Consider the following 576716-nt stretch of genomic DNA (forward strand, 5'->3'; position numbering starts at 1 on the left):
GTGGCAGTGTTTTGTATATGTGTGTGTATTTTGAGCGCAGTGGTGTGTACCGCCAATGAAATACCGCGGTTGAAAGACCGCCACGTGGATTTGTGGGTCGTGAGAGCGCGGGCGTATTTCTGTTGGAGTGACGGTGGAGGTTTTGGTTTCGCCAGTTTATCACTGACCTTTGGTGTGGCGGACTTGTGTGGGTGTCTGAATTTTGGCGGATTTCGAGATGTGGGTCATAATAGCTGTGGCGGAATTCCGCGGCCACGGTGGTATGTCGGCAGTCTTCTGCACGGCGGTAAGCGGCTTTTAACGCCAATGTTGTAATGACCGCAATAGTGTGTAAAACATATAAAACAACCTTGAACATTTCCAATGTCTTTTTCTCCCAAAATCTAGTGCCTGAAAGTTAGGATCTTAGCACCTTCAAGGCATGATGCTTGCAGCAGCACATTTGTTGTTTGCCTCAGCAGTATACGAACAGCCCAGAGTTGTTTTTAGCCCGGGTAACATCAATAGTATGTGATACTGTCTTCTGGATGGCCAACCTGGCCCATCAGGGACCTCTGGGCAGCTGGATACCCAAACCCACTCACACACCACCACAGAGCCTCCCCCATCAGGAAACACCACCACAGCACCCACCCAGTGTACCCATACCTCTGTCCCCAGGACACGTCAATCAGCAGTGTGTCCACCTCTACAGGGACCCCAGGGCACACCTCATACCCAAAACAATCAGGGACCTGGGGTCAGTGACAGTGGGCACACAGTTCAGGGGACAGAGGCACAGGACAACAGGGAAACTGGGAGGAGTACTGTGCACCAAGTGGAGAACAGGCCCAAGGAACCGACTCTCCAGGAGGCACTTGAAGAGATCCTGGAAACCTATCAACATTCCCAAGACACAATGGGCCAGATCCTGGACAATGTACATGAGAACAGGTGGCTGCAGGAGGTACAGTACCAGGGGATCAGTGAGGACTTGCAGGCCATCAACAACAACCTGGTCTCCATAGCAGGGGTGCTGGCAGACATGGCCAATATTATGAGGAAGGCAGTCTGACAACAGCGGGCCCCTGCCACTAACCAGACATCTGAACTGCCTCCCACCTCCACTGTCGCTAGTGGACAGGAGGCCCGCCATAGGACCAACAGGCAACCAGCACCCGCCCCCTGCAGAAGGAGAACCACCATGCAAACGTTCCCTGTGAACCAGACAGAAGCCAGAGACACTTGCCAAGCCCCCCACCAGGAAATGAGACTCTCCTGATTGTCCCCCTTGTGTGCCACACAATCGCCCTGTCCACCTTAAACTGACATTGCTCCCCTTCCTATGTCCCCTTGGACAATGCATCTGTGCTACAAATAGACTGGAACAATACCTTGGACTTTCCTCCATCGTCACCCCATCCCATTGCACTTGCCCCTCTTTTTCTTATTACTTCAATAAACACTCTTGGAAACAATAGACGTATGAAGTATGTCAAGTTTTTCAAATATGTATTCATTTAACCAGGTTCAAACATTGAAATTTAACTGTACAGTAAATGAGCATATGTTTATGACCTGTAGCTAGCTGCAGTGATCACACCAGGAACTGTTGTGAGGCACCAACATCTGTAAAATGAATTGCCAAAGGGTACAGTAAGTGGGCATAGAAGTGGGAAATAACACCATGCCAGTGCCACAGAAAATAAAAATAATTACAATGGAATGTGAAGTAACACTGTCTTACCTGTGTGTCATTGGAAGTATTGTCTTATGACTGCCATTCAGCTGACCTGTACTTCATCCTCAGCCTCCTCATCCTCACTGTCCACAGGGTCCACTGCTGACACACGGGCATCTCCAGCCCCCTCCTCCTGCAGAAAAGTCACATGGCGTCTCAAGGCAAGGTTGTGCACCATGAAGCATGCCTCTATTATCTGGCAGACCTTCTTGGGTGAGTAGCACAGGGATCTGGTGACTGACAGAATAGTTAGCCCACGAATTATTCTCCTCCTGGCTTGTGTATCTTCTCAGCATGGCCACGCTAGACGAGTTAGTCAAGGCTATCACCCAGCTCCAAGCAGAGGTGGTATCATCCAAAGAATTGACAACTAGCTTAGCAGAGAGAGTGAGTCAGTTGCAAGATAAGGTAGAGAAGAAGGAACAAAGTCCCACAGTTGTGTCTTGGCCAGGTACTTCTTCTCAGGCTTCTGGAAGTGATCCGATTTCCCTAAATGTTCCTTCTGCAATTCCTTTAGCTCCCCCAGAACGTTTCTCAGGTGACCCTTTGAAAGTGCAATCTTTCCTGGTTCAAGTGGAACTACACTTCACCTGCAGACCAAATACTTTCCCCGATGCCCAGTCCAAAGTAGCTTTCTTGTTATCATATCTGTCTGGGGATGCAGCTACTTGGGCAATTCCTCTTGTGGGTAAAAATAGTCCCTTTTTGTACAACTGGAGAAATTTTGTTCGTGAATTTGAGAGAGTTTTTGATTGTAGAACTGTAACACAGTCAGCAGATCGTGAATTATTAGATTTACGCCAAGGGAATCAAGACCTAGTGTCGTATATAGCCAACTTTAACCGGCTGGTAGCCGAGACATCCTGGCCTGAAGAAAAACAAGCGGTCTTGCTTTACAAGGGACTCAAAGAGGAACTAAAAGATATCTTAGCGCAAATCGACCAACAACCTACAAACTGTCAAGAATTAATAAATCTTGTCTTGAGACTTGATCATCGTTTAGCAGAACGTAAAGGAACGCGCAAAAAGATTGAAAAATATTCATGGTGCGTTCATGATAACAGAGACTCAAGAACTCCGAAAGAAAGAACGCCGGAACCGGTGGAAATTGGAACCATCAGAAGACCTTTGACCAAAGATAAAAAGGACCTACGCAGACAAAATGGACAATGTCTTTATTGTGGGCGAAAAGGTCATTTTGCCAAAGATTGTCCAATCAAACCAAAGAACAAGCAAGGTCCAGTTCAGAAGGTCGCAGCCAATGCACCAGTCGAGTTGGAAAACTAAAACACCCAAGATGCAGAGAAGGGTTGCTCTTGGGTGTCACCGTGGACCCTTCACAATCTAGACATCTTAAACTGGAAATAAGAGTTCAGGTCAAGAAGAAGATCTATTTAAAAAAAGCTCTAGTCGATTCTGGGGCTGCTGGGAACTTTGTTGATGTCCAATTGGTTCGTGCATGGGGGATCCCATGTATTGAAAAGAAGACCCCAGAAATCATCCAGGCAGTCGGTGGAAAACTCTTGACTGGAGGTCTGGTAACTCTTCAGACTATCCCCTTGTCGATGATTTGTGAAGATAAGAATCAAAGAATCCATGCTCCTCAATATGGGATTATCCTCGGCTTGCCATGGTTAACTCATCACAATCCGGAGATCAATTGGGAAGAACGAAAAAATTGTGTTCTCATCTGCGCTACGTAACGAACAATGTCTCTGAAAGATTGAAGTACCAAAAGTTTGCAACTCTTACATAGCTACTGCCGCGGAGAAAGAAATTCAGCTGCCCAAACAGTATTCATCTTACAAAGATGTATTTGATGAGAAAGGAGCAGAGACTCTACCTCCTCATAGATCTTATGACTGTCAAATTGATCTAGCCCCAGGTGCGATACTTCCCAACTGTTGTGTATATGCCCTGTCAGAACATGAAAATCAACATTTACGAAAATACCTAGATCAATTTTTGGAGAATGGCTTCATTCGCCCCTCTAAGGCTCCTGCAGCTTCGCCTTTGTTTTTTGTTCCAAAAGCTAATGAAAACATAATTTGTTGGGTGCCAAATACACTGTCAAGTATATACTGATCATCGTAATCTTCAATTCATGAGTTCCGCCAGACTTTTGACCCCTCGGCAATTACGCTGGATGCTCTTTTTTGCCGAATTTGATTTTGTAGTAACCTTCCGGCCTGGTAAAGATAATTGCAAGGCTGACGCCTTGTCCCATCAAGAGTCTACCACGTTGCCTGCATTTCAAGCCTCCAGAGCTATCATTGCTCCTGACAAGGTTCTATGTATCATAAAAACTGAAGATTTCTTTGAAGAAATTTGCAACTCTTTCACTGTTGAAAAATGGCTAACATGGTCCCAAGCAGATCCCAAAAGGTCAATCAAGCAAGGTTTACCCTTTCATGGCGCTCGTTTGTTCATAGCCACTACCAAACTTCGCAAGATAGTGTTTCATTGGTTGCATGTTATACCTACAGCAGGTCACCCAGGTACTCCTAAAACTCTTGAACTGATCCAATGCTATTTTTGGTGGCCTACCCTAACAAAAGATATAAAAGCAATGGTAAACAACTGTGAAGTTTGTGCTCGCATTAAAACAAGTCATTCAAAACCAAAAGGGTTCTTACATCCACTTCCAACCCCAAGTCTTCCATGGGAGCACATTTCTTTAGACTTTATTACTGGTCTGCCAGTGGTTCAACAGCATTCAGTAATTCTGGTGGTAGTAGATAGTCTCACGAAATATGGACATTTCATCGCCTGTAAAAAATGGCCCAATTCTAGTAAATTGGCAACTATTTTACAGAGTGGTTCGTTATCATGGACTGCCAAAGGTTATCCTCTCCGATCGGGGGTCACAATTTTCCTCCAATTTCTGGAAGACATGGTGTAAAACACTCCAAGTGACATCTACACTATCTACTAGTCACCATCCTCAAACAGATGGTCAAACGGAGAGACTAAACCAGACTTTGAAACAATACCTACGTGCCTACGCTGAAAAGGCACTTCATTCTTGGACATCTATGCTCTGGTTAGCTAAGTTAGCTTACAATAACTCATTCCACACTTCTATTGACGTTACACCCTTTTTTGGTTTATTTGGCTATCATCCTGACACCTTGCCCATCACAATTCCTCAAGAAAGTTCTCTTACTCCAGCTGTGTCAGAAACCATTCAGCATTTACATCAAACCCAGAAACTGATTCAACAGCATTTAGAAAAAGCCAAACAAAAATATAAAAGGCATTATGACAAGAAACATTGTGAGGGACCGAAATATCAACCAGGTGACAAAGTGTGGCTTTCCACCAAACATATAGGTGGTCATTACTTCCCTGGCAGTCGGTGTTAAAGCGGCGGTATAACTACCAACAGGCCGGCAGTAAAAAATTTGGAATTATGACCGGCAGAAACCGCCAACAAAGACAGCCACTTTAACTCTCCGAACGCCACGGCGGTACAGACAAACAGCGCGGCGGTCACCGCCAACAGACAGGTGGAGGCCCACAGTATCACAACAGGCCAATCCGCCACCTTTTCCGGGGCGGATTCACCACAGATAAAAACACGGCGGAAACAGCCATTTCAAAGGGAAAACGCTCACCTCTACACACCCCACGAGGAACGACGACACCATGGTGCCGGAACTCCATATTCTCCCTGCGATAGTCTTCCTGCTCCTATACGAGGATCAACAACGCCGGCGGCGAAGACCACAGTGAGTACTGCACCTACGACACAGGGGAGGGGGAGGGAAAAGCACAGGGACACACACAACCAACATCACAACCCCCACCCCGACCCTCACCCACTACAACACACACACCAATGCATAAGCAAAAATTACAGTAACAACTCCCAACCCCCCGGAAGAATGCAAAGACAAAAGGAAATGAGTTGAACCAATTTTAATATATCAAAATGCAGTAACCAAATATATACATATATATATATACACATTAAACAAAATATACACCACGATTAGTAGTGCAGGTAATGCACCATTCATTTTTCTTGGACCACTGGGCCCAAAATGCATGGGCGAGGCCCACACTAGATACCTGATCAAAATGGAGAGAACACTGCAGGGGCATCAGATAGAAATACAACAGGCACCTCAGGGGGAAGGGAAGGGGGGGCACCTCAGCCGGATGAGTGCACCACGCTAGATCCACAAGGGGGCTCCATGCCCATTGATGTATCCTGGGGAGTGCAAAGCCACAGTCTCTCAAGTCTCTACAGTGGGTGGGTTGCCCACTGTACCATCTTGGGGAGTGCAAAGCCACAGTCTCTCAAGTCTCTACAGTGGGTGGGTTGCCCACTGTACCATCCCGGGGAGTGCAAAGCCACAGTCTCTCAAGTCTCTACAGTGGGTGGGTTGCCCACTGTACCATCCTGGGGAGTGCAAAGCCAAAGTCTCACAAGTCTCTACAGTGGGTGGTTTGCCCACTGTACCATCCTGGGGAGTGCAAAGCCACAGTCTCTAAAGTGGATAACATCCTCCACTGGTTCTGGAAGTGGACTTGGTGCCCAGAGTGCTTCACCCTGTGCAGGACAGACGGAGTGGATGCATGTCTCCACTGAATCTGGAGGGGGACTGGTGCCTAGAGTGCTTCATCCTGTGCAGGACAGACGGAGTGGATGCATGTCTCCACTGGTTCTGGAGGGGGACTGGTGCCCAGAGTGCTTCATCCTGTGCAGGACAGTCGGAGTGGATGCATGTCTCCACAGGTTCTGGAGGGGGACTGGTGCCCAGAGTGCTTCATCCTGTGCAGGACAGACGGAGTGGATGCATGTCTCCACTGGTTCTGGAGGGGGACTGGTGCCCAGACTGCAGCACTCACCCCGTGACGGTCCCAGTTGCGTCACTGCCCCTGCTGCTAATGGGCTAGCGGTGCTCGCCTTGGTGGTCTTTGCCTTGTTCAGCGGTGCTTGAGTTGGCAGTTTCTGACCTGTTCAGCGGTGCTTGCCCTGTTCAGCGGTGCATTCCATGGCGGCCTTTGCCCTGTTCAGCGGTGCTTGAGTTGGCAGTTTCTGACCTGTTCAGCAGTGCTTGCCCAGTTCAGTGGTGCCTTCCATGGCGGTCTTTGCCTTGTTCAGCGGTCCCTGGCCTGTTCAGCAGTGCCTTCCATGGCAGACTTTGCCTTGTTCAGCGGTCCCTGGCCTGTTCAGAAGTGCTTGCCAAGGCGGTCCTTCATTGCCCATCAGGCCTGTGGCTGGCGGTCCTTCATGGGTCAGCTGGGCTGTGGTTGCGGGGCCCTCCTGGCCAGTGACGATTGCGCTGGCCTCCTGGACAGTGACTCTGGCGGTGGCCTCCTGGCCAGTGACGATGGGGCTGGCCTCCTGAGCAGTGACTCTGGTGGTGGCCTCCTGGCCAGTGATGATCGGGCTGGCCTCCTGGGCAGTGACTCCGGCGGTGGCCTCCTGGCCAGTGACGATTGGGCTGGTGGTGGCCTCCAGGGCAGCGGGGATGATGGCGGTCTGCCCCTCCCAGACTTTGGAGATTTATCTGCCCCTTCCGCACCTTGGGAGGAGTCACAGCTGAGTCAACACTACCCCCGGGACCCTTGTGAGCGGCTTTGCTGGCTGGAGTCTTCCCCCTCTCCCGCCGGGCACTGTCCAACTTCTGGTGCTTCACAGGGGGGGGACTGGCTGTGCTGTGGCTCCGTGCCACACTGGCTGGCCTGGTGGCCGGTGCATTCCACATACCTGTAACAGGCACCACTGGTCCCGGCGTTTTTTGGCTGAGGTGCTAGTACAGGACCTATGAGTTGGAGGGGGGGTTGGAAAGAGGTCAAGGCTGGCCAGGAAATGTTTCTTAGGAACACTGGGACGGGTAGCTGGAGGGGGTTTGGGAGTGGAGGAAGAGGTAGTGGTTGTAGGAGGTGTACGTTTGGTGACTTTGGGTGAAGGTGCATGCACTGGAGGCTGTCATGAGGTGGATGGCTGTTGGGTGTGTGTGTGCCTGTGTTTGTGTATCTTCGAAGGGGGCATCACACACACACTGGGAGAGGACACAGGGGATGTGTAAATGGGAGTGGGGCTGGTGACTGCACGTGAGCGGGGTGTGGTGGTGGGTGTGCTGGTGCGGGACGTAGTGGCTGTAGAGGTAGGGCATGCAGCTGAGAGTGTAGACAAGACTGGGAGGGAGGAGGGAGAGGACGAGGAGGGGGACACAGTGAAGGCAGTGGATGTTGGTGTGTCTGTATGTGTGTGATGCTTGCGTGAGTGCCTGTGGGATGTGTGGTGCTTATGTTTGCCTGAGCTTCCCTTATGTGGTGAGGTGTGTGCAGGCTGGTCTGATGGTGTGCTTGGGATAGGCTGGGGTACAGAGGATTAGGTCTGGGTGGAGGAAGTTGGAGGGGGGAGGCTAGAGACAGGGACAATGGCTGCCATCAGTGCTGAGGCCAGAGTTTGCAGGGTCCGATGAAGGGCAGCCTGACCAGTATAAATGCCCTCCAGGAATGCATTTGTGTGTTGCAATTCCCTTTCTACACTCTGGATGGCATTCAAAATGGTAGACTGCCCAACAGTGAGGGACCTGAAGAGGTCAACGGCCTCCTCACTGAGGCAGCAGAGGTGACAGGGGCAGGGTCTGAGGTGCCTGGGGCGAAGGTGATGCCCACCCTCCTGGGTGAGCGGGCACGGGCGAAGGCTGAGGGGCTGCTGGGAGGGCGGTGCTGGTAGGGTGGGGTGGCGGCTGTACCTGTAGAAGTGGGGGGCACAGATGTTGCCGCCACCACAAGGGAGCTCCCATCGGAGGACGAGTCCGTGTCGCTAGTTGCTGATCCTGTCCCCGCAGTGAAGCTCCCCTTGCCCTCCGTCCCACTGGTGTATTCCGAGTCCGTGGTGTGGCCCTCCATGGCCATGTGGGATGCAGCTCCCTCGTGCTCCGGTGCCACTGTACCTCCGCCTGATGATGCTGATGCACACAAGAACAGGGAGACTACAAAAAGGGTGGGGGGGACAACAGAAGAAAGACAGGTTGAGTGCATGGCTTACTGCTACTGTTGGCGGACAATACAGACACAGCAGCCCCCTGCACTACGTCGCGCTGTTGGGCTCTACAGATGCAATTCCTGGGATACGTCCTACATGGCTATGGTCGACATCTGCACACATAGATGACACAGGGGCATGTATACCTGTACTTGGCACTCTACAAAGGTGAGGTGGGGTGCCACATGGCCTGCATTATGGAGGGGCCTAGCCTACAGAACTCGCCCTGGCCTAGGGAAACCCACAACCCTCCTCCCCCACCCAGACACCTTCACTGCGCGCAAAGTCCGCTGAATGATGTTGTACTCACCCCATTGTGTCTGCTGTGATGCCCTCAAGCGCCCATCCAACTCAGAGTAGGCCACCGCCAGGATCCGGAACATCAGGGGGGTCATGGTTCGACGGGCATACCTCCCACATTGGGAGGCCATCCCCAGCTGAGCCTCCGCCGTCTTCTTGCTCCAGCGGCGAATGTCCTCCCATCTTTTCCGGCAGTGGGTGCTCCGTCTGTGGTGGACCCCCAGGGTCCGGACGTCCTTGGCGATGGCACGCCCAATATCCTTCTTCTGGTGGGCGGTGACCTACATGACATGTACAGGGGAAGAAGAGAACTCATTACCAACTGCACCGTCGAAGTGAGTGGCCCACATCCCTACCCTTGCCATGTGGCACATGCATTCACAGTCCTTCATGCACGCAGAACTGTGCCCCCTTCATTCTTACAACCAGCCCTCTCCACACAGGCATAGCCCATACAACGTGCTCCATGTGTACTTACCTGTTGGTCTGGAGGACCGTAGAGTAGCGTGTACTGGGGGAGGACCCCGTCCACGAGCTTCTCCACTCCTCTGCAGTGAAGGCAGGGGTCCTTTCCCCAGACGCACGAGCCTTTGTCTCTTCCAGACCGAGGTCAAAGCAGCACTTGCAGTGTAGGTCCTCTCCTGTCGAAGATCAGGTATCGAGTGATAGAACAGATAGAAAATGGCGGTCACGTCCGCGGCGGTGCGTACCATCACCGCCGGCGTACATCTTCATTGGCTCCTGGGACCCATAGGGTCCAATGTTAACCAATGCAGCATTGCGCCGTGATCTTCGACCGCCTACCGCGACGGTGTACAACGCCAGCGCAGTTACCTCACATCCCATTGTCCCACTTTAGAGGTCAGGCAGCTGCCATTTCAGGGGCCCACATGGCCTCATTACCAACTGCGTCACACAGACCTAGGAATTGTCGCGCAACACAAATACAGGCCAGATTTTGTGTATGAATGGTGTTCTGTGTAGACTGTGGGTACATACCTCTGAGTTGTTTGACTCTGTGGTCGCTGTTGTCATTCCTAGGCACCGTCCGCTGGGACATGTGAGGAGATGGCAGAATCCTCCGGTGTACCGACCGCTGGTGGACCTGTCGACAATGGAGGAAAGACATTTGATCATCACCTACAGGTTTGACCGTGCCACAATCCAGGAACTGTGTGCCCAGATGGAGCCAGACCTGATGTCAGCAATCCACCATCCCACAGGGATCCCCCCTCAAGTGCAGGTGCTATCAGTGCTCCATTTCCTTGCAGGTGGGTAATTTCAAACAACAGTGGCCATAGCATCAGGGATGTCCCAGCCTATGTTTTCCAACGTGTTGTCCAGAGTGTTGTCTGCTCTGCTGCAACACATGCGGAGCTACAATTTTTCCCTCAGGTGGAAGACTTGCCTACAGTGAAAGGTGACTTCTATGCCTTGGACATTTCCCCAACATCATAGGTGACATTGATGGGACCCATGTGGCTTTGGTCCCCCCCCCCACAGGAGTGAACAGGTGTACAGGAACCGGAAGAGTTATCATTCCATGAATGTACAGATAGTATGTTTGGCAGACCAGTACATCTCCCATGTGAATGCCTTGTTCCCTGGCTCAGTGCATGACGCCTACATCATGCGGAATAGCAGCATCCCTTATGTGATGGGTCAACTACAGAGGCACCGGGTGTGGCTATTAGGGGGGGACTCTGGTTACCCCAACCTGTCATGGCTACTGACCCCAGTGAGGAATCCCAGGACCAGGGCAGAGGAACGCTACAATGAGGCCCATGGGCGGACTAGGAGGGTGATCGAACACACCTTCGGCCTCCTGAAGGCCAGGTTCCGGTGCCTCCATATGACAGGTGGTTCCCTATTCTACTCACCAAGGAAGGTGTGCCAGATCAACGTGGCCTGCTGTATGCTTCACAACTTGGTTTTGCGACGACAGGTGCCTTTTCTGCAGGAGGATGGTCCAGATGACGGTGTTGTAGCAGCTGTGGAGCCTGTGGACAGTGATGAGTAGGAAGCAGAGGAAGAAGGCGTTGACAACAGGGACTCAGTTATCCAGCAATATTTCCAGTGACACACAGGTGAGAACAAATTCCTGCCTACTACAAGTACTTTCACACTTCTACCTCTATCCTGTCTGTCGATTTCACCCAGTACATGGTAACTGAGTTGTACATTTCCCTTACGGTTTCACAGGTGTGGTTTACAACGTGTGTCATCTGCTTAGATTCCTCATGGACTTGAGATGTGTGACATAGGTATGTTGACATTACATTTGAAAACGCATTTTGTCACTGTCATTGCTAATATACATTTTCGAAATCACAGACTGACTCCAGATTGTTTTGAGGTTCAAGGGTGTTTATTGAAGTGCTCAATATTGGAGGGGGGTTGTAAAATGGTGAGGGGTGATGGTGGAGGAATGTCCATGGCAGAGTCCAGTCTATTAGTCTCACAGATGCATTGCCCATATGGGCATAGGAAGTGGAGCTGGGGCAGTTCCAAGATGGACAGGGTTACAAAGTGGGACAGTAGGATGACAATCAGGGTGGTCTCATTTCTTGGCGGGGGTCTTGGCATCGTGCTCTGTCTTGTTCCTGGATCTCAGGGACTGTTTGCGGGGTGGTTCTCCATCAGCAGGGGTTGGGGTGCTGGTGTGGTGGTCCTGTGGCGGGGCGTCCTGTCCACTAGTGCCGGCGGAGGTGGTGGGCAGTTCATCGTCCATGCTAATGTCAGGGGCCCCTTGCAGTGCCACAGTGTCCCTCCTGGTGTTAAATATCTCCTTCAGAACCCCTACGATGGTGCCCAGGGCGAATCCCTGAACCCCAAATACTGTTCCTCCTGCAGCCGCTGGGTCTACTGGAACTTGGCCAGTACCATTGCCATCGTCTCCTTGGAGTGGTGGTAGGCTCCCATGATGGAGGAGAGGGCCTTGTGGAGAGTGGGTTCCCTAGGCCTGTCCGCCCCATGTCGCACAGCAGCCCTCCCAGTTCCCTTGTGTTCCTGTGCCTCCGTCCCCTGGACCGTGTGCCCACTACCACTGCCCCAGGTCCCTGTTGTTGTTGGGGTGGTGGGTTATCCTGGGTTCCCTGTAGTGGTGGACACACAGCTGATTGACGTGTCCTGGGGACGGAGGTATGGGCCCGCTGGGTGGGTGCTGTGCTGGTGTTACCAGAGGGTGGAAGGTCTGTGGTAGCCTGTGACTGGGTGTGGGGAACCGACTGTCCGAGGCCTACGATGGTCTGGGCTGGTCATCTGGATCCAGTTGGACAGAGCTGCTGTCATCACTGTGGGCCTCTTCTGTGGGTGGGGTGGAGATGTCTGGACCCTCCTGTCTGGTGACGTTGGATAGTGGTCCTGCAGGGGTATAAAAGCATGATTATTGCATCTGTGTGTGTCATGGTGGGCAATGGGTGGGTGAGCGTGTACCCCAGTGCTAGGATTCCTGTGTGGGGGCTTGTGTGATGATGATTGAGGGGGGTGTTATGGGTATGTGCAGAGGGCATGCTTTAGTGATGGGTGTCCATGCTTTGTTGTGTCATGAAGGGCTTGGTGTTGGGATGGGTGGTTTTTGTTATTAGTGCATTTGTGAGGAGTTGGAGTAATAGGGGAAGGGCCGAGGGTGGGGGTCTGTGATAGCATGCAGGTAGGGTGGAGGATATGATAGTTAAGATTTGACTTACCAGAGTCCATTCCTACACCGACTCCTGCGAGGCCCTCAGGATGCAGAATAGTCAAGACCTGCTCCTCCTATGTTGTTAGTTGTGGGGGAGGAGGTGGGGGTCCGCCGCCAGTCCGCTGTACTGCGATGTTGTGTCTTGAGACCACCGAACGCACCTTCCCCGTAGGTCGTTCCACCTCTTCCTGATGTCGTCCCGATTTCTTGGGTGCTGTCGCACTGCGTTGACCCTGTCAACAATTCTTCGCCATAGCTCCATCTTCCTAGTTATGGAGGTGTGTTGCACCTGTGATCCAAATAGCTGTGGCTCTACCCGTTTGATTTCCTCTACCATGACCCTGAGCTCCTCCTCAGAGAACCTGGGGTGTCTTTGCCGTGCCATGGGGTAGTGTAGGTGATGAGGGGGTGGTGTATGTGGTCATAAGTGTGGTGATATGTAATGGTGTGTGGTGTTTTGTGCGTGGAAGTAGTGTGGGTGATTGTGTTGTGTGCCTGTGGCTGCTAGTTTGTGGATGGTGGTGTCTCTCTCTGGCCTTCTTTCTGAATTTTTTGTCGTAGGGGTTTGTGGGTGATGTGGGTGTGTGTTTTATATTGTATTGGGTGTGTGGGAGTGGTTTGTGTATGTGTATCAGGTGTGTGTATTTTGAATTGTCCAATGTGGCTGTGTTTTGTAAGAGTGTGTGTATTTTGAGCGTGGCGGTGTGTGTACCGCCAATGGAATACCGCGGTTGAAAGACCGCCACTTGGATTCGTAGGTCGTGATAGCATGGGCATATTTCTGTTGGCGTGATGGTGGAGGTTTTGTTTTCGACAGTTTCTCACTGACCTTTGGTGTGGCGGACTTGTGTGGGTATCTGAATTTTGTCGGATTTCGGGATGTGGGTCGTAATAGCTGTGGCGGAATTCCGCAGCGGTGTGTTGGTGGTCTTCTGCACAGCGGTAAGCGGCTTTTACCGCCAATGTTGTAATTACCCCCATAAACCTCAAGAAGAAGCACATGTTTAACCCCAAATTCATAGGTCCTTATACTGTCCTTCAGCAAATCAATCCGGTGACCTATAAGCTACAATTGCCCAGATCCTTACGGATTCATCCAGTGTTCCACACTTCCCTCTTGAAAAAGGCAGTCCAAAAGGTCCACCCTCATCCAGCTCCTGTTCTAGTACCAGGGGAAGAAGAATACGAAGTCAAGAAAGTATTGGATTCTAAACTGAGAGGGCGTAATCTATGGTACTTAATCTCATGGAAAGGTTATGGTCCTTAAAGTAACTCATGGGTTTCCGCATCTGATGTTCATGCTCCAGTACTTGTGAGACGATTTCATCATCTTAATCCAAGCAAACCAGGCCCTAGAGCGTGTCTGGGAGAGGGGAGTACTGTCAACACCAGAGCAGTACACGCTCTATTGGCTATTGGCGACAAAAATGCAAAAACCCAGCACTCTCAAAACAACGTAATTTATGCATTGTGCTGATATGTTGTGGTTTAACCTTTTGCATTGCAGAGTTCAATCCTGAAAACTTATTTTTAATATGCTTACAAATACTGTTCCTTTGCAATGTATTGCTGCAGGTTTTCAGAGTGTGTTAGGGTGGGGCCCCTTTCCAGGGCCTTCCAGAGACTTCCCCTGCAACATGCCTGGGCGTGGTTCTCGGCTGGGCCAAGACTCTATAAAAGAGAGCCAGCCCAACTTCCAGTGCTCACTATTCAGAGGTCCCGGTGCAGAGCAGTAGCTTTTTCCTGAGCTCCTGTCCCGGTGGCCTATTTGGATCTTCCAGTCTTCTGCCCTTCATCCTTCATTGGTGATCATTGTTCCAGGCGGTAAGACGGTGGTTGGACTGTTCCGACACCGTTATTGAGAATTTTCATATTCTTGGTTTAATTCTTAAATGAGTAACAGATTACTTGTGCGCTACCATTTCTTGACATTTATATGGTAGTTTACAAATAGGCAAGATGCGCAATTTGTTTCATAAAGGTTTGGTCCTTAAAGTAACTCATGGGTTTCCGCATCTGATGTTCATGCTCCAGTACTTGTGAGACGATTTCATCGTCTTAATCCAAGCAAACCAGGCCCTAGAGCGTGTCTGGGAGAGGGGAGTACTGTCAACACCAGAGCAGTACACGCTCTATTGGCTATTGGCGACAAAAATGCAAAAACCCAGCACTCTCAAAACAACGTAATTTATGCATTGTGCTGATATGTTGTGGTTTAACCTTTTGCATTGCAGAGTTCAATCCTGAAAACTTATTTTTAATATGCTTACAAATACTGTTCCTTTGCAATGTATTGCTGCAGGTTTTCAGAGTGTGTTAGGGTGGGGCCCCTTTCCAGGGCCTTCCAGAGACTTCCCCTGCAACATGCCTGGGCGTGGTTCTCGGCTGGGCCAAGACTCTATAAAAGAGAGCCAGCCCAACTTCCAGTGCTCACTATTCAGAGGTCCCGGTGCAGAGCAGTAGCTTTTTCCTGAGCTCCTGTCCCGGTGGCCTATTTGGATCTTCCAGTCTTCTGCCCTTCATCCTTCATTGGTGATCATTGTTCCAGGCGGTAAGACGGTGGTTGGACTGTTCCGACACCGTTATTGAGAATTTTCATATTCTTGGTTTAATTCTTAAATGAGTAACAGATTACTTGTGCGCTACCATTTCTTGACATTTATATGGTAGTTTACAAATAGGCAAGATGCGCAATTTGTTTCATAAAGGTTTGACTTTGTTATTCATTGCGTGCTACCATTTCTTGACATTGGCATGTTGGCTTAAGAAACAGCAAGACGCGCAATTCGTTTTATGGTGTTTAAACATTGTTGTCCATTGCGCGCTACTATTTCTTCACATTTACATGATGTTTTACACATTGGCAAGACGTGCAACTCGTTTCATGAGGATTTAACTTTGATGTTCATTGCGCTCTACCATTTCTTGACATTTACATGGTGGCTTAAGAATCGGCAAATGAAGCGCGATTCGTTTCATTGTACTTTGATCTTGTTATTTATTGTGAGCTCTTATTTCTTGACATTTACATCGTGTTTTACGAATCGGCAAGACACGCGATTCGATTAATGATGATTTGACTTTGATATTCATTGCGTGATACCATTTCTTGGTATTTTACATGGTGACACTTGAATCGGCAAGACGCACTATTCTCTCCTCGAGTTTATTTCATGTTGTTTATTGTATCCACTATTCTAAGAAATTTATTATGTAATATTCGAGTTGATAAGTTATGTGATTTGTTTCCTGAATCCATATTGTGTTATTCATGGTGCACAATCCTTTTATGGTGGTTACTATATATATATATATATATATATATGTATATATATATATATCTGCAATATGCGCAATTTGTGTTGAATCATTTTAAGAGTACACAGAAGGCCACAGTTTCTAGATGCAATATTGTATGGTCCTAGTATTCATTCTCAAAACAGGATTTATATGACTGGTTTAAAATTTAGTCAGAATGTTTTTTCTGATTCTCATGTAAAGGAAAGTACTTGAATAAGAAAGTTTTCATTTAATTCATCTTGATTCCCTTACAGGTATCCGGCCATCTTGAAACTTAGTCATTTTAAACTTAACTCTTAGATCGTTCATGTTTTCAGAGTGACTAGGTTTAGAATCATAGTCTAGTATTGATTTCAGGAGATATAATTTTCATATTGTGTGTTCTAACCTTTTTCTTACTACAGGTCTCCTTCCTATCTGTTCCCTTCCTAATCCCCTCTTGAACTCTCTCAGTCTCTGTGATTTATCTATCAGAGTCTTGGAGCTGTTCAGTGGTGGACGTGTTGGGAACGTGCACAGACCCTGAGGATCTGGTGACTCTGACAGTTCTATAATCCTTCCGGTTCGCCCATGTGCCTCATTGTTACGGTCTTCTGCCCTTGTCCTGGCATTCCTCACAGGGGTCAGCAGCCAATATAGGTTGGGGTAATCAGAGTCACCTGCAAATATTGAGGGACAACATTTAGTCACACACTATCCCATATGGCCCACACCATACCCATACACCAACATATACTGGGTGGGAACCAGGGCTCATCTATTAGCCACACCCTGTGCCTCTGTAGTTGGCCCATCACATTTGGAATGCTGCTATTCCTCAGGACAAAGGCATCATGCACTGACCCATGATACTTAGCATTGACGTGGGAGATGTACTGGTCCGCCAAGCACACCTGTACATTCATAAAGTGGAAACTCGTACGATTTCTGAACACCTGTTCATTTTGACGGGGTGGGGGGACAAATGCAATATCTGTACCATCAATCACCCCTATTAAGTTGGGAATATGTTCCATTGCATAGAACTCGGCCTTCACTGTGGCCAGATCTTCCACCTGGGGAAATACAATGTAGCTGCACATGTGTTTAATCAGGGAAGACAACACTCTTGTCAGCATTATTGAGAACATTGGCTGTGACATTCTTTCTGCCAAGCCCACTGTCACTTGGAAAGAACCAGTTGCCAGGAAAAGGGGCACAGATAGAACTTGCACAAGAGGGGGTATCCCAGTAGGGTGACGGATAGCAGATATCAGGTCAGGCTCCAATTGGGCACATAGCTCGTGATTGTGGCCCTGTCAAGTCTATAGGTGAGTATTATGTGCCTGTCCTCCATTGTTGCCAAGTCCACCAGGGGTCTGCACATGGGGGTATGTCTCCATCTCCTATTCATCCGCAGCGGTAGCAATCTATGGGGCAAAGGAGTGAGGAGCCGGTCACAAACTGATCAATGGGGCTAAAACATAACAACGCGTGCTGTTAACTTGAAATGGGTCAGTGTGAATTGCCCAGTATGTCCAAATTTAAATAGTGACGCAGCAATTATCCAGGGCTTGCCCCCCCCCAAAACGGCATCCCCGTGTCCTGTTCGGAGGGACTAGTGGAAGTGAGGTAATTCTGCCGACGCTGTGCGCCATTGCGGGAGACGGTCGGGAACCGCAGTGCAACTCCTCATTGGTTATAATTGGGCCATATGGGTTACAGTGGCCAATGGTGATCTACCCCAGCAGTGATGGTATGCACCGCCATGGACGTGACCGCCATTTTATATCAGACTCCTCACCTGCTACCTGATCTTCAACAGGAGAGGACCTACACTGCATGTGCTGCTGTGACCTGTGTCTGGAACCTACCATGGCCCATGTGACTGGGTAAAGGGCCCCTGCCTTCACCTCATCGGAGTTGGAGAGACTGATGGATGGGGTCCTACCCCAGTACGGACTGCTGTATGGGCCTCCAGACCAACAGGTGAGTTCACTGTGGGCACGATGCATGTGGCATGCATGCATGGAGTAGTGTTTGTGATAGCCTCGGGTAAGGGGGGTGGGTAGATGTCCTCTGGGCGGTGTACAGGTTGTGTGCTGGGCCATGTGTGTGCAAATGGTGATGTGAAGGGGTATGGTGGGCCATAAGTGTAACAGGCAGGACTGTCTGACTAATACTATTTTCCTGTGTGTATTTCCTCTGCAGGTCAGCACCCATCAAAAGAAGGGTATATGGCGTGCCATCGCCAAGGATGTGTGGACCCTGGGGGTCTTCGGCAGGCAGAGCACCCACTGCCTGAAACGGTGGGAGGACCTGAGATGCTGGGCACAGAAAACCGCAGAGGCCCAGCTGGGGATGGCCTCCCAATGAGGAAGGGGTGCCTGTCGAACCCTGACCCCCCTGATGGCCGCATACTGGCGGTGGCCTATCCAGAGCTGGATGGGAGCTTGAGGGCATCACTGCAGCCACAAGGGAGTGAGTACAGTGCCCATCATTACTACTAATGGCTGGTGGAGTGGTATCCAGGTGGTGGATGTGTGTCAGTGGGTGCCCCTAGGCCAGGCCTGACATTGCAGCATAGGTCCCCTGGTGGCTAGGGTTCTGAAGGGATGGTCGTGCTACCTAGCTCATAGGCATCCACTATAGGTCAGGGCTGCGTGGGTCCCAGTTGTGCTGCATTTGCCGGTGTGTGCCCCTCCCCATTCCTTGGTAGCAAGCAATATCAGTGGTTGTGGAATGCATAGTGCGTAGGCCTGTTTCCTGTGTGTGACGGTGCTTTGTACACCAACGGTGGTGTTGGTGCAGCCATTGACCAAGTGTATCCTTTGTCTCCCCCCCTTCTTCTTGTGTCACCCTGTCCTTATGTGCATTAGCATCATCTGGCAGAGGAGCAGAAGCACGGGCGACAGAGGGAGCTGCACACCACAGGACCCAGGAGGCAGAGTCCACTGATAGTGATGGCACCAGTGTGACGGAGGGCGAGGGGAGCACCAGTGCGGAGACTGGAGGGGACAGTTCTGACACAGATACCTCCTCCGATGGGAGCTCCCTGGTGGTGACGGACACCTCTGTGACCACCCCCATCTACAGGCACAGCCGCAACCCTGTACCAGCACCGCCCTCCCAGCAGCCCCTTAGCAAGTTGACTCTGCCCGCTCACGCAGGAGGGTGGGCATCTCCTTTGCACCAGGCACCTCAGGCTCTGCCCCAGTGAGCCCTGCTGCCCTGAATGAGGAGTCTACCGACCTCCTGAAATCAATCTCTGTAGGGCAGTCAACCATTGTGAATGGCACCCAGGGGCTGGCAGGCCAGATGCAACAGACTAATGCATTCCTGGAGGGCATTCACACTGGCATGGCGGCCCAACAAAGATCGATCCAGCCTCTGGCTTCCTCTCTGATGGCAGCCATTGTCCCTGTTTCTACCCTCCAACTTCCTCTTCCCAATCCCATTCTCCTCAACCCCATCCTATCACAAGCACACAAGCAGACGAGCATGCACACAAGACAACAAACAAGAGTAGCACAGGCAAACACAAGCACTACACTTCATCCCACAGGCACTCACATAAACACCATCCAAATGCAGACACACCAACATCCACAATTTCCTCTGTCTCCCCTCCGCCTCTACCTCCCTCCCAGTTCTGTCTACACTCACACCTGCATGCACTACACCATCATCCACTACCAGCATCACCATCACACCTAGCAGAACACACACCTCATTGGCAGACATCTCCACAACAGCCATGCACATGTCCCCTGTGTCCTCTCCCAATGTGGTCTGTCCCCGCCATCCTAAGGTACACAAACACAAGCCCTCAGACACCTCACAACAGCTTCCAGCTCATGCACCTGCAAGCAAAATCAGCAGACAGACACCTCCAACAACCACTCCCTCTTCCTCCATTCCCAAACCTTCTCCCTCTTTCCGTCCCAATGTCCGTAAAAAACTTTTCCTATCCACCATTGACCTCTTCTCTATCCCTCCCCCCGTCCTGCACGTCTGACCAGGGTGGGAAGAACCCAGCCAAGCACCTCAGCCACCCAGCCCACGGGCCCAGTCGTCACCAAACCCACTCATGGTGGAAAAGGATCGAGGGCACATGTCCCGAGGGTGAAGGAGCCTGCCCAAGCTGCTGCCAAGACGGGAAAGAAGCCTGCCGAAGCTGCTGCCAAGAAGGGAAAGGAGCCTGCCCCATCTGCTGGTAAGAAGTTAAAGGAGCCTGCCTCAGCTGCTGCCAGGAAGACTAAGGAGCCTGCCCTAGCTGCGGGGAAGATCAAGGAGCCAGCACCAGCAGGCAGGAAGGGCAGGGGACCTGGAACAGGAGCTGTTACGGAGCCCACACCATCAACCATGGTTGTGCAGCCGTCCGCGGCTGTAGGGGAGGTGCAGGAGCCCCCCCCCCAGCAGCAGCTTCACCACCACCATTGAATAGCCGTCTGATGCTGCAGTGGATGGGCAGGAGCCCCCCCCCCAGCAGCAGCAGCAGTACCACCACCATTGAGCAGCCATCCGAGGCTGCAGGGGATGGGCAGGAGCATCCCTCCCCAGCAGCACCACCACCATTCAGCAGCCGTCACTGCCGGTGGACGGTATGTAATCCTGCCTCCATGGACTGCTGTGCGGCCTGCCCCCTGCAAATCCAGTGGGTATGACACCCACCTGAGAGACTGTGACCTTGCATTCCGCAGGATCAGGAGCACAGGACATGATGCCCCCTCCAGAACTAGTGGGTAAGACACCCACCCACCCCAGACCCCAAGGATCAAGAGCACAGGGCACGATGCCCCCTCCAGAACCAGTGGGTAAGACACCCACCTACCCCAGCCTCACCAGGATCAAGAGCACAGGGCACGATGCCCCCTCCAGAACCAGTGGGTAAGACACCCTCCTACCCCAGCCTCCCCAGGATCAAGGGCACAGGGCACAATGCCCCCTCCAGAACCAGTGGGTAAGACACCCACTGGAGAGACTGTGGCCTTGCACTCCCCAGGACCAAGCACAGGGCATGTTGCCCCTCCAGAGCATGTGAGGAAGTCACCCACTTGAGAGACTGTGGCCTTGCACCCCCCAGGACCAAGCATAGGGCATGTCGCCCCCTCCAGAGCATGTGGGAAGTCACCCACTTGGGAGACTGTGGCCTTTCACTCCCCAGGGCCAAGCACAGGGCATTTTGCCCCCTCTAGAGCATGTGGGCAAGTCACCCACTTGAGAGACTGTGGCCTTGCACTCGCCAGGACCAAGCACAGGTCATGTAGCCCCCTCCAGAGCCAGTGGTCTTGTTCTATCTGCCGGCTGAGGTGCCCCCATCTCCCGTTTCTCTGAGGTGCCTGCCTATTTGCAAACTGATGCCCCTGCAGTGTTCTCTCCGTGTTGAGGCAGGTCCCATGTGTGGCCTTGGAATTTGGCCTCTGGCCATGTGGACAATGTACAATGTGGACTGGGCTGTGTCCCTTTTTATTTACATATGTATATATCTATTATCTTGCCTCACTTATTTATCTTGAGGTGTTGCTCTCCGCCATAGTCATAATTTGGCGGTAATTACTGCCGGCCTGTTGGCTGTATTACCGCTACTTTTACACCAACCGCCAGGGTTGTTATGAGGGCCTAAGCACCCACGTCAGACATCGCTCATAGTGTCAAACAGTACCTGGACAATTGTGGTCCATTATGGCCTGGTGGTGCATACAAATCAAACTTAGTCACTGTTGATTCCTGTTCTAGATTCCTGTGGGTATGGCCTCAAAGGTCAGCTGATGCTCAAACTTTTATTAAAGATTTGCAGGTCTTTATCAGTACATATGCGGTTGCAGCACACTACTCGGATCGGAAACACGCTTTTGGCTCTAGGGCATTCAGGGACATCATGAGGACGATGGGTGTTGAACTCCATTACTCTTCCCCATACCATCCAGAGGGTAATTCGGTTGTGGAGAGGAGGAATCGAGACTAGAAGCAATCCTTCACAACAAGAGTATTAGGTTCAGGTTGTAGTTTGCTTCATCACTTATATGGGTCCAGAGAGCATTAAATAATCTGCCCAGAAGGTCCTTGAGAGGTCGCACCCCTTATGAGATGTTGTTTGGGATACGTATGTATGTTCCAGATCTTGCTGGGCCTGGAGTGGTGGTGGCAGACACATCGTTTGACATGAATGAATGTGTCGCTATTTTATAGGAGCTACAGCAATTCCATGATGACAGTACATCTGCCTGTACCTCCACCTTGGGATTAAGGGATTTGTCAACAACATCTACTGGCTGGATTCCTAAAGTTGGGGATCTGGTATGTGAAAAGATTGCTGTGAAGAAGGAATTCAGCTTATTCTACAGAGCACCGGTTCCTGGGAACAGATGGTACCAGAACTGTCATCCTTTCACCACTGCCTGGTTCTAAAGAAAACAGATTTATCTCCATTGGCAACCTCAAACTGCACTATGTGGCCGATCCTGTACACTAGTCTATGAGTTTCCCTGGGGATTTCCCACTCCCCTCTCACTACGCAACAGGACATATCTCTACTTGCAGTAAACAACATTTCTGCAAGCACTAATTAGTATAACAATGAAACAATTGCCTCCTCGAGCTTGTGGAGGGTGGAGAAAGAGCTTTTGCTGATTCCAGTCACCACTTCACTGACAAGACAAGTCTGAGATGTGGAATTCTACAACCGCAATTCCACACAGACAGTCAGCATCATCTACTATGAACCTACACAGCAAGTGGATTGATCCACCAGCTCTTCATTGGCTCCTGTATTTGCACAGACTACGTCTGGTTACTTCATCGACATTGATGACTTTTCTTCTGATTCTTCTGATTCTACAACAGAAACTGTATCAAAGACACGTAAGCTGTGCATATGGCTTAAAAATAACTATTTAGTTTATCCATGGTATTATCTCAGGATACTGATGACATTGCTTGCCTTTCTGCTATGGAGTGGTTTTATCATTGTTTTCTTTCTCTTGATAAATGGGCAATAAATTCCTGAATGACCTGCAGTTGAGCCGGTGGATGAGGATTTAACACCTTACTTTTTTTCTCATAAAGTCTGAAGAGAACTTTCCCTTGTGAACATTTCAGCAATTCCGATTCCTGATGGGATTGTTTGGAATAAAGTACCACTTGACAAATGCAGCCCTACTGAGGTTAAATTCCATAGGTGTTTAAAACATTATTGACTGATGTTATCACACCTGGTGTTGACTCCAATAATTGGAATGTTAAAACAGTTGACTCTATACTTACCGAGCTAGACTATTACACACTTTTTTTAAAGTGAAGCTTTGTATACGAACACAGTGAATTATAGGAAAATGTTCTGTTAGAAGCATTGGGGACATTACTTTCTGCACCAAGCCAGTAGACCCAGATCTGTTTTTAATTATACACAGTGGGAACAATGTCCAACTCCACCTGTGGGAAATTCCAAAACATATGCGGAAAAGTTTGAATAGCTTACTGGGCATGACACTAGAAAACCTAAGTCATACTAATTCAAATGACCACTTTCGAGAAAGATGAAAATATTGCTAACTGGTACAAAACTGATTTATTTAGACTCCTTTGTTTCCCGGCTTGCCTGTTGAAGGCTACAGGTATTGGAAGAACAGTATTGATGTGAAAAGTGTATGGGGAAACAAGAGATCGGCAGATACAGGATAGGGAACCTTTGTTTAGAGCGTGGCTTATTTGTTTACAAATAATATTTTTAAATGAAACAGTTCAACAAGAATCATGTTTGGGATTAGCAAAGATAAAAGAAATGAACGCGCCCAGCCTCCCACCACCCGCTAAACTTCACAATTGGCAAACGCTTTCAAATGTTACTGAAGATCAACTAACAGCTTGGGTTCAGAATTGTACCTTTTGTTCCTCACTTTCAAGTCCTGGAGGGTGGTCATTCTGGCCGAAGGACACAAATGGTTGCCAGGCACATTTTGTTAATTTCTCTGGGGGTTTTAAAGCAAGTTAGCCAGACCCTCGCTATGTCTCGGGGGAACACTCTGGTATTGTTACTACATACAGTGTAGGTAAATTGTGCCCACAGTGGTTACATTTCTTCATCTTAGTAGCTGTGAAGCAACATCTTGGTCTCCTTTCTGAGGAAATAGATTTTTAAGATTTCTGGTTAGGACTTAGGAAGCCACGCTCAAAATGCTTCATGTATGCCATATATAATGAGATTTGGAAACTTTCCCGAATGGAAGCTTCTGCATATCTGATGCAGACAGATAGGGAAAATATGGAAAAATAAATGTAGCTGTTGTCTACAATGGCATGAACACTTTGTTCTACAGAATATATATCTTAAATAATATTGTGTCTTCTGTGATCGACATCATACAGAATGACATGTCTTTCGTCCAACATGGGCAGAGTCGACATCGCTCCATCATGCAGTTAGGCTCCTGACAAATGGCTGCGTGCCTTGAACATACATAAATAGTAGTGACTTGTTTGCTGTTTTTAATGTATCCAGATAGCAGCAGATAATGGCTAAGAAAGAAGCTAGTCACACCGTGCTTAACATTGAAAAGTTGCTTTTTACTGTGGTAGAGATTCCCTCAGCAGTAAGGTTGATATATGGGGTTATAAATCTACCAATTTCCACCTTTTGTTTCACAGACTGTTTGAAAGATTTTGCTGTAGGCACATATGAGCGGCTTGGAGAAAGTCACATACACAAAATGTGCGAATTGCCTTTCAATCACACATGCCTGAACGGCGAAACAGAGGTCATTCTTAGCGGAAGTGTTAGTCATTCTATGATTTGTAAGGGGGTGCCCTTGCATGGCCTTTGCAATGAGGAGGTCGCCAACTTGCCATGCCATCTGGAGGGTACTCCTGTCCCCTTGATTTGTCCAGTATTTCAGATACTTTCAAATGGAAGTTATTTGGTTCTGAATTAAGACAGCTGCTGCGGTATGAAGCCTGGAATTCCTTATGTGATTTTGTTTTCTCAAATTGTAAATTGTTTTACTCCCTCTCACGCAAGAGATAAGAGTAGCAGAATTGTGGCCTCGCATCACTACTTTGAATGTAAATTTTGACAAACTGAGCAGACTAAATGCCCTATTGTTAAAAAAACAAGTAACTCTGACATCAGAAAGAGGGACATATGATCTCCAGATAGCGAGATCATCAGCTGATATACAGTCCTATTATATACCAACTTAATTCCAATTGATACTACACAGAAACAGATTAGTTCACTACATTTCTCACAATGCTTCAGCACACATTGAGCAACTAACACCGGATTGGTTCAATGAAGCTTAAATCCCCATCCTCTATCCCGAGCCTTGTCTGCTCTACACAGACCCCGTTTTCACAATCTTCCGGGCTCCACTGACTTCCACGAATAAACAAGTAAGTGCTCTCAGACGCTCCGCTAGACAAAGGTCTCTCCACATTTAGTAACTAATGCACTCGCTACCAGCTCTCCTGCTCAACTGCTTTTAGCGGTTTGAGGCAGCAAGGCAGACTGTGATAAGTTCAACCCCTGTGGCATGGTTCCACCATTGCTCGCTTGGCACACTCTTGAACAATTGTAGCAAGTATATGAACTGCTACATTGTTTTAAGAGAAGCCTTTGAGTATTGTTAGGCTTTAAGACTGCTTGCGCAGCATTGTTCAAAGCCATAATTAATGATTGCAAATATGCCTGTGTGTTTTACCCTCAAATGAGTGCCCCCTCCCCTGAAGTTTTAACATTTCTGTTCTCTGGCTGTTCGAACTTGTATTTATTCAGTGAGCACCCTTTGTTCAAAGTATGCACTGTACCTTAAAGTCTCAATAGATGAGTCATGACCCAATAGATTACATGGATTTTTTCTCGCTTCACGGGAATAAGGGTAGATAACTGATTAAAGAAATGTGAACAATTACAATGTGCTGAACCAGAAGGCAAACGTGAGCCGCCTGAACTCATGTGAGACCCTTTCACATCTTGGTATAAACTACATCATTTGACCTTCAATTCTCTTTCTTTTTTCCAGGAGGTTTGATACAATCATTTCACTTTGTTTTTTTTAGATGTTGTTAACACATATCATTGAGGTTCATTTGGACAGGTATTTTTTCACTGGTAGAGCATCCAAAGTAGGTGGAAGAGAGTGAGGCTCAGCTAAGATATTGTTAAAGCCCTTGGAATTTGCTCAATTCACTACATGTTGTGTTTGAATTGTTCTTTTCCATGTAATGTGCTTCAATTCTGTGTCCTGGGGAGAACCCAAAAGTAATATAGGAGTTTAAAAGTGTTGACAGTGGTTCATCCAGGGAGTGCTGTAAAATATATTTTGGACACACAATGAATATGGCATATTAAAATAAGTGTCATCCCAGTTGAGTACTTACTTGGACAATTGATTGGCACCCTCTGGTTTTGTCCCATTTATAGAGGCAAGTGAATATTGTGTAATAGAGATCAGCCCCTCTTGGATGTTGAATGTCAGAACCAGGACACACCTGTATGGTTGTGTGTTTTATCAGACTTAAGGTTGTATCACTCATTGTTAAAAACTGTATGTTTAAGTATGTTCAATTGGCTTTTTACAAAGAGCAATGTCAATGTAATGTCATGTTCTGTCTGTTTTGTTCCTTCGGTATAACAGCATTCTATGTAAACATGAATGAATAGTTCACAAACTTTGTAGTAAATAAATGTTTTTGAAGTAAGGTCAGCAATGGCAACTTTTTTTCAGGTTGACATTTTCTAAAAGTGGCATTGTCAAACCTACAATTCAAAAACCAACTTTGTATTTTTTTAATTGTGAGTTCAGAGACTCCAAACTCCAATCTCTATCTTCTCCCAATGGTAAATTACACTTAAATGATATTTCAAGGTAATCCGGACAGAGAGCACTTGCATTTTTAGCGCTGGTCAGCAGTGGTAAAGTGCTCAGAGTCCAAAGGCCAGAAAAAATGAAATTCACCACAGGATCAAAACAAGGAAGTAAGAAGCAAATAGACAGGACAAACCAAACCAAGAGGTGAGAGGTCTAACAGACAGTATAGTTTTTTCTGAAGACAAGGAGGAACTAGACACCATGGAGGGAAAGATGGGAATGTACTTTAGGAATGGAGGGAAAAACCATCTCAAAACTCTCCAGGTGGTAGCGTTTATTAAAAAAACAGGGAACTTTCTGTTTATTCACCTCTTTCCATTCCTTCAGGATAATGTTCCTTATGCCCTTCTGCAGTGGCAAATCATCAGGAAAAGTACCACTATACTGAGCATAAAAACCTTAATTAGACGAAGACCTATGACCAAACCTTAGACCTTCCCTTATATGAATCAATAGGTCCTGAAACATCTTTCCCTGAACATAGTTGCCCTTTGAAAAGGTATCCACCTCCTGTTCTACCTCAATCCTGATATGTTTCACCTCCACAGCCTGGTCAATCATCTGCTACAATTGGGATTTTGCAATCTGGAGAATATCTTCCTCCTACATCATCTCAATATTATGGGCTTTTTGCGTTTGTTGGCCACCAACACAATCAGTAGGCTCAATTACAGCAATCGAAAACCACCAACACTGGAAGTAACTGTGTTAACAGCACTACTTTCTATGTATATTAGTTGCCTAGCAACAAAGACTCACCCAAAACGAGACTTGGTGGCATAAACACTAGCTGTACAGCCAAACACTCATTGGAATGCACAGAAGTGATGCGTGGATGTCCCAGAGCCTGTCAAAAACCTCAGAAGCCAGTTGGCCTGCTCGCAGTGTAAAAGAGCAGGTACTTACCCCAGCACATGGACGGGGAGCACACCCCGAGTGCAGCACAGAACGTGAGTACCAGTCCCTAATCACACTAACAAATCAAAATTGTTGTAAGATGGTAATTCCAAAAGGGGCTTTATAAGTCTGAAATGCGCCCGTAACACAGTGTGCTAATGCGAAGCACAATAATACCAATAACATGCACCTATAAGCAGGTACCAAACAACAGTAGTAATAAATCATAAAATTCAATATGTAAATCTAAAAATGTGGCCTCACCTGTTGATGCGACAGGAATGAAAACAGGAGGAGAGAGGGAAGGGCAGAGCTTTTGTTCATTCATACAGGAAGGGCTAAAGGCCAGATGTGCGAAAGTATTTTGCATTTTTTAACTAACCGAATAGCAATTTTAATCTGTTAAGATATTCTAAATTGCCTTTTCAGATGTACAAAGGCCAATAGGGAATTGAACAATGTGATTTCTGTCCAGCAGAAATCGCATTTTGTGATTCCAAAATGGAAATTGCAAATAGGGATAACCTATTTGCGAATCCCTAAACACCTGTACAAAGCATTTCCTAAATGTGAAATGGGCATTTAGTAAATGCTATTACCATTGACTCCAAGTAAATGGTAACCATGTGCAAGTTTAAAAAATGTATTTTTTAAACTGTCATGTAGCGCACAAATGCCCCTAGGGCACCACTTTATTTTTTGGGGGGGCATCAAGGCTGCAGGTCCCTAGGCACCTTTGGGTTTGCATTTCCTAATTTGCAGTTTCTTAATAGGAAACTGCAAATTTGGAAATGCAAAACCATTTGTACCTATGGGCTTTAGGCCAATAGAAACTAATGGTGTAGCATTTCTTAAATAGCAATACCCTAATAGCGGTTCGTAGTCTTTAGGAATCACATTAGGAAATCCCTATTTTTGTACATTCCATTTTGCTTCTTCTATATAGCCATTCCTTAGGAACTGCTATTTAGGAAATGCAAAATAGGACTTTTGTACATCTGGCCCTAAGCATGGTCGATGCCTGTTGAGAATTTGCTGCCATTCCCGGGGTCATAATCATAACCTATACGTACCGATGATGTTTCACAAAATGTTATTTTTAATATTTCACTAATGTAAAGTGGTGCACTCTAAGTCATTAATAAAGTGCATTCACTGTAGTTCATTGTTTAATTGTATTTGCATCTAAAACGATAACAATTTATTTAATGTGTACACTGATGTTTGAAGTCTAATGGTGAAAACGCAATTCTTTACCATATCTATGCTTATGTATTAGAGACGTCAGCATTCATATTAACTGTGTCATGCACTTCTGATTGAGAAAATTTAATTTGTATTTTTATCAATGTAGAATGTAATATGTGCACAGTATAACATGAAAGTAAAAATGCATTAACTTAACGTTAGCTTTTTAACTTAACGCTAGCTTGACTAGGCCTGATTTCTGTTAACCTGAGAAACTGTATCCTATTTTCTGCTAACATGTCAATTTCTTTGCAGGTGCAATCTCTTGAAATGTTAGTTTGGAAATAGATGTGCTATTATTTTACTAATAGAGAGTCTGAGCGTAAGGCCTTGAAAACAGAACATTGGGAGCTCTGGAGTGAAACGAAAGTCCCTCATTCATACATGCTGCAAAAATGTCCAGAGAACCAAGGGCAGCAGTGTTCTCATGAATGCTGTGGGAAGCTGCAGGTGGCATTACAAGTTGCACTGTGGGACAGGAGACCACAATGTCATAGTTGTTTAAATTAGCTAGAGATGCTTTTAGATTACTGTTGGACCTGGCTTTTTGACAGGGACATCCCCAAACTTTTTGCCTCCTTCCTCCTATTTTTTCTGACCTGTTGTTGTTGGCTTTTGACCTCTGAGCACTTTACCACTGCTAACCAGTGCTAAAGTGCATATGCTCTCTGTGTAAATTGTACTATTGATTGGTTTATCCATGATTGACTATTTAATCTACCTGTAAGTCCCTATTAGAGTGCACTACATGTGCCTAGGGCCTGTAGATTAAATGCTACTAGTGGGCCTGCAGCACTGGTTGTGCCACCCACCTCAGTAGCCCCTTAACCTTGTCTCAGGCCTGCCATTGAAAGGCCTGTGTGTGCAGTTTCACTGCCACTTCGACTTGGCATTTAAAAGTACTTGCCAAGCCTAGAACTCCCCTTTTTCTACATATAAGTCATCCCTAATGTGTGCCCTAGGTATCCCCTAGAGCAGGGTGCTGTGTAGGTAAAAGGCAGGACATGTACCTGTGTAGTTATGTGTCCTGGTAGTGTAAAACTCCTAAATTCGTTTTTACACTACTGTGAGGCCTGCTTCCTTCATAGGCTAACATTGGGGCTGCCCTCATACACTGTTGAAGCGGCAGCTGCTGATCTGAAAGGAGCAGGAAGGTCATATTTAGTATGGCCAGAATGGTAATACAAAATCCTGCTGACTGGTGAAGTCGGATTTAATATTACTATTCTAGAAATGCCACTTTTAGAAAGTGAGCATTTCTTTGCACTAAAATCTTGTTGTGCCCTTCAATCCACGTCTGGCTAGGTTTAGTTGACAGCTCCTTGTGCATTCACTCAGACACACCCCAAACACAGGGTACTCAGCCTCACTTGCATACATCTGCATTTTGAATGGGTCTTCCTGGGCTGGGAGGGTGGAGGGCCTGCCCTCACACAAAGGACTGCCACACCCCCTACTGGGACTCTGGGAGACAGGATTGAGCTGAAAGGGAACTGGGTGCATTTCTTAGAGACTCTTTGAAGTCACCCCCACTTCAAAGGCACAACTTAGTATAAAACAGGGCCTCTGCCCTACCTCATCAGACACTTGCTGGAGAAGAAACCTGAACCAGAAACTACATCCTGCCAAGAAGAACTGCCTGGCTGCTCAAAGGACTCACCTGTCTGCTTTCTCCAAAGGACTGCTGTCTTGCTGTTGCCCTGCTGCCTTGCTGAACTCTTGTCTGGCTGTGAAAGTGCTCTCCAAGGGCTTGGATAGAGCTTGCCTCCTGTTCCTTGAAGTCTCAGGACCAAAAAGACTTCTTCCTTTCACGTGGACGCTCCGTGCGCCGAAAATTTCGACGCACAGCTTGTTTCGCGGCGAGAAAAACGCCGCACACCGACGCTGATCAACACGACGCCCTCGGGACGATCGAGACTTCGACGCACAACCTCGCAAGGACAAAGCCGCCCGACTTCCAAGGAGAAATCGACGCGACGCCTACCGTGAGTGCGAAACTTTGACGCACGGCCTCGCAAGGACAACGCCGCCCGACTTCCAAGGAGAAATCGATGCGACGCCTGCCGTGAGACCAAAATTTCGACGCACGGCCTCGCAAGGTCAACGCCGCCCGACTTCCAAGGAGAAATCGACGCGACGCCTACCGTGAGATCGAAACTTCGACGCGCAGCCCCGCAGAACGACGCGCAGCCGGAAAATAGGCAGGAGAATCCACGCACAGACCCGGGACATCTGGTAATCCTCGCGATCCACAAAAAGAGACTGTCTGCGCGCCGGAAAACGACGCCCGACTTCCCCGCGTGGAAAAGAACGACGCAAGTCTGTGTGTGCTCAGCGGAAAACGACGCACACACCCCTTTTTCCACGCATCTCTTCTCCTGTGGCCCTCTGAGGAGATTTCCCACCAGGAACCAGGTACTCTGTGCTTGAAAGACACTTTATTGCTTTTTAAAGACTTAAAGACTCTTAATATCACTTTTCAGTGATATCGTTACAAATTCGTATTGCAACTTTGATCGTTTTGACCTACAAGTATCCAGATAAATATTCTATATTTTTCTAAACACTGTGTGGTGTATTTTTGTGGTGTTATACTATGGTGTTGTATGATTGATTGCACAAATGCTTTACACATTGCCTTCTAAGTTAAGCCTGACTGCTCGTGCCAAGCTACCGGAGGGTGAGCACAGGCTGATTTTGGATTGTGTGTGACTTACCCTGACTAGAGTGAGGGTTCTTGCTTGGACAGAGGGCAACCTATCTGCCAACCAAAAACCCCATTTCTAACATTGGTGATCAGCGGTGAGGATAGGACTTGTGTTTGTGCAGTGACATACAGTAGCTAAGTATTTCACTACCTACCCACAGTTGAAGGTCAACTTGATTTTTTATCTCTTTTTTGACTTTTGGTCTCTGATGTCCTCCTGGATATACTATTGATATTTTGGACTTTGGATTTTGTTTTTTGCTGGTAAGATCCTATCAGAATGGGATCGCTTACCTACTTATTCTTTTTGCCTACTGACCACCTCACTAAGGCTGACCTAAGGAAGCTTTGCAGAGAATGTGGCCTTCCTGTAGCAAAGAGATCTACTAAAGCAGAGATGCTACATGCCTACATAGTCTGGGAGGAAGACAGATGGGCAGAAAGAGAGGCAGCAAGAAACCAAATGACTAAGTACCCCTCAGAGGCGGAGGAGGACGACTCAGATGAGGAAAGAGACCCAGTGAAAAAAGAATGGCTCATGGCTCAAGCACGGTGGATGGAAGAGCTAGATGAGTTTATTGAAAGGGCTGAGGCAGCAAGTCTCTTAGCCCTGGAAGAAGAAAAGATTGCAGCTCAAGAGCTGAGCTGTAAAGAGCTGAAACTGGAGGCCGGAAGGGCTGAGTCCAGTTCAGATGGTGGCAGCAAAAATCTTGCATCTAGTACTGCTGAAGAAGGGCACAAGCCCAGAGATGTGGTACCCAACTTGAAGAAGAGAGTTGACACACCCCAGGCGGTTCAAGGGTATGAGGTAGTTCCCGTTATGCACAGGGTCCCTGAGAAGGATTGGGGAACTGGCACAGGGAGTCATATTCCTACTGGGGGGAGGGACACTTTACTGACTCTAGCAGAGAGTGACAGAGAAAAGGGTTCCCCCCTGGTGGACGTCCTGGATATAGAGTGTAGAGACATCCCAGAAGAGTTTGGGTTGAGTGTCAGGGACAGACAGAAACTGTCTCACCAGTCTCAAGAGGGTGATGTAGAGTGCTTTTCCAAGGCTGAGTTACTAGGTGGTTGGGTGAAGGGTACTGTGGTTAATACATGTGAAGGGCAGAGTGATGTAATTGCTGGAGAGCATATGTCTGGTCCTTATTTTCCAGAGCTACGCCAACACCAGGTGGAGTGTGAGTTCTCTGACCCCAGGGAACTTACAGTGGAGGCAGACTTTTGGGTGAGTACCAGAGAGTCTGAAGAGGCATTTGGGGGTGCTCCTGAAGGGAGTGGTCTAGGTGGTTCCCGACCAAGTGAGGTGGGAGAGGATTGTAGTGTCCCAGGTAGGTCTCAGAGCCTAACCTGTACCGTAGGGCCACCTTTTGAGGGAAGCCCCGCAGTGTCAGAAGAACTTGGGGGGATGACTGTAGACAGCATCCCAACAGTTCTGGTGTCGGGCAGTACCACTCCTAGTGAGGGGGTGCAGAAGTCCAGACATAGGGTTGAGAGGGGGTGGCAGACCCCAGTGGAGGATCTTGAAAGTCAGGGGTCAGCTCTGAGAGCAGAGCCCCCCAGGAATGACCCAGGTGAGACCGTTTCTGGTTTGGGGGAAACCCAGACTCTGCCGGATGGGCAGAGGTCGGGAGACCTGCGCCAACCAGACTCTTGTGTGGCCCTTGGGGACGGCGTGTCCCTTGTGGGGGGTGAGAGTGCCCCCCAGGAAGTCCTGGCATGCCAGGCAAAGATTCAACCTCAGGGTGGTGACTCTGGGTTGGATAACCGGGTTCAGAGGTTAAACTTTGACCTGGTGGGGGGTATATGTGCCCCCCAGAAAGTCCTGGAATGCCAGGCAATGGCTCAACCTCAGGGTGGTGACTCTGGGTTGGCTTACCAGGTGAAGAGGTCAAACTCTGACCTGGTGGGGGGTAGGTGTGCCCCCCAGAAAGTCCTGGCGTGCCAGGCAGTTGTCCAACCTCAGGGTGTCAACTCTGGGTTGGATGGCCAGGTTCAGAGGATAAACTCTGACCTGGTGGGAGGTAGGTGTGCCTCCCAGGAAGTCCTGGGGTGCCAGGCAATTGCCCAACCTCAGGGTGGTGACTCTGGGTTGGCTAACCCGGTTCAGAGGTCAAACTCTGACCTGGTGGGGGGTAGGTGTGCCCCCCAGAAAGTCCTGGTATACCAGGCAATGGTTCAACCTCAGGGTGGTGACCCTGGGTTGGAGAACCAGGCTCAGAGGTTAAACTCTGACCTGGTGGGAGGTAGGTGTGCCTCCCTGAAAGTCCTGGCCTGCCAGGCAATGGTTCAACCTCAGGGTGGTGACTCTGGGTTGGATATCCAGGTTCAGAGGTTAACCTCTGACCTGGTGGGGGGTAGGTGTGCCCCCCAGAAAGCCCTGGTGTACCAGGCAGTTGTCCAACCTCAGGATGGTGACCCTAGGTTGGAGGACCAGGTTCAGAGGTTAAACTCTGACCTGGTGGAGGGTCAGTGTGCCCTCCAGGAAGTCCTGGCGTGCCAGGCGATTGTTCTACTTCAGGGTGGTAACTCTGAGTTGAATGGCCCAGTTCAGAGGTTAAACTCTGACCTGGTGGAGGGTCAGTGTGCCCTCCCGAAAGTCCTGGCGTGCCAGGCAATTGTTCAACCTCAGAGTGCTGACTCTGGGTTGGATACCCAGGTTCAGAGGTTAAACTCTGACCTGGTGGGAGGTAGGTGTGCCTCCCAAGAAGCCCTGCTGTGCCAGGCAATTGTCCAACCTCAGGGTGTTGACTCTGGGTTGGATGACCAGGTTCAGAGGTTAAACTCTGACCTGGTGGGGGGTAGGTGTGCCCCCCAGAAAGTCCTGGCGTGCCAGGCAATTGCCCAACCTCAGGGTGATGACCCTGGGTTGGGGAACCAGGCTCAGAGGTTAAACTCTGACCTGGTGGGAGGTAGGTGTGCCTCCCAGAAAGTCCTGGTGCGCCAGGCAATTGTTCAACTTCAGGGTGGTGACTCTGAGTTGAATGGTCAGGTGCAGAGGTTAAAATCTGACCTGGTGGAGGGTCAGTGTGCCCTCCAGGAAGTCCTGGTGTGCCAGGCAATTGTTCAACTTCAGGGTGGTGACTCTGAGTTGAATGGTCAGGTGCAGAGGTTAAACTCTGACCTGGTGGAGGGTCAGTGTGCCCTCCAGGAAGTCCTGGCGTGCCAGGCAATTGTTCAACTTCAGGGTGGTGACTCTGAGTTGAATGGGCAGGTGCAGAGGTTAAACTCTGACCTGGTGGGGGGTAGGTATGCCTCCCAGGAAGTCCTGGTTTGCCAGGCGGTGATCCAGTCTGAGGGTACAGACCCTGGGCTGGAAGACCAGGTTCAGGGTGTCCCCCCGGACCTGGAGGGAGGGGCTACTGATAACAGTGCCCCTACCATGTTGTCTTCTGAGGAGGCCACTCCTAGTTGGAGGGTGCTGGACCCCAGAAGGGAGGGCAGGGGGAGGGAAGCCTCACCCCGGGCCCTAGTCCAACCTGAAGGTACAGACCCCAGGTTGGAGGGCCAGTGGCAGGTTAACAGCCCTGCACTGGTGGAGGAATGGTACAGGGCGACTTCTGTAAGCCCCCTGGCCATGTTGGACTCTGGGGGTACCGCTCCAGGAGGGAGGGTACAAAGCCCCAGAGGGGAGGACCAGGTTCAGGCTGTCATCCCTGACCTGGTGGAAGGGAGAGTGGTTCAAGGGTGCCCAGCACCTGGGGCTACCTCCCCCCACTCTCCACAGCCACAGTGGTTGGAGAGCTTTGAGAGGCCTGGGGCCTGGCTCTCATCCCTGGCAGCTGTCAGTAATCACTGTGGCTTGCTGTCCGGGTGGACAGAGTTATCCCTGGGGAGGGGACAAGTGTCACACCCCAGGGGTAGAGTGGGCAACACCACTATGTTGGTCATGGGGGTACTATCCTGCTCCTGGGATACATCTGTGAGCAAAGTAAGGTTAGGTGCTGCACAGATGGGATCCGCAGGAAAGGAGAAAGGTTCCCCATGGATGGGCTTAGTGGGCCCTGAGAGTATGGACAGAGGGATCCAATGGGAGTCAGGAAGGCGAAGAACTGGAGCATGCCCCTGCTGTTGTGGGCCTGGGTCCTTGTTCTGTCGCCTCAAACAGGGAAGTACATCAGGATAGTGATTGTTCTCCCCTGGCTTTAGGCTGATGGTGGGTCATGTTGGACCTGGCTTTTTGACAGGGACATCCCCAAACTTTTTGCCTCCTTCCTCCTATTTTTTCTGACCTGTTGTTGTTGGCTTTTGACCTCTGAGCACTTTACCACTGCTAACCAGTGCTAAAGTGCATATGCTCTCTGTGTAAATTGTACTATTGATTGGTTTATCCATGATTGACTATTTAATCTACCTGTAAGTCCCTATTAGAGTGCACTACATGTGCCTAGGGCCTGTAGATTAAATGCTACTAGTGGGCCTGCAGCACTGGTTGTGCCACCCACCTCAGTAGCCCCTTAACCTTGTCTCAGGCCTGCCATTGCAAGGCCTGTGTGTGCAGTTTCACTGCCACTTCGACTTGGCATTTAAAAGTACTTGCCAAGCCTAGAACTCCCCTTTTTCTACATATAAGTCATCCCTAATGTGTGCCCTAGGTATCCCCTAGAGCAGGGTGCTGTGTAGGTAAAAGGCAGGACATGTACCTGTGTAGTTATGTGTCCTGGTAGTGTAAAACTCCTAAATTCGTTTTTACACTACTGTGAGGCCTGCTCCCTTCATAGGCTAACATTGGGGCTGCCCTCATACACTGTTGAAGCGGCAGCTGCTGATCTGAAAGGAGCAGGAAGGTCATATTTAGTATGGCCAGAATGGTAATACAAAATCCTGCTGACTGGTGAAGTCGGATTTAATATTACTATTCTAGAAATGCCACTTTTAGAAAGTGAGCATTTCTTTGCACTAAAATCTTGTTGTGCCCTTCAATCCACGTCTGGCTAGGTTTAGTTGACAGCTCCTTGTGCATTCACTCAGACACACCCCAAACACAGGGTACTCAGCCTCACTTGCATACATCTGCATTTTGAATGGGTCTTCCTGGGCTGGGAGGGTGGAGGGCCTGCCCTCACACAAAGGACTGCCACACCCCCTACTGGGACTCTGGGAGACAGGATTGAGCTGAAAGGGAACTGGGTGCATTTCTTAGAGACTCTTTGAAGTCACCCCCACTTCAAAGGCACAACTTAGTATAAAACAGGGCCTCTGCCCTACCTCATCAGACACTTGCTGGAGAAGAAACCTGAACCAGAAACTACATCCTGCCAAGAAGAACTGCCTGGCTGCTCAAAGGACTCACCTGTCTGCTTTCTCCAAAGGACTGCTGTCTTGCTGTTGCCCTGCTGCCTTGCTGAACTCTTGTCTGGCTGTGAAAGTGCTCTCCAAGGGCTTGGATAGAGCTTGCCTCCTGTTCCTTGAAGTCTCAGGACCAAAAAGACTTCTTCCTTTCACGTGGACGCTCCGTGCGCCGAAAATTTCGACGCACAGCTTGTTTCGCGGCGAGAAAAACGCCGCACACCGACGCTGATCAACACGACGCCCTCGGGACGATCGAGACTTCGACGCACAACCTCGCAAGGACAAAGCCGCCCGACTTCCAACGAGAAATCGACGCGACGCCTACCGTGAGTGCGAAACTTTGACGCACGGCCTCGCAAGGACAACGCCGCCCGACTTCCAAGGAGAAATCGACGCGACGCCTGCCGTGAGACCAAAATTTCGACGCACGGCCTCGCAAGGTCAACGCCGCCCGACTTCCAAGGAGAAATCGACGCGACGCCTACCGTGAGATCGAAACTTCGACGCGCAGCCCCGCAGAACGACGCGCAGCCGGAAAATAGGCAGGAGAATCCACGCACAGACCCGGGACATCTGGTAATCCTCGCGATCCACAAAAAGAGACTGTCTGCGCGCCGGAAAACGACGCCCGACTTCCCCGCGTGGAAAAGAACGACGCAAGTCTGTGTGTGCTGAGCGGAAAACGACGCACACACCCCTTTCTCCACGCATCTCTTCTCCTGTGGCCCTCTGAGGAGATTTCCCACCAGGAACCAGGTACTCGGTGCTTGAAAGACACTTTATTGCTTTTTAAAGACTTAAAGACTCTTAATATCACTTTTCAGTGATATCGTTACAAATTCGTATTGCAACTTTGATCGTTTTGACCTACAAGTATCCAGATAAATATTCTATATTTTTCTAAACACTGTGTGGTGTATTTTTGTGGTGTTATACTATGGTGTTGTATGATTGATTGCACAAATGCTTTACACATTGCCTTCTAAGTTAAGCCTGACTGCTCGTGCCAAGCTACCGGAGGGTGAGCACAGGCTGATTTTGGATTGTGTGTGACTTACCCTGACTAGAGTGAGGGTTCTTGCTTGGACAGAGGGCAACCTATCTGCCAACCAAAAACCCCATTTCTGTCCACTGCTTATTTTCGGAGCACGAAATATTGTTGCTCATATTTTGTATTGCAGGTACTGCATCCTGGTGTGTCTTATGATAATGCGTCTAAATTTCTTCCGAAAATTTGGCTACCCAATTGATATGCTGTTTCTTTACAGTATGTTTTTGAGATTTGTTTAAATTGAGTGTTACTTTATAATAATCCCTTTTTACTTTATTGACGTTTTGGGTCCTTATTGTGGGGCCAAATTGGTTACACTGTAAATTTAATGTTGATCGTCTGTTCCTTAATTCTGGGGCCTAGTTGAACTCTGGCACAGATCCAAAGATTTACTGGCCTGAAATTAGAGCATACAAAATGCTCTGTCATGGGAGGAAATCGCCTCATGAGGCTATAACTGGGACCAGGATAACAGTATGTGCTGGTAATGAGAGCAGCGAATTCAAGCATTAGCAGGCAGTAGATATAACATGAGTCTCAAAACACATTGCACATTTCTACATCGAGACAATAATATAGTGAAATATGTAAAACTATTAGCATTTCTATCTCTTGTGTTTTGCATATTTCATGTCTGTCCACAGCTCTCATGACATTTCCTCTACTTCACCCGTTGGGTGCCCTGAACGAGGTAGTTACGTCCGCTGCTGTGGCACTCAGGCACCAGGGATGTAAACACCTCGTCCAAGTATAGGGCAAGGTGTAGCACTACCGCCGAGGGCCTCGCACCCCCCTCCCATGGGCAGGGATGGATGGGAATCGCTTCCCCTTCCATCCTAGACCCCCGCCCTCCCTAGTTACGTCTGATGACGTCAGTGCACAATCGCACACTAACCTCATCAGAGGTCACCTCCTGTTGTGCTGGAAGCATGCTTCCAGCGTAATCTGAGGAGAAACAGATTTGTTTCTCCTCTATACAGGGGCAGGGGATGTCAGTGAAAACGTGTTTTTTGATAAATTGTGAGGTTTGCTAAGGATTCTGGGTAACAGAACCCAGTGAGAGCCCCACATGTCACCCCATCCTAGATTCCCCTAGGTGTCTAGTTTTAAAAAATGCATAGGTTTGGTAGGTTTCCCTAGGAAGTGTCTCTGAGGTTTTCAGTGGACCTGGCATGGGCCGCAGGCCAGAGACGTTGATAGAGGTCGAGGTTCTTCACAACATGTAACGGGAAAAGGGCCCTACGCCTATTAATTTTGAGACTGTTGCTTACTGGCTACAATTTTATACACTTGAGGAAGAGGCCAAGGTTTTGTTTAGTGGTTTTTTGGAAGGTTTTAGGTTGCGCTATCAGGGCCCGAGATTGAGAAGATGGGCCAATAACTTTAGGTCAGCGAGGGAACATCCTGAGGTGGTGAGGACGAAATTGAAGAAGGAGGTGGATTTGGGCAGGATTGTGGGCCCCTTTTTAGCTTGGCCTTTGGCAAATTTGACTATTTCTCCTTTGGGGGTGGTTCCCGAGAAGCAGGCAGGCGAGTTTAGATTAATACATCATTTGTCTTGGCCCGCGGGGGCCTCAGTTAATGATTTTATTGCAGGAGAAGATTCGATGGTGCATTATGCTTCCATAGATGAGGCTATTGCATTGGTGCAGAGGTGTGGTAGGGGTGCGGAGATGGCTAAATCTGATGTGGAGTCAGCGTTCAGGCTATTGCCGGTTCACCCTGATGATTTTTCATTGTTAGGCATGCAATTTGAGGATGCCATTTACGTTGACAGGATGCTGCCCATGGGGTGCTCGGTGTCATGTAGTTTGTTTGAGATGTTCAGCTCATTTTTGGAATGGGTTTTTGTGTTCCTTGGAGGTGCTGGCTTAGTGACCCACTATTTGGATGATTTTTTATTTGTGGGAGCCGCCGGATCTGGTGATTGCGGCAGAGCCCTTCGAGATTTTGAAAGTTTGATGTTAATTTTGGGTGTACCCTTGGCAAGAGAGAAAACTGAAGGGCCTGCGACTTGTCTCAGTTTTTTGGGTATCGATTTGGATTCTGAAAAAATGGAAGTGAGGCTGCCTCGGAATTGTAGGAAAGTACCATCTTGCCTGGCATGTTACCCCCATTTTTCACTGTATATATGTTGTTTTAGTTGTATGTGTCACTGGGACCCTGGTAACCCAGGGCCCTAGTGCTCATAAGTGTGCCTGAATGTGTTACCTGTGTAGTGACTAACTGTCTCACTGAGGCTCTGCTAATCAGAACCTCAGTGGTTATGCTCTCTCATTTCTTTCCAAATTGTCACTAACAGGCTAGTGACCATTTTTACCAATTTACATTGGCTTACTGGAACACCCTTATAATGCCCTAGTATATGGTACTGAGGTACCCAGGGTATTGGGGTTCCAGGAGATCCCTATGGGCTGCAGCATTTCTTTTGCCACCCATAGGGAGCTCTGACAATTCTTACACAGGCCTGCCACTGCAGCCTGAGTGAAATAACGTCCACGTTATTTCACAGCCATTTTACACTGCACTTAAGTAACTTATAAGTCACCTATATGTCTAACCTTTACCTGGTAAAGGTTAGGTGCAAAGTTACTTAGTGTGAGGGCACCCTGGCACTAGCCAAGGTGCCCCCACATTGTTCAGAGCCAATTCCCTGAACTTTGTGAGTGCGGGGACACCATTACACGCGTGCACTACATATAGGTCACTACCTATATGTAGCCTCACAATGGTAACTCCGAATATGGCCATGTAACATGTCTATGATCATGGAATTGCCCCCTTTATGCCATCCTGGCATAGTTGGCACAATCCCATGATCCCAGTGATCTGTAGCACAGACCCTGGTACTGCCAAACTGCCCTTCCTGGGGTTTCACTGCAGCTGCTGCTGCTGCCAACCCCTCAGACAGGCATCTGCCCTCCTGGGGCCCAGCCAGGCCTGGCCCAGGATGGCAGAACAAAGAACTTCCTCTGAGAGAGGGTGTGACACCCTCTCCCTTTGGAAAATGGTGTGAAGGCAGGGGAGGAGTAGCCTCCCCCAGCCTCTGGAAATGCTTTGTTGGGCACAGATGTGCCCAATTCTGCATAAGCCAGTCTACACCGGTTCAGGGGACCCCTTAGCCCTGCTCTGGCGCGAAACTGGACAAAGGAAAGGGGAGTGACCACTCCCCTGACCTGCACCTCCCCTGGGAGGTGTCCAGAGCTCCTCCAGTGTGCTCCAGACCTCTGCCATCTTGGAAACAGAGGTGCTGCTGGCACACTGGACTGCTCTGAGTGGCCAGTGCCACCAGGTGACGTCAGAGACTCCTTGTGATAGGCTCCTTCAGGTGTTGCTAGCCTATCCTCTCTCCTAGGTAGCCAAACCCTCTTTTCTGGCTATTTAGGGTCTCTGTCTCTGGGGAAACTTTAGATAACGAATGCAAGAGCTCAGCCGAGTTCCTCTGCATCTCTCTCTTCACCTTCTGCCAAGGAATCGACTGCTGACCGCGCTGGAAGCCTGCAACACTGCAACATAGTAGCAAAGACGACTACTGCAACTCTGTAACGCTGATCCTGCTGCCTTCTCGACTGTTTTCCTGGTGGTGCATGCTGTGGGGGTAGTCTGCCTCCTCTCTGCACTAGAAGCTCCGAAGAAATCTCCCGTGGGTCGACGGAATCTTCCCCCTGCAATCGCAGGCACAAAAAAGCTGCATTACCGGTCCCTTGGGTCTCTCAGCACGACGAGCGAGGTCCCTCGAATCCAGCAACTCTGTCCAAGTGGCCCCCACAGTCCAGTGACTCTTCAGTCCAAGTTTGGTGGAGGTAAGTCCTTGCCTCACCTCGCTAGACTGCATTGCTGGGAACCGTGACTTTTGCAGCTACTCCGGCCTCCGTGCACTTCCGGCGGAAATCCTTTGTGCACAGTCCAGCCTGGGTCCACGGCACTCTAACCTGCATTGCACGACCTCCTAAGTTGTTCTTCGGCGACGTGGGACTTCTTTGTGCGACTTCGGGTGAGCACCGTTTCACGCATCCTCGTAGTGCCTGTTTCTGGCACTTCTCCGGGTGCTACCTGCTGCTAAGAGGGCTCCTTGTCTTGCTCTACGTCCCCTCTCTCTCCTGATCCAATTTGCGACCTCCTGGTCCCTCCAGGGCCACAGCAGCGTCCAAAAACGCTAACTGCACGATTTGCAGCTAGCAAGGCTTGTTGGCGTTCTTTCGGCGGGAAAACACTTCTGCACGACTCTCCACGGCGAGAGGGATCCGTCCACCAAAGGGGAAGTCTCTAGCCTTTTTCGTTCCTGCAGAAACTGCAGCTTCTTCTGTCCAGTAGAAGCTTCTTTGCACCCGCAGCTGGCATTTCCTGGGCATCTGCCCATCTCCGACTTGCTTGTGACTTTTGGACTTGGTCCCCTTGTTCCACAGGTACCCTAGATTGGAAATCCACAGTTGTTGCATTGTTGGTTTGTGTCTTTCCTGCATTATTCCTCTAACACGACTTCTTTATCCTTAGGGGAACTTTAGTGCACTTTGCACTCACTTTTCAGGGTCTTGGGGAGGGTTATTTTTCTAACTCTCACTATTTTCTAATAGTCCCAGCGACCCTCTACAAGGTCACATAGGTTTGGGGTCCATTCGTGGTTCGCATTCCACTTTTGGAGTATATGGTTTGTGTTGCCCCTATCCCTATGTTTCCCCATTGCATCCTATTGTAACTATACATTGTTTGCACTGTTTTCTAAGACTATACTGCATATTTTTGCTATTGTGTATATATATCTTGTGTATATTTCCTATCCTCTCACTGAGGGTACACTCTGAGATACTTTGGCATATTGTCATAAAAATAAAGTACCTTTAGTTTTAGTATAACTGTGTATTGTGTTTTCTTATGATATTGTGCATATGACACTAAGTGGTACTGTAGTAGCTTCACACGTCTCCTAGTTCAGCCTGAGCTGCTCTGCTAAGCTACCATTATCTATCAGCCTAAGCTGCTAGACACCCTATACACTAATAAGGGATAACTGGGCCTGGTGCAAGGTGCAAGTACCCCTTGGTACTCACTACAAGCCAGTCCAGCCTCCTACAGGAATAAGGTGCAAAACATTATTTCTTTGTTAGAGGATGCGATAAAGAGACCTAAGTTGGAATTGCGGCAGGTGCAATCGTTACTGGGTCATTTAAACTTTGCCTGTAAAGTGGTCAGGGTTGGCAGAGCATTCTGCCGCAGGCTTGGTTTCGCAATGCGGGGAGCCTTTTTGCCGCATCATCATATTCCTCTGCGGGCGGGTATAAAGGAGGATTTGAAGATGTGGATAGAATTTCTGAAGGATTTCAATGGTGTGACGATGCTAGTGGATGACGACAATTGGTTTTGGCAAATTCTGATTTTTTCCGATGCGTCTGGTGCTCATGGATTTGGCCTTTTTTGGGATGGTCATTGGGCAGCGGAGGCATGGCCTGCGAGTTGGAAGCGGGCAAAGTTTAGCATTGCATTTTTGGAATTTTTTCCTTTGGTTGTAGCTTTGGCAGTTTGGGGCAGATTTCTGGCTAACAAAAAGGTGGTTTTCAATGTGGACAACCAGTCCGTAGTACATTTGGTGAATCATCAGAAGGCAAAGGATGTAAAGGTTCTTAAGTTGTTGAGGATATTTTTGCTGAATTGTTTGAAGTTCAACATTTTGTTCAAGGCTCGTCATGTGCCCGGTGTTAAGAATGACATAGCTAATGCGTTATCTCGATTTCAGTGGCAGAGATTCCGTGGTCTGGCGCCGGGAGCAGACGCGTTGAAGACGGCTATTCCTCCAGAGTTATGGGCCCTAAAAGATTGAGGATTCTAGAGCTGGTTCAACAGTCTATAGCTCCGTCAACGAGAAGGGCTTATTGGCAAGCATGGTTGGAATTTTTGGATTCGGGTGCGGTAAGGCGTTCGGGAGGTGATGACACGCTTTATTCCAGGCAAGAGGATGCAGTGAATTTTGTAATGCAGCAGATTGAGAGTGGGTTGGCGGCGGTTACTATATCGGGTAAGTTATCGGGTGTTTCTTTTTACGGTAAGTATTTTTGGGGGTATGACCCTGTCGACGGGGAGTTATGTAGGAGGATTTTAGCGGGATGGGCTAGGGCGGGGGGCGTGAGGTACGATCGTAGGCGTCCTATTACACTTAGTATGTTGAAGGATTTATTGGAGGTTTTGGGGAGAGTATGCTTTTCGGATTGGGAGGTAGGTTTAATTTCACTTTGTATGTCATGGTTGTTTCATGGTGCATTTCGCGTTTCAGAGCTTCTAGGGGTGAAGGGCAAAGAAGGACTTCTTCACAGCAATGTTCAGGTAGGTGATGGGGGTGTGTCTATATGGTTACCTTTTTCAAAAATGGACAAGTTGGGGAGGGGTCAAGAGGTGTATTTAAAGGCAGTTCATTCTAATGATTGCCCGGTGCGCTGCTGGTTTTATTTTGCAGCATTGGGGTCGCATATTTCCAGGTATGTATTCGTGCATCAGGATGGAACACGGTTATTAGCTTCTCAGCTGTTAGCAGTACTGAGGATGGCATTGAGGAGATTGGGGTTGGATCCTTCTAATTTTGGTACACATTCATTTAGGATCGGGCCGCCACGGAAGCTCGGAAGCAAGGTAAATCTGATCAGTTGATTAAACAAATGGGTAGGTGGAGATCGGGCTGTTTTAAGAAGTATGTGCGTTCTTTTAAGTAGTGTTCTTTATCTAGGGTTTAGATTCTCTCTATTTTCTGCCTATGCTCCTCTCTGCTTTTCTTAACTTAATTCTCTTGCTCTTTGCTGTTTCTGGTTTACTTTTAAGTTTGTTTCTGCAGGTTGTTAAGCATCACTTAACATATTTTCTCTTGTAGGTTCTGTCGGGGGTCCTGACAAGGTGTGCGCCGTGTGGATTGTGGGACACTCATTTGTTCGATGGGCGGAGAAGCAAGCAGCATCAAGACATTTTGGGAGGCAATTGGGTTTAGATAGTTCAAGGATAAGGGTTAGTTGGGTAGGTAAGAGTGGAATGAGATGGGGAGAGCTACTATGGGGGTCATTCCAACCCTGGCGGTCAATGACCGCCGGGTTGGAGGACCGCGGGAGCACCGCCGACAGGCCGGCGGTGCTCCCAAGGGCATTCCGACCGCGGCGGTAAAGCCGCGGTCGGACCGGCAACACTGGCGGTCTCCCGCCAGTGTACCGCCGCCCTTTGGAATCCTCCAAGGCGGCGCAGCTAGCTGCGCCGCCGAGGAGATTCCGACCCCCCCTACCGCCATCCAGTTCCCGGCGGTCCGCCCGCCGGGAACCGGATGGCGGTAGGGGGGGTCGCGGGGCCCCTGGGGGCCCCTGCAATGCCCATGCCACTGGCATGGGCACTGCAGGGGCCCCTGTAAGAGGGCCCCTGAAATACGCGACGGGTGCAACAGCACCCGTCGCACCTTCCCACTCCGCCGGCTCGATTACGAGCCAGCATCCTCGTGGGAAGGGAGTTTTTCCCTGGGCTGGCGGGCGGTCTTTTGGCGACCACCCGCCAGCCCAGGGAAAAACTTAGAATACCCTCCGCGGTCTTTCGACCGCGGAGCGGTATTTCGGAGGGGGGAAGTCTGGCGGGCGGCCTCCGCCGCCCGCCAGACTTGGAATGACCCCCTATATGTTTTGGCCAAGAAAATGGAAAGGGGTATTTGCCCGGATTTATTGGTGTTGCATTTGGGGGAAAACGATTTGGTAGCTTTGTCAGGCATTGGTTTGATAAAGGTCATGAAGATGGATCTTTGTCGGATTAAGGAACGTTGGGCAGGTACACACATAGTTTGGACGTGTTTGATGCCGAGAAGAGTATGGAGAGGTGCTCATTCTTTCAAGGGCATAGAAAAGCAACAGCGTAAAATTAACAGGGAGATGAAAAGTTTTTGTAAAGCTCAAGGTTTTTCTGTTTTGTGTCATGTGGACATTGGGCTTTCTGACGTAGATCTGTTTCGCCAAGACGGGGTACATTTGAAGTTTTTGGGTAACGAGCACTATTTACTGGACATGAGGTTGTTGATTGCCGAGTTATTGGGTGAACGGTTGTGGGACAGATAATATTTTTGGGTGGGGTAGGAAAACACCTTCGGGTTTTCCTGTGTGGCCTTTCGGGGGGGAAGGGGTAGTTCAGAAAGAGGAGAGGGTAGGGAATTTGCACTGGTCAAGGGTAATTGGAGAAGGTGACTGCAGGACAGATAGGTTAATGGGGTGGTTGGGTCAAGGTGGGGATGGGACAAAGGGTGGGGCGGTTGGGTCAGTTTAGAGGGAGGGGGAGGGGTTAGGTGATGGTATTTGTATTAGTGAGGTTTGGGTAGTTTTGTGAGGCTATAATGCCAAGGTTTTTTATTGCCAGACCTGTTCTATTAAAGCGGCCTTTTACCCCTTACAGTGAGTTTGTGGTCGTTTCATTTTCAGCCCGATGAAAACCCTTTGCAAGGTGCAGCTCATTTATTGCTCTGGGTACCTAGGGTTCTTGATGAACCTACCAGCCCTATATATCCCCGCAACCAGAAGAGTCCAGCAGACGTAACGGTATATTGCTTTAAAAAATCTGACATCGCATGAAAAAGTTACAGAGTGAAACGTGGAGAAACAGTAGAAATGAGGTATGTCCCAGTAAAATGCCAAAATTGTGTTGAAAAATTGGGTTTTCTTATTCAAGTCTGCCTGTTCCTGAAAGCTGAGAAGATGGTGATTTTAGCACTGCAAACCCTTTGCTGATGCCATGTTCAGGGAAAAAACACACAAGCCTTCTTCTGCAGCCCTTTTTTCCATTTTTTTTTAACAAAAGCGAAATTTTTGCTATATTTTGGCTAATTTATTGGTCTCCTTCAGGGGAACTCACAAAGTCTGGGTACCTCTATAGTCCCTGGGATGTTGGAAAGAAAGGACGCAAATTTGGCGTGGGTAGCTTATGTGGACAAAAAGTTCTGAGGGCCAAAGCCCAAAAGAGCCAAAAAAGTCTTGGCACCGAGGGGGAAAAGGCCTGGCCGCGAAGGGGTTAACTTTCTTTTTTAACCCCTTCCCCGCCACGGACGTAATGGTTACGTCCATGGCAGCGCCCGTGTGGCGCCATGGACGTAACCATTACGTCCTGAATGCTGCCCTCGGGAGAAGCGCTAGCGCTCCTCCCGAGGGCCGCCCCCCCACCCCCCTAGGTCAGGGCTGACAGGGGAATCCCTTCCCCTTCAACCCCCGACCCCCCCCCCCACCCCCCCTGTGACGTCAGCGCACGAGCGCCGCTGACAATCACACAACCTCCCCCATCGCGCTGGAAGCAGAGCTTCCAGCGCGATCGAAAGAGAAATGCTCAGCATTTCTCTTTCGATCACGTGGGGGAGGCCCGGAGGGGCTTCAAAGGGAAGGAAATGTATTTCCTTCCCTTTGAAGTCTCTCCGAGGGTTTCAAAAGCCGGATTGCTTGCAATCCGGCTTTTGAAACCCCACTAGACACCAGGGATTTTTTTTTTTTTATATGAAATTGACAGAAGGGAGCGACCCCTTGGGCAAGGGTCGCTCCCAGGGGGTCTTTTTTTTTTAAGGCCTTTTCTGCCCCCCCTGGGGGCAGATCGGCCTATTATTAGGCTGATCTGCCCCAAGTGGGGGCAGAAACCTCTAGACACCAGGGATACTTTTTTTTATTTTTTTTTTTATTTGTTTTCTTTTTTTTTTTCGGTGTGGGATGCGACCCCTTAGGCAAGGGTCGCTCCCATAGGGGGAAATTATATTTAGGCCATTTCTGCCCCCTTTGGGGGCAGATTGGCTTATTTTTATGAGGCCAATCTGCCCCCAAGGGGGGCAGAAACCACTAGACACCAGGGAGTTTTTTTTGTTTGTTTGTTTTTCACGTAAGGGGAGCGACCCCTTAGGCAAGGGTCGTTCCCTTGGGGGGCAAATTTATTATAGGCCATTTCTGGCCCCCCATGGGGGCAGATCAGCCTATTTTTATTAGGCCGATGTGCCCCCACGGGGGGCAGAAACCACTAGGCACCAGGGATTTTTGTTGTTGTTGTGTTTTACAGATGGGGAGCGTCCCCTTAGGCAAGGGTCGCTCCCCTGGAGGGGCAAATTGTATTTAGGCCATTTCTGCCCGCTTTGGGGGCAGATCGGCCGATTTTAGGTCAATCTGCCCCCAAGGGGGGCAGAAACCACTAGGCACCAGGGATCTTTTTTTTGCGCCGTTACGCAAGGGGAGCGACCTTGTAGGCAAGGGTCGCTCCCCGGGGGGGGTGAGGGGGGCAAATTTATTTTAGGCCATTTCTGCCCCCCCTGGGGGCAGATCGGCCTATTAGTATTAGGCCGATCTGCCCACAGGGGGGGCAGAAACCTCTAGGCGCCTGGGCAAATAGTTTTTTTGTGTTTTTTTTTTGTTTGTTTGTTTTTTTAGAGATGGGGAGCGACGCATTAGGCAAGGGTCGCTCCCCTGGGGGGCAAATTGTATTTAGACCATTTCTGCCCCCCTTGGAGGCAGATTGGCCGATTGTAGGTCAATCTGCCCCCAAGGGGGGCAGAAACCACTAGGCACCAGGGATCTTTTTTTTGCGCCGTCACGCAATGGGAGTGACCTTGCAGGCAAGGGTCGCTCCCCGGGGGTTTGGGGGGGCAAATTTATTTTAGGCCATTTCTGCCCCCCTGGGGGCAGATCGGCCTATTTGTATTAGGCCGATCTGCCCCCGGGGGGGCAGAAACCTTTAGGCGCCAGGGCAATTTTTTTTTTGTGTGGGTTTTTTTTTTTGTTTGTTTGTTTTTTTAGAGATGGGGAGCGACGCATTAGGCAAGGGTCGCTCCCCTGGGGGGCAAATTTTATTTAGACCATTTCTGCCCCCCTTGGGGGCAGATTGGCCGATTGTAGGTCAATCTGCCCCCAAGGGGGGCAGAAACCACTAGGCACCAGGGATCTTTTTTTTGCGCAGTCACGCAAGGGGAGCGACCTTGCAGGCAAGGGTCGCTCCCCGGGGGGGATGGGGGGGGCAAATTTATTTTAGGCCATTTCTGCCCCCCTGGGGGCAGATCGGCCTATTTGTATTAGGCCGATCTGCCCCCGGGGGGGGCAGAAACCTTTAGGCGCCAGGGCAAAAAAAAATGTGTGTGTTTTTTTTTTTTGTTTGTTTGTTTTTTTAGAGATGGGGAGCGACGCATTAGGCAAGGGTCGCTCCCCTGGGGGGCAAATTGTATTTAGACCATTTCTGCCCCCCTTGGGGGCAGATTGGCCGATTGTAGGTCAATCTGCCCCCAAGGGGGGCAGAGACCACTAGGCACCAGGGATCTTTTTTTTGCGCAGTCACGCAAGGGGAGCGACCTTGCAGGCAAGGGTCGCTCCCCGGGGGGAATGGGGGGGCAAATTTATTTTAGGCCATTTCTGCCCCCCTGGGGGCAGATCGGCCTATTTGTATTAGGCCGATCTGCCCACAGGTGGGGCAGAAACCTCTAGGCGCCTGGGCAAATAGTTTTTTTGTGTTTTTTTTTTTGTTTGTTTGTTTTTTTAGAGATGGGGAGCGACGCATTAGGCAAGGGTTGCTCCCCTGGGGGGCAAATTGTATTTAGACCATTTCTGCCCCCTTTGGGGGCAGATTGGCCGATTGTAGGTCAATCTGCCCCCAATGGGGGCAGAAACCACTAGGCACCAGGGATCTTTTTTTTGCGCTGTCACGCAAAGGGAGCGACCTTGCAGGCAAGGGTGGCTCCCCGGGGGGGTGGGGGGGCAAATTTATTTTAGGCCATTTCTGCCCCCCTGGGGGCAGATCGGCCTATTGGTATTAGGCCGATCTGCCCCCGGGGGGGCAGAAACCTTTAGGCGCCAGGGCACATTTTTTTTGTGTGGTTTTTTTTTTTGTTTGTTTGTTTTTTTAGAGATGGGGAGCGACGCATTAGGCAAGGGTCGCTCCCCTGGGGGGCAAATTGTATTTAGACCATTTCTGCCCCCCTTGGGGGCAGATTGGCCGATTGTAGGTCAATCTGCCCCCAAGGGGGGCAGAAACCACTAGGCACCAGGGATCTTTTTTTTGCGCAGTCACGCAAGGGGAGCGACCTTGCAGGCAAGGGTCGCTCCCTGGGGGGGGGGTGGGGGGGCAAATTTATTTTAGGCCATTTCTGCCCCCCTGGGGGCAGATCGGCCTATTTGTATTAGGCCGATCTGCCCCCGGGGGGGGCAGAAACCTTTAGGCGCCAGGGCAAATTTTTTTTTGTGTGAGTTTTTTTTTTGTTTGTTTGTTTTTTTAGAGATGGGGAGCGATGCATTAGGCAAGGGTCGCTCCCCTGGGGGGCAAATTGTATTTAGACCATTTCTGCCCCCCTTGGAGGCAGATTGGCCGATTGTAGGTCAATCTGCCCCCAAGGGGGGCAGAAACCACTAGGCACCAGGGATCTTTTTTTTGCGCCGTCACGCAAGGGGAGCGACCTTGCAGGCAAGGGTCGCTCCCCGGGGGGGGGTCAAATTTATTTTAGGCCATTTCTGCCCCCCTGGGGGCAGATCGGCCTATTGGTATTAGGCCGATCTGCCCCCGGGGGGGGGCAGAAACCTTTAGGCGCCAGGGCAAATTTTTTTTTGTGGGGGTTTTTTTTTTGTTTGTTTGTTTTTTTAGAGATGGGGAGCGACGCATTAGGCAAGGGTCGCTCCCCTGGGGGGCAAATTGTATTTAGGCAGATTGGCCGATTGAAGGTCAATCTGCCCCCAAGGGGGGCAGAAACCACTAGGCACCAGGGATCTTTTTTTTGCGCAGTCACGCAAGGGGAGCGACCTTGCAGGCAAGGGTCGCTCCCCGGGGGGGTGGGGGGGCAAATTTATTTTAGGCCATTTCTGCCCCCCTGGGGGCAGATCGGCCTATTTGTATTAGGCCGATCTGCCCCCGGGGGGGGGCAGAAACCTTTAGGCGCCAGGGCAAATTTTTTTTTGTGGGGGTTTTTTTTTTGTTTGTTTGTTTTTTTAGAGATGGGGAGCGACGCATTAGGCAAGGGTCGCTCCTCTGGGGGGCAAATTGTATTTAGACCATTTCTTCCCCCCTTGGAGGCAGATTGGCCGATTGTAGGTCAATCTGCCGCCAAGGGGGGCAGAAACCACTAGGCACCAGGGATCTTTTTTTTGCGCCGTCACGCAAGGGGAGCGACCTTGCAGGCAAGGGTCGCTCCCCGGGGGGGTTGGGGGGGCAAATTTATTTTAGGCCATTTCTGCCCCCCCTGGGGGCAGATCGGCCTATTGGTATTAGGCCGATCTGCCCCCGGGGGGGGGCAGAAACCTCTAGGCGCCAGGGCAAATTGTTTTTTTTGTGGTTTTTTTTTGTTTGTTTGTTTGTTTTTGTAGAGATGGGGAGCGACCCATTAGGCAAGGGTCGCTCCCCTGGGAGGCAAATTGTATTTAGACCATTTCTGCCCCCCTTGGGGGCAGATTGGCCGATTGTAGGTCAATCTGCCCCCAAGGGGGGCAGAAACCACTAGGCACCAGGGATTTTTTTTTGCGCAGTCACGCAAGGGGAGCGACCTTGCAGGCAAGGGTCGCTCCCCGGGGGCGTGGGGGGGCAAATTTATTTTAGGCCATTTCTGCCCCCCTGGGGGCAGATCGGCCTATTTGTATTAGGCCGATCTGCCCCCGGGGGGGGCAGAAACCTTTAGGCGCCAGGGCAAATTTTTTTTTGTGGGGGTTTTTTTTTTGTTTGTTTGTTTTTTTAGAGATGGGGAGCGACGCATTAGGCAAGGGTCGCTCCCCTGGGGGGCAAATTGTATTTAGACCATTTCTGCCCCCCTTGGGGGCAGATTGGCCGTTTGTAGGTCAATCTGCCCCCAAGGGGGGCAGAAACCACTAGGCACCAGGGATCTTTTTTTTGCGCAGTCACGCAAGGGGAGCGACCTTGCAGGCAAGGGTCGCTCCCCGGGGGGGTGGGGGGGCAAATTTATTTTAGGCCATTTCTGCCCCCCTGGGGGCAGATCGGCCTATTTGTATTAGGCCGATCTGCCCCCGGGGGGGGCAGAAACCTTTAGGCGCCAGGGCAACATTTTTTTTGTGTGGGTTTTTTTTTTGTTTGTTTGTTTTTTTAGAGATGGGGAGCGACGCATTAGGCAAGGGTCGCTCCCCTGGGGGGCAAATTGTATTTAGACCATTTCTGCCCCCCTTGGAGGCAGATTGGCCGATTGTAGGTCAATCTGCCCCCAAGGGGGGCAGAAACCACTAGGCACCAGGGATCTTTTTTTTGCGCCGTCACGCAAGGGGAGCGACCTTGCAGGCAAGGGTCGCTCCCCGGGGGGGGTGGGGGGGCAAATTTATTTTAGGCCATTTCTGCCCCCCTGGGGGCAGATCGGCCTATTGGTATTAGGCCGATCTGCCCCCGGGGGGGCAGAAACCTTTAGGCGCCAGGGCACATTTTTTTTTGTGTGGGTTTTTTTTTTGTTTGTTTGTTTTTTTTAGAGATGGGGAGCGACGCATTAGGCAAGGGTCGCTCCCCTGCGGGGCAAATTGTATTTAGACCATTTCTGCCCCCCTTGGGGGCAGATTGGCCGATTGTAGGTCAATCTGCCCCCAAGGGGGGCAGAAACCACTAGGCACCAGGGATCTTTTTTTTGCGCAGTCACGCAAGGGGAGCGACCTTGCAGGCAAGGGTCGCTCTCCGGGGGGGTGGGGGGCAAATTTATTTTAGGCCATTTCTGCCCCCGGGGGGGGCAGAAACCTTTAGGCGCCAGGGCAAATTTTTTTTTGTGTGGGTTTTTTTTTTGTTTGTTTGTTTTTTTAGAGATGGGGAGCGACGCATTAGGCAAGGGTCGCTCCCCTGGGGGGCAAATTGTATTTAGACCATTTCTGCCCCCCTTGGAGGCAGATTGGCCGATTGTAGGTCAATCTGCCCCCAAGGGGGGCAGAAACCACTAGGCACCAGGGATCTTTTTTTTGCACCGTCACGCAAGGGGAGCGACCTTGCAGGCAAGGGTCGCTCCCCGGGGGGGTTGGGGGGGCAAATTTATTTTAGGCCATTTCTGCCCCCCCTGGGGGCAGATCGGCCTATTGGTATTAGGCCGATCTGCCCCCGGGGGGGGCAGAAACCTCTAGGCGCCAGGGCAAATTGTTTTTTTTGTGGGTTTTTTTTGTTTGTTTGTTTGTTTTTGTAGAGATGGGGAGCGACCCATTAGGCAAGGGTCGCTCCCCTGGGGGGCAAATTGTATTTAGACCATTTCTGCCCCCCTTGGGGGCAGATTGGCCGATTGTAGGTCAATCTGCCCCCAAGGGGGGCAGAAACCACTAGGCACCGGGGATTTTTTTTTTGGCACCAATGTCACGCAAGGGGGGGCGACCCCATAGGCAAGGGTCGCTCCCGGGGGGGCAGGGGGGTTGGGGGGTGGGGGACAAATTTATTTTAGGCCATTTCTGCCCCCCCTGGGCCCGGCTGAGCTAGAGGCCAAAATCCACAGGTAGGCACTGTTTTCTATGAAAAAAATTTATGTGTCCACGTTGTGTTTTGGGCCATTTCCTGTCGCGGGCGCTAGGCCTACCCACACCAGTGAGGTATCATTTTTATCGGGAGACTTGGGGGAACGCTAAGGGGAAGGAAATTTGTGGCTCCTCTCAGATTCCAGAACTTTCTGTCACTGAAATGTGAGGAAAACATGTTTTTTTAGCCAAAATTTGAGGTTTGCAAAGGATTCTGGGTAACAGAACCTGGTCAGAGCCCCACAATTCACCCCATCTTGGATTCCCCTGGGTTTCTAGTTTTCAAAAATGCGCTGGTTTGCTAGGTTTCCCCAGGTGCCGGCTGAGCTAGAGGCCAAAATCCACAGGTAGGCCCTGTTTTCTATGAAAAAATGTGATGTGTCCAGGTTGTGTTTTGGGCCATTTCCTGTCGCGGGCGCTAGGCCTACCCACACAAGTGAGGTATCATTTTTATCGGGAGACTTGGGGGAACGCTGGGGGGAAGGAAATTTGTGGCTCCTCTTAGATTCCAGAACTTTCTGTCACCGAAATGTGAGGAACATGTGTTTTTTTAGCCAAATTTTGAGGTTTGCAAAGGATTCTGGGTAACAGAACCTGGTCCGAGCCCCGCAAGTCACCCCTCCTTGGATTCCCCTAGGTCTCTAGTTTTCAGAAATGCACAGGTTTGGTAGGTTTCCCTAGGTGCCGGCTGAGCTAGAGGCCAAAATCTACAGGTAGGCACTTCGCAAAAAACACCTCTGTTTTTTTCCAAAATTTAGGATGTGTCCACGTTGCGCTTTGGGGTGTTTCCTGTCGCCGGCACTAGGCCTACCCACACAAGTGAGGTATCATTTTTATCGGGAGACTTGGGGGAACGCTGGGTGGAAGGGAATTTGTGGCTCCTCTCTGATTCCAGAACTTTCGGGCACAGAAATGTGAGGAACATGTGTTTTTTTAGCCAAATTTTGAGGTTTGCAAAGGATTCTGGGTAACAGAACCTGGTCCGAGCCCCGCAAGTCACCCCTCCTTGGATTCCCCTAGGTCTCTAGTTTTCAGAAATGCACAGGTTTGGTAGGTTTCCCTAGGTGCCGGCTGAGCTAGAGGCCAAAATCTACAGGTAGGCACTTCGCAAAAAACACCTCTGTTTTTTTCCAAAATTTAGGATGTGTCCACGTTGCGCTTTGGGGTGTTTCCTGTCGCCGGCACTAGGCCTACCCACACAAGTGAGGTATCATTTTTATCGGGAGACTTGGGGGAACGCTGGGTGAAAGGAAATTTGTGGCTCCTCTCAGATTCCAGATCTTTCTGCCACAGAAATGTGAGGAACATGTGTTTTTTTAGCCAAATTTTGAGGTTTGCAAAGGATTCTGGGTAACAGAACCTGGTCCGAGCCCCGCAAGTCACCCCTCCTTGGATTCCCCTAGGTCTCTAGTTTTCAGAAATGCACAGGTTTGGTAGGTTTCCCTAGTTGCCGGCTGAGCTAGAGGCCAAAATCTACAGGTAGGCACTTCGCAAAAAACACCTCTGTTGTCTTCCAAAAATTTGGATGTGTCCACGTTGCGCTTTGGGGCGTTTCCTGTCGCGGGCGCTAGTCCTACCCACACAAGTGAGGTATCATTTTTATCGGGAGACTTGGGGGAACATAGATTAGCAAAACAAGTGTTATTGCCCCTTGTCTTTCTCTACATTTTTTCCTTCCAAATATAGGAGAGTGTGTAAAAAAGACATCTATTTGAGAAAAGCCCTGTAATTCACATGCTAGTATGGTCACCCCGGAATTCAGAGATGTGCAAATAACCACTGCTCCTCAATACCTTATCTTGTGCCCTTTTTGGAAATACAAAGGTTTTCTTGATAGCAATTTTTTACTCTTTATATTTCAGCAAATGAATTGCTGTATACCCGGTATAGAATGAAAACGCACGTCAGGGTGCAGCTCATTTATTGGCTCTGGGTTCCTCGGGTTCTTGATGAACCTACAAGCCCTATATATCCCTGCAACCAGAGGAGTCCAGCAGACGTAACGGTATATTGCTTTCGATAATCTGACATTGCAGGGAAAAGTTACAGAGTAAAACGTAGAGAAACATTTATGTTTTTTTCACCTAAATTTCAATATTTTTCTTTTTCAGTTGTTATTTTCTGTAGGAAACCCTTGTAGGATCTACACAAATGACCCCTTGCTGAATTCAGAATTTTGTCTATGTTTCAGAAATTTTTAGGTTTCTGGGATACAGCATTGGTTTCATGCCCATTTCTGTCATTGACTGGAAGGAGGCTGAAAGCACAAAAAATTGCAAAAATGGGGTATGTCCCAAATAAATGCCAAAATTGTGTTGAAAAATTGGGTTTTCTGATTCAAGTCTGCCTGTTCCTGAAAGCTGGGAAGCTGCTGAGTTTAGCACCGCAAACCCTTTGTTGATGCCATTTTCAGGGGAAAAACCACAAGCCTTCTTCTGCAGCCACTTTTTCCAATTTTTTTGAAAAAAACAAAATTTTCCCTGTATTTTGGCCAATTTCTTGGCCTCTTTCAGGGGAACCCACAAAGTCTGGGTACCTCCAGAATCTCTAGGATGTTGGAAAAAAAGGACGCAAATTTGGCTTGGTTAGCTTATGTGGACAAAAAGTTATGCGGGCCTAAGCGCGAACTGCCCCAAATAGGCAAAAAAAGGCCTGGCACAGGAGGGGGAAAAGGCCCGGCAGCGAAGGGGTTAATGACTTCATAGCAGACTTAATTGTTGTTGACACTAAGCCCCCTTATTACGTTCGTCGTGGAGCAATGTAAGCAAATTAATTCCATGTCTAAGCTTCGCGCACGCCTCGGCAATTTTTTCAAAAGACAGAATCATCCATTTTCAACTGGACCGTTTCTTGTTAAGTGCAATAACGCCACCAAAAGTATTCAGCTATAACTACATGTGAAAAAGAAATAACGCTTGCATATTTATTTAAACGCATATGCCATTTGCAGACGCATTCGAATTTCACGGTATGGACTGGAATAGTGTAAAAGCAAAATATTGATATAAGATAGATCGAAATATTACAAGTTAATAAATATAGTTCCTTTTAGATAACAATGATTATTGTCTATTTGTTAATGGAACGGCGCAATAATTATTGTATTTGGTTTCTATAGCAGCACAATATGTCACTGCTTTAAGATGGCTGCCATCGCTGCAGTATTGTTCCGCTTCCGCGTTGTGTGTCATACAAAACGTTAGTTTTCGAATCTGACAGCTTGGCAACCTCAGTTCTGGGATAGTAGTTACCGCGGAGTCTGGAACACAGGTGAGAGGCCACAGAAAAGTTAGGGGCTTCGGGTTTCCGGAACGTTCCTTATTATACTGTTTAAGATGTGTATTTACTTAGGCGAAGGTGCTCTTCTCGCGCACTACTTTATAGACAGACGCTTTTTGGTTGATTTTAAGTACAGGTAGCACTGAGGGTGTGGCCTCAGACTCCCTCCTCTTTTGAGTTGAGCTTGGAAAGCGTGCGTACAACTTCGGCCGAAAAGGGCGGACGTATTTCTATGCTAATTAATGTTTGCACAACTTAATTACCGCACAGTTTTGGTGAACTTTCAAAAGCACGATTTCGAAGCCAACTAGTCACAGATAGATGCATGGTTGTAGACGAGTAATGCTTGGGAAAAAAACCTCGCAATTTTTTCTCATTTAGACGGAACCACCCTCTTTGGGCTGATCTTCGCTCTTCTAACAAGCAACACTCCAAAAATTATTTCATATCCATTGATCCTCTAAGTCCTTGGCCCTTGAAAATGATCTGCCTAACTTTGCTAGTGAGTAATGAACAAGGGATTACGCTCACACAAGACCTTTCTATTACTCATTCTGTTGTCCACATTTTTACGTCTGGTCCTCTGGTGGTGTCTCATAACTGTGAAACTAACCCCTTCTAAGACCAAACTGTTGGTCGTACCTGCCGACTCTGTATGTTCTGATTCAATGTTGTGGTCTTCAGTCATGGGCCCATGCCCTGCAGTTTGCCATCTAGGAACCCATCTTGATGCCAGTCTTGCTTTTGGCCCTCTTATAAAAAATAATGTCTGTTTTTCCCATATCAAAATGATCTACAATATTCTTCTGTTTCTTGACAGTAGTAAACACATTCTAGTTGGTAATGCTCTTACTTAGTCAGAATAGTATTGATAATGGGAATACCATCGTGCTATCAGCTTCCCAAACGTCTTGGAAAATATTTTTATTCAGTTAAACACAGCCCGCTTGTCTGGTTTGCAGAGTTGCTCGTTTCCAACATATCTCTTAATTTTGAAGCAGTTACATTGGCTTCAGGTGTGTCAGAGGATAATCTTCAAAGTCATGGTTATTGTAAGATATTGGATTATTAGGTGAAGGGTTGACTACCCACCTCAAGGATAATTATAACCCTTGTCAAGGTGAAATCTCAAATTCACTAAATTAACCTGAGTTCAACCCCCCTGGCAGCTGTGGCCTGTAGAACACAGGTTTAACTTAGAGCAATGTCCAAAGTATTTATGTAATGCCAAAACAACAATAAAGGCAATTTGCAAAACAATGAAAATCACAAACCATATTAGAAAAATAGTGTACTTTTTTTTAAAACAAAATGACATAAACATTCAATGAGGGGAACCAGAGATATGCATTTTTAAAGTTCTAAGTGGGATTAGTGCCAAAAAGCACAAAGTTCCATTGATAGTCAATAATCACTGTAGATTAGGATGTAGGTGCAGTTTGACGCTTATTGTGATGCAACGTGGGTTAAATACACCAACCAGGTGCATACTGGTCAGAGATTTTACCTTCTGACGTTTGTTCATTAGGTCTGATTCCACCAGAGGAGTACACCTCTAAAGCCCCCCTGTACCTTAGGTGAGGCACTTAAAGATGCACAGGGTGCCAGACAGAGGCCACCTGCAGGGTAAAGTCAAGTTCCAGTTGTCACAGGTCAGCTGGGCAGTTGCAGGAAAAACCTCTTGTAGCTTGTTGCATGCCTGTAGCTTGAACAGGAGGTCAGCCTTATGACCTTTGGAGTCCACTTTTTTGTTATTGGCATAAGAGGGAAAAGATCAATTTCTTCAGTATTCCTCTAAGATCACAGACAGCAGGCTCAGTCCTCTTCTATTCTTCTCCAGATCCAGAAGTGTTCGAAAGTGGGTGCCTGGAGATGCCACATTTATGCCTGGCATGAGTTTGTGGGTGGGAATGTTTCTAAGGCACTCCCTAACCAATGAGGTAGAAGTTCCTGATGCCAAACCTTCCTACTTTAGGCAATTTCAAGATGACAAAACACTTCAGCCATATTAACCCCCAGGGTGCCCTGGATGAGCTGGTCTCGCCCTCGGCCAGGGTCGCTGTGTGCCGGGGACGAGACAAGCTTGTCCTACACCCAGCCTTCGATGTCTCTCTCAGCATTTCTGCTGCATGATCGCGAAGCGTCCTGCACCTGGCCCACGGGGGGAGCACTAGGAACGGCCTTTCCTTTCCTTTGATGACTCTCAAAAGCATTTCTGCTGTCCGATCGAAAAGCGATCGGGCAGCAGAAATGTCCCATAGACACCAGGCATATTATTTTTTATATTTTCTTATATATATATATACACTTTACCTAAAAAGAAATCAAATGAAATAAATTTGGGTTACAAAATCGATTAGAAATGCCTTTTTAGTGATATAAAATGATCATGGATTTTTATTGGTGAATGTTGGGTGATCACATGATTTAAATGCATTGACTTCACAATCTACTCTACGGCCAGTTGAAGGCTCAGGCCGAAACACATTGCCATTTTGGCTGGAGAGCACTTTGTACTTCACATGAAATAAGAATGCAAATTACCTTTCGAGTTGATGGATGGTGCTTGCGTCGTTCCTGCTTTGAGAAGCTGGTAAATATTCCCTCTTGCATGCTATGTAAGTAATTAGAGTAGTCACCGGACTGCATTTACTGAGCACTCAAAGATGAGCACATGAGTTCTTACTCTCTCTGGTAAAATATGTTGAAAAATATAGAACTCTGCTCCACTCCGGTTTGAAGGCTTTGAAAACACAGGAAGACTTGCACTATGAACGCTGTTTGGTGAGATGGGAATGCGATACAGACATCTAATGATTCAGAAATATTGGTCACAAAAGAATCTCTGAAATATCTTTGAGCTTTGAAGGGATAAGGTTGTTTTCACCGTATAACAGTTAATCTTTTTGATTGGAAAGAAATCAGCAGGAATGGAGTGATACATTGAAGGGTCACAAACGGAGTCGGTAGAGGAAAAACACGTGACCTCCTCTGTTTAATTTTCAAATTTAAAAGAACAGGGTGACTCTGCTTTTTGCCCTTGTGAAAGTGAAACAGAGTGCAGGAGCCGAGAAATAAGTCATCTAAGGATTATGAACGCAATGTGAAAATAAAGGCTTCCTGTCTGGAGCAAGTGAAAAATCAAACAAATTACGTAGTCTATGAGACACTGTTTTGGAGTTCGATCTGGGAGTAACAATGTATTCCGGTTGTTGAAGGACGGAAACACTAATTATAAATCACTATCTGTTTTGAAATAACATTCAACACCGTTTCAAGTAATAATACAAATAAAAATAAATGAACCTGGAGAGAAGGTGACTGGAACTGTACACTTAGGAACAATAACCATTATACAAAAAAACAGAGCATCTTATTGTTTAAGCACAAACAAGTGATAAGGAAAACCAAAAGAGCTGGTTTTAAATAGACCATCACCTCATGGACTGAGAGAGTCTTTAAAAATCCATCATCTGAAAGAACTTGATAAATATAATAAAAAGAAGTAAATATTGGTGGAATAGTAAATATTGGTGGAATAGTGTATTCGGATTTTGAGTAACTATTTTTGATATCACAGAAAATGGCTGAGAGAATTGCAAAACGAGAACAAATTATGAAGAATCTATTTAAGAGAAAGAAGCAACGAATATGTAAGAACTTAGCATATCAAGGGATCGAGAATTACCCCTCAATCTACTCTTAAAGGAACTGGAAAAAGCAAAAATAATGGAGTTTAATAAGTGGTGGGAGAAGGCCACATTGCAGAAATATATTGAGAGCGGAAGAGTCCCGTCCCGAGAGGCTTAAGAATCTTTGTTTTACCAACCTTAAATTATATGGATACAGACTTATTAAAACAATGGAAATGGATACAACTGAATGCTCTATGAAATTAATGCAAACCTTGGTAATACAGGCTGAGCAAAAGTTAGAATTTTTTTTATCAAGAATTAAGGATCTTGAAGAAAAGATGTTATCCAAACAGACTATGGAAAATGTGAAAAAATGATAGAGGAAATGGAAAAACGATGGAGAAACATGAAAAAGAAATACAACTGAAGAAAGCAACAACATTTAATAGGGATAAGATAGATTATTCGACAGGAAGAATTTTCACCTTTGCAAAACGGTTTGATTCCTTTTAGATGAATCAAAACATGGATAGAACAATTTAAAAAGAGAGAGTCTCCTTGAGCATGCAAGTTCGGGGGACGAAATACAAATAGAGGGGAGACCGAAATTGGATTTTTCAGGAGAAATGAGGCTGTATCATATGGAAACAAGGAGACGTGGAAGGGGATGACAAAACAAGAGGAACAGGAAAAAAATAAGAAAGACATCAGGTACAATAATAAATGTAGATGTGGTAATCAATCTCTCATCTAAAAAATTGGAGGACAAACATCTTGAAAATATGAATAAAGGTCTTAGTTTTTGTCCAATGACATAAATGGACTTGGTGACAGCGAGAATTGATCTCTACAAGTTTCCCAGGAAACTGAAACTAAAAAAATATTTTGGACCAAAAATCAAGAAACAAAGAGCTAGTAGATCTCAGGAGATCACGTCACTAACAGCAACAGACTTGGGATACCTCCGTACTTTAACATGCTTTGAACAGGAATCAATAGGAGGCTTTGGAGCTACAAACTGTGGAGATTTATCGGATCAGGAACTATGTACCACATTAGGGTTGCTAACGGATGCAACAATTTCCAGTCAGTACAAACCTAGATCACAATTTTGCCCCCAGTTGCCGGCTGGAAATAAGAGAGATGTGTTTCAGGAATTAATGGCAGATGGGCCGATAAGAATAGCTTTGGGATTATCTAAAAAGACTAAAAATTATGAGAACCTGAATATGACACACAAGGATTGGTGTGCACTGAAGGATTTGCAAAATGACAATACAATTGTCATTAAACCATCAGACAAAGGGGGAAATATTGTATCATTGAACAGCGATGATTATATCAAGGAAGCCAAGAAACAATTGGGAAATAAAGAAAACTATAGAGAACTAAAAAGCAATCCCATGAAAATCTATATGATGGAATTCCACTGTATTTTAAAAAAATGGTTAGACAAAGGTTTGCTACAAGATGAAGAATATAGATATCTCAAAACAGACTACCCGATTACCCCAACAATATATTTCCTGCCAAAGATCCACAAGAATACATCAAATCCACCAGGGTGCCCCATTGTAAGTTCCATAGGGTCTCTCCTGTAAAATACTTCAAGATTTATTGACCAGTTCCTGTTTTCATATGTATCAAACCTTCCATCATATCTGAGAGACTCTATGGATTTCCTAAACAGGATCAATAACATACCTTGGACGCATAATTATATTATGGCCACAATTGATGTTCTTTCCTTATATACATCCATCAGACGTAAGGATGGTTTAGAAGCATGTAAATATTTCCTTAGATCAAGATCTATCAGCTTACTGGAACAATCAGAAATGCTATTAGAAATGCTCCAGTATTGTCTGACTCATAATGTATTTATGTTTGTTGGTCAATATTATTTACAAGAACAAGGAACAGCTATGGGGACTTCATTCGCACCCACGTATGCAAATGTCCTGATGGGGATGTGGGAATCACAGGTGGTCTGGCAAGGGATTGACTAGGAAATGCTAAATCATGTTGCATTATGGGTACGCTACATAGATGACCTCTTCCTGATATGAGAGGGGGAAAGAGAGCCTTTAAAACAATTTATAATATCGCTGAATAACAATCCCCAACAACTAAGCTTTACATATGAAATAAGTGAGTTGGAAATTAATTATTTAGACATTGGTGTATACATAAAAGATGGAAGAATCTTCACAAAAATGCATAGAAACCCCACTAGCGCGAATAGTTTATTACATGCAAATAGCAGACATCCAAAGGCTTTAAAATGGAGTGTACCATATGGTGAATGCCTGAGGGTCAAACGTAACTGTACAGAAGAAGTTGAATTGAAAACTCAAATGAACGAGATGTATGAAAAATTTCACAAAAGGGGCTACCCAAACTCTGTCTTGGATGATGCATTGAAAAGAGCGGTGTTACGAAAAAGAGATGAACTTCTGATCCCCAGAACAAAATGTGGTGATTCAAATATTGATGCTACACGGTACATTATGCGTTTCGACGCAGGGAGTCAAAAGATGAGAAAACTTCTAAAAGACAATTGGAGATTATTACTGTTGGATGAAACATTATCTAAATCACTACCCAATCATCCACTAATTACATACAGAAGAGCGTCAACACTAGGGGATCATTTAACAAGCAGTCATATGACCCCGCAAAAGAAAAATACATCTAATTGGTTGAGTGATAAAAGACAAGGCTTCTGGAAGTGTACAAAGTGTAAAGCATGTACCCATGGTAAAATATGACGCATTTCCAACATTTGATGGAAGGATCATAAAAATCATGGAAAGAATAGACTGTGAGACCCCATGTGTCATTTATGTATTGGAATGTGTGTGTGGTAAAAAATGTGTTGGAAGTACAGTGAATAGGTTAAAATTATGAATCGTACAACACATGAGGGCGATAAGCAATCAAGACATGACATATTCAATAGCAAAGCACATATGGGTAGAGCATCAGGATGAACAAAAAGACTTGAGATACTACGGCATTCAACATAATAAACAGAATTATAGAGGTGGAGACTGAGAACAAAGATTGAGGAGGATGGAATCCAAATGGATTATTCTAATTGGAACTGAAATGCCGTGGGGGTTGAACATGGATGCAGAGTTACATAACACCTATAGGAGATAAAGAATAGGAAAAAAAAAACAATAAAAAACAGAAAAGATCCAAACGGGGACATTTGCTAAGAGACATGTTTTGAACTGGATTGTCCATCTTGAACCTTCGTGAAGAGTTAGTTAGACCTTAGAGATGATTACCGAAAGATATAATGGGGTCATGAAATTAATGAAACAAATAAGATTCTCATGGGGAAAAGTATCCCCTTACATAAAGTTGCAGAATTTAGCAGCCTTTTTGTTTTGGTTATGCTTCATATTTAGCTCAGTATGTTCTCATTTTCTAGGTACTTTACCGTGAATAAATAACCCAATGTGAGGAGAGATGTAAAAATGATATACAGTGTTTATAGAACAGTCTTTGTTTCAAATGGAATCCCCTAATGTCGATAAGTGTGCACTGTTAAACAACATAGAAATGGTGCGTTACCTAAAAAGAAAATCTTCGAAGAATAAACATATATATTGATTTAATGAGTTACATTTATGTTTAGGGTAAAATTGACCTCCAATTGAGACAAATGAACTAAATTTGAGTAACAAAATTGAGTACAAATGCCTTTTAAATGATATAAAATGATCATGGATTTTTATTGGTGAATGTTGGGTGATCACATGATTTAAATGCACTGACTTGACAATCTACTCTATGGCCAATCGAAGGCTCAGGCCGAAACGCGTTACCATTTTGTCTGGAGAGCACTTTGCACTTTATACTTCACATGAAATAAGAAAATAAATGACCTTTCGAGTTGATGGATGGTGCCTGCGTCATTCCTGCTTTGAGAAGCTGGTAAATATTGCCTCTCGGAGGCTGTGTAATGATTTATGTTTAAATATATATATAAGAATAAGGGGAGGGGCCCCTTTAGCAAGGGTCGCTCCCTAGGGGTGCAATTTTTTTAAGGCCTCTTCTGCCCCCCCACACCACCCCGGGGGCAGACCGGCATACTGTAATTAGGCCGATCTGCCCCCAGGCAGGGCAGAAACCATTAGGCACTAGGGATATTTTTGGTAGGATTTTTTTTTTTTTAACAGATGGGGAGCAACCTCTTAGGCAAGGGTTTCTCCATGGGGGGGGGGAATTTTATTTTAGGCCAGATCTATAAGAATAAGGGGAGGGGCCCATTTAGCAAGGGTCGCTCCCTAGGGGTGCAATTTTTTAAAGGCCTCTTCTGCCCCCCGATCAGCCTATTGTAATCACGCCGATCTGCCCCCAGGGGCACAGAAACCTCAAGGCACCACAGATTTTATTTTATTTTTTTCACATTTTTGTAGACTCCCCGCAGATCGGTCTAATTTTATTAGAATGATTTACCCCCAAGGGAGGAAGAAACCACTAGGTACCAGGGATTTTTTTTTGTGCCAATTTCACGCAGGGGGATCAACCCCTTAGGCAAGTCTTTCAACTCTCCCCCACACACTAAAAAATCTTATCCCACAGCAAGCAAGAGGACATTTGATGGTTTTGGTTTTACATGTGGGCAATGAGAGCTTGTCTAACTCTCAAAATTGTCCCACTAGGAATGGTGAGGGCTGCACTTTTTGGACTTTGGGACGCTGCCATGTAGAAAAACCTACAAGAACTAGACACATCTGAAAATTCAACATCTGGGTGACTCCAGGGTGGTGTGCTTCACATGCACCCCACACCATGTTCTTACCCAAAATGCCCTGCAAACCTCAAACTTTGCTGGAAATCACACTTTTTCCCCACATTTTTGTGATGGAACCTTCTGGAATCTGCAGGTATCCACAAAATTCCTACCACCCAGCATTGTCACATCTATACCAATAAAAATTCTGCCCCACTTGTCAGCCTAAAAATGTATTTTTTCCAAACTGCCCTTTTGGACCTGCTTTGGTTCACCCTCATTGTTGACATGTTTTTGGCTCTTCCATATCACAGCACTTGGCCCACCTACAGAAGTGGGGTATCATTTTTACCGGGAGACTGTGGGGAACATTGGGTGGTAGGAAATTTGCACCAGTGTAGTGATCCCACACAGAAATGTGGGAAAATTTGATTTTCTTCCTTTTTTTTTTTTAGCTTAATTTGAGGTTTGCTGAGGATTCTGTGTAAGAAAACACTAGGGGATCCACACAAGTCACATCTCCCTGGACTCCTTTGGGTGTCTGGTTTTCAGAAATGTTTGGGTTTGGCAGGTTTCCCCTATATGGCTGCTGAGCCCAGGACCAAAAACGCAGGTTCCCCCCCCCCAACACCAGAAAAAAACAACAGGTAGTTTTGTATTCGCTTATTTGCCAATTTTGATGTGTCCATATAATGTTTGGGGCATTTCCTTTTGCGGTCACTAGTGAGGTGCCATTTTTATCGGGACACTTCGGGGAATGCTGGGTGGAAGGAAATGTGTGGCTCCTCTCAGATTCCAAAATTTTCTGTCACTGAAATGTGTGGACATTTTTTTTTGTTTTTTTGCCAAATTTTGTGGTTTGCAAAGGAATCTGGGTAACAGAACCTGGTGAGAGTCCCACATGCCCCCCCCCCCCCATCTTGGATTTCCCTAGGTGTCTAGTTTTCAAAAATGCACTGATTTGGTAGGTTTTCCTAGGTGCCAGCTGAGCTAGAGGCCAAAATCCACAGCTTGACACTTTGCAAAAAAACAGCTCTGTTTTCTTTGGGAAAATGTGATGTGTCCATGTTTGGGTTTTGGGGCATTTCCTGTCACAGGCACTAGGCCTACCCACACAAGTGAGGTACCATTTTTATCGGGAGACTTTGGGGAACGCTGGGTGGAAGGAAATTTGTGGTTCCTCTCACATTCCAGAACTTTTTGTCACCAAACTGTGAGGGGAAATAGTATTTTTTGGCCAAAAGGTTGAGGTTTGCAAAGGATTCTGGGTAACAGAACCTGGTGAGAGCCCCAAAAGTCACCCCATCTTGAATTCCACTAGGTGTCTAGTTTTAAAAAATGGACAGGTTTGGTAGGTTTCCTTAAATGCCAGCTGAGCTAGAGGCCAAAATCCACAGCGAGGCACTGCAAAAAACAGGTCTGTCCTCTTTGGGAAAATGTGATGTGTCTATGTTGTGTTTTGGGGCATTTCCTTTTGCGGACACTGGGCCTTCCCACACAAGTGAGATACCTTTTTTATCGGGAGACTTGGGGGAACGCTGGGTCGAAGGAAATTTGTGGCTCCTTTCAGATTCCAGAACTTTCTGTCACGGAAATGTGAGGAAAAAGTGTTTTTTTTTGTTGGCCAAATTTTGAGGTTTGCAAAGGATTCTGGGTAACAGATCCTGGTGAGAGCCCACCAAGTCACCCCACTCTGAATGCACATAGGTGTCTAGTTCCCAAAATAATATAGGTTTAGTAGGTTTCCCTATGTGCCGGCTGAGCTAGAGGCCAAAATCCACAGCTAGGCACTTTCCAAAAAACACATCAGATTTCAATGTAAAAATGTAATGTGTCCATGTTGCATTTCCTGTTGCGGGCATTAAGCCTAGCCACACAAGTGAGGTACCAGGTGCCTGACTCAGGCACTAGGTACAGGCACTCAAGTGGGGTAGCGTTTTTACCAGGACAGGTGGGGAAACACTGGGTGGTAGGAATTTTGTGGATCCTAGCATATTCCTGTAGTTGGTGTGACAGAAATGCAAAAAAAATAAAAAATGTATTCAACATTTAATCTTTGCAGGGTATTCTGGGTAAGACAACTTTGGGGAATCCATACAAGTCACACCTCTGTGGACTCCCCCAGATGTCTAGTTTCGAGAAATGTCTGTGTTTGGTAGGTTTCCCTATATGGCCACCGAGCCCTGGACCAGAAGTGCCTGCCTTACAAAACCAGGTTGTTTTGTGATAGATAACTTTGATGTCACCACAATACGATTTGGGCCGAGGAATTTGGGGCTGAACTAAATTGGGGAGCTTCCAAGAGAGCACTCTCTCTGTGCTTGCCACCGTATGCACCTGCTCTGTGGGTTGGGCTAACCTGCTATTGTCCCACTGCACAGACTGCTTGCGAAGGGACAGCAGGACTGTCTTCATCACCTCCCTCATAATCACTAGAAGAGGAGATATCGAACAGGACTCCGACGACTGTTAAATCATGCCCAGAGTGTGCGCCATTGTCCTATCCCTCAGATGCTGTCTCAGTATCTGCTGCCTCAGTCTCTGCTCCTACGTCAGAGCTGTCATCTATAACCCGAGTTGGAGCTTGAGCAGCAGTTGTACAATGAGATGCCATCTCTGCAACTGACTAAACTGTCGCTCTAAAACAGTAGCCTACGTAGAGAGCCACAAAATTGCTGGTAGGTGTGTGTGTGTGATAACTGCAACAGTAGAAGTCACCTTAACTTAGCTTCTTCCCTCAATCAGCATGTTCTCTCAAGATATACAGGGAGTGCAGAATTATTAGGCAAGTTGTATTTTTGAGGATTAATTTTATTATTGAACAACAACCATGTTCTCAATGAACCCAAAAAACTCATTAATATCAAAGCTGAATATTTTTGGAAGTCGTTTTTAGTTTGTTTTTAGTTTTAGCTATGTTAGGGGATATCTGTGTGTGCAGGTGACTATTACTGTGCATAATTATTAGGCAACTTCACAAAAAAAAATATATACCCATTTCAATTATTTATTATTACCAGTGAAACCAATATAACATCTCAACATTCACAAATATACATTTCTGACATTCAAAAACAAAACAAAAACAAATCAGTGACCAATATAGCCACCTTTCTTTGCAAGGACACTCAAAAGCCTGCCATCCATGGATTCTGTCAGTGTTTTGATCTGTTCACCATCAACATTGCGTGCAGCAGCAACCACAGCCTCCCAGACACTGTTCAGAGAGGTGTACTGTTTTCCCTCCTTGTAAATCTCACATTTGATGATGGACCACAGGTTCTCAATGGGGTTCAGATCAGGTGAACAAGGAGGCCATGTCATTAGATTTCCTTCTTTTATACTCTTTCTTGCCAGCCACGCTGTGGAGTACTTGGACGCGTGTGATGGAGCATTGTCCTGCATGAAAATCATGTTTTTCTTGAAGGATGCAGACTTCTTCCTGTACCACTGCTTGAAGAAGGTGTCTTCCAGGAACTGGCAGTAGGACTGGGAGTTGAGCTTGACTCCATCCTCAACCCGAAAAGGCCCCACAAGCTCATCTTTGATGATACCAGCCCAAACCAGTACTCCACCTCCACCTTGCTGGCGTCTGAGTCGGACTGGAGCTCTCTGCCCTTTACCAATCCAGCCACGGGCCCATCCATCTGGCCCATCAAGACTCACTCTCATTTCATCAGTCCATAAAACCTTAGAAAAATCAGTCTTGAGATATTTCTTGGCCCAGTCTTGACGTTTCAGCTTGTGTGTCTTGTTCAGTGGTGGTCGTCTTTCAGCCTTTCTTACCTTGGCCATGTCTCTGAGTATTGCACCCCTTGTGCTTTTGGGCACTCCAGTGATGTTGCAGCTCTGAAATATGGCCAAACTGGTGGCAAGTGGCATCGTGGCACCGTGGCAGCTGCACGCTTGACTTTTCTCAGTTCATGGGCAGTTATTTTGCACCTTGGTTTTTCCACACGCTTCTTGCGACCCTGTTGACTATTTTGAATGAAACGCTTGATTGTTCGATGATCACGCTTCAGAAGCTTTGCAATTTTAAGAGTGCTGCATCCCTCTGCAAGATATCTCACTATTTTTGACTTTTCTGAGCCTGTCAAGTCCTTCTTTTGACCCATTTTGCCAAAGGAAAGGAAGTTGCCTAATAATTATGCACACCTGATATAGGGTGTTGATGTCATTAGACCACACCCCTTCTCATTACAGAGATGCACATCACCTAATATGCTTAATTGGTAGTAGGCTTTCGAGCCTATACAGCTTGGAGTAAGACAACATGCATAAAGAGGATGATGTGGTCAAAATACTCATTTGCCTAATAATTCTGCACTCCCTGTAAAAAATGACACACCATTACTTCACCTTGTCACATACCAATCGTCACAGTGTTTAGCCCCTCTGGCGCCCTGTCCAACACTCATTATTGGTTCTCCCACTCCCATTACCTCCTCCTCTGATTCCCTCACTACCACCCAGCAAAAGTACATTTAATCCCTCCATAGCCCCCCTCGCAAATACATTTCATTTGTATTGTAGCGCAGGTTATGGCTGGCTTTACTAATCCACTCAGCTATTCACTTATAATACAGTTTTGATCCTTGCAGTAGGCATATAAACCTTCTGCACTACTTTATGGCATCAAAACTGCCACTAGACAAAAGTCAGATTATTTTCTAGCAGATACATAATCATAGGAGTTACTTAACTTTTTTATTGCTGCCTAAAAGCTACAGTTGAAAGGCGTCAGTTGAAGTATGTCATTGCTTTGAAGAGGCTAGCTGCAACTGCAAGAGAACGGGTGGCGTGTGTGTAAATTATTCCAGTCAAGTAGACTGTATTGTCTTTTATCGATTATTAGGTAGTATAAATTAGCATCACGGTGTAATAACCAGTGAGTGTGACTGTCGGAAATGACCATCTTGTGTGTGGTATTTCCCCAAATATTTGCCGTCACTACCCTTTTTTTTTTATTGAACCTGTTTTTGTTGGCGTCAGGTCTTTACCACTGATTAGCGGGAGTAAAGTGTGCAAAGTGCTTGTGCTCTTTCTTCCAAACATGGTAACATTGGTATACTCCTAATTGGCATATTTAATTTGCTTATAAGTCTGCAGTAAATGGCACTGCATTTACCCTGGGTCTGTAAATTGGGTGCGCACTTATGTCACCACCTCCAAAAATCATAACAATTTTACTAGACCTGCAGGTCGAGTAACTTGAATAATCTACTCAAACATAACTGTAATGTACTTGACTCATAAACGGGTCTCAATTTGTGTGATCCTAGTCAAATATTTAATGTCACCTTTTTCTTCACTGTCACATATGAGTGTACCTTCAAATATGTGAGCTCAACATTTCTGCTGTATAAAAAAAAATCTTCTTTGTTTGCTGAAATAAACTAAATGTTTGTTCCGTTTACAAAAACAAATCTAGCCCGCATATAGATAACATATGATCCATTAATTGCCTCTTACTTTACTAATAGCATTGCCATCAGTTTATGTTTAAACACTCACTTTTAATAAATATATAACTAAAACGTGGTTGCACACTGTCTTTTACAGGCAGAACATTTCCAAGAAATGTCCAAAAACCTTTCCACTAACATACAGTTTTACTGATAAAACTATATAATGTACAGGGGTGTGGAATTTAACAAAATATCTTCTTGTCCTTGGGACAGGTTGCTTTATAAATCTACCTGTCCTGTAAAAAAATCTACCTGCCCGCTGGGTGCCATGTAGTGTGGCGACAAGTTATGGTGGCAATCTCACTAAATAAGAGCTCTAATAATAGCCTATGTGGTTATGCCAGGGCCAGTGCTATACTAGGGCTTAAATGCTACCAATTTCCACATTTTGCCACCATTCCATTTATGTATATACAGAGCTGAAGGTACTAGTAAGCCATAGTTCCATGGTTGGAATGCCCTTTTGAGTCTGCGTACATCTACTAACTGGCATGTTTTAAGGGTTTTAACTAGCTTTTCCCATACTGAGAAAGGTTGGAAATTGTCTCCTGACAAGGGCAGAAGTAACACTTCTTCCAGGGTTGGGGAAAAAAGTAGTTGGAGAGAAAGAGAACTTATAAGCACTCAACAGATGTACTGGGATTCGTCTGGTTTTCCTTCAAGTTTTATATTGGCTAGTCCATCTGGAACCTAAAAGCAAAATGTCAATGGAATTGAATGTAAATGCAAACAAAAGCGCTATATTGCCTTTATTATAAACAAGTCATAACACTTGAACAGACTTTTATTAACTTATATTGCACGACTATTCACCAAGCTGCAACTAACAACAACAAAAATATAGTATTAAACACATAGGCAAAACCTATTGCATTTACTAATGCTTGTTGGAAATACTAGCATGCATCAACACGATTTACTAAATGATGATTCAAAGAAATGGTACTTAAAATTTCACAGTAATTTAGCAAAACCTTTTTTTTCTAGTTAAATTTTTTCTGAACATTTTTATTTTTAAAGCAAAGAATCATCAATCTTACTTTCGAACTTCTGCAGATATTTGCCTCTAATCATCGAGCATTCTGGGAGCATTGCACGTATCCTTATAATAAAATTTGCAAACATGTACAATTTTTTTTGACTGAACCACTGCTAGTAGTGCAGTCCAAGCTCTTTAACATTTTATTTGGAGTGCTCACCCTAATAATGAAGACTTTGCATTAAAGAACTGTAAATACAAGTTCGAACAGCATTACCATTTGGACACTTAACTGCAGACAGTGCCCTTCCCTGCTCCATTTTGTGGTACTGTAAACTGGCAGCCAAAGGGTTTGTGCTGCAAGGGTTGGGCCTACTTGACCGAAGGATAAAATAACTGAAAACCTGGTGTCCTTGACCCCAAGCAATATGTCCCGGATATTGGGCTATGGGAATTCCACACCTCTGAATGTATTAACAATCTTTGAAAATCGGATTTCAGAAAATATATTTATTCTTTGCACAAAATTAAGCAAAGTGTTCTGATTTGTTTTCATCCTATTAAAATGTGTTTTGCATCACACAGAAGTACTAACAATTGGCTTTTACAACTACTGAAATATATTTTGGAAACGTTTGTACAGTTGATTTAGCTATTTAAATGTGTGTTGGGAAAAACCTGACAACATCCTGTAACTCTGCAGTGAGAAGCAAAATTAATTGTAAGACAAACTGACTTTTGACCCCTGTCGCTGAACACAGAGCAAATGTTACAAGAACAACATTTAAAGGCATCTTTATTGCTCCTCTGCTTTCAGACTGAACAGAACCAGAACAGCTGTTCTTTGTCAACTGCCAGATGGGGCCAGTAGGTCCTAAAAATAGCTTAACCTGATACAGTAAAAACACATATCAGGCATGCCACTGCAGCCTATTGTGCCGTTTTAAAACTGCCATTTTGACCTGGTAAAATAAACCTTATGCCTGGCCTAAACCTGTCTTTGTAGTATTTATAGGTCACTCGTAAGGTAAGCCCTAAAGGCTTATAGGGCAAGGTGGGTAGTATTTAAAAAGGAGGATTTGTGTATTTAAGTTTTATGTGGCCGGCCAGTGAACCTCCCACTCCAAGTAGTTTTTCACAGTAGTAAGGCTAGCTCTCTCACAGCCTAATACTGGCTTACCTTGTTACATTTAATTAGTGATAGTTTTTGTTTGGGAACATCTAGAAAAATACTTCTTCCACTTACTTGAATTGTAATTTAAAGTCCTCTTTAATGGTAAAGTTGGATTTTAAATTGCTATTTTGAAAATGCCACTTTTAGAAGGACGTCATTATGATATCCTGTCTCGAATATTATCCTGCAGTTACATACCAGAATAGTTAGTGTCGATGTCCTAGAAATAACAGCTATACAATCCCTGAATTGGTATGTTTAATGTCTAATTACTTGAATATATCATTTTCTGAGATACACCTGCCTTTTGAAATGTATTCTTGTCATTCATTGCGATTCAATCCTGTGGATTGTGTTTGTTTCGAATTGTATCAAACGAAAGAAGGATGTCATAAGAGGACATCATTCTACTTTGTTAAATTTGTTTATTTTTCCTAAGCAAGATCCCTTGTAGGTAACCTTACCTTATACAGTGTTAATACACAATCCCACGAGGGTATATCCAGTAGTCTTTTCCTATTATCAACTTTTAGAAAGTTGACCTGTTTGTGCATGAACCAAATGTGAAGTTTCTGCCGGTGTCCACGGTCGCATGACTGTTTACTGCTGTCTTGTGAGGCAATGCGTATTCCTTCCATACAGGGTATACAAGTGCCTTGGGTAAGCAGAAGGCTGTTACTTTCCTGAGCAGGATGGGCTTGGGGAGGGGCTCTACCCAGCCCATCCTGCCCTTTTGAAGGGTAGCCTGAGTGCTGTGTCCACCCCCTTCCTAACTTTAGAAGACGCTTGCCCTGTGACTGCAAATGCAGCCCACATCTGGTCCTGTCTGCCCTTTGTCTCCCCTCCGGCCAATGGATTGGAGCTAAACCCTGGGAAAGGAAAAAAATCATCAAATCAATTTAGGAGTAGACAAAGGGGGTATCCCCCACACACAGCCTAGCACAGGTTATATATGTGGCACCCTCAGGACCTCTCTTCAGAACAATCCTGGACATGTAGAGACTCAGACAAATGTCTGCTGTACTGTCTAAAGCCTGGAGGAAGGCTGTACCTGCTTGCCTTGAACCCAGGATCCCAGAAGTGACTCTAAGGGTCAGTTGACTGACCTCTTGTTTAAGCTACATGAATACCACAAGCTTTCAGAAGCCTTCCCTGCAGCTGCCCTGCTGACTAGTACCAAGTGGACCTGCCCGAATTGTGGTGCTAGCCTCTGCTGGAGTGAGTCCTAACCCAATAGGTGCCCCCTGCAGGTCCTAGAGCCTTGGCTGGTATTGGAGTGTACTGCTCCAACCCCCAAAATGCTAGAGCTCTACTCGAGGTTAAAAAACAGAGGTTCTGCCCTGTTTGGGTCAAGAATAACTGTCCTGTGTGTCCTTGCGAGCCGTCTTTACAGAGGCCAGTGCAGGACCTGTAACCAACTGCAGACAAGACCTTCCTGAAGACAAATTCTGGACTTCACAGCCGGAGCTCTTTGCGTCAACAGCAACCGCCTCGCCTTTCCCACCAATATGAAGTACAGAGCATCATTGAGTTCTTTATGCTGATGATGACCACACCATTAGCACACAAATTCTGACTGAGGCCTCAGACTCAGCAACCCGCAATCGACGAGTCCCTCTCTAAATCCAGCTTACAGTCTGACTGACGATGACTTCATGGATGAGTGCATTTTTTTGCATGAAAACTTGACAAAGTTAGAAGGTAAACTTTCCATAAGGACAAACCTGTCCCTGCAGTCCATGGAAGGTGGAGTTAACTTATGCCTTTGACCCAGTTCAGCGTGACCAGATAACCCCAATTGGTGCTTGGTGTTTTTAGGTGCAATTTCTACTGAAAATGTTAAAAATTATGTATTTGGTTCTGCTTACTGAATTGTTGTTGTTTTGGTGTCATTTTAATTATTAACATTTACTAAATTCTTTTTAATTGATTTGGGAGTTTTCTTGTGTTTTGTTTACACTCTTACGGTTTGAGGACTACATAAATTCTTAACACATAGCTTCTATGTAAAGCCTGACTGCTTTTGTGTCAAGCTAATAGAAGTTATACAAAGGTTTATTCTGTAGCTTTGTGGTTCAGCCTGATAAGGACTATGTTTATTACTTGAATGGGGCTTTCACTTCTCTCAGCTAACAACCCAATTTCTTAAAATTACTTTTTGATTACCAATAATATTGGGTTTACCTCTAAGAAACAATCAAATCTACATGTTATGTTCATTCATTTGTTAAAATATGAACCTAGCCCCTACTTTCCCATCCGATGATTACCAGCATAATGACTTTGATTGGGATATGCAGCATCAGGCTCTTCTCCAAATACAAATCTGCAAATTTACCGAGCTTGCACCAAGGTTGTAGAAATAGTTTTGAAGGGGACCAGATATCCACAGGTCGAGTTGTGAATGGTGGGAATGTATGGTAGGAGTGAAATGTCTGAGCTGAGGCATCGGTACAATATAATAAATCTTGGCTTCATTCTTTCACCTACAGAAGAGGTCCTCTACTTTAAGGCATTGCAGCTCTGTGCTTGGCAAAAAATACAGCATGTACAGTGAATTTCCTCACTGGCAATGGAACCTTCTTTATGTAGACCAATATGTCCAACAAAGGTGTAGAGTCTATTCTATGTTGTATCATTGTCTGAATCTTAATTATTATTTTACCCCATGGGTCTGAACTCCAGGGCTCCACTAGGACAAGTATATGATGTATTTTCCCCGCATGATGGCAACTTGCTCATGTAGCCTTTGGAATCATGTCAAAGGCCTGTAGTATTTTTAGTTTGTAATAAGTTCATTGGGGGAATGTATATTGGATTAATTTATGCCTGCTATTTAAGGACATCTTTTTTAGCATGTATGTATCAGTAGGTCTACTGCTCTGGTTAGATATCGACTGTTTGGGAGGTATTCCCACTGAGAATGAGCTCCACTCTGCACTGGATTGGTCAGAGAGATCATCTCCTTATAAATGTGTGAGATAATATGTTGCAGTTTAGCCACAGCTATCAGCTGCATTCATACTAAATGATCTGTTCCTCTGGGTTATCTGGGAATACAGATTTTAATGTGTTTTGTATTCTATAATAAAGGAGGGTATTCAAAGGCGTCAAGATGCCTATGGCATCCCTACACTGATCAAGAGTTAGATACCATCTGCAAACAGATCCCCCATGCATGAAGTTCCTAGCTCAGTCATATGTTGACCTGCATATTTTTCTGAGGATCGTGGTAGGCAGGCACTGTAATGCACCAATGCCTTTAGGGAATAGAGAAGTCTTATAACAATTCCTTCCGCAATTCATTCAGGTCCCGCAGAATCTGGTACCTCTTACTGTGTCTAGGCCGAACCTCAGCCTCCCTGGAGGGGATAGCATAGCCATTCTCAGGCCAAGGGGCACCACTGCCTTCCTCTGAGCTGAAAAGTGCGGTAAGGGAAGTAAACCTCAGAACCAGAAATGTGCAAAGTGTGCCTGTTCTGCATAGTACAACAATTCAAAATAAGATGCACCAGACAGCCGCAGTCGTGTGGAAGGGTTAGAGTGGTCCAGTTTATTATAGGCTGTTTACTGGCCCATGCTAGTTTTTACCACTGAACCATTTAAAGAGTTGAAGGACACACAGACTGGAACTATTGGTACATTAAGCAATAAATATAAAACCTTGGAGAGGACTATCCTCTTCATAATCACTATTCAACATGACCGAGAAAGCAGGAGTTTGATACAGTTGTGCACTCTATCTGTGAATTAGCCGAGTGCCACTACATAATAATCTTGAATGGACTCTGGGGCTACGTGATGTAATCTTGTCTCCCAATAGATCAGAGTCCTCTGTTCACTACAAAGGAAATTCCAGGGGACACTGCTTTGTGTTCTTTATCGCATTATCACAAACAATCATGGAACAGCTCTGTAGCCCTGACAACCTGGGCTATTGAATAAAAGAAAAAAAAACAATGGTTCCCATCAGTAGAGCTTTATAGCCTAAACCTCCTAGTCCTGGTGTCCATGAGTCCAAATCACATAATTAGAATCTGGCAGTATTTTAGTCCCATTCAAAGTATCATATCACATTACAGGTGCTCCAAACAACAACGCAGTGAAAATTAATAGTGACATCAGTACAACAAATCAGTATATTTGTCTCTAGGGGCTGATAAGGTTTAGGACATTTGGCAAGACTCAAAAATAGGATGAATCAGGACAGTACTGTCAAGTCTGCAAGAAATAAAAAATACGGGGAAGTAAGAGGCAAAAAAAACGGTTATCATGGAGATCATGTATGCATGTCCCCAAGGATTTTAAGTTTATAGGATTCCCAATGAAAAACATAAAATGAAGAGGCTGGACATATTGTCTTTGATTCTAACTCTAGTTATGGGCTTTTGATGCAGCATGGAGATTCTAACTAGTTATGGGCTTACTACATCAACAGGACCCTCAGTAATCATACATTCCCTTATTCTCAGTTTCCCAAGTATGGCTATCATATTCCCCCACTTGTGGGTATCAAATGCATTTCGGCATCCGCAAGAACACCTGTTGCTTTAATTTCTGGATTTACCTATAAATCTGCATTAATGAACATGTGCAGCTTGTATGTGGTTGATCACCTACTATAAAGCGGGGCTATCCAGGCAGTAGCAACCTTGGCATATATTGAAGGAGTACATTTGCAATGACTTTTACCAGAGTCTTCGTGTTGGTATTCAAGAGTGATATGGTTTCTGTAGGAGGTATAGGACTCCCTACGCTTTTCTGGTTTCAAGAGAGAAACAACAACCACTTACCTAAGGCTAGTCGATAGACATTCCCATTCAAAGGCGTCCTTGAAGGTTGTTAAGCTGTGTGACACAAGCACATCTCAGTATTCTTTAGAAAAGTTAACTGTGAGTCTGGCCACAGAGGTTGAGTGCCATTCGGCATGGTTTTGATAGCGTTTTGTATTTCTTTAATTGAGAGAGGCGCCATAGCCATCTTTTTATCTGATTTTTCTAATCCATGCCATTGTTAGCCTATCTAGTTTTTCGGGTATGCATTCCTCTGCATTGTGTATTTTAGATGTGTATATTAATTCAGAGTACTCTGTTAGTCCTTTTGCAGTTTCTAGTTTGTGACATTTCCTGCTACCCATCTGAGTCTCAGTATTTTAGCTAGGGCTAAGCAGAGGCTCTCACTGTTTCATTATACTCACTCAGCTTAGTGTGAATACTTTGTGTGACTTGCTTTTCCTGAACTATGAGTATAGAACCTCCACCCCCCTAGTTTCCACCTCCAGCCTCTCTAAAGTCTAATCTGCCTTGAATGGATTTGATTAGGCCAGAATGTTTGATGATGCATGCTCCTTGGATATATGGTTTAAATGTGCCCCATTCTGTACTGTAATCAGTTCATTTGTATAACAAAAGTATTCAGTAATTGCCTTCTCAATTCAGCATTAAACTCCGAGTCCAGTAACTGCAGGTCCAGTATGCCTTCTTTGGCTGAGTCAGCGCAATGATAATCATTGTGTGTTCAAGGTATGCGCACACTTGATTTGAGCATTCCCTTACTCATGTAATGACATCTCGAATGACAAACCATACTCAATAAAAGAATACATATGTATGTAAATTCTATAGTGGTACAGTGTTTATGTCTCCATACTTCGCTTTGTAGTGCATAGTTCATGATGTGACGCACCTCTTTGGCTGTTCAAGACAACTCCTTAGAATGCTACCCAGGACCCAAGTCTGCATTTAGCATACAGTTGAACCACCTGCCCAAATTATGAAAGTGTGTCCAATTTTCTATATTTCTGGTGCAGGTCCCTTTAAAACTCTGAGCAATTTATGTTTAGAGTATATTAATTTATGAATGTGAATGTCAGTCCTTCTGCTCCCCAGACACATCACGGATTTGTCATCTAGGTCAGATATTGTTCTTAGAATGTAAAAGGGAATGCCTCTGTTTATGCAGATCAACACACCCCTGGCATGTGCTCTGTTAAGAGGCATACAAGCAACAGCCTCTCTACTTATCTGTTCTGGTTTTCTTTTTGTGGTGAGTTAGGTGTGTTTCCTGACTGAAAGTTATGCGTCTGATATGTCTCTTTAGGCATGCTGAAACTTTCCTGACATTACAGAAGTACCTCAGCCCTCTTAAATTACATGTTATTAATTGGAAGATAAGTCCTTGTTGTATGTTAGCCACATTTCTCTATCTATGGTAAAATTTTATTGTCACTAGGTTGTACTGTGTAGTTTGTGTCTTTGAGCCATGTCTCTAGTGCAGAACTTTGTAGTTACACTGCCCTTTACAAATGTCAGTAAACTCCTCCCCCCTTATTCACATCAAACTTTTCAAATATTGCCCTTTATCGGGAAAAACGGTCACGCTCAGGGGCTAATCATGCCAACCTCTACTCCCAGCGCCATAGCAGGTGGTGGCTGAGCATTAGTATAAAGTCTGGTCAGAGCACTCCACCTCTCTGTATATTATATTTTAAATAGCATGGAAATAAAAATATTTTAAATTGTTGAAGTGGAAAATAATAAAGGAGGCTTCCAGCTATCATATTCATTATAGTTCATTTGATTATCTAGTCCCTCCTGAGTTCTGTGGGCAGACATGCCCTCTCTCTCCTCCATGTGCTTCTTGAATAACCTAGTGTCTAGCTGTGGTTCCGCCAAGGCATGACATTCGCTCTCATCATCATATATAACTTTATTTCGGCTATAAGCCATAAAAGTAGACAATACAAGACATAACATGATTAAGAAACATAGCGCTTTAAAAATTTTTAGAATGTATAGACAACATTGTTTTTAAACATTTTTGTTTTTACAAAATCTCAAGACGTGTAAAAGTATTAGATCGTTAAAATTTAGCTTCAATTAATTAAAATTTATCAAGCTAATTAAATATAATCTAAAACCAAATTATTAGAAGCACGTGATTATCAGAGTTCTAGTTCGTGTCTCCTATGTGTTTTACAAGAACCTTGCCGCTGAGTGACCAATTTTATCATTTGTCTCTGATATCTGGGATAGAAGGGGGAATTGCATAATTTACTTTTTTCAGAACCCTAGATAAATAGTGAGGTCACAGATTTATAAAACATACAGATCATCATTGTTCTTTAAAACTAAAAATCCAGACCATTTAGGTTTTAGGTTCATCCGGTTAAGAACTGATATATTAAGTGAATATAGTCTAAAACCAATGTGTTGAATTTACACATTTATAATAGTTCTTTTGTTCTTATTGACCATGCACTTCGCAGGTATCCCACCACAGAAAAAACTATTTTATCATTTGTATCAGTTGTTAGGAGTCGTAATGCCGTGTTCCATTCCCTTATCCCAATTGCCCTACATAATGGAGCAATCCACTTTTTCCTAGGTACCAAATATCTAGGGCAGAAAAACATAAAGTGCGCGAGTGACTCTTTTGTCTTTTGACAATGATGGCAGTATATTGAATTGCAGTTCTCCGGTCTCCATTGCTCTGTAAATGGCTTGAGCGGAAGAGTCCCTAGTCTAAATTTAATGAATAGTGTTTTGGTATATGGAGGATTTACATTATCCATATAGGCCTCAAACTTGGGACTACATTTGTGATCTAAGAACTGCAAAGTCAGACTAACATGATTTTTTAGCCAAATTTGGGTCAGAATGTTCTCCCAGTAGCACCTTTTTACACGTTCCTTTGTTTCCTTTGCCAAATTGTGGGGAGCACTCCACACCTCCTCCATTTTGAGAAATTTACACGTGTCTCTGATGTGTCTGAACCAAGGGATCTTTAGTACGCTGTCATTTGCAAGAAATTCATCTAGTGCTTTATGGAGAGTGGACCGGTCCTCTGAGGTCCAAAGATTAATCCAATACATTAGGGGTCTTAATGCAATTTCATTGTGTATTTCATTTAGGGCTAAGTCAAATCTGAGCGGAGTGAGAGGGGTGCTCATCGGCAACTTTAGGAAGTTTCGAATAAACCGGTTTTCTACAGTGGTCAGACACCTAGAGTTGGTATGACCCCAAAGCTCGGCACCATAAAGACATTCGCTCTCAATAATGAATCTTTTTTGAGCTGGATATATCAGGCCATGCACAATGTTCAGGAACAGAGATGTTTTTTGACAGTGGTGAATGGGTGACATGCCTACTATACAGCAATTGTGAAAGCTCGAAACACTGATATGGTGGATCCTGAGTATAGTTAAGATCGTTTTCCCCTTGAGCTTATCTCAATAAAATATCATGATCTCCATAGTTCAAGAGCCGTACATTGATAGGCCTCAGGAGGGCCCCAACTACTGGCCTAAGCTCTATGGGTTTATGTATCCATTCTTCTATAAAGGCAGATGACAAACTACTCCATCCAAACAGATTAGTCAACTGTGTCTCTACAAAGGTGTCTACGTGCTGTAGTGAATCCTAGTTCATTTTAATGGGATAACAGGAGTTAGCTTAGCCTCCGGCTTGCAGACTCGTGCCCCCGTCACCTAGTGACTTTTAACCTACTTAGCTTGCTCTGTCTTAGCCCATTTAGGGACAGATGTACGAAGCCGTTTGCATGTCGCAAACTGCAAAAATCACAGTTTGTGGCATGCAAACGGCAGAACGCGATGCTCATTCCCAAATTGCGAGTCGGTACCGACTCGCAATTTGGGAATACGACTCGCAAATAGGAAGGGGTGTTCCCTTCCTATTTGCGACCGCATTGCAATTCAGAGTTGCTTTGTGACCGCGAATGCGGTCGCAAACCAACTCGCAGTTACCACCAGTGTCACACTGGTGGTAACTCATTCGCAAAAGGGAAGGGGTCCCCATGGGAACCCTTCCCCTTTGTGAATGCCGAAAATCCCCTTTGTGAATGCCTTTGTGAATGCCTTTAAGGAAAACGGGCTGCAAAAAGAAAAAAAAAAAAACTGCTTTATTTACAAAGCAGTCACAGACATAGAGGTCTGCTGACTACAGCAGGCCACCATCCCTGTGAGTGCAGGGACTCGCAAACTGCGACCCACCTCATGAATATTGATGAGGTGGGTCTTTGCGACCCCATAGCGAGTCGCAGAAGGTGTCTGAGACACCTTTCTGCCTCCAATTTTGCGAGTTGCAAATTGCGAGTCGGTCAGACTCGCAATTTGCAAGTCGCAAAATTGGAGTTTCCTACATCTGGCCCTTAATTATTTAATTCCCTAAGATGGCTGCCTTTGTTTATAGTTAGACCGCTTGTTATGAGTTACATTACCAGTGTCACCGCGCTAAGGTGTCAGGATCAAGCAACAAAGACAAACAAACAGTAGGTGTTCACACTTAGGGATTTTCCCTCTCTATACTTTAGAAGGATTGTTTATATTAATTGCCGTCCCAAGCATGTCTGTTATCTATTGTTTGGGAACACACCTACGTCAGGGGTCCTTGTAGATCTGTATAAATATATCACACTAGACAGATAATCAGAGGGATTCCGACCAGAGGGCATAGCTACCATTGCTGATATCGATGCTGCAGTCGTCTTGACGCTGAACCAGTCTTCGTGTCCCTGCGGAGTCTGAGATAGACACCTCATTCCAAGGTAACAAGGGTTGGGGGCTCCTCTCATGGACATGGCATTGGCAGATTAGGTTTAGCAAACCCAGCTCTCCTTTAGGTATGAGATTAGGCCTTTAACATTAGGGTATTAGGGCATAATACATCTCGTATGTCTTTTCTACGCATTGCAAGATGGTGGGGGTCTTTGTAATAATGACTCTCGTCCTCACAATTCTGTTTCTTGCATTATTCATTATCCTAATCATTGCAGCCCATGCAACTTATCGCAATTTGCAGTCATGTTGAATAAAAACTATTGAGACTTTACTGCATCTTTGTCATTGCCTGTGTTTGTATGACACATGATATATCTGTGAGAAAGGGGTAATCTCCATTTAACCACAACACTTCCTGAGATCTCTTATTCTCGAGTCCATGCGTAAAGGCTGCCACAAATCACGTTTTACTATTGTGTTTCTGGTGAGGTGCTGCTAGTGAGCCGGTAAGGTTGGGACAACAGTTGCGACTTCTTGTAGGAAAGGCATAGTCGCCTACAAGCAAAAGTACTGTCATCCTTTAACCAGCAGTCTTGCCCAGAGCAAGAGTCCAAACTACGACATGGCGCCACCAACGATGGTGTTTAGGCACTAATTTACGGATACTCGACTGTCACTGTCTCACAGACAACAGGTACCCTAAGTACCATTATACGGATACGTCCATGGTCTTTGGGATAATCCTCCTCAGCCGAAAAGGTAACACCTGATTAAGCTGTATGTTGTTGGAGCTCGAACTCACAAAAGGAATTTACTCCCCATTTTTTTGGTGGTCCGTTTTTCTAAACAAATATGGCTAACGCCATTGACATTCCTGAAAATGCTAGACAAGCACTAACACAACATTTATTAATGAATGGCCTTACAGATGAGGGCAGGGATGTTACTCTTATAATAGAAGCTAATGAAGCATACCAAACAGAAACATTTTACTGTTTGGTCGACCTCAGGAAAGGAGACCCAACACATACGTTCTACACATATGAAATTGCGAACGTACCTCAACGGTACCAAGCATACCGCTATCATGAAATATCGCTCACATACCAAGAGCATCAGAACTGGTTCGAAGGCGCCCTACCACATGTACTACAAAGAGTGAGGTTAGGTCCCTTAAGTAATGGCGGACCTACATGGCCTATGTTTGCCACATACACACCTCACCCAGGCATACAGAATATGCAAATTGCAGATCTGCAAAATTTATATAATGAATTAGTGACATTATATAGACGATTAGTTCAGTTCGTAATGCGAACATTGAACACAACACCAGCGCGTCCAGCACCGCCGATAACTGGTGGTTATCAATTGGCTATTGGGATTAATCCACAAACAGTACATACTATTATGGGTAAAGTACCCACGGAACGGGAAAAAATACCATTCTGGATTGCCCAGAAAACGAATCAGCTGGAAGCTGTGTTTCCCCATACGGGACCACAGCAAAAACATAGACTGCTCACTATGTGCTTGCCTTTTGGGATGGTTCCCTCGGTGGATGACTGTTCCACATGGGGTACAGTCTTTGCTGCCATATATACTACCACACATGGTACCCCGACACTTGCCAATTTACCGGAAGTGTTAAAACAAATACAAAATGAGCATGGGGCTGCACCAGCCCTGGATTTGGGGATGAAATTAATGCGTAACTTTGACGCCGTATCCTCAATAATACTCAGTAACATTGAAGAAGAAGCTGTAGCACTGGCAATTCGCCAGCGTCTCTGGGAAACTCCACACCAGAACAAGAGAGACAGCTACTGAAAGTAATTTCCGATACCTATACTAGTATAGGACGGGATAGTTTGGGAGCCAAACCAAAGAAATTGGAGTTACAAAGTCTGGCCCATAAGGAGGACGACAAAGCAGGCACAAGAGGGCTCTAAGAAGCGCTGGGACAAACAAAAAGATTTCAAAGAAAGAAGAAATAAGAGAGCTGATTCTCCACACCCGGAGAACTCCGAAAGGAGATATAATCTCAGAAATAGGGAGAACATTAAAACTCCAGACAGATATACTGATTCACTTCCCTCTCGTTCCTTTCAGGACGCACCGGATAGATGTAGCGAGAGAGGGCGCCATCAAGATCGACATCCTGAATACGTGAAAGAAAAGAAAGACTCTCTGCAGTCTACCATTAAAAAAAGAAGAAAAGACTCCTTAGCAAAAGCCACAGTTTAAAAAGAAGACGGTGGTAGCATTGACAGCTAAGAATGCCAGCATACTTGAGAACACTGTTGAGGAACAAGACGTGGGCAGTGACTCTGTTAGACAGCGCAGCAGAGGTCACGATATGTCGCCAGAGTCTGAAAGATCATCTGGATGCGACAGCAACTAGCGATTACATCGCAGTTGAAACAGCGGATGGCCGCGTTCTCCCCCCCTATAGGGTTTATGATAAAAAAAATCAGATAGAGGGAGATGTGGAGCGCATTATTAGTGTGATATTTACACTTAAATAGTCCTACACGTACATATGCTATACAAAATTCACACAGCACGGCACTAATAAACAATATAGTGCGTAAAAAATATAAAACAACACTAGACATTTCAAATGGATTCTTCGGCCAGAATTTAGCACATGAAAGTCGGGACCTGAGTGCATTCTCATTTGGCTCTCAGAAACGCTTTTTTCATTTACCCCAAGGCTATAAAAATAGCCCAGGGCTATTTTCAGCCCGTGTAACATCAATATTGCATGATATTGATTCCGAGGCGTTATCCTACGTGGATGACATATATCTCACAGACGACGTCCTTGACACTCATCTTGCGAGGGTCCATCGGATCATTTTGGGATTTTCAGACCTCGGTTACAAATTCAATTTTAAGAAAAGCAAGATAGCCTTTCTCAGTGTATTATTCCTGGGATATGAGCTATCAAGCGAGGGGAAGAGCCTGGCTCCGTACTTTCTAGAAAAATGTGCTCAACTGCACCCTCCAAAAATCACTTAAACTCCAGTCATTACTAGGTTTCTTTAATTTTGGCAGAACATACATTCCAGAATATGCACAAAGGATCAAGCCGCTTTATGACTTGGTTCAGCCCAATTCTTCTAGCAGGCACTGGACAATTGAACACACACGCATCCTTAGGGAGATGCAACAGGACATGCTAGAAGCCAAACACTTGCACACGTGTGACAATAAAACAAATTTGGTCATCAGAATAATTGCTGGTGCCATTGGATTTACTTATGTCACCTTCAATGAGGGTGACATGGTACCAATAGCGTATAAATTGCATTTATACTCCAATGCTGAAAAGCGTTTTGCACCTACAGAAAAGAGTCTGACGGCAGTTCAGATGGCCGTCATAAAAGAGAGACCACTTGCCCAGGGGAAACTTATTATTGTTGTCTCCCCGGTGCCGGCCTTAGAGGCTGTCACCAAAGCAAGCGTTCCTAACGCTAAAGCATTACATCCACGTTGGATTCAATGGGCAACGTCTCTGACCGCCACTGATGTTGATTATATATTCGATCCAAAACTTCAGACACAAGAGTTTCTCCAGTACGAACAAGAGTACCCCACCCCTCTAAATATCTTGCCACTAGACAACTACCATACTGTCATATACACTGATGGTTCACAACAACTGGTTGTAGGTACTAAACATCAATACTCAGCAGCCTGCGCAGCCGTGAGCGGAGTGATGGAAGATGGAGTTTTCCACCCTCACAATACCTACACGCAGACTTTAGGGGACTGCATAGCCCAGTTGGCTGAGCTTAAAGCTCTTATTCTAGTGCTCGAACATACTGAGCCAGGATGCCAGACTTTAATAGTCTGTGACTCTTATTACTACGTCCAGTCATACAATGACTAACTCAGTCATTGGAAACTGAACGGGTTTAGAGATTCTAAAGGGAACACCATTTAACACAAAATACTGTGGGGGAGGATGGCTGATCTTAAGGATAAGCTGCCGTGTGTCCATGTAGTCCATACATTGGGACCTCAATGTGTAGGAGTACACGTTACCGGTAATACATTGGCTGATGAAGCGGCCAAAGCAGCAGTAGCTACGGCTTCTGTGGCTGCAGTGACTCGTTCTCAGACGAGATTGGATAATGAAATATTGATTGCCATCAAAGCTTCGACTGCAGGCAAGCCCCTTCCGAAAGGATACCCTACAAAACTATACTTACCATATCCGTGCGCAGAATGTTGCTTACACAACAATTCCTGGGGTTGGAGATCAAGTGATTCCCAATGAAGACCAAAGATTAGATCTAATTAAAGCAGCGCATGAGGGTGTAGCTTCTGCACATGCTGGTAAACAGGCCACGATAACACTTCTACAGAAACGCTTCTGGTGGCCTGGTCTATGCAGATGAACAAAGCAGTATGTCCTTTGCTGTGACATTTGCCAGCAGATCAAGGGCTCTAATATCAAACTCCCACCGCAGATATCCCTCTTATTGTCCAACAGGCCACTACAGTGTGTGTACCTGGACCATTGTGGTCCCTTACAGCCTGATGGTGCATACAAATACATTTTAGTCGCTGTAGATTCTTGTTCTAGATTCCTGTGCGTATGGCCACAGCAGTCAGCTGACGCCCGGACTGTTATAAAAGACTTGCTGATCTTTATCGGTACATACGCGGTTGTGGCATTCCATTCGGACCAGGGCCCTTCATTTGCCTCTAAGGCCTCTAAGGCATTCAAGGACACCATGGGGACGATGGGTGTTGAACTCCATTATTCCTCACCATACCATCCTGAGGGAAATTCGGTCGTGGAGAGGCGGAATCGTGATCTAAAGCAGTCCTTAACAGCTTGAGTATTAGGTTCAAGCTGCAGTTGGTTACATCACCTATATGGGGTCCAGAGAGGACTGAATAATCTGCCAAGACGGTCCTTGGGGGGGACGCACTCCATATGAGGTTCTCTTTGGGATACCTATATATGTCCCAGATCTTGATGCCCCTGGTATGGTGGCAGCAGAAACACCATTTAACATAAATGAACGTCTCACTGTTTTACATAAGCTTCAGCAATTTCGTGATGATAAATCATCTGCAAGTGCTGCCCCCTTAGGAACAAGGGATTTAGTGAAAACTTCAACTGGCTGGATTCCTAAAGTTGGGGATCTGGTTTGTGAGAAGATCGCAGTGAAGAAGGAATTCGGTCCATCATACAGAGCACCTGTACCGGTCTTGGGAATAAAAGGCACCAGGACTGTCATCTTACCACCACTGTCTGGTTCTAAAACAAACCGATTAATCTCCATTGATGACATCAAACTACACCATGTGGCCGATCCTTCACAGTAGACCAAGAGGTCCCTTTGGTGGTTCCCGATCCCCTCTCACTACCCAACAGGACATACATCTACATAGTAGGATGAACATCACTACTACAGACTATGCAACAATGTTAACGCTGTTCCAGACAACTCCCTGACCATGGGGAGGGTGGAAAATGAACTCTTGCTTCTTCCAGTCACTTCTTCAGTGAACACCCCGGTTCAAGATCTAGCTGTTTTTTTCACAAGCACATCACAGACTAACGACACTGTCTACCAAGAGCCCCCACGTGAAGTGGACCAAAGTACGGATGGTGCACCGGCTCCCGTGTTTGCAGAGACTGCCTCTGGCTATTTCATTGACATTGATGATTTTTCTTCAGAATCATCCACTGCTGTGATTGACAATGTTTCAAAAAGTAGTAAGGTGTATCAGTGGCTTAAAAATAACTATTTGAAATACCCATGGAACTACTTATGGTTCTGTTTGACATTTTTTGCATTATTTTTATGGATTGGTTTTGTGACTGTTTTCTTTTTGCTTATAAAAGGTCACTATATTCCTGATCGCTCCTCTGTGGAGCCTGTTGATGAAGTTTTAACTCCACATCATTCTTCACATAAGGTCCAAAGAGATGTGTCCGCTGTGAATATTACAGCAATACCGATTTCTGATGGGATTGTGTTTGACCATGTTCCATTCGATATATACGGGCCTACTGAAATTAACCAAATACCATACGTGTACAAAATTTCAATGACTGATGTAATTACACCTGATGTTGTCTCTGATGATTGGGATGTCTAAACAGTTGATTCCATGCTAACTGAAATGAAGGACTATTCCGCTTTTGAAAGTGATGATGTATATGAACATACAATGAATTATGGGGAAATGTTCTGCTGTAACAGTTTGGGACAGTACTACCTATATCGTGCCACTACACACAGTGGGAACACTGTTCTACACCACCGGTGAGGAGCCCAAAGTACTATAGTGAAAGGCTTGAGCACGCCCAGTATCCCCACCCTGGCAAGGTTTAAAGATTGGCAATACTTCCTAAATATCACAGAGGACAAGTTAGATGCAATGGTTAAGGCTGGTACTTATAATTCTTTACTTTCTAGTCCCGGCAGGTGGTTAATATGGCCAACTGACACTAACAAGTGTCAAGTGCGTTTTTTGAACTCTCAGGGATGTGGAATTCCTATCGCCTTGTTTGGGGTCAAGGGCAACAAGTTTTTATGTTTACTTTGTCCTTGGGACAAGTAGGTCCAACCCCCTGCAGCACAAACCCTTTGGCTGCCTGTTTACAGAGAGTTGAACTCTCTGCAGTTGAAGTAATGTGTTTCCAAAAGATAATGCTGTTCGAACTTGTATTTATGGTTCATTATTTGAAAGCCTTCATTATTAGGGTGCGTGCTGTAAATAAATGTTTTAAGGTCACACTTCACTACTGACGTTGGTTCCAGTACAAAAAAAAGAAAACGTGTACACACACATGTTTGAAAAGTTTAGGCTAAGAGGCTAAGTATAATGCTCCCAGAATGCTCTCTGATTATATGCAAATGAAGTGTCATTTAGTAAAATGTGTTGATGCATGCTAGTATTTCCCAAAATTATTTCTAATGGAAAATCAGTGTAACCATTTTCAACACGATTATGGGAACCATGAAAATAAACAAACACTGACAAAGCCAACTGATCTGACATACTTTTATAAGTCTTTTAGTTTCATCAATGCGTGTCTTGTTTTGACATGGCTTTTGTAACACTTTATTGTTGTGGGAGCTACCAGGCCCTCAACATTGTAACAAACATTGGCAAAACCCCCCCAAAAAGTTTTTGAACTCTTAAAGCACACGTTGCCACCAGCGGCATAACAAAGGCCCCGCAGCTGCCCTCCAGGGGGCCCCGTCAGCACAGCACCTGCCCTGAGTGAGTCTGGAGAGGAGGCTCCTCCATGTTCTTTGCAAAGGGGCACCCTCCAGTTTCGTTACGTCACTGATTGCCACTGTAGTTCCTGACACTGAACAAAACTACTTTGTGTGGCAATATGCTCCTTGTGGAAGAGCAGAATGCGATCACTCACAGTAAAGCCAGCCAAAAGAGAGAGAAATAGAAGTTTAATAAAAAGAAAATGTCTTTGTTAACACCAGACCTAATTAGGGACCAAGACCCACATGTAGGTAGCTTTTTGCATGTCGCAAACAGCGACTTTCGCTGTTTGCGACGTGCAAAAAGCACATTGCGATGCACAAACCCAGTTTTGCGATTCAGTAACCTGGTTACCGAATCACAAAACGGGTTTGCGACTTGCAATTAGTAAGGGGTGTTCCCTTCCTAATTGCAACTCGCAGTGCAATGTAGGATTGTTTTGTGACCGCGAACGTGGGCGCAAACCAATCGCAGTTTGCACCCATTTCAAATGGGTGCTAACACTTTCGCAGAAGGGAAGGGATCCCCATGGGACCCCTTCCCAATTGTGAATGTCACTGTAAAAAAAAATTCTGAGCAGGCAGTGGTCCTGCGGACCACTGCCTGCTCTGAAAAAATGAAACGAAAACATTTCATTTTTCGTTTTTGTTATGCATCTCGTTTTCCTTTAAGGAAAACTGGCTGCATTACAAAAAAAAAACCCAAAAAACTGCTTTATTGAAAAGCAGTCACAGACATGGTGGTCTGCTGTCTCCAACATGCCACCATTCGTGAGGGGGTCGCAAATTGCGACCCACTTCATAATTATTCATGATGTGGGCATTTGCGAAGCCCTTGCCAATCACAGATGGTGTCAAGGACACCATCCTACATTCGGATTTGCGACTCGCAATTTGCAGGTCACAAATCTGAACCTACCTACTTGTGGCCCCAAATTCTTAAAGAAAGTCACAAAAGTGCACCCATGGTATATGTCGTACCCCTATAAAATATTTGTGAACTGTATTTTAGCGTGGGTAAATACGATGTGTAGATGTGCTCATGTGAAAATCTATTGAGCATTTGCAAGTTCATTTTCCCTCCAGCCACTTTCTTCCCAACCCTGGAAGAAGTTCTAATTCTGCCATAGTCAGGAGTAAATGTCCAACCTTTCTTATTATGGGAAAATATTAGAGAGAAGCTGGTAAAAATCTTTAAAACATGCAGGTTAGTAGGTTTGCAGACTCAAAGGTATTCCAGCCCTGGAACTATTGCTTACTGCTTCCTCCAGCCCCAGTATGCAGATCTGCAGAAAGGTGGCAAAATAAGGAAATTGCTACAGTAGGGATTGAAACTCCAAGTATTCAAGCCCTACTATGGTAGTAGCCCTGGCATAATCAGAGAGGCTATTAATTGCTGCCATAATTTGTCGCCACACTACATGGCACCAAAGGGACAAGTAGATCTTTTTACAGGACAAGTAGATTTGAGAAGCAACCTGTCCCCTGGACAAGTAGATATTTTAATAAATTCCACACCCCTGAACTCTTCAGGGGGTTTCTCAATTAACAGACCAGACCCTCGCTTTGTATCGGGTCAACATACAGGTATAGTTACGACATACACTGTGGGTAAGCTGTGCCAGCAATGGGTACAGAGCAACACGTTAGCCGCAGTTATGAAACACCTGAATACCCTTTCCGAAGATATAGACTTGCAGGATTTTCTGCCGGGTCCTAGGAAAAAGCGCTCAAAAAGGTTTTTAAATGCTATGTACAATGAAATGAGAAAACTTTCCCAGATTGAGGCTGCTGCACGATTAAGGCAATTGGATAAAGAAAATGTAGAAAAGGCGTTTGCTGTTGTCGACAGTGGCATGAATACACTGTCCAACCGGATTTATTCACTATCAAATATAGTGTTGTCTGCTATTGATATCACTCAGACAGACTTGTCCCGGTTATATCATGGGCAAACACAGCTACGTTCCATCATGCAGCTGGGTTGGACTTTACAGGCACTGAAAAATGGCCACATTCAATGGACGTATATGAATGGGAGTGAATTCTTTACTGCTTTAAATTTTTCCAAGGAACAACAGACAATGGCTAAAAGGGAGGCTAGTTTCACCATGCTTCGTGTAGAAAAATTAGATAACTTGCCCTTCACGGTAGCAGAGAGTCCTTCAACTATCTGGCTCTTACATGGCATAATTAGTTTACCGATATCGACCTTTCGTTTCTCGAGCTGCCTGAAACATCTTGAGTGGGAAGGTACGAGCAACTAGGAGATAGCTATATTAAGGAAGAGTGGGAGTTGCCTTTTGACTATAAATGTCTGAACGGCGAAACAGAGGTCATTCTTAGCAGAAGAGAATGTGAGACTGCTGTTCATCATTCCATGAAATGCAAGCAGGTGTCTCTTCACGGTCTGTGCAATGCGGGGGTCGCAACTTTGGCCTGCTTGCTGAAGGGTACTCCCATCCCTTTGATTCGCCAGGTATTTCATGTACTTTCCAATGGAAGTTATGTGGTACTGAACGATCAAAGTTGTTGCTGCATGCGACCAGGAATTGCCTACGCAATCTCTGTCTCAAAGGTCGTTATGTGTTGTGGACATGTTTTGTTTCCCCCCACACGAGAGAGAAAAGTATGTGACATATGGCCCCACATAGATACTATTAATGTGATCTATGACAAGCTGAGCAGGCTAAAGGCGCTATAGTTTCAAAAGCAGGTCGCCTTGCCATCCGCAAAGGAGACCTATGCTCTCTAGATTGCGAGATCAGCCGAGATACAATCCCTAATAAATACCAACTTCCCCAAGCATTTTGGAGAACTGGTATCCAGAATATTCAATGCTTCAAGCACCACTGGGATTGTTCACTTCTTTAAGGCTGTCGGGTCTGGTTTCGTGTCCATTTTCCAGACAGTCTTCGGAGTCATCCTGTCAGCCATCCATTCGCTCTTTTCAAGTGTGTTTGGTAGCTTTCCAATTATTTTGGCTTTGATTGGCTGACTACTACTGCTATTTCTTCTGATTCGCATTGGTTGTTTCTTTCCAGCTACGCAGAGCAATGGAGCCGCTCCCACCATCTCCACTGTGCCGTGAGCGCATGGTTCGGATCTTCGGTGCACCCTTGCTGGTGGAACTGGAGCATGACTGGTGGTTATCATTTCGGCCCCTTCTCTGGTGCGTACAACCAGTCTTACACTGCATATGGTGTTTCTTTGAAAATTTGCCTATGGTCTGTCTTGCTGTTGCACCGACATCTCCTGTGGACCACTAACTGCTGATGTCCCTGTTGAGGGTTCAGACACAGTTATGCCCCTTGAGACTGAGGTTGCTCCGCGAGGCCACCTATGAGCCTTCCGTTTTAAGATCCACCGCGGGTGAGGACAGTGCAATGGATTACTTTACACTAGAGAATACTGCTCAGTACTGCTCCGTGGATCTGTTTGTCCGCCCAGCACTCGATTTGACTTCAGATGATGACTCATTTTTGAGGTCCTTGGTTGGTGACTTCGATGCCACTCTTCAAGATCATGCGTAAAGCAAATGATTGATGAATTGACTTGCCATTCCCGATTGAAAATTATGCATTTACATGAACTTGCTTTGGCACGCTGTGCTTTTCATGGTTGACATTAACATCTCTGTATGTGTTTTTAGCAGATTTGTTTTTAATATCTTTTAACATACTTTAAAGATTTTTTTTTGCTTGTTTTTATGCTTTTAGCTTTTAGATCAGAGCAATTTTAGTTTGGGTTCCTTTACCTTCGTAATACCTGTTACGGCAATGGGCAGGGTGTAGTGAATCCTAGTTCGTTTTAATGGCATAACAAGAGTTAGCTTAGCCTCCGGGTTGCAGACTTGTGCCCCGTCACCTAGCGACTTTTAACCTACTTAGCCCATTTAATTATTTAATTCTTCTAAGATGGCTGTCTTTGTTTATAGTTAGGCCACTTGTTATGAGTTACATTATCCGTGTCACTGCGCTAAGGTGTCAGGATCAAGCAACAAAGACAAACACACAGTAGGTGTTCACACTTAGGGATTTCCCCTCTATATACTTTTGAGGGATTGTTTATATTAATTGCTGTCCCAAGCATGACTGTTATCTATTGTTTGGGAACACACCTACGTCAGGGGTCTTTGTAGAGCTGTATAAATATATCACATTTTAGACAGATAATCAGAGGGATTCCGACCAGAGGGCATCGCCACCATCGCTGATATCGTTGTGACGCTGAACCAGTCTTCGTTTCCCTGCTGAGTCTGAGATAGAGACCTCATTCCAAGGTAACGAGGGTTGGTGGCTCCACTCATGGACATGGCATTGGCAAATTAGGTTTAACAAACCCAGCTCTCCTTTAGGTAGGAGGTTAGGCCTTTCATATTAGGGTATTAGGGCATATTACATCTCGTATGTCTTTTCCATGCATTGCAAGATGGTGGGGGTCTTTGTAATAATGACTCTCGTCTTCACAATTCTGTTTCTTGCATTATTCATTATCCTAATCATTGCAGCCCATGCAACGTATCGCAAATTGCAGTTAAGTTGAATAAAAACTATTGAAACTTTACTGCATCTTTGTCATTGCCTGTGTTTGTATGAGACATGATAACAAGGGGTAATCTCCGTTTAACCACGACATTCCCTGAGATGTCTTATTCTCGAGTCCATGCATAAAGGCTGCTGCAAATCAACTTTTAGTATTGTTTCCTGTGAGGTGCTGCTAGTGAGCCGGTAAGGTTGGGACAACAGTTGCGACTTGTTGTAGGAAAGGCGTAGTCGTCTACAAGCAAAAGTACTGTCATCTTTTTCACCAGCAGTCTTGCCCAGAGCAAGATTCCAAACTACGACAGTGCTCTGTGTTGGTAAACTCAGGTAGGTGTATAATTCTTATGTTATTTCATCTAGACCTGTTCTCAGGGTCTTCGTTTGTGAGCACATTATCATGAGCTCTTTTTCCATCTTGGGACTCTTTTAATTCCCAGTTTTGTCCCAACTTTTCAAACCGTTCTCAGTGTCTAAGACTGTACTTGCTGTCATTTGAAGGTTTGATCTCTCTCCTTAGTGTGGTTGGGATCGAGTAAGATATTGGGCTGCTTTAGGTTTGTCATCCTCACTTTTTTGGCTGTTAATTCTTTATGACCTGCAGTAGCTATTGTGAGGAATGGATGTATAAATTATTGCAATATTTATCTTCACCTAACTTGCCTGATGTGCTGTCTTCCTCTTTCATAGAGAGTTTTCCTCTTCTGTTGAGCATGTCTGTGTGCTTGCTTGAGGTGCTTGCCAATTGTACCCCAGAGCTGGGTGTTTACCATTAATTTGTGTCCAAATGTTCTTCTTTTCGATTCCTCTAAAAAAAAAAAAAAAAACATTGGCGATAAAGAGGGAAATGACCTGAGTCCCTTTGCCGCAGCACCTCCAAACCTATCTGATGGCCTCAGATGGACTGTTGGACACTGATGTGCACTTTTAGGCCATCTTGAAACCCCCAATCACTGTGGTCCCCTGTAACATCTTATTTGCAGCTGCCTGTGGCTGTCATCCACCTCCAAATCGGCACACTCCACTCTGTGAGTTGGCAGAGAAGTATGCTTCTGCATCAGTTACTGTCTTCTGTCTCCACCCTGCTTGTGCAGGAGCACCACAATTCTCTTGCCTACTTATAGTCTCACTCCTGGTGCCTTTTTATTCTTACAGCTCGCTCCGCTCTCAAAGAGGTTCCAGGTCTGCCTGGTTACCCAGTTACAGCTGTGGCCACCGCAGGCATCCCAGGTGCTGCAGAGTGTTTCTCCTGGGCACCCTTTGTCTGTGCCTTTGTTCCATGGCTTCTATCCTCCAGGTAGGCAGCACCAAGACAAAGCAAAGCCTGTATCGCTACCTGTGCTCATTACTGTAATAGGACAGCCTGAGGTTCGAGTTTCTCTGTTTCAGAGGAGGGATGCCACTTCTTCGCTAGAATGCTTCCAGGATTGATGGTGCAGCTGAAGGAGCCACAGTAGAGTGAAGCCATCTTGTGGACCCATTCGCTCAAGCCTCCTGAGCTGTTGCATGCCCGAGCGGTTAGGAGGTAGTGCCAAACTGCTGAATGATGAGAGATGCTCTTGGGTGTTAGAAATGGGGTCTCTAGTTGGCAGTAGTTTGCACCTTGTCCAAGTATTAACCCTCACTCTAGTCAGGGCAAGGGAGCCACACAGCTAAATAACACCTGCTCACCCCCTTGGGAGGTTGGCTCAAGCAGTAGGGCTTATCTCAGAGCCAATGTGTAAATTACTTTTACCCACACACCCACACACACACACACACAGTAACACAGTAACACAGTGAATACACCACAAAAGTACTCCACACCAGAAAAATAGCAATATTTATCTGAGTAAAACAAGACCAAAACGACAAAAAATCAACATACACAAGTAGCAATATCACTTTTTAAAGGCTTAAATGATTCTTAGACCACAGGAATCAATGGGTGTATCATTTTAGCACAAACTACCTGGGAGGTGTCAAAAACAAAGACAATGCGGGTCCCAGGGGAGGTGAGGTGCCAGAAAGGCAAAGTGATGCGCTGGTTCCTTACTCCATAGTAAAGGTTATACGTTGATTCTTTCCTCGCAGGAAAGGCGATCCATCAGTACTTTTCTTGCAGGAAAGGGGATGCATTGATTTCCAGACATGCAGCCTTGGTTCCCTACTGCAGTGCGGGGTTGATGACAAATTGACGCCCCGGGGATGATGCATGGAAAATCCAGATGCGCTGTGTTAACGGAGTTGCGAAGAAACAGGTGCTGCGTCGATTCTGCAGCTGTGGAGCCCATACTTACAAGGGGCAAAACGACTGGAATTGACACCACTTGGCAAGTCAGGACTCTTAACGGAAGAGCCCAGGCACTGGTAGATTACGTCTTTGATGTCCCTGAGACTTCTTAAAAGGAGTCAAGCTCAGTTCAAGCCCTTGAAGAACCTAGGACAGCAAGATGTAGAAAGCAAAGTCCAGTCCTTTCACTCCCAGGATAGAAGCAGCAAACAGCAGGCCAGCACAACAAAGCAACAGGCAAAGTGGCAGTCCCTCCTACAGGATCAAACGCGTCTTCCTGGTAGAATGTCCTCAGTTCAGAAGTGGTCAGAAGGATTCTAACTTTGGGGATTCAGAGGTCCATTTCTGCCCTTGAAGTAGACAAACCTCAAAGAGAAGACTTTTTAGTGTACAAGACCTTGAATTTCCTGCACTGACCCCAGACACACTCTAAGGGGTTGCAGACTGCTTTGTGTAAGGACAGGCACAGCCCTATTCAGGTACAAGTGCCAGCTTCTCTTGCCACTCCAGCTCAGGAATACCCATCAGGATATGCAGGGCAAACCTCAGCTTCCTTTGTGTGACTGTCTAAAGTGAATACACAAACAGCCCAACTGTCATCCTGACCCAGATGTGTATTCCACAGCCAGGCAGAGCCACAGAATGGTTGAGCAAAAAAAGGGCCACTCTCTAAAAGTGGCATTTTCAAACTTACAATAAAAAAAAAACTAATTCACCAAAATATGTATTTTGAATTGTCAGTTCAGAGACCCCAAACTCCTTACCTCTATCTGCTCCCAATGGGAAATTGCACTTAAAAGATCTTTCAAGGCAATCTCCGTGTTACCCTGTGGGAGAGATAGGGCTTGCAGTTGTGAAAAACGAACTTGGCAGTATTTCACTATCGGGGCATGTGAAACACACCAGTACATGTCCTACCTTTTAAATACACTTCGCCCTGTCCACAGGGCTGCGTTGGGCCTACCTTAGCAGGGCTAAAAAAATCTACTCAACCACTTGCATTGGTGAGTCTTATTTGATCAGGTCGAGCTGTTTTTAGGAGTTACTCACCCCTTCTGGCAAGTTGACACTGAACAGGCGATCTGTTCAGTTGAAAAGTGGAGGGGCAATAAAAGATGCCTTTTAAAACTTTTTCTTATGTCACATTTGCTCTGTGTTCACAGACAGAGGTTAAAAGTCACTTTTTCTTACAATTTATTTTCCTTCTGACTGCAGAGTTCCAGGACTTTTGTAATGTGAACTGTGTGACCTGCTACTTAGAATGTAAAATAAAAGAATATAGGGTGTAATGTTTTTCCTAACACACAACATTTAAATGACTAATTAAACTGTGAAAACATTTAAAAATATATTTCAGTAGCTGGGAAAGCCCTTTTTTATTTTTCTGTGTGATTTAAAAAAAAAATATTTTAATAGGATGAAAACTAATCAGAATACTTTGTGTTGGTGTGCAAAGGATATTTTTTCTGACACTCAATTTTCACAGATTAATATACTATATAGTTTTATGAGTAAAGCTGCAAGTTAGCGGAGAGGTTTTTGGACATTTCTTGGAATGTTACTGTGGGAAGATGACAATATGTTACCAAATTATGGTTTAGTAATATATTTATTAAAATTGAGTGTTTAAACAAACTGAGAAATACTCCTGCCCTGATGGCAATGTTGTTAGTAAACTAAAAGAAGTCCTGGGTTGTGTGGGCTAGATTCTTGTGATGCATGCAGCAGACTTTAATCTACTTAAACAAAAGAGGGGTTTTTGTACTGTAGAAATGCTGAGCTCACGTATTTGAAGGTTCAATCATATTTGAGAATGAAGAAAAAGGCGACTCTGTAAAATATTTGCCTAGGATGACACAATTTGAGACCCATTTACGGGTCAAGTCCATTACAGTTAGGTTGAGTAGATTACTTAAGTTACTTGACCTGCAGGTCTAGTAACATTTTATGATTTTTCAAGGCCTCCCTAGGATTGACCTACATGCAGAAAAAGTGAAGGTTTGGGCCTGACAAGTAGTGCACTTTCCAGGTCTAAAGGGCAGTTTAAAACGGCACACACAGACACTGCAGTGGCAGGTCTGAGACATGTTTACAGGGCTACTCATATGGGTGGTACAATCAGTGCTGCAGGCCCACTAGTGACATTTGATTTACAGACCCTGGGCACACATGATTCACTATACTAGGGGCTTACTAGTACATTAAATATGGCAATCATGGATAAACCAAACACCAATTTAGACAGCGAGCACTTGCGCACAGGTCAGCAGTGGTAAAATACCTAGAATCCTAAAGCCAGCGAAAAACAAAATTCAGCACTGAATCAAAAACAAGAGACCCGATGCCAGCAAAATATGCTTAACCCTTGTCATTGAATGGGCATCTTTAGTGTGTATTCTGCAAGTGTTCCACTACTGTCTGTTTTAGCCTGCCTATAATCTAATTACATGATTTCTGTCTTCGTAATAGTGATTTGTGTCCTGGCACCTCATTTGGTTTTGTGTCCTCTGGTGCCCTTTCAAATATTATAAAATGGAGAAAATAATGGCTTTTTGGTCTTGACAAGGTTTGGAACCCCTCTCACCCACGTATTCAGTTCATGGTCCTTTTGGGGGGGGAGGGGGTGGAGCCCATCGACTATACTCTGTCCTTTGAGTAGATAGGGTTCCCTGTGCTCCTGGAAGCATTCAGCAGGATAAAAAGTATGGACCCAGTGGGTTAAATGCCTTCTTCTCCAATCAGTTATATTTGTGGAGCTGATCGGAGCGGGGCATAGTTTACTTAAGGAACCAAACTTGAATGCACGCTAGAATCTTGAAAGTGATGGAGAAAAACGCATGACCGGTATGGCCGAATCATTCTTTTTTAAAAGGGAGGATGTTTGGCCTTTTTCACTCACAGGCTGGAGCAAGTTCTGGTGGCAGAGTACTCCCAGCTGAGTTCTGCATTGTGCATTTCAGTGAAAACCTTTAGGTGAGACAGTGCACAATAACCACAGACCATTTAGTGTAAAATGCCTTTTAATGTAAGAGGTCTATACTAAATTTCACTAGGAAACAGCCGTAACACCTAAATATTTGCCAAACTCACTAGTACATAAAAGTGCTAACATCTCCCAACCCTTAAACCTCAAAGTAACCAAAAACATTCTACACAAGTTCACCACTCTGTCCCTGTGGTGGGGTTTCGGGTGCAGCCCCCCCGCTGTGGTTCAGTGACGTGACTCGTCCGCAGGACTTTTCATGGTGCCCCAGGGGAACATCCGAAGGCCGGACTGCCGGAAAGGAGTACTGCTTCCAGGGTCATGGGGCCTCTCAAAAAGACCCGGCAAAGAAAGAAGAGGTGTGCAAGCATCGGCCCAGAGGTGAGGAAGCTGAGGCAGGACAATTAGGGACGTGAGAAGAGGACGCGGGACCTGAGAGGAGTGAATCGTGGAGATGCCACAGAGGAGATACTGGATCCCAGACGGAGGGAGCGGAGGAGACCAAGGAAGCCGAGGCTGGGGAGAAAGGTGCTACGGCATCCAAGATGGGCTGGGAAGCCCATGGAGAAGGAGTTCGGGCGCTACAGCCACTCCACGCTCCCGGAAGAGCATGGCTAGACAAGTTACGGTCTTTGTTTAACAGGGACAGCGGGTCAAGCAGGGTGGGGGAGGAAGGTGAGCAAAATAGGGTGGAGAGTTGCTTGTAATAAAGGTAAGGGCTACATAACAACGGCACAATTCTTTAGGCACTCGACGCAACAAAGGAATTGCATGTGTTAGTATACACAGAGTGGTGAAGACCCTCACCTGTCCCTCCGAAGCACTCCCCATTGCCCTACCCCTGAAATCCCAAGCCCGACAGCACTCATCTGATCCTGGCCCTTTGTTTTCCTTTGAGGTGACCCGATGAAAACACAGATGGGAAAATCCAGATGATACCGCCCAACTCAAGGAAAGAGCAAAGAAGAAAGAGAAAAAGCAGTAACCCAGAGTGGGAAGATGACTTTCCCCAGGAGAAGTTGTGGGGATAGACTGGGACATTACTAGCTTAAAGAAGATAATAATAAAATAACCACCATACCCTTACTCATTTCTTTAACCCTTTATTCCAGCTACGACCTACTACAGTCACCTTTATCAAGTCCTGTACCCCATCCTTCAGTCCTATCAAAGGCCTTTCTACATCTCCCTGTTTAAACTCTTCCTCTGTCCTTTAACGTTTCTTACCAACCCCTAGCCAAGCTGGACCTATTTGACTTATCACACTCCTGTATTTGACTTATCACACTCCTGTCCCCTCTTATGCTGATCAATATGCTTTTCTATCTTGCCAACTGTTGTTGAAATAGTTTTCGGGGTTAGTATGCAATTTTATATAGGAATACATGGCCCAGAGGAATGCCCCTGACCTGCGTAGGCTATTTTGTGAAGGCAGAAACATGTTGGCTTTTTTAAATGGGCTGAGTCATTAATCTCAGCAGTGCTGTTGCACTCCGTTTTTAGTCATACCTGTGGATACCATCATTAAAGGTGATATACCAGTGGTCCACAAGGTGTTTCTAGAGAATCTGGATCCCTTTCTTATCCAGTAGTTTTTAAGGACTCCCTCCTGTTTAGGTTCATGAGGAGGTTGAGTCTGCTGTGGTGGCACTGTCCTACCAGGGTGGGAAGAGTTTGCCAATGATGAACAATGCCATGAATACATGAGTGAGGCTTTCTCTTCCATAAGGAAAACTTCCCTTGTTTTCTGTTAGGATAACTTTCCTGACACACCCCAAAATGGGATATAGGTCTGCTGACCCATCCTACACAACAGTCTAGAGTACTTATAAGCTACCATACTTCATGTGCTAGGGATATTGTGATCTGAGAGGATGTATGGTGGCCTCAACAACCTCCCCCTCTCTTTTAAGGGTTTAAGGTATGTGGGACCAAACATTAAGAGGCAACCTCCATTAATAGTGTGTTCAGTTTAGATATTATCCCTTTTGTCCAAGTCATCTTCCAACTGTCCTTCAAAGGTGGTTCTAACAATTGTAACCCCCATTTCTCACATGTAAGTGCATAACCCAGTGGTGGATCTATGCATAGTAAAGTATTTCTGCTTCACCTAAGTGGAATTCAGACTTGCATTGTTAGAAAAAATTTATATTGTCACCCTGGAACAGTTCAGCAAGTGTCTTCACCCCTCCTCCTTCTGATGTTTTGAAGGAGCCAGGTGGTAATGCTGGGTTAAGGCAGATGGAAAAGTGGATAATGCATACAGAAAGGGAAAGTGGTAAGCTCCAGTTTCTAAGCAACCATGTCCCATCAATAGGTGGCATTGAGCAGTATGCTGATAATATGCGTTTGGGGGTCTCTCATTTTTATGTAGCCAACTCTTATCCCATATTGGTCGTCCCACTATGGGGTAGTCCATAAATACTAAGGTTTTTTTTCTGTTTCTGATGTAGCCCGATCAGGTATAATTAGCTGTAGCAAAAGTACTATCTATGTAAGTCTTGGTGAGTGAGGCCTGCTCAAGCTTTATTTTTTTAAATATCTTTTTATTGGCATTTTAGATAACACATACATTTTGTAACTTTGCACTGTTGCACATCTTGATTGGTTATCATGTGACAGCCCACCCCTCCCCTTTCCTCCGTACATGGATTGCAAGAGTGATAGTTCCTGCTAAGGCTCATCAACATCGAGTATGCTGGGTCTGCTACATATATTACACCTGTAGGCTTTTCATTGGGGTCTCATATTACCCCATTTATGGGGACATCCTCTGCCGTTGTTTCCAATCTTCAAGCAGCGGGGTCTAATCGGCTCGCCATAGTCGTGTTATATTTCTCTTAGCCACATCTAAACCCAGTGTGAACCACATTCGTTGCATGTGGCCTACATCAGTTTCTCCCCAGATATCTAGCACACACCATCTGGCTGAGACCTCCATAGGTCCACTCACAGTCCCATGCATTTGATTACTGCTGTCCAGTATCCTTTTATCCTGGGGGAAAGCCAGAGGATGTGGAAAATGTTTTCCTGTCAGCCCACACCCAAGTAAACAATGCTCCTTCGTTGTGCTCCCCATCATTACCATTGTTGTTTGGGCATGGTGTGAGAGATGGGGAACCTTCAGTTAAACAAGTTGGAAACCTTCCCTTATGGCTGCCTCTCTAGGAGATGCAAGAGCCTCGACCCACTCATTGTCCTTCAGGCCTTCTAGGTCCCGAGCCTACTGCTCCCAAAGGATCTGTAGTGAGGTGAGTGTGTTATTCAGCAGCTTTTTGGGTGTCAATGAGATGACCTTACGGGGCATGTATTGGTCTAGGAGCTTATCTTCTAGAGGCAAGAATTTCGGGAGGTCTATTCCTCTGAGTAACACCGCTCGGAGTGCCTGACAGAGTTGTATGTAATGATATGTTTCAGTAGGCGCTAACTGATTTTTAATGCTGCAGATCAGATAGGGGGATCACATCCCCTTGTGCCAGATGTCTCCCAGTCAAGAAAGTCCTGTGAGGTCCAATTTGTCAAACCCTGGTTGTTTCCTTAGTGTACCCGAATTTCAGTGTCCCAGAGTAGTGTTGCTTTCGTGATCTTGTATTTCCATCCCAGGGCCAGCATTGCTGCGTGCCAGATGGCCACTGAAATCTGTGTGGGATTGGGTAACTCAGTGAGTCTAGGTCTTTCATAAAAAGCCCTGAGATACCCTTTGGGTTGCAGAGCTAATCCTGAAGGCAGGCTCTGTTTGGGGAAGGAAAACCCAGCTAAACACCCAGCTAATAATGCTGCTTTGTTGTGCTGCCAGTAATATTTCTGTACATTGGGCAGTGCCATCCCTCAATCATACCTGTTACATGTAAGTTTGGGCAGTGCTATGGGTGCTGTGCCCCATCCCAGAGCAAAATACAAACCTCTCCCTCAATCACTTTAAAGTATGATTTGTGTATTATGTACAATGTATTTTGAGGAACATATAAGAAACTGGGCAGGGACATCATTTTAAATAATGCAGTCCTGCCAGGATTGACAACGGGGACCTCCAATTTTGCACATCTCTTTTCAGCCACTCTGGCAATGGGGCTAAGTTACTGCAAAGAAGAGGTCTAGGTCAGGTGTGACATAAATCCCCAGGTGGCAGAACTCTGTGGTTACATCCATTGCGGCGCAGTAATGCTGAATGCACAGGACCTGTCCCCAAAGTGGGTATATCAGGGACTTGCGCCAATTGATGATATACACAGAATAGCAGCCAAAAATGGCAGTAATCTGCATCAGTCTGAGTGTGTTTTATGGGTATGTTATGTAAAGCAGCACATGGTCCGCATGAAGAGAGATTTTATCTTCCCAATGTTCATCCCAGCTTAAGCCTCAAACCAATGGGTCTTCTTCGATTCATGTTGCCAAGGCCAGGCCAAAAATGATGGGTTATAGGGAGCATCCGTGCCTGATACCCTTCTGGGGCCAGAATTCTTGGCGCCGACCCCAGTTAACTTTAACATGTGTTAGAGAACAGAAGCCGCACCCACTGTATGAAAATCTGACCAAAGCCCTGTGTCTCCTCAAGCTTTGGATTGTGTAATGGGGGAACCTTGCGTCTGGTTTTGCCCATGTGAAAGTCCTGACTGTTTCCATATACAGTTGAAGAAAGTGATTTTTGTCCAGATTGGGAGGGCTTGGAGTTGAATAAAGGACACTTATTAAAATATTTTAAAGTGTGGTGAGTATTTGCAGCAAAAGATTCATTTCCTAGAACAAACAACGGGGGGCAATCGGCATCCCTGATGTGTACTTCCAGGTGGAAACAAAATCTAGAGAGATGGCCTTTACACAAATATTTTGTTTACAATTGGATATATATTGCCATTACCATGGAGGTAAACTGCACCCCAAAACCTATTATTTTTATGGCTAATGTGAAGGGGTCCAGACCACTGAGTCAAAAGCTTTTTTGGCACCCAAAATGCCAGTATCAGAAGTGTGCATCTGATAATATGATGGGCCTGTCTAGAGGAAATGAAGCCTGTCTGGTCGGTGGGGATCAGGCTCACCAATATCTTATCCAGTCGGTTGGCCAAGGCATTGGAGTTCATCTTAGTATCAATGTCAAGCAGGGCTTTGAACCTGTAAAAGGTGCGGAGTTGAGGGTCTCTTCATCATTTAAGTATTATCAGTTTCACAGCTTCTCCTGCAGAGGGTGTGACTGCAGCATATTCGTCCATGTGTTTAAAAGGGCTTTGAGATTGGCCAGCAACAAGGTTTTTAAAATTTTTCCTAAGAAATAGTCTATGCTGTAGCTTTATTACTGTCAGTGTCTTAGTGTCCTCTGTATCAGATGTAATTCCTTTTATGTATTTCCTCTCTTCTGCCCCTTGGCTGTCTGGCCTGGTGAGTGCTTACCTTGTCCCATGTCATGTTGGAGTGGATTCAGCTCTCAGCTGCCTCTAACGTTTGTGTATATATGCATATTAGTAATAGTGGGTTTATCGCTATACTCCCTTTCTTTTCCCTTCAGCTCTTGTTCTAATTTCTAAGTTTCCAAGGCTCTGAGCTTACAGAGTTTGCACCAAGACTACAATAGAGGTATCGCAGACTCCAGAGAGAGAAACATCTGCATTCTCATTTATATAGAAATACTCTTTAATCTACTTAGCTATTTCTTCTCTAAAGATTGGGTTTCTAAAGTTAGATGGCCAGTGCTGTGCCTATCTCTGCTTCAAGCCCAGATTTAGTTCAGCCATCACAGAGCGTGGTCCGACATTGCTATTGGTCCTATGACAGCATAAACAATCAGATGCTCCAGGGGATTATTTATCCTTGTTGCGGGCACTAGGCCCAGCCACACAAGTGGGGTGGTGTTTTATCAGGACAAGTGGGTTAACACTGACTGGTTGTTCTTCTGTTGGCCCATGCAGATTCCTGAAGTTTATGTTACTGTAATTCAAGGAAAGCGTGTGATTGTAGGCAAGGTTGAAGGTTTTCCTAGCCTTGTGGGTAAGAAAACATTGGAGGGTCCATGCAGGGTACATCATCCTGGACTCCCCTGGGTGTCTAGTTTTGAGAAATGTTTGAGTTTGGTGGGTATCTGGGGGTGGCCTCCAAGCCCGGCCCAAAAACCATTGGCACCCGATTTGTTTTTTATTATTATTATTTTTTTTTTGTAATTGATTATTATTATTTTTTTTTTAATGTTGCCATATTGGCCCGCATTACAACATTGGCGGTAAATGCCGCTTACCGCCGTGCAGAAGACCACCAACACACAGCCGTGGCCACAGAATTCCGCCACAGCTGTTACGACCCACAGCTCAGAATCCACCAAAATCTAGACACCCACACAAGTCTGCCACACCAAAGGTCAGTGATAAACTGGTGATAACAAAACCTCCACCGTCACGCCAGCAGGAATACGCTCACACTATCACGACCCACGTATCCACGTGGCGGTCTTTCAACCACAGTATTCCATTTGCGGTACACACCGCCGCGCTCAAAATACACACACATTTTCAAAACACAACCACATTGGACAATTCCAAATACACACACTTGATACACATACACACTCCACTCCCACACACCCAATACAATATAAAACACCCACCCACATCACCCACAAACCCTTACTACCAAAAATGTAGACGAAGGCCAGAGAGACAGCACAGTAATGCATACAGAGGCACACAACACCATCACACATACACATCCACGCACAAAACACTACACACCCCTAAACATCACCCCATACATCACAACACACACCACCTCACACACCACCTCACACATCACCCACACCACCCCATGGCACCGCAAAGACACCCCAGGTTTTCTGAAGAGGAGCTCAGGGTCAAGGTGAAGGAAATAATCCGGGTAGAGCCACAGCTATTCGGATCACAGGTGCAGCACACCACCATAGCTAGGAAGATGGAGCTATGGCGCAGAATCATGCACAGGGTCAACGCAGTGGGACAGCACCCAAGAACATGGGATGACATCGGGAGCGACCTACAGGGGAAGGGGCGTTCCGTGGTCTCAAGACACGATATCACGGTTCAGAGGACTGGCGGCGGACCCCCACCTCCTCCCCCACAACTAACAACATGGGAGGAGCAGGTCTTGGCTATAGTGCATCCTGAGGGCCTCGCAGGAGAAGCAGGAGGAATGGACTCTGGTAAGTCAAATCTTAACTATTACATCCCCCACCCTACCTGCATGCTATTGCATACCCCCACCCTCACCCTCACCCCCATCACTCCAACTCCTCACATATATCCCACTATCACGAACCACACATCCCAACACCAAGCCCTGCATGCAACAACAAAGCATGGACACCCGTCACCAATGCATGGCCCACTACACATACCCACACAGACCCCTAAACAATTAGCACACAAGGTCCTACACAGGAATGCAAGCACTGGGGTACATGGTCACCCACCCATTGCAGACCATGGCACATACAGATGCAATAATCATGCCTTTACACCCCTGCAGGACCCCTACCCAACGTCACCGGACAGGAGGTTTCAGACATGTCCGTCCACCCACAGAATAGTCCCACAGTGATGACAGCAGCTCTGTCCAACTGGATCTAGATAACCAGCCCAGCCCATCTGGGACCTCAGGACAGTCTGTTCCCCTCACACTGGCACAAGCCACAACAGAGCCTCCCCCCTCTGGAAACACCAGCACAGCACCCACCCAGCGGGCCCATACCTCTGTCCCCAGGACACGTCAAGCAGCAGTGTGTCCACCATTATAGGGAACCCAGGCTAACCCACCACCCCAACAACAGCAGGGACCTAGGGGCAGTGGTAGTGGGCACATGGTTCAGGGGACAGAGGTCCAGGATCACAGGGGAACTGGGAGGGCTGCTGTGCGACAGGGGGAGGGCAAGCCCAGGGAACCCACTCTCCACGAGGCCCTCTCCAACATCATGGGAGCCTACCATCATTCCCAGGAGACTATGGCAACGGTACTGGCCAAGTTTCAGGAGACCCAGCGGCTGCAGGAGGAACAGTATTTGGGGTTCAGGGAGGAACTCAAATCCATCAGTACCACCCTGAGCACCATTGTAGGGGTGCTGAAGGAATTCGTGAACACCAGGAGGGACACTGTGGCACAACAAGGGGCCCCTGACAGCCTGGACGATGAACTGCCTACCACCTCCGCTGGCGCTAGTGGACAGGAGGCACCGCCACAGGACCACCACACCAGCACCCCACCCCTTGCAGATGGAGAACCACCACGCAAGCGGTCCCTGAGATCCAGGAACAAGTCAGAGCACGATGGCAAGAACCCCGCCAAGAAATGAGACCACCCTGATTGTCAACCCACTGTCCCACTTTGTCACCTTCTCCATATTGGAACTGCCCCAGCTCCACTTCCTATGCCCATATGGTCAATGCACCTGTGAGACAATTAGAGTGGACTCTGCCATGGACACTCCTCTGCCATAACCCCTCACCATTTAACTTCCCCCTCCAATATTTAGCACTTAAATAAACACCCTTAAATCACAAAACTATCTGGAGTCAGTCTGTGCTTTCACAAATGTGTATTTGCAATAACTGAGGGAAATAGGTATGCTGACAATAGAATGGACATTGCTATACCCCAAAGCTCTAGTCCATGAGGTTACATAGCAGAGCTCACACAGTGGGACCCACATCTGTGAAATCGAAAGGGAAAGTGACAAATCAGGGTCCATACACTGGGTGAAAGTGACAGACAGAGGAGAGGTAGAGCAATTGTATCAGATGTAGGAGGCAGTGATGTCTTCGTACCTGTGTCTCACTGGAAGTATTGATGGATCACAGTGTTTCCGTTGTCTATGTCCTCTTCTTCTGCCTCCTCTTCTTCACTGTCCACAGGCTCCACAGCTGCCACAAAACCTCCATCTGGACCATCCTCCTGCAGAAAAGGCACCTGTCGTCGCAAAGCCAAGTTGTGCAGCATATAGCAGGCCACGATGATCTGGCACACCTTCTTTGGTGCGTAGTAGAGGGAACCACCTGTCATATGGAGGCACTGGAACCTGGCCTTCAGGAGGCCGAAGGTCCTCTCTATAACCCTACTAGTTTGCCCATGTGCCTCATTGTAGCGTTCTTCTTCCCTTGTCCTGGGATTCCTCACTGGGGTCAGTAGCCATGATAGGTTGGGGTACACAGAGTCACCTGCAAATGTCGAGGGACAACTGTTAGACACACACTAACCCTTAGGGACAACCCCAGACAACTATTCACATGGTATAGGGTCCTTGTCCTCACCTAATAGCCACACACGGTGCCTCTGGAGTTGGCCCATCACACAAGGGATGCTGCTATTCCTTAGAATGTAAGCGTCATGCACTAAGCCAGGAAACTTGGCGTTCACATAGGAGATGTACTGGTCGGCCAAGCACACCATTGGCACATTCATGGAATGGTAACTCTTCCGGTTTCTGTACACCTGTTCACTCCTGCGGGGGGGTACCAAGGCCACATGTGTCCCATAAATGGCACCTGTGATGTTGGGGATATGTCCCAGGGCATAGAATTCACCCTTTCCCTGTAGGCAAATCCTCCACCTGAGGGAAAGCGATGTAGCTGCGCATGTGTTTCAGCAGGGCAGACAACACTCTGGACAACACGTTGGAGAACATAGTCCGGGACATCCCTGATGCTATGGCCACTGTATTTTGAAAAGACCCACTTGCCAGGAAATGGAGCACTGAGCACCTGCACTTGAGGGGGGATCCCTGTGGGATGGTGGATTGCTGACATCAGGTCTGGCTCCAACTGGGCACACTGTTTCTGGATTGTGGCACGATCAAGTCTGTAGGGGACAATTACATGTCGCTCTTCCATTGTCGACTGGTCCACCAGCGGTCTGTACACCAGAGGATGCCGCCATCTCCTCACCTGCCCCAGCGGACGTGCCTAGATATGTGTGGCGCATTTACAATTAATGCCATGTGGCCCCCTGAAATGGCGGCTGCCTGACCTGTAAGGTGGGACAAGGAGATATGAGGTAACAGCGCTGGCGTTGTACACCGTCGCGGTAGGCGGTCGAAGACCGCGGTGCAACCCTGCATTGGTTAACATTGGACCCTATGGGTCCCAGGAGCCAATGACGATGTACGCCGGTGGTGACGGTACGCACCGCCGCGGACGTGACCGCCATTTTCTCACAGTTCACTCACTCGATACCTGATCTTCGACAGGAGAGGACCTACACTGCAAGTGCTGCTGTGACCTCAGTCTGGAAGTGACAATGGCTCAAGTTTCTGGGGAAAGAGCCCCTGCCTTCACATTGGAGGAGTTGGACAAACTAGTGGATGGGGTCCTCCCCAGTACACGCTACTCTACGGTCCTCCAGACAAACAGGTGAGTACACTGTGAGCATGCTGTATGGGCAATGCCTGTTTGGAGTGGTGTGGATGGGAGATTTGGGGGGGGGGAATGAGGCGTGCATGAAACGACGGTGAGTGTATGTGCGTCATGGCAAGGGTAGGAACGTGGGCCAATGACTGCGACGGTCCGGACGGTTATATCTTCTCCTTTTCCCCTGTACTATTCCTGTAGGTCAGCACCCACCAGAAGAAGGATATTTGGTGTCCCATCGCCAGGATAGTCCGGACCCTTGGGGTCCACCACAGACGGAGCACCCACTGCCGGAAACGATGGGGGTACATTCGCCGCTGGAGCAAGAAGACGCTGGGGATGGTCTCCCAATTTGGGGGGGGTGCCCGTCGCACCATGACCCCCCTGATGTTCCGGATCCGGTGGCGTATCCAGAGTTGGATGGGCGCTTGAGGGCATCACAGCAGCCACAAGGGGGTGAGCACATTCACATTCATCTGCTTCAGCGTGCATTGGAGGTGTCTGGGTGGGGGAGGTGGGCTGTGGGTACCCCTAGGCCAGTGCGAGTTTTGTAAGCAAGGTCCCTTCGTAAGGCAGGCCATGTGGCACTCCACCCCACCAGTGTTAAGAGCCATCTACCCCTAGTCAGGTTCCTGTGACTTCCATGTGTGCAGCAATCGGGCATAAGCCTTGTGCCCCATGGCCCTGCGATTAATTGGGGAACTCGAAGTGCATGGCGTAGTGCAGAGGGCTGCTGTGTCTGTAGTGTCCGCCAACTGTAGCGGTATTGCAAGCACTGAACATGTCTTTCTACTTTCTCCCCCCTCCCCCCCCTTTTTGTGGTCTCCCAGTTCTTGTGTGCATTAGCATCATCACGCGGAGGAGCAGTGCCACCGGAGCAGGAGGGAGCTGCATCCCACATGGCCCTGAAGGGCGAGACTACAGACTCCGAATTCACCAGTGGGACGGAGGGCGAGGGGAGCTCCACGGCGGGGACAGGAGCTGAGACCAGCGACACAGACTCCTCCTCTGATGGGAGCTCCCTTGCGGTGGCGGGCCCCTCCGTGCCCACCGCATCTACAGGTACAGCTGCCACCCCCCTACCAGCACTGCCCTCCCAGCAGCCCCTCCGCGTGTGCCCCATGGCCGCTCACCCAGGAGGGTGGGCATCTCCTTCGCTCCAGGCACCTCAGCCCCTTCCCTTGACAGCCCTGCTGCCCTCAGTGAGGAGGCCATTGACCTCCTCAGATCCCTCACTGTTGGGAAGTCTACCATTCTGAATGCCATCCAGGGTGTAGAGAGGCAGTTGCAACAGACAAATGCATACCTGGAGGACATTCATTCTGGGTAGGCATCCCAACAGCGAGCTTTTCAGACTCTGGCCTCAGCACTGATGGCAGCCATTGTCCCTGTGTCCAGCCTCCCCCCCCCTCCAACTTCCTCCACCCAGCCCCAATCCCCAGTACCTCAGCCTATCCCAAGCACACCATCAGACCATCATGCACACACCTCGACACACAAGGGTAGCTCTGGCAAGCATAAGCACCACACATCCCACAGGCACTCACACAAGCATCATACCCATGCACACATACCAACATCCACTGCCTCCACTGTGTCCCCCTCCTCCTCGTCTCCCTCCTCGTCTCCCTCCTCCCTCCCTGTCACTTCTCCACTCACACCTGCATGCACTACATCTTCAGCCACTACATCCATTAAAAGCACGCCCATCACCACACACCGCTCACATACACTCACCACCCCCACTACCATTCACACATCTCCTGTGTCCTCTACCAGTGTCTGTGAGCCCACCTCCCAGACTACACAAATGCAGTCACACACCCACCCAACAGCCATCCACCTCATGACAGCCTCCAGCGCATGTACCTTCACCCAAATTCAGCAAACGAACACCTCCTCCACTCCCAAATCCCCTCCATCAACCCGTCCCAGTGTGTCTAAAAGACTTTTCCTGTCAATCCTCGACCTCTTCCCTTCACCTCCCCCACCTCTTCCGTCCCCTAGGGTCCGCCTTTCCAGGTCCCAACCCAGCACTTCAGCCACCACATCACCGGGAACGGTGGTGCCAGCAGTAACCGGCTTCTGGAGTGCGCCAAACAGCAGGGCAGCCAGTGTGCCAAGGAGCCAGGCCAAGGACAGTCCCCCACCTCAGAAACATAAGAAGTTGGCCACAGCCCGGAGGGAGAATGGCAAAACACCTGCCACCAAGGGCTCTCCCAGGACTACAGTTGGGAGTTGCACGAAAGCTGTGTCACCGCCCAAGGTGGGGAAGAGGCAGAGAAAAAAGGGAAGTCTCCGCCAACCTGCTCGGTGGACAAGACCGCCATCGGCACCACTTCCTAGGACACCGCCGCCACCAGCAGCGCTGCCCAGGACACCGCCACCAGCAGCACGCGCAGTGAGCCACTCACCAGCACCGCTGGCCAATGAGCGCCGCAAGCACCGCCACTACTGAGGACGCCGCAAGCACCGCCAGCGGCCACGCCACATCATGTGCCAGTGGCACCACCGCAGGCATGGCTGCCATCCCCTGTGGTCAGTCGTACGAAGCAGGTGGTCCGTTCCAGGGGCCTGGACAGCTTCCATGTAGGCCCAACGTCAGTGGAGTGTCACAACCACTACCTGTGTCCTTGGCAGGATGAAGCACTCTGGGCACAAAGCCCCCTCCAGAACCAGTGGAGAAAGGCATCCACTACCTCTGTCCTTGGCAGGATGAAGCACTCCGGGCACAAAGCCCCCTCTAGAACCAGTCGAGAAAGGCATCCACTCACTCAATTCTTGGCAGGATGAGGCACTCTGGGCACAAAGCCCACTCCAGAACCAGTGGAGAACTGTTATCCACTTGAGAGACTGTGGCTTTGCACTCCCCAGGATAAAGCAGTGGGCAAACCACCCACTGGAGAGACTTGTGAGACTGTGGCTTTGCACTCCCCAGGATAAAGCAGTGGGCAAACCACACACTGGATAGACTTGTGAGACTGTGGCTTTGCACTCCCCAGGATAAAGCAGTGGGAAAGCCACCCAGTGGAGAGACTTGAGAGACTGTGTCTTTGCACTCCCCAGGATACATCAATGGGCATGGTGCCCCCTCGTGGAGCTGACGTCGTGCACTCATCCGGCTGAGGTGCCCCCACTTCCCTTCCCCCTGAGGTGCCTGTTTTATTTCGATCTGATGCCCTGCAGTGTTCTCTCCGTTTGGATCGGGTATCTTGTGTGGGCCTCGCCCATGCATTTTGGGCCCAGTGGTCCACGGACTATGTAGGTGCAGTACATGGACTTGAATTCTTGGTGTATATATATGTTAATAATGTATATATATTTTTGAGTAATGGATTTTTATTGATTACATTCGTTCAACTCATTTCCTTTTGTCCTTGCGTTCTTCCAGAGGGAGTTGTGGGGTATAAATGTAATGTATCAACATATATTTGTGTGTTTTTTTTGTAGAGGGTGGGGGTGGGGGTTTTGCGTGTTGCATGTGTGTGTCACTGTCTTTTCCCTCCCCCCTCCCTTGTGCCATAGGTGCAGTACTCACCGTGGTCGTCGCCTCCAGCGTTCGTGCTCCTGGTAGAGGAGCAGGCAGACAGTGGCAGGTAGAATTTGGAGTTCGGGCTCGATGGCGTCCTAGTTCTTTGTGGGATGTGTAGAGGTGAGCGTTTTCCCTTCCAAATCCTGTTTCTGCTGTGTTTTTGTTCGCGGTGAATCCGCCCCGGAAAAGGTGGAGGATTGGCCTCATGATACTGTGGGCGGTACATTGTCTTCCGCCTGTCTGTTGGCGGTGACCTCTGCGCTGTTTGTTTGTACCGCTGTGGCGGTCGGAGTGTTAAAGTGGCAGTTCCATGTTGGCGGTTTCTGCGGTTTCGTGATTCCATTTTTTTTACTGCCGGCCTGTTGGCGGTTTTACCGCCGCTCTAACACTGACTGCCAGGGTTGTAATGAGGGCCATTGTGTTTTGGACTCTTTCCTTTCGTAGGTGCTAGGCCCACGCACACATTGAGGTACCATTTTTATTGGAAGAACTTTGAAACTGCTTGGAGGTAGGGAATTTGTGCCTCTCAGCAGATTCCAGTAGCAGTGATTGCCAGAAAGGACAAATATTAGTAAACACCAATCCACTACTCAAATGTATACGCACACGAAGGTGAGTGAAAAGTTCAAAATGTCAATTTTATTAACAAATGATTTCTTGAAAAGGAAAATGCGGAAATCGCAGTTAATAAGATGATTGATATTTCAGAATACTGAAGCTGAACCCATGAGACAGTTAATGAGCTATAAAGCCACGAGAAGGCACCAACTGCTTTACAGGCATTCACGCACCTTTCATGCATCATACATAGAAAACCATTCACTCCACCAGCTGTGGGCCCAGGACATTACAACACTGACATCAACAAATGGTGCCTTTCAAGTGCCTTCAACTTTGATACACCCACTGGACTGGCACATCAATCACACAACCAACCACCCAGACATGAACCAATTTACAAACATGGCAGCAGCAAGTCATTACACACGCACGCACACACACACAGTGCTAGCTAGTGTCACTACACAGTCAGTCAACCATCACAGACACATACTACCAGCCCACTGCCATTCCACACACACTGCCAGCCAAACACCAGTCAGACATCACCATGAAGATCCACGCCACTTTAATTTCTAAAATACTCCCAGAACTACACACGTAAAGCACATACCGAAAAAAATAAAACATCCAATTGAAAACAGCACATTGTGTTTAGTTTTTTTCCTTTTTCAAATATAACCCACCTATTGGTAAAAGATTTTAAAAAAAGCTATGTACTGCTGCTCAACAGGCGTAACTAAGCACATCAAAATATTGGCAACCTGGTGTTTTAAACAAGCATATATAACAACACAGGCAATAATCAGCCTATTACTCTCATGGTTTCTCTCAAATCTTAAGCTGCATATGGTTCAGTTTAAAACATGTTGGCACCCATAGGCCAGGATTAGAAGGACATTCAGGGCAGGACATACTACTCTCTTTTCGTCTGCCACTTCGTACACAGGCTCTACATCTCCAAGAAGGGAAGTCTGTTGCAGGAATGTTTTCAGGAAATTGGTGATCATTCGATTTAGCCTCATCCTCATCCACTCTGATTTTAGGAACACTTACTTGCTCTACTGCAACAAAGCTGCCTAACAAAGACTGCTGAAGCTGTCGAAAACTCATCTTTGAATTTGGAGAACAGTGTTTGAAAACAACATAAGCATTGAAGGAGGCTAAATGAAACAAATGAACAGCCAACTTTGTATACCAGAAATGACTTTCAAGAAAAACTCTAAGGCTCCATGCTTCGATCTACTCTGTCTACACCTCCCTTGTGCCTTTTGTAATCTAGAATGCACACTGACCCCAGACAGTCACAGGTACAGTACTTTCATCTTGAATAGTTGTGAGCATGTGGACCTCTCTTCTGTCTGAAAATTTCAGCACAAGTGGTTCATTACTATGCATGGCACTTCTCTGTCCCCATTGAAATTTCTTACACGCAAACTTGTTAGGGGAACCTTTACAGTTAGAGTGGATTGTGCTACATGCAACAGTGACCAGGTTGAACAATTCTTTAAGTATGTGTACACCTGTGTAGAAATTGTCCACATGCAAATGGTGAATGTTGTGAAAAAGTGCTCTGGCACGTTCCTTTAGATTTTTTTCACTGACTCCAAAAGTGGAAGGACAACCAGGGGGATCAATTGAAGAATCCCTACCAGTATATACCCTGACAATATGCATATCCAGTGGCACTTTCACACAACATATGCAGCTTAATACCATACCATGTTCTCTTGCTAGGTATTTACTGTCTGAAAACCAAATGGCCCTTGAACACGACCAAAGATTCCTCCACAGATATATCTTGACCTGGAGTATAGATCTCTGAGAAGTGATCAACTAAATGCTCAAGACCAGGCTGGATCTTGAAAAGACTGTCACAATCATGGTGATCTTGTGGCAACACTGTAGCATTATCCACAAAATTATGCTGCAGAAACAAATGCCTGTCTTGCCTCCTGGTTGCTAGATAAATAGCCTTTGTCAACAGATGACTAATATACATATATAAAGACAATGATGGAGGTCCCATCCAAAAAGTTAAAACCCCAGAAGTGCTTCATCTTTTAGAGATTTGTTGGGTCCATTGGGCAGCTCTAGAGTGTGGCTGAAGTGTGGCACTGTTTTCCCTCTAATACGTTTCTGCATGCAAATTAGTCTGCTCAACAGTATCATCTAAAAACACATTATCAATAAAGAGGTTGAAGAAATTGATAGGTAAAACATTCTTTGTATTAACTCTACACACTGCAACATCACTAAAAGCAGGCAGTCTGTGCCATGTTATGGGCAACCTAGAGTTTAGAACTTCTAGTGGGAAGCCTCCCAGCCCCTGGCTGCAATCCAGATCATGCTGCCCTACAGGCATATCAGTGTTCTCCTTTATATAAGGCATTTATCACCGTTCATTGTGGATTCATCATCAAATTATTCTCAGACAGAACATTAACTGCCATAATCTCTTTCTTGGTCCTCTTCCTCAGTTGCAGAGTCAGTCTCATCGCAGAGCCGTGTTCGGGAGCAGATTCAGAAAGCAAACCAAAAACATGCTAGGCATTCAGCCTGTGAGCAGTCATAGTGCTCACTAATAAAACGGACACCAAAAAAACAGTCAACTATAAACAACACTGCATCAAATTATAACTCCACAAACTTTGGCTGTATCAAACAGTAGACACAACTATTGAAATATAACAAAATGGAAAGAAAGTATCAATACAAACCATACAATGAACTTCATACTACAAAAAGGTGACCCTTACTTGCCACAGACAGCTAGACTGAGAATCCACTGCACCTGCTCTGCCCATACACACCAAGCACTAAATATACCCCACTACAGAAAGGGAAAACAAAAAAATGCATCCAAGAGAGCACATTGTAGATCTTGCATAAACCCAAACGCGAATTTTAAATAAATTGTTAAAAAACAAATCAGTCCTGCAGGCTAATGATATACATTTGAAGTAAACATTTAAAAAAAAGAAGTTTCCTTACAAAACACATGCAACTATACAAGTTGCAGATCTACCAGTGTCAAAACCACTTGCAGGATACACCACAAGGAAAAGCAAAAGTTTTTCACTATGATAAACATAAGAAAGCATTAAGGTCACAAATGCACATAATAAGAAATAAAACAATAAACATTTTAAAACACAATACAATCTGCTCCAAGGGTCAGGTCACAATCACAAAGGCCTGATCTACACCCAATGGGGTGCACAAAGCGAAGGCAAATAATTGGCACCTTGGAATGTAACCAACCTTTTACTCCAGTGGAAGCTCTTCTCACATTCAGAAAAGTATTCCCTGGTGCCTAGTGTATTTCCACCACTCCGTGGAGCAGACCAGCCTAACAAATGTCCAGTCTTGCCTCAAGGATGGAGGAAACAAAAGAAAACATGCCCCCTCCAAGGAAGCCACCCTTGGCCAAGGGGCTGATCCCCACAAACAAACATATAGGCACAAATTCCCTGGTGTCTAGTGCATTTCCACCACCACTGGGAGCAGATTGGCCCCAAAAAAACATGCAATATCACCCTAGGGAGGGTCTAAACAAATTAAATAATATCCCCTTCAGGGGAGTGACGTTTACCCATGGGGCCTCGCCCCACAAAAACATATATGGATCGAAATCCCCAAGTGTCTAATGGGTTTCCTCCCACTGTTGATCTGTCCCTGGAGAGTGGATGTGGACACGAAACAAAAGTGCCCCTTTGAGGGGAGCGACCCTTGCCCAAGGGGTTGCTCCTCATAAACATCATAATTATCATCATTTTCTGGTGTCTAGTGGGTTTCTATCCCCCCGGGGCTGGGGGGGGGGGGGGCAGATCAACCTAAAACCTGCCAGTGTGCCAGCAGGGTGTGGGGAAATGAAACTAAAGTTCCTCTGTGAGGAAAGCGACCCTTGCTCAAGGGGTCGATCTCCATAAACATGATTATTATTTAAATCTCTGTCTGTTGGGTTTCTATCCCCTCTCACCCTTTGAGGATCAGATTGCCCAAACAATTGCTGATATGCCCTCAGCGGGTGGGAAAATTGCCCAATATGTCAGCAGAATCGGGGAGTGACCCTTGCTCAGTCGGCCATACAACCACCAAAACAATCTCGGGTGGTGTAGTCGGTGCATTCCTTCTGTGTGATCACGTTCGCACCTGTGGTCCTGCAGGAGAATTACATCGAAGAGACACACCAGAGAAAAGGAAAAGCTCTTTCCTTTACCCCTGTGTCTCTCTTTCTGCCCAGACCCCCATGCCCCCTCCCGGGTGAGATGACTTTCCTTATAGGTTCTCCCTTGCTGATATCTGGAAGTGGGGATGGCAGCGAAAGTGCTTCCAGTGCCATCTCCCGTAAAGACATATTGCAAGGGGACCCGCAGTGGGAGCAATAGTGCTTCCTCCGTTGGTTGGTGCTAGGACATGGTGGACATGCCCTTAGTACTCAAGTGCCAGGCTGTGAACATCTTCAGCATGTCCTTAGCACCCAACGGGTTAAGCGTGTTCTGCACCAAAAGGAGACCACAGAAGAATCATCAATTCAAATTAGCGATCACTGCTCCAAGAACAGGCCTTGAAAAAACCCTGAACAGTTAACCCCGTTTGACACAGTCAAAAACCTTCTCTGTGTCTAATAAAAAGAGCTATTTTCTCATCTTTGTCATGTTGTACTTGCCATAGAATGTGAGACAGTGTTTCCATGTTATCAAAGGAGGCTTGCTGTGGGGCGAAACAAACCTGAGCAGGGCCTATTAGCTGGTCTATACCTTCCTTTAAACTACTGGCCAGACCCTTATCAACGAACTCTATTTAACAGAGAAATCGGTTGATTGCTTGAATATTGGAAAGGATATTTGGCCACTTTGGGGATTACTGCAATTAGTTCTCTGCTAAACTCAAGGCCTTAGACCTTGAGTCTCTTCAACTTCTTTGAGCATGGCATGAAGCCGGTTTCATTGAGTTTATAAAATTCTATAGGGAAGCCATCTTCTCCCATTGACTTAGCCACTGCTACCTGCTCAAAAACAACTTGTATCCCTTCTAGAGCTATTTCTTCCTCCAATTCTTATTGCAGGTCTCCAGGCAACCTCAATATTTTGACAGAGACAAAAACTCTGCCCTAAAAGACTTATGTCTGTGTGTTGGGAGAGGTATGAATGGCTACCTTGCAAGCTCTTTCAGTATATTTTAGAGGTGTGTGACTAATGTACTACTTGCACTCTTTATTGCTAGGATTTATAATAGTTGCCTGGCTTTCTGACCATGCTCATACAGTTTCCATTTAATGTGCAACCATGTATGTTCGACCTGTTGCGTAAAAAGAGTTTTGAGGTTTGGGCCAATGTGAGCTCCCTCAGGACATCCACAGTTTGGAAAGTGTAGTATCTAAGTGTAACTTTTTTAATCCAAGCCTCTAACTTTTTCTGGGTCTTTTTCCCTTTATTTCGATGAAGTACAGATTCTCACATCGACTCACCACTAAGTACTATTGTACCTGCTACCCATAGTACATGCACTGATGAGACCAACCCGTTGGTGGTGGTTAAATGCTCAGGAACAGCTGTATTTGCTTTCCACAGGTGAGTTGAATCTGCCTGAGGTCTTTGTCCACCATTTAGACAAGGGCGTAAATAGGCCCATTACTAAATGCAAGTGCAACTGAGCATAGTTCTAGATATCCCACTCCATGATCTTGCAGGAGGTCACTCTCTGTAACAGACCATGGGATACCAAAAACTTATCTGCACATATTGTAGTGATAGGAATGTATGTTTTTTCTGTAGAGAGGAAAAGTCTCCATACATCTGTCAGGGAGAGGTCACCTACAATGACCTTTGAAAATACTTCCATCCAAAACCAGGTCGCTTGGGTGATCCCCAGGCTCCCATGGTGACCATTTAGTTTTGCCAGATTCCACTAGTGTCTTTCATGACTTATTAAGGAATGCAGAATTACCACCATTGGGTGCATAGACAGACCCAGCAATCAAAATATCCTGCTGAATTGTAAGCTTAGCATACACATGTTTACCACCTGGGTCTTTCCTTGTTCCGAGTATGTGGTACAGTAGTAATTAATGAAGAAGGATGACCATGCCGCCTTCCGAAAAGAAGGGTTTTTTTCCCTTGTCACCACTGTAAAAGAAAACAGACACTCAGGATAGAGCATATAAGTCTAATAAGGGTTTATTACAAAATATTCACACTAGAGGACAGAAAAATATACCTGGTGTAGAAACCCAGAGGGTTCAACACCTGTGTGTAAAAAAACGGCCCTCACCCACAATTTGTGGCATGCTTCATCATAGGGCCCTGCTAACACACTCCGAGATACAATTCCACTTCGGAGTGGAGCAGTAAGGGTGGGGAAACATGAAACACATCAGACATATCCACCATAAGTGCTTTGGGCCTTATGTACTAAACAATGGCTGCTAAATACTGGTCTCAGTTTGTGACCAATATTTTTGCGACCAGTGTGTATGTTGCCAATTTACTAATAGATTTATTTGCAAAATACTAAATTGTAGTGGTTCACAGTCAGACCTACCTCATGAATATTAATGAGATAGGTGGGAAACTGCAACACACTGCGATTCGCTGCCATCACAGTGATGGTAGCCTGCTGGGGCTCAGCAGACCACCTTGCCTGCGGTTGCTTTTAAATAAAACATTTTTTTTTTTTTATGAAGCTTGTGTTCCTCGAACAAAAACAGAACGTGTTTTAAAAAAAAAAATTAGAAAAGAAAAGAAATGTTTTGCACTAATTTTTTAAGTGTACACAATGGTCCATGGGACCACTGCCTACACCTAAAAGACATTTTTCTCAACATTCACAAAGGGGAGGAGGTCCCTTTATGACCACTTTCTGTTTGGGAATGGGTTACCACAACTTCTGTATAGTTAGTAGCATATTAATGTTTTGCAACTGGATTTTGGCCACAAAACATTGATCCATCCCATTCTGAATTACTATTTGGATGGGACACCATAAGCACACCCCTTCAAAATATCAATAAGTCAATCAAACCATCAAATACATATATCATATTAAAACATTATTCTTTCACACTGTTGCAAAGTACATTTTAAAAGTTTGATACAGCAGAATAAGACTCCTATTCAGACAACATTTGGAGGAAACACAATGCAAGTCTATAAGAGCTAATAATATATTTTTCAGCACCAAAATCAAAAATATTTTGGTAAAAAAAGATGTAAAATTTACAAAAGAACTTGTAAAACAGTTTGAGTAGAAGACTCATCCCATGGGCAAACACAGACACACTCAGTACTAAATTGGCAAAATGGGAAAGATGGTAGCTGTCAAGTGGCACCAAGTCTAAATCTCTACAGAATACCTATTTCCCAAACTCCTATACCTATAACAGAGTGAAGTTCCATAAGCATTGTTGCCTCAAATGGGTCTTAGTTCTGATTGGAGGGCTTAAATGCAGCCCCCCCCCCAAATACTTTTTTTTTTTTTTTTTTTGTGTAGTCACAAAGGCAAATTGCGACTCTCTGAAGTGTTATAGATTCCCAGTTTGTGTTTGGTACACACCAAACGGCCATTATGCTGTCACTAACTGTCCGATTTTGCAAATCTGACCGGTTGTGACCTCAAAAAGCCTTCATGCATTCGACCTGTAGTATTTTAACTATATTGCATTTGTGAAATGTTGCTTTCTGGATTTCCCGGCACCTCTGAAGAAGTTGAGACTTTTATGTTTGTTCCAAGCTCTCCATGAAGTGAGACATTGGACACTTCAATAACATTTTCTGACTTGCCTTTCTGTAGAAGCCATTTGGCGTAGAGGTTGTCAGTGCTCGTCTAAGCATGTTGTGGCTTGACTTGTCACTCTCCCACTCCTGTATTGCCTGCTAGTTACTTATGCTTATCATTGGTTAGTAAGTGGTTTCAATTCCCCTTAATTTATCACTCAGTTCCCCTTCATATTCATTTTCAAGGTACTTTTAATGCACTGCAAGGAGTTATGTTGAATCCATAAGTAAACTCTGCTTAGGTCTACTAAAATGTTAACTTGTTTCATAGATGCCTCGCAGGTCGGAACTTTCACCCAAAGCAAGAGAGAGAAAGGCATGAGAAAGAAAGGAGCAGGAAGAGAAAGATAGAAAATCAGTGCAAAGGTAGAAAGCAGGGATGAAAGAGAACCTGGCAAAGTTAGTTACTGAGACAGAAATGTAAGGATGGTAGAAGAGCCACGATTCGGGATAAAGGCTAGACAGACTTCGTATTCATCAGGCATGGTTTTATATATTTGTGTCCTGTTAGCTAATAGTATCTTTCTATGAACGTATGTTATCTCACTGTTTTGCCCCTGAAAGATATAGAATGTTGTTGGAAGGGGATTCCATGTGAGGACAGATTTGATGGTTGGTGGAGAGGCTGCTTGTAAGGGGTCGTAGCTCGTAGCAAAATAAACTACCTGATTTCTTATCCCAAGAGTGTCTCTTCATTGGAAAAAGGGTGGCGAGGGTGAGATGTGGATTTTGAGTACTCTGCGGTTGGTGAACTTTTTGAATCCATACTAGGATATCAGACCCCTGATTTCACCATCTCGATCGTGGTTGGTTACTCTCTTTCTGTAAGGGGTTGATGAAGTGAGCAGTGTACTCGGACCACTTGCAGCAATTATTTCCGTCAATTTGGGCTATTGACTGATTGAAGCCCAGCCTATTAGTTTTGTGTGCAAAAGGTCTAGTTGAGGAGCGACCCTGCCGTTGCTCTTTATGCATCCCGAGTCTTGTTGTGCAGTTTGGACCGTGTCGCAGCAGACATTATTGAGACTGTAATTTGGAGTAATGACGATATGGTCATTTGCACTGCATGACCGTTGCAACTTCAAATAAGGGGCACAGATAACTAGATCCTATGGTTATATAACTGTTAGTCCTCGTGCAGGAGCTCATGTTGTGAGTGAGTGAAGCTTAACATAAAAGGCTGCTCGCGCTGTGTATGCACTTGATGTTATCAAAAGAGGTGGATTGTGACACTTCAGAAACGCTGTGATGAAAGCGCCATACTTAGTGCACAGCTACATCACACTGATACTTAAGGTCACATTTTGTGTATGTGTTGGCAGTCGGTGGCATAATCGAGTCTCAGTGAACATCCAAGGACTGTGGAAAAAAAAAGTGCCGGTGTTCAGGGGCATAACCTAGTCTCTTCTGCCACAGATGAGATTGGTAGCTCGCTATCTGGGAAGGTTACTTTGTGAGTACAACGTAGCTACCACAAGTCAGGACGCTCCATAACCTTTAGTTTTCAACAAGGAAGTGATGGGCAGTGTCTAGAGCACTATCTAATTCCAGTCGTGGAACAATAAGGAAGTTCTCAGTTTATTTGTTGGTCGGTTCATAACAATCTAAACTCTTGGATGACAGTTTTGAGCAACAGCTCCATCTAGTGGAGCATTTTTTAACTCACCACATATATTGATGTTGCTATTTTGGTTACTGTAAGGAGCTGGCCTTCACATATTTAGACAGATTTGTTTTAGTAAGGGATTTTCATTAAGATTTTGTGCATGCGTTTGTAACTGTGTAAGTATAAGCATATTTGTGTAAACATGAATGAACAATCCATACCTGCACCGCCAATGCTATTGCAAGAACCAGGATCTCCAAGTATAGCATGGGAAGATTAGAAGGATATGTTTGAAGCGTACTTGGAGGCCATAGAGAGGGATATGTTTGTTGCATAAAGGAAATTGGCTGTTTTAAAGCATTGTCTAGGTGTGTAAGGAAGGAGAGTTTTGAGAACTTTAACCTATAAATGTCAATGAGAATAAGGATGACAATGCAGGTTCAGATGCAGACGAAATAGTGGAGGATGAGTACACATTGGAAGAGAATTTTGGAAACAACAGTAAGGATTGTAGTAGAAAGGCATCCATTCTTTTCACAAGCTCAACTGCAGGGTGAGACCATTGAGCAGTGTTTTGCTGTGTTAAGAAGATTATCCATTTCATGTAAATTTAGAGATATATGTGCTGTGATTATAAGGGACCAGTTAATTAATAGAACTAATAATGTTAAGATTCAAGAGAAACTATTCGTTTGAAAAATCCTACATTAGAAAAAAACATAGAAATAGCTAGATGTATGGAAAACATTTCCCGATATCTGAAGGAATTGAGCAGTAATGTGTTAAAGGAAAAAATAGAACAAAGTGAGAATACAGTTGTGAATGTAGGGTAAAATCCATACGCATAAGTAGTAGAATGGAGATTGAAAAAACCCTGCTCAAATCACAGGACAGTGACAAAGAAAGGCGTGTTATAGGAATGGAAGTGTAAGACACACTGCAGAAGCAAGTAGTTGCCCTGCTGCCAAAGGAAAGTGCTTTAAGTGCAAGAAGGTGCGACATTTTGCCAAGGTGTGTAAGAAGGGTGGAAATGAGAGTACAAAAAAGGGAGTAAACTTGGTGAATAAGGGTGAAACACTGATTGAATATCACACAGTTATGGATGACGAGAACAAAATCGAAGTGATGGTAGTATGTGGTGTAGAATCAGAATACAAAGTGAATCAAACTGGTGAACCATATCACCCTCGAACGTGTACTGGGAAAATGAATAACAAGGAGGTTCAAGTATGGGCAGATTCATGCTCACCTTTTACCTTGATAGATAAATCTTTTTGGGAGAGCATAGGCAAGTATGAGTTGTGTCCTATTGATATTGAGCCTGAAGGGTATGATGGGAGTGAATTGCATATTAAAGGGTATTTCACAGCGGATTTAGAATTTTGGGGAAGGAAAGCAAAAGGCAAAATTGCTGTGGCTGAAACAAGAAAAATGTTGCTGGGTTGGAGGGAGCTGCGAGCATTGGGAATGACACTCAACCCCAACCATCCTGACCAAGTGTTACTGACAGAGCTTAGTAAGAAAGATAAATGGAGTTCTTTATTTCCAGAGTTGGTTGCCCAAAAATTGGGTGGCTTAAAAAAGTTCGAACACAAAATTGTTTTAAAAAAGGATGTGACACTAAAAGTACATAAAGTACGAAATGTTTCATTGGTGTTGCGTGGAAAATTGAAGGAGGAATTGAAATGTTTATGTGATGATGGTGTAATTGAGCCTATTAAGGCCTCTGAGTGGCTGAGTCCTATAGTTCTAGCGAAGAATGCTGATGGCAAGATTCTTATGTGTGGGGACTTGCGAGATATGAAAGAGTGTATACTGATGGACCGGCATCCTCTTCCTTGCTTAAATGAGATGTTGATGTCTGTGAGGAATGCTGGATGTTTCTCTACTTTGGATTTATCGAATGCTTATCATCAGATACAGCTGCATCCAAACTTCAGGCATCTCACATCTTTTGGAACTCCAGAAGGGGCTTCAGCAGTTTTCCAAAGAGTAATCAAGAGAACATTGCAGAGTCTAATGAATGTGCTAATTTTCCAAGACTATGTATTAATGTGTGGAAAAATGAAAAATAGCATGATGTTGTGTTATTACTCGAAGTTTGTAGGCCATTTCTTTTTTTTTAACAGGTACATTTATTGCGAGCACATGTGAAAAAGGGAAGAAGATTTGAATAGACAGAGGAATGTCAACTGGCGTTTGACGCTGTTAAGAAGTGTTGGAACCTTTTGATCCAGCTGGTGAAATAGTGATCATAACAGATGCCAGCAATTATGGTCTGGGGACAGACTTAATGCAGAATCGTGATGGTCGGGAAAGAGCTGCGGCATTTGCTTCTCGTACACTCAAATGTGCTGAAAGCACATACTCTGCCGTAGAAAAAGAAGAATTGGCTTGTTGGTGGGGTACACAACATTTTAGAACTTTTGTATGGGGAATGGAATTTGAATTGCATACCAACCACAAGCTTTTAGTTGATTTGTTTTCTATGAAGGGAGCTAGTAGAGCCACTCCGCGCATAGCTAAGTGGATTTATTGGCTTCAGGAGTTTACATTTACCATCAAGTTCATGCCGGGAACAAAGAATATTAATGCTGATTGTTTGTCAAGGTTACCCTTGGTTGGGGAGGAGTGTCCCGAAGCTGAAGAATGGATGGAGGCAGAAATAGCTGAGGTGAGAGATGGTGCCATCAGTGAGGAGGAGTGGAAACCAGCAGTATCACCAGATTCAGAGCTGGGTTTGCTGGCAAAGGCGTTATTATCTAAGCATGGTTGGAAGGTGTCAGAACATTTAAAAAATGTGTTGGATAAATTATCTGTCACTGATGGTATAATGAGGAGGTGTGAAAGATCAGTGGTACCCAACAGTTTACGTCAAAGGCTAATGGAGTTGCTACATGTGGGGCATGGTGGGATGTCAGCTATGAAGCGAAAAGCTTGGATTGACTTCTGGAGGCCAAGTGTGGATCTTCAAATTGAACAATTTGTCAGGAACTGCATTTCATGTGTGTGAGAATACTGGGCTGATTTCAGAAGCCCCCTAACTTTTTACCCCCGTTTTTCACTTCTTGCTGGTGTTTTCCTAACTCTGATGATACCCTGGGTACTGCTAACCAGTCCCAGGGCCTGTGCTCTGAGTAAATTGAGTATGCAAATTATGCTAATTATCATTGACAGTATCAACCTACCTATAAGTCCCTAGTAGATGGTAAGGCATGTAGATTTAGGGACCCCAGCATAGGTAGTGCCCCATAGGTGCACTGCGGAGGTGCTCCGGGTCAATTTAAAGGCAGGCCTGCCTTGCTGGCTGATTTAAAATTAAAGTAACATGCAAATTTGTCTTTGGAATTAAAGGCACTTCCATTGTCTTAAACTACCTTATTTATTGCATATAAGTCACCCCTAAGGAGTGCCATAGGTACTCCCAGAGTTGGGTGCAGTGTAACTATAAGCAGGGACATTATAACACATGTTTTATAGGCCCTGGTGAGATAAAATAGTCCAATTCGTTTTCCCTAATTGTATTGAATAGGCTCCACAGGCTAAAATTGGGAGACTTTATTTTAATTAATAAAGTCTCTAAAGGAGCTAGACCTGTCAAGTTTGGTATCAGACGTAATGTTATCATAAATACAACAACTTACCACTGTTAAATTTAATATAATTTTCACTTAGAAAGAGTTTTCGAACTCTTCCTAAAAGTTACTAGGTTCAGCTCTGTAGTGCCCTATTCTGATTGGCCAGCCTTTGGCAGCCTGGCCAGTCTGCCTTGATGAGGTGTGAAGTGGCCTGGGCTGAACACAAAGGCAGTGTCTGGGTGATAAGATCTGCTTCAGCAGATGGTGCAACAGGATTGTGTGGGGGGGGGGGGCAGGCAGGCTTGTCTCCAAAGAGAGAAGGACATTTGGAGCAGCTCAGGACCTCCCATTTTCCTGAAAACCCAGACAACCAGGTGCCCTCTTGATTATATTAGGAGAGGGGTGTGTTAAGGACGTTTAGCCACACCAATGGGTGGGCTCAGCCAGACCTAACCTCCAAAATTCAGTTTCTGCCATTTTAGCTTTTTAAGGAATGTTGCTCCCTGGGATTGATTTTTGCCACACTTTCCAGGAAGCGGTCATCCAAGAGGGTCGTGGCCTACCTGTGATTGGATTGTTGCCCCACTGCTTTTTCTCCCAGGATCAAGAATAAATTTGGCAGAGCTGCACCCACACCTCAGATCCGTACCAGGAACAAGACAAGAAGAAGAACTTCCCTGCTGAACCGCTGTCTTACACCTGGACACCGCACTCTGAAGGACTGCACCAGCTGCACACTTGGGCTTCACCACTAAAAGGACTTTGCCTGCCTTCAACTGGTTCAAGAAGGGACTCTCTGCTTGCCACAGGTGGAAAGTAGCTAACCAGTGCCCCCTGCATCACAACCTGAAGGAACTGACCAGCTGACCAGTGGCTAATGGTCATTTTTGGATTTGAGCCAGGTGCATTCTGAGAGTTGGAGTCCTAACCCTCAAGGAGCAACTCAGAGCTTCGGGAACCTTGGGGTGATTTGTGGACTCCTAAAGGACCTTCAAAAAGAAGACCCAGACGTTTGGAGAACTTTTGGAAAAAAGTTACATAAAGGGAACAACTTGCCGTGGTGAGTCAAGCCGGCTTACCTAAACCACCACCCGGACTGACTTGCAGGTTTGTCCCGCTGGAAAGCTCTGGTGCCCCAGACTGCCAGGATTTCACTGGGGGCTCCTGGAAAAGTGATCCAACGACCTTATATCGAAATTGGCATGCTGTGGAAGGTCAACCCCCCCCCCCTCGGAAGGAAAAAGCTCCAAAAAAGTGACAAAGTTCAAGCTTAAAAAATTGACCGGGACTTCCCGCGCAGCGTATCCGAGGAGGGCTCCAGGGACATCGGATCATGATTCATCTTTGGCCAGGATGAAGATTTCCATCCTGAAAAATCGTTTAAGTTTGAAGGTAGAATTCTTCACCGAGGTCTCCTGCTACACGTATCCAAAGAGGGCTCCAGAGAGGTCGGATCGGATTGGTGACTACGTCTGGCTGAAGAAAATCTTCAAGAAAAAGACTAAGGTGGTGATTCCTAGTTTGGCGGGCGGCGGTCGCCGCCCGCCAGGCGGGAACCGCCAGAAGACCGTACCGTGGTCAAAAGACCGCGGCGGTCATTCTGCCTTTCCCGCTGGGCGGGCGGGCGACCGCCAAAAGGCCGCCTGCCCGCCCAGCGGGAAACCCACAGCAACGATGAAGCCGGCTCCGAATGGAGCCGGCGGAGTTGCTTTTGTGCGACAGGTGCAGTTGCACCCGTCGCGATTTCCAGTGTCTGCTATGCAAACACTGGAAATCAATGCGGGGCCCTGTTAGGGGGCCCCTGCAGTGCCCATGCCATTGGCATGGGCACTGCAGGGGCCCCCAGGGGCCCCACGACACCCGTTCCCGCCAGCCTGGTTCTGGCGGTCGAAACCGCCAGAACCAGGCTGGTGGGAAGGGGGTCAGAATCCCCATGGCGGCGCTGCCTGCAGCACCGCTATGGGGGATTCTGCAGGCCAGGGGAAAACCGTCGGGAAACCGCCGGTTTCCCTTTTCTGACCGCGGCTTTACCGCCGCGGTCAGAATGGGCCTGGATGCACCGCCAGCCTGTTGGCGGTGCATCCGCGGTCCCCTACCCTGGCGGTCTCAGACCGCCAGGGTAGGAATGACCCCCTAAGTCCGAAGGTAAACTTTCGACTGAGGCCTCCTGCTTGCTGTAGCCGAGCAGGGCTCCATCACAGTCGACCTCAAACTTTGACTTTGCCCCGGTCTAGTGCGACCAGGTGACCAGATTGGTACTTTTAGTTTCTATGTGCTAGAAAACATTAATTCCTTAAAACTTCTTATCTCTGGCTCCCCTTGTCCGATTATAATCATTTTGGTGTCATTTTAAATATAAACATATAATCTATTTTCTTTAACTGGTGTTAGATGTTTATTCTGTTTTGTGTTTTACTTATTTACTATTGTGTGATTTTTAAATGCTTTACATACTTGTCTCCTAAGTTCAGGCTTCTCACTCCTTGCCAAGCTACCAAGGGTTGACCTGGGTGTAATTTATTGATACCTAACTGGACCTAAGTAGGGGTTAGTGGACTATTGCTAAGTGTAGGTACTTACTTGCCCTTACCAATAATCCACTTTCCAGCAATGTCCGTATTGCAACAAATCTCACACGATATAGGACACACCTTTGAATTCCATTCCATTTCCTGATTGTGCGTGGGAGAAAGTAGCCATAAACATTTGTGGCCCTTTCGAGCGTTTAGGTACTAATGACAGGTTTGCGGTAGTAATGATGAATTACCATTTTAAGCGGCCTGAGGTAGCGTTCATGAGGGATGTAAAGTTATCCACCGTGATTGCATTTTGTGAAAATATTCTTTTTTTTTAAAGGGAAGGATGTCCAAGTATTTTTCTGTCTGACAGTGGTCCCCAATTTGCTTCCAAGAAATTTGAGTAATTTCTCAGCAAGTGGGGTATTAGGCATCACAAGACAGCTGTCTATCATCCCCAGGGAAATGGTTTGGTAGAGCGCTTTAACAGGATGTTAGGAGAGTGTATACCTATGATGGAGGAAGCAAGTGAAGGATATGTTATGGGATTATAGAGTCACACCACATTCTGTGACTGGGGAAACCCCTTTCATGTTGATGAAAGGTGGAGTGCCATGCACAGTGGCGGTGCCTGCTTCGATGGAGAGGATAAGTTGACAAAGGCTGATGGGAGGAGTAATGAAAGAAAAAAGTTAGGAAGTACCAAAATCAGTACGTGCAAAGACATAATGAAAAATTGTTACAAAGGAGACGATGATGTGAAAAAGGAATGTGTGTTTGAGTACGTGCAGGAGATATGTTTAAGAAAGGATTTTGTAAATGGTCGGATCCCAAAGAAGTGCTTGAAGCCAAAGGGAATATGGTGAGATTGTCAGATGGAAAATGGTGGAATATTAGGAGTGTTACATTGTGAGGCGAGATTGAAGTGAGTCAACGTTTTGGAACAAAGAAGACTACAGCTGTGATCACAGGAAATAGAACATCTGATCGTATTAGGATGAAACCAAGAAAATAAAGTGATTATGTGTGTTCATAATATTCTTCATTAATTAGTAATGAACATCAGCCGACACGTGTTTCGTCAACAAGACTTTCTCAAGGCTGTAAAGTGGAAATACAGAAGGGAATGCAGTCAGATAAATTGACGATGACAGGGAATCTGATTGTTGCTCCGATACACATCAAGGCCCGTGTGCATTTTGCAATCGAGTGTGCACAAATTAAGACCAGAAAATGACCAGCGGGTACAAAAGAGTACATACGTCTCTCCAAGCCATAATGGTCATAATGCCATGCAAAGGAGAACAGAGCTCATAGTTTCATGCATATCAATAGTGGTGTATCATATACACGCTGGAAACCGCTCATTAAATTTTTTTTAGAAGCTCATATACAAAAAAGGTAAGTGAAAGTGTCTCGAATGGATGGGCCCGTAACCCATCTGAAACAAAGCAGCAACCAAATAGTGGAAAGGTGAAATAAGAAAAGAATGAGTAATATGTGAAAAAATTAAGACGTACCAAAAGTTTATGTACAATGTAATTTCCCAGAACTGTTGCGAGATGAACAACATCAATAAAAAGCAAGAATACTGGGTTGTTGTGCCAAATACTGAATAGTAAATGAGTATTTACGGTGGATACGGCCCTGATAAGCCTACATGGGGAAAAATTATCACAACCAAAAAAGGCAAATACCGTTATAAGGGTGTAATTAATCCCTTGATCTCAGGGAAAAACGGGGGAGAATAAGTTATACAATAAGAAAATTATTTATAGATTACAGAAAGAGTGTCCAAAATCAAACGTAATCATAAAACACGCATAAACAACTATTAGGAGGAGGTCATCTGTAAGAAATATCAGGGATTATAAGATTCTCCTGTATGAGTACATACAAAGTAGAAATGTGTCTAAAAGCATGCGTCATGAGGAGACATGTCGTGGGCCAATGATTCCAATCTAAAGTGAAAACATGCAGAAAGACTAAATATAAATAAGGAAGTACATTGTAGTTACCATACACCTCTAGTGTGCACAATTGTACTGTAAAGTAACTCGTAATACTACCATATCAGGAAAAATAAAAAACAAAAAGACGAAAAGCCTGCAATCAAGTGTCTAGAAAAGAACACTGGGCGAGGGTGAGTGGTTTATTCTGGGATAAAAGATTAATCGTAAGTAAATGAGAAGTAAGTAAGTAAACAGGTCCTACGGGTACCGCCATTTTGTCCTATTTAAATACAGATGTCACGGCGGTAGAAAAAGGACTCAAGAAAGCAGAAGGTATAGGAGACCGAGGGCAGAGGCACCATATTGGAATGTTTTAAAGAACACGCAAAATCATAGACCAACCTTTAGTGTGATCGAAATTAGCAAGTGTTAAGGCCTGTGATGCTATTAATTGTGTTTGACCAATGACTTTGTGTTTCACCACTGCGCATATTAGTTGCTCAGTGTTCACCAGTAGCACATTATGGCCCTCATTACGACCCTGGCGGTATAGAACCGCCAGGGCCGCGGCACGCGGGAGCACCGCCGACAGGCCGGCGGTGCCCCGCGGGGCATTCTGACCGCGGCGGCTTAGCCGCGGTCAGAGAAGGGAAACCGGTGGTCTCCCGCCGGTTTCCCGCTGCCCCCAAGGAATCCTCCATGCTGCGCCGGCTTGGGGATTCCGACTCCCCCTCCCGCCATCCAGTTCCTGGCGGTTCTCCCGCCGGGAACCGGATGGCGGGAGGGGGAGTCGCGGGGCCCCTGCAGTGCCCATGCCAACGGCATGGGCACTGCAGGGGCCCCCGTAAGAGGGCCCCAAAATGTATTTCACTGTCTGCATAGCAGACAGTGAAATACGCGACGGGTGCAGTAGCACCCGTCGCACCTTCCCACTCCGCCGGCTCGATTACGAGCCGGCTTCATGGTGGGAAGGTCGTTTTCCCCTGGGCTGGCGGGCGGCCTTTCGGCGGCCGCCCGCCAGCCCAGGGGAAAACTCTGAATACCCGCCGCGGTCTTCCGACCGCGGTGCGGTATTCACGACGCGCAACTTTGGCGGGCGGCCTCCGCCGCCCGCCAAAGATGTAATGAGGGCCTATATGTTTTATTCAGTTTAGCTGCCTATTGGCTTTGACATTGCATTAGCCATTACATTCTGTATTCTGCCTATTGGCTTTGACATGCTGTATTCAGTTTAGCTTCCTATTGGCTTTGACATTGCATTAGCCATTACATTCTGTATTCTGCCTGTTGGCTTTGACATGCTGTATTCAGTTTAGCTGCCTATTGGCTTTGACATGATATTAGACATTACATTCTGTATTCAGCTTTGCTGCCTATTGGCTTTGACAAGACATTAGACATTACATTTGATATTAAGGTTAGCTGCCTATTGGCTTTAACGTGGAGTTAGACATTGCAGTTGAGAATCCAAGCTGTATTTTTCCAAGCTATGTTTTTCCACAAGATGAACCAAGCTGTTTTCTTCACACCAGACTGGACCTGATAAGAGAGAGTACATTTGGTGTTTTCCTTTCTGCTCAGGCTTGGGAAGAGGAGAAGTCTAGGAGATCTGGCCAGTCTCCAAAGGCTTGTGTAGTTTTCCCGAGTTTGAGAGGAGGGGGCACGCTTTTGTAAGGATGACTCGGGGCTACAGTGAGTTAGATTCGAATCTGCTTGACTTCAGGCTGGAACTAGGCGCCAGTTGCCAGTCTCCCGTTTGGGTAGATAATCTCTTTCTCGCAGTTGACCGGAGTCATCAACTTGCAGACCCCAGAAAGATGAAGCTGAATATGTAGGCCCTGTCGCCTTGCTCAAACGGTGATGAATTTGATTTTTATGCTTTGCTAATGAATCATATCATATATACCTGCTGTGTACATTGCAACTGAGAAGTACTGTGATATATTTTGTTTTCTTGCTGCGACTACTTTTGTGCTTGAAATCTATTAATTCGTCTCTCAAGAACTTGTGGGTGGGGAAGAATTAACAACAATAAAGGTCTTCTTTGAACTCAGAAGTGCATTCCAGAGAGGTTCTGTAAGCTCTGATATGAGATAAGTAGGAAAGCAGAACAAGCGTATGCAGCATGTGTAGCTGAGAGATACAACAAAGGGGTTTCCATGTTAGACCAGAACCTTAACCACAACAAATGAATAGAAAATACATAGATTGATATTTTTTTATTTATCTTTTTTAATATTTTTTTAATCTGACTGCATTCCCTTCTGTATGTTCATCTTACAGCCTTGAGAAAGTTTTGTTGACAAAACACGTCCGCTGATGTTCATTGGATTCATGATGCATTGGATGAATAAAACTTCTACTGCGTATAGATGTGTGTTTTGAACTTTAATTGATACAGTATACCAAGAAATTGACTTTATGGACTACTGCGGTGTGTCTTCATCTAGCAGTAGTGAATCTTATCCCAAGAGTGTCTCTTCATTGGAAATCTTGGCATTCTACAGCTTCTGGTTGGTGGGCTCTTTAGTAATACTTACCCCTTTGCCTTCATTGTTACTATTGTTATTTTTTTTACATTTTAATCACAGATTCAGCTTCCTTAAATATGACCACCTCACAACAACGCAGCACAGTTAACACTGAAAGAGATTATCCAAGAAGTTAACTTGCTTTGCATATTGCCTCAACAGCAGACTTATTTCTAACTAATTAATGATTTCGTAAATTATTTAGTCATCATGAATTCATCATACTACAGGTGATTAATTAACTGATGTATTGTCTCATGAAACACATAATTGCCTAGTTAACATTTAATAATTGTTTTACCATTTCCGATTACCATCCATGCTTTCCAACAAATGTATTTGCTCATGAAGTTATCAAATAGGTAGTTTACTTTATAGACACCAACTTTCAGTGTGCATTATAAACTCCTCTAGGAGCACTGCATTTTTAACATCAGTTCTTTACTTTGTGAGGAATATTTGTGTGTGTGCAATCTGAAGTATTGTTACCAACAAGTCCTATGCATGATGTCTGTTAAAATGATTTAAATAAGCCATGAAACTCAAGCAGGTCAGAATGCATGCACCGAAACTATATAAAAGGAATAGCTCAGTAAATATTATTGGACAGAAATGTTAAACACTGGCAGTGCTGAGGAAAGTCTAACGGAGAATAGAAGTCATTCCAAAATGTAAAGCCCAGAAACACAAATGACTTGAAACAGGAGGGGTACAGGAACGCAGATTACAAATTAGGAAACCTTGACGTTAGAGCGTCAATGTCCGGTAGGTTAACGAGAAAGAAGTAAATGAATGAGAATGGAAGGAGTAGGACTTTCAGTACATTTTACTACAATACAAAATTCATGAAATTGAAAAACAAAACTGAAACATGCAACAAATGCCAATTAAGTAGATAAGTACAATATGACCAGTACTCCTGAGCCCAAATAAAATGCAAGCAGAAGCATGTGGGTTAGGCTGAAGTGGAAGTAAAGCACGCAGTCGAAGACCTAAATAAGGTGAACAGTAGTCAAGGGACGGCAGCATGAGACATTGAATAAGAAGTGTAGCAGGTGGGAAAGGAAAAAAAAACACAGATTTTCATAATTGTATGCAATTGAAAGCGACATGTATGTAAATCTAAAGTCGTTTGTTTATGAAAGGTAAAATCAGTATAAAGGATTACACTACCAATTTAAGCACTCTCTGTAGGAACAATAGAAGGTGGAGAGAGGGAAACCAAAAAGAAAAAAAGGTTGAGATTGGAAGCAAAAAAAAAATTGTAAATCAGCAGAAGGAAAGAAAAACATTTTGTTTTCCAGTATTCAAGTATGGAAAACGAGATGACAGTCTTTTCGATGGCAGATAGATAAGAAGAAAGGTGAGCATGTAATGTGTATGTGCAGCTAAGCAAAGAGAAATAGACTTATGTATCTTCTGTATGGAATTGCTCATGAAAGCCAAAGAAACAAATAGTAGAAGATAATGGTGAAGTGTAGAGTAGAGGTCTGGACTAGGTGCTTGGTAATTTCTATTCTGCTAAAAAAAATAGCTGCAGAAAATAAACCACTTCATAGATGAGAAGAAAACCAAGAAGAAGCAGAAAGGGGGATAACCAAGCAGTGAAGGGTTGGTTTCTGATAGTGAGGATGAAGGATGACAGACAAAGCAACCAATGCAATCTCATCAGGGTGACACAGACGAAAGAAATAGGCCATTATTCTGCCAAACTTGTACCACCAGTGCAGCCAGGACACCGCCGGCCCTATTACTAGTTTCCCACTGGGCCGGCAGGCAGAAACAGTGTTTCCGCCCTCCAGCCTAGCAGGAAACAGGTCCTTAACATTGACGCTGGCTTGTAATCGAGCTGGCGACAATGTGGCGGTGCAGTGGGTGCAGCAACACCCGCTGCGCTTTCCACTGCCAGAGCAGTGGAAAGCGTGATGGGGCTGTCAATGGGGTCCTCTGCACTGCCCATGCCAAGTGCCTGGGCAATGCAGGGGCCCCGACACCTCCATTCCGCCAGCCTTTCCATAAAAATTGGGGAGTCGTAATGCATGCGGCACCACCTTGGCCATGACCATGGCAGTCTTAAGACCGCCAGACTTGTAATGAGGGCCTTAGTGAGATGGAGGAACTAAATTTAAGCAATGCATAACATATGTACAAAATGGAGGACAATTTTTTTACTGCAGTTGTCAATGCAAACTTTATTCATTGTTCAATAAGTCACTCTGTCGAACTCTGTTAGTTCCTATGTGTTTGTTTAATGTAGTACTATCACAAAATGTGCCACATTATGCCTCATAATTTGGCTTTTCTTATTGCATAATTTAGTCAATCTTGCTGCATAATGTGGTCCTCCTTTGCTGTATATTTCCAGTATACCTCTGTACACTATACCACTCCACTCAGACACTTTATTCCACTCTATGCCCCTTAAATCTGTACCCCTCCACTTTACGCCCCACCAGTCTGTCACTGTACTTTACTCCACTCTAAACCACTCTACTCGCCATTCCACTCTGTGCAACTCCATTATATGACTCTACTGCTTTCTACTACTCTGTTATACTCTACGCCACTCCATAACACTGCTCTGCTCCACCCTGATGCTCCACTCAACAACGCTTTGTTGCACTCTACGTCTGCACACTTTACTCCACTCCTCAATACTCCACGACACTCCAGTCCATGACACTCCACAACATTCCGCTCTTCACTACTCTACTCCACCCTGTGCCACTATACACCACTCCACTCTGCACCACTTCACTCTAGGCCACTCTCCTCTACTCTATTACAAGCCACTCCATTCTGTGACTCTACTCCACTCTACCACGCTACTCCACTCTACCACACTACTACACGCTAAGCCTTTTCACAACACAATATGTCACTCAATGCCCCTGCACTCTGTTACACTTCTCGAGACTCCCAAACATTTTATGACACTCTTCGCCTCTCTACTCCACTCTTCGCAATTCTCCTCAATGTCACTAACCTTTAGCCGTGCTGAACAGCAGCCACGCTGGTGTACAACATGGCTATAACACATTGGCAAAGCCAGTGTTTGTTTTGTTAGTTGTTAAGGTGTTCAACATTAGTGTTTGATTTTGCTTAAGGTTTTCGGAACATTTATTCTTAATTTTAATAAAAAAGTTCACTAATGCTTTTACAATACTGCTGCTGGAAATGAAGTACAGATTCTGCTCGCAAAATGAACACAGGCAATGTTTTAAACAGTGATTTGAATTGCTAGCTATTAATTTTCTGTCTCCTCGCTCTGCAGCTCTCCTTTTTAATTGAAAGTGAGAGTCCTTTGGGAAAATGTTCTCTGGAGAAACCATTTAAAGCGTGAGTTCCATGTTTTCCAATTATGTGGGTTATGCTGATTGCGTAAATTGGATCCCCTCTGTTCACTCTAACATGTATGACATTATTTGTAATTCAGTGGCGCGTCTGTTTTTTTTCTTTAAAAATATGCTATTTCGTGATTAGCGTTTACAATACTGCTAATGTTTTTTCACAATTTAACTGTGCATTACTTACCGCTAGTCACAGTCTCTATTTTTTCTGTTCATTTAACTTGCACCATTCCCTCCTATATCTTCCACGTGTCGGCCTTACTGAATTCCGATGGCTATATGTTCCCATTTCCATTTTCAATAATTACAGCGCAGAAAGGATAGATTTGATTCTGGCGTGTCGTGGGATGTGCACTCTCCATACACATAGAACGGCGGCCTCTAGTAATTACATAGGAAAGCAATAATTTAGCCGTTTGATCACATCGCGATAAGGATGCAGTTCTCCACAAACCGAGCTAGAAACGCCCCGAAGCTTTGCATTGCTCTCTACCTCTGCAGTAATCTGCAAAAGTAAAATTATTTGAGACGTGTAATTGTTAATAAAACGAGAATCGGTATGGAAAATCGTGTTACGATATCTTTAAGTTTAATAATGTATCATAGTTGTGTTTGAACGCATCTACAAAAGTAAAATATACCAATAGCCCATGCATGAAATGTGAAGCTCTCAAGCAACAGCGTGTACTCGTTGTTTTGGCTGTTGGTTTGAAGGGAGTCACTCAGCAGCATATTTCTAATTTTCTTGCTACTCATTTCAGGGGCGAGCATGAAGCATCTAAATTTGTCTTTTGCTGGCTGCGGCTTTCTGGGTATCTACCACTTGGGGGCAGCATCGGCTCTCTGTAGCCATGGGCAGAGCATGCTCAAAGTTATAAAGGCATTTGCCGGAGCCTCCGCCGGATCTCTAGCCGCTGCCGTTCTCTCAACAGTGCCGGAAAAGATCGAGGTACCAAGCCTGATTATTTATACCTGTTTCTTCTTTGTAGCCGTACGTCTTTTCAAGTTCGTGTCCTAAAAGCAAGGACCTTATTATCGTCTCTCCTTGATATAAAAATATCTGTCGTTCATACGAATTTGTAAATGGGATTGGTTTATTATTCGACGACTTTTATATTAAACCAATCAGTGGGGCAAAATGGTTTAGCAGAATGTGTGTCGAGGTTTTTTTCCTCTTTTGCTTAATTTACGGGAGAATGAATAGAGTCTCTAGATTGTTCTTGATGGAAGATAAAACAACAACCCACTGATCTCTGAGGAAGGGATCTTAGAGTGACTTAAGAGGGAATTCTAAACAGTGTTTCTCTAACTTCGTGTAGTACTGAATAAAGAAGCAAGAGAAGACCTTAGTCAAAAACTTACATCGGTCTGCCATGTTGTGAGAAAGTAGCCTCTTTCTAGCCTTGTTACCCCCACTTTCGGCCTGTTTGTGAGTATATGTCAGGGTGTTTTCACTGTCTCACTGGGATCCTGCTAGCCAGGGCCCAGTGCTCATAGTGAAAACACTATGTTTTCAGTATGTTTATTATGTGTCACTGGGACCCTGCTAGCCAGGACCCCAGTGCTCATAAGTTTGTGGCCTATATGTATGTGTTCCCTGTGTGATGCCTAACTGTCTCACTTAGGCTCTGCTAACCAGAACCTCAGTGGTTACGCTCTCTCTGCTTTCTAAATTGTCATTAACAGGCTAGTGACCAATTTCACCAATTCACATTGGCATACTGGAACACCCTTATAAATCCTTAGTATATGGTACTGAGGTACCCAGGGTATTGGGGTTCCAGGAGATCCCTATGGGCTGCAGCATTTCTTTTGCCACCCATAGGGAGCTCGGACAATTCTTACACAGGCCTGCCACTCCAGCCTGAGTGAAAAAACGTCCACGTTATTTCACAGCCATTTACCACTGCACTTAAGTAACTTATAAGTCACATATATGTCTAACCTTCACCTGGTGAAGGTTGGGTGCTAAGTTACTTAGTGTGTGGGCACCCTGACACTAGCCAAGGTGCCCCCACATCGTTCAGGGCAAATTCCCCGGACTTTGTGAGTGCGGGGACACCATTTCACACGTGCACTATACATAGGTCACTACCTATGTATAGCGTCACAATGGTAACTCCGAACATGGCCATGTAACATGTCTAAGATCATGGAATTGTCACCCCAACGCCATTCTAGCATTGGGGAGACAATTCCATGACCCCCCGAGTCTCTAGCACAGACCCGGGTACTGCCAAACTGCCTTTCCCGGGGTTTCACTGTAGCTGCTGCCAACCCCTCAGACAGGTTTCTGCCCTCCTGGGGTCCAGCCAGGCCTGGCCCAGGAAGGCAGAACAAAGGACTTCCTCAGAGCAAGGGTGTTACACCCTCTCCCTTTGGAAAAAGGTGTCAGGGCTGGGGAGGAGTAGCCTCCCCCAGCCTCTGGAAATGCTTTGACATAAGCTAGTCTACACCGCTTCAGGGATCCCCCAGCCCTGCTCTGGCACGAAACTGGACAAAGGAAAGGGGAGTGATCACTCCCCTGACCTGCAACTCCCAGGGGAGGTGCCCAGAGCTCCTCCAGCGTGCCCCAGACCGCTGCCATCTTGGATTCAGAGGTGTGCTGGCACACTGGACTGCTCTGAGTGGCCAGGGCCAGCAGGTGACGTCAGAGACTCCTTCTGATAGGCTCTTACCTATGTTACTAGCCTATCCTCCTTCCTAGGTAGCCAAACCTCCTTTTCTGGCTATTTAGGGTCTCTGCTTTGGGGAATTCTTCAGATACCGAATGCAAGAGCTCACCAGAGTTCCTCTGCACTTCTCTCTTCACCTTCTGCCAAAGGATCGACCGCTGACTGCTCAGGACGCCTGCAAAACTGCAACAAAGTAGCAAAGACGTCTACTGCAACCTTGTATCGCTTCATCCTGCTGGCTTTCTCGCCTGTTTCCTGGTGGTGCATGCTCTGGGGGTAGCGTGCCTCCTTCTTGCACCAGGAGCTCTGAAGAAATCTCCCGTGGGTCGACGGAATCTTCCCCTTGCAACCGCAGGCAACAAAAGACTGCATCACCGGTCCTCTGGGTCCCCTCTCAGCATGACGAGCGTGGTCCCTGGAACTCAGCAACTCTCTCCAAGTGACTCCCACAGTCCAGTGACTCTTCAGTCCAAGTTTGGTGGAGGTAAGTCCTTGCCTCCCCACGCTAGACTGCATTGCTGGGTACCGCGTGATTTGCAGCTGCTCCGGATCCTGTGCACTCTAGCAGGATTTCCTTCGTGCACAGCCAAGCCTGGGTCCCCGACACTCTAACCTGCAGTGCGCAACCTTCTGAGTTGTCCTCCGGCATCGTGGGACTCCCTTTTGTGTCTTCGGGTGGACTCCGGTTCACTCCTCTTCCAAGTGCCTGTTTCGGTACTTCTGCGGGTGCTACCTGCTTCTGTGAGGGCTCCCCGACTTGCTGGGCACCCCCTCTGTCTCTTCATCCAAGTGGCGACATCCTGGTCCCTCCTGGGCCACAGCAGCATCCAAAAACCCCAACCGCGACCCTTGCAGCTAGCAAGGCTTGTTTGCGTTCTTTCTGCGTGGGAACACCTCTGCACGCTTCTTCGCGACGTGGGACATCCATCCTCCAAAGGGGAAGTTCCTAGTCCTCTTCGTTCTTGCAGAATCCACAGCTTCTACCATCCCGTGGCAGCTTCTTTTCACCCTCAGCTGGCATTTCCTAAGCATCTGCCCACTCTCGACCTTGTCGCGACTCTTGGACTTGGTCCCCTTGTTTCACAGGTACTCAGGTCCGGAAATCCACTGTTGTTGCTTTGCTGGTGTTGGTCTTCCTTGCAGAAACCCCCTATCACGACTTCTGTGCTCTCTGGGGGTTATAGGTGCACTTTACACCTACTTTTCAGGGTCTTGGGGTGGGCTATTTTTCCTAACCCTCACTGTTTTCTTACAGTCCCAGCGACCCTCTACAAGCTCATATAGGTTTGGGGTCCATTCATGGTTCGCATTCCACTTTTGGAGTATATGGTTTGTGTTGCCCCTATACCTATGTGCTCCTATTGCAATCTACTGTAACTTTACATTGCTTGCATTACTTCCTTTTGCTATTACTGCATATATTTGGTATTGTGTACATATATCTTGTGTATATTTCGCATCCTCATACTGAGGGTACTCACTGAGATACTTTTGGCATATTGTCATAAAAATAAAGTACCTTTATTTTTAGTATATCTGTGTATTGTGTTTTCTTATGATATTGTGCATATGACACCAGTGGTATAGTAGGAGCTTTGCATGTCTCCTAGTTCAGCCTAAGCTGCTTTGCTATAGCTACCTTCTATCAGCCTAAGCTGCTAGAAACACCTCTTCTACACTAATAAGGGATAACTGGACCTGGTACAGAGTGTAAGTACCCCTTGGTACCCACTACAAGCCAGGCCAGCCTCCTACACATGTCCTATGATAAAATCTAAAACAAAATCGTCATAATATGTCACGGCCAATCGCTCATTAAAAACATATACACATGTCTTTCAGTGGGTGTTGTTGCTATAACAGGGATGTGGAATTCCTATCGCCCGACACCCGGGACATCTTCTTTGGGGTCAAGGGCTACAACTTTTTATGTTTACTTTGTCCTTGGGACAAGTAGGCCCAACCCTCTGCAGCACAAACCCTTTGGCTGCCTGTTTACAGAAGTGGAACTCTCTACAGTTGAGGTAATGCGTTGCCAAAAGATAATGCTGTTCGAACTTGTATTTATGGTTCATTATTTGAAAGCCTTCGTTATTAGGGTGAGTGCTGTAAATAAATGTTTTAAGGTCACACTTCACTACTGACGTTGGTTCCAGTACAAAAAAAAAAAAAAGTGTATACACATGTTTGAAAAGTTTAGGCTATGAGGCTAAGTATAATGCTCCCAGAATGCTCTCTGATTAGATGCAAATGAAGTGTAATTTAGTAAAATGTTTGATGCATGCTAGTATTTCCCAAAAATATTTCTCATGGAAAATCAGTGTAACCATTTTCAACACGATTATGGGAAGCATGAAAATAAACACTGACAAAGCCAACTGATCTGACATATTTTTATAAGTCTTTTAGTTTCATCAATGCGTGTCTTGTTTTGACATGGCTTTTGTAACACTTTATTGTTGTGGGAGCTACCAGGCCCTCAACATTGTAACAAACACTGGCAAAAAAAAACCCAAATGTTTTTGAACTCTAAGTGAACCAGTGGCATAACAAAGGCCCCGCAGCTGCCCTCCAGGGAGCCCCTTCAGCACAGCACCTGCCCTGATTGAGTCTGGAGAGGGGGCTCCTCCATGTTCTTTGCAAAGGGGCACCCTCCAGTTTCGTTACGTCACTGATTACCACTGTAGTTCCTGACACTGAACAAAACTACTTTGTGTGCCAATATGCTCCTTGTGGAAGAGTAGAATATGATCACTCACAGTAAAGCCAGCCGAAAGAGAGAGAAATAGAAGTTTAATGAAAACAAAATTTCTTTAACACCAGACCTAATTAGGGACCAAGACCCACATGTTGGTAGCTTTTTGCATGTCGCAAACAGCGACTTTCGCTGTTTGCGACGTGCAAAAAGCACATTGCGATGCACAAACCCAGTTTTGCGACTCGCAATTAGGAAGGGGTGTTCCCTTCCTAATAGCGACTCGCAGTGCAATGTAGGATTGTTTTGCGGGCGCAAACCAATCGCAGTTTGCACCCATTTCAAATGGGTGCTAACACTTTCCCCATTGTGAATGTCACTGTAAACATTTTTTCAGAGCAGGCAGTGGTCCTGCCGTTTCATTTTTCGTTTTTGTAATGCATCTCGTTTTCCTTTAAGGAAAACGGGCTGCATTACAAAAAAAAAAAAAAAAAAAACTGCTTTATTGAAAAGCAGTCACAGACATGGTGGTCTGCTGTCTCCAGCAGGCCACCATCCCTGTGAGGGCCCCCATTCGCAAGGGGGTCGCAAATTGCGACCCACCTCATGATTATTCATGAGGTGGGCATTTGCGAAGCCCTTGCGAATCACAGATGGTGTCGGGGACACCATCCTACATTCGGATTTGCGACTCGCAAATTGCGGGTCGCAAATCTGAACCTACCTACATGTGGCCCCAAATTCTAAAAGAAAGTCACAAAAGTGCACCCATGGTATATGTCGTACCCCTATAAAATATTTGTGAACTGTATTTTCGCATGGGTAAATACGCATGTGTAGATTTGCTCATGTGAAAATCTATTGCGCATTTGCAAGTTCATTTTCCCTCCAGCCACTTTCTTCCCAACCCTGGAAGAAGTTCTAATTCTGCCATTGTCAGGAGTAAATGTCCAACGTTTCTTATTATGGGAAAATATTAGAGAGAAGCTGGTGAAAATCTTTAAAACATGCAGGTTAGTAGGTTTGCAGACTCAAAGGCATTCCAGCCCTGGAACTATTGCTTACTGCTTCCTCCAGCCCCAGTATGCAGATCTGCAGAAAGGTGGCAAAATAAGGAAATTGCTACAGTAGGGACTGAAACTGTAAGTATTCAAGCCCTACTATGGTAGTAGCCCTGGCATAATCAGAGAGGCTATTATCAGAGCTCTTACATAATGAGATTGCTGCCATAATTTGGCGCCACACTACATGGCACCAAAGGGACAAGTAGATCTTTTTACAGGACAAGTAGATCTGAGAAGCAACCTGGCCCCTGGACAAGTAGATATTTTAATAAATTCCACACCCCTGTATAATCATACAAAGGGAAAATCAATTACTGCAATCTGAAGCCAAAGCACAGTCATATAAGATGCAGGAGACCAATTTGAATATATGTTGGTGAAAAAAACGAATGTTGTTCTGGTGACCAAGAAGAAGCGGCCGCAGGTGTCGTGGACTTACAGTGTTTGTTCTTTTGCTCAGGCAGTTTGTCATCACATGGCAGAATCTCTGCCACTTGTCCTGCCGTCGCAAGTTTGATAAGATCGTCAGATAAGGTACTCCGCATTTAAAACCTATCAATCTAAAACATTTGCAATTCAAGAGTGGGATTAGGTAAACTCCACTTTGGGATGGCAGGGATAATAGCAAAGACTGTAGAGGGCTTAAAGAGACATGACAAGCAATGCTTCAGTTTGGGGGAGAGGACCAACTCCCACCTGGCGTTTAACCCTCAGGGGCTATCTTGTTGATTCCAAGTCTCTAGGCACAGAGAAGGAACATAGAAGTGTCCAACACAATCTGCTCATTCGTGTCACACCTCAGGAGCCTATGGACCTCCCATGAGTGCGCTATGCCCATGTTCTTGCACACTAGTTTAATCCGCTTTCTTTGTGTTGCTGGACTTATCCTGGAAAGAAGAAGACAATTATATATATACCGAAGAAAACATAGGTTACGGGGAATTTATAGTTAGGAAATAGAATTTAAAAAGCCATAGAAATTCACTTAAAAAAACAAAGGTTACAAGAACGGTATAGTTAGGCTCACATTTTAAACGTACCAAACCATAGAAATTCACCAGTTATAGTTAGTTACCACAAGTAGCTATAGCTTGTTCTCTAAGGTAACTATAACTCGTGTCCTCGCAACGCACAGTTATTAGATCAATAATTTTACTGCAGGTGATACAGTGACATAATGATGTAATGAGTGCCTTAATTTGTGTGGTAATTAGCAGTGCATTGCGAGGGCGCAAGTTGTATTTACCTTAGGGCATGAATTATAGTTACTTGTGATAACTCTAACTATAACTGGTGAAGTTCTATGATTTGGTACTTTTAAAATGTAAGCCTCACTATAATGTCCCTGAAACCTTTGATTTTTTTTTTTTAAGTCAATTTCTATTTAAAAAAAAAAATCTATTTCCTAACTATAACGTTCCTGTAATCTTTGTTTTTTTCAGTGAATTTCTATGTTTTTTTTTTTCATGTAATGTAATTTTCATTACTTTACGTCAATCCAACCACCACCTGCGGCCAGACCCTGCAGCCAACCCCCTAACTGCTCAACCCCACGCTGCGCACAGCCCGCGGCAGGAGTTGGTCGCTGACTTTCTGTGGGTGTGAGAGGCTGTCTCTTGGGGTGAGAGTGGCTGTGTGAGTGGGTGCATCAGTGTCTGGACATCTTGTTTAGGGTCAAGGACAACAACTTTTTATGTTTACTTTGTCCTGGGACAAGTAGGCCCAACCCTCTGCAGCACAAACCCTTTGGCTGCCTGTTTACAGAGAGTGGAACTCTCTACAATGGAGGTAATGTGTTTCCAAAAGATAATGCTGTTTGAACTTGTATTTATGGTTCATTATTTGAAAGCCTTCATTATTAGGGTGAGTGCTGTAAATAAATGTTTTACGGTCACACTGCACTACTGACGTTGGTTCCAGTACAAAAAAAAAAAACGTGTATACACATGTTTGGAAAGTTTAGGCTATGAGGCTAAGTATAATGCTCCCAGAATGCTCTCTGATTAGATGCAAATGAAGTGCCATTTAGTAAAATGTGTTGATGCATGCTAGTATTTCCCAAAAATATTTCTAATGGAAAATCAGTGTAACCATTTTCAACACGATTATGGGAAGCATGAAAATAAACAAACACTGACAAAGCCAACTGATCTGACATATTTTTATAAGTCTTTTAGTTTCATCAATGTGTGTCTTGTTTTGACATGGCTTTTGTAACACTTTGTTGTTGTGGGAGCTACCAGGCCCTCAACATTGTAACAAACACTGGCAAAAAAAAAAAAAAAAAAACGTTTTTGAACTCTAAAAGCACACGTTGACACCAGTGGCATAACAAAGGCCCCGCAGCTGCCCTCCAGGGGGCCCCTTCAGCACAGCACCTGCCCTGAGTGAGTCTGGAGAGGGGGCTCCTCCATGTTCTTTGCAAAGGGGCACCCTCCAGTTTCGTTAAGTCACTGATTGCCACTGTAGTTCCTGACACTGAACAAAACTACTTTGTGTGCCAATATGCTCCTTGTGGAAGAGCAGAATGCGATCACTCACAGTAAAGCCAGCCGAAAGAGAGAGAAATTGAAGTTTAATGAAAACAAAATGTCTTTGTTAACACCAGACCTAATTAGGGACCAAGTCCCACATGTAGGTAGCTTTTTGCATGTCGCAAACAGCGACTTTCGCTGTTTGCGATGTGCAAAAAGCACATTGCGATGCACAAACCCAGTTTTGCGATTCGGTAACCTGGTTACCGAATCACAAAACGGGTTTGCGACTCTCAATTAGGAAGGGGTGTTCCCTTCCTAATTGCGACTCGCACTGCAATGTAGGATTGTTTTGTGACCGCGAACGCGGGCGCAAACCAATCGCAGTTTGCACCCATTTCAAATGGCTGCTAACACTTTCGCAAAAGGGAAGGGGTCCCATGGGACCCCTTCCCCATTGTGAATGTCACTGTAAACAATGAAACAAAAACGTTTTATTTTTCGTTTTTGTAATGCATCTCGTTTTCCTTTAAGAAAAACGGGCTGCATTACAAAAAAAATGAAAACTGCTTTATTAAAAACCAGTCACAGACATGGTGGTCTGCTGTCTCCAGCAGGCCACCATCCCTGTGAGGGCCGCCATTCGCAAGGAGGTCGCAAATTGCGACCCACCTCATGATTATTCATGAGGTGGGCATTTGTGAAGCCCTTGCGAATCGCAGATGATGTCAGGGACACCATCCTACATTCGGATTTGCGACTCGCAAATTGCGAGTCGCTCTGACTCGCAATTTGCAGGTCGCAAATCTGAACCTACCTACATGTGGCCCCAAATTCTTAAAGAAAGTCACAAAAGTGCACCCATGGTATATGTCGTACCCCTATAAAATATTTGTGAACTGTATTTTAGCATGGGTAAATACGCATGTGTAGATTTGCTCATGTGAAAATCTATTGAGCATTTGCAAGTTCATTTTCCCTCCAGCCACTTTCTTCCCAACCCTGGAAGAAGTTCTAATTCTGCCATTGTCAGGAGTAAATGTCCAACCTTTCTTATTATGGGAAAATATTAGAGAGAAGCTGGTGAAAATCTTTAAAACATGCAGGTTATTAGGTTTGCAGACTCAAAGGCATTCCAGTCCTGGAACTATTGTTTACTGCTTCCTCCAGCCCCAGTATGCAGATCTGCAGAAAGGTGGCAAAATAAGGAATTGCTACAGTAGGGATTGAAACTGCAAGTATTCAAGCCCTACTATGGTAGTAGCCCTGGCATAATCAGAGAGGCTATTATCAGAGCTCTTACATAATGAGATTGCTGCCATAATTTGTCGCCACACTACATGGCACCAAAGGGACAAGTAGATCTTTTTACAGGACAAGTAGATTTGAGAAGCAACCTGTCCCCTGGACAAGTAGATATTTTAATAAATTCCACACCCCTGGGGTGTGTGTGTGTGAGTGGGTGAAAGATTTAAAAAGAAAAATTGAGGGCGAGAGAGAGAGAGAATGAGACAGAGTGAGACAATTTTTTAGCCTTTGGTGAATTATTTAGAATGAGATATTTCTTGAGAAATTAAAAACAAACATGTTTGTCAAATAAAAAGAGTGTGATCGCCTTTCATTATGAACCTTAAACCTTTCAAGATTGAAAACAAATTAAAGTAAGAAAATGACCACCGACACACCTGGACTAGAATCCTCAACTTTCAATGTGAGGGTCTGTGACCTTAACCGTTATGCCACAGGTGAGTCCTTGTTCTCTGAAGTCATTTCATGGAGGGACAATTGCAATGATTTTTCCATCACAGGGCAGGCATTGCGTCGAATTTTCACTCGAGAAGTCGGGCTGTGTCGTTCCGGTCGGCTATGTGGAGATTTCTCAGTCGCAATGCAGGCTTTGCGTTGATTCCGGCAGGTGGTGCATCGATTTTCAACGCAGAAGGAGTTTCATGAAGAGATGAAGTCTTTTTGGCCCTGAGACCTCAGAAAACAGGAGGCAAGCTCAATTCAAGCCCTTGGAGAGCACTTTCAGGGAAGACAAAGTCCTTCTCAGCAAAGTCAGAGGCCAGCAGGGCAGCAGTCCTTCTCAGCAAAGCAGTCCAGATGAGTCCTTTAGGCAGCCAGGCAGTTCCTCTTGACCGGGTGCAGGTGTAGGTCCAGAAGTGTCTGAGTTGGTGGGGCCAGAGACCCAGTTTATCTACAAAGAAATGCCTTTGAAGTGCGGGAGACTTTAAAGAGTGGTTTTGAAGTGCACAAGTTCCCCTTTCAGTGTGGTCCTGTCTGCCAGGGTCACAGTAGGGGGTTTAGCAGTCCATTGTGTGAGGGTAGGCTACTGTCCTTTGTAATGTAAGTGTCAGGCCCTCCACCCTTCCAGCCCAGGAAGACCCATTCAATATGCAGATGAGAGCAGGTGTGACTGAGTGTCCTGTATTTGTGGTTGTCTGGGTGAAATGCACAAAGGAGCTGTCAACCAGCCCAACCCAAACGTTGATTGGAGACAGGCTGTAAGGCACAGATGGTTTTTAAGTGCAGAGAAATGCGCACGTTCTTAAAGTGGCATTTCAAAAATAGTAATATAAAATCCAACTTCAACAATAAGCAGGATTTTCTTTTACCATTCTGGCCATACTAAATATGACCTGGTTACCCCTTTCAGATCCGAATCTACCACTCAAAAATATGAGGGCAGTCATAATGCTAGTCTATGAAAGGACCAGGCCTCACATTAATGGAAAATGAATTTAGGAGTTTCCCACTACCAGGAAATAAAAAAACACATATGTACATGTCCTGCCTTTTAACTACATAGCACCCTGTCCTATGGGTTGCCTAGGGCCTACCCTAGTTGTGACTTACAAGTAGAAAAGAGGAGTTTAAGGCTTGGCAAGTACTTTTAAATGGCAAGTCGAAATGACAGTGAAACTGCACACACAGGCTTTGCAGTGGCAGGCCTGAGACATGGTTAAGGGGCTACTTATGTGGGTGGCACAAATAGTGCTGCAGACCCACTAGTAGCATTTCATTTACAGGCCCTGGGCACATGTATTGCACTCTACTGGGGACTTACAAGTAAATTAAATAAATATGCCAATTTCGTATGAGCCAAGGTTACCATGTTTTTAGGGAGAGAGCACCACTGGTTAGCAGTGGTAAAGTGTGCAGAGTCTAAAGCCAGCACAGTTGAGGTCACAAAAAGAAGAGGAGGAAAGCAAACCGTTTTGGGGTGACACTTCAGAGAAGCCATTTCCAGAACCAGACCTGTACAAAGTGACATGAAACAGATGTGGGCTTGATCTTGAAACATAGTCATAACGCTTGCATTCTAGATTTAACCTTCTTTTTGTTACTCCCTTACTTTGTACTAAGTGTTACAGATAAAGTGGTCAAACCTGACATGCTGCTATAACACCAATACCTTAGAACTAATTTTGTACTTTACCCCCTTTTCATTCTCTGTATTTAAGTGAATGTAATGTTAACCATCTCACATTTGTAAGGGATTTCTTATTACATTATAATGCTTGTATTATTATTGTGAAGATTGTAATTAATCATACAATAAAGTATTTACATACTGTACAAAAAAAAAGTAGCACAGTAACGGACTACATCAGCATATCAGGATCAGAGATCCCTACATTTATGACTGTCTGATAGTGATTCTCCTGGACTTTGAAAACAGATCAAATAAACAACATTTGTAAGCAGGTATGATATGTGGTCTTATCTCTGGCATACTCTCCTTCACTTGAGATTGGGTGAAAGAGAGTAGGGTTGTATGAAGCATTTCAAAAATACGGAAGGAGATAAAGACGTTGATGTAGGATCAAGTTGTGCTAGGCGTTGCTATATTTACATTACTTTCCCCCTGACATTATCTTAAGTATCAATAATTATATCTCATTCTGGATATGTTTGAGACATTAGGGATTTACCGTCTTTGAGCTTGAGTAGCTAAAGTAGAGAAAAGCAATAGAGATCGGCAGGCAGCATCGCTTTCAGGTTTCATATAGCAAGAAAATGTTCAAGTTCCTGCGGGTGTCAGAAGATGTCCCAAGATGTTATCAAAAATTATCACCTAGTCATTGAGTCTTGCTGTTGTGGTCTGTCATGATTTGTATTTACCAGAGCTAGTCTCCCTTAGATGGAGATACTGGGGACAGCAATTTTCTTATATTAAATCATTTCACAGCTGCAAGTGGTGTTGCAAACTATCTTCTCCATTGTGGTATTTTTATATGTCGTGCAGGATGGCTAGGCAGGTGTCATTTGGGACCAGTATTTAGCCCAGGTAGGGCACAACTCTCCAAAAAGTAAATATAGGCTTCATTTTAGAACCCCCCTGCGTTGCACATCATAGAAAGTATTAGAGAAGCTAAGATTAAGACTAGCCTGTCAGAGCTCTTTCCGTGAAAAAAAGTAATATATGCGACCATGGTAAATGACAGTCCCCTTTGCCACCTTAATCTAAGTGATTCGTGTATTATGTATTATGGTAGAAAAAAGAGGCATGGTCAGATATTTCCCATTATGCTAGCCCTAAGCACTCAAGTATGACCATATTGGTGAAGATGGGGGATCATATGGTAGGCATCCTAAAAGGGAAAGTTGGTAATGCAACAGTTGATAATGTTACCATTGATGGGAAGGGTGAAAGCCAAGTTCAATTCTCAGTTAAGGGAATGTTTTAAAAAGTCCCAACGATATTAAATGCTGTATCATCTTGATACCTGCAGAGGACCATTTTGTTTAGTGCATGGGGTTGTACATCAATTTGGAGTTTTTGGTTTCATCACACTGGCACTACCCTGAAACCGGTCCCAGATGCTTGTTTCTGGTTCAGGGAGGACCTGGCTTGGCAGTTCGGGCTCGACTGTTCCCATGGGGAACACGGTCAAGAATGATTTGTATATGGCTAGGTCCAACCTGGGGTGGCGTTTTGGGCAAAAAATACAATGGATTGAACCCAGATCCTTGTGAGTGGGGGTGAATGTTTGCATTGTTCAGCATTCTGTCCATCATCAGTTCTTTTTGCTTTCCACATTGTCCTTGTCAAAGTGTATTTCACTTTATCCAAGCATGCATCTTCACTCCAAATCCTAGCAAAAACTACATAATATTTTCTATGAACATCCTGCAGAAGAAATAAAGGGGCAGATAAAATAGCAGTACTTATCCTATGGTTAAGGGTTGTATGACATTACAACGTATGAAAAAAACATGCATGCCTGTACCACACATTTCCTACCATGCAGTTTTCTAACCACGCATATGATTTTAAGTATTATTAAGGTAAGTTTATATATTTACCTACTGATGGTCACCAGTAGATAGTTATAGTTAGGACCTAGTTTCCATATTAAAAGCGTTTTTTGACTTGCCTGTAACTTTGGCGTTTGTTTGACCAATCTTCGAAAAAAGTTTCCAAAAGAAGTGTCCTATTGTGCAAGGTAAGTTTTGTTGTGATTCATCCGGTGGGGGCTGAGAAAAAGGGGGAGTTAAAAAAAACAAAAAAAACGTTCATTTCCCATGTTAACTCCCATTGGGATTTTGAACACGACTACAGCACAAATCGCTGGACGGATTTACACCAAATTTGTCAGAAAGCTAGCTCTTGGTCCTGAAAGCGTGTTGTTTGTGATTTGGTGAAAAATTGTTCATTCGTTTTTGAGATATTAAAGGAAAAAGAAATATAGGTATCTGGGCGGGTCCTAAGCACAGATCTCATGGTGAGATCTGATTGTTTGTCAGCACTTCAACCAGAAAGTGCTGGCAGCAATCTAGGGACCAATATACATAATAGCACCCATTTAAATGCACTGTAGTGTAAGGTAGGTTTTGAGGGTCACAAAAAGGAGAATGTATAAAGGGTGATAACAAATTGTAGTTACAATATGAATCATTTGTTGCTAAGTTGATTTTACCCTGTGAAAAAGTCTTCTGCTGGCATTTCATGAATCATGTGTGAGAGAGAACTGTTTACTCATGATTTTTCCATAGAGGTCATGGAAAGTGTTCCAGAAGCTAAAATGAGAGCATATTTTCTGTAAATACACTCTATCTTTCTCAGGTATATGAGAATGAAGTCTGACATTCTCTGTGAAATGTACTTCCAACAGGAGCAGTCTGTTTGTTGATTCCCTTGTGTTCTACTGCAGCCTCCCAGAGTGTTCTAAAGAACAACTAGAATGCTAACAGTCCTACTTATGACAAAAGGTTAGCACACCTGAAGCCATCTTGATTGAATCAGACTGGTAACATGTAAAACATTTAATTTAGAAAGGAACAAAATGAGGGGGTTCATTTTGTCATAGAAGCTATGGTTAGTGCTGTAGAAAGCGAAAAAGTAGGACACGTTTTAAGTGAGTTCTCAAATATCTTCCTCTTCTATTTCATTTAAACATTGTGACATACAGACTGAAACTTGCACTTTCAACACCAGCAGCAGACTGACAGTTAATATTCCTGGTGATCAGCAGTTTACTACAGTGTTCTAATGAGCAACTAGAGTTTCTGAATTTATGCCAAACATGTGGCACATCTGACTGACTTCATGATGGAATCGGAGGGGGAAACTGAAAGCATTTTCTGCTGAGGATACTGCAGTAAATGAGGAGATTAGGATGCTTCATAACAACAAGTCTCACTAGATAGCCACCAGAGAAAAAGAGCCCAAAGGTAGCACAGATATCACCCAAATGTATAGCCCAATGACAGACGTTTGCAAAACACTTTTTTTTGTTGATTATTTGCAGTTTTATATAGCGCAAACTTGACCCAAAGGTATTGGAGCGCTTTACATGAGCATCAGTTACATTACACAAGGACACACTCCTTTTGGGCTTTAGGCATGGGGAGTTTAAGTCATTTTCCCAGAATCACAGGATGTCTCTCTGACACCAAAACTCAAACTTGGTTCCCCAGTTGCAAAGTCTGCAACTCTAGTTGTAATGCCACATTCTCTCCTCTAAGGGCAGCATATAATCAAGGGGTCAACTGGATAAAAAACATCAAGATAGCAAATAATTTAAAAAGGCTTTGTCGCTATTTGAGAACTCAGATAACATGCCCTCTTTTTAGTTTTTTAGAGCACTAACCGTACTTTCTATGGGAATAAGACCCTCTAAGTTTTATAATTTCTAAAGGAAATGCTTTAGGTATTATAGTTTTTATTACATCAAGATGACATCAGGAGTGCCACACTTTTGTAATAAATATAGAATCTTAGTTCATTAGAATACAGGGGAAAGGCAGATGTCAGGGGCAGACTCCAATAATTGAGGGCAGGGAGGAGGGTGCAGAGACGTCAAGTTGCCCACGCTGGGTAGGTGGGAGGGGCAGTGGCAGCACAATGGACCGTAGAGGGCAGGAGAAAGGGAGGCGGGGCAACAAGCCAACCATGCAGGACAGGCACGAGAGGCTGTGGCAGTATAACAGACCATTAAGGGCAGAAGGAAGAGGTAGTGACAGTACAACCATACATGCCAACAGACCCGAATCAGGCAGGAGAATCCTGATGTTTTTAAGCCCAAAGGGGCTTTATTTTATCTGTTTCCTCCTAAAATGTCCTCTTTTTCATTGTAAGTGAATGGGGAAAAGTAATTCCAGTTTTTTTCTCAGTTTCTCGCTCTTACCAGGTTCAAAATGTTGGCAAGTATGGTAGATTGTATCTCTGAGGCAGGAGGAATAGGATAGGGACATGGACGTGGATAACAGAGGGGAGGAGGGAGATGGGCAGGGCCACCAAGCTGGCCTTGCACGGCAAGCGTCAGGGGTTGCATCAACACAATACACCACAGTGGGCAAACGGGACAGCAGTGCAGCACAATGGACCATGGAAAGCAATATGGAGGGTATAGGGCTGTGCACATGGACAACTGAGGGCAGAGGGGAAAGAGGCAAGTGCAGTAAGCTCATAATACCGGACAGACAGGAGTGACAGTTGCAGCATAACGGACTATGGAGGGCAGAAAGGAGGGGATAGGGGCCTGCACATGGAAAACAGTGGGCAGAGGAAGAGGGGCAGGGCTGGAGCAGCAAGCTGACCATGGAGGACAGGCTGGATTGGCACTGGAAGCATAACACACCATTGAGGGCAACAGTGAGACTATAATGGCATATACAACAGAGGGAAGGTGGGAGGGGGCAAGGGTGGCACGCTGACCACACAGGGCAGATGGGAGGGGCTGTGGCAGCACAAAAGGCCATCTATGGCAAGCAGGAGGGTTAGTGGCAATACAAGGGCCATGGTGGGCAAGAGGGAGGGGGCATGGCTATGCACAAAGGGCCATGGAGGACAGAAGAGCTGGGAGAGGGCTGGACACAGACCAGAGAGGGCAGGGGAAGGGGCTTCACCACAGACAGATAACACAGGGTAGTCGGGGATTGCAGTTGCAGCACAACAAAGCATGGAGGACAGAATGGAGTGGCAGCAGAATGGACCATGGATGACAGGAGGGCTGGGATAGGGGTATGGAATTAAGACAGGCAGGGTGGAGGGAGCAAGGACAGGCGGCAGTCATCTGACCATGCTAGGCAGGTGGGGGGAGCCATGGCCGCTCAACAGAACACTCAGAATAGAGAAGAGGGGCAGTAGCAGGTCCATGAAACATGGTGGGCATAAAGGAGGACGCAGGGGCAAGCACACAGACATCGGAGGGCAGGATGAATTAGGGTGGGGGCAGCAGGCTAAGCACAGAGGCTAAGCAGGAGTGGAATGATGGGGCATAGAATTGGGCAGTGGAGGGCAGGAGGAGTGGGCAGGGACATCAAGCTAACTGGCGGGCAATGGCAGCACATTGGATCATGCAGGGCAGGCGCATGGACTCGGACAACAGAGGGTGGATGTGGATGGGGCAGCAAACTAGCTGTTCAGGGCAGGCGGAAAGGGTAGTGGCAGAACAACGGCCACAAAGGTTGTAATGAGGAAGCAGGGTCATGGACTTGGAGAATGGATGGCAAAGAGGAGGAGGGGCAGGAGCAACAAGCTTAGGTGGGGGCAGCACAATGCCAGGCCCTGCGTTCAGCCCCCCCCCCCCCCACACTCTGCATTGTAATAGGCTTTTTACTTAGCATTTAAAAAAAAAAAAACTCTTTAAAAACCAATGGTTGCAAGAACGTTATAGTTAGGTTCAGATTTTACATGCACAAAACCATAGAAATTCATCTGTAATAGATAGTTATTTCAAACAATAACTCGTGCCCTAAGGTAACTGTAACTCACGCCCTCACCATGCACCGCTAATTACCCCAGATATTATATCACTCATGATACCTTCTGTGATATCATTGATAATATCACTGTGACATTTGCAGTAAAATTAGTGATGAGAAAACTGTGCATGGCACCTTAGAGTTATCTCAAGTAACTATATCTCGTGTCCTAAGGTAGTTGTAGCTTCCCTCCTGCCATGCACAGATTTCTCATCAATAATTTTATTGCAAATGTTGCAGTTATATTATAAATTATGTCATAGAAGATGTCATTACCAATGTAATGTGTGGGGTAAGTAGCATTGCATGGCAAGGACGCCAGTTATGGTTACCTTAGGGCAACTAACCCCTCAAACCCCCCTATTTTAACTACCCTCAACACCCAATACCCCTACCTACCCCAATCCCTAAATACCCACCCTTACCACCCAGTCAGTACCTCTACCCACCTCTAAACCCTAAAAACATCCTTTGCCACAATACCTCTCCCATCCCAAACCCTTAAAAATACCCTTACGACCCAATACGGTTACCCACTCCTAAAAACACCCTTATTATCCAATATCTTTACCCACCTCTAAACCCTGAAAATACCCTTACCACACAATGTCACTACCCACCCTTAATCCCTAAAACACCCTTGACATCCAATACTCATACCCACCCCTAAATCCTAAATACACCCTTACAAAGCCATACCCTTACCCACCCCTAAGCCACCCTTGCCATTCAATTCTTTTACCCACCCATATTCACTAAAAAGGCTCTAACTGCCCTATACCCCTACCCAACCCTAAACCTAAAACCTTATCACACACACACAGAAACTTTTATACCTATCTTAAATGTGTGGTAAAGGCATATTCTGTGGTAAAAAATGTGTGGTATAGAATGTATAGTAAAGGCACTGCATGGTAAAATCTGTGTGGTAAAGGCTGTTTCTTATGGCGAAGGACAACAGTGAAAACGTACTATCGGAATCAGATCTGTTTAACTTCTTAGTTAAGGAAGACATATGTGTGTGTGTGCATGGCAAACGGGGCCTGTCATGGAAGCTGTCATCAGTATTAAACAAGAATGTGCCCTTAGGAATCTGTTGAAGTCTGTGGACCAGAGGTAGCCGTAGAACACTGAACGCGTACAAAAACATAACAGTGAGGAAGGGGAGGAGTATAGTGAAACATGTTTGTTGACTGGTTCCACAGACACTCTTATGACCACCCCTGCAGAATAGGCTTTCAAATTCAAGGAGATTATACCGGAAGCTAACTGAAAATCTGGTGACCCACAACATGGTGGTCAGAGAGGAGGCTTTAAACAAAATCAAAGGACTACAGGAATTAGGGTGCAGAAGAAGATTTAGCTTTTGCCGATCAAGATGAAGGTTAGATGAAAGAATGCAGACCCTCTTGGTTGAAAGGCAATAAAGACTCAACTTACGATTTTTGCATCAAATTTGAAAATATATGATTTACTTTGGAGAAGCACCCCAGCAAGACTTCTCAGTCCTCAGAATCCCTGTGGATCTTGAGTACTTCTCATGAAGTAATGGAAATGGATTAGGGAAGGCATGTAACTCCTGTGCTTCCTGACACCAGTCCAACAGACACAGCTAAGCTCTCTGTGAAGAAAGGTCAGAGGATAAAGCATCAGCTGTAAACCAAATTGGTTTCTACCTGCTATACAATGTAATGAACTGAACTTAGACAAATTTAACTTCAACCTAATAATAAACTAGTAAAGGTACTAAGATCAGAGGTTGATTGCTTCATGTGGCATGCAGAATAAAAAGAGAAAACAAGAACCTAGGGCCTGATTTAGATCTCAGCGGACAGGTTACTCAGTCGCAACATTGACTGATACCCTGTTGCCGAAATCTAAATACCATAGAAAACAATGGCATTTAGATTTTGGTGGCTGGGGTATCCGTTTAGCGTTCCACTGGAGGAACCCCGCCACTGAAATTCAAATCATGCCCTTAGTCTGGACAAAGCTAATGAAACAGTACTGTAGTTTCTGCAGCGGCAATCAAAGTGAGCAGGTGACAAACAACCAAGACAAGAGGAAATGAGATTCCAATAGGGACAAAAAGAAATTAAAAACTGCTTAATTCATAAAGTGTTTTAAGAAGTCAGGACCTACTCCTGAATTCCCTGGATAACAATGAAAACCGTGACCTTTTTATTCCCTCTGCCCTCAGCCCATCCACAGGTAAACAATATCATATAAAGACAATGCTGACAAGTGTAGAATCAACACTGACACTTTACCTGCCAGCCAAGAATTATAGACTTGATGAAGCAAGCAGAGTAGTGTGATGGGTAGTAAACAAGTACTGAAATCAGCCAAACCAATTGTGAACTGTTCAAACATGCCAGAATAGAAAATGGCAAGTACTAAACATTCTGTAAGGTACAATTAACATTTTGGTTACCCATGTGTTACCAGAAAGGGGCCGACAAAAAGGAAGGACCTAAGAAATACAATGTTTGAGTTGAATAGTGGGGAATTAGGGCAACACTGTAATGAGAAAAGATTTGGAAATAAGAAAGAGATTCCATATCCCACATGGGAAGAAGGCAGAAACAAAGACTAAATATGCTTGGGTGTGGTTTTGGCTCCCTTATCCTGTTTATACTAAATGTCCAACCGTTGACAGACACCTTGCAACATCATTCTGGCACCTACGCTCCTTCCTCAAATATAAAGTCAAAGGGAGGGACTATATTAAGATAATTTCTTATTGGTTCAAGAAAGAAAAAGCCACCTAATTCATGCTATCCGAGCAAACACTTTTGGGTTGAATTGGAAAAATGAAGGCCTGTCTAAGTATAAATAACTTTGTCAGTGAAAGTCAAGAGCTGTAGAAGTTATCCTAAGACTAACACAAAGGAAAAAAAGGTAAAGGCTAAGGAAGTTGAGTACAACGCTTACCTAGGCTACCTAATTTCAGATTACTACTCATCACAAGTTAATATCATATATGATAAATCAGGATAGCTGTCCAGGAGATTCCAGAGAAACACTGATGTAAAGCAGAATGTTACTATGATACAGAGTCTGTATCTCAATGATCCTCTGTATATACCAAGATAAGCAACACAGGATATCCCCAAAATTAATGATGTGCATGATGTACAAGAGTGTGACAATGATTCAGTCATTTTGGCAATAAGTGCAGAACGGATTGCAGCTGCAATTGAATAAAATTGAAATTTTCTACAAGCACATAGGAAAAATCAATAACAAATAAAAACCTAAAACCTTGTCATGGGGTCATCAAACAAGATAAGCTTCAAGCAAGACATTTTACTTACTCCCCCTTCCTGTTTAGAAAAAGTGTAACAGTTCCAATACTTAGCAGTGATCAACAAAGAGAACAGAGACAGCAGTAAATGACATACTGAGATTTGCAAATAGACGTGGTAATGGGATGCTTAAGCACATGTAAAACATATACCAAGCCAGGTGCGTTGAAATGATAACCTATTGAACAGAAATCTGGTACCAGCAACTGTTCTAGCACAAAGGATGTTTTAGAAAAAATCACTAGTGCTTCCCAATTCAACTCCTTGAGGCCCCATGGAGATAGCAGGTAGTAAGAGCTAGGAAGATGGCAAAGCCCTGTGCCTGGTAGTCTGAAATGCTGGCAACTGTTCTGGCCCACCCTATCAAAAACTACCTTGAGCAGGAAGCCAGAATATTAGGGTTGGCTAAACATTTCATGTCAAGAGAAATAGCCCCATGTAAGCCATAGTTAAAAAGGCGACTGGACACAGCCTATGCAAACCACGTAATGTAAGAGAGGAAAAGGAAGTCGAAATTAATAAAAACATTTACCTTGACTTGACCAAACACAAGGTCAATCCAAAATAATGAACTGCCTCACCACATGACACTGGAGAATAGCGGAAAGAAGATGGTTCCCTCTTTCAATGTTCAATTTGATACCCAACAACGAGATCAGGGAAAGAAAAAATAAGTGGGCCTAAATTGCTTGCTTCAACAGAACCGATGCATCTTCTGTTGTTGGAGCAGAAAGATGCTTCGCCACTGGTGAGTGGAGAAAATCAACACATCATCTCTTCTGCATGGGTCGGAACCGGAGCAACCAGAATTGCATTGTCACTGTACCTTTGAAACAGTGCATGCATGCTTTCGGAACGGACACAGTGGTGTTTTTCTAATTGCAAGGCACTCTCATCAGCATTGACGGCTGCCTCGACAACGAAACTCTGCATCGCAGCCTCTGCCCTCATTGGAACCAACGCATCACCAAAACTGCATATCACATCCTCTACCTCAATGCAGTAGGAACTCTCATCGCAGCCTCACCACATCCCAGAACCGATAAATTACTGGTGTTGGGTGGGGAAAAAGCAACACGTCTCCTCTACTGCATGGTTCAAAACGATGCATCGCTCTGCAAACAAGATTTAAGGTACTTTTGTTCAGCAGACCCAACTAGGTCCCTGGTGCCGCCTGCGCTTTATTGCCATGGGCCCGAACTTTTGACTTTGTCCCAGTCTGACACGACCAGATATCCTCTTTTAGCTTCTTGCTTCGAAGTGCTATGTTACAGTTCAGTCTTTAAAAATTAATATCTTAAGTTCTTCTTACTGGATTTTTGTTGTTTTAGTCTTGTTTTATTAATTACATTTTGTTCTGTTTTTCTAACCTGGTGTGGAATCTTTTTGTGTGGTATTTTCACAGTTTTACTGTTTTAAGGTTTGCACAAATGCTTTTCTCATTGCCTCGAAGTTAAGTCTAACTGCTCTGCTACGATCCTGACACTTACCCAGACTAGGACTGTGGTGGCTGCTTGACCAGGGCTCATGTTATAGTAAACCAACAACCCAAATTCTTACATTGATCATTATGTATTACTGAAATAAACTGTGTGTTTGTCAGTGTCCTCCTGTCATCACTCGTGCTATAAGTAAGCATTTGGCAAGTGGAAGGTACAAATGAAATTTAACTCTGCATAGATTTACAGAAGTTATTAACAGGGAAATCACTGCATTGTCTGAATTGTCTGAGGTTTGTTTGCTCTTTTAAAGAAAATATTAAATGAAAAATAAATTAAGTTGACCATTATTCATGGGTGTGGAATCCAGGAAATAATTGATCAGGAGGCTGAAATGTTGAGCCACTCCAGTTGCTCTCGGTTGTCCTCAGTGGAATACAGCATAGTGGAATACAGCATGATGAAGCGATCTTGCAAGCACCCGAAGTAAAAATACTTCTATCCATCAATGCATGTTTAGGTGGGAGTAGACGTTGCACTATTGACCAGTTAATCATAATCTGTAATTAAAATCCCCCTTCTTACACAGAATGCTAGGTGGAGCCTATAACGTAAAGCAAATCCTCTTTTATACTCATCATCTTGTGTATTTTGCTTGCATTTTCTTAACACAGGCCCCCCCACCTCTCATTAGATCAAATCCTGTGATTTTGACATGTTATTAAATAGTCTATAAAGGTTTGTTCCGCATTATGTAAATGCATGGATGAAAGTAAAGCATATGATGAATAAACTGGGTCAGATTTCTACAAGAAATGTCTGGCTGCTTTTCAGTATGTTACAAGCATATTTTCAGAGATAACTGCAGGTATTCTACATGTTCTCCCAAAATTGCCCCAAAGGCTGGCATAACATTATGGTGGTGCTCGACCCCATTTGCTGTGCAACTTGTAGCATTCACCCTGCAGACTACATCACTACATCATTAACAAATGATAATCAACCATGGTTAATCTAGTATACTAATTTTGCAAAATTGCTGAACGGCTCAGGAGTGTCTCGAAGCATTCTAGCTTTCGCCTCGTATGGCTTGGTCCATTGCCCTTCCATTGATCCAAGTGTTAAATTGTTCAAGGCAAAAAAGATGCTTCCACTCAAATGACCTGTGCTATTTTCACAGCATGCTATTAGGTTATTCCAATGAGAAGACTGTTTTAAGACAAACTCATCTCTGTTTTGTTACATGGTGCTTCTTTGTGAGCCCATGGACAAATGCTCTGACCACTGAGAACCTTGAATTAAAGTTCTCCCAAAATGTCTTAAGAATGTGGAAATTGAAGCCTAAATTTATATCTGACATTTGAATTTGGTCTCTACGGCATTCTTTTCATTACATTTATACCAGCAATGTTGTAATAATTAAGATTAGGAGCCAGGGTGGACAGAGTACATTTCTGGGGTCAGTTTAGGACGAAAGTGTTCCCTGAGGATATATTTTATTAATGCCTTGAACAAATGGATTTTGGCAATCTTCAAGTGAATCCATCAATGGAATTGGAAGATATCTGAATGCTGTTTTAGAAGGTGTAAATTTACAAATCCATAAGACCAATGCCGCCCATCCCACGAACTTCCCTAAGGATAATTCAACGAAAGGGCCAAAAAGGTCATTCAAAAGCTTCATCATATGTAAAAATCTAAACTAAATAGTCCTTTAAAAAGTTTTATTTGACATAAGTATTTTGCAGCATTGAATTTATGGTACTTGCTTGTGTAGCTCCTAATTCAGCAGTAGGTCTTGGGTGCTTTGTGCAAGTTCGCTTGGATACGACTTATTCATAGAATTCTAGAACTACAGAAACATTGCAACATGTGATTCTAAATGGCTGCACTATATGCCTCTGAAAGTAAATGTGTAGTGCAGGCTCTCTGAGGGATATTGTTTGTGGGAAAAGTGCCATACAATATGTGCTTATGGGCTGGGAAAGTTACCACAAATTCATGAAACTATTTGTTATTGCAAAAATATCTCAAACACAAGCGGAACCAGTAAACATGGATATGTTGGAATAATGCTTCTGAGCTCAGTGGAGTTAGTGGGAGTTTTACAGTAAGTAAATAAAACTGTTGTATATGTAAGGAATATTACATATTGTGTACCATACTGGCCAATATTGCAGTGTCTCAGTTGTTATTGATTAACGGTTTTGAAAGAAAATACATAAATAATACCTATACATATCCTGGTCTCCCACTATTGCAATTATTGGGTCAGTCACCATGTTTTGGTGGGACCATAATTTACTTCGTAAAGCTGTTTGTTGTGTTCCACATCTGCACAGCACATCATCATGCTTGTGTAGTGCATGGCATTGAATATATAGGTGCAAGCATTGAACATATAATTGCAAACCCCTGTTCTGCACTGCTGTGCTTTGCTGTCAGTTCCCTGTTGTCAATTGATTTGTGGGGACTTAGACCTGATCACCTCTTAAGTTGGCATTTATTTTAACACTGCATTTTTCACCTTACACTTCATTTCTAGCTATCCACTTCTGTCTTTTTCCACCTCTTAAAGCGAGAGGATACACTGCAGTTGGAATTTTAGGGATGTGTCAGACATTGTTTCAGCTGCATGTAAAGATTGTGAAAAGGCAAAGGTGGGTAGTGCTGTGCAAAAGGTACCTCCATTTTCCTGTCAATATATTTATGTACCAATGCCACTCTTGCCGGGCCCCATTTCTGGCTGCTTTTAGACCTGGTCTTAGATTGGCTTCATCTTTTTTTCAGAGTGCAGGATTACCAGTAGCGGACAATGGGTCAGATTCATGCTGCCATCTTGGTTCTTTCTAGCTTTTGACCCTATGGCTCTCCCACACTCCTGAATTGAACCTAAATGATGGCGTAGGACCTAGATTCCTCTTTCCAGTAGTTGTGTAGTTCACTGTGCTGTTGCTATCATGAAAGTAAACTAGGCAACTATCTAGCCAACCGCTGCAGAAAATATTTAGGATCCCTCAGTGTCACCTTCTGTACATTTTTGTGTGGGTGTTACGTAGCTGTGCCTCAAACTTACACATAGTCCAGGTTCTTTTGAAAAAATAAAGGTTTGGATGGCAAAAGGATGTGTATAACTTGACATCAATAATTCTGAGACTGTTCTGCCTGGCCCCCAAACTGGGATTTCTGAGAGTATCTTAATTGGTTCCTTATTTGTAGAACTGCTTATCCCTACTCTAAGAACCACATAGTTTTTATAGCTCCAACTATGCCGTTCAAAACCCAGATATAAGCTGTGGTTAAGGCAGGTTATTTGCAATTCAGCAAGATCATAAGCACTCCTCTTTCATCCCGAAAGAATAGAGGTGTAGTTGTTAGAGCGCTAGTAAATTCCTGCCACAATCAGTTCAATGTTTGTCATGATAGACTCTCTCTCAAACACTTGGTGCTCCTGCAAGCTAACCAGAACGCTACATTCTATCTGGTTCATGGTTGTATGAAATTGAGTTCTTAGTTCAAGGGGGGTGAAGCCCCACTCAGGCAACAACCACAATCCTTGTCAGGGTGAATCATAAAAATCACTGTATTAATCTGTGTGTAAACCTCTGGTAGCCGCTCTCAAAGGAGTCATGCTTAACTATAAAAAAATGTAAAAACACAGCATAGGAAAAATCAGAAACCAAATTAGAATAATAGGGTAATTTTAGTACAGGCAATCATCCCAGAATGACAAAATACAATCAGTAGAACCAGTTGTATGTAATTGGAACATTTTACATAGGTATAGCGCCTAAAAGCTCCAAGTGCCACTCATGGTCATCTGGTCATGCTAGACCGGTAGAAAGTCAAAAGTTCGAGCTGATCGTGGTGGAGTGCGGGCCAGGTACAGGGACCAGGTTAGTCCTGCTGTAGAAACTACCTTTCCAAAGTTTGGGGTGAAGAGTTCAGTTTGTGGTGGAGGAGGCCATGAGGACCAGAGATAGCATTGCAGATACTTGTCGGTGTAATGCAAAGAGCAGGCCGGGCGGTGCAGGCCGTCACTGCTGCACCACCAAGAGCTGGTCAGACATTACGGATGGTCGTTCATGGAGATTTGAATTGGCAGTACGTATTTCTATCTGCCCCAATCCAAAGTTTGTATTTATTAAATGTAATAAGGTAACCCAGTGTTAATCAGTGAGAAAGATAAGCCTTGCAACAGTGAAAAACTGCTAGGACATGTAAAACTTAAAGGCACATGTCCTACTTTTTAAATGCTATGCACCCTACCATATTAGCCTTTATGGTTTAACTTATGGTGTCATATATGGATTATAAAGGAAGGTTTAGGCCTGGCAAAAAAAATTATTTTGCTAGCTCGAAATGACAGTTTAAAACTTCACCAATGGCAAGCCTGAGACATGTTTTAAAAGCCTACTTTAGGGGGTGGCATAATGAGTGCTGCAGGCCCAGGAGAACCACATAATTTACAGGTCCTTTGTATACGGGGTACCACTTACCACTGACTCAGAAGTACACTAAGTGTGGCAATCAAGTGTATTTAAGACCTTTCACACTAGTTCACAGGGAAATAGTGCAATGGCAACAGAAGGCAAGCATCTGGGGGAGACACTGCAAAAAAGGCTAAGTCCAGTAGTAGTCTTAGGAAACTGAATCACATTTCTGCATTTGAATCTCCATTCACTCACTGACTTTCGGCAAGTTGTAGAATTTTCTTTAAAGTGGTATACAGTTGTCTTCCAAGCAAAGTTATTGCAATCCTAAAACCTTAAGGCCAACCAGAAAGAAGCTAGTGGCCATCTAAAGTTTAGTTTTACATCCTAGGGAAAATGTGATTTGGTTGATAACATAAACAGAATAGCGTTACTGGTGGTAGTAAGTGGGTGGTGATGCATGGCGCTCCATACATTACATGCCAGTCATGGATTTACTTCACAATGTTTTTTTTTTTTACATGGGGATATGCTGATAGGACAGGGTGTAAAATACCTGAATGTAATGAAGGATTAGTTGACTAGCAGTTCTAAAGGTGGAGAGAGAGGAAATGGGGTGTGTTTCAGAGATGAACTCCAAGCTTGTTAACAGACTGAGACTTTGATGTTGGGCATGCTGGGAAGTTTGAGCATGCCTAGAAAGTTCTGGTTTGCTGAGAGAAGACTGATGAGGAAGAAGGTTGGGGTATACTGGTGGTGTGTACCTGACAAAAATTCGAGCTAGATAGTGAAGGGATGGTTTTGAAGACTAGAGTAAGAAGTCTTTACAGGGCCATATTTTTGGCAGCTGGGCACCTCTATCCCGATCTTCACTGGGTGCTTAAGTCCCAAATCTATGAAGCCGAAACAGCTCTCAGAATGCACTTCTATTCAGATTGCATTATACACTGCTATACCAGCTCTTAAGACATTCACAGCACTCTCACAATTCACCTCTATCCTGACTTGCAGTGTGCTGTGGTTTCCAAAACCTAGCATATCCAGTTTCTGATAGACTTCTAAACGCAGATTCTTCACCTTTTTAATTCATGTGTGGAACTGTATCCAGAAAAACTTCAGCCATATCCTATGTGCTGATAGGTGGTGCCAGCAAGTCTGTGTTGGTGTCATTCCACACTGGATGTGACGTGAGCTGGCCTACATAGGTGCCACCCATGCGCACTGTCCTTTCCTTTTTGTGTCAAAAGACACGGATTAAAAAAAAAAAACTATTTGACTAACAATCTGTGTATCTGTGCACAGGTTTAAATATGTCACAAGTTTACAGGGTTTAAACCCTGTGGGGAATGCTGCAAACAAATGTCTGTGACTGACGCCAGTGCCGCCGGTATGGTTTGCCTGTGGTGCCTGGGGTCCAACCACAATTCCAAGGCCTGCAGTGATTGTGCCTTGATACACACCAAGGGCACTGCAGACCGGGAATACTGCTTGTAGCGAATCACTGCAAGATCTCTCATCGGGATCGATCGAAGTCTAAAGGTAGGTCTCAGACCTCACGCCTGAGGTTCCTCCTTAAACGTGTTATCTTCACAATCTAAAGCCTCTGCAAACCATGAGGAAGTACAAGAAGTCCAGGAGGGGCTCGGCCTTGTCCCGCCACTGCCGATGTCCCGAGAAGGTGCAAGGTTGTCGTTATGCCTCCAGGTTACGCTACCAATTTTGCTTTTCTTTGGAGTAGATTCTGACCCTTGTTCCACAGCAACCAAAATGTACTTGGCTGTTGGAGTCGTTGAACCACAGCAAAACGTATGCAAATTCATGCTGCTGCTTTTTGCCACATTACTGACTGCCTTGGATGTGTTTGCAGTCCCCAAGGAGCCTAGAAGTCTCCGAGCTCTGCTACTGTCAGTAGGTCCACCCTCAGTGCCTATGGGGCCCTCTGGATGAACTCTGGGCTCTGGACCGACTTTGGTACCAGTTCCATCCGCTCGCCACAGCCCAGGTTGGAACATGATCTGGAGTTAATAGTGCCAATTCTGGTAGTATTGACTCTGGATATCAATGGCCAACTGGTAGTGGTGCCCCAATCTCGACGGGCTGGGCGCTCCTTTTTCTGAGCCTCAGTCTCTGACACATTTATTGTACCTTCTGGAGTTATGTGACACAGACTCCGATTATGAGGACTATGATGCTGGGGGTGAGATTGCCCAGCCTTACCTAGGGGACAACTGGTAAGAGAACCTCCAAGATACTAGTGGTCTGGATATCTCCTCAGACACTAGACTAGTTTTCTACTAGGGTCTGCCATGGAAGACAGCGCCTCCTTTGCTAAGGTTGTGCTTAGAGAGGGGAGGTTCTTGATCTTCAACTTCCCACTTAGGAAGTGAAAACCAATTCTCTAACAGAGGTGCTGCAGCCAGGTCAGTCAAATACTGAGACCCTACTCCTATTCATGGAGGCTTTTAATGATATGCCGTTAGGTACCTAGGCCAAACACTACTCAGGCCCACCTGCACATTGCCAGATCGCCAGGCGCCCTCTCCCTGCTCTGGGTGACTCAGCTTTCCTCGCCCAGCACCCTGTTACTGAGAGCATTGTGGTGCAGGCTTCAGCCGGTAGAGTTAACCCAAACGTGTTTTATACCACTTCCCATGAAAAGGCAATTTAGTTTTGGTAAGTACATTTTTTCATCTACAAGTTAGGCACTTCACTAAGTGAATTCCAGGTGCCTCCTAGTCTGCAATTCTCCCACCTTATAGAAATTAGTGGCCTAAGTATTGCCCATGGTCCTAGAAGAAGACTGGACCATACTTTTGTATGCCAAGCAAGTTTGTCGTGATGCGGCCAAGATTACCATCTGCTGCAGACTGTATACCACTGACTCCCTCCGCAGGGCAATGGGTACCAGTGTGGTCATTTGCAGGCGTGCATGGATGCTGTCCAGTGGCATTTTGAGAGTCGTTCAGGACAGTCTTATGGACATGCCTTTTGATGGCTCCTGACTTCATAGGGATAAAGCTGACTCTGGAGTACTTCAAAGAGAGCAGGGTCACTGCATGCTTCCTAGTCCTTTCTACTCCGCCCTGGCAGCAGCACCAGACGTTTTGCCCCCTCCCTGGCCAAGGTGGAGCCTTCCAATATTAGCAAAAGCCCCAGCACATGCAACTATCACACCAGCCTCTTTGTGGCTATAATACCCTCAAGAGAAGGCAATGGGGGCATTGTGCAGCCCAATCTTCGGCCCCTCCCCAGCTGTCACCTCCCCTAAGCCTGTTTAGCGCCCCCCTGATGGCACGCAAGCCACCTTTTCAGAAGCAGTATCCAACACATTCTGCCAGGATGGAAGGTCATGGAGTTATTCTTTACTATTTCTCGAGACCCTGTTGTACATTGCCCCAGACCAGCCTATGGAGGACAACCTGTCACTCTTGCAGCAGAAGTGCAGGCTATGTTGGCCAAAGGAGCCATAGAGAGGGTACCAGCACAAGATGTTGGTTGTGGTTATTATTCCTGCTAGTTCCTGGTGCCAAAGAAAGGCGGGGACATCTGTCCCATTTTAGACTTTCGGCCTCCCTGTGCCTTTCTGCCCAAAGACAAGCTCATGATGCTCACCCTGGCCCAGATGTTGTCTGCTCCTGATCCTGCAGACTGGATGGTAGCACTGGACCCACAGGACGCTTATTTCCATCTCCATGTCCTGCTTGCACACAGTTGTTAACTTAATGTTCATGGTTGCCCACAAGCATTTTCGGATTGCTGTGCTCCCTTCTAGTCTAACCAGGGCCCCAATGGTGTTCACAAAAGTGATGGTGGTCGTAGCATCTTCGGAGGTCGTGGGTGCCAGTCATACACTACCTCTAGGATTGGTTGTTGAGGTGAGTTCCCCCCAGGCCATCATCAATCACCTCCAGACTATGAAGAACCTCCTGAAATCCTTGGGGTTCAGAATCAAGGTGCCGAAGTCACACCTGACTCCTTTTCTGACACTCCTCTTCTTTGGAGCGATTCTGGACATGGAGCAGATACATGCCTCTTCCCCAGAGAGGGTCCAAGACATTCAGGCCATAATCCTGCTGTGTCACCCTCTGTCTTAGATCTCACTGAGGATGACTCTGACTCTTTTGTACTAATGACCTCCTGCATCCTGGTCATCAAGCAGGCCGCATGGCATTTTCGGGCTCTGCTGTGGGATCTTAAGTACCAGTTTCACAGCACTGGGGGAATCTTTCTGATCTGGTTCAGATTTTGGAGGAGACTGAAAAAAGATCTGCAGTGGTAGGGTAATGATGATTGGGTCAGTGGCAGACCACTCTCCTTACCCCAACCAAAGCTGACAGTTGGTGACCAATGCGTTGCTTTGATTTTGGGGAGGCTGTCTGAGAGGTGAAGTTCAAAAGTGTCTCTGGTCTTGCGACCCCTGGTGGATCGGAAATGGCAGTTCCATACTTAGGTGGCGCAGGGACCACGCAATGTCAGCATTTTTACGAGTAGAGTGGAACCCAGGTCTCCTGTACACATTTTTTCTGATACCTTTCCTGCCTCAATTTCTGATGAAGATCAGGACTGACTGGGTCCTAGTCATCCTAGTGGCCCTGGATTGTGCACAGAGAGTATGGTTTCCTGAACTCCTGGGCATGAGCGTGTGGCTTCCGATCAGGCTGCCCCTTTGGGAGGATCCCCTGTTACAGCAGCTGGGAAGGGGTCTTCACCAGAACCTGTGCAATGTACACCTACTTGCTCAGAGATTGAGTGGCCACAGTTGTGGGCTTTTGATCTTCCTCCTGAAGTCATGAGTGTCATCTTGCCAGTCAATTGTCCCTAAGCCAAATCTCTATATGCCTGCTATTAGGATAAGTTTGTTGCCTGCTGCACTGCTAAACATATCCACCCACTCTATGCTAAACTGTCCAGAATGTTGTTGTTTGTGTTGTCCATTGCCTTGCAAGGCCTTGCTTTTAGTGCTGTAGTACCTTTCTGCTCTTTCGTCCTTCTTGTGGTTACTTGACCAGCCATCATTATTTAAATCAACTATTACAATGCATTTTCTAAAAGGGTTACAACATTTTCTCTCCCTTCTCCATTTGTTGTGCCCCAAAGGGTTATAAATGTGGTCCTGACATTTGTCATGTGAATGCCTTTTGAACCCCTTCACAGTTGTTCTCTCAGGCTCCTTACCATCAGGACAATCTTACTTTTTGCTATAACATTGGTGCAACTGCTCAACGAGTTGAAGGCCATTCCCGTTATTCTATCTGACACCATATTCTTCCTTCTGAAGGTAGTGACTTACTTTCATGATTGTCAGAACATCACCCTTCTGGGATTCTTTGCTCCAGCTCATCCCTCTAAAGAGAATGAGAGGCTTCACTGGTTGATTCTGAAAATGGCTCTCAGCTTCCACATCGATTGTACCAAAGAACACCGGGTGGATGTTTAGCTCTTTATCGGATCCACTGGCTCAATGTACAGGCTGTGCAAGGCTGTACAGAATAGGACCATCTCATGCTGGATCGTACCCACGATTAAAAGCTGCTACACGCTGGCCACAGTGCACCCCTCTGAAAGCTTACAAGCTTGTTCGACCACATCCTGGGCTGCTACCACTGTATTGGCATGTGGGGTACCGGTTTTCTACATTTGTCAAGCTGAAACGTGGACATAACTACTAATGTTCACAAGGCATTACTGACTAGCAAATCTGGTCCTCTGGGAATGGCACTTTGCCCTCCTGGTCTTTCAAGACTTTTTATTTTGAGTCATTTCACTGACCCACCACCTAGGAGGTATAGCTTGGGTATCTATTCAAAAGGTGAGGAATCTGCAGTGAGAAGTTTGTATCAGAAGAACAAGTTAATTAGCTTTGGTAACACTCTTTCTGGTAGACACTTTAGGTAATCACAGATTCCTCAGATTAGAGCCTGATTTAGAGTTTGGCAGATGGGTTACTCTGTCAAAAAACTTGATGGTTATGCTTTCTCCTGTATACAAGTCCATTATATCATATGGCACTTTTGATATGGCAGACGGGATATATATCACTTTTGTGACGGAGTAACCCACCCACCAAACTCTAAACCAGGTCCTTAGTGACCTGCACACTGTTCACAACCAATCTGATTGGCTTCAGCCTCCGCAGACATAAAAGTGTCAACAAAGCAACAGAGGTCAGCGCTCATGGGTGGTGCATATATTGGCCTGTGCATGTTGCACCCGGAGGGGAAAGACATTGGCGCAGAGCTCCAGGTGGGCAAGGGTACTTCAGCAGATTTTTCTGGAACTATTCACTAAATCTTCCCTGGTACCTACCTCAATGATATAGTTTAAAAAAATATGTTTTATTGGTTACATAGGTTTCCCTGTCCATCACAGCTCATAACATAGGATTTTACATTCTCTTAGCATCAGCAGTTTGGACATTGACATTAGGCATCATTTATACAGTACTCATCGCTTAGCTTCTTTCCAGATTGTATGCGTCATTCGGGGTTTCGTCTTCTGTATGTATTCATGTGTGGTGAGTCACGTGGTCTGGTGTTATGTTAACTTAGGTTGGATAAGTAGATATTCCAGGTCGATCATGAGGGCCTTCACCCCCCAATACTGTTGGTTCCCTTGTCCTAGTCTGCTCTCCCGTGTAACTGTAGTATGATTGTGTTCAGATGAAAAGAAAGTTGGTAAGTGATGTTGAAAGGAACTGGGAAGAAGAATAGCAAGGAGGGAGAAAAAAAAAAAAAAAAGGAATATGAATTAACAAAACTGTTGGACCTGCCCATCTTTGCAGGGTCATTCCAAATTGTTTTTGCCTCCTTCCTCCTAATTTTTCTGACCAGTTTTTGTTGGCTGTAGGACTCTGGGCACTTTACCACTGCTAACCAGTGCTAAAGTACATATGCTGTCTGTGCAGATTTTATTGGTGATTGTTTTATCCATGATTGGCATATTTGATGTACTAGTAAGTCCCTAGTAAAGTGCACTAAAGGTGCCCAGGGCCTGTAAATAAAGGGCTACTAGTGGGCCTGCAGCACTGGTTGTGCCACCCACATGAGTAGCCCTGTAAACATGTCTCAGACCTGTCACTGCAGTGTCTGTGTGTGCATTCTTGCACTGCCAATTCAACCTGCTTTGCCAGGCCCAAACCTTCCCTTTTTATACAGGTAGCCCCAGGGGAATGGTGCAATGTATGTTAAAGCTGGGACATGTACTGATGTGTTTTATATGTCCTAACAGTGAAATACTGCTAATTTCACTGTAGCAAGGCATGTCTCTCTCATAGGTTAACATAGGGGCTGCCTTTAAATAACTTTAAAGTGTAGATTCTCTTGGGGAGCAAATGGAAATTTGGAGTTTGGTGTCTCTGAACTCACAATTTAAAAATACATATTTTAGTGAAGTTGGTTAGTTTGAAAATACCACGTTTAAAAAGTGGGCATTTTCTTGCTTTAACCATTCTGTGACTCTGCCTGTCTGTGGATTCCCTGTCTTGGTCAGTTTGACAGTTGGGCTGTTTGTGAATACCCTCTAGACAGTGAGACAAAAGGTGCTAGGGTGTAGCCTGCATATCCAGATGGAGGGGTGGAGGGAGGAGTGGTCGCTTACACCTGAATGGGCGGTGCCTACCCTCTCACAATGCAGTCTCCAACCCCCTTGTATGTGTCTGGGGCCTGGCCTGGGGAAGGCAGGATCTTGTGAACAACAGAGACTTTCCTTTGAAGTTTACCTACTTCAAAGGTAGAAAGGGGTATGAGTTATGGACCCAAAACAGCATACTTTAAATTTTCTTCAAGGATTCAAGAGGAACCTCTGCCAAGGAAAAGAGCTGAAGAGCTGAGGAGAAGTGCTGCCCTGGCCTATGACTGTGCTGTGCTGGGCTATCCTGCAGTTGTTGCTTCTGCCTGTGAAAGAGGAAAAAGACTGGACTTTGTTGTGAATTCCTGCTTGAGGCGAATCTCCAAGGACTTGAACTGAGCTTGCCTCCTGTTTTGTAGTCTCAGGGCCATCAAAGACTTCCTCTGCCAGCACCTGGACTCTCTGCTGAGACTCCACTTTTGCCCTGCCAAGTGGTGCCCTATCCAGTTCCTGGGCCTTTGAAAGGTGAAGTTGGAAGAACAAGAGCTGAAATCCACGCACAGAACACCATGTGGGAAAACTTTTGATGCACCCATCTGCAAATGCGGCTGATAAGTGACGCGCCGCCAGCTTCACGGCTGAAATCGACACTTCACCTGCATCGCTGCTGGGAGATCAATGCATCGCAGCTGGAGAAACGACGCGCAACACCCGCATGGGCTGCTGATAACTACGCAAACCCCACGCAGTGTGGTTTTCTAACACAATGCAAACGGATTTCTCACGCATCGTCCCTGGGGGTCCAAGTCAACCCAACCCTGCGCGAATCCGAGGTACCCTGTACGGAAATCGACGTATCGCTGTCTTGCGAGGGAGAAAAACAGCGCATACCCGACCAGAGAAGAAATGACGCACGGCCTCACTTGCGAGTAAGGAATAGACGCACCACTAACCTTTCCGATGCACACTCATCCGTGCGCCTTTATTTTTTACGCAAACCAGGTACTTTGTGTATAATCAACATGTTCATTGTTTTCCATGGAGTAAGACTCTTATTCTTTTGAATGTTGGATTTTTGTCATTTTGGTCTTGTTTGATTTAGATAAATATTACCTATTTTTCTAAACTGGTATGGTGACCATTTCGTAGTGTTTTCACTGTGTTACTGTGTGTGTTGGTACAAATACTTTACATATTGTTTCTGAGTTAAGCCTGCCTGCCCGTGCCAAGCTACCAAGGGAGGTAGTGGGGGCTAACTAGGTTTGTTTCTCCTTTACCCTGACTAGAGCGAGGGTCCTTGCTTGGACGGGGGTAACCCGACTGCCAACCAAAGACCCCATTTCTAACAGAAACTGGTCTCTGAGGGGGTCTCTCAGGAGATTTCTGATGTTATGAAGTGGGTGGGGGGTACGTGGGTGCATCAGTTGTTCAAGCCATTTCAGGGTTTTAGATCTGGCATCCGTTGTATGTACTTTCATGCTTCCTATGTTGGGGGGTGCAATCAGTGTATCAAGTGTTTTTTCAATTTGTGTTCTGTGTGGTTGCGTCCACGTTGTCCCCGCTAGACTCACTGTGGTCTGAGCATGTGTCCCCTCCCAGGCGCTCCCTACTCTCCAGAACCTCAGACCATAGCTCTGCTATAGGGCAGCGTGTGAGCCCTCATGCATTCTCCCGAAGCAGGATGATCTCTTCCTCCCTTGTCCATGGGGGGCATCTCTGGCCCAGGCTTCTGTGGATGGTCCCAGTTTCACCTTCCAGTGTATTACAATTCTGCGCCAAGGAAGCATACCTCAAGGGTGCCTGGGAGAGCCTGGCCCAATGTCTTGTTGGGATTGAGCATCACAGCCTCCCAGTATACTTGTAGGGTGGGGCACTCCAATAATATATGGCCAAAGTCCGCAACTGTTCGGCGGCATCTGGGGCACACCACGGGTTCTCCTCCATAGATCATGCTCAGTCTATGCAGAGTCATTTATGTCATATGCAAGATATTGAATTTCATGTATTTGAGTCCCCGTGTTATGGGATGGGTTGTGTGGTATGCTAATATCCTGGACCATTCCTGGCTCATGTTATGCAGTTTAGGAGGGCAGCCCATCAGCTTTTGAGGAATGTTATGGGTTCCTGACTCATTTTCAGTAAGGATCTATAGAGCCAGGTTACCTGATGTCAAGATGAATCTAATGTGAGCAGTAAATCAAACACTGCATGTTGAGCAGGTTGATCCCTACTCCTCCCCCCCCAGGTCTGTACAGGAATTGACCCTGGGGTACAGTATAGTGTTCTATCAGGGAACAAGAACACTGAAGGAATCACAATCTCCAACAGTAGTTATCCCAGTCTTTGTCCAGTCCCGTAACTGGGCCGACGTGAAGCAGGCCACCGGTACACCATGCGGTAACTCACCAGTGGCAAACTCTGGACAAACAGCGGCACCCCGCTCGTTCTCACTTTTCACCGGTGCCAACTGTCTTGTGCTGTCCGGAGCAGGACACCGGGCTTCACAATTGGTATGTTTGGGTGCAGCATCTTTGCCAGTAATAGCCGCTGATGTGGTATCAGGCTAATAAGGTCAGGAAAGCTCCTACGTGCTCCATCAAGCCACTTGGCCACCCACTGGAGCCGTGCTGCCAAGTAGTAGAGATCAAAATCTGGTACCCCTAGGCCACCCCTCCCCGGTTGGGGCATGACACAGCGCCGCCAGGGACACTCTGACAGCGGCCGTCCCATATAAGCACCAGTGTGAGAGCATCCAGTTGTTGGAACAATGGTGCTAGGAGGGACATTGGAAGGTTAACGAAGAAATACAGTAGCCATGGTAGCACTATCATCTTACTGAATGATACGCAGGCCATGGGCAGCAACTTTAGGGACCTCCAAAAGTCTACACAGGAGTGGAGGGAGCGGAGCGTGCGACAGATCACATGTGAACACATGTTGTTATATCATAGTAAACTTGTATACCCAGATATTTAAAAGTTGCGGGTGCCCGTGTTATCCCCATTAGGAGATTGGGCGGTTGCGAGGTGTTCCAGATACATTGGAACAGGCATGTCTTGGCCTGATTAGCCCGCATGCCAAACAATTCCCCGAAGTGTTCCAGGCGACACATCGCCTCTCCATCCCCAGTCGTGCCACTGACCAGTCTAAAGAGAAGGTCATCAGTGTACAATGAGATGGTGTGTGTATGTGTGTGTCTCCATTGACTGTTATCCCACCATCTTCTCCCTTATTACCTCCATGATATAGTTTGTTGGTGAGAGGCCTTTCCTCCTCTGGTGAAAGTAATCACCTTTAGTCGGATGGAGGTACACTGCAAGAGCAACAAATCTGAACTGCCAACATCCTGCATAGGAGTTGTATCTTCTGCCAAAATTCACATGCCTGAGGAAGTATTTAAACGGTAAGGAATCTGCAGTTAGAGACTCTACTGCAAAGAGTGTTGCCAAAGATAAGTAACTTGTTCAGCTCTTAAAAAGCACCTGTATCTTGACCATCCTTGCACCAGTATCTCAGTACTGCGGTTGGTAAAGAAGTCTCACAACAAATCCTTATCTTGTCCTGCCAAGCACTGCTATTCTATTGCAAAGACATCTACTGAGTTTTCACAGCACACCTCTATACTGATGAGCAGAATCGATTTGTATTTCAGTATTGAGACATCTTTAGAACTCTAAAAAGTCTCCTATGTTGATTTTCATTATGCACTTCAATACAGTGCTGAGATATAAGTAAATCTCTCTTGATTACAGAATCCAGTCCTCTCACATCGCACCAGACAGTGTTATCCCAGGACTGAGGCATTCACAATATACTACTGTTCTTACTTGGAGTGTGCAAACAGAATTTCTGCAAGATCAAGTGATAAATAATTTTCTGATGAAAATTTCCACCTGCTGGTTTCTCACCTATAGAGTATTCCCCATTACATAGACTGGCTCCAGATTTCCATAACAGAGCTCCCACATGCACTAGATGGCTCTTTGTGGCTCCATGTTGGTTTTATTCTGCCCTGGAGGTGACAGAGCAGAGCTGCATATAAACACAACCCATGCATGCCAATGTAAGTCCCTTTCTTTTCATGCCTTTGAATGTTGTTCGGTCGAACCGCTCACTTTTTGTCAGTTTGATGATTTTTTCTAATTGAATTCCAGTATGCAAGAAAACGATGTGCTCACCTAAAAATACAGGGGTCAAACCATGCCATTACTGTTAAAAACAGATATCAATGATAGACCCGCACAAGGAGTACCTCTGGTGTATGGCCTCAGGGCACGATTACAAGTCACACGATGAATGTGCATTCATGCACCAGAAGGCGATTTGGGACCATTAACCAAAGCCGCATATCGCTGCACATCGAAAGTGATCATAGACCTTGCTTAAGTTCCGCTTCAGGTCGAGAGCGCAGACCCATTGCTACTATCTAGGCAGATCCAGAAGCAGTCAAATTCATCTGGTAAGTTTAAATCCAAGTGAAGAGGAAACACAAGCAGGTGAAGATCCACCCCGCCTCTTACCACTCATTATCTAAAGAAAAGTAGAGAGAGGGCATCAAGATGCCACTCGATCTGGCTTCTAATCTGCAATTGAGGAGCTGATCTTGCAGTTGATCCTGATGTGCCTTGACTTCTTTCGACCCTCAGCAGTGCCTCAGCATGTCAAGGCCTTTAAGGAGTACATGCTGGGTATTTTTGGTAGTCTTCAAACTCCCTCTGGCATGCCTTCTGGCCCCAAGGTTCTTCAAGGGTCCTCCAGTCAGGTTACTACTTACTTATCCATTCTCATCACAGTCTGTGCCAATAAAACCTGCAGATTTTGGAGCCGACTTCCATTCTGGCTCCAAAGCCTGTGCCCGTCCCTCTTTCATCAAAGCCAGTGCCGGTCCCGACATAACGAGAGGGGGACTGGTGGCAACTTTACTGTCTGACCCCAGCCAAATTTGCCTCAAACCCAACTGAAGCGGTGCTTTGAATTCACTTCAGCATACCTGGTTCCCATACAGCCTCATTCAGACAATACTCTCCCACTAGAGTGGAACCGTCCTCAGAGGGTCCATTGTCTTTTCCTCTGCCCTTTATGATCATCCCAGTAATAACATGGCCAGAGACAGGGGTCAGGCAGGCAATGCACAGGTCACCAGGGGCACCAATCTTCCCTGTGCCCCTGTCCCCTGCTACTTCATTCTCCAGCATTTTCTCGCAAAGTGGCAATCCATCACATGTGATAGATGGGTCCTCCAGATGGTCCAGTCGGGCTCTGCCATTCCAGTCCCTTACATTCCACCACAGTTTACTCTCGCATTGGAGTGGCTTCCAGAGGAGCTCCCATCCATCTGCAAGAGGTGAGAGGTCTACCGCCCAAAGCGCCCATCTAGAGGCTGCCGGTCTCACAAATTGTTACTTCTGCTAGTTCTTTGTGCTGAGTCCTTCGTCCTGATGGTGCTGGTTGCTGCCCATCTTCGTAGGTTGGGGATACCAGTGTAACCCTACCTTGACAGCTGACTGTGGAATGTGGGCTTGCCACAGTCAGTCACAGACCACCTCCAAACGACAGCAACCCCCTTGACGTTGCTAGAGTTCTCAGTCACACCTGACTCCTTTGGAGAGACTTTAAGGTGAATTGTCTTGACACTGTGTAGTTCAGCGCCTTTCCTCTGTTGCAGTGAGTCCAGGATATTTGGACTAGGAACCCAGTGTTTCAGCTTTTTTCCTGAATCTCAGTGAGAACAGCTTCAAGGATTCTTAGCCTGTTGGCCTCGTGCACTCTAGTTGTCTACTTTCCAAGGTGGCACATGTGGGCTCTGCAGTGGGATCTGAGTTGTCATTGAGCCCATCACCAAGGAACTTGTCAGACGTTATTAAGATTTCGGGGGAGTCTAGCCAAGATCTGAAATGGTGACTGCTTGTCTGCAACCTCACCAGGGGCAGAACCCTCTCTCTACTCCACCCAGAGTTGGCTGTAGTGTGGGAGGGACAGTGGGAGTGGCTGGAGAAAGGGGGTTACTTACAACTAAGTGGGAAGGGTTTAGGGAGGAGTAAAAATGTAGGTTGGGGAGAGTTAGAGAGGAGTTTAGGGAGGAAGATGCACCCAGCCACAAAAGTATAAGCCCATTCCTATTCACAGTCTGTACTACAGTTACTGCAGCCAAAAGGAACCCAAAAAGTAATAAATGTACTTCAGTTCAGAGCTGGAGTAAGTCCAGCACCACAAAGGGTCAGCCACTGGTACTGCAGTGCCTGCCTATAGAACATGATGGCGGTAGGGACTTAAAATAAAACTCCATAGGCAATAATATTAAATTTAATTATTTAAACTAGTTAAAAATATACATAGATTTAAACTCTTGTTAATAAAGGTCATCGAAAAATAGAAAAAACATATGTAGTTTTAAAATATGTTAATAACCTTGTTTGAATCTAAAAAAATATGTAACAGTATATAGAAACATATATATTGCTTTTAATTAAATCTATACATCACTTTTCATAATTTAATGAAAGCATTTCATTTTTTACTTTAGAAAAAATAATTTTAGTATAATATTTTCAGAATAGTTACATTCTAAAGTAAAATTAAGTTAATTGTGCTGTAGCTTTGTTCTATTTTTTTCTACATTAGGAGAGTGTTAGAAATGGGATTTCTGGTTGGCACTCAGTTTGCATTCTGCCCAAGCAGGGACCCTCACTCTAGTCAGGGTAATGGAGATACACACTTGGATAACCCCTGCTCACCCCGTTGGTAGCTTGGCACCAGCAGTCAGGCTCATCTCAAAGGCAATGTGTAAAGTATTTGTACCAACACACACAGTAACACAGTGAAAACACTGCAAAATGGACACCGTACCAGTTTAGAAAAATAACCAATATTTATCTAAATCAAACAAGACCAAAACGACAAAAATCCAACATACTCAAGTCAAGTTATGAATTTTTAAAGTAAAGAGTCTTGTTCCATGGAAAACAATGGAAACGTTGTTGTTACACAAAGTACCTGGTTTGCTTCAAAAATAAAACTGCACAGGCAAGAGTTTGTCGGAAAAGTCAGTGATGTGTTGATTCCTCACTCGCAAGTGAGGCCGTACATTGTTTCTTCTCTGGTCGGATAAGCGATGCGCCGTTTGTCTCTGCAGCAGGAGAGCGATGCGTTGATCTCGGGATAAGGACCTCGGATCTACGCAGGTTCACGTTGATTTTGACGCCCAGCGACGATGTGTGCGAAATCTGACCGCAAGGTGATGGAAAACTGCACTGCATGGGTTTGCGTCATTTTCAGCAGCTGCAAGCGGGTGTTGCATCATTTCTCCTGCAGCGATGCAGGTGATGCGTTGATTTCCCAGCAGCGATGCTGGTGGTGCATCGATTTTAGCTGCGAGGCAAGTAGCGCGTCATTTTTACAGCTGAGTTGCAGGTGGTGCGTTGAAATTCTCCCTGCGTGGATTCCTGTGCGTGGATTTCAGTCCTTGTTCTTCCAGCTTCACCTTTCAAGGGCCCAGGGACTGGATAGGGCACCACTTGGCAGGGCAGGAGTCTCAGCAGAGAGTCCAGGTGCTGGCAGAGGAAGTCTTTGATGGCCCGAGCCTTCAAAACAGGGAGAAAGCTCAGTCCAAACCCTTGGAGAAACCGCTCAAGCAGAAATATACCAGAAAGTACAGTCTCTGTCCCCTTTTGCAGGCAGAAACAGCAACTGCAGGATAGCCCATCAAAGCACAGTCACAGGCAGGGTAAGCACATCTCCTCAGCCCCAGACACACACTAGGGGGTTTTGAGACTGCATTGTGTGAGGGCAGGCACAGCCCTTCCAGGGCAGGTGTAAGTGACTACTCCTCCCCTCCCTCCCAGCACAGATGGCTCATCAGAATATGCATGCTACACCCCAGCTCCCTTTGTGTCACTGTCTAGAGGAGAGGTGCAATCAGCCCAACTGTCAAACTGACCCAGACAGGGAATCCTACAAACAGGCAGAGTCACAGAATGGTTTAGGAAAGACAATGCCTACTTTCCAAAAGTGGCATTTGTAAACACACAACCTAAAAACCAGATGTATTTTTAAATTGTGAGCTCAGAGACCCTACACTCCATATTTCTATCTGCTCCCAAAGGGAATCTGCACTTTAATGACATTTAAAGGCAGCCCCCATGTTAACCTCTGAGAGAGATAGGCATTGCAACAGTGAAAACCTAATTTGGCAGTATTTCACTGTCAGGGCATGTAAAACACATAAGTACATGTCCCACCTTTAGCATATACTTCACCCTGCCAATGAGGCTACCTAGGGCCTATATTAGGGGTGCCTTACATATATAAAAAGGGAAGGTTTAGGCCTGGCAAGTGGCTACACTTGCCAAGTCGACTTGGCAGTTTAAAACTGCATACACAGACACGGCAGTGGCAGGTCTGAGCCATGTTTACAGGGCTACTAATGTGGGTGGTCCACTAGTAGCATTTGGTTTACAGGCCCTAGGCACCTTTAGTGTCCTTTACTAAGGACTTACTAATAAATCAAATATGCCAATCAGGAATAAATCAATCAACAATACAATTTACACACAGAGCACTTGCACTTTAGCACTGTTCAACAGTGGTAAAGTCAACAGACTCCTAAAGCCAAAAAAAACTGGTCAGAAAAAATAAGAGACAGGAGGCAAAAAGATTGGGTATGTCTCTTCAAAAAGTGCTAAGTCCAACATTAGCGCTTTCGTTGCTTATTAGAACTTTGTGGTAAAGTTGTAGTTGATCACTAGGATGTTAACTGACAGATTGGTAGCAGTGTTGAAAATACATGTTTCCGTCTGTATTTAAAAAAGTCCTCGTTTTAGCTTTCTATAGCCTTAACCATAATTTCTATGACAAAATGAACCCCTTCATTTCAATCAATTCTTGAGGAATTGCTTTAGGTTTTACAGCTTTGATTCTATCAAGATAGTGTTCAGGTGTGACACACTTTTGTTATAAATACAAAATGTTACTGCTCTAGTTGTTCATTAGCACTCTGTTGTGAAGCCGCAGTTCCTCACTAGGGAGTTTTACCGCCTATATTCTGTCAAAATGGCATTCACTTTTGCCTGATTTTAGTTGTAAAAACAGAATGTTAACTCTCTAGCTATTCATTAGAACACTGTGGGAACCTGCAGTGGAACGCCGAGAATCAACTGACAGGCCACTGCTGCGGTTGGAATTAAGTGTTGTTTGTACTCAGAATTAAAGACTTTATTCTCACATGCCTGAGGAAGATAGTGTGAATTTATAGCATATGTGCTGTCATTTTAGCTTCTACAACACCTTCTATAACCTCTATGAAAAAAAACACAAGAGGAAAGGTTTTCGCTCAAACATGGTTCATCATATCCCTGCAGAGGGTCAACATTTCTCACAGGGTAAAATCACCAGCATTTCTAAAATGAGTATAAGAGCAGCACAAATAAAATATATGGTGACTAAAATCTGTTATTACTTGTCACATGTTCCTTGTTGTGACCCTTACCATCACCGTTTTCAATGAGGAACATAAGCTGAGTAGTATAACGGATGCCACAACATGTTGTCCTTGTTGTGGTCAGCGAATTCACGGGGTCCCCAATGTTTCATTAGGGGGCCTTTACCCCCAATTTATTTTTAATCATCATTCTCAAGACCCTATGACCTGTAATGTCTGCCAAAACATATTGTTCATGGTTTGACAAGCCAGTAAGGAATGACTGTCTCTCTTTGATTGGCCAATCATAGCACATCTGGGCTCCAGAAGTCCAGATGTGCCTAACTTTTTAACCCCTTCATGTCTAGCCTGAGTTCCTCTTCAAATGGTAATTTCTTAAAAACGGTTGAATACATTCACACCAAATGACAAAAAGCATGCTTTATGAGTAAAGTTCTGATTTTCTGCCACATTTTGTGCAATTCCTCCTACTGTGTTATTTGTATTGGAGAACAATTTTTCCAAAGGAAATTAACATGGGAAATCAGGCTTTTGGAGACTCCCCTCCCCCTGAACCCACACACACTTTTTTCTTGACCCCCCCTTCCTCCCCCCCCTTCCCGGACAGATCAGCACATAATTTTCTATGAAGCAGAGAGGTGGATATACTTTTATTGGAAAATTAAGTCACTTCAGCAGAAGGAAATACACGCACTCAGGGCTATACATACAAACCTTTTATTAGGAGAGCAAACACCATTTCTTGTAAGGCGTTTCTGCCTGCCTACCTTATTCACTGGTTCACACTAGCATGTTCAAAAATTGAGAAACCATTTAAACAATAACAGTGATAGAAATAGGACTGTGTTAAGAGCATATCATCACAGTAGTGCAGAGCGGTTGGCCATTTTGGAAGTGATTATTTACATATATAGGAGTAAAATCCAACATGATGACACATTCAGTTGCATGTTATGACCCAGGTAATCGATATGAATCAAATATTCACATATGCAAAATACAGTCTGAATAGCATTGTATTAATGACACTGTATGTGTTAGATTTCTGCCTCAGTGGGCAATGTCATTTGATCTCCTTACCAAAAAGCACTGGACTCAGGGGTGACATGAAGCAATAAACGTAGCGAATAACGCACCCATTGTGCTGAGAGATGTAAAATGTAACAGTGACCACTTTTCCCCTTACAAGTAAATCAAATATTACCCCAGTCTGCATCTTCTTTGGCGTCAATGCAATACCTTGAAACTCCAGTCTAAATGGAACAAGGACATAGTCACAGTGACAGGAAAACTTCGAAAATAAGGAGTAAATCAGTCTAAAAAAGGTGGGTGTCTAAACCAGCTTCAGAAGGTGCCCATGAATTTAGTGACATAACTGTCAGGAATTGTGGGGGGTGCTGGCTAGACTGAGGGCAGAGAAGACAAAGGAGGCAGAATACTGGTATAGAGCTGTCCAAGATAACACAGGGAGTCAGAGGAGAGAGGAGATACAAAAGGAAATCTCTAATCAAGAGAATAAGAGAGATAAGGCTCAGAAAGAACAGGCATTCAAGAGACAATTTGGCACCTAGACTAACACCCCAGGACAAACGTGGAATACATATATATATTTATATGTTCAATGGCATGTGTAGCTGCAGATACACACGCTATACATAGCTCTTCCAACATCTAGTGTTGGGCTCAGAGTGTTACAAGTTGTTTTTGTCTTTTCAGAGTCACGGGATCGAGTGACTTCTCCTCTCGGTTTCAGTGCGCATGGGCATCGACTCCATTGTTAGATTGTTTTCTTTCCGCTGTCGGGTTTGGATGGGTTTCCTCACGCTCCGAGATTTCGATTCGGAAAACCTCAAAAAACCTTCTTATTATCCAGTATTGGATCTTTCATAAATTCACATGCTTGAATCATCCCCGTCGTCGTAGTGGGAGTCCCACGGTACATAAAATAGCAATAATTAACTAATAATTTTTTTTTGCCATAGCCTATAATGGAGCCAGCAATTGCTCACATAGCCTATCCATGTCCTTTTGTGAAAGGACCCAAACCTGCCTGCGGTCCAATCAGGCACCAGCACCCTCTAGAACCTTCTCCAGAGAAGCTCCCTTCCTCAGATTTTCCACCCCATGTCGTGTGAAGGGAGTCTCCCTGAGCTCTGCTCAGTTTTTCTTCTACTTCAGAACTTTTTCTCTCAAAAGAGTTGAAAATATGTTGGATTCTTCTAGAAAAGGCCTTTTCCGCCCTTGCAAGACCTGTGGAAAGAAAAGGCTCCATGTGGATGACCCTCATAAAGACTGCTTGTATTGTCTCTACCCACAACACCAGGTTAAGGACTGCAAGATATGTTGCACCGTCTCCACAAAGACCCTCTGAGACCGTGAGGGCAGGCTCCTGACATGGTTACAGGCTAAATCCTGTACTTCAGGTGAGGCGAGTGGGTCAGAGAGGCCACACAAAAGGTCCAAATCTGAGGACCTGGGCCACACAGAAAAATCCAGGAAGAGGCAGAAATCACATCATGGGAAGGGCTTACAGACTTCAGTCTCCTCGGAGCCTTCCTCTCCTCTTCAGAAGAAGGAGTCCTACCGTCTCTCTCCTTCTTCAGATCCTTCCACTTCTGGAAAAGTGACTCTAAAAATCAGATCGACGACAACACCGTCGACGACCGTGACGACGACGACGGTACCAACAACTACCGTCTCCACTACATCGTCGACGAGACCGTCGTCAGCGTCAACTACTTTAACATCGACGGTAAGGGATCCTATCCCCTCTCTCAAGCCCCGTCGACGAGTATACCATCGACGACAAAAACATCGTCGTTTATAACGCCGTCGACGACTGCCCCGTCGACTATAACGTCAGCGACGCCATTGCCATCGGCGGTTTCGCCATCGACAGAGACACCGTCCAAGAAGTCATCCTCGACGAAGACACTACCGTCGACAAAACCATCGTCGACGAGACCCCGTGAGCGAGACCACCACAGTCGACGAGACCATCGTCGATGGAAAAATCTGTACCGTCCACGGCTTTATCAACTTTCACGCCATCGACAGCACTGGTGCCTATTAGACAGATAGAGGCCACTCCTGCCTCTTCCAGGTCTCCAGATCTCTGAGCCATGGTCAGGATCACATCTCTACCCACACCGGACATTTATCCAATAGACACATCTCCAAACAAAGTGTCGACTTTAGTACCCAGTCATCTTCTTGACTGGGAGGAATCTGACGAAGGTCCATTCGGAGATGCACACAGCCCCTCGCAACTCCATGTCAAGTACCAAGATGAGGATGACGAGGATGAGTATGACCAATACCAACCATACTACTCTCATCAGGAACAATATTACCAACCACAAGAGCCTCAACATAGAGATTCTGTACAGATGCCTTCCTCTTTAATCCAGGATTTACAATCTATGCTACAGGATTATAGGAGAAGGTTCCCACTAGCAGCAGAAGATCAGCCACCAGCGCCAGTTTCTCCGGTGACACCAGTCAATGTCCCTCCTCCTCCAGCTACTCCAAGATTGACATCCCACTCGGTGTTAGCTGCACCCCCTAGAGACGAAGGTTCCACTTCAGGGGAAGAGGAAGGAGAAATGTCCACTCCACAACATCCTACCGAGGAATGGGATGATTACTTGGCCCCCACTCCTTCTCCACCACCTCCTCGCCCCTCTGATTCTCCACCCGAGGACATAGGTGGTTTCCATAATCTTATGGACAGAGCCGCGGTACGCTTCCACCTTCCAACATCTGTCTCCCAGTCGGAATGTTTCCTACATGATTTTAAGGAGCAATTACGGAAGTCGGTACGGTCCATTCCGATTATTGATTTCCTATGGAGCGAAGGTACAAAGATTATGCGAAACCCGGCTACGGTTCCTCCAGTTCTGCAAAAACTGGACAAGAAATACAAGCCAACCCAAGATTCTCCGGCATGCCTTACTGGCCATCCAAAGCCTGACTCGGTGATCTCACAGGCTGCTCGAAGGCGCTCCAAAAACCCATCGACGCCTATCTCTACTCCTCCAGACAAGGAAGGACGGAGATTGGACAATATAGGCAAAAGATTCTCCTCCATGTCAGCAATCACTGTCAGGGCAGCAAATTCTTTGGCAATTCTAGGTCGATATGACCGCCAAATGTGGTCCGACATGCAACCTTTCCTGGACCTCATCCCTGAAAGTAAACAAGCAGAGGCACGGAAGATCCTCCAAGAGGGTGAGCGTACGTCGGAAGAAATTATCGACTGCGCTCTTGACATAGCCTCTACTGGTTTTCGTCAACTAGCGGGTGCCGCGGTCTTACGACGGCAAGGTTGGCTCAAGGCCACATCTTTTAGGCCAGAAGTGCAGTCCCGAATCCTAGACATGCCCTACGATGGCGAATCTCTATTTGGCAAACATGTAGATGACGCGCTCCAAGCCATCAAGACTGACACGGACACTGCCAAGTCCCTGGGTACCCTGCAGTATCGGAAGCAGCCCTTTCGGAGGGGCTAGAGGAAGAGGTTTCACCTCATTTTCGAGGTTCCTTCCACAGGCAATACCAGCAATCCCAGTACAGGCCTTCATACCACCAACAGTACAGGCAATCATCGACTGCTTCCTATACCAGACAAGGAGGTAAAAGGTAAACGAAGACCGGGTCCGCAATCCAGAGATCAACCCAGAAAACAATGATCTTCTACAGGCACCGGCTATGCTCCCCCAATGCCCACAACATCAGCAAATAGGAGCAAATATTTCCAACTTCATCCAAGAGTGGAAGAAAATAACATCAGACAGATGGGTGCTGGATATAGTGACAAGAAGTCATACCCTGGAATTCACACAAAAGCCACTGCTTCATCCACCAACATCAGGCAGATCGCTCCATCTTCGTCTGCTTCAAGCGGAAGTATTCAGCCTTCTTGCCAAAGGAGCTATAAAGGCAGTTCCTGTGCAACAATGGGGTCTCGGATTCTACTCCCGGTTTTTCCTCATAAGGAAGAAGTCAGGGGAGTGGCGTCCTATACTAGACCTCAGGAAACTCAACAAGTTCCTTCGGAAGCAATCATTCCGGATGGTCACACTGTCAGATATCTTGCACCTCCTGAATCCTGGAGATTTTATGACAACTCTAGATCTCCAGGACCCCTACTTCCACATACCAATACACCGAAAACATCGCAAATATCTCCGCTTTACAGTAGCCGGTGCCCATTATCAGTTCAGAGTCCTACCATTTGGTCTCACATCAGCTCCAAGAATCTTCACGAAATGCCTTGCCCCGGTCGCAGCCTTCCTCAGAAGCAAGGGTTTCCAGGTTTTCCCATACCTGGACGACTGGCTCATAAAAGCTCTGTCATCTCTTCTAGCTTCCAAAGCGACAAACGCCTGCCTGAAACTATTCCACGGTTTGGGTCTAACCGTGAACCTACAGAAGTCAGTCGTGCTTCCCTCATGCAGGAGAGTTTTCCTGGAAGCAGAATTAGACACTATCCAAAACAAGGCATATCTCACTCTAGCAAGGCAGCAGAAGCTGACCCACTTAGCTGTCACAATCTCCGCAAAAGTGTTCGTTTCAGTATGACTGTTCAAATCGCTCCTGAGCATGATTTCCTCTGCCATAGTCCTAGTACGGCTAGCAAGACTCAAGATGAGGCCCCTGCAAGAAGAACTGCAACTTCAATGGACCCAGTCGCAAGGATCCTTTGACGACTTAATAACTATCACTCCAAAAATTCGGCAGGCGTTAGAATGGTGGTCTCACACCAACCACCTCTCCCAAGGTCTTACTTTTCTAGCACCAATAACAGACTTTGTCATCACCACGGACGCCTCCTTGGAAGGATGGGGAGGCCACTTACAGGACATGCGCATTCAAGGCAGATGGTCCAAACTCCAAAAAGAGATGCACATAAACCTGTTAGAGCTGAAGGCGATTCATCTCGCGCTCAAACCTTTTCTGCCACCCATCGCAGGATCATCAGTGTTAGTCAGAACGGACAACACAACAAGTATGTTTTACATCAACAAGCAGGGAGGAACAAGATCCCTCTCAAGAGAAGCTCAGTCTCTTTGGAACTGGCTCACACTGAACAACGTCTGCCTCAGGGCGGAGCACCTGGCTGGAGTCAACAACGCTCTAGCGGACTCTCTCAGCAGGACGGACGACAACTGCCACGAGTGGGAACTCAACCAGACCATACTCAAGGGCATCTTCCAACGATGGGGTCGGCCGATCCTAGACTTGTTTGCCACCAATCTGAACGCCAAATGCCAGTTTTACGCCAGTCGATACCCACTCCCGGGGTCGTGGGGAAATGCTGTTTTGATGAGATGGTCTGGGATCTTTGCATACGCTTTTCCCCCCATTCCACTGATTCCCAGGCTCCTCAGGAAAATGAAGGCCGAATGCTGCAGGATCATTCTTATAGCCCCCTAAGTGGGCCAGGCAGTACTGGTACACGGAGCTCCTACTCTGGTCAGTAGCCAATCCAGTCCGCCTGTCTTGCAACCACAATCTTCTAACAAAGAATCAGGGTCTCATCCTACATCCCGACCCAACTTCACTACAATTGCATGCTTGGCTCCTGAGTACAGAGAGTTTCAAGATATGAACATTGATCAAGAATGTAGACTTATATTATCTAAGGCACGAGCAGAGAGCACGAACAAGACATACAAACTCAAGTGGAAGAGATTCTGTGTTTGGTGCTCTCAGAACAATTTTCACCCATTTCAAATTAACCCTGAGCAAATTCTTTCTTACCTGCTCTCTCTCTCCAAAGCTGGTCTTTCCCATGCATCAGTCAAGATTCACCTAGCAGCTATAGCCTCTTATAGGCGATCGGCTGACAGGCCATCTATCGGCTCATCCAGGGTCATCAAACAGTTTATGAAAGGGCTTTTCCGCACTTTTCCTCCGGTGCGATTACCTCCGCCAGAGTGGCATCTTAATATTGTCCTTTCCCAGCTCATGAAAGCTCCTTTTGAGCCCATTCATAGGGCGGAGCTCAAGTACATCACTTGGAAAGTGGCAACCTTGCTTGCTCTCACCTCTACCAGGAGAGTCAGTGATATACAGGCGTTCACTACTAAAGAACCCTTTTTAGTTTCCTCTGAAGACTTCGTTATGCTCCGAACCAATCCCAAATACATCCCCAAGGTTCCATCTTCGTTCCACCTCAATGAACCCGTTATTCTACGAACCTTTTTTCCAAACCCTACTATGATCGCAGAGAAAACTCTATACTCTTTGGACATCAAACAATGCCTAAAATTTTATCTTCAAAGTACCAAACACATCAGAAAATCAGACCAACTCCTAGTATCTTATTCTCTTGGACGACAGGGAACAGGAGTAACCAAGGCCACTATAGCCCAATGGATTTCTTCGACAATCCAGTTTTGTCACACCAAGGCAGGAAGACCGTTGACTAGGCGCCCGAGAGCCCACTCCACAAGAGCAGTATCCACATCGGCTGCTTTGTTTCAAGGTATTTCCCTTGATAAAATATGCCAGGCTGCGACATGGAAAACTACGCACTCCTTTACGCAGCACTATTGTTTGGAGTCATCACAAAGAACCGACTCTCTAGTAGGACAAGCTGTTCTACGCCATCTCTTTCATTAAGGTGAGACCTTTCCTTAGTTATAGACAAATGGTTTGAAATGCAAATTACCATGTTTTCTATTATGCTTCCATATGAATATGTAATGTGTATGTATGTATTTATATATATATTTATATCTGCATTTACAGCATGAATTTCAGTATATGTGTACATGTACTTAAAAGTATCTTATGTTCCTTCGAAGCTCACGATGAGAAATGTATGAGTTAACTATTTATATTGGAGATAGAGGGTCTTCATGCTCGCACCCTCCATCCACGTTGGATACAATGTTTATCAACTATACTGCTGTCTATTCAGATTCAAGCATGTGAATTTATGAAAGATCCAATACTGGATAAGAAAATAAGTTACTTACCTGTAACTACAGTTATCCAGTATTGGTATCTTTCATAAATTCACATGTGACCCACCCTCCTCCCCTTTGATGCTCGCATTTCCTCTCAGGTTATAATTTTTCACTCTCGTGCTGGAAAATCTGAGGAAGGGAGCTTCTCTGGAGAAGGTTCTAGAGGGTGCTGGTGCCTGATTGGACAGCAGGCAGGTTTGGGTCCTTTCACGAAAGGACATGGATAGGCTATGTGAGCAATTGCTGGCTCCATTATAGCCTATGGCAAAAAAAAAATATTTGATAATTAATGCTATTTTATGTACCGTGGGACTCCCACTTCGACGACGGAGATGATTCAAGCATGTGAATTTATGAAAGATACCAATACTGGATAACTGTAGTTACAGGTAAGTAACTTGTTTTCTTCGTCAGTATTGTTTTGATCGCGTTTCCCATCTAGCATCGAACCGGTAGTACTGTCGGAACCTTTGTTTCGCCCTTCGGGGGTGTGCGCCCAACTCTGGCCTGTTCTGGCCTATCGCGTGGAAAGCCTGATGGATCGGACTCCATTCCTGGTTTGTAATTTGTGCCTTTCTTCAGACCATCGGGAGGAAGATTGCGAGGCCTGTCAATCATTTCGATCAAAGAAGACCCTGAGAGATCGCAGAGCCCGAAGACTCAAAATGGCGTCAAAAAGCAGCGAACATCTCGACATCATGGAGGAAGAGCATGCACAGACGGCAGTCTCCATGCGAGACACAGACTCTGAACAGGAATCGGAAGATGACAGACCCATCACAGCTGGTCAGCATGTGAGTACGTCTGCCCCTACACCCCTGCAGAAAAAACATTCAAAGGCCTTGGGTATACCACTGCCAGAAGGCCATGGTTTAGGACAAAAAATTACTTCCGTCCACCTCAAAGCCAAGCAAGTCCATTAAAAGAACTACTTCAGACTCCGTAGAAGACCCCTTTCCTCGGAGTCGAAAACCCAGCAATCGGCGTCAGAACAGAGACATCTGACTACTTTTTCGGGACCGAAAAAGATACACACCTCAGAGCCGAAAAAATCCTCATATAAAGTGGAACAAGGACTTTCCCAAAAATTTAAGCAAATTGAAAAGCCCATCATGGAATCTCATAAGACTCCTGAAGAAGAGACTGAGCTTGAACCAGTATGGATGAGAGACAGCCCAGAATCCATATTCGTAAGGAGACAGGAAGAACAATCAATGCACCTCCTTTAAAAACCAAAAGATAGCTGGCTTTCCAGGAGGCATTCGACTCTGTGCAACCACCAGCAAAGGTGCAAAACCAAAAGGAGAAGCCACTACCTCTCCATACTTCTCCTCCTCGATCTCCACAGCTTTCTTTCTCACCTCAAAATAGCCCATCACCATTGCCTTCTCCAACACATTCTTTATACTCACATGGAGATACAGCAGATCCATGGGACCTCTATGATCCTGATCCCATCCCAGACAATGATCCAGACTTTTACCCATCCAAACCTTCTCCTCCAGATGACACCATTGCATACACCCAAATAATATCTAGGGCAGCAGCTTACCACGGAGTAGGCATGCATTCTGAGCCATTGTAAGAAGACTTTTTATTTAATACATGGCTTCTACTCATTCCACATGCCAGTATCTCCCAATGTTACAAGGAATGGTTAAACATGCTGACCACATTTTTAAGGAACCTGTCAAAGCTAGGATCATCACCCCTAGAACTGATAAAAAGTATAAGCCTTCCCCTACTGACCCATATTATATCACTTGTCAGGTCCCTCCAGACTCAGTAGTAGTCAGTGTGGTAAGGAAAAGGGCAAACAGACAGTCATCAGGAGACGCACCTCCTGATAAGGAGAGTAGGAAATTTGATGCAGCTGCGAAAAGAGTTGCCACACAAGCAGCAAACCAGTGGAGAATTGCCAATTCTCAGGCACTTCTAGCCAGGTATGACAGGGCCCATTGGGACAAAATGTAAGATCTTATACAGCATCTCCCAAAGGAGCATCAAAAAAGAGCACAACAAGTGATGGAAGAGGGACAAGCTATCAGCAATATTCAAATAAGGTCTGCCCTCGATGCTGCTGATACAGCTGCAAGGATTGTAAATACTGCCATCACAATTAGAAGACATGCATGGCTACGCTCCTCTGGTTTTAAACTAGAAATTCAACAGGCAGTACTTAATATGCCTTTTGACAAGAAGCATCTCTTTGGCCCAGAAGTAGACACCACTATTGAGAAACTGAGGAAGGACTCCGATACTGCGAAAGCAATGGGTGCTTTATACACCACCCCATATAGAGGCTCCTTTCGCAGACTACAGTTCAGAGGAGGTTTTAAGCCACAATCCTCAGATGCTTCCACCTCCCAAACAAAACTGGGACAACAAACCCAATTTCAAAGAGGTGGGTTTTGAGGATCCTATAGAGGACAGTATTTCAGGAACAGAGGTAAATTCCAAACCTCTAAGCAGACAACAACACAATCTAAACAGTGACTTCCTTCCCTCCCTTCCACTCCACACATCTCCTGTGGGGGGAAAACTACAGCAATTCCACTCTCATTGGCAAAATATCACCACAGACAATTGGGTATTATCAATTATCCGCAATGGCTATTGCCTAAACTTAATCTCTACCCCTCCAAACATTCCACCACGATACCACAAGTTGTCCCCAGAACACACTGTTCTGTTACAACAAGAGGTACAATCTCTACTTTTAAACCAAGCAATAGAATTGGTTCCACATACTCAATAAGGACCAGGAGTATACTCACTATACTTCCTTATTCCCAAACAAGACGGCACCCTCAGGCCCATCTTGGACCTCAGCTCCTCCATCCATACATCCTGTCAGAACATTTTCACATGGTAACTCTGCAAGATGTAATTCCACTACTACAAAATAAGATTACATGACTGCTTTAGACCTCAAAGATGCGTATTTCCACATACCCATCCATCCAGCTCACAGAAAATACTTCAGGTTTGTCATAGCAGGAAAACACTACCAGTTCACGGTGTTGCCATTCGGCATAACAACAGCTTCAAGAGTGTTCACAAAGTGTTTAGCAGCAGTATCTGCCTACTTAAGGAGACAACACATCCATGTCTTTCAATATCTAGACGATTGGCTAATAAAATCAAGCAATTTTACCCAATGCCAACAACACACTCATTACGTAATAGAAACCTTCCACACCCTAGGGTTCACTCTAAATTACCAAAAGTCACACATTCAACCAGCACAGGTACACCCTTACCTAGGTGCTATCCTAAATACTCAACAAGCCCTAGCTTATCCAAATATACAAAGGATACAAGCTTTCCAAAAGCTCTTACCACTCATGCAGCCAAATCAACAATACACTGTGAGATTTATCATGAAGATTCCAGGCATGATGGCATCTTGCACAGCTATAGTCCCACATGCAAAACTAAACATGAGGCTCTTACAACAGTGCCTCTCACAACAGTGGTCACAGGCACAAGGTCAGCTTCAAGACCAAGATCTAGTGTTGATGGACCGCCAAACACATATGTCCCTTCAATGGTGGAATCGCAGCAATCTAATAAAGGGGCGGTCATTTCAAGACCCTGTGCCTCAGACCATAATCACAATAGACCCATCAATGATCGGTTGGGGAGCTCACCTCAACAATCAGACTATTCAAGGGCAATGGGATGTCAAACAGAAGCAGCTACACATAAGCCACTTAAAATTATTAGCTGTATTTCTTGCCCTAAAAGCGTTTCAACCTCTTCTCAAACAGAATAATGTTCTCATAAAAAACAGACAACATGACAACCATGTATCACCTCAACAAACAGGGCGGGACACATTCATCTCAACTGTCCCCTCTAGCCCAAACAATCTGGAAATGGGCAATTCACAATCAAATTCATTTACTAGCACAATATATTCCAGGGATAGACAATCAGTTGGCAGATCTCCTAAGCAGAAATCACCAACAAACACACGAATGGGAGATTCACTCCCAAGTACTTCAAAAATACTTTCAAAAGTGGGGAACACCAGACAGATCTATTCACAACAAGCGAAAACGCAAAATGACAAAACTTTGCATCCAGACACCCACATCCCCTATCCAAGGGTAATGCCCTATGGATCAGTTTGTCAGGGATATTTGCTTATGCTTTTCCCCCTCTCCCACTCCTTCCCTTTCTGGTCCGCAAACTACATCAAATGTCACTCACCATGATACTCATAGCACCAGCATTGGTACACAACACTTCTAGATCTGTCTGTAGTACCACATTCCAAATTCCCAAACAGCTCAGATTTGTTAACACAGAACAAAGGTCAAAACAAGGCACCCAAACCCCAATGCACTCAAATCTAGTGATTTGGCTCCTGAAGTCATAGAATTTGGTGATCCAAAGATTCCACCAGAATGTATGGAAGTAATTAAACAAGCATGTAAAGCTACTACTAGACAATGCTATGCAAACAAGTGGAAAAGATTTGTTTTCTGTTGCCGATCTAAAAACATTGAACCACTTACAGCATCTATACAACATATTGTATGCTATTTACTTCATTTGCAGAAATCAAATTTGTCTTTCTCATCCATCAAAATACACCTTACTGCAATATCTGCATACTTATAGACTATTCAGCACACTTCTCTATTCAGAGTTCCTGTTATTAAAGCTTTCATGGAAGGATTAAGACGCATTATTCCACCTACAACACCACCTGTTCCATCGTGGAATCTAAATATAGTACTTACCAGACTCATGGGACCAACTTTTGAACTCATGCACTCTTGTCAAATATAATTTCTAACATGAAAAGTCGCCTTTCTTGTAGCTATTACCTCTTTAAGAAGAGTTAATGAGATACAAGTGTTCACTCTTGAGGAACTTTTTTTCCAAGTTGGAACAAATCCAAAATTCCTACCAAAAGCAGTATCTCCTTTACACATCAACCAAACAGTGGAATTGACAGTCTTATTTCCACAGCCAGACTCTGTGGCAGAAAGAGCTCTTCATAACCTAGATCTCAAAAGAGCTCTTATATACTATATAGATAGAACTAAAGGTTTTAGGAAAACAAAAAAACTTTTTGTTGCTTTCCAAGAACCACATAAAGGCAATCCTATATCAAAACAAGGATTAGCAAGATGGATTGTTAGATGCATACAAACATGCTACATAAAAGCAAAAAGACACCTTCTAATCACTCCTAAAGCACATTCTACAAGAAAGAAAGGTTCATCAATGGCATTTTTAGGGAACATACCAATGGTTGAGATATGTAAAGCAGCCACATGGTCAACTCCCCATACATTTACAAAACACTACTGTGTTGATGTTTTCTCACAGCAACAAGCCACTGTAGGCCAAGCTGTCTTAAGGACATTTTTTCAAACAACTTCAACTCCTACAGGCTAGCCACCGCTTTTTGGGAGGACTAACTGCTTTCTAGTCTATGCATAGCATGTGTATCTGCAGCCACACATGCCATAGAACGGAAAATGTCACTTACCCAGTGTACATCTGTTCGTGGCATGTAGTGCTGCAGATTCACATGCTCCCTCCATCCTCCCTGGAAGCCTGTAGTCGTTTAAGTTTTTACATTTGTACATACATTTATACATTTACATTTGCATGGACATCTCTTTGTATTCTTATACTCTATCACTCCTTCCTTCACCCTTTGTCGGAGAAGAATCTAACAATCGAGTCGATGCCCATGCGCAGTGAAACCGAGAGGAGTCACTTGATCCTGTGACTCCGAAAAGACTTCTTCGAAGAAAAACAACTTGTAACACTCCGAGTCCAACACTAGATGTGGGAAGAGCTATGCATAGCATGTGAATCTGCAGCACCACATGCCACGAACAGATGTGTACACTGGGTAAGTGACATTTTATATATATATATATATATATATATATATATATATATATATATATATATATATATATATATATATATATATATTGCACAAGAATCTTTCTTAATTGTAATGTTTGTATTGCAAGACGCTTGTGTGCAATACATCTTACTTTGCTCAAAAGATTATTTGTCCAACGAAACAATACTTATGAGCCGGCACTCATAACGGAGCTCCACAATTCACGATACACTGTTTTCATGTAATATATGTAATGTAAAAGAAAAGGAAAAGTAAATGAAGCCTAAGTGGGCCAAAATTTACAAGTACAGTCTGTTTCCTTCAAGTCCCATTAAGCCCTTGTGGGCAAGATATCATAGCTCTTTCACTTCTTCAGAAACCTATCTTTTCTTAATATCTGCAAAAAACGAAAGACAACATTAAACGATCAAAAATTACTTGTTAAAAATCAATTTAAAAACGCTTTGGGTCGCACTAGAAAAATCTATATTCACCCCCTTAACAGTAAATCACTACAACTGCATCTAATACAAACATTTTTTAAATATGTACATGCATTTCTTCTCCTGCATTCATACCACCCGGTTCTTTACTGGTGAGCATTATGATGTACTTTGATTCCATTGATCTAAGAATTTTCTCTCTGTTACCTCCTCTTTTATCTCTTTTCACTTCATCAATCACTAAATATTTGAGATCTTCTACTCTTATCTCATATTTTTCATTCATATGTCTCGCAACCATGTATGTGGTTGGTTTTTTATAGCCTGGAGATGTTGTAACACTTGCTTTTAGACCTCTAGTGTTGTGCGCCCTTCATACATTTTCGGACAAGTACATTTTAATATGTACACTACATGGTCATTTTTACAATTGTAATTGTCCTTGATCCTGTGCACAACTTTCCGTCAATTACTACTTGTTTTGTACTCTCTCCATTTTTACAAGCTTTATACTTGTTACACTCCTGAAAGCTATTACCTTGCCCCAGCCACATCTCTCTTGACATATATAAATATATACATATGGTCCAGTAGAAGGCGTTCTGCCGAAACACGTTGACATTTTGCTGCAGGACTCTGTGTAACCATTACAAGGAATAAATTAGATACAATTGAATTCGGCATTGTTGAATACGACTTTGTCCAAATGGTCGGGATTTAACTAATGGGATTGGTGCAGCCGTCAGATGGTTATCGTTCCATCTGTTGAGGATTTTTTTTTTTTATATATATATATATATATATATTAAACATTACCTAGTGGCGGTCACCACTAGGTAGTTATAGTTGGGACCTAGTTTCTATAGAAAAATACTTTTTTCACTTGCCTATATCTTTGGCGCCACTTGACGAATCTTCACAAAATAGTCCAGAAAAAATCAATAATCAGGTTAGCTGTTGTCCTGAAAGTTTCAGGGTGATCCGTCAAGCGAGGGCCGAGAAAGAAGGGAAGGTCAAAAGTGTGTTTCCAATGATAATTCCCATAGAAATTTTGAACAGGTCTACAACCCAAACCACTGGATGGAATTACACCACATTTAGAAGAAAGGCAGCTCCTTGCCCAGAAACCACCCTTTTTGTTATTTGGTGTAAGTCCATTCAGTAGTTTTCGAAATATTAAAGAAAAACCAAAATTGTATATATAGGGATGCAAAGGCTCTGCGAACCCCTCCAATCTCATGCTGAGATCTGATTGGCTCCCAACACTTCAACAAGGAAGTGTTGACAGCCATGTTTGGACTTGGCTTCAGCCGAATCCCTGAAAAAAAAAAGAAAAGGGGCCAGGGTAGGGACACTCTGACCCCTTAACTCTGGTGCTGGGGTCCCAGAGGGACCCCCCGGGCAAAAAAGCATTATATATTTTTTGTAATTTTATGCAGGATCTGCCAAGATTTTTTTTTTTTTAAACCAAGTGCGGGCTCCTGCCCTTGTTTAACGGCAGCACCTGGGTTGGCCAAGTCCCGGGGCATTACCATTATGAAATGTGAGGGGACCCTCCCACAGCCCTGGAGACCTTCACATCCCCAGGGCTTTAAAAAAAAATGAAATGGGGGTCTGCCTGCCCCCCACAGCCCTGGGACCCATCCAACTCCCACACTGTAGTCACAGGGACTGCTTCTTCCCCGGCTCTTTCAATAAATCTAACGCAGAAAGGCCGACTGGCCTTACCGCAGACCCGGAGACCACTACCTCCCCAGGGCTTTGATCAAATAAAACACAGGGCTGCCTGGACCGCACACAGACCCAGGGACCCCCACCTTGCTGGGACTTCAAACAGCTGTAATGCGGGGCTGCATGTCACCCGCCCCCTGCAGCCTGGGGGACCACCACCTCCTGGGGGCTAGTTACAAAATAAACTGATGGTTCGTTGTGGACCCCCTGGCCCCTGGGACCACCACCTTCCCGCTGCCTCCCTCGCAGAGCCACTGATGGCCCCGTGGACCCCCACCGACCAGGGCCGGCTCCTGCTATTTACCGGGGTGCCCACCCCCGGGACATAGCTGTTTGCTGTGACTTGGCAGGAGCTGACAGCACCTGCCAAGTCACAGCAAACACTCCATTCAGATGAAATAGGAGTTGTCAAACAGCTCTCACTTGATGGACGCAGAGATTTCCTCTGTTTCCCTGCCCACGGAGATGCAGGCAGGGAAACAGAGGGAACTGCTCTCACAGAGAGGGAGCTGCTTTAGTGCCTCCTTCTCTGTGACAGCATTACCGGTTCCCACAGGAGGTGGGTAGCTGGCTGGGACCGCGAGGGCCTTCAGGCTTCCCTCACGGTCCCCAAAATTGTGACTGGGTGCCCTGAGGGATGGGTTCAATGATACAGCATAAACAATAAGGGGAATGTAGGGTAAAGCACTTGGGAGCTCCACACTGTAGCTCAGTAAGTTCCTCACCCACAATTCCTGTTACAGATTCTGACTGCTAATACCCATGTATTGGATATACATTCAAAAGCGGGTTCTGTGGAGCTGAACCCTCTGGTGATGTTATGAAAATAACTGAAAGACAAAACTCACAGTAGACAAGAAACACCACCTAGGTTGTCATCTGAGTCCACGGATCCTAGTGATCAAACAGTAACACGCAAGGTGGTAACAATAACAAGAAGGGTGTAGAACTAAATACAGCCACATTAGACAAGGAGCTAGCAAGAAGAAGTGCTTAACAGGAAAGAAGGGAGAACAAAGGACACACTTGGCAGAAAGCAATTAACAGACATACGAGGAAGCTGTAAGCAAGACAGCAGGAAAACAGCAAACTAGGAGCTGGAGCAAAGAAATGGAAAGAAAGGAAAAGACTCGGAAAAAGAAAATACAAAAGGAGAGGCTTCAAGGGAGTACAAGGAGTGCTGGTGCAGGAAACAAGGAAACCAAGAAGCACTGCAGGCAGACAAACTACAAGTAACAAGGAATAGCTGAGGCTCATGAGTCAAGAAAGCACTGCAGAGAGTGCTAGTTAAGGAACAAGTATTTGCTAAGGCTCAACAGTCAAGGTAGCACTGCAGGGGGTTCATGAATAAGGATTTGCTGTGACCCATAGAAATTCACATAAAAAAACAAAGGTTTCAGGGTCGTCATAGTTAGGTTCTCAATTTACTCATACAAAACCTGAGAAATTCAAAAGCACTGCTAATTACCCCAGTTATTTCAGCAGTAATGGCATCTTCTATAACATCACTGTAACATTTGTTGTAAACTTATTAATAAAAAATACTGTGCATGACGGGGGTGCGAGTTATAGCTACCTTAAGGCACGAATTATAGTTACTTAAAATAACTCTAACTGGTGAATTTCTAAGGTTTTGTACTAGTAAATTCAGACTCTAACTATAATGTCCCTGTAACCCTTGGTATTTTAAGTGAATCTACTGTATAGATATATATTTATATATAGATATATATGTATATATATATATATAGATATATATAATATGGAATGGTTACAACCATACCAGCGAAGTAAAGACACTCCTCGTGTAATAACATGGGATGTAAAGGTACCCCTGAGGAAATAACCTGGAAAATAAAAACTGACATTCAAAATACTATCTCCGTAACCATCAGAAATGTCCTAAATCTCCTGTAATTCAACAAGAAGCAGAAACTGATCTTTATGAATTAGAGAGTTCATTTTCGATTTACTGCCTATAGTAGCCCTACTTCCCTATAGCAACCACCTTTCTTTCCACTCTTAAAACAATCACGGATCTTAATCTTGGCTGCACTTGCCCTTGACTCAGTTAGTTTTGTACAAAAAACTAGGCATGACCCAGAATGGAAGAGGCAACTCAAAATTTCAACCATGTGAGGCTTCTGCCTGACTCCCTCCCCTCAATCCATAACATCCCCTATTGCTACAGCAGAAAATAAGCTGGCAAGAGCTGTTCCAGTGTCTTTTTGCATTTTTGATTAAGGTAGCTTGGAGGATTAGGATTGGTGTGAAAGTCTATTTTGTGATAGGACAGTTTGAAAAGTCATTAGTGTTACTTCCCTCTCCAAGCACTTTCATAGTGCTCTGCAGCATGTTCACGATCAGCCCATCTGAAGTGCTGTACTCTTTCTTCAACTGCATCACCCTCCTCATATTCATCCCGAAGATAATGAAAAATTAAAAAATGCTAAAAGCTTGCAGTCAACTTTGTGACCATGTGAGCTTTGTGTGAATGTCTGTCTGCAGCCAAGCTCTTTTGTCTCAGTTACGACCTGCAGCTCTGTGGGATCCCTATCCCTATTTTCTAGAACTTGTTCTAGTGTAAACTTGTAGCATGCAATGTGTCTATTCTTTTAACACAGTGTACTGATTTAGTTCCTGATGGTGTGCTCTTCCCCCAAAACGTTCTTGTCATCACCCCTCCTGGTTTCTAAATAAAGTTGTGTTGGCATTAGGACTCTGCACTTTACCACTACTGACCACTGCTAAAGTGTTTGTGCTCTCTCTTTAATTTACTTGTCAGTCCCTAGTAAAGTGGTACTACAGGTATCATGGGCCTGTAAATTAAATGTTTCTAGTAGTTCAGCAGCACTCACTGTGCCACCCACTAGAGTAGTGCTTTAAAACACGTCTTAGGCATGCCATTGCAGCCTGTAGTGCAGTTGTAAACCGTCAATTTGACCTAGCAAAATATACCTTTTGCGAGGCCTAAACCTTCCTTTTTAATACATGTAAGTCTCCTCTAAAGTAGGTCCTAAAGACCCATAAGGTAGGGTGCATTGTATTTAAAAAGTGGGACATGCAGGTTTAAGTTTTACAAGCCCTGGTAGCGAAAAACTCCAAACTTTGTTTTTCACTACTGTAAGGCCTTTCTGATGGATACACCTACCTGTGGATTCCTCACTAAAAGAATTCTCCACTCGCGCCAGCTTCGACGGAAATTTTCTTCTAGCTCTGCACGTCTACGATAACATCACAATTGCCCGACTCCACGCAACGCCGTATGACATCATCCAGGCAATAAGAAGCCCTCGTCGACGTGCAGACGTCAGTTCCCTTTTTTCTGTGCCTTCGAATAACGGTTTTTCTTCGAGGTTAACGGGGAGCTACATTTGCGCTTCGGTGTTACTATGTCGCAGCCAAGGAAATCTGGCTTTAAACCTTGTAACCAGTGTGGGGGTTGGATGTCGGTCACTGACTCTCATGAAAATTGTTTATGGTGCCTTAGTTCCGACCATGAGGTTGAGTCATGCGGTTTGTGCCAACGCATGAACCCTAAGGCACTTAAGGAGAGAGAGACGAAATTATTCCTAGCCCGTTCCAAGAAGAGGAATGAAAGGCGTCATCGTAGAGAGTCTTCTTCAAAATCTTCGAAGACTCATCGTCGCCATGGGGACTCTCGGCGTCGTCACGACTCTCGCCCGTCCGACGTGGGAGATTAGCCCGACCATCACTCCTCCGGCGTCTCCGACTTCACCCTTGTCGGTGTTTGAAGTCGAGCCTCATCAGGAACCGGCGGCTTCTCTGGAGCAGGAGATGCCTGGTCCGTCATCGGCTTCTATGCCGGCGCCAACTCCGCAAGCTTATCCGGCTTTCCCGGTGCCGGGCACGAATCCTGCTGCATTTTTAAATGCAATGTTCAATATCTTTTCCACCATGACACCTAGTGGAGGACATGCGGGTCCGTCAGGCCCTTTGGGTTTTAACTTGGGTGCTCCGGCTCCTTACAAGCCGACACCTTTCATGCCATTTCTGCTTTCTGGAGCTGCTTCGGCGCCGATGCCCTTGGCGTCGCCCAGGATGCCTGTGACGCCTACAATGTCTGCTGCTCCGGCGCCGGTGGATTCTCCACGGATCCAGTCCACAGTTAAGTTGCCTGTAGCGCCGGAGGGTCTGGCGTCAGATGGATCGGAGGATCGATGCCAGCGAAAATCTTCGGTGTCGGCTGACGCCTTATCGACGCCAGGACTCAAATCCAGGCTCCGATCCAGGAGATTAGCATTACGCCTCCTGGAGTAAGAGGAATATAGCAGACAGCATCTGGAGGAAGGCGAAATCTTGGAGCCTTCAGGTGATTTCCAAGGCTTGGACACAGCAAATGGCATTGACACTTCCCCTGAATGGGATTTGGCTTCCCCAGGGGTGTATACTGAAGAGGCTGCATCTTTTCATGCAGTAATAAGGAAGGCTGCAGACTTTTTAGATATTCCTCTTCCGGCTGCTGAGATGAAAAGAAACCTTTTACCTGAAGTGCTGCATCCGGCTTCAGTAGTGGCAGAGCCTCTCTTGCCCTTCAATGAGGCTCTCTTCGACCCCATCAAAGATATTTGGAGGAAGCCAGTGACTTCTACAGCTGTCAACAGGACGGTCGCGAGGCGCTCTTGTGCGGCTCCAGGTGACCCGGACTTCCTCTCCAAACATCCAACTCCGGAGAGTTTGTTGTTCAGGCATCGTGCTCCTCCCGGTCCGCCCCTGGTTCGTTCCCTGGGACCCCTGCGGACAGGGAGTCTAAGAAAATGGACCACGCAGCAAAGAAGGCCTTTTCTTCATGCAGTATCGCCTTGAAGTCGACCAATGCAACTTGCATTTTGGGGCGTTACATTCATGCCCTTATGGAGGAGGCGAAAGGTCATCCTGACTTGCCACAAGAGGTGTTGCATCTGTTAACGGACGCTCAGGCGGCAACCCAAGTTATTCAGTCTGGGTTGGACACCTCAGACTCCGTGGCAAGTGCTATGGGTACATCCATAGTGTTGAGGCGTCAGGCTTGGCTGCGTTCATCAGGTTTCTCCTCGGATGTGCAAGCTACTCTTCTGGACCTGCCTTTTGACGGGGAAAAACTCTTTGGGACAAAAGCAGATTTTGCCCTTGAACATTTCAAAGAGAGCAGAGCCACAGCGAGGTCGTTGGGACTTCAGGCAGCCACTTCCTCTACCTTTAGATCATATAGGAAGTTTAAAGGTTTTGGACGTGGCTCCTCCTTTCGTGGCAGGTTCCAGACGCCACAACAATCTGCAGGATCCCTTCCATACAGATCCTTCAGAAGCAGGGGTAGGGTATGTACAAGAGGAGCCACCCAGCAGCACTCTGCCTCTTCCTCTTCGTCAGGAGGGGTGCAGCAGGGAAAGCAGCCTTAGTTCTCCACCACTCCCTTTTCACGTGTCTCCGGTAGGGGGGAGACTTGCCCAATTTCTTCCCTTGTGGGAGTTTATAACATCAGCCTCCTGGGTCATCGACATTGTGAAGAAGGGGTACTCTCTTCCGTTTCGGGAGTTCCCTCCTCCCTTCCCTCCCCGCCCATCCTTCTGTTCGGAAGACCATCTTCTGTTACTGCAGCAGGAGGTGTAATCCCTATTGTCAGAAGGCGCATTGGAGTTGGTTCCGGAGCAGGAAAGGGGCCAGGGCTGTTATTCAAGATACTTCCTGATCCCCCAAAAAGATTCTAGACCTGAGGATTTTGAATTGGTTCCTCAAGCAGGAAAAGTTCAAAATGCTGACCCTTTCACAGGTTCTTTTGGCGTTGAACGAAGGAGATTGGATGGTGTCTGTCGATTTGCAGGATGCGTAGTTCCATATTCCGATCCTCAAATCGCACAGGAAGTATCTCCGGTTTGTGGTCGGGTCGCAGCATTATCAGTTTGCGGTCCTCCTGTTTGGTCTTACTGCAGCACCTCGAGTCTTCACAAAGGTGATGGCGGTGGTTGCAGCAGAGCTCAGAAGAAGAGGGATAGCGGTGTTTCCCTATCTGGACGATTGGTTGATCAAAGCCAAGGCTCCAGGGCTCGTGCGGCGTCACCTGCAGTCGACAACTCAATTGTTGTTCGACCTGGGTTTTTCAATCAGTTTGCCCAAATCTCACCTGGAGCCTTTGCAACGCCTCCTGTTCATAGGGGCAGTACTGGACACAACATTGAATCGGGCCTTTCCTCCGCCCCAGCGGGTTCAGGACATTCAGGCATTGATTCCAATGTTTCGAAATGGAGCGGTAGTTCCAGTCCTCAAGGTCCTTCGTCTGCTCGGTCTGTTTGCTTCTTGCATACTGCTGGTCACTCATGCACGCTGGCACATGAAGGCTCTTCAGTGGTGTGTCCGCAGGCAGTGGTTTCAGCAAAGGGGATCTTGAGGTTTCGATCACGATCTCCAGAGACACTGCTGTGGATCTTCAGTGGTGGGCTGCGGTCGGCAACCTGTCGCAAGGAAAGCCGTTCTCGCTGCCTCTGCCAGTGGCCACAGTTGTAACGGATGCTTCCACTCTAGGGTGGGGAGCTCATCTGGGGGACCTGGAGGTCAAAGTCCTTTGGTCTCCAGTGGAACAGAGGTTTCACATCAATCTGTTGGGATTGCGGGCAGTACGTCTGGCTCTCAAGGCCTTTCTCCCTTCCATTCGCGGTCAGTCAGTTCAGGTCCTGACGGACAACACTACCGCAATGTGGTATATAAACAAGCAGGGAGGAGTGGGGTCGTACCTTCTTTGCAGAGAAGCTCTTCGACTCTGATCCTGGCTTCAGGACCACAAGATTTGCTTGGTAGCAAATCATTTGGCCGGGGTTCTGAATGTACGTGCGGATGTTCTCAGTCGATGAAGCTCGGTCGACCACGAGTGGCGTCTTCATCCGGATCTGGTTCTTTACATCTTCCAGTTGTTGGGGTGTCCACAGATAGATCTGTTTGCTACTCAGGAGAACGCGCAGTGCCTGTTATTTTGCAGCCTCCAGTATCCGGTGCAAGGAGCTTTGGGGAACGCATTTCAGATGTCCTTGAAGGGTCAGTTGCTTTATGCGTTTCCTCCCATGCCCTTGATTCCTCGAGTTTTGAGGAAGATCCGCCAAGACCAGGCCCAGGTCATCTTGATAGCCCCGGATTGGCCAAGAAGGGTGTGGTATTCGGACCTTCTCCAACTCTCTCCGTCTCCCTTACAGGGCGGACCTCCTCTCGCAGTCGCAGGGGCAGATTCTACACCCCCACCTCCAGAGCCTGCACGTTCATGCCTGGAGATAGAACGGGGCAATCTGAGTGCTTTTTCAGAAGTGGTGGATGTTATTTTATCGGCCAGGTTGGCACTCCACCAAATCGATCTATGCAAGTAGGCGGGCTAGATTTGGATATTGGTGTGGAGAGAACCGAATTGATCCCTTAAAGGCTCACTTGTCTGATATATTATTATTTGCTCTTTCCTTGGCACGGAAGGGTTTTGCAGTTGCCACAGTTAAGGGCTATTTATCGGCACTGTCGGTTTTTCTGTGCCTCCCACATCAACCTTCTTTGTTTAAATCTCCACTTGTTTTGAGGTTCGTTATGGGTCTCACTAATAGGTTTCCGCCCACACCGTTTGTTATGCCACAGTGGGATCTTAACTTGGTATTAACATTTCTAATGGGATCGACATTTGAACCAATGCATTCTTGTGCTTTGCGTTTGCTGGTCTTTAAGACTGTATTTCTGGTAGCCATAACATCGTCCAGAAGAGTGAGTAAGCTTCAGGCTCTTAGTGTAGAGTCTCCATACCTTTCCTTCTTTAGGGACAAAGTGGTGTTAAGGACCAAGGCGGCTTACCTCCTGAAGGTTGTTACACCCTTTCACTTGGGGCAGTCTATTACTCTCTCTTCCTTTTACCCTCCGCCTCATCCATCCAAGGAGGAAGAGAAGCTCCACCGACTGGAACCACGAAGAGCATTGAGCTTCTTTGTCGACAGGACGAGGGAGTTCAGACAAGACGATCAGCTCTTCGTTGGATACGTGGGGAAGAGGAAAGGCAGAGCAGTCCACAAGAGAACACTATCCAGGTGGGTCATTCTCTGTATCAAGCTTTGTTATTCCTTAGCGAAGAAGGAGCCACCTGTGGAGCTTCGTGCTCATTCCACCAGAGCAAAGGCTACTACTTCGGCCTTAGCTATGGGTGTTCCTGTGGTTGACATCTGCAAGGCGGCAACTTGGGCATCCTTCCATACGTTTGTCAAACATTATTGTTTGGATTCTGAGGTTATATACATATATGCTTGGTTCATGTATATAGTTATAGCATGTATATATGTGTTTCTTTCTCTGGTTTTGAGTACACATGATTGAACTTGACTGACATATTTGGTTCCATATGGAACAGTTATTGCTGTTAGTTTCTTATTATTTTTATTGTAATAAATGTTGCGTTTTCACTTCATTTGATGTTATTATGTTCTCTTCAAGGTCAGTGTTCACCTGTTTACCTGTTCGCCTCAAAGGCACGTAAAAAATTGTGATAACTGACGTCTGCACGTCGACGAGGGCTTCTTATTGCCTGGATGACATCATACGGCGTCGCGTGGAGTCGGGCAATTATGACATCGTCGACGTGCAGAGCTAGAAGAAAATTTCCATCGAAGCTGGCGCGAGGGGAGAATTCTTTTAGTGAGGAATCCACAGGTAGTTAATGTATCCACCAGAAAAAGCGTTACCGAAGGTAAGTAACTTATTCGTCTCTCTCATTGGATAACTTTGGGTTACCTCATTACAATTAATATGTCATAACTTTTGATTGGGAGCAGGTAGACCTGTCTCATTGACTCATGAAAAATCCTGTTTAATGGTAAATTCAGATTTTAAGTGGCAATTCTGAAAATGAAACTTTTAGAAAGTTGGCTCTTTCCTGCCCTAACCTTTTGTTGTTTGCTGCCAGTGTCCTGGGTCACATAACTGTCAATGGCTGTGCTGTTGTGGTTTGTGTATCTTGCCATACAGTGAGACAAAGGGCACTCAGTGTAGGCAGAATGGGCCATCCTACCAGAATGGTTGGGGGCGGAGCTGTTCCCTGCCCCATTTACATTTCAAAGAGCTTGCCGCCAGCACCCCAAGGGAACCTGACACCAGCCTTTTATCACCCAAACCTTCTTGGAGCTTTGGCAGGAGATGGTAAGGGTTTTCTCGAACCAGATGTGAGGATAACCCACAATGTTCCCCCACTTCAAAGACTGGCACCAGGTATAAATATTGGACTCTTAAAACATCATTTCAATACACTCCTTGACCCGTGTACACTGCAAGAAAGGAGTACCGTGTTCCTCAGAGGACTGCACTGCTGCATGAGGCCTGTCTTATTCCCCAGAGGACTGCCCTCCTGCTTAAGGCCGGCCTTGTTCCCCAGAGGACTTCCCTGCTGCTTGAGGCCTGTCCTACTCTTTAAAAAGTAAGACTGGACCTACACCCTTCATCCCAGGCTCACCTGAATGACTCCAAGGGTTAGTTGACTGACTACCTGTTCTGACAATAAGCTCCAGAGGTTTCTCTGCAACTGCCCAATGGACCTACTGCAACTAGGTCGGCCTGAACTTGCTAGCCTCTGCAAGAGTGAGTTCAATCCCCAGGTGCTCGACCCTCGGCTGGTATTGGAGTGCACTCATCTGCAAGGAAAGGAGAAATCCTGGGCCCTTAAACACCACGAATGGACCCGCTAGCACAAGACTCTGCCGCCAATGCTGACCGCCAGTGCAAAGCTCTAGTGAACCCGACTCTTCTCACTACAGTAAATGCCAGTGACGACCAGCAACGCAAAATCTGCATTTCATACCTTAGCATCTACTGCCTGCTATGACTGCGAAGCTCCAGTAATGACCATGTGCAAACCCCAACTGAATCATCGCAATACAGTGATAACTGTTCACAATGCCAGGTCTGCTTTTGGCACTACAGTGACAACCATTTGTGACGCTGTCCCTATTCCCCACAGCCTCCTCCACTTCAAAAAGGACTCATTGTGCCAGACTCTGAGAAATTGAATTTTTCAAGCAGACTAACCTGTTCGTGCATCCGGCCTGCCCTCCATCGCAGTTGGCCTGAACTTGTTACTTTCCCCCTGTCTGGAACAACTAGATTGACCCTAAGTGGTTCTTGGTGCATTTAGGCACTACACTTGCCTAACATTTTGAAATTCAATAAGTCTGGGTCTACTGATAGACTTTTTTGTCATTCTGGTATCATTTTATTAAAATTGTCTCTTATTTTTGTAAGTTGGTTTATGATTTTTTTGTGTTGTACTTTCACTTTATTACTGTGTGTATGCTGCATGAACTACTTTACTCTTTGTCTCTAAGTTAAGCCTGGCTGTTTTGTGGAAAGTTGACAGAGGGCTTAGCACAGGCTTATTTAGTCTTTTTTGTGGTTTATCCTGACAAGGATTGTGGTTGTTGCCTGAGTGAAGCTTTCAACCCTCTCAACCAATAACCCATTTCCTTACACTAGGCATTTACTTTACTTCATTGTAACTCCTTTTCCTTGATCATATTTGAGAGTGCCTTGGAATACGATAGCACAGTACGAAACCTCCATTATATATGGGTTAGTTGACAATCATGCGACTCTATAGTCATAGTATAGGGCACAAATAGGGGGCAAACAATAACTGATTTGCCTCGTGGGTCACTAAAACTATCTAGTCAGGGCTTGGCAGTTTATTATTTCATATTTAGAATCTATCAACTCTAATAAATATCACTCAATATAGTGATACAATTTAATGTACAAAAGTGAAACTTTCCCACACGTTAAATAACTAACTCTTTATCATATTTTTCCAGGTTCGTTGTTGCACTGTTTTCTAACCAGATAGTGTGATGGCTCGGCTCCTGCTTTAGCTCGTAGCAAGATTATTTGGCTAGGCTTTCCCAATTAATGTGTTTGGCTTGCCCATATCTACTTATTTTGCCCCGTAACAGAACACGCGCAGAGTAAGCTACAGTCCATTGCCTAAAAAATGTATTTCTTTTTTTTTTGTTCTCCAGGAATGCAAGGAATTTACATACAAGTTATCGGAGGAAGTTAGAAAGCAGAACTTTGGTGCAATAACGCCAGGTTACGATTTTATGAATAGTTTAAGGTACATATTTTGATGTATTTGTCCCAAGTTGTTTCATTTTATATATAAGAACATGAATAAATAAAATCAAACCAGCGACTGTGGAATGCTTTCTATGCTAACTACATAAAACTCAGCACTCTTCCTCCTAAATATTTAGTAGGTGTTTAATAATTAAGGATGAATAATGCTTGTTTCTCTTATCTTTAGAGGAGGTATAGAGTCTATTCTTCCCCCGAATGCTCATGAGATAGCCGAGAATCGCCTGTACATATCAATCACAAGCACCAAAAGCAGAGAAAATTGCTTGGTTTCAAATTTTGCCTCCAGGGACGACCTCATTAAGGTAATAAAGTTACCTATCGCTATGATCATGTAAAGTGAATGCCTGAATCTTAAGTTTAATAGCATGCTTTTGTGTCCCAGATTGCCTTCTAAAAAATATCCCGAAGCACTTTAATTTATAAATAAAACAAATCATTTTTCCTGGATGCTATGTTGTTTGTCTTATTTCCTGTATGCGCCTCCTATTAATGAAATAGTTCACAGGAATATTTAATATTTATTCTGCTTTAAGTATAAACGTGTCATGTAGCATCCACTGCAGCAAACCACACTGTTTTGCTTAATTGTGGAATTCGGTATAGGGACCGATGTAATAGAAGGCATTCCTTAAGAAATTTACAAAATTGCCTGGTAAACTTGTGTTGTGGACATATTAAAAGGTAGGCTTTCACTGGGAATTGTTAAGATACCAGGTGCCTCTTTCAGAAGGCCCAGAAATTGAGTGTGTTAGGTAATTTTTGATTCCGCCTAAATCGCTGTTATTGGGAAACTTATTATTAGAACCTAAATGAGGACTGAGGTGTGATACAAGTGCCTGAGTTGGTAGAGAAAGTCACACAATTTCATATTTTCGTGGAGTTGATTTATTGGTCGAGGTTTCTGAAGATCTTTTTCTCTACCAGGCTACATGTCGAGCCATACAACACACTTTTTTTTCTTCTGTTTTTTTTTTTACAAAAATAGCAGGCATTAAAATACCACAAAAGCACTTAATTTAGTCTCAGACAGAATGCTGTTGATAGCCCGACCCGACTGATATAGCACCATAAAGTGCATGCATGTATCAATATCTTGTATTATGCCAGGCTTAAAGTGCATTTATTTGCCTCTTTGACTCTCCTTGTTGTTTGTCCTATGAGAAATAAACTTTCCAGAGCAAGACCAGTGGTATTTTCCAAACAAAAGTGGAGGACGGCTCCTATACCCATAGACATTAGATAACAACTAACTATTAGAAGTTCCTTACCTGATGTGCGGCAAGATGGCTGCATAAGATCTCTGCGACCTGTGCAAGATCCCTTCTTAAATATCCAGTGCATATTATCTTGGGGAGAGCTGTGACCATTCCTGCTGCATGAAACAAGGATTCCTGCACCCAGAAGTGGGTGATACAGCGGAGGTGGCCCAAGGACTTCGACCACCATTCTGCTTTGTGTTCTACACCACCTCCTCACTTGCTCCGGAGACTGCCAACGAATGTGCTGAAAGAGCGGGCTACCACACCCGCTGTGGTGGAACCACAGATTTGAGTTCTGGGAGAGAGACTTCTGGAGTAGCCTGATCCAACTCCAGCTCCAACCAGGGGCGGCAAGGGGTTGTGAGTCAGTTGTTCAGTGACCATGGTGCAGTGGAACATCAACACCAACAAAACAGAAGTGCTGATCTTCGGGAGAGGCTTATCCATACAGGACCATAGCTGGTGTCCAGCAAAACTCAGACCCACTCCCACGCCCCCAGACCACGCACGCAACCTCAGCATCATCCTCAACAGCGAACTGACCATGAAGAGGCAGATTAACTAATTCACTTCCTCCTGCTTCCACAACCTCCACATGCTCCACAGAATCTTCAGTTGGGTCCCAGTAAGCAGGAAAGCTGTCCCCTAGGCCCTCATAACCAGCCACCCCGACTATGGCAACACACTCCACGCCGACATCTCCTCCCAGCTCCTCAAAACACTCCAGACCATACAGAACTTGGCAGCCAGACTTGTCCTCAACCACCCCAGACTCACTCACATCACCCCGCCTCAGAAACCTCCACTGACTCCCTATCTAGAAAAAATGCCAGTTCAAGCTCCTCCTGCATGCCTACAAAGCCCAACACAATTAAGGTCCAGTCTATATCAACCACGGATTGAGCTTCCACCAGCCCTCCAGAACTTGACCTTCCCCTCGCTGGCCGTCCCACACACGCTGAATCTGTCGTGGTCGCACCTTCTCCTACATCACAGCCAAAGCCTGGAACAATCTGCTCCTCCCATCACAGACTTTAGGAAGAGACTAAAGACCTGGCTCTTCGACAGAGACCTTGCAACCCAGAGCCCATATACCCTCAGGGGTGACAGTGATGCACGCTACAAGTATGGGTTGATTGATTGATTGTCATTAGTAAGACCGAGGCCTGTGTGGAGACGGTGCCTGTGTCCAATTGTCTGATGCCCCTAACTTCTTTTTCTATTTCGCTCCCCCTGGAGATATGCCTACCTAAATACTTATCAGTTTATGCCTCTTCGCTGGCCGTGCCACGTTTTGTGGAGAGGTGGAGTCTTTCATAGTTATCCTCTGGTGTGTGAAACCTTCACACACTGACAAGGCACAGGGGTTCAGGGGACCTTCTGATATGAGCTGTTGTTGCTTCTACAACATTAAAAAGGGCAAAAGTTCCAGGGGGAAATGACAAACTAATCAACACACCCTTTAACTCCAATGACTGATCTCAAATACATCACACACTATATCACCCAATCTTTCACTCCAATGATTAATCTCCAATAAAGAAATCTGTTAAATTATTAATTTAATTAAATAATCCCATAAACTTACAAAATCATACTACCCATAACAAATAAAAAACATGAAAAATATTTGATAAAAACCAAACATTTAAGAGACACCATACACACAGAGGAGACAAAAAAGACATCCATTTTGGTCTATTATCTTAAAGCTGTCCCAGTTTTGGTATGTACAGGCCAATCGATTTCTGCACACAATCGCTATTCAAATTTAGGCCTGTTCCAATGGGTCCAGCAGTCCAATTAGTGTTGACGCATTTCGGTGGTCTTATGAGGATTCTTCCACCACCTTCTTCAGGACAAATGAATATGCTCCCAACATATACTGTTCAGGTCTGCGTCTATCATAAATCAGACAGACCACTGTTCATAAATCATCACAAATCCATATCCTTATTCAAGTCTTGCCTTTTACTTCACAATATTTTCACAATAATTTCAAGGAGTCCCCTTTGTTTTTTAGAGTTAAATTGCAATTTATGTATTCTGGAGCAGCTTGATGACATCACAAACAGGAAGTGAGTCAGTGCATGCTGTTTCCAGAAGCCTGAGCCATGGGAGCAGGCAGAGAGGCCCAGCACAGCACCAGGGAGGCACTCGGGAGAGTCAGCCAGGACCAGGAGAACACAGTGGCCACTGATGGAAATGGCAAGGACACAGGAGGGAGAAAAAGAAAACTTAAATTCAGTGAGCAGGAATTGGAGGTGGTCACAGAAGAGGTGGTTAAGAACCATGACCAGTTATTTGGCAAGCACTCTCTACAGGTCCCAGAAAGGGAGGAGAGGAAAATTGAAATGACATTCAGACTAAAATGTGCGCAGTGCATGTTGCGCAGTGTTCAGTTGAGGAGATACGCAAGCGCTGGTATGACTTGTGATCATGTGCCAAAGAGAGGGTAGCAAGCAGGCTGAAGGAGGCAAGGAGCACTGGTGGGTGGAGGACACCGTCTGCCCCCTTGGAAGACATGGTAGAGTCAACACTGCTGCCTGAAGAAGTAGGTGGGGTCACTGACATTGACACCTCAGGCACACCCGACACCAGCAAAGATAAGGGCAGTACTGATTGAATCACCATATGTGCATGTACAACTGCCCCTTAGAAAATTGCAATGGCACTATCCACTGTGATAAATAGTCCATGCCACATGTTCCATTCAACACACCACTGCCTTATGGGAGTGGTAGTCCATACCATAAAAGTGCATCTACTACATAAATAACAGTACAGTGTAAATCCAAACAGAGAAACAACACAAAACAGCAATTTGAGATACTATGCCAGGGGAAATGTTTATCATTCTAGTAACTGTAGAGATTACATATGCAAGGTGAACATCATGAATGACATGCTGCACATTATTGTTGCAGATGTTCGGGGCCCTGATGCAGCAGAAAGTGGAAAAGTGGGGAATGATGAAGGTCAGCCACAGTCAGATTCAGACACCAGTGAGTCCATCATACCAGCACCAACCAGACGCAGGGCAAGGGTGGAACCCCTCCCTGAATTTACTCTGGACTCCTATGAATTGCAGGAAGATGTACCCACACCACCTTTAGAGGGTAAAAGCACCCAGAGACAGCAGTCCCTGTTCAAGCGTCAGTCCTCTTCCCTCAGGAGGCGTGGTGAAGAAGGCAGACGGAGCACTGAGGAAGGTGAGGGCCCATCACTGTTCGGTGGTCTTGAGGAATCCATGTTGAAAGTGCAGCGCCTGCAATGTAAACACATGAGATCAATGCACAGGCAGTTGGTGTCAATCACTACATGTGCAAGCTGCATGAGGGACAGCAAGCTACAGCAGAACCCGTAAGGGAGATGACAAATGCCATTAAGAAACTCTGTACTGTAATGCAGCAGGAGCATGTCACCCACCATAGGCGCCATCACCAATTGATGGGTAGGTTGTATAGGTTCAGCAGATCTGTCAATCGGCTCACTAACACAACTGCTTTGCTGTCACGACATGCTGTGGGCTTGCCAGTGAAAATGGCACATTGCAGTCAGGACGTTGCACGAGGATTGGTTCAAGTCACCAATGTATTGGAGACAATGCAGACAGCCTGAAGTGCTACAAACAGCGATCTAGGTGGTGGGGATAGTGAGGAGGTCCCTAGCCTCAGCAGTGTCACAACCCCTGTGATGGATCCCGGGCGTTGCAGTTCTAGGCACAGTTCTGTCTCTGAACCCTCAACAAGTGGTGCCACTGAGCCTGCTGAGCGTTCAAGTGGAGTGGGTGAACTTACAAAGTAATGTTGAGAAGTTCAGGGCCTTGCATATTATGTAACAATGCATTGATACTATGATGTTAATAGTATCACACTGTAATTGTGACCAGATTGTGTATTTTGAATACCTATGTCTTATTCACACATATATGTCCTGAAGGCAAGGCAATAAATTTGATACCTACAGCAACAAACTGATAGCAGACGTGATGTTGTCATTACTTACATCTGAAATAGTTGCATGTAATCTTGGCATGTCTTTGCCTGCCCTCTGCTGCGCTGGTTCTGTCTGCTGTTTGGCAATGGGTTGTCATCCTCATCGGAGTCCGTCTCTGTGTGTTCGACTGGCATGCCTCTTGTTGTTGCAAGATTGTTGTGCAAAATTGCACATGTGGCCACAATCTTGCAGGTGGTTTCCGGACTGCATTGCAGTGCTCCCCCACTCTCATGCAAGCATCGGAAACAACTCTTCAGCAGGCCGAATGCCCTCTCAATCATTCTACATGTCCTCCTGTATGCCGCATTGTATCTCCATTCACTTGGCATGGCATGATTTAGGTATGATGTCAAGATGAAGGACCTGTCTCCTTTAATGACCGGAGTGTAAAATGAGTTTTTGTTATCTGTGACATCACATATACGACATTGTTCACTGTTTCATTACCAAGTAGGTACATTTCGCCAAACTCCCCAGCAAGAAGTCTTGTGTGTATTCCACTGTGCCTGAAGATGGATGAATCGTGTGCTGCCAGGGTATCTGGCCACAAGATCAGTTATTAAGTTGGAGACATTGCATATGACATGGATGTTCATAGAATATGTACTTTTCCTATTCCTTTATACATACGCTGATGCAGATGGTGGACAAGATTGCTACATGTGTCCCATCAATATAGCCAACGACGTGTGGAAATTGGGTTTCCTGGAAGAAATCAATTTTAGTTTTTTTGCAAATCCTGTTGGGTGTTGGGGAATTTTATGTGCAGATGAAGTTTTGTTAACATTGCATTTAGGAATGCATTAAAGAAGCGTGAAAGCACACTTTGAGATACACCTCCAGCTGCTGCTATGACCCCTTGATAGCTTCCTGAGGCTAAGAGGTGCAGGGAGCATAATACCTGCACATGAGTGTGTATGGCATTGGTTCTGTGTGTGTGTGTGTGTCGCTGCACTAGGGGTTGTAAATCAGCTATTAAGTCAAGTATAATGGCAAAGTTCAACCTGTACTTGTCAAAAATCTCCTCCTCTGTCTGATCAAATAGGGTAATGCGCACTCTGAAAATGCGCTCCTGTCTCCTCCTCAAACCTGCCAGGATCCTCATCCTCCTTGCCTTGACGTAGAGCGCAGCCATTTTTGAAAAGGGCTGATGCATTCTGGGCCTCTTTATGTAGGTTGCACCTGTTTACCATCTGATTTCAATTCAAGGTAAACTGCACATGCAAAATCCATTTTGCGACTAATCGAAATTTGCGAATGCTTGATACATTGTATTGCGATGCGTTATTTGCGAATCCCGGTCAGCGATTCGCAATATCTAGTCGCAATTTTAAGGATTTTTTTTTGCGATTCCTTAAAAATGCACTGCGAATTCCTTTCATACGTTGTGAAAGGCAATTTTGTATTTGCAAATGGTGGAATTTACCTATTCACACGGTTTGCGTATGCAAAATCCTTATCATACATCTGGCCCTAAGAGACACATCTGAGTTACATAATGATTGCCAGTCAAAGGTGTTAAGTGGAAAACTTTCCGTTGGATGATTGTACAGTGGGATGATGGTTATTAATTAGATGAATGCCATGCTTTCTTGGAACACTCTATTAACAAATACAAACAGTCAAAATCAAGAGTGGCATAGTTAGCCAGTGTCTACAAAGACTCAAGTTTAATAAGGTGCAGTTTCAGGAGATCCTGGATAGTACTGGCCTCATTTTGTTTCAATAAACCCATCCCAAAGGTTGCAAATATTTGGGCCCTTATAAAGAAATTGATAAGGGTGAAACGCATCAAGATTGTATGAGCAAAGTCCATTGTGAACAAGTACGTGACTCCAAGAAGATTCTTTCATGATGTTTAATAAGTTTGAGTAACTGATTAACGAGATTCTTACAGATCTAATATTCTTCAAGTAAGGTTCTATTCTAGGGTTCCACATTTCATATTTTTAATAGCATATTAACACCATCCTTATCAGATACTACACCCACATTTTGTTTAGCGATGGAGTAATGAATTTAGCTGCAGGTGCTTGAGAATTAATGACTGCTTGTCAAAATGTCCATCAGAATCATCTACAGGCTTCACTTTGATTGAACCAGCAGGAGCCAAAATACTGGCCCCTATTATTTGACATTTTGATAAGGACACTGTATATTGTTCATGGTTTATTAATTTCTGTCTTCTGTATGGAATTTTGTGTTTTTTGTATGTGTCTTGAATTTGTTTTTGTAAAGTGTCACATGTGTAAGGATTATTGTTGATTATAATAACCAGAGGTTGTATACATATCGTGCAAAAGATCAATAAAGTAAAAGAATTAGAGAAAGAAGGTGAAAAGTGAGGACTGGTATTTGTACGACTATTCTCTGAATTTGGATACCGTACAAAGGGAAGGGAAATTAGTTTGTATATAGGGTGCTTTCTAATTGATTTTTGAATTGCTCAGACTTCCTTGTAGGATCCCTTTAAATGATTTAAATTCACCCCCGGAGCTGTATACATTTGCATTCTTTATTTCGGTTTCCCTCCTTGACTGTCAGGGGTTAACTGGAGATCCCCATGCTTGTTTGGGTTTAGTGATGTGATAGGCATGGAATTTGGTGTATCAAATAGGCAAAACGCAGCTAGCTAAGGAGCTACAATTCTAGCTATGTTCTTGGTTAGATTATGCACCAGAAAGAGCATTTCCAGAGATAAGTAACTTGTTCTAATATCCCTTTGAATGGAACTTCTTATTCAGAGTTCTGTAAATAATGGGCTTTTAGACCACTGTACATGTATATCTTGGATATCTCTTCCATATACAGCACCTCTGTTGATGATAGGGTAGGTGAGACCTTATCTTACAGATTTTGACTAGCTGGGGGGAGAAAAGATGGAACCTTCTGTGCTAGGTAAGAAGAGATCCCCCACTTAGAGGGTTCTGGTGAAAAGATGATATTGAAGACTCCATTTGGCTATATTCTGATGACATTGTTTTGTTCATTGTCAGTCCATGATTCTCAATACTGAATCTACTCTCCATGATTCATGAATTGAGGCTGTATTCCAGCTTCAGTAGAAACTATTCCAAGAATTCCCTTTTAATGAGTAAAATGGACAGTCAGCGCTCCTATACGATACAAACATAATGTAGAAATGATGAGCTTCACTAATTGGGTATGAAGAGCTCCAGGACCAAGGACCAAAGTATATAATGCACCTTTTCTGTTGTGTTGCAGAAGTTTAGAGAGAATGCTGTGCACCGGGGTCACCTCCACATATATCTGGTATATAGAGCACCCTCATTCAAGATGATATCCCTCCCATGGCTTCTGTACATTCTCCAAAATATCTTGTAGTGAGTTCCGAAGTCTTACATTAAATATATTGACGTTGTGCTTATGACCCCGCCCTGGGGATTCAAAATTCCTCTCAGCCGATCGGTACACTAAGGGACATCATCATGCCTTACATATAGATATATATTGGTCAGCCCTTTAGATGGTTGCAGATGACTGGGCATCCTCTTCACTGGAATAAAAACATTTGTCCCATTGGCCAGTTTAGCTGAGGGTAATTACACATGCCTGGACGTCTGTGTTGTGGAAAGAGAATAGACACATTGCTAATGGTGAAAGCCACGGTGATAAGGTCCTCTTCGGACACCACAACCAAAACAGTGGGGTGAAATATAAGATAACAAAGAAAATAACTCTGTGTTCTGGAATTATGCGTACTGAACCAAAGTTGTTCTGCTCACCGGTCCACTCCCTGGGGGGGTTGGACAGAAAGCCTACTAGATGTCAGAGAATTTTAAAGAAATAGCGGGGTGGTGGCCACCAACCAGTATGGGCATGGCTTTGTCCTTACCCCTACTGAAGGGGGTAGCAGTCTTTCAGCACTACCCCCCGCACACTAAAAGATCTTATCCCAACAGGAAGCAAGAGCACATTTGATTATTTTTGGTTTTGATTTCACATGTGGGCCATATGAGCTTGGCTAACTTTTCAAAATCATCCCATTTGGAGTGGTGGGGGCTGCAATTTTTGGACTTTGGGACGCTGCCATCTAGAAACATCTATGAGACCTAGACACATCTGAAAACTAAACATCTGGGTGAGTCCATGGTGGTGTGCTTCACATGCACCTGCACCATTTTCTTACCCAGAATGCCCTGCAAACCTTCAAATTTGCTTGAAATCACACATTTTCCCAACTTTTTGTGATGGAACCTTCCGGAATCTGCAGGAATCCACAAAATTCCTACCACCCAGCATTGCCACATCTATACTGATAAAAATTCTGCCCCACTTGTCAGCCTCAAAATATTTTTTTTCAATCTGCCCTTCTGGGCCCGCTTTGGTTCCTCCCCAATTACAACATGATTTGGGATCTTCCCTGTCACAGGCACTTAGCCCACCTACACAAGTGAGGTATCATTTTTATTTTGAGACTGAGGGGAACGTGGGTGGTAGGAAATTTTTGCCGGTGCAGTGATCCCACACAGAAATGTGGGGAAAATGTGATTTATTTTTTATTTTGTGCTAAATTTGAGGTCTGCTGAGGATTCTGGGTAAGAAAACACTGGGGGATCCACGTAAGTCACACCTCCATGGACTCCCTCGGGTGTCTAGGTTTAAAAAATGTCTGGGTTTGGTAGGTTTCCCTATATGGCTGCTGAGCCCAGGACCCAAAATGCAGGTGCTCCCCCCTTCCCCCCCCCCCCTTCCCCCCGGTAAAAACAACTAGTTTTATAATTTATAATTTTGATGTGTCCACGTAGTGTTTTAGGGCATTTCCTGTCACAGGCACTAGGCCTACCCACCCAAGTGAGGTACCATTTGTATTGGGAGATCTGGGGGAATGCTGTGTAGAAGGAATTTTGTATCTCCCCTCAGATTCCAGAACTTTGCGGCACTGAAATGTGAGGAAAAAGTGTTTTTATTGCCAAATTTTGAGGTTTGCAAAGGATTCTGGGTAACAGAACCTGTTGAGAGCGCCACAAGTTACCCCATCATAGGTTCCCCTTGGTGTCTAGTTTTCAGAAATGTCCAGGTTTGCTAGGTTTTCCCAGATGCCGGATGAGCTAGAGTCCAGACACCCTAGCTAGGCACTTTGCAAAAAAACAGGTCAGTTTTCCTAAAAAAAAAAGTAATGTGTCCATGTTGTGTTTTGGGGCATTTCCTGTCGGGGGCACTTGGCCTACCCACACAAGTGAAGTACTGTTTTTATCAGGAGACTTGGGGGATGCTGGTGGAAGCACATTTGTGGCTTCTCTCAGATTCCAGCTCTTTCACCAACATGTGAGGAAAAGGTGTTTTTTTGCCCAATTTTGAGGTTTGCAAGGGATTCTGGGTAACAGAACCTGGTGAGAGTGCCACAAATTACCCTATCCTGGGTTCCACTAGGTGCCTAGTATTAAAAAATGCACAGGTTTGGTATGTTTTCCTAGGTGCTGACTTAGCTAGAGAGCAAAATCCACAGATAGTCACTTTCCAAAAAGCATGTCAATTTTCAATGTAAAAATTTGATGTGTCCATGTTGAGTTTTGGGGCATTTCCTGTTGCGGGCACTAGGCCTACCAACACAAGTGAGGTACATTTTTTAACCTTTCGCATGCTTTGGACGAGGTGACCTCGTCCAAGGCAGCGGTTCCCGTGTGCCTTGGACGAGGTCACCTCGTCCAAGGCACGGGAACTGGGGGGAGCGCTAGCGCTCCCCGTGTGCACCCCACCCACCTCCCAAGGCGGGGATGGAAGGGGAAGCCCTTCCCCTTCCACCCCGACCCCCCCGTGACATCAGCGCGCGCTGATTTGTCACAGGGCCTTCCCCATCAGAGCTTCCAGCGCGATCAAAAGAGAAATGCTTTGCTTTGCATTTCTCTTTCGATCACGTGGTGGAGGCCCGGAGAGGCTTCAAAGGGAAGGAAATGAAGTCTCTCCAAGCGTTTCAAAAGCCGGATTGCTTGCAATCTGGCTTTTGAAACGCCCACTAAACACCAGGGATGTTTTTTTTTTTTTTAAATGGACATAAGGGAGCGACCCCTTGGGCAAGGGTCGCTCCCAGGGGGGGCATTTTTTGGGAAGGCCTTTTCTGTCCCCTCCCCCCACCACCGGGGGCCTATTATTATTGATGAGGCCAATCTGCCCCCAAGGGGGACAGAAACCACTAGACACCATGGAGTTTTTCTTTTTTTATGTGAATTTCAAGCAAGGGGAGCGACCCCTTAGGCAAGGGTCGCTCCCCGGGGGGGGAATTATTTTAGGCCATTTCTGCCCCCCCTGGGGTATAGATCAGCCTATTTTGAGGCCTAAGGGGGGCAGAAACCACTAGGCACCGGGGATTTTTGTATTTTTTTGTTTGTTTTACAGATGGGGAGCGACCCCTTGGACAAGGGTCGTGCCCCTGGAGGGGAAAATTGTATTTAGGCCATTTCTGCCCCCTTTGGAGGCAGATCGGACGATTTTGCTTCGCCAATCTGCCCCCAAGGGGGACAGAAACCACTAGGCACCGGGGATTTTTTTTTTGGTGCCAATGTCACGCAGGGTGAGCGACCCCGTAGGCAAGGGTCGCTCCCGGGGGGGATTGGGCAAATTTATTTTAGGCCATTTCTGCCCCCCCCGGGGGGCAGATTGGCCTATTGTTATTAGGCCAATCTGCCCCCAGGGGGGGCAGAAACCTCTAGGCACCAGGGCAACATTTTGGGTGGTTTTTTTTTTTTTTTTTTTGCTTTGTTTGTTTTTTTAGAGATGGGGAGCGACCCATTAGGCATGGGTCGCTCCCCTGAGGGGCCGGGGGGGGCAAATTGTATTTAGACCATTTCTGCCCCACCCTTGGGCGATTTTAGGTCAATCTACCCCCAAGGGGGCAGAAACCACTAGGCACCGGGGATTTTTTATTTTTTTGGGCGCCAATGTCACGCAGGGGGAGCAACCCCGTAGGCAAGGGTCGCTCCCGGGGGGGTTGAGTGGGTTGGGGGGCAAATTTATTTTAGGCCATTTCTGCCCCCCCCTGGCCTATTGTTATTAGGCCGATCTGGCGGGGCAGAAACCTCTAGGCGCCAGGGCAAATTTTTTGGGGTGTTTTTTTTTTTGTTTGTTTGTTTTTTTAGAGATGGGGAGCGACCCATTAGGCAAGGGTCGCTCCCCTGGGGGGCAAATTGTATTTAGACCATTTCTGCCCCCGTTGGAGGCAAATTGGCCGATTTCAGGTCAATCTGCCCCCAAGGGGGCAGAAACCACTAGGCACCGGGGATTATTTTTTTGGTGCCAATGTCACTCAGGGGGAGCGACCCCGTAGGCAAGGGTTGCTCCCGGGGGGTGGGGGGGGTTGGGGGGGTGAGGGGGCAAATTTATTTAAGGCCTTTTCTGCCCCCCCCCCCCCTGGGCCGGCTGAGCTAGAGTCCAAAATCTACAGGTAGGCACTTTGCAAAAAACCCCTCTGTTTTCTTTTTAAAAAAATGTGATGTGTACACGTTGTGTTTTGGGGCATTTCCTGTCACGGGCACTAGGCCTACCCACACAAGTGAGGTATCATTTTTATCGAGAAACTTGGGGGAACGCTGGGTGGAAGGACATTTGTGGCTCCTCTCAGATTCCAGAACTTTCTATCACCGAAATGAGAGGAAAAAGTGTTTTTTTGGGCCAAATTTTGATGTTTGCAAAGGATTCTGGGTAACAGAACCTGGTCAGAGCCCCACAAGTCACGCCATCTTGGATTCCCCTGGGTTTCTAGTTTTCAAAAATGCGCTGGTTTGCTAGGTTTCCCCAGGTGCCGGCTGAGCTAGAGGCCAAAATCCACAGGTAGGCACTATTTTCTATGAAAAAATGGGATGTGTCCACGTTGTGTTTTAGGCCATTTCCTGTTGCGAGCACTAGGCCTACCCACACAAGTGAGGTATCCTTTTTATCGGGAGACTTGGGGGAACGCTGGGAGGAAGGAAATTTGTGGCTCCTCTCAGATTCCAGAACTTTCTGTCACCGAAATGTGAGGAAAAAAATGTTTTTTTTGCCAAATGTTGAGGTTTGCAAGGGATTCTGGGTAACAGAACCTGGTCAGAGCCCTACAAGTCACTCCATCTTGGATTCCCCTAGGTCTCTAGTTTTAAAAAATGCACAGGTTTGGTAGGTTTCCCTAGATGCCAGCTGAGCTAGAGGCCAAAATCTACAGGTAGGCACTTTGCAAAAAACACCTCTGTTTTCTTTAAAAAAATGTGATGTGTACACGTTGTGTTTTGGGGCATTTCCTGTCACGGGCACTAGGCCTACCCACACAAGTGAGGTATCATTTTTATCTGGAGACTTGGGGGAACATAGATTAGCAAAACAAGTGTTATTGCCCCTTGTCTTTCTCTAAATTTTTTCCTTCCAAATATAAGAGAGTGTGTAAAAAAGACATCTATTTGAGAAATACCCTGTAATTCACATGCTAGTATGGTCACCCCGGAATTCAGAGATGTGCAAATAACCACTGCTCCTCAACACCTTATCTTGTGCCCATTTTGGAAATACAAAGGTTTTCTTGATAGCTATTTTTCACTCTTTATATTTCAGCAAATGAATTGCTGTATACCTGGTATAGAATGAAAACGCACAGCAGGGTGCAGCTCATTTATTGGCTCTGGGTACCTAGGGTTCTTGATGAACCTACAAGCCCTATATATCCCTGCAACCAGAGGAGTCCAGCAGACATAACGGTATATTGCTTTCGAAAATCTGACATTGCAGGAAAAAGTTACAGAGTAAAACGTAGAGAAAAATTGCAGATTTATTCACCTCAATTTCAATATTTTTCTTATTCAGTTGTTATTTTCTGTAGGAAACCCTTGTAGGATCTACACAAATGACACCTTGCTGAATTCAGAATTTTGTCTACTTTTCAGAAATGTTTAGGTGTCTGGGATCCAGCATTGGTTTCACGCCCATTTCTGTCACTGACTGGAAGGAGGCTGAAAGTGCAAAAAATAGTAAAAATGGGGTATGTCCCAGTAAAATGCCAAAATTGTGTTGAAAAATTGGGTTTTCTGATTCAAGTCTGGCTGTTCCTGAAAGCTGGGAAGATGGTGGTTTTAGCTCTGCAAACCCTTTGTTGAATCCATTTTCAGGGGGAAAACCACAAGCCTTCTTCTGCAGCCCTTTTTCCAAATTTTTTTTAAAAAAACGAATTTTTTGCTGTATTTTGGCTAATTTCTTGGTGTCCTTCAGGGGAACCCACAAAGTCTGGGTACCTCTAGAATCCCTAGGATGTTGGAAAAAAAGGACGCAAATTTGGCTTGGCTAGCTTATGTGGACAAAAAGTTATGAGGGCCTAAGCGCGAACTGCCCCAAATAGCCAAAAAAAAAAGGCCTGGCACAGGAGGGGGAAAAGGCCTGGCAGCGAAGGGGTTAATGGGAGACTTGGGTGAGTGCTGGGTGGAAGGAAATTTGTGGCTCCTCTCAGATTCCAGAACTTTCTGTCACCAAAATGTGAGGAAAAAGTGTTTGTTTTGCCACATTTTGAGGTTTGCAAAGAATTCTGGGTAACAGAACCTGGTGCGAGCCCCACAAGTCACCCCATTCTGAATTCCCCTAGGTGTCTAGTTTAAAAAAAATGCATAGGTTTGTTAGGTTTCCCTAGATGCCGGCTGAGCTAGAGACCAAAATCGGCAGCTAGGCGCTTTGCAAAAAGCAGGTCAGTTTTCTTTGGGAAAATGTGATGTGTCCATGTTGTGTTTTGGGGCATTTCCTGCCACGGGTACTAGGCCTACCTACACAGGTGAGGTAGCATTTTTACCAGGAGACTTGGGGGAATGCTGGGTGGAAGGAAGTGTGTGGCTCCTCTCAAGTTCCAGAACTTTGCAACACTGAAATGTGAGGGAAAAGTGTTTGTTTTGCCACATTTTGAGATTTGCAAAGAATTCTGGGTACCAGAACCTGGTGCCCCACAAGTCACCACATCCTGGATTCCCCTAGGTGTCCAGTTCTCAAAAATGCACAGGTTTGGTAGGTTTCACTAGGTGCTGGCTGAGCTAGAGGCCATAATCCACAGCTAGGCACTTTCCAAAAAACACATCAGATTTCAATGTATAAATGTGATGTGTCCATGTTGCTTTTCCTGTCGCGGGCACTAGGCCTACCCACAAAAATGCAGTACCATTTTTATTGGGAGTCTTGGAGGAACACAGAATAGAAGAACAAGTGTTATTATTACCCCTTGTCATTCTCTAAATTATTTCCTTCCAAATGTAAGTCTATTTGGGAAATGCCCTGTAATTCACATGCTAGCATGGGGACCCCGGAATTCAGCGATGTGCAAATAACCACTGCTTCTCAACACCTTATCTTGTGACCACTTTGGAAATACAAAGGATTCCTTGATGCCTATTTTTCACCAAATAAATTGCTGCATACCCAGTATGCAGTGAAAACCCATTGCAAGGTGCAGCTCATTTATTGGCTCTGTGTACCTAGGGTTCTTGATGAATCTACAAGCCCTATATATCCCCGAAACAGAAGAGTCCAGCAGACGTAATGGTATATTGCTTTCAAAAAATTTCCATAGCTGGAAAAAGTTATAGAATAAAACGTGGACAGATATGGCTATTTTTTGTCTCCTAAATTTCAATATTTTTTTATTTCAGCTGTTACTTTCTATAGGAAAACACTGTAGAATCTACACAAATGACTCCTTGCCCAATTCAGAATTTGACCTACTTTTCAGACATGTTTAGCTGTCCGAAATCCAGCATTAGTTTCACACTCATTTCTGCCACTAACTTTAAGGAGGCTGAAAGAATAAAAAATAGTAAAAATGGGGTATATCCCAGGAGAATGCCAAAATTGTGTTTAAAAATGTGGTTTTCGGATTCAAGTCTGCCTGTTCCTGAAAACATACACAAACCCTTTGTGGATACCATTTTCAGGGACAAAAAACACATGCTTACTTCTGCAGCATTTCTTGCCCATTAAAAAAAAAAAACACTTTATTTTGGCTAATTTCTTGTTCTCCTCCCGGGGAACCTACAAACTCTGGGTACCTATAGAATCTCTAGGATGTTGGGGAAAAAAAGGATGCAAATTTGGTGTGGGTAGCTTATATGGGCAAAAAGTTATGAGGGCCTAAGCGGTAACTAGCAAAAACAGGCTTGACACCTGGGGGGAAAAAGCCTGGCAGTGAAGAGGTTAAACAGCTGCAGATGTGCATGTATTGACAGTAAAATCTGAATGTTTTCTAACAAGCTATTCCATCAAGTGATCCATCCGAAATGTCTTATAGTACTAAAACCCACCAGGCATCCAATATCCAGTACGTTACCATCAGTTTAATAAAAGTTGAAGTTTTATTTAAAAATAAATATAAATCGGTGTATATATGTATAAATACAGCTGAATTTGGGAAGAAAATAATTATTGATAAATATGAAACAGAAAGGTAAAAAAAGAAATATCATAAAACTGGGAGCTCAGCTATTTTATATTCAATACATCTTTCGACCCACATGACAGATTTTCAACTAACTTACCTTCAAAAACTCTACAGCATTGTAGTGAACTTGTTCATTTACTTAAAATTGGAATGGTTCAACCCATCCTTTATTGGCACAGCCTACTTACATACAGATGAAAAAAATGGTCCCAGCTATCAGGACCATAAATGTAATGCCCAGATATGTATAGCTTCCAACCCAATGGTCTTCAAACTTTTTAATGCCCCCCCTCCCATTAGAAAAATAAAAACCATTGTGCACCCCCTCAGAGCTTTTCTCAATTATTTTTCAAGATGGCAATGCTTTAATATGTCTTGACCTAGTACTGTTACCCTTTTAAAAATGTAATACCATACTTCTGCTTAAAACAAAGGCCTTTTATCTGTATAATGCTTTTTTTGGCCAGAGTCTGGCGCCCTCCCTGGGAGAACTTGAGGCCCCTTAGGGAAGTCGCCCTCCCCCCCCCCCTAGTTTGAAGACCTCTGTTCTAACCCTTTAAATTTCTCAGCCATTTAATTTCAGTCTAATATGAAGATTTTTAAAAAGTCTGCTGGACCTAGAATGTGTTTTGTAAACCCAAAGGAATTAATCAAAGAATAAACTTGTCTTACATTTGCTTTTTAGCAGTCGATGAGGGCACATGTCCTGCTCCTTCCTCTTGTATTATTGAAATAGGGTTTCTCCCTTCTTTCTCTCTTTCCCCATTTTTAACTCCTCATTGTTTTTGCTGGCACCTTCCTCTTTTTAGGTTGAACGTGCAAGCTCTTTTCAACCTGTTGTAAGTATTCAGTGGGCTTTTAACCATGCCCATCTCACGGCCATCACTTTCACTCATTTGTGGGCTTGCCTTTCAAAAATTCCTTGATGTCATTGCTTCATGTTTGTCCCGCATCAGGCGGTTTTGTTTCTGTCTTGCAGACTGACCCTGTTGCATGGATTATTGCATAGTTGCCAAAATACTTCACAGTGTGCAACTATGCTTTTCTTTTGTCTCTCCCTTTCATGCTTCATGGCGCTAATAGCGCGAACAGCACAGAGCAAAGTGATCTCCACTGGCAGTACTGCTGGTCACATTGTTCACACAGTTACCTAATCAGAATAATTTCTTTTGGTTCTCCCCTTCACACTTCGTAGCGTTCACCAAACCATTTGTAATTGATACATGCTTCACGTAAAAACCACAGAAATTCTCGAAACTGCTCTCCCGACACAATGGGTGAGCCAAAACTACAATATTCCCTGCACTCTGGAAACTCGCCCCATAATGCTTTGCAGGCCATTATATTTAGAAAACATTTTTGCTCATAACTCAGCCTGTGGTGGTCCTAGGACAATGGGACCACCAAAATGTTCACAACAACGTGCTCTTTCTATCTACATCATCTCTGAGTCCCCACACTAGGTTAGTGGGGACACCAAAATAATAACCCCTCCTACCATTGTACCTTTTTATGCTCTCTCATGGCTGGAATTTTTGTTTTACAGCTGGGCGTAGTTTGTGTTTTAAGAGCCTTGTTTGTAATATCATTGCAGTGGGTCTTTTAGCTCATAAAATGTGAAAGGCACTACACTAGCTCTAGGGGCTAAATATATGGTTACGCTGCATTACTTTTGGCCATTTTCTTTATGTCCTTTAGGGTCTGACTATATGGTTAAATGACCATGTTTCTTACAAATGCTATTTTTTTATTGTGGTGTCCTCTAGGGGCTGTTCTAAGCATTACAATCAACATAGTACAATATTCGTGGCAAAGAAACTCACCCCATAAGGGTTGCAGGGCATTACTTTACAAAACATTTTTGCTAATTACGCAGCCTGTGGTGGTCCTAGGACAATAGGACCACCTTCAAAACATTCACCACAGTGTGCTCTTTCTGTTTACATCATCTATTGGTCCCCACACTAGGTTAGTGAGGATCCCAAAATAATAACCCCTCCCAGTATTCAGTATATTTTTAAGCGCTGTCATGGTTGTAACATTTGTTTTACAGCTGGGAGTAAATTGTGTTTTAAAGGGGTCTTGTAAAACAAAATGTACAACAATGTTAAGTACACTATTTGCAATTCCCAATGGGGTTGCATATGATCTACCATATCAGTATTCATGAGTTAGGTCGCAATTTGTGACACCACTGGGAATGGCCGCACTCATAGGGATGGTGGCCTGCTGGGGACAGCAGACCACCATGTTGTTGACTGCTTTTTAAATAAGGCTTTTTTTTTTTTTTTTAAATGCAGCTCGTTTTCCTTAAAAGAAAATGGGCTGGCCAGTGCCTGCTCTGAAAAAAATATTTGGAACCCCTTACCTTTTGCAAATGGGTTAACACCAATTTGAAATTAGTGCTAACTGCGATTGTTTTGCTACCACATCCACAGTCGCAAAACAATCATACCATTCAGATTCGGTATTGGAAGGCGCGCCCTAAACACACTCCTTCCTAATACCAAATCGCAAAACCCAAATTGCGATTCAGTAACAAGTTACTGAATTGCAATTTGGGCTTTGTACAGCCCAAAAAACATTTTTCTGGTTGCAAACGGGACGATTCTGTGAATCGGCCTGTTTGCGACTAAAATAATGCTTTGAACATGTGGCCCCATGTTTCTTACAAATGCTAATTTCATTGTGGTGTCCTGTAAGGGCTGTTCTGAGCACTAAAGTCTAATGCCAAGAGTTTATTTCTGATAAAGCTTTTTTTATTGGGTTTATGATTATTGTATGTTTTATTAACCTCTCCTTATTGCAATTATGACCATGATTCAGCCCAACTTAAACTTAATAACCTTATTACACTATGACTGTTTGAATTCTCTTGATATGTTTCGGTGATCCTTCTATTTTATTTCTCTCATTACACCTCTGTGACTGTCTTCTGTCTTTTTTGGGGAATTCTGTTAGCCAGCTTCTGATGGTGGGGTGGTGAAACTGGTTTTCTATTAGGATTAGCATGGCAGATTTAAATTAGGATGCTAAATGGAAACATTTTCATTTTTGGCTGCAGATAGAGGAAGAAGGTAAATGGAAGTGCTTTAGTTATATGCATGGCCACTGGAATTATGTGGCAGGAAAATACCAAATTATGAGGCAGCTTTGACCAACTTATGTGGCAAGAAAAGTTCAGTTATGAATGTGACCCGCCAATAACTCTAACTCAAGCAAATCCGAGACCTATTGCAATGCAAATGCTTGTTTCTTTGATAGCTTCCTCTCCTTTATCTCACTGCTCTCTCCCTTTTATCAGCATACTCTGCATTCCCCCTCTCCCTGTCATCCCTCTTACTGTGAACCCTCCTTGAGCTCACATAAGAGCTGACAGGTGCATGGGTAAAAATGAGATGTTGGTGTTTTTTGTCCTGCAGCTGCTTGTGGCATTTCTTGGCCTTATACTGCTGCTCTCATTTTCCTTCACAAGCTAACACCAAGCTCAAATGTAGGTGTCTTTTAGCGAAGAACAGGGACCAGTGACTGCTGGAATATTGCATATTAAATTAGCAGGACCCAGTTACCAGCCCACCTCATCACTCCTCTTCCCTCCAGAGCAGGGTCTGCGAACATCCGATATGTGCTTAGTTGAAGGGTTTATTTTGTTTAATATTTCTGTAAAAATACACCGAAATATTTTTATTGCAGCATAGAGCTACTTTATTTCTATTTGGCAAGTGAGTCTAGGACTAGACACTGAGAAGCTTTCTTGTGCTCCCTTCTTGATTACTCGATGTAACAACAACTCTTTTCAAGGAGTTTTCATTCACGTGCCTTTGAATTTTGATTAAGATGTGTATGTCCTTATTAATGTAGATGAATTTGTTTTTAATGTGCAGAAACTAGTCAACTTTCTTTGGGTCACACACCGGACAGATAGTGTTTGTGAGCATGACCAATCACTTTTTAAACATGCCATGACATACTGGCTAATAAATCTTGTTCTGAATTGGATGGCATTTTTATGATTCATTATGCATTTCAAAGCTCACCCCTCTACGCTTTGATATGTTTTGTCATAACACACATAAACAGTCTGTATAGACATTAAACATCCAAAGGACCTCAGTATCATGGGGTCACCAACCGATTCTGGCCCACATACAAAACCAAAAAGCTCACAAGCGGTAGAGAAATAACAGAACTAGTGGGTTACTTTTTCATACTGTTGGACTGTGTCCTTCTAAGACTGAAGTCTCTAATATATAATAGCAGTGATGATGCCATGGGGGCTTCCTGTAGTTGCCATACAAGAGTCTTTGAGAGGCGCTTATGCCTGTGTTGTATCCAACACAATATTTGTTTGGTGATAACCTAGCCACCTTTGTTGATTTTGTCACATATGTAATTTTCCAATAAATACACAGATTTTATCTGTTGTGGTTCTGTCCGTACACATATTGTTTCTGCTAGTTTCGTTACTGTATCGAGTTTAATAGTAGGGTGTCATTCATACTACCCATTGAAAGACCAGTTTCACCTGTCCTTATGACATCCAATGAGTTTTAGGGTCTCATTTGGAATTTGGACGAGCAGGAGCTCTGCAGTAAATGTGCAGTGCACCCGTCCCACCAAACTTGCTTTTCCCCTGCACTGTATAGAGATGTGGAAAGACTTTGTTTTCGCCATGCAATGCACAGTTGGCATTGGCAGGGAAAATAAAGAATGATTCCAGTGGACCATTTGTGTTTTGTTTAAAAAAAGCAACGTTGTACTTTGGTAGTTTGATTCTAAATAAAATCTTGCCGAGGGGGCGCTTTATATATGGTGCCCTCTCGCAAAACGTGAAGTGCTGTAAGGGTACGTAGCCTCTGGAGTGGTTGCTCTAGTCACAGTACAGAGATCCGTTCCAGGTAGGCCAAATGGTCCTCCTTCCATCTGGTGGACTGGCATACCCCTTAGATTCCTCTAGCAAAACACGGCTCACAAGTGTCGGGATCGCCTCCAGGCTTTGTTTTGCAGTTTCCTGTGACTTCTGCTTTGTTTGATGAATGTCCTTTTTAAGTTCATTTACAGCCAGCTCACAGGGATTTGCTCCAATTGCAATGTTCACAAATGTAATTTCTTGCACAGGGTCTCAGCCCCCCATTTACCATCTTCTTCATCTTCTTTCTCAAAGCTCTTTCTCTAATCTAGGAGAAGGTAATGTTGCGTAGTCCTGTTGTTGCTGTCTTTCCTACGAAAATATATTCTTTAGTAGTCTTGTCTGCTATTGCTGTCTGTATATGACCCAGTATTTCCAGGTACATGGTCTACCCTAGACTAATCTTACTCCAAAAGGTCCGATAAATGTGCACAGTTGTACTCATGAATATTGCCCAAGCTGTTGATTATTTAACAATTTCCTCTGCATAACCCATTAATTCCTTTTCCTATTGACGACTGGGCTTTGGTTACTGTAATGTAGCAAAAATTTTATAATGATTTTTGCGGAGCATAGTCTACCAAATGTTCGGTTAGCTGGTCTGAAGACAGACTAATCAGATCTGAGGCCTTCAAGAGGGTGGGGGCTCAGAACCTCCAATGTGAAACTTTCCACAGTTGTGCTGCCTCAGTGGTGAATGTATTTATTCATTTATTATAACAATTTAATGTGCAACACATGCTAGTAGCCCAGCTTCTAGGTACACTATGCTGTCTGGTTGTAAAATTTCAGCTTCAGTCTGGCCATAACTCCTGCTTACCTTTTCGACGTCCATTTTGTGGGTGCTACCCACTTTTCCTTCATAATGCTGATTGCCTGTTTTAATTTTTTTGCCGCTGTGTCTTTGCAGTGTGTGGCCTCACAAGTAAAGAAAGAGACTTAAGCACACTCTCCCCCCAATTACATGTTCATACAACAAATGTCTAGGTCTTGTTAATGACTGGGAAACTGTAGTATCAGTTGAGATCATGCAGATATCCAAAAATATTTGGAAAGGTCGCCTCACTTACAACGCGGCATACTTCATCACTGCCAACCTATCAACACCAAAGTAGGTGATTACCACCATGGCGGACTCAACCAGAAATGGGATTTCCTAATAGGTTGTTACTGGATGTCAGCTGGGATCCAGATGGGTAGTAAAATATTTTAGGTTATACCCTCGGGGAATTTATTTTATTCAGTGGGTGCCCTTGATTTGATTAAAATTTGTATTTTTATTTTGAATGTTTGATGAAGATCAGTGGTTCATCCATTGAGAGGTTTTGCAAATATATTCTAACCGAATACAAAGCCCTTACGGCTCAACGGCCTTCCTCAGGGCTCCTATAATCCTTGCCTGGTATGCATTCATGCAATTCAACTTTATGAGAAATTAAGGCTCTCACACCTGTTATTATAATTTTTCCTGTACACTATTTTACGAGGGGTCAGTGCTTACTGGTCATGGTGGGAGGGCACTTCCCTGTAGTCACCCATTCATTTAGGGATTCATGCAGCCATCAATTCTTACTTTCACCGTGTCTGCTGATTACTGTAGAGCTGAGCTGGCTCAATGCAGAGTTGTATTTGTTTTCTGTGTTTGAGAATTCTAAAGTTAATGCTTAGATCTAGAACTTTCTCTAAATTAATGCATGAAATGCAGACAGCAAGTTGGAAAGAATGAGCTGGCAATGTCTGTCTCTGACTTGTGCTACGTGAAGGGTATGCTCAAACTCATAGAATTTCTGAGTTATGTACGAAATTAGGACGCTTCAAATGCAAAAAAGGCATGAAGCTTTGTGCTGAGCCAGCACAGCTTTTGGTGACCCCTGAGGTATTGCATTTTTTCTGTTGACTTCAAAGAGAACGTTAGTAACAACATGTGGCACAGCACCATTATGCAACTGCTAGCATTGGGAGGAAGAAGCTGATAAAAAAGTCACTGTATAGGAAGGGTGGAAAACTGTGTAGTGTCTAAAGCATAATCACTATGTGGGCTATATATAGATAGGTGGGCAGGGACTCCGCTATGTGGATACCCCAGCCTCCGCTCCCTTGGTGTAACCCACTATGAGTAGATAACATGTTACTTTAACCCTGCTTGACATTCCTTTTCATGTCTGGCCTTAAGATAGCTTTAATTATATTGCTAGTATCATGGTTTCCACAAAATAATGATAACAAAAATAGATCCAGCTACAGGATTTCTCAATCAATACTGTTTCCCCATTTAAATGTTCTTATGCCACTCAAAGTATGCTCCCTCTCACCACGGCACAAAGTGTAGGTCAGTGGACCAACAGCTTTATCTATTGGAAGCTTTCACTTTGAGTGACTGCATTTCTCCCTTGTACATGTATTTATACACTTACAAATAGTTCCCCACAAATAAAAAAATGTAGGCACTTGGATATTCTAGTGGCCGTTAGTCCATATGTATTGTAGGGGTTCATAACCTAATTCCATAACAATCAAGACATTAATTTAAAATTGCAGTGCAACTCCTTGCTTTAAACCTTCGGGTGCCATGGACGAGCTCAGCTCGCCCTCGGCCATGGTTGCCGTGTGCCGAGGACGAGCCCAGCTCGTCCTGCAACCGTCCCATGGGGGGAGCGCTAGTGCTCCCCGTGGGTCTCCCACCCACAACCCCGTCAGTGATGGAAGGGGAATCGCTTCCTGTTCCACCCCCAATTTGCCCACCCGTGACGTCTGATGACGTCAGCACGTGATCGCGTGCTGACCTCATCAGAGGTCACCCCCCATTGCGCTGGAAGCATGCTTCCAGTGCGATGTGGAAGAGAAATGCTCAGCATTTCTCTTCCGCTTGGGAGGAGGGGGCAGCAGATGCATGAAAGGAAAGGCCCGATTGGGCATCAGAAATGCCCACTAGACACCAGGGATTTTTTTTTAATATACTTACGTATAAGGGGAGCGGCCCTTGCCCTGGGAGGGGCAAAATATTTTTAGGCCTTTTCTGCCTAATTATATTAGGCCGATCTTCCCCAGGGGGGAGCAGAAACCCCTAGACACCAGGGATATATATTTTTTAGTTTACTTTGTTTTTATGTATGGGGAGCGACCTCTTAGGCAAGGGTCGCTCCCCTGGTGGGCAAATTGTATTTAGGCCATTTCTGCCCCCAAGGGAGGCAGAAACCACTAGAAACCAGGGATATATATATTTTTTTGTAATTTACTTTATGCTTTTATGTGTGGGGAGCGACCCCTTAGGCAAGGGTTGCTCCCCTGGAGGGCAAGTTGTATTTAGGTCATTTCTGCCCCGGCCCAAGGGGGCAGAAACCACTAGGCACTGTAGATTTTAATTTTTGCGTCAATTTCACACAAGGGGACCGACCCCTTAGACAAGGGTCGCTCCCCTGGGGGGGAATTTATTTTAGCCCATTTCTGCTACCTTTGGGGGCAGATCGGACTTTTTCTATCAGGCTGATTCGCCCCCGGGAGGGGCAGAAACCACTTAGGCTCCAGGGAATGGTCTATGTGTATGTTTTGTTGGGGGGAGCAGCCCCTTGGGCAAGGGTCGATCCCCATTGGGGTACATTACTGTTGCCAATATTTGCACCCCCCCCCCTTGGGGGCAGATCGGCCTATTTTTGGAATGCCCATCTGCCCTTAAGGGGGGCATAAAGCCCACCAGAGACCAGGGAAGATTTTTATTCTAAATAAGAGGGTGGGGTATGGCCATATCCCCACCCCAAATAAATGGGGCCAAAGTTGTTCTGCCATCAGTGGGCAGATGGAGCAATTAGCCCCGACCCACACGGGGGGGGGGGGGGCAGAAAGTCCACTGGATGCCAGGGATTTAAAAAAAAGAAAAATGAGTGTGGTGGTGGCTTCCAAACAGTATGGGCATGGTTATGACCCCACCCCAACTTAAGGGGGTAACAGTCTTTCAGCTCTCCTCCTGCACATTAAACCACTTATCCCACGGCAAGCAAGAGGACATATGATTATTTTGGGTTTTGGTTTTACATTTGGGCCATGAGAGCTTGGCTAACTCTCAAAATCGCATCACTTGGAATGGTGAGGGCTGCTCTTTTTGGACTTTGGGACGCTGCCATGTAGAAAAGCCCACAAGACCTAGACCCATCTGAAAATTAAACATCTGGGTGAGTCCAGGGTGGTGTGCTTCATGTTCACCCCGCACCATTTTCTTACCCACAATGCCCGGCAAACCTCCAACTTTGCTAGAAATCACACATTTTTCCACATTTTTGTGATGGAACCTTCCGGAATCTGCAGGAATCCACAAAATTCCTACCACTCAGCATTGTCTCATCTATAGCGATCAAAATTCTGCCCCACTTGTTGCCCTAAAACTTTTTTAGTTTTTTTGTTCAAACTGCCCTTTTGGACATGCTTTGGTTCCCCCTCGGTTTTGACATGTTTTTGGCTCTTCCCTGTCACAGGCACTTGGATCACCTACACAAGTAAGGTATCATTTTTACCAGGACACTGAGGGGAACGTTCGTGCGGTGATCCCACACTGAAATATGGAAAAATGTGATTATTTTTTCAGCTAAATTTGAGGTTTGCTGAGGATTCGAGGTAAGAAAACATTGGGGGATCCATGCAAGTCACACCTTAGTATTTGATAATTTTGATGTGTCCACATAGTGTTTTGGGGCATTTCCTTTTGCAGGTACTAGGTCTAATCACACAAGTGAGTTACCATTTTTATCAGGAGACTTGGGGGGAACGCTGGGTGGAAGAAAATTTGTGGCTCCTCTGATTCCAGAACTTTCTGTCACCGAAATGTGAGAAAAAATGTGTTTTTGGCCACATTTTGAGGTTTGCAAAGGATTCTGGGTAACAGAACCTGGTGAGAGCCGCACAACTCACCCCATCTTGGATTGCCCTAGGTGTCTAGTTTTCAAAACTGCACAGGTTTGGTAGGTTTCCCTAGGTGCCGGCTGAGGTAGAGGCCAAAACCTACAGCTAGGCACTTTGCAAAAAAACAAGTCTGATTTCAGTGTAAAAATGTGATGTGTCCATGTTGCGTTTCCTGTCGCGAGCATTAGGCCTAACCACGCAAGTGAGGTACCATTTTTTTCGGGAGACTTGGAGAAACACAGAATAGCAAAACAAGTGTTATTGCCCCTTGTCTTTCTCTACATTTTTTCCTTCCGAATGTAATACATTGTGTAAAAAGAAGTCTATTTGAGAAATGCCCTGTAATTCACATGCTAGTATGTGCACCCCGGAATTCAGAGATGTGCAAATAGCCACTGCTTCTCAACACCTTATCATGTACCCATTTTGTGAATACAAAGGTTTTCTTGATACCTATTTTTCACTCTTTATATTCCAGCAAATGAATTGCTGTATACCCGGTATAGAATGAAAACCCTTTGCAAGGTGCAGCTCATTTATTGGCTCTGGGTACCTAGGGTTTTGATGAACCTACAAGCCATATTTATCCCGCAACCAGAAGAGTCCAGCAGGCATAACGATATATTACTTTTGAAAATCTGACATCGCAGGAGAAAGTTATAGACTAAAACGTGGAGAACAATGGCTGTTTTTTTCACCTCAATTTCAATATTTTTATTTTTATTTCCGCTGTTATTTTCTGCAGGAAAACCTTGTAGGATCTACACAAATTACCCCTTACTAAAGAATTTTGTCAACTCTTCAGAAATGTTTACCTTTCTGGGATCCAGCATTGGTTTCACACCCATTTCTGTCACTAACTGGAAGGAGGCCCAGATACCCATGATCAGCTTTTTTCTGCTTCTTGGTGCTATTTTTACCTCAACCTAAATTGCATATCTCTGGTTCTCTGGATTGTTGTCATTTTGGTCTCATTTTATTTGAAACATTTAACTCTATTTTCCTAAATTGGTGTTTGATATTAGTTGTGTAGTGTTTGCACATTATTAATGTTTAAGTGCTGTGTAAATACTTTTCACTGTGTCTTTAAGTTACGTCTGACTGCTTTTGTGCCAAGCTACCACAGGTATACGCACAGGTAAATTAAGTTACTCTTGTGGTTCTCTCTGACAAGAAATATGATTGTTACTAAGAAGGGCTCCAATCAAAACCCCAATTTCATACTATGCCTCTTGGGCCTGTCTGCACCAGCAGTTCATCCTTCCCCATGGCTATGCGATGGGCTTTCATTACCGCCAGATCCTACACAGGCAGCCAGCCTAGTAGATCCTACAGCCTTTCCAAACACAATGTGGACAACAAGGGCGTTGGCAGCCCAGTCCCTCTCCCCTCAGGCTGCAGCAGCCGTGAAGACTCTTTAATGTGTCCTTCAAAGCACACACCCATTGTTGGAGGCAGGATCCAATATTTTCTCCTAGCTTGGCAAGCCATCACTTCATACAAATGCTGCCTACAAGTTGCCCAGTGGGGTATGTCCTTATGTTTCTTTTCATCCCACTGCACCTTCCACCACTCTCACAGTGTCTGATAGGGGACCATCTCTCCCTCTTGCAACAGTAAGTGCAAGCCATATATAGAGTACCAACATCAGAAGTAGACTTTGGTTACTACTCATGCTACTTTCTGATATCAAAGGACATCCTATTTTAGACCTTCACTCTCACTGTGCCTTTTGGATGAAATACAAATGTAAGATGCTCACTCTGGCCCAGGTCTTGCCTGACTGGATATTATCTTTGGACATGCAGGATGCTTATTTCCATTTCCTGTCTTCCAGGCCTACAGGGGCTATCTACGGTTCACGGTGGGGTAGGAGCACTTTGAGTTCATTGTACTCCACCACTGACCTCGGGTGTTCATGAAAGTGATGGTGGTGGTTGCAGCGCACCCTCATTGGTCAGGGGTTCCCGTCTTCCTCTACCCAACAACTGGCTTCTTAAGTCGGTCTTGCACCAGCCAGTCAACACCCACCTCCAGACTGTGGAGAGCCTCTTAGCATCTTTGGGGTTCACTATCACAGTGCCAAAGTCACACCTGACTTCTTTGCAGATGCTCCCATTCATCTGAGTTATTGTGGACATAGTGCTGTTTCGTACCCACCCCAGAGTGGAAAGTCCAGGACATTCGAGCTATAAACCTGATATTTTGGCCTCTGTCCTGGATCCCAGTGAGGATGACTCACAGTGTTCTAGGACTGATGGCCTCCTGCTTCCTGCTGGTCAAGCATACCAGGTGTCATATGTACTCTCTGCAGTGGGATCTTAAGTCCCAGTGGGCTCAGCCTCAGGGGAATCACTCAGAAAACGTCCCGATTTCAGAGGAGACTGCAAATTGCTTGCATTGGTGGCTGCTGCACCACAATTGAGTCAGCACCAGACCCATCTTCTTAAACCACCCAAACCTAATAGTGGTAATTGATGCATCACTTCTAGGTTGGCGGCCATCTGGGAGAGATGGACATTAGGTGCTTCTGGTCTCCTGTTTACTGCAAAGGCCTGGCTCCAAATCAACCTCTTGGAGTTGCGAACCATCCGCTTGGCGTTGAATGCCTTCCTGCCATCCATCACGTACAACACTACTGCCATGTGGTACTGCAACAAGCAGGGTAGGTTGGAGTTGTGGGCACTTTGTCAGGAGGCACTAAGCCTATGGAAGTGGCTGGAACACCAGGAGATTTTCCTGGTGGTACACCACTTGGCCGGATCTCTAAACGCCAGGGCGGACAAACTCAACTGCTCCCCTCCCCTTTAAAAACATAAGGCTCTGTGGCAGTTACCACAGGGCCCTCCCACAGTCCAGGCTGTGTGGCCAGCCCCCTGCCGCGCACGGCCTTTGGCCATATGCAGAGGAGGGTGGCTTTACATTTGGTAATAAAACCAACCACTATCTGTATTACAAGCACACAGTCGCCATGGCGGACCCCTATGGCAGTCCAAACCACGGCGGTCCGCTGTCAAGCAAAGTAATACACAACTGCAATTTGGGTGAATTTGAAAACAACTCAGCTGACAGACATAGCCACACTGGACACACCTGCAAAGGAAACTATAAAACACACCCCTTCACACACCACAATCTTTTGCATTTACACTGCAACACACAGAAGCCACAGCAAATTATTTTCCACACAGTTCAGATACTAGGCACCACTTTCTTCACCATTCCATACTACACCTTGCAGGCACTTTCATCAAGTCACACCCTTTTGCACTTCCCCTCTTTAGTAGGTCACTGGCACCCGTTTTTTTCCACCTTGGCATGTTTTAAAAATCCCCTTTTCTCAGAAGAGTCATGGTGGATGAAATCTTAAGAGTAGAGCCACAATTGTTTGGAGCACAAGTCCAGCATACTCCTCTCAGTAGGAAAATGGAAATGTGGGACAGGATAGTCGACAGAGTAAATGCTATAGGCCCTACCGTATGCACAAGGCAGGTACCAGCTGCGGACCAAGAAAACTGGCAGTGGCCCTCCCAGTGCCCCATTATATCTCTTCCCCTGGGAGGAGAAGGTCTTGGCCACCCTGCATTCTGAGGGCTTGTCAGGAATACCAGGGGGGGGTGAAGTCAGCTAAGTCACAACACTAAAATGTCACAACAATGCTATGTCATGCATGCTCACAGCTCACCTTTTGCCACATTTTCTGTCACTCTGTTCACCAGCACAGTGTCTACCAGTACAAAGACCTCTACTTGGCAACTCACATGTAAAATGTACTCACCTGGGGAGATGACACATGTATAGTGTGTGTAGTACAGGGCTAACATGATTCCAGCTACCAGCAGGCACTGCTCTCTAACTCCAAACACCAGACCAGTGGTCATTTCTGTGAAGACCCCTGTTTTGTATCCATTCAATTAAGAATACACACTTGAGGGGATAACATTTGACAAGTGTGTGTACTAGAGGCACTGACATGACCCACAGCAAGCACTAGTCCTGTAACTACAAACACTAGCACAGTAGTCACATGCTACAATAAATCTGTTACTGAACTCTCAATCGAAGTATACTCACCTGGGGGAGAACATTGGTCAACTGTGTGTACTAAAGAGAGTGATCTGACTGTAACTCACAGGAGGCACTGTTTCACTAACTCCAAACATCAGACCAGTGGTCACTTGTCCAAATACCATATTTTGGTAACTCTCAATCGAAGTACACTCACCTGGGAAGACAACATTTGTATAGTGTGTGTAGTACTGTGTAGATATTGATGACTGTATCTTCCAGGATGCTCGGTTTTAGACTTGGCATCCTTGGCGTGGTCTCCCCTAACTTTTTGCCTCTGTTCCCCAGGTTGTTGATGTGTGCTGGACTCTGTTTTTGCTGTTTTTGTTACTCTGGGCACTTTACCACTGCTATCCAGTGCTAAAGTGCAAGTGTGCCTATGTAAAATGGATGTGTAATTGGATTTCTATGATTGGTATATTTGATTTACTGGTAAGTCCCTAGTACAGTGCACTAGAGATGCCCAGGGCCTTTAAATCATATGCTGCTAGTGGGCCTGCAACACTGGTTGTGCTGCCCACATTAGTAGCCCTGTAAACATGTCTCATACCTGCCACTGCAGTGTCTGTGTGTACAGTTTTAAACTGCCAATTCGACTTGGCAAGTGTACCCACTTGCCAGGCCTAAACCTTCCCTTTTCTTACATGTAAGACATCCCTAAAATAGGCCTTAGGTATCCCCATGAGCAGGGTGCAGTGTATGTTTAAGGCAGGACATATGCTAATGTGTTTTATATGTCCTGACAATGAAATACCGCCAAATTTGTTTTTCACTGTTGCAAGGCATATCTCTCTCATAGGTTAACATGGGGGCTACCTTCAAATTTTATTAAAGTGTAGATTCCCTTTGGGAGCAGATGGACAGATCAAGTTTAGTGTCTCTAACTCACAATTGAAAAATACATCTTTTAGTAAAGTTGGTTTTGAAATTGTGTATTTGAAAATGCCACTTTTAGAAAGTAGGCATTTTCTTGCTTAAACCATTCTGTGACTCTGCCTGTTTGTGGATTCCCTGTCTGGGTCAGGGCCAGCCTCCTACAGTCAGTTTGACAGTTGGGCTGTTTGCACCTCTCTCCAGACAGTGACACTAAGGGAGCTAGGGTGTAGCCTGCATATCCTGATGAGCCATCTGTGCTAGGAGGGAGGAGAGGAGTGGTCACTCACACCTGAAAGGGCTGTGCCTGTCCTCACACAATGCAGTCTCCATCCCCCTGGTGTGTGTCCCGGGCCTGGCCTGGGCAAGGCAGGATCTCGCAAACAAGAGTGTAGGCCTACTTCAAAGGCCAAAATGAGTATAAGAAGAGCACCCAAACCCCTGAAAAATTAGATCACTTCTGGAAATCAAGAGGAACCTCTGCCTGGAGAAGAGCTGAAGAGCTGAGGAGAAGTGCTACCCTGCCTGTGACTGTGCATTTGTGGAGCTATCCTGCAGTTGCTGCTTCTGCCTGTGCAAGGGGACAAAGACTGAACTTTGTTATGCAATTCTGCTTGTGAAGACATCTCCAAGGGCTTGTCCTGAGCTTGCCTTCATTTTGTTGAAGTCTCAGGGCCATCAAAGACTTCCCCTGCCAGCCCCTGGACCCTCTGCTGAGACTCCTGCCCTGCCAAGTGGTGCCCTATCCAGTTCCTGGGCCATTGAAAGATGAAGCTGGCAGAACAAGACTGAAAATCCATGCACAGACCGCTGTGCAGGGAAAATTGTAATGCACTTTCCGAGACGTGGCTGAGAAACGACGTGCCGCCTGCTTCGTGGTTGAAATCTACACTCCACCTGCATCGTGGCTGGAAGATCAACGCATGTGGCTAGAGAAACGACGCACAACGGACGGAGGCCGATAACGTCGCAACCCACATGGAGTGATTTTTCAGATACTGTGCGGAAGGATTTTCGACCCAAACCTCGCTGGGTGCGAAAAAATGGCACAAAGCCTGCCCGGACCGGAGGTGCTTGTCCGGATCGACGCACCGCTCTCCTGCTGAGAGGAAAAACAACGCACTTCGACCCGGCCGGAGGAGGAATGACGCACGGTCTTGCTTGCGAGTGAGAATACAACGCATTTCTGGCTTTTTCCGACACACACTCGCCCATGCAGTGTTATTTTGACGCAACCCAGGTACTTTTTCACGATAACAGTGTTAGAACTGTTTTCTAAGGATTTAAGACTCTTTTTTTCTTTTTAATTCATAACTTTACTAGTGTATGGTGGATTTTTTTCGTTTTGGTATTGTTTTGTTTAGATAAATATTACCTATTTTTCTAAACCTGTGTTGTGTCATTTTGTAGTGTTTTTACTGAGTTACTGTGTGTGTTGGTATAAATACTTTACACCTAGACTCTGAAGTTAAGCTTGCCTGCTTGTGCCAAGCTACCAAGGGGGCAAGCGTGGTTAACTGAGGGTGATTCTCCTTTACCCTGACTAGAGTGAGGGTCCTTGCTTGGACAGGGGGTAACCTGACTGCCAACCAAAGACCCCAGTTCTAACACTCGGTTACTGTGACACCAACCACCGGCCTAGTGTTCTCTTTTCCAGAGATGTGTAATTACCTGGGGGATAATATTTGTATAGTGTGTGTACTACCGAGAGTGACATTACTGCAACTCCGGGCAGGCCCTTATCTTGGACCTGGTCCTTTTTGCTGGGTTATCCCCTAAATTTTTGCCTCCTTCCTCTTATTTTGCCTGACCTTTTTTGTTTGCTTTAGGCCTCTGGCCACTTTACCACTGCTGACCAGGGCTAAAGTACAAGTGCTGTCTGTCTAAATGATATTGGTAATTGGTTTATTCATGACTGGCTTATTTGACTTACTAGTAAGTCCCTAGTGAAGTGCACCAGAGGTTCCCAGGGCCTGTAAATCAAATGCTACTAGTGGGCCTGCAGTATTTATTGTGCCACCCACATGAGTAGCCTTGTAAATGTGTCTCAACCTGCTCCTGCAGTATCTGTGTGGGCAGCATGGAACTGCCAGTTCGACCTGGCAAGTGTACCCACTTGCCAGGCCCAAACCTTACCTTTCACTATATGCAAGTCACCCCTAAGATAGGCCTAGGTCAGCCCCATGGGCAGAGTGCAGTGTAGTTTGAAGATAGGACATGTACTACTATGTTTTACATGTACTGATAGTGAAACTGCTAAATTTAGTTTTCACTATTTCAAGGCCTCTCTCTCTCTCTTAGGTTAACATGGGGATTGCATTGAAATATCTTTCAAGTGCAGTTTCCCATTGGGAGCAGATAAAGATATGGAGTTTGGGGTATTTGAACTCACCATTTAAAAATACATCTTTTGGTGAAGGTGGTTTTTAGATTGTAAGTTTGAAAATGCCACTTTTAGAAAATGGGCATTTTCTTGCTCAACTTTCTGTGCCTCTGCCGGACTACTGGAATACACGCCTGGGTCAGGATGACAATTGTGCTGTTTGTGAATTTGCTCTAGGCAGTCACACAAAGGGAACTGCAGTGGGCCCTGCTTATCCTGATGGGTCTTCCTGAGTTAAAGTGGTGGGAGTAGCTGACACTTGCACCTGAATAGGGTTGTGTCTGTCCTTGCACAATGCAGTTCAAACCCCCTAGGGTGTGTCTGGGACCAGGGAAGGAAAGGCAGGGTCTTGTGTACTACAAAAACTTCTCTTTGAGGTTTGCCTACTTCAAGGGCAGAAATGAGTATAAGTATTGGACCTAAAAACATAGACTTTTAGAACACCTCTGGATCAAGAGGAGACTCTGCCAAGGGGAAGAGCTGAAGGGCTGTGGGAAGGAGCACTGCCCTTTTGCTGTGTATACTTTGCTGAGTTGGCTTGCAGTTGCTGCTTCTGCTTTGGAGAGGATAATGATTGGACTTTGCTGTGTATTCTGCGTGTGATGTTTTTCCAAAGGCTTGGACTGAGCTTGCCTCCTGTTAAGAAGTCTCAGGGACATCAAAGACGTCACCTGCCAGCCTCTGGGATCTCTTGCTGAGGACCCTGAATTGCCAAGAGATGCCCACTCGAGTTCCTGGGCCCTTGGGAGTGATGTCTGGCAGAAAAACAAGAAGAACCAGGCACACTGACCTCGGACGACTCCAGAACCGGTGCTGCTTCCCAACTCTGCATCGCTGTCTGCACCTGAAGCCGTGGGCCCTCACTGAAGTGTGACGACCACAACCAACACCACAGGCCGGAAGCTGCAGCAGCGCCTCGGATGTCCTACAACACTGTGAGTACCAAGTGCTGTGTCACCTAGGTCCATGACACCCAACTCCGCCGCAGCGCCTGTGGCCCCATGGTGTGACAGCGACACTGTGAAGTCGCCTCATTGTGTCTTGACTTGCTGGACTCATTGACCCCGCTGGATCATAAGGAACCGCCGTCTTGCCGCCAATGCCGCCTCACCTCTGTTGCCTCCGTAAGGAACCAAGGCCTCACCTCCCCTACTTAGCAGTAAGGAACCGACACCTCGCCTCCCACATAGCAGTACGGAACCGACGCATCACCATCCCGACCCAGTGTCACATCTTTGACTCTGCCTCATTTCTCTGTGACCAGCGCCGCCCTCCCTCGCGAGTGTTGTCGGACTTTTCGGAACGACTCCGTCACGAGGCCGTGATAGCACCAGTTGGAGCTATTGTGTTTCTAAGTTCTTTTGTTGGGATTTAATCTTCCAAAATTCATATATTTGCTTATGTATGTAGGATTTTTGTCATTTTGGTCTTGTTTTACTTAGATAAATATTGGCTATTTTTCTAAACTGGTGTGGTGTTCATTTGTAGTGTTTTCACTGTGTTGCTATGTGTGGGTACAAATACTTAGCACATTGCCTCTGAGATAAGCTTGACTTCTCGTGCCAACCTACGGGGGTTATCTTAGGTGAGTGACTCTCCTACCCTGCCTAGAGTGAGGGTCCCTACTTGGACAGGATAGAAACTGATGCTAACTAGAGATCCCATTTCTAATAATCTGTAACTCCAAACACCAGCACAGTGTACTTTTGTCCAAGGACCCATGTGTCTTATCTCTCAATTGAAGTGTACTCACCTTGAAGGATACCATTTGTAAAGTGTGTGTAGTACAGTTATTAACATGACTGCAACTCCCAGGAGGCTCTCTTACTGTCACTCCAACCACCAGTCCAGCGTCCTCTCCTCCAAAGACTCGTGTCTGGTAACTTACACGTGAAGTGCTCACCTGGGGGGCTAATATTTATATAGTGTTTGTAGTACTGGGGCTAACATGACTCCAACTCCCAGCAGGCACTGTTTCTATAATTCCAAACACCAACACAGTGGTCACTTGCCCATCTAGCCCTGTTTGTCAACTCACAAATGAAGTCTACTCACCTGGGGAGATAATATTTGCATAATGTGTGTAGTACAGGGACTGACATGACTCCAACTCCCAGAATGTCCTGTTTCTCTAACTCCAAACACTAGCACAGTGTCCACTTGACCACATACACCTGCTTGTCAATTCACGAATGAAGTATACTCTCCTGGGGAGATGACATTGGAAAAGTGTATGGACTAGATGTAATAACCTGACTGCAAAACACAGGAGGCACTGTTTCAGCAACTCAAAACACCAGAACAGTGTTCATTCGTTGAAAGATCCCTGTTTGGCAACCCACAATGTAACTTTACTCTGCTGGGAGGATACCATTTGTTTAGTGTGTGTGGTGGAGGGACTGACATGATTCCTACGGTCATGAGGGTCCGTCACTGTTACTTCACTCACCAGCCAAGGGTCCTTATCTCCAAAGACTCCTGTGTCGTAACTCTCTACTGAAGTGTACTCACCTGGAGGATGACATTTGTATACTGTGTGTAGTACAGAGAGTTACATGACTGCTAATACCCTTCTTCTGAAACTCACAAATGAAGTGTACCCACCTGTGGGTGTTACATTTATCAAGCGTATGAAGTAGAGGGAGTCACATGACTGCTAAGGCCAGGACGCTCTGTCACTCAGAATCCAAACACAAGCCAAGGGTTCTCATGCCCAAATACCTCTGAGTCTTACATTTCAAATGAAGGTTATTCATCTGGGAGAATAACTTTTATAAGGTGGTGGGAAGTAGAGGGAATGACCTGAATGCTAAGGCCAATTAGCCCTTTGTCTCCAACTCTCACCTCAAAAATAATGTTCATTTGCGAATTCGATCTATTTATGAACTCTCATTGTAAGTATATTCACCAGAAAGGATACCATTTGTCAAGTGTGTTTAGTATGGAGAGTGACATTATTGCAACTCCCAGGATGCACTGTTTCTCTAACTCCAAACACCAGAACAGTGGCCACTTGTCCAAATACCCTTGCCTGAAAACTCTCAAATAAAGTTTACTCACCTGGGAGGGACCAAGATACAGATCATGCTCAACTTAGATGTGTGTGACCACCTAGCTCCATCTTAACCAGCTAACCCAAGATGAAACTATTGAGGAGAAGAAGAACAGCTTATGCAGTGTGTAAAACAGTGATCCTAAAACCCTCCGGATGTATCACCAGAATGATATTTACAGCAGACTCATTCACAGTGCACTGACCATATGATGACTCCAGTCACATATACAACAAAGTCCTGGGTCTGTCTACATAACAATCAACTAGCCCTCACAATGTCCAAAGACATATCTTGCTGAGCCACTGTTTTGTCCGCACTGGTGGCAAGATGTAGGGTCAGTACAACCAATATCATTGCTACTTGCCACAATAAGATTAACTGCAAAATAATTTTGTACAAGGTCTGTGCTTAATGTAACACTAATTTGTTGTATTTAAATGTCACAATACAACCAGTAACATTGTATCTTTCACATCAACTGGTCGAGCTGCCTCTCAGCACACAGAGGGCTCAGAAGAGACCGCCACCACCCCCCTGGATGAAGCCCTCAGTAAAGAAGACACTCCTGGACGTCTGGCTGAGGAGGACAGTTCTGACACGTCTGGGCAACCTGGTCAGACACCAACAGTGAGTCTCACTGTGGCCATATCAACACCACCCAGCCCGGTTGCCTCTACATCACAGGCAACCTTTTGCCCCCCCCCAGCCCCCAACATGTGTTCCAAGCACAGTGTCTACCATCTCTTGCCCCCACTCCTGAATCCTGAGTTGTAGCGCAACACTTCCAACAATGGGGGGTGGGGGGTTAGGAACCAGTGGCAGAAGGCACCCTGTGGTAAGGGCAAGGGGCTGTGGGGGTACGGTGCTTGGGCAGGATTCTGTGGGCTGGGGGTAAGGCCACTGGGGCTTATCCTGGCCAGGACACCATCAGCCACGTCCTGGTGGTTGATCAGGATTCCCAAGGCGTGATGGGCCTGGTCTTGACTGAACTCTTAAATAAAGCAGCTACAGAGGGACATCCATAAGGGTATGCGTAAACAGTGGGAGGCTCACAACACCTTCATGGCCTCCCTAACAGGAGTGATAGGAGGGATATGAACACCACCCTGAGCAGGGCTCTACAACACCTCTCTAACCCTTCCTTTGGCACATCAACACTAGGCCCTTCTTCATCAGTGCCAACCACTGGAAGGGAGGTCCTCCCAGAGGAACAAGCCCCAGACTCCCATGTCTCTCTAGTAGCAGATTCCCCCCGCCTCCCCCCTCCCAACCATGCAAGCAAGGACATCTAGTGAAGAATCCAGGTGGTGCAAATGGCAAGACACCCACCTCTGCCAGCAAGTGACCTCTTCCTAAAGGACCTCCTTTGTGTGCTACACATTCACTCTGTTGACTGATCCTGAACTACCCACTAGTACCAATGGGAGGAATACTTTGGACTGTGAGCTCCAAATAGTGTGGCATCTACTCCAATGATTTCATTCACCATGTCTGACACATTCACTTCATTATTTTTCTTATTTTCTGTCAAAATTGTATTTACTGCATCAGTACTGTAATAAATTCACCCATCACAAACTCATTGTCTACTTGCTTCATTTTAACATTTTGCTATGTAGAGATGTAAAATTATGTGATGAAGACATAACTTACTTGTGCAAAGAGGGATATGTTACAGGTATACAGTGTCCTGCTCAGGATTATAACCATTACACACAAACATATACAAGTGTATAGTCACACCAAACATTTTATTCCAGTTTACAGCAGATAGGCTGTCCATATATCTGGACCTTTGTGACATAAAAACGTGTGTCTCATTGTAATTCAAAGTACAAATTCCAGGGTACAGGCCCATAGACCACTGAAGGGAGGGATTTTTCAGACATTGTCCTGTAGCATAGGCAAATATTAAAGTTGATGATGTCAGCATTTTAATCCTTATCACTTGCCACACCAAAGTAATCCAACATTACATGATCCACAATACAGACAGAGGCAGTACAACAGTCCCCGATCACAGACCCATCCTAATTCATTGACCATGCATCTTGTGGTTCAGACATATGTCAGTGTTGTGAAACAGGCACGGTGGGCTGCAATGATGAAACACATCTGCAGCTACATACAGGTCATACAAAAATAGTGTTTAGCCAATGTGGAGGCTGAATGACTTGCTTGCAATCGATGACTACACGTCATGCCCACATGACGACACACATAATGCAATAGGCCCAACACAGCACACAAAACAAGTCCAATCTGCACCTCTGACCTTCCACCCAAGCACTGTGCAAGCTGCCTTGGCACAGATCTCATACATCCCAAATCTGCGACCTACATTACCTGGAACAATCCATGTCCACTTTGTATGTCAGAACAGCATCAGATGAGTGTGTCATGGTGGAGGTACCTGTAAAAAGACAACACAAGGGGTATAGGCTTGAAAACATACTTATTATACATATCACGTAGCAAGCTACTGGAAATGTAATTACATTGCGATGACACGGACAAACAAATCAACATCATGAAGGTGCGATATGTCAAAGGCAAACTCTTCTAGCAGCCTTTGGCTGAATATTGCAGAGGATCAGCTCCCTAAGTGTTGCTTAAACACCAAACTCCACGCATTCTCACAACTACAGTTCCTAGTACAGTCACCCTCATTACATCACATGATATACTTACACTCATGAAAAGTAGCTGTTGATGAGATCCTCCCGCAAGTGAGCTCCTTCCTCTTCACCACTGTGATCCTCACTTGGCATTTCGGATTATTACCCAATGGCACTGCAGGCTCCCCCTCCTCTGGGATGCACGGGTTATTTCTCTGCATTGCAATGTTGTGGAGCATGCAGCATGCCACAGTGATCTGAGACACTCCTACGGGTGAGTAGAGTAGGGCTCCACTAGTCCAGTCAAGACACCTTAATCTGGCCTTCAGGAGCCCAAAAGCCCACTCCACTACCTGCTGTGTTCTTACATGGGCCTCATTGAAGCAGACTTCCCCTGACTTAGTTGGATTCCTTAGTGGTGTCAACAACCAAGGGCAGTTTGGATATGTGGAGTCTCCTGTGAGTCTCCTGTAAAGTAATTGGACATATATGCAACAATGAGTCACTCACTTCATGATTTCAGCACCAGACATTTCACACACACAAACAGGACAGATGTGACTTACCAACCAGCCAGGCCCTCTCTGGGTACAATTGTGACATCAGCTGGGGTATAGTGCTGTTCTGCATTATGAAGGAATCATGGACTGACCCTGGATAGCGGGCACAGACATGAAATATAGAAATCTGTCAGACAAACAACGTGCACCTTGATAGAATGTAAATTCTTTCTGTTTGATATACTTGTTCATTGGACTGCGTGGGACCAAGCCAACATGTGTGCCAGCAGTGGCCCCCACCGTATGTGTGATCTATTCAAAGCCATAAAAGTTAGCCTTCACATGGGCTAAATCCTCACGTCGGGGCAACCCGATATAGCTGTCCATGTGTTTAAACATTGCTGAGAGCACATCCTTCAACACCATACTTAACATAGGTTGGGACATACCAGCAGAGGGAGCCACAGTATTTCGGGAGGACCCTGAGGCAAGGAAGTGCAATACTGACCTGACTTGTACAAAAGGTGGTATGCTGATTGGATAAATAATAGCTGTCATCAGGCCTGGCTCCAGCTAACGGCATAAGTCAACTATTGCTTGCCTATCCAGGCAGTAGTATGTTATGTTGCATTGCTCCATGGTCTGAAAGTCTGGCAGTGGACAATACACAGGAGAAAGTTGCATCCTCCATCTCCTTGGATACCTATGTTTGACATGACATGAATTCTAACATTAGTTAGTGTCCACACCAACATATGTGATGCATGTCAGTAATATCATGTGACAAGGTATTTCTTAATGCTTAGACATGTCAACCAGTACACATCACAGCTGCACTAACATAAGGGTCACATGTGTCCCCCATGGTTTTCCACACAGCTGTCCACAACGTGTATATGGACCAAACTCAAAGATGTTCAACACAATTGCCCCTTGAAATGTGACTGGATATCCCTGCCGCCTAAAAGACTGTCGCGGGGGTGATTTATGCCCCACTATTAAATGCCGTCTGTGCCCTGAAACATACTACAATGGTGTTTGAGAAGTAGGACCTACATGCCATGACAAGATAAGCATGTTTGGGAAGGTAAAATCCTTTTTTTGCAGGTATGACACAGTTTATTAAGAAAATACAGCATTTCAGGCTGCCAAAATGGCGGCTGTCTGACATACTCCACTGGACATCAGGAACTGCCCGCGACCGCTGGCGGAAGCTGTCATGGTGGTAGGCGGTTGCAACTGCAGAGACACTGCCATAGGCTAAAGTTGTTGCTAGTGGCGGTCGTGGTACAGTGCTGTGTCCGCCGGCAGTGACAACCGCATACATGATGGATGTGATCGCCATGTTCTAAAGACTGACTTACTGGACTCCCGACACTGCTACCAGCAACACCACCACAACCTGAACAGCTGTATGTGTGCCTCGGGGAGTCCCTACCTTCTCACGAAAGGAGCTAGAGAGGCTGGTGACTGAGGTCTTACCCCTGTATAGACAGCTCTATGGCTCACCAGAGGAGCAGGTAAGTACCTCATGTGCACAATATTCACTACTTCAACATCCTTTCCCTCCTCACAGGCTAGAATCTGTCCATGTGTGCCAGTTTGACAACTTGTGTGGGTTTTGTTGCAGTCTGTGTGGCATCAATGGGATGGACAATGTGCAGGTATTGGTGGCCAGTGTCCTATGTTAACTTCTGTGACATTGTGTTGTGTGAGGTGTTTGGGGTCCTAGATCCTCCTTGTGTTGGATGCACATAACTAGGTAAGAAGACATTACTGCCATTCACTGATATATTTCCTCATGGTTGTTGTAAATGTCAGACAACATGTATGTGCATGCCAGCATGAGCTGGGTATGCATGTTGTATATGGCCTTGCAAAACTGTTGTGTGGAAGGCATATCATAAATCACTCTGCCCTTCAGGTTGACACACACACCACATGACAAATTGCTGTTGGCTACATGATGTACTGTCATGCATGGAAGTGATGGGAATGGAGTGTCATGTAGGTTCTGTCAGCTCTGATTGCAGATACCAGGGCCTGTCAAATGTATCTCCCAGTATGGAACCTAGTCTAGGCTGTGATAGTCACTGTGGCTATGCAACTGTGGCACTGCCCCACTTCTGATACCCCAGCAGATCCTGACATGTGGACAGTATGAGGCTGTGGTGGCAAAACCAGCCCTGAATGCCTCATTCCTTTGACTAGGTTAGGAACGGGTTCAGAGGTAAATAACTAATCTAGTCCATAAATACATCTAGCATCATTGTCAATGTGTGTCTTAGACTCATGACACGTACCTTACTCCCACAGCTCTGTTGTCACCTTCACATAGGTCATATTTGTCCTGTACAGGCCTATTGCATCAATGATAGTCCCAGAGTGCAGTGTGTTGATTCCTGGGAGGCCATATGTGACTCAGTAGCGTGGTCACATATCAGAAACTGTACAATACATGCCTTTGTTTGTTGGATGCCATCTCTGTAGGATGGGCACATGTCCAAAGGAGTGTTCTGTGGTACAGGTACAACACATAGAACCCTACCCCATGAAGTGGCATGAGTCTGATTTTGGTAGGCCACATGTCCACACAATGAGAAGGAAGACACTTTCTGTACCCACCATGCCAGCCTCTTAATTGTTACTCATGTGTAATGTTGAAGTTTGTTCTCTGGCAGTTGCCTGTAGAGACTGCATGTAGTGGTTCATTCTCACAGAGTGTGAATGTGTTGGTCCATTCATGCCTAAAGAGTTTACCCTTCAGAAACCACAGAGGTGTGTAGTATTTCGTAGTGGCTCACATCACAGTACTGGTTGCTTGACCATGGGCTAACTGATGTCTGTAAGCTTCGTTAGTCATTGTAGGCCATGAGCAGGGTAGTGGGTTATTCTGCAGATAGTAATATATATGTCTGTAGTCATGTCCCTGTACTTATTGGCTTGTGTGTTTCACACTTGGGAAGTATTGACAAATAAAAAAGTTCTAGCTTGATGTCACTGACATGTATGTAACTCAACCATTTTGATGAAACTTGTGATTACAATCTCTTGATTTGTCTATTGCATCCATGCAGGTCAACACCCATCAAAACAAGCATTTGCAATGCAGTGGGTCATGCGTTTGCTTGAGTTAAAGCTAGCAGCATTGTAAACTCGAAACCGGACCTTTCTTGCCACATAAACTGAAAATGAAAAGTAAAACAGTTTCACATAAGCGAGCTGACGGCCGCCATGAGCGCAAAGCAGACACATAAAAGGAAACAGAATTCACTCACAGTGAAACTTATCGGCAAAAGTGCAATTATCCTTGTAACAGGGTTGATGTCATGCAAAGCGCTCGACTACTGCCCAGCGAGATCGCGCTGCCAATGAAATAAAGAGGAAAAGTAGTCCAGAAAGCATACCGAAAACATGGAGCCTCGTATGTTTTCAGTACATGGTCGGTGCACTTGAGGCGGGCTAAACACCAGAAAAGGCATGACATATTCATGCCTTTCACTAATTCAATCAAGCAAATTTTAAAAGGCAAGCCCACGAACCAACCAAACTGATGGGCATAACATGGGCGTGGTTAAAAGCCCACAGAGAGATTATACCAGGGACAGAGCGCTTTGCGCGCTCGACTCTAAAGAGGGAATATAGAGAGCCATCGCCAAGAAGGCGCGGACCCTGGGAGTAGACAGCCGGCAGAGCTCCCACTGCAGGAAAAGGTGGAAGGGCCTGAGACGCTGGGTCTGAAAAACCGCAGAGGTCCAGCTGGGATTGTCCTCCCACTGTGGGCAGTTGTCCGTCGGTCTATCCCGCCTCAATACCCTGCATTCTGGTGGTGGCCTATCCTGACCTTGATGTTCGTTTGAGGACTGCACAGCAGCCACAATGGGATGAGTACAGGGCACATTTCTGCCTGTGATATTGTCAAGAATGAGTTCTGACAGTTCCCCTTGACCATTAGGGATCAGTCATGTGTAACATAGTAGATGAGTGATACTTTGTGTAGACATGTTATGTGTTGTATACTGATGCGCCTTGCCTATTGGCCCAGGGACCTAGGCTACAACTGTGTACAATCCACAAACAACTTGCTCTCCAGGGACGACATATGGCTGTGTACAGTGATCAATCAAGTTCTGTTTGTTGTAGTGGGTGTAAATTCTATACAACAGACTACTACTCCTCAGCGTTACAGGTCAAAGGTAATAAAGTGATACATCACTGTTCTCAGCCATGTGTCTGGGTGAGTATATTGGCATCTGCTACCCAGAGACTAGTTGTCACAATGTATTGCTGGTGCCTAACTACTGTCTGCAATGTAAAGATGGCTATCATACATGTGACAAAGCATACATTGTTCTTTGGGTACAGCTACAGATCAGTACTTTCCATTGGTAAGTTGGGACATTCCATTGGCATGAAATATGTGTCATCACTGTTGCCAACATTCCTTGTGCCTACATGTTAGAATGTGTCCCTTTCTCATTTGCAAACCATTTGTAAGCTGCTCTTTCATGCATGGTCTACCTGTGTTGATGGGATAATCGCTGTATTCCCTTGCTTATATGTGCATGGCAACCTGTGTTTGGAATAAGCTATTTACAATGGGGGTACATTTCATGATGTGCCACAGACAGGAGTGTGTCACCCTTGTTTATTGGCTGACGCATTCCCTCATGCCCCATACATGCACAACTGCAATAGCAATGAGGGACATGACAGGTAGGCCTAGAGTTTTGAGCCACAATGTGCACTTCTATGCCATTGATATGGCAGCATGTAGCAAAGTGCACTGAACATGTGAAATGGGTAAGGTTTGTAACCTGACTGTTGGCATGCATCATGGAGTGACTTGCAGTTATGTTGAAATCCCATGTGTTTGGGTACAAGCATTCATTCTCAGACATCTGGGTCTGCATGATTATAATGGAGACAATGATGTAGCCTCCAATGGGGCAACATTTTGAGGGCCTTCATCAAGTACTTGCAAATCTATGGGCCTCTCCAACATTCAAAGGACTAATGGTGTATTCTTATGCACTCAGAGTATGTCATTGTACAGGGTGCCAGACATTAGTGGTGATTACCCTGGGGCTTGCTGATTCATTGTTTTGTGGATTTTGGGGACATCTCTTCCTGACATATCCCGCATGATGTGTACAGTGTACATTTCCATTCCACATGTGTGACCTATATGAGCAACATTAGTACTGCCTCCATGACTTCACCAGGACAAACGTGGTGGAGTGTGCATTGTGAAACTGCTTACAATGGACATGAGTATTTCCATGTCCCCTTCTCCTGGCTACTGTACTTTTTTCAGTAACATGGCAGAATTTTGGTGCATCATTTCTTATTGTTGGGTAATTATGTATGTGACAAATAGATGTTTGCATGACCTTGTGTGGGACCTGTGGGAATGGACTTGGCATTGGCCTACTACTGTATGACAACAGGTAACTGAGGTCCGCTTCATAGGGCAAAGCTTTGAGGGTGATGAGGTCTCCTACTAGTTCAAGTGGCTACTGTGATTGCCCAACTTCAGCCATGCAATTGTAGTTGTTTAAGATCCAGATGTTCCTGTGGCAACTGTTGACATTTTATATGGCATGCGGTTTGGCAGTTGTATGGGCCACTTAGGTGGAGTTTATTGCTGGAGCCTACTGGACATCATAGTAATGTTTGCTAATCAGAGCTGTTGTTTAAGTGTGATCATGGACATGTGATGACCCTATTTCTCTTTGTATTTGCAGCATCAGCCCAGGGAAACGAAGGAGACATGGCACAGCTGAGTGTGGACACATCTGGCCACGGGACCTCTGGTCAAGACACCACAGACACAAAGGAACCCAGTGGCCTGGAGGGTGAGGGGAGTGCCACGGAGGGACTGGAACATCATCTTCATCATCGGATTCTTCCTCCGACACACCGTAGTGGGGGTGAATCATCGGGACATACCCTTGTACCATTTTTTTCCGCCACCCCGGCTTTATCACAACCCTCCCTTTTGCTCCCCACCCAAATGGCCGTGATCACTCATCAGAAGTCTCCTTTGGCACAGGCACCTCCGTCCCAGCCCCTGTTACCCCTGCTCCCCCTTTGTGAGGAGGCTATTGACCACCTGAGAAGCATCTCTGTGGGTCAGAAAGTCATTGTGAATGCCATCAAGGGATTGGCAACCCAGATCCAGCAGACAAATGGATTCCTGGAAGGCATTCATTGTGCAATGTCTGGCCTACAGAGATCTTATCAGTCTCTGGTCTCCACACTGATGACAGCCAGTCACCCCCCACCTTGCTTCCCCCCTCCTCCTCCTCACTCTTTTCCCTGTAGATCCCCAATTCCCCTAACTAGCACAAATACACACAGTCCAATCTGCACGCACCCACCTCAACACACAAGAGCAGCACACACAGACACAAACACCACAAAACACACCGCTACGCAAGCAAACAACATACACCCACAGAAACAACATCAGTCTCCACTTCCTCAGACACCCCCACCACCCTCACCGGCCCACACACGACATCAAGCATACCTACAGGTACCACCACAAGAGTTACACCTAGCACACCCAGAGACACCACCCCCACAGACACATGGACATCAACCACCATACCCACATCCACCACTACCAGCATACCTGCAGACACCACCCCAACAGACACACATACATCCACTACTCCATTCCACAGCACCTCCACTTCCCAACCCCCAAGACACAGAAAGGCACACACTCACCCACGTAACAGACACCACTCAAATGCAAGCATGCCTCCCACATGCACACACCCACGACATCCACTCCGACACAGCAGACAACCACTCCATCGACCTCCAAATTCCCATCCCTTCTGCTGACCGTCCCCTTGTACCTAAGAAAGTTTTTTTGTTCAACCTTGACCTTTCCCCTGTTCCCCCCCCCCCATCCCAACCCAAACCCAAGAGGCCCTTACCCACCTCCTAACCCCTCCCTTCCACCTCCAAGTCCTTCCCTGTCACTCCTGCCCCCTGCACACACCCATACCCCTCCCCCAAGAAAAAGCCCAACCCTCTCAAGAAGCAGTCCACTCCTCCCAAACCCCACCCCCATAGGTATTATCCCTGAGGTGCCTTCCTGCCTGCATAGTTGCCCCTTCCTGTGGAGGTTCCCTGGCAGTTAGGAGTCAAGTGACAGCACAGTAATGTGCCTGTGCGGAACCAAATGGACTGGCCAATGGCTATGGATTTTCAAAACTTTAAATTTAATCAACTTAAACAGTTGTTGTTTTTTGGGGTATACATTTGTCCTGCAATTCCTTTTCTACCTTTAAGTTGTTTCTGAGTGATTTGTGTTGTCTGCCTACAGTTTTGTGTGTTTCAGTCTGCTTGGTGATCCTTCTGCTGTGGTTTGCAGTATCTGACTTTCTGGACAGTGCTGGTGTCCCCTAAGACAAAGGTATATGTTGACTGTATGGATATGTTAATGCAATTGTGGTGTCATTGCATTGTGTTCTGTTTGGTATGGTAAGAATTTCATCTTGTGTTATCCAATGTGAGCATGTATGGTGTTAGTCTTGTCCTGTCGTAGTTTAACACTTGCTCTAGGCAAGACTGCTGGTTTCTGGAGGGCAGTACTTATGTTGGTAGGTGACTATGCCAGTCCTACAACAAGTCTCAACTGTTGTCCCAACCCTCCCAGCTCACAAGCAGCACCTCACCAAAAATCCAAACAGTAAAAGGTGATTTGTGGCAGCCTTTACACCTGGACTCAAGTGTGGAACATCTCAGGGAGTGTCGTGGTTAATCGGAGGTTACCACTTTCTCACATCAACATGTCTCTGTCAAACACTCAGGGAATGCGGTTTGGCAGTTGTATGGGCCACTTAGGTGGAGTATATTGCTGGAGCCTAGTGGACATCATAGTTATGTTTGCTAATCAGAGATAATGAGAGATAAGCAGTAAAGTCTTAATAGGTTTTTATTAACAATACTGCAATCTACAATAAATTGCATGGGCTGATGAATAGGATAATGAACAGTGCAAGAAACAGAATTGTGAACACAAGAGTCATTAATACAAAGACCCCCACCATCTTGCAATAACATAAAATGACTTGAGATATGATATATGTCCTAATACCCTAACATGATGAACCTAACCCCTAGATAGAGCTAGGAGTGATAAACCTACTGCCAATGCCATAGCATGGATAGCTTTGATGGCATCTGGTAGGAATCCCTCTAACTATCTGGCTGTGAGAGGTGTATTTAAGCAGATCTGATCGGACCCCTGACGTAGGTCTGTTCCCAAACAATAGACAACAAGACATGCTTGGGGCGGAAAATACATAAACAATTCCCTCAAACACAAAGAGGGAAAGTACCTAACATGAATACTTAGAGTTTGTTTATCTTTGGCACTAATAGTGACGCCTTAGCACAGTGGCACTGATAACATGAAACTAAAACATAGGACTAGCTAAAAACAATGCAGCCATCTTGGACAAATATAATTAAATAATAGCACTAAAACAGAGCAAACTAAGTAGGGTAAAAGTCACTGGGTGCTGGTGGCACAAGTCTGCAAGCCAGATGGCTAAGCTAACTCCTGCTTCCCATGAAAACAAGATGGGATTCACTACACCCTCCCCATTGCCGGAACAAGTATGATGCCATAGGATGACGCCACTGAAGGCGAATGAATCTAAGCTAAAAAATGCTCTGGACTAAAGCAAAAATCATTAAAAACTAGCTAAAAAATCATATTAAAAAACATGTAAAGAAATTGCTAAAAGCATACAAAGAAATATAATGTCAACCATGACCAGCACAGCTGGCCAAAGTAAAAAGGTAGTCTTTGAATTTGGTGAGATAAGCCAATCATCAAATCTATTTAACAGTAGTCTTGATCTTGAAGAGTGTTGTCAAAGCCATTAAATGGATAGGCCCTCAGAAAGGAGGACACATCATCAGATGTTAGATCAATGACAGGATAGGCAGACGGATCCACAGAGCTGTAGTGTGTGGCAGTCTCTTGTGCAGGTCCACCTGCAGGAGTGGCACTCTCCACAGCGCCGAAAAAAGCCAGATGGTTCACCAAGGGCAGCTCATATGTGGCCTCGCAAATCAGCCTTAGTATCAAGGGGCATTACCGTGAATTACCCTCTTCAGGAACATAAGCAGTTCTTGGTCCGCAGGAGGCACTTGCGGAAGGGCAAGGCACACTATAGGCAAATGTTCGAAGAGGCACCACAAGCAGCGACAGACTGGCTGCACACACCAAAGGACTGGTCTGAATGACATTGACCAGTCATGCTCCAACTCTCCCAGCAACAGAGCATTAAAGAACTGAACCATGCGTTCATGGCACAGCTGGGCTAGTGGCAATAGCTCCATCACTCCGCCTAGCTGGAAAGGCACAACCACTGCAAATCAGAATCAATAGCAGCATTATTCTGCCTATAAACACCAAAGTTATAGGAAAGCCACCAAACACACTTGAAAAGAGTGAGAAGATGGCTGAAGGAATGACCCCGAAGGCATCTGGAAGATGGACACGAATCCAGACCTGACAGCCTTAAAGAAATGGACAATCCCTGTGTTGCTCGAAGCATTGAAAATTCTGGATACCAGCTCTCCAAAGTGCTTGGGGAAGTTGGTATTTAATAGGGATTGTATCCTGGCTGATGATCTTGCTATTTGGAGAGCATACGTCTCACTAGCCGATGTCAAGGCAACTTGTTTTTGAAACAGTAGCACCTTTAGTCTGCTCAGCTTGTCATAAATTACATTATTAGTATCAGTGTGAGGCCACATTTCTGCTACTCTTATCTGTCGTGTGGGGGGAATAAAACATGTCCGCCACATGTAGTGACCTTAGAGACTGAAATTGCGTAGGCAATTCCTGGTCACATATCGCAACAGCTTTGGTCGCTCAGCACCGCATAACTTCCATTTGAAAGTACATGGAATACTGGTCAAATCAAAGGGATGAGAGTACCCTTCAGAAAACTGACCAAGTTTGGGACCCCTGCATTGCAAAGGCCATGAAGGGACACCTGTTTGCAGATCATTGAATGACTAACAGTAGACTCACATTCGCTTCAGCTAAGAAAGACCTCTGTTTCGCCGTTCAAACATTTATATTCAAAGGGCAACTTCTACTCTTATTCAAAATAGCTATCGCCTGGCCGCTCGTATCTGTCCACAGCAAGATGTTTCAGGCATTTTGAAAAGTGGAAAGGTGCAGATTTATAATGCCATTTAGGAGCCAAACCATTAATGGACTTTTTGCAGCTGTGAAAGGAAACTTCTCTAACTTTTCTATGTGAAGCATGGTGAAACTCGCTTCCCTTTTAGCCATTGTCTGTTGTTTCCTGGGCGAATTAAAAGCAGCAAAGAAGTCACTACCGTTAATATACTTCCTTGGAACGTGGCCATTTTTTGGAATCTAATATCCAACCTAACTGCATGATGGAACGCAGCTGACTTTGTCCTTGGTATAAAAGGAACATGTCATTCTGAGTGATGTCAATCGCAGACGACACTATGTTGTAATAGAATAAATCCTGTTGGACAGAGTGTTCATGCTGTTGTTGACAACAGCTAAAGCCTTTTCCAAATTGTCTTTGTCTATCTGCCTTAAACATGCTGCAGCTTCTATCTGAGAAAGCTTCCAGATCTCATTGTATATGGCATAGATGAATCTTTTAGATCATGGCTTTCTCTGACCTAACAAGAAGTCCTGTAAGTCTGTATCTTCAGAAAGTGTGTTAAGATGTTCCTTAACTGCGGCTAACATGTTAGTCTGTACCTACTGTTGGAACAGTTTATCCGCACTGTATTTTGTAACTATACCAGTGTGTTGACCCAAGACAAAGAAAGGGTCTGGCTGGCTGATTTCGAAACCCCCAGAGGAATTCACAAAACATGCCTGACCCCCATTTGTGTCTATTGGCCATACTAACCACCCACCGGGACTGGAAAGTGAAGAGTTATAGGTACCAGCCTTAACCTTTGCATCTAGTTATTCCTCTGTGACGTTCAGGAAGGATTGACAATTATTAAACTTTGCTGGAGTGGGATACTCCATGCACTCATTTCCTTCATTTTTGCCAACCCCTTGACAGGATGTCTGTTGAATGGTGTCATTTAAAAAGATCATTTGCACAGGAATAAGGCATGCTCTAAATAAAGCTTCCCTGCCCTGTATTTGCCAATCTTGTGTTCCCCATACACTCTTTACATCAATAGTGTTCTTCTAGTATACGTAACCGTCAACTGCAAGACGGGAAACAAAAGAATCTGAGTAAATTAATGTTGTGTTAGTTAGCAATATTTTCCTAATTTCTGAGGGTGGTAACCTGAAATAATATGACTCTGCATTTTTGGTATCATGCCCAGAAAAGTAAATTAATTTATCAGAATAATGTTTTAGGCTCCCCAAAGGTGAAGTTAAATAGTGTTCTCACTGTATGTAATTGAATACTGATCTATGTCTATTTGCAAGGTGCAGTTAGTAATGTCCCCAGTAGCATAACATTTCCTGATCATTCTTTGTATTGGTATGCACATAATCACTTTCAAACACTGCATAGTCTTTCAGTTCTGTTAACATAGAATCAGTTGTTTTTACATCCCAAACATCAGATACAACACCAGCTGTAATTACATCAGTCATGGAAATTTCAAAGACATGTGGAATTTGAATGACCTCAATAGGTCTGTTACATCAAATGGAACTTTATCCCACACTATCCAATCAGGAATAGGTACTGCTGAAATGTTCACAAGGGACAAGTGTCTTCAGACCTTATGTGAGGAATGATATGGAGTTAAGACTTCATCCAAAGGCTCAACAGAGGAGCATTCAGTAAGGTAATGACCATTTATAAGTAGGAAGAAAACAGTCACAAAATCAATCCATAGAAAAAATGCAAATAATGTCAAGAATAACCATAGATAGTTCCATGGGTGAATTAAATAGTTATTTTTAAGCCACGTATACAGCATACGCGTCTTTGAAACAGTTTCAATCACAGGAGTGGATAAAGTCATCACTGTCGATGAAGTAACCAGAGGCAGTCTCTGCAAACACAGGAGCTGGTGCATTACTGGTGATGGAGCCACTTCACGTGGAGTATCATAGCAGACGATGTGGTCAGTTTGTGTTGTGTTGTAATAGAAAACAGCCAGTTCTTGGACAGGTGATGTTGTTGAAGTGGTAACAGGAATCAGCAAGAGCTCATTTTCCACCCTCCCCATGGTCGAGGGGGTTTTGTAGCATCGTTGGACATGCTTGTGTGGTCAGAAGTGTTGTTGTTTCTTCTTTGAAGAGGTATGTCCGATTGGGTAGTGAGAGGGGACCGGGAAATACCCAAGGGACCTCTGGGTCTACTGTGCAGGATCGGCCACTTGGTGAAATTTGATGTTGTCAATGGAAATAAATTTGTTAGCTTTGGGGCCTGGCACCGGTGGTAGGATGACAGTTCTGGTACCTTGTATTGCCAGACCTGGGACCGGTGCTCTGTAGGACGGGCTGAATTCCTTTTTAACAGTGATGTTTTCACAAACCAGATCACCAACTTTAGGAATACAGCCAGTAGATGTTTTTGGCAAATCCCTTATTCCTAAGGGTGTAGCACTGGCAGATGAGTTATCATCATGAAATTTGCTGAAGCTCCTGTAAGACAGTGAGACGTTCATTTATGTCAAATGGTGTATCTGCTGCCACCAAGATCTGGGACATACATAGGTATCCCAAAGAGAGCCTCATAGGGAGTGTGTCCCCCCCCAAGAACATTCTTGGCAGATTATTCAGTGCTCTCTGGACCCTATATAGTTGAGGAAGCCAGCTGCGGCCAGAACCTAATACCCTAGCTGTTAAGGACTTCTTTAAATCACGGTTCCTTCTCTCCAGGACCGAATTTCCCTCAGCATGGGATGGTAAGGAGTAATGGAGTTCAACACCCATCGTCCCCATGGTGTCACTTAATGCCTTATAGGCGAAAGCAGGGACCTGGTCCGAGTGGAATGCTGCAGCCACATATGTACCGATAAAGATCAGCAAGTCCTTTATAACAGTTCGAGCGTCAGCTGACCGCTGAGGCCATATCCACAGGGATCTAGAATAAGAATCTACAGCAACTAAGATGTATTTGTATGCACCGTCTGGTTGAAGGGGACCAGAATGGCCCATGTACACACATTGTAGTGGCCTGTTGGACACTAGGAGGGATATCTGCGTAGGGCGTTTGATGTTGGAGCCCTTAATCTGCTGACAAATGTCGCAACACAGGACGCATTAGTTCGGTTTGTATACCCACCAGAAGCGTTTCTGTAAGAGTGATGTTGTGGCCGAGATATCAGCAAGAGCAGATGTGACACCCTCTTGCGCTGCTTTGATGTGATCTAATCTATGGTCTTGGTTGCGGATTGCTTGGTCTCCAACCCCAGGAATTGTTGCATAAGCAACATTTTTGCACTGATGTGGTATGAGTATTTTGTAGGGTATGCCTTTGGGAGAGGCTTGCCTTCAACCAAAGCTTTCACGGCAGCCAAAATGTCATTATCCAATCTCGTAGGAGAATGAATCACTGCACCCCCAAGAAGGGTAATCACCAGTTTGAAAAAACTGCCCTCATCCACAAATTGTGGCATGCTTCATCATCGGGCTACTGCTATCACACTCAATCCCACGTCGGAGTGGAGCAGAAAGGGTGGTGGAACATTAAGAGCACACAAACAACATCAAAGGCGGGGACCACGGGCGAACAACAGAATCCTAAAACTGTCTCAGGACGGTCACTCTCTAAATTTTATTATAGTACCACCTGGGCAGGATTAAAAATTAACCACTGGTGGTGATCTCAGGATATGATTACAAGTTCACCCCAGTTTCTGTAATAAGTCGACTTGTTTTGGACGTTCTTTCACTGCCCCTCTGGGTCACTCGGCCTTCATCAGGATCTTCGTACTGCCCCGTTATACTTATTACCCTACGTGTCCTTTGATCAGGATTCTTATAATTCGTGTACTTGGGAGTATTTCTCCCTATCTATATACACACTGTCAGTTTTTTTCATTTGTACTCATATTTGCCAGCACCGGGAGGGATCACCACCCTGTAGTCACAAATTTGTCAAGGGACCAGTGCTGCCTCTCTCATCGCCACCCGGCTCCGATGATGAAGCTCGCTCCCCCGATGATGAAGAATGCCACAATTTGTGGATGAGGTCAGTTTTCTCGAACTGGTGATTACCCTTTTTGAGGGTACCTTGCACTGGTAATTTCCTGTCCTGTAGTGTTGTTGATTGAGATATTGGGAGGTCGGGCAGGGAAGCATTTCCTTTCATCCCTTCATAAGTGTTTTGTAATGAGTCGCTGCAGCCACAGAAGCTGTAGCTACTGCAGATTTGGTTGCTTCACCCGCCAAAGTGTTTCCAACATGTTTGTGGCCCACTGTATGCACTACTTGGACACAAGGTAGCTTATCCTTATCATTGCAGCCCATGCAATTTATTGTACATTGCAGTATTGTTAATAAAAACCTGTTAAGACTTTACTGCATCTCTCTCATTGCCTGTGTGTTTGACTGAGATATGTTGTTGATGTGAGAAAGGGGTAATCTCCGTTTAACCACAACACTCCTTGACATGTTGCACTCTTGAGTCCATGCATAAAGGCTGCCACAAATCACCTTTTACTGTTTGGGTTTTTGGTGAGGTGCTGCATGTGAGCCGGGAGGGTTGGGACGACAGTTGCTACTTGTTGTAGGACTGACATAGTCATCTACAAATATAAGTACTGTCCTGCCTAGAGCAAGAGTCAAACTATGACATGGCACCACCAACGATGGTGTTTAGGCACTAATTTACGGATACATGACTATCACTATCTCACCCACAACAGGTACCCTAAGTACCAATGTATGGACACGTCTGTGGTCTTGGGGAAGATCCTCAGCTGAACAGGGAGCACCTAACTAGGCTGTAGGTTGTTCGAGCTCAAACTATTAAAAGGACCCCCCCCCCCAACTTTGGGTTCCATCTCTTTTACCCATTACACAGTATGGCTTATGCCATAGACATTCCCGAGAATGTTAGACAAGCATTAACATTACATTTATTAGTGCATGGCTTAAGAGAAGAGGGCGGGATGTCACATTCATAATAGAAGCTAACCAAGCTTACCAAACAGAAACATTCTACTCTTGGGTCACCTTTCCGGAGGAAGACCAACTATCAGTCACATTCCACAAATACAGAATTGCAAATGTACCTCAACGGTACCAAGCATACCAGTGTCTTGAAATACAGATCACTTATCAAGAACATCAGAACTGGTTTAATTGCACCCTACCACACGTAACACAACATGTGAGATTAGGGGCCAGATGTACCAAAGAGTTTTTCCCATTCTGTGTCAATGGGAAAATGTGTTCGTACATATGGCCCTAGGTCCCTTAGGTAATGAAGGATTGACGTGACCTGTGTTTGCCACATATACACCTCACTCCTGTATTCAAAATATGCAGGCAGTTGATCTGCGCAGTCTATACATTGAGCTAGTAACACTATATTGACGACTTGCTCAGTTCGTAATGCGAACTCAGAACACTACACCAGCGTGTTCAGCACTTCCAGCACCTTTGTATTGCAAAGTGGGTGATGTATTTGTGTGAATTGCAGGGCTGTTTGCTAGAAGTGGTGTTTGTGTTCCATGCCACATCCATACATATGTCTGTTGAATGTGACGACAGTCCATGGCATGTGTGGAATCTAAGTGTGTGTGTTTTATTTGTAGATGTGATGTTGGTGTGTTGTTTGTGTTGTGTGAGACAATGTTGTGTACACTCCACTGTCCCTGTGAGTGACTTGCCCAAAGGGGGCGCATTGTGACTGTGAATGTGTCCTCCTTTGTGTCTGATTCCTACATGAGACATGAACTTGGTACCAGTAGCGTGACCCCCACATGATGTGGCTGATGGCGTGACGATCTACTGTTGAGCGTAATGACACAGGTAAGTGTGTGGCGGCTTGGATTTTGTGCTCCATCGATGATCAGCAGCAGGACTTGTGTGATGGGCTCCATGTGTGCACCGGACCTGTAAGGTGAGTGTCTCCCTTTATACTCCCCATTTCTGCCTGCTGAGATGGGGTGTTTGGACCGCCACGGTCACATTGGTGGTGTATAACCTCCGTCAGCCAGTGTGTACTGCCTCGTGAATGCGGCAGTCTGTGCTGCCTGGCGGTGCCAGTGGGTTTGCAGTAGTTTTTGCTCCGTATGGCTGCATGCTCGTAAAAATGCAGTCCGACCGCTAACCCGACAGCGGTCAGACCGCCAATGCAGCCATGGCGGGCCATGGACCACCAAAATCGTAATAAAACCTTGTGTACGGAGGTGCAATATTTATATTGAAGTAAATTAAAGGTGGTGCATAAACTGTAAATGCAAGTTATAACTGTTGATGCATAAATTAGAAACTTACATTCTCACCAAGGTGTCGCATAACCATGTTGTCGTACTGTTTTTATCTCTCTTACCAAATGCATATAAATTAAGCACACAATCGTTCCAAAGGTTTATTTGAAAAAGTCAACACGTTTCTGCAAAAGCTGTCCACTGGACCAATTTCATCATGACAAACCGGTACCCCATATTGATTACTAGACCATATTTACTTTTCACTCCCTCTCAGACCTAGTAAAGTTTTATTGTATTTCACCACAGTACTGTGGATGCCATCTTGAAAGGGAGATTTGTAGTCTTGTCTATAGTCTCTGATTATTTCATTTGTGGGCATCAGCTCAACATTGCACGTAATATGAAACACCATTGTTCCCAACAATCAACTCGTCAATCATATTTTAGATTATCTTCTTCTTAATGTTTCCGTTTACTGAAGCCTCAAGATCACTGTAAGGAAATGGCTCCCTGTTGCAATTACCCCCCACTTTTTGCCTGATACTGATGCTGACTTGACTGAGAAGTGTGCTGGGACCCTGCTAACCAGACCCCAGCACCAGTGTTCTTTCACCTAAAATGTACCATTGTCTCCACAATTGGCTCAACCCTGGCACCCAGGTAAGTCCCTTGTAACTGGTACCCCTGGTACCAAGGGCCCTGATGCCAGGGAAGGTCTCTAAGGGCTGCAGCATGTCTTATGCCACCCTAGGGACCCCTCACTCAGCACAGACACACTGCTTGCCAGCTTGTGTGTGCTGGTGGGGAGAAAATGACTAAGTCGACATGGCACTCCCCTCAGGGTGCCATGCCAACCTCACACTGCCTATGGCATAGGTAAGTCACCCCTCTAGCAGGCCTTACAGCCCTAAGGCAGGGTGCACTATACCACAGATGAGGGCATAGGGGCATGAGCACTATGCCTCTACAGTGTCTAAGCAAAACCTTAGACACTGTAAGTGCAGAGTAGCCATAAGAGTATATGGTCTGGGAGTCTGTCAAAGAAGAAATCCACAGCTCCATAATGGCTACACTGAATACTGGGAAGTTTGGTATCAAACTTCTCAGAATAATAAACCCACACTGATGCCAGTGTTGGATTTATTCAAATATGCACACAAAAGGCATCTTAGAGATGCCCCCTGTATTTTACCCAATTGATCAGTGCAGGACTGACTGGTCTGTGCCAGCCTGCTTCTGAGAGACGAGTTTCTGACCCCATGTGGTGAGGGCCTTTGTGCTCTCTAAGGACAGAAAAAAAAGCCTGCTCTGGGTGGTGGTGCTTCACACCTCCCCCCTGCATGAACTGTAACACCTAACAGTGAGCCTCAAAGGCTCAGGCTTCGCGTTACAATGCCCCAGGGCACTCCAGCTAGTGGAGATGCCCACCCCCTGGACACAGCCCCCACTTTGGCGGCAAGTCCAGGAGAGATAAGGAGAAAAACAAGGAGTCACCCACCAGTCAGGACAGCCCCTAAGGTGTCCTGAGCTGAGGTGACCCCTGGCTTTAGAAATCCTCCATCTTGAGTTTGGAGGATTCCCCCAATAGGAATAGGGTTGTGCCCCCCTCCCCTCAGGGAGGAGACACAAAGAGGGTGTAGCCACCCTCAAGGACAGTAACAATTAGCTACTGCCCTCCCAGACCTAAACACACCCCTAAATTCAGTATTTAGGTGCTCCCCAGAACATAGGAAAACAGATTCCTGGAACCTAAGACGAAGAAGGACAGCTGAGCTGAAAAACCTGCAGAGAAGACGGAGACACCAACTGCTTTGGCCCCAGCTCTACCGGCCTGTCTCCCCACTTCAAAAGACCTGCTCCAGCGACACGTTCCACAGGGTCCAGCAACCTCTGAAGCCTCAGAGGACTACCCTACATCTAAAAGGACCAAGAACTCCCAAGGACAGCGGCTCTGTTCCACAAAGACTGCAACTTTGCAACAAAGAAGCAGCTTTTGAAAACAACACGTTTCCCGCCGGAAGCGTGAGACTTGGCACTCTGCACCCGACGCCCCCGGCTCGACTTGTGGAGAACCAACACTACAGGGAGGACTCCCCGGCGACTGCGACCCCCCTGAACCCCCACAGCGACGCCTGCAGAGGGAATCCAGAGGCTCCCCCTGACCGCGACTGCCTGCTTCTAAGAACCCAACGCCTGTTAAGGACACTGCACCCGCAGCCCCCAGAACCGGAAGGATCCAACCTCCAGTGCAGGAGCGACCCCCAGGTGGCCCTCTCCCTTGCCCAGGTGCTGGGTACCCCGAGGAGCCCCCCACCCCCCCTTGCCTGCTTGCATCACTGAAGAGACCCCTAGGTTTCCCATTGGACTACATTGCAAACCCGACGCCTGTTTGCACACTGCACCTGGCTGCCCCGTGCCGCTGAGGGTGTACTTTTTGTGCTGACTTGTGTCTCGCCCCCCCCCTCCCCCCCCCCAGTGCCCTACAAAACCCCCCTGGTCTGACCTCCGAAGACACGGGTACTTACCTGCTGGCAGGCTGGAACCGGGGCACTCCCTTCTCCATTGAAGCCTATGCGTTTTGGGCACCACTTTGACCTCTGCACCTGACCGGCCCTGAGCTGCTGGTGTGGTAACTTTGGGGTTGCTCTGAACCCCCAATGGTGGGCTACCTTGGACCCACCTTTGAACCCTGTAGGTGGTTTACTTACCTGCAAAACTAACAAACACTTACCTCCCCCAGGAACTGTTGAAAATTGCACTGTCTAGTTTTAAAATAGCTTATTGCCATTTGTGTGAAAACTGTATATGCTATTTTGCTAATTCAAAGTTCCTAAAGTTCCTAAGTGAAATACCTTTCATTTGAAGTATTGTTTGTAAATCTTGAACCTGTGGTTCTTAAAATAAACTAAGAAAATATATTTTTCTATATAAAAACCTACTGGTCTGGAATTGTCTTTGAGTGTGTGTTCCCCATTTATTGCCTATGAGTGTACAACAAATGCTTAACACTACCCTCTGATAAGCCTACTGCTCGACCACACTACCACAAAATAGAGCATTAGAATGATCTCTTTTTGCCACTATCTTACCTCTAAGGGGAACCCTTGGACTCTGTGCATGCTATTTCTTAGTTTGAAATAGTACATACAGAGCCAACTTCCTACATTGGTGGATCAGCGGTGAGGTACAAGACTTTGCATTTGCTGGACTACTCAGCCAATACCTGATCACACTACTAAATTCCCAAAATTGTCATTAGAAACTAATTTTTGAAATTTGAGCTATTTTTCAAAAAATTTAAAAGTCCTGCTAGGGCCTTGTGTTAGTCCCTGTTAGCCTTTCTTTTAGAGTTTAAAAGTTTTGTAAAAGTTTGAATTAAGTTCCAGAGATAAGTTTAGATTCTTAAAAAGTATTCCAACTTTTATAAACATAATGTCTACTGCAGAAGAGATAGTGGTGGAGCTCAACCTCACACCTTACCTGCGTCTTAGGATGTCAGAGTTAAGGACTCTCTGCAGAATCAAAAAAATAAAAACTGGATCAAACCCTACCAAAAAACAGCTCCAGGAGCTCTTGGCAGAGTTTGCTAAAAACAACCCCTCTGATGATGCCCTCACAGAGGTGGAAGCTAGTGATGCAGAGGAGAATTTCCCCCCTCCAGTCCTAGTTAGGGAGAACAGGGTCCCTCAAACCCTGTCTCCACAAGTGATAGTCAGAGATGCTGCTTCTCTCACAGGAGAGTCCAGCAACTCTGGAAACATTGAGGACATCCTCAATGAAGAGGACCTCCTGCTAGCCAGGATGGCCAAAATATTGGCTTTAGAGAGAGACAGCTCCTAGCCATAGAAAGGGAAAGACAAGAGATGGGCTTTGGTCCCATCAATGGTGGCAGCAACATAAATAGGGTCAGAGATTCTCCTGACATGTTGAAAATCTTAAAAGGGATTGTAACTAAATATGAAGATTGTGATGACATCACCAAATGGTTCAGAGCTTTTGAGAGGGCTTGTGCAACCAGAAAAGTAAACAGATCTCACTGGGGTGCTCTCCTTTGGGAAATGTTCACTGGAAAGTGTAGGGATAGACTCCTTACACTCTCCGGAAGAGATGCAGAATCCTATGACCTCATGAAGGCTACCCTGATTGAGGGCTTTGGATTCTCCACTGAGGAGTACAGGATTAGGTTCAGCGGGGCTCAAAAATCCTCGAGCCAGACCTGGGTTGATTTTGTAGACTACTCAGTGAAAACACTGGATGGTTGGGTAACTGGAAATGAAGTGCATGACTATGTTGGGCTTTATAATTTGTTTATGAAAGAACACATTTTAAGTAACTGCTTCAATGAGAAGTTGCATCAGTATCTGGTAGACCTAGGTCCAATTTCTCCCCAAGAATTGGGAAAGAAGGCAGACCACTGGGTCAAGACTAGGCTAACCAAAGCTTCCACTGGGGGTGACCAAAAGAAAGGTGTTACAAAGCCTCCCCAGGAGAAAGTGGGTGACACTAGAAACAAAGAGAAAGAGTCCTCTGTAGGCCCCCAAAAACCAGATCAGGTAGGTGGGCCCCAAGACACAACCCAAAACAAAGGTGGCTACCAGGGTAAGAACTGGGATGCCACTAAGGCATGGTGCCAAAACTGTAGACAGACAGGGCACCACACCAAGGACACTTCTTGTCCCAAAAACAAACCCCCTAGCAAAATCCCAGGGGTGACCAGTGTAGCCATTGGGGATGACTCCTTAGATGAGGAGGTCTTCATAGCCTTTAACTGGAAAAAGGGCCCAACAGGTGATTTGGAGATTCCAGAGGGAAGTAGACACTTCCACCACCTACTGGTGAATGGAATCCCAGCCACTGCCCTGAGAGACACTTGTGCCAGTCGCACTATTGTGCATGACAGGCTGGTGTTCTCAAACAAGTACATCCCAGGTGAGACTGCCAGAGTAAGAGTTAGCCCTGACAGGGTCACTGATAGGCCTGTGGCTTTTGTGCCCATAGAAGTGGGTGGGACTTTTAGCTGGAGAAGGGTGGTAGTCAGTACAGACCTCCCCTTTGATTGTCTCCTTGGAAATGACTACCCAGATATTAGTCAGAGCCCAAGAGAGGAACTGGTCCAGTGCCAGTCCTCTCCCAAGAATTCTGGAGGTGCTACCCCTGCAATAACTGCAAGTAGGCCCCAAAAGAAAAAGAAAGGAAAACAGAGTAGGAAAGGTGGACAACCTTTAGCCAAGGTTCCAGCAAGCCAAGGAGATTCTGCTCCAGTAGGGGAGAACTCCAAAAATGGCACTGATAAAGTCCAACCTGACCCACAAGAAGTCCTGGCTAGTCAGGCAACAGTTAAACCTGAGTGGGTGGCTCCTCAGTTAACAGAAGAAAGAGTGGAAGAAGGGTGTTTACTACAAGAGGTAGTAACTCCCCACTCTAATACAGCAGACAGGCACCCTGAACCCAAAGAAGCCTGTAACTTACCCCTTCCCTTGTGGGTGAAAAGCTAAAGGTGTGATTCTGGGCACTGACAGCTGTCAGTGGCCTCTGCTGGGTGTTAGCCTTTATGGCTGCACTATCCTTGGCATGGTGGTGTGAAACCATGCCAAATAGCAAGTTAGGCCCCCTGACCCTGTTGGTCATGGTGGGGTTACTCCAGTTCTGGGTAACCTCTTTGGGTAAGCTAGGGGTGACCCTGGCTAAAATAAGATTAGCAGAGGTGGATACTTCTAACCCCAAAATAGAGAGAATGGGCGAATACATTAAAAGCACAGACAAGAGGCAATTCAGACTAGGTCCTATCACTGTGGAAGTGGGTCAGTTCCCCCAGAGGGATTGACCTGAACAGGAGTATGTAAGGCAGAGTAGGCCCTGCAACAAAACCAGCCTATTTCCTCTACTCTTCCTCGCCTGACAGACTAGGAAGAGTCTCCTGGCCTGTGGGCTGGGGGTGGGGGGGGGGCGGCTTGTGTAAGGAAATGGCTTCCTGTTGCAATTACCCCCCACTTTTTGCCTGATACTGATGCTGACTTGACTGAGAAGTGTGATGGGACCCTGCTAACCAGGCCCCAGCACCAGTGCTCTTTCACCTAAAATGTACCATTGTCTCCACAATTGACACAACCCTGGCACCCAGGAAAGTCCCTTGTAACTGGTACCCCAGGTACCAAGGGCCCTGATGCCAGGGAAGGTCTCTAAGGGCTGCAGCATGTCTTATGCCACCCTAGGGACCCCTCACTCAGCACAGACACACTGCTTGCCAGCTTGTGTGTGCTGGTGGGGAGAAAATGACTAAGTCGACATGGCACTCCCCTCAGGGTGCCATGCCAACTTCACACTGCCTGTGGCATAGGTAAGTCACCCCTCTAGCAGGCCTTACAGCCCTAAGGCAGGGTGCACTATACCACAGGTGAGGGCATAGGTGCAGGAGCACTATGCCCCTACATTGTATAAGCAAATCCTTAGACATTGTAAGTGCAGGGTAGCCATAAGAGTATATGGTCTGGGAGTCTGTCAAAAAAGAAATCCACAGCTCCATAATGGCTACACTGAATACTGGTAAGTTTGGTATCAAACTTCTCAGAATAATGAACCCACACTGATGCCAGTGTTGGATCTATTAAAATATGCACACAGAAGGCATCTTAGAGATGCCCCCTGTATTTTACCCAATTGTTCAGTGCAGGACTGACTGGTCTGTGCCAGCCTCCTGCTGAGAGACGAGTTTCTGACCCTGTGTGGTGAGGGCCTTTGTGCTCTCTAAGGACAGAAACAAAAGCCTGCTCTGGGTGGAGGTGCTTCACACCTCCCCCCTGCAGGAACTGTAACACCTAACAGTGAGCCTCAAAGGCTCAGGCTTCGTGTTACAATGCCCCAGGGCACTCCAGCTAGTGGAGATGCCCACCCCCTGGACACAGCCCCCACTTTGGCGGCAAGTCCAGAAGAGATAATGAGAAAAACAAGGAGGAGTCACCCACCAGTCAGGACAGCCCCTAAGGTGTCCTGAGCTGAGGTGACCCCTGCCTTTAGAAATCCTCCATCTTGATTTTGGAGGATTCCCCCAATAGGAATAGGGATGTGCCCCCCTCCCCTCAGGGAGGAGGCACAAAGAGGGTGTAGCCACCCTCAAGGACAGTAGCCATTGGCTACTGCCCTCCCAGACCTAAACACACCCCTAAATTCAGTATTTAGGGGCTCCCCAGAACCTAGGAAAACAGATTCCTGCAACCTAAGACGAAGAAGGACTGCTGAGCTGAAAAACCTGCAGAGAAGACGGAGCCACCAACTGCTTTGGCCCCAGCTCTACCGGCCTGTCTCCCCACTTCAAAAGACCTGCTCCAGCGACGCGTTCCACAGGGTCCAGCAACCTCTGAAGCCTCAGAGGACTACCCTGCATCTAAAAGGACCAAGAACTCCCAAGGACAGCGGCTCTGTTCCACAAAGACTGCAACTTTGCAACAAAGAAGCAGCTTTTGAAAACAACACGTTTCCCGCCGGAAGCGTGAGACTTGGCACTCTGCACCCGACGCCCCCGGCTCGACTTGTGGAGAACCAACACTACAGGGAGGACTCCCGGGGGACTGCGAGCCCGTGAGTAGCCAGAGTTAACCCCCCCCCCCCTGAGCCCCCACAGCGATGCCTGCAGAGGGAATCCAGAGGCTCCCCCTGACCGCGACTGCCTGCTTCTAAGAACCCGACGCCTGGAAAGGACACTGCACCCGCAGCCCCCAAGACCGGAAGGATCCGACTTCCAGTGCAGGAGCGACCCCCAGGTGGCCTCTCCCTTGCCCAGGTGGTGGCTACCCCGAGGAGCCCCCCCCCCTTGCCTGACTGCATCGCTGAAGAGACCCCTAGGTCTCCTATTGGACTACATTGCAAACCCAACACCTGTTTGCACACTACACCTGGCCGCCCCCGTGCCGCTGAGGGTGTACTTTTTGTGCTGACTTGTGTGTCCCCCGGTGTCCTACAAAACCCCCCTGGTCTGCCCTCCGAAGATGCGGGTAGTTACCTGCTGGCAGACTGGAACCGTGGCACACCCTTCTCCATTGAAGCCTATGCGTTTTGGGCACCACTTTGACCTCTGCACCTGACCGCCCCTGAGCTGCTGGTGTGGTAACTTTGGGGTTGCTCTGAACCCCCAACGGTGGGCTACCTTGGACCCAACTTTGAACCCTGTAGGTGGTTTACTTAGCTGCAAAACTAACAAACACTTACCTCCCCCAGGAACTGTTGAAAATTGCACTGTCTAGTTTTAAAATAGCTTATTGCCATTTGTGTGAAAACTGTATATGCTATTTTGCTAATTCAAAGTTCCTATGTGAAATACCTTTCATTTGAAGTATTGTTTGTAAATCTTGAACCTGTGGTTTTTAAAATAAACTAAGAAAATATATTTTTCTATATAAAAACCTATTGGCCTGGAATTGTCTTTGAGTGTGTGTTCCCCATTTATTGCCTATGTGTGTACAACAAATGCTTAACACTACCCTCTGATAAGCCTACTGCTCGACCACACTACCACAAAATAGAGCATTAGAATTATCTATTTTTGCCACTATCTTACCTCTAAGGGGAACGCTTGGACTCTGTGCATGCTATTTCTTACTTTGAAATAGTACATACAGAGCCAACTTCCTACAATCACAGACATATTTATTAATTGGATAAGTGCTGTGCAAATGTACTGTGGGTGCCATCTTGAAAAGGAAAATTGTTATCATTGTATACAGTCTCTGATTATATCATTTATGGGCATCAGCTTAACATCAGCTTGATATGAAACACCATTGTTCTCAACACTGAATAGTCTATCATGTTTTGAGTATTATCTTCTTAATGCTTCCTTGTGCTGTTGCCTAAAGACTGAAGGCACAACCATCAATTAAATAAATACAAATAAATAAAGTGCCTGGTGCTGTAAAAAATGATTGTATAATTTATGGACATCAGCTCAACATTCTACTTAATATGAAACACCATTGTTCTCAACACTGAACAGCCAATCATGTTTTAAGTATTATCTTTTTCATGTTTCCTTGTGCTGTTGCCTAAAGATCGAAGACACAACCATCAATTAAATACAAATACATAAAGTGACTGGTGCTGTGCAAACTCCCCTTCAATAATTACGAGTTGGATCACTGGAATATCTGAACTATGGCAATACATGCCCTATTTATACACATTGCAAGATTGTCAAAATGGGGCATTTAGGGTGACTGGTGCTATTCGACCTCCTCTTAAATAGTTAGTATAATATAATTTAAATCTATACTTTGGAAACCATACACATCCTGTTAATACCTTTCGCACATATGTCAGTAAAAAAGGGAGAATTGACCATTTCTCATACATTATTTTATATATATATATTGTGTATGTTCCCAACAGACGTCCACTAAGTTGCTGTGTGACAGATATACCTCCTTAGGAGCCACTGGAATGACATACATTGTACATTGTATTGTCTTAATAGTATTATAAATTGTATGCCTTCTTCTTTATCAGTTATATACAATACCAAATCCAATGGCTAGTAAAGTGCCTGTAGCTAAAGTGACAATTGCTGTATCTCATACTATTTATTTGTCTAGATACTCCTAAAATATCACAACCGCATTCTTCCCATGTTGAGTCTCTTAAGCAAATGTCAACAAGACTCTAAGAATATCTGAAATACTTTAAAGACTGAAAATATTTTCAGTGCCTCAACAGTCGAGATGTATCTGAGCGGTCCTCAACCATGACCTGTACTTATTAATAATTCATTGAATGCACTGACCTACAGTTAAAAATACAATGTTAACATTTATTAATAGGTTGGAATGAAATCATTCCTCAATAATACCATACCTGAAAGTACCAAATGCAATACGTCATGAGGCCGGGTTATTGACACAGTTACCAGCTTAAACGAAACATTGTCACCCTAATTTCTCTTTGGAATCTTCAGATATAACCATAAGTACTTGATTGTGTATATACCAAGTTACTCACTGAAGGTCTGCTTACTCTTCTAAACGGAATTGAAATAGCCGCTAACAGTCAGCAAACCATCAATCTATGTGTTTGTGTCATGGAGCGAGACTAGCACCATTGTTGATATATCATGTCCCACATGATCTTGCAGTCTAGAAGTAGAGAGGGCAGCATTTATCTATTCCAAGCAATAGTTCTTCTATGGGGTACCTAAGTGTATAACCCATTCCTTCAATTAGTGAGTACACACATTCAGAAGTGAAGATGTTGGATACACACATAAAATCGCTGTTTTAACATCTATACTGCTCAAATTTTGTGAGTCTAATTCATATTATTATCATTTCGTGTTGGGCTCTCTACGGAGGAGCATGCTGTTCATGTTTCTGGACTCTGTAAGTGGGAGAGGACAGTGAGAACATCAGGTGAAAGGGGACTCATTGGATTGTACCCCATTTACAGATGCATATGTAATTCTGCGTCTAAATTGTGTCCCCATGGCTGTTCCGTTCCCACAGATAAAACCATTTTGGATTCCAACCTTCTCAGTTCTAGAACTCTATCACTTTTTCTGGGATTCATTTTAATGTGTTTAATATTCCAGAAGTTTAGACTTGTGTAGTCTCCTCCATGTATGTCCCACAAATGTTTCACCAATGGATATGCTCTGTCTTGGCTCTTTATGGCTCTGCGATGTTTTAGAAATCTGAACTTGAGCTTGTGAATCGTACCTACCACATATTTCTTTGAACAGGTACATTGAATGACATATACAACAAACTCTGTATCACATGTAATTTTCTCTCTCTCTCTCTCTCTCTCTCTCTCTCTCTCTCTCTCTCTCTCTCTCCCTCTCTCTCTCCCTCTCCCTCTCCCTCTCCCTCTCTCACCTCAGCTCTCTGCTTCTCTTAAATATTTTCCGATTTTCTCAGCTTTTAGTAAGACTTGTAGCGAATGCATCAAGGGCCAGTGCCAGCCCACTTATCCGCAACCAGACCCTCTTATCCCATTCATCACAGACAGCAGCGCTTCCACCACGTTCTGCTACCAGCTTCCATCTGCTTATTTCCCTTACTGCTAGGGAAACACACTTCTCCCTAATTAGGGTGATCATTAATCTATATGTGCTTTTTAAACGAGAAGGTAGATGCAACGAACCTCGAACGGTTAAGCTTGCTCTTTGTAAAATTACAAAAAAGAAAAGGGGGCTGCAGTCTTTCACACCGTGAGCAAACTTCCCGTACCTTTGCGTGTACACATAATGAATAGCGTGTTCCACCTAGAATGTTGTATTTTATTGTATTTAGACACTGCCCTTTTAAAGCATTGAGGCACTTTAAAAAACGTGTTGCTTTAGTGCATTGCTTGAGAGTTGCAAAGGATGTTTTTGTAATGAGACTGGTGCTCATGTAAAGTGCTCTATTAACCTTCCGGTGGAGTTTGCGCTACATTTTGAAAAGTGCACTAAGATAAAAAAAATAACCTTAGGGTAAGGAAAGACACATTGATTCCCTTTTATTGGCTGATTTGTACTAAGTGAAACCAGAAAACTTAGACGCATTGTGGTTTCCTCGCTTAAATTGTTATGGGGCAAACTATTTATTTCACTAAAACTCTTTTTTCCTTCACTATCGTGTATGAATGCATTTCCAGATATGTTAGTTGAGACTAACATTTGTACAAAAATAACATTTCAGAGAAGTACTTCCCAGTGCAATTCTATAATGTGCCTATTAGTGTCTAAGTGTCTAGTGTCCACGTTAAAGTAAAGTAGATGCTGTAGCACCCAGGATAATGTGTTGCATGGCTAAATACTAACAAGGTCTCTCAAAGGTGACACCTATGGGCTATGCCAATGGTTGTTTAAAATTAGTTGTAAATCTAAATCTACGTAGTTACATTTTCGGGATATTTTTATGGGTAGCAACAACATGAATGCCATCATAGAATGTTGCCAGCAGAAACGGCGCAGATTGTGTAAATTCCTTTTGAAAAACAAACATGCTGAATAATTTGAACGTGTACTGACTAACTTATAAAAAATTATAACAGTGTATTTGTTATGGGTGAAGAGTAGAATATTATTAATGTTATTTAGTATTTCTATTTTTTTTATTAGACTTTAATTCTGTTGAAGAGTTTTTAAATTATTATAGGGTCAAAGGATGAGAAGTAATTTAAATAGAAAAGCTTTTTTTTCTTTGAAAAAAGAATAAAGTTATTTTTTGGTTCGGATTGGAAAAAATATGTAGGGGCAAAATGTAGTAGGGAATTTAATTTGAAAAAAGTACTTTAAAATAATAGCTTTTTATCATTATTCGAATTACATTCTATTCAAAAACAGGTTTTTAAAGTGATGTTTTACAGAGGGTGGTAAGTAATTGAATAAGAACATTAATACATAACTGTGTTCTGTTTGACATAAAAAATATATACCATTTTAAAAATAGATATAAAAATTAACATTGCCTTTAGATGAAAAAACAGCAGATGGCACTGATGATTCTTGAAAGCATCCCATAACTGCTCAGCTTTCTGATTATGAAACAATGACAGAATGTCAACATAGAATGCTGCCAGTAGAGACTGACTGTGCGGCTCTTGTAACATTAATTTGTTAAACAGCTCTGCTGTTTAATTCAGACGTACTGATTCCCTTAAAAAAAAAAGCATTGTAGATTTGAAATAAATGCTGTGTTGTATTTGTAAGTGATGTAAATGTTATTTACTTTAAATTCCATTAAATGTCAATGTAAGCATTTACCCTGTGAAAATCACAAGGTACTCTTTTTTTATTTATGATAATGTTGAAATGTCTGATACCCGAGAGGTAAACCCAGCAACAACTTGAGGTATTGCAGCTTTATGATAGACTTGCTAGGTCGTTTCTTCTGGCTGGAGAGGTAAATCTAGTAATGAAAACAATAAAATAATGGCCATACAGGGCACAGAGCGTTTGCACTTCATGTCATAGTCATTGTTTCTTTTTCATGACATGTGCCCTGTGCCCTGAGGTCCGAGCAGTGAAATTCAGTGACTGTTGCCTTTCCATAAATTGGGTGATGCAACCAACACTGGTGGAGCCGTGTGGGACGGACTAATGGGTGAAGGGCTTACACACAAACACACACACACTCAGCTGATATCTGCTGTTGTTTGGAAAATGCCTCTCATCAGCAAACCTCTAATTGTCCCTCTTTGATACTTACATATGTAATATTAGTAGCATTTTAGTTGGTATATTTCCAAAGGAAATGTGGCATTGTTACTGAGTGATGGTGCAAACCTGGATATGTACTGATCATTAAAAAGCGATGGTGAAAATCTTAAGATGCAGTAATGATTACTGAATGATGGAGCCGATCTAAACCTGTGGTAGGGTTACTGAATGATGGTACAAATATGGGTATCTACTGGTTATTAGCACGCACCCATGCAATCAAATCATCTAAGCAGTGGTGCAAATCTTGCCTGATACTTGATATTTCCGAGCGGAGGTCTGAACAAGCATTCAGAATGAATGGTGCAAAATTGAACATTCACTGACAAGTACTGACTGATGAAGCAAATTTAAACATGCACGAAAATAACTAAAATCTAAATATGCAGTGTGAGAAAACAGGGCTGATTGCAGAGGCCCCCTAGCTTTTTGCCCCGATTTTTTACTTTTTGCTGGTGTTTTCCTGAATCTGATGGTGCCCTGGGTACTGCTAACCAGTCCCAGTGCCTGTGCTCTGTAGAAAATGAGTATGCAAATTAGGCTAATTATAATTGGCTAAGTCAACCTACCTATAAGTCCCTAGTATATCATCGGGCATGTAGGTTTAGGGACCCCAGCATAGGTAGTGCACCCATAGGTGCACTGCTGAGGTGCCAGGTGTCATTTTAAAGGCAGGCCTGCCTTGCTGGCTGCTTTTAAATTAAAGTTGCATGCAAATTCAACTTTGGAATTAAAAGTAGTTTCAGAGTCTTAAACTGCCTTATTTTTACATATAAGTCACTTTTAAGATCTAAGATGTGCCCCTAGGGCTGGGTGCCATGCAACTATAAGCAGGGACCTTATAAAAATAGTTTTATAAGCCCTGGTGAGGTACAACAGCCACATTTGTTTTTCCCTCATTGTAGTGAATGGCCTCCTTAGGCTAGAATAGGAAGTCTTTTATTGTAATTTATAAAGTTTCCTTAAGTGTCAGATACCTTACGTTTGGTATCAAATTAATTGTTATAATAAATCCCACAACTTACAGTTGTTGGATTTAATATAACTTGTTCAGCTAAAGAGTTTTAAACTTTACCTAAAACGTTGCCAACTTCAGCCCTGTAGTGTTTTGCTGCTTTGTTCTGATTGGCCAGCTTCTGGCAGCCTGACGAGGCTGCCTTGATGAGGTGTGAAGTGGCCCGGGCTCAACACAAAGGAATGTGCCTGTGGGAGGAGATCTTCCCTCAGCAGATGGAGAAGCAGGAAGGGGGAGGGCTGCCAAACTGATCTTCAAAGGCAGGGAAGGACATTTGGAGCAACCCAGCACCTCCCTTATATCCTGGAAACCCAGACAATTAGGTGCCCCTGCTTAGAAGAGGGCAGGAGAAGGGTGTGTTTAAGATTTTTAGCCACGCCAGTGGGCGGGCTCAGCCAGATGTAACCTACAGAAATCGCTTTCAGTCATGATGGATTTTTGAAGAATTTAGCTCCCTGTGATTGATTGTTGCCACACTTCCCAGGAAGTTGGCATCACAGGTGGAAGGACCCTGCACCTGATTGGAGAACCAGGACCCCTCTGTTTTTCACCCAGGAGCAAGGATAAAACTGGCAGAGCTGCAGCCACACCTCAGATCCCTGCCATATTCCAACAAGGAAGAACTACAGAAGAAGGACTGCCCTGTTGGACCCCTGATCTGCACCTGGACACTGCACCCAGGAGGACTGCTCCAGCGGCACACTTGGGCTGCACCACAAGAAGGACTTTGCCTGGCTTCAACTGGTTCAAGGAAGGACTCTCTGTTTGCTACGGGTGCAAATTGCTAACCAGAGTCCCGTGCACCAACTCCTGAAGAAACTGACCAGCTGACCACTGTCCAGTGGCCGTTTTAGAGTTTGCGCCAGTTGCATTCTGAGAGTTGTAGTCCGCATCCTCAAGGAGCATCTCAGAGCTTCTGGGGCCTTGGGGTGAGCTGTGGACCTCAAAAGAACATCTGGAAGAAGATCCAGAAGTTTGGAGAACTTTCAGAAAAAAGCTCCATAAAGGGACCGACCCGCTACGGCAACTCTAGCAGGCTTGCCTCAACTGCGACCTGGCCTGACTTGCAGGTTCGTCCCAATGAAGAAAATCTCTGAAAAAGTGACTAAGTCCAATCGTAGAAAGTTGACCGGTACCTCCCAGGCAGTGTATCAAAGAGGACATCGGATCAAGATTTAGGTTTGCCCCGGTCGAAGGATTTTCACCTCAAACAATTGACTAAGTCCAAAGGTAAAAATCTCCACCTAGGACTCCTGCAACGCGTATCCAAGGAAGAGTTCCAAGAGGTCGCAAGAACCCGACTGAAGAAAATCTTCAGAAAAGGTCCTGCTGAAGAAAATCTTTGAGAAAATGATTAAGTCTGAAGGTAAACTTTTGACCGAGGCCTCCCGTGAGCTGTAGCCGAGCAGGGCTCCATCGCGGTCGGCCTCAAACGTTGACTTTGCCCCGGTCGAGGTGTGACCAGATGACAAGATTAGCGCTATTTATTTCTAAGCACTAAAAGGCATTAATTCTTAAAAAATTCATATCTCCGGGTCCCCTTATCTGATTTTAATCGTTTCGGTGTCATTTTATAGATAAAAGTATAATCTATTTTTATAAATTGGTGTTGGATTTTTATTGTGTTTTGTGTTTTACTTATTTGCTGTTTTGTGATTTTTAAATGTTTTACACTTTGTCTCCTACGTTAAGCCTTGTCGCTCATTGCTAAGCTACCAAGGGTTGAGCTGGGTTTAATTTATTGAGACCTAACTGGATCTAAGTGGAGTTTAGTGGCCAATTGCTAAGTGTAAATACTTACCTGCCCTTCTCAATAACCCATTTTCCATCATGCAGGTTTGATTGATGAGTGAGGGTGTAAAATAGAACTTGCATTAAGGATTAATCAGTGATGAGTCAATAATGGGCATTCATAATGGTGCAAATACTTGACTGACATGGTTGGCGCTCTTGCTTGATGGGCAGACGCCTGTATAACGGTTGTAAATCTTGAAATTTTGCAGGTAGATACCCATGGTGCAATGCTTGTACTGGCATAATTCTGGTAGTTCTTCGCATCCAGACTATTCTTGTCAAGAGGGTGCCCTCTCCTAGTGCAGAGCTTGCACTGCTATAATGTTGGTTATTACTGCCATGTAAAAAAAAAATGCTATTAGTGGTGCTGTATGAGGTATCAATCTTTAAAAACGTATGTAACCTGTTTACACCCATTCATGTGCTCACTCGGTAATCTAAGCAAGCACTAAAAAAATTAATCAAGCCATTCCCTAGTAAACTCCTATTCAGTCATCATCAATCAGTGATTTCTCCCTATATCTGTCCATGAATTCCAATCCAGTCCCTTACTCATTTGTCTATCCAAACACTCTCAGTAGTGCCACTGGGACCAACTTGGGACCGACTGAAGAGCTCCAATCAGGGCAAAACTGGTCTTGAGTTGCTTGTGTTCTGATTCGGGGAGGACCTGGCTTGGCATATCAGGCTGAACTGTTCCTGTTGGACCAGAGTCAAGACTGCTTTGTATATGGTTGGGTCCAAACTGAGATGGCATGGTAGACTAAATATCTATGGGTTGGAATATTACCCTGAGCGATTCCCAGTGGTTAAGCTTATTGCAAACTATCCTCCCCTCACCTTTTGTGTGTTTGATGCAGAAATTGTCTGTCTTCATAAGAACAGTATATGATTATTTACTTGTATTCCTGTAATGGAAGCTTCTTTTACTTTTTTCAGTACATACATTCTTTTTGTGTATTATTTCACTTCCAGCACTTGGTAATTAGATTGTTCCAGCACTTGTTCACACCTTTTAAAGAAAATAATTCCAAATGTTTATTTTCTTAGTTTGTTACATTCACAGAGATAGAAAATGGCAATGAGTTAGCTATCCATGAGTTCACTGTGAAGGCCTTAATGTGGGAGAAACAGTTGTTGCTCTATGAAATGTTAAAAATAAACATTTTATGCATTGAGTCTGAAGACCACGTCACTTCTAGATACAAGGACACCTCTTGAGCTCTGCCTCCGGTAACACTGTTTGATTTAGGAGAGCCAGCAAATCTCATTACTAATGCAGTGAGTACGTGTTAGTCTCATAATATTGTTCTCATAAAACAGGTCAATACTTTTTACCTCAGATAACACTAATATTTTTTTGAAGTTGCGTTATTTCCCTTGTGAATTTAGGAAGTGACCTAACAGATGTCACCACACCCAAATTTAAAGAAGGATACATGACAGATGGCCATCAAGAAAGGCCTTGTGCTCTAGGGCCAAAGATCACAATGGAGCAATGTGGGACATAGAATATATCACACACTTGTAGATCTCTAATCATCAACTCCCCTGATCCCTTCATGCATCTCAGAGAAAAGTTGACCTGGGTGCTGTGGACAATAATGGAATGAAGAGCATTCCAGCCAGACTCAGACTCATTCAGTTTAACTATTTACATTATGTCTACTATCACCCCTCCAGGTTGTGGCAGATGTAAAGAGTCCTATTAGCCGCCTTCTGGTTTGCAATAGTGAAGGGGCACATTCTTGCACAGCATTACCACATACTTGCCTATTATACACTCACATCTTGAAAGTGCCCTGGTCCCTAAGTTTCCATTGGAGCCCAAGGTGGCTATGCAGGGAATTGTGGATGGATGGTAAGGTAGCCACAGTGCTCGTCTACCGGCTGATCTGGGCTTCTTGAATACAAAGCATTACGTTACTAAGCACTGGTGAAGCATACCCCCATTTCCCCAGGTGAGGTAGAGGAGGCATGGATAGATGCTCTCTTGTGGAGGAAACCGTGTACAAAGCTAAAGGCTGCCCGTCTAAATATTTACAGATTTGGTCTCGATGGGCACAACTTAATGACGATTAACCATGCACTGGGGTAGGACGACAACCTTTCCCATTTTTTGGGGACTCATTGTCTTTATACTGGAAATATGTTACATAATGTTTCATGTTTATACGATTATTTATAGTGGAAATGTAAATACAAAAATAAAAGAAGCAGCTTGTGATCTGAAGGCTCCAAAAAGGCAATGATCTTTTATGATGAGCAATGGCATAATATCTACTCTGCACTTTTCTAAGCACTCCTTGAGGTTGCTGGAGTCTTCTCAGTTTGTGTACATTTGGAAAAGCTGTTGCATGCTTTCTGCTACGCACTACTGGCTAAACACAGTCTTATGCCGTGGATAGTGTACCATTGTCTCTTGTATACATATGAGCAGGGCACTGCATAGAATATGTTTTATGTATATATTTGTAAACACTTAGGGCAAGTAACTTTTCTGGCTATGTTTCTGACAGACATGTTGTCAAGGGCACACTGCTTATAAGCACTGTCTCAGCCCCAGATAATGTCAGTAATAATTGTGGCCTTGGACTCTCTGTTACAGTCCATTTACTGAAATTGTTCATGTGCTAAGTGTCAGTTGTCTAGTTAGTTGGAAAAAACTCGAGGGGAGCTTGTCATGCGATTGATAAGTCCTTCTTCCTGCAGTGCCTCCCAAAAATCCGTGGTCAACTTGGATAGGTTTATTTATCCTGTGCTGGCCAACTTTTGATGTAGCATACAGCTGATCCTCAGTCATGCTCTTCACAGCAGTAGAAGAGGGCAACATCTCTGAGTAGTTAACCTGATTTTTGCCATTGAGCTATTAGGGTTTGGATCACTATGGAAAAACCATTTTCTATGATTTTTTTCATTAGAATGTTGCGATTCTTATGTCACTGTTTACCTCATTTGTCAAAAGACACAGAGCCAGGTTAATATTTTGGCAGATGGAGTATTCACCGTTGGCCTGGTGTAAGACTTTACGTCCACCAGGCTGTGAATACTACTGCCTGCCAGATTTATGAATGACCACGTAGAAGGTGGTCATTTATAAAGGCTTTGGCAGAAACCAACGTCACGATGGTTCTTGTCAGTGCATTTTACTGTTTCTTACAGGGATCTGTCAGAAGGACGGAGCCCTGTAATAAACCTCAATGTTTTTTATCTTTTCAAAAAGAAAATCTGAAAACAGGATTTTTCTTTTTGTAAAGAAAAAAAGTAATGTTCCCCTCTCCTTGGGAGGCACATCCCATGGTGGGGGAGCATTAAAATATTTTTATTCTTTCTTACTGACAGGTTTTACCTTCTGGTAGAAATAGTAAAAAAATGATTCGATGTCCGCTCATCCAAATTGGGTGGGCGACATGTAGTCTTTATTTCTGATGACCTTTGCTCCTCAGTGCCATCGAATGGGTTAATTACGATGGAGATAGAGTAGGCTCCGCTGCAATTAACACGAAGGTCTGCCTACATTTAATTGTGGCGGGAGGATCGCATTTGCAATGGAATATCCTTACTGCAAAGAATTAAATTGGGTCGTGGAAACCTCCATCACAGCCGTTCTTGTCTGTACATTTTACTGTTTGTTACAGAGCTACATTGCAATGAAGCAGCCCTGTAACAAACAGTAATCTGAACAAAGAGTGTTCCCCTTGCCTTGGGAAGCTTCTCCCTTTGTGGGGGGAGCATTAAGATGTTTTTACTCTTCCTTACCACCAGGTTTTACCCAGCGGTAAGAAACATTAAACAAACATTTGCAATACAATAGGTCTTGTATTTGCTTGACTTAGAGCTATTGGCATTGTAAATTCATAACTGGACGTTTCTTGTCACATAAATTGTGATGGGCATGGTTAAAAGCCCACAATACTTACAACAGGTCAAATCGCTTGTGCGCTCGACCTAAAAATGACTTCATGCCCGCCCACCCACATTGATTTGGTGGATGTAGTCAGTTCTCCAGTGGCCTTAGCTCCCAAAGGCCGTCAGAGGGGGATAATCACGGCGGACACAGAGTAGTGTCGGCTGTGATTAACCCGAAGGGTCACCTGCATTTAAATACAGCAGGCGGACCTCATTCTTGCAGTGAGGCTACTCCGTCTTGGTTTTGAAAGAGTATCCTTACCACCAAGAATTAAATTAGGCCCATATACTTGCCACCCAGCTCGATTGCCTGATATCAGTGTTTATGACCACACCCAGCCTAGAAACAAAAATGGTACTAACATCCCAGCCCTGTACACGTGGGTGCCAGCACTCTTAATTCCATCTTCAAGTCACAATCTTGATCTTTGAACTTGAAAAATCTCCTACAGTTGTAGAGGTCACTTAACACTGTCTCTAGGCCACTAGTATGAGTTACCTTCAAAAACCTGAAAACCCATTTTCACCATTATATTTATTGAATTTACTCCTAATTAGATGAGGTAGTGGGAGCAGATTATGGGCAACTGCTCTCCTTTTGTGACAACTGAGCAGGTATGCGGTTCTGTATGTAGCAGACATACCTGAAATGGCAGTTATGTTACTCGTCTGTGGAGCACCCTTACACCCCACTCACACACATGTCCCATTGTTAATCTTGTTTTGTCTCACCATGTAAATTACTGGTCATGGTATTTGGTATTTAAATGGGAAGGACCTAATAATAAAATAATCTCTGAAGAGCCAGCACCTTATACTTTTTATCTTTGTAATTTTGGAGTTACTAATTTTACTTCTCTGGGGGTTAAAATTCTTTAATATTTAGCCAGTATATTTAGAATATTACTGTGTTGCCACCAGTATGCTAATCATTTGTGGCTAGGTAGAAAACACACCCTAATTTCTTATCCAAAAGTATTTTAATTGTATTTTATTAATGCAATGACATTCTGTTTCAAATGGCATTTCGGAAGAATCCCATCGTTGATACAAAAACACTCCCTTACGCTCTCTGACGTTTTCTTTAAACTATGAAACAGTAGAATTACCAGTTGTAGATCTGTTATAATCGTCTGTTTCTCTCACCAGCCCCTATATCATCAACATAGTGCATACATTTTCCCTGGAACACGAATTTCAGAAAAGCAACATGTGATCCGCAAATTGAATTTGACGTGTTGCAAACACACTGTGTCCATCATAGTGACAGTGTTGTTTTGGCTCCTTTCCTTAACACGTTGGCCTTGGTTAGGACAGAACCCCTCTCACTGTGTTCCACCATTACCAACTGAGTGAATAATTTCCAGTTTCCGAGGTGTGCATACAAACTCCTTAGTCCAGATTGATTTTTTCCATACAATTTACTTTGGTTTTTACCAATATTCTCAAAGAGAGCATTTTTGCCAGTGCATCACTGTTATTCTCACTAGGAAAATCACTCATATGATACATTTCTAATTTCTCTTTGGGAGAAGCTATTTTTTGCATACAGTTGCATGTATGGGGAACATGCAGCTGAACTCTTTATGAGACTCTCACTTTCTGTTCCAATTCTTAGCACCAGCTTCCGGACAATAATGAACCATCTGTTATTGAAGTGAGACAATTATTTCATCCTTACTGTTAAATCCAATTAGGTTATAGTGTTAGAGGAGGGTTAAGGGATGAATTTATCAGTTGCTATTGAAGAAATATTGAATGATAAATTTGGCAAGGTAGGTAAGTAAAGCAAATGGTGAAGCAACTGGTGATGTTAGTGATGATGCAATTGTCATTGCATAATCATGCTAGTTTTTATAATCACACTTTCATTAGATAAGAGAACAAATATATAAAGGGTGTCAAGGAAAAATCCATATTCAACTGTCTTTATGTTAGCATTGTTATCAGTACCTCATCTCGGATACTTGTACATTTAACAAATGATAAATCCAAGAGACTCCAAATCACGTGTTGACTCTTGTTACCCAACTATTGAACTCGAAATTAGTTTTTTATCACAGCAAATACTTTTAGGGAAGCAAGACAAGAAATGGATATATATGTATGTAGAACATAAAATTGTCTGTATAATTTTACCAGAAAAGTATACATGATTTTACACATACAGGGGTGTGGAATTTATTACAATATCTACTTGTCCAGGGGACAGGTTGCTTCTCAAATCTACTTGTCCTGTAAAAAGATCTACTTGTCCCTTTGTTGCCATGTAGTGTGGCGACAAATTATGGCAGCAATCTCATTATGTAAGAGCTCTGATAATAGCCTCTCTGATTATGCCAGGGCTACTACCATAGTAGGGCTTGAATACTTGCAGTTTCAATCCCTACTGTAGCAATTTCCTTATTTTGCCACCTTTCTGCAGATCTGCATACTGGGGCTGGAGGAAGCAGTAAGCAATAGTTCCAGGACTGGAATGCCTTTGAGTCTGCAAACCTAATAACCTGCATGTTTTAAAGATTTTCACCAGCTTCTCTCTAATATTTTCCCATAATAAGAAAGGTTGGACATTTACTCCTGACAATGGCAGAATTAGAACTTCTTCCAGGGTTGGGAAGAAAGTGGCTGGAGGGAAAATGAACTTGCAAATGCTCAATAGATTTTCACATGAGCAAATCTACACATGCGTATTTACCCATGCTAAAATACAGTTCACAAATATTTTATAGGGGTACGACATATACCATGGGTGCACTTTTGTGACTTTCTTTAAGAATTTGGGGCCACATGTAGGTAGGTTCAGATTTGCGACCTGCAAATTGCGAGTCAGAGCGACTCGCAATTTGCGAGTCGCAAATCCGAATGTAGGATGGTGTCCCTGACATCATCTGTGATTCGCAAGGGCTTCACAAATGCCCACCTCATGAATAATCATGAGGTGGGTCGCAATTTGCGACCCCCTTGCGAATGGCGGCCCTCACAGGGATGGTGGCCTGCTGAAGTCAGCAGACCACCATGTCTGTGACTGGTTTTTAATAAAGCAGTTTTCATTTTTTTTGTAATGCAGCCCGTTTTTCTTAAAGGAAAACGAGATGCATTACAAAAACGAAAAATGAAACGCTTTTGTTTCATTGTTTACAGTGACATTCACAATGGGGAAGGGGTCCCATGGGACCCCTTCCCTTTTGCGAAAGTGTTAGCAGCCATTTGAAATGGGTGCAAACTGCGATTGGTTTGCGCCCGCGTTCGCGGTCACAAAACAATCCTACATTGCAGTGCGAGTCGCAATTAGGAAGGGAACACCCCTTCCTAATTGAGAGTCGCAAACCCGTTTTGTGATTCGGTAACCAGGTTACCGAATCGCAAAACTGGGTTTGTGCATCGCAATGTGCTTTTTGCACGTCGCAAACAGCGAAAGTCGCTGTTTGTGACATGCAAAAAGCTACCTACATGTGGGTCTTGGTCCCTAATTAGGTCTGGTGTTAACAAAGACATTTTGTTTTCATTAAACTTCTATTTCTCTCTCTTTCGGCTGGCTTTACTGTGAGTGATCGCATTCTGCTCTTCCACAAGGAGCATATTGGCACACAAAGTAGTTTTGTTCAGTGTCAGGAACTACAGTGGCAATCAGTGACGTAACGAAACTGGAGGGTGCCCCTTTGCAAAGAACATGGAGGAGCCCCCTCTCCAGACTCACTCAGGGCAGGTGCTGTGCTGAAGGGGCCCCCTGGAGGGCAGCTGCGGGGCCTTTGTTATGCCACTGGTGGCAACGTGTGCTTTTAGAGTTCAAAAACGTTTTTTTTTTTTTTTGCCAGTGTTTGTTACAATGTTGAGGGCCTGGTAGCTCCCACAACAACAAAGTGTTACAAAAGCCATGTCAAAACAAGACACACATTGATGAAACTAAAAGACTTATAAAAATATGTCAGATCAGTTGGCTTTGTCAGTGTTTGTTTATTTTCATGCTTCTCATAATCGTGTTGAAAATGGTTACACTGATTTTCCATTAGAAATATTTTTGGGAAATACTAGCATGCATCAACACATTTTACTAAATGACACTTCATTTGCATCTAATCAGAGAGCATTCTGGGAGCATTATACTTAGCCTCATAGCCTAAACTTTCCAAACATGTGTATACACGTTTTTTTTTTTGTACTGGAACCAACGTCAGTAGTGAAGTGTGACCGTAAAACATTTATTTACAGCACTCACCCTAATAATGAAGGCTTTCAAATAATGAACCATAAATACAAGTTCGAAGAGCATTATCTTTTGGAAACACATTACCTCAACTGTAGAGAGTTCCACTCTCTGTAAACAGGCAGCCAAAGGGTTTGTGCTGCAGAGGGTTGGGCCTACTTGTCCCAAGGACAAAGTAAACATAAAAAGTTGTTGTCCTTGACCCCAAACAAGATGTCCCGGGCGTCGGGCGATAGGAATTCCACATCCCTGCACATACATGCAGCCTTTACTAAAAAGGGAAAACAATGTCTAATTTTCATTAAGTTTTCCTTTAATTACTTTAAAAAAAGACTCCAGCATTTCTGTAAATCAGAAACAATGAGACATAAAGTGCAAACTTATCCTTTATTGATTAGAAAACTGCAATGAAGTGCAAAGAAATTTTTAGCCAACAGGCTGTATCCAAATTAACATAGTAAATCAAATAAATGGCACTGTGCCTTTAAGACCGCCAGTATCCAACCATGCCTCAGAGGTGAGTTTGGAGTTACAGTTAGGTAACAGTTCTTTTTTCCGGCTCCTTTAGAGAGAGGATCCTAAATATGAAAAAATTACTAACAAAGCAAGAAGCTTGTGACTTTATTCAACGTTTTCAACTACACAATTTACTTAAAAATACTTTTGAGTCAGAAAAATGTTTCTATCAGTCACAAAATGCCATCTATTTTTCAAAAATGCCTCTCCTGTGAGTGGGAGGTGGCAATTTCTGATCCAAACTCTGCATTGCCTGCTTACCAGCTTCTCATAACATGAGACATGTTACCACTGTAAATATTTTTTAAAAGGACTCCTGAAGACAGAGAAAAGAGTAGATTTCATGAGCGCCAAGAGAGAGGAAAGGTAAGACCTGCAAGTGGCTTTAGGGGGTCAAAAAACTTCTTTAAAGAGCCCTCTTCTCAGAAACAGAGAAAGATTAAGGGAGAAATGACGTCCATTATCACAGTCAATAGGTAGGAGATTTGCAGCAACGGAAATCCCTATCTGCTTGCTTCCCTTCTGCGTCAACAAGACTGACAGTGGAGAAGTAACCATTAAGGCACTCTACAAAAGCCCCGCTGACGTAAAGTAGATGGTCGGTGAAAGTTTCACCGTCGACACATAGGACGCCACACAGGAGTTGGACGTCACAGCAACAGGACTCGATGTCAAGCTTTACTCCACATTACCCAACGTCGACACGCCTGCTGAGGTTCCAATATCGACGTCAAAAGACACCCAACGCCAACCATTATTGACGTTGATACGATGTCCACAAGCCAGACCCAGATCAACACCACAGCCAAGATTCACGGCGTCGAGAAGTAGATCTCTTTCCTCAGAGATCATATCTATACATACAGAGACTGCCCCACTGGCAGATATGTCTACAGCACAATCTCCGTGTCTACTCACCATCTAGGCATACACCTATGCCTGCATGTATGCCATCACCTGTTCTTATTAATCCACACAGATCTAAGAGTCCACACAAGCACAGGGCACCAAGCAAAAGACCACAATCTCACAGATCAACATCCAGCTCTGCGCATAGAAGGTCTCATTCAACTTCCCTCTGGCAAGAGTCTCCCCTGTGGACAACCTAGTTACATTCAATGATGTGCTCATCAGCGGAGCCTACATCGTCTGTAATTTTTGAGTCGCTCCATCACAGATCTACCTCCATACCACTTCTTCCTCTGGTCCTGGGACTTCCGGAGCCTGCCATTCAGATTTTTCTCACTTCAGCTTCTGTACATACTGCACCATCGAGACTTCAAAAAAAAGTACAGAGCACCTGATCAGGACCCCCTTTCCTCCGATCTGATCTTCCTCCAGATTTGGTTATTGTAGCAGCTGCTAAAAAGACCCATGCCACTGTGCCATCCTCTACACCTCCACCAGATAATGACAGTAAACAGTTTGATTCAATTGGGAAGAAAATGTGTAGCACCTCAACATCGTTCATGAAGGTGCACTACTAGGGAGATATGATAGGTCATTGTGGGACTCCGTGTCCAGATTTAATCAAAAACTGCCAAAGGAGGATAGACAAGATTTCCAGGAAATCTTAAAGGAAGAAAGCCTAGTGGCAAACCAAATAATTAGTGCTGCAGCTGATGCCTCTGACCTCTCTGCGCACAGCTATTCTCATGGCATCACAACAAGGCGTTTTTCATGGCTCAGACTTACTGGGCTAAATCCTGAAGCACAGCAAAGAATATTGAATCTTCCCTTCACTGTATCGTCCCTCTTTGGCACACATGCCAATGACAAATTGGCCAGAATAAAAGCAGAGGTAGACACACTCAACGCAGTGGGGCTCCAGAAGCTCAAAAGAATTCAGGCATCGAAACAGGCCTTATGACCAACGTCATTATCAACAGAGGGTTCAAACCGTTTACTGGGAACCACAACAGCTACTTCATACCTGCTCACCTCACTATCCTTGACGTCCGGGAAGAAGAAGCACTTCCCGACCCTCCGCTTCTTCGTCCAGAGCACAGACAAAGCAATGAACCATGGCTTTCCTCTTCTATGTCTCCTGCTCCGGTGGGGGGAAGCATTGTCAAGCACATAGAAGAGTGGCACACTATAACAAATGACAAATGGGTTTTGAACTTTGTTCAAAATGGTTACTTACTTAGGTTCTAATTTCCTCCCCTAGTAGTGCCACCAAAAACAACATCCTGTCATCTACAAGTCTTGTTGCAAAAAGAAGTAGGCACTTTTCTTCAAAAAGAAGCGATAGAAGAAGTTCCATTCTCACAATGAGGTGCTGGAAATTATTCACGCTATTTTGTAGTCCAGAAAAAGGGGCCGACTCAAGAATACCAATCAATCCTAGACCTACAGCTCCTGATAAGTTCATCCACAAAGAAAAATTCAGGATGCTTGCCTTTCACCAAATTTAGCACCAGCTCCATCAAAGGGACTGAATGTGCTCCTTAGACCTTCAGGATGCATACTTCCACATTCCATTTGCAAGAAAACATCGGATGTTTCTGCGCTTTGGAGTGGCATCCAAGAGCTACCAATACAAGTTATCACTTTTCAGCCTTAAATCAGCTTCTTGCATCTTTATTGTTCCCAATGCCAGGCTGCACATGAGGCTTCTACAACAAGCTCTGGAAGATCAGTGGCCTCAGTATTCCAACCAATGGGACAACAAGATAGTCCTCACACTGGAAGTCAAACAATCACTCCACTGGTGGATGCAGAGCCAACATTGCGGATAAGAGTACCTTTTCAGAAGGACCTGTCTACACAAACTCTAATCATAGACGCTTCCCTTCAGGTTTGGGAGGCTCAAATGGGGCCTCTACAAGTTTAGGGCTTGTGGTCGGACAAAGAACAACTTTATCACAAAAAGATACTGGAACTAAGAGCATTCCATCTAACGCTGAAATCCCGCTATCCTTTCATACAAATGAACTCCCTGCTCATTCAAACAGATAATACGATCACAATGTATTTCCTGAACAAACAAGAAGGGACTCCCTCATGACCTCGATCGCTGGAGGTACAAGCCTTCTGGAAATGGCTACTAGCCAGCGCCTTGACAATATCGGCTGTTCACCAACCAGGATCCCTGAACACCCAAGTGGACTCTCTAAGGCGCACCTATACAGGGGATCATGACTGGGTTCTAAACGACGACGTCATTCAAGCTATTTTTCAGGAATGGGGGCAACCACAAATAGACCTGTTTGCAGACAAAGACGAAGCAAATAAAAAATGCCTAGACTTCGCATCCAAGTTTTACCAACCAGGGACAAAGGGGAATGCCCTTTTGATAAACTGGTCCAGAAGCTTTCTGTATGCGTTCCCCCCCATTCCTCTTACACTGAAGGTCATCAACAAATTCTATAAAGCCAGGACCAGAATGATCCTGAAAGTCCCAGCATGGCCTTGTCAGTGGTGGTAAATGGACCTACTGCATCTGTCAGAGAGACCACACATAAGATTGTCATGCAGACCGGATCTCCTCCACGAGCTCGGAGGGAAGATACTACAGCCCAACCTTCCCTCGCTGAGCTTGACAGCATGGCTCCTGAATTCCTGCAATATGGTCATCTAGGTCTTTCACAGGAATGCATGAACATTCTCAAAGTGTCCAAAAGACCATCAACAAGGCGTTCATATTCATTTAAATGGAAAGGATTTTATATGTGTTGCATCCATAATGAAATCCATCCACTTCTGGGGCAGCAGGAGGTCATATACCTTACCTCCTCCATCTAGCAAAATCAGGTTTGCGTTTTTTGTTGATAGAGGCACATCTTGCATCTATAACTACTTATCGAAAATCGATTTCTCAAACATGTTTTGAAATGCCTGTTGTTAAAGATTTTCTAGAGAGCTTAAGAAAGTTTTCTATTCTGTTTGTTCACCTTCTCCCCCTGGGAACCGAATGTGGTACTTTGGAAACACATGGGTCCACCTTTTGAACCTATAAATAAGTCCTCTCTACAACATATTACAGGGAAAACAGCTTTTCTTGTCGCTATTACCTCAGCACGCAGAGTTATCAAAATTCAGGCTCTCTGTGCCAAACTGCCATACACAGTGTTCCATGATAATAGGGTAGTAATGAGAACCCACCCTAGCTTCCTTCCCAAAGTTGTTTCTGTTTTTCATATTAACCAGACTATCTCACTCCCTAGGTTCTTTCCCAAACCATCCACATTAACGGTAAGAGCTCTACACTCTTTAGATCTAAAATCTAAATAAAACAAAAGACATTAGACAGTCTGATCATTTATTTGTGAACTATGGACCAATGAGAACAGGCATTGCTGCTTTCAAACAACCTATCTCCAGATGGATAGTTTCCTGCAATGTGTTTACCTACCAGTTGGCTAATAAGCATTGGACTGCCAGGCCCAAAGCCCACTCTACTAGGAGGAAGGCAGCAACAAAAGCTCTTCTGAAAAATGTCCTCATGTCCAAAATCTGCAAAGCTGTGACGTTGTTATCGGTACATACTTTCACGAAGACACTACTGTTTTGATTCAGAAACAGACACCTAAGTGAGACAGGCCTCCTTGCGAAACTTGTTTAAATAAAGAGATCAACTGCTTTTGCTTACTCTTGCTTCATCTGCAGGGGTATGAGATGAGCTTCTAATCTATTCATTGATTATCACTATTGATGAGGATTCCCTGGAATCCTAGTTCTCTTCCAGGTGAATCCTCATCAAAATGATAAGCAACCCTCCCACCTCCCCGGACAAACCTCACATACAACATTTGATTCTTCAAATCACTGTAAAAAAGTACTGACCTAACTGTTACCTAACTGTCACCTCACTCCCACCTCTGAGGCATGGTGAAATACAGACGGTCCTGGAGGCCTTAAGGCATAGTGCCAATTATTTGATTTACTATGTTAATTTGGATAGAAGCTATTGGCTAAAAATGTCTTAGCATTTCATTGCAGTTTTCTCTTTAAGAAAGGATAATATTTCACTTTGTCTCTTGTTTTTCTTATTAACAAAAATGCTGGAGTCTTTTGATAGCTATTAAAGGAAAACTTAATGAAAAGTAGACATTTTGTACACTTTTAGTATAATTAATACAATTTTTATTTAATTTATTTAATATAGTATAAAATTGAGGTGGCCAATCGTATAACCCCCGCTAACCGCGTATGCTCAAGGATTAGCGGGGTTATACGATTGGCCACCTCAATTTTAAAGAGCGAAGAAAACACTATAAGATCACTTTTAAAGAAAGAGCTCTTTTTAGATAACAGTAAGGCTAAATTCGCCTTTTGTAAGAATTTTTCCATTGCTCTGGAAAGGTTGGAGCTAGATTGTAGGCAAGTCCTAGAATTTTCCCCATTGCACTTGAGGGCGATTTTGAAGAACGCTTCGTGGACCCTGAGCTTCCGCCAAGACTTGGAGAGCTGTAAAAAAAAAAAGCTCCTTTGCGAACATATTTAACACTCTAGTAATAAAAAAATCACAACTGTATCTCATTTGGAAAATCCCTCATAGCGTTAGGCGCTTTTGGTCACTGCTTTGACAGGGATTGCTCCCTTTGAACACCTTACTAGCAAAATGGTATGGTACCGCAAAGGAGTGTACCTTTTGTCCGGCAGAATCTCAAGATTTACGTCATGTATTATTTGTTTGCCCTTCTCTTGCCCCTTTTCTGCGTAAATGGTTAAAACCAATTTGTCTTCAGCTCTCTCTGTTGTCAGTGTCTCAGTTTTTCCAAGCCCTGTATGATCCTCCGAATGAAAGATTTTGTTTTCAAATATTTAATTTTTTCAAATGTATTTTAAACTTATTTTAAGAGATTTGTGTAGGAGGGCTAGTCAGGTGGCTTGGTTAAATAAATTAATAGGATCACTGTTTTTTTTTTAACTTGTTCATAATAATAATAATATTACTATGATTTAATATGTGGAACTGAAGAAAGCAGGCCCCTTTTGATAAAGCGCAAGATTGAATTGTGAAAATGCTATTTTTGCATAGGTTTATACCACCAATACTATGGTTAACGCGGTTCTGTCTTCCGACAGTCCGGTATTCTTACCTCTTTTGAATACGAGTTTCATTGAGTGTGTATACACAAAGTCGGTACCCATGACATAGGATTTTGATGTAATATTTTATTGTATATATCTTTTAATTTTATTTTTTTGTACCTGATTGGTTGTAAAGTATAAATAGTAATTTTGATTCTTGGCTTATTTATACTATTAACTTTTATATGGTTTTCAGCTAGATGTAAAGGGTAAATTTGATTTTTTGTTTGGCTGTAATACAAATTTTTCTTCCTCTTTTTGTCTTTTTCTCTTTTGTTGTTCCCCTTTTTATGTGGACCTCAGTTGAGTTCCAAATCATAAATAAAAATAAAATTTAAATAGTGTAGGCTGCATGTATGTCTAAATTTATGTATGTTTTTGTGTTAACATTGTTGTGTGCTCCTGGGTCCCCGCACAAAGGCGGGAACATTCAGTGCTTTGATGAGGATTCCCTATGGAAGAGAACTAGGATTACAGTAAAGTAACTTGGCCTTCTTCTTCCATGGCTGTTGACTTAGTATATACATTGAGAAATTGAATTCTCAAAATTCGGTAGAGGAGATTTCATAAACCTATGGTAGAAGGAGATCAGTGCAAATAAATTGCTTCTTACTTACCTTGTTTTAGTTGGTATTTGGGAAATATGTGTCGGAATGGCTAGGGTGGAGCAGCATGAGTCAAATGCTACATGAAAACATCACATATTAGATTTATTTTATTTAATAACGGCAGATCAAAAAACCAGCTAAATGTTTATTTATTTTTATTTTCTGGGTCAATCTTAATGTATATGCTTTCTTCTAGGGAACTACCTTATTGCTAACTTTAGCAGCTTTGGTAGCTTCCTTATCTCATTAATGACCTTTAACCACTGAGAGCATCATAGAACAAAAACACATGTTATGAATCGTGACTTGAAGCTAAGTATACTAAGTGTAGTAGTCAGGCCATCTTGTAATGCTCACTGAAAATCAAAGAGTTCTGTTTGTGTCTAAACTATAGATCAAAAACTAAAACGCAATATGTTTCTAAAATAATTTAGAATTTATGTGGAAATTGTTTAAAGGTGGCCTTTGACAATTCATGGTTTGTTGCTTTGGTCTCCACAAAGTGTGAACATTTCCTTCACCCATTATTTATGACTCGTTTGTTTTTCTCTTTTTCTGTTTTGCTTTTCTTTGTTCTGTTTAAAAAGTGTTTTATTGTCTTCGGCTGTTCATTGATTTGTATGCTGACCATGCATTCATTTTGATTGTACCATTTACTTTTTTCAATGTTGCAGGTCCTCCTTGCAAGCAGTTATGTCCCAATATATGCAGGGATGAGAGCTGTAGAGTATAAAGGAGAGGTAACTTTCAAGTTCTATTGTAGTCCTTTTAATGTTTTTGAGGATAGTTTAGGAGTACATAAAGCTGGTTAAAAAGTATTGCACATTAAAAATGTTACCAATGGCAAGCTCAGGTTTTTCGACAAAGATCGGATCAGGTACGATTAGAGGCACCTTGCCAAAGGACTGAACAGTTTATCAGAGAACCAGTTTGTCGGAATTTGTTTTGTGGGAGCATTTGGCAGTCGTGAAGTTGGGTGGCATTCAGTTCACCATTAAAAGTCTCAAAACTTTGACAGTTGGGTATGGTCCATTTTTTAGTTCTCCGTGAATTACACTCTTGAGATACTGCCATGAGGGCACCTTGGCTGTGAGTGAAGACGGGAGTGGATCACTGTAATAGGGTTAGGTTTGTTTTTCCTTCAACTCCATATTGAGCCCCAGTGGATTGTCTAGATTGCTTCTTTAAAAATATGATGACGGTACCATCCATGGGGATCCCAGCTGTCAAGGCCCTAGGGTTGTGGATCATGCTGCTCTTGACCTCCTTTATCCCATAACACCTTATTGCCTGCTCAGTTAACTCTTGTTTCTTTTATCTGCATTTGCAATGTCGAAGTTTATTTTGTCCATTATCATTTTCAGAATGCTTTGTTTCTGTGTGTGCAGATCTTTTTAATGTATCCTACCAACGTGATTGTTGACAGGCACAGATTATGTTTAGCATGATTCTCATTTATGGTTTTCTCATGTTTCCTTTCAAGCCATTTTCTCCAGTCATTTGTCATTCACATCAACCACTTTCTCTCTCTGTTGGCCTTTTAACCTTTTCGGTGCGGGCGTCTCCCTGGTGCGGGTCACGACCAGTGGCCGACACCAGGAAGGGTATTAATAAATCCTCGGGTGCGTTGCACCCAATGATTTTTTTTACCTTTCCCGGGGAGACACGGAAGCTTCCGTGTCTCCCACCCGCCCCTTTGTGACGTCAGCGCGCCGCGAGGCGCGCTGACGTTTCAAAGGTGTTTTCCCCATCAAAGCAGGAAGCAGCCTTGCGGCCGCTTCCTGCTTCAATGGGGAAAACGGCCTTCCCCACGTTCGGGAAGGCCTCGTAAGAAAGGGGAGAGTCTCCCCTTTCTTACGAGGCCTTCCTGAAGGTGTTTCCTGGCCCCCAATCGCAGCACATATCGTAGGGCATATTTTTTATTTTTATTTATTATTTTAAAAAAAGGTAGGTCCACCCCCCCCCCCCCCCCCCCCCCCCAGGGGAAATTATTTTTTTTCCCCCAAAAAATAAAATACAAAAATAAAAAATAAAATAAAATGACAGGGGGTCGCCCATTTTGGCACCCAGGGAAACCTTACAACAACTAAAAAAATAGATCTATATATAGATCTATATATATATATATATCTATGTACATGGATATATCTATGTACATGTATATATCTATAGATATATCTATCTACATGGATATATCTATAAATATATCTATGTAGATAGATATATATATATATATAGAGGTAGATCTATATATATCAATCAAAGAGAATTATAAAGCGCGCTACTCACCCGTGAGGGTCTCAAGGCGCTGGGGGGGGGGGTGAGGGAAAGGGGCTGGGAGGTTCATTGTTCGAAAAGCCAGGTTTTGAGGCCCTTCCTGAAAAGAAGTAGGTTGTGGGTCTTGCGAAGGTGGGTTGTGAGGGCGTTCCAGGTTTTGGGTGCAAGGTAGGAGAAGGATCTACCCCCGGTGGTTGTGTGTTTGATGCGGGGGACAGAGGCGCGAGAGAGGTCAGCTGAGCGGACGTTTCGTGTGGGGGTGTGGAAGGTGACTCTCGTTGAGGTAGGCAGGGCCTGTGTTGTGGAGTGATTTGTGTGCGAGGATGAGGATCTTGAAGGTGATCCTTTTGTCAATGGGGAGCCAGTGGAGGGATTTGAGGTGTGGAGAGATGTGTTTGTGTCGGGGGAGGTCGAGGATGAGTCGTGCTGCTGAGTTCTGGATGCGTGTAGTTTGCACTTGAGTTTTAGAGTGGTGCCGCCGTAGAGGGCGTTTCCGTAATCAAGCCTGCTGCTGATGAGTGCGTGAGTGACAGTTTTTCTGGTCTCTGTGGGGATCCATTTGAATGTTTTTCAGTATACGGAGTGTGTTAACGCATGAGGAGGTGAAAGCGTTGATTTGTTGGGTCATCGAGAGGGAGGAGTCTAGGATGATGCTGAGGTTGCGTGCGTGGTTGGTGGGGGTGGGTGCAGGGCCTAGCGTGGTTAGCCACCATGAGGGTCCCAGGTGTTTTTGTGTGGGCCAAAGACGATTATTTCGGTTTTGCTTGAGTTGAGTTTCAGGTGGTTGGCTGTCATATATATATCACTTTTGTCAATATGTGTGTGGTTTCCCTGGGGGGAAAAGGGTCTGACTTGTCTAGTGGCAGTTATAGTGCCATAAAGAAGCGCAGAAGGTTTATATGCCTACTGCAAAGAGCAAATCTGTATTTTATGTAAATAGTTGAGTACATTAGTAAAGTCAGCCATTACCTGCGCTATAATACCAATGAAATGTATGTGCGGGGTGGAGGGCGGCTATGGAGAGATGAAGGGCACTTTTGCTGGGTGGTAATGAGGGAATCCGAGGAGGAGGGAGTGGGAGCACCAATAATGATTGTTGGACTGGGCGCAGGAGGTGCTAAAGACTGTGACGAATGGTATGTGACAAGGTGTTTTTTGAGTATCTTGAAAGTACGTGCTGATTGAGGGAAGAAGCGCAGGTAAGGTGGCCTCTACTGTTGCACGTATCTCACACACACCATCGATTTTGTGACTGTCTACGTAGGCTAGTGTTTTAGAGCAACAGTTTAGCCAATAGCAGAGATGGCATCTTGATGGATGACTGCTGCCTGCACTCGGGTTATAGAGGACCGCTCTGACATAGGATCAGAGACTGAGACATCAGATACTGAGACAGCATCTGAGGGATAGGACAATGGCGCAGACTCTGGGAGTGATTTTTCAGTCAGAGGAGTCCCATTCGATAACTCCTCTTCCAGTACATTATGAGGGAGGTGATGAGGACAGTCCTGCTGTCCCTTCGCAAGCTGTTCGTGCAACTGGGTAATAGTGGGTTAGGCCAACCCAGAGAGCAGGTGAATGCGGCGGCAAGCAGAGAGAGAGAGAGAGAGAGAGAGAGAGAGAGTGCTCTCTTGGGAGCTCCCCAATTTAGTTCAGCCCCAAATTCCACCACCCAAATCATATTGTGGAGACATCAGAATTATCTATGGCAAAACAAACTGGTTTTGTAAGGCAGGCACCTGTGTTTTTGGTCCTGGATTCGGCGGCCATATAGAGAAACACACTAAACCCAAACATTTCTGGAAACTAGACATTCGGGGGAGTCCACAGAGGTGTGACTTGTGTGGATTCCCCAAAGTTTTCTTACCCAGAATACCCTGCAAAGCTGAAATGTTGAAAAAAAAACTCAATTTTTCTCACATTTCTGTCACACAAACTACAGGAATATGCTGGGATCCACAACATTCCTACCACCCAGTGACTCCTCACCTGTCCTGATAAAAACACTACCCCACTTGAGGGCCTACACCTAGTGCCTGTGTCAGGAATGGATCACCCCAGGGTCAACAGCTGCCTCACGTAAGGACCAACATTGACCGTTGTGTAATCTATTCCTGTCGCGGGCACCAGGCCTAACCACACAAGTGAGGTATCGTATTTATCGGGAGACTTGGGGGAACGCTGGGTGGAAGGAAATTTGTGGCTCCTCTCAGATTCCAGAACTTTCTGTCACCGAAATGTGAGGAAAACGTGTTATTTTAGCCACATTTTGAGGTTTGCAAAGGATTCTGGGTAACAGAACCTGTTCAGAGCCCCACAAGTCACCTCATCTTGGATTCCACTGGGTTTCTAGTTTTCAAAACTGTGCTGTTTTGCTAGGTTTCCCCAGGTGCCGGCTGAGCTAGAGGCCAAAATCCACAGGTAGGCACTGTTTTCTATGAAAAAATGTGATGTGTCCACGTTGTGTTTTGGGGCATTTCCTGTCGCGGGCGCTAGGCCTACCCACATAAGTGAGGTATCATTTTTATCGGGAGACTTGGGGGAACGCTGGGTGGAAGGAAATTTGTGGCTGCTCTCAGATTCCAGAACTTCCTGTCACCGAAATGTGAGGAAAACTTGTTTTTTTAGCCACTTTTTGTGGTTTGCAAAGGATTCTGGGTAACAGAACCTGGTCAGAGCCCCACAAGTCACCCCATCTTGGATTCCCCTGGGTCTCTAGTTTTCAAAAATGCACAGGTTTGGTAGGTTTCCCTATGTGCCGGCTGAGCTAGAGGCCAAAATCTACAGGTAGGCACTTTGCAAAAAACAGCTCTGTATTTTGTCAAAAAATGTCGCGGGCGCTAGGCCTACCCACACAAGTGAGGTATCATTTTTATCGGGAGACTTGGGGGAACGCTGGGTGGAAGGAAATTTGTGGCTCCTCTCAGATTCCAGAACTTTCTGTCACCGAAATGTGAGGAAAACTCGTTTTTTTAGCCACTTTTTGTGGTTTGCAAAGGATTCTGGGTAACAGAACCTGGTCAGAGCCCCACAAGTCACCCCATCTTGGATTCCCCTAGGTCTCTAGTTTTCAAAAATGAACAGGTTTGGTAGGTTTCACTATGTGCCAGCTGAGCTAGAGGCCAAAATCTACAGGTAGGCACTTTGGAAAAAACAGCTGTGTTTTCTATCAAAAAATGGGATGTGTCCATGTTGTGTTTTGGGGCATTTCCTATCGCGGGCACTAGGCCTACCCACACAAGTGAGGTATCATTTTTATCGGGAAACTTGGGGGAACATAGAATAGCAAAACAAGTGTTATTGCCCCTTATCTTTCTCTACATTTTTTCCTTCCAAATATAAGAGAGTGTGTAAAAAAGACGTCTATTTGAGAAATGCCCTGCAATTCACATGCTAGTATGGGCACCTCGGAATTCAGAGAAGTGCAAATAACCACTGCTCCTCAAAACCTTATCTTGATCCCATTTTGGAAATGCAAAGGTTTTCTTGATACCTCTTTTTCACTCTTCATATTTCAGCAAATGAATTGCTGTATACCCAGTATAGAATGAAAACCAACTGCAGGGTGCAGCTCATTTATTGGCTCTGGGTACCTAGGGTTCTTGATGAACCTACAAGCCCTTTATATCCCCGCAACCAGAAGAGTCCAGCAGACAAAACGGTATATTGCTTTCAGAAATCTGACATCGCAGGAAAAAGTTACAGAGTAAAACATAAACAAAAATGGCTGTTGTTTATAGCTCAATTTCAATATTTTTTTATTTCAGCTGTTATTTTCTGTAGGAAAACCTTGTAGGATCTACACAAATGACCCCTTGCTGAATTCAGAATTTTGTCTAGTTTTCAGAAATGTTTAGCTTTCCGGGATCCAGCATTCGTTTCACACCCATTCCTGTCACTAACTGGAAGGAGGTTGAAAGGACCAAAAATAGTAAAAATGGGGTATGTCCCAGTAAAATGCCAAATTTGTGTTGGAAAATGTGGTTTTCTGATTCAAGTCTGCCCATTCTTGAAAGGTGGGAAGATAGTGATTTCAGCACCAGAAACCCTTTGTTGATGGCATTTTCAGGGGAAAAAACACAAGCCTTCTTCGGTAGCCCTTTTTTCCCATTTTTTTTGGAAAAAACGAAATTTTCACTGTATTTTGGCTATTTTCCTGGTCTCCTCCAGGGGAAACCACAAACTCTGGGTACCATTAAAATCCCTAGGATGTTGGAAAAAAAGGACGCAAATTTGGCGTGGATAGCTTTTGTGGACAAAAAGTTATGAAGGCTACCCCAAATAGCCAAAAAAGGGCTCAGCACTGGGGGGGAAACGGCCCAGCAGCTAAGGGGTTAATTTTAGTTGTGTACCCTAGAGTTTGCTTACTAAATTGAAATGTTAAGGGATTCATCCATTCACTGCTTTTTCTAATTTCTAACAATTTTTTATGTCTAATCTATTTGTTTCTTTAACTAGCATCTTCCCTTTTGACCCACGACTGGTAATTCTGACACTCTTCTTATGTACCAGTTTATCTAGTTATTCAAAGCAGTGCCTTACCCACTACTGAATGTACTGAATTACGTATGTGTGCATCTTATTTTTCGTCTTTTTATCAGACAGTCTATCTTGCAGACAAAGTTTTACAGCCATTGTTTACTCCCTTGTAACGCCTATCCTTCCCCCTCTTTAACACCTCCGACAGCTCCTTTGAATCTTTTTTAGTTTTTGCTCTAAATACCTGACTTTGTATAATTTCTGATTTGATCTGTTAGGATAGCAGTCTGTAGGGCCTTGCATTGCTTGTCTGTTGCAAGGGCAAGTTATTTTTCCTGGTAGAAAGGCACATTATTTTTCCTTGTTTTTTTTCTGCCATTGTACATGAGGTACAAAGAGGATATATGGGGCACTTGCAACCTAGTCTTGGATTGTTCTCAACCTTGTCCCTCGACAGAGGCACAGAAGAGAATGATGTAGGGGTGTTAAGATGCATTCCATTGTTTTAAAGTCCCCATTTTCAGAACAGATTCCTCAGCTGGTTTCGAAGTGCTGCAAGTTCCCCTTGCCACTGCTGACCTGCAGCAGCTAGTGGCAAAATTGCATATCTTTGGTGCGATTTGGAGTCCCTCTGACATGCCTTCTGGCTACACAGAACATAATGGTTCTCCAGTTTATCTCTGGTGAGCCTGCCCTGGAAGCAGTCTAATTCCTTGTGACCTGTTACAAAGCCTGTACCAACTGTGGTATAGATATCCATGCTGGCCCCAAGATTCATGCCGATTCCCTCGCACCAGCGTCCATAACCACTCCACCTGTGCCGATAGAAGACTGATATCCATTTTGAACCTGGAACTAACATCGGCCTAAGTTCGACCAATGTCACTCTGCAATATTATGAAAGTACAATCAGTTGTTATGCAGTCTGACTAACCCACATCCACTACTACGTCCCAACTATCAGCAGAGGCTCCATTCTCTTTTTCAATCTGACCCTATCGGAGAAATGTGCATGGACCCTCAGGATAGTGATTATGAGGAGCAGTGTACTGAATTACTCCCCTCTCACTATACTTGGATTAAAAAAATTCTAGGTGGCTAGACTCCACCCCTGAAATGAAGCTTGACTCGCCACAAGGGCTGCCTCCATTTGTCCAACAGCTTCGAGCACACTAAATTACGTCCACGTTGTATTTATAACTATTCTTTTTTTTTTTTTTGTTTTTTTCTTTTTTTTTTTTTTGTCCTCATAATTATCACCCTTGCTTTGGAGGAGAGAAGAATAGTTCCGAACGAGGGAAACGTAACCCTTAGGACATCCCGTTTGGTCTACGTATTATTATTCTCCCAATCGTATGCCATCAACCAGGATATACTATTTTCCATGAAACCTAGTCTTAAACCAAAGCATCACCCAATATTGGGTAAGGGGAGTACTAATCATTGGACTAAGTTTGCACAAGGCGGAGACCAGACAGCAAAACAGTAATATACAAAAAAGAAAAAAAAAAAAAGGGAAAGAAAAGAGAAAAAGGGAAGTAATGAACTATTGGTAGACATTTTCCCAATTCATCCAGAAGTTATCCCTTCTAGAAAGGGGACCTCGTTGTTCCATTATACACATTCGATTTACAGATATTTGCCAATCCTTAGAGCGGGGGGGAAAGGGGTCAACCCATTTACGACAAATTTCTCGCCTAGCCAAGAGTATTAATACAAACAACAAATGCTCCTGATGTGTTGACAGTTTTTGATAATTCATACCCTGTTCGCTGACCCCAAACACCACCATAGAGAGATCCAATTTTACTTTCACATTAAATATTATCTTTAGAGTGTTTCCTATCTCCTCCCAATATTCCCACAACTTTGAACATTGCCAAAACATGTGTATATCGTTTGCCTTATCGTCACCACACCTCGGACAGTTTTTCTGAGTTTTCCCAATAGCTGTTAATCTAGCCGGCGTCCAGTAAACCCTATGAAGTGTGAAAAAGTGGTTTTTCTTCAACTCTGCCGGGCTGGTCGTGAACCACAATTCTGAGCAGGACCTATACCATAAAGATTTCACATCTAGAGTTGGAAAAATCCCCCCCCACTTCAACAAGGGAAGGGATATCCCATCCCTTGTTGCTTCCAACAGAGCATGGTACCACATAGCGACTTCTTTATTAATGATTTTCTGGTTTAATTTTCCTTCCCATATATTCCTTCCTATTTCTCCTGTTTGTTGCGATTTAACCCAACTAGCTATCTGAAGATACTTGAATTTGGAGACTGTCCCTCCAGTCCCTTCATAAAGTGTCGACCAGCTTAACAGTTCTGGTCCTTCCATTATCTGGCCCCATCTTACAATCCCACTCACTCTCAAAGGAATTGATAATTTATCAGTAAGGCATTCAGGAGTACCAGGTGAATCCCAAATGGGGGCAGAGCTGCAAAAATAGGGTATCTCTAGCGCTTTCTGAAAGTACATCCAAATGTTGCATGCATGCCTGAGTGTCTTCAAGCGTACCTTCTTGAAGTACTTAGGATGGCCGAATTTATATAGAAAATGATCTGCTCTTTCCTCGAGGTGTGCCGTTAAGGCTTTCCAAGCCGGATCATATTCTGACTTCTTATTCAATAGGTTTCTGATGTTTTTTAATTGAAATGCCAGATAATACTTGAAGAAATCTGGAGACGCAATGCCCCCCCACTCTTTTTTTCTACTCATCTTTTTCCACGAGATCCTTACTCCTTTGGAGGCCCATACAAACGAGGATAAATCCCCCTGTAGTTTTTTAAACCAGCTGTTCTTAAACTCTAATGGAATAGTGTTAAATAAAAAGGTAAATTTTGGGAGAATGCACATCTTCAAAATGTTGGATCTTCCAATTATGGAAAGAGGGAGAGCGGCCCACGCCTTTAGCAATTTTTTGGTTTCTCTGTATGTTATGTTAAAATTTAGTTTAGGTACCTCATTTAGGTCATTTGTTAATCGAATACCCAAATATCTGATCTCTTGTTTGACTAAAGGAGAAGCATAAGTCAAGTTCCAACACATTATTTCTGTCTTTTCTGTGTTTACGCTGTAACCGGAAAATTTACCAAATTGCTCCATCAAAGTATTGAACGCAAGTAGGGTAGAACTAACATCCTTGGTGTATAGCATAAGATCATCCGCATATAATGCTACTTTTTTTTCCCAGTCCCCACTTTGAAATGGAATAATTTCCTTACTTAACCGAAGAGAAATTGCCAGAGGCTCAATATATAAATTAAAAAGCAAGGGAGACAATGGACATCCCTGTCGCGTACCCCGCCAAATCCTAAATTCTTGTGATAACTGGCCGTTGACCAGAATTCTCGCTGAGGGGCGTCTATACAATTCCCTGACTGTCCTAACAAAAGGAAATCCCAAGCCTCCTTTTTCCAGCACTAACCTCAAAAAAGACCAATTAACCCGATCGAAGGCCTTTGCTGCATCAAACGTCAGGATCGCCAACGGAGCCTTTTCTTGTTCCGCCAGGTCTATTGCAGCGAATAACTCATGTGTTACATCCTGGAGATACCTCCCTTTCATAAAACCCTTTTGATCCGTATGAATCAGATTACCTATAGCACTCCCTAATCTCCTGGCTAAAATCCCTGTATACAGTTTGTAATCGGCATTCAACAGGGAGATGGGTCTGTAAGATGCACAAGACATTGGATCCTTACCTGGTTTTAAAACTAGACAAATTATAGCCTCTCTCCAGGATTTAGGCGTCTGAGCCCCCTCAACCAGCATAGAATTAAATAATTCTAATAAAAATGGACTATAACTTCCCCCAAAACCCCCAAAACCTTGTACAATTCATTAGGTAGATTGTCTGGACCAGCGGCCTTTCCTTTTTTTAACGCTTTTATGCCTTCAATAAGCTCAGCCTCATTTATTTTACAATTTAATAGGGTCTTTTCGGAATCTTCTAGAGCTGGAAGGTGTAGTTTTTCTAGAAAATCACTAATCGACTCGTCTGAATTAACCAGGCTTTCTGAGTATACGTCTTGGAAAAAAGATACAAATGCCCCCTCAATCTCTTCTTGCTCCACACAAATCTGATTCGTATAGTCCGATTTGACTGCTGAAATATATCTTTTAGAGAGGTCTGACTTAACCTCCATGCTAGTAGCTTACTGCAACCTTCTCCATATTCATGGTGAGCATATCGACTAGCTTCCCACTTTAACTTACTACGATTTTCCAAAAAAACCTCTAGCTTAGTCCGAACATTAACCTCTTGACATATCAAGTCCTCTAATAAATTGACCTTCTCTTCTGCTCGTGCTTTATGGATTGCAGCTTGCAAGGTTTTTAGAGATAATTCCATATCTCCCAATTTCTCTTTTTCTTCACGATGTTTGTATATTGCCAGGCTCATAAGCCTCCCTCTAATATAGGCCTTAAAAGTGTCCCAAACACACCATAAACTTGCCGTACCTTGGTTCAAAAGAAAGAAATCTCTTGTGTCTTTTTTTAATGCTTCTACTATAGAGTCGTCTAATAGTATAGCGCGATTAATTATACATCTAATACCCTTATTTACGACCCTGATATCCAAGTGTAATTTTACAGCTGAATGATCTGAGAGGTGAGCAGGATTGTGGGCTACCTTTCTGACCTCTGGGCATAAGCTTTTGTGTATTAAAAAAAAATCTATCCTAGATCTATGCCCATAATTTTTATTGTAAAATGTATATCTGTCTCCTTCGCCTCCTCTGCAGTGCCATATGTCTACCAATCCTAGATCTTGCATGGCTTGTTTCACCTGTGCCCTCATTTTAGGAGAGTTATCCATACCTCGAGGGGTTGACTTATCGTATACAGGGTCTAACAATATGTTGAAATCTCCACCTAGTACCACTGGATATCTAGCTAGAAGTAAAATATTGAATAACTCTTGAAACGGTGTGGGATCATCTAAGTTAGGTCCATAATAGCCTGCCACCGTGACCCAATAGCCAGATGCGCACAGTTCTACCACTACCCATCTCCCTCTAGGGTCAACTTGCACCAATCCTATCCTAGGTTTTATGGATTTTTTGACCAGAACTGCCACGCCTTTTATCACACTAGTTTGGGAGGAGCATACGCTAAGAGAAACCCAATTCAACCGTTTAACCCAGGTCTCCCACTCTGTTTGTTGGAGATGAGTTTCTTGCAATATGATAATCTCCTCTTCCGCCAATCTTAAATATTCAAAAATCTTCCTCCTCCTGCCTACCACCCTTAAACCATTCACATTCCAGGAAAGAAATTTCAACCTTAAATTCCCATACTTAGACATATCTGTCAGGAGAAAAGGAAAACGTCATGAGCACAGCACACCCCCCTCCTAGGTATACAACATATGAGGACTTTCTTATTTTTATCCTTTCAACCCACCTAATCCCCCTAACCCATCCCAAACCCCCACACCCAGTGCCTCCCACCCCCTCCACCAACACCAACACCAACTCCCACCCAAACCCAACCCCCCTACCCTGGGGAACCCTCCCTGATTCTACTAGGATAACCATCCTGTTATCCTAAATTCGAACTCCCCATCGGACGAGATACTTCCACTAGATCTTATTGTGACGCCCTAATCTATTCTTTTGCAACTTTATTTTCATTTGGTCGAATCACCAACACCCGTGCAATGCCAACACATGTTTCATCAGGGCTGCTTGAGTTGCAGCTGACTTCTTCAGGGCTAAAACAAAGATTGAAAATTGTATATAATTTCAAGGAGGCGTTTATATTTCTGATTGTAAGTACTGTCACCTAAGGCATAACCAAGCCACTCGTGCACTAAAAATAATAGGTGTGATTGATAAATATTGTCAAGTAGAGAAGAGAGCTGTCTATGCATTCCCTAGGTTAATATAAACGAATGATCACTCACATAACAATTCATTGTTCCAGCAGCATATATGCGTTAGTAGTACATACATTCTTGAACTGTTTGTGTCCCTACATACCTAACAGTCCCGTTCTCCATGTGTCTCACATGCCTGCGTTATATGTGTTGTCTCGTAAGTACAAGTGTCCTGAAATTCATATTTACTCACTTACTGCTAATGCGGAGGTCATATATCAAACTTGACAAACTCCACAATCATATCTTACCTGTTTGTATCAGTGTTGTAGATTAAACATTCTTGTCTGTAAATCAAATTCATGTATAGTTCCTGTACAAATCAGTGAGATCAAATACAATCAATAGTCCCTATAGTATATACCTGTTTTTAAGTCATCAACGACATGACCAATCTACAAGAATGCACCTAGTGGGACCAAAACAATCCAAGATACGTATCATGCAAAAAAGTAAATATTTAAATAGCTGATTCCATGGTATTCTGGTGAGACAAAACCTTTCTATATTATTTTTGCAATATAATCTGCAACGAAATATAGGCAAGGCTGTGGTACGCTATGTTGTGCTAGTATATCAAGGCACCTTTGAGTCCATTTATTATTTCCAATAAGTGGTCGTCACTTGATTCCAGTATCAAGCACGTCCTCATTACAGACATGCATTGTCTACATACACTCCAAACAGTCTATCTACAGAGAATTCCAAGTATATTAGCTACTTGTCAAAGTGCATCCACTGATATCGATAACATACCTGGGAGAGTGCTCCAGAGTAGCTGCGGCTTCTGGCCGTACGATATTAATGTGGAACTCGAACTCCATATTTAAATTGCCTTTTGTACATGCCAAGAGGCCTCATGTCATGTACCGTCAGTGTAAGATATTGCAAAACAATCGCCCAAGTTTCAACAAAATAGATGTAGGGCTATGAGAGTAACTAAATCACCCGCCATCTTGTAGTATGTTCGAATGTAAAATAACCTTAATTTCTAATGCTTACTGGTATAAAAAATATCGTAGTTCACTATGCAGGATAAGTTACGTTCAATAAGATCCTATCTCCATTAAATAGTGGCAGGACGATATAAGAAATATCCTATCTGAAAATCAAACAACACCCCGAGTATAGCTTAAACCATATCCAATGAAAAACCAGTAAATCACTGTATATAATGTTGTCTTACTTAGCTTGTGTTACTAAATGCGAAGAGGATTAGTTCGTACCATTGTGCCTCTGATAGACCCAAGGGCTCTGAAACGTGGTAATGATGTTAGTGTGTGAAACTGAGGTCAAAGTAAGTGAAAAGAGGATTAGTTTATGCCATTGTGCCTCTGATAAAACCAAGGGGTACAGATTTTGTCACATTAGAAAAATGGTTGTGAAGAAAATGTATGAAATTTGAGTCTCAAAAGGGGAATCAAAGTCGAGAATTACTCATATCCAGTGTTATAAACTCTAGTCTCCATGTACATCGTACAAGCAATTACAATCATATCTGTCACCTAAGAAATACATCATCGCTTTAAGCCCATTATGCACTAGGAATCATTATCACCAACCGTTTATTGAACAGTGTCCATAGTACATATTCTCTAATATGTACTCAGTATTGAACTAACACGTTCAAAGTGTTTGTGACCATGTCTGCTTATACAGAATTTATAGTCCAAAACTTGTTTATATGGTCTATGTATGGTCATAGTCATAATTCATTGCGTACAGACAATATGACTAGTTCAGCACTCAGTCCCTGGTCTGTACTTGCTGATGAATACACATTATGGTGAGTGCATGTCTGTCTATCTCTTTACATTAAGCCAAACTCTAGGCCTCTATTTCCATGATTATACAATTTAATCGCCCAGAAAAAATAACGTAGTTCATGATCGATATTCAAACCCTCTTCTACATCTTTAAGTCTCATTATCAACAACGCTTCACATTGTTGTAATTGTAACTCTCAATTGCCACCCCTTTTGTCTGATTGGATAGTATATATTGCATGAAAGTAAAAACCTTTGTGAATTCCTTGTCTTCTTCATGTACGAGTACGGTGGGCAAACGGATATCTATTATATTCCTGTTTAACCACTCTGAAGTATTAAGCAACTCTCGTTCACCAGTCTGATGGTACTGCCAACATATATTTTGTCACATCTGCAGATAAAGACATTCACTAAAAGTCATGAAGTGCAACTTATATTCTCTCTCAGATGGTAGACTAGACTGTTGTTATCAGTAAATGTAGTAAGTTCCCTGACAATCCTTCACATAGAACACCCTCCACATTTGTGGAAACCCTTGCCTCTTGAATAACTCAGAATAATATGATTTTTAATAGTCCCACCCTGTAGGAGGCTGGCCTGGCTTGTAGTGGGTACCAAGGGGTACTTACACTTTGTACCAGGTCCAGTTATCCCTTATTAGTATAGACGAGGTGTTTCTAGCAGCTTAGGCTGATAGAAGGTAGCTATAGCAGACCAGCTTAGGCTGAATTAGGAGACCTACAAAGCTCCTACTATACCGCTGGTGTCATATGCACAATATCATAAGAAAACACAATACACAGATATACTAAAAATAAAGGTACTTTATTTTTATGACAATATGCCAAAGTATCTCAGTGAGGATGCCAAATATACACAAGATATATGTACACAATACCAAAAATATGCAGTAATAGCAAAGGAAGTAATGCAAGCAATGTAAAGTTACAGTATATTGCAATAGGAGCACATAGGTATAGGGGCAACACAAACCATATACTCCAAAAGTGAAATGCGAACCACGAATGGACCCCAAACCTATGAGCTTGTAGAGGGTCGCTGGGACTGTAAGAACACAGTGAGGGTTAGAAAAATAGCCCACCCCAAGACCCTGAAAAGTAGGTGTAAAGTGCACCTATAACCCCCAGAGAGCACAGAAGTCGTGATAGGGGGTTTCTGCAAGGAAGACCAACACCAGCAAAGCAACAACAGTGGATTTCCGGACCTGAGTACCTGGGAAACAAGGGGACCAAGTCCAAGAGTCACGACAATGTAGAGAGTGGGCAGATGCCCAGGAAATGCAAGCTGAGGGTGCAAAGAAGCTGCAACCGGATGGTAGAAGCTGTGGATTCTGCAAGAACGAAGAGGGCTAGAAACTTCCCCTTTGGAGGATGGATGTCCCACGTCGTGAAGAAGCTTGCAGAGGTGTTCCCACGCAGAAAGACTGCAAACAAGCCTTGCTAGGTGCAAGGGTCGCGGTTAGGGATTTTGGGTGCTGCTGTGGCCCCGGAGGGACCAGGATGTCGCCACTTGGATGAGGAGACAGAGGGGGCGCCCAGCAAGTCAAGGAGCCCTCACAGAAGCAGGCAACACCTGCAGAAGTACCCGAACAGGCACTTGGAAGAGGAGTGAACCGGAGTCCACCCGAAGTCAGAAAAGGGAGTCCCACAACGCCGGAGGACAACTCAGAAGGTTGTGCACTGCAGGTTAGTGTGTCGGGGACCCAGGCTTGGCTGTGTACGAAGGAAATCCTGGAAGAGTGCACAGGAGCCGGAGCAGCTGAAAATCACGCGGTACCCAGCAATGCAGTCTAGCGTGGGGAGGCAAGGACTTACCTCCACCAAACTTGGACTGAAGAGTCACTGGACTGTGGGAGTCACTTGGACAGAGTTGCTGAGTTCCAGGGGCCACGCTCGTCGTGCTGAGAGGGGACCCAGAGGACCGGTGATGCAGTCTTTTGTTGCCTGCGGTTGCAGGGTGAAGATTCCGTCGACCCACGGGAGATTTCTTCAGAGCTCCTGGTGCAAGAAGGAGGCAGGCTACCCCCAGAGCATGCACCACCAGGAAACAGGCGAGAAAGCCAGCAGGATGAAGCGATACAAGGTTGCAGTAGTCGTCTTTGCTACTTTGTTGCGGTTTTGCAGGCGTCCTGAGCAGTCAGCGGTTGATCCTTTGGCAGGAGGTGAAGAGAGAAGTGCAGAGGAACTCTGGTGAGCTCTTCCATTCGGTATCTGAAGAATTCCCCAAAGCAGAGACCCTAAATAGCCAGAAAAGGAGGTTTTGCTACCTAGGAAGGAGGATAGGCTAGTAACACAGGTAAGAGCCTATCAGAAGGAGTCTCTGACGTCACCTGCTGGCCCTGGCCACTCAGAGCAGTCCAGTGTGCCAGCACACCTCTGAATCCAAGATGGCAGAGGTCTGGGGCACGCTGGAGGAGCTCTGGGCACCTCCCCTGGGAGGTGCAGGTCAGGGGAGTGGTCACTCCTCTTTCCTTTGTCCAGTTTCGCGCCAGAGCAGGGCTGGGGGATCCCTGAACCGGTGTAGACTGGCTTATGCAGAGATGGGCACCATCTGTGCCCATCAAAGCATTTCCAGAGGCTGGGGGAGGCTACTCCTCCCCAGCCCTGACACCTTTTTCCAAAGGGAGAGGGTGTAACACCCTTTCTCTGAGGAAGTCCTTTGTTCTGCCTTCCTGGGCCAGGCCTGGCTGGACCCCAGGAGGGCAGAAACCTGTCTGAGGGGTTGGCAGCAGCTGCAGTGAAACCCCGGGAAAGGCAGTTTGGCAGTACCCGGGTCTGTGCTAGAGACTCAGGGGATCATGGAATTGTCTCCCCAATGCCAGAATGGCATTGGGGTGACAATTCCCTGATCTTAGACATGTTACATGGCCATGTTCAGAGTTACCATTGTGACACTATACATAGGTAGTGACCTATGTATAGTGCACGCGTGAAATGGTGTCCCCGCACTCACAAAGTCCGGGGAATTTGCCCTGAACGATGTGGGGGCACCTTGGCTAGTGCCAGGGTGCCCACACACTAAGTAACTTAGCACCCAACCTTCACCAGGTGAAGGTTAGACATATAGGTGACTTATAAGTTACTTAAGTGCAGTGGTAAATGGCTGTGAAATAACGTGGACGTTATTTCACTCAGGCTGCAGTGGCAGGCCTGTGTAAGAATTGTCAGAGCTCCCTATGGGTGGCAACAGAAATGCTGCAGCCCATAGGGAGCTCCTGGAACCCCAATACCCTGGGTACCTCATTACCATATACTAGGGAATTATAACTGTGTTCCAGTATGCCAATGTGAATTGGTGAAATTGGTCACTAGCCTGTTAGTGACAATTTAGAAAGCAGAGAGAGCAGAACCACTGAGGTTCTGGTTAGCAGAGCCTCAGTGAGACAGTTAGGCACCACACAGGGAACACATACAGGGCACACTTATGAGCACTGGGGCCCTGGCTGGCAGGGTCCCAGTGACACATACACTAAAACAACATATATACAGTGAAATATGGGGGTAACATGCCAGGCAAGATGGTACTTTCCTACACACCCTTACGGAAAGTAATATTAGGATGTCTAGTAAAATACTTTACTAATCTCCATATGTAGATATAAGTCTAATCTTATTTGGAAATCTATGAGTTTTAGCTTTAAAATCTTTGAGCATCTCTTCTCTATTCAGTCAGAGAGCTCTGTCACATGCTCTTGGTGTTTCTGTCATACCCCCTTATGAGAAATATCCTTTCTATGTTTTTTAACTTTTCCCTAAATTCCTCATATGAACTGCAATTTATGCTTGCTCTGACCATCTCTTCGTATGGAATAGCCATTATTTGATGAATAGGGTGCACACTGGTTGAATGTAAAATCGCATTGCACAAGGTCCCTTTGCGATGCATGCAGCTACCTAATCTTGTTCCACATGCACATTATTCTAAATCAAGAAACTGAATTTTCTTTGGATCATAGTTAACAGTGAAGGCCATGTTACATGTATTATTGTTCAACTATGTTGAAAATGCAAGCAGATCATTCACAGTCCCTGTGCAAACAGCCAGGACGTCATCAATGTATTGCCCCTAGTATTGGGCTGTACTGTACCCATTTTGCATCATTAGTACCACTAGACCCGCTCCCCTTCAAACCATCCCTTAGAGAGGTTGGCATAAGATTGAACAAATCTGGAGCCCATTGCGGTCCTGCAAATTTGGTGGTACCACTTGCCCTCAAATAAGAAAACATAGTTATCAAGGACCAGCCGTATCATTTCCAAAAGCATCTCAGAGTGAAAGGAATTCAGTCAGTCTTTTGTTTAAAAACTGAGTCCTAGCTTTCATAGCTAATTCATGTAATATATTAGTGTACAGAAACACCACATCTAGTGTTACTAGCAGCATGCTATCCTCCTATGAAATGCCATTAATTATGTTCAGTACATGTTTGATATCTCAAACATAGGACGGCAAATTGATTACAAAAGGCTATAAGTAACTGTAAATAAACTGAGAAAGTCTTTCCGTTGGACCTCTAATACCCCACACTATCTGTCTACCCAGGGGGGATTAGGGCATCCTTATGAACCTTGGGAGTGTATAAAACACATATATATTGGCCTATCAGTTTTCAAAAAGAAATATTCATCCAGAGTCAAGAGTCCTTTGTCATACCACATCTCAGTCCTCTTGTTGCTCTTAATAGCAATCTCAGAGATAGGATTTGGTCTCAGGGGTTAGAGCACAAAGTATTATCTAATTGGTTGAATATTTAGTTGTTGTATTTGGCTTTATTCATCACTAATTCACAGCCATCCTTGTCTGCCTCTCTGATAATTATTGTGTCATTATTCTGAATGGTTCTAAGTGCCCTCCTCTCCTGGGGGTCCAAGTTATTTCTAGTGAAGTTAGCAGACCTAAGTATAGGTATCTTCTTTAACTTATCTAAGTCCCTACATATATTTTTGAAAAACAAAATCACAATTGTTATCTGGTGGTAAGCTGGGAGTCCATTTATATTTCAGTTTACATTCATACATGGGCTGCCTCCAACAGAAAATAGTGCGTCATTTGTAGTGCTATTCCGAGGGGGGACAGCTAAGGTGCAAGATCTGGACTTGCCTTACTTTGAGCCAACAGGAAATATTCTAACAGAAATTCTCCAACTAGGGTCAGCTTATTCAGGATCTTTGCTGGCAATTATTGCTGCCATTACTGATGCTTTGATGTCACATGGTTGAAGTGTTATTCTTGCTACTGTCAGTCGGATAATATCTCAGTGACATAGACATGCATCCAGTGTTCACACTTCTTTACCAAACCCGCTGCATGTGAGAACCTCAGTTATGCAGGTTTTGACTAGGAAGGTGAATGAAAACTTTTCTAGCTTACGCGTCAAGAATTTTCAATTCTATTAAGGACACGGAGGCGAGGATTATACTTTCTCTTTCTTTACTGAAAATTCACAGCAGCCAATTCAAACACAATAAACAAAAAAAACTTCATCTCCCAAGATGCTCTAGTCCTTGTATCACGTGCACCAATCACAGTATGTGACCTTAGTCTATATAATGCTTAACCCCAAACGTCATATCCTCTTTCTTTGACCAAACCAGTAACTTTAACTCCTTTCTCAACGAACTCTTCTGTAATGGATGAATCGGAACCTCATCCTGTAACGGAACGTCCAACGAAGGAAAAACCAGGTGGAACTTCAAGTCGACTTCTCACTCAAGGAAAAGATTGGATCTTTAACACATCGATATCAGGATGCACAGATCATCAAGAATTCTTCTGATCCGATCCTGGAAAAAATAGTAAAAATAGGCTGGTAATATTCTCATAACAATGTAATATATTAACAATCATAAGAATATTATCATTTCAAACCCAATATAACCCACTGGGAGGGTCTAAATGAATAAAATTTCAAAACATAAAATATATAAAACATCATTATTCATTATAGGGTGGGATAATCCTCCCCTCCGTGTCCTTAATAAAATTGAAAATTCTTGACGCGTAAGCTAGAACATTTTTCATTCTATATCAGGACCGGAGGCTTGGATTATGCTAGTTCAAAGCTGACCCATAACAACAGAGGCCACATCAAGCACCGGTTTATAATAAAACTTACGAAAAGTCCCCTCAGATGACCAGTCTGCTGATTTCATAATGTCTTCTAGGCTAGAACCTAGCGAAAAAGATTTAGATGCCGTAGCTCCTCTAACTGAATGAGCACCAAAATGACTAATATCAATGCCTGCTTCATTCATAAGCCACCTTATCCATCTCGCAAGAGTGGCAGAGGAGACTGGCTTGAATGGTTTTTGTAATGCAATTAAAACCTGTTCATTCATGTTCTGCCTAAACTCTTCCGTAACCACTTCATAGTCCTTAAGACACTGAACCACACATAATTTTGAATTATCTGGAAACCAGGGATCGGATACTGACCTGCAATTATTCTTAGTTCTTCTGGAAATATTAAACGTTACACCTTCTGGAGAATAAATTCTACCCGATAAGTGTAATGCTCTAACATCCGCCACTCTTTTGCAAGATACTAAACATAGCAACATAATTAGTTTGGCAGAAAGCTGTTTACGGGATAAGTATTTATTACTGGGCCAAGAATCCAAGAATTTTAAAACAATGTTTACATCCCAAAGAACTGAATTTTTGGCTTGAGGAGGGTTCGAAAAACGAATACCCCTCAAGAGTTTGCATACTAAAGGATGTTCACCTACCGGTTTGCCATCTATTTGTGTATGACCCGATGAAATTGCAGACCTGAAATTATTAATGGTCCTATAGGCTAGTCCAGAAGAAGCTAATTCCGCTAAAAAGTTGATAATTAAATCAATACTTGACTCCAAGAGATTAATACCCCTTCCATTGCACCAACTATCCCATCTACGCCATGCAGAAGCATATCTCTTGTGGGTGCTATTTGCCCATGCTCCTTTGATATGGTCTTTAGCTTGTTGCGAAAGTCCTGGGGTTTTCCATCTTCACCTGACACCCTCCATGCCATCAACGTTAGGGTCCCCGAGACAATCAAGGGATGTTCAAGGCCCTCCGGACTCAACAACAGGTCCTGACGAGGAGGAATCAGCAATGGAAGAGCACACGCTAATTGGAGTGCGATAGGGAACCAAGGCTGAGACCTCCACAATGGGGTCACCAGGATCAGGTCTGCTTTCTGCCTCCGTACTTGAGACAGGACACTGGGAATCAATAGGAAAGGGGGAAACGCATAACTCAGGACAGAGTGCCAATTCTGTAAAAATGCATCCGTCGCCATCGCCTGTGGATCCAGTTTCCAACTGTAAAACTTCGGGATCTGAGTGTTGAGGCGAGACGCAAACAGATCTATCTCGCAGCAACCCCATTCCTGGACTATCTGTTGATAAATCAACGGATCCAGTTTCCAATCGCTGGGATCTGACAGATATCTGGAGTTCCAGTCTGCTACTGTGTTCAGAGCCCCCGGAAGATATTCCGCCATTGCCACTAATCTGTGACTCAGACAGTAATGCCAAAATTCTTTGGCTATCTCTGCAAGAACTCTGGATTTTGTTCCTCCCAACTTGTTGACATAACAGACTGCCAAAATATTGTCCATTCTCAGAAGAACGCAGTAGTCTGTCTTGTTCGGGGATAGACTCTTTATTGCAAAGGACCCCGCCAGGAGTTCCAGGCAATTGATGTGTAGATCCTGTTCCCCTCTTGACCAACGTCCCCCTGTGACTAAAGAGCTGCAGCGAGCTCCCCAACCCCACTGACTGGCGTCTGATTCTATGACAATTTCTGGGTGAGAACCGAAGATGGCCCTGCCATTCCATGCTTCCATGTGGTGAAGCCACCACTGGATCTCTTCCTTGACCTATGGGGTCAGAGGAATCAGAGCCGAGTAACTCAACCCTTGTCTCAAGTATTGGATCTTCAGTCTCTGGAGAGCACGATAATGCAAAGGGGCCGGAAAAATTGCTTGAATGGATGAGGCTAACAGGCCCACCAAACGAGCAATATTCCTTAGAGAAATCGTCAGCCTCAGTCGAGCCGATCTCAACTCCCTCTTGATGTTGCGAATCTTCGACGCAGGAAGAATCAACTGAGAAAGAATCGAATCGATCTTGAAACCCCAAAACTCTATCACTTGTGCTGGTTTCAACAATGACTTCTGCGCATTGATAAGGAAACCTAAATCTTGTAACAGACTGATTGTCCAATTCAAGTGTGTCAACAAAGTCAGGGAGTCTTGCGCCATCAGTAGGATGTCATCCAGATATATGATAAGACGAACACCCTTGGTTCTCAACCATTCCACTACTGGTCTTAATAGCTTTGTGAAACACCATGGTGCCGAGGATAGGCCAAAGGGGAGAGCCGTGAACTCCATCCAATGACCCTTCCACTGAAATTGAAGGAACCTCCTGCGAGGGGCAAAGACCGGAATTGAGAGGTACACATCCTTTAAATCTAACCGCACCATCCAGTCTCCTTCTAGAAGGATATCGCTCAGCATGTGAATCCCTACCATCTTGAAGTGTCTGTACACTATCCAAAAGTTCAAGTCTTTTAAATTCAGTACCAGCCGATGACCTCCTCCCTTCTTGTCTACTACAAAAATGGGATTGCAAAACCCGGAAGGTTGAGGGGTTGCATAGATTACTGCTCCTTTGTTTACCAAAGTTTGAACCTCTAAATCTATAAAATTCTGATTTTCTTGGGAAAAAATCATATTTATAGGAGGGGATACCTGGATTGGGGAGCTGATAAATTCCAGGTGAAAGCCTGTCACAGTCTGAATAACCCAAGGATCCCCAGAGATCTCTTTCCATTTGTCCACAAACAATCTCACTCTTCCGCCCAGTGTAACTTGTGAATGGTGAATAATGCTTACCGGTATAGGACGAGTCTTGGATAGCTTCTTGTTGTCTACGATGTCCTCTGCGGAATCTGGACCTCCCTCCTCGGGGGGGAAGGGTAGAACGTGGTATCAGCCTGGTCTGTGGACCAATTACCTCTACCTTCTGACGAGGCCAAGTCTACCAATTTAGGGTCCATTCTCATGAGTATAGATTTTCTGCGTTTGGTGGAAATAGCACAATTTGTGTTACCCAAGAGACAAATTGCCCTCTGGGCCCAACCTAGGAGGACGTCCGTGTTAACAGGAGTGTCTGACTCCTTGGAAGCGACAGCCAAATCTAAGATTTTTCTTAAGGGTCCTGACATATCCAGTAATTTATCTTGGTAGAGGCACCATGATCTATCTAGACCTTTCTTGGGGTCTTTTGCGTATTTTTTCAGATATGTAATCATGGTAGGATCAATTTCTGGAGTGTCCGTCACATTATTGTCCAAATCTGGTCTAGGACATTCTGCCTTAAGTCTAGAGCGAACCTCTTTATCAAAACTTTTTCTTATGTTTGCATGCACATACTGAGCAACCTCCGAAGATGGGACCCAATTAGAAGACCTAGGGTGCATAATATCAGAAGGATCGAAGTCCAAAAATTGAAGGGCCGTGGGCTGTTTTTTGGCTTTTTTACTGGGCGCTGTTTCGGTTAAGTCATCCGAATCCGTGTCGTCAGAATCCCCAGAGGATGAAGAATCCTGTTGAGTGCTGTAATTATGTTCCGCACTCCTTTTCCTACGCAGTTTTTCAAACATATCTGCATGTAGGTCACCAGCAGGTTCGTCCCTTGTCAGGTTTTTAGATTTAGACTTGGACTTAGAAGGTGCCTTAGGAAGTACTTCTTCCGCTATGGAGGATGTATTCTCAGCCATCCAGCCCTGGGATTGGGCATATTCTAATAGTTGCCCTGAAAATGGGCCAAGGGCTCTCACCAGGGCATCATTAACTGACTGTTGCACTCTGGAGTCTAGTGCCTCAACCAAATTCACCTCTAATTGGTTGTCAGTATCTTCAGGGTAATACCCTGCATCATGGTCACTCCACTGAGCCATGATATTAATAATAAATTCAATGTAATCAGAAAAATACAGGGGGAGTGGAAAAACCCCCTAAAGAGGCACTTTACACTGGATATATATATATATATATATATATATATATATATATATATATATATATATAAACAGGCATATAACAATGGTATAGATATATAAAAATATACAAGTCAAGTAACAGTAAATAGTGGAGGAAGCTGCCTGTATTCACCACTCTAGGCAAAGCCTTGATTTGATTTTACAACCCAGCAAGGATTTAAGTTGGGCGTCAGGGGTGTTGAAAGTCTCTGTATTTCCCTTTATTGCAATCACGATGCCTCGCGCGCTGGTCAGAACGAGCCGATCTCCATGAAATACACAGGGAAAGGAGATCGGCTCGTCAGAATCGCGCGCGTTGCAACCTTCGTTGCAATAGAAGACAGACTCCGCATTTTAGCGCGTATAACACTCCCGCTTCGCTCCACACTTAATCGGTGATCAAAAACACCGTCAATACCCGGCAAGAAGCCGAAAATACAATAAATAACACAGTGAAGCGAGCGGAATCGCGTCGCTATAAAGATTTAACATACAACAATCAAATACTGTATGAAAATGTACAATAAAGTAAACGAGAGATAAATGTTACTTATCTGCTGCAAAGCAGCAAAGAAAGAGGATATGACGTTTGGGGTTAAGCATTATATAGAATAAGGTCACATACTGTGATTGGTGCACGTGATACAAGGACTAGAGCATCTTGGGAGATGAAGTTTTTTGTTTATTGTGTTTTAATTGGCTGCTGTGAATTTTCAGTAAAGAAAAAGAAAGCATAATCCGAGCCTCCGGTCCTGATATAGAATCCTAATTCCTCTCTGAACACTCCTCAACATAAGAAATCCTAAAGGACTGCCATATATGGATATGGCTTTAGGTGGCTCACAAATTCTCGAGGGTTGTGGGCCAGAGTCAGAGAGATTTAAGGACAGCCACAGCATGCTCTTTGGTAATACTATTGCCAGAGAAATAGTTCCCCAATTCATTAAAAAAATGTAGAGTCTGTTCCATGGGGCTAGACTACAAGCAATGTCAGCCTTCACAACCGGAGATTCAGTCAACAGTCGGAAATACGCAACTCCTGCTGCCCTGTTCTTAGTCTGCCAGTTAGAAATCCACCTCCTGAAGCTCTGAAAGGAGCCCCAGATCATGACACAAGGAAGAGGTGACTTGCTCATTTGATCCTGCAGTACTTTTTGGTCTTGACCCGCTCTTCCTAGACCCTCCAGACCCTCCAGGGTTGAGAGGAACTGCATTGGTATCTGTTCGAATCTAAAGATGAGGAACCTGCAGTTAGAACTGGCCATCAGAAGAGCAAGTTAATTACCTTTGGTAACTCTCTTTCTAACCAATCTAACCGCACATTTGTCACTGCCCTCTGTCCTAAATCTTCTGTGGAGCCGCCTCTCTAACATCTAAAAATATCCCAAGTAGAGATCAGCACACAACTTCCAATAGCTATTCTATGCTCTGTGTATAAAGATGCAGAAAGGGACAGAGATAAGAACCTGAGAGCAGTATGCAGGTTTGGCGCTTAAATGCAGTTCTGTCACTTTCAGGGTGATATGGATCTAAAGCAGAGTCACTCAACGCCACCTATGGATGCACAGGAATACTGGTGATGAAGCTATCTCGATCCAGTCTGGTATCTGAAGATATTCTAAAAGTGAGGAATATGCAGTTAGATCGAGTATCCATCTTAAGATAAGTAACTTGTCTAACACTCCCAACATCATACCGCAGCACACCCAATGTCATGATAATACAAAACCAATGTCATAATAATACAAAAGCACCCGCATACACAACATTCTACATCCACACCAACAACATCCTAAGCCAGCGCTTCTACCATCATACACACACACACACACCATCAAATGTCCGCACAAAAAAAATCATATACCAATTCATCCACACGTACATACAACTCAAACCATCATATACCAACATACATCAACAAATGGCAGTGTACTTACCTTATAATTACTGTTGTAATGAGGGCCATAATGTCTACACACCCAAGATCATACACCCACACAGCCACCTTCATACAACAATAAACCTGCCACAGTGTATCCAAACAGCTCTATTGTGCATGCACATATCCAGCATCATACACCCACAAACTGACCATCAAATGCTAATACACCAACCATTGTGCACCCACAGAACAAGCATATCCAAATGCTCTACAATGTCACTAAGAACTCAGTCACACTATCAGACATCCTTTTACATACTTCTAATCAGTGGTTCTTTTAAATGATTTTCAATTTAAGCTTTGTCAGATAATAACTGGGGGTGGGGGGGAGAGTGAATAGTGATGGTTGACCTAGCAGGGTGAACTTGCAGTATAAGGTGAAGATATTTTTTTACAAAATGTAATTACAAAAGCAATAGAAAATCCATAAACGAACTTAAGTTGAAAGGGAGTTCAGATTGACAAATATATTTACAGTGACTTTGCCATAAGAACTAAAAAGATCAGAAATGTCCTGCGTTAGGTGCTACCTTCACCTTATATCCGTAACCCACAGCACTAACTCTCACCATCAGCATACAGTTTTCAGTACATCACTCACTTGTTCAAAAACACATAACACAATATAGTAAAATTAATTAATACTTCGTACGGCAACAACCCCACCATCATCACATTTTCCTTTACATATCCAACCCACCCTCCATCATACATGCATCACCCAACATTATAAGAAAACACTCCAATAATCATACAATTGTCAACACTACGTCAGCATCAAATATCACCACAAAATGCCCATTATTTATCAACACAAATACCAGTACCCAGCCTCGCACATTTTATAAAACATCCACACAGCCATGTTTTTGCGTTTACACCCAGCAGCATATGTCTATATACCCAACAAGTGTCCACCCAGTAACCAACCTATACTTACACTATCATACACTAACATACCTACTTTCATACATACCCAAAATAGTACACGCTCACAACAACCATATTACTGTAATACATAAACCATCATACACTAACACAAAAACCTTAAAATACCCACAATGCCACCATTTACCAATTCAAGACCGTATGAATGCAAGAACTTAGGCATGAAGTAACACATCCTTTTAGACACTCACTAACTGCCTGATGCCAAGCTGTTAACGGTATGTATCCCTTATTGTGTCTACACCAGATGATTTTTACATTAAAGATATATAGATTTATTCCTCAATTAATTGGTTTTAATTTTTAATACATTTACTGTATTAAATATGTACTATAGTATAGTCTATAGGCTGGTTTACTCTTGATATATTCTGCAAACTTAAAATGTTTCTGATCACATTGTGAAAAGTAACGAAGAATCTGACAGGCTAATTTTGTGAAATAAATACCTAGAAGGCTTCAAAAATCAAGGGTGCGTGAAAAACAAAAAAATACAAACATAATTATTATAGTAAAGCCAAACTGTTAGTGCCAACAAGAGACACCAGTCAAAGACATTTACTGTGCACAAGTGTTTTCACTCAACAGGTACATTCCAGCAACATACGGAAAAGGGGCTAGTTATTCAATGATTGAATGATTGTGTTTTACATGAATAGTTTTATTAAAGTACTATATTATGCAAAAAAAAAAAAAAAAGTAAATTGTGAATTGCTCCCTTATCGTCAATCACTTAGTTTATCTCATTTACCAAAGAGTTTTGATTTAAAATGCAATCCTTTGCAGAGTTTTGTTGTGGTGTTTTGCTTGTGTTGTGCTGAGGTATTTAAAAAAACTGTATTTTCTATCTTTGCAGAAATGGATTGATGGTGGTTTTAGCAATAGCCTCCCAGTACTTCCTCTTGGGCGAACTGTGACTATTTCACCTTTCAGTGGTCGGCAGGATATCTGCCCACAAGACAAGGGGTTGTTGGATTTTTATTTTAAATTTACCAAGCAAGATGTGCTGGTGAGTCAGTTAAAGAGACCAATGTGTTATTGTTCGTAAAAAAACTACAAGTTGCTTTGACTTGGCAGAATGTATTGTTTCACCACCATGCTGTCAGTGCGAGTTGTGCCGAGTGATGTTCCTGCACGTTTTTTCTGTCGAAATGCCTCTCTGTTCTATTGGAAGTTTTACCGAGCTCAGGATCCCATCTGATATTACCAAGTGGGTGAGTTGACATACCCCTTGAACATGCACCTGGTTGTGTCCCCTACTTTTCAGAGTATCTCTAAGAGGTCCCCGAAAAAGGCCAATAAATCAGAAACAAATATGCGGTACCCATGTTATTTCTCATTTGTGCTCCAAAACTCATTATTTACTAGTAGTGTGGTGGTACTACTACCGAGTAATGTCTGCCCTTTATTACCACCTCATTTTTACCGCATGCCTCATAATAAAGGCCATCGCCAAGGACAAAGGGGGAATGGCTGCATGCCCAGGGAGAGAAAACTGTTTCGGAACGTTTCTAGCACCTTCATTAGTCTTGCTATTTCTCCAAACTCTAAAAATGCAATTGGAATATGAGACTGTTTTTTATCTCGCACTTGAAGAGGAATACGAAATGCTTGGTCTTAAATCAAGTGCAGCCCTCGCACTTTACAGAAATATGGGGGGTGGTCACAAAACATTCGCTAGCTGTGTACTTCAGATTATGATTCATAAAGCAATGGGAATGCGACTGCTTGCAATACTCAGCTGTTAATATTGAAATTGAAATTAAATGAGTAAATTCATATCCAGATTCCTAGTTTGTGGGAGTACTTAATAAGATGTCAGAGTTCTGAAATTAATCCATTAGGATCTAAAAATCTAAAGTAGACAATTCGGCTGGATCGACACACACTGGTACCGCTGCCACGCCCATGGCGATAACTGGTTGACACAAATTTGGCTGGCATTATGTGTCATAAAGCAGTGAATAATAATAATATAAAACGGTTCACAATTATTATTAATATGTCACTTATTCAGCTTTTAATATTGAAACATTACTCGATTAAGGCGTGATATTTTAATCTAACTGGCAGATATTGCAGCATAATCCTTGATTTCCAAAAGGCATTTTTTCATGCTTTAAAATATTTTTCTTACTTTTTCTCTGATCAGGGTAAGATAGAATTCTCTTTTGCAAATGCTTGACTTCCTTTCCTTATCGTGAGAATTACTCCTCGTAGTATCAATATTTGTCCAGTCTTGAAATAATTCTTTTACAAAGCCCTTCACCTGCAGTAATGTTGAAATTATACAGTGAACCTCATTTGCTTCCCACATATTTGGATAAACCACTGGTATAATTGGTAAAGGGTCGATTTGTGCAGATGGCTATGTTTAATGATGTGCACAATTGGAATATAGTAAAGCATGTTTTTAAGAATCTTCGTAAAAAACGTTGTATTCCTTGATTTACCAATCCTGTTTTCAGTTTCACCACTGCAACATTTGCTAATCCAGCCAAACATTATGCTGTTGAAGCTTTCTGTGTAACAAAATTACTTTTTTTGCTGCAAAGCGTGGTCTTACTCCTAGGCCCTCATTGTGAGTTGCATGATTCTAGGGTGCAAACTCTGCACCGTAAATGTGCAGGTATGATTTAAACCCCTTTAAAGGGGCAGCAAATGTGCAGCCATGCATACAACTGCATGGAACTCCCAAATGGGTTAAATCTCTTATCTAGCACTTGCAATGAGCAGGTGGTAAATGGGAGCAGGAGCTTCCGTGCAAGATTAGGATGGAGGTAAGTGGGTGTGGACAGTGGAGTGGGAAAGGGGAGGAAAAGATCTGGCAGATGCAGCACTGCATGCTTCTCACTTGCCAGAGAAAGAGGCCAGACTAGGCCTGGCAGCTACTGCAATCAAAGCCTTAACCAATTTTACCATCCATTTTTCTGGAAGGTAACCTTGGGTTTAGTAGTCCCCTACCTGAGAAAAACAGGTGCAAATGCGCTGGACAGTGTGTGGATGGAGCGCAACTCCATATGGGAATAATGCTCTCTCTGACTTGTAAATGAGGGATCTGAATTGTATCCTATGGCAACCATGAAAGCCCTGCATGCTTAAAGAATTAAGGATGTTTTTTAAGAAATATTTGGTTATAGTACACAGTACCTTTAATTGATACTTGGATTTAATTTTGTAAACATCTCTTCAACAACCATCTCACTGCATCTGGTTTTCATGCTGTGCTCACTTATAAAAGTGCTTCCTCAGGACACCTTTCGAGGGGTTGTTTTAGCATTGCTAAATGTCCCTCCTTGTCTTGTATTTAGATGTCTCCTATTTAAGAGTATCAACAGTTGTTACTGCACCCCAATGGTTCTTCTGAATCCTGCAGCACTTGTGCATTCTCAACATGTGTTGGAAATTAAGATGGCTGCTTCAAAGTATCTGCTGTTTTTGTGCAAGTGTAGCAAATATTTATGACTAGCTATCTCACACCTTCCTTCTGGCATAATCCTACTTGATTTCAGTAATATTATTTTCTTCCTTAAATGTTAACTGTGCCTTACCTCTGCAATGCATAACTGGCATTCTGAGTCTTCCAGAAATATATTTGGATAACATAACTTTTTATAAATGCATTGAGGCAGTCAATTTCATGGTTAATTTGCTGCCTATTAGCAGATCATTTTGCACTGCATAATGTAACCGGATACTACATATCCTGAATTAATCTTTAAGTTATTTTTGAATTGTTATCCTAGGTGCCCATTTAGAATTCCACTCTTGATCAGGATGTACACCCTGAAATTCTAAATTAGGTTTTGCAAGCAAAAATAAATGAACCATAGTAAAACATTACTGCTACTTTTTACAACTAGCCTTTTGCTGTAGTTAAGATTGCAAGTTTTCAGACCCTGTCCTTTGTTGTGAATTTAAAGCATTAACTGATATTTGTTTGGGCGCAGGTAGAAATATTATGTTTGATGTCTAAGGAATTGTAATTTACCCCTTTAATGGAAAAGTAGGATTTTAAGTCACAATTCTGAAAATGCCATTTTTAGAAAGGTGGCATTTTCTTGTCATAACCATTTGGTGCCTGTAGCCTGTTTCCTGGATCACATGACTAAGTGCATGTGGCAGTTGGACTTTGAGTATTCCTCCCAGACAGTAAGACAAAGGAGGATTAAGTGTTGGCAAGATGGGCCACCCTGACAGAACGGAAAGGGAGTAATTGTCCAATGCCTGACTTTCTTTTCAAAATATATTAGCTGCCTCAGCACTCACACAAAACTTCACACTACCCTTTCGTTACCCCACGCCAACTAGAGAATCGGCTGGGTGGCAGGAAATTCCAGAACCATATGTGGGTGGAAAACTCTAGAAGTTGCTTCCTTTTCAAAGCTGGCTTCAGGTTTAAAAATAGGACCCTCAGAAACATTCTTCAGTTCACCTCTGGACCTGCAGATGACTCAGAGTATTACCCCGGTGCCTGTGGTCTGCTGTGTACATGATAGGACTGCCCAACTTCTTCACAAGGACAGTCCTGCTGCCTGACACCTGCCCTGTACCCTCAGAGAACTGCCCTGCTGCTTTTGTGCTTTAATCCAGGACACCATAGTGGCTCTGAAAGGCTAGTTGGCTGGCCTACTGTTCAGACCTAGAGGAACACGAAAAGCTCCAGCAACTTGTAAAGTGCACCTTGTACCATCCTCAAGTGATTCCTGGCCCTCCAAGTGGTGTCCTCCTGGCCTCGGCCTTGGAAGTGATGCTAACAGTACCCAGCCAGCCAAAAACCCAAAACTTAGGACTTGGAAAATTTTCTGCCAAAAAGTGCTCTGAAGACCAGGAGGAGGATAGGACCTATCTGCTTGCCGATTCGCCCAAGGTTCATCGTCTGTCTGCCTGACTTTGCTGTAACTCCTGCTACATTCTTCACTGCAGCAGCAGCAATTGGCCTCTCCAGTGGCTCCTCTCTGGAAGGGTATTTGATCTCCTGGAGCGTTTGTCCGATATAGCCTGCAGCATCATCCCACTAGAGATTTTCGACTTCCAAAAAATAGACAAAAGGCCTGATTTGATTTTTGGCAGACGGAGTAGTCACCATTGGCCTTGCGATGTCAGCCAGGCTGTGACAACTCTGCCCGCCAGATTTATAAATGACTACCTAGAATGCAGTCATTTATAAAGGTATTGGCAGGAACCGCCGTCACAGCGGGTCCTGTCAATGTATTTTACTGCCCTGTAAAAAACACTCATCTTTTTTCTTTTGAAAAAGAAAATCCCAAAAGGGGATTTTCTTTTTGTGACAAAAAAGGACTGCTTCCCTCACCATGAGGGACTTCTCCATGGCAGAGGGAGCATTAAAATGTTTTTTACTGTTCCTTACCATCAGCTTTCACCTGGCAGTATATCAGATCATCCAAATTGGGTAGGGGGACATAAGTCATTTCTGTGATGGCCCTGACTCCCCTGGGTCATCGGTGAGAATTAATCATGCAGAAGACAAAATGGTATCCGCCTTGATTAACCCAAAAGACCGCCCACATCTAAATGTGGTGGTTGGACCACATTCTTGGCAGTGAGGATACTCTGCCACCATTGTGATGGTATATCTTTACCCTCAAGAATCAAATTGGGTCCTAAGTCTGAACATAAAAATCTTCACTGCAACCTCATCCAGTGGCTTCCCGATGACAACGCCTCCTCCTTGGACACTGCTGGCTGCTTTGCTCCGCTGAACTATACCATCTCAGATATTTTTCTTTGAAATTTCTCCTAAGTCCGAAGGTAAGCAGCGACAGGGCCCATTCCACTTCTTGTTTCTGGACCGGGCTGCATCACCGTTGGCCATAACTGTAGACTTTGCTTGGTGTTGCATAACTAGATGTCTGCGGCTGGCAGTTTGATCTATTGGGTGCTAGATTACACTAAAATCTTTAAAAATTGATAAATCTGTTTCTTCTGGATACATTTCTGTTGTTTTTGATGTCAAAAAATGTATTGAATATTATTCTTTTTTTCTAAATTGGTGTGGGATTGTTCTGAACATACAGTACAGGAAAAATTCCAGGCCAATTTGGACAAATAGAGTAAAATGTCATGAATAAAATTACACCAAAACAAATTAATACCAATGAGTAGAGCCAGAGTTATAATTCTTTTATGTTTCAGTGCAAAATAGCGCAGAGAAGTTCAAAGTGCCAATAGCAGGTATCTGATCATTCGAGACAAAGTCAAAATTTAAGGCCTACTGCAATGGAGGACGAGTCAGATACACAGGGTAGATAGGACTCGGTCTCAGCTTACCTTCGGACTTAGAAGACATTTTGAAGAAATGCTCTTGAGAAGCTAGAGTTCAGTGGGGCAAAGCATCAGACAGTGTCGGAGGAGAAGGTGCCATCATCGTAGAGCCAGTAGACGGAGTTGTGTTGAAAACCTTTACCTTTGCATTTATCACTAATTTGGAAGTCCAAAATCTCAAGCAGAACAGCGCTACAGTCTATAGATTACGAGGGCTTCATTAGGCCGGATACCTTTGCCGAGGAGTCCTACTGAACAGGATTTCCTACTGCTGAGAAGAACGTAGCTGGCATTATCGCAAACACATGCCGACTAGCGATGCTCCTTGAGCGGATCAGCTGGCAGGTAAGTGCCCGTCTTCTGTCATTTCTCATGGCACTTTTTGATGATTTTTTTTTTTGAAGTCCCAAATATTAGAGTTAGGCAGGAGAAGCCCCTCTAACACCACTTCCAGTGGTCGAGGACCTGGGGGCACTGCATGGGGTGTTAGGACACACTCCAGCAGAGACCAGGTGCAGCGTTCAAGGTCTCAGGAGTGTATGTCCATGTAGCTCACACAGGAGACCAGCCAACTAGCCCTTTGAGTAATTTCTAGTGGTCCTGGGTTCAGGGACATGGTCCAGCTCTTTTTCAAGCAGCAAGGGAGCCTTTAAAGCCGCAGGTCAGTACTCTGTTAGAAGCACGGCAGTCCCCTGAGGGTCCAGGCAATCCCTCTGAAGTCTTCCACAGGTTCAGGAGTGTACTGATGAGTGGATCAGGATGTCCAATATTTATACCTGGTTCTGGCCTTTGAAGTGGGGGGCTTCCCTATACTACCCTCACATCTGGTTCTGGAACATTCTTTTCTTCCCCTGTCAAGGCTCCAAGACGTCTTGAGTGACAAGACTGGTGTTAGGTTCCTTTGTATGGGCTGGGGCAAAGCCCTTTGAAATGAAATTGGGGCTGGGTACAGCTCACCTTCAACCATCCTGGCAGAATGGTCCATCCTGGCCACATCTAATCCACTTTGTGTTACTATCTGGAAGGAATACACAAATCCCAACAGCAAAGTCATGTGTCTCAGGTCACTGGCAGACAGTACAAATGGTAGGGACAAGAAAGTGCCAACTTTCTAAAAGTGCCATTTTTAGAATTGTCACATAAAGTCAGACTTTACTGGTACAGATGATTGTAATTCACAATTTATTTGAGTGTAACCAGCACGTCTCTTTCTGTTCCCAGTCCAAGATCATCACTTGTTGAATGCAATAAGGTAACCCAGTGTAAGAAATTTGGTGAGGGGTGAAGTCCCTTCAAGCAGGAAGCACAATCCTTGTCAGGATGAAGTCACAAGCAAAACCTAAATTAACCTGTGCTCAACCCTTGGGTAACTTGGCACTGAGCACTCAGGTTTAACACAGAGATAATGTGTAAAGTATTTGTGCAACACTTCAAACAGTAACACAGTGATAAGACACCACAAATGGACCCCACACCAGATTAGCAAACGTAGTCATTTTTAATAAATAAAGCAAACCTAAACTTACAGAAAAACAATATGTAGAACCAGAGATATGTTGTTTTAAAGATTTCAGTGAAAATAGCACCAAAAGTACAAAGTGCAACTTAATCAATGTGATTGGAATATGTTTTAGTGTATTGGCCCTGAAGAAGAGACTTTCTTGTTGCTAAACAGTTGTTGGTCTTGTTTCTGTTGAAGTTAAAATTACAATTGAAATACTCGAATCAATAAGGATTTTCTATTCTTTTTTTCTAAATGCAAAATCCAAATATTTGAGCCACTACTGATCCTCCATTTATGAAATTACTGAACAATCATTTTGATGGACCTCATAAAACAGTATGTTACTACTTTCCTGCAGACTTCAAACCAAGTCTTTCTGTGTTGCATTTATATTATGTTCTGTTCAGATGTAGAGTGTTGATTTGAAGGTTCCTTCATGAGTGTTTCAGATCTCAGCTGTTGCTTTGGTATCTGGAACAGTCACCAGGGTTCAACGTGTGCTGTCTGTCTATTGTAATAAACCTTCAACTTCACTTCCTTGCCATCTCCCGTGTTCATTGGATGCAACACAATTTGTTTACTAGAATGGGGTTTGAACCCAGCCATCCCACATCATGGCAGCAAGGATGGGATCCAAACCCACGCGTCCTACAGCATTTCTTGCAGAACCAGGCGTTCACAAGTTGAAATGGAAACAATAGTTTTAAATCTTTGACCGTTAATAATTGCTATTGATGGAACTACGTTTGATACTACAAGAAAACTGGCTTTACTTTTCCAATGTTGAGGAGCTGAAGGGCAAATCATTTTTGACCATTTGCTGCCTTCCATTTAACTGTCTGAGGTGAAGTGGGGTGTATATTTAGAAGCCATTAATATACTTCACATATACCTTAAGGATGATACAAGTGTGGTTTTTGAATATCCTAGATTCTTCACTCGTTACATGAATCGATTGGTAACTTTCTAGCTGAATCTTGAGTTTTCACTTCTACCTATGAATTGAATGGAAATTTTGACAACTACTTTAGGGATCAGATAGTAGTTAATTGTCATGCCAAACTCATTCAAGAAAAAATGTTTTGTTGCCACAATCACAGTCTTCAAGAAACTTTGGAAATTGATAGAGGGATTGAAATATCAGTGATGGCTTCAAAAAAATTGAGCAAGTGCATGAACCTTATGTAGGTGGAACAAGTTAATGTTCAAGGTGAAATCTCAAATGTAGTTCCTCAAAGGACAACACAAAATTGGGGAAAATTGCTACAAACTCAAGTTCCTCGTGTTTCATTTTTTGGTTGTAGTTCACCCTTGGCTAAAGCTGATGAGTGTCTAGCAATTGGAAAAATGTGTTTGAAGTGTAAAAAGGTTGGGCCATTTTGTCAGAGTGTGTAAAATACTCAAAAGGTTGTAATCATCAATGAGTATAGTTCCCCAAAAGGGCATAATGAGGAGATGGAACATTTTGATAGCAGAGTGATAGAAACCTATCAAAATGGACCTAAGGGAAGTGACCCTGTTTGTAATGTTGGTGCAGGTGATGCGGAAGTAGACGTCACAGTAGATTCTGGTTCTCCCCTTACCATCATCACAAGCAAGGTGTATTGGAAAGAATGGGTTGCAGTTTAACTAGGTATTCCTAACATTGACGCTTGGAGGGCATACAATTGACATGATTGGTTATTTTCCTGAAATGATCATGATCAAAGATTTGTCAATTTTCACCAAGGTTTAAATGGCCAAGAAAGGATACAATATCCTTAGTCGGAGGGATCAGGGAGTGTTTGGAATGATTTTGGGACAGGGCACTGAATCCCCCATCTCACTAATTGCCACACCTCCTCTTTCTTATGTGCCTCAGTCATTGGATAAATTGCTGCATATGCATGATCCCTTGTTTGCATATCAGCTAGGGCTGTTCAAGAGGTTTAACCACAAGATAGTGTTGACAGATGGAGCCACATCAGTGGTGCACAGAGTTAGAAATGTTCCATTGAGTATTAGGAATAAACTGAAAGAACATCTAGATAATTTATTTTCAGAAAGATTCATAGAGCCAGTTGATTCCTTTCAGTGGATCTCTCCCATTGTTGTGACAAAGAAGGAGGATGGGGATATGAGCCTGTGTGGTGATCTTGGGTCATTAAAAGTATTTTGGTAGACTGTTTTTCTCTTCCAAAATGTTGGTTCAACTTGGGTGGGGGCAGTTGTGCCAAAGTATTCTCCACTTTAGATCTCAGGGCAGCGTGTCACCAGATGTGAGGAATCTAAGTCTTTCAGCACATTCAACACTCAATTTGGTGCATTCAGATTTTTTAAGCTGCTATTTGGCTTAGCTTCAGTGGCATCAGTTTTTCAGAAACAAATGGTTAATCTGTTTGGGCAAAGTAAGCAGGTGATGGCATTCCAAGATGATATTCTGGTGTTCACTGATGACGTAGAGAGTCACTTGAAAGTGTTGAGGGAAGTTTTGAGTACTTTGCAAAATCATGGTTTTAATGTAAAAGGGAGAAGTGACGATTTTTGGTGTCAGAATGAGAGTATTTGGGACATGTACTTTCAAGGGTGGACATCAAGCCTAAGGCTGATTTGGTAAATACCATTGAAGAAAGTCCTGAGCCTGTGGATAGAGTGCAGCTGAGATCATTCTTTGGAATGCATGAATAGTATTCTCGGTTTATAGACAATGTTGCCCTACAAGCTGAACCCCTTACCCATGGGTTAGAAGTATATGTGGGGTACAGCAGATCGAGAGGAGTTTGAAAATCTGAAGAAGTTGATTGTTGAATCTCCTGTTTTTAGTGCTTTTAGAGATGATGTACCACCGAGTGTGACTGTAGATGCTAGTAGTGCAGGACTTGGAGCAGTTCTCACTCACTTGGTAGATGGTAAAGAAAAACAGTAGTGTTTGCTTCTTAATGTCTGTCTTCAGTGAAACAGAACTACAGCAACTAAGCATTTTTGCACTTATGGGGCAGGAAGTTATCACTCCTTACGGACCACAAGTCTTTCTGGAATTTATTATCTGAGAAAAATTTAAGTTGAGCCAGTCTAAGGTTGGATAGATTGTTGGTTAGAAAGTACGTATTCAATTTTGAGGTGAAACCTATTCCTGGAGCAAGAAATTACAGAGATGATTTCCTTTCTAGATGTCCTGTGGTTGATGATGGCAGGGACCAGGAGGAAGTAGAACTTGAATGTGTTGTTGGAATGGTTCATGGTATTGTGGTTGCTAGAGGCTCAATAACACTTCAGGACTGGAATACTTGTTCTATGCATGATTCGTGCCAGATAGCTCTTAGGAAGTTAATTGCTAGATTTGGCTGCAGTAGAGAAATTTGGTTGAAAAGTTTAAGTTCTGCTTCAAGATAAAGAATGAGTTGTATGTGGAAATGGATTTGTTTTTTTGAGGGAACTTATTGATTCCTCCAGCAGAGCTGAGGGTGTGCTTGGTGAAATTGGCCCATCAAGGCCATGTGGGAATGGCTGGCACCAAGAAGAGGGTACGAATTTATTAATGATGTCACGGAATGGGCAAGGAGATTGAGGTGATTTGGGGTAATTGCACTGGTTGCAATGAGGCTAAGTCCGTACGTGTATTTAAGACTCCACTGGGTCATGTTGAACTTCCCAAAGGACCTTGGGGAAAAGTTGGAATGGGGTTTATTGGGCCAATGTATGATTTGCCAGCAAGTATGAGGTATGCTTTGGTAGAGGTGGATTTTTTTTAAAGGTTGGTGGAATATAAATATCTGAGGGTGCCAGACACGCATTCGGTCATTGAATTGTTGTCCAGGCTGTTCAGGAGGGAAGGTGTTCCCCAGGATTTGGTTACTGACAATCGGGTACAATTTAAGTCCCCCAGACGTTTGAAAGTTCATTTGGTATTAAAGATTTCTCTGTGGCATTGTGTAGTCCCCAAGATAATGGAATGGTAATAGGGTGAGCAGGATGTTAGAGGAAGGCATACAGGTTGCAGTGTCTACTAGGAATGATGGTATAGAATCGGTTCAAGACAGGTTGTCGAGCTGTCGCAATACTCCACACTCCTCTACCTGTGTGTCTCTGTTTGTGTGCTTAAGGGCTGGCATTCCTTGTGTAAACTGTCACCTAATTGGGTGTTAGATAAAACTGCTGCTGCTAAGAGGTTGCCTTAGTTGAGTGATGTGCGTTGCTAGGTGGGAAGTTCAGAAAAACAGCAAAGAAAGGTATGATGCCTTGAACAGAGTGAGGGATGTGCAGTTTCAGGTGGGGGATGTGGTGAAGATTTTGAGACCTTCGGGACATATAAAAAAAAAAGTTTTTCCCCGCTATGCAAGTGGTGAAAGTGTTTAACCATGCAATTTTGGTGGATAATGGAAAGTGATGGAGCAAAAGCAGTGCCACTGTGGTCAGCAAGATGGAGGGCCTGTGGGAGGTTAGTGGGGCTGCCACAAGAGAACCGAATGGGGACGCAATGGATTCTGAGTGTTGGTGGGTTGAGAACAACTGTGAGGTTGACAGTCCGGATTCAGAACAAGTCTTGAGTTCGGGGTTAGCTAGTAGTGGAGGAGGAGATGGAGTTGATGTTCTTCCTGCAGGAGGTGAGGACACACATACCATTCACATAGGGAGTGCTGATAATTATGCTGTTCATGATGCTGTTCCTGCGGGAAGTGATGAAATGGTCACTGTTCCTGTTCCCATTTCCTTAGGGAGGAGGGGCAGGAGGGTTACACACTGTCCGAAACACTTGCAGGATTATGTCCTAAACTAATGTTGTCAAATACTTGCAGGACTTTGTTCTCAACTAATGCTGTTGACATATTTGGCCCGGCATATCTAGCGTGTGAGCATAGGTCATATTTAAAAAAAAAAAATAATCCATCCTTGTTTCTGCTTTGGTGTAATGTTGCTTGGTTTAATATTTTTCTTGTTTTCCTCTATGGGGTGGTGTTTTGTGGCATGTTCCTTAGTCATTTGTTTAATGCGAAAGGTGTGTGTTATGCTATTCAGCGGTTGCTTGGTGACTGTTCCAGACCTCGGCAGTTGCTATGGGATCTGGAACATTCACTAGGTTTCACTGTGTGCTGTTCATGGTATCTATTGGAATAAACCTGAAACTTCATTTCTTCCCGTCTTCCATGTTAATTAGAAGCATATTTTATTTGCAAGTGCCAAGGGTAAGACACTGCACACCTTTGAGGTCTGACTTGTCTGATCATTTGTTCCACTTGCACCTCCCCCTCTGCACCTCCCCCTAGCCCCTCCCCCTCCCCCCCCATTCCCACCCTCCTTCACTCCCTGGCTTTAGTTACCATGTTTAGAGGAGAAAGCACAACCACTCCAGCACTGGTTAGCACAGAGTCCTAAGGCTAACAAAAATATTCAGGAAAAAATGGAGGAGTAAGACAAAAAGCTGGAGATGGGCATGCAGAAACGGTCCAATCCTGCCCAACCCCCCTTCATCCGAAAGCCTGAGTAAACTAATCAACACCTTGATGGGCTTCCATGCTTAGGCAGTAGAATGAACCAGTGAACCGACCCATGAGGAGCCCTTCTCCTCACTTGTGGATCCCCATTGGAAAGCACCTAACCTTAACTTGCTTACAGATGCATCCCATCAGACAGATAGTACCACCATGGCCAACAAATGATGTGGCCCATTCCACCCCTTGCACCAGACTTCTGTCCTCAATCCAATGAAAGTTCTACCGCTTAAGGACATTAACCCACAGAGGCTAATGATAGCTGCCTATGTCAAGACCCAGGCCCCATGCCATCCACTTTCAGGTGGAAGCTCCATGCAGGACATTGGATAGACCTCGGTTTCAGCCTTTGGGCTGGCAAAGAGTTCCTAATAGGCTCCTGAGGGTTGTCTGAACTCTGAGGTTTCTCAGAGTGGGGGGGGGGGCAACAGCCTTGGGTGTTAGGCATCCTACTTCCACTCTACCTCCCACCAGTTCAGGGGTGGTATTCTGAGACTGGCCACTCAGTGTGGGTCTGTACCCTGAGGCTAAACAGGAAAGAGTCCTCCTTCACCTCACCCGTCCATCAGGCTCCCATACCCTCCTGGGTGATGGAACCCCGGAAAAGTCTGTCAGGGCACCCTAGGTGGATGCTCCTCTCAGTTCTCCTGACACCGGGGCAACTCATTTCCCAAAATGCAGTCCATGGGCGTCTGGGCACTAGCTATGACCCTCCTCTGGGTAACCTTACTACCCCACTCCAAGGGTAACAGGGCCACAGGGTAGAAAATGTCCTGCCCATTGGCGTGACTTATCCTACACACCACGCTGGTGTACTTCTCTGGAGAAAGTAGGGTTTCCACTATCATGGTCTGTCTAGTCACGGTGTCCTTCAGAGTAGTGACAGGGATCCCATTTACTTTCACCTGGTGACAGTGACAACTCCCACCCTCAGGAATCACAAGCTCACCCTCTGAGTCTATCGCCCAGCTAAGTAAGATCATGGCATGGTCTATGACCTGCCCCTGGGGAATACATACCCCTAAGACCAATTTGGCCACCCTTGTAGAGGTCCCACCAGTAGGTAATTTCTTAGGACTGACAAAGTCCCTCTGCATGTGTCTTAACTGGGAGCACTCAAAGCAGAGGGGAATGTATGCTGCCACCAATTCTGCTGGAATCTGCCTTCTTTTCTATAGGTTCCAATAACTTAAGGATCCTTTCATGGACCGTTTTCTTCTCCTCAGCCTCCTACCTGTTTGTCATCTGTAGCCTAAACTCCCTCTCTGCCTTCCTGTCCGCCAGCTCCTCTGGGGACAGGTCATGCGAGGATACACTGCTTTCTGATCTGGAATGGTCCTTCCCCCTACTCAGGTGAGGGGACCTCGCCCACCCCTGAAGGCTGTGTTTCAGGACTGCTCCTCCATCTCATCCTCATCATCCAGTTCCTCTGCTGCTGTTGTCAACTAGTGGACCTCTGTCCAGGCCCTCAGAGATTTTTGAAGATTTAACTTTTTGGTGTCTTCTTCATTTGCAGTCCCCCTTCCATACAGAACTGTTTGAGCTCACCCACAGTGTAATTTCCCAAGATGGCCAACTCGATTTCCATTACAGCAGATATGGTTTTAGATAGTCTGAATGTAAATGAGAGTAGATTTGAAAAAACAAAAGAAGCCAATAAAGGAGGAGAATTTTTAAAAATTGTAATGGTCTCAAATCTTTTATATGGGATGGTAGTGTAACACAAAATTACTGTATATCACTACACAAACAAGTACAAATACTCACCATTGAACCCCAGAGTAAGTAACTGGGTTACTGGTTGAAGTGGGTGAAGCCCTACTCAAGCAGGAACCACAATCCTTGTCAGGGTGATGTTGCAAGTGAACCCTAACTTAACCTTTGCTCAACCCACACGTGGCTTGGCACAGAGCAAGCTTAACTAGGCAATGTGTAAAGAATCTGTGCAACAGTTCAAACAGTAACACAGTGAAAACACACCACAAAAGGATACCACACCAAATTAGAAAAATAGAGTAATTTTAAATAAATAAAGCAAGACCAAAGCAACAAAAATCCAGACAGTAGAACCAGAGATCAATTTTAAATATTACAGGGACACAGTTAGGCCAGTTGTTCAAGAGTACCTTAAATCCTGGTTGCAGAGCATTTTGAGGTCCCATGCTGAGGATGCGTCATGCAGCTGAGGTGAAGCGTCGGTTCCAAGTAGATGCGATGCATGGTCCTGCACCCTCATCAAGGATCCCATCAACAAGGGCTTGTGTTGCAAAGTCCACGTCGAGGATGTGTTGCGCAGTCGGAGCAGTGCGCCTTTTCTTAGGAGCTGTGAGGCTGTGATACTAGAACTGGCGTTATTGTAGAGGCTGTCATCGATGACCGATTTGCAATTCAAGGGCCTGCTTCAGAAAGGCTTTGCACAGGTGGTGTTCCCAAGTGAGCTGCAAAGTTGATGTTGAGTACTTGCATCGGGAGAACCGTGAAAGCAGAAGCGATGAGTTGGTTCTGCTCAGGATTGTGCTGCTCAGCAGAGGAGATGTTTCGGTTCTGCTGGGTCCACAGATAGCCTACCAGAACATTTTTATGCCCACTTCCCAGCGGGTACAGTACTGGGGAGCACTACTTGGCAGAGTGGGACTCACAGATGGCAGAGTCCAGGTGGTGCATTCAAGGTTGTTGGAGCCATCAGTCCTTGAGGCTCTAGTAAGGAGGCCAGCCAACTAGCCCTTAGAGTCACTCTGTGGTTTCGAGTTCTACAGATGCAGGTCCAGTCCTTCTCACTCAGGCAGGAGGGTAACAGACAGCAGGTCAGCACAGCAAGGCAGTAGTCCAGCAAGGCAGTGGTCCGGCAGGGCAGCAGTCTAGTAGAGTAGCAGTCCTTTCAGCAGCACAGCAGTCCTCCTTGCTGGCAGAGTATCTACAGGTCCAGAAGTGTACTGAAGCCTTTGAAGCCCACAAGCTTCCTGCCTTCCCTGCACTGGCTGCAGATTAACTACGGGGGTATGTGTCCAGTTTCACCCGCCCATCCTGCCAGTGACGGCCCATCCAGGCATACCTAAGTTCTCTTTTGTGTGTGGCTGTCCAGAAGGAATACACACAGTGCAACTGTCAGCTACATTCAGTCCTGTGACCCAAAGACAAGCAGCTGGCACTAAATGGTTGAGGCAGGAAAATGCCAGCTTTCTAAAAGTGGCATTTTAAAAATGGTAATTCCGAATCTGATTTTACCAATAAATAGGATTTTCCATTACAATTCCAAAGACAATAAACATGATCTGGTTACATGTTCCCATTTGGAAATTTCGGCGTATTAAGTGTAATAAGGTAACCCCAATGTTATCCCTTTGGAGAGGTAGGTCTTGCAGTAGGGAAAAGCGAATTTTAGAGTTTTTCACTACCAGGACATGTAGAATTTCAAGGTACTTGTCCAACATTTTAAATACACTGCACAGTGTCCCCGGGCTGTCCAGATCCTACCCTAGAGGTGACATATGTTTTAATACGGAAGGTATGGGCCTGGTAAGAGGTTTTTTTTGCCAGGTCAAATTGGCAGTTTAAATCTGCACTCACAGGCTCCAGTGGCAGGCGTGACATAGGATTGCAAGGCTACTTAAGTAGGTGGCACAGCAGGTGTTGCAGATCTACTAGTAGCATATAAAATACAGGCCCTGGGTACATGTAGTACCTCTTTAATGTGGACTTACAAATACGTTAAATATGCCAACTCGGTGTAAGTCAATTCTACCATGTTTAAAGAAAGGCACACAAGCACTTTGACTGTTTGGCATTGGTAAGGCCAACAAAAACAAATTCAGCAAAACAAATGGAGGAGGAAGGCAAAAAGTCTGGGGATGGAACTGCCCAAAGGGCCAGTCCAGCACCCATTGTTAGTCAATGGGAGAGATAGGTTGTTACAACAGTGAAAAAACAAGGGATAGTAAGTTAAACATCACTAGTCAACTGCAGCCCTTATTGTGCCACTGCTACAGTGACAAGATGAAAACATGGCTCTTGGTCTACCACTGCAGCCAGTTTGGCAGCTTTTAATTTGCCAGCCCCACTTAGTAAAATACTGTATTTATCAGCGTATAACACGCACTTTTTCTCCCTGAAAATAGGGGGCAAATGATGTGTGCGTGTTATACGCCGATATAATGTTAAGGACCCATAGTACGCCAATAGATGTCATATATGTATATGTGTTATACGCCGGTGCGTGTTATACGCCGATAAATACGGTAAACCCCTTTACCAGATCAGAACCTTCCTATTAATTTTCACCCCTTGGGAAGGGCTTAGTAGCCCAAAACGCAGGGTGCTAAATATTTAAAAAATCATGTTTCTTTTAAGTTTGTAATCCCTGGCAGTAAAAACCTGTTTTCATTGTGGCCAAGCTGGTGGCCCCATTAGCTAACATATAAGTACACTAGCCCACGCGCTAATTGCTAACTTAGATTTGGGACCGGACCATCAGACATAGTACTCTGATGTATCAAATTATTTGTTACATTAAACCAGACTCATTGCTGAAGACAGATTTACGGTAGCTTTTAATATTGAGGTGACTTTAGAAAATCAATACTTTCATGCCCCAAAGTTCTGGTAGTTGTTGCTGATTAACTATAGCAGCTGTCACCGGAGAGAGGCTGCTGCCTTTCTGCATGGGGATGTGAAGCTTTCCCAGTAAAGGGAACAATGGGTCTGCTGAAAGGAGATGGTGTGACCTAATGCTGGCAGGATGGTCCAAGGACAGTGGCCACACGTAGCCCAGCATCAAAGGGGCTACTGCTTCTGGGAGGCAAATGAGAGTCACACCTTAGCTTGCCCACTTTGTGGAGGTAGTCAGGCTGGCATCTCCTTTGGAGCCGTTTGTCCAAAGGGGTGGCTAATTCAAGTGAATATACCTCAAGGCTTTGCCCATAGCTCTGACCCAGGATAGAAGGCTGCCAACATCTTGGATTTGGGCAGATACATTCACTGTGGAATTGTTTAGTGTAAACCCCCAGAAAATTATATCAAAGTGAGTAGGTGGCCTGTCTAGGAATTGTAGCCACACTGGCTAGGCAGTTTTTTCCACCAATAAATTCAAAATAGGCATAGAAATTGCACCTCTAACTTCCAGTGTCAGAACACTGCTAGACTCCGAAAGGACCGAAAAAGGACTGCACCTGCTGAATCTGTGGTCCTGAAAAAAGAAAGACTGCACCAAGATAGGACTTCAGAAAGAGAAGTATGGCTCCTGCTATTGACTTTGTTGCAGAATACCCCAAGAGCTATATTTGCTCCCACTTGTGCAAATGACCTGTGAGTGAACTCCAAGGGGTAGTTGGCTAGCCTCCTCTTAAAGTGCCTAGATGACTAGAAGCCACTGGACTTGCCCTGGACTCTGCTGGTGTAGCCTGTGAGATCAAGTCCTTGTCCTTAAGAGGTACCTCCCAGGTCCTTGAATCTTGGCTAGTACTATAGGGTACATTTGCTCCCCACAGAACTGCAGTTTGCAAGCCACAGGCAAAAGATAACAGTTTTTGGAACAGAGTCCGAGGTTCATAGACTACTGCTACTTGTGGATTTGAGGAAAGCCTCGAATGCCATTGAGAACCAAGACTTCACTAGATAACTACTTCCCCTGTCCATCAATGTTAAGCCTAACACCCACCTCAGGCTTCAGGGATCTCCACCCGGCCTCACCGTCAACAACAAAAAGAACCAGAAAAGCTTCTAAGTGTGAAGATAAAATCTTGACTGGGAATAATCAGGCACCCGCGTCCAACCCCAACTTTCATTGTGGTGGGCTTGAAGCTTTGCACCAGACCCTGCCTTATGAGGCTCATAGACTACAGCTAGGAGTGAAAAGCAGTGATCTGCAAAACGTTTTGAAACTTTTAAAACTTTACAGTGAATAGCAAAAATAATAATTCTGTTTCCCCTCATCTGATTTTTGTCGTTTTAGCGTCTATTTAAAGATACAAACATGTATTATTTTTTAAAATTTAAGTGTGTTTTTTATTGTTTTGCGTTCCTTATTGACTGTTTTGGTAAATTCTTTTACACTTGTTTTCCTTTGAGTTAAGTCTGACTGCTCTGTGCCACTGTTACCAAGGACTGAGCTAAGGTTTGATTTAAAGAACTCTGAAAGGACCTGACACAAAATATGTGGCATTATGGCTTGGTGAAGTCTCACAACCATCCCAACTAATAATCCACTTTCAACCTAGGTGTTAATAAAAGTGCCAAGAACATGCTGTTGCATCTTTTGTTATTTTCTGAGTGTAGTCTTGTTACACAATTTCCAGATCAGCTTTTACCGGTCTACAATGCAAAAGTGCTAGGATTTTTTTCCTTCTGGATTTGAGTGTTTTCAGTTAAATTTCAAAAACATAAATTGCTGATTGTTGATGGAAGTTCTATCAATATGCAAGCCTGAGATTCACACAAGAAGAAAAAAAAATGCTATGAAAAGCATGGTTCGTGTTCCTGACAGATGCGGGTGCTGTTAATTTTGAAAGCAGCAGAATAGAATTTACCTCTGTCCTGGCCAGCAAATGCAGAATGTGTCTACAGCATATGTATGTTTCTAGTGAAAGAAGATCAATATATGTTTTCTGCCTCGCTTTATGGTAAAATAAAAAACATTTTCTGTTGTACAAAACCCTTTCATAATAAGACCAAACGGTTCCTTCGCAAGTTAAATAAAATGATGTTTTTCCTAACATAGTATGATTAATCTACAGAGTAATCTGACACTTGTGATTTCCTAGTCAGACTTTTTTTTAATCCTCTTTATTAACATCAGGGCAAGAATACATAATACACAACAATGAGGATCGTGAGCGGATTAATGCGTTACAACGCAAGGCGCAACAACCTAGGAGTGGAGTTTCTGTTCTCCAGCTCCCCTTTGCAAATCTATTTGGGGGACTTACGTGAGACCTCCTCTGTTCATTCAGTATGTTCACCGTTAGGAACTTTGCTTGGGTTCCCTCGGTAGCTAGTCAAATTCCCCCAGACTTTTATCCATTTTGTGGGCATCGTAAACCCTCATATGTGACCTTCTCTCCCAACATGCCCCAATCCATGCTTTTTTGTTTTCCAGTTTCTCAATAAAAGAGGGGGGGGCAGAGTCTTTCTATGTTTCTTTTGGCGACTATCATTCCAAGAGTCATCCACAATATCTCGACCCTTCGGTGATCTGAGTTTTCCCATATGTTTATCAAGCATAATTTCTCCAAGGCTTCTATCGCACTACCACATACCCCATTTATGCATGTGATTACAGAGTCCCAATAATCGGGTATCTCCAGACAGTCCCATATTATGTGTAGAAAGGTTCCCTCCTGCGCACAACTCCAGACAGCAAGTGTCAAATGATCAGCCCATCTTTACCCTGACTGCAGATGTCCGATACGATCTCTTGCAGGATTCCCAACTGTATTAAAGGGAATCTGGTTCTAAATCCCACTTTCCCTGGGGAGGCCATGGCTTTGCACCATTCATCATCGTCAAGGCAGCCCAGTATTCCCTCCCACTGTGACTTTAGGTGGTTTAGCGCTTCTGAGGAGTTGTTGATTAGTGTTCGATAGGTAAGGTAGGCCGCTTTCTTATGTAGATATTCTTCGAGTAGTCTCCTCTCTAAGGGTGAGACTTCGGGTAGGTCTGAGCCTTTGGGAATAGCGGAGTGAAGGGCATGGCGCATTTGGAGGTAGCAAAAATATTCGGATGATACCAGCACAAAGTCTTTTTGCAGGTCTGAGAAGGGGAGAACCTAGCTCTGTACCCATAGGTCTCCCACTGTTTAGATTCCAATGAGGTCTGACTTATTGAACCCGGGCATAGTCCCCAGGGTAACCAGTGCTGCAGAATCCCATAAGGGAGTGGCCTGCGTTATCTTTTTTTTCCCCAACCCAGTGCTTGCAGTGTGTTGTGCCAGTGACCAATTGTTACGGCCATGGGTCTGCGAAAATATCAGAGTCTAGAGGGTCCATAGATAGCTCCAGGTAGCCCCCTGTTGCATCTGGTATCTTTCCATGCAGCAAGCTGGCTCGTTATGGGGTGTGTGCATCCAGTAGTTGATGGTAGTGAGTTGTGATGCCCAGTGGTATTTGCGGATGTTAGGTAGGGCAATCCCCTGTCGTAACATCCCCTAATCAGTTCGGTCAATGCTATTCTTGCTGAGCTCCCATCCCATAGCAAGGTCCTAAGATCACTGTATATGGCTTTAAAGTAGTGTGGGGGGACGGGGTAGGGTGTATTTTGCAGGATGTATAAAAACACAGAAGGGCCATCATCTGGAAGAAAGTGGCTCTCCTCAACAATGACTGTGGGAGAGATCTCCAGTTTTGGATGTCATGTTTGAGTCGGGATAGGAGGGGGAGCAAGTTGCGGGAGTACAAGTATGCCGGGTCTGTGGTTATATGTATGCCCAGGTATTTGAAGTCGTAATTCAGTATTCATGCCTCACAATTACGGCACTGTCAAGGCCCTTCTCCTCTTAGGACGTAGGTGGTGAATTTCGCCCAATTAATTGTGTGTCCGGAATTCTGTCCGAATAGAGTGGCTTAGTGCATTATTTAGTCAAGGGTTTGGGTTGGGGGGGATTGGCTATGTATAGTAAGATGCCATCAGCATAGAGTGATATTCTATCCTCCCACTGTTCTGTCCAATGGAGGCCCCAAACCATGGGATCCAGCCTACTCAGGCTGCCAAAGGTTCAAGAACCAAGGCAAATAGTATAGAGGAGAGAGGTCAGCCCTATTTAGTGGCATGCTGAAGGGCAATGGGTTGGGATTTTGTACTGTTACCAGTACTGGGCAAATGGGGATGGATAAAGAAGGAGTACAGAAGCTATACATCGGGGAATGAAACTCAGTCTCTCCAGTTCCGCAAATAGGTACGGCCATTCCACAGTGTTGAAGGTCATACAGACATCAAGTGATAGCACAATTGCGTCTTCTTCTATTAACGTGGGTGAGGAAACTGTTGGAGTCGGCGTAGGTTAAGCACAGTATTACTACCTGGCATTAAGTCCAATTAGTATGGGTAGACCAGCTTGTGGATTACTGGGATAAGTCTGGAAGCCAATATCTTTGCTAGTATCTTTGCCTCAACTTCGAGGAAAACTATGAGTCAGTAGGAGCAGCTGTTAGTTTTCAGCTTTCCATCTTTCTGAATGACCTCAATTGAGGCTAGGCATTGATCTTGCTGGAGTAGCCCTTGGTCCCGGCTTTCTACATACATCTTTTTTAAGTGGGGGGCAAGTTTGTTGGCTGTCAGTTCATACAGTTCTACTGGGATCCCGTTAGGACCCAGTGCTTTGCCCGGCTTCAAGTTCCTAATCACTTCCACTAGCTCATCCTCTGAGATTTCCCCTTCTAGAGGCTCTCTGTTTTTTATGGATAGGGCTGGGAGGGGCACGTTTTACAATAAGGCTGCTGAGTGTTCATCTGTGGCTGTGATTCCTAGAGACTAAAGTCTAGCATAATACTGTGCGAAGGCCTCAGCCCCACCCTGTCCTATCGCTGCCTAAGTTTGCAATTTTTGACTGGATTCCTTCCACCCGTCTATTTACCACCACTTTCCTGTCAAGCTAGGCCAAGAGTTTCCCAGTTTTGTCGCCAGTCTCATATTGGTGGTGCTGTACTGCTCTGTATTGTGCTTTGGCGGCATCAAGTTCTACTTTGTTGTATTTTCGCTGTTTAAGGGCTAGAGCAGAGGTCTTCAATCTGTAGGGGTGCATGGAGTCATGGAAAGGGGGTTGCGCATTCCACAGCCTTCCTATCAGCACAAAAAGGATTTATGAAGAACTCTTCTCCTACTTTATGTATGACAACCATCAGGGGCAGTTAATTCCGATATTGTAAATGCTTCAAATGAAGTGTGACTCTGGGAGTGTCCTGTGCTGAAACTGAAGCCGGGCAGACAGATAAACAACTTCCTGCCAGGGTGCCTACAAACGTAAAAGGTAATCTGTAAATGTAAAGAATGCTTGGGAGCCAGTATTGCCTTTATTTGATTGAATCTTTGTGATAACCCACAACCGTGCCTACTGGCTAATAATGCTCCATTGTTTTCAATTTAGTTTTTTCTCTTTTTTCACTGATGTTTCTACTGCTTCTTTCCCTGGGCACAGCTATGGGGCTTTGGAAAGTTTTTTCTCTTATTGTAATTTTGAAAAGGACTGTTTTAAAAAACAAACTCCATAGAAATAAAGCATTTTAGCCTGTTCATGAATATAGTCTGCATTGCTGTTATACACATGTATATATGAGTTTAGTATGAACATTTGTCTACTAAAAATGCTATATATATAAATTTTTCATGCATATTTCATGCTTTTATGTGTGTATTTTATGGATGCTCCGGGGTCCCCGCACGAGGGCGGGAATATTCAATGTTTATGACTTTGATGAGGATACCCCTGGAAGAGAACTAGGATTTACAGGTAAGTAACTTATCCTTGTCGATCCAGGAGAGACTGCCGTGGACTCCAGAGTGAAATGTGCACTGGTGTGTCTCTGGTTTGTGGTTACGCCAAACATCCTTAAGACATGGGCAGTAAGGAAGTCAGCGAATGGCCCATGGGGTGAATGTATGTGTTAGGCGGGTGCCAATCTCTATTGTTGTTGATTGTCGCATTCAGATCTCCCCTATTATCAATTCCCCCAATGTTTATGTAGTATAGTGGCCAAAGATGGGAGTGTGGTGTTGTGCAGTCGTGGCGGGATATATACTGAAAGTTTATTGATGGCCACACCCTCCCAGTGTCCTGAGAAAACCACACATCGCTACAGTGGATCTGGTTTTACCTGTTGGACAGACAGCAGGATCGACCTCTTCACTAGGATACCCATGCTTCTGGAGGAGGTGGTATAACGTGCGTGTGCATTCATTTTGTATCCCCACCGGTCGAGAGCACAACATGTGTTAGCTAGGAGGTGGGTCTCCTGCAGCACCACATCTGGGGGTGTCTCTTAATGTATTGTAGGACAATACCCCACTTGATTTGATCTTCCAGACCATTTACATTCCAAGAGAGAATACACAGTGTAGAGTTTACTTGAGCGAGCATAGTAGAAAACAGTCAGCCTGTGGTTATCGGTCTATGGAGGGTTCATGTCTGCCTGCATGGGGAGTCCACTAATTGGTGGCATAAAAACAGTGTACCTTTATGTAGGAGGCTGGCCTGGTTTGTAGTGGGTACCTTGGGTACTTACACCTTATACCAGGTCCAGTTATCCCTTATTAGTGAAATGTAGTAGTGTTCTAGCTGCTTAGGCCGATAGAGGAAGCTATAGCAGAGCAGCTTAGGCTGAACTAGGAGACATGCAAAGCTCATGCAATACCACTTATAGTTACACAGTACTTATACACATGTAAAGACAATACTCAGTGTTACTAAAAATAAAGGTATTTACTTGGGTGACACAGTACCAAAAATATTTTACAGACAATACTCCTTCTGGAGGTAAGTATTATACACAATATATACACTAGACACCAAAATCAAACAAGTGAATAGTCATAGAACAAACAGTAGGAAAGCATATATAATGCAATGGGAGAAAATAGGTCTAGGGGAAACTCAAACCATATACTAACAAAGTGGAATGTGAATCACAAATTCCCCCCCTAGGCAAGTGTAGTGTGTGCAGAATCGATGGGAGAGTAAGAACACAGTAAAGGTAAGTAAATTACCCCATCCCAGAGCCCAGAAAAACAGGAGTAAAGTACTGCAAGTTTCCTTAGGACACACTACACCTCGTTTTTGGGATTTTGCAGCAGCCAACCAAGTCTGCAAAGATCAACTGCTGGATTATTGGACCTGAAGACCTGCAAAGGAAGGGGATCAAGTCCAGAAGTCGAAAGAAGTTCCAGAAAGGACCGGAGCCCCTGCCAACCCAGGAGAGGGTGCAAAAGAAGAGTCCCTAGTTAGTTGAAGACTGCAGAAATGCACCCTAGGAAGATTCCAGCGGGTTCCTGCATGATGCAAAAGATGTCCCACAGCGTGAAGATCGTTGCAGATGAGATTTCGTGTTGGAAGGCACCAACAAGCCTTGGCTACGACAAAAGTGCGTTTTTCGTCAAAACGGTGTTGGGGCCTCAACTCTATGTGGGGAGGGAAAAGGGGCACTCAACACTTCAGAGAGCCCCCAGGATGCCAGCCAGCACCCCCAGAAGCCCCAGGATCGAGGTTCAAAGAAGATGCAAACTGCGGTTGATGCAGCACAACAAAAGAAGGTCCCACACCGCCGGAGATCAACTCAGCGAGTTGTGCGTCGCAGGATGGAGTGCTGGGGACAAGGGCCAGGCTGTGCAAGAACAAATTTTGCAAAGAGTGCACAGAGGCCTCAGGAGGCGAAGAAGACACAGTACACAGGGGTACCGTCGTTCTCAGGGAAGGCAAGGTCTTACCTGCTCCAAATTGCGTCAGCAGGACCTCAGGACTGTCTGTATCGATGATGTCCACCCACTGTGTCCTTAGGGTACCGATTGTTGTATTGGAAGGTGCCTGCTTCTGCTTGGAGCAGGTGAGTGACTCCGTCACTCCACGGGAGATTTCTTTGGTCCTTCTGGTGCAGGATGAAGACAGGGAGTTCCCAGAGCGTGCACACCATGGAAACTGTTGCAGTTGCTGACTTGGAGCTGAGGTTGCTGAAGAAAAGTGTCTCTTGTAGACACTTTGTTGCAGTTACAGCGTTTCTTGGAGCAGGCTGCGTTTGATCCGAGGACAGAAGAGTCTGAAGTTGTTGCAGAGGATTCCTGAAGGAAACTTGCAAGCAGAATCTAAAGGGAACCCACAGGAGAGACTCTAAATAGCCCTGAGGGGGTGATTGGCTACCTTATCACATATGGACCTATCAGAACAGCTCTCTGACATCACCTGCTGGTACTGACCACTCAGAGCCCTCCAGAGTGCCCCCACACCTTGCAAAGCAAGATGGCTGAAGTCTAGGCCACACTGGAGGAGCTCTGGGCACCACCCCTGGGGTGGTGATGGACAGGGGAGTGGTCACTCCCCTTTCCTTTGTCCAGTTTCCCGCCAGAGCAGGGGAGAAGGGGCCCCTGAACCGGTGTAGACTGGTTTATGCAAGGAGGGCACCATCTGTGCCCTTCAAAGCATTTCCAGAGGCTGGGGGAGGCTACCCCTCCCCAGCCTGTAACACATATTTCCAAAGGGAGAGGGTGTAACACCCTGCACTCAGAGGATATGCTTTGTTCTGCCTTCCTGGTACTGGGCTGCCCAGACCCCAGGAGGGCAGAACCCTGTCTGTGAGGTGGCAGCAGCTGTGGCTGCAGTGCAAGCCTCAAAGAGCTGGTTTGGCAGTAATGGGGGTCCATGGTGGAGCCCCCAGGATGCATGGAATTGGCTCCCCAATACCAGATTTGGAATGGGGGGACAATTCCCTGATCTTATACATGTTATATGGCCATATTCAGAGTTACCATTGTGAAGCTATATATAGGTATTGACCTATATGTAGTGCACGCGTGTAATGGTGTCCCTGCACTCATAAAGTCCCGGGAAATGGCCCTGAACTATGTGGGGGCACCTTTGCTAGTGGAAGGGTGCCCTCACACTTAGTAACTTTGCACCTAACCTTCATGATTTGAAGGTTAGACATATAGGTGACTTATAAGTTACTTAAGTGCAGTGAAAATGGCTGTGAAATAACATGTGCGTTATTTCACGCAGGCTGCAGTGGCAGTCCTGTGTAAGGGTTTTTCTGAGCTCACTATGGGTAGCAAAAGAAATGCTGCGGCCCATATGGATCTCCTGGAACCCCAAACCAATGCCCTGAGTACCCAGGTACCATATACTAGGGACTTATAAGGGGGGTCCAGTATGCCAATTTAAATTGGTAAATGAAGTCACTGGCCTACAGTGACAAATTTAAAAGCAGAGAGAGCATAAGCACTGAGGTTCTGGTTAGCAGAGCCTCAGTGACACAGTTAGGCACTACACATGCATACACATTAGGCCTCAAACTATGAGCACTGGGGTCCTGGCTAGCAGGATCCCAGTGAGACAGGCAAAATACACAGACATATAGGTTGTTGTCTATGAGCACTGGGGTCCTGGCTAGCAGGATCCCAGTGACACAGTAAAAACACACTGACACACACTCACAAACATGCCAAAAGTGGGAGTAACCATGCTAGAAAGAGGCTACTTTCCTACACTTTACACTTGCACTGTGTAGAGTGTATCTTGTTTTAGTACAAACAACAGAGTAAAACACTTGACATTTCCTATCCAACAAACCACCCCCCCAACCTGCATCTGTGCAATGCAGACTTAGAACTACCCGCCTCCACAACTGTGCAGAGCAACTGTCGCCCAAACAAAATGATGAACTAATAGGAAAGCGTGCTCTGTACCCATTGGCCCCAATTCGATCCCCAAAAACAGAAATGTTACCAAGAAAATTGCTAGAGTTTTGCGTTGTTGCTGTTTTGACTGAGCCCTGGGCGAGGCCATCAACCAAGTCTCACCGGGAACTTTTGAGTTTGGTGTGTCTTCTGGTACCCCCCGATCTTGCTTTTTCAGTCCGCGGGTTCAAACAAGTCTTTTTGTGCATTCTGAGTTCGCTCCTGGTGGGTAGGATGGTCAGTAGGGCTTGACGGAGTGCCATTTTTCTGTGTTCGTTCCTCTGAAAGTGTATGCCAGTTCGATGCAGTGCCCTCACCTCAGAGTTTTTAGGGTCACTCACAGCGCTTCGTCCCACAGACTTCCTGCCATCCCTCGAGCCATTCCCAGACAGCTCCTGGAGTGGAAAATAAGTGTGTCTTGCCGTTGGCCGCGCCTCATAAATGTGCTGGAAACAACATGGAATATTTGAGATCTCTTCCTCTAAGGGGTTTCTTGACCTCGAGAAAACTATGCTGTAACCTCTGTACACGTAGACTGATGTCTTAGAAAAAGGTAACTCTTGCATTGCAGAATTGGAGTGGTGGAGCATTTGGGACATTTGGAGAATAAGATCTCAGTCTCTGAAGTTGAAGATTCGCTTAATAATGGGCTGAGGTGGAGCACCGGGTTTTGGCGGCGTGCCTGGTGTACGATGGGCCTTTTCTTCTAAAAAGTAATTTGGGAGACGGTGAGGTTTCAACTGTTGTAGGATCAGCTCTTTCATGAAGAGGTCTACAGCAGGTCCTTCTGTTTTTTCAGGTATGCTGAGAATGTGGATATTATTTCTTCATAAGCGTCCCTCTAGGTCCTCTATCTTCGCCCCAAGTGCGTCGAGGGTGGCTGTGAGCACTTTGACTTTATCCTTGAGGGTGAACGATTCTTCCCTTTGCGTCACCAAGGAACCCTCTGCTTCCTTAACTCTGGCTCCCAGGTTATGGATGTCTGCCCTAATGAGTGTTACCTCCATTAGGCCATGTAATTTCTCATTTCTAGGGAACCATGGACACTTTGCATAGCTGCTAGTATGTCTTTCAGGGTAAGGCTGTTGTCTTCGGGGGATACCGCGTTCGATTAGGGGTGCGCTTCAGTTGCCACAGAGGCTCCAGCATTGTCTTTAGGCTGAGTGAATCTGTCCAGCTTTGTCTGGTGGCCTCCTTTCACACTCTTTCCTCCTGTGATAGCTGCAATAGTGTGGAATGCGGATTCCTGTGAAGACAGTGGGAGGGTAGGGTATTGTTCCCTGGAGGCTGGTGATCAATGAGGGTCTTGTGAGTGGGTAGCTAGTGACAGGATGTGTTTCCAGACTTGGAGACCTCCTGAAAAGAAGTGATAAGCTTTGTGTTGGTCCCAGTATTGGGTTGGTGACGTCTTGGGTCAGCTGGTCGACCGAGAGTTGGCACACTTGATATATGGAACCAGTGCTTAATTTGTAAATAAAAAGGTGCCGGTGCTCAAAGCCCTCCTCCTAAACATGCGGCTGCTGCAATTAAATCTGCGAGCACGGAATACTGAGGCGGCGTAATCCTGAAGCCACCTCGGGCCTCTTAAATCCATATAAAGCCACTTACTGCCCCTACAGCTTTGTGACGCTTTTTCGTTTTCCCCTTCCTCCGTCTTTCCCAAATTTGTCTTTTGCTCGCAGCAAATGCTTGAGGCAGAAGAATAAGCCCTCCAAAATAAGTGCCGGTGCTCAGCACCGGAAACAACAAGCACAAATTACGCCCTGTATGGAACTCTTACCAGTGCACCGATTGGCTGTGTCCACTGCTGCTGGGTGTGGGGGATGGGTGGGGTGGGACGAACCAGGACTGGTTGCCTGCCCTTGTTTGATGTGAGATCTTATGTTTCCAAGAATCAGGGCGTTTGTGGGTTAATATGACAGGTCCCGGTTGCGGCTGCTAGGCGAAGATAGTGGCGTTGCGGTCCCCTGGCTGCCTGCGATGGTGGGTAGGCAAGGTTCCCCCCAGGGACCTTATTTTGCATCCCAAACTTGACACAGGAGGCCTGGGCAGGTGAGGGAGGGTCCCTTAACTTGCCCGAGCCCCAGAGTGCCAGACCAGGCCTCTCAAGGTATTTGGTATAGGCACTCATAGCCGGTCATCGTTTGCAGTCTCCTACCTCGTAGAGGGGAGTCGGCAGTGTTGTCCTGGGCTCTCCACTGGGATTAGGGACAGCGCATGGATGGGTCACTGCAGGGTGTCTCACGCAGCCCCGGCAATACTTTAGAGCGGGGGGCTGGGGGTCCCCAGTGTCGTCCCCAGGGATGAGTCGCACTCTGAGGTCCAGGCGAGTCGGGCCAGCGACGCAATCCCCAGCAGTGCAGGAAGCAGGTTGGCTTCTCTCATATTTAATAATATGTTTGAAAACAAAAATTTTCAAAGCGAAAACGCCTCACTTTTTTACCAGTAAACATACGGTTTCATTGACCGGCATGTGTGTGACTGGTTGTGTTGATTGAGAATCGGGTGGATGCATTTATCAGTACCAGAACAGTCGATAAGTAACTACATGACACAATAAAAATCCTGCTTCAATTTTCAATTTTAATAGTATATATTTGTATCTTTAAATAGACACTAAAACAAACAGAAATGAGTCAATGGTTGGATGAGAGAATGAATGAGTGAGCAGAGGAATGACTGATTGGGTGTATGTAATGATGAGCGAATAGACAAGGAAGGAAATGAATGGAGGTTGTACGAACAGAATGCATAGGCGAATGAATACCTTGGTGACTGAGTGGGAGTTAGTAATGAATCAATAAGTTCAGTATGTGATTGGCAGCTACCAATGGCTGAGCTTGGGCTGACCGTTTTATGCTTTTTTGCAAGGTAGCTAATTCTGTGTTTTTTAGGCCTAAAAAATTGCAATGGTAATTTCTAAAACGATTTTATTTGTACTTTAGATAAGCTATTTCAATATTAGGATGTAGCGTTTCTGTGATTTCATTGTATGCCTGCATTGGTAAAACGTTTCACTGCGTAACGCACTTATGTTCCTTTTTTATACTTAGTAGCGTAGAGTAATACGATGAGTAACCTTTCCTTGAAACAGGGATGCTTTCCCTCATCTCTTTGCTTATGTATCTGATGACTGAAAATGTACTCTTAATCTCCAGAGGATGGATCAGACTCGTGTGCTCTTGTAACAATAACCTAGCTAATTACTAGGTTGAAATTCCTGGAAAACTTGTGGTCTGCTGATTAGTGTAGGGCAATAGTTCACAGAACTTGAAAGATTCCCTAGAGAGGTGCTTACCGGTGGTTATGCACGCTGCACTCCTCAAGTCTGTTCGTTGAAATTAATACAACTAATTAGTATAGAATGTTCTCTCACATGCGTCAGTCCTTTATGCGTGTCATACAGGCGTCTTTATTTCTGCAACATGAAATTCACTGAGTTTACACTCTAATAAACAAAATATATCGCACGAGGTTCAAACAGACATTTCAGAGACGCACTGCTTTTAGTTTCTGAAACATAAAATACTAGTGTTGCTAAAATACCAAAGTGTAGCATCTATTACCTCCCGTCCCTCCCTCGCCTTCCTTTTAACCAATGAGGCCTCCTGCCTCCCCCCTAGACCCTCCCTTCCCCTTTCAAAAACCCCCCCCACCCTTATCCCCTCCTGTTCTTTTGTCTAGCCCACGCTAGACGGTTTTCTTTCCCTTTCTTACCTGCACGGCGGGGCCTGGAGGTCGTCGATGGAGGCACTCCTCGGGACGCGGTGCTCCGCGAGGAGTGCTACGGCTGGGTCACGTCTTGAGCGAACGGCATGGCTGCTCGAGAGGCGTGTACTGGGGGCCGGCTGACGGGGTCAGCCGTCCCTCTGTGGCTGGGGCGTTAGTTTCCGGGTTTCCGCGCCGCGGAGCCGCGAGGACCGAGGAACTTCAATTTTTGGATGCTGGTCAGGTAGGACGGGCGTTCTGCCCGTGGTTTTTTGGATTTTTACAAGGATTGTGACCTTTTTAGGGTTTGGTGGAGCCCTGTTAGGGAGGACCAGGGTCCTATATGTAGGGTAGTGTTTTGGAATGAAAGGCAGTGTTATTTTGGTTACCATGCCTAAAGCTCCAGCAAAGGGACGTGGTTGTCTCTTCTTCCTCCTCGGAGGTGGGAGGGGAGGGTAGCATTGCTCTTCCTGAGAACCCACAGGTACCTGGCAGGGGTACTCCCCTCATGTCTAGTGAGGAAGTGCAGGATATGGGTGAAATGGCTGTCACCAGGGCACTGCAAGCTGGCGTGGCCAGGACTGATCAGTCTAAGCGTGCGCACTCATCGGTAGCGGCAAGGAAATCCTCATCGGAGAGTGAGGATGAGGCCCCATCAACGTCATCTGGGGGGAAATAGGTTTCCAGAAGAGGTAATGTGGGAAGTGATGACACATGTTCGGGACAGTTTAGGTTTCCCTGTGTTTCAACCTACAAACTCAGAGTCTCATTTATTTCCTCAAATATCAGACGCCTTTTATGTTTGCCATGCCTTTCCAGGGACCTGTGAAGGATATGGTGTTTCGTGAGTGGAAGGATGTGGAGAAGGCTCAGGTTCCACGATTCCTTCAGTAACTTTACTTACTTGAGGGTGAGGGGGTTTTTCCTTCCTTCAATACGCCTGGACTCTATTCTGTCTACTCTAATTGGCAAAACGGCAGTCAATCCGGAGGATTGTGTGCCTACGTATGCCACAGACCGTAAAGTGGATTCAGGTCTTGAGAGGGCTTTTGCGGCGGAGAGTCTGGCGCTGAGGCAGGGATTTATTCTGCTTATGCGTCACAATCATTGGTTCAAGGATTTGATAAACTGGCGGTGGCTGTACAGGAAGGGGCGGAGTGTTCGGAGCTCCTGGCTGGTATGGAACAGCTGGCCAGATTATTGGCGGATGTGTCTTCAGATATAGTCCGTACTTCGGCTCTGGCATCTGGGTCTTTGATTGGGGCTCGTAGGTCCCTCTGGTTGCGTTCATGGAAGGCTGATCCAGGGGAAACGGCGGCCTTGTTGAGACTGCCGTTTGAGGGTTGTAACTTGTTTGGAGAACTATTACCATCCATACTTTCCAAGGCGTTTAAGGAGCGGAAGCATGCCTTACCTTATAAAGGGGTTTCTTCTTCGGGTAAAGGGTGGAAGAAGCATTCCAGATCTTCTCCTACTAGGGTTGCTAAATCCTTTTCGTTTAGGAGACGGCGTTTTCATCCGCGTTTTTCACCTAAGAAGTCTACTCCTGAGACCCGGGGTGGTTTCAAGAAGGGGTCCTGGCATTCGCTGTGGGCCTGGCAGAGGGCCGGTTGGGGGATGACTGTGTCACTTTCTTTCAGCTTGGGAGGACAGTGTAACCGATCATTGGGTACTAGACATGATGACCAATGGTTATGTCATAGATTTTGTGGCGGTTCCTCCAGATTCCGGGGTGCATCCCACACCTCTGCCTTCAGAGGGGTCTTGGAGTGGAGCATTATTGGACGGAGTGCGGGACTTACTGGTCATGGGGGCCATTTCCCATGTTCCGCTAGACGACCGAGGTCAGGGCACTTATGCGGTCTTGTTTCTTGTGCGGAAAGTTTCAGGGGGATTTTCAACCGGTGCTCAATCTGAAGGAGGTGAATACCTGGATCAGGACAGGGCATTTCCGCATGCTGTCCATTCGGACTATTTTTCCATTGGTCAGGCAAGGGGATTTTCTGGTGTCACTGGATCTGCCGGATGCTTACCCACACGTACCGGGGGCATGGTCCTCTCAAAAGTTCCTGAGGTTTGCTGTGGGGCAGGATCGTTTCCAGTTTTGCGTTCTGCCTTTCGGTCTGAAATCTTCTCCCCGAATTTTCACGAATATGCTGGCTCCTCTAGTGGCTTTGCTTCATTCAGAAGGGGTGTTTCTGCACCCTTTTCTAGTCGACATTTTGATTCATGCCCATTCACGAGACCTTTTGCAGAGGCAGGTGGCCCAAGTTCTGGGGGTCCTGCAATAACACGGGTTTTTGATCAATTGGGTGTAATCGGACTTTGTGCCGTCCCAGGATCTGGTTTTTCTAGGGGCTCGGTTTCAGCCTATTCTAGGGTTGGTGACTGTGTCTGAAAAAAGGTTGGATGCTCTCCAGGCTTTGGTAAAGAAGGTATGGTTACTGTCTGCTCCCCGAGCTCTTCTATGGTTGCGACTGCACATTTGGCGTCAGTGATATTTTGGGTTCTTGGGCACGTTTCCATCCCCTGTGCTTGATGACGTGGTTCTTGAGTAGGTGGGATCCAGGGTCCGGTTCTCTGAAGGACGGGGTTCCAGGGTCCGGATTGATTCACAGAGAGTTGCAATGGTGGTTGGATGCAGACCACCTGAGGGTAGGGGTGTCTTTGTCACCTCTGAGACCCGTGGTGGTGACGACGGATGCCAGCCTCTCCGGTTGGGGGGCATGGATGGGGTCAGCTCAGATTCGGGGGTTTTGGTCCCCTCGGGAGGCGAGTCGGTCATCTAATTGGCGAGAATTGCGGGCTATATTCCTGGCTCTGGTCCATTTCCAGGATTCCCTGAGGGGGTTGGCGGTTCTGGTTCGCACAGACGACTTAGTGGCCGAGGCTTATGTCATTCGGCGAGAGTGGTAAATGTTCGGGCGGATCTACTGAGCAGCGTGATTCCTTCCTCTCAACTTTTCTCTCTCCGGAGGTCTCTGTTTCGGCATCTGGTTCGGCTTTGGGGTCTTCCAGTGCTGGATGTGTTTGCGTCAGTAGAGAATGCGATAGTGGAGTGCTTCTGCTCCCGGTTTCGGTGTCCCCAAGCATGGGAGGTGGACGGGATGTCATGTCCTTGGCCGCAGGGCCTTTTATATGCATTCCCTCCGTTTCAACTATTCAGGGCGTTTCTGTTAGGTGCCAGTGGCTTTGAGTTCTACCTTGCTGGCTTCATGGAGACGTTCAACTTTGCTTTCTTATGGTAGGCAGTGGAAGGTGTTTTCGTCTTGGTGCTTAAGTCGTGAGTTGGATCCTTCCTGCGCTTCTCTCTTTGAGGTGATGCAGTTCCTGCAGGACGGTGCTCGTTTAGGGTTGTCAGTGGCTTCTCTTCGGGTACAGTGGGCGGCTATTCAGGCATTTAGGGACCATGGCGTAATCTTCAAGTTGAAGGGCGATTGATGCCTGGATTTTTTCAGGGGCTTATTAATTTATTTCCTCGCCCGGTACGTTCTTTTCCCTCATGGGATCTGTCCTTGGTTTTGGATGTGTTGACGGGGGCCCCTTTTGACCCATTGGGGGACTGTGATTTGCGACGTCTATCTTTGAAGACGTTCTTTTTGGTCGCCATTACTTCGGCTCGTCGGTTGGGGGAATTGGGGGCATTGGCATGTTCCTTTCCTTTTTTGTAAGATTTTTCCCGATAGGGTGGTTCTGGTTCCGGTGCCTCCCTTTATTCCAAAAGTCAATTCTTCGTTCCATTCCAGGCAGGCGGTCATCCTTCCTTCAATTTGTCCGGATCCCTCATCAGGGGAGGAGGTCCGTTTGCATTCGTTGGATGTACGTAGGGTTTTGTTGGAGTATCTGCGGGCGGTGGCTCCTTTTCGTACAGGGGATTCACTGTTTGTTACTTTTGGTCCGGCGCGCTAAGGTGAGAAACCTTCCACGGCTTCCTTGAGTCGGTGGGTTCGATCTTTGATTCTGTTGGCCTATTCCTTGAAAGAGGTGGTTCCTCCTCTAGGGACTCAGGGGAGGTCTTCCAGAGGCATGGCGGCGACGGTGGCAGAGCTTCAGGGGACTTCAGTGGTGGAGATTTGCAGGACCGCCGCTTGGGCTTCTCCTTCGGCGTTTGTGCGTCATTATAGGCTGTCGGACTTGGATGGTTTGGAGTCGGTGTTTGGTCACCGGGTCTTATCCTCTATGAGATAATGTTTGGGATGTTCTTGGTGCAGGATATTAACTAAGGGTCTTGCAACTCGATGTCCGTCTCCTGTGTGTTTTTCTTGCTATGTCTCATTGGTTAAAAGGAAGGCGAGGGAGGGACGGGAGGTAATGCTTCCATTTTCTTACGATAATGGCATTACTCCTAGTCCTACTCCCTCGCCTTCCTTTTCCGTTCCCTCCCACCCTCCCGGTACGGACTGTCCGAGTTGCGGCTTGGGCTTGGTTTTTGTACAGGAGGGGATAAGGGTGGGGGGGGTTTTTGAAAGGGGAAGGGAGGGTCTAGGGGGGAGGCAGGAGGCCTCATTGGTTAAAAAGAAGGCGAGGGAGTAGGACTAGGAGTAATGCCATTATCGTAAGAAAATGGAAGCATTCTAGCTTATTGTGTCAGTGGATAGGCGTGTAAAAGGTTTTCGTTTTTGGCAAAACTAATGGGATAGTCATCTGGTTTAGCAAAGTAAATTGCTTCACTTTCTCCTACTGAAATACCGTTTGATGTCTTAGTATGCTCCTAGTCATAAGTCTTTTTCTGCTGGACGAATTCACTACAGACATTTGATGGGAACACTAAGGGCCAGATGTACTACGCATCGGCCCATTTGTGATTGGTAAAATGCGTTTTGGCATCTACCAATGGGAAAATGCGAGTTGGTAACTTGTTACTAAACTTGCATTTTGCTTTTGCGATTCGGTATTAGGAAGGGGCATGTAAAGGGTGTCCCTTCCAAATAGCGAGTCACACTGGTATGTATGAATGTTTTGCGACTGGGAATGCAGTTGTGAAACATTCATACTTTACCAACTACTTGAAGGAGGCATTAACCCATTCACAACTGAGATGGGTCCCTTGGGGACCCCTTCCCCTTTGTGAATAGGGACCCAACATTTTTTCAGAGCAGGCAGTGGTCCCAGTAAAAAAAAAAATGAAAATGCATTCTGTTTTCCTTTAGGAAAACGGGCTGCATTTAAAAAAAAACTAAAAAAAACCTGCTTTATTTAGAAAGAAGTTACAGACATGGTGGTCTGCTGACCCCAGCATGCAACCATCCCTGTGAGTGTTGGCCATTCCCAAAGGGTCGCATATTGCGACCTGCTTTATGAGTATTAACGAGCAAGTCCCTTGCAACCCATTTGAGAATCGCAAACAGTGTCTTAGACAATGTTGAACATCAGTGTTTGTGACTCGCAGTTTGCAAGTCGCAAAAAAATGCAAATTGCAAGCCGCAAACACTGAGGGTCATACATGTTGCCCTTAGAGAGCCAAGTTACGAATCAATGCCATACCTACAAAACTTTTTTGCAGTCACAAATGGGCCATATCACAGAATCGGCCAATTTACGACCATAAAAAAGCATTTTGGTATATACAAATACCATTTGGTTTTAGTGATTCGGTCTGTGAAAGGGGCGTGTTTAGGTCATCCCTTCCAAATATCGAATTAAGTGGTATGTATGAATGCTTCGCACCTGAATTATGGTTGCCAAAAATTCATATTTTACAGACACCCCAAAGGAGGTGTCAACTATTTGCAAATGGGAAGGGGTCCAATTTTGGGAATGTTGAAGCAAATATTTTTTAAAAGCAGTCGAGCATTGCCTAGTCTTAGAAACCGAGACATAAGCTTTTCATTTTATTTTTTAAACACATCACGTTTTCCTTAGAGGAAAACAAGCTGCATATTTCTGCATTTTTAAACAATTTATTTATTAAGAAGCAATTACAGACATGGTGGAATGCAGGCCACCATCCCTCTGATGGTTACAATTCCTAGTGGGTTCCAAACTGTGACCTACCTCATTCATAAGGGAGCTTGATTTGTGTTCACTGGGAGTCACTAGTTTTTCTGACAAAGGTAGTATCCCAATTAGCAAATCACAATCCCTACTTTTGGTACATCTGGCCCTAAGTTTTCACACAGTTTTGGACTAACTGGTGTCTTAAATTGTTGAAATGCTGGGGCAGTGCTATTTTACCATCTTAGACGGTAGTAAATGGTTGTTTCTCAGAGGAACTTCTAAGGCATGTGCTATGTTTGGGTTGAAATATAGCAGCACGTGTTGACATATCTAAAGTAAAAAACTGGACATAACAAAATACTATCCACAAAGCAATGTAAGTCACAATTAAAGCATAACATGGCATACCTCAACAAGACAGTCAAAATGGTATGCACACCACAACCACAATACAACACAACAAAGTTGCATTGCTTTAATGCATCACATAAAGAACACATCACCACCACAACGAATGTCACACCATAAAGGTGAGCAAACATTCTTGTAACTATGGCCACCTTTAGAAGCTTTGTTTTCATAAGACAGTGATAAAAGGTGCAGCAAGCACTGCCTTAATGTACCACCCTAAACATGAAATAGTGCCATTCAGAAATGGTTTGTGATCCAGCACCTTGTCATTAAAATTGAAGAAGAAAAAGTGAAAAGTGGACTATGTTTGACTACACGTAAATAGCGAATGACTGTGTGTGACCTCTCCTTTAGCAATGAATCATCAGGTGTAGCAAGAATTTTACGGACTGATAAACCTTTTGCATCTTAAAGAATACATTGTTTTCCCTGTGTTCTTAACATTACAAAGAATCATATGATTGTCTTCTTGATGAATAGGTTTGGTGGTTATATGTGCTTACCTAGCTGTAGATACAGATTCGGATACTCTCTGCGATGAAAACTGCATACACCCGATTTAAGTATCAGATCCTGCCACATACCATCATCCCCCCTTAGTGGATTCGACCCCTGGGAGTTCTCAAAACTTATCTCACTGTAGTTTCAGGCCTCAGCTCGCCATATATAACAAGTGTGTGTCTGCTCACTGCCAGGTGCATACTTCATTCCATTTATCTTTGTACTTATACCTCATCCTGATATGCTAAACAGAGGTTAGCTCCATTTCTCCGATTCTGATTGCAAGTGTACTAAATACGCTTTAAGACGTGTAATCCCCAGAGCCCAAATATGAGTCCCCTTAAAGCAATAAGTAGTGAGTTTTACCTGCAATGAAGAGATGGTGCCCTTCTGCTCACTGAGTAAGTGTGCCAGTGTTCCAGATCACTTTTTGTAGCAATAGACAAAAGTATTCTTTCACAGAGCATCGGGACAAGATGTTTCAGCACCCCTCACTTCACTACTAGAATGTTAGGGCTCCTCCCACTGCATGTGTTATTTTCCTCATAATACAATTTCCGCATAATAAACATTAACTATGGTTGTCAAATCTACTGCACTCGTTGACCGAGAATCTCGCTCTGCTGTTTGCCATTTTGACTGTTCTAACACGGAAACAGCATTCTTTGGGAAATGAAAGCACCTCATTTTTAAGCTATTCTAGGAGATCAGTTTTAACTTTTGACCTCACAGCTACTTAGTGCAGGAAATATAGTTGGTAAGGTTTGGGAGAGAGAAGCCCGTCTTGCTGTGAGCTGTAATGAGCTGCAACAAAGCCCAAGCAATCAGGCATCTAGTAAGTAAACTAGATTCTGTGTTGTCTATGGCGCTCACCCTTAGAAGCTTGGCATAGGCAGCAAGATTTTCCTGAAAGAAATGTTTATAATATATGTACAACAATACCGAAGTAGCAGTAGAATTAGGAAATAAAACATTTAAACTCCCCTTAACCAGTTAGATGAAGTGAATGGAATGAAAGATGACAATTACACAATTATTTACTTTAGATGCGGGAATAAGTAGTTAATGCAAAAACAAAAATCATTCTCACGAAACAATCTCATAGACAAATTGAAAATTATTATATGAGTATTGGTAGCTAATGTCTAGCGCTGACCCATGAAGGAGTATCATGGAGTGAAAGTTGGTGGTTCGTCCCATAAAAAAGATGTACCTTCTAAATTAAAAAAAAATATGGAGATGAAAATTCCAATGAGCTGAAAGAAATGTAATGAACCCATCAGAAAGTGAGAATGTGTGTACTCATGTAGATGAGTTACAGGCTGGAAATTGGAGACATAAGGAAAACGGCAAAGGAGTTATTAACTAGTACAGTAGAGGACTGAACCGTTCTAGTAATTGAGATTTTGGTGTTATTTTATTGGTATTGGTTCATAAAAAACGGCAAGCACCACATTGTGTCTCCATTACTAGAATACTTCATATGTGATCTGTCCACCTACAGGACCTTCCGAAATATATTTAGCCTATTCCGGTTGTGATGTTCTTATTGTATTTATACCCACTGGGACGGGAGAGTTTTATAAAGGAATATGGAATTGGGAGCACACCTATATCGATGGCTGGAGCACTGTCGTTTAGTATGAAATGTGGGGAGGGTTTTCACATCAGGTAACTGTTTTGAGTGAGTGACCATGCTTGACAGACCTTTCCTTCATTGTGCCTTTGATATTCCTTACCTTTTCCTGCAATGTGTGAATACAATCTTTAATTTCCTCACAAACAGTGATCTGCCCAAGAGCCAGGACCAGCATTTTTGTCTGCCACTCCACTGAGACTGCCACTTGATTAGACCTCAAAGTGTACTATAAGCAAATCAGCGATACTTTACCACAACTTGACAAGCTGCCCCATCGAGAACTTCCCCGTTAGTCTATCTTATGAACTCTGGCTATCTGTATAGCTTGTGCGTTTCACTTCCAACCCATTCTGTTATCCAGCTTCGCTACGATGCATCCCTTGCAAGTAAAATACAAAATATCATGACACTCATGCAGCAGCATTGTGACGTTATAGTTTGCTGCTTTGCTGTATCACAAGAGTAAAGTAAGAACACCACAGTGTGCACAAAGGTTGAACCTGATAGCTCCTGGACACAGAGGACTACAGTTACAACCAGGGTTTCTTCCATATATAAGAGGACAAGGTCTAGGGTCACTGAAGTAAAGCTAGCCATTTAGGTCCTGAGAGGAATTAAAGGTCTGTCTCAAAATCGACCTGTCCTGGTCCTGCTAACTTTTTTTTTATCATCATCAAAACATATTGCGTGATTACTTAAAATCTTTGCAAAAGAACACATAATGTAGCAAGTTACAGCCGTCAGCTAGTAATACAATTAATGCGCCATTGCTTAACAATAATCTCAATTCTTAATTTGTAAAAACTCTTTAAAATTGAGGCCTAATGAAATTAAAGAAAAATAAGAGGTGCAGCAATAGATATCAAAGCCTTGTATATTCCTGGCTTCATACTTTTACATTAAGTTATTAGTTTATAGCAGTTAAATAGTTAAAAATTGAAACAGTTCGATGTGCAGTTTTCATTTAATTTTGCTTGAAGTTGCTAAATGAATTTCCCACATTTGGCCAGCTCTACTGGCTCTTTTAGAGCGAATACCAAAGGAAGAGAGCTCTTAGTAAAGTGCATCATGCATTCAGCTGTGCTGGACAGCAGCATAATAGATGGATAAATGTCTATGTGGTATAGCCACAGTCTGCAACAGTTTATACTGGTGAGGGAACGCCAATTTGGATTCAGTTCCTTTATTTTTATTCCACGCAGTCTGGCAAAGACAATTTTTGTCACACAGGCCTTCCTGTGCAAGGTAAGTAGGGCTGGAGTTTCAGATGCTGTGTATCACTCTTATAGGATGCTGCCACCCCTCTTTGCACCGCTTTGTAGCTCAATTTTCCCAAATCACAAATACGGGAAAGGATTTTTGTCTGTCTTTTCAGGATCGCCTTGATGGATATTTGTGACTGTGCCAGTTCAGCTTGATTGATTTCTAGGCTTGTTAGTGCCGTTTTTAAGTATTGTGACCATGAGTTTGACTTTGTTTCAAAGATGTTAACTTGTCATGGCATACTAAGCTTACAAACTTGCAAAGCTGAGAATGCAACGGTTTACCATTTTGTCTAGCTTTACTTTAATCACCTTCGAGTGAAGAGTACAATTTAGAAGACCACTCACCAGTAAAACAGTGGTGACTACTTTTATTACTTTTATTTGTCATGTAACTATATTAAATTAATCATAGTCACACGGATATAACTTTTCCGAATACTTGAAATTTCTAAGTATTCTTATACCTACATTTGCCTTCTATCTCCTGGGGAACCACAAATACAGTAGAATGTTTGTTAAAAGGAGATGATTGGTTACTCCAAAGAAAATGTAAAGAGTTTGGACTGCGGCAAAGGAGGGGACTCTAGGTGACAGAAGATCTTGTGAGCTACACCACACAGAGGAATTGACGCAGCAGGTGGGGATTGAGTCAACTTGTGCTATATAGTGTTGCCCCAGCCTCACTGTGTGGGAGAGTTTGGACTGTGACTAAGGTGTGGACTTTAGGTCCCAGAAGACTGCCCAAGCCAGCACGCATGGAAGAACTGACACGACAGGATGCGGCAGAGTTAACACATGCATTTTAGCGTGGCTTCTAGCTCCCCTGAGCAGGACATGCGAGGGCTCCTCCCAGGCAAAGCCAGAACCAAGGGTGGATCTGTCATTGCCTGCAGGAGGCTGGGCTGGGCCACCCCTCTTAGCTGAAGGGTCAAGCTGCTTTGAGGGTTTTTGGTCTCCTTATGAAGGTATCGATCCCTGGACTTGAGGTTGTTACTTGGCTGTTCTGCTAGTGTCATCTGACTGGTGTAGTATGTAAGGCGTACCCTTCTTGCTATACTTTTGAGTCATCATAAAAGCCAGTTGGTTTTTTTTGGCACCATGGAGAAACAGAAGTTTTCTGAAGAGGGGACAAATCTAAACCTTCTACTGCTCCAGTAGGTTCTACATTGTGTACCTTTTTGGCCTGAAAAGTTGGTGTTATCTCCAAAGAAATTGATATGGTAGAAAGGGGTTGTTCCAAGATCATGGTGAATTGTTTAGCATCTCCCCTCCTGCCTCATCCTCCCAACATCTCAGTTCCACAAATATCCAAATTGCTTCAGTGGAGAGCGACTTGGCTAGGAGGGCTGCAACCGCCATACAGGACATAAGTGACCCTGATTCCTTGCATATCAGCAGAGGGGTCTCTTCCTTCAAGAGAAAGAAACAGACTAAAGGTGTTGGCAATGACAAAGCTAGGGCTGTTAAGAACTTAAATAAAAAATCAGAATATGTGCACAGTTACACTGACCCTGAACCATGCTTGGGTGTTGGGGAAATCGGTGGTGAAATCAGTGACTTTAATTGGGCCTAGATGCTTGAGAAGATCAAAACCCTGTTCAATAATTTTGTCACCCTCTTCATGGAAAGAAACGTAAATCTGGAACAAGTTATTATGAAGCTAACTAACTGTATCAATACACTTTCAAAAGTCACAGGGGTGGGGGAAGTGGTAGCGGTAAACATTATCCCCGCCTTAGCACAACATATGAAGACCCATGGGGAAGGATCTGGCCTTACTGCAACAACAACCACTTCTATTGATTCCATCACATCTGTTGGCAGAATTCCAACTAGTTGGGGGTGGGGTACTCCAGCAAGAGGCCCCAAAAAGTAGGAGCTCTGTCGCTGTTATCAAGACAGGAGGTTTGCCCCACAGAGGATGCTCCAAACCATACCCATCTTAATCTTCCACCTAACTGTTGCCCTTTTGTAGCAGTTCTGACAAAAGTCCTATATCTATCTGTCGCTAGGACGAAAACTGATAGTGATTTGAAAAATGTGTGCAATTGGCTAAACATCAACTCTAATTCTAGCTCTTTGAGTATAAATATATCCTCCTCGTTAGGAGAGTTGATTGGATTGGTTCCATAACCAAACACTCCAGCAGGCACTGTGTGGTGATCAATTGCAGGAATCTGCATCTAGCTGGCCGGTTGATTTCACATACCCATTGGAATCTCCAGAACAAACGCATTACTATCCTGACATTGGGCTATTTTTATATGCATCTTTCATACACCAAGGTCATTAGGCATGTACTGCCCTCTCTCCATTCCAAACCAATAGCCCACAGCAGTATCTTCAACACCAACAGATTTCCCGGTTTGATGGGTTTAGAGTACATAGAATGACTGTTCAGTGACTGACCCGTGCCTGCAGAAGAAGGGGGTCAAATCAGGTCTTGAAGCAACCTGGAAGGGTTAGCATGTATAGAGATTTCCCTTGAGGTTCCGCAATTCAAGGACACACAAACTGATGTGTTAGAACATTGCTGGTTAAAGCACAAAATGTCCAGGACTGAACTGGTGCAGACATTGTGATGTTATATTATACTTGACATCTAAACAACATTGTTTGGTATGGGTTTGAAACCTTGGCTATATCTGCCACCAGTTCTGTTGGGAGCAGAATTTGGGTGGGGTCAGGTTACCATGGTCCACATTTTTAAGCTGCACAAAGTTATTCCAATTGCTCAAGCCACCCTGGAATCCAACTGTTCTGGAAAGAGCTTCCAACATTGTTTTTTTTTCATTAATTTCTATAATCCTGTGGTGGAAAGGGGCTGTCAAATCCAGGTCTTATTTTATGTTATGGAAATTTTAAGAAATGAAGCAAGTTTCATTTTGAATTTATTTTATGTGATTATTGAAGATGATTTTAATACAAAGATAGGCCACAGTGTAACCCAATGTGATCCCTTTATGGCAACTGATATTACCCCATCTGGCCAGAGAGCAGACCAAAGAGGCCAGCTTCTGGGCACAATCTAATGTTGTTGGACTAATACAACCTGGTCGAAATTGTGACTGACCTCCAGTTACAAGTACCCTCTTTTGTAGGCTGAAGGCAAGGAACTATCATAAATTACGTCTTTATCTCTTAGGGTATGGCTGAGTGTGTAGATGTGGGGAGCATGGTGGAAAGCAGGTTTAGTGACCAGAACCTCAATGAACTAGCACTCTGCCTTCCGGATATAGCACTCGGCTAGCTGGATAGTCTCCAACCACCTGTTCTGATTTCTTCGTCTTATCTCAAGACCGAGCTTACAGAACCTCTCTGGAATGCACTTTTGAGTTTAAAGAAGACATTTATTGTTATTATTACTTCACCACGAGGTTCCTGGGAGACGAAATTAGTAGATTGGAAGCACACGTTCAAAAGTAGTCGCAGCAATGAAAGCAAAATATATCAAAGTACTTCTCAGTTGCAATGCACACAGCAAATACATGTGATTATATAATAGCATAACTTCAAAGCAAAGCATAAAAGTCAAAATTGCATCACCGTAGGGCAAGGCTGTAGGGCCTATAACAGCTTCATCTTTCTAGGACTGCAAGTTGATGACTCCGGTTCAGCTGCGAGAAAGAGATTTTCTACCCAAACGGGGACAGGCAACTGACGTCTTGTTCTTGTCTGAAGTCAAGATAGTAACTCCCCCTCTGTTGCCCAGAGCCACCCCTTAAAAGCAAACTCAGTGTGAGAACTGAAGAAACTTGGAGAGTGGCCAATTCTCCAAGCCTCACTCGCTCTCAGACTGGATTGAGAGGTAAACACATAATCTACGCGCTCTTATCAGCAAAGGTCTGGTGTGAAAAACACAGCTTGGTCCATCATGTGGAAAAACACAGTTTGGAAAAACACAGCTCATCTGCAATGTCTAACTCCCCATTAAAGCCAATAGGCAGCTAACCTAAATACCAAATGTAATGTCTAATGCCATGTCAAAGTCAATAGGCAGCTAAACTGAATACAGAATATAATGGCTAATGCCATGTCAAAGCCAATAGGCAGCTAACCCAAATACCAAATGTAATGTCTAATGCCAAGTTAAAGCCAATAGGCAGCTAAACTGAACACAACATGTAATGTGCTACTGGTGAACATTGAGCAACTAATATGCGCAGTGGTGAAACACAAAGTCATTGGTCAAACACAATTAATAGCATCACACCACCCATGTGCAAAGGAATGACCAACCTAACCCCAATAATGGTCTCAGGCTAAGGCGACAGGCAGTGAATATCATCACCTTGCTGTTTTACTATAAAGGGTAACCGTGGACTGATTCTCAGTCATTTACTAACTACTGATTAACCTGCAGCTGGCATGATCGAGGTGTTCAAAAATCTACATATGTTCATCAAAAACCTTTGAGCCTTCAAAGGGGAATTACCCAGCCAGGCTGATTTGACATGGAATGCAAGGCAATCAATTAGTGCCTGCGACTTGTACTTAAATGCAGCCACAGGGATAGAACAGGCATAGTTTAAGCAAGGCATAACTATAAAATGGCTATAAAAAAGGAAAGCATGCCCTTAAAGAGGAAATATGGCAAAGTTTGATAAAAACCTGCAAAGAAATGGATAGCAAGGGTTTTTGGGCCATCTTGAATGAAAGAATGTCAATAGGCATCAAAAGTCAATGGTTAGGGACCACCATTAGTGCAGACAGCTGGACTAGTCACTTTAAACTTATCTACTCTTTTGAGCACAACTGGAGTGAGGACCTGGTAGAAGATCCTCCCCCATATCAGATAGAGATCAAATTCACCATCGAAGAGGTGACTATTGCCATTTTCTCCAACCCATCTAGAAAGGCACCTGGCCCTGACGGGGTCCCAGTGGACTTTTACAAGGAAAATTGTGCTCTCTGGACTCCCATGATTACCAGTCCAATAAAAATTGTGGTACTTTGCAGGATTCTGCTTCCTTGCAGTCAGCTGTAATTGTGCCTAATTTAGAGTTTGGCACAGGGGTTACAGTGAACAATATCCTGTCCGCCGATGTATAACTCCCATAGGATATAATGGGATTTATATTTCCGTGGACTGGATATCCATCAATGTTGTAACAGAGGAACCCCTCCGCCAAACACTAAATCTGGCTCATAGTCCCTAGATTTAAAAAAGGTAACAGGCAGGATCCCTGCTGTTATCGACCAATATTTTCATTGAACTAAGTGGTAAAAGTTGTTGTCCTGATTAGCCGGCATATGATAATCTTGGGCCCAATAGCTTGTTGTCATCAGCATGATAAAATGTGGTTTCAGAGAGGGCTGGTGACACAGGAAGAGTGCCTAAACCTTAGTCTATTGGTTGGAAAATATACAGTTGCTCAAAAGGGTCCTTTTTTCCTCAGATTTATGTAGTGCTCTCTACCTTGTGAATCGATCTAAACTAATGCTTACCTTAATTGAGATGGGCCTGCCCCAAACTTTGTTCATATTTTGCACGCACTACATTGTGGGGTTTTAGCCATGATCAGGTATGGCATAGAGGGGGAGTGCACTGATACTTTTGGGCTTTCCCGAGGTGTACGACAGGACTGTGTCCTGGCACCAATTCTGTTTCTTCTTTATCCATAAACAGATTGAATTCATTCCTTACAGCCAATGGGAAAGCTGTACCTACGATGAATTTGACTCCAGTCCCAGAACTGCTTTACACAGATGGTGCTATCCTACTTTCCCTCTGTAGGAAAGTACCCTCTTTTTGGCTTGTTACCCCCAATTTCTGCCTGATGTCAATGTGTTTTGACTGTGTCACTGGGGTCCTGCTAACCAGGACCCCAGTGCTCATGCTCTCTCTGTTTCCAAATGAGTCCTTACATACTGGTAACCCAGTATTTCACTCCAAATTGGCATGCTGGTCCCCCCTTATAAGTCCTTAGTATATGGTACCTAGGTACCCAGGGCATTGGGGTTCCAGGTGATCCCTATGGGCTGCAGCATTACTTTTGTCATCCATCTGGAGCCCGTGCAAAGGCTTCTACAGGACTGCCATTGCAGCCTGTATGAAATAGTGCATGCACTATTTCACAGCCATTTTCACTATACTAGGTCACTTATAAGTCACCTATCTGTCTGGTCTTCCAACCCTGCAGGCTGGTTGCAAAGTAGGTGTGTGTGAGGGCACCTATGCACTAGCAGAGGTGCCCCCACATCGTCCAGGCCCATTACCTCGGACTTCGTGAGTGTGGGGATGCCATTTTACACGTGCACTGGACATTGTTCAATACCTATGTCCAGCTTCACAATGGTAACTCTGAATATGGCCATGTAAGGTGTCTAACAACTGGGAATTGTACCCCAATACTGATTCTGGTATTGGTTGCACAATCCCATGCAGCTGCTGCCACCTCACAGACAGGTTTCTGTCCTCCTGTTGCTTGAGCACCTCAAGCCCAGAAAGGCAGAACAAAAGATTTCCTTTAGGAGAGGGGTGTTACACCCTCTACCTTTGGAAAGAGGTGTTACAGGCATGGGAGGGGTAGCCTTCTCCGCATTCTCTGAGGACTGCCTGACTTCAACCTGCACCAGAAGAACCAAAGGAATCTCCCGTGGAGTGACGGGGTCACTTGTCTACTTCAGAAGGCACCTCTCTGCAGCAACGACCGGTGGCATGGGTACCCTCTCCTGACTGCAAGCGTGGATCCAGCAACACCGGTGGTGGACTAAAGTGACCCCAACAGTCCCAACGTCCAGCTGTCCAACCTTGGTGGAGGTAAGAGCTTGCCTCCCCACGCAAGACAATACCCCTGTGCATCATGTGACTTGCAGTTGCCAAGGCTTGTGTGCGACCCTCCAAGACGTTCTTCATGCACAGCACAGCTTAGGCCCCCAGCACTCCATCCTGCGACCTGTTTTTGTTGGCTTTAGGACCCTGGGCACTTTACTACTGCTAACTAGTGCTAAAGGTCATATGCCCCCTGTCTAAATTGTATTGGTGATTGGTCTATCTATGATTGCCATATTTGATTTACTAGTAAGCCTCTAGCATAGCACACTAGGTGTACCCAAGGCGTGTAAATCAAATGCTACTAATGGGCCTGCAGCAGTGATTGTGCCACCAACATGAGTAGTCCTGTAAATACGTCTCAGAACTGCCACTGCAGTGGTTGTGTGGGCAGTTTGGAACTGCCAGTTCGACCTGGCAAATGTACCCACATACCAGGCTCAAAACTTCCCTTTTACTACATGTAACTTACCCCTAAGGTAGGCCCGAGGCAGCCCCGTGGGCAGGGTGCAGTGTATTTAGAGGTAGAACATATACTGGTGAAAGTGGGCATTTTCTTGCTTAACCAATCTGTGTCTCTTCCTGGCTGTGGATACACATCTGGACCAGGAGGACAGTTGGTCTGCTTGTGAATTCACTGGAGTGTGTCTGGGGCCAGGGCAGGAAAGGCAGGGTATTGTGCACTACAAAGACTTTCCTTTGAAGTTTGCCTACGTCAAAGGCAGAAATGAGTATAAGTATTGGACCTCTAAGACCACAGCTTCAGAACACTTCTGGACTGAGGACATTCTCCCAGGAAGAAGAGCTGGATGCTGTAGGAGTAAATTAACATGCCACGTTTCTTGCTGTAGGTCGGTCCTAACTCAGTGATTGGTATCATGCTGTTTGAGCTCCTGAGAAGACACAGACCATGGTTACCTCTTGTTCCTTCATGAGTGAAGAGAAACCACGGGGCAAACGCACAAGGATATAAAGAAGAGAGTTGTTGAGTACAAAGAGAGGACATGGGCTATATATCTGCTTGAATAGACAAGTCTTCCCTTAAGACCCTTTGGGAAGAAGATTTGATCTGTAGTAAATTGATTGACAAACATGGAAGATCTTGTACGAAATGTACAAACATTGTTAGAGTTATCGACGTATTGAGTGGTGGTATGAGGGTTGTTGGTCACATGTGGAATCTAATCAGGGTATCATTTTTAAAGGTTTGCGGGTGGTGGTGGCCCCATCCCAATAAGGAAGTCTGGAGAGTTGGGTAATGCTTTCCACCATGAGCATGCTCTCGATGGGAGCAACCCCTGTGTAACACCGAGAAGTTCGGAACTACTTCTGGTACTGATTACGGAGGCATTGGCTCTAGGCATCAATGGGCATTCAATTTCGGTGATGAGCCTTTGCATTTTACTTGTAGTGATATGTTGTCCAATACTTCTGTAGGGGCTGAGGTGGAGCGTAGTGACAGGAACAAACATTTCCTAGTAGGTTGAAGCAGTTTGTTTTATCTTAGTATAGCCTTGCATTTACATTGTTGTTGGTGTGGTTCATTTTCCTTTTCCGACTGAGCTCAATGTGTCTATATTTTCTGTGCCGTTTTTTTTTTTTGGTAGGGGCTCTCCTTTCCTGTCCATACCCTATCTCATCGTCACCACCTAGTTATCCTCATATCTTTCATCTCATATGAGGGGGAAGGTATGTGATGTTCTTGTTTCATTAGCATCCCCAGAATAATAATGTTGGAAGGAACCTTGGAGACGGAACAGATGATGTAGGGGACAGGAACACTGATGTGTAATATGGAACTTTGTGGGGTTTTCATATTAGGTGGCAGTTGGAGTGAGTGACTGTACTTGAGTTCCAAGAGAATTTTTTTACATGACTAGTGATTTCAGCAGCTAAAATCACCAAAATCTCAGAGTGAAACTCTGAGGAGAAATTCGTCATTACGTGGGATATGACCTTATAAGTCCTTATTTCTACAGTGACCCTCAGGGTTCAACTTGCAGTAACCCCAGTAACGCTGCCTCTTTTGAGTTTCTGATATCCAGTATCTCCATGGTGGTGGCGTTAGCATGAGCATTTCGGGCCATACTTAATGAGGGCTCTTGTGCCAAGACATTTGAAGTAGCTAAATACAGAGGCCGGTCCTGCTTGCAGACTGTAGAATGCGCTAAATGTAGGCTTTAGGGTAGAACCTAACAATGTATGCAGAAAGTACCTGAAAATAGAACTGTTAAGGCTCGCCTTCAAGTAAACATAATTACGCATGAAGATGGTTATTCGGAAGCTGTGCTGATCCCTCAGGCGCGGCTTAGAAGGGTATTAACGAGACGCACAGCATTATGAATATTCTTACACATATAATTAACAGTTATAAGTGGTGGTAGAACGATGTGACACAATGTACTATAATATTAAGTTCGTTTCTTAGTCCACATACAAGATGATTTTTCAAGCCAAGATGCAATTCAGCCTGAATCATTTTGACTGCCATTTCTCGTCTGATATTACTCCTTCACGTGGTAAACTATGGCTTGAAAAACAATTGTATGCCTGTGGTCCAAATTGTTTGTTTAGCCAGCCATCAGTGCCACGAACAGCATCTTTTTTAATACGCTGACCAGTGTGCCCAACGTAGGTCTCTGAAGGTCAGATCCGTACCATATTGTCAGGGTAGCCATATAACATATATTTGCATACAGTGAAAACTCAGTCGAACTACTTTACAAAGTCTGAAAATATTTCAGGGACTAGGCGCTCCTGGTTCCATGTTAAAGACCATGATACTAAAGTTAAATGTATTCAGTGCTTGGTGTTTTATGGCAACGTTTTAAAGCAAGTGCCCTCATATCCATATTAATCTGTCTGTTCTAGCTGTCTCCAGCAAACCTGCAGAGGTTCAACCAGGCTTTGTTCCCACCAAACCTTGAGACTATGGAGTCTGTGTTCCAAGCTGGATATAATGACACGCTGCTCTTTCTACGAAAGGAAAACTGGTTCGAGTAATCGAATTGTCCATGCCGATGGGCGCATTTCTGAAATTGATGGATGTTGGATGAAGGTTACCTGTGCCTTAGAGGGTATGAACGTCTACGGTTGGACTTTACAAGAGAAAGAACACAGGCGCCGCTGAAGTAATCATTGCAAACAACTCTTCTTTAAAAACATCATCAGAAAGTGCAGATTATTTTCAATGCATTTTGTTTCTCACAGACCGTGTTACAGTTGTAATTGTTTACATTCTTTATCTTTTAAGTAGGCTTTTGCTGTGGAAGAACTGCAACTGTTGTTGGAAAACAGATAAATGGAAGGAAACCAACGTACCAAAGCACAAATTGTCCATGATTATTTCGGCTTCAACTAAAGTATTATTATTTTGTTCGTTAGAAATGTTTGTATTTGTAGTCTAAACAGACTATATAATTTTAAAATGTATTTTTAAATCTTCAAATATTCCCTCATTTCTTTCCAGCATACACTGTTGTTATTGTCTGTGGAATGTAGTAGGAAAAGAGAGGTGACTAGGCAAGAGCAGTTATTCCTATACCGCACGAGTCCCTGTTAACAACAATACTGTGGTTTGGGATGCCCCATAGCAGTTTAGGTTCAGTTGACAGAATTATAAGATAATATTCTCACACTATCCAGGGGCTCGATTCACGAAGGATGGGAGGAAATGTAAGAAATGTATGTATGAAACATATGCATTGTCTAAGTTTCTCCAAGTCTCGAATGGCAAAAGCATGCGCTTGCATGCATAATTGTACTTTGCTGCTTAGAAGCATTTGCCACAGTAAGGGAATGTCTGCAGTTGTAAATGTACATGGTGGATTTTACGGGTTCACCAGGTGTGCCACTCGATATCGCTTTTATGTGCTAAGCATGCAATCACTCAGCTCACATTACCAATTATGTTCGCAAATGCTGTACCATATTAAAGAACACCTATTCTTAAAGCACATTAAAGAAAGCCCAGAGCGGCCAATGCACAGCAATTCAAAAATAGGTTAAACAAGAGAGTTTGTCATCAGCCCACTCTAAGTGATCCTTTGTTCAGCCTCGGAATTGTTTCAAGAAGTGTTGGAGTATATCCGTCATGAATCAGACACAGCTCCTTGAGGAGTATTCAGGAGGTGCAATACTAGCAGATGTGTAGATGTCATTCCTGAGACTAGCACAAGTCCGTGACTAATAAAGGTGCAATATTCAAATACATTTCTGATGTCACTCTTGAAAGAGGCACAAATCGTTGAAATTCTTTCACAAAGGTGAGCATTTCTTTTTGATAAAAATGAAATGGAACAGTGGAAAAAACCTTAGCTGAGGATTTGTCAAGGTTCACATTGCAATAAGGATGTTCCTTTACCATGGGGTTGGATATCTGCTTAGTGAGTGGATGCTTTTTTTTTGCCTAAAGCAACATTGGAACAAGCCTTGAAGAAGAGAGAGAGTCGTGAAGCACATGTTGGCTGGGCTGAGGCTAGAATTGGTATTAAAAAAATGATCACCTGGAGAACTGATGGAGAAGTTGATCTTCTCAGACAGTGGAAATTTTACAAATACAATTATTGCTTTTATTTAGTGCGGTCACTGCTACTTAAATAGTGTCCCTGTGCTAAACGTAAATACATTTTCTGCTCGAAGCTACCTAGAGTAGCAGTAGCAGAGAAGCTGTAGCTGGGGCTGAAAGTTGCTTCATACAGTTTTCTTAGATGAGGCTGTGTAATTTCGCAATGAGACTGCATTTCAAATAACCTATGCAAAATGTAATACAAACAATGTATTGTAATTCCTTTATAAAGGTACAATACTACAGGGTGTCCCTTTTGAGTGAGGCATAAGCCCTTGAATATTCTACCATGCCACAAGCTGTCAATAGCTAGTCACAAAACAGTTTTTCACAAAGGTGCAGTCCTATAAGCTGTTACAATTAGGCATCCCCCTAAGCATGAGTCCTTGCTGTATCAAGGTGCAGTACACAAGGCAGTAACGAGATCTTATAAGTGTCCCCAGTTAAACAAGCATGTCTGCCCTTTCAATTTAGGAATCCAAGCAAATTATGAAGTTAGTAGACCCCATTGAACAGCTCCTTGTATTGAAAATGGAATACAGAAATTGAAAAATAACTAGTTTTGAGGACAGTAGATACAGGGAAAGTGGGGCTTCAACCCATATTCAAATTTTTCAGGTCTAATAAGTTTTACTTTCTTTCTACAGGCTAACTAAATATGCCAGTGCTAGGTTTTGGTGGTGATGGTCATTATCACACGTTTGAGAGCATGTGTTCTGGAATAAGCAGGTAAAGACATCCAAGGTATATATTACCAGTTACTTGAACTTGGAAAGTTCCTTTATTCTAACCCTAGCAGTTCTTTATATAAAGTTGAAACGGAGCTAAAAAAGGGTGCCACACAGTTGTTGCCTGATGTAGCCAAACACCTTTTTTTTCACAAAAATATTCCAAAGCTGTGTCCTTGGAAAGTTGCTCACAAACTGTTAATAGATATACTTATAGAGTCAGGCATAGGTCTTTGCTGCATCAGTTTTCTGTGCAGTAACCTATTTCTAGCGGCCCTATAGGCATCACTAGTTAAAACAAACACCACTCCCACATCTCAGAATACCAAAGAATTATGAATAGAGCAGACCCCCCTGAAATGTCACCCCTTCTGTTGAAAGTTTGTCTAATGACTTTGTCTTTCTTTCAGTAGGTTAAATGTGTCAGTGCCTTGCTAGGATGGTGAGATTAATCATTGTGGCTCTGAGTGCACCCACTTTATGGCATGGGAGAGGCAGGTGAGGCAGCATCCACATTTACAGGTATCCCCTGCCACTGTTACTTAGAAAGTGCCTGTTGGACCTGACATTCTTAGTCTGGTTTCCCTCTCAGCTCTTTGCCTTCCAGCTTCCTGTTTCTTCTGATTTTGTTTTTGCTAGCTTTAGGATTCTGCGCACTTTACCAATTCTAACCAGTGCTAAAGTGCTTGTGCTCTCTCCTTTAAACATGGTGAAATTGGCTTATGCCCAAATGGCATATTTAATTTACTTACAAGACCCTAGTACAGTGGCACTACATGTTCCCAGGGCCTGTAAATTAAATGCTACCAGTGCGCTTGTAGTACTTATTGTGCCACCAACTTAATTAGCCCTGAAAACATGTCTCAAGCATGTCATTGCAGCCTGTGTGTGCAGTTTAAAATTTTCAATTTGACCTGGCAAGATAAACCCCTTGTCAGGCCCAAATCTCATTTTCTAGGTCAAGCCTAAGCAGCACGCATGCGCTGTCTCTCGACATGCTGTATCTCATCTGTGGACTTTCCGCACGCCCATCGGTTGGCATAGGCTGGTGCGTGTGCTCTTCTAAATTCCTTATTTTTCATTGGTGAATCACAGCCATTTGTCCCTCCTTTTGGGGTGTCGTTTTCCACCATGGCTACTGACCCTGTTACATGTCTTAGTTCGCTTCTTGCCATTTGAATTAGTTATGGCACACTATTTTATTTTAGATTGTCTCACTGATGTGTTTGGAATGCTGTGCTTCTTGCTCTCTAAGGCAAACCAGTGCAGATGATGTTTTCAACCACACACGTTTTTTTGTGGTTTATTGGATAAACACACTGGTTACTTTGATTGCCGTGCTCGCTGACAGCATTATCTATTTACAGACACATTGTATGTGGTGTAATCCACGGATTGTACTTGAGGGTGTGTGGTTGTTGCATAGTCAGCACTGACACGGCTCCGGCCTCTCCCGTCTGCGAGTCTTGATCCAATGAAAAGCTGCGATCTAGTTTTGTTTATTAGAGTAACACACTGGTTACTTTGATTACCACGCTCCACTGATGGCATTATTTATTTTCAAACACACAGTATGCGGTGTGACCTGGGGATCGTGCCCACGGCATTTCTTTGACTCCTGCTAGATCAGATGTCAGCTGCGTTCCAAGGGTACCTGTTCTGTGCACCAAACCCCTCCCGTTTGTTTAACTTCTTGGGGCTGGTTTTGCATTGCCATTGTTTTAATAGTTTCCTGCTCATTTGGCACTCGTCGCTGCTCATGTCTTCTGTGACTATTCAGCTTTGGGTACACCTTTGGTCACAGCACTGCTCCCAGTTCATTTAATCTTCCTGTGTCATCCGTACCCACCTCCCCTTATGTCTTGTTTCACTTGTTTTCCGAGTGGGAATTGCCCCTGCTCTCTTTTTCTCTTGGAGATTCTCTACGGTCGCATATTGCCTGTGGATTCCCACCCCCTGCCTGTGAAACACTCCTTCACTGGCTAGTATATTACAATTTTAGAAGCATCTGGCCCTAGATCCTTATCTCAGTTAAATTCTCCTACGTCAGAAATCAGCCTGTACTATTGGCAGGTAATGCACTACGTAAGTGTCTAATAAAAATAGCAATATGTTTGTGTAGTTCAGTGATTGCTGATTGTATCAACAAGTTTATTATGGTGGAAAAGGTACATGCATTGTAGCTCTAAATCTTTCACATTTGATGGCAACAAATCTGTCCCAAAGTATTGTGGTTGCATGAGTCTCTTTTCAGAAGTTCAAGAAACTGCAGTTTTGTTTATATTTCAGTTAACTTCTTCAGCAAGGTTGAATCCAGACTAGAGTACCAGAAGGTAGTTGATGATTATCCGACTGTTTTCATTTAATTAATTTAGGTTTTGCAACACATTGGATAGTCTGATAATGTGCTGCATGGCTGAATACTTATATATTGGAAAAGGCGAGAACTATTGGCTATGCCAATGCTTGTTAATACATATGTCACCCCTAGTGTAGGCCCTACAGAGCCCAGATTGCAGGATGCAGTCTATTTAAAAAACTGGACATGTAATTTTAAGTTTTACTTGTCCTGGCAGTGAAGTACTCCTACATTTGTTTTTCACTCCTGTGAGCCTACCTCTTCTATGGAATACCATTGGGTTACCTTATTACATTTAGTAAGGGATAACTTTCAGTTGCGAGCAGGTTGATACATCACGTTTAGTGTCTATGGAATTGTGAATAAAAGCCCTTCTTAATTGTAAAGTTGGATTTCCAGTCACAATTCTGCAAATGCTACTTTTAGAAAGTTGGCATTTTCTTGTCATATTTGGTGCCTGCAGCTTGTCCCTGGGTCACATGACTGGGTGTAGCTGGCAGTGGAACTTTGTGTAGTGCTCCCAGACAGTGAGACAAAGAGAAGCGAGGGATTGGCATGGTGGGCCACCGTAAATTAGCAAGGTGGAGGAACTGTCACCTACCATACTTGCACATCACAAAGGCTCTGCCTGAGCACTCGCATAAAGGGGTTTGATGCTAGTCTATTGTGGACCCAGACAATCTGGGCCCAGGGCAGGAAGGCAGATAATTCTATGCACTTCTGGGCTGGAAACCTCTGGAAGCTTGGGCTGGGCACGAGGGGTAAATATTGGATCTCCAACCCCCTTCTCTTCATCACACGTTTGGACCTGTGGAAGACTCAGAAGAAGGACTGCTGTGCTGCACTGCAAGAAAGACTGCCTGCTGCCTGAGTGAAGGATTAGACGTGCATCTTGAAACAAGGACCACCAGAGTGACTCCTGGGTCTAAAGGTGCACCTGCCTTCCCACTAATTGTCCCAGCCAAACCCTTGCATTGGAGCCACCATGTGATGCATTGTCTCTCCAAACTCTGCATCAGATCGCTGTGTCACACATACACACAAAACTCGCATCGGGCCTGCAGTCTTGTATGTCTCCAGTGCAGGACTTTGCATCAACTCACAAAGCCTTCCAAGAACCACCGCTGCGTGACAGATCAGGGGTGTGGAATTTAATAAAATATCTACTTGTCCATGGGAGAGGTTGCTTCACATAAATCTACTTGCCCTGTAAACAAAAATCCACTTGTCCTTTTGTTGCCACATGGTGCGACAACAAATTATGGCAGCAATTTCATTATATAAGACCTCTGATTATAGCCTCACTGATTATGCCAGGACCAATACTATAGTAGGGTATAACACGAACAATTCCCTTATATTGCAGATTTCAACAGATCTACCTACTGGGGCATGGTGGTAGCTGCAACTAATAGTTCCAGGACAGGAATGCCCTTTTGTGTCTGTGCAAACCTACTAAGTTGCATGTTTTAGGGGTTTTCACCAGCTCTTTTCTAAGCTTTTCCAATACTGAGAAAGGTTGGAAATGTAATCCTGACAAGGACAGAAGTATAGTTTCTTCCACAGTTAGAAAAAAAGTGGTTGGAGGTAAAGTGAACTCGTAAACACAACAGATTTTCACATATTTGCTCATGCTAAAATACAGTTCACAAATATTTTATAGAAGTACAATTTCCTGGTCTTCTTCTTTAAATTCTTGTGAAATTTGTGAAAGCCGTAAATCTGCACTAATGCAAGGAGGTATACCATGGGTGCACTTTTGTGACTTTCTTTAATGATTGTATGCATCAGTAGGTCTGGTTTTAACCAAGACCTTTTGGTTTTATTGAAATTACATCTCTTTCTCTGTCAACTGGCTTCACTGTGAGTGACAGCATTCTGCTCTTCCACCAGGAGAGTTCACCACACAAAGTAGTTTTATTCATTGCCAGGAGCATTGTGGCAATGTGTACAGTTTTGAGAATGAAAATCATTTTATTTTTGCCAGTGATTTTTATACAGGCGGACCTGCAGCTCCCACACCTATAAAGGTGTACAAAAACCATCTTTAAAAAACAAGCATTGACAAAATCACATGGCTGACCACCAATTTCAGAATTTTTGGCATTGCCAATTCTTGTTTAGTTGCATGTTTTCCATAATCCTGTTGAGACTTGTTACCCTGGTATTCCATTATGAATATTTTTTGCAGATACTAGCATGCATCAACCCATGTTACTAAATGATGCCTCAAAGAAATGGTGCCTAAAATACACAGAAGTGTAGCAAATCGTTTTTTTCCCAGTTACATTTTTGTAAACAATTTCATTTGAAAGCAAAGAATTATCAATCTTGCTTTCAAGATTCTGCAAATATTTGCATCTAGTCAGAGAGCATTATACGAGCATTATACGCAACCTCATATTGTTAATCTTTTCAAACGTGTATACATTTGTATACTGGAACCACTGTCAGTAGTGCAGTCCGGGGCTCACAAAATGTCCTTAAAACGGTCACGCTAATATAGACTTTGCATTAATGAACCCTAAATACAAGTTTGAACAGCATTGACATATGAGCACAAATATTACCTTGACTGCAGACAGTGCCCTTTCCTCATCCTTAGTGTCAACCAAAGGGTTGTACTGCTGGGGGTTGGGCCTACTTCTCCCAAGGACAAAACAGGCATGAAAATGTGTTGTCTTTGACCCCAAACAATATGTCCTGGGAGTTGGGCTATAGGAATTCCACATCACTGCACACGCCAGCCTATGCATCGCAAGCCACTTGTCGATAGCCTCCTTGACAACAACAATGTAGGACTCTACATCACAAACCCCGCAGCTTCTTTGGAACCAGCTGGTGCGCGACACAGCTCAACAAAGGACTTCGCATTGCAAGCCCTTCATCAATGGTGTCCTCAACGCCAACGCAGAACCTTGCATCACAACTATGCAGTTCCTAGGAATTGCCACCGTGCAATGCGTCCTTGCTGCTGGACTCTGCAATGCTCTGCAACCAAGATTTAAGGTACTCTTGTTCAGTGGGCCTAACTCTTTCCCTATAGCGGCTCACGGTCCATCGCTGTCGGCCGAACTTGTGACTTTGTCTCGGTCCAGTGTTACAAGATCTCCACAGTTGGCACTTTGTACTTTTTGGCAATATTTTCACCTCATTCTTTGAGATTGCATATTTCCGGTTCTAGTGATTGGATATTTGTCATATTGATCGTAAATAATTTATTAAATGTTACTCTATGTTTCTAAATGGGTTTGAGATTCTTCTTGTGTTGTGTTTTACTTTAGCACAGTTTGAAATGCTGCATACATACCTTACACATTACCTCCAGGTTAACCATTACCACTTTTATACAAACTACCAAAGGGCTAAGCACAGATTAGTTTGTGACTTCACCCTGACAAGGACTGTGCTTGCTGCTTGAGTTGGGTTTTTCCTCCCTCTCCCAGTAACCCAATTTCTCACAGTGCCTTTTTATTATACGTACAGCAGCTCTGTTGGAAGATGCTGAGGGTTCCAGATCATAAACAGAATATGTGAACATGACATTATATCTTCATAGAGGAGACAGCATGATAGCTTAGGGCTTAGCCATTCAGCTTTTTAAAATGTAAACATCCATGAATAGGTGCACAGTGTATTGCAAGCAAAACAGTAAACTCACTGATGCATACATGGAAGTGCTGAGTCACAAAGCCTGCGACACATTCCTGTGCATATTTCAACCAGTCTTGACTTACTCCTAGCCAGTCCTACTTTAAATTCAGACATCATAGTTCCCAGGGATAAAGAAAGGGGAAGGTAGCATATTGTTGGACAGAAATGTCATGTTGCAAGATATAAGGTTGTTTCCCTTTCCCTGCATGTCCTGATTTTTGGGATTTTGGCTCACACCTTACACCAATCCAGTGAGTGTGGGGATGTCTAGGCCTATCCTTGAATAACAACGATGTATGCAATTTGCCTTGCCCAAGTCAAGCTCTCACCTGGTTCCAGCTGCGTATATGATGTTGGACCTTCAATCCCAACTGGAGCAGCTTAGTGAAACAAGTAACAACTGTCTGGTTCCAAAAACTGATCCAGCAGGGAAAGGGGGTGGGATGAAACAACAAAAGATGAACTTGCATCACTGAGGGAATTGCTTGGCTGTCTTGTGCACTGCCTAGTAGGATTGAGACTCCCTGGACCTCATTATCCTCAATACACTAAAAACATCAAGAGGCAACGTTAACTATAGATGCCCAACTCAAAATAATCTATCAGTTGTTTACACTGTTTTTACACTTACAGACTTCATCATAAATATTGCATGAGAGAGAGTAGAAACCATTTCAAGAATAAACTGGGGATTTTCAGGCACTCAGGAAAATGCAATATTCCGATTCAAACTCAAATACAACTTCAAGCTCTAGAAATTTCTCCCAAAATACTAGATTCAACTTGTCCAGAAACACAGTGGCAAACTTTCAGTTCGGGTACAATAGAGTTAAGAGCAATGCAATGAAATAGTCAATAGTGCTGGGCCTCATGGGGGTTAGTACTCAAACAATATTCAGTATCCAAAAACGTGCTCACGTCTTCAAATTAGTCAGATTTTTTATTATTTGCTAGCCTATGGATTAGTGCGCTTATGGATCAGTAGCCATGACAGTACCTGAACTGGAATTCGAAGACGACAGGCGACTCAGTGAAAGAAGTTCAAGAGGACGCAGAGTTGTAGCTCATGAAGGAAGACACTGGAAGCGTCATAGATGCCAGGATCATGGAATTATCAGGAAGGCTTAGTAGACTAGAGCACTAGACGTCCAGGCGACTCAAGAGGTGAGTGCAGGGACATTACTTGTGCAGGATTGAAACGAGGCCAAGCACCAATGTTGGTTCAAAGGGGGGATATTTACACTGGAAAGAAAGTGGGTTCCTGAAGGCATGTGTTCCATTTGGAAGTGTGGAATATTCCAATGAACCTGGGGAAGATCACGTGTTACATACAACGGATATGAGGCCGTGCAAATATCAGGTGCAAACAGTAAATTACAACAATTAACAAGTAAAAACAGAACCCAAATGCATGATGGTACACTTCAGTGGTTCACAGTCGAAATGTAACAATTCTAAATAGACATGTGATATCTGCAGGTGCAAAATAGACTAACCTGCATAGCAGCAGAACAGCAGGGTCAATGATTCAGGGTTCCCGGGAGGGAAGTCATGGAATGCTTGTGACTGGAAGGTGCCACAAGGGAAGCATGACTGGGAGTGTCCTTGGTACAGAGAGGTGTCTCTAGAGAAGGGTGGCATGAGCCCGGTAAGTAAAACCTACAGGGCACACAGTGGACTCATGACTGACCTGGAGGGAAGCACAAAGTGAGTCCACATAGTGACAATTCGTTCTGTGTACCTGTCAAGGTTTCCACATGTGTGGTGTGATGATGGGAGCATACCAAGTTTTGAAGTCATTGTAGCCTGATCAGGCCTTTTTACCTGGTTCATGTGAATGGAATCCTACTGGCCCATTCACAGAAAATTCTGCTGCTTACTGTGAATCTGAAATCCCAGTGCTGAGATCCCTTGTTCCTGGACAGATGCATGTTTGCTAGTGGGGTTGTTATGCAGTGCAAGATTGATTTAGTTGAACTAGAGTGACACAAGCCTATCAGTTCCATTTTGGAGGCCCTCGCCTGTTCATTTGCACAAGACGGAGGTGACCTTGCTTTCCCAGACAGTGGAAGTGTATTGTTGACCTTCCTGAGACTACAGGGAGGGAACCCAGGCACTGAAGTGGAGAAAGAGAGGCTTCCTCTTGAAAATGTAATAAGGTCCTTTTTCTACAGAGGGCTGCTGTTTAATCTTCCTAAAACTGCCATTTGGTGCATGGCAGAGGTGAAGGCTGGGACTGTAGTATCTGTGGAAGAGTATTAAGGGTCCTTTAGAAAAGGAGCAACCCTGTGCTTTTTCTTTCTGATTACTGTCAGGCGGTGCAGTTGATAGTCAAAGTGCAGATTCCTTACACTTCTTTGTGCCTACATTGTGGGTGCTCCAAACTTGAGACAGCCTTGCTGTGAAGAGCATCACTCTAGACAAAGACTAATTCTGGAAGGCAGGCCGAGGAGGGTACATGAGATGGGAACCAACCCAAGCACATTCTGCTAAGACCGACAAAATCCACATCTCCGGTCTGCTAACTCGGTAGGAAAGTGGGAGTTGCTGACCCACATGTTGTTCCATTTCCAAGTTATCTTCAACCAAGGGGGTGGTGGTTGTGAGAAAGTAGCCTCTTTCTAGCATGGGTACCCCCATTCTTGGCCTGCTTGTCAGTGTTTGTCAGTGTGTTTTTACTGTGTCACTGGGATCCTGCTAGTCAGGACCCTAGTGCTCTTAGGTTGTGGCCTACCTGTCAGTCTGTTTAACTGTTTTTGTCAGTATGTTTAACTGTGTCACTGGAGTCCTGCTAACCAGAACTCCGGTGCTTATCCTCTCTCTGATTCCAAATTTGTGCTTACATAATGGTAACCCAGTATTCCTCTCCAAATTGGTATACTGGACCTCCCCCTTATAAGTCCCTAGTATATGGTACCTAGGTACCCAGGGCATTGGGGTACGAGGAGATCCTTATGGGCTGCAGAATTTCTTTTGCCACCCATAAGAAGCTCATACAAACACTTCTTCAGGACTGCCATTGCAGCCTTAGTGAAATAGTGTAAGTACTATTTCACAGCCATTTTCACTGCACCAGGTCACTTATAAGTCTCCTATATGTCTAACCTTCGGACCCTGAGAGATAGGTGCATAGTACTTGTGTGTGAGGGCACCCCTGCACTAGCAGAGGTGCCCCCACGTCATCCAGGCCCATTTTCTCGGACTTTGTGAGTGCGGGGACGCCATTATAAGCGTGCACTACATATAGGTCAATACATATATGTAGCTTCACAATGGTAACTCCGAATATGGCCATGTAAGGTGTCTAACAACTGGGAATTGTACCCCAATTCTGATTCTGGGATTGGTGGTCCAATTCCATGCACCCAGGGGGCTCCACCATTGACCCCCAGTACTGCCATGCCAGTCTTCTGAGGTTTTCACTGCAGCCATAGTTGCTTCCACCTCACAGACAGGCTTCTGTCCTCCTAGGGCTTAAGCAGCTCAATCCCAGGAAGGCAGAACAAAGCATTTCCTTTGGGACAGGGGTGTTATACCCTCTCCCTTTGGAAATAGGTGTTACAGGCACAGGAAGGGTTTCCTCCCAGAGCCTCTGGAAATGCTTTGAAGGGCACAGATTGTGCCCTCCTTGCTTAATCAGGTCTACATCGGTTCAAGGACTCACATCCCTTCTCTGGCGTGAAACTGATCAAAGGAAAGGGGAGTGACTACTCCCCTGCCCATCACCACCCCAGGGGTCGTGCCCAGTGCTCCTCCAGTGTGTCCCTGGGTTTTGCCATCTTGGATTCCAAGGTGGTGGGGCACTCTGGGAGCATCTGTGGGGCCAGTGCCAGCAGGTGATGTCAGAGACCCTTCCTGATAGGTGCTTACCTGGTTAGGTGACCAGTCCCCCTCTCATGGCTATTTAGGGTCTCTCCTATGGGTGTTTTCTCAGATTCAGATTTCAAGACTCCAGCAGGACTCCTCTGCATCCTTTGCTTCACCTTCTACCATCGAATCGACAGCAGAAATGCTCCAGTAACTCTACAACTTGCAACAAAGTATCCAAGGCGACTGCTGCAACTCTGTAACTCCAGCTTCTGCCAGCAACTGCAACAGTTTCCAGGTTGCGCATCCTCTGAGGACTGCCTGTCTTCAGCCTGCACCAGAAGAATTGAAGGAATCTCCTGTGGAGTGATGGAGTCACTTCCATGCTTCAGCAGGCACCTCTCTGCAATGACGGCCGGTACTCTGTGTCCCCTCTCCTGACGACGAGCCTGGATCCTGGAACACAGGTGGTGGACTAAAGTGACCCTCCAAATTTGGTGGAGGTAAGGCATCTGTGTGCTTTTCCAAGAATTCCTTTGTGCACAGCCTAGCCCAGGTCCCCAGCACTCTTTATCCTGCGGCGCTCAGCTCCCTGAGTTGTTCTCCGGCGGCATGGGATCCCTTTGTGTAGTGCTGCGATGACCGCCATTTGCAACTCTTTTGTCCCTGTGCTGTGGGACCTCTGTGTGCCCTGCCTGATCTTCTCAGGGCTCTCTGAGTTGCTGAGAGCCCCCTCTGAGGCCCTCCTGGTCCCGGGCAGCGCTATTTTCCCCTTGCTTGTTGGCGGAATCCAGCAAAGCACACCAGTCTGCATTCATCCATCTGATGTGGGACATCTTCTGCACCAACCAGGAACCCCCATCTGTCTTCTTTGGTGCAGTACTGCCTTTGTCTTCTCAGCAGTGGTTCCACTTTTGCACCTTCATCAGGGTTAGCAGGGGCTCCTGTTCTCCCTGGACTCTTCAGTGCTTCTTGGACTTGGTCCCGTCTTCCACAGGTCTTCAGGTCCAGGAATCCGTTGTTGGTGTCTTGCAGTCTCTTCTGGTTCTTGTATTATCTTCTATCACAACTTCTAGTGTGTTTTGGGGAAACCTGCTCTGTTTTACTCCTGCTTTCCTGGGCTCTGGGTTGGGGTATTTTACGTACCTTTGGTGTTTTATTACACTCCCAGTGCCCCTCTACACACTATACTTGCCTAGGTGGTAAACCAACTTTCACATTTCACTATTTTAGTATATGGTTTGTGTTTCCCCAATGGTGTTTTTCACTATTTGCACTATTTTCCTACTGTGTACTTACCTGTTTCTGGTTACTAGTGTATATTGTGTGATTTACTTACCTCCTAAGGGAGTATAGCCTACAAAGTATTTTGGCATTGTGACTAAAGTACCTTTATTTTTGTAACACTGAGTATTGTCGTTCACGTGTGTGAGTACTGTGTGACTACAGTGGTATTGCAAGAGCTTTGCATGTCTCCTAGTTCAGCCTTGGCTGCTCTGCCTACAGCTATCTCCAACCAGCCTGGCTTCTAGACACTGACTACATTTCACTAATAAGGGATAACTGTACCTGGTATAAGTGCTTTTGTACCCACTACAAACCAGGCCAGCCTCCTACAGGGTTTCTCTCCCTAGTCCAGAGGGCTACTACACAACCAGGTGCTCGACAGCCAGCTTCCCGGACGTGAGGGTATATCCCCTATAGGCTCATCTGGTGAATGAATTGCTGACTTGTCTTGGGAACCAAGGAGTCCTGCCCTAGCAAGAGAGAAGAAGTACACTGACCCTCCTAGAAGAGCTGACTGTTGGATGTAGTTGACTCTAGTGCAGGGGTCTGTTCACCAGAAACTCACTTCCTCTTAACAGGAGGAGTCGCAGCACCTTTGAATCATGCTGAGTGGCCTTTCTGTGTTATCCCCTTCATCACTGACAAGGCACTTGTGTCTATATGTCCCTGCTAACTGAAGCTGTGATAGTGTCTAGCTTTGCAGCCCCCACTGTGGGTGGATGACCCGCAGACAGATGACCGCAGCACCTCTGCACTGTGCGGTCCAACTGCTGAAGAAATATAGACTGCAATTCTATAGAACCCACGAGGGTGCCCCCAGTGATTAGCATACCCAGCACTGCCCCTAAGAGTCCCTGGGAAAATACTACTCCAAAGGCCAAAGCAATCACCTCAATGCACCATGTGCCAGAGCTAATGTGTGGCAGCTGTGGAGCCAAAGATTTCTGTGCATGATTGGATCACTGCTAACTTGCCCAAATAAAGCACCATGAAGTGTGTCATCACTGCCGGAGTCCCGAACTTACCACTAAGGACTGGCAGCCACCTCTTCCTAGAAAAGACCCAATGACAAAAAATTAGGAGAGTGGTGGAAACATGTGACACCCAGACACTGGAGCCTGCAGGAGGATCAATGTCAGCAAACCTCCCTCCTGGAATGGCCCTCCATAGACTCACCATTAGTTCTGCCCACTGATGGTGAACCTGTTGTCTGCAGGAAGACCAAACACAGCCAAGCTCCACAACAGAAGAGAACAGCAAGAGAGTATCCAGGCCCAGAGCCCAACAGATTTGTGCTCTACCACCATATATCTAAGTCGTCAGTGACAGAGGGAGAGTAAGAGATTGGGCAGAGTGCCTAGATTGGCGCCCCCACTTTGAATGGCATAGGACTCACACCTTTAAGTCATGCATCTAACGTAATTGTAGTTTGTAGTTATTGGTATATTAAAGTACTTGTCTTTTTCTAAAGAGAAGCACTGGGCTGGACAGTCATCCTATTCGGTTGCTGAGAGTAATGTTGAGAGTTGAGCTTAAGTTCCCCCATGCTAACCTCCCTGAAAGCCTCTAACTGCTTGTCAGCTCTACCACTGAGAGTCAAGTGTTGAAAGGGTTGCAGTTGGCCCACTTTGCAGAAGCATAGCAGGATGGGCCCCAGAACAGTAGAGGCAAAAAGGCCTCTCAGCTGTGACTGAGTGCTCCCCCCCTCACCCCCCCAAAACGGGGCCAGACACCATATCAAAAGCAAAATGGCATAAACTCCTCTAAGTGAAAATACCCCTAATGAGTGCACATGCAGAAGAGCTGAGCAACCCACTGACCTCTCATGTGGCCCCAGATGTACGATGTAGTTCAGTAAGTACTACTGTGACTGGGGGACTAGTATTGTACGTCTGGATACCTGTATGTATGTGCTTACTGAAACATATACAGCATGAAACTAGATAGAGAGTAACCAAAACCTATTCAAAATACTAGCTATGACTCCCTTAACCCCTTCGCTGCCAGGCCTTTTCCCCTCCTGTGCAAGCCTTTTTTTGGCTATTTGGGGCAGTTTGTGCTTAGGCCCTCATAACTTTTTGTCCACATAAGCTACCCACACCAAATTTGCTTCCTTTTTTTCAAATATCCTAGGGATTCTAGAGGTACTCAAGTTTGTGGGTTCCCCTGAAGGAGACCAAGAAATTAGCAAAACTACAGTGAAATATTCATTTTAAAAAAATGGGGAAATGCGCAGCAGAAAAAGGCTTGTGGTTTTACCCCTGAAAATGGCATCAGCAAAGGGTTTGCGGTGCTAAAATCACCAGCTTTCAGGAACAGGCAGACTTGAATAAGAAAACCAAATTTTTCAACACAATTTTGAAATTTTACTGGGGCATACCCCATTTTTACTATTTTTTCTGCTTTTAGCCTCCTTCCAGTTAGTGACAGAAATGGGTATGAAACCAGTGCTGGATCCCGGAAGGCTAAACATTTCTGAAAAGTAGACACATTTTTTAATTCAGCAAGGGGTAATTTGTGTAGATCCTAAAAGGTTTTCGTACATAAAATAACAGCTAACATAAAATTGAAATTGAGGTAAAAAAACAGCCATTTCTCTCCACGTTTTACTCTGTAACTTTTTCCTACAAGTCAGATTTTTAAAAGCAATATGCCGTTATGTCTGCTGGACTCTTCTGGTTGCGGGGATATATAGGGCTTCTGGGTTCATCAAGAACCCTAGGTACCCAGAGCCAATAAATTATCTGCACCTTGCAATGGGTTTTCATTCTACCCCGGGTAGACAGCAATTCATTTGTGGAAATATTAAGAATGAAAGGTATCAAGGAAACTTTTGTATTTCTAAAATGGGCACAAGATAAGGTGTTGAGAAGCAGTGGTTATTTGCACATGTCTGAATTCCGGGGTCCCCATACTAGCATGTGAATTACGGTGTATTTCTCAAATAGACGTCTTTTTTTACAGAAGGAAAAAATGTAGAGAAAGAAAAGGGGCAATAACACTTGTTCTTCTATTCTGTGTTTCCCCAAGTCTTCCGATAAAAATGGTATCTTACTTGCACAGGTAGGCCTGATGCCCGCAACAGGAAACGCAACATGGACACCACATTTTTACATTGAAATTTGACGTGTTTTTTGCAAAGTGCTCAGCTGTGGATTTTGGCCTTTAGCTCAGCTGGCACCTGGGGAAGCCTACCAAACCTGTGCATCTTTGAAAACTAGATACCTAGGGGAATCCAGGATGGGGTAACTTGTGGGTCTCTCACCAGGTTCTGTTACCCAGAATCCTATGCAAACCTCAGAATTTGGCAAAAAAAAAACATTTTTCCCTCACATTTCGGGTACAGAAAGTTCTGGAATCTGAGAGGAGCCATACATTTCCTTCCACCCAGCATTCCCGCAAGTCTGCCGATAAAAGTGGTACCTCACTTGTGTGGGAAGGCCTAGTGCCCGCAAAAGGAAATGCCCCAAAACACTATGTGGGCACATCAAAGTTATCAAATACAAAACTGTTTTTGAAGGGGGCTTCTGCGTTTTTGGTCCTGGTCTCAGCAGCCATCTAGGGAAACCTAACAAACACAAACATTTCTGAAAACTAGACACCCGAGGGAGTCCAGGGAGGTGTGACTTGCGTGGATCCCCTAGTGTTTTCTTAACCAGAATCCTCAGCAAATCTCAAATTTAGCAAAAAAAACAAATGTTTCCCACATTTCTGTGTGGGATCACCGCACCAGCACAAATTTACTACCACCCAACGTTCCACTCAGTCTCCCAGTAAAAATGATGCCTCACTTGTGTAGGTGGGCCAAGTGCCTGTGACGGGGAAGAGCCAAAACCATGTAAAAAATGAGGGGGAACCAAAGCGGGTCCAAAAGGGCAGTTTGAAAAAAATGTTTTTAGGCTGACAAGTGGGGCAGTATTTTTATCGGTGTGGATGCGACAATGCTAGGTGGTAGGAATTTTGTGGATTCCTGCAGATTCCGGAAATTTTAATCACAAAAATGTAGAAAAAATGTCTGATTTCCAGAAAAGTTGGAGGTTTGCAGGGCATTGTGGGTAAGAAAATGGTGCGGGGTGCATGTGAAGCACACCACCCTTGACTCACCCAGATGTTTAGTTTTCAGATGTGTCTAGGTCTCCTAGATTTTTCTACATGGCAGCGACCCAAAGTCCAAAAAGTGCAGCCCTTACCATTCCAAGTGGGACGATTTTGAGATTTAGACAAGCTCTAATGGCCCAAATGTAAAACCAAAACCCAAAATAATCAAATGTCCTCTTGCTTGCTGTGGGATAAGATGTTTTAGTATGCGGGTGAGAGCTGAGAGACTGTTAGCCCCTTTAGTTGGGGTGGGGGCATAACCATACCCATACTGGTTGGTAGCCACCACCCCAGTTTTTTTTTGTTTTTTTAAATTCCCTGGCATCTAGTAAGCATTCTCCCCCGGGAGTGGATCACAGGTAATTGACCCATCGGCCCACCGGTGGGCAGAACAACTTTGTCCCCATTTATTTAGGTTGGGGGTTTGGCCATACCGCACCCTCTTTTTTAAAAAACATTCTTCCCTGGTGTCTGGTGGGGTTTCTGCCCCCTATGCCAATCTGCCCCCAAGGTGGGCTAAATTAAATTTGCCCCCCAGGGAAACGACTCTTGCCTAAGGGGTCGCACCTCATTTGTAAAAACAATAAAACAAAACAAATCCCTGGTGTCTAGTGTCTTCAGCCCCTCTCCCGGCGGCAGATCAGCCTAATCAATATAGGCCGATCTGCTGCGGTGGGGGGGCAGGCAGAAAAGGCCTAATAAAATTGTTGCCCCCTGGGAAGTGACCCTTGCCTAAAGGGCCACTCCCCTTATAAAACAAAACAAACAAAAAAAAAAAACAATCCCTGGTTTCTAGTGGCTTCTCCCCCACCTATGGGCAGATCGGCCTTATCAATATAGGCCTATCTGCCCCCTGGGGTGGGGGCAAAAAAGGCATAATAAAAATGTTTTCCCCTAGGGAACGACCCTTTTGCCAATTTCATTAACCCCTTCGCTGCCAGGCCTTTTCCCCCTCCTGTGCCAAGCCTTTTTTTGGCTGTTTGGGGCAGTTCGCGATTAGGCCCTCATAACTTTTTGTTCAGATAAGCTACCCACGCCAAATTTGCGTCCTTTTTTCCAACATCCTAGCGATTCTAGAGGTACCCAGACTATGTGGGTTCCCCTGAAGGAGACCAAGAAATTATCCAAAATACAGTGATTTTTTTTTTTTTTTTTAAATGGGGAAAAAAGGGCTGCAGAAGGCAGCTCGTGTTTTTTCCCCTGAAAATAGCATCAACAAAGGGTTTGCGGTGGCAATATCACCATCTTCCCAGCTTTCAGGAACAGGCAGACTTGAATTGGAAAATCCCATTTGTCAATACAATTTTGACATTTTACTGGGACATACCCCATTTTTACTATTTTTTGTGCTTTCAGCCTCCTTCGAGTTAGTGACCAAAATGGGAGAGAAACCAATGCTGGATCCCAGAAAGCTAAACATTTCTGAAAAGTAGACAAAATTCTGAATTCAGCAAGGGTCATTGTGTAGATCCTACAAGTGTTTCCTACAGACAATAACAGCTGAAATAAAAAAATGTTGAAATTGAGGTGAAAAAAACAGCCATTTTTCTCCACGTTTTACTCTGTAACTCAGATTTTTGAAAGCAATATACCATTATGTCAGCTGGACTCTTCTGGTTGCAGGGATATATAGGGCTTGTAGGTTCATCAAGAACTCTAGGTACCCAGAGCCAATAAATGAGCTGCACCTTGCAATGGGTTTTTATTCTATACCGGGTATACAGCAATTCATTTGCTGAAATATAAAAAATGAAAAATAGGTATCAAGAAAACCTTTGTATTTTCAAAATGGCCACAAGATAAGGTGTTAAGAAGCAGTGGTTATTTGCACATCTCTGAATTCTGGGGTGCCCATACTACCATGTGAATTACAGGGCATTTCTCAAATAGACGTCTTTTTTACACACTGTCTTACATTTGGATGGAAAAAATGTAGAGAAAGACAAGGGGCAATAACACTTGTTTTGCTATTCTGTGTTCCTCCAAGTCTCCCGATAAAAATGGTGCCTCACTTGTGTGGGTAGGCCTAGCGCCCACGAAAGGAAATGGCTCAAAACACAACATGGACACATCACATTTTTTCACAGAAAACAGAGGTGTTTTTTTACAAAGTGCCTACCTGTGGACTTTGGCCTCTAGCTCAGCCGGCACATGGGGAAACCTAGCAAACCAGCACATTTTTGAAAACTAGACACCTTGGGGAATCTAAGATGGGGTGACTTGTCGGGCTCTGACCAGGTTCTGTTACCCAGAATCCTTTGCAAACCTCAAACTTTGACCAAAATAACACTTTTTTCTCTCATTTCGGTGACAGAAAGTTCTGGAATCTGAGAGGAGCCACAAATGTCCTTCCACCCAGTGTTCCCCCAAGTCTCCTGATAAAAATGGTACCTCACTTGTGTGGGTAGGCCTTGCGCACACGAAAGGAAATGGCACAAAACACAACATGGACACATCACATTTTTTCACAGAAAACAGAGGTGTTTTTTACAAAGTGCCTAACTGTGGATTTTGGCCTCTAGCTCAGCCGGCACCTGGGGAAACCTAGCAAACGAGCACATTTTTTTAAACTAGACACCTAGGGGAATCCAAGATGGGGTGACTTGTGGGGCTCTGACCAGGTTCTGTTACCCAGAATCCTTTGCAAACCTCAAAATTTGGCCCAAAAAACACTTTTTCCTCTCATTTCGGTGACAGAAAGTTCTGGAATCTGAGAGGAGCCACAAATTTCCTTCTACCCAGCGTTCCCCCAAGTCTCCCGATAAAAATGGTACTTCACTTGTGTGGGTAGGCCTAGCGCCCACAAAAGGAAATGCCCCAAAACACTATCTGGACACATCAAAATGATCAAATACAAAACTACCTGTTTTTCCAGGGGGGCACCTACGTTTTTGGTCCTGGGTTGAGCAGCCTTCTAGGGAAACCTACCAAACCCAGACATTTCTGAAAACTAGACACCTGAGGGAGTCCAGTGAGGTGTGACTTGCGTGGATCACCCAATGTTTTCTTACCCAGAATTCTCAACAAACCTCAAATTTAGCAAAAAAATCTCATTTTTCCCACATTTCTGTGTGGGATCACCGCACTGGGACACATTTCATACCACCCAATGTTCCCCTCAGTCTCCCGGTAAAAATGATACCTCATTTGTGTAGATGGGCCAAGTGGTTGTGAAAGGGAAGAGCCAAAAACATGTTGTTATTGAGGGGGAGCAAAGGGGGTCCAAAAGGGCAGTTTGCAAAAAAACATTTTTAGGCTGACAAGTGCAGCAGAATTTTTATCGGTATAGATGAGACAATGCTGGGTGGTAGGAATTTTGTGGATTCCTGCAGATTCCGGAAGGTTCCATCACAAAAATGTGGGAAAAATATGTGATTTCCAGCAAAGTTGGAGGTTTGCAGGGGATTGTGGGTACAAAAATGGTGCGGGTGCATGTGAAACACACCACCCTGGAATCACCCAGATGTTTAGTTTTCAGATGTGTCTAGGTCTTGTGGATTTTTCTACATGGCAGCGTCCCAAAGTCCATAAAGTGCAGCCCTCACCATTCCAAGTGGGACGATTTTGAGAGTAAGCCAAGTTCTCATGGCCCAAATGTAAAACTAAAACCCCCAATAATCAAATGTCTTCTTGCTTGCTGTGGGATAAGATGTTTTAGAGTGCGGGGGAGAACTGAAAGACTGTTACCCCCTTCAGTTGAGGTGGGGGCGTAACCAGGCCCATACTGGTTGGTAGCCACCACCATAATAAATATATATATATTTTTTTATTCCCTGGCATCTAGTAGACTTTCTACCCCCACCCTCTTATTTTTGAAAAAAAAAACTCCCTGGCCTCTGGTGGGCTTTCTGCCCCCCCCCCCCTTGGGGGCAGATGGGCCTTCCAAAAATAGACCCATCTGCCCCCAATGGGGGGCAGATATCGCCAACAGTAATGTGCTCCCATGGGGAGCGACCCTTACCCAAGGGGCTGCCCCCCTAAAGAAAACACACGCATACACACACATCAATCCCTGGTGCCTAAGTCGTTTCTGCCCCCATGGGGGCAGAATGGCCTAACAAAAATTGGCCGATCTGCCCCCAAGGGGGGCAGAAATGGTCTAAATACAATTTGACCCCCAAGGGAGCTACCCTTGCCTAATGGGTCGCTCCCCATCTCTATAAAAAAAAAAAAACACAAACAAAATATTTGCCCTGGTGCCCAGAGGTTTCTGCCCCCCTGGGGGCAGATTGGCCTCATAACAATAGGCTGATCTGCCCCCGGGGGGCAGAAATGGCCTAAAATACATTTACCCCCCCAGGGAGCGACCCTTGCCTACGGGGTCGCTCCCCTTGCGTGACATTGGCGCAAAAAAAATAATCCCTGGTGCCTAGTTGTTTCTGCCCGCCTTGGGGGTAGATTGACCTAAAATCGGCCGATCTGTCCGCAAGTGGGGCAGAAATAGTCTAAATACAATTTGCCCCCCAGGGGAGCGACCCTTGCCTAATGGGTTGCTCCCCATCTCTTAAAAAAAAAAAAATGATTCATGGTGCCTAGAGGTTTCTGCTCCCAGGGGGTGCAGAAAAGGCTTTAAAAAAATGCCCCCCCCCCCAACCCCCACCCCCCCTGGTGTCTAGTGGGCGTTTTAGCAGCCGAATTGCTTGCAATCCGGCTGCTAAAACACTCAGGGAGACTTCAAAGGGAAGGAAATTAATTTCCTTCCCTTTGAAGCCTCTCTGGCCTCCTCCACATGATCGGAAGAGAAATGCTTTGCATTTCTCTTCCGATAGCGCTGGAAGCTCCAGCGTGATGGCAGTAGGCCTCTGTGATAGTCAGCACGCGATTGCGCGCTGACGTCACGGGGGTGGGGGGTCGGGGGTGGAAGGGGAAGGACTTCCCCTTCCATCCCTCCCTTGGGGGGGAACCCCACAGAGTGAGCATTAGCGCTCCCTCTGGGCTCTGTGCCCAGGGTGTAATGGTTACGTCCTGGGCACACAAGCACTGTGCTGCAGGACGTAACCATTACGTCCTATGCACAGAAAGGGTTAAGGGAAAAATGTCCCTGGTGTCTAATCAATATAGGCCGATCTGCCCTGGGGGGGGTGGGGGAGGGCAGAAATGACCTTAGAAAAAATGCTATGTGTGTGTGTATGTGAGATGTGTCATTTTGTGTGCATGTCAACTGTTTGAAATATGCATGATCCTAGAAGTTGCGGTTGGTGATACACATCATATGAAAAAACATGACGCCACACAACTTGAATGATGCTCTACACTAGTGCATACACCTTTCACCAAAGTAGTACTGCCTACCCATTCATCCTATATTTCCTGACATCATTCTAGCAGCCTTATAAACAGGCCTCAACATTATTCAGCGTATTTGTGTTTTATAAAAGCATCGAGAAAAGGTAGTTCTCAATAGAGGCAAAGCACAGATTATGTAAACACCATTGACACTATCAAACAGTCATTTAAATTCTTAAAGCACTTCTTTGCATACCTAATTCTCACTGGTGGGATGCTCTACTTCCCAGCTGCCCTATGCTAAATTGTTTAGGCCCCTGTAGGAAAGTACCATCTTGCCTGGCATGTTACCCCCATTTTTCACTGTATATATGTTGTTTTAGTTGTATGTGTCACTGGGACCCTGGTAACCCAGGGCCCCAGTGCTCATAAGTGTGCCTGAATGTGTTACCTGTGTAGTGACTAACTGTCTCACTGAGGCTCTGCTAATCAGAACCTCAGTGGTTATGCTCTCTCATTTCTTTCCAAATTGTCACTAACAGGCTAGTGACCATTTTTACCAATTTACATTGGCTTACTGGAACACCCTTATAATTCCCTAGTATATGGTACTGAGGTACCCAGGTTATTGGGGTTCCAGGAGATCCCTATGGGCTGCAGCATTTCTTTTGCCACCCATAGGGAGCTCTGACAATCCTTACACAGGCCTGCCACTGCAGCCTGAGTGAAATAACGTCCACGTTATTTCACAGCCATTTTACACTGCACTTAAGTAACTTATAAGTCACCTATATGTCTAACCTTTACCTGGTAAAGGTTAGGTGCAAAGTTACTTAGTGTGAGGGCACCCTGGCACTAGCCAAGGTGCCCCCACATTGTTCAGAGCCAATTCCCTGAACTTTGTGAGTGCGGGGACACCATTACACGCGTGCACTACATATAGGTCACTACCTATATGTAGCTTCACAATGGTAACTCCGAATATGGCCATGTAACATGTCTATGATCATGGAATTGCCCCCTCTATGCCATCCTGGCATAGTTGGCACAATCCCATGATCCCAGTGGTCTGTAGCACAGACCCTGGTACTGCCAAACTGCCCTTCCTGGGGTTGCACTGCAGCTGCTGCTGCTGCCAACCCCTCAGACAGGCATCTGCCCTCCTGGGGTCCAGCCAGGCCTGGCCCAGGATGGCAGAACAAAGAACTTCCTCTGAGAGAGAGTGTGACACCCTCTCCCTTTGGAAAATGGTGTGAAGGCAGGGGAGGAGTAGCCTCCCCCAGCCTCTGGAAATGCTTTCTTGGGCACAGATGTGCCCAATTCTGCATAAGCCAGTCTACACCGGTTCAGGGACCCCTTAGCCCCTGCTCTGGCGCGAAACTGGACAAAGGAAAGGGGAGTGACCACTCCCCTGACCTGCACCTCCCCTGGGAGGTGTCCAGAGCTCCTCCAGTGTGCTCCAGACCTCTGCCATCTTGGAAACAGAGGTGCTGCCGGCACACTGGACTGCTCTGAGTGGCCAGTGCCACCAGGTGACGTCAGAGACTCCTGCTGATAGGCTCCTTCAGGTGTTAGTAGCCTATCCTCTCTCCTAGGTAGCCAAACCCTCTTTTCTGGCTATTTAGGGTCTCTGTCTCTGGGGAAACTGCAGATAACGAATGCATGAGCTCAGCCGAATTCCTCTGCATCTCTCTCTTCACCTTCTGATAAGGAATCGACTGCTGACCGCGCTGGAAGCCTGCAAACCTGCAACATAGTAGCAAAGACGACTACTGCAACTCTGTAACGCTGATCCTGCCGCCTTCTCGACTGTTTTCCTGCTTGTGCATGCTGTGGGGGTAGCCTGCCTCCTCTCTGCACCAGAAGCTCCGAAGAAATCTCCCGTGGGTCGACGGAATCTTCCCCCTGCAACCGCAGGCACCAAAAAGCTGCATTACCGGTCCCTTGGGTCTCCTCTCAGCACGACGAGCGAGGTCCCTCGAATCCAGCGACTCTGTCCAAGTGACCCCCACAGTCCAGTGACTCTTCAGCCCAAGTTTGGTGGAGGTAAGTCCTTGCCTCACCTCGCTGGGCTGCATTGCTGGGAACCGCGACTTTGCAGCTACTCCGGCCCCTGTGCACTTCCGGCAGAAATCCTTTGTGCACAGCCAAGCCTGGGTCCACGGCACTCTAACCTGCATTGCACGACTTTCTAAGTTGGTCTCCGGCGATGTGGGACTCCTTTGTGCAACTTCGGCGAGCACCGTTTCACGCATCCTCGTTGTGCCTGTTTCTGGCACTTCTCCGGGTGCTACCTGCTTCAGTGAGGGCTCTTTGTCTTGCTCGACGTCCCCTCTCTCTTCAGGTCCAATTTGCGACCTCCTGGTCCCCAGCAGCGTCCAAAAACGCCAAACGCACGATTTGCAGCTAGCAAGGCTTGTTGGCGTTCTTCCGGCGGGAAAACACTTCTGCACGACTCTCCAAGGCGAGAGGGATCCGTCCACCAAAGGGGAAGTCTCTAGCCCTTTTCGTTCCTGCAGAAACCTCAGCTTCTTCTGTCCAGTCGAAGCTTCTTTGCACCCGCAGCTGGCATTTCCTGGGCATCTGCCCATCTCCGACTTGCTTGTGACTTTTGGACTTGGTCCCCTTGTTCCACAGGTACCCTAGATTGGAAATTCACAGTTGTTGCATTGCTGGTTTGTGTCTTTCCTGCATTATTCCTCTAACACGACTATTTTGTCCTTAGGGGAACTTTAGTGCACTTTGCACTCACTTTTCAGGGTCTTGGGGAGGGTTATTTTTCTAACTCTCACTATTTTCTAATAGTCCCAGCGACCCTCTACAAGGTCACATAGGTTTGGGGTCCATTCGTGGTTCGCATTCCACTTTTGGAGTATATGGTTTGTGTTGCCCCTATCCCTATGTTTCCCCATTGCATCCTATTGTAACTATACATTGTTTGCACTGTTTTCTAAGACTATACTGCATATTTTTGCTATTGTGTATATATATCTTGTGTATATTTCCTATCCTCTCACTGAGGGTACACTCTAAGATACTTTGGCATATTGTCATAAAAATAAAGTACCTTTATTTTTAGTATAACCGTGTATTGTGTTTTCTTATGATATTGTGCATATGACACTAAGTGGTACGGTAGTAGCTTCACACGTCTCCTAGTTCAGCCTAAGCTGCTCTGCTAAGCTACCATTATCCATCAGCCTAAGCTGCTAGACACCCTATACACTAATAAGGGATAACTGGGCCTGGTGCAAGGTGCAAGTACCCCTTGGTACTCACTACAAGCCAGTCCAGCCTCCTACATTGGTTGTGCAGTGGTGGGATAAGTGCTTGAGACTACTTACCACTCTTGTCATTGTACTTTTCATAAGAGAAAAATATACAAAACAAGGTCAGTGTATATACACATAGCCAAAAAGTTTTGCATTTCCCCTTTTCACTCTTTTCTAAGTGCTGAAAAGTACCTCTAAACTTTCAAAAAAGTTCTTAAAAGTTTAAAAAGTTTTTTTCTGTCTTTCCAAAAAGTTCTGAAAACTTTTTTCTCTTTTTCTATCACTTTAACTCTCTCTAAAAAATGTCTGGCACAGGCCAAAATGTTGATCTGTCCAAACTTGCATATGACAACCTTAGCTGGAAAAGAGCAAGGAGTCTCTGTATAGAGAGAGGTTTGAGTGTAGGGAAGAATCCTTCCTTGGAACTGTTACTTAACATGCTTAGAGAACAGGATAAGGCCATAGGTGCCTCATCTGTTGAAAAAGTACCTAATAGTTCTCAATCTGATTCAGGGACTCCCCCAGGAAAAGATTCAGGAAAGAAACTTCCTAGCCTGCCCATTACTAGACAATCTAGCATAGATGGTAATGATGATGAGCCACACCATATAAATAGTGTTGTCTCACATCATAGCAAAAGCATTTATTCTCACCATACTGGTAGTAATGTTTCTGTAAACCAAGCTGTTAGGGTGGCTTCTGTAAGGGACAGGTCTCCTTCTGTTCATTCCCATCATAGCTCTGTTTCTAGAAATGTCCCTCCCACCAACCCTGATGACAGAATGTTAGAGAGGGAACTCAATAAGTTGAGGGTGGAACAAACCAGACTGAAGCTTAAAAAGCAACAGCTGGATTTGGATAGACAGTCTTTTGAATTAGAGAAGGAAAGACAGAAGTTGGGTTTAGATACCCATGGTGGCAGCAGCAGTATTCCCCATAGTCATCCTGCAAAAGAGCATGATTCCAGGAATCTGCACAAGATAGTTCCCCCTTATAAGGAGGGGGATGACATTAACAAGTGGTTTGCTGCACTTGAGAGGGCCTGTGTTGTACAGGATGTCCCTCAAAGGCAGTGGGCTGATTTCCTATGGCTATCATTTAGTGGAAAAGGTAGGGATAGGCTCCTTACTGTGAAAGAAAATGATGCTAATAATTTCCAAGTTCTTAAGAATGCACTCCTGGATGGTTATGGCTTAACCACTGAACAGTACAGGATAAAGTTCTAAGAGACCAAAAAGGAGTCTTCACAAGACTGGGTTGATTTCATTGACCAGGCAGTGAAGGCCTTGGAGGGGTGGTTACATGGCAGTAAAGTTACTGATTATGACAGCCTGTATAACTTGATCCTGAGAGAGCATATTCTTAATAATTGTGTGTCTGATTTGTTGCACCAGTACTTGGTGGACTCTGATCTGACATCTCCCCAAGAATTGGGAAAGAAGGCAGACAAATGGGTCAGAACAAGAGTGAACAGAAAAGTTCATACAGGGGGTGACAAAGATGGCAACAAAAAGAAGGATGGTAAGTCTTCTGACAAGGGTGGGGACAAATCTAAAAATGAGTCTTCATCAGGCCCACAAAAACACTCTGGTGGGGGTGGTGGGCCCAAATCCTCCTTTAATCAGAACAAGGAAAAGAAACCATGGTGCTATTTATGTAAAATAAAAGGCCATTGGACAACAGATCCCAGTTGTCCAAAGAAAGTCACCACTGCTCCTACCACTACAACCCCTACTGCTACACCTAGTGTCCCTACTAATAGCAGTGGTGGTGGGAGCAAACCTACTAATAGCCAATCCAAGGGAGTAGCTGGGCTCACTTTTGGTAACTTAGTTGGGGTTGGTCTGATTAGGGAGACCACAGAGGCTACTTTAGTCTCTGAAGGGGCTATTGATTTAGCCACTTTGGTTGCTTGCCCCCATAACTTGGAGAAGTACAAGCAACTAACCCTAATAAATGGTGTTGAGGTCCAGGCCTACAGGGACACAGGTGCCAGTGTCACAATGGTGATTGAGAAACTGGTGCACCCTGAACAACACATAATTGGACACCAGTACCAAGTAACCGATGCTCACAACATAACACAAAGCCACCCCATGGCTGTTGTAAATCTCAACTGGGGGGGGGGGGGTAACTGGTCCAAAGAAAGTTGTGGTAGCTTCAGATTTACCTGTAGACTGTCTATTAGGGAATGATTTGGAGACATCAGCTTGGTCAGATGTGGAGTTGGAGGCCCATGCAGCAATGCTGGGCATTCCAGGGCATATTTTTGCTTTGACAAGGGCTCAGGCCAAAAAGCAAAAAGGACAGGGAAGCTTGGATCCTGGAACAATGGACCAAGTGCTCCCTAAAGCTAGGGCTAGTAGAAGCAAACCACTTCCTACTATCCCTCCCTCTACAGTGGATTCAACTTCTGAGGAAGAAGAATTCCCTCCCTGTGCAGAACCTACACCAGAGGAGCTGGAAGCAGACACTGCTGAGCTTTTGGGTGAAGGGGGGCCTGCCAGAGAGGAGCTGAGTGTGGCACAGCAAACCTGTCCCACATTAGAGGGTCTCAGACAGCAAGCTGTCAAACAGGCTAATGGGGATGTCAGTGACTCTCACAGAGTTTACTGGGAGGACAACCTCTTGTACACTGAGCATAGGGATCCTAAACCTGGAGCTGCCAGGAGATTAGTGATTCCTCAGGAGTACAGAAAGTTCCTCCTAACACTGGCACATGACATTCCCTTAGCTGGGCATCTAGGACAAATGAAAACTTGGGACAGGCTTGTTCCCCTGTTTCATTGGCCTAGGATGTCTGAGGACACAAAGGAATTTTGTAAGTCCTGTGAAACCTGTCAAGCCAGTGGCAAGACAGGTGGCACCCCAAAGGCACCCCTTATCCCACTGCCTGTGGTTGGGATTCCCTTTGAAAGGGTAGGGGTTGACATAGTTGGCCCCCTTGACCCTCCTACTGCTTCAGGCAATAGGTTTATCTTGGTGGTAGTGGACCATGCCACAAGATATCCTGAAGCAATTCCTTTAAGGACCACTACAGCTCCTGCAGTGGCAAAGGCCCTCCTGGGAATATTTTCCAGGGTGGGCTTCCCAAAGGAAGTAGTATCAGACAGAGGAAGCAATTTCATGTCTGCATACTTAAAGGCCATGTGGAAGGAGTGTGGTGTAACGTACACGTTCACAACACCCTATCATCCACAAACAAATGGACTGGTGGAGAGATTTAATAAAACTCTCAAAGGCATGATTATGGGTCTCCCTGAAAAACTCCGCAGGAGATGGGATATCCTTCTACCATGCCTCCTTTTTGCCTACAGGGAGGTACTCCAGAAAGGAGTGGGCTTCAGCCCCTTTGAACTTCTTTTTGGACACCCTGTTAGGGGTCCACTCACACTTGTAAAGGAGGGTTGGGAACAACCTTTAAAAGCTCCTAAGCAGGATATTGTGGATTATGTACTTGGCCTCAGATCAAGGATGGCTGAGTACATGAAAAAGGCCAGTAAAAACCTTCAGGCCAGCCAAGAGCTCCAGAAGCAATGGCATGATCAGAAGGCTGTTTTGGTTCAGTACCAACCAGGGCAGAAAGTGTGGGTCTTGGAGCCTGTGGCCCCAAGAGCACTCCAAGATAAATGGAGTGGACCCCACACAATTGTTGAAAAGAAGGGTGAAGTCACCTACTTGGTTGACTTAGGCACTGCCAGGAGTCCCCTTAGGGTGCTCCATGTCAACCGCCTGAAACCCTACTATGACAGGGCTGATCTCACCCTGCTCATGGCAACTGATGAGGGACAGGAAGAAGACAGTGATCCTCTACCTGATCTCTTCTCTTCCACAGAACAAGATGCTCTTGTGGAAGGTGTAGTTTTGGCTGATTGTCTTACTGCTGAGCAGAAAGACAATTGCATAAATCTCCTAGATCAATTCTCTGAACTCTTCTCTACTGTGCCAGGTACCACTTCTTGGTGTGAGCACACTATAGATACTGGAGACAGTTTACCTGTCAAAAGTAAGATCTATATGCAGCCTGACCATGTCAGGGACTGCATAAAGCAAGAAGTTCAGAAAATGTTGGAACTAGGAGTGGTTCAGCACTCTGACAGTCCATGGGCTTCTCCTGTGGTACTGGTACCAAAACCCAATTCTAAAGATGGAAAGAAGGAAATGCGGTTTTGTGTAGACTATAGAGGTCTCAACTTGGTAACCAAAACTGATGCTCACCCTATACCCAGGGCAGATGAGCTTATAGATACACTGGCATCTGCCAAGTATCTAAGCACTTTTGATTTGACTGCAGGGTATTGGCAGATCAAATTATCAGAAGATGCTAAACCTAAGACTGCATTTTCTACCATTGGATGACATTACCAGTTTACTGTAATGCCTTTTGGTTTGAAAAATGCACCTGCCACTTTTCAGAGGTTGGTGAACACAGTCCTGCAAGGGCTGGAAGCTTTCAGTGCAGCATATTTGGACTATATAGCTGTCTTTAGCTCCAGCTGGGATGATCACCTGGTCCACCTATGGAAAGTTTTGGAGGCCCTGCAAAAGGCAGGCCTCACTATCAAGGCTTCAAAGTGCCAGATAGGGCAGGGTAAGGTGGTTTATCTGGGACACCTTGTTGGTGGGGAACAGATTGCACCACTTCAGGGGAAAATCCAAACTATTATTGATTGGGTTCCCCCTACCACTCAGACTCAGATGAGAGCCTTCCTAGGCCTCACTGGGTATTACAGGAGGTTCATTAAGAACTATGGCTCCATTGCAGCCCCTCTTAATGACCTCACATCCAAGAAAATGCCTAAAAAGGTATTATGGACAGCAAACTGTCAGAAAGCTTTTGAGGAGCTGAAGCAGGCCATGTGCTCTGCACCTGTCCTGAAAAGCCCTTGTTACTCTAAAAAATTCTATGTCCAAACTGATGCATCTGAATTAGGAGTAGGGGCAGTCCTATCACAACTTAATTCTGAGGGCCAGGATCAACCTGTTGCTTTTATTAGTACAAGGTTGACCCCTAGAGAAAAGCGTTGGTCTGCCATTGAGAGGGAGGCCTTTGTTGTGGTCTGGGCTCTGAAGAAGTTGAGGCCATACCTGTTTGGCACTCACTTCATTGTTCAGACAGACCACAAACCTCTACTTTGGCTAAAACAAATGAAAGGTGAAAATCCTAAATTGTTGAGGTGGTCCAAATCCCTACAGGGAATGGACTATACAGTGGAACATAGACCTGGGAGTAGCCACTCCAATGCAGATGGACTCTCCAGATATTTCCACTTAGACAATGAAGACTCATCAGGTAATGGCTAGTCTTATTGTCCTTCGTTTGGGGGGGGGTTGGTTGTGTAGGAAAGTACCATCTTGCCTGGCATGTTACCCCCATTTTTCACTGTATATATGTTGTTTTAGTTGTATGTGTCACTGGGACCCTGGTAACCCAGGGCCCCAGTGCTCATAAGTGTGCCTGAATGTGTTACCTGTGTAGTGACTAACTGTCTCACTGAGGCTCTGCTAATCAGAACCTCAGTGGTTATGCTCTCTCATTTCTTTCCAAATTGTCACTAACAGGCTAGTGACCATTTTTACCAATTTACATTGGCTTACTGGAACACCCTTATAATTCCCTAGTATATGGTACTGAGGTACCCAGGTTATTGGGGTTCCAGGAGATCCCTATGGGCTGCAGCATTTCTTTTGCCACCCATAGGGAGCTCTGACAATCCTTACACAGGCCTGCCACTGCAGCCTGAGTGAAATAACGTCCACGTTATTTCACAGCCATTTTACACTGCACTTAAGTAACTTATAAGTCACCTATATGTCTAACCTTTACCTGGTAAAGGTTAGGTGCAAAGTTTCTTAGTGTGAGGGCACCCTGGCACTAGCCAAGGTGCCCCCACATTGTTCAGAGCCAATTCCCTGAACTTTGTGAGTGCGGGGACACCATTACACGCGTGCACTACATATAGGTCACTACCTATATGTAGCTTCACAATGGTAACTCCGAATATGGCCATGTAACATGTCTATGATCATGGAATTGCCCCCTCTATGCCATCCTGGCATAGTTGGCACAATCCCATGATCCCAGTGGTCTGTAGCACAGACCCTGGTACTGCCAAACTGCCCTTCCTGGGGTTGCACTGCAGCTGCTGCTGCTGCCAACCCCTCAGACAGGCATCTGCCCTCCTGGGGTCCAGCCAGGCCTGGCCCAGGATGGCAGAACAAAGAACTTCCTCTGAGAGAGAGTGTGACACCCTCTCCCTTTGGAAAATGGTGTGAAGGCAGGGGAGGAGTAGCCTCCCCCAGCCTCTGGAAATGCTTTCTTGGGCACAGATGTGCCCAATTCTGCATAAGCCAGTCTACACCGGTTCAGGGACCCCTTAGCCCCTGCTCTGGCGCGAAACTGGACAAAGGAAAGGGGAGTGACCACTCCCCTGACCTGCACCTCCCCTGGGAGGTGTCCAGAGCTCCTCCAGTGTGCTCCAGACCTCTGCCATCTTGGAAACAGAGGTGCTGCTGGCACACTGGACTGCTCTGAGTGGCCAGTGCCACCAGGTGACGTCAGAGACTCCTGCTGATAGGCTCCTTCAGGTGTTAGTAGCCTATCCTCTCTCCTAGGTAGCCAAACCCTCTTTTCTGGCTATTTAGGGTCTCTGTCTCTGGGGAAACTGCAGATAACGAATGCATGAGCTCAGCCGAATTCCTCTGCATCTCTCTCTTCACCTTCTGATAAGGAATCGACTGCTGATCGCGCTGGAAGCCTGCAAACCTGCAACATAGTAGCAAAGACGACTACTGCAACTCTGTAACGCTGATCCTGCCGCCTTCTCGACTGTTTTCCTGCTTGTGCATGCTGTGGGGGTAGCCTGCCTCCTCTCTGCACCAGAAGCTCTGAAGAAATCTCCCGTGGGTCGACGGAATCTTCCCCCTGCAACCGCAGGCACCAAAAAGCTGCATTACCGGTCCCTTGGGTCTCCTCTCAGCACGACGAGCGAGGTCCCTCGAATCCAGCGACTCTGTCCAAGTGACCCCCACAGTCCAGTGACTCTTCAGCCCAAGTTTGGTGGAGGTAAGTCCTTGCCTCACCTCGCTGGGCTGCATTGCTGGGAACCGCGACTTTGCAGCTACTCCGGCCCCTGTGCACTTCCGGCAGAAATCCTTTGTGCACAGCCAAGCCTGGGTCCACGGCACTCTAACCTGCATTGCACGACTTTCTAAGTTGGTCTCCGGCGACGTGGGACTCCTTTGTGCAACTTCGGCGAGCACCGTTTCACGCATCCTCGTTGTGCCTGTTTCTGGCACTTCTCCGGGTGCTACCTGCTTCAGTGAGGGCTCTTTGTCTTGCTCGACGTCCCCTCTCTCTTCAGGTCCAATTTGCGACCTCCTGGTCCCCAGCAGCGTCCAAAAACGCCAAACGCACGATTTGCAGCTAGCAAGGCTTGTTGGCGTTCTTCCGGCGGGAAAACACTTCTGCACGACTCTCCAAGGCGAGAGGGATCCGTCCACCAAAGGGGAAGTCTCTAGCCCTTTTCGTTCCTGCAGAAACCTCAGCTTCTTCTGTCCAGTCGAAGCTTCTTTGCACCCGCAGCTGGCATTTCCTGGGCATCTGCCCATCTCCGACTTGCTTGTGACTTTTGGACTTGGTCCCCTTGTTCCACAGGTACCCTAGATTGGAAATTCACAGTTGTTGCATTGCTGGTTTGTGTCTTTCCTGCATTATTCCTCTAACACGACTATTTTGTCCTTAGGGGAACTTTAGTGCACTTTGCACTCACTTTTCAGGGTCTTGGGGAGGGTTATTTTTCTAACTCTCACTATTTTCTAATAGTCCCAGCGACCCTCTACAAGGTCACATAGGTTTGGGGTCCATTCGTGGTTCGCATTCCACTTTTGGAGTATATGGTTTGTGTTGCCCCTATCCCTATGTTTCCCCATTGCATCCTATTGTAACTATACATTGTTTGCACTGTTTTCTAAGACTATACTGCATATTTTTGCTATTGTGTATATATATCTTGTGTATATTTCCTATCCTCTCACTGAGGGTACACTCTAAGATACTTTGGCATATTGTCATAAAAATAAAGTACCTTTATTTTTAGTATAACTGTGTATTGTGTTTTCTTATGATATTGTGCATATGACACTAAGTGGTACGGTAGTAGCTTCACACGTCTCCTAGTTCAGCCTAAGCTGCTCTGCTAAGCTACCATTATCCATCAGCCTAAGCTGCTAGACACCCTATACACTAATAAGGGATAACTGGGCCTGGTGCAAGGTGCAAGTACCTCTTGGTACTCACTACAAGCCAGTCCAGCCTCCGACATTGGTTGTGCAGTGGTGGGATAAGTGCTTGAGACTACTTACCACTCTTGTCATTGTACTTTTCATAAGAGAAAAATATACAAAACAAGGTCAGTGTATGTACACATAGCCAAAAAGTTTTGCATTTCCCCTTTTCACTCTTTTCTAAGTGCTGAAAAGTACCTCTAAACTTTCAAAAAAGTTCTTAAAAGTTTAAAAAGTTTTTTTCTGTCTTTCCAAAAAGTTCTGAAAACTTTTTTCTCTTTTTCTATCACTTTAACTCTCTCTAAAAAATGTCTGGCACAGGCCAAAATGTTGATCTGTCCAAACTTGCATATGACAACCTTAGCTGGAAAAGAGCAAGGAGTCTCTGTATAGAGAGAGGTTTGAGTGTAGGGAAGAATCCTTCCTTGGAACTGTTACTTAACATGCTTAGAGAACAGGATAAGGCCATAGGTGCCTCATCTGTTGAAAAAGTACCTAATAGTTCTCAATCTGATTCAGGGACTCCCCCAGGAAAAGATTCAGGAAAGAAACTTCCTAGCCTGCCCATTACTAGACAATCTAGCATAGATGGTAATGATGATGAGCCACACCATATAAATAGTGTTGTCTCACATCATAGCAAAAGCATTTATTCTCACCATACTGGTAGTAATGTTTCTGTAAACCAAGCTGTTAGGGTGGCTTCTGTAAGGGACAGGTCTCCTTCTGTTCATTCCCATCATAGCTCTGTTTCTAGAAATGTCCCTCCCACCAACCCTGATGACAGAATGTTAGAGAGGGAACTCAATAAGTTGAGGGTGGAACAAACCAGACTGAAGCTTAAAAAGCAACAGCTGGATTTGGATAGACAGTCTTTTGAATTAGAGAAGGAAAGACAGAAGTTGGGTTTAGATACCCATGGTGGCAGCAGCAGTATTCCCCATAGTCATCCTGCAAAAGAGCATGATTCCAGGAATCTGCACAAGATAGTTCCCCCTTATAAGGAGGGGGATGACATTAACAAGTGGTTTGCTGCACTTGAGAGGGCCTGTGTTGTACAGGATGTCCCTCAAAGGCAGTGGGCTGATTTCCTATGGCTATCATTTAGTGGAAAAGGTAGGGATAGGCTCCTTACTGTGAAAGAAAATGATGCTAATAATTTCCAAGTTCTTAAGAATGCACTCCTGGATGGTTATGGCTTAACCACTGAACAGTACAGGATAAAGTTCTAAGAGACCAAAAAGGAGTCTTCACAAGACTGGGTTGATTTCATTGACCAGGCAGTGAAGGCCTTGGAGGGGTGGTTACATGGCAGTAAAGTTACTGATTATGACAGCCTGTATAACTTGATCCTGAGAGAGCATATTCTTAATAATTGTGTGTCTGATTTGTTGCACCAGTACTTGGTGGACTCTGATCTGACATCTCCCCAAGAATTGGGAAAGAAGGCAGACAAATGGGTCAGAACAAGAGTGAACAGAAAAGTTCATACAGGGGGTGACAAAGATGGCAACAAAAAGAAGGATGGTAAGTCTTCTGACAAGGGTGGGGACAAATCTAAAAATGAGTCTTCATCAGGCCCACAAAAACACTCTGGTGGGGGTGGTGGGCCCAAATCCTCCTTTAATCAGAACAAGGAAAAGAAACCATGGTGCTATTTATGTAAAATAAAAGGCCATTGGACAACAGATCCCAGTTGTCCAAAGAAAGTCACCACTGCTCCTACCACTACAACCCCTACTGCTACACCTAGTGTCCCTACTAATAGCAGTGGTGGTGGGAGCAAACCTACTAATAGCCAATCCAAGGGAGTAGCTGGGCTCACTTTTGGTAACTTAGTTGGGGTTGGTCTGATTAGGGAGACCACAGAGGCTACTTTAGTCTCTGAAGGGGCTATTGATTTAGCCACTTTGGTTGCTTGCCCCCATAACTTGGAGAAGTACAAGCAACTAACCCTAATAAATGGTGTTGAGGTCCAGGCCTACAGGGACACAGGTGCCAGTGTCACAATGGTGATTGAGAAACTGGTGCACCCTGAACAACACATAATTGGACACCAGTACCAAGTAACCGATGCTCACAACATAACACAAAGCCACCCCATGGCTGTTGTAAATCTCAACTGGGGGGGGGGGGTAACTGGTCCAAAGAAAGTTGTGGTACCTTCAGATTTACCTGTACACTGTCTATTAGGGAATGATTTGGAGACATCAGCTTGGTCAGATGTGGAGTTGGAGGCCCATGCAGCAATGCTGGGCATTCCAGGGCATATTTTTGCTTTGACAAGGGCTCAGGCCAAAAAGCAAAAAGGACAGGGAAGCTTGGATCCTGGAACAATGGACCAAGTGCTCCCTAAAGCTAGGGCTAGTAGAAGCAAACCACTTCCTACTATCCCTCCCTCTACAGTGGATTCAACTTCTGAGGAAGAAGAATTCCCTCCCTGTGCAGAACCTACACCAGAGGAGCTGGAAGCAGACACTGCTGAGCTTTTGGGTGAAGGGGGGCCTGCCAGAGAGGAGCTGAGTGTGGCACAGCAAACCTGTCCCACATTAGAGGGTCTCAGACAGCAAGCTGTCAAACAGGCTAATGGGGATGTCAGTGACTCTCACAGAGTTTACTGGGAGGACAACCTCTTGTACACTGAGCATAGGGATCCTAAACCTGGAGCTGCCAGGAGATTAGTGATTCCTCAGGAGTACAGAAAGTTCCTCCTAACACTGGCACATGACATTCCCTTAGCTGGGCATCTAGGACAAATGAAAACTTGGGACAGGCTTGTTCCTCTGTTTCATTGGCCTAGGATGTCTGAGGACACAAAGGAATTTTGTAAGTCCTGTGAAACCTGTCAAGCCAGTGGCAAGACAGGTGGCACCCCAAAGGCACCCCTTATCCCACTGCCTGTGGTTGGGATTCCCTTTGAAAGGGTAGGGGTTGACATAGTTGGCCCCCTTGACCCTCCTACTGCTTCAGGCAATAGGTTTATCTTGGTGGTAGTGGACCATGCCACAAGATATCCTGAAGCAATTCCTTTAAGGACCACTACAGCTCCTGCAGTGGCAAAGGCCCTCCTGGGAATATTTTCCAGGGTGGGCTTCCCAAAGGAAGTAGTATCAGACAGAGGAAGCAATTTCATGTCTGCATACTTAAAGGCCATGTGGAAGGAGTGTGGTGTAACGTACACGTTCACAACACCCTATCATCCACAAACAAATGGACTGGTGGAGAGATTTAATAAAACTCTCAAAGGCATGATTATGGGTCTCCCTGAAAAACTCCGCAGGAGATGGGATATCCTTCTACCATGCCTCCTTTTTGCCTACAGGGAGGTACTCCAGAAAGGAGTGGGCTTCAGCCCCTTTGAACTTCTTTTTGGACACCCTGTTAGGGGTCCACTCACACTTGTAAAGGAGGGTTGGGAACAACCTTTAAAAGCTCCTAAGCAGGATATTGTGGATTATGTACTTGGCCTCAGATCAAGGATGGCTGAGTACATGAAAAAGGCCAGTAAAAACCTTCAGGCCAGCCAAGAGCTCCAGAAGCAATGGCATGATCATAAGGCTGTTTTGGTTCAGTACCAACCAGGGCAGAAAGTGTGGGTCTTGGAGCCTGTGGCCCCAAGAGCACTCCAAGATAAATGGAGTGGACCCCACACAATTGTTGAAAAGAAGGGTGAAGTCACCTACTTGGTTGACTTAGGCACTGCCAGGAGTCCCCTTAGGGTGCTCCATGTCAACCGCCTGAAACCCTACTATGACAGGGCTGATCTCACCCTGCTCATGGCAACTGATGAGGGACAGGAAGAAGACAGTGATCCTCTACCTGATCTCTTCTCTTCCACAGAACAAGATGCTCTTGTGGAAGGTGTAGTTTTGGCTGATTGTCTTACTGCTGAGCAGAAAGACAATTGCATAAATCTCCTAGATCAATTCTCTGAACTCTTCTCTACTGTGCCAGGTACCACTTCTTGGTGTGAGCACACTATAGATACTGGAGACAGTTTACCTGTCAAAAGTAAGATCTATAGGCAGCCTGACCATGTCAGGGACTGCATAAAGCAAGAAGTTCAGAAAATGTTGGAACTAGGAGTGGTTTAGCACTCTGACAGTCCATGGGCTTCTCCTGTGGTACTGGTACCAAAACCCAATTCTAAAGATGGAAAGAAGGAAATGCGGTTTTGTGTAGACTATAGAGGTCTCAACTTGGTAACCAAAACTGATGCTCACCCTATACCCAGGGCAGATGAGCTTATAGATACACTGGCATCTGCCAAGTATCTAAGCACTTTTGATTTGACTGCAGGGTATTGGCAGATCAAATTATCAGAAGATGCTAAACCTAAGACTGCATTTTCTACCATTGGATGACATTACCAGTTTACTGTAATGCCTTTTGGTTTGAAAAATGCACCTGCCACTTTTCAGAGGTTGGTGAACACAGTCCTGCAAGGGCTGGAAGCTTTCAGTGCAGCATATTTGGACGATATAGCTGTCTTTAGCTCCAGCTGGGATGATCACCTGGTCCACCTATGGAAAGTTTTGGAGGCCCTGCAAAAGGCAGGCCTCACTATCAAGGCTTCAAAGTGCCAGATAGGGCAGGGTAAGGTGGTTTATCTGGGACACCTTGTTGGTGGGGAACAGATTGCACCACTTCAGGGGAAAATCCAAACTATTATTGATTGGGTTCCCCCTACCACTCAGACTCAGATGAGAGCCTTCCTAGGCCTCACTGGGTATTACAGGAGGTTCATTAAGAACTATGGCTCCATTGCAGCCCCTCTTAATGACCTCACATCCAAGAAAATGCCTAAAAAGGTATTATGGACAGCAAACTGTCAGAAAGCTTTTGAGGAGCTGAAGCAGGCCATGTGCTCTGCACCTGTCCTGAAAAGCCCTTGTTACTCTAAAAAATTCTATGTCCAAACTGATGCATCTGAATTAGGAGTAGGGGCAGTCCTATCACAACTTAATTCTGAGGGCCAGGATCAACCTGTTGCTTTTATTAGTACAAGGTTGACCCCTAGAGAAAAGCGTTGGTCTGCCGTTGAGAGGGAGGCCTTTGTTGTGGTCTGGGCTCTGAAGAAGTTGAGGCCATACCTGTTTGGCACTCACTTCATTGTTCAGACAGACCACAAACCTCTACTTTGGCTAAAACAAATGAAAGGTGAAAATCCTAAATTGTTGAGGTGGTCCAAATCCCTACAGGGAATGGACTATACAGTGGAACATAGACCTGGGAGTAGCCACTCCAATGCAGATGGACTCTCCAGATATTTCCACTTAGACAATGAAGACTCATCAGGTAATGGCTAGTCTTATTGTCCTTCGTTTGGGGGGGGGTTGTGTAGGAAAGTACCATCTTGCCTGGCATGTTACCCCCATTTTTCACTGTATATATGTTGTTTTAGTTGTATGTGTCACTGGGACCCTGGTAACCCAGGGCCCCAGTGCTCATAAGTGTGCCTGAATGTGTTACCTGTGTAGTGACTAACTGTCTCACTGAGGCTCTGCTAATCAGAACCTCAGTGGTTATGCTCTCTCATTTCTTTCCAAATTGTCACTAACAGGCTAGTGACCATTTTTACCAATTTACATTGGCTTACTGGAACACCCTTATAATTCCCTAGTATATGGTACTGAGGTACCCAGGTTATTGGGGTTCCAGGAGATCCCTATGGGCTGCAGCATTTCTTTTGCCACCCATAGGGAGCTCTGACAATCCTTACACAGGCCTGCCACTGCAGCCTGAGTGAAATAACGTCCACGTTATTTCACAGCCATTTTACACTGCACTTAAGTAACTTATAAGTCACCTATATGTCTAACCTTTACCTGGTAAAGGTTAGGTGCAAAGTTTCTTAGTGTGAGGGCACCCTGGCACTAGCCAAGGTGCCCCCACATTGTTCAGAGCCAATTCCCTGAACTTTGTGAGTGCGGGGACACCATTACACGCGTGCACTACATATAGGTCACTACCTATATGTAGCTTCACAATGGTAACTCCGAATATGGCCATGTAACATGTCTATGATCATGGAATTGCCCCCTCTATGCCATCCTGGCATAGTTGGCACAATCCCATGATCCCAGTGGTCTGTAGCACAGACCCTGGTACTGCCAAACTGCCCTTCCTGGGGTTGTACTGCAGCTGCTGCTGCTGCCAACCCCTCAGACAGGCATCTGCCCTCCTGGGGTCCAGCCAGGCCTGGCCCAGGATGGCAGAACAAAGAACTTCCTCTGAGAGAGAGTGTGACACCCTCTCCCTTTGGAAAATGGTGTGAAGGCAGGGGAGGAGTAGCCTCCCCCAGCCTCTGGAAATGCTTTCTTGGGCACAGATGTGCCCAATTCTGCATAAGCCAGTCTACACCGGTTCAGGGACCCCTTAGCCCCTGCTCTGGCGCGAAACTGGACAAAGGAAAGGGGAGTGACCACTCCCCTGACCTGCACCTCCCCTGGGAGGTGTCCAGAGCTCCTCCAGTGTGCTCCAGACCTCTGCCATCTTGGAAACAGAGGTGCTGCTGGCACACTGGACTGCTCTGAGTGGCCAGTGCCACCAGGTGACGTCAGAGACTCCTGCTGATAGGCTCCTTCAGGTGTTAGTAGCCTATCCTCTCTCCTAGGTAGCCAAACCCTCTTTTCTGGCTATTTAGGGTCTCTGTCTCTGGGGAAACTGCAGATAACGAATGCATGAGCTCAGCCGAATTCCTCTGCATCTCTCTCTTCACCTTCTGATAAGGAATCGACTGCTGACCGCGCTGGAAGCCTGCAAACCTGCAACATAGTAGCAAAGACGACTACTGCAACTCTGTAACGCTGATCCTGCCGCCTTCTCGACTGTTTTCCTGCTTGTGCATGCTGTGGGGGTAGCCTGCCTCCTCTCTGCACCAGAAGCTCCGAAGAAATCTCCCGTGGGTCGACGGAATCTTCCCCCTGCAACCGCAGGCACCAAAAAGCTGCATTACCGGTCCCTTGGGTCTCCTCTCAGCACGACGAGCGAGGTCCCTCGAATCCAGCGACTCTGTCCAAGTGACCCCCACAGTCCAGTGACTCTTCAGCCCAAGTTTGGTGGAGGTAAGTCCTTGCCTCACCTCGCTGGGCTGCATTGCTGGGAACCGCGACTTTGCAGCTACTCCGGCCCCTGTGCACTTCCGGCAGAAATCCTTTGTGCACAGCCAAGCCTGGGTCCACGGCACTCTAACCTGCATTGCACGACTTTCTAAGTTGGTCTCCGGCGACGTGGGACTCCTTTGTGCAACTTCGGCGAGCACCGTTTCACGCATCCTCGTAGTGCCTGTTTCTGGCACTTCTCCGGGTGCTACCTGCTTCAGTGAGGGCTCTTTGTCTTGCTCGACGTCCCCTCTCTCTTCAGGTCCAATTTGCGACCTCCTGGTCCCCAGCAGCGTCCAAAAACGCCAAACGCACGATTTGCAGCTAGCAAGGCTTGTTGGCGTTCTTCCGGCGGGAAATCACTTCTGCACGACTCTCCAAGGTGAGAGGGATCCGTCCACCAAAGGGGAAGTCTCTAGCCCTTTTCGTTCCTGCAGAAACCTCAGCTTCTTCTGTCCAGTCGAAGCTTCTTTGCACCCGCAGCTGGCATTTCCTGGGCATCTGCCCATCTCCGACTTGCTTGTGACTTTTGGACTTGGTCCCCTTGTTCCACAGGTACCCTAGATTGGAAATTCACAGTTGTTGCATTGCTGGTTTGTGTCTTTCCTGCATTATTCCTCTAACACGACTATTTTGTCCTTAGGGGAACTTTAGTGCACTTTGCACTCACTTTTCAGGGTCTTGGGGAGGGTTATTTTTCTAACTCTCACTATTTTCTAATAGTCCCAGCGACCCTCTACAAGGTCACATAGGTTTGGGGTCCATTCGTGGTTCGCATTCCACTTTTGGAGTATATGGTTTGTGTTGCCCCTATCCCTATGTTTCCCCATTGCATCCTATTGTAACTATACATTGTTTGCACTGTTTTCTAAGACTATACTGCATATTTTTGCTATTGTGTATATATATCTTGTGTATATTTCCTATCCTCTCACTGAGGGTACACTCTAAGATACTTTGGCATATTGTCATAAAAATAAAGTACCTTTATTTTTAGTATAACTGTGTATTGTGTTTTCTTATGATATTGTGCATATGACACTAAGTGGTACGGTAGTAGCTTCACACGTCTCCTAGTTCAGCCTAAGCTGCTCTGCTAAGCTACCATTATCTATCAGCCTAAGCTGCTAGACACCCTATACACTAATAAGGGATAACTGGGCCTGGTGCAAGGTGCAAGTACCCCTTGGTACTCACTACCAGCCAGTCCAGCCTCCTACAGCCCCTTATTATATAGTATCGGATGAGGTACCCCTCACAACTTAATAAACACAATCTAGTTAGGTACAAGCACAGTTTAGTGTGAATATTCTCCTTAAGCCCTGATAGCAATAACACAGGAAACAGGCATTTTCTCAGAAAATTTATGAGCTCAAGTAGCACCAAACAACATTGTTAGACCCTGTTCAGGGGCCACAGATCAAGCAGACACTACTGGGGCTCAACTGTTGGGTCTGAGGTCATTTATCTCTGATGCCAAGAAGCCCTGCCTAGTATGCCTCTCAACTGTAAGGATGGCGAGCAGTCACAGGTTTTCTAGGGAATTAGTGTGAGGGGGCTTCAAGCTCAGAATTGGGCAGTCACCCAGTAGTGCAAGAATGGGTTGTGCAACCAGTGCTTCTTCATGTTAAAAGATAGTAATTTTAAACAGAAAACTCAATACAGCATTATACAAATCATAGATGCTTAACTGGCGCAAGGCCACTGTACTTGGGGTATATGTTCTTCCCTTCCTTTCTTTAATCCCTCTTTCCTGTATTGTGGTTTCAGGGTCTGTCTTGGCCCAGGGCCTGTACATCAAATGCTACTAGTGAGCCTGCAGCACTGGTTGTGCCACCCACATAAGTAGCTCTGTAATCATGTCTCAGACTTGCCACTGCAGTGTCTTTGTGTGCTGTTTTAACTGTAAATTCGACTTGGCAAGTGTACCCACTTGCCAGGCCTAAACCTTCCCTTTTCTTACATGTAAGACACACCTAAGGAAGGCCCTAGGTAGCCCAAGGGCAGGGTGCAGTGTATAGTTAAGGTACAACATATAGTAATGTGTTTTATATGTCCTGACAGTGAAATATTGCTAAATTAGTTTTTCACTGTTGCCAGGCCTGTCCCTCTCATAGGGTAACATGGGGGCTACATTTAAATCTGATTAAATTGTAGATTCCCTTTGGGAGCACATGGACATGTGGAGTTTGGGGTCTCTGAGCGCACAATTTAGAAATACATCTTTTAGTAAAGTTGATTTTAAGATTGTGTGTTTGAAAATGCCACTTTTAGAAAGTGAGCATTTTTTTTTGCTTATATCATTTCTGTGACTCTGCCTGTCTGTGGATTCCCTGTCTGGGTCAGTTTGACAGTTGGGCTGGTTGCACCGCACATTAGACAGTGACACGAAGGGAGCTTTGGTGTAGTCTGCATTTCCTGATGAGCCATCTGTGCTAGGAGGGAGGTGAGGAGTGGTCACTCACACGTGAAAGGGCTGTGCCTGCCCTCACACAATGCAGTCTCCAACCCCCTGGTGAGTGTCTGGGGCCTGGCCTGGGCAAAGCAGGATTTCACATTCCAGAGAGACTTTGCTTTGAAGTAGGCCTACTTCAAAGGAGAATTTGGATATAAGAAGGGCACCCCAAACCACAGACTTTAGAACACTTCTGGAAACCAAGAGGAACCTCTGCCTGGAGAAGAGCTGGATAGCTGAGGAAGAAGAGCTGCCCTTCCTGTGACTGTGCTTTGTGGAGCTATCCTGCAGTTGCTGCTTCTGCCAGAGTAAGAGGGCAAAGACTGAACTTTGTGTGCCTTCCATCTTGTGAAGATCTCCAAGGGCTTGAGTTAGAGCTTGCCTCCTGTTGTTTAAAGTCTCAGGGACAGCAAAGACTCCTATCTGTCAGCACCCAGAGTCTCTGGAGAGATTCCTACTCTGCCCTCTGGTGCCTATCCAGTTCCTGGGACTCTGAAAGGAGAAGCTGGAAGCCTAAGAGGAGGACAGAGCGATGTGAGGGGAAAAGATCAATGTGACTCTGATCTGCGGCTGGGAAATCGACGCACAGCCTGCTTCACTGCTGAAAATCGACGCTCGCCTGTAACGTGACCGAAGAATTGACGCATGGAGCTAGAGAAACGACGCGCAGCATCTCTGACAGAGGCTGAGAGATCACAACCCGCGCTGCGTGGTTTTTGGATCATCGTGCTGCTGGATTTAAGACGCAAACTCCACTGAGCGTGTAAAATCAATGCAAGGCCTGCCCGGACCCGAGAGTGCTGACCGGATCGACGCATCGCTCTCCTGCGGAGAAAAGAAATGATGCGCCCAACCCGACGAAAGGAGAAACAATGCAAGGTCTCGCCTGTGAGTAAAATCAACGCATCGCAAGCCCTTTTTGATGCACACTCCCCTGTGCAGGGTTATTTTTGACTCACCCAAGGTACATTTTCACGCTAACAGTGTTAGTGTGTGTTTCAAACTACATGAAGACTCTTTTTGCTTTCTAATTGATAACTTTACTTGTGTATTGTGGATCTTTGTCATTTTGGTCTTGTTTTGTTTAGCTAAATTTTCTCTATTTTTCTAAACCTGTGTTGTGTCATTTTGTAGTGATTTCATTAAGTTACTGTGTGTGTTGGTATAAATACTTTACACCTAGCACTCTGAAGTTAAGCCTACTGCTCATGCCAAACTACTAAGGGGCTAAGCAGGGGTTAGCTGTGGGTGCTTCTCTTTTACCCTGACTAGAGTGAGGGTCCTTGCTTGGACAGGGGGTAACCTGACTGCCAATCAAAGACCCCATTTCTAACATTGGTGATCAGCGGATGGGATTGGGCTTGTATTTGTACTTGACATACAGTGATTAAGTGTACACTACTGTTTTGATTTCAGACCACTACGTGACCACATACTACTTGACTTGTGATTTTGCTTTTTCTCCTTGGGACTGTTTTTGTTCGACTTTTATTGTTGCTGATCCCTTGATGGACTTTTCTTGAACTTTATTTGGGAACTTGTTTTCTGCCTTTGGAACTTTGCATTTTTAACTCTTCATCATGTCTCAATCTGGAGATGCATCAACTGGAGCTGCTTTTGATATGGAAAAATTGGAGAGCTATACAGTAGCTCAGTTGAAGCAGTTTTGTAAAGATTTGGCCTGTCCCATTAAGAGCTCTTCGAAGAAGGAGGGGCTGCAAAAGGCACTCAGGAACTGGGTGACAACCAGAGAAGATGAGGGGCACACAGAGGAGGAGTAGGGTGAGGAGGACGGGGTGCAAGTCATTCACAATGATGTAGTTGATGGGCGTGTTATGCCAAGGAGAGAGTCTCCATGGCAGGTAGCAGTGTGTCCTCCAAGGGTCTGACACCTGAAGAGTTACAGGACAGACAGGCAGAGAGGTAATAACAATTGGAGCTGAAAAAGTTCAGTCTAAAGATGGAGAGGGAGATGGAGCAGAGAAGGTTGGCCATTGAGGAAAGGAAGCTGCAGCTGGCTCATGAGCTTAGCTTGAAGTAGTTAGACCAGAGGAGCCAGTCTATCAGAGATGGTGGCAGCAATCCCACAGTGCAGCCTGAAAAGAGTGTGCACATTCCTGAAGGATTACAAGAGAGAGGATGACATATACTTGTGGTTCAAGGGGTATGAGTCTGCTCTCCACATGAACCTGGTCCCTGAAGCTTATTGGGGGGGCGGGTCTGTGGAGGCACTTTGAGGTAGAGGGGAGGGATACACTGACAGCCTTAGGGGATGCTCAGAATCTCACCTACTCTAGCATGAAGGGTGCCCTACTCACAAGGTATAGTCTCAACCCTGAGCAGTACAAGGATAAGTTTAAGTCCTACAAGAAGAAGGAATCCAAAATATGGTTGAAATGTGTTGATTCTTATTGCAGGTCACTGGATGGTTGGGTGAAGGGCAGTAAGGTAACTACGTATGAGGGGCTTTACAATCTGATTGCCTGGGAGCACTTGTACAGTTTGTTTTCCAGAGCTGCGCCAGCACCTGATTGACAGCAAGCTGAATGACCCCAGGAAGCTTGCGCAGGAAGTGGACCACTGGGAGAGCACCAGGGTCCAAAAGAGGTATGGGCGAGATCATGCCAAGAGTGACAAGAGAGGTCCCTCTCAGAAGAAAGGGGGAGGGTAAGGGTAAACAGGGAGAGTTCTCTAAAGGGCCCCAAACTGATTCCCAGGGTAAGGATTCCCAGACCCCCAGCGAGAAGAAGCCATAGTTCTCCAAAGGGAAGCCAGTGGCAGGTGGTCCCCCATGTAAGTGCTATGCATGTGACCAGGTGGGTCATGTGAGGGGGGGCCCAAATGCCCCAAAAGCACACCGGCACCCACTGGTGCGCCGTCCCAGGGTTTGACCAGTGTAACGCTTGGGGAGGAGTTGGTTCCAGGTGGGTGGGAGCCAGCTGAGATGACCCTTGTCTCACTATGGGGACAGTGAGATGGTCCTGAGAATCCTCGTGCCTGAGACTACTAAGAAGTACAGGCAGTGGGTGACCATCAATGGACAGAGGGTGGAGGCTCTGAGACACACAGGAGCCAGTGTGACTACAGTGAGGAGTCACCTGATGTCTGAAGAGCAGATTGATCCCCGGGTACTTCACCAAGTAGTTGCAGTGGACAACTCAGAATTCCTGTGCAGAGTGGCGCAGGTTCCCTTTGAATGGGGGGGGGTCTCAGATTCCTTGAAGGTAGCTGTGAGTCCAACCATGCCTGTTGATTGTTTGCTAGGCAATGACCTGGAAGATTCCCCTTGGAACACAGGTCTCACTTGGAGATACAGTCTGCATTTTTGGAACGGCTATCCTATTTCAGCCTTATTGCCTTTTAGAGATTTAACAGTTTAAAATAAGTTATAAAGCCTCTTTCTGCTATTTAGTATTTTTACTCTTTTTACTGTGGGTCGATCTGCTGTTGGGAACTTTTAACCAAAGGACTCAGTTTTTTCAGTCCTCAGGGGTGCTACTTTTATAAATATTGGTTTTGTGGTTTTTACTCTCTTTTTCTGCACCGGTGCCCGGTTTTGGGGGCACCTGGTGCATCTCCTTTTACTTTTTATTCGGCAGCCATTAAGGTGCCACTTTCTGGCAGCCATCTTGGTTGCTGGTCTAGTTGTTGGTGCTGGAGCCAGGTCAGGCCTCCCCCATGCTCTTTTTAAACGTGGGCGGCCACCGGCCGCGCAGCGGGCGCGCCAAAGGCAAGCCCGTCTGCGCCCGTCCGCGCCCTGACGAGCCCAGGGCCCAGAGATGCTGCTCGTTTTAGGTATTCAGCTTCACATCTTTATGCTTTTAGAAATACCCAGATATGTTCCACTCCTGTAGGGCCTAACCAGTCGTCTGTGTGTCCCCCCTGTTCTAGTTGTTCTTGGGCTCCCAATTTCATCTCACCTTCTAATACCTCCTCCCATCAATTAGGTAAGCTATTACTGCTTAACTGCCGCTCCCTAGCGGCACACTCCTTACATTTTCACATGCTCCTTGAAGAGCTATCACCAGATGCCTTGTTTCTCACTGAAACCTGGCTGAATGGAGATTCTTCAGCAGATTTATGCAGTACCTTACCCCCTAACTATTCTATAGTTCATTTAGACAGACTTCATATGAGAGGTGGCGGTATAGCTATTATTCACAAAATCTCCATTAAATGCTCAACATTCCCGCTGGAAATTCCAGGATGTGAAAGTATGTTCTTCTCTCTGCACTTGTCGTCTACTTATACTTTCTCAGGAATCCTTCTCTATTGCCCCCCCGGCCCGTGTGGAGTCTTTTTAGAAGTTATCCCGGAGGCAGTGGCCAGTTCTATTGGGAAGGCCTCTAACTTAACCGTCCTCGGCGATTTTAATATCCACCTAGACAATCCTAACTGTCCATCGGCTAAATCATTATTAGCCTCTTTTTACCTCTATGGGTATGGACCAGCATGTTACTGGTCCAACTCACACGAAAGGCCATACTTTAGACTTTTTTTTAGTAATATCCCTAATCTTACCTTCTCCTCCTCTCTACCTCTACCCTGGACCGATCACTATTTAGTGTCACTTACGTTTCCCTATGAAGATTCTAGAGAGACACAGCCCAGGTGCACCACAATGGGTCGTGCTTGGTCGAAGTTGGTTCCTAGCACTTGGCATATGGCACTCTGTGCTTCTCCCTTAGCCAGTGACCATGCCTCCATCAATACGGTGGACCTGTTTAACAAATAGATTTCTACCTCTTTAAACTCAGTTTTGCCTTGCAAACTGAGGGTGAAAAAACCTGCTCATAAGTCTAGTCCCTGGTTTTTCGTCTTCTCTATTGGACCTTAGAAAGAACTGTAAAAAATTGGAGAGAATTTGGCGAAAAGATTATAATCCTTCTGCTAAAGAAGCCTATAGATCAGCTATTAGATCTTACCATCATAATATTAAGACAACACAAGCTCTATATTACAGCAGTAGAATAGAGAACTCGTCCACTTCTCAGGAAAGAAATCTTTCAGATCTTTAAGGAGCTCACTATACCCCCTATGCCGCCCTCCCCGGTGGAAGCTTCTATTATGCATAGTAATGTATTAGCGGCTCACTTTCATGGCAAGATTAACAAGATATACTCCGGTTTTCCTCCATCTCCCTCTCAGAATAATCTCATGGGGCATGAGATGAATTCTCCTACGGTTATGACCCAGTTAACCAATTTTCCCCCCTCACAGGTACTCTGATTTGGAATTTTCTTGCTAATATCAAATTGGGTTCTCCCTTGGACCCGGCCCCTCCTTCTATTCTTTTGAAGGCAGCAGATATTGTTGTTGGTCCTTTGACAGAAATACTTAATAATTCCTTGTCCGCTGGTATTCTTCCCAGTTCCCTCAAACATGCAATCATAAAGCCTCTCTTAAAAAAACCTAAGCTGGATCCCTCTGTCTGGATAATTATCGACCCATTGCCCTTCTTCCTATATTGGCATAAATTCTGGAGAAGCACGTGAACCTGCAAATGACCAGGCATCTTGAGAGCCACGATCATTTACATCCTTCTCAAATGGGTTTCAGAACCCATCACAGTACAGAATCGGCACTCCTTACTGTAATTGAATCTGCTCGGCAACTTCTAGATCAAGGTGGTCATGCTGCTATTATCCTCCTTGATCTTAGTGCAGCATTTGACACTGTTGATCATACTCTTCTCCTTGATAGACTTTCCAAGATAGGGTTAGGAGGTCCAGCCCTTGCCTGGCTGTCCTCCTTCCTCACGGGAAGATCCTTTCAAGTTTTGGATCGCTCTTTTTTGTCTGACGTCAGGTCTCTATCTTGTGGAGTCCCGCAGGGTTCATCTTTAAGCCCCACCTTGTTTAACATCTATCTGTCATCCTTGGCCACAGCAGTCGCTCCTTATAACCTCTCTATGGTCACTTATGCTGATGACACGCAATTGGTGGTTTCCCTCTCTAGTAGTAGGGACTCCCCCTCTGCCAACCTGGCAGACTGCATGAAAGATATTGGGGACTGGATGACCCTGTCGAAACTGAAATTTAATGACAGCAAATCAGAGGTAATGATTATAGGTAATGGCGCCCCTACCGCCCCTCTGGCTATGTACTCTGAGGCTTTTGACAGCCTGCCTCCTCCAATAACACAAGTAAAAGGCCTCGGCTTTTTGCTTGACCCACGCTTAACTATGGAGCCACAAGCTAAAAGAATCTCCTCGATCTGCTTCGGCTTAATTAGAAGTGTCAGGAAGATTCTTGGACTTCTGCCATTCGCTGCCAGAAGAATTCTTGTACAAGCTCTAGTTCTCTCCCGCCTGGACTACGGGATCTCTCTATATTTTAGTTCTCCAGATTATGTAATAATGAGGCTGCAGGTTACGCAGAACGCTGCAGCTAGACTTCTCATGAATACCCCAAGGCATCTTTCCGCTAAACCAGCACTTGCAGCTCTTCATTGACTCCCGATTAAGCAGTGCATTCAGTTTAAAGCTCTGTGTCTTGTTCACAGAGCCTTACACAATAAGGGTCCCCTTTCCCTTAGAAAACTGATCTTTCTTTACTCGCCCATTAGACCTCTTAGATCTTGTTCTTCTCGACAGGTTTACATCCCTGCGGTCAAGAGATCATGGGGAGGTAATTCGTTCTCCATCAGGGCTGCTCGGCTCTGGAATGCCCTGCCCTTTGAATGCCGTCAGGAATCCTCTGAACTTCTCTTTAGGAGGAAGTTGAAAACCATTCTCTTTCCCAGTTAATCTGCTTCCCCTGGCTCTTCCGACATTCATGGTGTACTTTAGCGCTGGGATGCCCACGGGTAGCCATGCGCTCTACAAATCTTTAAACTAAACTAAACTAAACAGATGTTGGGTCTGCCTGGGTGGGTATGCGTATCCACCCGGTCAATAGCAGGCCGCCAGGGTGGTCAGGAGCCCCTGGAGCCTGAAACACTGTCCCAGGGGACCACCAAGAAGAGGAAGGGCAAGGGGCGTGGGAAACCGGACCCAGAAGTTCCCACGGTCCGGGAGGAGGCAGAGCTTGAGGGTGAAGCCCCAGAGCATACAGGGGAACAGGTGGCTGAAGTGGGGGAGGTCCCTGTGCTGTCACAGTGGCAGCAGGAAGGGGGACCCACCAGGGAAGCATTCTGTGCAGCACAGAAGACAGGCCCTACTCTGGAGGGTTTGCGGCAGCAGGCTGCAGACCAGGCAGCTGGCAAGGAACCAGGATCACACCTGATTTATTGGGAGGATGACCTCCTGTATAGCGAGCCTAAGGTTCCTGAGCTTGGGTCAGCCAGTGTTCTGGTGGTACCCCAGTGCTTCATGGCCTTCCTACTGGGGTTGGCCATGATGTGCCTTTAGCTGGACATTTGGGGCAGGACAAGACCTTTGAAAGGCTTGTCACCCACTTTTACTGGTCCCTAATGTGCAGGCACTCAGATGCACATTGCAGTTCCTGTCACACTTGCCAGGCAAATGGCAAGAGTGGGGGAAATGTAAGGCTCCCGTCCAACCTTCACCTGTGGTTAGTACTCCCTTTGAGAGGGTAGGTATTGACATTGTGGGGCCTCTGGACCCCAAGACAGCCTTGGGCAAAAGGTTCATCCTGGTCTTGGTGGACCATGCCACCCGGTACCCAGAAGCCATTCCTCTGAGGTCAGTCACTTCCCCTGTGGTGGGTTGGGCACTGATGGGGGTTTTTACCCGCATGGGGTTCCCCAAGGAAGTGGTATCTGATAGGGGTACCAACTTTATATCCACGTATATGAAGTCTCTGTGGAAAGTGTGTGTGGGTGACCTGCAAGTTCACCATACCTTACCACCCCCAAAGTAATGGTCTGGTTGAGAGATTCAACCGCACCTTGAAAGGCATTATCATGGGCCTGTCAGAGACCTTGAGGTGGAAGTGTGACGTCCTCTTGCCATGCCTTCTGTTCGCTTACAGGGAGATGCCTCAAAAAGGACTTGGGTTTAGTCCCTTTGAGCTCATCTATGGCCACCCTGTGAGGGGACCTTTGAGTCTGGTGAAGGAGGCTTTGGAGAAAGCTCCTAGTAAACCCCCCCAGGATGTAGTTAGTTACATGCTGGCTTTGAGAAACCAAACTGCCTTCTTCAGGAGTCACGCTCAGGGGAACCTGGAAGCAAGCCAGGAGGATATGAAACAGTGGTACGACCGGAATGCCACTCTGGTCAAGTTTCAACCTGGTCAGAAAGTGTGGGTGATGGTGCCAGTGGAGCCTAGGGTGCTCCAGGATAAGTGGACTGGGCCATTTGAGGTGGTGGAGTGCAATAGTTAAGTCACCTACCTGGTGGACTTGCAGTCTCCAAGGAACCCTTTAAGGGTCCTGCATGTCAACTGCCTCAAACCTCACTTTGAGCAGTCTGAACTGTCCATTCTACTTGCAACAGATGATGGGGTGGAGGAGGAGAGTGAGCCTCTTCCTGACCTCCTGTCTGCAGGAGAAAAAGATGGGTCAGTGGAGGGAGTAATCCTCTCCCCCTTCCTGACTGAGTAGCAGCAAGGTGACTGTCGCCACATGTTGGGACAGTTTGCCTCACCTTTATCCCTGATCCCAGTGCATGATGTGGACACCGGGGACAGTACACCCATTAAACAAAAAGTTTACAGGCTGACTGACAGAGTCAGGGTTTGCATTAAGGATGAAGTATCCAAAATGCTTACCCTAGGGGTTATTGAGCACTTCAGCAGTCCTTGGGCCAGCCCAGTGGTATTGGTCCCAAAGGCTGCTGCACCTGGTGCCACTCCAGAATTCAGGTTCTGTGTGGACTACTGGGGACTCAATGCGGTCAGCAAGACTGACGCACACCCTATCCCCCAAGCTGTTGAGCTCATTGACTGGTTCGGAGCTGCCAAGTACCTCAGTACGTTTGACTTAACCTCTGGGTACTGGCAGATTGCCTTAACTGAGGGGGCCAAGGAGAGGTCAGCATTCTCTACCCCAGATGGACACTTTAAATTTAAAGTCATGCCATTTGGGATGAAGAATGCCCCTGCCACCTTTCAGAGGTTGGTCAACCAGGTGTTGGCCTGGCTGGATGAGTTCAGTGCCCCCTACCTGGATGACATTGCTGTGTTTATTTCAAAATGGGAGGAACACCTGCAACACCTCTGGAGAGTGTTAGAGGCCCTGCAGAAGGCAGGCCTCACTATTAAGGGGAGCGAGTGCCAAATAGGGCAGAGTTCTGTGGTGTACTTAGGACACCAGGTGGGGAGTGGCCAAGTGGCACACCTACAGCCAAAAATTGGCTTGGGAGCCTCCCAAGACCCAGACTGAAGTGAGAGCCTTCTTAGTTATCACAGGATACTACAGGATGTTTGTCAAGGGTTATGGTACCATTGTTACCCCCTTGACTGATTGGACTTCTAAGAAACAACCCAGGAAAGTGATCTGGACAGAGGCTTGCCAGAATGCTTCTGATGCCCTGAAGGCTGCCATGTGCACAGCACCTGTACGTAAGGCACCTGACTACTCCAAGGAGTATGTTGTGCAAACAGATGCCTCAGAGCATGGCATTGGAGCAGTACTCTCACAACTAAATGAAGAGGGCCTAGATCAACCCGTAGCCTTCATTAGCAGGAGGTTACTTCCCAGGGAACGTAGGTGGAGTGCCATAGAACGTGAAGCGTTTACTGTGGTCTGGGCACTGAAGAAGCTAAGACACTACTTGTTTGGGACTCCCTTCCGAGTTCAGACCGACAGGCCCCTCAGATGGTTAATGCAGATGAGGGGTAAGAATCCAAAACTGTTGAGGTGGTCCATTTCCCTACAGGGGGTGGACTTTATGGTGGAACACCGTCCTGGTACAGAACACGCCAATGCTGATGGTCTTTCCATGTTCTTCCGCCTTAGTGATGAGAAATCCCATGAGGTTCAGTAGTTGCTCCCCACTTTCAGCTGGGGGAGGACACGTGCTAGACTTTTCATCTGTGGCATGGTCTCCCTTAACTTTTTGCCTCTGTCTCCCAGGTTGTTGATGTGTGCTGGACTCTGATTTTGCAGTTTTTGTTACTCTGGGCACTTTAGCACTGCTAACCAGTGCTAAAGTGAAAGTGCTTCTTTACAAAATGTGTATGTAATTGGCTTATCCATGATTGGCATATTTGATCTATTAGTAAAGCTGCTAGTGGGCCTGCAGCACTGGTTGTGCCACCCACATAAGTAGCTCTGTAATCATGTCTCAGACCTGTCACTGTAGTGTCTGTGTGTGCAGTTTTAACTGTAAATTCCACTTGGCAAGTGTACCCACTTGCCAGGCCTAAACCTTCCCTTTTCTTACATGTAAGACAACCCTAAGGTAGCCTCTAGGTAGCCCCAAGGGCAGGGTGCAATGTATAGTTAAGGTAGGACATATAGTAATGTGTTTTTTAATGTCCTGACACTGAAATATTTCTAAATTCGTTTTTCACTGTTGCAAGGCCTGTCCCTCTCATAGGTTAACATGGGGGCTACCATTAAATCAGATTAAAGTGTAGATTTCTTTCCTTTATTCTGGTTTCAGGGTCTGTTTTGGGCAGGTGTCGGGCACAGATGGAGTGGTAACCCATCTATTGAGTTTGTGTGCTCAATTACTCTGATTAGTTCCAATTGTCCTCATCTTACCATTATGGAGTTTTGTCTGCTCTTTAACTGCAGCAGGAACGTACTCTTAAATTTAACTTATCAATAGTTTTATTGGTTAAAGTCCAGGGTACGGGTGCTATGTAAACTGTTAAACAACTTGTTGCCTGCTGACTTTTGATTTTTGTTTATCTAATGAAACTCTATTTAGTAATTTGTGAAACATAGGATTCTGTTTCACATGTAGTGGACCTCGCCCTTGGTTACACGGACCTTGAATTTGTAGATGTTTCTAAGGAATTATTCAGAGGTCACACCCTTTTTTAGAGTACTTCCCCTATCCTTTTCATTCTTCTTAAATGGCTGGGTAAAAACAGGGTTTTAAGACCAATGTTCCACTCTGAAATTCCCTATGGACAGCAAAAGCTACCTAACAACACCTGTGAAGACAACAGAATCAGCTGATCTTAACCTTACAGAACTGCTATTGAAAACAGAACATAATCTTCATAGAAAATGTGAAAGCTTTGTTTTGATGCAGTCACACCTACTTTGCAGGTAGAGGCTGGAGACTGAATAAGTTGTTACCCATATCTGAAACTTGTCAGATTAGGGTGACCACCTCCATCTAGGTCATTATGGTTGCCAGTCCTGGACTTTTGTGTGATAAGTAATGTTTTCCGGGTACTGCAGTTTTGTTTTGCTTCCATTGAACTAATTAAGTTAATACTTTGGAAATCATTGATTTGTAGGTTAAAAGTTCAGGACTGCAGACACTGTCCATAATGACTCGGCATGAAGTGGTTACTGTATTTCGGGTGTATATACCACACAGTATTGCCATCATTATTCCCCTATCTGTGTGCATGTAAGCAGCACCAGCCAGTGCAAGACCACCATAATTGCGTGTTTTCAGCTGCTACCCTCCTGCTTTCTTTGCTAGTCTTTATGTTTCTTCCCTAATTATCGTACCCTAGAGGGTCCAACATCACATATATGATAAGAGCAATTGTTGTATAGGAATAAATTCAAATTTATCATTTAAAAAATTGCAGATCAAAGGTTTGTTATAAATGTACAGTATCTACTATATTCAAAATATTTCTGTTGACAGACCAAAGATAAAACCTACTCATTCTGTTGTATTTACAATAGATCAGCAAATCATTGGACTGTAATTAACAGTGATGCAGTGCTCAGTACCATGTGATATGCAGATTGTGAATATTACAAATATTTAGGACATAATGGAAAATTGTAGAGCAAGTGGTAAGTCTGTTTTGTCAAATTAAATCTTCCAAAAAAATCGATTCTAGGGCCAATATACTTTGGCCATATTTCTTTATCCATTTTTAAAATATTGATATTTCAAACACAAAGCAATTTGTCCGCAAGTCATCATCACAACGTGGTAAGGTGAGATCATTTGAAGTAGGCATTTCTCAACTGAAAGGGATGACAGTTTCTATAATTATCGTTCATTTAAAGAAATTTAAACAATCAAAGTGATTCAGTCAGTGGGTGAAGACCACCTTCAAATGATAACCACAATCCTTCTCAGGGTGAACCACTAAAGTCACTAAATTAACCTCAACTCTACCCTCGTAGCTATGGCCCAGAGAAAGCAAGATTAACTTAGAGACTATGTGGAAAGTATTTATGCAGCACTCAACCAGCGATAAAGTCAAAACATAACACAAGAAAAATCCCAAACCAATGTAGAAAAATAGAGTGCCTTTAATAAATAAATTGACAGCAAGACAATAAAAATCCACTTAGTAGAACCCGAGATATGAATTTTTAAAGTTCAAGGTTCATTATAGCGCCAAAAAGCATTTAGTGCCTACTGCTGTCATCTAGTTGAACTTGACCAGCATAAGTCTAAGGTTTAAGGCTGACCGCAAAGGAACATGGATCGGATACAAGGAACCAGGTTCGTCCCGGTGAAAAGGTTTATCTTTGGACTTAGCCTCTGAAATGGAAGTCTAAAATCCTCCATAGGGCAAAGCAGCAGTCTCCGTGTTGTCGGGTAGACGCTGGACAAGGTGTCAATGAAGCCGTTGACCTTTAGTGGCAAAGCTCTGAGTGGGAGATATTTTACTTTTTACGCCCAGAGAAGGTTCCTCACTAGCTGAATACCTTTTGCGTATTCACTCGGGGGAAGAATACTGCCTTCGGTCGTAATCACTTTTCTGGAGCTCGGATTGATCCAGCAGAGCAAGGCTGCAGAGTATAGCTGAAGAGGGCTCCACGTGTTTGGACACCTTCTCTGCGAGGTCCAGCGGAAATGAACCTGCTTCTGTGGAGAATGCAGTTAGATCAATCTGAATCTCTGTCCCAGTGCAACACACTTTCGTCAGATCGGCTTGCCACTTGGTCTAGGTCCCCACTCTGTTCTCAGGGCAAAATGTTAGAAAAAAGTTTGTAAGTTACAGGTTCTAGGAAGTTTTGGGAGGAGTACTCCTTTACACTGGTTAAGGGTCCAGGGCCTTCAGGACACCACTTGGGGTTGAGACTCACTTTCGCAGAGGCCAGCAGCAGGATTCAGGGCAGGTGCGGTAGGAACTGGGCAGCTGGCGGTGCAGGAAAAAGCTTCTGGGAGCTTGTTGTTTCCCTGTAAACCAAACATGAGTTGAATCTTATGACTCTTAGAAGGGGTGTGGCTTGACGCCAGTGGTGTAGGGAGCTAAGAGAGGAGCTTTTTCCACGGATGCCCCATCCAGTACAATCCTGACCAAATAATCCAGCCTGATGAGCACAGATGTACAGGGTATTGACCCGTAGAACGAAATAGCTCTGTACATGAACAAATTGCTTTGGGGAAGCCACCAACCAACATCGTGAGCTGGAGACTGGCCACAGAACAGACTTGACAAGATGGCAGACTGCGCCTGATGATTGCTGGACCCTCCTTTGCTGGGATGAGTGGGGCTGGTGTTGGGCTCACTGCCGTGAAGAATGGCCATCCTGCATTATAAGGAGCATGGAATGAGACCTGCAATTACATTGACAGAGACGCCTATGGACTGCTGAGTGACGCTGGAGGAGGCCGACGCAGGGAGACTAACAGACGGGATGAGAAGATTGGAATGGGCCCCCGTACCAATGATCAGGAGCATCAGACCGCGCAAGTGGTGAAGCAGCACAGCCACCCGGTGACAGAGACGCAGTACAACTACCCAAGGGCATGAGCACCATCACTGGCTGCAACACACTCCGGGACAGCAGAGAGTGTGCTGCGAGCCCTCCAGAGGCACCACATGCCCGTGGCGGACTTTGGTGCGGGGCCCATCCCAGCCTAACGATAAGGGGAGCTAGCATTGCAAGTGAACTTAGAAGTTCACACCTCTGCAAATGCTGACACTTATAAATAGCAGGGCCCATTAATTACACACAGAACCTCTCCTCCACAAACCCTTCAGAGAAGCACAGCCTATCAAGGGGAAAGAACTGTATAGCTACCATAGCACTATAAAACAGACACACTAAAGGCAGTGTTGTCTCCAAATATAAAGGTGAGAAGCTACTGGGCACTCTGCAAACGGAAGGAACCTGAGCAGAATTGGCCCAGCAGCACGACTCCATCCTGACATATTGAGGGGAATAGATCAGCCAAATAAAACATAGTGTCACCCCAAGGAAGCCCGAAGAGATGCTACTGTCTGCCCTAAAGCCAAGAGGGGACAGAGGAGGCGGACACAGGGATGACCCGGGTGGCGTCAGTTGACAGTCTGAAGGCAACATTCTAGAGATGACATGCTAGAGGAGATTTCAGTGTCCTACTTTCCTCACCAGCTGGGAACGGTGCCAGATTAGCAGACCCTAGATCTGAGGGGGTCATCCAGAACTCAAACCAATGAGAACACACTGCACTGACAACAACACTAACAACCCATACTAAGTTACCGCATTCCCAGAGCCATCTGACTGCTTGCTCAAATTATGCCTCAACCATAACAGAAATGGGAAAAACTGCTAAGAAGAAAGAACTATGCTAGAGGAAAGACACCCCACCCAGGACACAGAAGCCCCGGCAGTGCAGCTGGGATCCCAGGAGGGCCCAACACTCCAGGACATACTACAGGCCATAACAGCCTCAAGGGAAGCCTTAGCAACCAAAATCAACACTTTGGTGATGGACATCGGAATACTACGAGATGACCACAGACAACTTGCGGAAGTGGTCACCACAACCAAAAGCGACCTGGTTGAACTGCCCACTGTATTGTCATCAGGAGAACGAGTGCTTAACTGCCATGGAAGCAAAAGTTGGGACACTGGAATTCCGAACAGAAGACGCAGAAAACAGAGTGCGCAGAAACAATATCCATGTAGTGGGACTCTCAGAAAAAAATAAAAAACAATCACATGCTGACCCACCTGGCGCACTGGCTGTGAGATGAAGTTGCACCCGAAGGCCTCACCACATTCTATTCTGTGGAAAGAGCCCTTAGAGTACCAGCAAGACCACTGCTCCCAGGAGCTCCCCGCACCCGGTAGTTGGACCCTTACTGCATTATAAAGACCAAGACCACATCCTTCACCAGGCCAGGGGAAGGGGCGACCTGTCCGTCGAGAACAATGTTGTGCACATCTTCCCAGATTTCTCTAGAGAATTCAAACGGCAAAGACAAAGGTTAGGGAACTGAACATCCCCTATGCAGTGATATTCCCAGACCGCCTGAGGATAGCAGCACCAGGGGGAGCACTATTTTTCCAGACCCCAGAATAGGTTTGGGACTGGATGGAACATCAACCCCAGGCTAGAGCAGGAAAAAACCATCAGCATAGACACCCTCCCCGAACCAGACCAAATAGGATATCACCTCATTGCAAGGGAGCTGCCCCCACTACAGCCAAAGCACGCAGAGAAAGACAGAAAGTTAGGGCAGCAGTGGCATTTATCAGCAGAGGCGGCACCACTCCCATATCTGTGAAGGAGGATGGAGAACAGAAGGATTCTGATTCAGATCTGGAGTCCAGTTCCTCTGGAACCCTAAGGAACGAACTGTCAATAGTTACACCAGGGACTTCAGACAAAATTATCAGAGCAGGGCCCTGACCACCGCCGCTGCCTGAGAGAGAAGGACACAGTGACTACAACCAGAGAAAAAGAGATTTCTCCTGCAACTGGAGTGCTGGGTGAGGCACCCGCAGCAGGCTACATATCATTAAATACCTTAGATAACATAGTATGATGGCCCTCCCAAGAGTGCTGGTAACACACTTAAAAGTTTGGCTAGGGGGTCATTTTGAACTTGTCCTTGGGCGTGGGAGTTGGGTTTCAAGTTGTTTGTTTGTTAATTGAGAAACCATGAGGCATTACACCTGGTACCCTGTTTATCTGCCCAGAGTACAGATGAGAACAGCATGTGCTGTTGGTGGTGGATGGCTCTGGCTAAGGATCTTGACAGGCTCGAAATTGAATGGCAACCTCAATGAACTATAAGATCATCTCCTGGAATATTTGGGGGAAGCATGCAATGACAAAGGGCTACAAGGTATTCTACTTAAACAGGAAAGACATCCAAATAGCATTGCTTCAAGAGACACACCTAAAGGTCAAAGAGGGAGCTGCTTTAAAGAGAAGATGGAGGGGCCAGACATATTTCACCACTTCCTCGGCATACGAACGAGGGACCCTAATATGGATACGAGCAGGGGGTTCCATTTCAGTGCACTGGGGAAGCGATAGACCAGGAGGGTAAATATGTGGCTGTCACAGGCAGACTAGAATGACGTGAAATAGTACTTGGTAGCATATGTGCTTCAAACACAGTGCAAGGGCCCTTTTTAGCAACACTACTGGGGACTCTGGCTCCTTATCTTATCGGTAATGCACATATAAGAGGGGACTTTAACTGCATGGCTGACCCCACCATAGATAGGTCACAACTTCGCCTTCGGTAGTCCCCAATAAATCGCTCAGCCCGCATGTTCGCAAAATGGCAGACTCAGTAAGGCCTAATAAACAGCTGGCGATGACTGTATCCACAGGCATGGAATTATTCCTTGTTCTCTACCCTACATGAATTACAGAAACAACTTGACACGTTCCTTTGCACACCTGACATGCATAGCCAAGTACTCAACGTTGAATATCTAACAAGGACGGTCTCTGACCACAACCCTGTCCTACTTAAACTAAAATGGGAGAGCCCTAGACCCCGACCGTGCTGCTAAAACAGGGACCCAGTCGATTGGGACGAGATAAGAGAGCACATTCGACAGTTCTTCACAGAGAATGGAGGCATAACAACCTACAGCTATATGGAATGGTATGCCTTTAAGGAGATGATCAGGGGCAAATGTATAGCTAAATCAGTGGGAATAAGGGGCCCACTACTGCAGGAAGTCACAGCTGCAGAACACAAATTGAGGAAGGTGGAAAAGAACAGACATTGGCACCCTGAACTGCAGCATACCCTGCCGGAAGCTAAAGAAAAATTAGCGGAACACATCAAAAGACTGCTGCTTCAATTACAAACAATACATGGTAAGAGAGACAAAACGGGGTCCCTCCTAGCCTGGCTGATGAATGTAAAAAAATGAGGTTTAGTGATAGTGGAGATGAGTATGGGGACCTACTTTGCAGACAGGAAGAAACTAGCTAGCACTTTTGTCAGTACTACACCACCCTCTACACTAGTCTCACAGATTGAACTGAGAATGAACTGCATGCATTTTTACATCCACTAACTGCCCCAGATCTCATCCGAGAAGAAATCGAAGCACTGGGAGAGGACATAACACTGACTGAAGTCAGAGAGGCAATAAAAGGGCTAGCCCAAGAAAAAATACTAGGAAGGGATAGCCTCCCTGCGAACGTATCAGCCTCTAAATTGGTGGAGCTATACAAAAAGCAAGAGAAGAGGAAGAATTGCTGAAATCCACTCGGGAGGCTATTTTTAGTACTGCTACTAAAATCAGGCTGACCTGCCCATCATAGTAAAGCATATTGGCCATTGTCAATGTTGAACATGGATTATAAACTTCTTAGTCGAATCCTTGCCACTAGACTATTACCCCTCATGCCCAGACTAGTACACACAGACCAGGCTTTATACCAGGGCACAACACGGCTTGGAACATCAGACAGCTCCTCAATCTAATGGAGGTAGACATCTATGACTGTGAGGAAGCAGTGATGTTTGCCCGGGATATTGAGAAAGCATTTTACAGCCTAGAATGGAGATTCTTGTTTGGTGTCCTGGAAGGCCTACAGCTGGGCCTAGGCTCCATAGCCTGGACGTTGCTACTTTGCACTGTCCCACAGCTGGGGTACGAATTGGTCACACCCTATCCAGGAGATACAGCGTAGGCCGGGGAACAAGACAGGGATGCCCGTTGTCCCCTTTGCTGTTTGTACTGGCTATGGAACTGCTGACTACCCAGGCCAGAACCAGAGACTGGTACCAGGGAACACTGATTGGGAGGGACTAGATATACTTCAATGAGAGAAAATGGGTTGTGCACCACTATCAGTTGTCAATCACGAATAATAATTCAGAAGAGTCCAACAGAGAACTGCAACTACGCAAACAAGAAGCGGCATGGATTTGCCGTTTACGCACGGTCGAGCTGGGACACAACACTGATCACGAATTTCATCATTTCTTGTAATGGTATTGTTGTATAATATATACACTAATAGTGTACGAGTGGAGTACTGAATATTAGTACTTTCTTTCAAAACAATGGCGAAAACAATAGAGGCTTAAATACTGTCTCTTCACATGTAAACTTCAACCATTGTTTTGTGACTGTACTAGGGTTTAAATTACATGTCTTGATATTACTTCCTGATAGTATATTGTCTGCATGTACATGCTCATTGGATGCTAATAGACCTATTTTTTGTAAAATTTAGATTACATTATAGTAGAGGCCATTGGCCTACTCTTGTCATCTTTTTCACTGTAAGATTATTGTCTATGACATCTCTTTTTGGGTTTCTTTTTGTTGCTGCTTCACTATTTTTACTTTGCACAGTTAATGGCTTGCTCCCCTGATCTTTAGTGTCTTCCCCCCACTTTTCTCTATGCCTATTTTTCCACTTTTTCTTTTACCCTCTTTTGGTTTTTCTTCTCTGCCCTCTCAATATATATTTTTTCATTACCTAATTATGGTAATTACTTTTCAAATATATAGCGTTTGTCCATTTCAATTCACTTACTATTATACCACATAATTGCTTTGTCTACTCCAAAATGGCCGCCACTTAAATTATCCGTACTATGCCGCTTTTTGGGCATAGTCCTTTTTCTGTGTTTATACTCCTCCTCACGCACGATGTTTGTCATAAATGTTCGGCAATTCTTGCCGGCATTTCCTCTAAACTTGGACGCGCTACTTACTTAACTTTACCCGACGGGTGGCAACGCGACCGGGCCCGTCTCACGTTTCTCCTTTCATTTGGAAAATCCGGCCGGTTACAACTTGCAACGTATAAACAATTTGGATTTACATAATTCAGGTAAGGCTGGACCACAGCCTTTCGATTTATTTATATAGTCGCGTTAACATATTTTAATTGACTTTTGTGGGACTTTGCCCACATTATATTACTTCTTTTTGACACATGTACCGTTTTTTCAATTTTTTCAACTCTTTTTATTTTTAGCCCATTGAATCTTTGTTCGTGTTTATACTTATCTTATATATTGATTCTTGAACCTACTTTGGAACCTACTACTTGGTATGTGCTTTTTCCAAGTATATTATCCTTTTCCCTATCCCCCCCCTTCTTCCTTACACGTATTCTTATTACTTTTATCTTCACCTAGCTTTCATCTCACTACTTTTTTATTTAAGTCTTACTCAGTTTTTAGTTATTATATCTTGGTGATGGTTCACTTAATATTTTGTGATGGTGATGTTGGCACTATCATGGTGCAGGGATTACTGCAACTATCATATTCATTACAGTCTATACGGCATGTTTTCTTCGAGCACATTTTCTTGCCACTAACGCAAAAATCTTTAAAAATCACCTTTTTCGATTTTTTTGCGAATTCTTTCTTTTCTATTTTTTCCCTTGTTGGTTTTATCCACCACTTATGACTAGAGGTTGACTTGTAACCAGAATTGTGATCTATTTGATGAAACTCTCTCTCTTGCTTAAATTTAATTCGTAATTACACTTGACTAGTGTTTTTTGCTTTATATTAAATAATAACCTGCTGATTCTGCTTTATATATTTTGATCTTTGTAATACTAGGAATACCATTGTTACCTTATCATTTCTTTATGGCTTTTTGTTGTTATTTTTGCAGCCCTGAAGAAGCCCAACTGTATAGGGCGAAACGCGTTGGCTGCTGCATTGTTTGTTCTCACAAATTTATTGTGACACCAAATGTCTCTGATGAAATAAACCCTTTGGGAGAAACCTATGGAAACCTTGTGTCACCATATGTTTAACAAACTAGGACTCTTCTGAATTATTATTCGTGATTGACAACTGATAGTGGTGCACAACCCATTTTCTTGTATTGGTGTTTTATCCTTTTGGTTCCTTTGTGCAGTAGGAACTTTGTTGGTAGTGCACACTACACTTCACCTTATAATGTGTTGTTTATATACACCTGTTTATACACACTGTGATTAAATTTTAGGGATTGATGCGTTTTCTGTTGGGCCTACTGCACTTTGCTTGTTTAAAGTATACTTCAATGAGAAACAAGGTGCCTTCCCTACCTGGGTATAAAGATTTATCATGATCGGGCTGACCTACTCGATGGAAACATAGGGCAGGCAATTTGAGTGCTGAAGTCAAACATCGATTTCTGGAAAATAGTGCCCTTATCAGTCGCTGGGAGAGTAGCGCTACTCAAAATAGTGACCCTCCCATGTGTTATATCACAGAACAGTGTTCAGAGAGCTAGACTGCGCTGTGATTGCATTTCTATGGGGCTTGGACCGTAGGAGAGTGGCACTTACTATACTACTGTGGCCAATCAACAGCGATGGATTAGCAGCCCCCAGTTTCGAAAACACACTACATAGCAGCACAGCTGAAGTGGCTCACACAATGGATGGCGGGGAGGCAAGCCCCGGAATGTGAAATGGGCCTGACTGTCCCTGAGCTCCTCCAATTGATTGGGGCTCTCCTGCAGGCTAACCGCCCATCAGACGGGGGCACTCAAGAATTTTGAGTCATGAGAAAATGCTGGAATAGATGTCTGCAAAACACAGGCCCCCGGAATTCTCTACTATGCTAAAAACACTGCCTCATCCAGGTAACTGGAGGAGACTTAGAAACTGGGCAGGGGCGACAGTCGTGGGTGACTTATTCCATGAGGGAGGTCTCCTCCCCTTTGATGAATTCGGACAGGACTGCCTGAAGGAACCTGTGCAGCACTCACCACTGGGGTCACAGAGGAACTCACCCGCTGCAACACCACCCCACCCGATAAATATAATCAACACAGCTCACAGGCCAGCCTGCACTAAGATAACACGACACAGGTGTGCTGGCAGACCCTGAGAAATAGCAGAAACAGGAATTGCTAGAATTCAGACCATCTGAGACAATACCTACATGTATTCAGTCACGCCTTATGGAGGGGAGATTAGAATAAAAGCTGGGCATATAATATCACTGAAAACAATGAATAGCTGAGATTTAACTAATGCTTAGAATGATGTGAATGTAATTGCATGTTGTTTTCTTGATAAAACTAAATAAAAAAACATCACTCTTGGAGACCACATTGTTGTCCTGGGTACAAGAGAGAGAGCAGGGCCCATCTTCAAGGCTTCCTTCAAGTCACAGACAGCAGATCCAATCCTCTTCTGTTCTTCCACATGTCTAGACGTATTCTGAGGTGGGTACTGTCGGTGCCACATTTATGCCTGGCACCAGCATGTGTGTAGGGGAATCTCCTGTCTGCTTCCTAACCAATGGGGGAAATGTTCTCTGGGGTGACCTTACCCACTTTTTCAGTAGTTCCTGTGTGTTGTACTGTAATCTTCCCACAGCGCCCCTCTCTGCCCAAAGTCAGCCTAGCTGAAATCTTTCTTCCACTGTAGAGTGCTCCTGTGCCCACCCAAGAGGTGTGACTAGGGAAAACGAACAACCCCTCCTCTGTGGTCACTCAAAATCAGTTCTAGAGACAACTTCTCTCCCACTGGGCCTGGTGCCTGACTGGCAATTTGGACAAAGAAAGGGAGTAGGTCATGAGGTGTTAGCTACATCTTTTTGTGGCAAGGTGGGCTATTTTGAAGTTAATTTCCTGGGCACAGCCCAGATGGCCATCCTGCTAGAGAAACAGGACACCTCCCCCACACCCAAGACTTTTGTCTCAGCACTTGCCCCAAGTGCACACTCCATCAGGGAGCTATACAGCTCCTGAGTGACAGTTGGAAGCTTAAGAAAATTGCCTTCTACAGGCTTTAGGCTGACAACAGGTCGTTTTTTTAAGCACCTGTTTTAAAATGTTTGTTAGAATTCTGACTTTGCCAATGAACTGTGATCGTAATACATTTTTAGTAAGTCCAAACATGATCTTTGTAGCTGCAATTTAAGGGAAGATAGCCAATATTAAATTTAATATTGTGTCCAAATGCGTTCCTTTGGAACAACTAACCCTGCTACGATGAAAATATCCTTTTACACCTCCTACTTTTAAATACTGTATGAAATTGGGCCTCTAGTTGGCAGAGGTATGCACCTTGTCCATGTATGGACCACATCCTTAGTCAGGGTAAGTCAGATACACAACCTAAATTAACCTGTGCTCACCCTCTGGTAACTTGGCATAGAGCAGTCAGGCTTAATTTGAGAGGCAATGTTTAAAGTACTTGTGCAACACTTAACTTATAGTAACACAGTGAAAACACCAGAAAAAGACCACACTAGTTTAGAAACATAATAAATAATTTTATGAGTTGTACAAGAACAAAACATCTAATAAGTAGAACTCAAGATATGAATTATACAATAATAAACTGCAATGTAGTGCTTGGAAGTTAATAGGGCTAAAAGGTTACTTGAGGTCGCGGTAGACAGTGATAAATCAAAAGTTCAGGCTGACCGAGATGGAGGGCAGGCAGGCTAAAAAACCCACGCAGAGCCCCCTGAAAAGTACCTTGGCGGGTGATGATGCGTCCATTCAGAGCTGCATGATCAGTGATGCAAAGTCTTCGACCTCAGCGTCAGCAGTGATGCAATCACATTGAGGAAGGATACAGCAGTTCAGATTGGTGCAGTGACATTGATGCATCGATTTTTGCCTAAAAGAGCTGTAAAGTCCCCTTCCAAGGCCAGGACTAGATTTGCACCTCTCGGTAGACAGGCGTCACAATTGGCAGAGTCCAGCAGCTAAAGCAGAGTTGAAAAAAAGTCTTTGATGGTTCTATGACTTCTGAACAGGAGGCAAACCCTTGGAGTCACTTGGTTCTTTAGAAGTTGTAGAGAGATAAATCCAGTCCTTCCCACTCCTAGGCCAGAGGCAACAGGCCAGCACAGCTAAGCAGTTCATCCTTTCACCACAGCAGTACTTCCTGGCAGAATGTCCTCAGATCCAGAAGTGTACTGATTTAGTGGGGTGTGGGGTCCCGTACATATATCCAGTTAGTGGGAGAGACTTCAAAGAGGCCTTTGAAGTGCACAAGGTGCCTGCCTTTCCTTCAGTGGCCCCAGACACTTTACAAGGGTTATGCAGTTCTTTGTGTGGGGACAGGCACAGCCCTGTTCAGGTGCAAGTGTCAGCTCCTCCCTCCTGTCTAGCCCAGGAAGGCCCATCAACCTGGTGATCGACCATCAGGATGTCACACCTCATCTCCCTTTGTGTCTGAGTGTTTAAAGGGAATGCACAAAGCCCAGCTGTCAACCACCCCAGACTTGTGTTCAGAGACAGGCAGAAGCACAAAATGGTTAAAGTAAGAAAATGCCAACTTTCTCAAAATGGCATTTTCAGACTTACAATTTAAAATCTGACTTTGCCATAAGTTGTGATTTTAAATTGTGAGTACAGAGACATCAAACTCCAAATTTCTATCTTGTCCCAATTGGAAATTACACTCAAAGGCTGTTTCAAGGTAATCCCAATGTTAACCTATAGGAGAGATATGGCGCTGCAGTAGTGAAAACCAAATGTAATCGTTTTTCCCTACCAAGACATAATATACCTAAAAGTACATGTCCAACTTTTTATACATCACACCCTGCCCTTTGGGCTAAATAGGGCCTACCTCAGGGGTGACTTACATGTAGTTAAAAGGAAGGTTTGGTCCCGGCAAGTGGAGGCGCTTTCCAGGTTGAAATGTCAGTTTAAATTTGCACGCATAGGCTCTGTAGCGGCAGGCCTGGGAAATGTTTAAAGGGCTACTGTAGTGGGTGGCACAATCAGTGCTGCAGGCCCACTAGTAGCATTTAATTTACAGACCCTGGGCACATTACGTGCACCTTACTAGGGACATAAAAGTAAATTAAATATGCCAGTTGTAGATAGTCTAATGTCACCATGTTTTAGAGTACAGGGCACCTGCACTTTAGCATTGGGTATCAGTGGTAAAAAGGGCACAGAATCCTAAAGCCAAAAAAACTGAAATCAACAAAACAGAAAGTCTGAAGCAAAAAGTCTGAGGGTGACCCTGCAGAGAGAGCCAGGTCCAATACATGCCTTGCACTCTGCCCCATGGACATGTAAAGCCAACTTGTCAGTGACTTATTCATACTTAGGAAAAGGTTTCAGGCCTGTCATAAGGCATTATTTTGACAGGTCGAATTGCAGGTTAAACATGCAGTCAGGCTACAGGTGGCAAGATTGTAGTCAGGTTTATATAGCCACTATAGTGGATGTCAAAACCAGTGTTGTAGTCCACTTTTGACATTTAACTTACAGGCCATCTGTATACTGTGGTACCATGTATTAGGGACTTATAAGTATGTTAAGTATGCCAATCGGGGATGCCAACTTCATCACGTTGAAAGAGGGTCATGTGCGGTTCAACCACTGGTCAGCAGGGTTAAAGTGCAGAGTTTTGTTGCCAGCAAAAATGTAGATAGAAGGCCAAAAAACAGGGTGAACCTACAGAAAGGGCAAATCTCCAAAAGTGACATAAATAGGGCAATATTCCCTGTCTGGCCTCTACTAGACAAGAAATGAGTGCCACAGTATTGTGAGTGAGATGGTATTGGTAATTAACGATTTATACAAAATCAAGAAAGATACAACTTTTTGCATAAAACATACCGCTGTCTGAGTGTGTCATACAGCAGCAATTGCTTTTTACATCATTGTAGATATGGGTTTTATTTAGTTTTATTGTGAGGTGGAGATGAGCATGTGCATCTGGTCATATGTACTTACACCCTTGCTGTGAGCTTCGCACAGGCAAACAAGGGCAGTGGTGAAACTTGAATGCTCGTTACTCCCAGTTCTCCTCATTTGACAAGGCTCATGTTGTGGCCCATGGGGGAGTCGAATGGGAAAGACCAGGCTGATGGTGAACACTTCCCCGGAGAACCCTCAGACCCTAGTGCGACACATGGGGCATATCAGGAGAGTGACCTTAACTGCATGGAGAGGGTGTAACCTTGCCAAAGTGGGTTCCATTTGTTTCAATGCTTTGCTCCAGGTGCATAATGCATAGCTCTCATAAGCGATTAGTGGAAACCATAGTCCGTAAAGGGTGATCAATATATGCAGGGAACTCACTGTTACTCTTTCATTATACTTCTGTTTTCTCCCTCCCCTTCTAAGCTGCAAAGTTCAAGAAGAATGTTCAGCTCACATAACAGTCACAATGAATTGTCTGCATTAGTGAATTACTATTACTTGTACTGACTCATGGCTATATATCTATTTGTCTACTTTTGTCTCCATTGCTGTAATTGTGCCTTGTCATGTTTGCCCTCATCACTCTGTTGTGGAGGTGACACCCACTCAACCCTGTTGCACGCCCTCCCAACTATGAGATAATTGGGAGATCTTAATTTAGAATCCTGGCTTCATTTTGTGGCGAAGCATCAACAGCTGTAAAAGAAAGCCCCTACAAGGATGCCTATGACTCAACCAAGTGGGTAATCTCCCCAGCACCTCAACCTACCACTTCCTCTTTGTTTGACTTGAAAGCTGAGGGATAAACCTAATGCTCTCCCTAAACACAGGGCCCAATAGAAATGCATAGGGACAAACTAGCCCATGGGAGCAGAGGATATGGTATTGTGACATGTCTAGAAATATGCTCACCCACAGAAACTCCAGCAGTGTAAGACCCAGTCCTAACAGTGGCATAGTCTCTAAGATGCTTATTATAAGCAGCAGTGAGTGACAGCAAATGAGCCACAGATGATTTCCATTCACCCTTTATCTCCTAGAAGTGCCAGAGGGAACATGAGAGAGTGGGAATGAGGCAGCATTAAGAGATGTAAAGGGAAGACGATAGAGCAGGATTACACTCATCATTCCACTGCTTTCAAGCCAGGCATCAGAGATGAACCTTTTGGAAATCTAATCATATTGGAAGAGGGTTCATTTGATTCCCAATGTGTTTGCCTCTTTATATAAAGCGTGAACAAAGAATCTAATCCTTGTTGGAAAACTATAGGAGAAAGAGGCAGAGGCAGAGGAGATGAGCACGTCAAGAAACTGGACCACCATCCCTTCTATTTTCCTGTTATCTCCTGCCCACTCTTATTATTATTCTACCATGTTGTATCAACAGCCCTCTCAGCCAACATAGGCCTTTTGATGACTCCACTGGTTTGAGGTCGTCAGCCTGAATTCTAGTCCACTTCAGTGGCTTACCTGGAACAATTCAGTAATATGTTAACTTTGCGAGACTCAGTCATAACTACGTATACCTCTCTCCTAATTAAATGTCAGTCCTCAGAGAAAGACCTTAATATTGCCTACCAATAGCTTTTGAGCTTAGTTAAAATTAATAAATAGGACTCTTCATTATTTTAAATACAAAGCTTCCAATGTGTTTATGCAGAAGGTGAGGATCCAGGATGGCATTCTCACCTGAGCTCCTGAGCCAGGGCTCTTGAAATGCCCAACATCACCCACTGAACAGCTCTTGGGGGCAGAGGGTGACCACTGTTGTAGCGCCCTTTGCCGAAGACCAAAGTAGCAGTGAGATGTGAAATGGTGGTGAGCACAGACAGGGCTGTAGTGGCATATCTGGAACTACTGCGTGCCCCAAGATGGCGGACCGCAGAGGACTATCTCACTGCAGGAGGCCAAGATTAGGCCAAGATTAGGCTAGGCCGCTGTACCTAATATATGCTGGGGCTGAGGGGCCTTCTCATGCTTCTTTCGGCCATGTCGGAACAGTGTTGCTAGGTAGGCTGTTAGGGGTGACATTGACAGTGACAAATGACTGACGAGCTATCTGCTGAACTCTGTTATTAATGCTGGTATTCTTTGGCGTGTGAAGGTGTATTTACGCATATGTTTTTTCCAAGTTATAAGATGAAGTTTTCATTTACGAATTAATAATTGAACTGATTGAATAAAGATTGGTCTAACAGATGAATTAGAATTGCATTCAATAGGGAAATAAATTTGTTTAACTCTTCACAGAGTTGTGGTTATTCAAGAGAAGATATTTTGTTATTGGTAGTTTATGTTACTGGTTGATTTCAATGGTCACTACATGACTGGGATACTCCATACAATTCAAAAGGTTCATCGACCTAAACACGTCCCCTTGTAAGTTTACTTACTAAGGACCAGGCACGCTTGCAGTTTTTGGTAGCAGCTTGATGGTTGGTTTCCTTGGAGAACTAGTTATGTGGTGATTATTGGTTATGGGGATAGTTTAAGTTAAGGTTAGTTGTTTGCATTCTTATGAGGTTTGAATTTTGTTTTTCTGAAATGGCAATTGTAGCAAAGATGATGTCCCCTTAAGCCCAGAAATGACTTTCGCAGATCCTGGATCCCACTAGTAAAGATGGGTATGTTCTCAGCGTTCTTGTGATAGTATGAAAGTGGTAGGTTGCGCTTGCACAGGCTTAGGCAAATCGCAGGTGAATTGTGGTGTATGTGAGGTAAAGTAGGGAGTTGCGTACTCCAATTGAGGTTAGTAGGAGTGTGCATACTCTGTAGTATGAGTAGAGAAGTCGTCAAACCTCTTACGTGTATGGCGCTTTGTGCTAAAAAATTGTCCACATGGTGATGTACGGACCCTGCGTGGTCTAAGACTCCGGAGTATATTGACGAGTGTAGGAGACACTTGCTTATATGTTGTAATCTGCCTGGTTTAGTAGGTTGATCGGGCATGGTCAACAAGTTGGTGTGTGTGTTAGATGTGTAAGAGTAATTTTCGACTGGGATCTGGTGAGTCCTATGTGCACCAGGACAGGGACAGACCCATTGATCAGTTGAGAATGAAATTTGCGGGTCAAATTGTGCTTGCGAATGTGGGAGACTGAGAAAGAGGAATAGCTATATGAGCGAAAGTGAAAATCCGTAACGTCTCTGAAGCGATTGTGTCCCTTCCTGTAGTAAACATAGGTTTGTTTTAGTCATTGGTATTTGGTTAAAATGTCTGCAATATTTTGCATTAGTTTTTGTGTGAATTGAAGTTTAGGAGGCAAGCCACAAGACTTTGTCAGCTGCAGTGTGTGATTGTGACGTCAGAGTGTGCCGCACTGGGATAGGTTGGTCAGTAAGAAGAGTTGCGAGCGGATTGGCAGCCGTATGTAAGAGGCAATTGGTTGAGTAAGCGGGTGAAGGGAATCTTGGGATTAAAAGTCATTTCATTTTTTAATCGAAATAAAAACAAGATAAAATGAAGACTTTCAAGGCGTTTAGAAGTGCTATGAAAAGTGATTCTTACATTAAGGTGTCAGTGGGGAAGCCAACCCCACCGGAAAATTCTTTGGCTTATATTGTAATGGAAGAGCGAGGTGTCGTCCCATGTCTTTGGTTAAAGCAGTGGTGTAAGATGACAAAGAAGTTAGGAGCTTTAGTGTTCCCGGAGCATGAAACATTTAATATGAGAATTTTGGATGAATTGCAATTGGCACTGTATGAGGCAAAGTCATTACCAAGACCAGCACAGTTTGAGGCTTTAGCGGTTTGGGAGCTAGTGGCCAGACAGCAACAAGAGATGAAATTTAAGAGGAGAATGAAGAGAGTGGAGAAATCCTTAGCAGAAGCTAGGTGGGATTGGGAACAGAAAAGGTTGCGAACAGAGATATTGCAGGGAATTAAATTTTTCCTGCAATCGGAGAGGAATATGAGTCAGAGAAAGAAGATATTGCTAAGGAAGGTGATAGTACTGGAACCAAGGAAAATAAAAATCCTTATGTAGACAATGAGGACTCAGATGTTGAGGACCTTATTACACATTTGTTGAGGGATCGACCTCCACCTATGGGACTCATCCAGGGGATACAAGTACTAGTGCTGCTACAACTGTTCCAGTGTAAGCATCGGGGACAGAGGGACCAGTGCAGAAGATAGTGGACAGATACCAGGGGTAGTACAGAGTACACCTAATGCAGGGATTACTACTGTGGTCCAAACACAGATGCATCCACCATCGATACAGAAAATGTATCCAGATGTGCCAGTTCTTGAGGCGATCTCGAACTTAGAAGTGCCATCGGAGCAAGTGCTCCGAGGCCAATGCTAGTTCAGACTGAACCGACTCCAATGTTACTGCCTCTGGCACCGCTGCAGGGTTTACCCAAGTTTACACCAATAACAGGGACACAGTCAGAAGTTACACCAGTAATAAACCAGGCTATGGGGGTAACTTTCCCACAAGGTGCAAGTGTCAGGGCAGCTCCAGGGCGATATCGCTACCGATTACTGTTGGTCAAGCAGTACCTTTATTTGCACAAAACAAAGCTAGTGCAGGAGATCAGAGTGAAATGTAACAAAGTCTTGTGAGAAGGGGAGTGAGTGATCTTGTGCAGATGATGTCATCTGTGGGTCCGACTTTTAATGCATCTAGACCGTTAATGGATCTTAGTCCACTTGTTGAGCTTCTAGATGCGGTAAATGGTCCGAATGCGAGTCAAAGTTTGAAAATTTTGACACCACAAACTCCAGGTGCAGCGATGCAACAGGTACCAGTGCCAAATGCAAGTAACATTTAATTACAAGGATTGACGGCTCAGCAATTGAGTGAATGGTTGGACAGTCTAAATACACCTCAAAATACAACCAAGGGTGAAGAGAAGTTAAATTATGTGAGGTTAGCTTTAGAAGCAACAGAGCTAATTGAGGGAACAATGGGAGTGAACAGGTTAGAATCCTACATGGAGGAAGAGCTGGTGTCCAAGGATCACAAAGGAGGTGGGTAAGATACATCAGAAATTATCAGAGTTGGCAGAGAAACATGATATTGAGATTGAAAAAACAAAACATTTGAAACAAAGCTACAGGTTCGATTTTGAGGCAAAGGATTTTGTATACATGAGGTCAGCAGGAATGAAGGCTCATTTAAAAGAATTGTTGCAGAGTGCTCAGACCTGGGGAGCTTCAGAAAAGTGGGAAGGTAGATGGGCAAAGAAGAAGGATAAGCGAAAACGGGATTCTCAAGAAGGGTCTGACGATGTTCAGAAATAAAGGGAATCAGTGAAGATGCTTCCAATGAGAGAAATTCCAGGAAGGCAGTTTGTTCATGTCCCATGGCACAGAAGTGATATATTGTCATTCACAAATGATTATCCAAAACAGAGAGAAACCAGTTGAGTGGTATCAGCAGACAGAGAGGTTTGTGAAACTCTCTAAATGTCTGTGGGAAGACTTAAATATATTATTGGAGATAGAGGTTCCAGCTGATTTGTGGGTCGAATGTAAGAGAGCGGTGGATTGGCCAAAAAGTGAACCAAAAAGGGATAGAGTAACGGGTGCACCCTTACCTGGGGTGATGAAACATTACTGTAAGGTGATTGAATTCCTGTAGACAAGAATTTCTCCCAAAAACATTGATTGGCAGAGAATTGACAGAACAGTTCAAGAAACTAAGGAGTCAATACATACTTACTATGAGAAATTGTTGAAAGCATTTAAAGAGCACAGTGGTAAGGAAACGATTGAGCCGAAAGACATGTTGCATTTTGTGTTCAGGTTCTTCGAAGGGTTGAGACCAGAAATAGGACGGATGATTAAGAGTCATTTGATTTGACGGCAGTCAAAACTGATTTATGAGGTGTTGCAGTATGCAAAATACTGTAGTGATGAGAATGAATTGAAGCAGAAAAAGCTGAAGGAGAAAGCAATGGTGATACCAATAAAGGCAGCTCAGACAGGAGTGCAAGGAGCTTTAGTACAACCGATGCCACCACAGCAGAGAATTATTATGTTCCAGCCTCAAGTGAGAGGTAGAGGTCATGGAATGGACATGATGCATAGTCTGGATTTGGGTACTGTGGTAGTTCAGAATGACATGCAGGGAATTAAAAAGATGTTACTGTGTCATTTGTGCGGAAACATGGGAGACTGGAAGCGGGAGTGTCCGTTGATGGCGCAGGATGGTGTTGTTCAGCAAGGTGGTGATGTCAGTACTTTTCAAACTGTGAAAGTCCCAAGAATGAAAGGATTTATTCCTAATGTTCAGATCCGAGTGCAGAATTTCCAACCCATGCAGCAGGTGCAAGTGCCACATGCACAACTAATACAATCGCAACCAATACAGCAGCAGGTTTCCATGGTACCTAGACAGCAAATGCAGATACCTCAAGCCCCGATGAAGCAGCAACAGATGATGCTTACTCAGCAGGTTACAGGTCAGAAACAAGACAGAAGTAATGACACAGTACACCAATTCCCATTTTATAGTGAGGATGAAATAAACGAAGAATGGATAAGTGATAGTTGGGATGAAGGACTGTGTACGCTTGCAGCGTCCCTAGAAGTAGATCAGAGAGGACCCGTTGTGAAGGGGAAGGTGATGGGTTACAAGGTATAATTTTTAGTGGACACAGGAGCTACATGCTCTACAGTAAGAAGTGTGGAAGTCCCAAATTTACCTCTTTCAGGCAGAACAGTTCAAGTTGTGGGAGTGGAGAGCAGACAGTTGACAAATCCAATCACAGATCCAGTGCAGGTTGAAATTGGTAATTACCAGGGACTGCATAGGTTTGTAGTCTGTGGCTTGAGTCCAGTGTCTCTACTGGGAAGAGACTTGCTGTGTAAAACAAAATGTTCCATTAATTGTTCAGATACTGGAATAGAAGTACAAACTAATAGTGATGATGAAGAAGAGCAGGTGGCTGAGACGATGATCAACAATGCTAATGAGGAATATCCATTGATTGAGTTTTTCCCAATGTTTACTGTGAGAGAATTGCATGCGGATGTACAGGGAACAGTGAAGGAATATGTTTGGGACCTGACAGATAAAGAAGTGGGATTGATTAAGGGAGTGGAACCGATTAAGATCACTTTAAAGTCAAACGCAGTATTTCCGCAACTTCCACAGTATAACATGGCGCAGGATGTCCTGATGAAAGTGGCGCAAATAATTAGAGATTTTCTAAAACAAGGGGTTTTAAAGGAAGTGTTGAGCAGTCTATGTAATTCACCGATAATGGGCTTAAAGAAGACATGTGGGAAAGTGCGCATTGTGCAGGAATTGCAAAACGTGAACAATCTGGTGGTCAAGTGTTGTCCAGTGGTGCCAAATCCAGCATTGATACTGTTTCAGATTCCTTGCGATGCAGAGTGGTTCACAGTGGTTGACTTGTCACAAGCTTTCGTTTCTGTGCCTCTTCGTGAGGATAGTCAGTTTCTTTTTAGTTTCAAATTCCTAGACAGAGTCTCCAGCTGGTGCAGGCTCCCACAAGGGTATACAGAGTCACCATCACTGTTTAATCAGATCTTGAAAAAGAATCTGGAGTCGTTGGAATTACCTTATCGATCGACTCTAGTGCAATATATTGATGATTTGCTGATCGCATCCAGAACAAGGGACGAGTGTAAGTATGACTCGATTGCCCTGTTAAATCATTTGGGAAATTTTGGACATAAGGTGTCCCCTGTAAAATTACAGTATTGTCAAAAATCTGTGAAATACCTGGGACATCAGATTGAGAAAGGGTCTCAGGGAGAGAATTACCATGATATTGCAGAGAAGTCCCCTGACTTTGTACAGAGATGTCAGAATGTTCCTGGGAATGGTGGGGTATTGTAGACAGTGGATTCCAAATTTTGCTGAAATTGCCAAACCCTTGCAGCAGTTAACTCATAAGGAAGTTACAGATCCCATTACCTCAGATGAAGCTCAGATGAAGTCGTTCACTGAACTGAGAGAAAGTTTGTGCAGAGCTCCAGCATTGGGAATGCCTGGTTATACAAAGCAATTCATTTTTTTTTGTCATGAACGTGATGCTTGTTCTTTGTCTGTTTTGACGTAGGTCCATGGAGGTGCTTATCGCCCAGTAGCTTATTTTTCAGCTACCTTGGACCCAGTCGTAGCAGCTTTACCAGGTTGTCTGCGTGCAGTAGCCGCAGTTGGTCAAAGTCTTTCTCAATGTCATGGGATACCCTTTGACGGTAATGGTACCACACTCTGTTGGAATCTTACAGACAAGGACGAAAACTCAATACTTGACTGGTGCAAGACTGACAAGGTATGAGACGAGCATTTTGGGTGCTCCAAATGTAACATTGAAAAGATGTACAGTATTGAATCCAGCGGCATTGCTTCCAAGTGATACTTTTGAAATTGAAAAAGAGGAAGACATTGAGCCTGATTGTATTGAGGTAACTGAGCTGTGTACAAAACCAAGGCCTGATATTAGGGACACACGATTGGAGGTAAATGACCAAATTGTCTTTGGTGATGGTTCATGTCTCAGAGATGGAACAGGGACATTGAGAGCAGGATACGCAGTATGCACAATCACAGGCACATTAGAAGCTCCTTGGCTTCGAGGTGTTTATTCTGCACAAGTGGCAGAGTTGGTAGCTCTTACTAGGGCATGCCATGTATCTGCAAGACTAAGAGTCACAATCTAAACAGGCAGTCAATATGGATTTGGAATTGTTCGTGATTTTGTTCAATTGTGGTCGCAAAAAGATAAAGGACTTGTTGTACGCAATACAGTTACCTGAAGAAATTGCAGTGGTAACATGCAGTGCACACCAAAAGACGCAGGATTACATTTAATTGGGAAATGGATATGCGATCAAGTCGCAAGGTTTTGCACATTGAACTGTATATCGTTTAAAGACAAGTGGGGACTGATGCCCGAAGTACTTGCACAAGTTTTGCATTAAAAGTGATTGATACTCTGGAAGAATTGAAAACATTTCAGGAAAATGCAGATAAGGAGGAGAAACAACTTTGGGTAAAACAAAAATGCGTTCAAAGGCCTGATGAAATTTGGATTACTGAGGAGGGTCAGATGTTGTTGCCAAATAGTTTATTTTCTCAGATGGCCTGCTATTATCAAGGGCAGGCACATATTGAAAGGGATGCCATGGTTAGACTGTTTAAGATTGATTTGTTCAATCCTAAATTTAGGCAAGCAGCAGAGGCAGTATGTCATCGATGTATAATTTGTCAGCAACAAAACGTGGGAAAAGGGACAGTGGTGAATTTGATCCACATTGGAAGAGCATTAGGTCCATTCAGCAGAATGTAATTGGATTTCATTGAGATGCCTGCATGTGGTGGTCTGAAGTACGTGTTGGTGATTGTGTGTGTCTTTAGTCATTGGATTGAAGCATACCCCACACGAGGGAATGACAGTCTCACAGTAGCAAAGCTGTTACTTAGAGGGTTAATACCACGTTTCGGATTTCCCATCTCTTTAGAATCAGATAGGGGAACTCACCTCAATAACGAGGTGATTAAACTCTTATGTGCAGCACTAAACATTGGGCAGAAGTTGCATTGTATCTATCACCCTGAAGCATCAGGACTAGGGGAACAAATGAATGGTACATTGAAATCAAGAATTGCCAAGATGTGTGCTGCTACCAATCTGAAATTGCCAGATGCATTACTTCTGGTGTTAATGTCAATGCGAAACATACCTGACAGGAAGACAGGGCTGCCACCCCATGAGATCCTCATGGGCAGAGCAATGAGATTGCCAGCAATTCCAGCCAATGCACTTGTCAATATTACAGATGATATGGTGTTGGACTACTGCAAATATCTGGCTGATTTGGTTTGCTCTTTTTCTCAGCAGGTGCAAGCCGCTACCCTGCCACTCATCCATGACACAGGTCACAATCTGAGAGATGGAAACTGGGTCATCATCAAAAAACATGTCGCAAGACCTGTTTGGAACCACAATGGAAAGGCCCCTACCAGGTGGTGCTAACAACTACGACGGCTGTAAAGTGTGCAGGACTGCCGAACTGGATACACGCAAGTCATACAAAGAGAGTGGTGAGTCCGCAAGAGCATGAAGAAGTGTTGTTGAGAGCACCAACAACAGTGAAACAAGTAGCTAATCTCAAACCGGAACAAGAGCAAACTGAGCCTGAGTTGGAGCCTGAATTTGGGGAAGATGGGTCTATCACCCCTGTAAGAGAAGGGAGCGAAGCATTGCAGGAGGGTGTGCAAGAGCCAACTCAACGGATACAGCAGGAGAACCGAGCACAGCAGGGGTTCTCCCAGAAGCAGATGGTGCTGGAAAGGGCGAGTGCCAGATCAAGAGGGTGAAAGAGTTGAGACGGATCACAGCCAAAGTGATTTGACTCCTCCTGAACCCGTTGCAAGTCCATCAAGAGAAAACACCATAGAGAAAGCAAATGAAAAGAGTCCAATCTTGAGGAGAATACTGACAGGATGAACGAGAAAAGGAGATAATTGGCCTGAATCACAAATTGGAAAAAAGAAGCTATTGTTCATAAATGAAACAATAGAAGAAGAAGTGGGTACTACGACAAAGGAAGAATTAAGTGAAGGAGAATTAGGTGGTGAGCATAGGTTGAAAAGAAAGAAAATAGCGAGTCGAAGATACACATGTCCTTAGTGGGCATATGCAGCTTCAAATGAATGGCAACACGAGTTTATGTCCTTTTGTTTTGATGGAGAAGTTCTGAGTCAGTACTTTGATGTAACCTGAAGGAGATCAAAAGACTGAGTTGTTGAGCTGGTCTAAAGAAAACCTAAGAAAAGACTGTTGAAATAAAACTGGAAGAGACATTGATAACCTAATATGAAAATTGAAAACTGCATCTGCTAATCAATTTTGACAAAGGAAAAAGGGTTCCTGGATGTGAAACTGAACTGTGAGAAGAGAATATTTTCTTCATTTTAAGTTTTCCGTTGCACTTTATCTAAGAGTTACTTCTGCTCTCTGATTCTTTACAGATCATGGCTGAGTTTAATAACCAAGTTAGGAATGTTAGATATTGTATATATTTGAGTGTTGGAATGGCAGTTATGTGTGGAATAATGTTTATAATAATGATTGTGGGAATGTCTTTTCATGATATGAAAAAGGCTATTAATGATTCTGTTCCTAAAACTACTACACTAACAGCTTTAGAAAAGTTTAAGCAAGATGAGAAATATTTGCATGATTATACTAATGCTCCTGGAGAGCTTTCTTCTAACGTATTCTATTGCTTGTTGAGTGAGTACGTTAAAACAATGGATGCAAGGAATTGTCTTGTATGTATGCAAATTCCTTCCTCAGTGGAAGAAGGGGTTACGTAGCATAGTCTGCCATTAACATATGGCATAAGCTGTAGTCTGCTACTAACAAGATTCTATAACCAAGAGTATATACAATATTTTTATTCCTACTATGATTTAGTGTTTTCATTTGTTCCTATTAATAGGTATCTGAGTAAAGTAGCTAAGGAGCATGATATAGTATCAGTTAGAGGCTTCTTTGAACCAACATTAACGTTTGGCACCGCATCCGCTCATAAGAATAATATAACATGTTTACTTACACCATTAGAAAAGAGCTTTATAGGGCATACTGATGACAGGAGAAAGACATTGAAGGAAAAGCTAGAGAAGGGATTAGAGAAAAGGACCTATAAGAATGATTATGCTTACACTGCTATTAAAACACAAGGGAAGCTAGCTTTAGATGCATTACATGTAGGGAAGATTTGTATATATAGGCCAAAATCACGCACAGACTCTTTATTTGTGGGTACGAGTGAACCTTTATGCTGAATGGTCAGGACCCTGCGATTCCTGGGATCTACTATATTTGTGGACTTAATCCTTATTACCGTCTTCATAGAGGATGGTATGGGACATGCTATTTGGGGATAGTTTTCCCTGAAATTTATCAGATAGATGATCTAAAGAAGTTTCCAAAAGTGACTGAATTACATCATAAGCGACAGAGGAGAGAAACCTCTTCTGCAATTGTGGGGGATATTTTTGGTGCAGTAATTCCTTCTGTAGGAGTTATTTTGAATGTAATTAAGATAGGGAAGTTGTCTACTATAGTGGATAACATGCTGACAAATTTTACAGGGCCAATACTCCTGTTAGATACTGAATTAGCTGCGGATAGAGCTATGACGGTTCAAAATAGGCTTGCTTTAGACCTATTATTAGCGAAAGACGGCAGAGTCTGTAGGATGATTAATGCTAGGCATTTCTGTTCATATATTCCCAATAATAAGAAGGAGGTAAGAGACTTACTAACTAACTTAACTAATTCAAGTACAGATTTGAAAGAATTGATGGAAGCAGGGGTTTGGGAGAAAGTTGGAAAAGGATTTGCTTCAGTGGGCAATTGGTTTAGTCAAATTTTGAATGGGGTATTACTGAAAATTGTACAGGGAATACTAATTGTGATTGCTTGCATATTAGGATTAGGGGGCATATGCAAATTATGGCAAAGGATAAAATTAAGGAAAACTAAAAATAATCAGAGGAGGGAAGAACAACCTAGGAAAAGAATATATATGGAACATTTTAGAAGAAGACAAAATACATCAGAAACTGAACTAAAATGTTGGTAAAGAAAGGTGTGATGACATATTGAGTGATCAGAGGAGGGACTGTTGAAGCAAATATGCTAATTAGAAAATTATTAATGATGTTTATGAGCATGAATAATGAAAAGTTTGTAGAAGAATTAATCATAGAGAAAAATAATGTGCACGTTTGAAATTGTGCCCTCGGGCATGTCAACCATGTGTACGAGATTGTACTAATATAACTGAAACGGTATGAAATAATTAAAATATACAAGAATAAAATGTAGTGATATGTCATATTGAAATATAGAACCTATGTTTTACTTCAATTTGTAGTGTTAACTTAGCTGAATTAAGGCCTAGTCTTCCTAGGCCTTGCACAGAGAGAGCAGAAACAAAAACCGCGTTTGCAAGAAGCTGCTACAACCCGTCCTTGACTCACCCGATGTTAAAGTTGCTTAGCTAGAATTTTCTGCAATGTACCGGCGATGATGAAGACAATTTGATACAATTATGTGTAGAGTAGGCTAAATGTAATTTCCCAAGACTTGAACAATGAAGGCACTGACTGAAGAGAAATATGCAACATTTTTGATACCTGAAGAGCCGGATGATGAGGACATCATATAGCGGACCAATACGCATCTTGTGAAAGGGCTATTATTGAAATTGGTAGATTTGGTAAACAAATACTATAGGTTAAAGTCATATCTGCTGACTGACCAATTAGGAGTTAGGGGGATGGACTGCGGGATCCTAATAAAAAGTCATGACAAGGGGCTAAAACGAGAGATGCGAGGGGAGAATTGATGACGTCAGGAGATGCTCTCTGAGGTTCTGTCGTTGGGCTCATACTCTGAGAGCCTGATGCGTGGCTTACTAACTGATGACCTGAAGACGAAGACTGACTTTGTTGCTGATCCATTCTGTGGATAGGTAGCTATAAAAATGTGACTGACTAATTGTGCCTTTTCTTCTAGGTACCAACTGCGCTGATTGTAGAATTCTTACTTAGATCTTTTCCAAATTAATGCTTTTTCTCTAAATAGTTTTGAATGAAGCCCTACATGCTGATGCTAATCTTGGCTAGGTAGGCGGTTAGGGGTGACGTTGACAGTGACAACTGACTGACGAGCTATCTGCTGAACTCTGCTATTAATGCTGGTATTCTTTGGCGTATGAAGGTGTATTTACGCATATGTTTTCTCCTAGTTATAAGACGATGTTTTCATTTACGAATTAATAATTTGAACTGATTGAATAAAGATTGGTCTAACAGATTAATTAAAATTGTAATCAATAGGGAAATAAATCTGTTTAACTCTTCACCGAGTTGTGCTTATTCAAGAGAAGATATTTTGTTAATGGTAGTTTATGTTACTGATTGATTTCAGTGGTCACTACATGACTGGGATACTCCATGCGATTCAAAAGGTTAATCGACCTATACGTGTACCCTTGTAAGTTTACTTACTAAGGATCAGGCGCGCTTGCAGCAGTTTCTCTCAGCAGTCTTCTGGAACACTGGGCGAGGCCTCACATGACCGCTTATCTGTTAGATGATTGCACGTCCCTGGCATCACATATTAAAGTTAATGGAACTCTCTCCCCTCTGATTTCCCTATGTAGGGGCACCAGATAGGGATTCCCCCTATACCCACCATTACTTTCACTCACAATGGAACCCCTATGCCACAGGCTCACAACTAATCCAGAGATTCGATGGATAGAGGTCAGTGGTGAACATTCTAAATTGGTTTTCATTGCCGATGATGTATTGTGTTTCAAGACATGCCCTGACACTTCCCTTCCATTTCTGCTTCACGGATTAAAACACTTTGAAGCATCCTCGGAATTTTGTGTTAATTACGTGAAGGCTATGGGCATAAGGGTGTACGATCACCCCAGCCTGGCCCAACACCTGCTTTCTGCCTGACATGGGAAATCACCTCTCTACCCTTAGGGATCTATCTCACTAGTTTAATTAACACACTTTATGACCATAACAGCCCCCTGTGCTGAGGGCCCTACTCAAAAACCTCTGCTATTGGGGTAAGCTTGAGCTCTCATTTCTGGGCTGCATCAATGTTATCAAAATAAATTACCTCCACGACTACTTTATGTGACACACACAACCTACCGTTGTGGATGACTAGGGCAACTATTCTCCAAACCCAAAACAGTTATTACAATTTGTGTGGCACAATTCCACAGAAAGAATACCCAGAGCTACTCCGTACAATATACTTTCAGACAGAGACTTAGTGTTCCCTAATATAATACTGTATTCACTGTGTTCAATTACAGTCAGCCTTCGATTGGCACCACCTCCACTACACTACACCCTGGGCGCTTTTTGAACAAGGATGCACCGTCACCCCCTTGCACCATGTCAGGTGGATGAGGCCCTTGGATTTCTTCCCATCCCCACAAGCACCGTTGTAATTGTATGCTTCTGCCTCCCTTATGAAAATTTGGGATAGAATAAATTACCATCAGACAGCCACCACTTATATTTCCCCTCCCCTATCATACGAAATCCTTAATTCCTGCCAGGCACCTTGGACACACATTTCGAAGATTGGAGGAGGGAGTGCCCCCATTACTAGGGAACCTCTATTGAGATAGGGCTATGTTAGGCATATTTGCAAGCAGCTCTTCCAACTTGACAGTAGGGAACGAATTCTGCCTTAACCAGCTCCTAAACTGGTGAAGCATAAAGGTAGAAGAGCTAAAACGCCCCTAGAATATACTTCTGTCCAGAGGTCCAAAAAGAAGGGCATTACCTGACTATGCAGCCCTGTGTAACTTCTCCCAGCTGCGAAGTTGAGACAGGAACAAGACCTAGACACCGCAATCACAAATGACACCTGGCAACAACTATGATTGTGTGCAGCCCAAACTGCTATTTTTATACAGCAAAAAGCCACGTCATATAAAATTCTTGCTAATGATACCTCACCCTGGTCAATCTCCACGCGATGATTGGAACATCTAACCTCTTCTGGAGGGGTTGGTGGCTGGGGACACATATCTACCCACGTGGTGACAGTGCATACAAGTGAAACCATTCTTGCTGGAAGTGTTCCATCATATCCAACAAATCAGTTTAGTAACTGCGGTGGACGCATTGGTGTTCCTATTGGACGGGATTGTGCAGGACTCGGTTTACCCATACACTACCCCCCAGGTGCAGAAAGCTTTCTTCCTTTCTCCTGCCGGCAAGGCTTACAGTTGCCCAATTTTGGAAGATACCCACTCCCCGAGCCTCCCACTATGGTGGACCAAGGTGTGGCATATATACGCTATGAAATGCTTGATGGTGTTAATTAATGCCAGGATGTATTTGTTTGTCAGAATATGGTCGCCGTTCAGAACGCAAGAGAGACAGGACCCGGGTGATCCAGGCCCCTGCCCTGCCGGACATTCTGCAGTGGACTCAACTGGGCAGACTATCATCGTCGGACTGTGCTGGTTTGCTCGACAACTTATCCCTTTTTTCCTTTTCCTCTTTCACTGTACCTGACTGTGGGCCGTGCACATTGTCCATGCTATCAATGTGATGATAATGTTGTCTTCCATTGTAATGTATCCATCCTGAATTCCAATTAACATTCAAAATAAAATGCTAAAAAAAAAGATTGTATAAGGTTAGTATTTAACAGAATTAGCCTCCTGGACAGATTATATATAGCTCATTTTCACCTTATTGTTACAGCTTTGCATTGACCTTAAGGTCCTCATTACAACTGTCCAATTAAATCCGATGGGTATGGTAATGGCCGATACCAGCCCCATTAGAATTATGAGATTTGCAGAAACCTGTTTACTTTACACCGAAAATTATTCTTGGGGTGAAAGTCTGTGACAAAATGAGGAATCACTAGCCGAATCGGACCCTGAGTTACCAATTCCTAATTTCTTAATATACCCTCAGAATCCAACTCGTAATGTCCTACTTTTCCCCACCCTGGAGTTACCAACACCCCCAGTGTCCACAACTCCAGGGGTGGGGAAACACCTGCTCATTTCCTGGGCCACTCGTAATAAGAACACAAATTGTTTAATAACGCAGGAACAGTTTAACTTTAGGTCAATTGATCAGTTAGGTTGATCATTCTTGTTCTTCAGTGGCATGTGACAAAACATGTACACTATTTGGAATTTAGCTTTAAAGAGGAGTAAACATGGTTACATCACCACTTGGATTTTTCAGTTGACCAGCCATACCAAACAGGTGTGAATTTGTGTTGAACCCTTCCCTGTAAACTCTGATTTTAGCCTTAAAATTATTATGACAATATGAATGTTTCCATCAATTGTGAAAACGTCAATCTGCACATCTTAAAGATGAACATAGGCATATTTGTACAATATGTTGAACTATTTATAGATCACTGGTTCTCACAAGGGAAATATATAATTCTCCAACCTTGCAAAAACTTCGAATTTCAGAAGGCCTACATTTCATACATTGTTAATTGCTGTTCATGTCCCTGAAGAATTCTGACACCTGTTTGACATGCACAATATATCCTGTCTGTACGATACTTTAGCATTCGCTGCCAAACACTCATTCTTTTAACTGAGCTTCTGATTTTTAGCCAAATAATATGCTTTGGGGTTCTCTTTGAATTCTGTTAGTGAAACCGAGCCTCACCCAGAGCCATTACAGTTGAGCAGTATATCCTGTATGCCGCTCGACTCCACAATTTATTGTTATTGGTCTGATTGTTCTATATGACATGGTGTCATAAAGTGCCTGCAGAGGAAATGATGACCACTGCTGAACGCAATTCATCTCAATTTGGCACAGCTCCAGGCTAGGCCAGATAGAACAAGGTAAAACAATTCATTCTTATTTGGAGCAAATTGTAAGCATTGGACGACGCTGGGCCAGACAAGGGTTACGAGATTTCTTTTTTCGATCTTGTGTGAGCTTGCTTTTACACTTGACACAGGTCCTTCAAATCACAGATGCTTACATTAGTTTTTAGTTCTACTACACAAAAAACTATGGCCGCTGGCCAGTACTCAATATACAGAAAAGGGGCTTTTCAACACCTCTTTCAGCCAATGGCTACTGTAGTTCACTTGGCTTTAGACAATGACTAGTAGGATTTCTATCAGCCTTCGCATCAGCTCACAGCATTTCCCAGATGTAATTGTCCTAAAAAAACGTAGTTCCACATGCAAACACTGGCATTATTTCTTATTTTTCCTATTGCTCTTTGTCTGCCCCCTCAACCCCTCCTCCACCCTTCCTTTGCTCTCAAGTGCTCACCACCCTTCCCTATCTTGATACCAGGTTTTTTTTCCATGACTATAAATCTCCTTAGTGCTATCGGGCTGCTTGCTTCAGCTTTCAAGCTCCTGCACACTTTCGTTTTATTTTTATATTACCATTCTAAAATGACCATCTATCATGTTGGAACAGTAAAATAAATTATCCAAAATGGCCACTTGTGCATCACAACACGTGCACATGTGCCTTGCAGCATCTTGATGTTACACGCACTAGAATCATCATGGTCCTGGGTGGACTCTGAAAAAGAAGTACACAGTGTACGGGGAGGTGTTAAGGTGTGGTCAATGAAAAGTATGATGTGATGCGCAGTGTGTTAGTGTATGTTTAGGAATAAAGTAATGTTTGATCGCAGCTCCTGTGTGGCCTAATTCATCTGCATGCTCCAGGGCTGGGGAAGACGCTACAACTGGCGATATATAGGGGATACATGCACAAGAAGAATAAGACTGCTTTCCCAGAGAGTTTGCAATGATACAGCAAACTGCTTGTGCGTGCCACGTGTGCCAAGAATCAATTTAGAGTGGTCTGTCACTGGTACATGTGGAATCTAAGCCCTTCTCTGTAGGAGGCTGGCCTGGTGTGTGGTGGGTACCTATGGTAGTTACACCTTATACCAGGTCCAGGTATCCCTTAATAGTGTTGTGTAGTCAGTGACTAGAAGCCAGGCTCTCTAGTGGTAGCTGTGGATGAGTTGCCAAGGCTTATCTAGGAGACATGCAAAGCTCATGCAATACAACTGTAGTCACACTTAGTACTTACACACATAAAAGAAAACACTCAGTGTTACAAAAATAAAGGTACTTTATTTTGGTGACACAAACACCAAAAATACCATAGAGACTATACTCCCTTAGGAGGTAAGTAATACAGTAGTAATAAGTAATACACAAATGATATTCAGTAGTATGCAGAAATATGCATAAAAACAGTTAGAAAACAGTGCGATTAGTGAAAATCACAATAGTTCGAAATAGGCCTTGGGGGAGCATAAACCATATACTAAGAAAGTGGAATGTGAATGTTGGTCCCCCACCTAGGTAAGTTTAGTGTGTAGAGGGGAGCTGGGAGTACTAGGAAAGCCCAAAGGTACGTACCACAACCCACCCTAGCGACCGGGAAAGCAGGAGTAAATCACAGTACTAAGTTTCCCAGAACACACACAGAGAAGTGAAGAAGAAGAATGCAAAACCCAAGACACCAACAGTGGATTCCTTTACAAGAGGACCTGTGGAAGAAGGGGGCAAGTCCAAGAAGCACAGCAGAGTCCAGGAAGGGCAGGAGCCCCTACCCACTAGGAGGAAGGTTCAAGAAGTGAACCACCGGTGAAGAAGAAGGGTCAGCACTGCACCCAAGAAGATGAAGTCGGATTCCTGGAGGATGCAGGTGATGTCCCATGCCGGAAGGAGGATTGCAGTCGGGTTTGCATCTTCGGATTCCGCCAACTAGCCTTGGCACACGCAAAGCTCGCGGTTAGTGGAAAATGGCGCTGCTGGGGTCCAGGAAGGACCAGGTGAACTCTACCGAGGAGGTGGAGTGAGAGGGGGCTGTCAGCAACACAGAAAGCCCACAGAAGACCAGGCAGCTCCCACAGGAGTCCCATAGAACTGGGGCACGAAAGTTGCAGAAGACACCATGCAGCACTACGAAAAAGGCTACCACCCTGCCAGAGAACCACTCAGGGAGCTGTGCATCACAGGACAGAGTGCTGGGGGCTGGAACTTCAGGGTGCCTGAAGTTCTTGCGGATAGGGTGCCAACAGGACTTGGCAGCAGCAAAGGACGTGGTGCAAGGGGGTACTGTTGTGCGTGGGCAGGGAGGGGATTACCTTCATCCAAGTTGGACAGTTCAAAAAGAGGACCATCTGGACCACTTCAGTCCACCACACATGATGCAGGATCCACGAAGTGCAGCATGAGAGGGGATCCACACAGCCGGTCATTGTTGCAGTTGGTGCCTGCAGAAGCAGGGGAGTGACTCCTTCACCCCAAGGGAGATTCCTTCTTCCTTCTGATGCAGGCTGAAGACGGGCTGTCCTCAGAGGATGCACAACGGTGGAAATGTTGCAGTTGCTGGAAGGAGCCAGAGATATAATGTTGCAGGAGGCATATTGCTTCTTTGTTGCAGCTATTAGGATTCTGTCCAGTCCAGATACAGTTTCTTCGGTCAGAAGTCGAAGTGGAGGGTGCAGAGGATTCCTGCTGTAGTCTTGCAATTTGAATCTGAGGAACCACCCAAGAGAGAGACCCTAAATATCCCTGAAAGGGGGATTGGTCACCCAGCTGGATGACCACCTATCCAGAGGGGGCTCTGATGTCACTTGCTGGCACTTGCCACTCAGATGCTACCAGAGTTCCCTGCCAACCTTGAATCCAAGGTAGCAAAACGCAGTTTCGCACCAGAGCAGGGACTGGGGATCCCTGAACCGGTGAAGACTGGTTTATGTATGGAGGGCACCAAATGTGCTCTTAAAAGCATTGCCAGTGGCTCGGGGAGGCTACCCCTCCCAAGCCTGTAACACCTATTTCCAAATGGGGAGGGTGTAACACCCCTCTCCCAAAGAAAATCCTTTGTTCTGCCTTCCTGGGCTCGAGCTTCTCAAGCAACTGGAGGGCAGAAGCCTGTCTGGGAGGTGGCAGCAGCTTGGGCTGCCTAGAAACCCTCAGAAGGCTGTATTGGTAATACTGGGGGCCCTTTTTAAGAGCCCCCAGAGTGCATGGAATCATACAGCCAATGCTTGCGAAAGAATTGGGGTATGATTCCAACATGTTTGATACCAAACATGCCTATGTTCGGAGTTACCATTATGTAGCTGGACATAGGTTTTGACCTATGTCCAGTACACGTGTACAATGGCGTTCCTACACTCACGAAGTCCGGGAAAATGGGCCTGGAGTTTGTGGGGGGCACCTCTGCTAGTGCAGTGGTGCCCTCACACACAGCTACTTTGCACCCTGCCCTCTGGGCTGGAAGGCCTGCCATAGGGGTGACTTATAATTGACCTGGTGCAGTGAAAAGTGGCAGTGAAAGGGTGCTTGCACCTTTTAATGCAGGCTGCAATGGCAGTCCTGCAGAACCATTTTCTTGGGCTCCCTATGGGGGGCAAAATATATGCTGCAGTCCATAGGGATCCACTGGAACCCCAATGCCCTGGGTTCCTAGGTACCATATATTAGGGACTTACCAGTGTGCCAACTGAGGTGAAATACAATGATAACAGTTACCAACAGCTAAATTTAGGGGAGAGAGCATAACTACTGGGGTCCTGGTTAGCAGGATCCCAGTAGACACAGTCACGTACACTGACAAAGAGGCCACAAGTGGGGGTAACAAAGCTAGAAAGAGGCTACTTTCCTACCCCCCAAATGAAGGACAATAAGGAAAACCTTAGCCAGTTGAGACTTTATTGTCTAAGTGGTGATATGTGGAGAGTAGATCTGCAGTAGAGTGGTTATTCCCTTTATCATCGACTATGTCGTTCCTTCCCTGTGAGGAGATGAACCACCCTGTTTGGTTACTTTTACCTGAAGTACAGGTAAACTGTGGACCCTGTGATTCCCTATTTTTAAGGTGTGGATAAAGTTTTAGAGTGGGGCAGTTTGACTGTCCCTGGGTCCCTATGTTAGGACAGGGTTGCTGTCCTTAGGGTTGTAATGCTAGATAGGGGTGTTGTCTGAGCAGGGTTAGAGCAGGACAAAAAGTTTATCCCAAAGTCTCTATAGAGGACAGGGTTGCTGTCCTTCTTGGGGTACAGCAGGACAGGGTTGCTGGCCCAAGGACTCTACATAAGGACACGTTTGCTGTCCTATGGTGTTAGAGGTAGTGCAGGGGTGCTGCACTAATGTCTCTCTGGGAGGGTTGGAGGCTTGCTCCAAGTTTTGTAAGACTGGGAAGGGTTACTGTTCTGTCTTGGATTTCTCACAGAGAGGTACTTTTACCTGTGGGAGTCCAGCTGTGGTAGCTTTTGACTCATTTTAATACAGGCTCCACCCTAGGGGTTGTATCCCCCCTCAGAGGAATGGTATTCCTAGTGGAAGTGTTGGCAGGGGATAGTTTGATATCATGCATGCCTGTGTTTTTAGGAGTGCAGCCATTATTTCAGGCTCCAGGGCTCCTTTCCTATTTTGCCTTTTAATCTCTCTTGAGATTAAAGGAAGCAATTGTTTGGCAATACCCAGCATGGATGCATGCGTAAGAAACTCTACCTCAGCCCAACCTGAGGTCTCTAGGTCATTTCCTAAGAAACAGTCTACAGGTAAGCTAGGTGAGCCTACCACCTGCTTAGGGACAGTAACTCCACCCCAGCTAAGTTGTACTATAGCTAAGGGGAGGGACTCAGAGGAGTTATTCACATCAGTGACTTGGTATTGGTGCCCAAGTAGGTGTTGTGCAGGTGACACTAAGTTTGCAGTGACTATGGTGATACTGGCACCTGTGTGCCTGTAGGCCTGGGCCTCAACACTATTTATTTTTGTTTGCTGCTTTTACTTATCCATATTAAGGGGACAACCAGCTAGCGTGGCAAGGCTAGTGCCACCTTGTGAGACAGAAACTGTCTTGGGGGTTTCTACACCCACCCCATTTTCTATTATGGACCCAAATGTGAACCCAGCTACACCTTTGGGTTGACCATTGCCAGTAGTCCCACCACTATTACTACTACTACTAGGGGCACTAGGAGTGGATGTGGAGGTAGTAGTGGTGGAAGGCTCAGGGGCTACCAGGACAGGATTTGTTCCCTGGCCTATGGCCTTTACTTCTGCACACATAGCAGCAGGGCTTTTTAATGTGTGTAGAAGATGATGAAGAAGTTTTATTCCCACCCCCAGAGGAGTTGTGTGGACCTGATGAGGAGTCTTTACTTTTATCTTTGTCCCCACCCTTGTCCTGAGGCTTACCACCTTCCTTCTTCTTGTCCTTGTCACACACAGTATGAGAATTTCTGCTCACCCTTGTTCTGACCCATTTGTCGGTCTTCGTTCCCAATGCTTGTGGAGAGGTCAGATCTCAGTCTACCAAGTACTAGTGAAACAAGTTAGACACACAAATATTCAAAATATGCTCTCTCAGTAACAGATTGTACAAGCCGTCATATTCACACACTTTGCTGGTATGTAAACAGTCTTCAAAAGCTTTAACAGAACAGTCCACAAAGTCAACCCAATCTTGTGAGGCCTCTTTTCTGGTCTCTCTGAACTTGATTCTATACTGCTCTGTTGTAAAACCAAAACCATTTAAGAGTGCAGTTTTTAGAATATTGTAATTGTCTGCATTCTCCTCTCTGACAGTGAGAAGTCTGTCCCTCCCCTTGTCAGAGAAGGACAACCAGAGAATAGCAGCCTTTGAGGGATCCACTGAACTTTACAGGCCTGCTCAAGTGCAGCAAACCACTTGTAAATATAATCTCCCACCTTGTTTGGGGGAACAATTTTGTGCAGGTTTCTGGAATCCAAGGAGTTCTCCCTGGCTATGTCCAGCTACAGACATGATGTGTGTTAGGATAGTGTAGGGTGTGCCTAACCTACCTAACTCCTAGCCTCTCAGAAAGAAGTTTAGAGCAAGGGCTATGCCTATACCCTAGCTTACCCAAACTTTAGAGACTAGCTTTCTGCACTAGGTATCATATATACACCTCTAGGTAAAGAGTGGTCTTTCCTGTGGAAAGTACCAGGTGACAAAATGATAAGGCAATTGCAAGTATTTATTCCATGCCTGCCACCAATGTAGGAGGCTGGCCTGGTGTGTGGTGGGTACTAATGGTACTTACACCTTATACCAAGTCCAGATATCCCTTACTAGTGTTCTGTTGTCAGGGTCTAGAAGCCAGGCTCTCTAAAGGTAGCTGTGGATGAGCAGCCAAGGCTTATCTAGGAGACATGCAAAGCTCATGCAATCAATACCACTGTAGTCACACCTAGTACTTACACACATGAAAGAAAAAACTCAGTGTTACAAAAATAAAGGTACTTTATTTTGGTGACAAAAATACCATAGAGAGTATACTCCCTTAGGAGGTAAGTATTACACAAATTATATACCCTAGTGTGCAGAAATAGGCATAAAAACAGTTAGAAAACAGTGCAAAATTAGTGAAAATCACAATAGTTGGAAATAGGCCTGGGGGAGCACAAACCATATGCTAGGAAAGGTGAATGTGAACGTCGGTCCCCCACCTAGGTAAGTGTAGTGTGTAGAGGGGAGCAGGGAGTACTAGGAAAGCCCAAAGGTAAGTACCACAACCTGCCCCAGCGACCAGGAAAGCAGGAGTAAATCACAGTACGTTTCCCAGAACACACACACAGAGAAGTGAAGAAGAATGCAAAATCCAGAAGAGACTTCAAGACACCAACAGTGGATCCCTGTTCAAGAGGACCTGTGGAAGAAGGAGACAAAGTCCCAGAAGCAAAGCAGAGTCCAGGGAGGGCAGGAGCCCCTACCCACCAGGATAAAGGTGGAAGAAGTGAACCACCGGTGAAGAAGAGTCAGCACTGCACCCAAGAAGACAAAGTCGGGTACCTGGAGGATGCAGGTGATTTCCCATGCCGGAAAGAGGATTGCAGTCGGGTTTACGTCTTCGGATTCCTCCAACAAGCCTTGGAACACGCAAAGCTCACGGTTAGCGGAAAATGGTGCTGCCGGGGTCCAGGAAGGACCAGGTGAACTCTACCCAGGAGGAGTAGTCATAGGGGGCCCTAAGCAACACAGAGAGCCCACAGAAGACCAGGCTGCACCTTCAGGAGTCACACAATACGGGGACGCGAAAGTCGCAGAAGACGTCCATGCAGCACTAAAAAAAAGGCTCCCACGCTGCCGGAGAACCACTCAGGGAACTGTGTGTCTCTGGATGGAGTGCTGGGGGCTGGAGCTTCAGAATGCCTGAGGATCTCAAAGAAAGGATACCAACAAGCCTTGGCAGCTGCAAAGTACGCAGTGCACGGGGGTACTGTCGTGCGTGGGCAGTCAAAGGGGTACCTCCGCCCAAGTTGGACAGCTGGAAAAGAGGACCGTGAGAACCACTTCAGTCCAACATCCATGATGCTGGAATCACGCAGCTCAGCAGGAGAGGGGATCCATGCAGCCGGTCATCATTGCAGTTGGTGCCTGCAGAAGCAGTGGAGTGACTTCCTCCCCCAAGGGATATTGCTTCTTCCTTCTGATGTAGGCTGAAGACGGGCTGTCCTCAGAGGGTGCACGACCAGGGAAATGTTGCAGTTGCTCGAAGGAGCCGGAGATACAATGTTGCAGGAGGCGTCTTGCTTCTTTGTTGCAGCTTGTAGGGTCCTGTAGACTATAGATGCAGCTTGGTCAGTCAGAAGTCGAAGTGGAGGGTGCAGAGGATTCCTGTTGGAGTCTTGCAGTCCGAATCTGAGGAACCACCCAAGAAAGAGACCCTAAATAGCCCTGAAAGGGGGATTGTTCACCTACCTGGATGACCACCTATCAGGAGGGGGCTTTGACGTCACCTGCTGGCACTGGCCACTCAGATGCTCCCAGAGTTCTCTGCCAACCTTTAATCCAAGATGGCAAAAACCCAGGGACCCTATGGAGTAGCTCTGAGTACCACTCCTGGGGTGCTGATGGACAAGGGAGTGGTCACTCCCCTTTCCTATGTCCAGTTTCATGCCAGAGCAGGGACTGGGGGTCCCTGAACTGGAGTTGACTGGTTTATGCAAGGAGGGCACCACAATTGTCCTTCAAATCATTGCCAGTGGCTTGGGGAGGCTACCTCTCCCAAGCCTGTAACACCTGTTTCCAAAGGGGGAGGGTGGAACACCCCTCTCCCAAAATAAATCCTTTGTTCTGCCTTCTTGGGCTTGAGCTTCTCAAGCAACAGGAAGGCAGAAACCTGTCTGGGAGGTGGCAGCAGCTTGGGCTGCCTAGAAACCCTCAGAAGGCTGTATTGGTAATACTGGGGGTCCTCTAAAGAGCCCCCAGAGTGCTTGGAATCATACAACCAATGCTTGCAGAAGCCTTGGGGTATGATTCCAACATGTTTGATACCAAACATGCCTGTGTTCGAAGTTACAATTATGTGGCTGGACATAGGTATTTACCTATGCCCAGTAAACGTGTAAAATGGCATCCCCGCACTTACGAAGTCTGTGAAAATGGTCCTGGAGTTTGTGTGGGCACCTCTGCTAGTGCAAGGGTGTCATCACACGCAGGTACTTTGCACCCTGACCTCTGGACTGGAAGGCCTGCCATAGGGATGACTTATACGTGGCCTGGTGCAGTGAAAAGTGGCAGTGAAAGGGTGCTTGCACCTTTTCACGTAGGCTGCAATGGCAGTCCTGCAGAACCTTTTGCGTGGGCTCCCTATGGGTGGCAAAATGTATGCTACAGCCCATAGATATCCCCTGGAACCCCAATGCCCTAAATACCTAGGTACCATATACTGGACCAGTGTGCCAATTGTGGGTGAAATACAGTGATAACAGTTACCAACAACTACATTTAGGAGAGAGAGCATAACTACTAGGGTCCTGGTTAGCAGGATCCCAATAGACACAGTCAAACACACTGATAAACATGCCAAAAGTGGGGGTAACCAAGCTAGAAAGAGGCTACCTACATGCTTCATCTCGTTCATAGCCGCGGAAGAGACAGAAGGCCCTGCAAAAGTGCACATTCCAAACGCCTGCCAAAGCTGCAGAGGAGGTGGTTGACAGAGATGCTGCGCTGTGCATCAAATACAGATTGATTATTAAGAAAAAGCAAAAAAGTAAAAATCCCTTCAGCAAGGTACGGAAAAAAACTGAAAACGTTCTCACTGTCAAGGGCGATTGAAGTACACAGCGGCGCCCACTTCAACTGCGACTTCTGCTTCCAGAGGGTGTCAGTGCCACATTGCGCTGCGAAAGCTATCTGAACACCAATGCTCTCAATGGAGTATTTGAAAAACCCTGCAGGAGACGGAATGAAAAAAGTGCTAAAGAGATCTCACAGACTGATGCAAATTCATATCAAAAGGTAAAAGAAGCATGAGAGGCCAAGTTCAATGTCATCTGTGAAAGGTATATCTTTAACCAAGGTGTCAACAGTTTGGTGAAACAATGGATGAGTGTTTTGAAAGATTCCATGCACTCATTAAACATCGCAGATTCTGCGACTTCACTGACGAAGAAGCCATGCACCCCATTGATGGCTGCCTTTCAGATTTATTTAAAAGGTGCATGCTAAGAGACACACACAGTCTAGAGAAAATTCTCATGACTGCAAGAGCAAAAGAATGCGCAAATCGACAAGCTGCTGACATGGAAGCAGTAATGACACACTATGAATCGGCACCGACTGTAAACATGACACATGTAAGTCAACATCTTCAAAGAAAACACCTGAAGGTCAATGTCCAGCTGTAGGACAGGTTTGCAAAGGATGTAGAAGAGAGAACTGCTTCATAACTGTATGCCAAGTCAAAGAAAACTCAAGTGTGTCATGACGGCAAGAGAAAATGGCTGCAAGAAGGTTCCAGATGCATTCGCACCACACCCCTAAAACCATAAAGCAACATAAGCAACAGCAAATAGAAACCAGGCCAAATCAATCCTCACTAGCTCATTGTGCAAAGGTTTTTCAACATCACTATCGAGTACCAGCGAAGAAGTTGAATATGCACTGATGATATCCACCAAAAGGTATCATAGATGCATGGGATTGGCTACCTATAAGGAAGATAATAAATCAAAGAAAGTTCACCATACAGAGCGGCAAATGTCATTTAGGCACTGTCCCAAAATCAAGTTGAAAGCAAATGCTCATCCAATTACTTTCATCAGAGACAACGGAGCGTCGATTAATATTATGCCAGTAGAAAGGATTAACAGCCTATCCCATGTGCCTCGCCTCACTCCATCAGCCATGAAGGAGTATTCTTGGGCTTCTTCTGCAGCAAAGCCAAGGGTCGTTCTTAGCAACAATTTGGCATAAAAAGACTTTGGTGTGAACCATCATTCAGGTTCGACAAGAGACTTTGTCAAGTGCTTGTTTACTCACTTTTGAGAAAGAGCAGAAGGCATGCCACATTTGTAGCTGTTTGTTCCCTTAAAATGACGCAACACCCAGTGATAGTGTCTGATCTTCCTGCCCATGCCTGGGAAAGAGTTTGTTTTGACTTGTTTGGGTTTTTAGGAAATGGCCATCATCTCATGGTAGTCATAGGTGAATTTTCACATTTTCCTTTGATGGAAGACCTCCCTTTGGCAACCCATGACATGATGGCTTGATCACATCTTTGCGACGTGGGGCATCCCCGAAATCCTCAAATCTGATAAAGGCCAGCCCTTTACCAGCAAAGAGTTTGAAGAATTTATTGTCTGACTCAACATCAAACAACAAAAGAGTACACCCCTCAGGTCCCCAGCCAATGGTGTAGTCAAACAATTCATGGGCATCCTCGAGAGGGTAATCCAGCAAGCGTCCTTGGAGGGAATCAATTTGAACTTGCGGGCCTATTGATCACCTCCTCACGCCACAACTGGTGAGGGCCCAGCCACCTTGCTATTTGGGAGAGCCATTGTAACAAAACTATCTCAGTGGACCCCGAATCAATTGGTGAACACTGACAAGATTTAAGATACCGGCACAGCTCGGGAAAGAAAAATGAAAACCCACTCAGATCAGCATAGCCATGCCCTGGAGACAGTTTTTGACAAAGGAGATTTGCTATTGGTTAAGCAGAAATGCAGACGAATAACAGACACTCCTTTTGCTGTTGATCCTTTACAGGTTATGGCGTGCAAAGGACACATATTGACAGCACATCATCCTGAACAATCCATCTCTCGGGACACATCACATTTCAAACACCTACCATAACAGTTGTCGAGCCCTGAAACTGTACAAGAAGTGACCCAGCCACAAGGTCAGGCTCAAGAGCATGAGCCTATGGTGCCATTGCCCGATCAGGGTGAACCTCAATCATCTCGAATCACCAGAGTGGGCAGACAAGTGATGAAAGCATCTCGCCGACTTATCGAGGACATGTGATTTTGGTGATGTCTGCCACATTTGTATTTAACAAAGGGGGAGATGTAGCATCTTGATGTTATGCGCACTATCCTCGAGGTTCTGGGCATACTGGGAAAACAAAGTACATAATGCACAGGGAGGTGTCAAGGTGTGGTTAACAGAAAGTATGATGTAATGAGCAGTGAGTTAGTGTATACTAAGGAATAAAGTAATGTTTGATTGCAGCTCCTGTGTGGCCTAATTCATCTGCATGTGTCAGGGCTGGAGAAGACACTACACGTCCCAAGGCTCACATGCCATGCTTTGCAGTGCAAGTGCACCATCCATTGTGATTCATGAACACACACTTTTCCCATTTTGGAATCGGTAAAAGACATTCCTAGATGGCCACCAATTCGGTGAATGTACGCAGTGTCACAAGGCATGCACACGCATCCATTTTTGCTCTTTTACTTTACTGTTTTTAGATGGCTGAAGGTTCTTTCAAATTTATAAGGTAGAAATAAACACACAATGACAAAGCCAATACATCAACATTCACTTTTCAAAGCTGTTTGTTTCAGTACCTTTTTGAAAGAATGGAAGCGTGCGAATTCCTCATAAGATTTCCTAATAAATCTTTCTGTTCAGCAGCAGGACATTTTGTACAGTTTTGGTGATATTATTCAGCATCTTTTGTGAATAAATGTCTTCATTCTGTGTCCTTCCTGTCTGAATATGTCAAACCATTTCACAATATTTGTCTCTGTAATATCTACCAGGATTTTGATGCCACAGAAACGTCCTTTGTTACATCTATACATACACATAAAATACTCCAAAAATATTTCCAAGAGCCAACTCATTTTACACTCATAAAACAAACCACTTCTAAAGTAAACATCACTAAACACGCTGTCCACTACATCCACACAATTGGGCATCAAAAACCAAGAGATAAATTTACTTGATGGCTTTCCTAGCACCGCATAAAAAGGAACTCAGATTGAGAATGCACCATGTGCCATAGTAAAGGCGGTAAGAGCTATACACATGTCACTAACGCAAGCAATGGCACTGCCACCCGTTCTACTTGTTGTTTGCAAAACCAAACATCCCTAAAGAACATACATACACTATGGATACAAGAGGTAAATCATTTTCTAACACAATTGACCGGTACACAGCAGGTCGCAGCAAGAGTGCTGCAATGCGTCCCTCTTTTAAACGGAACAGGTAAATCATAGGAACCACTCACGCACACCAGGTTCAACAAGTGGAGCAGTGCACGGTCACATCATACGAGCCTGTGCCCACTTATTTGGGTGAACGTGTGTGTGCGTGTAGTAACTCTAAATCACCATGCTCATTTCATATTTCAGAGAAATTTCCTTGCGAATAGAAGAAAGGACGGCTGTATCAAGGTGTGTCATAGCTGACGGCCTCTGGAACAACCATCTGAGTTGATTCACTCAGACTCCAGTTCCAACATGATTCTTTCTCTGAGAGGAACAGCTGCTTAAGGTCATCCAAATTTGCCCGCTCATTGTTCATTTTATCTGTGGTTCTAAAAATTCTGGACCCATGTAATTTACTTTGCCACAGCAGTACGATTTTAGTATCAAAAGACCGATAATGACTAGTACACTAAGCATGAGCATTTTCGCTCAATTCCAGCAGCGTTTTCACCTCGAAATCGCCATTTTCGTCCTGCACTCGTGGCTCCCATTTTATACACGGCAGCCATTTTTAAAAGTTGCCCTCACATAGGCTTATAATACAGTCAGATTTGATTCCAAGGACACGTACACCTTGATTGACTTTTCTCTGACCTGGGCAAGCTGGAACCATTGCCTCAGGCCAAACCTGTTTGGTCAGTCCCTCTCCCAGTGGCCGAATCAGATAGCATCAAGGCACACCAGGCCATAAAACCCTTATTATCGCTCACACACCCTGCCTAACTTGCTCACACCTGCACCTGCTCTTTTCTTCTTCTTACTTTACGAGGGGGAGGTGCCCGTTTTTATTGGGGGTCCACACTTATCTGATGTGAAATTCTAGGCCTTGCCGGGTAATTTATTATGGGCTGGATGACATGAAATATGAGGTTTCATCATGACACTGGTTTTTCCTTTGTAGTGAAAACATGTGAATGACCAACCAAAATGTCAAGAATGTTTGCCTGAAGCTTAAAAAACTGTATATAAGGAAACCTGATTTTGCATTGACACACAGTCTCCTGAGAACATACAAATCGTGCTGTTGTACTTCTAGGACACTTGTCAATTGGTTGCAGCCAATAAATTCGATCTTTGACTTCACCTAGAAGACTCTGAGTTTCTGTAGTCTGAATCAGGAAAGTACCCGAGGTCTTTGGGTGTACCCTGGCACCGCTGGGTTACCGGATCAGTACCGGTTCTGAAAAACCCAGTACCTCAGTTGGCGCCCAAACGTGGGGCGATACCAGCGGTACCGGTCCAAGCCTGAGGTCCGTGGGGAGCTTCGTGTGAAAATTCTGGAGGAAGGCCGCCACTTCATCGACCCCTGCATGTCGACGTGGTCCGAAAGTCTTTGTTGCGAGGTTCCCCGCTTCCTGACGGCTATGAAGGTCTGCTGCCCTGGCTATCGCCCTGATTTGGACCCTTGATTTTTGGTAGAGCGAAACGATAAGACGAGTCTTCTGGTGACGTCATTGATATTTTCAGTTAAGTATAAGTGGAGCGTCTCCCAGTCCTTAGTTGGACACTTGGTTTGGTCCTTAGTTGGACACTTGGTTTGGTCCTTAGTTGGACATTTGGTTTGGTATCCCTTTGGGATCACTTTGATTTGGAACTTGCAAGCACCAAAGCCGAAGGACTCGTGTATTCACGAGACTATCGTAAACGATAATCCTTTGAAGTTTGAAGCTAGACTAGTGAGCGAAGATGCCTGGTCTTAGCAGACTTGGAAATTTGTTTTGTCTTGGTTGTAAAAGGGACTCCCGGTTGGAGGACTCATGTCCGGTTCCTCCGATTGGAACTCCAACCTATGAACTATATGTGAAGCACGGAGTAGGCCCCATCACGTTTAATAAAGTATGGGTCCGCTATTCTTGGAAATAATTGAGAAAAGTTTTTTTTTTTTTTCTTGTAAATATGACTTACAACTAGGATCTGCAAACGGTTCTGTAAGTAAATTGCGACGGCGCTATTTATGAAAAATGGCTAAAGCGCGCTGTATTGTGTGTACTGAGTGTTTTCTGTTTATATCTGAAATGAGCTCAATGTGTGTTTGTGGGTCTTCTTGATGTTTACAGTTTGTTAAGTAAAATGTTGGTTAATTAATATTAGCTTGAAACTTAGAAAAAATCCAGAAATGAACCATGTGATGTGCTAACATAGCTATATGTTGCTCTTTAATTTATAGAATGAGCAATTGTGCACATATACAAAACTGCCGTTAAATGCTTAATAAATTAGAAAACACATTCAATAGATATAAATAGGGCCCCCCCCAAAAAAAAAAAAAAAAAAAAAAAAAAAAAACGAAATTATCTATTTTCAATTCAGCCAGCACTTTCCCAGTTAAACATGGGTGGAATTTTGCATAACCTTCCTTTTAAATGAAAGTGGCGCAAAAATGTGACGCATTTCAAGTTAGGCTTATGCGCTTAGGCTTGTGAGTTAATGTATCCCAAATAATAGGCAAGGGATGCAGCTTGCTTTTATATGTGGAATTATCACAAAAAAAAGAATAATTGGGTTTTTATTTTTTTTTAAAGAAAATTATTAATTATGGAAAAATTATTTAAAAAAATAAGTGCCTTTCAAAATCGTTTTTTAATATTTATAAAACTTAATACCTATACTATGACCTCCTAACATTAAAATTTAATTTAAGTTATGTTGCACCGCTAAAATGACATTTGTATGTGCAATTTTCCCTTGGCGCAGGAGCAAACAAGCTAATTTCTATAAAGTATAAGTTAATATTTTCAATGGCTGACTCATGGATTGTGTAATAGACATTCTGGTAGTGCATATTATGCAAGAAAATTGTAGGATATTGATTTTTTAATGCCTAAAATATCAAAGTCGATTTTGGGCAAAAGCACTGTTTAAACTGCATTTTCTTTCATTCAGAGTACTTTTTAAAGTGTCTCAGGCTTCAGTAAATGCATACATTTAGGTTTGATATATATTTGCAGGTTGTGCCTTCTTATGATTCAATGAGTCAATGTGCCAGTACAAAGGCTTGTTTTAATATCAAGGTTGAAGGTTCTAACTTCAGCTGGGCCTACTGAGACGTTCATTCATTCGAGGTTGATGAAATATGTACCATTGCATGGGATTGCAACAAGCATTTATTCTAACAACTGGTATGTGTGTTATTAAGGTTTGTGAATTATTCACAGTAAATGTAGTTTAATAATCTGGAAATAGAGATAAAAAATTTTAGCGCCTAAAAAGGAAATTTTTTTTTTTTTTTAAATAGAGTGAATTATTGCAGGTTAGAAGGAAAATAGAAAGGCCTACTGTCTTTGACAGATTCAGAGTGGCAGAAGCTAGGAGAGCTACAGAGGCTGGCTCAAGTCATGCTGCTGAGATGCTATCTTTAGTTTTCCCATAAACAATGGAGGAGGCTGTCGTGTTGACACTTGTGACCTTTTAAATTAGGGCCTTGTCTCTGAAAAAGGCAGAATGACCCTACGGGCCTCTAAAAGTGGGATTTCTGGTTTCTCCAGAAGAACATCAATACAATTAAAGAACTTAATTCCAAAGGGAAAATATAAAAAAAAGGGGTTTCTTCGAAAGTCCCAACATCATGTTAAATGCTCTGCAGAACTGATACATTTGTGTCTCCGCTCTAAAAAAATAAAATGATGCCTGCTAGTTGCTTTTATTTGACAGAAAACGAAGTGTTGCATTAAGTCTTAGACAGAAAATAAGATGCAGCCTTTTTTAAAAAAATTTGAAGGCTACATGCCTTAATGAGAACGATTTGCCAATTAAGACTTATTTTTCACAGTGGAAATTGTAGGTGCCAAATTAATATGGAGTGTCAGTGTAACAATTTTTACTTTTAGAAAGGTAAAACTAAGGTGGCTTGATGTTGCGAAGTAACTGCAAGAGGGTAACAGTTAAGTAATGGAAATTTATTTTCATGTATTTGGTCCTATCATGAATTGTTCTTGCTGGTCCTGTATGTTAGAAGAGAAACAGTAAAGTTATATTTGACAGCAGATTTCCATTGCCTGGTGATCTACTGTCAAAAGGAGGGTAAGGATTTTAAACCTGACAAATTAAACAGGCCCAAATATTGGGTTTTGGGCTGCAGGTTTACAGTGCATAAAGTACATGACATGGTGTTGTGTGTCACCGCTTATTCACACATGCTATTGTTTTGTCTATGCTTTTTGTGCTTGATACACAGCAAGTATATCTGATGGCTTGACGTTTTGTGCGTTTTTATTATTTTTTATTTGTTTTTTTTGCATGTTTGTTGCTGCTTTTGATACTATTACAAGCTCCCCTGTGTTGTGAGGGGATGGTCATGACGATGCCCATCGCTACGCAACAGTTGGTTGAACTTGTTCTGGTTACTAAATTCCACACATAATGATATTTCATGCTGTGAACATAAAAGACAACACTTCACCAGTGAATGTCTATTTGGCTATAATGGTATTGAAGGAAAATAAAAAGAGATATACAGGATCAAAGTGTGTCACCTGCAGTTAGTCACGTTACTGCCCCTTCCCTTAAAGAAACAGGCAGCCCTACATTTATGTATCCTTGATTGGACCTAAGGATGAAATTATAGATCTGTGACTCAAGGTGGCCTAATTTCTATATTACATTAGTTAATGATGTTCTGTTTCCTAAGTAGCATATGGCTTTCGTTCCTTAAAAGAAAACCAGGTTTTCATTTTTTCCTGAAGAAGGAACTGAAACATTAGCTAGGAGTACCGTATATGTTGTAGTCGCCAACGGTAGAGTTAAAATTTGTGTAACTTTGGCCTTTGTGTATCACCCGTACTCTCGGTGTTGTGTCACATGCCTGACTATCACCCAAATAATTTTTTTTGTTCTTCCTATAGATTTTTTCTTTTGTTACTTCCCCTGACCAATGTCGCATCATGCTTAGTTATTGAGATTTTAGCTATGCCCTAGTCCCATTTCTCTTTTTCGAATTCCTTTCACCAGTCAGCCCTTTTATTATTATTGATGTATTGTTCAGGTTCACATTTCCAGACTGCAGTGATGTACCAGGGACCCCCATGTTATGTATAATTCCCTTTGGTATGACCAGACTGGTTTTCAAGAATTTGCCTTAGGCCTGCTTCAATGTTTTCCAGCCTGACTGTCAGGGTAGCGATAGACTGGTTAACTGACTCAATATTATAGTAAGACAAGTTTTCCATCTCAATAGGAGATATCTTATGTTTACCTTTTTGAACATGACGAATTTTCAATGTCTATTTTAATTTGGTTTTCGGTTCCCTTCTGTTCCTGCTACTTTAATTTTTGGTGGGATCAGATGTGTCCTAATCATGCAAATATCAGGACCCTCTAGTTCTTGTCTTTTTGTTTGCACATTTGACTATTAGCCTGTGTATTGCATAGTGCACCTGATGCACAGTTTTTAAAGGAAGGTTTCTACATGTCCCTGATAATCGGTATCATGTGATTTCTCTATTGAGATGTTCTAAGGTAAGGAGGAACACCTAGACTTAATCATTGAGGCAAATATGTGTTTACCCCATTAGACAATGCCACTGTGTGAGGAAATCCATTCAGATAGAATTCTCATGTAGCTATAGATGGCAGAGAATAATGGAGAGAACCCAATTAAAGATGCTAGAGACCCTGTTTTGCCCTTCTGCCTTTGTCTTTGTATTTTATGCCCATGGTGTATGGCTACTCCTTTGAAGATTGCAGACCACCTGCTTGCAGTCCCCTTGTTAAAAACCATGAACTGTTTTTTTTACTAAATTGAAGGAAACTAACAACTGTGGCACATTTCCTACGTCACTAGATTCTGCGGGTATCAAGTCATAATAACCTGCAGGACATTGATTTAAGCCTAATTCCCATCAGTGACAGCTACAGATGAAAGACGGGCGTCTTGGCCCTACAGTCTCAGCACCCAGAAAGTAGCAAAGCTGGACAGCGATCGCCAGCGCATGGTATCGTACTTGCTCCATCAGACGGCGTTGGACATCGCAGAGCCAAAGTTTCAGTGTAAAGGAGCTAAAGAGATAGGATTCCTGTTGTTGATGGCAGAGCTGTTTTGAGGTTTCATTTCTCTACCTGTCATGTGCTGGTAACCTCTGACAGTGTGCAATCCCTTGAGCACCTTGGCCTGAGTTTTGGCCACACCCCCCCTTTTCTTTGCTCCAATGGAAGAAGGGCAGTGCACCGGAGATTTCAAGTTTGGAAAAAGGCACTATATTGTGGTGCCCATGAAAGAGCAGCTTGAGCGTCCTCTGACACTAAACAATGAGTGTTGGAGTCTGAAAGTGCTGCTGAGCTTGAGCTATTTCCCAATTAATGGTGCTTGCGTCTGCACGAGATGATTTGTGCCCTTGATCAATGAAGAGCACATTGTTTGTAGTATCTGCCACAGAGGAGAGACACTGGTGCATTGCTTTAAGACATTGAGACTTTCGAGTGAGCTGTGGGTGTTTGCCAGGAGGGCACTCCAACTAAGCAGTATTTTCTCACGAAGAGGCCTGAATTGAGAGGCCCATGCGAAAGAAAACAACAAAAGAAAATTTGATGGACAATAGAAGCCTGCCAGAGAGGCTTTTTGAACGGACTCTGGGCATAGTTGGTTTCACAAGAGGTTTCCGTGTGATTGTATAGACTAGGTGTTAGGAGACTGATTGTTTTGCTGGCATTGTTTTAAAGTACTATTCTGTTTAGTAAAAGCAGAATAAAGTCAATTTTCTGTGGAAAGAGTACCCCCTTTTCACCTTAGAGCATTGATGAGAGTCACCACTGTTCCACCTGAACATACAAAAATTACTGAAATGCAGAGGAGCCCTAAAAATGTTACTAGATAATTTTAGGATTTGCTTTTTGGTTAGGGTTGTGAAAAATTATTATTTCATAGTGGTCACTACTTTCTCCCGTTGTCTATATGTTCTTAATAACGTGTTTTCTAGTGTCTTTTAAACATGACGTTGTCATTTATGGGTAGGATTGTTTTTCTCTACTCAATTGACTTCTGCACCCACTTCCCAACCTATGTCTTTTCCTACTATTGTTTCTTTGCACTCTTTTCACCCTTTTCCTGAACATGAGCAGGTTAGAAGATCAGAATTCGTAAGCAATTCTTTTGTACAGCTTCTGCATCAACACTAGTTAGTAGTGAACATCACTAATTGTTGGGTGTGTGATCTTATGCCACCTACTGCAGATAGAGGTATTCCTTATTTTGTCCTGCCATATGTGGCCTTTTGTGCTACTTCATGTTCAAGGAGACCTGTCCAGAGAGAGTTACCAAGTACTAGAATTTTGCTCCAGCAACATCTCCATGGCCTTACAAACATAGACCTGGACTCAGATTAGCATGAGAATAGGTTTATTGCCTATGTAAGGGCAAAAGGAGGGTTTGTGGTTCTAAAAATTCTGGACCCATGTAATTTACTTTGCCACAGCAGTACGATTTTAGTATCAAAAGACCGATAATGACTAGTACACTAAGCATGAGCCTTTTCGCTCAATTCCAGCAGCGTTTTCACCTCGAAATCGCCATTTTCGTCATGCACTCGTGGCTCCCATTTTATACACGGCAGCCATTTTTAAAAGTTGCCCTCACATAGGCTTATAATACAGTCAGATTTGATTCCAAGGACACGTACACCTTGATTGACTTTTCTCTGACCTGGGCAAGCTGGAACCATTGCCTCAGGCCAAATCTGTTTGGTCAGTCCCTCTCCCAGTGGCCGAATCAGATAGCATCAAGGCACACCAGGCCATAAAACCCTTATTATCGCTCACACACCCTGCCTAACTTGCTCAAACCTGCACCTGCTCTTTTCTTCTTCTTACTTTACGAGGGGGAGGTGCCCGTTTTTATTGGGGGTTCACACTTATCTGATGTGAAATTCTAGGCCTTGCCGGGTAATTTATTATGGGCTGGATGACATGAAATATGAGGTTTCATCATGACACTGGTTTTTCCTATGTAGTGAAAACATGTGAATGACCAACCAAAATGTCAAGAATGTTTGCCTGAAGCTTAAAAAACTGTATATAAGGAAACCTGATTTTGCATTGACACACAGTCTCCTGAGAACATACAAATCGTGCTGTTGTACTTCTAGGACACTTGTCAATTGGTTGCAGCCAATAAATTCGATCTTTGACTTCACCTAGAAGACTCTGAGTTTCTGTAGTCTGAATCAGGAAAGTACCCGAGGTCTTTGGGTGTACCCTGGCACCACTGGGTTACCGGATCAGTACCGGTTCTGAAAAACCCAGTACCTCATATCTCATAATATTATTCTCTAGTTCGGGACCTGCAAAGATTGAGGGTTATCTGTGTTTGCCAGAGGCAGGGTAGACTAGGAAGCCCTCTAGTGGAATTCACTGAGGCAAGCTTCAGCGATAAGAATCCTGGGACAGTTTGGAAATGACTAACCGGATTCCTGTATTGGCATTTGTATAACCCTGGTGTGTTTTGGAAATAATGGAGTGGGATAGAAACCATAACAGCATGGTTTCCACTCCCATGGTACTAGCCACTTTGAGCGTCTTCCTCCCTAGTCTGATCATCTTGATGCCTACAAAATGCTCTAGGCTGTTAGATGGGGTTGCCACTGCTACTTCACTTCTAGAGGGGTTGTTACATTATTTCTCCCAAAACTATTTAGACATTTTGATATTGAAGCTGACCTGGACTGTCATTTCTAGACCCTAGCAGGGAAAATAAGTGACATAGTACTAGTACGTTTTAATACTTTAATACCTACTTTTGAAATACTGATACCCATGGTTTCTGCAACACTGTCTTGAATAATTGTTTATACTTTGGCTCTTGCAATCTGAGCTGAGGTTTTGATACACTGGACATGTTGTTAGAGAGCTCAAGCCATTCGCAGAACACCCTTTTCTCTTTGGCAAAGGTAATGGGGCAGACCCTGGATATTTTAGACATTCTGCATGTCTGGCTGCAGTCTCGTAGTTCTGAAAAAAAGTTTACATTTTATAAATCTTTTCCTGGTACCTCTTGTATAGACTACTTGGTGATTTAAAGGTAACTTTCTGGACCTATTAATGATTCAGATATGCTTCCAGAAACTTTATTAGATTTCGTGCTGATTTCGTCAATGTTGAGAGTTCCTGAGGTGTGGCAAAGACACATTGCTCTGATTTGCTACTAGATCTAAGTGTCAAGTTTAAGAGCAGATAGTGCATCATAAATACTTAACAAAAGCATTGGCTCTGTCCTCAAAGTAAGCATAGATTGAGGAACATTCGAGATGTACATCATTAGGGTGTGCATCTCTGACGATTGCAGCTCCTAAAGGTCAATTAGACAACAGCCGAATTAGCTGAAAAGTAAATTAGTGACCGTGGGAATTACTTTGAGTCCACCAATGACCCTAAAATTCTTGTGGAAACCCTGACTACTCTTAATTCCTTCATAGACTTCACTTGAAGGGAATCTACATTTCTCTGTGCAAATACACGGTCCAAAATATGGAAAGGGGTAAATACATGGTAAGGTATTAGCATGGCTCATCAGACACTCTAGCCGTAGTAACAATGTGATTAGTATCCAGTGGGAGGTGATTTTCTAGTACATGAAGATAATGATATTCTTGGGAAGCTGACTAACTACTTTCCAATTTATACCAATACAAATTGTCCTCCGAGTCCCCAGATTCGTCAGCTCATTTAGGGTCTGGTCTTCACATAGTACAATGGCTTTGTTAGGGTCTCTGTCTCTGAACCAGTTGTGTTGAGTAAAATGTATCTTGGTATTAAAGGATTTGCCAGACAGGAAGGCCTCAGCTACGGTTTATAAGTAATATGTGAACTTGCTTCTCCTGCAGCTTTAAGCCTGGAATAAAGAGAAGATTAAGCACTGTACTCTACCTCCACTACCAGAGGCAGTTATAATTGTTCTACTCAAATCAAACAATATTTGAATTGCTACTCATTTTACAGACCCTTGCTTATGATAAGAATAGACAGCAAAATTCTGACTTAAAGCCTAACTAACCTTCCTCTAAAGTAATTAATGATGCTGTTGGCACAAAATCTAGTATTATACTAGAATGCTGATAATTGACTATTTTGGTAATCGTGTTTGCCTTTGCTTCATAAAATCCTTATTACAAATGTGCATGCTGTTCTTTATTTTTTCATAGAATGTGTGTGTGTGGGGGGAGTTGGGGTGCGACTTGTGTCTTTTTTTGGTGCTAGTTGCGGTACTCTATGAGTCGGCTGTGGCCTGAGTATGCATTAATGGCATTTTATGAGGCCCCCTTTCCCTTCTTATGTGCTGTCATGATAGAACCACTGAAAATGTGTCCAATACTTACCGGTAATGGCATTACTCCTAGTCCTAGTCCTACTACCTCACCTTCCTTTCCATACCAATGAGGCTCCTTGCCTCCCCTACACTCCTCCCTTCCCCTTTAAAAAGTCCCCCCACCCCAACACCTCCTATACAGAAACATACCCAAAACAGCAACTCAGGCATCCTGTACCGGGAGGGCAGGAGGGAACGGAAAAGAAGGAGAGGGAGTAGGACTAGGAGTTATGCCATTACCGGTAAGTAATGGACGCATTACCTCCCTTCCCGTCCCTCCCTCGCCTTCCTTTCCATACCAATGAGATGTAGCAAGAGAAACACAGGAGACGGACATTGAGTTGCAACATATTTAATCACAACAAATCAGGAAACCAGAAAAGAACACCCCTATTGCATCCTAGGGGACAACAAACGGTGACCCAATACCGACTCCAAACACCCCAATTCTGCAATTCTGTAATGATGAACAAAAGTGGATGGAGAGGCCCACGTAGGCGGCCTGCAGATTTCCACCACAAAAGTGCCCTGTAACTCAGCCACCGTAGCAGCCAAACCCCGAGTAGAAGGTCCCTGGACCGCTGGAGGAGTCACAACCTCTTTCAAAGAATATGCCAGCAAAACCATAGAGCAGACCCAGCGACTCAAAGAAGCAGTGGACGGTTTCTCCCCCTTCCGAGCCGGACTAAAATGAACGAACAACGAATACCCTTTCCAGAAAGGAGCAACCACCCTCAGGCATTCCAACAATGCCCTATGCACATCCAAAGAATGCAACCGAACCTCCTCAGCCGAGGAAGGGTCGGGACAAAAAGCAGGCAGAATAACCTCTTGACGGTCACGGAAAGTGGAATTCACCTTGGGAACAAAAGAGGGAACTGGCACAAGAACAACCCGATCCGGAAAAATCTTGCAAAAAGGAAAAGTGCAGGCCAAAGCCACCATCTCCCCCAAATGCCGGGCCGAAGTGATGGCCACCAGAAGAAAGTCTTCAATGTCAGATGACGCAAGTCACAGGTCTCCAGAGGCTCAAAAGGAGGACCAGACAAGACCTCTAACACCAACGAAAGATCACAGGCAGAAAAGGAATGCACCGGATGAGGAAACAAGCTAAGAAGGCCCTGAAAAAATCTAGACATCAAATGACCCTCATCAGAAAGATTACGCCACGGCCCCTGGAAAGCCTGAACAGCTGCCCACTGCTCCCGCAGAGTAGCAACAGACAAACCCAATTGAGCCCCATCTTGCAAAAACTGCATTACCTCAAATAAAGAAGCCACCATAGTATCCACCAGGTGACGCAAACACCAGGTAGAAAACACCTTCCACTGACGATCATAGGAAAGTAACGTGGAACGACGCTGGGAAGCCAGCAAAGTCAAAGTCAAAGGAACCGGAACCCCCAACCCGTCAACCCCCGCCGTTCAACCTCCAAGCCGTCAAGTGCAATCGCCTCAATGACCCCAGAGGGAGGCCAGGAAACGCTAGAGCAGAGGGATAGAGACAGAGAGCCCACATTTGACCGGAGGCCATCAACCGAAGCAGCGGAAACCAATTTGTTCGCGGCCAATGAGGAAATATGAATAGATCCCTTGCGCTCAGAAGACGCACCCTCGCCAGAAAAGCACAGAGCAACTGGAAGGGTGGGAATGCATAAAGAAGACCCCGAGGCCAAGGACACAACATCACGTCCACTGCCCAACCTGAGGACAACGAAACCGGGACCAAAAGCGCCTCACTTTCGCATTCTCTGGGGAGGCAAACAAATCCATCACCGGAAGACCCCACAAGTCAACCAGATGATGGAACAGAGGCAACAGAAGGGAAAAAACTTGGGAGGAAGGAATGACACTGCTCAACTGAGCCACCTGAACAATGACCACCCCTTGAATGTACGTGGCCCGGAAAGACAGAACCCAATCCTGAGCATAAATGAAAATGTCCCCCGCAATCCAAAACAGAGACCGAGACCTGGTCTCAACCTGCTTGTTGACATAAGACTTGGTGACCAAGTTGTCCGTCCAGAGAAGAACATCCATGCCCCGCAGGGACACCTGAAAATGCACTAGAGCCAGAAGAACCGCATTCATCTTCCTCCATTTCGAGGACTGGACCGACTCCTGAAGAGATCAGAACCCCTGGACCTGCTCCTACCCCAGCCATGTGCCCCATCCGGAGAGACTGGCATTGGCCGTCACTACAGCAGGCACTGAAGGAGCCAAAGATACTCCCAACCGAAGATGATCTGGCACCAGCAACCAACCCAACTCCCTGCGAATGAACCCCGACACAGGAATCCTCACCTGAAGAGTGCCCGGAGCCAGAGACCAACAGGAGAGAAACCAATTCATCAGGCAAAGAGGATGAAATCGCCCCAAGGCACCAGAAAAATTACTGAAGCCAAATGACCCTGCAGACGCAACGACTGAAGAGCCCTGGGAGCCTTCTGCGTCAAGACCGCCAATATCTGTGACTGGAGGCCCAACTGTTGCTTCTCCGACACAGTCACCAACCCCTGCAGAGTCAAAAATCGGGCCCCGATGAAAACCAGATCCTGGGAAGGAACCAAATCTGACTTCCCCCAATTGACCAAAACCCGTGACCTTGCAGGACCAACAAAACCCTTGCCACATGAATCCCCAACAGAACCCTGCTGTGAGCCTGAATCAGAATATCATCCAAATATGGATGGACAAACACCCCCTAGGAATGGAAAGAGCCACCAGAGGAGCGAGCACCTTGGAGAAAATCCTGGGCGAGGGCTTGAGGCCAAATGGAAGAACACAGAATTGAAAATGGTCCCGGCCTACTGCAAAGCGGAGGAACCTTTGAGAGGACAGGGTGACTGGAACATGCAGTTAAGCGTCCTGCAGATCCAGAGACCCCAAGAAATCCCTCGGACTGATCAGAGGAAAAATAGCCTGAATGGACAACATCCGGAAATGCACAGTCTCTATCCAGGAATTCACCCATTTGAGATCCATCACTGGATGAAAAAACCCCAACACCTTTGGAACCAGGAACAAGACAGAATAAGCACCCTGACCCCGTTCCCCCACAGGAACTCAGGAGATGGCCCCTTTCAACAGCAAGTCCCAGACACCCTCTAGCAATGCTGCCCTCTTGGCACAGTCCGCAGGCAAGGGCGTTTGATGAACCCCCGTATCCGGAGGAACCAGGTCGAAGTCTATGGCGTAGCCATTTTCCACAATGTCCAGCACACAGCGATCGGCAACATTCCCCCGCCAAATGGGAAGAAAGTGTCTCAGTTGACCCCCAACCGGCCAACTTCCAGTCCCACAGTGATTGTTAGGAACCCTTCTTGAGGCCAACCCGAACAGAAAGACCAGATATTTTAGGAGAAAATCAGGGCTGAAAACGACGTTTCCTGGAAGAAAAAGACTTGGAATCAATTTTGGGAGAAGAGCGAGAATGCTTCCACCAACCCTTTCCTGAGGAGGAACCACCTTTATAAGGTAAGTCGTGCTTCCTCTCCTTAAAAGCTTTGCAAATCATGGAAGGCAATTGATTCCCAAACAAAGTGTGACCTTCAAAAGGAAGCTGCAGGAGAGCAGCTTTCTCCCTCGGATCCACCTTCCACATTCGCAACCAGAGATACCTATGGTTCCCAATCAATGCCCCAGATGCCAAGCCGAAGTGCAGACCACATCCGAAGACATGTCAGACAGTAACCTGGCCTGCTGCTCCATAACCGCCAGCAGCTCCAAACATTCAGAGCCCTCCTGCACAGCCACCGCAAGCTTGTTAAAGTCTTGAACCAAAGATTGGGCAGAATACACAGAGAAAATACCAGTCCTGAGTGCCAAATTCTCAGCAGCAAAGGCACTCTTCAGACCGAAATCCACCTTCCTATTAGTGGCATCAGCAGGAACACAGTCCTCAGAATTGACCACAGTCTTGCCAATCAAATTAGCCAAAATGGGATCCAGCTTAACGGAAGGAGGTAACACCTCCTCCCCCTCCAGCCAGTACAACTTTTTAAGAAAACGTGGAACCTGAGATTTGCCCACCTCCTTCCGCTCAAGGAAAACCAAATCCTTAACCGGGTTCTGGAAAGGCATAGCAAACCGAGAAGGCGTAACATACTACGGAAACAAGTGGGAATCAGCCCCAGAAGGGTGAATAACAGGAAAACCCAAATCATCTCAAACATGGGCCAGAACATCCCACATCTCCTCCCTAGAGACATACTTCCCACCAGAAAACGTAGAAGAAGCGTCATCATCTGAGGAAGAGAACCCCTCCGCCGCCCCGAGGGATGGCAGGCAAAAGAACATCCAAGTGGGGGTGCCCCAGCCTGAAGGGCCTTAGACACAGCCACCTCAATCATGTCCTGAACCTACTCTGTGGACATGAGAGGAGCAGGAACCCCCAGCACAACTTGGCGTCCACCAGGCGTCTGAATGGGAACCCCAACATCCTCCCCCTTTGAGGAAGAAGAAGAAACTATTTGGCACCATTTAGTATGACCCTGCACCGATATGATCCAAGGAGAAATGCACACCCAAGAAACACCAACAGCAGCCAACTAAAATAGGGAAGAACCCCCTCCCCCCCTACAAGCAGCAGGTGAATCAACCCAGCAAACGTGAGGCGAAGTCCCCGAAGTGCAGCCCCAGCCACCAGGGAGCCGAATGACTCCGTCAGCCGACCTGAAAGCAGATCCCCTAAGGCTGCCCAGCCGACCTCCAGAAAGATGATACTGCTGGGAACCCACCGCGAGGAGCACCGCACCCTGCCGTGAGTCAACACGAAGCTCCCCCAGGTCCCGCCATGGAGGAGAAAGAGTAGGTAAGTCGAGCGGGTTAGAGAAAGAACAGGAGGTGTTGGGGGGGCTTTTTAAAGGGGAAGGGAGGGCTCTAGGGAAGGCAAGAAGCCTCCTTGGTATGGAAAGGAAGGCGAGGGGGGGGATGGGAGGTAATTGTCAGTAATATGTTTCTGATGTCTATGTACGCAGATAGTTTGCCGTTCTTCGGAAATCTTACACTCTGCAGTTCAGCGCTTTCGGTGCCCATGCAGTTTGCTTATGAACCGGAAGAAAGTGACCTTAATCTTGATTGAGGCACCCTCATAAACTAGGCCTCAATTTCTCACTACAGTGGAGAAATGATTTGGTTAAGTACGTCTAAACGGAGGTCTGTGTGGGCTTGCACAATTAATCACTTTACCATTAACTGTAGTTGCCTCTTCTGAAGATGATGGTACAGCCTCACTTTGATATATTTTTCTGAATAGGATTCTACTTCTAACTTGAATATTTTTTGATAAGCTGTAAGTAGGACGAGTAAAATTAATGGCTGGCAGGCAACTGATTAAGAAATGGGATTTTATGGTCCAACTATAGTTTATAGTTTTATAAATTGCTTGTATATTTGGTCATTTTTTACACTAATACTATGAGGCCCTAGATTCCTGTGTGAAGAGCCTGTCCATAGCTAAAGGGGTATGCAAACTAGGGGTGGGCGGTGAGCTCCACTCCGCTGGTGGAGCTAAGGAAGTTTTTGGCACTCCGTGCTCCGCTTAGAGCACAGAGTTCGACCAAAAACTCCACTAGCCCCGCCAGTGAAGCAGAGCTTACCGAATGCACACTAAAGCCCAGTTATGGGCCACACAGCGCAAACGCAGACAATCTGCACTTGTGCTGTGTGACCCATAACTGGGCTGCAGAGCACACCATCGACGGATCCAGGCCTCCCTCTGCTGAAGCCCAGGAGAAGGGGGTAGAGGAAGGCAGAGAGCCTGGCCACTGGGAACATCAGGGATGATGAGCACCCCCTGGAGGACCCAGGTAAGTCCTTGTTTCTTTTCACCTTTTGTGCACACTGGTGCCCAAGAGGCCTGAAATAGCAGCTTTTACTGTCTACAGCCCTGCCCTGAATGCACCCAATCTCGGAAGCACTGTGCACGGTTGGGCCTGACCCTGCTTAGTGCTTCCGAGATAGGGAACATTCAGAGCAAGATGCAGTCGGCAGTGGCACTCCGCCACTCACGGAATTCCACTGAGTTTTTCATCAACTCTGTGGAATTCTGTGGAGTAGAACTCTGTAAGCTCTGCCCAGGCCAAATGCAAACATGACCAGCTCCTTATGCTGACTGATGAACAATGCTTCTGCCATGCCCCCAAACTGCATTGTTTTCCTTGTGATTGTATGCGTGCCTTGGATAGTATGGCAGCATATACATATAAAAAATAAATTTAAAAAGTTGTAAAGGGCCTTGCTTGTTTTCGGCATAGTAGACAGCAGCTTGATGGTAAGGACCTACTTCCCAAAAACACATTCACTAAAGAAAAAAAAAGTCTAAGAAGTACTTAAAGGCTTCATACCTTAAAGAAAGAAATTGTGATAGGGAAATGATCCCCAAATGCAGGGGCGGAGTGGGACAGAAAATAGGCTAAGGCACTAAAATAAAAGTGGCCTCCATTAGTGAATAAGAAAGCTAAAAAAATGTATATGTTTGCAAGATATGGAATACTACATGGATTTGAGCTTGCTGGAGACCATGTTTGTTTTAATATCATGGAAAATAACCATAAAACCTGGCCCAGTGGACCATAAAACAGGCTCACAAACTGCAAAAAAAACAGCCCACACATTGACTTGTTAGACAAGTCCATTGGACACTTCCTGATTGCCCTATTTGCCAGCACCGACCCTGCACAAATGTTTTTCTCTAAGAGTTGAATCCTAGAAGCCTATTCAAAAGAAGCCAAGTCTCTTGCCAAGGGCCAAACTCTAATTTGGTGGCTGCATCCCAATTCTGCTATACGTCAAATTCATAAATAGCAGCTTGGGATACTACCTCCAAAAGTAGAGAGATCATGTTTGTTAGAAATGGGGTCTTTGGTTGATAGTCAGGTTACCCCCTGTTGCAGCAAGGACCCTCACTCTAGTCAGGGTAAAAGAGAATCACCCTCAGCTAACCCCTGCTTACCCCCTTGGTAGCTTTGCAGAGCAGTAGGCTTAATTTCAGAGTGCTAGGTGTAAAGTATTTGTACCAACACACACAGTAACTTAATGAAATCACTACAAAATGACACAACACAGGTTTAGAAAAATAGGAAATATTTATCTAAACAAAACAAGACCAAAATGACAAAAATCCACAATACACAAGTTAAGATATCAATTAGAAAGCAAAAAAGAATCTTTATGTAGTTTAAAACACACACTAACACTGTTAGCGTGAAAATGTACCTTGGGTGAGTGTGCTTCAAAAAGGGCTTGAGATGCGTCAATTCCACTCACGAGCAGGGCCTTGCGTTGTTTCTCCTTTCGTCAGGTCGGGGCCTGTCGTTTCTTCTGTCCGCAGGAGAGCGATGCGTGGATCCGGTCAGCACTCTCGAGTCCGGGCCGGCCTTGTATTGTTTTCACACACCCAGCGGTGTTTGCGTCGGAAATCCAGCTGTACGATGATCCGAAAACCACGCAGCACGGGTTGCGATCTCCCAGCCTCCGTCAGCGATGCTGCACGTCATTTCTCCAGCTCTGTGCGTCGATTCTTTGGTCGCGTTTCTGGCGAGCATCGATTTTCAGCCGCAGAGCCGGCGGCGCGTCGTTTCTTCAGCTACAGATTGGAGTCACTTCGATCTTTTCCCCGCACGGCGCTCTGTGTGTGGAGTTCTTCCTCTTAGGCTACCAGCTCCTCCTTTCAGGGTCCCAGGAACTGGATGGGCACCACAGGGCAGTGTAGGAGTCTCTCCAGAGACTCCAGGTGCTGGCAGAAAAAAGTCTTTGCTGTCCCTAAGACGTCAAACAACAGGAGGCAAGCTCTAAATCAAGCCCTTGGAGATTTCTTCTCAAGATGGAAGGCACACAAAGTCAGTCTTTGCCCTCTTACTCTGGCAGAAGCAGCAACTGCAGGATAGCTCCACAAAGCACAGTCACAGGCAGGGCAGCTCTTCAGCTCTTCTCCAGGCAGAGGTTCATCTTGTTTCCAGAAGTGTTCTAAAGTCTGTGGTTTTGGGTGTCCTTCTTATACCCAATTTCTCCTTTGAAGTAGGCCTACTTCAAAGCAAAGTCTCTCTTGAATGTGAAATCCTGCCTTGCCAAGGCCAGGCCCCAGACACTCACCAGAGGGTTGGAGACTGGGACAGGCGTTGCAACAGTGAAACATGAATTTAGCAATATTTCACTGCCAGGACATATAAAACACATTACTACATGTCCTACCTTAACCATACACTGCACCCTGCCCTTGGGGCTACCTAGGGCCTACCTTAGGGGTGTCTGACATGTAAGAAAAGGGAAGGTTTAGGCCTGGCAAGTGGGTACACTTGCCAAGTCGAATTTACAGTTAAAACTGCACACACAGACACTGCAGTGGCAGGTCTGAGACATGATTACAGAGCTACTTATGTGGGTGGCACAACCAGTGCTGCAGGCCCACTAGTAGCATTTGATTTATAGGCCCTGTCATCTCTAGTGCACCTTACTAGGGGCTTACTAGTAAATCAAATATGCCAATCATGGATAAGCCAATTACATACACATTTTGTAAAGGAGCACTTGCACTTTAACACTGGTCAGCAGTGGTAAAGTGCCCAGATTAACAAAAACAACAAAATCAGAGTCCAGGACACACCAACAACCTGGGAAACGGAGGCAAAAAGTTAAGGGAGACCACATCAAGGATGAAAAGTCTAACACATGTCCCCCCCAGCTGAAAGTGGGAAGCAACTACCCAACCTCATGGGAGTTCTCATCACTAAGGCAGAAGAACCTGGACAGACCATCAGCATTGGCATGTTTTGAACCAGGACGGTGTTCCACCGTCAAGTCCATCCCCTGTAGGGAAATGACCACTTCAACAGTTTTGATTTCTCACCCCTCATCTGCATTAACCATCTGAGGGGCCTGTGGTCGGTCTGACTTGAATCAGAAAACCCAATTTTTCAACACAATTTTGGCATTTTACTGGGGCATACCCCATTTTTGCAATTTTTTGTGCTTTCAGCCTCCTTCCAGTCAGTGACAGGAATGGGCATGAAACCAATGCTGGATCCCAGAAACCTAACCATTTCTGAAAAGTAGACAAAATTCTGAATTCAGCAAGGGGTCATTTGTGTAGATCCTACAAGGGTTTCCTACAGACAATAACAGCTGAAAAAGAAATACATTGAAATTGAGGTGAAAAAAACATCAATTTTTCTCTACGTTTTACTCTGTAACTTTTCCCTGCAATATCAGATTATGGAAAGCAATATACCGTTACGTCTGCTGGACTCCTCTGGTTGCGGGGATATATAGGTCTTGTAGGTTCACCAAGAACCCGAGGAACCCAGAGCCAATAAATGAGCTGCACCCTGCAGTGCGTTTTCATTCTATACCGGGTATACAGCAATTCATTTGCTGAAATATAAAGAGTAAAAAATTGCTATCAAGAAAACCTTTGTATTTCCAAAAAGGGCACAAGATAAGGTGCTGAGCAGCAGTGGTTATTTGCACATCTCTGAATTCCGGGGTGACCTTACAAGCATGTGAATTATAGGGAATTTCTCAAATAGATGTCTTTTTTACACACTCTCCTATATTTGGAAGGAAAAAATGTAGAGAAAGACAAGGGGCAATAGCACTTGTTTTGCTAATATATGTTCCCCCAAGTCTCCCGATAAAAATGATACCTCACTTGTGTGGGTAGGCCTAGCGCCGGCGACAGGAAACACCCCAAAGCGCAACGTGGACACATCCAAAATTTTGGGAGAAAACAGAGGTGTTTTTTGCGAAGTGCCTACCTGTAGATTTTGGCCTCTAGCTCAGCCGGCACCTAGGGAAACCTACCAAACCTGTGCATTTCTGAAAACTAGAGACCTAGGGGAATCCAAGGAGGGGTGACTTGCGGGGCTCGGACCAGGTTCTGTTACCCAGAATCCTTTGCAAACCTCAAAATTTGGCTAAAAAAACACATGTTCCTCACATTTCTGTGGCAGAAAGTTCTGGAATCTGAGAGGAGCTACAAATTTCCTTCCACCCAGCGTTCCCCCAAGTCTCCCGATAAAAATGATACCTCATTTGCGTGGGTAGGCCTAGCGCCGGCGACAGGAAACACCCCAAAGCGCAACGTGGACACATCCTAAATTTTGGGAGAAAACAGAGGTGTTTTTTGCGAAGTGCCTACCTGTAGATTTTGGCCTCTAGCTCAGCCGGCACCTAGGGAAACCTACCAAACCTGTGCATTTCTGTAAACTAGAGACCTAGGGGAATCCAAGGAGGGGTGACTTGCGGGGCTCGGACCAGGTTCTGTTACCCAGAATCCTTTGCAAACCTCAAAATGTGGCTAAAAAAACACATGTTCCTCACATTTCTGTGGCAGAAAGTTCTGGAATCTGAGAGGAGCTACAAATTTCCTTCCACCCAGTGTTCCCCCAAGTGTCCCGATAAAAATGATACCTCACTTGCGTGGGTAGGCCTAGCGCCGGCGACAGGAAACACCCCAAAGCGCAACGTGGACACATCCTAAATTTTGGAAAAAAACAGAGGTGTTTTTTGCGAAGTGCCTACCTGTAGATTTTGGCCTCTAGCTCAGCCGGCACCTAGGGAAACCTACCAAACCTGTGCATTTCTGAAAACTAGAGACCTAGGGGAATCCAAGGAAGGGTGACTTGCGGGGCTCGGACCAGGTTCTGTTACCCAGAATCCTTTGCAAACCTCAAAATTTGGCTAAAAAAACACATGTCCCTCACATTTCTGTGGCAGAAACTTCTGGAATCTGAGAGGAGCTACAAATTTCCTTCCACCCAGCGTTCCCCCAAGTCTCCCGATAAAAATGATACCTCACTTGCGTGGGTAGGCCTAGCGCCGGCGACAGGAAACACCCCAAAGCGCAACGTGGACACATCCTAAATTTTGGAAAAAAACAGAGGTGTTTTTTGCGAAGTGCCTACCTGTAGATTTTGGCCTCTAGCTCAGCCGGCACCTAGGGAAACCTACCAAATCTGTGCATTTCTGAAAACTAGAGACCTAGGGGAATCCAAGGAGGGGTGACTTGCGGGGCTCGGACCAGGTTCTGTTACCCAGAATCCTTTGCAAACCTCAAAATTTGGCTAAAAAAACACATGTTCCTCACATTTCTGTGGCAGAAAGTTCTGGAATCTGAGAGGAGCTACAAATTTCCTTCCACCCAGTGTTCCCCCAAGTCTCCCGATAAAAATGATACCTCACTTGCGTGGGTAGGCCTAGCGCCGGCGACAGGAAACACCCCAAAGCGCAACGTGGACACATCCTAAATTTTGGAAAAAAACAGAGGTGTTTTTTGCGAAATGCCTACCTGTAGATTTTGGCCTCTAGCTCAGCCGGCACCTAGAGAAACCTACCAAACCAGTGCATTTCTGAAAACTAGAGAGCTAGGGGAATCCAAGGAGAGGTGACTTGCGGGGCTCGGACCAGGTTCTGTTACCCAGAATCCTTTGCAAACCTCAGAATGTGGCTAAAAAAACGCATGTTCCTCACATTTTTGTGGCAGAAAGTTCTGGAATCTGAGAGGAGCTACAAATTTCCTTCCACCCAGCGTTCCCCCAAGTCTCCCGATAAAAATGATACCTCACTTGCGTGGGTAGGCCTAGCGCCGGCGACAGGAAACACCCCAAAGCGCAACGTGGACACATCCTAAATTTTGGGAAAAAACGGAGGTGTTTTTTGCGAAGTGCCTACCTGTAGATTTTGGCCTCTAGCTCAGCCGGCACCTAGGGAAACCTACCAAACCTGTGCATTTCTGAAAACTAGAGACCTAGGGGAATCCAAGGAGGGGTGACTTGCGGGGCTCGGACCAGGTTCTGTTACCCAGAATCCTTTGAAAACCTCAACATTTGGCTAAAAAAACACATGTCCCTCACATTTCTGTGGCAGAAAGTTCTGGAATCTGAGAGGAGCTACAAATTTCCTTCCACCCAGCGTTCCCCCAAGTCTCCCGATAAAAATGATACCTCACTTGCGTGGGTAGGCCTAGCGCCGGCGACAGGGAACACCCCAAAGCGCAACGTGGACACATCCTAAATTTTGGAAAAAAACAGAGGTGTTTTTTGCGAAGTGCCTACCTGTAGATTTTGGCCTCTAGCTCAGCCGGCACCTAGGGAAACCTACCAAACCTGTGCATTTCTGAAAACTAGAGACCTAGGGGAATCCAAGGAGGGGTGACTTGCGGGGCTCGGACCAGGTTCTGTTACCCAGAATCCTTTGCAAACCTCAAAATTTGGCTAAAAAAACACATGTTCCTCACATTTCTGTGGCAGAAAGTTCTGGAATCTGAGAGGAGCTACAAATTTCCTTCCACCCAGCGTTCCCCCAAGTCTCCCGATAAAAATGATACCTCATTTGCGTGGGTAGGCCTAGCGCCGGCGACAGGAAACACCCCAAAGCGCAACGTGGACACATCCTAAATTTTGGGAGAAAACAGAGGTGTTTTTTGCGAAGTGCCTACCTGTAGATTTTGGCCTCTAGCTCAGCCGGCACCTAGGGAAACCTACCAAACCTGTGCATTTCTGAAAACTAGAGACATAGGGGAATCCAAGGAGGGGTGACTTGCGGGGCTCGGACCAGGTTCTGTTACCCAGATTCCTTTGCAAACCTCAAAATTTGGCTTAAAAAACACATGTTCCTCACATTTTTGTGGCAGAAAGTTCTGGAATCTGAGAGGAGCTACAAATTTCCTTCCACCCAGCGTTTCCCCAAGTCTCCCGATGAAAATGATACCTCACTTGCGTGGGTAGGCCTAGCGCCGGCGACAGGAAACACCCCAAAGCGCAACGTGGACACATCCTAAATTTTGGAAAAAAACTGAGGTGTTTTTTGCGAAGTGCCTACCTGTAGATTTTGGCCTCTAGCTCAGCCGGCACCTAGGGAAACCTACCAAACCTGTGCATTTCTGAAAACTAGAGACCTAGGGGAATCCAAGGAGGGGTGACTTGCGGGGCTCGGACCAGGTTCTATTACCCAGAATCCTTTGCAAACCTCAAAATTTGGCTAAAAAAACACATGTCCCTCACATTTCTGTGGCAGAAAGTTCTGGAATCTGAGAGGAGCTACAAATTTCCTTCCACCCAGTGTTCCCCCAAGTCTCCCGATAAAAATGATACCTCACTTGCGTGGGTAGGCCTAGCGTCGGCGACAGGAAACACCCCAAAGCGCAACGTGGACACATCCAAAATTTTTGAAAAAAACAGAGGTGTTTTTTGCGAAGTGCCTACCTGTAGATTTTGGCCTGTAGCTCAGCCGGCACCTAGGGAAACCTACAAACCTGTGCATTTCTGAAAACTAGAGACCTAGGGGAATCCAAGGAGGGGTGACTTGCGGGGCTCGGACCAGGTTCTGTTACCCAGAATCCTTTGCAAACCTCAAAATTTGGCTAAAAAAACACATGTTCCTCTCATTTCTGTGGCAGAAAGTTCTGGAATCTGAGAGGAGCTACAAATCTCCTTCCACCCAGCGTTCCCCCAAGTCTCCCGATAAAAATGATACCTCACTTGTGTGGGTAGGCCTAGCGCCGGCGACAGGAAACACCCCAAAGCGCAACGTGGACACATCCTAAATTTTTGAAAAAAACGGAGGTGTTTTTTGTGAAGTGCCTACCTGTAGATTTTGGCCTGTAGCTCAGCCGGCACCTAGGGAAACCTACCAAACCTGTGCATTTCTGAAAACTAGAGACCTAGGGGAATCCAAGGAGGGGTGACTTGCGGGGCTCGGACCAGGTTCTGTTACCCAGAATCCTTTGCAAACCTCAAAATTTGGCTAAAAAAACACATTTTCCTCACATTTCTGTGGCAGAAAGTTCTGGAATCTGAGAGGAGCTACAAATCTCCTTCCACCCAGCATTCCCCCAAGTCTCCCGATAAAAATGATACCTCATTGCGTGGGTAGGCCTAGCGCCGGCGACAGGAAACACCCCAAAGCGCAACGTGGACACATCCCATTTTTTGAAAGAAAACAGTGCCTACCTGTGGATTTTGGCCTGTAGCTCACCCGGCACCTAGGGAAACCTACCAAACCTGTGTATTTCTGAAAACTAGAGACCTAGGGGAATCCAGGATGGGGTGACTTGCGGGGCTCGGACCAGGTTCTGTTACCCAGAATCCTTTTCAAACCTCAAAATGTGGCTAAAAAAACACATGTTCCTCACATTTCTGTGGCAGAAAGTTCTGGAATCTGAGAGGAGCCACAAATTTCATACCACCCAGCGTTCCCCCAAGTCTCCCGATAAAAATGATACCTCACTTGCGTGGGTAGGCCTAGCGCCGGCGACAGGAAACACCCCAAAGCGCAACGTGGACACATCCTAAATTTTGGAAAAAAACAGAGGTGTTTTTTGCGAAGTGCCTACCTGTAGATTTTGGCCTCTAGCTCAGCCGGCACCTAGGGAAACCTACCAAACCTGTGCATTTCTGAAAACTAGAGACATAGGGGAATCCAAGGAGGGGTGACTTGCGGGGCTCGGACCAGGTTCTGTTACCCAGAATCCTTTGCAAACCTCAAAATTTGGCTTAAAAAACACATGTTCCTCACATTTTTGTGGCAGAAAGTTCTGGAATCTGAGAGGAGCTACAAATTTCCTTCCACCCAGCGTTTCCCCAAGTCTCCCGATAAAAATGATACCTCACTTGCGTGGGTAGGCCTAGCGCCGGCGACAGGAAACACCCCAAAGCGCAACGTGGACACATCCTAAATTTTGGAAAAAAACGGAGGTGTTTTTTGCGAAGTGCCTACCTGTAGATTTTGGCCTCTAGCTCAGCCGGCACCTAGGGAAACCTACCAAACCTGTGCATTTCTGAAAACTAGAGACCTAGGGGAATCCAAGGAGGGGTGACTTGCGGGGCTCGGACCAGGTTCTGTTACCCAGAATCCTTTGCAAACCTCAAAATTTGGCTAAAAAAACACATGTTCCTCACATTTCTGTGGCAGAAAGTTCTGGAATCTGAGAGGAGCTACAAATTTCCTTCCACCCAGCGTTCCCCCAAGTCTCCCGATAAAAATGATACCTCATTTGCGTGGGTAGGCCTAGCGCCGGCGACAGGAAACACCCCAAAGCGCAACGTGGACACATCCTAAATTTTGGAAAAAAACAGAGGTGTTTTTTGCGAAGTGCCTACCTGTAGATTTTGACCTCTAGCTCAGCCGGCACCTAGGGAAACCTACCAAACCTGTGCATTTCTGAAAACTAGAGACCTAGGGGAATCCAAGGAAGGGTGACTTGCGGGGCTCGGACCAGGTTCTGTTACCCAGAATCCTTTGCAAACCTCAAAATTTGGCTAAAAAAACACATGTCCCTCACATTTCTGTGGCAGAAACTTCTGGAATCTGAGAGGAGCTACAAATTTCCTTCCACCCAGCGTTCCCCCAAGTCTCCCGATAAAAATGATACCTCACTTGCGTGGGTAGGCCTAGCGCCGGCGACAGGAAACACCCCAAAGCGCAACGTGGACACATCCTAAATTTTGGAAAAAAACAGAGGTGTTTTTTGCGAAGTGCCTACCTGTAGATTTTGGCGTCTAGCTCAGCCGGCACCTAGGGAAACCTACCAAATCTGTGCATTTCTGAAAACTAGAGACCTAGGGGAATCCAAGGAGGGGTGACTTGCGGGGCTCGGACCAGGTTCTGTTACCCAGAATCCTTTGCAAACCTCAAAATGTGGCTAAAAAAACACATGTTCCTCACATTTCTGTGGCAGAAAGTTCTGGAATCTGAGAGGAGCTACAAATTTCCTTCCACCCAGTGTTCCCCCAAGTCTCCCGATAAAAATGATACCTCACTTGCGTGGGTAGGCCTAGCGCCGGCGACAGGAAACACCCCAAAGCGCAACGTGGACACATCCTAAATTTTGGAAAAAAACAGAGGTGTTTTTTGCGAAGTGCCTACCTGTAGATTTTGGCCTCTAGCTCAGCCGGCACCTAGAGAAACCTACCAAACCAGTGCATTTCTGAAAACTAGAGAGCTAGGGGAATCCAAGGAGAGGTGACTTGCGGGGCTCGGACCAGGTTCTGTTACCCAGAATCCTTTGCAAACCTCAGAATGTGGCTAAAAAAACGCATGTTCCTCACATTTTTGTGGCAGAAAGTTCTGGAATCTGAGAGGAGCTACAAATTTCCTTCCACCCAGCGTTCCCCCAAGTCTCCCGATAAAAATGATACCTCACTTGCGTGGGTAGGCCTAGCGCCGGCGACAGGAAACACCCCAAAGCGCAACGTGGACACATCCTAAATTTTGGAAAAAAACAGAGGTGTTTTTTGCGAAGTGCCTACCTGTAGATTTTGGCCTCTAGCTCAGCCGGGCACCTAGGGAAACCTACCAAACCTGTGCATTTCTGAAAACTAGAGACCTAGGGGAATCCAAGGAGGGGTGACTTGCGGGGCTCGGACCAGGTTCTGTTACCCAGAATCCTTTGCAAACCTCAAAATTTGGCTAAAAAAACACATGTTCCTCACATTTCTGTGGCAGAAAGTTCTGGAATCTGAGAGGAGCTACAAATTTCCTTCCACCCAGCGTTCCCCCAAGTCTCCCGATAACAATGATACCTCACTCACGTGGGTAGGCCTAGCGCCGGCGACAGGAAACACCCCAAAGCGCAACGTGGACACATCCTAAATTTTGGAAAAAAACGGAGGTGTTTTTTGCGAAGTGCCTACCTGTAGATTTTGGCCTCTAGCTCAGCCGGGCACCTAGGGAAACCTACCAAACCTGTGCATTTCTGAAAACTAGAGACCTAGGGGAATCCAAGGAGGGGTGACTTGCGGGGCTCGGACCAGGTTCTGTTACCCAGAATCCTTTGCAAACCTCAAAATTTGGCTTAAAAAACACATGTTCCTCACATTTTTGTGGCAGAAAGTTCTGGAATCTGAGAGGAGCTACAAATTTCCTTCCACCCAGCGTTTCCCCAAGTCTCCCGATAAAAATGATACCTCACTTGCGTGGGTAGGCCTAGCGCCGGCGACAGGAAACACCCCAAAGCGCAACGTGGACACATCCTAAATTTTGGAAAAAAACGGAGGTGTTTTTTGCGAAGTGCCTACCTGTAGATTTTGGCCTCTAGCTCAGCCGGCACCTAGGGAAACCTACCAAACCTGTGCATTTCTGAAAACTAGAGACCTAGGGGAATCCAAGGAGGGGTGACTTGCGGGGCTCGGACCAGGTTCTGTTACCCAGAATCCTTTGCAAACCTCAAAATTTGGCTAAAAAAAACACATGTTCCTCACATTTCTGTTGCAGAAAGTTCTGGAATCTGAGAGGAGCTACAAATTTCCTTCCACCCAGCGTTCCCCCAAGTCTCCCGATAAAAATGATACCTCATTTGCGTGGGTAGGCCTAGCGCCGGCGACAGGAAACACCCCAAAGCGCAACGTGGACACATCCTAAATTTTGGAAAAAAACAGAGGTGTTTTTTGCGAAGTGCCTACCTGTAGATTTTGGCCTCTAGCTCAGCCGGCACCTAGGGAAACCTACCAAACCTGTGCATTTCTGAAAACTAGAGACCTAGGGGAATCCAAGGAAGGGTGACTTGCGGGGCTCGGACCAGGCTCTGTTACCCAGAATCCTTTGCAAACCTCAAAATTTGGCTAAAAAAACACATGTCCCTCACATTTCTGTGGCAGAAACTTCTGGAATCTGAGAGGAGCTACAAATTTCCTTCCACCCAGCGTTCCCCCAAGTCTCCCGATAAAAATGATACCTCACTTGCGTGGGTAGGCCTAGCGCCGGCGACAGGAAACACCCCAAAGCGCAACGTGGACACATCCTAAATTTTGGAAAAAAACAGAGGTGTTTTTTGCGAAGTGCCTACCTGTAGATTTTGGCCTCTAGCTCAGCCGGCACCTAGGGAAACCTACCAAATCTGTGCATTTCTGAAAACTAGAGACCAAGGGGAATCCAAGGAGGGGTGACTTGCGGGGCTCGGACCAGGTTCTGTTACCCAGAATCCTTTGCAAACCTCAAAATTTGGCTAAAAAAACACATGTTCCTCACATTTCTGTGGCAGAAAGTTCTGGAATCTGAGAGGAGCTACAAATTTCCTTCCACCCAGCGTTCCCCCAAGTCTCCCGATAAAAATGATACCTCACTTGCGTGGGTAGGCCTAGCGCCGGCGACAGGAAACACCCCAAAGCGCAACGTGGACACATCCTAAATTTTGGGAAAAAACAGAGGTGTTTTTTGCGAAGTGCCTACCTGTAGATTTTGGCCTCTAGCTCAGCCGGCACCTAGGGAAACCTACCAAACCTGTGCATTTCTGAAAACTAGAGACCTAGGGGAATCCAAGGAGGGGTGACTTGCGGGGCTCGGACCAGGTTCTGTTACCCAGAATCCTTTGCAAACCTCAACATTTGGCTAAAAAAACACATGTCCCTCACATTTCTGTGGCAGAAAGTTCTGGAATCTGAGAGGAGCTACAAATTTCCTTCCACCCAGCGTTCCCCCAAGTCTCCCGATAAAAATGATACCTCACTTGCGTGGGTAGGCCTAGCGCCGGCGACAGGAAACACCCCAAAGCGCAACGTGGACACATCCTAAATTTTGGAAAAAAACAGAGATGTTTTTTGCGAAGTGCCTACCTGTAGATTTTGGCCTCTAGCTCAGCCGGCACCTAGGGAAACCTACCAAACCTGTGCATTTCTGAAAACTAGAGACCTAGGGGAATCCAAGGAGGGGTGACTTGCGGGGCTCGGACCAGGTTCTGTTACCCAGAATCCTTTGCAAACCTCAAAATTTGGCTAAAAAAACACATGTTCCTCACATTTCTGTGGCAGAAAGTTCTGGAATCTGAGAGGAGCTACAAATTTCCTTCCACCCAGCGTTCCCCCAAGTCTCCCGATAACAATGATACCTCACTCACGTGGGTAGGCCTAGCGCCGGCGACAGGAAACACCCCAAAGCGCAACGTGGACACATCCTAAATTTTGGAAAAAAACGGAGGTGTTTTTTGCGAAGTGCCTACCTGTAGATTTTGGCCTCTAGCTCAGCCGGCACCTAGGGAAACCTACCAAACCTGTGCATTTCTGAAAACTAGAGACATAGGGGAATCCAAGGAGGGGTGACTTGCGGGGCTCGGACCAGGTTCTGTTACCCAGAATCCTTTGCAAACCTCAAAATTTGGCTTAAAAAACACATGTTCCTCACATTTTTGTGGCAGAAAGTTCTGGAATCTGAGAGGAGCTACAAATTTCCTTCCACCCAGCGTTTCCCCAAGTCTCCCGATAAAAATGATACCTCACTTGCGTGGGTAGGCCTAGCGCCGGCGACAGGAAACACCCCAAAGCGCAACGTGGACACATCCTAAATTTTGGAAAAAAACGGAGGTGTTTTTTGCGAAGTGCCTACCTGTAGATTTTGGCCTCTAGCTCAGCCGGCACCTAGGGAAACCTACCAAACCTGTGCATTTCTGAAAACTAGAGACCTAGGGGAATCCAAGGAGGGGTGACTTGCGGGGCTCGGACCAGGTTCTGTTACCCAGAATCCTTTGCAAACCTCAAAATTTGGCTAAAAAAACACATGTTCCTCACATTTCTGTGGCAGAAAGTTCTGGAATCTGAGAGGAGCTACAAATTTCCTTCCACCCAGCGTTCCCCCAAGTCTCCCGATAAAAATGATACCTCATTTGCGTGGGTAGGCCTAGCGCCGGCGACAGGAAACACCCCAAAGCGCAACGTGGACACATCCTAAATTTTGGAAAAAAACAGAGGTGTTTTTTGCGAAGTGCCTACCTGTAGATTTTGGCCTCTAGCTCAGCCGGCACCTAGGGAAACCTACCAAACCTGTGCATTTCTGAAAACTAGAGACCTAGGGGAATCCAAGGAAGGGTGACTTGCGGGGCTCGGACCAGGCTCTGTTACCCAGAATCCTTTGCAAACCTCAAAATTTGGCTAAAAAAAACACATGTCCATCACATTTCTGTGGCAGAAACTTCTGGAATCTGAGAGGAGCTACAAATTTCCTTCCACCCAGCGTTCCCCCAAGTCTCCCGATAAAAATGATACCTCACTTGCGTGGGTAGGCCTAGCGCCGGCGACAGGAAACACCCCAAAGCGCAACGTGGACACATCCTAAATTTTGGGAAAAAACAGAGGTGTTTTTTGCGAAGTGCCTACCTGTAGATTTTGGCCTCTAGCTCAGCCGGCACCTAGGGAAACCTACCAAACCTGTGCATTTCTGAAAACTAGAGACCTAGGGGAATCCAAGGAGGGGTGACTTGCGGGGCTCGGACCAGGTTCTGTTACCCAGAATCCTTTGCAAACCTCAACATTTGGCTAAAAAAACACATGTCCCTCACATTTCTGTGGCAGAAAGTTCTGGAATCTGAGAGGAGCTACAAATTTCCTTCCACCCAGCGTTCCCCCAAGTCTCCCGATAAAAATGATACCTCACTTGCGTGGGTAGGCCTAGCGCCGGCGACAGGAAACACCCCAAAGCGCAACGTGGACACATCCTAAATTTTGGAAAAAAACAGAGATGTTTTTTGCGAAGTGCCTACCTGTAGATTTTGGCCTCTAGCTCAGCCGGCACCTAGGGAAACCTACCAAACCTGTGCATTTCTGAAAACTAGAGACCTAGGGGAATCCAAGGAGGGGTGACTTGCGGGGCTCGGACCAGGTTCTGTTACCCAGAATCCTTTGCAAACCTCAAAATTTGGCTAAAAAAACACATGTTCCTCACATTTCTGTGGCAGAAAGTTCTGGAATCTGAGAGGAGCTACAAATTTCCTTCCACCCAGCGTTCCCCCAAGTCTCCCGATAACAATGATACCTCACTCACGTGGGTAGGCCTAGCGCCGGCGACAGGAAACACCCCAAAGCGCAACGTGGACACATCCTAAATTTTGGAAAAAAACGGAGGTGTTTTTTGCGAAGTGCCTACCTGTAGATTTTGGCCTCTAGCTCAGCCGGCACCTAGGGAAACCTACCAAACCTGTGCATTTCTGAAAACTAGAGACATAGGGGAATCCAAGGAGGGGTGACTTGCGGGGCTCGGACCAGGTTCTGTTACCCAGAATCCTTTGCAAACCTCAAAATTTGGCTTAAAAAACACATGTTCCTCACATTTTTGTGGCAGAAAGTTCTGGAATCTGAGAGGAGCTACAAATTTCCTTCCACCCAGCGTTTCCCCAAGTCTCCCGATAAAAATGATACCTCACTTGCGTGGGTAGGCCTAGCGCCGGCGACAGGAAACACCCCAAAGCGCAACGTGGACACATCCTAAATTTTGGAAAAAAACGGAGGTGTTTTTTGCGAAGTGCCTACCTGTAGATTTTGGCCTCTAGCTCAGCCGGCACCTAGGGAAACCTACCAAACCTGTGCATTTCTGAAAACTAGAGACCTAGGGGAATCCAAGGAGGGGTGACTTGCGGGGCTCGGACCAGGTTCTATTACCCAGAATCCTTTGCAAACCTCAAAATTTGGCTAAAAAAACACATGTCCCTCACATTTCTGTGGCAGAAAGTTCTGGAATCTGAGAGGAGCTACAAATTTCCTTCCACCCAGCGTTCCCCCAAGTCTCCCGATAAAAATGATACCTCACTTGCGTGGGTAGGCCTAGCGTCGGCGACAGGAAACACCCCAAAGCGCAACGTGGACACATCCAAAATTTTTGAAAAAAACAGAGGTGTTTTTTGCGAAGTGCCTACCTGTAGATTTTGGCCTGTAGCTCAGCCGGCACCTAGGGAAACCTACCAAACCTGTGCATTTCTGAAAACTAGAGACCTAGGGGAATCCAAGGAGGGGTGACTTGCGGGGCTCGGACCAGGTTCTGTTACCCAGAATCCTTTGCAAACCTCAAAATTTGGCTAAAAAAACACATGTTCCTCTCATTTCTGTGGCAGAAAGTTCTGGAATCTGAGAGGAGCTACAAATCTCCTTCCACCCAGCGTTCCCCCAAGTCTCCCGATAAAAATGATACCTCACTTGTGTGGGTAGGCCTAGCGCCGGCGACAGGAAACACCCCAAAGCGCAACGTGGACACATCCTAAATTTTGGAAAAAAACAGAGGTGTTTTTTGCGAAGTGCCTACCTGTAGATTTTGGCCTCTAGCTCAGCCGGCACCTAGGGAAACCTACCAAATCTGTGCATTTCTGAAAACTAGAGACCAAGGGGAATCCAAGGAGGGGTGACTTGCGGGGCTCGGACCAGGTTCTGTTACCCAGAATCCTTTGCAAACCTCAAAATTTGGCTAAAAAAACACATGTTCCTCACATTTCTGTGGCAGAAAGTTCTGGAATCTGAGAGGAGCTACAAATTTCCTTCCACCCAGCGTTCCCCCAAGTCTCCCGATAAAAATGATACCTCACTTGCGTGGGTAGGCCTAGCGCCGGCGACAGGAAACACCCCAAAGCGCAACGTGGACACATCCTAAATTTTGGGAAAAAACGGAGGTGTTTTTTGCGAAGTGCCTACCTGTAGATTTTGGCCTCTAGCTCAGCCGGCACCTAGGGAAACCTACCAAACCTGTGCATTTCTGAAAACTAGAGACCTAGGGGAATCCAAGGAGGGGTGACTTGCGGGGCTCGGACCAGGTTCTGTTACCCAGAATCCTTTGCAAACCTCAACATTTGGCTAAAAAAACACATGTCCCTCACATTTCTGTGGCAGAAAGTTCTGGAATCTGAGAGGAGCTACAAATTTCCTTCCACCCAGCGTTCCCCCAAGTCTCCCGATAAAAATGATACCTCACTTGCGTGGGTAGGCCTAGCGCCGGCGACAGGAAACACCCCAAAGCGCAACGTGGACACATCCTAAATTTTGGAAAAAAACAGAGGTGTTTTTTTGCGAAGTGCCTACCTGTAGATTTTGGCCTCTAGCTCAGCCGGCACCTAGGGAAACCTACCAAACCTGTGCATTTCTGAAAACTAGAGACATAGGGGAATCCAAGGAGGGGTGACTTGCGGGGCTCGGACCAGGTTCTGTTACCCAGAATCCTTTGCAAACCTCAAAATTTGGCTTAAAAAACACATGTTCCTCACATTTTTGTGGCAGAAAGTTCTGGAATCTGAGAGGAGCTACAAATTTCCTTCCACCCAGCGTTTCCCCAAGTCTCCCGATAAAAATGATACCTCACTTGCGTGGGTAGGCCTAGCGCCGGCGACAGGAAACACCCCAAAGCGCAACGTGGACACATCCTAAATTTTGGAAAAAAACGGAGGTGTTTTTTGCGAAGTGCCTACCTGTAGATTTTGGCCTCTAGCTCAGCCGGCACCTAGGGAAACCTACCAAACCTATGCATTTCTGAAAACTAGAGACCTAGGGGAATCCAAGGAGGGGTGACTTGCGGGGCTCGGACCAGGTTCTATTACCCAGAATCCTTTGCAAACCTCAAAATTTGGCTAAAAAAACACATGTCCCTCACATTTCTGTGGCAGAAAGTTCTGGAATCTGAGAGGAGCTACAAATTTCCTTCCACCCAGCGTTCCCCCAAGTCTCCCGATAAAAATGATACCTCACTTGCGTGGGTAGGCCTAGCGTCGGCGACAGGAAACACCCCAAAGCGCAACGTGGACACATCCAAAATTTTTGAAAAAAACAGAGGTGTTTTTTGCGAAGTGCCTACCTGTAGATTTTGGCCTGTAGCTCAGCCGGCACCTAGGGAAACCTACCAAACCTGTGCATTTCTGAAAACTAGAGACCTAGGGGAATCCAAGGAGGGGTGACTTGCGGGGCTCGGACCAGGTTCTGTTACCCAGAATCCTTTGCAAACCTCAAAATTTGGCTAAAAAAACACATGTTCCTCTCATTTCTGTGGCAGAAAGTTCTGGAATCTGAGAGGAGCTACAAATCTCCTTCCACCCAGCGTTCCCCCAAGTCTCCCGATAAAAATGATACCTCACTTGTGTGGGTAGGCCTAGCGCCGGCGACAGGAAACACCCCAAAGCGCAACGTGGACACATCCTAAATTTTGGAAAAAAACGGAGGTGTTTTTTGCGAAGTGCCTACCTGTAGATTTTGGCCTGTAGCTCAGCCGGCACCTAGGGAAACCTACCAAACCTGTGCATTTCTGAAAACTAGAGACCTAGGGGAATCCAAGGAGGGGTGACTTGCGGGGCTCGGACCAGGTTCTGTTACCCAGAATCCTTTGCAAACCTCAAAATTTGGCTAAAAAAACACATTTTCCTCACATTTCTGTGGCAGAAAGTTCTGGAATCTGAGAGGAGCTACAAATCTCCTTCCACCCAGCGTTCCCCCAAGTCTCCCGATAAAAATGATACCTCATTGCGTGGGTAGGCCTAGCGCCGGCGACAGGAAACACCCCAAAGCGCAACGTGGACACATCCCATTTTTTGAAAGAAAACAGTGCCTACCTGTGGATTTTGGCCTGTAGCTCACCCGGCACCTAGGGAAACCTACCAAACCTGTGCATTTCTGAAAACTAGAGACCTAGGGGAATCCAGGATGGGGTGACTTGCGGGGCTCGGACCAGGTTCTGTTACCCAGAATCCTTTTCAAACCTCAAAATGTGGCTAAAAAAACACATGTTCCTCACATTTCTGTGGCAGAAAGTTCTGGAATCTGAGAGGAGCCACAAATTTCCTTCCACCCAGCGTTCCCCCAAGTCTCCCGATAAAAATGATACCTCACTTGCGTGGGTAGGCCTAGCGCCGGCGACAGGAAACACCCCAAAGCGCAACGTGGACACATCCTAAATTTTGGAAAAAAACAGAGGTGTTTTTTGCGAAGTGCCTACCTGTAGATTTTGGCCTGTAGCTCAGCCGGCACCTAGGGAAACCTACCAAACCTGTGCATTTCTGAAAACTAGAGACCTAGGGGAATCCAAGGAGGGGTGACTTGCGGGGCTCGGACCAGGTTCTGTTACCCAGAATCCTTTGCAAACCTCAAAATTTGGCTAAAAAAACACATGTTCCTCACATTTCTGTGTCAGAAAGTTCTGGAATCTGAGAGGAGCTACAAATCTCCTTCCACCCAGCGTTCCCCCAAGTCTCCCTATAAAAATGATACCTCACTTGTGTGGGTAGGCCTAGCGCCGGCGACAGGAAACACCCCAAAGCGCAACGTGGACACATCCTAAATTTTGGAAAAAAACGGAGGTGTTTTTTGCGAAGTACCTACCTGTAGATTTTGGCCTGTAGCTCAGCCGGCACCTAGGGAAACCTACCAAACCTGTGCATTTCTGAAAACTAGAGACCTAGGGGAATCCAAGGAGGGGTGACTTGCGGGGCTCGGACCAGGTTCTGTTACCCAGAATCCTTTGCAAACCTCAAAATTTGGCTAAAAAAACACATGTTCCTCACATTTCTGTGGCAGAAAGTTCTGGAATCTGAGAGGAGCTACAAATCTCCTTCCACCCAGCGTTCCCCCAAGTCTCCCGATAAAAATGATACCTCACTTGTGTGGGTAGGCCTAGCGCCGGCGACAGGAAACACCCCAAAGCGCAACGTGGACACATCCTAAATTTTGGAAAAAAACAGAGGTGTTTTTTGCGAAGTGCCTACCTGTAGATTTTGGCCTGTAGCTCAGCCGGCACCTAGGGAAACCTACCAAACCTGTGCATTTGTGAAAACTAGAGACATAGGGGAATCCAAGGAGGGGTGACTTGCGGGGCTCGGACCAGGTTCTGTTACCCAGAATCCTTTGCAAACCTCAAAATTTGGCTAAAAAAACACATTTTCCTCACATTTCTGTGGCAGAAAGTTCTGGAATCTGAGAGGAGCTACAAATCTCCTTCCACCCAGCGTTCCCCCAAGTCTCCCGATAAAAATGATACCTCACTTGCGTGGGTAGGCCTAGCGTCGGCGACAGGAAACACCCCAAAGCGCAACGTGGACACATCCCATTTTTTGAAAGAAAACAGTGCCTACCTGTGGATTTTGGCCTGTAGCTCACCCGGCACCTAGGGAAACCTACCAAACCTGTGCATTTCTGAAAACTAGAGACCTAGGGGAATCCAGGATGGGGTGACTTGCGGGGCTCGGACCAGGTTCTGTTACCCAGAATCCTTTTCAAACCTCAAAATGTGGCTAAAAAAACACATGTTCCTCACATTTCTGTGGCAGAAAGTTCTGGAATCTGAGAGGAGCCACAAATTTCCTTCCACCCAGCGTTCCCCCAAGTCTCCCGATAAAAATGATACCTCACTTGCGTGGGTAGGCCTAGCGCCGGCGACAGGAAACACCCCAAAGCGCAACGTGGACACATCCTAAATTTTGGAAAAAAACAGAGGTGTTTTTTGCGAAGTGCCTACCTGTAGATTTTGGCCTGTAGCTCAGCCGGCACCTAGGGAAACCTACCAAACCTGTGCATTTCTGAAAACTAGAGACCTAGGGGAATCCAAGGAGGGGTGACTTGCGGGGCTCGGACCAGGTTCTGTTACCCAGAATCCTTTGCAAACCTCAAAATTTGGCTAAAAAAACACATGTTCCTCACATTTCTGTGTCAGAAAGTTCTGGAATCTGAGAGGAGCTACAAATCTCCTTCCACCCAGCGTTCCCCCAAGTCTCCCTATAAAAATGATACCTCACTTGTGTGGGTAGGCCTAGCGCCGGCGACAGGAAACACCCCAAAGCGCAACGTGGACACATCCTAAATTTTGGAAAAAAACGGAGGTGTTTTTTGCGAAGTACCTACCTGTAGATTTTGGCCTGTAGCTCAGCCGGCACCTAGGGAAACCTACCAAACCTGTGCATTTCTGAAAACTAGAGACCTAGGGGAATCCAAGGAGGGGTGACTTGCGGGGCTCGGACCAGGTTCTGTTACCCAGAATCCTTTGCAAACCTCAAAATTTGGCTAAAAAAACACATGTTCCTCACATTTCTGTGGCAGAAAGTTCTGGAATCTGAGAGGAGCTACAAATCTCCTTCCACCCAGCGTTCCCCCAAGTCTCCCGATAAAAATGATACCTCACTTGTGTGGGTAGGCCTAGCGCCGGCGACAGGAAACACCCCAAAGCGCAACGTGGACACATCCTAAATTTTGGAAAAAAACAGAGGTGTTTTTTGCGAAGTGCCTACCTGTAGATTTTGGCCTGTAGCTCAGCCGGCACCTAGGGAAACCTACCAAACCTGTGCATTTGTGAAAACTAGAGACATAGGGGAATCCAAGGAGGGGTGACTTGCGGGGCTCGGACCAGGTTCTGTTACCCAGAATCCTTTGCAAACCTCAAAATTTGGCTAAAAAAACACATTTTCCTCACATTTCTGTGGCAGAAAGTTCTGGAATCTGAGAGGAGCTACAAATCTCCTTCCACCCAGCGTTCCCCCAAGTCTCCCGATAAAAATGATACCTCACTTGCGTGGGTAGGCCTAGCGTCGGCGACAGGAAACACCCCAAAGCGCAACGTGGACACATCCAAAATTTTTGAAAAAAACAGAGGTGTTTTTTGCGAAGTGCCTACCTGTAGATTTTGGCCTGTAGCTCAGCCGGCACCTAGGGAAACCTACCAAACCTGTGCATTTCTGAAAACTAGAGACCTAGGGGAATCCAAGGAGGGGTGACTTGCGGGGCTCGGACCAGGTTCTGTTACCCAGAATCCTTTGCAAACCTCAAAATTTGGCTAAAAAAACACATGTTCCTCTCATTTCTGTGGCAGAAAGTTCTGGAATCTGAGAGGAGCTACAAATCTCCTTCCACCCAGCGTTCCCCCAAGTCTCCCGATAAAAATGATACCTCACTTGTGTGGGTAGGCCTAGCGCCGGCGACAGGAAACACCCCAAAGCGCAACGTGGACACATCCTAAATTTTGGAAAAAAACGGAGGTGTTTTTTGCGAAGTGCCTACCTGTAGATTTTGGCCTGTAGCTCAGCCGGCACCTAGGGAAACCTACCAAACCTGTGCATTTCTGAAAACTAGAGACCTAGGGGAATCCAAGGAGGGGTGACTTGCGGGGCTCGGACCAGGTTCTGTTACCCAGAATCCTTTGCAAACCTCAAAATTTGGCTAAAAAAACACATTTTCCTCACATTTCTGTGGCAGAAAGTTCTGGAATCTGAGAGGAGCTACAAATCTCCTTCCACCCAGCGTTCCCCCAAGTCTCCCGATAAAAATGATACCTCATTGCGTGGGTAGGCCTAGCGCCGGCGACAGGAAACACCCCAAAGCGCAACGTGGACACATCCCATTTTTTGAAAGAAAACAGTGCCTACCTGTGGATTTTGGCCTGTAGCTCACCCGGCACCTAGGGAAACCTACCAAACCTGTGCATTTCTGAAAACTAGAGACCTAGGGGAATCCAGGATGGGGTGACTTGCGGGGCTCGGACCAGGTTCTGTTACCCAGAATCCTTTTCAAACCTCAAAATGTGGCTAAAAAAACACATGTTCCTCACATTTCTGTGGCAGAAAGTTCTGGAATCTGAGAGGAGCCACAAATTTCCTTCCACCCAGCGTTCCCCCAAGTCTCCCGATAAAAATGATACCTCACTTGCGTGGGTAGGCCTAGCACCGGCGACAGGAAACACCCCAAAGCGCAACGTGGACACATCCTAAATTTTGGAAAAAAACAGAGGTGTTTTTTGCGAAGTGCCTACCTGTAGATTTTGGCCTGTAGCTCAGCCGGCACCTAGGGAAACCTACCAAACCTGTGCATTTCTGAAAACTAGAGACCTAGGGGAATCCAAGGAGGGGTGACTTGCGGGGCTCGGACCAGGTTCTGTTACCCAGAATCCTTTGCAAACCTCAAAATTTGGCTAAAAAAACACATGTTCCTCACATTTCTGTGTCAGAAAGTTCTGGAATCTGAGAGGAGCTACAAATCTCCTTCCACCCAGCGTTCCCCCAAGTCTCCCTATAAAAATGATACCTCACTTGTGTGGGTAGGCCTAGCGCCGGCGACAGGAAACACCCCAAAGCGCAACGTGGACACATCCTAAATTTTGGAAAAAAACTGAGGTGTTTTTTGCGAAGTACCTACCTGTAGATTTTGGCCTGTAGCTCAGCCGGCACCTAGGGAAACCTACCAAACCTGTGCATTTCTGAAAACTAGAGACCTAGGGGAATCCAAGGAGGGGTGACTTGCGGGGCTCGGACCAGGTTCTGTTACCCAGAATCCTTTGCAAACCTCAAAATTTGGCTAAAAAAACACATGTTCCTCACATTTCTGTGGCAGAAAGTTCTGGAATCTGAGAGGAGATACAAATCTCCTTCCACCCAGCGTTCCCCCAAGTCTCCCGATAAAAATGATACCTCACTTGTGTGGGTAGGCCTAGCGCCGGCGACAGGAAACACCCCAAAGCGCAACGTGGACACATCCTAAATTTTGGAAAAAAACAGAGGTGTTTTTTGCGAAGTGCCTACCTGTAGATTTTGGCCTGTAGCTCAGCCGGCACCTAGGGAAACCTACCAAACCTGTGCATTTCTGAAAACTAGAGACATAGGGGAATCCAAGGAGGGGTGACTTGCGGGGCTCGGACCAGGTTCTGTTACCCAGAATCCTTTGCAAACCTCAAAATTTGGCTAAAAAAAACATGTTCCTCACATTTCTGTGGCAGAAAGTTCTGGAATCTGAGAGGAGCTACAAATCTCCTTCCACCCAGCGTTCCCCCACGTCTCCCGATAAAAATGATACCTCACTTGCGTGGGTAGGCCTAGCGCCGGCGACAGGAAACACCCCAAAGCGCAACGTGGACACATCCCATTTTTTGAAAGAAAACAGTGCCTACCTGTGGATTTTGGCCTGTAGCTCACGCGGCACCTAGGGAAACCTACCAAACCTGTGCATTTCTGAAAACTAGAGACCTAGGGGAATCCAAGATGGGGTGAGTTGCGGGGCTCGGACCAGGTTCTGTTACCCAGAATCCTTTTCAAACCTCAAAATGTGGCTAAAAAAACACATGTTCCTCACATTTCTGTGGCAGAAAGTTCTGGAATCTGAGAGGAGCCACAAATTTCCTTCCACCCAGCGTTCCCCCAAGTCTCCCGATAAAAATGATACCTCACTTGTGTGGGTGGGCCAGGTGCCTGCAACAGAATAAGGCCCAAAACCTGAAGGGATCGAAGGGATAGTTGGGGAGCCACGCAAGCCACACCTCCCTGGACTCCTTGGGGTGCCTATTTTTAAAAAGTTTCTGGGTTTTGTAGGTTTCCCTACATGACAGCCGCACCCTGGACCAAAAACATAGGTGGGCCCTCCTCCCCCAAACACAGGCATTTTTGGAATATATCACTTTGATGTGTGCACATACGTCTGTGATGTGCCAAACACTAAAATTGTGAAAAGAAACACACTTAGGTTATGTGAAGAAGACCCCTCACCCACCAACCAAGTTGGTGGCATGCTTCATCATTGGGGTCCCACCCGAGGCACCTAGCGTGTCACAGGTGTGCTGCGACGCCTGATTACAGCGGAGCAGGTTTTGTCTTTTTTTACAACACATACTGGTTGGATTTGGCACGAGGGTGAGTGATGGTTCAGTGGATCAAATTTTATTAACAAGAGATTTCACAAAACTGAAATGCACTGCTAATAACTGAAAGGAAAAAAAGTGAACCAATGACTCACAGCTCATGAGCTGTAAAGCCACGACAAGGCACCAACCGCTTTACAGGCCATTCACACACCTTTCATACATGACACGCACAAGACCATTCACACCGCCAGCCACGGGCCCAGCACATTACAACACTCACATCGACAGACCGCGCCACTCAAGGGCCCATCACTTACATACGCCCACATGCCTGATACAAGAATCACACCAGCTGATGGAAGTGTGGACTGCCGTTCGGCTGGCACCGCCAGCCAAGCGCCACCCCACGCACACCGCCAGCCAAGCGCCACCCCACGCACACCGCAATCACTTTTTTTATTTATAAACAAAGAAACTACTAATTATAAAATAAGCACAAAACTACAAACACAAAAGCTCTAACTAAATACACAACAGATGCCAACCGTGAAACATATGAAAATATAAAACAGACAGCTTACGCTCAAGGTATTTCCCAGAATTTTTTTTGGGTATGGTAACTTCTGTAACAGCCGGGAACACACAGCCCAGGCTTTGAAGGGCATTCGGGGCAGTACATCCGGCTCTCCCTCCGGATTAATCTCCGGGCACATACTCTACATTTCTTTGTGGGCATGTCTTTTTTGGGAGTGGGAGGAATGTGATCTGGAAAGTGCCGATCTTTCAATCTAGCCACATCCTCCACGACTTCTACTCTAGGAACTCTTGCCGGTTCCACCACAATAAGGCTTTCTATCACCGACTCCTGAAATTTAACAAATGTCATCCTTGACTCGGGTGAACAATCCTTGTATACAATAAAGGCATTAAAAGTTGCCAAATGAAATAAATGTAGGGCCAACTTTTTATACCACACATATGACTTACGAAGAGCAGTGTAAGGTTCTAACCTCTGATCTACTCTATCAACACCACCCATGTGCCTATTGTAGTCCAAAATGCACGCAGGTTTGCGCACTTCCGCAACCTGACCCCAAACAGCCACAGGGGAAGTACTCTCATCATGGATGGTCGATAGCATGTACACATCCCTCCTGTCTGAAAATTTCAGAGCTAGCAGCTCATTATTCCGCAAGGCACTGCACTGTCCCCTCTCAAGTTTTTTACAGACAAGCTCCCTTGGATAGCCTTTCCGGTTAGAACGGATTGTGCCACAAGCAACAGTGTCCACCCTAAACAACTCATTGTACAACTGCACTCCAGTGTAGAAATTATCTACGTACAAATGGTGACCTTTGTTAAACAGCCGTCTAGCAAGTTCCCACACAATTTTTTCGCTAACTCCAAAAGTGGCCGGACAACCAGGAGGGTCAATACTGGAATCCCTACCAGTGTAGACCCGGAAATTATACACATATCCTGTACTGCTTTCTGACAGCAGATACAATTTAATCCCATACCGTGCCCTCTTACTAGGAATGTACTGCTTAAAAACTAAACGCCCCTTGAAAAGGACCAAAGACTCGTCCACACTTATCTCTTTGCCTGGGACATAGACCTCTGAAAACCGATCCACAAAATGATCAAGGACAGGCCTAATCTTAAAAAGGCGGTCACAATCAGGGTGATCTCGTGGCAAGGCTAAAGCATTGTCTACAAAATGCAGCATACGAAGAAGAAGCAAATACCGATTACGTGTCATAGTTGCAGGAAATATAGCAGTTGCCATCAAGGGACTAGTAGACCAATAAGAAGCCAGTGACAGCTTCCTGATCAACCCCATCAAAAAAGACAAACCTAAAAACCTTTTCATCTCTTCCAGATATGTGGGAACCCAATAAGTAGCTCTAGACTGAGGCTTAAGTCTGGCAGCGTTGTCCCGCAAATATTGCTCTGCATACACATTTGTCTGCTCCACAATCTCTTCCAAAAATACATCGTCCATAAACAAGTGAAAGAAATGGACAGGCAGAAAGTTTTCCGTATTAACTCTACACCCTGGGAGACCAGTAAATGCAGGTAACTGTGGCTGCTCCATGTTTGGGGCAATCCAGGTGTCAGGTCTTCCAATGGGAAACCCTGCAGCCCCAGGCTGCTGCACTCTTGGCACATCAATGTCCTCCTATAACACAGGCCCTTCATCTGCACTGAGAGTAGCTTCCTCATCAGAAGAATACTCTCGGACAGAAAACTCACTTCCAGAATCTCCTGCTTCCTCCTCTGCCTCAGATGCAGAGTCAGTGTCGTAATCATGGTCTGAAGACGACTCAAAGAGCATGCGAACAACCTGCTGAGCGGTCACTTTGCGGCTAGCCATGATCCTAACAACAAATGGATTGCCAACAACAACTAGCACTAAAATAAGTAATAAACAAAGTGTAGCTTTATCACAAAGAGTTATGTACTACAAAAAACTATACCACACAGTTGCCTGAAATAGCTACTCACCAAGCAACTACTCTGCACAGACAGCAATCACCAATGATATCCCACTAAAAAGAAAAAAGAAAAAAGCTATTTAGACATATGACAACACAAACACCACTGTGCTCAAATCTAAGGACAATGTCAAACACATAATACTGCATTTAGTACACCACCTACAAACATGTCAACAATACTCCTTTGGAGTAAATTGCGTTCACTTACCTAAAACATGCAACTATGAAAACCACAGGACAACTACTGCCAAAACCGCAAAGATCCACAGCAAAGGAAGCAAAAGCGTTGAACTAGAAGAAAAAGAAGAAATAAATTGTTATAATCACAAATACAAATACTTTGCCAGTTGACAAACACCCCACCACCAAGAACTTAGAAGTTGTCCCTGGTACCTAAGTGGATCCTGCCCCCTCGGGGTAGATGGGCGTAAAAGAATTGGCCAATCTGACCCCAAGGGGGGCAGAAATGGGCAACACCTCTGTGCCCCCTTTCAGGGGGCGACCCTTCCCCAAGGGGGCACCCCCAGCACAACACAAAATAAAAAAATCCCTGCCGTATTGGTGGTCTCTGCCCTCCTTGGGGGCAGATGGCCCTACAAAATTACGGGCAGAGATGGGCAATACAAATTTTCCCCACCTTAGGGGGGGCGACCGTTGCCCAAGGGGTGCCCCCAAACAAACACCAAACACAATCCCTGGCACCTAGTTTGCTTCCACCCCCCCCCCGGGGCCAGATCGTCCAAAAAATGGCTGGTCTGCCATCGGGGGGGGCCGAAACAGAAAAAAAAAAGCTCCCCAAGGGAGCGACCCTTGCCACAGGAGTTGCCCCCAAAATAAACAATAAAAACAAAATCCCTGGTGTCTAGTGGTTTTCGCCCCCCCCCGGGGGCAGATCAGCCCAAAAATCGGCTGATCTGCCCCCGGGGGGGGGCAAAATACAAATAAAAATTGCCCCCGGGGGAGGGTCGCCCCCAAAAACAAACATAAAAAAAATATCCCTGGTGTCTAGTGGTTTTCGCACCCCCCTGGGGGCAGATCCGCCGAAAAATCGGCGGATCTGCCCCCAGGGGGGGGCGAAATACAAATAAAAATTGCCCCCGGGGGGGGGGGGCGACCCTTGCCCAAGGGGTCGCCCCCAAATTTAGGCAAAAAGAAAATCCCTGGTGGCTAGTGGAGATTCCTGCTCCACGATCGCGGGCCCTGCCCGCGATCGTGGAGCAGGAATCTTGAGAAAACAGACACAGGGGGAAAGGAAAAACCCTTTCCTTTCCCACCGTGTCTGTTTTCTCAACCCCCCCGCCCCCCAAAAACGGAGAGGACTCACCTTTGAGCTCCTGCTCCGAAGACGCGCTGGAAGCAAATAGCTTCCAGCGCGCCGGCAACACTAGCTGACGTCATCGGATTGCCGTGGGGGGGGCGGGGGTGGAAGGGGAAGGTCTTCCCCGTCCATCCCCGCCTGGGGGGGGAAGGGGGGTGCACGGGGGGGCGCGCTAGCGTGCCCCCTAGTTCCCCTGTGCCTAGGACGAGATGATCTCGTCCAAGGCACAGGGGAACTGTAGCCTTGGACGAGATCATCTCGTCCAAGGCACAGAACCGGTTAACACAACTACAATTTGTGATATGTTGCATGGGCTGCAATGATTAGGATAATGAACAGTGCAAGAAACAGAATTGTGAAGATGAGAGTCATTATTACAAAGACCCCCACCATTTTGCAATAGCATGTAAAAGACATAAGAGGTGTAATATGCCCTAGTACCCCATCATGATAGGCCTAACCTCCTACCTGAAGGAGAGCTGGGTTTGTTAAACCTAATCTGCCAATGCCATGTCCATGAGAGGAGTCACCAACCCTCGTTACCTTGGAATTAGGTCTCTATCTCAGACTCCGCAGGGACACGAAGACTGGGTCAGCATCAAGACGACGTGCAGCATCAATATCAGAGAAGGATGGCGATGCCCTCTGGTCGGAATCCCTCTGATTATCTGTCTAAAGTGCAATGTATTTATACAGATCTACCAGGACTCCTGACGTAGGTGTGTTCCCAAACAATAGATAACAGACATGCTTGGGGCGGCAATTATTATAAACAAATCCCTCAAAAGTATAGAGAGGGAAAGTCCCTAAGTGTGAACACCTACTGTTTGTTTGTCTTTGTCACTTGATTTTGACGCCTTAGCGCGGTGGCACTCATAATGCAAACCATAACAAGTGGCCTAACTATAAACAAGGCAGACATCTTAAATGAATTAAATAATTAAATGGGCTAAGACAGAGCAAGTTAAGCAGGTTAAAAGTCACTAGGTGATGGGGGCACAAGTCTGCAAGCCAAAGGCTAAGCTAACTCCTGTTATCCCATTAAAACAAACTAGGATTCACTACACATCAGATACAACATCAGGTGTAATTACATCTGTCATAGATATTTTGAACATGTATGGTATTTGAATAACCTCTGTAGGCCCGTATATATCAAAGGGAACATTGTCCCACACAATCCCATCAGAAATCGGTATTGCTGTAATATTTACAAGGGACAAGTCTCTTTGGACCTTATGTGAGGAATGATATGGAGTTAAAACCTCATCAACAGGCTCAACAGAGGAGCTCTCAGGACTATAGTGACCATTTATGAGCAAGAACAAAACAGTCACATAACCAACCCAAAAAATAATGCTGAAAATGTCAAACAGAACCATAAATAGTTCCATGGGTAGATTAAATAATTCTTTTTAAGCCATTGATACAGCTTACTTCTTGTTGAAACATTGTAAATCACAGTAGTGGATAAGTCTGAAGAAAAGTCATCAATGTCTATGAAATAGCCAGAGGCAGTCTCTGCAAAAACTTGAGCCGGTGCATTATCTTGTACTTTGGTCCACTTCACGTGGAGGCTCTTGGTAGACAGTGTCATCAGTCTGTGAAGTGTTTGTGTAAAAAACAGCCAAATCTTGGACAGGAGTTGTCATTGAAGTGGTGACTGGAACTAGCAAAAGTTTGTTTTCCGCCCTCCCCATGGTCGAGGAGGTGTCTGGAACAGAGCTGGACATTGTTGCATAGTCCGTAGTAGTGTTATTCATCCTATTATGTAGATGTATGTCCTGTTGGGTAGTGAGAGGGGATCGGGAACCACCCAAGGGACCTCTTGATCTACTGTGAAGGATCGGCCACATGGTGTAATTTGATGTCATCAATGGAAATGAATCTGTTTGTTTGAGAACCAGACAGTGGTGGTAAGATGACAGTCCTGGTACCTTGAATTCCCAAGACCAGTACAGGTGCTCTGTATGATGGACCGAATTCCTTCTTCACAGCGATCTTCTCACGAACCCGATCCCCAACTTTAGGAATCCAGCCAGTCGAAGTTTTCGCTAAATCCCGTATTCCTAAAGTGGCAGCACTGGTAGATGATTTATCATCACGAAATTGCTGAAGCTCCTGTAAGACAGTGAGATGTTCATTTATGTCAAATGGTGTTTCTGCTGCCTCCATAGCAGAGGCATCAAGATCTGGGACATAATTAGGTATCCCAAAGAGAACCTCATAAGGAGTGAGTCCCCCAAGGACCGTCTTGGAAGATTATTCAGTGCTCTCTGGACCCCATATAGGTGATGTAGCCAACTGCGGCCTGAACCTAGTACTAGAGCTGTTAAGGACTGCTTTAGATCACGATTCTGCCTCTCCACGACCAAATTTCCCTCGGGATGGTATGGTGAGGAGTAATGGAGTTCAACACCCATCGTCCCCAGGGTGTCCCTGAATGCCTTAGAGGCAAATGCAGGGCCCTGGTCCGAATGGAATGCTGCAACCGCATATGTACCTATAAAGATCAGCAAGTCTTTTATAACTGTTCGAGCGTCAGCCGACCGCTGTAGCCATACCCACAGGAATCTAGAACAAGAATCTACAGTGACTAGAATATATTTATATGCACCATCAGGCTGCAGTGGACCGCAATGGTCCAGGTACACACACTGTAGTGGCCTGCTGGACACTAAGAGGGATGTCTGCGGTGGGCGTTTGATAGTAGAGCTCTTTATCTGCTGGCAAATGTCACAGCAAAGGAGATATTTCTTTGTCCATCTGCATAGACCAGGCCACCAGAAGCGTTTCTGTAAAATTGTTATTGTGGCCGAGATACCAGCATGTGCAGAAGCGACACCCTCGTGCGCTGCTTTTACTAGATCTAATCTCTGGTCTTCGTTGGGGATCACTCGATCTCCAACCCCAGGAATTGTTGCGTAGGCAACATTCTGTGCACTGATATGGTAAGAATAGTTTGTAGGGTATCCCTTTGGAAGGGGCTTGCCTGCAGCAGAAGCTTTCACGGCAGTTAGAATTTCACTATCCAATCTCGTTTGTGAACGAGTCACTGCAGCCACAGAAGCCGTAGCTACTGCTGCTTTGTCCGCTTCATCAGCCAATGTGTTGCTGGTAACCTGTACTCCTACACGTTGGTGGCCCAATGTATGTACTACATGGACACATGGTAGCTTATCCTTAAGATCAGCCACCCTCCCCCACAATGTCTTGTGTTTAATGGTGTTCCCTTTAGAATCTCTAAACCCGTTCAGCTTCCAATGATTAAGATAATCATTGTATGACTGAACGCAATAGTATGAGTCGCAGACTATTAAAGTCAGGCTTCCTTGCTCTGTGTGTTCTGGCGCTATTAGAAGAGCTTTAAGTTCAGCCAACTGAGCTGTGCAGTCCCCTAGGGTCTGCGTGTAGGTATTGTGAGGGTGGAAGACTCCATCTTCCATTACTCCGCTCACGGCTGCGCAAGCGGCTGAGTATTGATGTTTAGCACCTACAGCCGATTGTGCTGACCCATCAGTGTATATGACAGTATGGTATCTGTCTAATGGCAAGATATTTAGAGGAACGGGGTACTTCTGTTCATACTGGAGAAACTCTTGTGTCTGAAGTTTTGGATCAAAAATGTAATCGACATCAGTGGCGGTCAGAGACGTTGCCCATTGTATCCAACGTGGATGTAATGCTTTAGAGTTAGGAACGCTTGCTTTGGTGACAGCCTCTAAGGCTGGCACCGGGGAAACAACAATAATACGTTTCCCCTGGGCAAGTGGCCTCTCTTTTATGACGGCCATCTGAACTGCCGTCAGACTCTTTTCTGTAGGTGCAAAACGCTGTTCTGCATTAGATTATAAATGTGATTTATATACGATGGGTACTGTGTCACCTTCGTTGAAGGTGACATAAGTAAATCCAATGGCACCAGCAATTATTCTGATGACCAAATCTGTTTTATTGTTGTGTGAGTGCAAGTGTTTAGCTTCTAGCATGTCCTGTTGCATTTCCCTAAGGATGTGTGTGTGTTCAACTGTCCAGTGTCTGCTAGAAAAATTGGGCCGAACCAAGTCATAAAGTGGCTTGATACGTTGTGCTTAGTCTGGAATGTATGTTCTGCCAAAGTTAAAGAAACCCAGTAGTGACTGTAGTTTCTTAAGCGTGTTAGGAGAGTGCAGTTGAGCACATTTCTCTAGAAAGTGCGGGGCCAGGCTCTTCCCCTCGTTTGATAGCTCATATCCCAGGAACAATACACTGAGAAAGGCAATCTTACTTTTCTTAAAGTTTAATTTGTAACCGAGGTCTGCAAATCCCAAAATGATCTGATCGACCCTTACAAGATTAATGTTGAGGTCGTCGTCTGAGATATATGTCATCCACGTAGGATAACGCCTCAGAATCAATAACATGTAATATTGATGTTACACGGGCTGAAAAAAGCCCTGGGCTGTTCTTTTGGCCTTGGGGTAAACGACAAAAGTGTTTCTGTGAGCCAAATGAGAATGCACTCAGGTCCCGACTTTAATGTGCTAAGTTCTAGCAGAAAAAGCCATTAGATATGTCTAATGTTTATTTTTTGCTCACTACATTGTTTATTACTGCTGTGCTATGTGAGTTTTGTATTGCATATGTGCGTGTATGACTATTTAAATGTCTATAATCAATGACTATTCTGTAGGAATGGTCTGGCTTTGCAACTGGGAATAACGGGTTATTCATTGCAGATGTACAGGGCTCAATTACTCCCTGGTCCTCGAGCTGAGTGAGGATTCCCCTCACTGGAGCTTTTGATTCATGCTTAACAGGATATTGTAGCTGCGGTTGGGGTGTAGACCTAACGGGAATAACATGACAAGGAGACTTCTTGTCCCAACCTACATGATTGCGGTATAACGCAGGTGCCCGCGCTAAAGCCCATTCAGCAGCATAGGCTCCTTTTTCTGCTTCCGGAACAAGATCAGAGAAAGAAGGCAAAATGACATCTTCCCCATGCAGGAGCTTACGGACGTGTTCAGGTGGCCAGTCTCTTTGGGCCAATAGGATATCACGAGTAAGTTCGTCCCAAAATATCACACCAATGGTGCACTCCACGTCTCCCTCTATCTGAATTTTCAAATCATAAACCCTGTCGGTGGGAGAACGCGGCCATCCGCAGTTTCAACTGCAATAAAATCGCTAGTTGCTGTTGCATCCAGATGATCTTTCAGACTCTGGCAACATATCGTGACCTCTGCTGCGCTGTCTAACAGAGTCACTGCCCACGTCTTGTTCCTCAACAGTGTTCTCAAGTGTACTGGCATTTTTAGCTGTCAGTGCTGCCACCTCTTTCTTTTTAAACTGTGGCTTTTGCTGAGGAGTCTTTTCTTCTTTTTTAATTGTAGACTGTGGCGAGTCTTTCTTTTGTTTCACGTATTCAGGACGTCGATCAGGACGGCCCCCTCTCTCGCTACTTCTATCCGGTGCGTCCTGAAAGGAACGAGAGGGACGTGAATCAGTATATCTGTCTGGAGTTTTGATATTCTCCCTATTTCTGAGAGCCATATTTGCTTAGAAAAGTGGAACACCAAATGGGGAGCAAAGTCCTTTTATGAGTTTGAGCTTGAACAACCTACAGCTTAATCAGGTGTTACCTTTTCAGCTGAGGAGGAATTTCCCAAAGACCACTGACATCTCTGTATAATGGTACTTATGGTACCTGTAGTCTGTGAGACAGTGATAGTCGGGGTATCCATAAATTAGTGCCTAAACACCATCGTTGGTGGCGCCATGTCGTAGTTTGGACTCTTGCTCTGGGCAAGACTGCTGATTTAAGGATGACAGTACTTATGTTTGTAGGCGACTATGCCTATCCTTCAAAAAGTCGCAACTGTCGTCCCAATCCTTCCGGCTCACTAGCAGCACCTCACCAAAAACAATACCAATAGTAAAAGGTGATTTGTGGTAGCCTTTACGCATGGACTCAAGAACAAGACACCTCAGGGAGTGTCATGGTTAAACGGAGATTACCCCTTTCTCACAGATACATTATGTCTCAACCAAACACAAGCAATAACAAAGATGCAGTAAAGTTTCAATAGTTTTTATTTAACACAACTACAATTTGCGATATGTTGCATGGGCTGCAATGATTAGGCTAATGAACAGTGCAAGAAACAGAATTGTGAAGATGAGAGTCATTATTACAAAGACCCCCCACCATCTTGCAATAGCATGTAAAAGACATAAGAGGTGTAATATGCCCTAATACCCTAACATAATAGGCCTAACCTCCTACCTAAAGGAGAGCTGGGTTTGTTAAACCTAATCTGCCAATGCTATGTCCATGAGAGGAGCCCCCAACCCTCGTTACTTTGGAATGAGGTCTCTATCTCAGACTCCGCAGGGACACGAAGACTGGGTCAGCGTCAAGACGACGTGCAGCATCGATATCAGCGATGGTGGCGATGCCCTCTGGTCGGAATCCCTTTGATTATCTGTCTAAAGTGCAATGTATTTATACAGATCTACTAGGACCCCTGACGTAGGCGTTTTTCCCAAACAATAGATAACAGACATGCATGGGGCGGCAATTATTATAAACAAATCCCTCTAAAGTATAGAGAGGGAAAGTCCCTAAGTGTGAACACCTACTGTTTGTTTGTCTTTGTCACTTGATCTTGACGCCTTAGCGCGGTGGCACTGATAATGCAAAGCATAACAAGTGGCCTGACTATAAGCAAGGCAGCCATATTAGATGAATTAAATAATTAAATGGGCTAAGACAGAGCAAGCTAAGTAGGTTAAAAGTCACTAGGTGACGGGGGCACGAGTCTGCAAGCCAAAGGCTAAGCTAACTCCTGTTATCCCATTAAAACAAACTAGGATTCACTACACTTTGAGGTGTCTGTTTGCACAACAAACTCCTTGGACTAGTCAGGTGCCTTCAGCTCAGGTGCTGTGCACACGGCAGCCTTCAGGGCATCAAAAGTGTTCCGGCAAGCCTCTGTCCAGATCACTTTCCTGGGTTGCTTCTTCTAAGTCAACTCAGTTAAGGGGGTAACAATGGTACCATATCCCTTAACAAACCTCCTGTAGTATCCTGTGAGACCCAAAAAGGCTCTCACTTCAGTTTGGGTCTTGGGAGGCTCCCAGAATTGTGTCAATCTTAGGCTGTAGGGGTGCCATCTGGCCACTCCCCACCTGGTGTCCTAAGTACACCACATAACCCTGCCCTATTTGGCACTTGCTTGCCTTAATAGTGAGGCCTGCCTTCTGCAGGGCCTCTAACACTCTCCAGAGGTGTTGCAGGTGTTCCTCCAATGTGGAACTGAAAACAGCAATGCCATCCAGGTAGGTGGCACTGAACTCATCCAGCCCAGCCAACACCTGGTTGACCAACCTCTGAAAGGTGGCAGGGGCATTCTTCATCCCAAATGCCATCACTTTAAATTGAAAGTGTCCATCTAGGGTAGAGAATGCTGACCTCTCCTTAGCCCCCTCAGTTAAGGCAATCTGCCAGTACACAGATGTTAAATCAGACGTACTGAGGTACTTGGCAGCTCCCAACCGGTCAATGAGCTCATCGGCTCAGGGGATGGGGTGTGCGTCAGTCTTGCTGACCGCATTGAGTCCCGGGTAGTCCACACAGAGCCTGAGTTCTGGAGTAGCACCAGGTGCAGCAGCCATTGGGACCAATACCTCTGGGCTGGCCCAAGGACTGCTGGAGTGCTCAATAACCCCCTAGGGCAAGCATTTTGAATATCTCATCCTTAATGCATGCCCTGACCCTGTCAGTCACCCTGTACTGTCCCCAGTGTCCACATTATGTGTGCACAAGTGTGTGACTCCTGGGATAAGGGAAAACAGTGAGGAGAACTGTCCCAACACGTGGCGACAGTCACCTTGCTGCTCCTCAGTCAGGGAGGGGGAGAGGATCACTCCCTCCACTGACCCATCTTTTTCTCCTGCAGACAGGAGGTCAGGAAGAGGCTCACTCTCCTCGGCTACCCCATCATCTGTCACAAGGAGCATTGGCAGCTCAGTCCGCTCAAAGTGTGGCTTGAGGCGATTGACATGCAGGACCCTTAAAGGGTTTCTTGGAGACCGCAAGTCCACCAGGTAGGTGACTTCACTCTTGCGCTCCACCACCTCAAATGACCCAGTTCTCTTATCCTGGAGCGCCCTAGACTCCACTGGTGCCATCACCCACACGTTTTGTCCAGGTTGAAACTCGACCAGAGTGTCATTCTGGGCATATCACCGTTTCATATCCTCCTGGCTTGCTTCCAGGTTCTCCTGTGCGAGACTCTTGATGCGGGCAGTCTGGTTTCTCAAAGCCAGCATGTAACTGAATACATCCTGAGGGGGTTTACTAGGAGCTTTCTCCAAAGCTTCCTTAACCAGACTCAAAGGTCCCCGCACAGTGTGGCCATAAATCAGCTCAAAGGGACTAAACCCAAGTCCCTTTGAGGCACCTCCCTGTAGGCGAACAGAAGGCATGGCAAGAGGACGTCCCACTTCCACCTCAAGGGCTCTGACAGACCCATGATCATGCCTTTTAAGGTGCGGTTGAATCTCTTAACCAGACCATTAATTTGGGTGTAGTAAGGGGTGGTGAACTTGTAGGTTACCCCACACTCCTTCCACAGAGACTTCATATACGTGGATATGAAGTTGGTACCCCTATCAGATACAAATCAAAGCACGACCCGCCACAGGGGAAGTGATTGATCTCAAAGGAATGGCTTCTGGGTTCCGGGTGGCATGGTCCACCAAGAACAGGATCAACCTGTTGCCCATGGCTGTCTTGGGATCCAGAGGCCCCACAGTGTCAATACCTACCCTCTCACAGGGAGTACTGACAACAGGCAAAGGTTGTAGGGGAGTCTTACATTTCCCCCCACTCTTGCCATTTGCCTGGCAAGTCTGACAAGACCTGCAACTTGCATCTGACTGCCTGCGCATTAGGAGCCAGTAAAAGTGGGTGACAAGCCCCTCAAAGGTCTTGTCCTGCCCCAAATGTCCAGCTAAAGGCACATCATGAGCCAACACCAGTAGGAAGGCCCTGAAGCACTGGGGTACTACCAGCAAAGGGGCTAACACAGGGTCAGGAACCTTAGGCTCGTTATAAAGGAGGTTATCCTCCCAATAGATCAAGTGTGATCCTGGCTCCTTGCCAGCCACCTGGTCTGCAGCCTGCTTCTGCAAACCCTCCAAAGTAGGGCATGTCTTCAGTGCTGCACAGAATGCTTCCCTGGTGGGCCCCCATTCCTGCTGCCACTGTGACAGCTCAGGGAGCTCACCCAGTTCAGCCACCTGTTCCCCTGTAGGCTCCGGGGCATCACCCTCAGGCTCCACCTCCTCCCGGACCGTGGGAACTTCTGGGGCCGGATTCCTGTGCCCCCTGCCCTTCCTCTTCTTGGCTGTCCCCTGGGCCACTGTTTCAGGCTCCAAGGGCTTTTGATTACCCTGACGGGCTACCATTGACTGGGCAGATACTCATACCCACCCAGGCAGACCTAACATCTCCAACTGAGACCTGTGTTCCACCTCCTTCCAAGGGGAATCCTCCAGGTCATGCCTAACAATCAACAGGCATGGTTAGACTCACGGCTACCTTCAAGGAACCTGAAACCCTCCCCCATTCAAAGGGAGCCTGCGCCACTCTGCACAGGCGCTCTGAGTTGTCCACTGCAACTACTTGGTGAAGTACCCGGGAATCAATCTGCTCTTCAGACACCAGCTGACTCCTCACTGTAGTCACGCTGGCTTCTGTGGATCTCTCAGAGCCTCCATCCTCTGGTCCATTAATGGTCACCCACTGCCTGTATTTATTAGTGTTTTCAGGCACTAGGGTTCTCTGGACCATCTCACTGTCTCCTAGTGAGACAAGGGTTGTCTCAGCTGGTTCCCACCCACCTGAAACCAACTCCTCCCCAAGCGCTACAATGGCCAAACCCTGGGACGGTGCACCAGTGGGTGCCGGTGTACCTTTGGGGCATTTCGTGTCCCCCCTCACATGACCCACCTGGTCACATGCATAGCACTTACATGGGGGACCACCTGCCACAGGCATCCCTTTGGAGAACCATGACTTCTTTTTACTGGTGGGTTGGGAATCCTTACCCTGGGAATCAGTTTGGGGCCCTTTAGAGAACTCCCCCTGTTTACCCTTACCCCCCTTTCTTCTAAGAGGGACCCTGCCCACCTTTGGTGTGGTCTCCCCCATACCTCTTTTGGACCCTGGTGCTCTTCCAGCGTCCACTTCCTGCACAAGCTTCCTGGGGTCAGTCAGCTTGCTGTCAATCAGGTGCTGGCGCAGTTCAAGTGCTTCCATGCAATCAAATTGTAAAGCCCCTCATACATAGTTACCTTACTGCCCTTCATCCAACCATCCAGTGACCTGCAGTAAGAATCAACACATTCCATGTTTACGATTCCTTCTTCTTGTAGGACCTAAACTTATCCTTGTACTGCTCAGGGTAAGACCATACCTTGTAAGCAAGACATCCTTCATGCTAGAGTAGGTGAGATTCTGAGCATCCCCTAAGGCTGTCAGTGTATCTCTCCCCTCTACCTCAAAGTGCTTCCACAGACCCGCCCCCCAATGAGCTTCAGGGACCAGATTCATGTGGAGAGAACACTCATACCCCTTGAACCACAAATATATGTCATCCTCTGTCTTGTAATCCTTCACAAGATCTTTAGGAATGCGCACCCTTCTTTCAGGCTGCACTGTGATGTGGCTGCGACCATCCCTACAAGACTGGCTCCTCTGATCCAGCTCTCTCAAGCTACGCTCATGAGCCAACAAAATCTTTTTCTCTTCTAGGGCAATCCTCATTTTATCCAACTCACTCTGGTGCTCCCTTTCTGCCTGTCTGTCCTGCAATTCTTCAGGGGTCAGACCCTTAGATGAGATACTGCTACCTACCTGAAGACCCTCTCGCTGGACATAACAGGCCCACCCACAATACCATTGTGTATGGACTGCCCTTCCTCCTCCTCATCCTCTGTGTGCCCTTTAATGCTCTTGGCTGTCACCCAGGCCCTCAGCGCCTTCTGCAGCTCCTCTTTCTTGGATGAGTTCTTAATGGGACAGTCAAAACATTTTTTAAACTGCTTAAGTTGAGCCTTGGTATAGCTATCTAATTTCTCCAGGTCAAAAGCAGCTCCAACTGATGCATCTCCAGATTGGGACATGATGAAAAGTCAACAAAAGTGCAAAGTTCCAAAAAGCAGAAAAGTTCCCAAATGAAGTTCAGAAGTCAATCAAAGATTACCACAAAAATGGATGTAGGGAAAAATCCATGCAAAAGAGAAAAATCAAAGATCACCAAACAAGTAGTATGTGGTAACGTAGTGGTCTGCACTCAAAACAGTAGTGTACACTTAATTACTGTATGTCAAGTACAAATACAAGTCCAAATCCCAAACGCTGATCACCAATGTTAGAAATGGGGTCTTTGGTTGACAGTCAGGTTACCCCCTGTTCAAGCAAGGACCCTCACTCTAGTCAGGGTAAAAGAGAATCACCCTCAGCTAACCCCTGCTTACCCCCTTGGTAGCTTGGCAGAGCAGTAGGCTTAACCTCAGAGTGCTAGGTGTTAAGTATTTGTACCAACACACACATTAACTTAATGAAATCACTACAACATGAAACAACACAAGTTTAGAAAAATAGGAAATATTTATCTAAACAAAACAAGACCAAAATGACAAAAATCCACAATACACAAGTTAAGTTATCAATTAAAAAGCAAAAAGAGTCTTTATGTAGTTTAAAACACACACTAACACTGTTAGCGTGAAAATGTACCTTGAGTGCGTAAAAAAAAAAACACACGGGTGAGTGTGCGTCAAAAAGGGCTTGTGATGTGGCGATTCCACTCACAAGCGGGACCTTGCATTGTTTCTCCTTTCATCGGGTCGGGCGCGTCGCTTCTTCTCTCCGCAGAAGAGCGATGCGTCGATCCGGTCAGCACTCTCGGGTCCGGGAAGGCCTTGCGTAGTTTTTACATGCCCAGCAGTGTTTGCGTCATAAATCCAGCCGCATGATGATCCGAAAACCACGCAGCGCGGGTTGCGATCTCCTAGCCTCCGTCAGCAAAGCTGCGCATCATTTATCCAGCTCCATGCTTTGATTCTTTGGTCCCGTTTCCGGCGAGCATCGATTTTCAGCCGCAGAGCCGGTGGCGGGTCGTTTCTTCAGCTCCAGATCGGAGTTGCGTCGATCTTTTCCCCGCACGGCGCTCTGTGCGTGGATTTCTTCCTCTTAGGCTGCCAGCTTCTCCTTTCAGTGTCCCAGGAACTGGATGGGCACCACAGGGCAGAGTAGGAGTCTCTCCAGAGACTGCAGGTGCTGGCAGAGAGAAGTCTTTGCTGTCCCTGAGACTTCAAACAACAGGAGGCAAGCTCTAAATCAAGCCCTTGGAGATTTCTTCTCAAGATGGAAGGCACTCAACAAAGTCCAGAAACTGCAAGATAGCTCAGCAAAGCACAGTCACAGGCAATGCAGCTATTCTTCCTCAGCTCTTCAGCTCTTCTCCGGTTCCTCTTGTTTCCAGAAGTGTTCTAAAGTCTGTGGTTTTGGGTGCCCTTCTTATACCCAATTTCTCCTTTGAAGTAGGCCTACTTCAAAGCAAAGTCTCTCTTGAATGTGAAATCCTGCCTTGCCCAGGCCAGGCCCCAGACACACACCAGGGGGTTGGAGACTGCATTGTGTGAGGGCGGGCACAGCCCTTTCAGGTGTAAGTGACCACTCCTCCCCTCCCTCCTAGCACAGATGGCTCATCAGGAAATGCAGACTACACCCAGCTCCCTTTTTGTTACTGCCTAGTGTGAGGTGCAACCAGCCCAACTGTCAAACTGACCCAGACAGGGAATCCACAAACAGGCAGAGTCACAGAAATGGTATAGGCAAGAAAATGCCCAGTTTCTAAAAGTGGCATTTTCAAACACACAATCTTTTAAATTGTGAGCTCAGAGACCCCAAACTCCACATGTCCCTCCGCTCCCAAAGGGAATCTTCACTTTAATCAGATTTAAAGGTAGCCCCCATGTTAACCTATAAGAGGGACAGGCTGTGCAACAGTGAAAAACAAATTTAGCAATATTTCACTGTCAGGACATATAAAACACATTACTCTATGTCCTACCTTAACCATACACTGCACCCTGCCCTTGGGGCTACTTAGGGCCTGCCTTAGGGGTCTCTGAAAATGGAAGGTTAAGGCCTGGCAAGTGGGTACACTTGCCAAGTCGAATTTACAGTTAAAACTGCACACACAGACACTGCAGTGGCAGGTCTGAAACATGATTACAGAGCTACTTATGTGGGTGGCACAACCAATGCTGCAGGCCCACTAGTAGCATTGGACTTATAGGCCCTGGCACCTCTAGTGCACCTTACTAGGGACTTACTAGTAAATCAAATATGCCAATCATGGATAAGCCAATTACAAACACATTTTGTAAAAGGAGCACTCGCACTTTAGCACTGGTCAGCAGCAGTAAAGTGCCCAGAGTAACAAAAACAACATAATCAGAGTCCAGCACACATCAACAACCTGGGAAAGAGAGGCAAAACGTTAAGGGAGACCACGCCAAGGATGAAAAGTCTAACAATGTTTTTATCATGAAGATACATTAAGGGCCTGATTTATGAAAAGTTAGCGCCGCCTTTGGTTCTTTTTTGTACGCCAATGCAGCGCAAACTTACAAAATATAATGATATTTTGTAAGTTTGCGCTGCTTTTCCATGAAAAGCTGATGCAAAGGGAGCACTAACTTTTCATAAATCAGGCCCTTAGTATGTCAAAAAGAGTGCAAGTATCAGATTATTATCTGGCACTTCCCAACTTTGGTGAACTTTGGAGGCTCCAAAGCAAAGTTCGGAGTAGGCTGGGGTGAAATTTAAATTACACGAGTGTAATTCACATAAATTCAATAATTTATTGTTACACTTGTTTCACAAAATTCTGAAAATAATTCCATTACGCCAAATTTGTGTAATTACGCACCTTTCGTAGTAAAAATGTACAATGAAGGCACGAGAACAACAGAACGTGTTTAGCATAATTTTGCAGACATTTTGCATAATTATGCAAAAGCAAATTACGTGAATTTTGCTGATCCCTACTTTAGAGTATTCTGATGCTGACCTCCCAACAGTGCCATATCAAGTGGAACCGGTTTTTATATGTAGCAGCCATCTATCTCCTACCGGAGCTGCCAGGAGCACACAGAGGGCCAAAAATGGATAGAAGTTTAGTTTGCCTGCAGTTGTAGGAAAGTGGTTCATAATAGTAAATTTTCAAAGAATGCCAACAGAACAGTTCCACTTTTTGAAACGTTATATTCTTTTCCTCCTAAATTCTATCGTAGGATTGTTTATTTTTCATGTTAAGCAATTGAGTACAGAAAACGTTAAATAAAGTGTTTCTGTGATAATTTCAATTCACTTTGGATCCATTTATATGTTTTATTTGAGATTTTTTTATCTGACCTCACACCCAGCATTATGGATTTGATCTAAATAAACTCACGTAGATCAGTTAAGTTAAATTGTGAGAATAACAGATAATCTACAATAATCAATGGCAATAGGAATAGGGCAAGTCACTGTGAGACATGACGTGATTCCATTGATGGGTCGTCTTCATCAGTCGGCCAGTAAAAGTTTGTGGTAGTACCAGACCCGCTATTGCCGTTAACTGAAGGTTTTATTACTCCGTTCAAAAGTCATTACAATTATAATGGTAGGAAAAGGATATAACATACAAAACCTGGTATTACCGGACCGTTTACTGCATGCTTTTCTCGAAATCGGGCCCATTTTTTAACTCAAATTCCACCTGCTCTGAGTAAGAAAAATACGCTGCAATTGGGCTTTGGTATTACTAGATGCAGCAATACTAGGCGTGGTAATAAAACATTTTCTAGCTATCGCGTAAAGAATTTTTCAATTCTCTTAAGGACACAGAGGCGAGGATTATGCCTCCGCAACAGATGCATTTCTGCAGACCTGGTCCCAATTTCTGGGATATGCGTTCCCTCCATTCATGATGATACCCAGAGTTCTGACTCAAGTTTGTCGTCAGAGAGCAGAATTGGTGCTTGTGACTCACCTTTGGAGGGCTCAAGTGTGGTTCCCTGTGGTTCTGGAGATGGCCTGTGCCTCACCAGTTATTCTTCCACAACGTTTGTACCTAGTATTAGACCCGTCGGGTCTTCCTCATCCTCTAGTGCAATCGCACTCCCTAACTCTAGTGGCATGGAGAATTTCAGGAACCGCTGGTCTCTCCCAGGCCTTTCGCGCAAATCTCAGAATTTCATTGCAAAGACCTGGGCTCCTAGCACACACAAGTGCTACTCTTCAGCTTGGAAATGCTGGTGTGCTTGGTGCTGTGAACGGAGTGTTGATCCATTCTCATCCAATTGTTCTCTGATACTCAATTTTTTATCTCAGTTGGCTGCTTCAGGTATGGCTTATAGATCAGTTAACAATGATAGAGCGGCCATTTCCGCAGGCCATTTTCCTATAGAGGGGAAGCCTATTGGCGAGTTGCCGATTGTGTGTAAGCTTCTTCGAGGGATTCCTTTTTCTAATCCCCCTCAATCTTGTTATTCTTCCCTTTGGGATGTTAACATTGTATAGTGTTTTTTGGACTCTTGGCCTGCCCACAAGTACCTATCCAGAAGCAGTTTTCTGCTAAACTTACTATGTTGTTGTGTTTAGTGTCCTGCAAACGTGTTTCTGATGATATGGCTTTGGACCTGTCAGGCAGAGTTTTTCCTCCTGAGGGGGTTTCCTTTAGTATATCTCGTCGTACAAAATGTAATACTAGGTCTGTTTTTTATCCTAGTTTTGCTGGTAATTATAAATTGTGTGTCGTACTGCTGAGTTTCGCTCAGATATGGGTGGCCAATTATTAATTTCTTTACTAAAGAAATTGGCGAGAGGTGCCATGTCTTCTAAGGCATTCTCTTTGGGCTCTTGCCTTGAGGACATTTTAAATGCGGCTGACTGGTCTTCTGAATCTACCGTTAAAGCCTTTAATCACATGCCTATCCTAGATATTGCTACCGTTGTTCTAGATCAGCTTTGAACTAGCATAATCAGAGCCTCCGGTCCTGACATAGAATAAAAAATGTCCTAGCTATCGCGTCAAGAATTTTTCAATTCTATTAAGGACACGGAGGCAAATATTATCCCTCCCTGGAAAAAATGGGTTATATGTTTATCAGGCATGTTATTGAAATGTCTTATTTTCATGCTGTATTTCCTTTTTTCTTACCTATCCATTTCATATAAAATATAGTATCATTGGCTTTTGTCCAGTGTTTATGGCTTGATTTATTTGTTTGCTTTCAGGCAATGAAGACAAGTGATTCCTGATTCCTTGGAGTTTGGGGTTCCCTTATCATTGGAGTTCTCTGCATTGGAGCTGTTCGCTGGTCCCTTCTTCATTGGAGATTTCAATGGAACATTGGACGTCTGTGGATTGCAGATTTTTCTTCTCCCATTGAGGACTGTTTTGAGACTTTACCTGTTTGAACTCTTGCAAAGAAAGAGGGGAAGTTTCATTTATTAGGTGCTTTTTATAGGGCTTGGCTCTATGGTTGTCATGTGATGTGGTGTTACAGGATGTGACGTTTTGTTTTATCTTATTGGCTGCTGAAAATTAAAAGCATAGAAAGAGAAGCATAATCAGAGCCTCTTGTTCTGACATAGAATCAAAAACTCAGTAATGCTTACAATCGTGAAGTGCACTATTACCACTGAAAACCATTACACAAATACCACTCAACACTATGTGTAATGAATGGCTTAGTAGGCCTACTGAAGAGTATCACAGTATTAGGCCAAAGAAAGAGCCAATGCAGTACACGTTTTATTTTAATAATATAAAACTATTTGGATCCCTCACTCCAATCTTAACACTATTAAATATGCACCCGCCATAGTTCAAGGTAAGCTACATAAATATATTCCTATTGTCAGCGATCATAATTGACGAATAAAACCCCCAAATATCTGCATTGTGTGTTTAAACTATAAGAATTTGTCAAATACGAAATCTATAGGCTCTGTGGCAAACATATGCATGCCCTGATTTCTTCACAGTGTGCTGTCGTCTGGTCAATGTGTTCTTCTCCAACTGGCAGACCTCTTTTTGACTTCTTTTGACAGCTACTATTTTTTATTTTTTGGGGCAAAAATTGTTTGGTTTTCTAGTTGCTTCCCTATCATTAAATATGTTGCTATGCGTTTGCGATTTCTAATATGAAATACCGCCACTATTCTGCTGCATAGGTGCTTTCTTACATCTCCATACCCATTGGAGGAGAAAAGTATGTGATCTAAATCTTCTCTATATTACCTTTTATATGGGCACTTGAGCTCTTCAGCCGTTTTTAGGTCGAGTCTAGACAGTGCGCATGCGCTGTCTGCAAGACCTGTTGGATGGAGTATAGGCATTTGCTCCCGCCTGCCGCTGCCTGCCACTTATAATAGGTTAAAGGCAGTGTCTCTTGTTGTGCTGCCTCCTAGCTGGTTTGGTTCCTGTACTTGGCTAAGGAGCACCAGCAAATATAGTTTATTTACACCTGGAATGTTTTTCCTTTGTTCGTACAGGCTATTTTTCTTAGTTTTTCGGCTCTTGTATTTATTAGTAAGCACTGTGTTCACGCGCGCGGTTTGTTTTCCATATTTGCCTTTCACTTGGTCCTTACTTTACATATTCAGTAATTGAAGTAGTTGTTGTGCATGTGTTTTGTACTTTTTTTTGTTGCTTTATATAGCATGAAATCGACCCAGCAATTAATTCTCAACAGCGCCTGTGCCGGCTTTCCCGGCACAGCTGGAGAACCGAAACTACAATATTCACTGCACTGAGGGAAACTCACCCCATAATGCTTTACAGGCTCACCCCATAATGCTTTACAGGCATTCCTTTTACAACACATTTGTTCCCATACCTCAGCCTGTGGGGGCCCTAGGGCAATGGGACCACCACCAAAACTTTCAGAATAATATGCTCTTTCTGTCCAGGCCATCTTCTGGGTCACACTAGTTTAGAGGGGGCCAAAAATCATAACCTCTTCCACCATTCAATGCATATTTAACTCTCTTATAGCTGGAACTTTTGTTTTTACAATGAGAGGACTGTATCTTATAAGAGCCTTGTTTTTAATAATAGTCTGACAGCCTTGCTTGTCCTGCAACTGTGTAATGTATTATCCTATCCAAGGGCTGAAGTCTGATCATTATCCCAAAACATTAATAACTCTGTTGGCTTGATAGGGAAGTTTAGTCACCCTCAGAGGTATTACTCCTTTTTCTAATGCACAGACGCAGTTTATTTCTGATAAAAGTTTAATGTATGCACAGAAACTCACCCCAAAATGCTTTGCAGGAATTCCTTTAACAGCACATTTTTTACCATAACTCAGCCTATGGGGGTCCTCGGGCAATGGGACCACCACCAAAACATTCAAAACGCTGCGATCTTTCTGTCCCGGCCATCTTATGGGTCACACTAGGTTAGAGGGGTTCAAAAATCATAACCTCTTCTACCATTTAATGCATATTTAAACTCTTAGAGCTGAAATGTTTGTTTTGACAGCTGAGAGAAATTTGTGTTGTAAGGTTCTTGTTGGTAAGAATATTCTGACAACCTTGCTTGCCCTGCAAATATATAGGGCCGTATTTATACTCTGGTTGCGCCGAATTTGCGTCGTTTTTTTCGACGCAAATTCGACGCTAAACTAACGCCAACTAACGCCATATTTATACTATGGCGTTAGACGCTTCGGGCGCCAAAGTGCCCGGAGTGTGCGTCATTTTTTAGCGTGAACCCCTTCCTTGCGTTAATGATATGCAAGGGAGGCGTTCCCGTCTTAAAAAATGACTCCCAGGCCTTTACGTGGTATTTATACTCCCGGGCAAAAATGACGCCCGGGAGTGGGCGTGGCCAAAAACGGCGCATTTGCGCTGCTTTTTAACGCCTGGGTCAGGCATGGCGTTAAGGGACAAGTGGGCTCAAAATGAGCCCAGAGTGCCCTCCCCTGCCCCCAGGGACCCCCCCTGCCACCCTTGGCCACCCCAGGAGGACACCCAAGGATGGAGGGACCCATCCCATGGACATTAAGGTAAGTTCAGGTAAGTTTTTATTTTTTATTTTTTGTGGCATAGGGGGGCCTGATTTGTGCCCCCCTACATGCCACTATGCCCAATGACCATGCCCAGGGGACAGAAGTCCCCTGGGCATGGCCATTGGGCAAGGGGGCATGACTGATATCTTTACAATGATAGGAGTCATGTTGATGGGGGATGGGCGTCGAAAAAAAATGGCGCAAGTCGGGTTACGACGATTTTTTCGACGTAACCTGACTTGCCCCATTTTAAGACGCCCATACGCCATTTTCCCCCTACGCCGGCGCTGTCTGGTGTACGTGGCTTTTTTCCACGCAAACCAGGCAGCGCCGGTCTGCTTGCGCCGGCTAACGCCATTCCATAAATACGGCGCCCGCATGGCGCTTCAGAATGGCGTTAGACGGCGCAACATTTTTTGACGCTAAACTGCGTTAGCGCAGTTTAGCGTCAAAAAGTATAAATATGGGCCATAATGCGTTATGCTATCCAAGGCACTACTAACTCAGTTAGCTCATCAGAGACACCTAGCTATGGTCAGTAGTATTGCACCTTCTGCTAATGCACAAAAACAGTTTGGCCCGTATTTATACTTTTTTTGCGCCGCATTTGCGTCGTTTTTTTGACGCAAAAACGGCGCAAACTTGCAAAATGCCATTGCATTTTGTAGGTTTGCGACGTTTTACGTCAAAAAGCGGCGCAAATGCGGCGCAAAAAAAAGTATAAATACGGGCCTTTATTTCTGATAAAGATTTAATATATGCATGGAAGCTCACCCCATATTGTTTTGCAGGCATTCGTTTTACAACACATTTGTGGGCATAACTCAGCCTGTGGTGGTCCTAGGTCAAGGGAACCACCACCAAAACATTCAGAAGGATGTGCTCTTTCTGTCCAGGCCATCTTGTAGGTCACACTAGGTTAGAGGGGGCCCATAAATCATAACCTCTTCCACCATTCAATGCATATTTAAACTCTTTTATAGCTGGATTTCTTTTTAATACAGATGAGAAGGGTTAGTGTTACAATGGCCTTGTTTCTAACAATGTTCTGACACCCTTGCTTGGCTTATGACTGTATAATGTACTATGTTATCCAAGGGCTGAAGGATGATAATTACCCCAAGGCACTATTAACTCAGTTAGCTTGACAGGGACATTTAGCCATGATCACTGGTATTGCACTTTCTGCTAGTGCACATACACAGTTTATTTCTTTTAAAAGTTTAATATATGCGCGGAAACTCACCCCATAATGCTTTGAAGGCATTCCTTTTACAACACATTTTTGGCTATTACTCAGCCAGTGGTGGTCCTGGGGCAGTGGGACCACTTCCAAAACATTCAGAACGATGTGCTATTTCTATCCTGGCCACCTTGTGGGTCACACTAGGTTAGAGGGGTCAAAAATCGCAACCTCTTCCACTTTTCAATTCATACTTAATTTTTTTTGTATAGCAGGAAGTTTTTTTTCCAAATATATACAGCTGAGAGGAGTTTGTGTTATGAGGGTCATGTTTATAATAATATTCTGGCAGCCTTGCTTGGCTTACAAATGTATACTGCACTATGCTATCGAAAGCACTATTAACTCAGTTGGCTCGATGGGGACATCTAGCCACAATCAGTGGTATTGCACCTTCTGCTACTGCACAAACGTAGTTTATTTCTGATAAAGGTTTAATGTATGCATGGAAAGTCACCCCATAATGCTTTGCAGGCATTCCTTTTACAACACTTTTTGGCCATACCTCAGTCTGTGGTGGTCCTAGGGAAATGGGACCAAAACACCAAACATTCAGCTCTTTCTGTCAAGGCCTTCTTGTGGGTCACACTAGGTTAGAGAGGGCCAAAAATCATAACCTCTTTAACCATTCAATGCAAATTAGAATTTTCTCCTAGTGGGAATGTTTTTTTTTTTTTTTTTTTAAATATATCTGAGAGAAGTTTGTGTTATAAGGTCTTTGTTTATAATAATATTTTCACTGTCTTGCTTGGCCTGTAAATATATAATGTACTATGCTATCCAAGGGCTAAATAATGATAATTAATCCAAGAAACTACTAACTTAGGGCCTGGTTTATGAAAAGTTAGCACTACCTTTATGTGGTTTTTTAATGTAAATTTGGCACAAGTGTACAAAATGCAAATGTATTTTGTAAGTTTGTGCTGCTTTTACATCAAAAAATGACTGAAAGACAGCGCTAACTTTTCATAAATGAGGCCCTTAGGTTCATATTTATACCCATTTGTGCCAAATTTGCATAATTTGGAACACCCCAAACCCCACCAGAGGGACACCGGAGGATGGGGGCCCCCATCCCAGGTAAGTAGTTTTTATATTTTTTTTTTTTGGCATTGGGGGCCCTAACTTGGTGTCCCCTGCATGGCACAGGGTGCAATGGCCATGCTCAGGGGATACTTGTTCCCTGTGTTGGCCATTGGAGTGGTGGGCATGACTCCTGTGTTTCCTAAGACAGGAGTCATGTTTTTGGTGGTTGTGCACCAGGAAATGGTGCTAGTCTGGCCAGAGGCATTTTTATTTTGCCTCTAACCAGGCTAGCGTTATTTGTTGATGCACAACTTCCCTACCGCCACCCCCACACAGCTAACGTCTTTTTTAAGCCGCTAGCCCAAGTTTAGCCCAGGCTTGCGCCATTCTATTAATATGCGCCCGGCTGGTGTTGTAAAATGAGGCAAGCTGGCGCTATAATTTTTGGTGTAAAACTGCATTCCAGCAGTTTTGCACCAAAAAGTATAAATATGGGCCTTTATTCCTGATAAAGGTTTAATGTATGTTCAGAAACTCACCACATAATGCTTTGTAGGCATTCCTTTTACAACACATTTATGGCCATAACTGAGCCCATGGTGGTCCTAGAACAATGAGGCCACCACCAAAATATTCCAAACGATGTGTTCTTTCTGTCCAGGCCATCATGCGGGTCAACCTAGGTTAGAAGGGACCCACAAACCATAACCTCTTCCACCAGCCAATGCCTATTTAAACTGTTAAAAAAAAAAAAAATTATATATATATATATATATATCTATATATCTAACTATAAGGTCCTTGTTTGTAATAATATTCTGATAGCCTTGCTTGGTCTGCAAATATGTAATGCCCTATGCTATCCAAGGGTTGAAAGATGATAATTGTCTTCAAAGCATTATTAATTCAATATGTTCTACAGGGACATCTAATCATGACCAGTGGTATTGCACCTTTGGTTAATGCACGAATACAGTTTATTTATGATAAACGTTTAGGGGCATATTTATACTCCGTTTGCGCCGAATTTGCGTCGTTTTTTTTTACGCAAATTCGACGCAAAACTAACTCTGTATTTATACTTTGGCGTTAGACGCGTCTAGCGCCAAAGTTCATGGAGTTAGCGTCATTTTTTTGCGTGAACACCTTCCTTGCGTTAATGAGATGCAAGGTAGGCGTTCCCGTCTTAAAAAATGACTCCCAGGCATGTGCGTGGTATTTATACTCCCGGGCAAAAATGACGCCCGGGAGTGGGCGGGGCAAAAAACCCGCATTTGCGCCTCTTTTTAACGCCTGAGTCAGGGCAGGCGTTAAGGGACCTGTGGGCTCAGAATGAGCCCAGAGGTGCCCTCCCCTGCCCCCAGGGACACCCCCTGCCACCCTTGCCCACCCCAGGAGAACACCCAAGGATGGAGGGACCCATCCCAGGGAAGAAAAGGTAAGTTGTGGTAAGTATTTTTTTTGTGACATAGGGGGGCCTGATTTGTGCCCCCCTACATGCCACTATGCCCAATGACCATGCCCAGGGGACACAAGTCACCTGGGCATGGCCATTGGGCAAGGGGGCATGACTCCTGTCTTTGCTAAGACAGGAGTCATGTTAATGGCGTCTGGGCGCCCAAAAAAAATGGCGCAAATCGGGTTAAGACGATTTTTTTGCCTCAGCCTGACTTGCCCCATTTTGGGACGCCCAAACGCCATTTTTCCCTACGCCTGCGCTGCCTGGTGTACGTAGTTTTTTTTCACGCACACCTGGCAGCGCCGGTCGGCTAACGCCGGCTAACGCCATTCAATAAATACGGCGCCCGCATGGTGCTTCAGAATGGCGTTAGCCGGCGCTAATTTTTTTGGCGCAAAACTGCGTTAGCGCAGTTTTGCATCAAAAAGTATAAATATGGCCCTTAATGTATGCACGGAAACCTCAACCTGTGTGGTCCTACGGCAATGGGAGAACAAACAAAACATTCAGAAGGATTGTGCTCTTTCTGTCCAGGACATCTTGTGGGTCACACTAGGTTAGAGGGGGGCAAAAATCCTAACCTCTTTGTAAGAAATTGGGTCTTTGGTTGGCAGTCAGGTTACACCCTGTCCAAGCAAGGTCCTGCACTCTAGTCAGGGTGAAGGAGAATCACCCTCAGCTAGCCCGCGCTCACCCCCTTGGTAGCTTGGAATGAGCAGGCAGGCTTAACTTCAGAGTGCTAGGTGTAAGGTATTTGTACCAACACACACAGTAATTTAATGAAAACACTACAAAATGACACAACACAGGTTTAGAAAAATAGAAAATATGTATCTAAGCAAAACAAGACCAAAACAACAAACATCCAACATACACAAGTAAAGTTATTAATTAAAAAGCAAAAAGAGTCTTAAAACCTTTTGTAAACAGATAAAATGCTGTTAGCACTGAAGAGTACCTGGGTAGCGTCAAAATAACACGCACGGGCTAGTGTGCGTCAAAAAAGGTAAGTGGTGTGTCGATTTCTCACAAGCAAGCGAGATTGTGCATCGTTTCTCCTTCTCCGGTCGGGCCGGCGTGCATCGTTTTTCCTCTCCACAGGGGAGCGATACATCAATCCGGGCAGCACTCAGGCCCAGGTAGGCGTTGCGTAGTTTTTCTGCATCCAGCAAGGTTTTTGTCGAAAATCTTGCCGCACGATGATAGCCAAACCGTGCTGTGTGGGTTGCGACGTTACCAGCCTCCTTCAGCGATGCTTCTCCAGCCACGTGCGTCGGTCTCCAAGCCGCACTGCGAGCACTGCATCGATTTTAGCCTCGGAGCCAGCAGCGCGTCGTTTATTCAGCCGCTCTCGGATGTTGTGTCGGAAATTTCCCCGCACGGTGCTCTGTGTGTGGATTTTGAAGCTTGTTCTGCCAGCGTCACCTTTCAGGGCCCCAGGACCTGGACAGGGCACCACTTGGCAAGGCAGAAATCTCAGCAGAGAGTCCAGGTGCTGGCAGGGGAAGTCTTTGATGGCCCTGAGACTTCAACAACAGGAAGCAAGCTCAGGACAAGCCCTTGGAGATTTCTTCACAAGCAGGAATGCACAACAAAATCCAGTCTTTGTCCCCTTTCACCAGGCAGAAGCAGCAACTGCAGGATAGCTCCACAAAGCACAGTCACAGGGAGGGCAGCACTACTCCTCAGCTCTTCAGCTCTTCTCCAAGCAGAGGTTCCTCTTGATGCCCAGATGTGATCTAAAGTCTGTGGTTTTGGGTGCCCTTCTTATACCCATTTTGGCCTTTGAAGTAGGCTTACTTCAGAGGAAAGTCTCTCTTGTTTGTGAAATCCTGCCTTGCCCAGGCCAGGCCCCAGACACTCACCAGGGGGTTAGAGACTGCATTGTGTGGGGGCAGGCACAGCAGCCCTTTCAGGTGTAAGTGACCACTCCCCCCCTCCCTCCTAGCACAGATGGCTCATCAGGCTATGCAGGCTACACCCCATCTCCCTTTGAGTCACTGTCTAGAGAGAGGTACAAATAGCCCAACTGTCAAACTGACCCAGACAGGGAATCCACAAAAGGGCAGAGTCACAGAGGGGCATATTTATACTCCGTTTGCGCCGGAATTGCGTCGTTTTTTTGGACGCAATTCCGACACAAAACTAACTCCATATTTATACTTTGGCGTTAGACGCGTCTAGCGCCAAAGTCCATGGAGTTTGCGTCATTTTTTAGTGTGGACACCTACTTTGCGTTAATGAGATGCAAGGTAGGCGTTCCCGTCTAAAAAATTGACTCCGAGGCATGTGCGCCGTATTTACACTCCCGGGCAAAATTCACGCCCGGGAGTGGGCGGGTCAAAAAAAATGATGTACGCCCGCTTTTGCACTGTTTTTTAGCGGCTGGAAAAGGCAGGCGTTAAGGGACCTGTGGGCTCGGAAGGAGCCCAGAGGTGCCCTCCCATGCCCTCAGGGACACCCCCTGTCACCCTTGCCCACCCCAGGAGGACACCCAAGGCTGGAGGGACCCATCCCAGGAACATTAAGGTAAGTTCAGGTAAGTATTATTATTATTTTTTTTTGGGTGGTATAGGTGGGCCTGATTTGTGCCCCCCTACATGCCACTATGCCCAATGACCATGCCCAGGGGACAGAAGTCCCCTGGGCATGGCCATTGGGCAAGGGGGCATGACTCCTGTCTTTGCTAAGACAGGAGTCATTTCTATGGGGGTTGGGAGTCGGAAAAAATGGCGCAAATCGGGTTGAGGCGAAAAATTTGCCTCAGCCTGACTTGCCCCATTTTTTGGCGCCCAAGCTCCATATCCCCCTACGCCGGCGCTGCCTGGTGTACGTCTTTTTTTTTACGCACACCAGGCAGCGCCGGCGGCTAACGTCGGCTAACGTCATTGATTAAATACGGCGCCCGCATGGCGCTTCAGAATGGCGTTAGCCGGCGCAAATTATTTTGACGCAAAAGTATAAATATGGCCCAGAACGTTTTAGGCAAGAAAATGCCAAATTGCTAAAAGTGGCATTTTCAAACACACAATCTCAAACCCAACTTTACTAAAAGATGTATTTTTAAATTGTGAGGTCAGAGACCCCAAACTCCAGATGTCTATCTGCTCCCAAAGGGAATCTACACTTTAATAATTTTTAAAGGCAGCCCCCATGCTAACCTATGAGAAAGATATGCCTTTCAACAGTGAAAAACGGATCTGGCAGTATTTCACTCTCAGGACATATAAAACGCATTTGTATATGTCCTACCTTAAACATACACTGTACCCTGCCCATGGCGCTACCTAGAGCGTACCTTAGGGGTGTCTTACACTTGCCAAGTTAAATTTACATTTTAAAACTGCAGACATGGACACTGCAGTGGCAGGTCTGGGACATGATTACAGGGCTACTAATGTGGGTGGCACAACAAGTGCTGCAGGCCCACTAGCAACATTTGATTTACAAGCCCTGGGTACCTCTAGTGCACTGTACTAGGGACGTACCAGTAAATTAAATATGCCAATCATAGAGAACCAATTACATACACATTTTATATAGGAGCACTTGCACTTAAGCAGTGGTAAAGTGCCCAGAGTAACAAAAACAGCAAAAACAGAGTCCAGCACACATCAACAACCTGGGAAACAGAGGCAAAAATTTAAGGGAGTCCACACCAAGGATGCCATGTCTAACACTCTTCCACCATTCATTGCATATTTAAACTCTTTTATAGCTGGATCTTTTGTTCTTTACAGCTGAGAGGACTTTGTGTTATAAGGGCTTTGTTTGTAATATCATTCTAGCATCCGTACTTACTCTGCAAATGTGTAATGTATTATGCTCTCCAAGGGCTGACGGATGGTAATTGCCCCAAGGTGCTATTAATTCAGTAGGCTCCAGAGGGAGATCTAGCCACTACCAATGGTGTTGCATCTTCTGCTAATGTTTAATTCTGATAGTGCTTTTGGCTTCACAGGGACATCTAGGCACGGCCAGTGGTACTGTACCTTCTTCTGTTGACTCTACAGGAACATCTAGCTATAACCAGTGGTACTGCACCTTCTGCTGTTGACTCTACAGGGACATCTAGTCATGACCAGTGGTACTGTACCCCTTCTGCTGTTGACTGTACAGGGACTTCTATTAACAACTTGCGGCACTGCACCCTTGTGTCACTGACTCCATAGTCTAATGATATTTAAAGGGCCTGCTAGGCCTGAAAATGTGTAATGTCCCTAAGGGACACATTTATGGAAAGTGGAGCTGCACCAAATACAGGCCCGTATTTATACTCCGTTTGCGCCAAATTAGCGTCGTTTTTTTAGACGCAAATTTGGCGCAAAACTAATGCCATATTTATACTTTGGCGTTAGACGCGTCTAGCGCCAAAGTATGGGCAAAGAGCGTCATTTTTTAGCGTGAACGCCTTCCTTGCGTTAATGAGATGCAAGGAAGGCGTTCCCGTCTAAAAAAATGACGGCGACGCAAATGCGTCGTATTTATACTCCCGGGCAAAAATCACGCCCGGGAGGTGGCGGGTCAAAAAACCCCGCATTTGCGCCACTTTTTAACGCCTGGGTCAGGGTAGGCGTTAAGGGGCCTGTGGGCTCAAAATGAGCCCACAGGTGCCCTCCCCTGCCCCCAGGGACCCCCCCTGCCACCCCTGCCCACCCCAGGAGGACACCCAAGGATGGAGGGACCCACCCCAGGGACATTCAGGTAAGTTCACGTAAGTATAATTTTTTATATTTTTCAAATTTTTTTGGGTGGCATAGGGGGGCCTTATTTGTGCCCCCCTACATGCCACTATGCCCAATGACCATGCCCAGGGGACATAAGTCCCCTGGGCATGGCCATTGGGCAAGGGGGCATGACTCCTGTCTTTACTAAGACAGGAGTCATTTAAATGGCGTCTGGGCGTCGAAAAAATGGCGCAAATCGGGTTAAGACGATTTTTTAGCGTCAACCCGACTTGCGCCATTTTAAGACGCCCTAGCGCCATTTTCCCCCTACGCCGGCGCTGCCTGGTCTACGTGTTTTTTTTCCACGCACACCAGGCAGCGCCGGTCTGCTTGCGCCGGCTAACGCCATTCCATAAATACGGCGCCCGCATGGCGCTTCAGAATGGCGTTAGACGGGGCTAAATCTTTTGACGCTAAACTGCGTTAGCGCAGTTTAGCGTCAAAAAGTATAAATATGGGCCACAGTGTTACTTTCCCTGCGCACCTCAGCGCCCCCCTACCTCCACCATGTGTGCACCGTATTTGAAATACGGTGCACCATGGCGCAGGGTATGGGTCAGTAGCCTAATTTTTCATGACACTATTGATTTAATCTGCAGGAGTAGCACCAAAATGTTGGCGCTACTTCTGCAGAGTACATAGGGGCCCCTTCTAAATAATAGAAGTCCCCTTTTAATGCCTGATGTGAGCAGGCATTTAGGGGCATATTTATACTCCGTTTGCGCCGAATTTGTGTCGTTTATTTTGCCGCAAATTCGACACAAAACTAACTCCATATTTATACTTTGGCGTTAGACGCGTCTAGCGCCAAAGTTCATGGAGTTAGCGTCATTTTTTTGCGTGAACACCTTCCTTGCGTTAATGATATGCAAGGTAGGCGTTCCCGTCTTAAAAAATGACTGCGATGCATATGCGTCGTATTTATACTCCCGGGCAAAAATGACGCCCGGGAGTGGGCGGGACTAAAAAACCCGCATTTGTGCCGGATTTTAGCGCCTGGGTCAGGGCAGGCGTTAAGGGACCTGTGGGCTCAGAATGAGCCCGGAGGTGCCCTCCCAAGCCCCCAGGGACACCCCCTGCCACCCTTGCCCACCCCAGAAGGACACCCAAGGATGGAGGGACCCATCCCAGGGAAGAAAAGGTAAGTTGTGGTAAGTATTTTTATTAATTTCTTTTGGGGGCATAGGGGGGCCTGATTTGTGCCCCCCTACATGCCACTATGCCCAATGACCATGCCCAGGGGACAGAAGTCCCCTGGGCATGGCCATTGGGCAAGGGGGCATGACTCCTGTCTTTGCTAAGACAGGAGTCATGTTAATGGCGTCTGGGCGCCCAAAAAAAATGGCGCAAATCGGGTTCAGACGATTTTTTTGCCTCAGCCTGACTTGCCCCATTTTTGGACGCCCAAACGCCATTTTTCCCTACGCCGGCGCTGCCTGGTGTACGTGTTTTTTTTTCACGCACATCAGGCAGCGCCGGTCGGCTAACGCCGGCTAACGTCATTCAATAAATACGGCGCCCGCATGGCGCTTCAGAATGGCGTTAGCCGGCACTAATTTTTTTGGCGCAAAACTGCGTTAGCGCAGTTTTGCGTCAAAAAGTATAAATATGTTCCTAAAAGTGCCATACAAAAAATAACCCAAGGAAATCTCACAGGTTTCCTTGTGCCATTTTTTCGGCTCCCCTAAGAGGGGAATGCCCCCTTTGCATACATTATGTCTGGTGCAGGCATAATGGAGCGCAAAGGGTTACAAAGTGGTCCAATGCATGCATTACGCCACTCTGTAAATACGGCGCAGGGATTTCAGCCTCGTTGGGCCACATTATTGTCATAAATAATGACACTAATGTGGTGCAAGGTGACGATAAGGGACTATAAATATGCCCCTATGTCCTCAAGGGGCTAATTATATGATTACACCGCAAAATTCTTTATCATTCTTTTTTTATATAATTATGCCCTCTAGGGCTGAGGGGCTGAATATATGTTTACATGGCCATGTTTCTTCCAAATGCTATTTTTATTGTGGTGCTCTTTAGGGGCTGTTCAGACCATTACAGTCCAATACCAATTGTCTGAAGGAATGCACAAACACAGTGGCCCGTATTTATACTCCGTTTGCGCCGAATTAGCGTCGTTTTTTTCGACGCAAATTCGGCGCAAAACGAACGCCATATTTATACTTTGGCGTTAGACGCGTCTAGCGCCAAAGTATGGGCAAATAGCGTCATTTTCTTGCGTGAACGCCTTCCTTGCGTTAATGAGATGCAAGGAAGGCGTTCCCGTCTAAAAAAATGACGGCGACGCAAATGCGTCGTATTTATACTCCCGGGCAAAAATCACGCCCGGGAGTTGGCGGGTCAAAAAACCCCGCATTTGCGCCACTATTTAACGCCTGGGTCAGGGTAGGCGTTAAGGGGCCTGTGGGCTCAAAATGAACCCACAGGTGCCCTCCCCTGCCCCCAGGGACCCCCCCTGCTACCCCTGCCCACCCCAGGAGGACACCCAAGGATGGAGGGATCCACCCCAGGGACATTCAGGTAAGTTCAGGTAAGTATAATTTTTTATATTTGTAAATTTTTTTTTGTGGCATAGGGGGGCCTTATTTGTGCCCCCCTACATGCCACTATGCCCAATGACCATGCCCAGGGGACATAAGTCCCCTGGGCATGGCCATTGGGCAAGGGGGCATGACTCCTGTCTTTACTAAGACAGGAGTCATTTAAATGGCGTCTGGGCGTCGAAAAAAATGGCGCAAATCGGGTTGAGGCGATTTTTCTGCCTCAACCTGACTTGCCCCATTTTAAAACGCCCTAACGCCATTTTCCCCCTACGCCGGCGCTGCCTGGTCTACGTGGTTTTTTTCCACGCACACCAGGCAGCGCCGGTCTGCTTGCGCCGGCTAACGCCATTCCATAAATACGGCGCCCGCATGGCGCTTCAGAATGGCGTTAGACGGCGCTAAATTTTTTGACGCTAAACTGCGTTAGCGCAGTTTAGCGTCAAAAAGTATAAATATGGGCCAGTGTATTTCTGCTAAAGGTTTAGGGGCATATTTATACTCTGTTTGCACCGAATTAGGGGCATATTTATACTCCGTTTGCGCCGAATTAGCGTAGTTTTTTTCGACGCAAATTCGGCGCAAAACTAACGCCATATTTATACTTTGGCGCTAGACGCGTCTAGCGCCAAAGTATGAGTAAAGAGCGTCATTTTTTAGCGTGAACGCCTTCCTTGCGTTAATGAGATGCAAGGTAGGCGTTCCCGTCCAAAAAAATGACTGCGACGCAAATGCGTCATATTTATACTCCCGGGCAAAAATCACGCCCGGGAGTTGGCGGGGCAGAAAACCCCGCATTTGCGCCACTTTTTAACGCCTGGGTCAGGGCAGGCGTTAAGGGACCTGTGGGCTCAAAATGAGCCCACAGCTGCCCTCCCATGCCCCCAGGGACCCCCCCTGCCACCCTTGCCCACCCCAGGAGGACACCCATGGATGGAGGGACCCACCCCAGGGACATTCAGGTAAGTTCAGGTAAGTATAAATATTTTTTTTTTAAATATTTTTTTGTGGCATAGGGGGGCCTGATTTGTGCCCCCCTACATGCCTCAATGCCCAATGACCATGCCCAGGGGACATAAGTCCCCTTGGCATGGCCATTGGGCAAGGGGGCATGACTCCTGTCTTTACTAAGACAGGAGTCATGTAAATGGCGTCTGGGCGTCGTTAAAAATGGCGCAAATCGGGTGGAGGCGATTTTTTGCGTCAACCTGACTTGCACCATTTTTAAGACGCCCTAGCGCCATTTTTCCCTACGCCGGCGCTGCCTGGTGTACGTGGTTTTTTTCCACGCACACCAGGCAGCGCCGGTCTGCTTGCGCCGGCTAACGCCATTCAATAAATACGGCGCCCGCATGGCGCTTCAGAATGGCGTTAGCCGGCGCAAAACTTTTTTGCGCTAAACTGCGTTAGCGCAGTTTAGCGTCAAAAAGTATAAATACGGGCCTTAGTGTCATTTTTTTTTTACTCTAATTCGGTGCAAAACTAACTCCATATTTATACTTTGGTGCTAGACCCCTCTAGCACCAAATTTATGGAGTTAAAGTCATTTTTTGAAAGTGGAGACCTACTTTGCCTTAATGAGATGCAAGGTAGGCGTTCCTGTGCAAAAAATGACTCTATGGCCTTAACGCCATATTTAGGGGCATATTTATACTCTGCGGCATATTTATACTCTGTTTGCACCGAATTAGTGTCATTTTTTTTACTCTAATTCGGTGCAAATCTAACTCCATATTTATACTTTGGTGCTAGACCCATCTAGCACCAAGGCCCTGATTTAAACTTTTTTTGCGCCGCATTAACGTCATTTTATGACACAAAAGTGGCGCAAACTTACAAAATATTGGCCCTTATTTATACTTTTTGCTGCAAAACTGCACTAACTCAGTTTTGCACCAAAAGGTTTAGCACCGGCTTGCACCATTTCTGTGCACATATTTATGGAATGGTGCAAGCCGGTGCAAAGGGTAGGCTAGAGTTTTAAAAAATGACTTTAGTCAGGTGGAGCTGGCAGTATAGAAGAAGAGGGTTTAGCACCAAAAAATGGCTTTAGGCAGGTTAGAGTAAAAAAAAATGACTCTAACCAGATTAGCGTAATTTTATGGTGCTAAACCTACCATGCCACATGACTCCTGCCTTAGAAAAGGCAGGAGTCATGCCCACCACCCCAGTGGCCAGCACAGATGACAGGGGTCCCCTGGGCATGGTCATTGCACCGGGTGCCATGTATGGGGGTTCATTTCAGGGCCCCCTATGGCACTTTCAAAAATAAAATGCACTTACCTGTACTTACCTGGGATGGGGTCCCCCATCCTCGCAGTCCCTCTAGTGTGGGTGGGGGTGCCCCTAGGGCCTAGGGAGGGCACCTCTGGGCTTATTCCATAGTGTTCCACCATGGAAATAGGGCCACAGGTCCCCTAACACCTGCCCTGACCCAGGTCTTAAAAAATGGGGCAAAGCAAGCTTTGCCCCATTTTTTGACCCCTCCTCCCTCCCTTGCACCATTTTTACATGGAAGTATAAATATGGTGTTAAGGCCATAGAGTCATTTTTTTGCACGGGAACGCCTACCTTGCATCTCATTAAGGCAAGGTAGGTTTCCACTTCCAAAAAATGACTTTAACTCCATAAATTTGGTGCTAGACCGGTCTAGCACCAAAGTATAAATATGGAGTTAGTTTTGCACTGAATTAGAGTAAAAAACAAAATGATGCTAATTCAGTGCAAACAGAGTATAAATATGCCCCTTAGCGTCAAAAAATGATGCTAATCTGGTCAGAATCATTTATTTTGACTCAAAACTGCCTAACGTCATTTTTTTTAAAGCTAGCCTACCCTTTGCACCGGCTTGCACCATTCCATAAATATGGTGCCCAGCTGGTGCTAAAAAATGGTGCAAGCCGGTGCAAAACTTTTTGGGGCAAAACTGCCTTAGTGCAGTTTTGCACCAAAAAGTATAAATAAGGCCCCTAGTGTCATATCATATCATTAATGTCATATCACTGTCACTACCAGTGGACAACATATTACAGTGTGTACTATTTTAGAGAAGTGAGCTAGTTATCCTGGTTGAAGACAGTGCAACAGACCCACCACTGCAAAGTTACGATGACACTGACACTCAGGTGAGTGAGAACCACACATCTGCACACTTACACTGGGCCTGAGACTCATGTAGTGTTTTACCCTGTAACAACCATATGTGGGCAATCCATAGAAGATAGAACTCCATGGTATGAGGGGGAGTTGGGTGACAAATACATGACACTACCCTGGTGCACTGCAAGACCACTGATTTAGGTAGTCTGGCTTGTCCTGCAAGGCACAGAGGCATTTTGTGATGGACATGCGGCTCAATTTTTTGTCTGCAATGATCATGCGTTGAGTAATCCAAGACCACTGTGAAAAAGGTGTCTGATGGTATCAAATGGGCCATTGCCAGTGGCCCCTAAGGCGGGTATGCTCCCTTTGCTAACATAATGGCAGGGATCATGTGTGTGAAATGATGACAATGTAGCTTTATACATGGATTGCCCTACTTTGTTGTCACACTCCATTTAAATATGGTATGCTTATGGTGTCTTGTCTCATCATACATGACACTATGCTGGGGCGCAGGTGTTGCCATGGCCCCTGAAATGTGTGACTAAGTGATGGTTGTGCATGACTGTAGGAAGGTAGCCTCTTTCTAGCCTTGTTACCCCCACTTTTGGCCTGTTTGTGAGTGTATGTCAGTGTGTTTTTACTGTCTCACTGGGATCCTGCTAGCCAGGACCCCAGTGCTCATAGTAAAAACCCTATTTGTCACTGTGTTTTATATGTCTCACTGGGACCCTGCTAGCCAGGGCCCCAGTGCTCATAGTTTGTGGCCTGAATGTGTTCCCTGTGTGGTGCCTAACTGTGTCACTGAGGCTCTGCTAACCAGAACCTCGGTGCTTATGCTCTCTCTGCTTTTAAAATTGTCACTGCAGGCTAGTGACCATTTTTACCAATTCTGATTGGCACACTGGAACACCCTTATAATTCCCTAGTAAATGGTACTGAGGTACCCAGGGTATTGGGGTTCGAGGAGATCCCTATGTGCTGCAGCATTTCTTTTGCCACCCATAGGGTGCTCAGACCAATATTACACAGGACTGCCACTTTTGACTCAAAACTGCCTAACGTCATTTTTTTTAAAGCTAGCCTACCCTTTGCACCGGCTTGCACCATTCCATAAATATGGTGCCCAGCTGGTGCTAAAAAATGGTGCAAGCCGGTGCAAAACTTTTTGGGGCAAAACTGCCTTAGTGCAGTTTTGCACCAAAAAGTATAAATAAGGCCCTTAATGTGCTGCATGGCTAAATATGTATAAGGTCCCAAAGGGAATATTGTCATTATCATGTACAACGCTAACAGCTCTAACTCTTGCTAATGCCAGACGTATTGCATTACAAATGCCTGTTCTTTTTTCCAATGCATGGGCTGTAGGAGATCTGATTCCGTAGCTCCTGTAAAGAATTCAGAGATATGGGGAGTTGTGAAAAAAGTCAGAGGATTGGAAGACCCAACCAGTACACCAAAGGACACCTACCTTGAGCGCTGCATGCAGACTACGGACCATATTTATACTTTTTGATGCAAAACTGCGCAAACGTAGTTTTGCGTCAAAAAGTATAGCGCTGGCTTGCATCATTCCAGAGTGCCAGCCAAGCGCCACATTTATGGAATCCTGCAAGCCCGCACAAAGGGTGGGCTAGCGTAAAAAAAACATGACGTTAACCGGGTGGGGATGGTGGTATGGGAGAAGGGGGCTTTGCACCAAAATATTATGCTGGGCTGGTTAGAGGCAAAACAAATGCGCCTAACCAGCCTAGCGTGATTTCCTGACATAAAACCAGCCATACACATGACTCCTGTCCTATAATAGACAGGTGGCATGCCCACCACCCCACAGCCAGCACAGGGGACAAGGCATGGCCATTGGACCCTTTGCCATGTAGGGGGCCCATTTCAGGGCCCCCAATGACACTTTAAAAAAGTTTTAACTATACTTACCTCTACTTAGCCTACTTACCTTGGATGGGGCCCTACATCCTCCGGTGTCCCTGTGGTGAGGGTGAGGGTGGGGTTGTTGCTGGTGCTTGGGTAGGGCACCTGTGGACCCATTCCGTGGGCCCTGATTTTTACTTTTAGACACAAAACTGCGCTAATGCAGTTTTGTGTCAAAAAGTTTAGCACTGACTAGCACCATTTTTTAACACCACCCGGGCATCATATTTATACTATGACGCTGCGCGGTGCTAAAAATAGGTTAGAGTCATTTTTCCTGACGTGAACCATTGCGCCTTGTCGTAAGGCAAAATGACGTTAATGGAGGAAAAATGACTCTAATCCGTTTTACATGTAAACACATCGCAAAACAGAAATGCACCATTTGTGCCCATAATAGCGTCAAATACAGACGCTAACAGAGAATACAGTGCAAAGGAGAGGCAAAATGGACCCAGGTAACCAGGAGAGACCCCAGGCAGACCCCATTCAACCAGGAATCAGCCAGGAGGACACAGACAAGACCCAGGTGAGGGAGAAGAAAAAGCGAATGTGTAGCTTCAGCGTAGAGGAGCAAGAAATACTGGTTAGAGAGGCGACGGAGCATCAAAATCAACTCTTCGTCACCTCAAAATTGCCAATTGGAAGGAGAGAGGCTATTTGGCAGCAGATAGTGGATAGAATTAACAGTGTGGCAGAGGTCAGGAGAACTGTAACTGAGTGCAAGAAACACTGGCATGACTACAAGCGATGGACAAAGGAAAAAATGGCAAGGAACAGGAAGGCAGCACTGCAAACTGGAGGTGGGAGTCCAGCACCACAAGAGGACTTGGACGAGATGGAGGAGATGGTTGCAGCAGTCATCACAGAGGAAATTGTGACAGGAACCACAGGACAGCGCCAACTACCAGGAAACAGCACAAATGCAGAGTAAGTGCATGGGGAAATGTATGCTAAAATGTCAAGTGAAAGAAGGAGGAGGCACATAGGACTCACACAATGCATGTCAAAGGAGCACAGTGGGACACAATGAACATTAAGCAAGTTGCACCATGCTGATGTGAGCTACACATGTAGCTAGGCCTTGGTAGTGCCATGCACCATAACACATACACAACCTGGACATATGTTGAACACAGGCCTAAATACCTGCATATACATATGCAGCACATGGGATGGATGGCATGTATAATCACTGTGCCACTGGTTGTGTCATCACTACATCCTTTGCATATAGTCATATCAACACTACCATCACAACCAAGACCTCTGAGACTAGTTAGTCAGTCAATACCATTCCTGGGTAACGTCATGGTGGTACCCCTTGCAGTAGCACCTTGTTACTGCCTCATTGCCCAAACGCATGTGTGCTGCATCTCATAGCCCACAAATCATTGCAACTGTCCCAACAGTACCCAGACATGTGCCAGTAGCACCACCACACCGCACATTGACAACACATCCACATGAGGGAGCCACCACTCCATCATGCAATCAGGGTGCCCCCTGGGTGCAGGGAACAATTAACTGAACAGGTGCTGGGGGCATAGCTGGCTGGTCCTGTATCATTGGTAACATGCCACTACCCAGACCAACTAAACTGCAGTAGTGTTGAACCACACATCTTGATGCTGAACTGAAAGGTGCCACTACAGAAAATATGTACCACTGATAGCAAAAAGTAGGTCACAACAGTCCTATGGTGAGCCCACAACTACTCTGACACAACCATGTCAGCCACATATGAATGGGGAAAAAACACACATTTACAACACATGGGGTATTACTGTGAAAATACTGGCGTTTAATTCCACATCGACGGGCGAAAGATGGTGCATGGGCAAGTCTGGTGTTGGTAAGATTGCCAGTGCAGTATACCGTTTGGGGTTGACAGTATGAGTCACATGTTGGGATTGCGGCTGGAAATCTGTCTGCTCATGGTAGCTCTGTAGGTCACTTAGTACAACATTCTTGATGGATCAAATAGACTCAGTGCCAGTTTTTGGGTGCATTGGATGTGACAGGACACGCTGCACTCATCCCTGCAGATCAGGCAGTGGAAAGGGAAGAGGGCCAAGGCATGGGACCCCCTGCACTGCCCATGCTAAGTACATGGGCTGTGCAGGGGCACCCAGGGTCACACCACACCACATCACCAACAATCTTTGTATTGGGGTTTCACCGCCATGCAAAGGCTGGTGGAAATACAGAAAAGACATGGAGGGTAGTGTTGAACGTAATACTGTCTGGTGTCACAGGACAGCTGGCATTGCCAGTCTGTAAGCTGCTGGAAACCTGCCAGTGCCAGGCCATTGGCCCATGGATCATTCCACATTCACAACATTTGCCACTACCACCTGTGCTGCTGGGGGTGGTCAAATAGTCAATGACAGTCAGGTGTCCATAGGACTGACACACTTGAAATGAGGGACCAGTGTGACTATCTGCAGAATCACCTCAAACTAGCTTCAGGCCCTGACCTAAGTACAATTCCTGTTAACTGGCTTTGTCCATAGACTCATTTACCTTCAGGCACTGTCACATACAGAATGATGTACACAGCAGAAATGTCATACCCATGCTGGCCATCCCTGGGTCTAACCTTGTGCTTGTGTCAAATTAGCTGCATTGCCACCATGGTGCACTCATGTATCATAGTGCATGGAGGGCTGCATTGAGAGGGAGGACATGGGTGTGTAGGAAGGCAAACACACCTGCACAGACAGAAGATGAAATGGAACTCTGCTATGTCTATGAGTGCCATGCAACGTACCACACATACACAAACATCTACATGAGGAGCCATCAAAGGTAACAAGAGCATAGTGTCCTGGCAATGCCATCCCTGCGGTGGTGCAAGGTCTCAGCACTGCATGGGTGTATGTGAAACATGTAAGACTATGACAGGTTAAATTTGCTATGTGTGGTGCTGTGGCATGAGCAGAGCAACACCCATTGCAATGCCTCACCATCAAATGGATGCATAGGGAGGGTTGACAACGACAAGATGGTGTCAAGCCACAAAAAGGATAGACATCACACATAGAAGATATGACTAAGCCAATTGCAGCAACTGGGCTTACCTTCATGTGACACGCAGGTGGGGCATAGGGCTGTAGACGGCGCTCATGATGTACAGGAACAATGTTTTGGAAGTAAGATGCCAATGAGCCTCAAATATCAAGTCAGTGACGGGACATACCAATTGACACAACGCAGATAGACTGATTTTACACCATCTCATTGCAGAGGATGATGGCTCTCCTGTGGATCTGCGTGTCCTGGAGTATCCCAATGACCTGGATGACCAGCTGGCAATTATCAGCCAAGAGATCCTCCAAGAAGTCCTTGTAAACCTCCAGACACCACCTCCGGTCACAAGGAGGAGTATTGATGTAGCAGCCATCCTACAGGCCCCACATAACATCCCAAGAGTACGACCTGTCAGCCCCAACACAACTGAAGACTCCGAGGACCCAGGGACCAGCTTTGAGAGGACAGTGGTAGGAGTCCAGCGGGAGCTGGTAAAGGAGATGCGGGTGGGGATGCAAACTATGGCAGCAGCCTAAAGTGTATGCGCACATGCATGGTTATGGCTACTGAACAGACTGCAGCCAACCGAGGCACACACATCCCAATGCATGAAGTCCAGCAGTGTCCGGGGGACATAGCTGCTGCCATGAGGGAAAGGCCACAACAACTGCCCTCCCAAACTGGCATCAGCGTGCTTAAGAACAAGATGGACTCCATGCACCGGGAAATGGTCTCCCTCAGGGCAGACATGGATGCCTACCACAGGGATGTTGCTGCTATACTCAAAAATCAGCAGTTCCTCCTTGCTGCAGTGATGCCACATGTAGTTCCACAGATGGCAGCTGCAGGGAATAAGGAGTCCACATCTCCAGCCACTGATGTGTGTGTGGCCCCCTCTACTCCCCACTACCACCATCAAGGGCAGAGGAGACACCACACACATCGGAGGATAAAGATGTGGAACAGATCATCTTCACCCGTAGGAGTCCCCGCTAGCATCAGCCCATGCCACATGGGCAGTGTTTTCCTTTGTCCTGTGCTTGACATCATGCCAGTGTTAACACTGGCATTCTTCACTGACACACTGCTGACCTTTCTGCTATGGACTGCAATTGTCTCTCACTTTTCAATTGGCAATTTATGTTCACCTCCACTGAAAGACACTTTACCCAAGCATGTCCCATGACATGTCCCTCAACCCAGGACTTGTGTTGTGTCACAATTGGTTGGATTTCACTAATGGGGTCACAGACCTGGACATTGTAAATATTGCACTACGACACCTGTAAATAAACACCACCTACACCACCAGCATGTCTTTTGTGTATTGTGACACATCTACTATGCTTAGGAATTGTGATGTGTATAACATGTCTTTAGTCACAGAGTGTCAGTACAAGAGTGCAGGAATCTGTGGACACATATCTACGCACAAGGTACCTACATGATGAACGTTAACACTGGTCTCATACACTACAAGCAATTCACTGAGTATGTCAAAAATAATGAACACATGTACTGTATACTTAACCCACTACATAGAGCAGGAATCGCTGTGAAACAGTTCTCGGGCAACATCATCAGCTGGGAGCACCAGTAGGACACATTGGTGTGAAACAGAGTTACTTAACCTCATCTGTAATTGCCACTGGTCAGTTGAGCAGTATAGATATGAAATGTAGGTTGTTGTCAGATGTCCCACAATGCCCAACATTCTGACACAGGACCTAAGCAATGAGCTGAATTACCATACCTACATGTCCAATACATGGTTAGCATATGCCAATGTGACAGCTCAGTTTTAAGAAGGTGATGAACATGTCAAGAGAGGGATCTGGAGGCAGGACGGAATCCCTAGGCCAACACACAATTTTCACTGTACACTCATGGGTAGACCCTGAGACCCAAGCATATGACACATGAAGTAAGGGAGTGCCCAAAGATTTTTAATCAAAATGAATCTAAACTAAATAGAATGACAAACACCTATCTAACCTAACCTATCCTAACTATACATAACCAACAACTGACCCTACCTACCCTATTCCCCCCCCCCAACCTTATATCACGAGACACATGCAGGACAACATATACTAAACTACACATATACTACCTGTATCTAAACAAATATATAATTGTAATTTTATTTTAAATTAATTTTTTATAAATATTTTATTTTCTTTATACAACACATAAATGCCCCAACATTAACCCCCACCCACCTACAAAATAACATGCAAAAAGTAGAACACCCACCCCCAAACCTACTTATCCTAACTAAACTACTAACCTAATCTAACCTGACACTAACCCTCTAAAACCCACTATAAACATTAAAACAAATGAGGAGGGAGGGGGCTAAACTGGGGTGACAGTCATTAAGCCAATTACAGATTGGCCCTCTTGAGTTTCCTTTTGATGATCTTCAGTCTCTTGGTGTTCTTCTCCACCTTCTTCTCAAGACTGTCCAACTTTTGAAGGACCAGTGTCACAACCCTCTGTAGATCCTTTATTGCATTTATGTCCATGGCAGCAGGTGGGGTGGGCTGTGGCACAGATGTTGGGAGTGTAGCAGTGGGGATGTTGTGATGGTGGCAGCTGTGCACCTCTGTACAGCCGTGGTGCTTGGTCCTCTGTGTGTGGCCAGTGTGGATGAATGCCCGCCATTCCCCGGTAGATTGCTCCCTGCGATAGTGGCGTGCCATCCTCCGGAACCAAGATTCCACTGCCAGGATGTGCCTATAGGGACCTGCCCTCTTCTGAAAAGCCTGCCATTCCTCATTGTCCATGTTGGCAGCTGTTAAATTGAGACAGGCACTCCAACTCACAATCTGGATAAAACAATGTCCCTGATTAATAAAATGGCAACAATGCCTTGGCATCATTTCATTGACACAAAAGCGACACACAACAGGATTAGGAACCAAACCAAATTAGTTGTGCATTAATTTTGTGCCATGTGTAACAATGCAAAGGCAGCGTCAACTTCACATAGGTCAGGGCCACTATTGCTCATCATCTGTATCAATTGTCAACCATACTTCACCAGTAACTTGAATCTGATATTGGGAGTATGGGATGCAGTTGGTAACCATAAGGGGTCAGTGTTTATAGGTACACATGCAATCCTGATCAAAATGACTGTCACCTACAACTGTGAGCATCACATCTACCTACAAATTTGTTGTTCTTCTCCCACTGTGCCTCAGGGGGGAAGGCCATGCAATCCATCATCTCAACTGTCCAGGTCATCCACCAAGGCATGCCCACTTATACATGGAGTCAGGGAGTGGACCATATGTTAGGAAGGCTGCCAACTAGGAAGCTAGTATTCATAGGTCTATCACATCTACATTCATGTGTCATGTGTAGACACCAATCAATGCCTGATCTTCCAATACTAGTCCCTAGTCCTTACACACACATATCCATGCCGGCACACATCTGGACTTGACCTGCATGCACGCCTATTACATTCCTCATAAGTGGCACGTAAATGGAGACAAAATATGGGCCACCATGCTGGGGGACAATTGCCCACCCAGTCCTACATGTACATTACAATATAGTGATGCACCAATGTGTGTTCAAAATGGTGCATCACTGTGTTGTGAGAATGACTGTGTGTCCCAGTGCCAATATTCTCACAGTGTTGCACTTCTTAGTCACATATGGGCCTACATGTGGCTTGTCATCACCTTGTTTACACAATGCTGCCCATTGAGCACCACAAGCCTCATAAGATATGACTCTCTGCTCGTGCATGGGGAACCCTTAAATGGGACACAATGTCACCATCCAGCCTACTTTGATATCTGATCATTTGACAGCTCATCACTTGTAGCATTGTGTGCAACGCACGTGGCTCACTCGCACAAAAGCCTCAATCATTACGCAGGACAGACACTATCACACTTACTGGATACATCTAGGTCCTCAAATCTTGCCACTTCGCCGATGGTGTAGGGGGCAGGCCCACCTGTAAGATATGGATGGAAAACCTTTGGGGCATATTTATACTCTGTTTGCACTGAATTAGTGTCATTTTTTTTTACTCTAATTCGGTGCAAAACTAACTCCATATTTATACTTTGGTGCTAGACCCCTCTAGCACCAAATTTATGGAGTTAAAGTCATTTTTTGAAAGTGGAGACCTACTTTGCCTTAATGAGATGCAAGGTAGGCGTTCCCGTGCAAAAAATGACTCTATGGCCTTAACGCCATATTTAGGGTCATATTTATACTCTGCAGCATATTTATACTCTGTTTGCACCGAATTAGTGTAATTTTTTTTTACTCTAATTCGGTGCAAAACTAACTCCATATTTATACTTTGGTGCTAGACCCATCTAGCACCAAGGCCCTGATTTAAACTTTTTTTGCACCGCATTAATGTCATTTTATGACGCAAAAGTGGCGCAAACGTACAAAATATTGGCCCTTATTTATACTTTTTGCTGCAAAACTGCACTAACTCAGTTTTGCACCAAAAAGTTTAGCACCGGCTTGCACCATTTCTGTGCACCAGCCGGGCACCATATTTATGGAATGGTGCAAGCCGGTGCAAAGGGTAGGCTAGAGTTTTTAAAAATGACTTTAGTCGGGTGGGGCTGGCAGTATGGAAGAAGAGGGTTTAGCACCAAACAATGGCTTTAGGCAGGTTAGAGTATAAAAAAATGACTCTAACCAGATTAGCGTCATTTTATGGTGCTAAACCTACCATGCCACATGACTCCTGCCTTAGAAAAGGCAGGAGTCATGCCCACCACCCCAGTGGCCAGCACAGAGGACAGGGTTCCCCTGGGCATGGCCATTGCACCTGGTGCCATGTATGGGGGCCCATTTCAGGGCCCCCTATGGCACTTTCAAAAATAAGATGCACTTACCTGTACTTACCTGGGATGGGGTCCCCCATTCTTGAAGTCCCTCTAGTGTGGGTGGAGGTGCCCCTAGGGCCTAGGGAGGGCACCTCTGGGCTTATTCCATGGTGTTCCACCATGGAAATAGGGCCACAGGTCCCCTAACACCTGCCCTGACCCAGGTCTTAAAAAATGGGGCAAAGAAAGCTTTGCCCCATTTTGTGACCCCTCCTCCCTCCCTGGCACCATTTTTACATGGGAGTATAAATATGGTGTTAAGGCCATAGAGTCATTTTTTTGTACGGGAACGCCTACCTTGCATCTCATTAAGGCAAGGTAGGTTTCCACTTCCAAAAAATGACTTTAACTCCATAAATCTGGTGCTAGACGGGTCTAGCACCAAAGTATAAATATGGAGTTCGTTTTGCACTGAATTAGAGTAAAAAGAAAATGACGCTAATTTAGTGCAAACAGAGTATAAATATGCCCCTTGGCGTCAAAAAATGATGTTAATCTGGTCAGAATCATTTATTTTGATTCAAAACTGCCTAACGTCATTTTCTTTTAAGCTAGCCTACCCTTTGCACCGGCTTGCACCATTCCATAAATATGGTGCCCAGCTGGTGCTAATAAATGGTGCAAGCCGGTGCTAAACTTTTTGGGGCAAAACTGCCTTAGTGCAGTTTTGCACCAAAAAGTATAAATAAGGCCCCTAGTGTCATATCATATCATTAATGTCATATCACTGTCACTACCAGTGGACAACATATTACAATGTGTACTATTTTAGAGAAGTGAGCTAGTTATCCTGGTTGAAGACAGTGCAACAGACCCACCACTGCAAAGTTACGATGACACTGACACTCAGGTGAGTGAGAACCACACATCTGCACACTTACACTGGGCCTGAGACTCATGTAGTGTTTTACCCTGTAACAACCATATGTGGGCAATCCATAGAAGATAGAACTCCATGGTATGAGGGGGAGTTGGGTGACAAATACATGACACTACCCTGGTGCACTGCAAGACCACTGATTTAGGTAGTCTGGCTTGTCCTGCAAGGCACAGAGGCATTTTGTGATGGACATGAGGCTCAATTTTTTGTCTGCAATGATCATGCGTTGAGTAATCCAAGACCACTGTGAAAAAGGTGTCTGATGGTATCAAATGGGCCATTGCCAGTGGCCCCTAAGGCGGGTATGCTCCCTTTGCTAACATAATGGCAGGGATCATGTGTGTGAAATGATGACAATGTAGCTTTATACATGGATTGCCCTACTTTGTTGTCACACTCCATTTAAATATGGTATGCTTATGGTGTCTTGTCTCATCATACATGACACTATGCTGGGGCGCAGGTGTTGCCATGGCCCCTGAAATGTGTGACTAAGTGATGGTTGTGCATGACTGTAGGAAGGTAGCCTCTTTCTAGCCTTGTTACCCCCACTTTTGGCCTGTTTGTGAGTGTATGTCAGTGTGTTTTTACTGTCTCACTGGGATCCTGCTAGCCAGGACCCCAGTGCTCATAGTAAAAACCCTATTTGTCACTGTGTTTTATATGTCTCACTGGGACCCTGCTAGCCAGGGCCCCAGTGCTCATAGTTTGTGGCCTGAATGTGTTCCCTGTGTGGTGCCTAACTGTGTCACTGAGGCTCTGCTAACCAGAACCTCGGTGCTTATGCTCTCTCTGCTTTTAAAATTGTCACTGCAGGCTAGTGACCATTTTTACCAATTCTGATTGGCACACTGGAACACCCTTATAATTCCCTAGTAAATGGTACTGAGGTACCCAGGGTATTGGGGTTCGAGGAGATCCCTATGTGCTGCAGCATTTCTTTTGCCACCCATAGGGTGCTCAGACCAATATTACACAGGACTGCCACTGCAGCCTGAGTGAAATAACGTCCACGTTATTTCACAGCCATTTTACACTGCACTTAAGTAACTTCTAAGTCACCTATATGACTAACCCTCACTTGGTGAAGGTTAGGTGCAAAGTTACTAAGTGTGAGGGCACCCTGGCACTAGCCAAGGTGCCCCCACATAGTTCAGGGCAATTTCCCCGGACTTTGTGAGTGCGGGACACCATTACACGAGTGCACTACATATAGGTCAATATCTATATGTAGCTTCACAATGGAAACTCAGAATATGGCCATCTAACGTGTCTAAGATCATGGAATTGTCCCCCCGTGCCAAATCTGGTATTGGGGTGCCAATCCCATGCATCCCCGGGGCTCCAGCATGGACCCCGGGTTCTGCCAAACCAGCTCTCTGGGGTTTTCACTGCAGCTACCGCTGCTGCCAACCCACAGACAGGCTTCTGCCCTCCTGTGGTCTAGGCATCCCAGTCCCAGGATGGCAGAACAAAGGATTTCCTCTGAGAGAGGTGTTACATCCTCTCCCTTTGGAAATAGGTGTTAAGGGCTGGGGAGGAGTAGCCTCCCCCAGCCTCTGGAAATGCTTTGAAGGGCACAGATGGTGCCCTCCTTCCATAAGCCAGTCTACACCAGTTCAGGGATCCCCCAGCCCCTGCTCTGGCGCGAAACTGGACAAAGGAAAGGGGAGTGACCACTCCCCTGTCCATCACCACCCCAGGGGTGGTGCCCAGAGCTCCTCCAGTGTGTCCCAGACCTCTACCATCTTGAATGCAGAGGTGTGAGGGCACAATGGAGGCCTCTGAGTGGCCAGTGCCAGCAGGTGACGTCAGAGACCCCTCCTAATAGGTGCTTACCTGGTTAGGTGGTCAATCCTCCTCTGAGGGCTATTTAGGGTCTCTCCTGTGGGTTTCTCTTCAGAAAACGAATGCAAGAGCTCACCAGAGTTCCTCTGCATCTCTCTCTTCGACTTCTGCCAAGGATCGACCGCTGACTGCTCCAGGACACCTGCAAAACCGCAACAAAGTAGCAAGACGACTTCCAGCAACATTGTAGTGCCTAATCCTGCTGGCTTTCTCAACTGTTTCCTGGTGGTGCATGCTCTGATGGCTGTCTGCCTTCACCCTGCACTGGAAGCCGAGAAGAAATCTCCCTTGGTTCGATGGAATCTTCCCCCTGCTAACGCAGGCACCAAACTTCTGCATCACCGGTCCTCTGGGTCCCCTCTCATCTTGACGAGCGTGGTCCCTGGAACACAGGAGCTGGATCCAAGTGACCCGACAGTCCAGTGGTCCTTCTGTCCAAATTTGGTGGAGGTAAGTCCTTGCCTCCCCACGCCAGACAGTAATCCTGTATATTACGTGATTTGCAGCTGCTAGGGCTTCTGTGCACTTTTGCAATTACTCCTTCATGCACAGCATAGCCCAGGTCCCCAGCACTTCGTCCTGCATTGCTCAACTCGCTGAGTTGACCACCGACTTCGTGGGACCCTCTTTTGTAGTATTGAGATGACCGCCATGCTCAGATTTCTTGAACGCCTGTTCAAATACTTCTGCGGGTGCTGCTTGCTTCTGCGTGGGCACTCTGTACTGCTGAGTGCCCTCTCTGTCTCCTCCTCCAAGGAGTGACCTCCTAGTCCTTCCTGGGCCCGGGCAGCACCCATTTTCTTCAACTGTGACCTTTGCAGCTAGCAAGGCTTGATTGTGGTCTTTCTGCGTGGAAACAACTCTGCATCCTCCAGCACGCCGTGGGAAACCTTCTGACCAAAGGAGAAGTTCCTGGCATCTTCCATTGATGCAGAATCTTTGGCTTCTTCCACCCAGAGGCAGACCTTTTGCACCTTCATCCGGGGTTTTGTGGGCTCCTGCCCCCCCCTGGACACTTGCATGACTCTTGGACTTGGTCCCCTTCCTTTACAGGTCCTCAGGTCCAGGAATCCATCTTCAGTGTTTTGTAGTCAGTTGTTGTCCTGGCAGAATCCCCTATCTCAACTTTACTGTCTTTCTGGGGTAGTAGGGTAACTTTACTCCTACTTTTCAGGGTCTTAAGGTGGGGTATCTTGGACACCCTTAGTGTTTTCTTACACTCCCAGCGACCCTCTACACACTACACTAAGCCTGAGGTCCATTTGTGGTTCACATTCCACTTTTGAAGTATATGGTTTGTGCTGCCCCTAGGCCTATTTCTCCCTTTTGCATTCTATTGTGATTCTACATTGTTTGCACTACTTTTCTAACTGTTACTTACCTGATTTTGGTTTGTGTGTATATAATTTGTGTATATTATTTACCTCCTAATGGAGTATATCCTCTGAGATACTTTTGGCAAATTGTCACAAAAATAAAGTACCTTTATTTTTAGTAACTCTGAGTATTGTGTTTTCGTATGATATAGTGCTATATGATATAAGTGGTACAGTAGGAGCTTTGCATGTCTCCTAGTTCAGCCTAAGCTGCTCTGCGATAGCTACCTCTATCAACCTAAGCTGCTAGAACACCTCTAATCTACTAATAAGGGATAACTGGACCTGGCACACAGTGTAAGTACCACAAGGTACCCACTATAAGCCAGGCCAGCCTCCTACAGTACACATGTCCTTTAAAGTAGCATGCACCCTACCTTATGATCCTTTAGGGCCTACCTTAGGGGTGACTTATAGGTACTGAAAAGGAAGGTTTAATTCTGGTAATAGGTTTATTTTGTCAGGTCGAAATGACAGTTTAAAATTGCCCCACGGGGTGGAGCCAAGATGGTGGCGGTATAGGAGGGCCTCCACAGAGCTCCGTCGGCAGTGGCAGGCCAAAAGCAGCCACAGAGACGACCGGACCTCGCGGTTCCGCCCGGAGCCGCAGGAGATTCCTGCGTAGCTGGTGTGTTGCTTTGGGCCCCCGCGGGGGACAGATGAAAGGCCTGGTGGACCCTGAGGTGCGGATAGCCCGCAAGCACAGATACACGAATAGCCTTGTGTGGAGAAGAGCAGCGCACCAACCCGGTGAATCAGGGGGAGAGATCCTGCAACCCCCAGTCGAAGGGAGATAAGAGCTGTGGCTGGCCCAGTGGGCTGAAAGGAAGTAGTGGAAGCCCCCCCCCCTCAACGAGCGGAGAAGGAGCGGATCGGGATTCTGGAGACCTTTGGCCCCTAAAGGGAGCGGTCAAACGGAAGTGGAGACCTTGCGGAGAGCAAGATAAATAGGATGGCGCAAGCGGAGAGAAGATCGGGCGGCTGGTGCAGAAAGTGGCAGTATCTTGTGGGACCAGGTATACGTTGGTAGAGAGGCCATATTCTTTAGGGCTGACACTGCAGAACATGCAGGTCCTCCCTGGATGACGGTTGAGAAGGGAGAGACCGTGGCGGACGGCTGGACCTGAGAGGCCCGGTGAAGGGAGCTGAAGCCTTGGCACTGATGGCAGGGCCCCGTCCGACACGGACGGAGCGCCCAGCACAGTGGATCGACTGGTGGGCCAGGACGAGATACGATGGCGTCTTAAAAGCAGAGCAAAAAGGACAGCAACTTGAGAGATCTCTTTGCCAAAACCCCGGTGAAGAAGCAGGATCCCACACGCGAGCTGGCGTTAGATCCCGGAGGTGGGAGCGGTGATGGGATGGTAGACGAGGATGCCAACCCAGTGACGAAAACCTTCATGGAACAATTATTTGGGGCACTTCGAGAGTATCTTGCTGCCCTCAGGCAGGAGCTAGCTACGACAGTCAAGGAAATGAAGGGAGAGGTGACGGAACTGGACCAAAGAGTGGATACAATGGAACACACTTGCGATAGACAGGAGGAAGACTGGACCTCCACCGGCAGGAGATCATCGCCTTACAAGACAGCAACTGGGACCTGCAGTATAGGCTTGAGGACTTGGAGAATAGGTCCTGATGATCCAACATTTGAATACTAGGAGTTCCGACGTGGGCTATCGTGGGCCTCCTGGAGGGGTTTGTAATCCGTCCGTTCAAACATGTGGTGCCGGCATTCGACAATCAAGATATAATACTGGATCGTACACATCGGACTGGGCGTCCCTCTCAGACTCCAGGCCAGCTGTAGGATATTCTCACATGCCTTCACTATTATAAGCAGAAGGAGCAAATTCTGACTGCGGTCAGGAATAAGAATGCCATAGAATTTGAGGGCCATAACTATATCTGTTTCAAGATCTCTCAAAACAGACACTGCAGTGTTGACGCACCTTGCAGCCTGTCAAGGCCCTACTTCAGGGAAGGGGTATCCGATATAAATGGGGCCTCCCTTTCCGTCTCCAATTTGTGTAGCAGAATGAGCTGCACAATATTTGTTCACTTGCAGAGACGGAAGCCCTCCCAGGCATGGATTTGTGTTTGAGGGATAGCCCTCCTGGGGAATCGATGGACTCCTTGCAAGGGGATCAAGGGAACCTGGGGCAATCAGTTTGACAACAGAAGAAGAAACCCCCTTAACCATCAGAGAGAGAGAGTAAGAAAGAACAAGAGGACTTGCTTTGTAGGTTGCAACACCAGGAGGGCCCACCGGAGACAGGACATGGAACCAAACAGTTTGCCAGGGCCGGCTGTGGGGAGCCCAGAGTGACAGTGACTGAGGCTCCCCCCATCTTGAGATGGGGAGCTCTGGGTGTGCTTTGCATTCTGAGAGGAAATGCCATGTGAAAGCTGCAATAATGATGTCTAAAGGGAGATGGCGGAGCTCCTACGGTGGAAATTATGTCTGGGACAGTGAAGTCTTGGTACACTCTGGTGTACCCCTCGAGAGTCTCTACATAGTTCCCAGGTGGGGGCCGGACTGTGTTTACTGTGTTTTACAATGTTGGTTAGTTGTTAGTTTGACTATGATCGCCGTGCCTTACTTTCTAATGCTAGACGAAGCAGCGTTAATGGCAGAATCACTGGGTAATAGGAGACTCCCTCACAGGCCACTTGCGCTATCTCCCCAGACATGCATGTCGGTTAAAGTACTTACGGGGTCATTACAACCCTGGCGGACGGTGTTAAAGCTGCGGTAATACCGCAAACAGGCCGGCGGACAAAAAAAAGGGAATTATGACCGTGGCGGAAACCGCCAACATGGACAGCCACTTTAACACTCCGACCGCCACGGCGGTACAGACAAGCAGCGCGGCGGTCACCGCCAACAGACAGGCGGAAGACAATGTACCGTCCACAGCATCACAACCCGCCAATCCACCACCTTTTCCGGGGCGGATTCACCGTGGATAAAAACACGGCGGAAACAGCCATTTCAAAGGGAAAACGCTCACCTCTACACACTCCACGAGGAAGGAGGGCACCATGGAGCCGGAACTACAAATACTCCCTGCTCTTGTCCTCTACGATAACCAGCAACGTAGGCGCTGAAGACAACGGTGAGTACTGCACCTACGACATAGGGGAGGGTGAGGCAAAAGTCAGGGACACACACACGCAACACCCCCGCCCCCACCCTGACTCTGACCCTCACCCACTACAACACACACACCAATGCATTTCCAAACAGCACAGTAACAACCCACAACCCCCCCTGATAAATGAAAAGACAAAATGAAATCAGTTCAAACTTTGTAATGTATCAAAATACAGTAACTAAATATATACAGATATATATAAACATTCTAAAAATCATACATCACGATTAGTACTGCAGGTATGCACATATCAATGTCCGTGGACCACTGGGCCCACAATGCATGGGCGAGGCCCACACTAGATACCTGTCCACAAACTGAGAGAACACTGCAGGGGCATCAGATAGAAATACAACAGGCACCTCAGGGGGAAGGGAAGGGGGGGCACCTCAGCCGGATGACTGCACCACGCCAGATCCACGACGGGGCTCCATGCCCATTGATGTATCCTGGGGAATCCAAAGCCACAGTCTCTTAAGTCTCTACAGTGGGTGGGTTGCCCACTGTACCATCCTGGGGAGTGCAAAGCCACAGTCTCTCAAGTCTCTCCAGTGGGTGGTTTGCCCACTGCTTTATCCTGGGGAGTGCAAAGCAACAGTCTCTCAAGTCTCTACAGTGGGTGGTTTGCCCACTGCTTTATGCTGGGGAGTGCAAAGCTACAGTCTCTCAAGTCTCTCCAGTGGGTGGTTTGCCCACTGCTGTATCCTGGGGAGTGCAAAGACACAAGGGGTCATTCTGACCCTGGCGGTAAATACCGCCATGGCGGAGGTTGGCGGTAGCACCGCCAACAGGCTGGCGGTGCTCCGCCGGGCATTCTGACCGCGGCGGTACAGCCGCGGCCAGAGGCGGGAAGCCGGCGGTGTACCGCCGACTTTCCGCTGCCCATGGGAATCCGCCATGGCGGCGCAGCTTGCTGCGCCGCCATGGGGATTCTGACACCCCATACCGCCATCCTGTTCCTGGCGGTTCTCCCGCCAGGAACAGGATGGCGGTATGGGGTGTCGTGGGGCCCCTGGGGGCCCCTGCAGTGCCCATGCCAATGGCATGGGCACTGCAGGGGCCCCCGTAAGAGGGCCCCACAAAGAATTTCAGTGTCTGCTTTGCAGACACTGAAATTCGCGACGGGTGCAACTGCACCCGTCGCACCTTCCCACTCCACCGGCTCCATTCTGAGCCGGCTTCCTCGTGGGAAGGGTGTTTCCCGCTGGGCTGGCGGGCGGACTTTCGGCGGTCGCCCGCCAGCCCAGTGGGAAACCCAGAATGACCGCCGCGGTCTATTGACTGCGGTACGGTCTTCTGGCGGTTCCCGCTTGGCGGGCGGCTACCGCCGCCCGCCAAGCTTAGAATCAGGGCCACAGTCTCTTAAGTCTCTACAGTGGGTGGTTTGCCCACTGCTTTATCCTGGGGAGTGCAAAGCTACAGTCTCTCAAGTCTCTCCAGTGGGTGGTTTGCCCACTGCTGTATCCTGGGGAGTGCAAAGCCACAGTCTCTTAAGTCTCTACAGTGGGTGGTTTGCCCTCTGCTTTATCCTGGGGAGTGCAAAGCCACAGTCTCTCAAGTCTCTACAGTGGGTGGGTTGCCCACTGTACCATCCTGGGGAGTGCAAAGCCACAGTCTCTCAAGTTTCTACAGGGGTAGTTTGCCCACTATTCAATCCTGGGGAGTGCAAAGCCACAGTCTCTCAAGTGGATAACAGTCTCCACTGGTTCTGGAGGGGGACTGGTGCCCAGAGTGCTTCATTCTGTGCAGGACAGACGGAGTGGATGCAGGTTTCCACTGGTTCTGGAGGGGGACTGGTGCCCAGAGTGCATCACGCTCCCCATGACGGTCCCAGGTCCGTCACTGTCCCAGCTGCACATGGTCTAACAATGCTTGATTTGGTGGTCTTTGCCCTGTTCAGCGGTCTTCACCATCGCAGTCTTTGCCCTGTTCAGCGGTGCTTGCCTTTGCTGTCTCTGACCTGTTCAGCGGTGCATTGCCATGGCGGTCTTTGCCCTGTTCAGCGGTGCTTTGCCCTGTTCAGCGGTCTTCACCATGGCGGTCTTTGCCCTGTTCAGCGGTGCTTGCCTTTGCTGTCTCTGACCTGTTCAGCGGTGCATTGCCATGGCGGTCTTTGCCCTGTTCAGCGGTGCTTTGCCCTGTTCAGCGGTCTTCACCATGGCGGTCTTTGCCCTGTTCAGCGGTGCTTGCCTTTGCTGTCTCTGACCTGTTCAGCGGTGCATTGCCATGGCGGTCTTTGCCCTGTTCAGCGGTGCTTTGACCTGTTCAGCGGTCTTCACCATGGCGGTCTTTGACCTGTTCAGCGGTCTTCACCATGGCGGTCTTTGCCCTGTTCAGCAGTGCTTGACTTTGCTGTCTCTGACCTGTGCAGCGGTGTGTGGCATGACGGTCCCTCAGTGCCCAGCGAGGCTGTGGCTGCCGGGGCGCTCCAGGGCACTGACGCTGGCGGTGGTCTCTGGACCAGTGACGATACTGCTGCCCTCCAGGGCACTGACTCTGGCGGTGGTCTCCGGACCAGTGACGATACTGCTGCCGTCCAGGGCATTGACTCTGGCGGTGGTCTCAGTACCAGTGACGATAGTGCTGGCGGTGGCGTCCTGGCCGGCGGGGAGGATGGCGGCCTTCTCCGCCGTGCTGCTCTTACCAGACCTTGGAGACCTCTTCTGCCCCTTCACCACCTTGGGAGGAGTCACAGCTGACTCGGCACTCCCCCGGGACCCTTGTGAGCTGTTTTGCCGGCAGGAGTCTTCACCCTCTCCCGTCGGGCACTTTCAAACTTAAGGTGCTTTACAGGGGGTGGACTGGCAGTGCTTTGGCTCGGTGTCACACTGGCTGCCCTGGTGGCCCGTGCACTCCACAGACCTTTAACACGCACCACTGGTACCAGACTTTTTTTGGCTGAGGTGCTACTACTGGACCTATGAATTGGAGGGGTGGGGGTGGTTAGAAAGAGGTCAACATTGCTCAGGAAGAGTTTCTGACGAACACTGGGCTGGGTAGCTGGAGGGGGCCTGGGAGTGGAGGAAGAGGAGGTGGTTGTAGGAGGTGTAACTTTAGGTGATTTGGGTGCAGGTACTGGAGGCTGTCGTGAGGTTGATGGATGTTGGGTGTGTCGGTGCCCGCGTTTGTGTACTTTGGGAGGGGGCGTCACAGACACACTGGGAGTGGACACAGGGGACGTGTAAATGGTAGTGGGGGTGGTGAGTGCAGGTGAGCGGGGTGTGGTGCTGGGTGTTCTGGTGTGAGTCCTAGTGCCTGTAGATGTAGTGCATGCAGGTGAGAGTGTAGACGACACTGGGAGGGAGGAGGGAGACGTCGAGGAGGGGGACACAGTGGAGGCAGTGGATGTTGCTGTGTCTGTATGTGGGTGATGCTTGTGTGAGTGCCTGTGAGTGCTTGTGTGTTGAGGTGTGTGCATGCTTGTCTGATGGTGTGGTTGGGATAGGCTGGGGTACAGGGGATTGGGTCTGGGTGGAGGAAGTTGGAGGGGGGAGGCTAGACACAGGGACAATGGTTGCCATCAGTGCTGAGGCCAGAGATTGTAGGGTTCGATGGTGGGCAGCCTGACCAGAATGAATGCCCTCCAGGAATGCATTAGTGTGTTGCAACTCCCTTTCTACACCCTGGATGGCATTCACAATGGTAGACTGCCCAACAGTGAGTGACCTGAGGAGGTCAATGGCCTCCTCACTGAGGGCAGCAGGGGTGACAGGGGCAGTGGCTGAGGTGCCTGGGGCGAAGGTGATGCCCACCCTCCTGGGTGAGCAGGCACGGAGCGAAGGCTGAGGGGCTGCTGGGAGGGCGGTGCTGGTAGGGGGGGGGTGGTGGCTGTACCTGTAGAAGTGGGGGGCACAGATGGTGCCGCAACCACAAGGGAGCTCCCATCGGCGAATGAGTCCGTGTCGCTGTTTGCTGATCCGGTGACTGACGTGAAGCTCCCCTCGCCCTCCGTCCCACTGGTGTATTCAGAGTCTGTGGTGTGGCCCTCCATGGCCATGTGGGATGCAGCTCCCTCGTGCTCCAGTGCCACTGTACCTCCGCCTGATGATGCTGATGCACAAAAGAACAGGGAGAGCACAAAAAGGGGGGGGACGACAGAAGAAAGACAGGTTGAGTGCATGGCTTACCGCTACCGTTGGCGGACAATACAGACACAGCAGCCCCCTGCACTACGCCGTGCTCTTGGCCTCTACAGATGCAATTTCTGGGATATGGCCTGCATGGCTATAAGTGTCATCTGTCCACATAGATGACACAGGGGCATGTATACCTGTACTTGGCACTCTACAGAGGTGGGGTGGGGGGCCACAGGGCCATTCCTTACGAAGGGGCCTAGCCTACGGAACTCGCCCTGGCCTAGGGAAACCCACAGCCCTCCTCTCCCACCCAGACCCCTCCACTGCGCGCTAAGTCCGCAGAATGAGAGTGTACTCTCCCCCTTGTGTCTGCTGTGATGCCCTCAAGCGCCCATCCAACTCAGGGTAGGCCACCGCCAGGATCCAGAACATCAGGGGGGTCATGGTGCGACAGGCACCCCTCCCACGTTGGGAGGCCATCCCCAGCTGAACCTCCGCCGTCTTCTTGCTCCTGCGGTGAATGTCCTCCCATCTTTTACGGCAGTGGGTGCCCCGTCTCTGGTGGACCCCCAGGGTCCGGACGTCCTTGGCGATGGCACACCAAATGTCCTTCTTCTGGTGGGCGCTGACCTACATGACATGTACAGGGGAAGAAGAGAAGTCATTAACAACTGCACCGTCGAAGTGAGTGGCCCCCATCCCTACCCTTGCCATGTGGCACATGCATTCACAGTCCTTCATGGTCGCAGAACTCTGCCACCTTCCTACTGACATCCAGCCCTCTCCACCCAGCATAGCCCATACCTGTGTACTTACCTGTTGGTCTGGAGGACCGTAGAGTAGCGTGTACTGGGGGAGGACCCCGTCCACAAGCTTCTCCAACTCCTGAGCATTGAAGGCAGGGGCCCTTTCCCCAGACGCAGCAGCCATTGTCTCTTCCAGACCGAGGTCACATCAGCACTTGCAGTGTAGGTCCTCTCCTGTCGAAGATCAGGTATCGAGTGATTTAACAGATAGAAAATGGCGGTGACGTCCGCGTGCGTATCATCACCGCCGGCGCAATTCATCATTGCCTCCTGGGACCCATAGGATCCAATGTTAACCAATGCAGCATTGCGCCGCAGTCTACGACCGCCTACCGCGACGGTGTACAACGCCAGCGCAGTTACCTCACATCCCTTTGTCCCAGTTTAGAGGTCAGGCAGCCGCCATTTCAGGGGCCCACATGGCTTCATTTACTACTGTGTCACACATACCTAGGCTTACATTCAACACACATACAGGAATAGTTTTGTATTTGGTGTCGTGTTCTGTGTAGCTGTGGGTACATACCTGAGAATTTGTTGACTCTGTGGTCGCTGTTGTCCTTCTTAGGCACTGTCAGCTGGGACATTTGAGGAGATGGCGGAATCCTCCGGTGTACCGACCGCTGGTGGACCTGTTAACAATGGAGGAGCGACATTTGATCATCACCTACAGGTTTGACCGTGCCACAATCCAGGAACTGTGTACCCAGTTGGAGCCAGACCTGATCTCACCAATCTGCCATCCCACAGGAATACTCCCTGAAGTGCAGGTGCTATCAGTGCTCCATTTCCTTGCAAGTGGATCATTTCAAACAACTGTGGCCATGGCATCAGGGATGTCCCAGCCTATGTTTTCCAACGTATTGTCCAGAGTGTTGTCTGCCCTGCTGAATCACGTGAGGAGCTACATCGTTTTCCCTCAGGTGGAGGATTTGGCTACAGTTAAAGGTGACTTCTATGCCCTGGGACATATCCCCAACATCATAGGTGCTATTGATGGCACCCATGTAGCTCTGGTCCCCCCCGCAGGAGTGAACAGGTGTACAGGAACCGGAAGAGTTATCATTCCATGAATGTACAGATGGTATGTTTGGCAGACCAGTACATCTCGCAGGTAAATGCTATGTTCCCTGGCTCAGTGCATGACGCCTACATCCTGAGGAATAGCAGCATCCCGTATGTGATGGGTCAACTCCAGAGGCACTGTGTGTGGCTATTAGGGGACTCTGGTTACCCCAACCTGTCATGGCTATTGACCCCAGTGAGGAATCCCAGGACCAGGGCAGAGGAACGCTACAATGAGGCCCATGGACGGACTAGGAGGGTGATCGAACGCACCTTCGGCCTCCTGAAAGCCAGGTTCAGGTGCCTCCATATGACAGGTGGTTCCCTATTCTACTCACCAAAGAAGGTCGCCTGCTCGATGCTTCATAATCTTGCTTTGCGACGCCAGGTGCCTTTTCTGCAGGAGGATGGTCCAGATGACGGTGTTGTGGCTGCTGTGGAGCCTGTGGGCAGTGATGAGGAGGAAGCTGAGGAAGAAGACATAGACAACAGGGAGTCAGTCATACAGCAATATTTCCAGTGACACACAGGTGAGCACAATTTTTTTACTATTACATTCACTTTCACACTTCTACCTCTATCCTGTCTGTCAATTTGAAGAAGTATTTGGTAACTGAGTTGTACATTTCCATTACGGTTTCACAGGTGTGGTTACCAACATGTGTCATCTGCTTGCATCCTTCATGGACTTGTGATGTGTGACACAGGTATGTTGGCATTACATTTGAAAACGAATTTTGTTACTGTCATAGCTAATACACATTTTCAAAATCACAGACTGACTCCAGATTGTTTTGTGGTTCAAGGGTGTTTATTGAAGTGCTAATTATTGGAGGGGGTGGCAAAATGGTGATGGGTGATGGTGGAGGAATGTCCATGGCAGAGTCCAGTCTATTAATCTCACAGGTGCACTGCCCATATGGGCATAGGAAGTGGAGCTGGGGCAGTTTAAGTATGGACAGGGTGACAATGTGGGACAGTGGGATGACAATCAGGGTGGTCTCATTTCCTGGCGGGGGTCTTGCCATCTTGCTCTGTCCTGTTCCTGGATCTCAGGGACCACTTGCGGGGTGGTTCTCCGTCTGCAGGGGGTGTGGTGCTGGTGTGGTGGTCCTGTGGCGGAGCGTCCTGTCCACTAGCGCCGGCGGAGGTGGTGGGCAGTTCATCGTCCAGGCTAGTGTCAGGGGCCCCTTGGAGCGCCACGGTGTCCCTCATGGTCTTTTGTATGTCCTTCAGCACCCCTACGATGGTGCCCAGGGCGGAGCTGATGGTTCTGAGCTGCTCCCTGAAGCCCAAATACAGTTCATCCTGCAGCCGTTGGGTCTCCTGAAACTTGGCCAGGACCGTAGCCATCGTCTTCTGGGAGTGGTGGTATGCTTCCATGATGGAGGAGAGGGCCTCGTGGAGAGTGGGTTCTCTTGGCCTGTCCGCCCCCTGTCGCAAAGCAGCCCTCCCAGTTCCCCTGTGTTCCTGTGCCTCCGTCCCCTGGACCGTGTGCCCACTACTACTGCCCCCAGGTCCCTGTTGTTGTTGGGGTGGTGGGTTATCCTGGGCTCCCTGTAGTGGTGGACACACAGCTGATTGACGTATCCTGGGGACAGAGGTATGGGCCCGCTGGGTGGGTGCTGTGCTGGTGTTACCAGAGGGTGGAAGGTCAGTGTTGGGCTGCGCCTATGCGAGGGGAACCGACTGTCCGGAGGCCCACGATGGTCCGGGCTGGTCATCTGGATCCAGTTGGCCAGAGCTGCTGTCGTCACTGTGGGCCTCTTCTGTGGGTGGGGTGGAGATGTCTGGACCCTCCTGTCTGGTGACGTTACATAGTGGTCCTGCAGGGGTATAAGAGCATGATTATTGCATGTGTGTGTGTCATGGTGTGCAATGGGTGGGTGTGCGTGTACACCAGTGCAAGCATTCCTGTGTGGGGGCTTGTGTGATGATGGTTGGGGGGGTGTTATGGGTATGTGCAGTGAGCATTCTTTAGTGATGGGTGTCCATGCTTAGTTGTGTTATGCAGGGCTTGGTGTCGGGATGTGTGGTTTGTGATATTAGTACATTAGTGAGGAGTTGGAGTGATAGGGGAGGGGAGGGGAGGGGGGAGGGGAGGGGGATGTGTGATAGCATGCAGGTAGGGTGGGGGATATGATAGTTAAGATTTGACTTACCAGTGTCCATTCCTCCACCGACTCCTCCGAGGCCCTCTGGATGCATGATGGTCAAGACTTGCTCCTCCCATGTTGTTAGTTGTGGGGGAGGAGGTGGGGGTCCTCCGCCAGTCTGCTGAATCGCGATGTTGTGCCTGGAGACCACTAAACGCACCTTCCCCCGTAGGTCGTTCCACCTCTTCCTGATGTCCTCCCGATTTCTTGGATGCTGTCCCATAGCGTTGACCCTGTCGACGATTCTTCGCCATAGCTCCATCTTCCTGGCTATGGAGGTGTGCTGCACCTGTGATCCAAATAGCTGTGGCTCTACCCGTACGATTTCCTCAACCATGACCCTGCGCTCCTCCTCGGAAAACCTGGGGTGTCTTTGGCGTGACATGGGGTGGTGTAGGTGATGTGTGGGGTGGTGTATGTGTTGATGAGTGTGGTGATGTGTGGTGGTGTGGGGTGTTTTGTGCGTGGATGTTGTATGGGTGATGGTGTTGTGTGCCTCTGTGTGGTGGGGTTGTCTATTGCTGTGCTCTCTGTCTGTTGCCTTCGTCTATGATTTTTGGTCGTAGGGATTTGTGGGTGATGTGGGTGGTTGTTATATATTGTGTTGGGTGTGTGGGAGTGGTGTTTGTATGTGTATCAGGTGTGTGTATTTGGAATTGTCCAATGTGGCGGTGTTTTGGAGATGTGTGTGTATTTTGAGCGCGGCGGTGTGTACCGCCAATGGAATACTGCGGTTGAAAGACCGCTGCGTGGATTTATGGGTCGTGATA

The 576716-nt window shown here is 45.3% G+C and overlaps 1 protein-coding gene across 4 annotated transcripts; it reads left to right on the forward strand.

Annotated features, from left to right (window-relative positions):
* Positions 1 to 56613: 56613 nt before the first annotated feature.
* On the forward strand, positions 56614 to 375593 carry PNPLA4 (patatin like phospholipase domain containing 4). 4 transcript variants are annotated; one of them, XM_069204619.1, is made up of 8 exons: positions 56652 to 56736; positions 137007 to 137071; positions 137844 to 138031; positions 208435 to 208529; positions 208719 to 208854; positions 296846 to 296911; positions 324381 to 324533; positions 374253 to 375593. In XM_069204619.1, exons 3-8 carry the CDS (start codon positions 137852 to 137854, stop codon positions 374382 to 374384), a joined length of 762 nt encoding a protein of 253 aa, XP_069060720.1. In that variant the 5' UTR covers positions 56652 to 56736; positions 137007 to 137071; positions 137844 to 137851; the 3' UTR covers positions 374385 to 375593. The 4 variants fall into 4 exon arrangements, with proteins under 4 accessions (XP_069060721.1, XP_069060722.1, XP_069060720.1 ...); XM_069204620.1 differs by lacking the exon at positions 137007 to 137071 and having other exon boundaries at positions 56614 to 56736; XM_069204621.1 differs by lacking the exon at positions 296846 to 296911 and having other exon boundaries at positions 56651 to 56736.
* The last annotated feature ends 201123 nt before the right edge of the window (positions 375594 to 576716 follow it).

The sequence above is a fragment of the Pleurodeles waltl genome, chromosome 8 (assembly GCF_031143425.1).
Source record: "Pleurodeles waltl isolate 20211129_DDA chromosome 8, aPleWal1.hap1.20221129, whole genome shotgun sequence".
NCBI classification, from domain to species: domain Eukaryota; kingdom Metazoa; phylum Chordata; class Amphibia; order Caudata; family Salamandridae; genus Pleurodeles; species Pleurodeles waltl.

Excerpts from the sequence above, each read along its gene's own strand:
- PNPLA4 (XM_069204620.1), top strand. The coding sequence starts at position 137,852 with ATGAAGCATCTAAATTTGTCTTTTGCTGGCTGCGGCTTTCTGGGTATC. Across the intron at positions 138,032-208,434 it reads CAGTGCCGGAAAAGATCGAG|GAATGCAAGGAATTTACATA; the intron begins GTACCAAGCCTG and ends TTTGTTCTCCAG. Across the intron at positions 296,912-324,380 it reads CTGTAGAGTATAAAGGAGAG|AAATGGATTGATGGTGGTTT; the intron begins GTAACTTTCAAG and ends CTATCTTTGCAG.